The 516,586-nt window shown below is 43.5% G+C and overlaps 6 protein-coding genes and 1 long non-coding RNA gene across 18 annotated transcripts; 4 read left to right on the forward strand and 3 right to left on the reverse strand.

Moving 5' to 3' along the window:
• The first annotated feature begins 7,838 nt into the window (after nucleotides 1-7,838).
• On the forward strand, nucleotides 7,839-11,004 carry SSTR1 (somatostatin receptor 1). Its single transcript, XM_040332609.1, has one exon. It carries the CDS (start codon nucleotides 8,570-8,572, stop codon nucleotides 9,677-9,679), a length of 1,110 nt encoding a protein of 369 aa, XP_040188543.1. The 5' UTR covers nucleotides 7,839-8,569; the 3' UTR covers nucleotides 9,680-11,004.
• Nucleotides 11,005-23,333: 12,329 nt separating this feature from the next.
• Nucleotides 23,334-25,814, forward strand: LOC120920492 (protein ALP1-like). The gene is made up of 2 exons (XM_040332611.1): nucleotides 23,334-23,369; nucleotides 24,880-25,814. Exon 2 carries the CDS (start codon nucleotides 25,121-25,123, stop codon nucleotides 25,757-25,759), a length of 639 nt encoding a protein of 212 aa, XP_040188545.1. The 5' UTR covers nucleotides 23,334-23,369; nucleotides 24,880-25,120; the 3' UTR covers nucleotides 25,760-25,814.
• LOC120920491 (extensin-like) lies at nucleotides 23,555-24,780 on the reverse strand. Its single transcript, XM_040332610.1, has 2 exons — nucleotides 24,673-24,780; nucleotides 23,555-24,596 (listed from the first exon to the last, which is right to left on the reverse strand). The coding sequence occupies exon 2, from the start codon at nucleotides 24,494-24,496 to the stop codon at nucleotides 23,570-23,572; it is 927 nt and encodes a 308-aa protein (XP_040188544.1). The 5' UTR covers nucleotides 24,497-24,596; nucleotides 24,673-24,780; the 3' UTR covers nucleotides 23,555-23,569.
• Nucleotides 25,815-88,380: 62,566 nt separating the features above from the next.
• On the reverse strand, nucleotides 88,381-200,076 carry LOC120920234 (putative N-acetylated-alpha-linked acidic dipeptidase). The gene is made up of 18 exons (XM_040332193.1): nucleotides 199,785-200,076; nucleotides 186,595-186,794; nucleotides 181,570-181,858; nucleotides 181,242-181,367; nucleotides 180,980-181,163; nucleotides 178,489-178,579; nucleotides 175,278-175,373; nucleotides 151,072-151,157; nucleotides 149,451-149,570; nucleotides 138,088-138,170; nucleotides 130,878-130,941; nucleotides 128,167-128,234; nucleotides 124,048-124,148; nucleotides 121,235-121,325; nucleotides 117,618-117,870; nucleotides 114,764-114,845; nucleotides 104,042-104,134; nucleotides 88,381-89,009 (listed from the first exon to the last, which is right to left on the reverse strand). The coding sequence occupies exons 1-18, from the start codon at nucleotides 199,785-199,787 to the stop codon at nucleotides 88,781-88,783; spliced, it is 2,259 nt and encodes a 752-aa protein (XP_040188127.1). The 5' UTR covers nucleotides 199,788-200,076; the 3' UTR covers nucleotides 88,381-88,780.
• Nucleotides 200,077-213,073: 12,997 nt separating this feature from the next.
• On the forward strand, nucleotides 213,074-353,508 carry CAPN3 (calpain 3). Of its 10 annotated transcripts, none has more exons than XM_040333093.1 (24): nucleotides 213,075-213,629; nucleotides 255,689-255,758; nucleotides 259,093-259,211; nucleotides 264,103-264,236; nucleotides 266,396-266,564; nucleotides 274,971-275,099; nucleotides 278,192-278,275; nucleotides 280,372-280,457; nucleotides 285,736-285,813; nucleotides 290,837-290,997; nucleotides 295,362-295,531; nucleotides 299,393-299,404; nucleotides 300,569-300,777; nucleotides 311,327-311,363; nucleotides 313,481-313,498; nucleotides 322,709-322,813; nucleotides 329,592-329,666; nucleotides 333,660-333,717; nucleotides 336,132-336,196; nucleotides 340,129-340,197; nucleotides 343,099-343,177; nucleotides 345,063-345,179; nucleotides 348,987-349,045; nucleotides 353,080-353,508. In XM_040333093.1, exons 1-24 carry the CDS (start codon nucleotides 213,345-213,347, stop codon nucleotides 353,104-353,106), a joined length of 2,415 nt encoding a protein of 804 aa, XP_040189027.1. In that variant the 5' UTR covers nucleotides 213,075-213,344; the 3' UTR covers nucleotides 353,107-353,508. The 10 variants fall into 10 exon arrangements, with proteins under 10 accessions (XP_040189033.1, XP_040189035.1, XP_040189027.1 ...); XM_040333094.1 differs by having other exon boundaries at nucleotides 313,487-313,498; XM_040333098.1 differs by lacking the exon at nucleotides 213,075-213,629 and adding an exon at nucleotides 224,205-224,700.
• Nucleotides 353,509-354,342: 834 nt separating this feature from the next.
• On the forward strand, nucleotides 354,343-356,570 carry LOC120921016. The gene is made up of 2 exons (XR_005744821.1): nucleotides 354,343-354,728; nucleotides 355,730-356,570. It is a non-coding gene; the product is annotated as an uncharacterized LOC120921016 (long non-coding RNA).
• Nucleotides 356,571-366,386: 9,816 nt separating this feature from the next.
• On the reverse strand, nucleotides 366,387-459,663 carry ZNF106 (zinc finger protein 106). Of its 3 annotated transcripts, XM_040332887.1 has the most exons (24): nucleotides 459,569-459,651; nucleotides 457,326-457,510; nucleotides 439,088-439,199; nucleotides 434,531-434,615; nucleotides 433,192-433,253; nucleotides 425,766-425,960; nucleotides 417,455-419,467; nucleotides 414,681-415,233; nucleotides 412,321-412,390; nucleotides 409,586-409,740; nucleotides 408,592-408,652; nucleotides 407,077-407,397; nucleotides 404,804-405,521; nucleotides 402,665-402,708; nucleotides 402,401-402,546; nucleotides 399,980-400,114; nucleotides 381,571-381,687; nucleotides 379,706-379,897; nucleotides 377,677-377,739; nucleotides 377,253-377,372; nucleotides 375,582-375,653; nucleotides 373,059-373,130; nucleotides 370,823-370,969; nucleotides 366,387-367,568 (listed from the first exon to the last, which is right to left on the reverse strand). In XM_040332887.1, exons 4-24 carry the CDS (start codon nucleotides 434,582-434,584, stop codon nucleotides 367,515-367,517), a joined length of 5,364 nt encoding a protein of 1,787 aa, XP_040188821.1. In that variant the 5' UTR covers nucleotides 434,585-434,615; nucleotides 439,088-439,199; nucleotides 457,326-457,510; nucleotides 459,569-459,651; the 3' UTR covers nucleotides 366,387-367,514. The 3 variants fall into 3 exon arrangements, with proteins under 3 accessions (XP_040188821.1, XP_040188820.1, XP_040188822.1); XM_040332886.1 differs by lacking the exon at nucleotides 457,326-457,510 and having other exon boundaries at nucleotides 459,569-459,663; XM_040332888.1 differs by lacking the exons at nucleotides 439,088-439,199; nucleotides 457,326-457,510 and having other exon boundaries at nucleotides 459,569-459,652.
• Between the last annotated feature and the right edge of the window lie 56,923 nt (nucleotides 459,664-516,586).

A 516,586-nucleotide genomic window follows, 5' to 3' on the forward strand; every position in this document is an offset into this window, starting at 1 on the left:
AACCGAGGAAAGAAAATTACTGGCACTTCCTGGTTACCACTGTGATCAGCTGTGATTGGTCACAGCTGATCGCTTGGTTAAGAGCCTACGTCATAGGCGCTTTACCACGATCTGAGATGCAGTGTGTCGGAGCGCGCACGAGCAGCTTATCCTGCTGGACGTCAAATGATGCCCAGTCAGGATAACTGAGCCACCTTTCAGACGTCATTCCGCAACAGGCCGGTAGGGAAGTGGTTAAAGGTGTTGTGCACCGGAGAAACGTGTGCGCCCCTCCCCCTCTGCTTACCGGGAGATTCCACTGGAGGAGCATTCTGATGCACCCAGAGTGCCAGAGGGGGTTGCAGGAGCCTGTGGAAGGTTAACTAGAGGGCGGATATGCTGAGAAGATGCGGACAGAAGCAAAGCTCTTCAACTGCTGGACCGGCTCCAGCACTATCTTGGACACACCTCCATATTAACAACTTGTGATTGGTTGCTAGCAACCAATCACCTGCCCGTTATCTTAAAAAGTTAACTTGGCCACCTCCTGCCCCCCATTCTGAGTTGTGCTGCTTCCCGCACACCTTCCTGCCAGGGGGATGGGAGCAGCAGAGGGTGCAAGGGCAGGAGTATCATGCAAGTGGGGGTCGGCAAAGCAGGGACATTTTCACAATCTGCCTGTCACCTGCCGGCAGTTGGTAGGTAGATCGCAGTCGACTGGTTGCCAGCCCCCGGTATACGTTATATTATTTTTTTTATTTGCTTTTTTTCCCTTGAAAGTGAAGTTACCCTTTAGGTTACACAGCAGTAAGTGACCTCCAACTATATCCAGGTTAGTCAGTGGGAACCAAGTAGCTTAAAGAGTCGTGGCAGAACAGAGAACCCATCTTCTCAAGCAGCTCCTGCAGGGGTTAGTAACTACACTACATTTGTATGTCCTCCAAGTGCCGCCCAGCTGCCAGTACCGAAAGGGTGCATTCATCTGATTGCCTCAATAGTTATAGGCATTTAGCGCATCGGGATTAAATTACAAGTAATGGTAAAAACATTTAAAACCCTTTCTTTCACAGCACATTTGTCACAAACATATAGAATAATGCTTCAGCTCATCAGACATGAAAATAATTCATTCAGATGAAAAAGTTAATTTCCTACCCGATATTATACCCCTGTAGCACAACAGATTTTAGCTTGTTACAGTTACAGCTGAATGATCTAGTTAGAATTTGCAGACCTGTCAAAGTAGATTAGAAAAATAATTTTCTAGTAGGAATGAAAGCAAAAAGGTGTTGATATACAAGCCTTCAAGGAAATGAAATGCACTGGAGTGCGCTGGAAATCATATATTAATTAATTGAGTAATACAGTAAAACCTTGGTTTGAGAGTAACTTGGTTTGAGAGCATTTTGTAAGACAAGCTAAATTTTTTCATACATTTTTACTTGATGTACAAGCGATGTCTTGATATACAAGTACCGTCAAGTCACAACTGAGTATAAAAGAGAATAGAGGAGTCTCTAAGTGTAGCAATATGGTTTCATTTAATGAAGGTACAACATTTAGCAACTCACATGGTTGATGATTAAAACAGGCACATCTAAGTATGCAGGCATCCGGGGTAAAGCTGTCCACATAGACCGTCCTCGCTTTCAGATCACTCTACTGCAGGGTAGTCTTCTCTGTCATGATTGCAGTCTGACAGCAGTAAGAGCCGGCGGTGCGGAGGACGGTCTATGTGGATCGCTTTACCCCGGATGCCTGCATAATTAGATGTGCCTCTTTTAATCATCAGCCATGTGAGTTGATAAATGTTGTACCTTCATTAAATGTAACCATATTGACACTAATGCCTAGTACACACGAGAGGTTTTACTGTATTTGTGTCTGTAGTCACAGACCTGTAAAATTTGCAATTTAACATACAGATAAACAAAAGTGTCGGTGTACACATTTCCTTGGGCCTTTAATAAAAAAAAGACTCTTAACTTCTTGGCCATAGTTGGGTAAATTTTTATAAGTGTGGCAGAAGCTCTAGTAACTGGTTAGGTTCCAGACAGGGGCGGACTGACCATTGAGTCACTCGGGCACTGCCCGAGGGCCCCATGTCACTAGGGGGCCCCATCAGGGTTGCCAGGCTCAGTAAAACCAGGGACAGTATGTAAAAATCTATGTTTTTTTTTTACATCTGTCCCTGATATGTCCGAAACCAACATGCTTCTGATGTGTTGATCTGTGGGCTGGGAGTGGTCTAGAGTAGGCTAGTTTCAACTCCTATCGTTTTGGGTCTTCCTTGGTTACGGCTCAATTTTTCACATGTTGACTAGACTGCTGGGCAGATCCTGGCTTGGGGTTTCTCCTTTTCCTTGTCCTGCCTACTCAGGGTTGCCCCAAAAGAGAAACTTCCTGTTGCCACCATCTCAGTATCCTCTGCTCTTTCCGTTGCGTATAGCGATTTCCGGGATGTGTCCTGCAATAGTCGGGCTAATGCACTCTCTAGGTCATTTGACACTCTGGATGAGGAGCGCACCTGCGATCCTGAGCCAATCATTTACTCCAGTTTTCACAACCATTTACCTGTGTCTGTCCCTAAACTCCCTTGGAAGCACAGCCAGGCTAACTTGTCCGCAAGTTCCACAGTCACTACACCTGTCAATGTGATTCAGTCAGTCGCTTCACCTGGCGACGAGATTCAGTAGGCCTCTGCACCAGTTATGCCAGTCCAGCCCATGCTCAATGAGCCTCCTGCTTTTTCTTTTCCAATATTTTTATTCAGAAAATGTTTAACAAGTACAAGATCAGCAGTTACCATTGTAATATGAAGTAAATGTACATTAACAAATCGGTTATGATTTGGTTGCATCACTGACAATCTTATATTTATGTGAAGCTTTATGTATCATTGTTCACATTTTAGATTTACATGAAAAGGTCAAAGCTAAACCAAAAAAAAACAAAAAAGCCAAACACAAAAGGAGGACCATTGAGTATACACTGTAGAGCTTATGAAATGTAGGGATAACATAGAGTGACAAGGTTTTAAAATGTTCTGTGTCTTCCCCACTTATTACACTGGAAATATACCTCCTGCTTTTTCTTATTCAGGACCTTCTGTAACCTGGCCTCACCCTACTACTACTACATCCATTCAAACCTGTCTAAGGGGTTCAATCCATCCTTTGGATAGACTGCCTCATTCGGCCAGGTGGAGCATTCAGCTATCCAGCTTGACTCCTGTGACACGTCACCTGCTAACAAACCTGACCTCACAAATCCACTGATCTCTGCCCAGTCTGATGGTCCTGTTCTGGATGTCCAGCTCATCTTTAAGGATCTGGGGGCCCTCCTGCTGGTCTTCTCATGTCCTTGCCCATTCCTAAGAAGTCTTTAGTTCTCAATAAGTCCTCTCGTCCTCTCTCTACCTCGGTTCCGTTAGTCAAGTTATGGATTCCTGACTCTGTAAAGGCATTCTTCAGTACCTCGTACATTGGAAAGGGTTTGGTCCTGAGGAGAGGTCTTGGATCACTTCCTCTGAAATCTTTGCGCCTCGTCTTCTGAGGAAGTTCTATTTGAAGTTTCCCTCCAAGCCTTGTCACAGGCGGGGAGTGGGAGGCCTAATAAGAGAGGGGTACTGTCATGAATCTGCAGTAATATTTTCATGCCCTGTCTGTCTGCTTACCTCTGGTTGTGCATCAGCCTTAGGGCCATCACTCTCACACCTGCATGGTTAAGTCCACCCTAACCTCGAATAGGATACACTACTTAACTCTGTGCTCTCCAAGCCTGCCTTGCCCAAACAATATTGTGTGTTTAGCATCCTGTGTGCTTCTTGTCGTGTGCTCTACATCTGTTTCTATTTACTGACCTTGGCTTGTTCTTAACTATGCTTGTCTGCTTCATATCCCAACCTTTGGTGTGTTCTTTGACTGTCTGTACCTGTTTGCAAAATTTTATAACAAACTATGAAAACTTTTTTTATATCCAATTTTTTGGTCTTTTTTCTTTTGTTTAGCAAAAAATAATAAACCCAGAGGTGATTAAATACCACCAAAAGAAAGCTCTATGTATTTGAAAAATAAAATAAAAATTTGTTTGGGTATAGTGTTGCATAACCGTGCAATTGTCATTCAAAGTGCAAAAGCACTGAAAGCTGAAAATTGGTTTGGGCAGGAAGGGGTTAAAAGCGTCCAGTAGGCCAGTGGTAAAAGCTTTGCCTACAAATGCCAGATGTTTAAAGAACTCAATAGCTGAAACTCTAATCTCCTGTACCCACCAAAAAAAAAAATGAGAGGAATAACTCTAAGGCCTAGTACACACGAGAGGATTTATCCGCGGATACGGTCCACCGGACCGTTTCCGCGGATAAATCCTCTCGAGGATTTGCGAGGATTTTGATCCGATGGAGTGTACTCACCATTGGATCGAAATCCGCGCCGAAATCCCATCGAGATGACATGTCGCGCCGTTGCCGCGATGATGACGTGGCGACGTGCGCGACGCTGTCATATAAGGAATTCCACGCATGCGTCGAATCATTACGACGCATGCGGGGGATTGATACGGACAGATTTATCCGGTGAGTCTGTACAGACCAGCGGATCAATCCGTTGGGATGGATTCAAGCGGATAGATTTTAAAGCATGTCTTAAAATTTTTATCCGCTGGAAATCCATCCCAGGGGATAAAAATCCACGGAAACAGATCCGCTGGATTGTACACACCAGGGGATCTATCCGCTGGAGCCGGTCCGCGGATCAATTCCAGCGGATGGATCCCCTCGTGTGTACGGGGCCTTAGGCCCCGTACACACGAGGAGACATGTCCGATGAAATCGGTCCGCGAACCGTTTTCATTGGACATGTCTCCTGGGATATTTTGGTCTGATGTGTGTACACACCATCAGACCAAAATCCCCACGGACAGAGAACGCGGTGATGTGGCGGTGACGGTGACGCGGCGACGTGCGCAAACCAGGAAGTTCAATGCTTCCACGCATGCGTTGAAGCAATTCGACGCATGCACAGGATTTCGGTCCGTTGGTTAGACGTAATAACCAGCGGACATGTCCAATTAGGCGTACTAACCATCGGACATGTCCGACGGACATGTTTCCAGCGGACAAGTTTCTAAGCATGCTTAGAAACTTTTGTCCGCTGGAAAACTGTCCGCTAGGACGTACACACGGTCGGACATGTCCGCGGAAACTGGTCTGCGGACCAGTTTCAGCGGACATGTCTCCTTGTGTGTATGGGGCCTTATGCTGCGTACACACAACCGTTTTTAACGTCCTAGAAAAAACAATGTTTTTCTCGACGTGATTCTTGTCAAGCCTGCCTTGCATACACACGATCGAAAAAAAAAATGCTCGAGCAAAGCGCAGTGACATACAACACGTACGATGGCACTATAAAGGGGAAGTTCCATTCGGATGGAGCCACCCTTTTGGGCTGCTTTTGCTGATTTTGTGTTAGTAAAAGTTTGGTGAGAGACGATTCGCGCTTTTCAGTCTTCGTGCTTTATAGCCTGTTACAGCATGACAAATGTGCTATCTCCATTACAAATGCTAGTTTTACCAGAAGAAGTTCTCCCATCTCATAACTTGCTTCTGAGCATGTGCGTTTTTTTCTCGTCGTTAAAGCCTACACACGACCGTTTTTCACGACGTGAAAAACGACAAAGTGAACAATGATGCAAAAATTATAGCAGGTTCTAAATTTTGAATGGCCATTTTTCACATCGAGAAAAATGCTCTGGAGCCTACGCACGGTCGTTTTTAATGACCAATTAAAAAAATAGCATTTTTCACGTCATGAAAAACGGTTGTTTGTACACAGCATTAGGCCTGGTTCACACCTTTGCCTTTTTTAGTGCATTTTCAGTTTTGCAGAAACACACTACAGTCCATATAACATGTGTAGCACTACCCCCGTAGGAGCTGCTGGTTAGATTTCGGGTCTGCACATTACCTCAGCTTTTGTTGTCTAGGGGAAGAAAGTCTGAAAGAACTCCAATGTCCACACAAGATGTAAAACCTCCAACTGTCAGGTTTTATTCTTTTGCTCAAAACTTGTGAAGAAGGTAGAAGGATGGAGGGGAAGGGGAAGGTTCAGGTACACAGTACAGATCACTGGGGAAAACCCCTAAACTTCAAAGTCATTCGCCACTCCACTTGGGTGGGTATTGCTCACCCAGATAGACCCCTGTCACTTGGCCTAGCAGCCGAATGATGTATGAACCAGTTCGATGACAGTCTCTGCCACAGACTGATCGAGAACAAAATGAACAGTCCAGAATTTTCTGCCACAGGATGTATCACCTGAACTTTCAGCCTTACAGTCAAAGTGCCTTTAAGCCGACCCTGCAAACTGTAAGACAACTTGAGTTGAGTTGAGCCTATCCCGAGACATAAGCCTTCCGCTTGGTCTTCTCCAGGGCAGGTCCTCCCCCGGTTCGATGGGGACAAGGGCCTCTTCCCGACAACCCTTGCCCAGAGATTTTGTCTTGATCTGCGGGCAGGGGGCTTATCCGGATTTTGAAGCCCCCTTTAACAAGGTGGCACCTAGATCCTGGCCTCCCCCCTTATGTGAATGAGTATGGGGTACATTTTACCCCTACCCATTCACCAAAAAAAAAAGTTGTTTAGTGTTTAAAAATACAGTACAGTTTTTGACAAGTCTTTTATTGAAAATATATTTTTCCTTGCTTCTTCCTCCGGTCTTCCGCCATCTTCTCCTGCATCTTCCTCCTCCTGGCTTCTCCTTCTCCTGCTTCTTCTGCGCATTTTTCTTTCTCTCATTTTGTCCGTTGTTCTCCTTCCTCTGCTGCCGCCGACCCTCCTCCGATGCTGCGTCCTGCTGATCTGTTCCGCGCCAGTGTCAAGCATTGTCTTAGATGATGATGGGGCGTGGCCATCGTATGATGTCACCCAGAGGCTCCATCCCCCTGTGACATACCAAACCCATCACAAACCCATCATCCCCTGGGCAGTGACGTCACAAGGGGGCTGGGCCTCTGGATGACGTCATCCGATGGCCTCGCCCCATCGTTATCTAACATATGTCTGACCTTCCGGGCTGCATACTCGGATAAGGGTCCCCTATGGACCTGGGGGGACCCCAAGCAGTTTTTTTTCACAATTTTTTTAGCCGACAATTCTTTTTTTTTTTACATTCAGCAGGGAAGCCCACTGAATGTGATTTCTCTACCTACTCCATGGTTGAGACACCTTTATTGGAGTCACCTTCGGCTGAGGAATACCGGGCTCCTTGACCTTATCTTCGGTTGACGTCTTCTGGACACCAGGGAGGTGTATTCCACTTCTTTTTGGATCTTCGCTGACAGTCCCGTTGAACAGCTGGTGGGTACCGTAAGCTCGATTGACCTGTTGTCTTATGACAGTCGGATCCAACGGTTCCTGTAAGCACATTCGTAATTACATCTTACATCTGAAGATCTTTGTTGGGATGGTTCATTCAATCTCATAACATCTTTATTATGTTATTTACTCACGATGGACAATTTATCACGTTGAATTTCAACATGACTGATTGTTTTCATGTAGATTGAACATTATTACTTTATGATTATACCCTATGGACCTGCAACACTCACCACAAGAAAACAATATCTGACAGAAAATGTCTTTTAACATTTCAAATCATCATTTAAACTGACAGCTCTGTGTATAAGTAATATTTGCTGAATGACACCCACAAATGAAAATGTTAATGGCAAAATATATTGTAAGTCACGCAAGGAAACCGTAAGCATCACGCAGGACTAGAATAGAACACGGAACTGTGAGCGGAAACAAAAGACGGTCCTACATGATTGATTTTTTGCATGACAGTCCGCGTAATGCTTTGAAACATTAAACACGGTAGGGGTTAAGCAAAAGAGAAAGCTATAAAGACAAAAAAAACGCAAATACATTCCCCAGAGAAGAGACAACATATTGCGAGGGAGATTTTCTCCCCTCCCTACACAGCAAGGAGCAGGTCCTTCTCATTTCAACCTTCAGCATCTTGCACCCCCTGCATCCTCACATTCTGCAGTGTTTGAAATTTCAGCTGTGCCCCAGAGCTATGCTTTATTCAGCTTTTGTTACTGTGTAATAACTGTTTCTGATGCTTTCTGATCAGTGAATCACTCAGCCACTGCTCCTCCTTCAGTCGCTGCTTTTCATCTACCGTCTGTAACAAACATTGCAGCTCCAGAGATTTCATGCTACTCTTGGCTGGAGAAAGGATTACTGCAGACTTCAAGAGCTTCTTCATTTTTGCATGTTTCCTAAGTGATGGAAGAATGTGAATTCTTTATATTGGACTAAAGTGATAAGATCACCCTTTTACCTGGAGATTTAACCTGCTGAATTTGCTGACATGGATAGAAAAGGCAAACAAAATGACATTTAAAATCACTGCTGAGAGGATTTGAACATTTATTATGTGCTTTTATGAACAACTCAACTCTATTGCAGCAATGCTAGCTTTAAAGGAAGGGCAGATTGTGCCTACCTGTGACTTGTATAACTTGAAAAGAGAAGACTGATTTTATTGTTTTATTCATTTAGCCTTTCTAAATAAATGTCAAGATGCTGCAAAACAATACATCCACAGTGTCGATAGGATTACTGGACAATGCTGGAGAGGTGACTTTGGGCAACAGCTCCCGGAATAGCACTTCTACGGAGTCACCTGGAATTGCAATCTTTATTTCATTTGTCTATTCTTTAGTTTGTATTGTAGGATTGTGTGGCAACTCTATGGTGATTTATGTCATCTTGCGTTATGCCAAAATGAAGACTGCCACAAACATCTATATTTTAAATCTGGCCATTGCCGATGAACTTCTCATGCTGAGTGTACCTTTTTTGGTGACATCTACTCTCCTCCGGCACTGGCCATTTGGCTCTCTTCTCTGTAGGCTGGTTCTGAGTTTGGATGCTATGAACATGTTTACCAGTGTCTACTGCTTGGCGGTTCTTAGTTTGGACAGGTATGTGGCAGTAGTCCATCCCATAAGTGCTGCTCGCTACAGGCGGCCAAGCGTGGCAAAGATGGTGAACCTTGGAGTTTGGCTCTTTTCGATTCTTATAATTATGCCCATTGTAATCTTCTCCAGTACAGCGCCTAACAGTGACGGGACAGTGGCTTGCAACGTACATATGCCTGAACCTTCACAAAGATGGGTTGTTGTCTTTGTACTCTATACATTTCTGATGGGCTTCCTCCTGCCTATGGCTGCCATCTGTCTCTGCTACATTCTTATTATCACTAAAATGAGAGTCGTGGCTCTAAAGGCTGGTTGGCAGCAACGACGCAGATCTGAGCGTAAGCTGACACTTATGGTAACTGTAGTTGTGACAGTTTTCGTGGTCTGCTGGATGCCTTTCTATGTAGTGCAGTTAGTGGGTGTCTTTGCCAGGAGGGGGGACACTACAATCAGCCAGCTCTCTGTTGCACTTGGTTATGCCAACAGTTGTGCCAATCCCTTCCTCTATGGTGTTCTATCAGATAATTTCAGACGGTCCTTTCAGAAGGTCTTGTGCCTTAGCTGGATGGAAAATGCCACAGAAGAACCAGTGGACTACTATGCCACAGCATTGAAAAGCAGAGCTTATAGTGCTGAGGATCTCCAGAATGGCATGTTGACAACAGGCAGCACATACCGAAATGGGACCTGCAGCTCCAGGACTCATTAGAGGAAATAAACTTACATCTAAATGAAGTTATTGATTCATTTACTCTATGCCTTTCATGACAATGAACATTCATAGGAATAACTACTCTAGTGCAAACAGATGAACTGCAGTTAAGAAGGGACTTATTTTACTGCATTTTATAGTGTTACCAAAATACCATTTTGCACTGATAGTTTACGATTACAATCAATCTAATAATAACATCCGGCTAATTAATAAGCCAGTGCAAACAGCAGTAACCCATAACAACCAATTCATAATTACCTTTAAAACTTTAAAGCAGCCAGAACAACATAAGGTGAATTGCAAAGGTTGTTTTGGGTAACTATACTTTGCCTTATCCAGCTCTGTTTACTGTTTAATTTTAGAGCATTTTCTGTAATTATGGTTGTGATACGGTATTTAGCATAATTTTCATCCAAGACAAATTGCAATAGTACGAATAATTTAATGTTTTAGGCAAGAACAGACGCCTCAAAGGTTAATATATTAACTACACCAATTTGCTTTGTTTTCAAGGGTGGAAAAACACTTTAGAATATAGAAAGTAAAGCTGCTGACATTACCAGTGAGTGGCGGGTGACCTAGTAATATCAGGATAACGAGAGCATCATCTGTATTCTTGACTTGACATACACATAGCATCTCCATTATAGGGTTTTCTTATGTGCAGCACAAAATCCTCATGAATATTTAGCATGTATAAAATTGATTTCTCTGTTATTTTGCTAGTCTACGATGGAATTTGGATCATTGTTTTGCTGTAAGCTCAATTACTGAATGTTGCAGACAAATCTTGTTGATGTTTGCAAAGCTCATATGGATCAGCTGAAGGTTCTATCCTTCCTCTTAAAACTCCACACAAGAAAAATGATCATTTGTGTAGAAAAATAAACCCAAGGCCGTTTTCATAACACACATAATTTAGCTGCTGCTATCTAGAGATTTATACAAAGTTTTCGCTGGTGCTTTAGTGATAGAGCTGATGCTCTAATGGGAGAAATTGTACTTTGTTGTTTGGTCATAAAAAGGTTAAGTGGTTTGATGTGCCTCACGCATTGTGCCCATCCTAGTCCTTTTTGTTACACCTGTGTTCATGCTGCTGTAAGATTACAGAAAGTATGAGAAATCCATATGCAAACAAATGATTTTTCTTGCAATTACAAAGCTGAAGTATTGACATGCTATCCATTATTACACATAAATCGATTTTGCATACTCAATTTTGTCTAGATTCATTTATAAAGTTTAATCTTAGAATTGCGATTATCATTTTCGAAATAATTACGGCAAACGTTTTGCAAGCCGAACATAGCAATGTTACATTAAAAGCAAAAATGCTTTTAAACTGAATGAAATACAAAAAACAGATCTATAAAATATATGGTGTGTGTGTTTATACTGTATACTATATACTGTATACCAAATTTTACATTTGTATCTTTTTATATATACATATATAATGTACATATAGAGGCTGTGTGTGTGTATATATATATATATATATACATATATATATATATATATATATATATATATATATATATATATATATATATATATATATATATATATGTATATAATTATTTATTTATTTACAAAAAAGGGTCCTATAAAGCTACTAGGTCAGAAAATGGTGTAATGATTCCACCTGTTCTAAGTAACAACACATACTCTGCTTTTATGAGTTCAAATGAGGAATCTTGCATGTTGTTTCCTGGACACAGGAGAATTTATTTTGTTTAGTATCAGACAATAAAGAGGGAGGAAAGGGTACCAAAAGACCCTGGGGGCATTTTAAATGGTGCTAATAGAGTAATAACACAAATAGAATAGAAATGTAGAAAAATAAGTAATTTTATTTCATAACAATAAATATATATAAAAACCATCCGATAGGTGTTAGGTTGTTAGCTTCAAAAACATAAGTGTAAGAAGACCTGTTGCAGTATTTGCTCGCTTTGCGAGCAAATACTGCAACAGGTCTTCTTACACTTATGTTTTTGAAGCTAACAACCTAACACCTATCGGATGCAAGCAAATACTGCAACAGGTCTTCTTACACTTATGTTTTTGAAGCTAACAACCTAACACCTATCGGATGCAAGCAAATACTGCAACAGGTCTTCTTACACTTATGTTTTTGAAGCTAACAACCTAACACCTATCGGATGTTTTTTATATATATTTATTGTTATGAAATAAAATTACTTATTTTCCTACATTTCTATTCTATTTGTGTTATTACTCTATTAACACCATTTAAAAAGTCCCCAGTGTCTTTTGGTACCCTTTCCTTCCTCTTTATTGTCTTTATTTACAAGGTGCTTAGATTTGAGGGTCTGTATTCCACAAAATTGCTTTTCTTTGTTTAGTATCAGTCTGACTGCTTTCCTTTCTAAGTTAGGTGGATCGATGACATTCCAGGTTGCAATGCCTTTTACTGGATTAGCAAGTAATGGGGATAATAAATGAATGTATACCCTATCCCTGAAATCTTGTATACCGTATATACTCGAGTATAAACCGACCCGAGTATAAGCCGAGGACCTAATTTTACCACAAAAAAACTGGGAAAACGTATTGACTCGAGTATAAGTATAAGAATCCGATCTGTGTACCCGAGTCTGTGACTTATTCAGACAGCGGCCGTGCAGTTTTAAAAACTTGTGCACCTCCTTGTGCTGTTCCGTGATAGACAGAATACTTGGCGGAACACTTGGTTTCCCAGCAAACACTGTGTTCAGTGTTCTGCCTATCACGATCACCCTCTCGTTCGTTATAGACGAAAGGACGAGAGGGCGATTGTGATAGGCGGAACACTGAACACAGTGTTTGCTGGGAAACCGAGTGTTCTGCCTATCACGGAACAGCACAAGGAGGAGGGCGAGTTTTTAGAACTGCACGGCCGCCGTCTGAATATGTCACGGACTCGGATACACAGACCGGATTCTGCAATAGGCACGGTGAGGTCAGGCAGCAATGGACTCAGGTACTGACTCGGGTATAAGCAGAGGGGGTAATTTTTAGCCCAAAAAAAAGGGCTGAAAAATTTGGCTTATACTCGAGTATATACTGTACGGTATGTTCTAACGCATTAAATCATCTCAAAAGTAATGTTCAATATTTTTACATTTGCAGCATTCATCAAAATAATACATGGTGCACCTGCCATGAAAGTTCTTGTTCAAGCACTTGTAAAGGGTGGCAATGCTCTGTGTCTGTCACCGAATTGTGTTTCTTTCTTGTCACCCTGTTACAAGTGCTTTTGATATGTAGTGACTTTTTAAATAGAGATTAGTTATGATACACATATACTGTGTAGGGGAATTCAATAAAGCAGTAATGTAAAATTCTAGTAATATGGCCTCTTTGACATGGCCCGCACCTAATTCATAAAAGGAGTGCCAGGACAAGGTTATCCAGTGCCCAGGGTGAAGGTGGAAAACTGCGCCCCCCCCCCTGTAAAGAAAGAGTTAGGGCCAGATTCACAGTCAGCGGCGTAAATGTAGGCGGGCGTAGCGTATCGTAGTTACGCTACGCTGCCACAACTTAGAGAGGCAAGTGCTGTATTCACAAAGCACTTGCGTCTAAAGTTACGGCGGCGTAGCATAATTTTGCCGGCGTAAGCGCGCCTAAATCAAATGAGGAACAGGGGGCGTGTTTTATGTAAACTAATCATGACCCCATGTAAATGACGCTTTTTTTGAGCGGCGCATCCGCGCGCATGCTCAGTATCACGTCGAATTTTCAAATTAAATTACGCCCGCTCAATGCCTAGTCGAGGTGAACGTAACTTACGTCCAGCCCCATTCACGGACGACTTACGCAAACGACGTAAAACACGACGCTGTTCCGACGTTTCCGACGTCCATACCTAACATGACTTACCCCTGCTTTATGAGGGGTAACTTTACGCTGTTGTATGTCTTACGTAAATAACGTATCTTGCTACGCCGGGCGCACGTACGTTCGTGAATCGGCGTATCTAGCTCATTAGCATATTCAACACGGAAATCTACGGAAGCACCACCTAGCGGCCAGCGTAAATATGCACCCTAAGATTCGACGGTGTAAGAGACTTATGCCGCTCGTATCTTAGCCGAATGTATGCGTAACTGATTCTAAGAATCAGCCGCATAGATACGACGGCTCTCATTCGGACTTACGACGGCGTACATGTCGCTATGCCGTCGTAAGTCCTTTGAGAATCTGGGCCACAGTGTCATTTCAAAACACCTAAAAATACCTAAAATAATACAAATTAACCGCTTGCCAACCAACCGCCATCATTATACTGCGGCAGGTTGGCTTGTTCCTGCAAATTGCCGTAGCTGTACGTCTGACCCTTTAAAAGCTATAGCAGGCGCGCGTGCGCCCGCTGCACAGCGGGGGAGCTGATGTGATCGCTCCACAGAGAGCCAGAACGCGGATCTGTCAATGTAAACAAACAGATGCCGTTATGACAGTGGAGTAGAGAGAGATCATCTAGTGCTTAGGAACAACGATCTCTCTGTACTCCCAGTGAGTCCCCTCCCCCCACAGTTCCCAGGGAACCCATTTAACCCCTTGATCACCACTAGTGTTAACCCCTTCCCTGCCAGTGCCATTTATACAGTAATCAGTGCATTCTTTTTTTTGCAGCAATCACTGTATAAATGTTACTGGTCCCAAATAAGTGTCCAATCTGTCCGCTGCAATGTTGCAGTCCCGATAAAAAATGCCATAAATCTATCCCCTCTTTTGTAGACCCTATAACTTTTGAGCAAACCAATTAACATTATTTTTTTTCTAAATATTTTTTTTGTTTATAGAGCAAAAAATAAAAACCGCAGAGGTGATCAAATACCACCAAAAGAAAGCCCTATTTGGGGGGGGGAAAGGGACGTGAATTTTGTTTGGGTATAGCATCGTACGACTGCGCAATTGTCAGTTAAACTGATGTAGTGCCGCATTGCAAAAAATGGCCTGATTATTAAGGGGGGAAATCTTCTGGGCCTGTGGTGGTTAAAGTCAGTTTAATTCGATAATTTGATATGCAATTATAACTCACAGCATTTGCGTCAGTTTTTGCAGCAATAATCCCAGCAATAGTGCTAATTTATGTAATAACCTCCAGCATTGATGGTAGTGTAGTGTCTGCGATCCCGATATGAACTGTCTGGAGTGGTTAACTCTTAACCATTTGAGCTCAGAAAGATTTTACCCCCTTCATGGCCAGGCCATTTTTTGTGCTACTTAAACTGGTAATTGCGCAGTCATGCAACACTGCACCCAAAATACATTTATATCATTTTTTTTTACGCACAAATATAGCTTTCTTTTGGTGGTATTTGCACACCACTGTTTTTTTAGTTTTTATGAAATGAATGCAAAAAGCACAAAAATGTTATTCAATTACTTTCTGCTATAAAACATCAAATACAAAAAATTATCCTGCTGCATGCCTTTGGTTAAAAACTCAAGTCACTCTGACTTAGAAAAAGGTTCCTGCACTACTTGGAGGCGACTTCAGAGCAGCTTGCATTGACTTCTATTAAAAAAGTCATTTGCAAGCTGTGCTGAAGTGGCGCTATGCAGGGTGGCTTCAAAGTCTGGTGTCTGACTGCAAAGGGGTTAACATCTAGGGGCAATCAAGGGGTTAACTGCGTGCCTAAGAATGTGTAATGTGTGCTGCTTTGCACTATAATTTAATTTTAATTTAATTTAATTTATTAAATTTCCCTGCTTTGCATGGGAAAGAAAAAAAGCTATATTCCCTCTGTACAAAGATCTGATTTGATTGTCAACACAGAGCTCTGGGCTGTGATTGGACACAGACGATTAGCAGGTCATGGCCATGAATCTCACTGTGTACAATTGCAGGGGAATAGGGGGAGGAGCATGTGTCATTAGCAGGCAGCAACATGTGGGTACGTCCCGGTGCCTGTAGCTGCCACCTGCAGCGGGTTGGCAAGTGGTTAATTAGCAATGGTATTTGTAATATGCAGCAGGATCACCCCATGCAGTGCAGATTCCCTCTACTGCCCAGCTCCCCCCTGCAGCGTTGCCACTGGTCCTCATTAGTGACCAGTGGCAGTTAATTAACCAATTTGTGCTGCATGTGGCGTCGCGCCAGCTGGGACTAGGAAATGCCTGTTGGGTGAAGATTACTGACAGGGAAGTGAAGGGCGGGATGGGGCGTGGCTGGTCTTAGGCTTGTGCCAGGTGGAGGAGTGCACTCGGCACATGTTTCAGCATGTACATCTAGATCAGAGGTCTCAAAGTACCGACCCGCGGGCCATTTGCGGCCCGCGGACCGGTCTTAAATGGCCCGCAGGCAGGGCGGGTGCCGCGGAAGTGTAGATCGAGGTGCATGAAGAGTAGCGCAGGAAGCGTCTGTCATAAGTTCACTTGTCTCTCATGTCACACTGCTACTCCCCGGCGGCCCCTCCTCTCTTCTCGTCCATCCCCATTTGCTTGTGACATTATCTGAGATGGACGAGAAGAAGAGAGGGGGGCTGCCGGGGAGTAGCAGCGTGACATGAGAGACAAGTGAACTTATGACAGACGCTTCCTGCGCTAATCTGCCTTTGAAGAAAACAACAAGTAAATGCTGACCTGTGCCCTGGTGTGCTCTCATGTGCCCTGATGTGCTCTCATGTGCCCTGATTGTGCCCTAATGTGCTCTCATGTGCCCTGATGTGCCCTGATTGTGCCCTGATGTGCTCTCATGTGCCCTGATGTGCTCTCATGTGCCCTGATGTGCCCTCATGTGCCCCGATGTGCTCTCATGTGCTCTCATGTGCTCTCATGTGCCCTGATGTGCTCTCATGTGCCCTGTACCCTGATGTGCTGGGCTTTGTACCCTGATGTGCTGGGCTTTGTACCCTGATGTGCGCTGTGCACTCATGTGTGCTGTGCCCTGTGCCCTGATGTGCTGTACCCTGATGGTGAGTGGTCAGTGTGTAGTGTAGTGGTCAGTGTGCAGTGTAGTGGTCAGGGTTAATAATGCGTTCGCTGACACCAGTACTGTTTTTGAAGTTTGAAAGTTTGCATGCGGCTCCCCATGGGACATGGAAACTTGTCTTGTGGCCCTCAGGTAATTTGAGTTTGAGACCCCTGATCTAGATTCTCCCTCATTGGCTGAGACAGCAGCGGATGCCATTTGATTCCGCTGCTGTCAATCAAAGTCAATGCGCCAATAAGGAGAGAGAGGGGCGGAGTTGTGCTGAGGCTCCGTGTCTGAATGGACACACAGAGCAGTGGCTTGGCTCGGCTCAGGTGCCCCCCAAACAAGCTGCATCCTGTGGGGGCAGGAGGGAGGAGCCCGAGAAGACGGGGATTGCAGCTGCTCTGTGTAAAATTACTGCACAGAGCAGGTAAGTATAACTTGTTTTCTATTTTTAAACTAAAAAATAATGAGACTTTAGTATCACTTTAATTATCTTAATAACATAACTATGATCAGCTTAAAATTGGCATAGAAGAGTAGGGGTGGAGGGTTACTGTGTGCGTGTTGTGTGTTCATTACTTAATATATTTAAATGTGTCTTATATTTGCATTGATTGCTACAAAGAAGACTGCCGGCATCCTAGCAAGCAAGGATTGAATGACACTAAACTGAGAGTGGGTGGAACCTGATGGAGAACTCTGAGACCATGGGTGGATTCCACAGCCACTATTCAGTCCAATAGCAGCTTTGGAATCCACCCACTGCCATCTGCTGTAAATCACAGAAAAGACAGACCTGATAGAGACTATTCTTGGAGTTCTGCATTAGGTTTTGCCGACCGGCAACTAATTTCGCTCAATTTCATGGCCACTGTGCCTGTTGAGTGAGCAGAACCTGACAGGAAACTCAGAGCTGGTCCCTCATCAGGTCTGCCTTGCCTATGATTGATAAGACATGGCACTGGGTGGATTTGAAAGCCACTATTGGTCTGAATGGCGGCTATGGATTAACCCACTGCTGTAAATCAGATGGAAGCCTGATTTAGAACTAGTCTCTCATCTCTAGTCTAGTCATCTCATATTATAAGACTCCATCCACCCCTAGTAAAAAACTTTTTAGTCATGCACTTATTAGTGTGATGGGCACAGTAACCGGGGAGGGAGGGAGGGAATGATTGCACTAAGGCAGGGGTCCTCAAACTTTTTAAACAGGGGGCCGGTTCACTGTCCCTCAGACCATTAGAGGGCCGGACTATAAAAAAAACGATGAACAATTTCCTATGCACACTGCACATATGTTATTTTGAAGTGAAAAAACAAAATGGGAACAAATACAATATTTAAAATGAAGAAGAAGCCATCATTGCAAGCCCACCCTCACCGTCATTTCAGACCATCATTGCAAGCCCACCCTCACCGTCATTTCAGACCATCATTGCAAGCCCACCCTCACTGTCATTTCAGACCATCATTGAAAGCCCCCCTCACCGTCATTTCAGACCATCATTGGAAGCCCACCCTCACCGTCATTTCAGACCATCATTGCAAGCCCCCCCTTACCACCATTTCGAATTCAAGCCATCATTTCAAGCCCCCCCCCTGACCATTGCAAGCCCCTCACGATCATTGCAACCCTCCCACTTCATCGTTATAAGCCCCTCATTGCAAGCCCCCCCTCACAATCATTAATTGCAAACCGATCATGATCATTGCAAGCCCCCCCACCTCACCATCATCATTACATCATCATCATCATCATCATTCCCTCATTGCAAGCCCCCCCTCGCCATCATCATTGTAAGCCCCTCATTGCAAGCCCCCCTCACAATTACTAATTGCAAGCCGATCAAGATCATTTCAAGCCCCCCCATCATCATTACATCATCATCATCATCAGCCCCTCATTGCAACCCCCCTTCACCATCATCAGCCCCTCATTGCAACCCCCCCTCACCATTGCAAGCCCCTCATTGCAAGCCCCCCCCCCCACCTTCATCATTACATCATCAGCCCCTCATTGCAAGCCTCCCCCACCATCATCATCATCATTACATCATCATTTCATCATCATCAGCCCCCCCCCCACCATCATCCTCATCATCATCATCATTACATCATAATTTCATCATCATCAGCCCCCCCACCATCATCATCATCATCATTACATCATCATTTCATCATCATCAGCCCCCCTCACCATCGCAAGCTCCCCCCCTCCCTCCCTCACCTCACCATCTTAAGCCCCTCACAGCCTTACTCCTTACTGTGCCAAACTGCTGTCACGGTCCTGCTGTGTCACGATCCCGCTGTGTCACGGTTCCGCTGTGTCACGAAGCTCACAATGTTGGTAACAGTTCTGGCGCGCTATGATAAATGTCCCGCCCTCATCCTCCTAGACCAGCTCGTGTGATAGACAGAACACTGGCTTTATCACACGAGCTAGTCTAGGAGGAGGAGGGCGGGACATTTATCATAGCGTGCCAGAAGTGTTAACACTGTGATCTCCGTGACACAGCGTGATCGCTGTGTTACAACCTGCCGTGGAACCGGCGTTGCTTGCCAGGGTGGGGTGGGCCGGTTAAAAGTCCTCCGCGGGCCGCATGTGGCCCCCGGCCTGTAGTTTGAGGACCCCTGCACTAAGGAAAGAAAATTCAGTATGGACACTCCAACCTCTGATTTTAACAGGTACATGAATCAAGAGCAGGCAATGCCCCTTTTGGTACTGCACCCCAATGGTACTCTAAAGTGTGTCTACGACACTGTGTCTGTGTTTTAGCAAACTAAATGTAATTTAGTAATGTCATAAGTAAAGTTTTGCATCTACTTTAAAGCGACTTTGTATCATAATTCAAGGCCCACTTATATTTTAGACCTCACTGCACCACCCCCATCTAATAAAGCAAAGTTACATTAAAAACACCTTTAGCAGAGCAAAGTAAACAATGCCTACCTTATCTCCCTAGCATCCTGTAAATTTACTTGGTGAAGGGTGGAGTCAATGGGCTTTCCCCTGGGATCCTGCCAACGCTAAGTATCCCACATCTGGGGAGAAGATGCTCCCAAGATTTGGGCTCCTAAGCATCCAAGGAGAATGTCCAGTGATGTCACCTTCACCTAAAAGAATCAGCTGGAATCTCGGTGAAAGGTAAGTACTGTTTACTTTTTTCTAGTAATGTTTTTTTTATGTATTTAACACAGGGTTTGACAAATTTGCTTGAAATCTAGGAGCCAGCTAAAAAAGTTAGGAGCCAAAAAACGCACCCCGTCCAGCCAAGCTCGCACGCAGAAGCAAACGCATACGTGAGTAGCGCCCGCACATGTAAACGGTATTCAAACCACACATGTGAGGTATCGCCACGATTGGTAGAGCGAGAGCAATAATTCTAGATCTAGACCTCCTTTGTAACTCCAAACTGTAGAATTTTTTAAACGTCACCTATGTTGATTTTAAAGGGTAAAAGTTTGTCGCCATTCCACAAGCGGACGCAATTTTGAAGCGTGACATGTTGGGTATCAATTTACTCAGCGTAACATTATCTTTCACAATATAAAAAAAAAATGGGGCTAACTTTATTGTCTTATTTTTTTATTAAAAAAAGTGTGTCTTTCCCCAAAAAAAAGTGTGATTGTAAGACCACTGTGCAAATACGGTGTGACAGAAAGTATTGCAATGACCGCCATTTTATTCTCTAGGGTGTTAGAATAAAAAATATATATAATGTTTGGGGGTTCTAATTAGAGGGAAGGAGATGGCAGTGAAAAAACACATTAGAACTGCTGTTTTTTGCTACCTGTAATGTAATGTAATGTAACCTGTAATGCCAACGGCCACCACAAGATGGCCACTCCTAGACTCCTTCTGCAGGCCTCAGCTTCCTTCTGTGAAGGCCGCAAAGCCGCGGCCTCAAATACTGGTGGGCACGGGGCCCGCTGCGATCACGCCCTGCGCCGGCCGGTAATTGAGGCCGCGGCTTTGCGGCCTTCTGCAGCCCTAAGCTTCCCCAGGCGCACACTTGGAATCATTAGCCCCTCCTTGCTCAAGGGATCGTAGGTGTTACTGCAAGTTTGTTTACTGCAAGTGTTTTATCCAATTTTCTTTACCTGTCGTTCACATCAGGACTGGATTTTATTTACATTGCGGCTAATAAACAGACAAACGTCTTTATTACTGCAAAGAGACAATCTGCATTATTGTGTGTGTCCCATTAGCGCTGGATTTTCGTGTATGGAAATTAGAGTGGGACATTTTGAGCCTAGAATTGAGCCTAGAATATTGAACCTTTTCACAATATTTACATTTTCTGAGATTGTGGATTTGGGGTTTTCATGAGCTGTAAGCCATAATCATCACAAATATGACAATCATGGCTTGAACTATCTTGCTTTGCATGTAATGATTCTGTCTCATATATTAGTTTCACCTTTTAATTAGTCAAATAAATAAACTTTTGCACGATATTCTGATTTTTCAAGTTTCACCTGTATTTCCTGCGACATTTTAACAACACTTTTAAGCAAAACTGTGCTCATTTGTAATAAAAAAAATGCCATATACTTTACGGTATTCTTTTTTAATGTTTAACATTTATATTGTTTATACAAGTGTAATTACGCGAGTACTTAGAGATGTTATACCTAATAATTGCAGTCAGTTCCTACAAAGGAGATTTTTTTTTTTTTTACATCTAGAGATTTTATAGGTTCCATGAGTTTAATCCGTTCCTACAAAGCTTTTTCTGTGTTATCGGTTATTGCAAAAAGAGAGGGTAATCAGTATCACATTTCACACCTGCGATTTTTTAAATGCTAATTTGTTCCATCTATCTATGATATAAAAATATATCACACATTGCTGTGCAACTACTAATTGATGTGCTAACATCACAGAGGAAACGTGCTCCATTAGCTGATATGTCTATGTAGAAAAAATAAAGGTCTCTTTTTTTTGTAGTCTAATCCAAAATGTCTTCAGGGCTTGACAGAGTTCAATTGTACTACTATAGAAACCAAAACCAGGTCCCTACTGAAAATCTGACAATGCTGGCATTGGCCCTGAGATCATTCGGATAAATGGGAGAATGTCGGGGTTATTCCGGTGCTCCTGAAGGGTGCCCAGATTTAGTATATGTGATCCAAGTCACTAAAATATGATATATGCTTTGACATGTTAGTGTGTAGGCAGATGCCTACAAGAGGGTTTTTCCTGTTTAAACTCCTGCCATTAATTGAGCCAGTCAGGTATTACACGTTTTTAGATATAAAATGTTACAATGTCCAGGCTGCATTCACACCTAGGCGTTGGCGTTACAGGCGTTTTTACGCGCGTTTTTTTCGCGCGTTTTGGTGCGCGTTTGCGCGCGTTTGTGCGCGTTTGCGCGCGTTTGTGCAGAGCGACGTCCAGCGTTTTTTTTTTTTTTTTTGACCAATAGTAAAATAGATCACCTCTGTCATCATTTGTTGCTATGTGAAAGGTTTTTTTTTCCTCTTCCTGGGTGATAATTCCTCTTCCAGGTCATCCTTGTGCTTCTGACTCCATTGTGAAAATGAGTGATGACGAGATGGCTTTGTTCATGGCAGCAGCCACTGCTAGCCAATATCTTATAAACGAGAGGCAGAGAAAAAGGAAGAGGCAACGCAGATTTTGGATACACCCCGTCATTGCTGATCGGGAAGAAAGAGGGCAATTTTGGGTGATGTACCAAGACCTCCGTGACCATGAAGACAAATTTCTGGACTACACCAGAATGTCCATAAAAAGGTTAGTAAAAAATGATCTGGAATCATTTATTTTTTACATTGTACCATTTGGGTTGCCACCTTTTCTTCAAGTCAAACATGTACACTTCTGCGGTGCACAACTATTTTTTTTAATACTATGAACTATACATATATTTTGTTAGTATTTAACATTTCTAATCATATGAATATAATAAAAATAGTCCCCTTTCCATTGCAGTGCACAGAGTTCCCCCTTTACATTAGAGTCCACAGAGTTCCCCCTTTACATTAGAGTCCACAAAGTTCCCCCTTTACATTACAGTGCACAGAGTCCCCCTTTACATTACAGTGCACAGAGTCCCCCTTTACATTACAGTGCACAGAGTCCCCCTTTACATTACAGTGCACAGAGTCCCCCTTTACATCACAGTCACCCTTTTGCATCTCAACTCCCAGATTTCCCTTTCACTGTATGGGTTAACCAACATAATCTGATTGAAGCGAGACCTCAAGATACTCAGACATAAGGGATGCTCTGTGAACCATGATCTAAGGGGGAAACCGAGATCTCTGATGTACGGAGAGGACTCCAATGTGAGAACTCTGATTTATCCTAATGTACTCACCAAGAGGCAGGATAGAGAAAGGGGGTGGGTGCTTCTGTCAGACAGCGATGGAGGGTGAGCTCACTCACCCCTTGGCAGATAGCACATCTCATCCTGGTATATCTGTGGCTGCTGGGTTGTAAGTTTTCATCCCCTGCAGCCATTAACCCTGCCGGAAATCCATATTCTGGTCAGAAAAATCTGTGAGAGTGTCAGGCAGTCTGAAACCCGGACACATGATTCCAAACCCGAACTGTTCTGGCGAATCCCGGAAAGGTGGCAACCCTAGTACCAATCCATTGCCAATTTTAAATTTCATTTTCCTTTACAGCTTTGATGAGTTGCTGGAATTGTTGATCAACAGATTGCAGAGGATGGACACCTACTTCCGCAACTGTATCCCCCCTGTGGAGCGACTTATCATAACACTGAGGTAATTTTTATTTAGCGCTTTGAATGTAATACACTCTATTATATATATATATATATATATGTGTAATAAAAACCAAACAAAAATTCTGTAGGAACAAAATTATTTTAATATTTTAATCAACCAAAACATTGGGTCTTTTTTTTTTTATTAGGAAAATATACACAAAGTGCCTACCTATATGTTTTATACATATTCCTTATTTACAATTGATGTAAATTTGGGGAGGAGTCCTCTTCCCCGTGCGGTGACATGGCGACCGACAGTGCGTGGGCAAAAGGGGGCCAAGTGGAGGTGGTGCTGTCTTCCCCTGACCAATTGGAAGGTGGTGTTGCTTGTGGTGGTGGTGGTGTTCGTGTTGGGGCATTCCTGAAAGTCGATTGTCTCGGTCGATGTGGGTAATGTGATGTAGGTGTAGTCGTTAACGCAGGGTAAGTAGAAGGTGGTGGGTGGTAAGAAGAAAGTGTTGTAGGAGGCAGAGTACTGTATGTGACAGGTGGTGTTGAGAGATGAGGAAAAGGAGAATGAGGGTGGTAAGAAGAAGGTTGTGTATAAGGAAAAGGATTCAGAGAAGTGTGAGTGGAAGGTGTTGGCACAGGAGGTAAATGAGATAGAGTGGTGGTCAAAGGATGGTGCGCAGAAGTCGGTGGTGGTGTTGGTCGAGGAGGTTGGTCGGAAAGCTGTGGTCCTGTCCAAAGGGTAACGGGTGGTGGGGAGAAATGGGTCGTGGGTGGTGTTGGGACATGCTCGGTCCGTTTATTGGCATATGGGCCATAGGGTGGTGGTGGTTCGGATAAATCGTCAGCTTCTGTCGGGGGTATAAATGTCGAGATGTATCTAGCCGTACAGGACAGCACCACCGCTTGCAGATTTGGGGGAACTTTATCGATTAGTTCCCCCAGACATTTTGCTACATTTTGGCCATATGATCTATTGCTCATCCGGTCAGACATGTTTGTCATAATGTCCAACATACGATCCAGGGCTGGATCCGGAGCAGGAGCCCTCCTACGCAGAGCACGCGGAGGTCCAATATGCGCGATGTTAACTGGGGGCTGCTCTGCAAGTGGTCTTGTTGCATTAGAATTTGATGCCTCGGAGTGCTGCGGTTCCAGCTCCAGAGTAGCCATCGCTTGATCCCCCGATGCCACGCTCTCTCTGTCCCCTCTCTCTGCCACGCTCTCTCTGTCTACTACAGCTGTGGCAGCCTCGTCCCAGCAGCTTTCAGTACTGAAAAAAGAAATCATGTATTCAAAAATAATTTTAAACATTTGGTTTACCGAGCAAAGTACAGATAATGGTTTACCTCCCCAAATCCAGCACCGGTCTCAGAAACTCCAATTCCTTTGCGTGAACGTATTCTTTCACCGAACATGCTCCACTCCCACTTCGCCGCTGCTCCCGCTGTGCCTTCAGCTGGCGAGCGTAGGCGTCCCTTATACTCTTCCATTTGAGTTTTAGAATTTTCACTGTAAAAAATAAAATAAAATAATATATATTATTTTCTTTGTAGGTATCTATCAACTGGACAATCGATTGCAAGTCTGCATTACTCGTTTCGTATTGGAAGATCTACTGCCAGTTATATAATTCGGGACACCTGCAGTGCCATTTGGGAAGTCCTGAAACCCATTGTGTTTAAAAAACCGGCAGCAGAGGACTGGGAAAAAATTTCCCAAGTATTCTGGGAACGCTGTAACTTTCCGAATTGTCTAGGAGCGATCGATGGGAAACACATCAGGATTGTTAAGCCCATGGCTAGTGGGAGCCAGTATTTCAATTATAAGAAATACTTTTCATTCGTCTTAATGGCTGTGGCTGATGCCAATTATTGCTTTACCTATATTGACATTGGTTCCTATGGAAGTAGTGCAGACTCAGCGATTTTTGGGAACTCCTCTTTTGGGCAATTACTTCGAACAGATGGTCTGGACCTTCCACAAAATAGTCCACTCCCGGGCACAAACGGCCCTCCCCTACCAAGTGTCTTTGTGGGTGATGAGGCTTTTGCTCTGAACACACACCTACTTCGGCCTTATTCAGGACATAATCTGAACGAAGACAAACGCATATTCAACTACCGGCTTAGCAGAGCACGCCGCGTAGTTGAGTGTGCTTTTGGAATTTTGGCGAACAAGTGGAGGGTTCTCCACACACCGATTGTCCTCAACATGCAAAATGCCATTAGTGCTGTAGAAGCGGCGTGTGCCTTGCACAATTTTGTCAGGCAGCGCGATGGTCTAGATTACGAGGAGCCAGTCCATGAGACTCTGGAAAGAGCTCATTGGACTGGTGTACGTGGGAACACACAGGGGACACATGTCCGTGAACAGTATGCGGCATACTTTGTCTCTCCTGAAGGGCAGGTCCCTTGGCAGCTCAATTCCATTTAATTTATTGAACTTTTCAGCTTTTGACACGCTTATTTTGTGAAATATAATCTTTACTATGCTGTTTTTTTGAAAAAAAATAAAAAATGATTCATGTTTTAAGAAGTCTCATTCTAATTTTATTTTGATACAGTTTTATCATTGGGTTCAATAGCCCTATCATATTGTGTGCCATTTTATATTAGTGACATTCTATCAATTGTAAACTTAGTTTATGTATTTATTCTGTGGTCTAATAAAGGGCCTGTAAGTGACCGCCTAGACGTGGGTTGGGGGTCCGATCAGGACCCCCAGGGTACATCCGGGGGTTAAGTGGCTCTATATGTGTCCCCCTGCGTGTCACTTTCTCCTCCTGTGTAAACACAGGAAGAGGGAAGTGATGACACTGACACCAGTACACGTAGGCACAATCCCCTTTTGGACCTCCAATCCACTCCCCCATCCCCTTGTCACAGTATCAATGAATGCAGTGAACATATATTTACTGATCACTGCAGGCAGAGTGTAAGGTCCTGTGTAGCCCCCGTCCCCACCTGACGCTGTAGTCGCTAGGTCGATTGAATTTTTTTATTTTTTTAGATTAAAGATGTGTAAAATAATATTTTTTTTGAAAAATGTCACTAAATTTTTGGATTATTAAAAATCACAGAGGGGATCAAATATCACCATTAATAAGCTCTATTTGTGGGAAGAAGAGAACGCAATTTATGTTTATAAGCCATGTCGCATGACCGCACAATAGTCATATTTGTAAAGACACATTTTTAAACTTAACAGCATATTGGTACGGTAATAAATGCCTACTGTAACGACAAACAATCATTCCATTATTTCATTAGTGGCATTTTGTATTTCTGTTATGTTTTTTGATAGAGTTTACCTTTGCTATCATGGGACTTATTTATCCGTGCCCAGTTCTCATAGATTTGGCTCCCAATAGAACACCAAGCGTCCCAACGGGTGGTCCTCATTTTGTAGCCCGGTGCCCTGCTGTCATAAAGACAGGGGTGCTCCTTCACCATCCTGATGAAATTTTCAGGCTCCAGCATCGAAAGGGTTCTATCAAATTCGGCCTCCATTGATAAAAATGTGACTTTTCTTTATTGTAAGTAAAGTAAAATGGTGATTTCACAAGTTCCTGTAAAAAAATATGTCATTTCCTGTTTTGTTTTGGAGCTGTATGGGCGTCAAAACGCGCGTAAAAACGCGCGTAAAAACGCTTGCTGTCGCGCGATACGCTCAATTCGCGCGTTTCCCATTACTTTCTATGGTAAAAAAAAACGCTCGAAAACGCCTATGTCGCGCGATTCGCGCGACAAAAAAAGGTCCGGGACTAGTTTGAGCTTCGCGCGACAGGCGTTCAGGCGTTCAGGCGTTCAGGTGTGAACAGGCACCATAGGAAACAATGTTAAATCTGCCCTCCCGCGTTCGTGAGCAGTGCGTTTCAGGCGTAAAAACGCCTAGGTGTGAATGGGGCCGAAGGGTTTTCCTGCTAGTTTTAGCAGGGTTACCACCCACCCAAGGACTCACCCAATGCCCTGTAGTCGGCTGTTAGGGAAATACTGCCAAAATGTAGCCTCTACTCTGCTGGAGTGGATCACCCCCGTGTGGGGGGTGATGGGAGCCAGTGGCAGCCCGTCCATAGGGACGCACGGGCGCCGCCCCCCCTCCTACAGTCACACAAAAAAAAAAAAAAAACGGGCCCTTTAAGAACTTTTATTCGGCTAAAATGTAATTTTGACATTTTAACCGCAGTTCTGGCGGCCGTCTATAGAGGGCGCTGCAGCGCCACCCCCTCTCGCAAATAACACACATTCGTGCATAAATGCACGAATGTATGTTATTGGTTGGTTGCCAGCTGCCTGGTCTATTCCTATAACCGGACGTGGGACGCCGGTTACCCGAATAGCGGCAGCTGGTTGGCTGAGGGGAACTGCCTATCAAAGCCAGTGGCTCTGATAGGCCTTTCTCCGGCTCCCGGATGTCTATACTCGGAGCGCAGGCAATCTGCACTTCTTGCATAAGACAAACGGCCGTTTCAGCCAATCAGGTTCCCGGATTCTGGTCATCAGGAACCTGATTGGCTGAAGCTTCACCACAGCGGCAGAAGACATCGAGGGAGGACATGGAATCCTCAGGTAAGTGCTTTTTACAGGGAAAGGGGCACAGTGACATCATGGGGCACAGTGGTGACAAAGGGCACAGAGGTGACAATTGGCACAGTGGCATCATGGGGCACAGTGGCGACAAAGGGCACAGAGGTGACAATTGGCACAGTGGCATTATGGGGCACAATGGCGACAAAGGGCACAGAGGTGACAATTGGCACAGTGGCATCATGGGGCACAGTGGTGACAAAGGGCACAGAGGTGACAATTGGCACAGTGGCATCATGGGGCACAGTGGTGACAAAGGGCACAGAGGTGACAATTGGCACAGTGGCATCATGGGGCACAGTGGTGAGTGACAATGGGCACAGTGGCATCATGAGGCACAGTGGTGACAATGGGCACAGTGGTGACAATGGGCACAGTGGCATCATGGGGCACAGTGGTGACGATGGGCACAGTGGCATCATGGGGCACAGTGGTGACAAGGGCACAGTGGTGACAATTGGCACAGTGGCAACAATTGAGGGGCACAGTGGCTGCGTTTGATGGCATGGCACAGTGGTGACAATTGATGGAACAGTGTCTGCGTTTGATGGCATGACACAGTGACTGCGTTTGATGGCATGGCACAGTGGTGACAATTGATGGCACAGTGGCTGCGTTTGATGGCACAGTAGCTGTGTTTGATGGCATGACACAGTGGTGACAATTGATGGCACAGTTGCTGTTTGATGGCATGGCACAGTGGTGACAATTGATGGCACAGTGACTGCATTTGATGGCATGGCACAGTGGTGACAATTAATGGCACAGTTGCTGTGTTGCATGGCACAGTGGTGTCAATTGATGGCACAGTGACTGCATTTGATGGCATGGCACAGTGGTGACAATTGATGGCACAGTGACTGCATTTGATGGCATGGCACAGTGGTGACAATTGATGGCACAGTTGCTGTGTTTGATGGCATGGCACAGTGGTGACAATTGATGGCACAGTGGCTGCATTTGGTGGCATGGCACAGTGGTGACAATTGATGGCACAGTTGCTGTGTTGCATGGCACAGTGGTGACAATTGATGGCACAGTGGCTGCGTTTGATGGCATGGCACAGTGGTGACAATTGATGGCACAGTTGCTGTTTGATGGCATGGCACAGTGGTGACAATTGATGGCACAGTGACTGCATTTGATGGCATGGCACAGTGGTGACAATTGATGGCACAGTGACTGCATTTGATGGCATGGCACAGTGGTGACAATTGATGGCACAGTTGCTGTGTTGCATGGCACAGTGGTGACAATTGATGGCACAGTTGCTGTGTTTGATGGCATGGCACAGTGGTGACAATTGATGGCACAGTGGCTGCATTTGGTGGCATGGCACAGTGGCTGCGTTTGATGGCACAGTGGCTGCATGTGATGGGCACAGTGAGGCTGCAATTTAGAGCACCAGCCGCCACTGATGGGAGCCCAGTCAGGGTTCCCAGTGTGTTGAAGTTCCAGTAATGCATTTTACTACCTTTGTGGACTTCTGGACTGTAATGTGGGGTACACACCATAAATGGTTTTCCACTCAACCCAGCAGGCTGAGGGGGAAAAACATTACAGGTTGCTGGACTAACCAGTACTAACCTAGCGGGAGACAGTCGGGAGGCCACAATAGAGCCCGGCCCCCTGCGTGGTAGACAGTCATGAGGCCAGGATCCCAACCCCCCCACGGGAAACAGTTTGAGAGCCACAATCTCCCTACCCCCAGTGGGAGACAGCTGGGAGGCCATCATAGGGGGCCTTACTGTGAGGAGGCAGAAGGGAGCCTATCCAGGAGCCAAGATGCAGCTTGGGAATAGCCAGGGCTTACACTTCCTGGCCGAACAAGAAGTGACCGGGGCTTCTCCTCCCGGCCGAACAGGAAATGGGTCCTGGGACTCCCTGGCCAATTGTGTCTCAGGAGTTGCTTCCTGATTGACCGGGGGGAGAATCATGAATATTAATTCGCTATTTTCACACAAGTGGGTGAAATACCCTATTTTGAAGCCAATTAATCACGTGTTTAAAAAAAAATTCAAGACTAAAACGAAATTGAAATTTAATGTAAAATTTGATGTCAAAACGTACTGGAGATATTAGTCGACTAAAATGTACTGGAGATTTATTAGACTAAATATGACTAGACTAAATTAGACTAAATATGACTAAAACTAAAACAATTGCAGAAGACTAAAATGGGACTAAAACTAAAATGCCATTTTAGTCCTGAGACTAAAGCCTCACACGATCGGATTCTCCACAGACAAAGCGTCAGACTTTTGTCTGAAGGGCGTTGGCCAAGAACATACTACGTGAAATTTCAGCTCTTGAGCGCCACCCTTTGGACACCTTCTGATAATGTCGTGTTTGGTGAGCATTGATTCTGAGCATGAGTGTATCTGTATTCCTGTATCTTGCCAAATCAACAGTTTAGCCTCCTGTCTGTCATACTTGCCATCCGGCTGTTTCAGGCCTTTAGCGTAGGCCTAAGTTTCTGTTCCTCAGAACAAACAGTTTCCTAGAGTTAAGCACACACCTAGCTTACTCCTGTCAGCGTCTTGCTGCTCAATCATTAATGACATCTGCCTTCTGCAGACATGCATACAGCCTCTGACTCCACTCAGAGGGATTTGGGAATCCACCTGATTCCCGGGAACAGACTTCCTGTCTGTGGGTGGGGCCCTGAGCCATGTCAGGTCACACTTAAAAAGCCCAAGACACAGCTGTGCAATCAATGTGTCTTTCTCTCCAAAATCTGGCGTAAACCAGCAATCTTTCACATAGCACAGAGTCCCTCCCTCACAATATATAAAATATACAATATAGCCACCCAGAGTTCTCACCCAGGTTGAGCGGCTCCAGGGTGCTTATCTCATATAGAGGAAATAGATTTCCAGTTTCCTCAGGGAAGCTTAGTTTGGGACCTGAAGTCTGAAGGCTCCATAGAGACATGGGAGGGACGAAGTCTCCAATTCTGGGTCCACATTTTGCAGATAACCAGCACACTAATTGTGTACAGAGCTCATATTAGAGACATTACTATGGTTCATCACTCCTCCCAACCTATAGAGTCTATGTGGCTGCAAGGGAGCAGCCAGGCCTGCATGTGTGTAGAGGAGTTTGAGAATTTTCTGCAGGAGAGACAATTTTTGCTTGAGGTTATATTTACCTTATTAAAGCAGCGTGTAGGCAGGTGCAAATTTCTTCACTGCAAGTAGCAACTCAACTGCAGCAGCATTGCAGGGGCAGAGGAAGTCAAGGAGAACATGGTTCCTTTATGTTTTCCTGGGTTACTGGGGAAGCTATCCGATTCGATGCTGCGGCCCCATGTAACTCCAGCAGCCATCTTGGATCAGGCAAAGCCTTTTTAGGGTCCTGGCTCGCATGCTTGGTGCGCATTTTGCACATGGGTAGTGTAGGGACAGGTCACCAGTCTGTGTCACATTCTGGAGTCAGGCTCAGAGGCCAATAGCTACAGCAGTGGAGCAACACCAACCTGCAAATAGGACAGGTATAAACACAGGTCACCCTGGCGGATGATATGGATTCATCTGAGGTGCGGGTCTAAGTACTAACTGGTATTCACCAGAGCTCCTAATGGTAGAGATGGGTTTTGCTGCATGTTAGTACCAGGTGAGAAAGCCAAAGTCCAGTAGCAGATCAGCAGGTTGGGATCAAGCAGAAGCATAGTCAGTAAACAAGCCAAGGGTCAGTAACGAATAGTAGCAGGTTGGGATTAAGCAGCAATCATAGTCGAGGAACAAACCAAGGGTCAGTAACGAATGGTACCAAAGATATGGACAGCAGCAGGAGAGACAAAAGCGAGATATTGGCTGGAGAGAGCACAATAATATGGCAAACAGGAAGTGCAGAGACATGGCTTAATTCAGGAAGTTCATGGGAGGAGCAAAGAGTTCAGGGTTCAAGGCAAACAAGGTTCAATACTAAAATAAAAAAAGTGTTCTGACCCTTTAAATCTTAAAACCATAAATTAACAAATTCACAAATGAGTGCAAAAAAAAAGCAAGTGTAACAACAATATGTGCTGACACTTTAACTCACACGTAAATAAGTTCAAATCTAGAAAACAATACACGTTTTTGATCCATTGAAGTCTATGGAACCAAAAAAAAAACTGAAAAAAGGTTTTTTATTGGTTCCATAAAATGCACAGGTGTGAACTACATCCATAGGAAACCATGTTAAATAGACTGCAGTGTGTTTCTGAAAAACTGAGGTGTGAACCAGCAACTTAATGCATTTTTGATGCGTTTTGCATTTTTAATCTGCCTCACAACAAACATCTCCCCTTTTAAAAAAAAAGGAATGCAAAATGCATTGAAAAAACATGTCAAAAACATGTGTGCAAAGATACAAAAAAACGCACTGCAGAAATGGATGAAAAGAAAACTGCATATGTGTGAACCAGGCTTAACTTCATTCATCAAAAAAACAAACAAAAAAAAAAACAGTATATATATTTTTTTAAATCTTGTTACATAAATTCCAAATAAATAGATGCAAAAAATTCTATTTTATTTCAAACAGTAAATGAGTGTTTTTTACAGAAAGGTTTATTGCAAAGAATTTTTTTTATTTTTTTTGCTGTTTTCTTGTGCATGGCACGTAACCGTACAGAAAGAACATCTGGCTGCAGAACAAGCTGGTGACCTGTGTAATATGACTAGAAGGCGACATGCTCTGTTTTGTGACTCATTCTTGTTTGTTAAATCTGTGTGCTTTGTGATGCTTTATCACATTCTATTTTCTCCTTTATTTGAATGTTATATTCACCTCATTCCAGAGTCAGCATGAAAATCGGTGCTTACCAGTGTGCAGCAATATATTAGAATACTAAGTTTGCTTGTGTAGGAAAGCCCAGTTGTTCTATTTCATTTGGATGCATTTCTGTTATAAACTAAATCAGCTACAAAATAAATTAAAGCTAAACTCCAGGAATTAATGTCACTTTGTAAAATGTGCTAGATTACTGCGGGGCCATTTCAATGAGGTGCATGCCACCTTGTGGACTTTTCTCCCTAATTTATTTATATTTTTACTGAGTGTCAGCAGCATTGCTGTTGCTAGACTTCCGTTCTCCGATGCTGAACCTTCTGGTCTCAGCTATTGCAGTCATAAATTGCTTTCTAATATATAATCTCATTCACAAAATACAAAGGCTTCTGTGAATGAAAAGTGGAGGGGAGGGACAGGCATAACAGCTGCTATATGAGAGAGCAGCATCCCTCCTATCAGAGCCCCGGGAGTCTAGCGATAACTGTGCTCCGGGAGTTCATAAACTGTCTGATGTAAATTAAAGACTAAGGGCCGGATTCACAAAGAGTTACGCCGGTGTATCAGTAGATACGCCGACGTAACTCGGAATCTAAGCCCGTCGTAAGTTTAAGTGTATGCTCAAACTGAGATACACTTAAACCTAGCTAAGGTACGACGGCCTGCGCCGTCGTATCTTAGGGTGCAATTTTTCCGCTGGCCGCTAGGTGGCGCTTCCGTTGTTTTCGGCGTAGAATATATAAATGACTAGATACGCCGATTCACGAACGTACGCTTGCCTGTCGCAGTAAAGATACGCAGTTTCCGTAAGAGATACGCCGCGTAAAGATAAAGCTGCCCCCTAGGTGGCGTAGCCAATGTTAAGTATGGCCATCGTTCCCGCGTCAAAATTTGAAAATTCTACGTCATTTGTGTAACTCGTCCGTGAATGGGGCTGGACGTAATTTACGTTCACGTCGAAAAATGATGTCCTTGCGGCATACTTTGGAGCAATGCACACTGGGAAATTCCACGGACGGCGCATGCGCCGTTCTTACAAAACGTCAATCACGTCAGGTCACCAATAATTAACATAAAACATGCCCCCTCATTTGAATTAGGCGCGCTTACGCCGGCCCCATTTATGATACGCCGCCGTAACTTAGGAGGCAAGTGCTTTGTGAATACAGTACTTGCCTCTCTGACTTGCGGCGTAGCGTAAATACGATATGCTGCGCCGCCGTAAAAATGCGCAGATCTTACTGAATCCAGCCCTAAAGTCTATATGAGGTGGCATGCACCTCGTTTGAATTACCTTGGCATGCCAGCACATTTTACAAAGTGGTTGAATTCCTGGAGTTCAGCTTTAAAGAGGAACTCCGTGATTTTATTTTTAATTGGTTACCCCCATCTGGTGTCAACATAAATACTCCCACCCCCCACCTACCCTCTCCAGCGCTGTCCCTGACTTCCTTCTCTGTGCAGAACCAGTTGCCCTCTTCACTGTGTTGTTCCAGTTCCTGTGGAACTTAGCCTATTGTTTATAGGCCTCTGAAAGTGCATGCCATCATACAGGCTGGGCTCACAGTACTCTAGGACTGAGATATGCTCACACATCATTACATGAGAACAGCTTAGTCCTAGAAGAACGCCTGCCCCTGCTACTGCTGGAGAAAGAAGAGGAAGTGCTGGTGACATCACTGGAAGAAAACAGTAGGAAAAAAAGTACCGGTATGTATTTTTTTAGTATAGGATACTGGGAAAAAAACATTAGAGGGTGATGGGAGGTAGAAGGCAGTGGGTTCGAAAATCCTAGAGGTCACTTTTATTCTCAGAAGTTTATTCTTAGTAGTCGCCGCCATTACTGTGACATCAACAGTCTTCCAGGTTGGCTGGTATTCTGCCTAGTCTGTACAGGGGGTCACTCACTTGGCACTGCCACCATTCAGAGAAAGCTCTATATTTTTCTTAATAAATACAAGACATTCATTAATTGGACAAGATGGAGAGGCAGGATGGGGCGATGATGTCATTATCTCTACCTCGTCCATGGATTAGAGTAGTGCAACCCTTTACCCAGTCACCTGTATGTGGCCATGTAGTTCCGCTAATATTTGATTTGAAATATCCTCATTTTATAAACTGAATTTTAGAATTTTATTGTAGTTTTTGCTTGTTTATGGGATGGAGCGCCAGAGAAATGTTGTATTGTTCATTTTCAAATGTTTGTCTTACTATATTTGCATGCAGATCTGTCTGCTCTTTAGGCAATAATGTAATTCAGAAATCAAGGCAGTTGTGAATCATGGATTGCTTGATGTGTACATGAGAAAAAGGTGGTGATACTTTCATAGACTTGACAGAGCAGATGGGACCGAACTCACTCAGCAGCATACCATCCTCAGGTAAAAAAATGTTTTTCCTATTCGTATATAGAATAATTTAAATTGTTGCTAAAAGCAAATTTTTCTAAATTAAAATAATAACCACGTTATACCTACCTGCTTTGTGCAATGGTGTTGTACAGAGTGACCCTGAAACCTCCTCTTCTCGGGTTCCTGGGCAGCTCTGTCTGCTCCTCCTCTTCTGTGGCTGCCCCCATGCCAAGCGCTTGCTATCGGGACAGAAATGCATGCTTGCTTCCGAGCTGGACTGTGTGTGTCTATAAACACACACAGTGTGGCTCTGCCCCATCCCCCTCTTCCTCCTCACTGGATTTGATTGGCAGCAGCAGAAGCTGATGTGCTTTCGAGCATAGAGAGAGAGAGACTTGTAAAGCGCAACACATGCGAACTGAATCGCCTCTGGGCGCTGTATCCATTTCATGGGTAAGGAACCCCTTGACCTCAGAAGAGATGGGTTTTAATCTTTCTCCTGAAGGCCAAGTGGTCCGACTCCAGTCGGATGGTGGTTGGTAGTGCACTTTATTGAGTTTGGGCTCAGGTAAGTATTTAGGGGGGCTGGAGGGGAACTAATCTTGAAAGGTTTTTACTTATATACCCTAATGCAGATAGTGCATTAAGGTATATAAAATAAAAAAAAATCTTCTAAACAAAAGAACCTTGGGCCAGATCCACAAAAACCTGGCGCAACTTAAAAAATCCCATTTAAGTTACACTGCCTTAAAATTTCTACCTAAGTGCCCGATCCACAAAGCACTTACCTAGAAATTTCAGGCTGTGTAACTTAAATCCGGCCGGCGCAAGGCATTCCTATTCAAATGGGGCGAGTCCCATTTAAATGAGGCGCGCTCCCGCGCCGGCCGTACTGCGCATGCGCGAAGTTACGTTACGCCGAGTTTTGTGGATCGCGCCGGCTTAAAAAAGTTGCGTCTGGAAAAAAAAAAATGAAAAAAATTGGACAGCGTCGCTCGGCATGCATTCCTGAGGGAGAACTCCATGCCAATTTTCAAATAAAAAAACGGCATGGGTTCCCCCCCCAGGAGCATACCAGGCCCTTAGGTCTGGTATGGGTTGTAAGGAGAACAGAAGAAGAAGCCCCCCCTGGTATTAGAGCTAAAGAAGACAGGGGGGCCTCCGGAGCAGACTAATAAATGATTTTAAAAACCCTTGTGTTGTGTGTTTAATAACTATCACTTTGCCTCCAGGTGAATGGGTAGGGGTACGATGTACCCCATATCCATTCACTTAGGGTGGGGGGCCGGTATCTGGGGGCCCCCTTATTTGAGGGGACTCCCAGATTCCGATAAGCCCCCCGCCCGCAGACCCCGACAACCAACGGCCAGGGTTGTCGGGAAGAGGTCCTGTCCTCATCAACATGGGGACAGGGTGCTCTGGGGTGGGGGGGCCCGCAGTGCGCCCCCCTGCCCCAGAGCACCCAACCCCCCCATGTTGAGGGCATGCGGCCTGGCACGGCTCAGGAGGGGGGGGGGCGCTCGCTCGTCCCCACTCCCATTCCTGGCCGGCCGGGTAGCGTGCTTTGGATACGGGTCTGGTATGGATTGTAGGGGGACCCCCTACGTCGATTTTTCGGCGTAGGGGGGGTCTCCTTACAACCCATACCAGACCTAAGGGCCTGGTATGCTCCTGGGGGGGGAACCCATGCCGGTTTTGATTTGCCGTGGAGTTCTCCCTCTCAGGAATGCATACCAAATGCCGTCGCTTGAATGTGCTTTTACATGGTGTTACTAACTTTACACTTTGTAAAAGCAGCCCTAATTTTACACTTGCAAACTAAAACTTACGGCGAAAAAACGAAGCTGAAAAGCTTTGTGGATCGCCCTAAGTGCTAATTTGCATACCAGAAGCGGCATTTCGACTCGAAATGCCCCCAGCGGCAGATGCGGTACTGCATCCTAAGATCCGGCAGTGTAAGTCCCTTACACATGTCGGATCTTCTGCCTAACTTTGGAAAACTGATTCTGTGGATCAGTTCCAAAGTTAGAACCAGGGATACGATGGAGTAACAGCAGTTACTCCGTCGTATCTCTTTTGAGGATCTGGCCCCTTTAGCCTTCACAACCACTTTAAATCTAAAATGTTAAGTTATTAGAAATCCTGAGTCATTATTTCAGTGTTTAGATTACAGATATTTTGACTGAGAGTAGATTGTAAAATCCTTATTATTAAAACCAGTTGCCATCTACTTAAAGGTCAACTCCACTTTCTTGAGAAAAGAAAATATAGCAAATGTAGGCTTTACTCCCAGAGAAGCCGCTTGCTATTCTCTGCTGCGACTCTGTTAACTGCTTCCTCCCCTCTGACAAATCTAGTTAGGTAATAGGATGCTGCAGACACCTATGTGAGCTCACGCATAAGTATCCTTCTTACAACCATATTATAGTATAAAAAAATAGGCACCAGGCTACTTAATGGTAAATAAAGTAAGTGTATTGTCACAAGGCAAAGCAAATGGCAATGCAACAATATCAATAAACAGGTAAAATAATCTGCTTGCAGCAAGCTAACTGACCTAACTACTAGGTTATAGCATAGCAGTTAAGAAGGCCATACATGGATTAAAAATGTGTCTGTTTCAGAAGGGACCGATTGAGTTTTGATCCATGTATGGGCAGGATGGTTGTACAGAAGACAATCTATTGATCAACTTCTGCACAATCAGCCTGTCGGATTTTCCCACCTATTTCTGGCAGCGCTGATTGATGTATTCTGACAACCGAGAAATCTCCAGTAGTTCAGCGGGGAGGATTCCCCTTTCCACACACCCTGTGGTTGAACTAAAAAAAAATGATCTATAGGCTGCCTAAGTCTAAATCACCGGAATACTAAAGCAAGAATAAAGTGGTTGTAAAGGCAAATGTTTTTTTTAACTTAATGCATTCTGAGCATTAAGAAAAAAAAAAAACTTCAGCCCCCTAATACTTACTTGAGCCTCATCTCTTCAGCGGCTCTCCTGGGTCTCTCTCTCTCCTCATTGGCTCACACTGCAGTGGGGGCCATTGGCTCCTGCTGCATTTAATCACAGACAGTGAGCCAATGAGAAAAAAGCAGGAGTGGTGCTGAAAGATGCTTTGCGTGTGAATGGACAATGTCATATCACAAGAGTACAGCTCAGGAGAGAGCCTGCTCGAGTGCCCCCATAGCAAGAACCTTGCCATTGGAGGCTCTCGGCAGGGGGGAGGAGCTAGGACCACCAACAGGGGACCCAAAAAGAAGATCGGAGTTAGTAGAGGGCTGCACTGACTTTGGGCATGATAAAACACAGTGGACCAACACCAGCAGGTGACATGGCTCCCCAAATCATCAATGACTGTGTAAAAGTTTTAATTTCATTTGGAAATCAAGGTCCCAGGGTCTGGAGGAAGAGTGGAGAGACACAGAATCAAAGTTGCATGAGGTCCAGTGTAAAGTTTCCACAGTCAGTGATGATTTCAGGAGCCATGTCATCTGGTGTTTGTCCACTGTGTTTTATCAAGTCCAAAGTTAGTGCAGCCATCTATCAGGAAATTCTAGACCCTCTTCTGACCAGCTTTATGGAGATTCTGATTTTATTTTCCAGCAGGACTTGGCACCTGCCCACACTGCCAAAAGTACTGTAGTAGGAAAAGCCATTTGGTAATGACAGAACCATAGCCTAACCGTTTTCTACTGTATTGGAGGCTTGTGTGTCCCATGCACGTAGCCGCCAGAAATGAGGAGAGCAGATAACGCCCATGTGCCAGACAGGATCAGCACAATAACTTCACTGAACCTTAGGATCAAGCACATGAACGTGATTCCGTCAACATACACATGCCAGGCAACACCACCACACGAACAAACATCTGGCGGCATCATCGAGCATGCACATAATAAACCCACGGCAGCATCCATCTAGGGACACAAAAAGATGCTCCGCCACTGCTCCACACGGTCCCGGAGACCCGGTGCAGAGGAAAAAAATACATTTTTAAACATACATAAACAAAAAATATACACATTCACAAATGTCAATGTATTATAGATATATTCCATCTTGTATGTGGGAATGAAGCAATAATAAATCATTAAACAAAAAAAAAACATAAATCATACTCTCAAAATGATCATTGCCACATTGAGGAACTTGGACCATGGGACAAGTACTCACTTACGCAATATGAATAAGAATAAAAAAAAAATAGACTTTCATTGCTCAAGAAAGGGAGTAAAGCTCAGACCGTCATTCAAACCAGACAGATTTGTAGCCTCCAGCTCCTAAATCCACCTGGCTTCATTCTGTAGAACCAATTGGTCAAAGTTGCCTCCTCATAAACTTATGGAGACATATTCTAGTATCCAACATCTTAAAAAATTCACATCTCCATTATGATCAAGCAGGGCTGGACTGGGACAAAAATTTAGCCCTGGACTTCATCCAGACTGGCCCACTTTGACAGGTTTCTCCCACGGCGGCCGGACAACACCTGAACCCCCCCCCCCCCCGGCCACCCAAGCCCCCTCACCCCCTTCACTAGCCACTAGCCATTCTACTTTATTAGAGTAGAACGGCTGGTACTGGTACTCTTATAGGCAGTATCAGCAGGAAAGGTAGACAGTATTTCACCCGGGGCAAAGAATCAGTTCGGTGCCCCCCCTTATGGGACAAGATTAGGCAGAAGTGAGAAACTCCCAGGCCATAGCTGTTGAGTCAGCTGTCTGTCCCCTCCCCCATGCTCCACTGGTCCTCCCCCTGCTTCTTTGTTCCCCCCAGGTGAGCGCTGTGGGAAGGGAGAGGAGGTGAGCGCTGCGGGAATGGAGAGACAGAGGAGCGGAGGGGGGCGGTGGTCCACTGTCACTGAAGCTGAACTGTAGTCCCAATGGCCAGTCCATCCCTGTGTTCAAGACAGAAATGTTTGGCCACTGTAGATCTCAGGTTATATGATGAAATATCATTCACATGTTCCTGCAAACATTTGCAGACTGATCTGATAGTCTTTTCAATATAGAAAGCCCTGCAAGTGGTAGTGCAGGTTAGGACATACACAACACCGGTAGTCCACATATTTTCTGCACCTGAGGAGCCTTCCCGTAAACAATTTCAAAGTTGGACCCCCAAATAATAAATTGGGAAAAAAAATCACAGGGCCCCCGTTTATGCATGCCTGGTGAAGCCCTACCTAAACCCATCTTTGACCCCCAGGTGACATCATTGTGCATGAGAAAATCTCCCAATTATTCTGCCTTTCTAAACATACTTTGAGTATGTGGATAAATACACTTTTTTCTTAACCAGATCCCCATTGGTTTAGAGATGCCAATGTTTTGCACAGACGGCCTCACTTTATAGGAAAGACTTGAATATTGAAAACTGAGTCTAGCATTGCTTGTGCAACATATTGTTTGCTCCTACTTCCATAAATCACATCCTCCCTAAGTGTACTCATTTTTTTTACACAGCTGCCCACTTGTTACTTTGTCTCTGACTGGTGCTTTCACATTGCATTGCACACAAACTTCAATTGGCATTACTGTCTCCAATTTCAGAACCTATGAGGTCCTACAGGATTTACCATGCACCTTTATATAATGGCTATGCATGTTATTTGACTTCTGGCTAAATTTGAAGGAAAAATATGTTTTGCCATAGAGAAGAACTTTCCCAGCTGAATTTCTGAGCTATACAAATGTATTCAAGAATATGAATAAGTAGAGCTATTTATGTTGTATCTCTTTCACTATTGGGCTATGGATTCAATTATTAATACTCAAGGCGAGCATTAACTGATACTGTTATTACATTTTCACATGTAATGAGCAAATCTGTCTGCCCCCATGTACATGTCTATTTACAAGCTAGACACAATAACAAGGTTTTCAAAACATGAACGCACACTGATAAGAATACCTACATCAAGTTAAACATTGTACATATACATATAAAAAATATATATTTTTAAATATCTTTGCCTTCGGCCTTGTACTCACGATCAAACATGTCCGATGAAACCGGTCCGCGGACCGTTTTCATCGGACATGTCTGCCCGGGGACTGCCCGGGGACTTCTGTTCGATGGCCGTACACACCATCGAACAGAGGTCCGCGCGTAAACAATACGCGGGGCGTGTCCGCGGTGTCGCCGCGTCGATGACGCGGTGTCGCCGCGACAATGACGCGGTGACGTGGGCGGCCTGCCTTTAAAAGGCTTCCACGCATGCGTCGAAGTCATTCGACGCATGCGAGGGATGGCGGGCGGCAGGACATGTACGGTAGGTCTGTACAGACGACCGTACATGTCCGGGAGGACAGGTTTCCAGCGGACTGTTTTAAAGCAAGTCCAGGAAACAGTTGTCCGCTGGAAACCTGTCCGATCCGCCCAAAAATGGTCCGATCGGGCCTACACACGGCCAAACATGTTTGCTGAAACTGGTCCGCGGACCAGTTTCAGCAGACATGTTTGGTCGTGAGTACGGGGCCTTCCCTTTACCTATGACATGGTTAAAATGTTGATCTATATCTTGCTCATATACCACCCATAACCTTTAAAATGCTTACCTCTGAACAAATGCAGCGTTTCAGTTTAATAAGTACTTTAATTTTATTGGTAATAAAGTATACCTAAATATCAGATGATTTAGGACACATATACCCAGTGCAGCGGTGTTTAATGAAAGCAGTGGGCCTGTTTGCCCTCCTGCCAGAGGAAAAGAAAATGAGGCGTGCATGCCACAGCAGAAATTGGGTGTGTTTTTTTTTTTTGCTAGCTTTTGGTAGCCTTCACTGGTACATAGTACAGATAAAAAATAAACAATAGCAGCCAAGGCCTGCATTTCGCTTCATTGGAAGGCTGCACTTCCGCCCACAATTCCACAGTGGATTGCGAAGGTGGAGGAGATAAAGCGCATGGAGGACCAGGTCCTCACAGCACACAACAGACAGGAAACATTTAAAAACACCTGGCAACTGTGGAATATCTTCATATATTCGGCTGAGGGCCAAACATTGAGGGAACCCGCAGGCTGATGTGTGAACATATACCTGAAACAGTATGCCCCCCCGCCCCAGACCAACTGCATAACGGAAAGTAGGGCCACAAGTGAGGGAACTTCCCCCCCCCGGGGGGGGCCTGCGTGTAGAGGGATTCCCCCCGAAGCCCCCCTCCCCCCTTTCTATTCCTGACCGCTTTTTCCTTCTCACCGTCTCTAGCTCTGACTTTTTTCCTTCTAGTACTTTCTGTTCCCCCCAAACTGGGGGTTTCTCTGATATAAGAAAAATGGAGGGGCTGGTTGCGTGGACCGGAAGTCTTGCTATAAACGGACACGAGTCCGGGGACCCCCCCCCCCATTTTTTGAGGGCCGCCGCAGGTTTTACTTGGTGGCGGCTCTCGGGCGCACTCTGAGGACATGCGTGCCAGCAGGCGCTAACGGTCCGTGGACCGTTAGCGCCTGCTGGCACGTGTGTCCCCAGAGTGGAGTTTGCTATAGACCTCCCAGTGTTAGTGAGGTGGAGACTCAGCTCCTTGCACAGATATAAAGGGCTGCAAAGCCTGGGACAGTGATAATAATTGGGCGATTCTTACTATACGGAAGTTGGCTGGAGTAATGGCACCATAACATGATCTCATTTAATGTTAGCTGTGAGCAACTGTAGCACACTCTACCATCAGGTAGGATGTGCTAGAGGTAGTTGTTTTGTTTTTACAGCCAGTGCAGGTAAATTTAGGCAGGTTTAGCTGTGAGATGGGCCTGTTTGTTTTGAACTGGGGGCTAGGAGTGGTTTTGAGAATAGCAGCAGGTGACCGACATGCACTTAATCTCTCTGGCGCCTCCTGTGTTTTTGTAAGGTTCTGGAAAAGAGGCACGGCAGAGGATTGGAGTGGCATGTAGTGTATCTGGGAACCCTGACCAATCCACAACTAAGATTGACAGGGGCAGGTCTCCTATATATACTCATGGTCAGCCTGCTGTGGGAGAAGTTGTCGGGTGGAAGAACTAGTGATGGAGTGTTGGCCCTGTGGGAGCCCCCTTTCTGGGGGCGGGTGACTCTGGGTCTGGAGCTCGGGAGCTGGAAAGAAACCCCTTCAAACAAAAGCTATCTCGGGGTGTCCTAAACAGGAAGAGGACAGCGGGGAGCATTGCCAGGCAAGTCACTAGGAGGGATCCATTCCTGGTTCGGTGTGGAGATCTGGGAGAGACATGCCAGGATTGGATGTGAAGCCAGAGGAAGAGACTGTGATGTCACTGGGGTTTGAGTTAAGTTGATGCAGTCAGGAGGGTTGACAGGACTTACTGGGACCAGTAGTCCACCAAGACTCAGTTAGCACAAAAATACTTATTTTTATCTCTATAGGTCGCCAGAAAATGGCGACTATTGAACAGTTGGGACTTATTCAGAGTGAGGCCTAACCATGTGCTAACTGTGACAGGATTCTAGGATTGCGCAATAAAGAAAGTGAAGTTGACTCAAGTGATGTGCTGGAGGAGTAAGGAGCTTTAGAGATTGCCAATATAGATCCAAAATTGTTTGTTAAAATTACAAGATCAATTATCTGGGCATCCCATGTCCCTTTTCCAAATCCAAGTTAAACCCCCTAAATAAAAAAACAACAAACACAAGCTGAAGGACTGTTCATTGTCTGGCGACTGACTGGATGTGAATGCCTGGCTAAGCAGGGTGACGGATGGAACTACTACACTCAGCAAGCCCACGGGGGCACTTCTACACAACAACCACATACGAGTAAGATAAACACACTTAACTTTAAGAGGGAACATTTTCCAAGGATGAGCGCTGTTCTTCAGGCCTTAGACTGGGAGGGAATATTGGCATCATTGGACATATAAGAGAAATGGGAATCCTTCAAAGTGACTGTATGTAAACTCACTGCAAAGTATATTCCCATGGGCAATACATTTAAAAGGCTAAAAAGAAAACCTATGTGGTTCACGGCCAAAGATAAAATGGCTAGAAATAATAAAAGAAGAGCTTTTAATAAATATAAAAATGAACCAACGCTATCATTGTTTAAATGTCGCAAAGAATATAACAGAATATGTAAAAAGGAAATCAAGGACACAAAAATTCAAAACGAACGACAGATTGTAAAAGATAATAGGACAAACCCCCAAAAATTCTTCAAAAATATTAATAGTAAAAAGGTCAGGTCTGAGCAGGTAGGCCCCTTACAAAATAATCTAGAGTGGGTGACTAGGAACAAAAGAGAATGCTAATGCATTAAATCAGGTGTGGTGATTCACTGAGAGTGTCTCAGCAGCTGTGGAGATATTGTAATTTATTATTACTATTGACATTTATATTTTGATTTATGCTAGTATTTGGCGCTTATTGATTTTTTTCATAGTTTAATGCATTAAATACTTTATTCAGCTCTGTGTATACAAAGGAACATGGGGGAGCTCATGTCCATATTGGGGATGGTATTGACACAGCCCCAAACGATCCACAAAGGCTCAAAAGTGATATGATCCAGAAATATTTAGACAGAATAAAGGTGGATGAAGAACCTGGACCAGATGGCATTCACCCATGAATCCTAAAAGAATTGAACTCTGTCATTTCAAGGCCATTCGATAATGACTGGAATGGTACCACTGGATTGGCATAGGACCAATGTGGTGCCCATATAGATCTGTTTGCTCTGTGAATTGTTCAGCTCTGGAGCTGCATAATGGTCATTCTACATTACATGTGTGCATTAAACACAGCTTAGGGAGTCCTTTGGTAGTTAAGCAGTTACCTCGTAGCATCCATTGTTTCAGAGCTCAGCTTATCCTTCCTAGCAAACGGGGCAGCAGGCTAGTGACGTAGGCTTGGCCGATTCAAACCTTGTATGGGCAGGCTGAATATACTGGACCAAATTGATCAACCAAGCAACTTGGGTACAACCAGCCTGCTGTATTTACACACAATTATCTTCACCCGATGGGCTCCCCCAGCCAGCTCAGAGATGCTAAATGCTTCAAGGTAGGGCTGTCCTGATACCGATACTAGTATCGGTATCAGGACCGATACCGAGCATTTGCGCGAGTACTTGTACTTGCACAAATGCTCCCAATGCCTTAGCTGATACCTGGCGGAGTAGCAGGCGGAGTGGCGGAGAGCGGAGGGCGGCGCTTCGAGCTGGCAGGGAGTTCAGGGCGACCGGTGCCGTCACATTCAGGCGCGGAAGTGACGCTCCGTGTTGCCGTCAGAGACGCCCGTCTTGGTACACCCTGCATTCGCCAACAGTATGCCAGCAGCGGACATCTTGTTACACCCAGCCCATATAGTTTGGACTGGGTGTAACAAGATGGCCGCTGCCGCTGTTATGCGGCCGAGTGCAACGAGTACCAGAATGGGCGTTGCAGGCAGCCGTCCCCATCAGTGCACATAAATGTCACCTATCAATGCCTGCCAGCCATCAGTGCCACCTGCCAGTGCCAGCCATCAGTGCCACCTGCCAGTGCCAGCCATCAGTGCCACCTGCCAGTGCCATCTGCCAGTGCCAGCCGTCAGTGCCAGACGTCAGTGCCATATGCCATTGCCAGACGTCAGTGCCATCTGCCACTGCCAGTCAGCCATCTATCAGTGCTGCATATCAGTGCCACCTAATCTGTATTGTGCTTTGAGAAACTGTCACATGACATTTAAAAAAAGTATCGGTAATCGGTATCGGCGAGTACTTGAAAAAGGTATCGGTACTTGTACTCGGTCTTAAAAAAAGTGGTATCGGGACAACCCTACTTCAAGGCATACCTGTCTCTAAGGCTGGCCATACATTATACCGTTTTTTTGTACAATTTTCCCTTAGATTTACCAAAACAATATAATATGAGGTCATACCTAAACACTTTTAATTTGTCTACAATCAGGCAGGCCCTTGCACCACATAGTGAAGATAAATTGGAAGGAAATTGAATAAGAAAATTGTATAATGTATAGCCAGCTTAACTGATCCATTTCTAAATATGCTCCATTATGGAGGTGAACATAGAATAGAGTAAGGCAGTCACTATACGGTTATTGCGATTTTTTTTTTTTTTTACCACAAATATGTAGAAGAATACGTATCGACCTAAACTGAGATAACATATATATATATTTTGTTTTAAATGGTATATTTAATATAGCAAACAGTAAAAAATATTGTGTTTTTTTCCAAATTTATGCTTTTTTTTTTGTTTATAGCCAAAAAAAAAAAAAAACGCACAGGCGATCAAATACCACCAAAAGAAAGCTCTATTTGTGGGGAAAAAAGGACGTCAATTTTGTTAGGGAGCCACGTTGCACGACCGCGCAATTGTCAGTTAAAGCGACGCAGTGCCGGAAGCTAAAATTTCGTCCGGGCAGGAAGGGGGTGTATGTGCACAGTAGGCAAGTGGTTAAAGGAACCTATTCAGAAAATAAAAACAATCCCTTTAGGGCCCTTTCACACGTACGGACCGTATGTCCGCATTTTCATCCGTCCGTTGCGGATGAAAACGGGACATACATGGGTCCCTATGTGATTACGGGTGTCAGCAGATGACCATCCGCTGATAGCCGTAATTGTCCGCCTCCGCAAAGATCCGCATTTGCGGACGGAAGAAAATCCTATTTTTCTTCCGTCTGCCAGGTCGGATCGGATGAACACGGACATAAGGTCCCTGTTCATCCGATCCCCCATAGGGGAGAGCGGAGGAAAGACAGAGCGGTCCCTGCACAGTGTGCGGGGACCGCCCTGTCAGCTGCCAGCTCAGCGGGCATTTTACGGAGGATCCCCGCTGAGCTTTTGAGGACACACGGAGCGGATCATTACTGATCCGCCCGTGTGAAAGGGCCCTAAGTAAGAAAATTGTATCATTTATGGACAGCCTTAGAACTGTAATAAGCAGAGAGGCCTTGACGTGACTGTAAGGCCCCATACTCACGAGCAAACATGTCTGCTGAAACTGGCCCGCAGGCCAGTTTCAGCAGACATGTTTGGTCGTGTGTGGGCGCGAGCGGGCCGAATTCCAGCAAACATTTGCCCGCCGGGCCTTTTCCCAGCAGACAAATATTCCTGGACTTGTTTTAAAACAGCCCGCTGGAATTCAGCCCGCTCGGACATGTACGGTCGTCAGTACAGACCTACCGTACATGTCCAGCCGCCCGCCGTGCCTCGCATGCGTCGAATGACTTCGACGCATGCGTGGAAGCATTTTAAAGGCGGGCCGCCCACGTCGCCGCGTCATTGTCGCGGCGACACCGCGTCATCGACGCGGCGACACCGCGGACACGCCCCGCGTATTGTTTACGCGCGGACTTCTGTACGATGGTGTGTACAACCATCGTACAGAAGCCCTCTGGCAGACATGTATGGTGAAAACGGTCCGACGGACCGCTTTCACCATACATGTTTGTCCGTGTGTACCCGGCCTTAGGTGTAAGGTGACCAGATTTTTAAAATGAAATCCGGGGACATTTTTTTTATAGGCAAATGTTAAACATTTTTATATGCATATTTCCCTCAAATTATATATAAAATCAGTGGTGTAGCGTGGGTTGTCAGCACCTGGCACAAGGCAAGAAATTTTCACCCCCCCACCAGACTTTTAGCACTCCCTGAGTCCCTTCCACTAGTACAGTAGTACTGACCAACTTGATTCCTACACTGACCTACCTGACCACTGCACTAATCTACCTGATTCCTGCACTGACCACTACACTGACTTACCTGATTCCTACACTGACCACTACACTGACCTACCTGATTCCTTCACTGACCACTACACTGACCTACCTGATTCCTTCACTGACCACTACACTGACCTGCCTTATCCCTACACTGATCACTACACTGATTCCTACACTGACCACTACACTAGCCACTACACTAACCTACCTGATTCCTACACTGATCTACCTGATTCCTATACTGACCACTACACTGACCTACCTGATTCCTTCACTGACCACTACACTGACCTACCTGATTCCTACACTGACCACTACACTGACCTACCTTACCCCTACACTGACCTACCTTATCCCTACACTGACCTACCCGGATTCCTACACTGACCACTACACTAACCACTACACTAACCTACCTGATTCCTACACTGACCTGCCTTATCCCTACACTGACCTACCTTATCCCTACACTAAACTACCTTATCCCTACACTGACCTACCCTGATTCCTACACTGACCACTACACTAACCACTACACTAACCTACCTGATTCCTACACTGATCTACCTGATCCCTACACTGACCTACCTGATTCCTATACTGACCACTACACTGACCACTACACTAAACTACCTGATCCCTACACTGATCTACCTGATCCCTACACTGACCTACCTGATTCCTATACTGACCACTACACTGACCACTACACTAAACTACCTGATTCCTATACTGATCTACCTCATTTCTATACTGACCACAACACTGACCTACCTGATTCCTATACTGACCACTACACTGACCTACCTGATTCCTATACTGACCACTACACTGACCTACCTGATTCCTGAACTACTCACACCCCCCCCCACATGAATATTGTAGATCGATTGGTTTTGCTCACCTCTCAATGGCCTCCATGATAATACATCGGAGCAGGTCTCTCCCCAGCACCAGGTACTGTTCCCGACACCCAGCCGCTCCTCAGTATCCCCTGATACCAATGCCAAGAACTTCTCCAATAGCTGCCGTACGCTCTGCACTGCTCCTCTCCTCCCCTCCGCCGCTCTCACACACACACGAGCCGCCCGCACCAGAGGGATCATGGGGGACAGGCTGGAACACAGGAGTCCCTGGGCAGGCAACACATCACACTTGGGGGGACCAGTAATGATTCCCCCCCCCCTAAATGTTGCACCCGGGGCAAGAGTACCAGATGCCCCCATGCCACTGCAATCCAGGGACAAATCTGGGGACAGACTGGTTCCAGGGACAGTGTCCTCAATCTGGGGACTGTCCCTGGAAACTGGGGATGTCTAATCACCCTACTGTATGGCATCCACACATATTTGCATATGTTGCACAACCCGAAACCTTTGTTTTTAAAACTATTAGTGTCTTTTTTACTACGTTTCCTGGGAATTTTTTTCTTTTGTTTGTTATGTCTGAGCAATCCTGTGGAATCTGGAACTGGGAGTTATGAGGTAGGCAGAACTGTGATTGGAATGTTAAGACTTTTTCAAAGCCTACAAAACTAAAACTACACATCATCATAACTACACAACATTACTGACGCATCAATATCCACTAAAATAAAGATTCTAAGTTAGTTTAGCTAGTTTTATTGTGAGGTCATTGAAAACAGTGACTAGACGTCTTAGTTCTTTATAATTTACAGGTTGAAACACTTGCATTAGCATTTTGTTTTGAAAGCAGCCGATAAACCTTCACCCAGAGTACACATTGAACACAGAGCTGTAACTATGACTGATGTGGTCCCATAGCATAACTATTAACATTTGTATCTGATAGACCTGATAAGCACGTCTTATACAATTTTCTTGTACAATTTTCCTTTAGATTTACCAAAACCATGTAATATTAGGGCCAAATGTAAACATTTTCAATTTGTATGCAATCAGGCAGGCCCTTGCGCTACATAGTTGAAGGTAAATCTAAAGGAAATTGAACAAGAAAGTTGTATAATGTATGGCCAGCTTCCTGAAGGATTTTGCCAGGTGGGTTTCCAACACTGCTGCCAATTGCAAGTCAGTGGTTTAGTTCTTTTGAGCCTATTACAGGATCTGCAGGTAAAACAACAATGCAACATTTTTACAAAAAATATTTGCTTAAGAAAAATGTATACAGTGTGATAAAAGGCCAAACATAATGGGAATTGGTTTTAGGTTTACATGTTGGGATAGATTTACTAAAACTGGTGCACTCAGAATCTGGTGCAGCTGTGCATGGTAACCAATCAGCTTCTAACTTCAGCTTGTTCAATTAACCACTTTCCGTCTGCCGCATGCCGATGTACGTCGGCAGAATGGCACGGCTGCGCACATTGGCTTACAGGTACATCCCCTTTAATGTGCGAGCCGTGGGTCGCGCCCAGCGGAGCTTTCGTGACCCTGTCGGGAGCTCCATGACCGTGCCCGCAGCACCCGCGGCCCCATTCGCCACCGTTGTCCCGCTATCGGGCCACAGAGCTAAAGAACCGGGAGAGGTAAGTGTAAACAAACCTTTCCCCGTTCTTCCTAGTGGCACTGTCAGTGATCGCCTCTTCCCTGTCATAGGGAACAACGATCAGTGACGTGTCAAGCCACGCCCCCTAACAGTAAGAATAAATCTTTAGGTCACACTTAACCCCTTCAGCCCCCCCTATAGGTTAACCCTTTCACTGCCATTGTCATTTTCACAGTAATCAGTGCATTTTTATAGCACTGTTCGTTGTAAAAATGACAATGGTCCCAAAATGGGATCAAAAGTGTCCGAGGTGTCCGCCATAATGTCGCAGTTACGATAGAAATCGCTGATCACCACCATTACTAGTAGAAAAAAAAAATATTAATATAAATTGCATAAAACTATCCCCTATTTTGAAGAGGCTATAACTTTTGCGCAAACCAATCAATAAACGCTTTTTGCGATTTTTTTTTTACCAAAAATATGTAGAAGAATACGTATCGGCCTAAACTGAGGAAAAAAACATGTTTTTAGATATTTTTTGGGGATATTTATTATAGCAAAAAATAAAAAATATAGAATTTTTTTCAAAATTATCGCTCTATTTTTGTTTATAGCGCAAAAAATAAAAAACGCAGAGGTGACCAAATACCACCAAAAGAAAGCTCTATTTGTGGGAAAAAAAGGACATCAATTTTGTTTGGGAGCCACGTCACACGACCGCGCAATTGTCAGTTATAGCGACGCAGTGACGAATCGCAAAAGGGCCTGGTCCTTTAGCAACAAAATATTCCGGGGCTTAAGTGGTTAAGCTTTGGCGTTAAACCTGGAAGCTATTTCTATGCACAAGATTTTGCATTCTCCAATTTTAGTAAATAACCCCCACGGTGTCTTTTTCATCTCCTTCTCAAAACTCAAAGTCCTTTAGTGATGCAAATTACTTTTTTTTTAGCAATTAAATAAAGGTTACCTAACATTATATATAATAATATCATCTAAATGAATTTGTCAAATGCTAATGTTCCCTGCATAAATCCCTGTTAGACAGGTAGTCCTGGGCCTTGTGTACCTCTGAGCCCCATTACAGTCACTTAATCTGCCATGGCTACAGTTACACTCTTGATTAAACACACGTGTGTCAACTCACCTATATCTTTAGAACACAAATGCATTCATTTATTCAAATAGTGTAAAAGTTTTTGACGATATGTACAAGCATTTATGTATTCACACTCCAAATTTACAACTGTATCGAGCATGATTGCAGTTGTGTTCCATTGTCATGGGTCCTGTGTCCTGTCCTGTAATTCCCCTTCTTCTTCTTCATCATCATCCTCTTCTTCACTGGATGAGTGATCTGTAGAGTCTGTCTCACTGCCTTCTGATGCTTCTGGTAGGGCTGGTATTATAGATTTTCTCCTCTTTGGTTTTCTTTTCCTAATACACATTTGAGCTCCACCCCATACAAGCATTACTAAAATCCCAAGCGCAACAAATCCAAGAATTAAAGGAATTATCAGTTTGTCCAATAAGGTGTCATCTTCGCTCTGTGGAGCAGATGTACTGCTGGCCAAGTGCAGGTTTGTACTTGAGGATAGAGGAGACTCCGAAGAACTAGGCAAGTCACTTGGCATATTGACTTGTGTTGTGGAAGAAGATATATCTGTATGTTGGGCTGTGATTGAAGTATGTGATTTGTATTGATTTTCGACAGAAGCATGTGTCCTATGTTGATCTGTAGAAGACTGGGTAACCACTTCTGTTCCTTTTGTTAACACAAAATGCCCAGATTTATTCGATCGGCAAATGGATGGAAACTTGCGTTCACATCTGAAATTTTTCCAAATCAAGGTGACAGCTGAAGATCTGATGCTGGAAATATTTTTCTTGCTTTCCAGAATGACACATTTCCTCTTTGTTGTACATGATGGTTTAGGAGGGTTAACCCATTCAGTGACCTCTGTGGCATCTCCTCCAGACACCCAAACAAAGCCATATAGTTGCTTGTCAAGAACACATGCAGGTAGGTACAGTCCAAGCCAAAAGGTGCTTATGTTTCTCTGGTCTTGTGATTGAGTAACAATATGCAAGATCTCCTTCTTCTCCTGTTGGTTTTTCATACTTGCAAGAAATCCTTTGAAGCCACATGTCATTTTCGCTTTATCAAATGTCAGTGCAGTAGGGTTGACAGTGTAGCAATTACCAGTCGGGAAACAAAAATTGTCATCCCCGACAACAAAAATAATAGGTATCAAGCCCAGCGACAAGGCAAACATTAAAAGCCAAGAGTGCCACATCCCTGGCTTTTCTCATAAGCACACTGGCTCAACTCCCTTTCTGCATCCCTTGATATGCACTTTCCTGGAAGCTAGAGAGGATATGACTGCTTTGCTTGGGAACAAAACACAGAAACAGGAAACATGATGTAGTAACATTCCAAATGTAGTTTAGTTCACATTATTTGTATGCATGTCCTCTTGTAAATGTCACATTAGGTGATCTGGTTTTAGGAGAGAATATATCAATTTTTGTGAAAAAGTGAGACCTATGGGCCAGATTCACATAGAACTGCGGCGGCGTAACGTATTGTAGATACGCCTGATTCACAAAGCACTTGCGATGAAAACTAAGCTGGCAGCCTCCGGCGCAAGGCGGGCCAATTCAAATGGGCGTGTGCCATTTAAATTAGGCGCGCTCCCGCGCCGGACCTACTGCGCATGCTCAGTTTCGCAATTCCCGTTGTGCTTTGCGCGCCGTGACGTCATTTTTTCGAACGGCGACGCGCGTAGCGTACTTCCGTATTCCCGGACGTGTTACGCAAACAACGTTAAATTTTAAATTTCGACGCGGGAACGACGGCCATACTTTAAACAGCAATACGATTGCTGAGTAAAGTTAGGGCAGGATAAACAGTTTATGAAACAGAGATAATCGGGGGGAGAAGTGTTTGAACTTGTTCTCCCGCCGATTATCTCCACACACAGAGAATCCTCATAGACTGACACAGTAAAGGCCAGTTTATGAAGCTGTGATCTGAGCACCTCACTGGTGATCTGAGTCAGAATTCACGCTCCCCGATTCACCATCTCAGAGCTGGTGAAGCGGGGAGTGAAGAGCAGGAGCGGACTGACCATTGAGTCACTCGGGCACTGCCCCATGCCACTAGGGAGCCCCATCAGGGTTGCCAGGCTCAGTAAAACCAGGGACAGTATGTAAAAATCTATGTTTTTTTTACATCTGACCCTGATATGTCCGAAACCGACATGCTTTTGATGTGAAAATCCCGAGATTTTAGCTGCCCCGCCTCTGCACTGCCTCCTGGCGTGGTGGCCATCTGTAAGCCCAGGGGCCCCATAATCTTCTATTGCCCGGGGGCCCCATGGGTTGTCAGTCCGCCCCTGGTGAAGAGGGAATCCCGGGGGTTCTAAGGAGGAAGGAGGAAGATTTTTAACTTCCTTCTACCTCGTTCTGACCCCCCAACGCTGTAACCATGTCCCCCTGTAATATTTATGTGTATACATATATATACATACATATATATAATGTGTACATGTATATATATATAATGTGTGTGTATATACATGTATATACAATGTGTGTGTATACATATATATATATATTATGAAGGGGGACTCGTTATTTTAATAACATTAAGGCTCCATGCACACTGGAATAAAAAAACGTTGCTTCTACAGGAGTTTTGTGTTCTGCCTGTAGAAGCAACTAAATGTTATCCTATGTGCCAATACACATTAGGACATTTACAGGCATATTTTTGAGAACAACGTTTAGAGGCAGGAAAAAAAAAACCTTCTCATTCGCGTTTCTGATTGGAGCTCACTGGCAGAAAAACTTGTCTAAACTTTGTACACAAAATGCTCTATATGGACGTTTTTTACTCCAAAAAGAACAGACTTTTTTTTTAAGCTCAGTGTGCATGGAGCCTAACCAAGTCGTCTGTCAGTGTACTGAGCGGTGATAATTTATCACCACTCAATAAACTGACATCTCTGTGTTTCTGTGAATTTCTGGTACTGTAATCTCGTAAAGTCTCACAAGATTCCAATATCAGGGGCCGTTCTCCACTGTTTGAAGCGTTGGTAGATCACTTCACTCCTCCAAGGGTGAATCGATCTTCTCCGCTTCATAATCAGGCACACAGAGGAGAAAAATCTCCTCCGTAAATGCCGGAGAACGAAGCAGTGAATAGATTTCACTGCTTCATAAAAGGAGATAAATAGGAAATCCCAAGTATGGGTGATCCTTGGTCAACTTCTAACTCCTGGCTTAGTTTCCCACAGTAGTAAACAGCTCAAGCCCCGCTTCTTTCATTTTATTGTACCAGAGCTGTAAGGGTTGCATCTACTTTGTGTTAAAGCGGGGGTTCACCCCCAAAAAAATTTTTAACATTACATTCAGCCGAGTTGTCAGAATGACAATCGGCAGGTTTTTTTTATTTCATTGCCTTACATACCGTATTTTCACCGCCACTTCCGGGTATGTAATCTGCGGGACTGGGCGTTCCTAATTGATTCACATCCTTCCGACTGGCGCATACAGCGCGTCACGAGTTGCTGAAAGAAGCCGGACTGCGAGTCCGCTCTATACGGCACCTGCGCACCGACGTTCGGCTTCTTTTCGGCAACTCGTGATGCGCTGTATGCGCCGGTCGGAAGGATGTCAATCAATTAGAAAACGCCCAGTGCCGCAGATTACATGCCCGGAAGCGGCGGTGAAAATACGATATGTACGGCAATGAAATTTAAAAAAAACAGCCGATTGTCATGACAACTCGGCTGAATGTAATGTTAAAACATTTTTTTTGGAATGAACCCCATATAATGGACGGATCCATCTTTGTTCACTCTTCATCCACAATCAGTATTTACTTCCTCGACTTATGCCGCATACACATGATCGGAAATTTCATCAAGAAAACCGTGGATTTTTTTTGACAGAATTTTGGCTCAAACTTGTGTTGGTAACACAAATGTTGTTGGAAATTCAAGAACGCGGTGACGTACAACACTATGACGAGCCTTCTGACCAAAAGCTCACATCAAACTTTTCTTGTGTGTACGCGGCATTAGATGTTAGCTCAGAGATGTCAGGATTAAATCCTGTAAATCCTGATGCCTATGCAGTTTCTGTTCATAAATGTCTGACAATATTGTCAGGATCCACCAGGCTGCCTGATTAACCAATATCTCCACCTTTCAGTGTGTGGCTGATAGTCGGAGCCACCCGTATCTATTACCTCCCCAGCCTGGTGCCCCAGTAAGCACAGTTGTTGTTCTCTGCTCTAAGCAGACAGAAAGCTGACAGAGTGGTCATGTGATTGCTCATTTCTCTGTCTTAGAGCCAGCTTTAGACAGCTGCACTCAGTGCCACTGATAGGGCAGTACAGCCAGCCCTCCTGTAGTGGGCCCGAGCTCTGTAACTTCAGAAGAGTAACCCGGGCACCTGCAGGAGAGGAGAGCCAGCTGTACTGCCAGCTTTCTCCCTCCAGCATCTCTGCAGAGGGATCAGTTCTATATACTCACAGAGCATTCCGATCTCTGCCTGTGCCTCTGCTGGGTCCTAAAACTCCCCCTCCATCTCCCCCTGGCCCAAAGTCAGCAGTGTTATCTCCTGTCAGTGGTGATGAATGAGCCGGACGGCTTTACGTTACACCGCCGTAAGTTTACACGCAAGTGCTTGGTGAATCAGGCACTTGCGCTGAAAACTTGCGGCGGTGTAACGTAAAGGGGATACATTACGCCGCCGCAGATATCTGTGAATCTGGCCCTATAAGCCTTCAATGACAGATTCAACCATAATTAATTTGGATTTTCGGACTAATGCATGAGTAACTAAATATTTTTATTTTTTTAATGTCTATTAAACAGTACTAAAAATAACCACTATAAATGAATATGTTATAAAACTAGTGTGTGTTTTTCGTATCACTTTAAATCTAATAGAAGTCCTTGTGTCCAGTGTTAACATCATTTTTTAGCGCTATTCACTTTGTCCAATATTGATCACTATCCTTGTGTCTCCTGTAGTGGATGGTCCCCCTGTGTATCTAAACAGCTTGCTACTACAAGGGGTTTTGTCTTGTGATGTTTGGTATTATAAGAGTTAACTACGAGAGGCGCCGAGACTGGCCGAAGATTCACGAGTGTACTGCGCTCGCTATATGCGGGCGCAGTATTCAAACTCATGACGGGAAAGCGGGTATCGGCGTATATCACGCACCCACGATTTTGCCCTGATTTTCAGGGCAAAATAGTGCGCGGTATACGCCGATAAATACGGTATGTATAAAACACAGACTCAAATTGTGTTTGTGCAATTGTACAGAAGCCCTTTGGTATATTAATAGATAACATATAGCACTTAAAAAAATCCAGTATTTAAATATTTGCTGCCTCCTTCTTTTCATGGCTCACAAAGATTTATTTCCAATAAACAAAAGTCAAACGGTACACTTCCAGCATTTTATTTTCTATTCATTATAACAAGGCTATGATCTGAAAGAGAGAAAAATGACCTGTAGCTACGAGCTGGAATGTTGCAACTTAACATTAAAGGTTCCATAGCTATAAATATCCAGGAGAAATAACCTTTTATCTTCTGGATAGGTGACAGCTCATAAAGAGAAACCTGAGTTAGGAGAACAATCAATTGATTGATGAGTACATATAATGCACAACTTTGGCCGCTTTATAGTTCTGAAGGAAAGAGAGCATGTTAGATTAAAGACACTTACGCCAGGTACACACGATCATTTTTCGGGTTGTAAAAAACAAAGTTTTTTTCAACTTGATCATTAAAACGGCCTTACCTACACACGATCGTAAAAAAAAAATGCTCTAGCAAAGCGCGGTGACGTACAACACGTACGACGGCACTATAAAGTTCCATTTGGATGGCGCCACCCTTTGGGCTGCTTTAGCTGATTTTGTGTTAGTAAAAGACGATTCGCGCTTTTCTGTCTGTTACAGCGTGATGAATGTGCTTACTCCATTATGAACGATAGTTTTACCAGAACGAGCGCTCACGTCTCATAACTTGCTTCTGAGCATTAGCGGATTTTTCACGTCGTTAAGTCCCACACACGACCATTTATTACAACCCGAAAAACGACAATGTTAAAAACGTAGTTAAAAAATAGAGCATGTTTTGAAAAAAAAATTGGGCCGTTTTTCAGAACCCGAAAAATGCTCTGAAGCCCACACACGATCGTTTTTAAACGTTGTTTTTTACAACCCGAATTATCGTGTGTACGCGGCATCACTTTTACAAAGCTCACTAAAGAACTGGTTGTATGTATGATGTATACATGCTTCCGTCAGCTGGCTTTGATCCAGTCTATTTATTTCACATTGTAATAAAGATGAAGTAAGTCTCTGATACTAGATGTTTGGAGAAGCTTCTGGAAGTTAGTGGGCAGAGGGTAGAAGGTCCTGATCTACATACTTGAGGGAATCTGGCCAATTCCCAGGCAGAAGGCACTGGGGGGTTGCTGGGTCAGCCCTTAAATATGGTGGAGACCGAGGAGCAGGGGAGTCGGTGGAAGATGGAGTGCTGAGGTTTCTGTCGTGAGGCCCAGGAGGGGACCTGGGGCTATGGGCTTTGCCTTCAAGCAGGAGCTGAGGAAAAGAAGGAGAGAAAGCCTAAGAGAGGGGGTCTGTATTACCATTGGATCTTGTGCAGAAGACATCCTGGCAGGCATGGGAGGATCTGAACAGTTGGAGGCCTGAACAGAAGTCTTGCCCAGTGCAGCAGGAAGCAAGGGACACTGCCTCAGCACGCCCAGAGGCATACAAAGGAAAAGACTGCCAGATGTAGTATACTTTCTGGGGACAGCGTTGTGCTAAATCCCAATCTCTTGTCCTGGGCATTCTTCAGAACAGCCAGGTGGGCTGGTAGTGAAAGCAGACAGGTGGCCTGGTAGTATCTGCAGGTGTCAGAACTGTGTGAGGTTCTACTGAGGAGACACTATACTTCTGTACACTTTTTCTCTAAAGGGGACTGAGAGCTCCTGGTTCATAAAGGACTTTGCCACTGATCCATAGAGACTGTTATTATTCCCGGAGGAAGTACAGTCCAGGATCTACATTTTTGTATACATAGAGAAGGAAGTTTGTCCTCATCCACTGTTCTTCAAGTCAAGTTGGGCATCCCAAAAATCCTATACCCTATTCAAGTTGTTTTCCACAATAAAACAACATTAACAACCCCATTGAGTAATTTCTTGTGTCTGAATACAAGTTGGAAATGTGTTGGCGGGCTGTGCAGGAATAGGGGGGGACTCAAGATCCAGCGGCTCCTGCAGGGGTAGTGCTACACGGAGATGAAACAAATCCTTCTACATACGTTGTACCTGTTTATATGCAGTCTTCTCATCTCTACATCTGTCAAAGTACAGATTTTATAAAGCTTGTCTGAGCTGTCAAAAAGGGGTCTGGGAGCCTAAGTTACACTCTGCAGAGCTTAGTGACGAGTAGGGATGAGCTTTGAGTTCGAGTCGAACTCATGTTCGACTCGAACATTGCCTGTTCGCCTCTTCGGCGAACAACGAACAATTTGGGGTGTTCGCGGCAAATTCGAAAAGCCGAGGAACACCCTGTTAAAGTCTATGGGAGAAATCTAAAGTGCTAATTTTAAAGGCTAATATGCAAGTTATTGTCCTAAAAAGTGTTTGGGGACATGGGTCCTGTCCCAGGGGACATGTATCAATGCAAAAACAAGTTTTAAAAATGGCTGTTTTTTCAGGAGCAGTGAATTTAATAATGCTAAAAGTGGAACAATAAAAGTGAAATATTCCTTTAAGTTTCATACCTAGGGGGGGGGTGTAAAGTCAGCATGTGAAATATCGCATGTTTCCCGTACTTAGAACTGTCCCTGCACAAAGTGTCATTTCTGAAAGAAAAAAATACATTTAAAACTGACTTGCGGCTATAATGAATTGTCGGCTCTGGCAATTCAGAGCGAATTCATTCATAAAAAAAATAGCTGGGGGTCCCCCAAATTCAATTACCAGGCCCTTCAGGTCTGGAATGGATATTAAGAGGAACCCCGCCGTCAATTTAAAAACAAATGACGTGGGGTTCCCCCCAAATATCCATTCCAGACCCTTCAGGTCTGGTGTGGATTTTAAGGGGATCTCCACCCCAAATTTAAAAAAAAATGGCGTGGAGTTCCCCCAAAAATCCACACCAGACCCCTTATCTGAGCACGTTAACCTGGCCGGCCGACGGCAAAAGAGGGGGGGACATCTGAAACTGTTCGTAGGATTTCGCAGAAATGGATCAGAGGAAAAAATAGCTCTCTTTGCTGACGATGCTTTATTATTCTTAGGAGATGCATATATATCTCTGACTAAGGCCATTTCACTTATCGATGCTTATGGGAAAATTTCAGGGTTTGAAATGAATTGAAATAAATCAGTGATAATGCCTATAGACCCTATAGACCTAATGCAATTGGAGCTTCCACACCAAAATCACCAGCTAAAATATTTTACATAATTTAAATACCTAGGGGTGTTAATAACACCACAGGTCAACAACTACATAGATGGTAATATTATACCCCTTTTGGCAAGATTTAGGGAACAATGTAAAATTTGGTGTAGGTTCCCATTAACAATGATCGGAAGAGCAAATCTGGTGAAAATGGTGTGGTTGCCCCAATTGCTATACTTTCTACACAATTGTCCAATTTGGATAACATTAAAATTATTTAAAACAATTGATGCAACTTTTAGAGATCTCATATGGAAATATGGAAAACCAAGAATTAAACTGGAAACTCTACAACAGGCAAAAGATGAGGGAGGAATAGCAATCCCCAATTCAAGATTCTACTATATGGCGGCTCAATTACAGCATTGGAGTGGATGGGAGGAGGTAGACATTCAAGACCCCATACAGAATATCGTAATGACACAAATTAAACCACTTCCATTGGTACAACAAATAGTATCCCATCAATTTTATAGGAAGAGGAAAATTCCAACTTTTTTTTTAATCCATAAACTTTGGGAAACGATTTGTATAATTACACATCACACGGGTTACACTAAATACATGCCATTATGGGACAATTATTGCTTACCTGAGTTAAATACATTGCTGGAACTTGTTGAATATAAAAGAGCAGGACTAATGTTTCTATGCCAATTGTTTGAGGGAGATGTGATGCTATCTTTTGATATATTGAAAGAATGTTACCGACTGTCAAATAAGAACTTTTACCAGTATCTTCAAATATGACACGCCTTACAAAGTCAGACGTCAAATTTCCTCCTACAGTATAAACCATCAGAGATACTGATGAAGGCAATTTCGTCTAGACCCATCAAACCAGGACTAATAGGAGATCTTTATACAATGCTCCAAAGCCTGGAAAGGGTAGATCTACATGTTAATAGTTTTATACGTTGGCAAAAAGACATAGGGCCAGATTCACAAAAGGGATTTGACGGCGTATCTGCTGATACGCCGTCGTATCCCTGTTTCTATCTATGCGACTGATTCATAGAATCAGTTACGCATAGATATCCCTAAGATCCGACAGGTGTAATAGTTTTACACTGTTGGATCTTAGGATGCAGTACCGCGGCCGCCGCTGGGGGGAGTTTGTGTCGTAAACCAGTGTCGGGTATGCAAATTAGCAGTTAGGGCGATCCACGAAACCTTTTCCCGTCGTTACGTCGCCGCAAGTGTTAGTTTGCCGTCGCAAAGATAGGGCACCTTTTACAAAGTGTAAAATTAGTACACCATGTAAAAGTATACCCGTCTTTCCCACGTCGCTTTTGAATTTTTTCACGTCGCGATTCACAAAACGTCAGCGCGTCGTAATTTCGCGCAAAGCACGTCGGGAAATTTGCATCGGGAGCATGCGCAGTACGTCCGGCGCGGGAGCGCGCCTAATTTAAATGGTACCCGCCCCATTTGAATTGGCCCGCCTTGCGCCAGACGGATTTAGGATACAACGCCGCAAATTTCCAGGTAAGTGCTTTGTGGATCGGGCTTAGCCAGAAAATTTGCGGCGGTGTAACCTAAATCGGTTAAGTTACGTTGCGCCCGGGCTACGTGAATCTGGCCCTTAGATCTGACTGAGGAGGAATGGAAGGAAGCTATGGAGGTTTTACCCAAAGTTTCCATTTCATTATCGCAGCAATTAACACAGCTTTTTATAATACATAGAACACATTATACTCCACAAATATTATACGCTTGGGGAAAATACACATCTCCTTTATGTCCGAGATGCTCTGTATCTAATGGATCTTTAATCCATATGCTCTGGCGGTGCCCGAAGCTCCATAAGTACTGGGGGAAAGTTTTTCAGACATTGAATACCAGGGCTGGACTGGGACAAAGATTTGGCCCTGGACTTCATCCAGACTGGCCCACTTTAATTCAATAAAATGTTGCCCCCACCCCCCGAAAAATCACGCCCACCAAAAGGCCCCTACATCCATTATTGTATATCATGAGAGGGTGAGAGAGAGGGGAATGAGAGAGAGAGAGAGGGGGGTGAGTGTAAGAAAAAGAGAGTGAGTGTAAAAGAGAGGGCGTGAGTGTAGGACCCCTTTTTACACTGAGGCATTTTTTAGGCGCTTTTGGGCTAAAAATTGCGCCTGTAAAGCGACTGAAAAACGCTTCCGCTGCAGTCCCAGTGTGAAAGCCTGAGTGCTTTCACACTGGGGCGCTGCCAGGGCGTTAAAAAAAGTCCTCCAAGCTGCATCTCTGTTTTAAAAAACGGCCCACTGAGACATCGGCCCACCGGGAAACTCCCTGTAGTCCCTATGGCCAGTCCATCCCTGTTGAATACACTATGTTGTACAGAGATAGCTTGTGCACCCAAAATAGCAATATTGGGCATAGTTCCAGCTGGTACCTTGCCTATAGAGATGAATAAGATGTGGACTAGAACCCTTTATCTAGCTCGTAAGCTTATCCTACAAAAATGGATAGATATAGTACCACCAACCCACAAACAATGGTGTGATAAGGTCACCTATATATTAAAAAGAGAAAAATTGGCATATAAACATAGGGGAGCTCTATATAAATTTGATAATATATGGTCATACTGGCTTGATTCCGGCAATTTGTTTTACGATGGAGTGTGCAGAGAGGTGGGAGAGGAGGAGGGAGAGGGGGAACGGAGATAGGAGATTAGATCTGTAATAGACATGGTAGCAAAGATCGAACCTAATGATGTATAGAAGTGTATGTTTTTTTTTGTTGTCTCGTCTCGTTAGATGTTTATTGTTGTTGAGTTATTGCTTTTCTTTTTTTTTTATTATTCTGCTTTTCTTTTTCTCTTTTTTGATTTCTTTTACCCTGTTGGAATATCAAATTGTTATAATACTAGTTTGTTTTATAAAAAACGTTGGCACTATATATTATACAATGAAATGGGAAAATTTTATTTTTTCCCAACTACGTGTGTAAAAAGAGCAATAACAAAACTAAAATAAAAATAAAAAATACTTGATTTAAAAAAAGAAACCAATCAGCTTCCAGGTTTTATTGTCAACGCTTAATTGAACAAGCTGAATTTGGAAGCTGATTGGCTACCATGCACAGCTGTACCAGATTTTGCACTCTCCAGTTTTAGTAAACCAACCCCTTATGTCGGAAAAACCTTGGATGGTTTTTCAGACGGAATTCCACTCAAGCTTCTCTGAACTTTCATCCGTCAAGAACGCGGTGACGTACAACACTACGACGAGCCAAGAAAATTAAGTTCAATGCTTCCGAGCATGCATCGAATTGTTTCTGAGCATGCGTCGGAATTTTGCGTTTCGGAATTGCTACAGACGATCGGATTTTCTGCTAGAAATGTTTTTCTTGGAAAATTTGAGAACCAGCTCTCAATCTTTTGTTGGTGGAAATTCCGACAGCAAAAGTCCAATGGAGCATACTGTACACACGGTCGGAATTTCGAACCAAAAGCTCACATTGGACTTTTGCTGTCGGAATTTCCGATCGTGTATACGGGGCATTAGTGTTCTTATTTGAGACAAATATACACTATAGAAGATATGATATGCTTTGTTCATATTTCATGTCTGAGGTTTACAACCACTTTAAGTGACAGTTCTGAGTCTGCTGGGGCTGCTAACATCATCTCCAACATGGAGGCTCTCATCAGCAGTTTCTGGGCTTTTTGATGTCTACACAAGTGGGACTTTTGCAGATAAATTGCATGCCTAAAATACACACATACATGCACCTACAGTCTTTTGTGAAGATTGTCAGTGAAAATAATGATTTTGCAACAGCATCTCATTATAGTGCAGCTGAGACCAGGCTACAGACATTCAAAAATGTACACATTCTTAACAAGCAGTAAATAAGCTTTGAAACAATTTGTTACTGACCTGTGTACTGCAGACACTGTGGAGCAAGCCATCCTCGAAGGTTCACAGCAGAAGCACTGAAATCATTTTCTCAGCAGCTCAGTTTCCTTTGCTAATTGCTTCCACAACATTTGCTCTGTGTTTACATTAGACATTATGGCCCAGGTTCAGATACATTTGCGTATCTTTCGGCGGGCGTAGCGTATCTCAGATACACTACGCCGCCGTAACTTACAGAGGCAGGTCCTGTATTCAGAAAGAACTTGCGCTGTAAGTTACGGCGGCGTAGTGTAACTGGGCCGGCGTAAGCCCGCCTAATTCAAATGTGGAGGAGGTGGGCGTGTTTTATGTTAATTTCTCGTGACCCCACGTAAATTATGTTTTTTACGAACGGCACATGCGCCGTCCGTGGACGTATCCCAGTGCGCATGCTCCAAATTACGCCGCAAAGCCTCATTGGATATCGACGTGAACGTAACTTACGCAAAGCCCTATTCGCGAACGACTCACACAAACGACGTAAACGACGCAAAATTCGGCGCTGGCCCGACGTCCATACTTAACATTGGCTACGCCTCATAGAGCAGGGGTAACTTTACGCCAGAAAAAGCCTTATGTAAACGACGTAAAAAAATGCGCCGGGCGGACGTATGTTTCTGAATCGGCGTATCTACCTAATTTACATATTCTACGCGTAAATATACGGAAGCTCCACCTAGCGTCCAGCGTAAATATGCAACTAAGATACGATGGCGTAAGAGACTTACGCCGGTCGGATTTTAGGGAAATCTATGCTTAACTGATTCTAAGAATCAGGCGCATAGATACGACCCCGCATACTCAGAGTTACGACGGCGTATCTGGAGATACGCCGTCGTAACTCGTATCTGAATCCAGCCCTATGACTTGAGGATACCGAGTCATTGCTTAGTAAGAAGAGCTGAGCTGCTAAGAAAGTTACATAAATACTTGTACTCAGACACAGGATTTCATAGGTCCCACAAGGGGCACAGAAAGTTTGGATATATAGCGACCTGGCCAGGGTATAACTGAAAAAGGAAGCTCTGAGGAGGGAAATGACATTTTTATCTAATTTAAGAAAAAAACATTGGGCCAGATTCACATAGAATCCGTGGCGGCGTAGCGTAAGCTATTTACACTACGCCGCCGCAACTTACTGGTGCAAGTGCTGTATTCTCAAAGCACTCGCTCCGTGTAATTCAAAGGGGGTGGCTTGTATTTAAATTAAGCGCGCCCCTGCGCAGATCGAACTGCGCATTCGCCGGCCGTAAAAATAGCCCAGTGCGCATGCTCCAACTCACGTCGGAAAACGTCAATGAAGCTGACGTGAGCGCCATTTCCGCAAATTAGGAAAACGTCGTAAAAAATTCAAATTTCGTCGCGGGAACGACGGCCATACTTAACATTGGCTGCGCCTCATAGAAGCAGGGGTAACTATACGCTGGGAAAACCCTTACGTAAACGGCGTAAAGTGACTGCGTCGGGCACGCGTACGTTCGTGAATTGGTGTATCTCGCTGATTTACATATTCTCGCCGTAAATCAGCGAGAACGCCCCCAGCGGCCATTTTAAAATTGCAGTTAAGATCCGAAAGGTGTAACACAGTTACACCTGTCGGATCTTAGGCATATCTATGCGTAACTGATTCTATGAATCAGTCGCATAGATACGACCGACGCAACTCTGAGATACGACGGTGTATCAGGAGATACACTGTCGTATCTCTATTTGAATCTGGCCCCCTGACTTTAATACCAATGAATGCCTACAGCTACAGAGGTCAGTAAGGGCATATTTTAAAGCTATTTATAACTTCAAATACTTGATTGTTGATCGCCAGGCTGTAGGTTTAAGGACTAAGCTGTGTCTTTATATGCTTAACACTGAACAAAGCCACAAAGTACCATGGTCACACACTTCTTGCCATTGCCAGTATCAACTTCTAAAACAACCTTCTAAGCTTGTGCACAGTATTGAATTTTCCAGACAACAGAAAATATTTCACTCCCTTATTAAACAAATCTCCTCCCTGATGAAAGCCTAATAAAGCCTTACAGACGATCGGAATATTTAATGAAAAAACTCAGAAGGAATTTTTTATTTGGATATTCCGACCGTGTGTGTGCCCCATCTGAGTTTTTCCTTCGGAAATTCCGACGGACTTAGAAAGAGAACATGTTCTCTTTTTTTCCGATGGAAAAAAATTCTATCGGAAATTCCGTTCGTCTGTATTGAACTTCGAGTTAGAAAAAAACACGCATGCTCAGAATCAAGTTGACGGATGCTCGGAAGCATTGAACTTTTCTCGGCTCGTCGTAGTGTTGTACGTCACTGAGATCTTGACGGTCGGAATTTGGTGTGACACTGTGTATGCATGACAGCTTGAATGGAATTCCGTCTGAAAAATCCATCGGCGTTTATCCCAATGGAAATTCCGATTGTGTGTACAAGGCATTAGTCTTGATATATAAAAATGTTCACTAATTAAATATTTTAAAACTAATGGTACTCTGGTTCTAATGCTGGAGAAAACATCAACACATACTTGATTTGAGACCCAATTAGCAGACATCAAGTAAGAGCAACTGCTTGGTGGGTTGACACTGTCAAATAGGTTGAAGTGACATTGGTTGTCAGTGATGCAGAAAAAAGAGAGCCGTGAATATTAAATAAGCCCAGAGACACAAGAGCGAAAATATTTTCATCAACTTGATTGTTAAGATACAAATGGTCATTTTATAGTTAGGAGGTATGATGGAAGATGTACAAGCTGTACATGCTAATTTTATTTCTAAATAGAATCTTTCTGTTTTTATCATATGCTTTTTGTAGAGCCCTTTTCTGTGCTTCTTTGTGCTTAGCTTCCTGAAAACATTACAGCATCACAGCATTGTTTTCTCCACAGCCCTGGTGCAAGCAGTAGGTCAGTTTTCAGGAGGAGTTGTGTAAAAATCAAAAAATCTTCATAGGCAGATGCCCGACCACCCTAGCTAATACACACATCTGATGCTAAGCCTCTATGATTGAAAGAACTGAAATCCAATTAATAAAAGGAACTGGTCAGGGATAGTAAGGTTGGCGAAGAAAGGTCTGGATAATGCTGTTCTTTATAGATACCTTTTTCCTAAAGTCTTGTTATGGGACGTGACTGTTGTATAACAGATGTTACCTGCTTACTCACTAATGCCTGACAAACCCCCAGCTCCTACTTCCCCATACCTTCTGCCCATGAACGGAGACCACACCAGGCTGGAGTAAATATTGGCCGTAGCAGCCATTTTTTTATTAAACACTCGAATAAAATTACCATAAACTGTAAAAACATCTGTTAGCACTACCCCCATCAATCAAATACTCACGTTGGTCTTTGAAGGAAACCCCCCCCCCCCCACTTGTCACTCGATCCACTTCTTCACTGCGGTACCTTAAACTGAAAAAGGCCTCCAGCTGACATGCTAGCTCAGAGACAACACACCACTGACCGCAGTGCACCCGTTAACCAACTTCCAGCTAAACCACTGTTAGCTGGAATACCACCAACGGGACCCATACCACGATGGGTCCCAAACCCTTCCATATCTTCCTTCACCCGCAAAGACCAACACCCCGCCTCTGCCACGATGTACACTGCTCTGTAGAAAACAAAATCTGTTGAATTAACCCAAAGCCACCATACTTACTGCAAAACAGGGAGGGAGGGTGGGAAGCTTGTTTCTCCCGCTGTACTGAGCTGGGGAGGGATCCACACATTCACACAAATATCCCTGCTCCTTCCCTCTTCCTAGGAGCCAATCCCTACACCCCTAACATAATTCCTTGTGATCCTCTAACCCTGTGTAGCGCTACCCCCGGAGGAGCCGCTGATTAGATTTGGGATCAGCGTTTTTAAGTTACCTCTATACTGTGTCTAGGGGTGATGGTGGTGTTGAGAGCAGTAACAGAATGTCCATACCGGTGTTTGATGGTTTCAAATGCTTTATTTTCCCGGTCAAACACGACCAACATGTAAACTTGAGGTAGACAGGATAGGTTGGTGAAGGAAGAGCAACTTCACAGTATCAGGCTATGGATAGTAAAGGCAGTCCTGCCGTTTAGCAATGGTTTTTGTCTACTCCAGCAGGAGTGGGTGAAGTGCCCCTGGACAGGCCCCTCTCACAGGCCTGGCAGCCAGAGCACCACTTAAAGCTTCTGGGAGGAACAAGTCTCTGCCACCGACTTGGCTCTAATTAAGTTGAGATGTTAGGTGAGACCTCTGCCACAGGCCTAGTGCTGAAATTGTGAACGGTAGAGCGAATCCTCCCAGTATATCTTTTTGGGGTTACCGACTGACAGGTTGAATGTGACCTGTCAATGTCTGGTCACCCAGATCCCCGATGGTTCGTTCAAGCCTTGTTGGATCACCTGCCTCCGGGTTCTCCTCAGACTGATCCCCCACCGAACAGCACCCAGCTTGGGATCTCCTCAATGGAAGTGGGGACCCAGTAAGTCACTGGGGCCCCTTTGCAGCATCGGTTGCTTTGGGCTATGAGAGCCCAGAGTCAGGAACTCCGCGTAGCATGCGACCCCGGCCTGGTAGGCCATAGTTGTGGGGCCCATGATGTGCGCACACCCTGAAGGTGGGTGCCGCACCAGGAACCCGCGAAGAACCCCGAACAACGGCCTCCGTCACAGAAATACCCCTCCCCAGCATGCCCCGCGAGGGAAAACTCCTCCAATTGGCTGCTGGGAAGAAGCGGCTCCGCCTGGACCCCTCTGGCGCCACCTGCCACCCAGAGATGAGACTGCATCTCTGGGACACAGACTGACCCACAGGACAATCCAGATTTAGCGACAGCCAAATTTGTCAAATAAAAGAATGAGAGCAACATAACTCTCTCATTCTCCCACCAAATTTGAATATAGCACCTGTACGAAAGTACACAGGCGCTACACCTGTTAACCCCGACATGCCTGCCCTACGTCTATTTATTTTCTTTATTTTTACTCCGGCTTCTCTTCATGGTTCCTTTTATCATTCTCTTCCTCCAGCGGTGATCATGTCCTGAATGCTGCAGACAATTTTAATTACGTGCCTCTGTTCTCTGTAGCATTCTCCTGTGGCCGGTTCAGATTGATGATGCACCTGCAGGGACAGGTCATTGAGGCTCTGGGCTCACAGGAAATTGTTAAATTACTCTGTGCATCACACAACCCTAACAAGAACTGGCAATGGACCACAGAAAAGAACATGGGGTGTGGAGAGGGTAAGTACCACTTAGCAAAGTTTATTAAATGGTAGGACATTTGAAAAAAATGGAAATGAGCTTTGAATGTTTATTTGTAAAACAAAAAAAAAAGTCTGTGTTTGCTGCATATGAAATGAAACATATAAAATGACAGCGTTAAAACCTACAAACTATAAAAAAACAATTATAGTTTATCCTAAAAAATGTAAGTTATTTCTGTTCCCACGCTCTCATTTTATTTATTCAAAACTGTGGTGTTTTTATATCTTTTTTACCCTTTCCAAGGATGATCTTGACCAACTATTGACGACTTCTCTAGATAAAAGCCTTTTTTTGCTGTGGCGCCCATTTTCTTATGGTGGTGTGTTTGTGAGACTGGCTGTGGTACCTGTCAACCTTTAACAATGATGTCACCAACCATGGTATGTACCATTGCTAGGGTCCATGTTAGAGTATTGGTTGGCGGTTTGGTAGCATACTCCACAGACTCATGACTCTTCTCCTTCTCTATTCGTAACACAGGCAATAAATGGTAACTGGGAAATTAAAAATATTAGGAACATATATGGCAGTTATTATGTCTTACTTTCCTTGTTACATCTGTTTTACTGCACATCTAATGAAGGCCGTATGGGGTTTGGTTTCCATAGTAACAGTGTTATTAACCTTATTTACCAGCATAAAATTATTAAGCAAAACAGACCACCTTTAAACATCGGAATCTGGCTTGTGACCAGCAGGAAGCGACACTATTGTTATTCCTGACTCAACCTTCATAGCCTGTAAATTAGCCCTTTCACAAAGCAAATAATTGGAAGAAAGCTATCACTGTAACCATGTAATAAGAAGACAAAACCAGACAGGTGCAGTTATTAAAATGAGAGTCCTATAAAAGCTGATGCAGTGTGATAACGCAGGTAAAATGGAACAAAACAAAAAAATAGAATATTGGGATCCACACTGTGAAATGTAAATATTACTGAAAACTCATCCACTCACTGTCCAAAGGAAGTAGGGCTCAGTGGCCAAAAAGCTGCATAAAAGAAGAGAAGGACTGTACCAAAGAGAAGGAACAGTCAAAGTGCCACACAATAGAGGCACAGGGATATAGTGATCAAAAAAGTATACATTTATTGTTAAAAAGCATGTCAAATACAAAAAGATACTCCCCCACCTTCAACCATCTAAAAAGACAGTACTGTCTGTAGAAAATGATGTGACCACAAATATTTGACAACTTTTGGGTGCTTGAGGCCAGTAAGGGTCAATATTTGGGTCAGGGATTGGGGGGAGGGGGATTTTGGGGGGGACTTTTCGCGGCACTGATACAAACAATCTGGTAAAAGGTATCGATATTTATTTAACAAAGAAAATACAAATATAACACAAAGGAAATTTTAAGAACAATCCCCACATCATACATCAGAAAGTGATTAACAGACAGTGTTTTAGTGGAATCGATGACCTCGACCGGTTTCGCGGTTTTACCGCTTCTTCAGGAGGAGATTATGTTCTAAAAGGTATGTATAAACAAATGAAATAAACAAGCAGAACATACAAAATATATATACATTGTGTATAATTCAAAACAGCGCATTATACAGTAGAGCAAAGCACTCACCCAGGCTGGTCATATGGTCGGACGTGGAGCCTGGCAAAGGTCTTCTGTGGCGCGTGGAGGGGGATATTTTTATTTAGACGGGCTCTATTAGGATAAGGAGTAGAATGAATAATATATATATATAGGGAGGATGGCCGATTAATTATTGAGGTATGGATCACCAGGGGGTGAAGAAGGTGTGTGAGTGACCAAACAGGATGAAAAGGACAAGGAAGGGAGGTGGGGGAAAAAAATGAAAAAAAGGGGGGGAAAAGGGAGGAGGAGGAAGGAGTGGGAAAAGGGAAAGGGGGGGGGGAGTAGGGGAAGAGGGGGAGGAAGACAAGAAGAGGGACGGAGAAGAAGTTATTGGAACGGGGCCAGGGGGGAGGGGAAAGTGGGGGGGAGGGAGGGGAAGAAGGGAAAGAAAGAGGGGGTTTTTGTTAGTGGAAGGGAGAAAGGAAAAAGAGGGGAAAAAAAGGGAAAAGGGGGGGGGGGTGAAGGTGGTGAAGAAGCAAGGGGATATTGGTGGAAAGAGAAGAGTGAAAAATAACCCTGAAGTGGGGGAATGTAAGAAAAAGGGGGAGGGGAAGAAAAAAGAAAGGGGGGCAAAAGTATTAGTGAAGTGTGAAGGGTGAGGAAGATAAGAAAGGTGAAGAAAAGGGGGGGGGAGGGGACGAGGGAGAGGGCTGGTGAAGAAAAAGAGGGGGGATTTAACTGTGATAGGGGATTAGGAAAATTAAAACGGGAAGGGAGATTTAAAGGGCAAAGGAAGGAAAAGGGGGAAAAATTGAGGGGGCCAGTGAGAAGCACCAGCATATATACATCAAGAGTGCGGTGTTGCATGGTAGATGGTTGAAGAATAAAATTCAGAAAAAAAGTGATTAATTAAAAAGATCTATCACCAAGCGCCTACTGAAGTTAAGAGTACCCATCACCAGGATAACCAATCAATAATAGGAAAGTTCCCCATAGGGGCCTTACCATCAACATATTAATAGTACACAAATTACTGGGGCACAAGGATTAAGGTGGAATCAGCCTTATGTAGTAGCTTTACATTGCCAGGATAAGGGCAATCGCTATGCAGTCAGTCCAACTGAGAAATCCAAAGAAGGAAAAATTTATCCATGAGGGCAATTGCCAAATCAAGGGTAGAGCAGTCTTAGTGACAGGCATCAAGTGTACTCACCTCGAATGTAGGACATTCACATGTGTCCCCAGGGAGAGCGTCCGTGCTAACTCACAGAAGCGGCTGTGTAAGCCGCTTTTGTAAGTATCCCTGGACGGCGTGTGACGTCATCGAATTGCGACGCCGCCGCCGTCCAACGTCCCACCAACCCATGCACGTGAGTGCGTGGGTGTGTAGCTGCTGACCCAATGGCAGTACTGTCTGTATCAAAAAACATCTAGGCGTTGCTATGCATCCACATACGCACACATAAATACAGTGGGCCAGATTCAGAAAGATCAGCGGATCTTTCTGCTGGCGTAACGTATCTCATTTACGTTACGCCGCCGCAAGTTTTTCAGGCAAGTGCTTTATTCACAAAGCAATTGCCTGTAAAGTTGCAGCAGCGTAGCGTAAATCACCCGGTGGAATTCAAATTTGGCGGGTAGGGGGCGTGTATCATTTAAATGATGCGCGTCCCCGCGCCGAATGAACTGCGCATGCACCGGCCGCGACTGAATCCCAGTGCGCATGCTCCAAATGACGTCGGCAAATCGTCATGCTTTCGACGTGAACGTAAATTATGTCCAGCCGTATTTGCGAATGACTTACGCAAAAAATTTCAAAACGTGGCGCGCGAACGACGGCCATACTTAACATAGGATATGCCGCACATACCCCTCATATAGCAGGGGTAACTTTACGCCGGAAAAAGCCGAAAGCAAACAACGTAAAAAAAAAACGCCTGGCGGTCGTTCGTTTCTGAATCGACGTAAATACTAATTTGCATATTCCTCGCGTAAACAAACGGAAGCGCCACCTAGCGGCCAGCGTGAAATTGCAGCCTAAGATACGACGGTGTAAGACACTTACACCTGTCGGATCTTAGGGATATCTATGCGTAACCTGATTCTATGAATCAGGCGCATAGATACGACGGCTGGACGCCCTCGTATCTCTTTTCTGAATCCGGCCCCGTAACCATAACTCTATAGGATGAATGGCTGGGTAAGTGTTCCTGTATGCCAGTAAATGATGATTAGCAGTCAATAATGCAATAACTCAGGTATCAGGAGGGACAGGATCAATAGGACATCAAAATAGTCTTGTGGATCCTGCTTCAATTAGTGTGTGCTGTGCCGATGGCTGTGGAAGTTGAACCAAAGAAGGACAATGAGTTGCCAATGGCAAGCGTCGGCAGTGACACGATCAATCAATAAATACAGTACATGGCAGCTGGACATGTCAAGATTGAATAAACAATGCCCTTATTGCAAACGGGGAAACAAATTGCACAGCGATGATTTTGGGCATATTACTGAAACTGAAAAATTAAATACAGTATGTGATTGAGCAAGTTAATAGTCCATATGAAGAACCAGTCCTCCTTAAATGGTACCACAGTGACTCCACATAAAGAAAACAATGCCCAACCACCATAACATAGACCTGCTTACCAAATGGCAAGCATGAAGGACATTTGGCTATAACCTAGCCACGGCCTTTAGCTTGCAATGCTGACCACTCAAGCACACGGGAAGCAGACTGGATGGCTAGAAGTCTCCCCTAGAAGTCTCATATAATCGTGTCTGTGATTCTGTCATACGCTCAAAAGGAAAGAATGCTGATTTCATGTTTTTTTTTTTATTACCTTATTGAGAAGTACATAATAGCCAGGCAATTAATGAGTTCAACTAATGCAATAATGAATAAATTTTTTCCACAGTTTAGCCATATTTTTCAGTCCATGTTCTGAGCTATTGAGATAAACTGCATGACATCTGCTTGTGTGTACGCAGTGATTACGCAGCTATACAAGAAAACATTTATGCATCATTGCTCAGATGACTCACAAGGATGGGCACCCGAGATAACAGGAGGCAATAAAATAAATATTCTTGTTCTGCCTTTTACAGGTACAGTGTTATATACATAAAGCGCTACCCCCGGAGGAGCTGCTTAACCTCCCTGGCGGTATGATTCTTTCAGAAAAAACATGCTGAAAGCGGTACCATTATTTGCAAGGAAATTTGGCGTTTTATATTGTAGGTCTGTCATTTTTAGAATACAAATATCTCTGACCGTGAACTGTAGTTTAAAAAAGGATGAAAACAGCGCTAATGAGTGAATATAACAACTCAGAAAGAAAGCACTGGTGGACAAAGATGGCACAAAAGGTGATCAGAACCTGAGTGTAAGTGCACCAGAAACAACTCAAGTGAAAGATGCCTCAAAAGTGGCTAATGTTACCCACAAGGGGTGCAAACCTGCCACAGCAAAGAGATGACTCTGCATATGCACCATCAAATCCTCCAGGTAGTGTATGGGAGATATACGTCTCAGCAAGATAACATGAAAGACAAAAAATCAACAAGCAAAGTGATAGTGCAGTGTTGTCTTAATGTAACCAAGTGATAACAGGTCAAACAGAAGCCATAAGTATATGCCCGTACAATATATCACTTAAAATGTATCAATAAAAACAGAAAGGTTTCACCGCTGTCACCGCTGTTGTCAGACGCCTCCTGGGGCCGCGCGCGCTCTGTGCACTTGTTACTGTCTCAGGTGCTGGGCTGCGATTGGAGATCTGTGGAGCCTAATCTCCACAGAGCTCTGAATATGTGTGTGCAGGATTGTATGGCACTAGTAGCTTCAGTCCTTTTGAAGAATAGATAAAACGTTGTTTCTTCAGCTAGCCGCTTTCATTTTTGCATTTAAACTCCTGAATAGCAGGACCAAACAACACAACTTGTCCTGATTATCAAGTGAAGAAGGTAGGATCTTTCTCAGCAAGGTCAAAGGACAATGGTGTCTGTATACAGTGTCCCTGGAAATGTATGACCTTATGTTTTTAGCCTTGTGGCACTACAAGTGTCAGCAAGATGACTAACAGCAATGATGTCTGTATACAGTGTCCATTTAACTTCTGTGGTGCAGTGTCCCTGTTTCCTGCAAATGGACAAAAGCCCCCTAACCCAATCCTGCAGTCAAGGCCCAAACGAACGTCCTGGAGCAAGCAGACTCTCCTGGCGGCCTGACTGGTCACCTCACACTGGAATGCTTCACCATCAGTGCAGGTGCACCTGGGATCCCCATCTCTTAGGCTGGATGTCCCGACTGGCGGCGGAGGCCTAAATCGCGCAGTGAAATCACCTGGGAGAAAGCATCTCTCCCTCAGGTCTGATTCCTCCCTCCGCCTTGTGCTGTCTCAATTCTCCTCAGGAAATCAAAATGGAGTTTTGCCCTCCGAGCATTCTGGTCTTTTGTAGTTCCATACAGTTCAATCAGAATGTGAAACCTGAGTCCTGGAACTACAGATTTGAATACAGATTCAATGGCAACACAGGAAATATTTGGCTTATTATTGTTATTATTGTTCCTTATTATTATCTAAATTATTATTTGGATTATTATCATTATCTTTATTTTTACAATTAGCTTTTCTTATAGACAGCAGCAGAACTCCAAATACTATCTATGAAAACCATGATGGTTCTATAACACCATCTACAGCTTCAAGTCATGCCTCAAACCTGTTGTTTAATACATTTATTTATTTACCATGCCACCTTCAAACCATAGAAAAAAATCTAATCTTTAGATCCGCTCGATCTACGTGTTTTACGATCCGCCGGTGCAATTTAGCGAGGCTAGTGCAGTATTCATCAAGCACTTACCTCGAAAATTGCATCGTCGGATCGTAACTCCCCCGGCGGAATGCAAATTCCGCGGCTAGGGGGAGTGTACAATTTAAATCAGGCGCGTTCCCGCGCCGATTTAACTGCGCATGCGCCGCCGGCGAAATTTCCCAGTGCGCATACTCCAAATGACGTCGCTAGGACGTCATTGTTAGCGGCGGGTACGTCAATTGCAGCCATCCGTATTCCCGATCGACTTACGCAAACGACGTAAAAATTTGAATCTCGGAGCGGGAACAACGGCCATACTTAACATTAGCTACCTCTCATATAGCAGAGGTAACTATCCGCCGGAAAAAGCCGAACGCAAACGACGTTAAAAAAAAGGTGATTCTATGAATCAGCCTCATAGATCCGACCGTCGGCTCTCACAGATACGACGGCGGATCTCAGAGATACGACGGCGGATCAGGAGATCCGCCGTCGTATCTCTTGATGAATCTGCCCCACTGTCTCTGTTGGGTGGCAACTCTTCAATTTGCCAAAAGTGACAATCAAAATTAGTCCCCCACTGACAAAATTTGAAAATCAACTTGGTAGAATTACAATTTTGGAAATTTGGGTTGAATTATTATTGCAAAAATTGTATTATGTAAATGGCAAGAAAACAAGCAGAGCTTCAGAGTTTTTTTGCAATGGTGTCTGTTGCATAGCAACCAGCTTCGTTTGGTAGAAATGTAAAGTAATGAATTATGGACTCTTCAAAGGGGCCTTATCAAAAATGATGCCCTTTTTTTTTCTTCCAAACATAGCTATTGTTATTATAAGGTTGAAAAAGACTGACATACAGTGAATGGAAAAAGTATTCACACCACACCAGAATTTTCCACATTTTGTCAAGTTACATCCAAAAACATATATGTATTTTATTGTAATTTTATGTGATAGACCAACACAAAGTGGCACATAATTGGTTCACCTTCTAGCAGGACGACCCTAAACATACAGCCAGAGCAACAATGGAATGCTTTAGATCTAAGCATATTGTTAGAATGTGTTAGAATGGTCCAGTCAAAGTCCATACCTAAATCCAATTGAGAATATGTGGCATAATCTGTGGCAAGACTTGAAAATTGCTGTTCACAGACGTTCTCCATCCAATCTGACAGAGCTTGAACTATTTTGCAAAGAAGAATGGGCGAACTGTCACTCCCTAGATGTGCAAAGCTGGTAGAAACATCCCCAAAAAGACTTAGGGCCAGATTCACAAAAGGGATACGACGGCGTATCTCCTGATACGCCGTCGTATCCCTGTTTCTATCTATGCGACTGATTCATAGAATCAGTTACGCATAGATATCCCTAAGATCCGACAGGTGTAATAGTTTTACACTGTCGGATCTTAGGATGCAGTACCGCGGCCGCCGCTGGGGGGAGTTTGCGTCGTAAACCAGCGTTGGGTATGAAAATTAGGAGTTACGGCGGATCCCCGACGGATTTTCGCGTTCGCCATGTCGCCGCTAGTCTAGTTTCCCGTCGCAAAGTTAGTCGTCGTTTTAGGTCCCCTAACTTTAGTCAGCAAACATATTGCTGTCTAAAGTATGGCAGTTCCCGTCGAAATTTTAAATTTAACGTCATTTGCGTAACACGTCCGGGAATATGGAAGTACGCTACGCGCGTCGCCGTTCGAAAAAATGGCGCAAAGCGCAGCGAGAGTTAGGAAACGGAGCATGCGCAGTAAGTCTGGCGCGGGAGCGTGCCTAATTTAAATAGCACACGCCCATTTGAATTGGCCCGCCTTGCGCCAGAGGCCACGGGCGTAGTTTTCATCGCAAGTGCTTTGTGAATCACTCACTTGCGATGAAAACTTGCGGCGGTGTAACGTATCTACGATACGTTACGTCGCCGCGATTCTACGTGAATCTGGCCCTTACAGCTTTAATTGCAGCGAAAGTTGGTTCTACAAAGTATTGACTCATTTTCCTTCCACTTCACAATTATTGGCCGCTTGGTCGATCATATAAAATCCCAATAAAATACATTTCTGGTTTTGGTTGTAACATGACAAAATGTGGAAAGTTTCAAGGGATATGAATACTTTTTTAAGGCACTGTACGTCATTAAGCTGAACCGCTCATAATTTCACAGGAAAGAAAAACAAACCCCCTTGGGTAACGTTGTAAATTTTGCCACACAGGAGGGAATCAGTTTCTCACTGACCCCTAAGGTTGTTCTTATTATTTAATTGGATTCAAATATTCCCATATTAGTGTTTAGCAATGACATAGTCTTGAGGATTTGGATGGGTTCTGGGCTAATTGGGGTGGGGATCACTGTGGAACTTCACTGTTCCTGGGGACATTTTTATTGGGCTGAAGCCCGACTAATTACTTTGTGGATGCATGCTCTTTTTTAAGCCTGTTTTACTGCATGGAATAAAATGGTAATTTCCCAACATTTTGCTCTGAAAAAAAACAAAAAAAAATGTTTTTAAATGTAATTCACTGTGAACTGGAAAGAGTGTTTATTGTATTTAACACAGTAATTCCCGTATCCTTCTTTTACCAAGACAAAGGGGTCCTGTGTTTTTTTTTTTTCATATTTGTACAAAATATGGATCAAACAATGACCCTTGCAGTAAATCTGTAGTCATCAAAAAGCTTGTGCTTGGAATGACTTAATCACACCTTTACAAACAGGATGTTCAGAATAACTGAACTGTTACTGGAAATAATCTAAATCTGTTGTTGTTGAGTTGTATTGTGTACCTGCATGCCTGATACTTGGGCAGTGTTTTCCAGATGTGATGAGTTGTGTACAGGGCTCAAGTCCTGCGGGAACGCGTGGGAACAGAGTTTCTGCACTTTTTTCACAGCAGGAACTCAGTTCCCTTTGCAGGACTAGAGCAGTCGAGAGCAGCCAAGCCACCCGAGCCAATCCTTCACTAAGTGGCGATGCCCAGCTCGAGTCACTGTCAGGGGCAGGCGAACCTTAGTAATCCTTTATGTTACTGGCCGCTTCCTGTATATGGATTCATCGGGTAGTGTGTGGGTATTCCGTCACTTCCTCGATGCTGCAGTGTCTCCTGGGAGCTTTTGTCATTATTGCTAGGAGACATTGCGGCATTGAGGAAGTGACGGAATACCCGCACACTACCCAATGAATCCATATACAGGAATCGGGCAGTAACATAAAAGATTACTATCCAAAAAACACATGAGGTTTAGTAATTATGCATAAGAGCGTATAATTTTTTATTTTTTTTGGTGGGGGAGTGGATCTTGGGTGGGAGTTCCCACACTTTTTTCCCCAGGACTTGACCCCTGGTTGTGTACCACCATAACAACCTCTCCAAAGCAACTCAAGTAATTTTAAATGTAAAGACATGTGCATCCTACCTACAATGGTATAGCTGTACTGCCCATCATGTGCCTCCCCCGGTGGCCATTTTTACAATCCAGTCAGTGTCCAAATGGTTCTCTGTCCAATGTGGCACTGCTGACCAAAGAAGTCACACAGGTTAATAGCTTGCTAAATCAACAAAATCTTTCTATTAGTTGTCTGTCAAGAGGAAATATGCAGATGGTGTCAAGTATGTGAATTGTTGATTGTTCTTCTCAATTACCAACTGCTTGTTAGTCACCTAATGTGGCATGCCATCAGCTGGTATTGTATAATATATATATCAAATAGATAAATCACCAATAAGCATAATACATTTTAAAAAATAAACACATCAACATGATAGTTAAAAATAAATCCAAAAACAATAAACACAATTATATAATTTGTGAGTGAACAAAAAAAAAAAAGTCCAATCAGCATGTATCAAGTGAAAATTTGCATAGAAAGAAAAGGAGCCAAATTCTGTGCACCACTACCAATGGTTAAACATCCTCTTATGAGAGATATATGACCCTTTACCAACCAAGGTCATAAGAACATACTGAATATACTGTTACATGAAGGTGAACTTGGCTAGCTTGGTATGGATCACAAATACTGAAAGTGTCATGTAGATGAACTTGGCCAGCTTGGTATGGCCCAGTTCTCCTACACATTATGTATATGCAGCAGGAGACCAGGATAGAAACAAAACCGGATAGTATAATATTGTAACGCCAGCTTACTTTATTCAGTAAAAAAAGGTATTTACAAAGCAGGGAAAGTAAGAGCATTAACAGCAGTATAAGTCTGCTCTAGGCATCGGAAGGGGTCATCCCCAAACTGTTTCCACAAAGTTGGGGATATGAAATTGTGCAAAATGTCTTGGTATGCTGATGCCTTAAGAGTACCCTTCACTGGAACTAAGGGGCCAAGCCAAACCCCTGAAAAACAACCCCACACCATAATCTCCCCCTCAAACATTCCTATAGACACACTCCTAAACCTTGTAGACAGGCTTCCCAGAAGAGTTAAAGCTGTTATAGCTGCAAAGGGTGGGCCAACTCAATATTGAACCCTGCGGACTAAGACTGGGATGCCTTTAAAGTTCATGTGTGTGTATCGGCAGACGTCCCAATACTTTTAAAAATATGTATGTGCCTCCTTCAACTACCATTGTCAATAATGCAAACTGAGGGCTGCAATCTGGGATTTGTCTTGTATTCATTCCAACTACTTTTACGGGAGAAAAAAGGATGAACGTCTGCGTTACTTTAACTGACTTTAACTAACAATTGCGCGGCCGTGCAACACTGTACACAAATAAAATTGATGTCCCTTTTCCCCACAAATAGAGCTTTCTTTTGGTGGTATTTGATCACCTATGCAGTTTTTATTGATAAGATGTGGAGGGAAGGTGTAGAGCTGAGCTGTGGATGGGGATGTATAAGTGAACTGTGGATGGTGGGGTGCAGAGAGGAAATTTGGATGGGGAAATTGGCATGATGTGGACAGTGGGATGTACAGATCAAAAATGGCCCCTAAAAACCCCACTGTAGTGCAATCTGGGCACACCCACAGTATGATGTGGCACCAGAGAGTGTGGACCTGTTACCTTTGCTGAGCCTGTTCAGAGAGTGGGCGTCCTTGCTCTGTCCATAACAGCCTAAGTACTGAGGCGTAGAGAGATTGCTTGTTGAGCTGGGACCAGAGCAGTTGTAATCAACTTTTTTCTTCATCATATAAAATATTTTTCAATTTTTTTTTAATTGGACTATTCATTTAGCAAATGCATATATTTCACATTGATCTTGGATATTTATATTTGTCAGTTTGCAGCAGCGCTATCACATTTCATATATTTATGTAGAATAGTTATTTTCCTTACTAAATGGAACCTAAAAGTTTACATTAGATAAATGGTGACTAGTGAGGTAAAGAGGGGACACAAATATGTTATAACTATTAATATACTAAATAATTCACTTTAATCTTGAAAGACAGCATGTCTGCCCCAATATCAAGCAGATAAGGAGAAATGTAAGTTATCATAATGTAAGTGCTGGACAAATGTCTACATGTTGTAAGAAATTAGCTCGGTAGCGGGGGGGTGTGACCCCCTGGATGGGTTCACTACACACGGAACGATACAGAGAAACAGCCGAAGACGGTTGAAAACAAAGAATTTGGTTTATTCTTCCATCTTGCTGGAAACAATTGCAAGTATCTAAACAGCATGAACAAAATCAAACATAAAATAAACCCTGGCCACTTGGGGCGTCTACCTTCACCACACAGGAACCTATCTATAAAGTCTGGTACAGTCTAGTGCTGGGCAGACACTGCTGGTCATACAGCAGAAAAACAAATAGGCTTTTTGATTTTTATCACACAGAAAAATCAACAGCACCTCACCTCTTCAGAAGAATTTCTGTTCACTGCTCTCCTTCACTCAAAAAGCCTCAGGATGCAGCAATCAGTAGTAATCCTCTGGATTACTTATAGAGGCCTTAATCGCCTCATTCTGTACAGCTGAAGTTTTCCAACGCCCTTAAACCTTTCTGGCTACTTCTGCAGCCGACACCCGATAATAATTGGTGTATTGTCTAAACAAGGCAGAAATGTATCTCCCGTCTGTGACAACCCCCACAGATTTGCCTGACTTCCTGTCACAATGTGTACAGAATTGTCCTAGGTGTTAACAATTGTTTTCCAAATGCTTTAAACGAAAACATTTATTATTGTCTTTCCTACAGTACAAATCCAGAAAATAAGTCAGATGAGAGCTGTTTGAAAAGAAGGAGCTTTGTATACTTTGCTCTCAAACACAGATTGGCTTTAAACTGTGCAATATGCACGCTTGAGAAGTTGCATCGCCAACGGTGTGTATGGTTACATGACCAGTCTGGAGCTCAGGTAATGTCTGAAAAGTCCTTCCAGCATTGTTCTATTGATTGTGACAGGAAAAGACAGATTTGCTTGCCTTCTTTGAGACTACTGAACCCCCACCATCCTGATGATCTGACTCAGGCTACATTTAACCTTTACACACAGGCAGTGGAAACTTAATTTCCTTTTATATAGGGGAAAAGAACACATTACATGTTCACTGTTATATTTCAAACCTCTTGATTAACCTTCAAATTGTCCCTAGAGATGCACTGATCAGTGGAAATGACCGTAGAATTATTGTAAATGAAAGAGATGAATTGTTTTATAATCATAGGTGGGCGCAAGCCTATTGCACCCCAAAGCTCAAACACACATGTGTACGTATGTGTATATATATATATATATATATGTGTGTGTGTGTATATTATAAATATATATATACAGTATATTGTCGGGGGTTAGCTCAATGGTGATCACCTTCCCTGGAAAAAAAGAATAGCCACAACAGTAGGTTTTCCTTAAATCTGACATATAGTCAGTTTTATTTTTAAAAGGTTGCATGAAAATCAAATAGACAAAACAGAAAATAAATCCTTGCCATCCAGGCACTAACTAAACAGTTCAGGATCCTAACAGGTGAAGGGCTTCTCCCAGTCACCCAAAAAACAAAGATAACGCTAACTTTTTTCTGTCTTTCACAAAGCAGAAATCACATCAGTAGCTCTCTCAGGTATGGCTTCCTGAGTCCCAGGATAAGAAGGAATGGATGGCTGCACAACGAGGCAATGATAAGTCTCTTTATTATAAAATCCGTAACATGAATAACACCACAGGAAGGCAGGTACAAGTAGACGCGTTTCACACAGCGGCGCTGAGTCCTAGGCCAAGAGAAAGCTTTTGCTTCCGTCCTGCTTTATTTATGACATCTGTTGGTGGACACAAGTGGATAATAAAATCTGGTTCGGAACCAATCCTGCTAAGGTAGCTGGTAAAACCCGGACCGGATTCCACCTTAGTTTCCTGCAAATTAACACATGCGAAGTGAAACATAACGTCCATCAATCACAATGTGACGGGAGGGCCCGTGGAACCCAGAATCCCTTGGAAAGGTTGGGAAACCTTTGTTTTATCTCACCATGCACCTCTTATGTCTAAGTCACCCTGTGCATTCCTGGCACAGGGTGACTGAGAAAATATGTCTTGGATTACTTAAAATGGCATAGTAATATGTATCCACAATATCTCCCAGGATATATGTAAAGACTATTCTTGGTTTGTTTGATTCTGAACTCAACATGTTAGTTGAGAGAGCTGATCACATTGGCCTCTGTACAATGTAGGAGACAGACCGACTCCTGCTGGAGCTCCTGCTATTGTGTGAAGGTGTCCTGTGTTTATACTTATGATAATGTAAATCTACTGTGTGAAGTTTGGTGACAACAAGCCTGAACTGTAGTGAAATCCTGATTAATCATAACAATGCCCAGAAGGGCACGGAGTCACATCGGAGGGGAGTGAGAGAGAGGGGGGTAAAGTTGAGATAGAGGGGGTGAGACATAGAGAGGGGGTGAGAGAAGGGATAGAGGGGTGAGAGAAGGGGTGAGGGGGTAGGGTGAGAGAGAGGGAGTGAGGGTGAGAGAGGGGCTGTGAAAGAGAGGAAAGTGAAGGGTGTGAGAGAGGGAGTTACAGAGAGGAGAGAGGGTGAGAGAGAGAGGGGGATTGAGAGAGGGGGAGTGAGAGAGAGGGGGTGTGAGAGAAAGAGAGGGGGTGAAGGTGAGAGAGAGAGGGGGCGATAATGAGAGAGAGGGGGTGTGAAAGAAAGGAGAATAAGGGGGGGTGAGAGGAAGGAGAGTGGGGGAGTGATAAAAGGGGAGGAAGGACTGAGAGGAGGGGTGAGCGAGATAGAAGGGGTGATCAGTGTGCCTGCTACTCACACTCATGACCACAGGCTGGTCCGTTGATATGCTTAGACAGGTCCAGATTTACTCCCTTTTCCGCTCCAAGGCCGGGTTCTTCAATTCCGCCCCCCACCAAAAAAAAATGAAAGTTCCCCAACCTGTGCCCATCATCACTGCAGCCTTACCGTGCCCTCATCGCAGCCTCATCATCACTGGCGCCTTACTGTGCGCTCATTGCAGCCTCCCTCACCATCATTGCTGCCTTACTGTGCCCTCATTGCAGCCCCCCTCACCATCAGTACAGCCCCCCTCACCATCATTGCAGTCCCCCATACCATCATTGCAGCCTTACTGTGACAAACAATGTAGCCTCACCAGTCAGTGTGTGCATTACTCACATCTGGTATCTCCTGCTCCTGCTGTGTCACTGAGCTCACTATGAAAAGTTTGAGTGCGCTGTGATAAAAGTCCCACCCTCCTCCTAGACCAGCACGCGCTATCACACGCGCTGGTCTAAGAGGAGGGTGGGACTTTTATCACAGTGCGCTCGTACTTTTCACAGTGAGCTCTGTGACACAGCAGTCTCCCACTGTGTGTTACAACCGGTGCCACCCCTGCACCCACTGCTGTCCCAAGGCCTGGCCATGGTGACCTTGTCGGGAATGTGGCCTTGTGCTTAGAATTTCATATACTTGTGATACCATTGTAATGATGCACATAATCAATATTTGTAGAGCGCTAACCCCTGGAGGGCCTGCTGGAAATTATTGGGTCTTTCTTTCCTGTTCAGAGGCTGCCCGCCCAGTTTTCAGTCCCAGAAGCACATCAACAAATTCAGGCTCAGTTTAGGGGTTTCTTTTAAAGATTTATTGCAGATCTTGAACAAATGCAGGGAAGGAGGGTTGCAGGGTACTCAAGACACAAAATCTTTGAGGACAGCTTCCTGAGAAACCCTATTCCAGAAGTATTTGGCCTTTCAGTAGCTGCCTCAATACAATGCTGATAGTAGAGGGGGCAGCAAGTATATCTGAGACCATAAGGGAACAGTCAGGCCTCGTACACACCATAGGTTAAACAGAGGACAACGGTCTGATGGACCGTTTTCATCGGTCAAAACCGATCGTGTGTGGGCCCCATAGGTTATTTAACCATTGGTTAAAAAAAAGCCAACTTGCTTTTAATTTAACCGATGGATTCCTAAACGATAAGTCAAAACTGATCGTTAGTAGGCACAACCATCGGTTAAAAATCCATGTATGCTCAGAATCAAGTCAACGCATTCTTGGAAGCATTAAACTTCGTTTTTTTCAGCACGTCGTTGTGTTTTACGTCACCGCGTTCTGACACAATCGTTTTTTTAACCGATGGTGTGTAGGCGCGACGGACCATCAGTCAGCTTCATTGGTTAACCGATGAAAACGGTCCATCAGTCCGTTCTCATCGGATGGACTGATCGTGTGTACGCGGCTTCACAGTCTTTAAATAGCAACCTCTGGCATCTCTTGCTCAGTGACCAGCTCTGTACCTGGAGATTCAGATTCAGGTTAAAGGTCCTACCCAGTGGCAGTACGTCCATAGTGGGTGCAGGAGCGCCCCCCCCCCTCTCCTGCACCCGTCAATCAACAATAGATAGATCTATTGGCGCCGCTGCTGTCCACTATTCAGGTGTCTGCCAACTTTTCGAGCGCCAGCCTTCTGAATTACAGCGGTGAGGGTGTTTTGGAAGTGCCTGATTAGAGCCATAGGCCCAGATTCTGAAAGGACTTACGACGGCGCAACGCAATGTGCGCCGTCGTAAGTCCTAATCCTGGCCGTCGGATCTAGAATCAGTTACGCATCAGTTACGCATAGATAACCATTAGATCCGACAGGCGTAAGGCTCTTTCGCTGTCGGATCTTAAATGCAATTTTTTTTTCGCCGCTAGGTGTCGCCGACGTCGTTTTCCCGATCGAGTATGCAAATTAGCAAAATACGCGAATTCCTGAACGTACGCCCGACCGACGCAGGGAAGTTACGACGTTTACGTAAGATTTGCGACGCGTACAGTTGCCCCTGCTATATATGGCGCAGCCAATGTTAAGTATGGCCATCGTTCCCGCGTCGAAATTTAAAAATTTACGTTGTTTGCGTAAGTCGTCCGTGAATAGGGCTGGACGCCATTTACGTTAACGTTGAAACCAATCCTTGTGACGTCATTTAGCGCAATGCACATCGGGAAATTGTAGGGACGGCGCATGCGCAGTACGTTCGGCGTGGGAACGCGCCTAATCAAGCACTTACCCGTAAAACTTGCGGCGGCGTAGCGTAAACAAGATACGTTACGCCCGCGGAGATTTACGCCGAGATACGAGAATCTGGGCCATAGGCTCTAATAGGCTTCCTGATTAGAGCATGTGAGCTCTAATAGGCTTTCAAAATGTTAAACAGCGGGCGCACTGCTGTGCGTTCACTGTTTAAACAGTGCTGTGTTAGGGGAATCGCTTCCCTAACACTGACCCGCCTCTCAGGCAATCAGGTGCACTGGGTCTGGTTACTGGTCACAGGTGCTGCGATTGGACACCTATCAGGCGTCCAATCATAGCAGAGATGACTTGAAGAGGTCAGTAGAAGACATCGAGGACTCGGAGGGAGCGTGGAGCACGATGCTGAAAGGTAAGTGCCGGGCGGGGACTGGCTGCATTTGATTAAGCAAACTGGCATCATTTGATGGGGCAAACTGGCGGCATTTTATGGGGCAAACTGGCATAATTTAATGGGGCAAACTGGCAGCTATTGATGGGGCAAACTGGCGGCTATTGATGGGGAAAACTGGCAGCATTTGATGGGGCAAACTGGTGGCATTTAATGGGGCAAACTGGCGGTAATTGATGGGGCAAACTGGCTGCGTTTGAAGGCACAGTGGCAGCAATTGATGGGCACAGTGGCTGCTTTTTGATGGGCACAGTGGTGGCACTTGATGGGCACAGTAGCTGCGTTTGATGGGCACAGTGGCTGCAATTGATGCAATTGCAATTTTTTTTTCTGTTTGTTTGAGCCCCCCCAGAAATTTTGAGCACCAGCCGCCACTGTACCTACCTCTCTGACCAAGCAAGACCCCCGGGTATTGGCCAAAGTGAGATACTGTAACTATTCATAACCCAGTGACTGATCCTTCCAAACTAATTCCATCAGTAGGCAGGAGCAAACAAACATCAGGCCCCTTTCACACGGTCGGACCGTTCAGGTCCGCCAGTCAGTTTTGACGGCGGACCTGAACGGCCTCTCCATGCATGCCTATGGAGCGTCGGATGTCAGCGGAGACATGTCCGCTGACATCCGACCCGATCCGCCAAAATCAGATGGATGGCGATATGTCCCCATTCGCCCATGGCGGATCGGATCGGGTAAGATCTGATGAAAACGGACATGCTGTCCGTCAGATCTCTCCATAGGAGACAGGTTTATTTTGGTGTTTCCGATCATGCGTGGTGTTCGTCTAAATTTTTTTAGCAGAAGCATACTGTACTGATTAAACGATTGTCGTGCGATGGGCTGTCGTCTGAGCAAAGTTTTCATGTTTGTTCCTACGGATTTTGTTGGACGGATTGTCGTGATCGGCTGCCGAAAGCTGAGTACTAACGATCAGATTATCGAACAATCAATCTGAAAGCCATTTTTATCACTCGATAATCGGATCGTGTGTACGAGGCATAAAGGTTCTTGAGCCTTCAAATTTTGTTGGTTTATGAAAGGGGTGACGACTGCCCTGTTGGCTTTTCTCTACATTCTGACAGGGTGCAATGCATTGAGAATGCGATTACATTATCATTATTGAATATCCTTTATAGGTACCAAGGCATTAGGTGAAAGCATGTATGTATCTGCCTCCTGGTGAATACGTTTTGCATGTTTATGATACTTTCTAGGTTGTATAAAATTTTTGTTAAATTCTTTGATAAGTGGTGCTACTGTGAATTCCATTCTAAAACCTTTTCAGCTAATTTATTGAAGCATATGTCTAGGCATAATCTAAATTTACCTCTCAGCCTCTCTCTACCTATAGATTATGTCCTTGAATTATTTTTTCTTTTACATTCCTGGTACATGAAAAGCTTTTATTTCTATCTGTGGTCTCATCACCAAGCTTGTAAATTCTTGCAGGGACAGTTGCTGGAGGCCCAGTTCTTAGTGATGTATGCACAAACCCTAGATGGGCTCTTTTAACTACATGCAGTGTATAGGCATGCTCTTTGTAATCACAAAATCTGACTAGTTTCACTTGAAAATCAATCAAAGTATGTATGTGGAGTGGGGAAGAGAGGTGTAAGTGATAGGTGGGGTTTTGCAGTCCAGCAGGCATGTCTGGCAACACCATTTTGGATTTCAGTTCAACGAATGCAATAAATGTTGTCATCTTAAACAGGAAGTTAAGAACACACTGGGCCAGATTCACAAAAGAGATACGACGACGTATCTCCTGATACGCCGTCGTATCTCTGAGATACGATTGTCATATCTATGCGCCTGATTCATAGAATCAGTTACGCATAGATAGCCCTAAGATCCGACAGGTGTAATTGTGTTACACCTTCGGATCTTAGGCTGCAATTCTAGGCCGGCCACTAGATGGCGATTCCATTGCGGTCGGCGTAGAATATGCAAATGACTAGTTACGCCGATTCACGAACGTCCGCTTTGCCCGTCGATCTAAATTTACGTTGTTTCCGTAGAGATGCGTTGCGTAAAACTAAGCATGCCCTCTAGGTGGTGTAACCAATGTTAAGTATGGCCGTCGTTCACGTTGTTTGCTTAAGTCGTCCGTGAATGGCGCTGGACGCCATTTACATTAACGTTGAAACCAATGACGTCCTTGCGACGTCATTTAGCACAATGCACGTCGGGTAATTTTAGGGGCGGAGCATGCACAGTACGCTCGGCACGGGAACGCGCCTAATTTAAATGGTGCCCGCCCCATTTGAATTAGGCGGGCTTGCGCCGAGCGGATTTACGATATGCTGCTGCAAGTTTACAGGTAAGTGCTTTGTGAATCAGGCACTTACGCTGTAAACTTGCGGCGTTGTAACGTAAATGGGATAGGTTACGCCGCGGCTAAGTTACGCGGAAATACGTGAATCTGGCCCACTGGATTTATTTCAGATCATTAGATATTTTTCTGTACTTGCAGCATTTTAAAATGGATAAAATATGGGGTACAACTAGTATCAGACCCTCAGTCTACAATTTGGGCACCAGGCTCATAGACTATGAAAACACATACCAAACAATAGAAGTCTACTGTAAAGCAGATCTGCATACACGGCATGGACATTATCAGAGAATGTGGTCAAACTAGGAATAAAAATCCATTCTCTCTCTATATATATAGATTTGCAAACATTTTATAACTGCAGGCTAATGTCTATATCATGAGAGTTCCTTGTCAAAGAACACTCCGGTCCTTCATGTGGCCTCCGCCTATGCTGCTAGGGTCTTCCATGGTGCTTGCAGCAGAAGATATGGTAAAGGCGATGATGGAAATTTCCTTTTTGACTTGTTGCCAGCGTCTTTCCTGATCTGGATCATTTTCAATATCAAACATAGCGGCGGCCAGGCCAGGGAAACTGGAGGCAGCGTACATATTGTGCTGATTTGGGGCATATATCACGTGCCTGCAAAGCACACAAAAAAAAATATTCATGTTTTACAAAAAAAGAAAACTAACCTAACTAAAATAAATAAATAAACAGGGGGTAAGTAACATGTATACCTAATGCGCAATCAGTGTAGCGCTATCAATCTACAGTAGATATACAAAAAACAAACAATTATATATAAAAGTGCAATCAATCTATCTGGTGTAAATATAGTCCAAAATCTTGGTGCAATAATAATCTGTGCCCAAATATGAACATACTCTAAAGTCCTCTGTGTCTTCATTGTAACCATACAGCAAAATCACTGTTTAATCTGTGTAAGCAGATTCAAAATGATCGTTCTCAGTATAGATAGACTCCTTTTTTTTTTTTTAGAAACTGGTCAATTTAATCACTGTCATCAAAAAAATAAATGACCAATTCTTATGGAAAATCAAATGAAATGACCACATAGATCCTTGGTATATTGAGCTATAATTTTTTGGCAGAGATTGGTCAAAATGATGAAATCTGTGATTGAACTTTTATTCTAATGTGTATGACCTACATAATATAAAATATAATATAAGTAAAAATGACCTCAGAGGGGAGCTCTGGACAAGTTCTTCAACTCCCGGTCCCCTACCTCCACCATCCAGCAGTAACGACTTTTTACTCTTTAAAAATCACTATGGGCCAGATCCACAAAAGAGATACTCCGACTTAACTGCTGTTCAGTCTGTGTGTAACTTTGGAAACGATCCTCAAAAGGCTTTTTCCAAAGTTAGGCAGAAGATCCGGCATGTGTAATTGAATTACACTGCCGAATCTTAGGATGCAGTACCGCATCCGCCGCTGGGGGCATTTCGAGTCGAAATGCCGTTTCTAGTATGCAAATTAGCACTTAAGGCGATCCACAAAGCTTTCCAGCTTCGTTTTTGCGCCGTAAGTGTTATTTTGCAAGTGTAAAATTAGGGCTGGTTCTACAAAGTGTAAACTAGTCACACCTTGTAAAAGCCCATTCCAGCGACGGCATTTGGTATGCTTTCCCGAGGGAGAACTCCACGGCAATTTGTAAAAACAAAACCGGCATGGGTTCCCCCCCAGGAGCATACCAGGCCCTTAGGTCTGGTATGGGTTGTAAGGGGACCCCCCCTACGCCGAAAAATTGACGTAGGGGGTCCCCCTACAATCCATACCAGACCCGTATCCAAAGCACGCTACCCGGCCGGCCAGGAAAGGAGTGGGGACGAGCGAGCGCCCCCCCCCTCCTGAGCCGTGCCAGGCCGCGTGCCCTCAACATGGGGGGGTTGGGTGCTCTGGGGCAGGGGGGCGCACTGCGGGCCCCCCCACCCCAGAGCACCCTGTCCCCATGTTGATGAGGACAGGACCTCTTCCCGACAACCCTTGCCATTGGTTGTCGGGGTCTGCGGGCGGAGGCTTATCGGAATCTGGGAGTCCCCTCAAATAAGGGGGCCCCCAGATACCGGCCCCCCACCCTAAGTGAATGGATATGGGGTACATCGTACCCCTATCCATTCACCTGTAGGCAAAAAGTTAGTTAGTAAACACACAACACAAGGCTTTTTAAAATATTTTATTATTCTGCTCCGGATGCCCCCCCTGTCTTCGTTATTAGCTCAATTAGCAGGGGGGGCTTCTTCTTCCGCTCTTCGGGGGTCTTCCACTCTCCGGGGGTCTTCCGCTCTCCGGGGGTCTTCTCCGCTCTCCGGGGGGGGCTTCTCCGGACTCCGGGGGGCTTCTTCCATCTTCTCCCCTCTTCTGCTCTTGACTCGGCGAACCCCGGTTCTTCTGCAGCTCTCCGGTGCCTTCTTCTTCAGCGCTGGCTGCCTGCTATGTTTGTGTGTTAGCTCGATTTCAAACAGGCAGCCAGCGCGGTCTTCTGTGGCGTCAGGGTCTTCTCTTCCTTTCTTCCGATGTTGCCTCGTCGCCTGTTGTCGCTGTAATGATGGAAGCGCGCCTTGCATCCCATTTATATAGGCATCACCGTCCCATCATGCTCCGGTAGGTACCCACGTGGTGGGTGCACGTGGGTAGGCACCCACCACGTGGGTACCTGCCGGAGCATGATGGGACGGTGATGCCTATATAAATGGGATGCAAGGCGCGCTTCCATCATTACAGCGACAACAGGCGACGAGGCAACATCGGAAGAAAGGAAGAGAAGACCCTGACGCCACAGAAGACCGCGCTGGCTGCCTGTTTGAAATCGAGCTAACACACAAACATAGCAGGCAGCCAGCGCTGAAGAAGAAGGCATCGGAGAGCTGCAGAAGAACCGGGGTTCGCCGAGTCAAGAGCGGAAGAGGGGAGAAGATGGAAGAAGCCCCCCGGAGTCCGGAGAAGCCCCCCCCCGGAGAGCGGAGAAGACCCCCGGAGAGCGGAAGACCCCCGGAGAGTGGAAGACCCCCGGAGAGCGGAAGAAGAAGCCCCCCCTGCTAATTGAGCTAATAACGAAGACAAGGGGGGCACCCGGAGCAGAATAATAAAATATTTTAAAAAGCCTTGTGTTGTGTGTTTACTAACTAACTTTTTGCCTACAGGTGAATGGATAGGGGTACGATGTACCCCATATCCATTCACTTAGGGTGGGGGGCCGGTATCTGGGGGCCCCCTTATTTGAGGGGACTCCCAGATTCCGATAAGCCTCCGCCCGCAGACCCCGACAACCAATGGCAAGGGTTGTCGGGAAGAGGTCCTGTCCTCATCAACATGGGGACAGGGTGCTCTGGGGTGGGGGGGCCCGCAGTGCGCCCCCCTGCCCCAGAGCACCCAACCCCCCCATGTTGAGGGCACGCGGCCTGGCACGGCTCAGGAGGGGGGGGGGCGCTCGCTCGTCCCCACTCCTTTCCTGGCCGGCCGGGTAGCGTGCTTTGGATACGGGTCTGGTATGGATTGTAGGGGGACCCCCTACGTCAATTTTTCGGCATGGGGGGGTCTCCTTACAACCCATGCCAGACCTAAGGGCCTGGTATGCTCCTGGGGGGGGAACCCATGCCGGTTTTTTCTTTGAAAATTGGCATGGAGTTCTCCCTCAGGAATGCATGCCGCTGTCATTTTTTTTTTCCCGACGCAACTTTTTTAAGCCGTCGCGATCCTCAAAACTCGGCGTAACGTAACTTTGCGCATGCGCAGTACGGCCGGCGCGGGAGCGCGCCTCATTTAAATGGGACTCGCCCCATTTGAATAGGAACGCCTTGCGCCGGCGGAATTTTAGTTACACAGCCTTAAATTTCTAGATAAGTGCTTTGTGGATCAGGCACTTAGGTAGAAACTTTAAGGCAGTGTAACTTAAATGGGATTTTTTAAGTTACGCCAGGTTTTTGTGGATCTGGCCCTATATTTGGGAAGGGGTTACAGGCTCCTACATGACTCTCCAGGTCCCCCTCTGGGTATAAGACCTCAGAGGGGACAAAGTCTCAAGTCTCCTTTCAGATAAGTTATTCACTCATGGTCTGGTGTTTGAATGCCCCAAAGAATGTATGCAGTGGTTTACGGAGCCAACACTTGTACCCATAGCCTAATAGGGGACAAGTAAGGGCTATCTAATTGTAAGGTAATTTGAAGTCAAGCCAAGTTGAGCAGAACTAAGACAGAAGGTAATTCTCATAGTAATTGTATGACTAGTGGAGTTGAAAGTCAGCTGGTGGTAGACTAGATGGGATAGAACATTAGACAGGGACAGTGCTGGGGACCATTGCAGGTGATAATAGGAAACAAGCATCAAAATTGATAGAGTGGAAGCCTGGAGTCCCAGTGAAGTCAAGACAAGCTGAGTTCAAGCAAGGGGTGGACAAGCAAGAAAAACAAAAGGTGCAATATCAGTGAACAGAAAACAGCAGGATACCCAGCAGAATATCACAGTCCTATAGACCCACCAACCAATTGCTTAATGCTCTAATACTACAGACCCTTGATCTGACCTCATACCCTGACCACAGTGTTGTGACCCCTGATTGCATGGCTCAGTAAACGTATTGACTACCCATTGTTCCCTGACATAGCCCTGTCTAGCCAGGGCTTTTTTTCTCAGATAATAGGTGCAGGAACCCTCCTCTCCCAAGTCACCTTTGTCTCCACCCCCCTACCCACCTACAAGCACTGCCCCTTGTTTCCACCCCATGCCCACCTCCCAGTACCACCTCTTTTATAGAAAACAGAACCAAGTATAATTTTGTGGTGCTAATTAATCTGTATGGAAATTGGTAATTATAGTAAGAAAAGCAGTAAAATTAATCCCATACAACCAGCAACACTAGCCCTCCCAAAGCAAAAATAGACACCCCCCCCCCCGCAATAATAGACACCCCCAACAATAACAGATCATTCCAACAACAATAGACCGATTTCAACAAAATACTGCCTCGCAACAACAGACCCACCCCAGGAACAATAGACTAAACCAGCAACAATGGATCTCCCAGCAGACAGCATTAATAAACCCTCCAGCAGTCAGCAACAATAGACCCCCTCCTCAACAGTAGATCACTCCCAACAACAATTGACCCCTCTTTAACAGTATATTGCTTCCAGTAACAATTGACCTAGTAGCAACATAAGACCCCCCCACTGTAGCAATAGACCCCTCCCTCAACAATAGTTCCTTCAGCAACAATAGATCCACTGACAGCCAGCATTAATAGACCCTCCAGCAGCCAGCAACAATAGACCCCTCTTTCAACAGTAGAGTGCTCTAAAAAACTATTGACCCACTAGCAACATAAGACCCCCTCCCCCAGCAACAATATACCCCTCCCTCAACAATAGACCCCCCCACAGCAACAATAACCCCCCGCGAGACAGCATGAATAGACCCCCCAGGAGCCAGCAACAATAGACCCCTCTCTCAACAGTAGATCGCTCTCAGCAACAGTTGACCCACTAGCAACATAAGACTTCCCCAGCAACAATAAATCCCCCAGCAGAGGGCATCATTGGACCTTCAGCGCACCCCACTACCCCTTGCCATTGGATACATTCAGTGATGAAGGCGCCGGAACTGCGTCCCACCGCATTCCTGCTGAAAAAAAGCCCTGTGTCTAGCATTTTACTGATTATTTACTTACAATTGTTTCAACACCACCAAGATATAGACATTCAGTCAAAAAAACTAAAACAAACCATTAGTTGGTATAGCCGAATTTTACAGTAAAAATGAAACTGTTCTGAAACAATAAAGCACGCTGTGAGAACATGGTGTGGAATTTTTTCCTTCCCAGTTATCATGAGTCACACCTAGGAAAGCTGGAAGCGTGGAAACTCGCACTTTCCATGCTACACATCACAGGCACATGGAGACCTCGACACATCCTAGAATTGTTATTAGAAATAATTAAAAGGTTTTTCAGTAATAGCAGCAGAGTACAAAAAGTGAGAGGTCAGACCTTCTACCTTTAAAGAAACAGCCACATCATGAAAGTAAATCATCTGCCAAAATACATACTGATGGAAGGAACCATTTCTGCTCAATGGAAAATTTGAACATATAACATTCAAACATGTACGGTTGCTATTTAGATTTCTGCGGAAATTGTGTAATGGATATGATGGTGCAAGGAAATTCTGTGTTGATTTTATAGTGTATCTTTAGCAAAAACGCTTTTGTTTTTCATTTTGGATATTGGAGCAGAAATAGAGCCTACAGTATGTCAGGTTTGTACTGCTAATGATTAGACCAGGGCATCAGTCTTAGGCCCAGAGCAGGGCTCTAGTCCTGCGGGAACGCGTGGGAACGGAGTTCCTGCACTTTTTTCACAGCAGGAACGCAGTTCCCTTTGCAGGACTAGAGCAGCCGAGTCGCCCGAGCCAATCCTTCACTAAGCGGCGATGCCCAGCTCGAGTTAATGTCAGGGGCAGGCGAACCTTAGTAATCCTTTATGTTACTGGCCGCTTCCTGTATATGGATTCATCGGGTAGTGTGCGGGTATTCCGTCACTTCCTCGATGCCGCAATGTCTCCTGGGAGCTTTTGTCATTGTTCCCAGGAGACATTCCGGAGGTCTGCCGCGAGTTATCGCAGGATTTAGAAAGAACTAGCTTAAAAAAACATGCAGTTTAGTAATTATGCATACGAGCGTATCATTTTTTTTTGGTGGGGGAGTGGATCTTGGGTGGGAGTTCCCACACTTTTTTCCCCAGGACTTGACCCCTGGCCCAGAGGGAAGGTATAAAGTTTCTAGGTGTAACTTTTCTGTTGATATGGGATTTCCGTAAACCTTCCATCTGGATCTTCAACTGGTGTGCTAGTTTTTTATTACTGGACTCTTAAGGCACAAGTGTTTTGCTGTGCACCTACCCTGATTAAGGGGTTGTTCAGAATTCTGTTTCAGTTCAGTCCAGATTTGTATTGCTGCCTGCCTGCAATTGTCATTGTCATTGTCTGGTATGGTCTGTGATTTGGCCGGGACATTCGCCAAATTCAAACCCATGTCACGGTCCCAAAATCACAGAAAATAGGTTTGTCCTGGGTGTCTGATCCCTCATAACAAAGTCGCACTGCTCCGCCGTCCCTCCATCCCTCTTTCTTTCTCTCTCCCTCTATCCCTCTTTTTTCTCTCTCCCTCTATCCCTCTTTTTTCTCTCTCCCTCTATCCCTCTTTTTTCTCTCTCCCTCTATCCCTCTTTCTTTCCTTCTCTCTCCATCCCTCTTTCTTAATCTCTGTCTACCTCCCTCCATTCCTCTTTCTCTCTCTCCATCCCTCTTTCTTTCTCTCTGCCTACCTCCCTCCATTCCTCTCTCTCTTTCTCTCTCTCTCTCTCCATCCCTCTTTCTCTCTCTCTCCATCCCTTTCTTTCTCTCTCCGCCCCTCTTTCTTTCTCTCTCTCTCTCTGCCTCCGTCCACCCCTCTTTCTCTCTCTCTCCATCCCTCTTTCTCTCTCCATCTCTCTTTCTTTCTCTCTCCATCTTTCTTTCTTTTTCTCTCCATCCTTCCTTTTTTCTCTCTGCCTCCCTCCACCCCTCTTTCTCTCTCCCTTTATTTATTTCTCTCTTTCCATCCCTCTTTCTTCCTTTCTTTTTTTCTTTCTTTCTTTCTCTCTCTCTCCCTCCCTTTCTGTCCCTCCATCCCTCTGTCTCTTTTTATTTTTCTCTTCCTTTATCCCTCTTTCTCTCTCTATTGCTCTTTTTCTCTTTCTCTCTCTATTCCTCGTTCTCTCTCCCTCCATCACTCTTTCTCTTTTTTATTTCCCTATATATTACCACATTCTCCACTATGTAAGTAATCTCAGACTCTATTTAACCACACTCTTTAAGCCATGCCCACAATTTAATGTAATTAAAACCACGCCCATTTCCCATGTGTCGCCTTTTTTACTATCACTACACCATGCCTACAAATGACTGCCCACCCCCCCTAATTAAAATAATACTTCACCTACAGACAAAAGTGTCCATAACATTTTTGGGAGAATGTTAGAAACTCCTACAGCAGCCGGACATCACCATTGGCTTAGTAAAAGTCTGCACAATGTTAATTAAAATGCAATGTTCCTGCTATAGAAGTAAGAACTTAAACAAATGTTTTGCATTTCGGCTGCCTATAAGGAGAGAGAAGATTGGTGCAAAAGGCAGTTATAAATAATTCACTATAGTGCCCCATCTTTGGTATGAGTGGGAGGAATAGAGCTCCATCTTTGGTGCCAGGGGGAAGATTAGCATTCCATCTTTTATATGACTTGGAGGTAATATGCCCCATCGTTGGTGTCACTTGAAGGAATAGGGCTCCATTGCTGGTGTCAGTGGGAGGAATTCTGGCCCACTGTTGGTGTTAGAGGAAGGAATGGTGCCTTATCACCATGCCTTGTCAGTATGGGTAATAGTGCCCCATGGGTCCGATAAAAAGCAAAGGGCCACAGTTTGGAGATCACTGGGCTAGAGTAAAGGAGTAGTGCATAGCCACTTTACCAAAGAGAAGCCAAACACGTGAAAAGAAAAGAAAAACTGGATTTTGTTTGCACATAATTGGATGGAAAAAGTCAACGCAGATTCACCTTTCTCACTAAGCTTAGTGAAATATTCCTTTTGCAAAGTGAACCTCGACTACACCTTTAGTAAATAACCCCCACTGTCCAATATATAGTCAAATACACTACTTCACTCCATGGAGAGTTGATTGGATCTCATACATATCCAGTTCTCAAACAAGTGATATAAATTTTCTGTGCCAATACATCAGGATTGGCGGCAGCAGAAGATCCAGGGACCAGGGCAAATCTGCTCACTGCCATCAGTGTATGCAGGGTCTTAACAATTCAGAAAATTTTGTATTTTCAGTTTTATTATCCTTTCTTTTCTTCATGGTTTTAAGGATTACCAAGGTAATTTTGACCATACTTTATATCCTGTAAACAATGTTCCCTTTTTTCTCTGTAGTCCGCCTTTTTTGTTGCTGCCATGTATTCGGCCATAATAATTGGCTACAATTACATTGTCGGAGACGGAGGATATATTTGTATCATGGCACAGAATGATTCTCTATGGTGCAGTTAAAGCATAATGGAAAGACTGGAGTGCCATGCAACTGCTATTACTAATGATGATTCTTGTTTTCTGCTCAGGAGAAAACACTGCTGGGTAAAAATAGATAAAGATTAGGGAAAAATACAAAGGAAGCAACAAAAACAGCTATGCTATTTAGCTAGCACGAAAAGCTTGAGGGGTAAATGAAAACCTGTATTACCTAATAATGAAGGGGCTTTAGCAAGATTGACAGATATAAATACATACATAATACAAAGTATGACACAGTAACAATATACAATTTATTACAGCGGGGGCATATATGAGAGAAAGTACACTGATTATCAGCTGTGTCAAATTCCTGTACTTTCCAAAGCTGAAAATATGGTTAAAAGAGGATCCCAAGCCCCGGGGAGATTTCATTTAGGGCCTATTTACACTGATTCATTAAGGTAACATGGGATAAAACAAATGGTTTACCGCACATTGATACATACAACTTGAACACACATGTACAGTTCCATTCCAATACCCAGCACAGCCAAATTAGATGGAGAAACTAAAGTTATAGGGCCGGATTCCAATAGCCCGGCGTAAATTTGTGCGGGCGTAGCGTATCTCAGATACGATATGCCGCCGTAACTTAGTGAGGCAGGTTCTGTATTCAGAAAGAACCTGGGCCCTAAGTTAAGGCGGAGTAGCGTATGTGGTCCGGCGTAAGCCCACGGAATTCAAATTATCTATGTAGTGGGCGTGTTGTATGGTAATGAAGGCTGACCCAACGTAATTGACGTTTTTGACTAATGGCGCATGCGCCGTCCGTGAACGTAACCCAGTGCGCATGCTCCAAATTAACACGCAAAAAGCCAATGCTTTCGACGTGAACATAACTTACGCACAGCCCTATTCGTGAACGACTTACGCAAACGACGTAATCGACGGAAAATTTGACGCTGGCCCGACGTCCATACTTAACATAGGATACGCCTCATATAGCAGGGGTAACTTTACGCCGGAAAAGGCCTAACTTAAACGACGTAAAAAAATGTGCCGGGCGGACGTACGTTTGTGAATCGGCGTATCTACCTAATTTGCATATTCCTCGCGTAAATCAACGGAAGCGCCACCTGTTCTAGTAAATCAACTGTGAGCCAATCAGAGTCTGTTGCACTACACAGTGCTGCTACTTAAAACAAAATGCAGGCACTGGGAGCCAGTGGAAGCTGTTTGGACAGCTTACAGGAGAAGCAGCAGGGTCAGAAACGTGTTGAGGAGGATCCTTCATAATCTAAACAGCAAGTACCGTATTTATCGGCATATACCGCGCACTTTTTTTCCCTGAAAATCAGGGCAAAATCGTGGGTGCACGATATACGCTGATCCCCGCTTTCCCGCGCTGAGTTTAAACACTGCGCCGGCATATACCGAGCACAGCACACACGTGTATAGTCGGGCAGGCTCGGCTCCTCTCGCGCTCACGTCCTGGACGTACAGGACGTGAGCGCGAGAGTAACCGAGCCTGCCCGACTATACACGAGTGTACTGCGCTCGGTATATGCTTGTTCAAACTCGGCGCGGGAAAGTGGGGATCGAGCGTGTAGGACACCGCAGAAGGACGGGGGGGCGCCGGAGCCGAGTAGAGCCGAGCGGTGCCGATCGGAGCCATTCAGAAATGCTTGGAAAACCTTGGAAATACTCAGTTCCCAAGCCTTTCCAATGTTTTCCAAGGCCCCCGCCTCTGGCCACATGCGGTATTGCATGCCATTGAAGTCAATGCGGAACAAATTATTTTAATTTCCATTGACTTCTATGGGGAAACTCGCTTTGATATGCGAGTGCTTTGGATTACGAGCATTCTCCTGGCCTCCTCCCGTAGGACGGACAACACAGGATCACCTTGCAAATGCCAAATGCCAATCTGACTACTGGGCCTACCAGGCAAAGCCGCGACCCCGGACCAACGTGGTCCCGGAGTCAGGATTCAGGAACATGTACGCCAGGCCAGGCGGGCCATGAGGCGCGAACAACGGTCCCCTGACTATGGTGTCTGTCCCTTAAGTACCCCTCCCCAGCATGCACAGCAGGGCGACCACTCCCACTGATTCGCCAATGAGGGGGACACCCAATGCACCCTGACTCTGCTGTTGCCACCCTTGGCCTAGGATGGCAATAACACCCTCAGGCGAGCAATGGTGGTTACTCCCAGCACAGCCATGACTGGAACAGAGGCTAAATTGCCCTCAATCATATTTGTCTGAGCCAAATAACGACTCAGACCCCCTCTAAATTTACAGCAGCGCCTATTTAACAGGAGCAGGGCGATACACATGTATTCACTTTTATATAATTTTCACTCATTTGCTTTATTATCTTTTATGTGGTCATCACATGCCTGATGAAAGGGTCCTGCATGACTCTGAAACATTTCACTGCTCTGTGATGTGATCATGCAATAAAAAACATTTTTTTGGATGCTTTCTTGTCAATCCAAAGGTGTGCTAGTAAATATCTCCATTATGGTCAGTAGAGGCACCCATTAAATAAAGGGGTGCTTCCAAGTGGATTCTTCAGGAAGGATAGTATTTGTTGACCATAAAAACAGATATAACTAAACTTCTACAGGAGCTTCCTCCTTCCTACAGATTGACATCTTTCTCCAAGTAGTACATGGGTTCAGTGCAACACATAAATCATTGTTTGTGTCTCCTGGCACTAGGCACATGGGGCACATGGACAGGCCCGTCGCTATAAGGCAGGCAAACCAAGCACTTGCTTGGGGCCCCCGAGCTGGCCTGGGGCCCCAAGCAGGGCCCTTGCTTACCGCCCGAGAACTCTATAGAGAGCCTGCAGCACTGCTGCCAGCCTGCCTCGAGTCGTCACTTCCCCTTCTCTGTGTAGCGTGGCTGAGCAGCTCCTCTTCCTTCCTCCTGTTAGTCCGCAGTACAGTCCGGACTGACAGGAAGTGCACACTGAGTGCTCACTTCCTTTCAGTCTGGCCGGGAACAGGAAACTGAATTTTCTTGCCACGAGGTATGGACCCGGTAAGGAGGGGGCCCGGGGGGGGACGACGACGGAGTAAAAAGAACATAGGGAGGGGGGCTCGGAGGGGGGGGGTAAAAAGAACATAGGAAAGGGGGGGCCGGGGGGAGTAAAAAGAACACGGGGGGAGTAAAAAAAAAAACATAGGGGGGAAGCGGGGGGAGTAAAAAAACATGGGGAGGGGGGAGTAAAAAGAACATAGGGAGGGGGGAGTAAGAAGGACACAGGGAGGGGGAGGGGGGAAGTAATAAAGACACGGCCCATGTTTCCCCCCTATGTTTTTTTTACTCCCCCCATGTTCTTTTTACTCCCCCCCTCCCTCCCTATGCGTGCGGGGGTGGGGTTGGGGGGCCTCCATATCCATTTTGCTTGGGGCCCCCAAATTCCTTCAAACAGCCCTGCACATGGAGTCAAGCAGGTGTGTGCAGCAGCTTCATTGGGCCAGATCCACAAAAACCTGACGTAACTTAAAAAATCCAATTTAAGTTACACTGGCTTAAAGTTTCTACCTAAGTGCCTGATCCACAAAGCACTTATCTAGAAATTTCAGGCTGTGTAACTAAAATTCCGCCGGCGCAAGGCGTTCCTATTCAAATGGGGCGAGTCCCATTTAAATGAGGCGCGCTCCTGCGCGAAGTTACGTTACGCCGAGTTTTGAGGATCGCGACGGCTTAAAGTTGCGTCGGGGAAAAAAAAAATGACAGCGGCATGCATTCCTGAGGGAGAACTCCATGCCAATTTTCAAAGAAAAAACCGGCATGGGTTCCCCCCCCAGGAGCATACCAGGTCCTTAGGTCTGGCATGGGTTGTAAGGAGACCCCCCCACGCCGAAAAATTGACGTAGGGGGTCCCCCTACAATCCATACCAGACCCGTATCCAAAGCACGGTACCCGGCTGGCCAGGAAGGGAGTGGGGACGAGCGAGCGCCCCCCCCCCCTCCTGAGCCGTGCCAGGCCGCGTGCCCTCAACATGGGGGGGTTGGGTGCTCTGGGGCAGGGGGGCGCACTGCGGGCCCCCCCACCCCAGAGCACCCTGTCCCCATGTTGATGAGGACAGGACCTCTTCCCGACAACCCTTGCCATTGGTTGTCGGGGTCTGCGGGTGGAGGCTTATCGGAATCTGGGAGTCCCCTTTAATAAGGGGGCCCCCAGATACCGGCCCCCCACCCTAAGTGAATGGATATGGGGTACATCGTACCCCTACCCATTCACCTGGAGGCAAAAAGTAAAATGTAGTAAACACACAACACAAGGCTTTTTAAAATAGTTTATTATTCTGCTCCGGACGCCCCCCCTGTCTTCGTTATTAGCTCAATTACCAGGGGGGGCTTCTTCTTCCGCTCTCCGGGGGTCTTCTTCCACTCTCCGGGGGTCTTCCGCTCTCCGGGGGGGCTTCTCCGGACTCCGGGGGGGCTTCTCCGGACTCCGGGGGGCTTCTTCCATCTTCTCCCCTCTTCCGCTCTTGACTCGGCGAACCCCGGTTCTTCTGCAGCTCTCCGGTGCCTTCTTCTTCAGCGCTGGCTGCCTGCTATCTGTGTGTGTTAGCTCGATTTCAAACAGGCAGCCAGCGCGGTCTTCTGTGGCGTCAGGGTCTTCTGGTCTTCTGTTCTTCCGATGTTGCCTCGTCGCCGGTTGTCGCTGTAATGATGGAAGCGCGCCTTGCATCCCATTTATATAGGCATCACCGTCCCATCATGCTCCGGTAGGTACCCACGTGGTGGGTGCCTACCCACGTGCACCCACCACGTGGGTACCTGCCGGAGCATGATGGGACGGTGATGCCTATATAAATGGGATGCAAGGCGCGCTTCTATCATTGCAGCGACAACAGGCGACGAGACAACATCGGAAGAACAGAAGACCAGAAGACCCTGACGTCACAGAAGACCGCGCCGGCTGCCTGTTTGAAATCGAGCTAACACACAAACATAGCAGGCAGCCAGCGCTGAAGAAGAAGGCACCGGAGAGCTGCAGAAGAACCGGGGTTCGCCGAGTCAAGAGCGGAAGAGGGGAGAAGATGGAAGAAGCCCCCCGGAGTCCGGAGAAGCCCCCCCCGGAGAGTGGAAGAAGAAACCCCCCCCGGAGAGCGGAGAAGACCCCCGGAGAGCGGAAGAAGACCCCCGGAGAGCGGAAGAAGAAGCCCCCCCTGGTAATTGAGCTAATAACGAAGACAGGGGGGGCCTCCGGAGCAGAATAATAAACTATTTTAAAAAGCCTTGTGTTGTGTGTTTATTAACTTTTACTTTTTGCCTACAGGTGAATGGATAGGGGTACGATGTACCCCATATCCATTCACTTAGGGTGGGGGGCCGGTATCTGGGGGCCCCCTTATTAAAGGGGACTCCCAGATTCCGATAAGCCTCCGCCCGCAGACCCCGACAACCAATGGCAAGGGTTGTCGGGAAGAGGTCCTGTCCTCATCAACATGGGGACAGGGTGCTCTGGGGTGGGGGGGCCCGCAGTGCGCCCCCCTGCCCCAGAGCACCCAACCCCCCCATGTTGAGGGCACGCGGCCTGGCACGGCTCAGGAGGGGGGGGGGGCTCGCTCGTCCCCACTCCCTTCCTGGCCGGCCGGGTAGCGTGCTTTGGATACGGGTCTGGTATGGATTGTAGGGGGACCCCCTACGTCAATTTTTCGGCGTAGGGGGGGTCCCCTTACAACCCATACCAGACCTAAGGACCTGGTATGCTCCTGGGGGGGAACCCATGCCGGTTTTGTTTTTTACAAATTGACGTGGAGTTCTCCCTCGGGAAAGCATACCAAATGCCGTCGCTGCAATGGGCCTTTACAAGGTGTGACTAACTTTACACTTTGTAAAACGAGCCCTAATTTTACACTTGCAAAATAACACTTACGGCGCAAAAAAGAAGCTAGAAAGCTTTGTGGATCGCCTTAAGTGCTAATTTGCATACTAGCAACGGCATTTCGACTCGAAATGCCCCCAGCGGCGGATGCGGTACTGCATCCTAAAATTAGGCAGTGTAAATCAATTACACATGCCGGATCTTCTGTGTAACTTTGGAAAAAGCCTTTTGAGGATCGTTTCCAAAGTTACACACAGACTGAACAGCACTTAAGTCGGAGTATCTCTTTTGAGGATCTGGCCCATTGTTCTCAGTCTTGTTCAGCAGTTAGTGTAGAAAAATGTAAACGTAGCAATATTTTATTTACCTGGGCCTGGGATGACAACCTTACCTGATATTCCTGGATATACAGAAACAGATTATGTGGTTTAGAAGTATTGCTTACTTTAATATAATTTTCGTTTTGACCAACATTTGACTGCTGTTTTTTAAAGCTTTTTGGAAACTAGAAGAGCAGCAATACAGTATATGTACCCTGGTCCCACTTACTGTGATTATCACCAATCACATTGATGGAATGCACTACAATTTAGCCGGAAAAGCAGAGCTATAAACGGTGTAATCATCCAGTCACTTCAAGCTTACAGCGAAGGGCAGATTCTCTATACATATGGAATAATTTGAATCCATATCTGCATGCTACATATTTTTTTAATACATCTAAAAAATTGATCAAACCAAATTACCTGTAGTTCAAGCTGCCGCCTACTCCAAAAGGATCCATAAATGCTCTTTCAATTTGCATTAGTTGATCGTTAATTTTTCTCACCTCCAGTGGACTGGAAATTAAAAAAAAAACATAAAATATTACTTTATAGATTCCTATCTGCTTAAAATCTATTCATTTCATAATACGATTCATATATTAGTGGGAGTCTAACAAGCAAAATGTGAAAAGTACATAATACTGAGAGCTATGGTGCCAAAACATGGCAGATTGGAGCTTAAGCTCTGTAACTGTAAAAGAGTAGCTATGAATATCTGTCCTCCTGTTTCACACTGGTGTGTTTTGACATGCGATTTGACATGTCAAATCGCATGTAAAAACGGCGGCATTTACATGCCGCATCTGGAAAATAAAAAACAGCATTTTAGCTTGCACATGATTGGATAATAAAATCAGCAGAGCTTCCCCTCATTTCAGATCTACCCCTCAGATTTACAGCAACTGCACTTTCAGTGCAATTTCAAGTGCACTTTGCACTTGTAGTTTGCACTTGGAGTGCAAAGTGCATTTGCCTTTCGTAAATAACCCCCAATGTGTGATGCCTGGGCATTCAGCCAAGATATCTAAAATTGCTGATTGGAGGAAAGGCACACACCCCCTCTCCTCATAGGCAGAGACTCTCAGAGGTGTTTTGTAACAGGGCCAGCTCCCTGTTAATCTATTTTAGCAACCTCCCCTGACAGAAATTCCATGCTGCTTTTATCTGATGTGTGAAGCCTCGTACACACGACCGAGGAACTCGACGGGCGAAACACATCGTTTTCCTCGTCGAGTTCCTTGTTAGGCTGTCGAGGAACTCGACAAGGCAAGTTTCTCCATTCCCGACGAGGAAATAGAGAACTTGTTCTCTTTTTGGCTTGTTGAGTTTCTCGACAGTTTCCTAGACGAAAATGTACACACGACCGGTTTCCTCGGTTGTGTGTACGAGGCCTCAGAGAATTTGTCAGGAGTTATCAGGCTGATAAAAGAGGAATGGTTCAGGAGAGAGCTAAGGGACTTAGCTCTTTGAAAAGAGATAAGAAAACACTGCAGGTATCTGTGCCCAGCTCAAATTTCTGAATTGGGTTTACATCCACTTTAAGAACGGTCACTATCACCTTTACATCACATGTGGCTCCGTTCTACTGTCACACATAATTTAACTTTGGTATATACAGATTTGCTTTGATTTGAGTGGGAGACACAGATGGTGAGTATAGTGCTCTGGTGACTATAATAATCTTTTCATATGATTTAGTCATTTTGAGTCCGGACTCTGGTTGCTTTTAGAATAACAATGTTGTTATTTTTAGTGATGGGTGGAGGTGTACGGCCAGGTTCACACATGTCCGGCTGCGGTTTGCAGTCCAGAGTCCGGCACATTTCTGTTCACCGATTCAGGTGTAAATTTTTACCTGAATTTGCACCTGAACTGAACCCAAAAATGCACAGGACCCTTTTTCAAACCGCACCGCAGCCGCGCAGGACATGTGTAAGCAGGCTCCATTGAAAGCCGTTCACATTCGCACGTAATGTGAATTGGATGCAATTGATGTGTACCCAGCCTTACTTGCATTTTTGCTGTGTTTATTTTATAAAAGTCTAAAATAAAAGTAAACATTTTTTATGACATTACCATTTGGGGTCGCACTTTATACCTATTTTTCCTGGGGTCCTTTCCCCCTCCTGATATGTTATACTATTTCTGTCCAACTAAACCTTGTGCAAAATATTGCTAAAAGATTTATGTAAAACTCTAGTCTTCTCTCACCTTGTCCATTTATATCTAATTTATTGGTTAGCTTCTTTCACTAACCTAAATGTGTCAAAATAAGTCATTGTATAATTTTCCATCACATGACCAGGGAAAATTATTAAATACTCTTCGCCGCTATATACTGTCCTTCCCTAGTGTTCTGTCCTGGTTATGCAAAAAATGTACTAGTGAAGATCTACATTTCTGTTCATACAAGATTATATGGACGGAGATTCTGTAGCTTGTGCAGATATTTTCCAATGGTTCCTCACAATACCATAGCTAATAACAGGGGCGGACTGACAACTCATGGGGCCCCAGGCAATAGGAGATTATGGGGGCCCCAGGCAATAGGAGATTATGGGGCCCCAGGCAATAGGAGATTATGGGGCCCCAGGCAATAGGAGATTATGGGGCCCCCAGGCAACAGGAGATTATGGGGCCCCCAGGCAATAGATTATGGGGCCACACATTATACACATACACACACACACACATACAGTATACATACACAGTATATACACACAGACACACAATATACACACACAGTATACACACACAGACAAACACAAAGTATACACATACACACATACATATGTAGCGCTACTCCCTAAGGAGCCGCTGGTTGATTTGGGGATCGGCCTACTAAGTTACCCTGGCAGTGTCTAGGGGTGTAACAGTGAGAATAGCAACAGTGGCCTGGATTCAAGAAGCAATTGCGCCTGTGTAACCATAGGTGACACAGCGCAATTGCTTACTTGCCCCGGTATAACGAATGCTCCTGATTCAGGAACCTCGTTATGCCGACTGCAGCCTAAGATCTGCGCGGCATAAGGCTCTTATGCCCGCATATCTTAGGCTGCATTCTTGCGATGGCCGCTAGGTGGCGTTCCCGTTGTGCTCAGCGTATAGTATGCAAATTGCATACTAACGCCGATTCACAACGTTGCGCGAGCCCTGCGTACGCAATTTACGTCGTTTCCGTACGGCGGTTTTTGCGTAAGGCTGCCCCTGCTATTAGCAGGGGCAGCCAATGTTATGTATACCCGTCGTTCCCGCGTCGCGAAATTTGAATTTTACGTAGTTTGCGTAAGTGAATCGTGAATGGCGCTGGACGCCATTCACGCACTTTGAAGCAAATGACATCCTTGCGACGTCATTTGCCGCAATGCACGTCGGGAAAGTTTCCCGACGGAGCAGGCGCTCTAAGATCGGCGCGGGAACGCGCCTAATTTAAATGATTCCCGCCCCCTACGGGATCATTTAAATTGCGCACGCTTGCGCTGGGCATTTTGCCGGCGCGCCCGCGCAATTTACGGAGCTTCTGCACCGTGAATCGAGGGCAGCGCAAAAAAATTGCGGGGGCGCAGGGAAAAAACGTTGCCATGCGCCTCCGTAAAAATAGCGCAATTCTACCTGAATCCGGGCCAGTGAGTGGAGGTCCAGACATTCAATAAAAGTTTCAATGCTTTATTGCCCTGGCCAAACACAGCCAACATCAACACAATTTAGGGAGATCAAAGTTGATGAAGGAAGAAAGAGAACCATGTGGTATCAGGCCTGGATATAGAACTGAGCAATACACTGCTCTGCATTGAACCAATTGTGTAACACGTCGCCACTCTACTCGGAGTGGGTGAAGTGCCCCCAGACAGGCCCCTATGATAGGCCTGGTAGCCGTAACGTCACTTAGGATAATACTGGGAGGAACAGGTCTCTCACACAGACCTGTCTCTAGGGCCCCTGCCACAGGCCAATTTCAATAGAGGACTTGAGTGAATAAGGAAAGAGAATCCTCCCAGTAGACTTTTCTATGAATGGTCCCCAGATGACAGCAAGCATACCTGTCAGTGGTCCGGACACCCGATCCCAGGCTGGGATTCTGTCAATAGTCCTTGGAACCCAGTGGAACGCTGAGGTCCCTTCTCTCATCAGGATGAGGTTCGCTGCAGAGTTCAGCTCTGGCCAGGTGGGCCGCGCCGGCGGGGTCCATGGATGCGCATATCCTGAAGGTGGGTACCGCACCTGGAACAGGGACCCCGCGGAAAAGGATCTCAACACATGACCTCTGTCCCAGATATACCCTCCCCCAGCATGCCCTGCAAGGGAAAACATCCTCTAATTGGCTGCTGAGAGAAGATCTGCTCTGCTAGAACCCCTCTGGCGCCTGCTGCCGGCCAGGGGTTGCATTACACTCCCTGACCGCAGACTGACCCAGTGGACATTTCCAGAATGACAGAGGTCCCAAATTTAAACAAACACTGGAAGGGAGCAAAGTAACTCTCCCTTCCCACTAAATGTAGGCATAGTGCCCATGCTGAAAGCAAGGGGGCGCTACACATATTATATCAGAGACAGATGTATAAAAACACAGATTTTTACATACTGTCCCTGGTTTTACTGAGGCTGGCAACCCTGATGGAGCCCCCTAGTGGCATGGGGCCCTCGGGCAGTGCCTGAGTGCCCGAATGCTCAGTACGCCCCTGGCTAATAATAACTGTTCTAATAAAATAAACATAAAACAGCAACTGTACCAACTCCAGCTTTCCTTTCTGTACTGCCATAATGAAGGGCCGTGATGGATTCTAATTGGGATTATTTGAGTGGCATCTTGCAGCACAAGATTTTCATCCCTAAAGATGGCATGGTACATCTGGTATGTATTCAGATAAGAATAATAAGATGTTTTTTTAATCCATTATTTTTGTAAATATAGTATTTATTTTAAAAAGTCTTTCATCAGGTGATAACAAATAACAAAGGACATATCTACTCCAAAGTTATATCCTAATTATAGAGTTCGAGTTCTGGATTGTTCCAACCTTTCGGGTTTTAACTCTTTCTGCTGCATTCTTCATAGCTGATAAAATTATTAAAAACTCATAGCGGAAAACCCTAAACTTGGACATGGCTGGTGTGCAGACCCAGGAAATCAAGCACATAGGGCCAGATTCACATATATTTGCGGCCGTGTAACGTAACCTGTTAACGATACACCGCCGCAAGTTTCCAGTTTTAGTGCCCGATCCACAAAGCACTTACCTGGAAACTTGCGGCGGTGTATCGTAAATACGTCCGGCGCAAGGCGGGCCAATTCAAATGGGCGTGTGCCATTTAAATTAGGCGCGCTCCCGCGCCGGACCTACTGCGCATGCTCCGTTTCGCAATTCCCGTCGTGCTTTGCGCGCAGTGATGTCATTTTTTCAAACGGCGACGCGCGTAGCGTCATTCCGTATTCCCGGACGGCTTACGCAAACGACGTTCATTTTTAAATTTCGACGCGGGAACGGCGGCCATACTTTAGACAGCAATACATTTGCTCTCTAAAGTTAGGGCACCAAAAACGACGACTAACTTTGCGACGGGAAACTAGACTAGCGGCAACGTAGCGAATGCGAAAATCCGTCGTGGATCGCCGTAACTCCTAATCTGCATACCCGACGCTGGTTTACGACGCAAACTCCCCCCAGCGGCGGCCGCCGTACTGCATCCTAAGATCCGACAGTGTAAAACAATTACACCTGTCGGATCTTATGGATATCTATGCGTAACTGATTCTATGAATCAGTCGCATAGATAGAAACAGAGATACGATGGCGTATCAGGAGATACGCTGTTGTATCCCTTTTGTGAATCTGGCCCATAGATCTTACCAATAGAATCCCCAAGAGATAGAAGAAATTGTCAGATGGTCAAACTCTTGAATAAGCCATGGAGGACCCTTTCGTTTATTAACCACTTGCCGACCACTACACACCGATATACATCGGCACAATGGCAGGGGTGGGCAAATGGGCAGACAGGTACGTCCCCTTTAATTTTTCCACCAGCGGGGGCACGCGATCCCACTGTGTACTCCGTGACCATGCCTGTGGGAGTGGAAAACTCAATGTTCGCCGACGGCCTGCGATTGTGACACGGAGAGGCAGAACTATGTAAACAAGGCATTTCCCTGTTCTGCCCAGTGACATGACAGGGATCTACTGCTCCCTGTCACCGGAAGCAGTGATCGCTGTTCTGTCAGTGGTAGCCCATCCTCCCACAGTTAGAATCACTCCCTAGGACACACTTAACTCCTTGATCGCCTTGTTTAACCCCTTCCTTGCCAGTGTCATTTACACAGTAATCAGTGCATTTTTATAGCACTGATTGCTGTATAAATGACAATGGTCCCAAAATAGCATCAAAAGTAGCCGATGTGTCCGCCATAATGTCACAGTCACGATAAAAATCGCAGATCAACGCCAAAAATTATTAATAAAAATGCCATAAATCTATGCCTTATTTTGTAGACGCTATAACTTTTGCGCAAACCAATCAATATACGCTTATTGCGATTTTTTTTACCAAAAATATGTAGAAGAATACATATCGGCTTAATTATAGCACAAAGTAGAAAATATATACCGTATTTATTGCGGTATAACGCGCTCCCGCGTATACCGCGCACCCCTAAAGTGGCCCCCTAACCTGTGGAAAAAATGTTTTTTTGTTTTTTTTGTACTTACAGTTTTGGTGTCTTGCGCGGCGTCCATCAGCGGCCTCGTCGGGTCCGGCGTCCTTCTGCTGCTTCGGGTGTCCTCTTCGGCGGGTCAGGCGTCCGTCCTCTTCGGCGGGTCGGGTGTCCTCTTCGGCGGGTCGGGTGTCCTCTTCGGCGGGTCCGGCATCCTTCTGCAGCGTCCTCGCGGCGTCCTCACGTCCTCCCCGCTCGTTTCCCACTCGGGTATCTTCGGGCAGGCTCGGCAACTGTCGCGCTGACGTCCTGTACGCTCAGGACGTCAGTGCGAGAGGCGCCGAGACTGCCCGAAGATACCCGAGTGTACTGCGCTCGGTATATGCCGGCGCAGTATTCAAACCCGTGGCGGGAAAGCGGGTATCAGCGTATATCGCGCACCCACGATTTTGCCCTGATTTTCAGGGCAAAATACTGCGCGGTATACGCCGATAAATAGGGTATATTTTTTTTCAAAATTGAAGCTCTTCTTTTGTTTATAGCGCAAAAAATAAACATTGCAGAGGTAATCAAGAAAGCTCTATTTTTGGGGAAAAAAAAGGACGTCAATTTTGTTTGGGTGCAACGTCGCATGACCACGCAATTGTCAGTTAAAGCGACGCAGTGCCGAATCGCAAAAAATGGCCCGGTCATTGGGCAGCCAAATCCTACGGGGCTGAAGTGGTTAACAGACATTAAATATTGCACTTTATTTATTGATGTTTTGTATAGGTTTTCTGTATCTGTGAACCTGTGCAGTTTTTGTTTTCTGTTTTTTGTGTGATATCTTTGATACTTTCTTAAATTCTAGATGACTGCAGTAACACATGCAAAGCAGTTTTACACAAGCAAGTGTAAATGATACTTGGCCTGTTGCACCCTATCCTCCATGCTGGGGAAATGAGCCTTACTGGCTGTCAAGGACAAGAAATTCACAGCTATGAAGGTTATGCTAATTTAAGTAACAGTGTGCTTTCCTGGAGGGAAACTCCTCCGTGGAAATGGGAATAGGGGAATAAAACGAAAGGCAGCATGTAAAATATAACAATAGCACTGATATTTCCTCTCTCCCAGGTCAGGGAAGATGTTATGTTTTTATAACAGAAGGCTGTTTTAAGGTGAAGCTTGAGATAAGTATAAAAACACTAATAATATAGTTATGCCATTATATAAAACAAATAATTGTATATAAGATACCGCAGGCATAACTATCTGAATCTGTCTTGATTTCAACCTTTGCCATCCCTTGCATGGACACATTTAGGCCTAGTTTACACTTGTGATTGGGGAGAGAGTATTTTTTTAATGCCCCCAAGTTACAAAAACGGCAATATATGTTGGTATACACATTCCGCAGCAAAAATGGTCTCCCCAAAATTACTGTCTGCTTAATGCAAGTGAAAACACACTACACTCAAGTAAAGGGAGCTTCGCCGCAAGCGCCTCATGGTGGTGAAGGTTTTTAGGGGCAAAACAGGCGATGAGGAAACATCATAATGCCTTCTCACTGCACCTTCTCAAAAGGGTCCCACTGCGGATCACTCTCAGGCCCCGTACACACGACCAAGTTTCTCGGCAGAATTCAGCCAGAAACTCGGTCGTGTGTACACTTCTCAGCGAGGAACCCGTCGAGGAACTCGTCGGGCCGAAAAGAGAACATGTTCTCTATTTTCTCGTTAGTCAATGGGAAAAGTCGGCCCGCCGAGTTCCTCGGCGGCTTCCACACTGAACTTGACGAGGAACTCGATGTGTTTGGCACGTCGAGTTCCTCGGTCGTGTGTACGGGGCCTGAGGTTCATGTTTTTTCACCCTAATGCATCCTAACCTGCATATGAAGCCTCGTACACACGACCGAGGAACTCGACGGGGGCGAAAGACATCCTTTTTTCTCGTCGAGTTCCTTGTTAGGCTGTTGAGGAACTCGACAAGGCAAGTTTCTCCATTCCTGTCGAGGAAAAAGAAGACATTCTCTCTTTTTGGCTCGACGGGATCCTCAACAGTTTCCTCGTCGAAAAATGTACACACGACCGGTTTCTTCGGCAAAAAAGAAAAACCAAGCAAGTTTCTTGCTGGTTTTTGCTGAGAAACTTGGTCGCGTGTACGAGGCTTCAGCCCTGTACACACGGCCCAGAATCTCGTCAGGAAAAAAACGTTGTTTTTCCTGACGAGATTCTTGGCAAGAATCTCTTGCCGGCTGAGTGCACAGACACTCCATTCAAACTAACCGCAGTTCTTTTGAATGGCATAAACGCAGTGACGTCATCGACTATGACGAGCATGCTGGTTTTTGCAGAGAAACTCGGTCGTGTGTACGAGGCTTTAGCCTTTAAAATTAGCACTTTTGAATTCGAAAGTTCGAGTCCCATAGACTTCAATGGGGTTCTAAAAGTTTGCGCGAATGTTCGGTCCGTTCGAAGGTTCTGGTGCGAACCGAACGGGGTGTTCGGCTCATCCCTACTGAACATCTACAGATGGAATGGAATGAGTTATATACCGTAATAAGTTTATGGGTGTCAACTGGTTTTTCTTCATATCATAACAGCTTCTCTTCCCATACAAGTCAGCAGGAACAAAAGAAGCAGCTTGAAGCAGGTTAATGCAGCTTAGGCTGCTTTCACACTGAGGCTAAAAATAGCGCCTGCAATGCGCCCTGAAAGAGCCTCTCCTTTCTATCCAGTGTGAAAGCCTGAGGGCTTTCACACTGGAGCATTGCCCTGGCAGGACGCTCCTATAGCACCCCTGGCAATTGAAATCAATGGGGTAGCGCCTCCAAACCGACCGCAAAATGCTGCTTCGGCCACTAGCGGGGGTTAAAATCTCCTCGATAGTGCCCGAAAATCGTGGCAAACACGCCGGTAAAAGGCCGCTAAAAATATCGGCGCTTTACCACCAGCGCACCAAACGCCTCAGTGTGAAAGTACCCTTAAATGAAAGTCAACTGCAGGTCAGGAGATCAACTGCATATACAATGGATCTCTCAATTAATTCTGAATGATCTGCAAATCATTTCAAACTAATGTCAACTGCAAGCTGATTGCATGTGACAGTACACTGCATTTTTCAATCAACACTAGGCCAAAGTCATGTAACCCAGGCCCTAAAGCCATTTTTATTTTAAATAAATTATATGAAGTACCTCAGCACTGCAGTAGTGGTATTCTTTATCTTGCCTCTAGCAACTTTCTCCCCCAAATCATCAGGAAATGCTGCCTCCTAACTGTTCTAGCAGAAACATTTTCTGACAAGAAGACCAGTCACCTCAGCCATACCCCCCAACCGTCCCGGATTCCGCAGGATCCTCCCGCAATTTAAAGTGTGTCCCGGGGTCCCGCGGACTAGACTAAAGTCCCGGAAAACAGGGCCCCCGGGCGCGACATTTGGTGGGGCGACATTCCGTGCCTCCATGTTTGTTTTCGTTACAGTGCAGTCATACACCATGGAGCGGGCTGCAGCAGGCGGATGGAGCAGACGGGGAGTCGGGACAGAGCGGTATTTGCACAGGTAGGAGAACCCCCCGCTCAACAACTTTGATCCCCCCCCCGGCTCAACAACTTTAACTTTGATCCCTGCCCCCCCCCCCCTGCTCAACAAGATGTCCCGCACTGGATTTTTTAAATGTTGGGAGGTATGCCTCAGCTGACTAGCTATTTACTGGATGACTGGTCTCATCATTTTGCAGGGTACTCACAAGACATAGTACTGCAGATTTCTATCTGCACTGCTGGAAGATGATCCTACACAGGTGATGACTTGGGGACAAGGTGCTTTGGGGTGGTGGTGGGGGGGGGGCAGAGACTCATCAGTTGTTAAGGACACAGTGCCTGGCTTTCCACTCTGCTCCTTAGCAACCAGCTATACACTGTGGGGTTGATTTACTAAAGGCAAATCCACTCTGCACTACAAGTGCACTTGAAAGTGCAGTCGCTGTGAATCTGAGGGGAAGATCTGAACTCAGGGGAAGCTCTGCTGATTTTACTATCCAATCGTGTACAAGTAAAAAAGCAGTTTTTTTTTTCTTGCATCTCCCCCTCGGATCTACAGTGACTGCACTTCCAAGTGCACTTGCAGTGCACTTGTAGTGCAAAGTGGATTTGCCGTTAGTAAATAAACCCCTGTGTGTTAAAGAGGCGAAAATGCATGAAAACTGCATGCAAAAACACATCAAAAACCTGGGTTTAAAAATGCAAAATGCACCACAAAACAAGCCTGAAAACCGCATCAACTGCAACCGCATTAATGCAAGCCTAGGGTAAAAGGTCTGTATACACAGGCTTTTTTAGGTTCTGATATGCATTTGTGAAGCAGGTTGGAAAAATCTAGAATGCAATGCCTTGATTTAAATCATATGGAGCAGTATTCCTTTGCATTTTTTTGCGAGACTTTGCTGCTGCCTTGTAAATCCTTTCTGTTATATGGCCATATAATCCATTTACATAGACAGCTGACATACTCACTTCTCTCTGTTTGCTTTTTCTGCCTTTTCTTGCAGAGCCTTAGCTGCTTTAAGAAATTCTTCAACTGCATCCTTCACAGCATCTAGAAAGAAGTACAACAGAACTTAGAGGTATAGTGTTATGAGCGAACTAACCTGCAGTCTACTCATTGGGGTTGATTTGAAAAGAAAAATAGGATGTTCACTTTGCATAGGGAATTTGTATTGTGCAAGGGGACTTTCCCAAGAACTGTATGGTGACATTTTTCTTGGCAATGAAAACCCAATCACATTCAAGAAAAATTTAAAAAACTGCATTTTTACTTGGAAAAATGGAAATCAGCAGATTCATCTTACTCACTAACCTCTGGGGAAAATTCCATTTGCATGGAGGCTAAAAAAAAAAGTTATTACCGTATTTATCGGCGTATAACACGCACAGGCATATAACACGGACCCTAACTTTAAGAGAGAAGTTTCAGGGAAAAAACGTTTCCATAGCCCCCTGCGTATAACACGCAGGCACAGTTTACCCTCTATTTTCAGGGTAAAAAAGTGAAGGTATACGCCAATAAATACAGTAATTAGTTATGAGCATAAAGGGACCTTTCTATACATCTGAAAATATCCACTCCAAGGAGATTCTATTGGTTTGCTTTTGTATGATAGTACTGGGCTGGATGGTGGCCTCCTTTGAGGGGATGATGTTTTATACGTTTTACTCTAGGCTTCTGCAGCTCAATGTTCTGACTGCAAGCTTTTTCAGTCTCCAAACCAGCCCATACCCCTGTCTTCTAAGGCCAGGATGTTGTGGGCGTGGTGGCTGACCAGGACTGCATTGTTATCAGGGAAGTCATTTCTCCCATCGATCTAGACTGTTCCCATGATGAATTTCAGCCTTTTAAGGGATAGAGACAATCCAAAAGACTTGGTCATCAAGGGAGTCCAGACTTTCCATTAACATTTTGGACCTATAGGCAATTCTCCTGTTCCTTCACCAGTGATCCAACCAGCTTCAGGGACAATCGACAGGGGTTCAGTTGGACAACGCCACAGTAGTGGCTTAGAGCAACCCATCAAGGCATTTTAAGAAGCAGTGTGGCCCCTTGAGAGATGCACTTAATTTTGGCTTGGGCTGAAAGGCACGTCCTGGTTTTGTCCGTAAGTAGACAATTTGCAGGTGCACTTCCTCAGCTACTAGCGCCTGCATGCAAGGGAACGGTTTCTTTACCCTGAAGTGTTGCTGAACATCTGTCACCATAGAGACAGACCAGACATGGATCTAATGGCATCCTGTTTCAACAATAAAGTAGACAGGTTCGTGACCAAGACCAGCAATCCTATGGCTGTTGGAGAGGACATACTGGTGACCCCATGCGATCACTTTTCTCTGATCAACACCTTTCTTCCAGTACAGATTCTTCCTTGGCTTTGCAGGATTGATGTGAAACTTGATATTTGGACATCCTCTGTCTCCTAGGAGATCTGTGAGAGTTCCCTAACGACCTGAACTGCTGTCTCAAGGTGTCTTCACAGTGGCTGGTTTTGATGGCTTGGTAATGAAGGCCCAGATTCTGAGGGGGCAGAGTCTCCCTGACTCCAATTATTCCTATGCTTCTAAAGGCTAGGAAGTCAACCTTATGGAAGGTCTATCATTATACTTGGAAGGCTTTCCTTGTGTGATGCAAGGAACAAAATTCCACCATAGACAAATATCTGTGGGACATATCCTGACTTTTCTCCAATCTGGACCAAATCAGCACTTGGACTTGAGTACCCTTGGCTTTTCAGAGACCTTTGACCACTCACACTCTGGCGAATACCTTTTTTTAAGGGAGTAGCTCACACATCTTCCCTTGTTTTGAGACCTAAAGCTTCCTTTCTTCCTAAGGTGGTCTCGTTTTTTTCAGAACATCATTCTGCCTTCTGTTTGTCTGGCTCCAAAGTATCCTAAATAGATTTTACTCTACTTTGTGGATGTGGTGGGAGAAGTGTGGGTTTACCCATTAGCCATTGCTTCTACCTGTAAATCAGATAAGCGTTCTTTTCTGCCCACAGGCTCTCGCAAGGGGTGCCTTGCATCTCATTCCACTATTTCTAGGTGGATAAGGCAGCTTACACCTTGAAGAGGAAGGTTCTTCTCTTTCCTGTTAGGGCTCACTTGACCCATTTTGGCAGTACCACTTGGGCTTTTCAGTATCAGTCATGTTTCTCAGATTTACAAGGCTGCAACTTGGTCAGTGCACAAATTTGTGAATTTCTACCACACAGATATTCAGGCCTCTGAGGTGCTTCAAGCTTCTCTGAGTTCAGGACCTGATTCCATTTTTTTTGGGCTGTTGACATTGTTTCCATATTGCCCACCCCTCAGTTTTATTACTCAGGAATTTTAATGGTCAAGACTTAAAGGAGCCTTTGTCCTGTACTGTACAACGAAGAAATAAAGATTTTTGACATTTATGGTAAATCTTTTTCTAGGAGGATAGTACAGGGCAAAATAATACCCTCCCCACAGTCCTGGCACTTTTTTGTATTGCTTGCTACAAAACTGAGGATTGCTGGGAGTGGGAGGGGTTATATGGGCTGTCCTACAATTTGGCTTGCCAGTGTCCAATCACCTGAAGGTGGTTGTATATAACCAAGGATCTATGATTAAGGGAGCCCATGTTCTGTACTGTACTCCAAGAAGAAGATTTTACTTGTAAGTCTAATCCTTATATTTCTTGTCCTGGAGTCACTAAAGGATCTCCTTAGTGGACTCACAGAAAGCAGTAAAAACTTCACAAATACAGATGTTCTAACCCTTCCGTACTGTAATAAATATTAAAATAAAAAAGGTCTTGGCTGGAGTTTAGCACTGACATCCTAATGCTTACCCAAAGATAGGTTATGTTCCTGAAATGTAAGTCCATAGATGGTTTGTAATTCACTGACAATTGACTTTAGTGTCTCCGCATACTGCAGACAGTCAAAATTCAAGATGACATCATCAGCCAGACGTAGAGCCAATTCACCCCAAATTCTTCCAACAGCTTGATGATACTTAAATCCTCGGTCCAAAAGACGTGACACCAGATCCACCGTTTCATAAACAGAATGATACATGGGGTACGAAGCTATAGTATATTTCTGGAATTGAAAGCATACCGTTTTCAGAATGTAACAGAAAGTCCTTAGGAAAGAAAAATAACTTGTTCAACTGTTTTGTTTTTAGATCAGATGAAACAGTTACAGAGGAGCACTGTTTCTTATGCGTTGGGTTCAATTCGAACAGCATTCATACAAGAATAGGCATCTGTTTGAATATAATTTTGTAATTTTATTGGCTTTGGTTGAAAATAATCCCGGTTTGTTGTGTGTTCACTGTGCTAGGTGTTTGGCATTAGTTGACCATCAGTCCATAATTAAACTAAAATTAAGACAAATATTAAACAAATCCTGTAGCTAAAGTGCTCATGCTCATAACATTCTGTAAAGACAGGTGCTCTTCTTGTGCTCACTTCAAATGCCCCACATGGATGCGCACTCACTCTGGATATTGACCACCTATCTATCCACCCAAAACTGAAAGCTGATTGGCTTCTATGCAGAGCTGCACCAGATTTTGCACTTGCCAGTTTTAGTAAATCAACCCCATTAAATTCTGACAGGGGGACCCCCCCCCCCATCCAACCAGAATATACTGATCAGCCCTCAAAGCTAAAGGCTGGATGATATGTTTAGTGCAGTAAAACACTTTTGGTAGGTATAGTGTGCAAAATACTCTCCAAATGCGGGACATTTTAAGCTAACTGGAACAGCCTGGAATTTTATTGTGCTCTAGAGCAATTAAATCAGCAAATGTGTGTTTAAGGAAGCCTTTACGACTCTAAGATTGTGAAGGTGAAGTACCCCATGTATTTTTGATGCCCATAAACTTTTTTAGATTTCATATTCTTTATTAATTGTCTTCATCATATAAAAACAGGTTACAACCATATTAATTCATACAATTAAACTTTCTTATTTCACATATATCATAACCTATTTAAATGTCTCCCCTTTACTCTATTTCCTTTCCCTAGCCCTCCCTCCTCCCTCCCCTCTGCTTTACTATCCGGGTTAATGGGTTTTTCCTTTTCACATGGGATATCCCATTTTTTCCAACCATGGGTTCCACATCTTACCAAATTCCCTGATGTTTCTTCTCTTAGTATATACTACCTTTTTATTCCATATTGTTTCAGTAACTGCGTTAGCCCACTTTCTTACTGATGGGGGGTTTTCTGCTTGCCATCTTTGAGCAATTAATTTTCTTGCTTGAAAGAGGCACCTCAACACTGCTTTTATTGTACTGACTACACTTATTTCTTCCCCTAAACCCAAAATACACATTCTGGCGTCCATCTCCAACTTCGTTTTATATGTCATATTTAGAACATTAAGGATCCCCAGTCAATACCTAAACAATTTTGGGCACCTCCATAGCATATGTATTAAGTCCCCCGTATCCTGGCACCTGGGGAATCTCGCGTCTACTCTCCACCCAAAATTGAATAATCTTTTTGGTGTATAATACATCCCATGTATCATCTTCAAAAATGAAAACTTCTGTGCAGGCGAGATTGTCACCATGTGTCCTCTCTTCAATATCTTCTTCCATTGTCCATCTGTTATGATCCCCAGGTCTTCCTCCCATTTCTCTCTGCTTTTAAGCTGTTCTGGGCCCTCAATACTTCCCTTACATATGTATGGGTATATTTCAGATATAAACCCCCTCATCCTACTCCCACCACCCAATTTCTGTGCGATGAGGGACCTATCCCGTATTGGTCCTGCTCTATCAAACTGGACATTTTAAAGCATGTCTAATTTGAAGATATCTGTAAAACATATAATTGGGTACATCATATTCCTCTCTTAGAGCAGCAAACATTTTTAAGGTTCTTCCTTCATATAACTGAGCCTGTCTGACTATCCCCTTTGCTGCCCATTCCCTAATTTCCCGACTGTCTCCAGCTCCTGAAGGTTCCTGTTATTCCACAGATGCCCATACACTTTACATGTGAGGATGGACATGACCAATGCACAAAAACTGGTGCAAACAAAACTAGAAGCAAAACAAGTAGTTGTTACCTTTATCAACAACCAGAGTCTTGCTCAATGTTAAAGCATGATACTGATTGGCTGTTTGCCACTCCTTACCTTCTGCTCCAGTGTTTGTAAGTCAGTACCACTAACTGAGAGAGGAAGTAGAGGAAAATAGGAACTAGCATGGCAGCTAGTGGTCCAATTGCTCCCACAGCAGGGCCAGCTGTCTAAATTTCCAAACAGCAGCTGCATCTAATTGGATACAGCCACTCTTCAGCAGACAACCAGTCATAATCTGTACAGTGTATGGCCATATTTAGACAGTTTATGGTCAAAATTTTAGCAAACATCAGGATATTCCTCTATTTAGATCAAATAAATGTAAGCCAATAGGATAAGTGAAAATAAAGTGGTTTTTGGTTTATAAAGGTGCAATGGGCCTTTAAGGCTAAGTTCACCTTTTGATAAAAAAACAAATACATTTTTAATAATTACAAAATTTGAATTTTTATTTTTTTCTTGCAGGAGCCTGGAAAGCATTGCACCTACGAACACTGGATCGAGGGTGTTATGTGTGCTCCTGTAGACATATTCTCCCGCTTTCAACCCATACCTCTGTATGGGCTTTCTGTTTGAAAGCCAGAATACACATCAGTGGACTATGAGAGCGCTCATTAGAGCCCTCAAAGCCATTGAAACTACAAGTCTGTCTGCCAGAAGGGAAGATGGTACTTGTAGATTATTCTTTCACAGGAATCTGTTGTGTTGCTTTCAAAAACTGACAGTGGGGGGCGGGGAGAAGAACAGGAATAAAAGGTAGGAGCGGAAACATGTTCCAAAGGTGAACTTAGCCTTTAAATAGCCCCTCAGGGTTACAGAAGCTTCCTCCATCTCTCCTCTTCCTGTGCCAAAAGCCAGCTTCTCATTATTTTCCTTTTTTTTTATATAAAGACAAGAATTGACACCGAAAAAAGTAAAGTGTAAAATGTACACTAAAAATTATCAATCAATCCAATAAAAAGGAAAAAATACAACAAAACATTTTTGTTTCAATGAAATTTTGCCAATGACAAAAACAGTATATCAATAATGCTGAAATCATGCCGCTTTATCTCGTTAGCACACTACTATAGACAGTTGGAAAAAGTCTTCCATAGGTGTACAGTTTCTGGAGTGTCCATAAGGTAAGAGGCAGCTGAGAGATAAAAAAAACCTTACCTAATGCCACCCCTAGGGTATGCCACTTGAAATACTGAATGATTATCTTTAAAGCAATGAGCCTGAATAATTATATGAAGATCGGCCATAAATATCAACAAACATTTGCATATAATATTAAAACTTCTATCGGAAAGACATTTCCATTTTAGCGTGCAGTAAGTGTGAAAAAAAGCTTTGCATTATTTATCTCTCTTCACAGTACCTGGTCGTATGTGTAAAGCAAATCTGCTGCAGAAATTCCAGTAATTTGCAGAAAAGGTGAATAATCACTTCCTGATCCCAAGCTGTTCACACTGCAATATATGAAAGATATTTTAAATATTATGCATTATAATTAGTCATAGTCAATATTCTCTGACTCTGAACCTATGCTACCAATCTATAAGTAATTAAATGATTTGATTCCCTTTGTTTCTGCGACATTCAAGGCCAAGTCTTACATATTGTAAGCAGATGGCAGAGATTGCACTGCTTTTTTTTAAGGACTGTATATAAAATATAAGTGCAACCATTGAATGTTTAAATGCCCTATTTGGTATAGTTGCTAGCAAGTTGCATCGCATGCTATCTTATTTGAAATTTCAGTGGCAAGATATTTCCATTAGAACCATCACTACCACACAACTGTGTCAGGTCTTACAAAGTCAAATAATGGTTTCCAAGTCCCTGGAGAATTAGACTTGGGTTTTTTGTGCATCACTGTGGGAAGTGAGATTTACAAAGTTAAGCCTCGTACACACGACCGAGGAACTCGACGGGCGAAACACATCGTTTTCCTCGTCGAGTTCCTTGTTAGGCTGTCGAGGAACTCGACAAGGCAAGTTTCTCCATTTCCGTCGAGGAAAAAGAAGACATGCTCTCTTTTTGGCTCAACAGGATCCTCGACAGTTTCCTCGTCGAAAAATGTACACACGACCGGTTTCCTCGACAAAAAAAAAAATCCCAGAAAGTTTCTTGCTGGTTTTTGCCGAGAAACTCAGTCGTGTGTACGAGGCTTCAGCCCTGTACACACGGCTCAGAATCTCGTCAGGAAAAAAACTTTGTTTTTCCTGACGAGATTCTTGGCAAGAATCTCTTGCCGGCCGAGTGCACAGACACTCCATTCAAAATAGCCGCAGTTCTTTTGACTATGACGAGCATGCGCTTGTCACATTCAATGCTACACCCTACCTATGCCTTGGAAGCTACCGCGCATGCGTCAAAGTCATTTCGAGCATGCACGGGTTTCCATGGAGAGGTAAGTATACACACGCTCGGGTTTCTCGGCAGGAAAACACTGCCGAGAATCTCACGACGAGAAAATTGAGAACATGTTCCCTATTTTTCTCATCTAGATTCTGGGCAGTTTTCTTGACGAGAAACCTCAAAGCCTCGTACACACGCACGGTTTACTTGTCAAGAAAGCACTGCCAGCGGTTTTCTTGCCGAGAATACAGAGCGTGTGTACGAGGCTGTACAGAGGGAAATTGCTCTATTAGAGTCTCCACGAGAGACTCCATTAGATCCTCCAGTTGGTAAAACCCGTCAGTGCCCATCAAAAACCAAAATATCGGCCATTTAATGAGATTTTTTTGCTTTGCGAATATTTGCAACATATTAAGCTACAACTTGTATTACTGGAGAGCAGTATGCCTCTTGTCTGCCATTATTTGTTTCAAAACATTAGGCTAGTAAGAGGTCCCATCTGCCTACATGATGACCATGCATCATGGCAGCATACAATGGGAATTAAATATTAAATAACACGCGTGGGATGCAGAAAATATATTTAGGTCATACTGAATTTAAGAATACTTGTCAGCTAATGCTTTCTTCATTTATAAATTATCAGTCCTATGAAATTAAGGCAGCAGAACCTAACACCACCGTATACAGATTTAGATGCTGCAGGAAAGGAAAATTACCAACAGGTATTGAATAGAAGATCCCTCATGGGGTTTTTTTTTAGCAGCAAAAAGGTGTTGAAGACAAGTGACAATAATTTTCTTAAGAAGTTAATTTTACTTTATTTTTATCATAATATCAAAAAATAAATAAATAGGCATGAATACATAGGAGTCATAAAAAGTATTTCTGGCCTTGACATTAAAACGTCAACAACAGAAAAAATGCACATATACTCAAGTTAGGTATGAAACCATAGATATTGTGTAAAATTTTGCATTAGTCCCTACATGTTTTGACCTATTACCAACAGGTAAAACTATTTTCAGATTTTTTTTAGTAAAGTAAAGCCCTGTACACACGGGCCAAATGTCGGGCGACATTCGGCCTGTGTGTTCTGCAGTCGGCTGGCTTCTGTCGAAGGGGCATGACCGAAAAAGTTCCGCAAGCCAGCTACCAATCAGCTCTTTCAGCTGGGCTCATCGAAAACTAGCGGTGTACTAGGCTAAGGGTAAGGTTGGAACCCCTATCAGTTTTTTTATTGCTGTCTACATTGCAGATTTTACCGCCTTTCCTGTCTGATGAAACTAGTGACTGTGACAGTAAGTGAGACCCCGGTAGCTGTAAAAACATGACAGGGGTTCTAATCATTTTTCACGCTATTTAAAAAGGGAAAAAATGCTTTGGGCATGATGCAGTAAATAGAATGCAGTGTAGCAGCCAATATATATGGCTGCCTTGTAATCCCTTGTAAATAGAGTGATTCCCAAACTGTGTGTCGTGGCAAACTATTGAAGTTTTGAAAAATATTTTAAATTGCTAGAGAGATCTCGGGACAACCTAATCGTTCTAATTATATTATAATAATAGAGACTGTTCCATTCCAATTTGCTGCTTATAAATAAAGTTTGTTCATTGATTAGTGATTGAGAAATACTTCAAGTTTGGATTACACTTTAATCTGATTTGCCCTGTAAAAATAAATAAGTTTGTCACTACAAAAATTGTTAAATCTTTTCAGGCGTGCCATGAAAACTTTTAGATCTTTTTGGTGCCCCGCAAGACATAAAAGTTTACTGTAATATAACATATTGTTTTTCTATAAGCAAGACATCCACTTTCTGTACATACTGTGGGAGATTCGGATCATGAGAAGATGGTATATTCTTAACCCAGGTGTCAAATACTGATCTTCGTCCTGCTCGAATTTCATCAGGGTTAGGATTTTCTACCTTTTTATGTATAGAAACAAGATTTCAATATTAGGCAGATTATTCATTTAAAATTATTATTTTATTTATAATTGTAAAAATTCTGGCTTTAACTATTAGGGGATGGAAAGTAGAGATGTGATTTTCAATGTCACGGTAAAGCCTCGTACACACGACCGAGTTTCTCGCCCGTCGAGTTCCTCGGTCGTGTGTACAAGGCTTTATTGACTTTCCAAGGCTAGTCACAGGGCCTCTTATCGTCTGGGCCAATGCATCTCATAGACTCTGTAAACATAATCCCAAATTTTACAGGTACCTTTTACGCTCTGAGGCTAGCCATATGCTTGGAAACACGATCGGAATTTCCAAAGGAAAAAGTCAGATGGAATTTTTTCATCGGATATTCCGACCGTGTGTTGTGCCCTATCTGAGTTTTCCCATCGGAAATTCTGACGGACTGACGCCTTAGTGTTGTACGTCACTGCATTTTGGATGGTCGGAATTTGGTGTGACAGTGTGTATGCAAGACACCTTGAATGGAATTCCGTCAGAAAAATTCGTCGGAGTTTATCCCAATGGAAATTCCGATCGTGTGTACGGGGCATTATACATCCTGATCTTTAGCAGTCCAAGCATCACTATGCATAATCAGTATATATGAGAATGACACATAAGTAATGAGCACTCAGGAAAGAAACATTTCAGAGTACAATTAAAGAATATCTAAACCCAAAACCAAAAATGTTATGTATTGCAGCTTCTCAGTAATTAAATGTGATGGCTTCTTAATTAGATTCCTTTTTCAGCAAGTACAGAAAATATCTGTTGACTTAGCCAGAAATGCATGTCCTTGTTACTTCATGTGAGCTGAAAATACAGAAAAATATCCTTATCTTTGTTGTGTAAATTACTAGTCCTATCAATTCACCACGAAGAAGAGAAGAACAAAGACGGGCATCTCTGTTAACCATGTGACAAGCATGTCCTGTTTCATAGACATAGTGGAAAACAGACTGCAGCCAAGAATAGGCAGGAAGTGTGGTGAACAGGTGAAAATAAAGGGGGAAAAGACAGAAAAAAATGAATGTAACCACATAAAAGGAATCTGCAATATTGAAAAAAAATGGGGGGGGGGGGTGTTAGATATGCTTTAAGGATTATTCCCTCATCAGAAGAAGTAGGTCTGTGAAAACATGGAGACATGTTTAGGTCAACGAGTGCCTCAATGGTCAGTCCGCTCCTGGGGTTGACTGACTCTTTAATCTCTTTCCTCAAAATCAGCCATTTCTATAACAGCAACATATGAAATCACTAATTAAATATGAGTTAGAGAAGCTTTTTTTTTTTTTTATCTGCAGTATTAGGAGTACAGCAATAATTGTGTGACCTTTTGCCGATGTTACAAATTCTCAGCATGAATGTACCGTAGTAAATGCCACTGCCACTGCCCTGAACTAAACAATGTTCTGTAACTGAGATGATCAGTTGGTGATCAACCGGATGAACCTGAACAGAAAGTGGTTCACAACAGGGGTCCAAACTATTGTTATGGACCATTGCTATTCGGTATTGCTCATTACTCTATTACAGTTTTAAAGGGCAGGCTCTGTTAGTCTAAATATTTAAACAGGAAAATCGTATTTAGCAGATTACTGAGATAACAGTTTTGTTGTTAAGATTTATAATATATATTTTGCTAAGCCGTAGTAACTCACGTTTGGTGAAGACTGCAGATTATGAACAGTTACTTTACTCTGAATATATTAGAACATACTGCATGTAGCACTTTTCATTTAGATAGTAATTTAGCAGTCACAAACTTTACACACTACAATATCTGGAACATAATTCCTAAAAAAATATGTTAATAATAAGCAAGAAATAAAAAAATGGAATTGATATTGTAATGCTAACAGGTATACATAAATTATTCTAAGAAGAAATCCAGCTCAGTGATTGCACACATAGCTATCTCACTGTAGAACAATTGCTTTCTAGACTGGAACAAATCCAAACATGAACTTTTCTCTTAACCAAATAAATACTCATTATTGTAGACTGATAAAGACGGATATAATCAGAAATATGGGATGCATTCAATGTAAAGGCACATTCATGGTGTCATTCAGAATATGCTAGAAGATTTATTAGACAATGAGAAAGGACACTGACACAAAGCCATGACTTGGGCTTAGTTCACATATACTGTACACTAAGGGCCAGATTCACGTAGAAGTGCGGCGGCGTAACGTATCGTAGATACGTTACACCGCCGCAATTTTTCATCGCAAGTGCCTGATTCACAAAGCACTTGCAATGAAAACCTACGCTGGCGGCCTCCGGCTTAAGCCCACGTAATTCAAAGGGGCGTGTGCCATTTAAATTAGGCGCGCTCCCGCGCCGGACCTACTGCGCATGCTCCGTTCTGAAATTCCCGCCGTGCTTTGCGCGAACTGACGTCATTTTTTCGAACGGCGACGTGTGCAGCGTACTTCCGTATTCCCGGACGTCTTACGCAAACGACGTGAATTTTTACATTGCGACGCGGGAACGACGGCCATACTTTATACAGAGCATACGTGTGCTGTGTAAAGTTAGGGCACCCAAAACGACGACTAAATTTGCGACGGGAAACTAGACTAGCAGCGACGTAGCGAACGTGAAAAACCATCGTGGATCGCTGTAACTCCTAATTTGCATACCCGACGCTGGTTTACGACCAAACTCCCCCCAGCGGCGGCCGCGGTACTGCATCCTAAGATCCGACAGTGTAAAACAATTACGCCTGTCAGATCTTAGGGCTATCTATGCGTAACTGATTCTATGAATCAGTCGCATAGATACTCTGAGAGATACGACGGAGTATCTGAGATACTCCGTCGTATCTCCTTTGTGAATCTGGGCCTATATTACCAAAAGTCTTGGGATGCCTGCATTTATACGCACATGCACTTTAATGGCATCCCAGTCTTAGTCTGTAGGGTTCAATATTAACTTGGCCCACCCTTTACAAATTTAACAGCTTCAATTCTTCTGGGAAGGCTGTCCACAAGGTTTAGGAGTTTGTCTATGGGAATGTTTGACCATTCTTCCAGAAGCGCATTTGTGAGGTGCGGCACTGATGTTGGACCAGAAGGCCTGTCTCCGCTCAAATTCATCCCAAAGGTGTTCTATTGGGTTGAGGTCAAGACTCTATGCAGGCCAGTCAAGTTCCTCCACCCCAAACTCCCTCATCCATCTTTATGGACCTTGCTTTGAGCACTGGTCTAAATTAGACAATTAATTTTTGTCTGAATACAAATTTAGACAAAATTCTCACAGGTTCTCTATTATATTTGTGTCTGCTAATAATGATTTTTTTGTATTTTTAGTGAAAATCTTGTTTCGATATATTGGTGAGGGCCCCGCCAGGTAGACTGTACGGGGCCCCGTGATTTCTATCAGCAGCCCCGGCTGCGTTTGATGTTTTTTTTTTTTTTTTCAATTTTTTTTCAGTTTGTTTCTGCACACCAGCCGCCACTGCTTCTGTCCCAAAAAAGGCACATAAGGGGGGGGGGGGGATTTACTAAAACTGGTGAACCCAGAATCTGGTGAAGCTCTGCATAGTAACCAATCAGATTCCAGGCTTTATTGTCAAAGCATAATTGAACAAGCTCAAGTTAGAAGCTAATTGGTTACCATGCACAGCTGCACCAAATTCTGGGTGCATCCGTTTTAGTAACCACCCCCCCCCCTCCCCTCCCAAAGGTGTTTCCTAAGTTTCATCAGCATCAAGATGTTACAGCAATGCAGCAAGGTTATAGGAGTGTGTACATAGCACATGTCCTAACACAGTTTACTTAGACCTCCAGTACCCATGGACCAGAGTCCTAATAAGGAATAGATCCTCGGTATGGTCTTTGATATTATAAATAGTCTGCAACTATACTCACAGAAACATTGTTAAAGTGCTGACGTGATGAATCACTGATTTGGCAAGGAAAAAGTCTATAGTATATTACAACCTAGTGACTATTGTACTGCCTGGTAATGGATGTACCTTTCTGGCTGCGGCAAACAGTAGTTTATGCAGGATGGGAGTAGCAAGTGCACGGAGGGTGGAATTTCCTGTAAGGAAGAGATGTAATCATGAATCAAGAAGTGTTTTCACTAAAACAAATAATGTCACAACCAAGAAAAACACATCTTAAATGTTAAGAAGATAAAGTTATAGTAATATGGAATTAGAGGCTTAGGATTTATTATGTTTTCTGTCAAGCACTTCAGACAGGCTACACGGAAAACCAGAAAAACAGTCTCACAACGTACTTGAATTAAAATACAGTTCCAGTAAGAATTGCTAAATAGATGAGGTCACGTCACTTTTCCACTTAAATAAACTGTGTTCACGCTGCCTGTTATGCTCTATTGCAACATACAGTATAAAGGCAGTAGAGTATATGATATGATATGTGCGCCAATGCTGACCACTACTAGAGAAGAAGCCTAACTAGTGCATAATAAACGGAAAGCATAGCATATTTTCATACATAATATTGTGTAAAGTAAATATATTATAGCAGTGTTTATAGGGGGAGTGTTTTATTAAAGTGAAATTAAACTCTCTTGAACAACAATAACTATTTTAATTCTTATGCTGCCTAGCATTAGTCAATAGAATGTTAGTGTTGTGTAGCCTATTTGAATAAATAATTGAATGAGATAATATTGGAGACAATTCACTATGGTATATGGAAATATGGAATGTGGGATAAAACGAAAAAAAAAAAAAAATATTGGCAAATATCACTTGGTATAGGCATTTAATATTTTAGGAATGTAGAAAATAACAATCAGGAGAATTCTTCACTGGTCAGTAAGTCAAAAGAATGCAGTGTGAGACGGGAAATGCAATGTCAGGAATGTAAATAATTTGTTCCACTACGAGAGGGACATCATTCCATGAATGAAGACCCACTAAGAATGTTTTCACATTTTCACAATTCTTAAAGCGGAGTTCCGGCCACAATTTCACTTTTTAAATATAAATACCCCTGTAATACACAAGCTTAATGTATTCTAGTAAAGTTAGTCTGTAAACTAAGGTTCGTTTTGTTAGGTTGTTACAGCATTTAGACACTTTATAAAATAGAAATTGACTGGGGCCATCTTAAGTGTGGGCATCATGAAGCCAGACTGTATGACTTCCTGGATTTCAGCCTTGCAGATCTCGCACATGCAGTGTAAGGCCCCGTAAACACGACCAAAAATGTATGCTGAAACTGGTCCACGGACCAGTTTCAGCATACATGTTCGGTCGTGTGTAGGCGCGAGCGGGCCGAATTCCAGCAAACATTTGCCCGCCGGGCCTTTTCCCAGCAGACAAATATTCCTGGACGTGTTTTAAAACCGTCCGCTGGAATCCTGCCCGCTCGGACATGTACGGTCGTCAGTACAGACCTACCGTACATGTCCGAGCGCCCACCGTCCCTCGCATGCGTCGAATGACTTCGACGCATGCGTGGAAGCCTTTAAATGGCAGGCCCGCCCACGTCGCCGCGTCATCACCGCGTCATCGTCGCGACGACGCGGACACGCCCCGCGTATTGTTTACGCGCGGACTTCTGTACGATGGTTAGTACAACCATCGTACAGAAGCCCTCTGGCAGGCATGTACGGTGAAAACGGTCCGACGGACCGGTTTCATCGTACATGTTTGCCCGTGTGTACCGGGCCTAATAGGTTTCAGATCAGGTTTCAGCACCTGTACTGTCCAAGTCACATGATTCTTTGAGACTGGGGAGTGCACAGACTCCTGAAAAGTTACACCCACTACATTCCCAGGAGTCTGTGCGGTGTAGGTTAGGAAGCATTAAGCACCTAGGTGCAGGAAGTGGGAAGATTAACTATTCTGCCTAGCAACAACACTTTGAAGGCATCTAAAAAAAAAAAAAAAATTCTTAAAGGACTAATGACATTTTTTTAAACTACTGATGTAATGTTATATTTATGGGTGGAACTCCACTTTAATGATCTCATTCTGGTGCAGTGTTACAGCCTGCGATTGATTGAAATAAAACAACATAAAGATAAAGATTATACTATAATACAATATAATACTATATTAAGTTCTAAAAAATTGCAAAATAGAATACATTCACTAAATAAGACGTGTTTAAAGGAATTGAGACTACATGCAATATTTCAAACTTAGACCCATTTCACACTGAGGACGTATTGCAGGCGCTATAGCGTTAAAAATAGCGCTTGCAATCCGCCCTCAAACAGCTGCTCAATTGTCTCCACTGTGAAAGCCACTGGAGCGTTGCGCTAGCAGAACGGTAAAAAAAATCCTGCTTGCCGCATCTTTGGAGCGGTGAAGGAGCTGTGTGTTTACCGCTCCTTCCCGGCTCCTGCCCATTGAAATCAATGGGACAGTGCGGCTATACCACCCGCAATGCGCTGCTTCAGAAGAGGGGTGACAGAATGGATAAAAGTAGACCCTGCAGTCTATGAAAAGTCACACACGCAACAAGGTCAGAAAATAATGTCTAAGTAGACGTAAATCTCTGGTGTTAATCTTCCTTGACTCACCTAGCCTTCAAATCAAATCTAAAAGCTAGAGAAAAAAAACATTCTGCCAGTATTCTTATTCCTTCACCTGGGATTATGCAGACAGTTATAAAATGATCAAGTTACATTTTTTGTTGTGTTTGATAAAATCACTATAAAAAAAACGTAAAATTACATCTTTTGCCCTCCCATGATTACCTTCCACAGCAATATCCACATTTAGGTAGGCCACAGTTCGGGATCCTAAAACTTTTTCCATTTCCTGTGGAATGTAAAATACAGTTATTCTAATCCACTAGATACATAATAAATGTGACGAAAATACAATACAAAACAGGGACCAGTGTCTTTTAGCCCTGAGACCTCAGCCCTGGTAGCTGAGGGTTGTATTTCGCATGAACATGTACATTGTGGCACACTGTGTATGCACATTGGGATGCATTTCAAAATGAATGGTAGTACAAGCACCCTGTACCTAGAACATGCATTGCCCCTAATTAGTGGTAAAAAGCGAGGTTTGCCATGTGTTACCAAAACGCAAAGATGTGAATCTACACTGATAGCCAGATTCAGAGAGGTTTACGCCGGCGTATCAGTAGATACGCCGTCGTAACTCTGAATATGCGCTGTCGTACATTTAAGTGTATTCTCAAATTGAGATACACTTAAATGTAGTATCTTATCTGTCTAGTTCCGCCGGCCGATAGGGGTGTGAACGCTGATTTACGCCTAGAAGGCGGAAATCAGCGAGATACGCCTATTCACGAACGTACGCTTGCCTGTCGCAGTAAAGATACGCTGTTTACGTAAGGCGTTTTCAGGCGTAAAGTTATTCCACCAAAAAGCTGGCCTAGCCAATGTTAAGTATGGACATCGTTCCCTTGTCGAATTTTGAAAATTTTACGTCGTTTGCGTAAGTCGTCCGTGAATGGGGCTGGACGTAATTTACGTTCACGTCGAAACCAATAAGTCCTTGCGGCGTACTTTGGAGCAATGCACACTGGGATATGTCAACGGACGGCGCATGTGCCGTTTGTTAAAAACATCATTTACCTGGGGTCATGGTTTATTTACAATTTGAATTAGGCGCGCTTACGCCGGCCCATTTACGCTACGCCGCCGTAACTTAGGAGGCAAGTGCTTTGTGAATACAGCCTCTGACTTACAGCGGCGTAGCGTAAATACGATGAAACATACGCCGCCCTACGTGAATCCAGCTATGAGTGTTATTGCCTAATGATTGTATTAGCATCGACTGAGTTACTAAAAATGTGTTTCTGCAATTCTGTAGACCACATTACTGGCTCAGCGCCCATGTTAAAAATCATCAGAAAAGTGAGACCCACGTAAATCATTTATTGCCTCCAGTTTTATAAGTCAGATGCACAGAACTGTCACATAAGGCAGAGAAGCTGTGACTAGATTTCGGCTCTGTCTCCTTTGAGCTATTGGAGTGTTTTGAACAAAAAATTGGCACGGGGGCATGCTGCAGACAATGAGCAACAGACATTAGAGTGAATAGGAGGAAACTGCCCAATAAAATAAACAGAAGGAAATTAAACTGATAACCAGAGCCATTATAAAGCAATATATTTAACTGATATGGCAAAATATTATAATAATATGCTGTCCAGCAATGATGTATTGCCAGATAATGAGCAAAATGAAAACTGTTCCTTCAAAGGAACATCTACTACCTGACGAAATACCATTTTCTTTTGTGTTTATATGATGTTTTTGTGTCAGTTCAGGTAGCATGCAGCACCATGGTACTGGCTTCCGGAAAAAAAACAGCTGCAAATACACTGCATCCCTATCTCTCTCTTCTGTTTTCTGTATAGACAAGCGAGAGCCTTTGTTGGCAGGAGAAATAAAGGGGTCTCATCTGATCATGGAAAACCTATTGGTTGCTTTGGCAAACAAATCACCTTGCCTAAGAACTCAGGATCAAGCCGGCCACTTACAGTGCCTTGCAAAAGTATTCACTCCCCCCCCCCCCCCCTGGCTTTTTACCTATTTTGTTACATTACAGACTTTAGTTTAATGTTTTTTTAATCATATGTGATGGATCAGAACACAATAGTCTTCACATAGGACTGGAAAATGATCTCCTAAAGTTTAGGAGATTGTTAAAAACATGGCTATATATCCAGGCTTTCGGGATGACTTAAATATTATGTATTCTAATAGCTCTAAATTTTATATATTTAACTTTGTATGTTTTATATTTTCTTGTTCGCTGATTGTTATTGTTTTATTGTCACTTGTTTGGTCGATGTAGTTTTTGCCCCTTTTCTGTTCTGTTTTTATCCCGCCAGCGCATCGAGGCACGTGTGTAAGACTGCGCTGTTGTTTTATAAGCATTTTAATAAATAAATAAATAAGTAAAATTAGAAAATATATACATAAAACAATTTTTCAGAAATAAAACAATGATAATTGGCATGTGCGTATGTAGTCACCCCCTTTGTTATGAAGCCCATAAAAAGCTCTGGTGCAACCAATTACCTTCAGAAGTCACACAATTAGTGAAATGATGTCCACCTATGTGCAATCTAAGTGTCACATGATCTTTCATTACATATACACACCTTTTTGAAATGCCCCAGAGGCTGCAACACCTAAGCAAGAGGCACCATTAACCAAACACTGCCATGAAGACCAACGAACTCTCCAAACTCTCTAAACAAGTAAGGAACAATGTTGTTGAGAAGTACTAGTTAGGGTTACGTTATACAAAAAATATCCAAATCTTTGCTGATCCCTAGGAGCACCATCTAATCTATCATAACCAAATGGAAAAAACATGGCATTACAGGAAACCTGCCAAGAGACGGCCGCACACCAAAACTCAGGGACCGGGCAAAGAGAGGCAGCAGAGAGACCTAAGGTAACCCTGGAGGAGCTGCAGAGTTCCACAGCAGAGACTGGAGTATCTGTACATAGGACAACAATAAGCCGTACGCGCCATAGAGTTGGGCTTTTTGGTAGAGTAGCCAGAAAAAAAACATTACTTTCAGCAAAAAAACTAAATGGCACGTTTTGAGTTTGCGAAAAGGCATGTGGGAGACTCCCAAAATGTATGGAGGAAGGTGCTCTGGTCTGATGAAACAAAAATGTAACTTTTTGGCCATCAAAGAAAACGCTATGTCTGGCATATCACATCACCCAAAGAACACCATCCCCACAGGGAAACATGGTGGTATCAGCATCATGCTGTGGGATGTTTTTCAGCAGTCAGGACTGGGAAACTGGTCAGGGTTGAGGGAAAGATGGATGGTGCTAAATACAGGGATATTCTTGAGCAAAACCTGAAGCCTCCCCTAAGGCCCCATACACACGATAGAATCCATCCGCTGAAAAATCCCAGCGAATGGGTTTCAGCGGATAGATCCTATGGTGTGTACACTCCAGCGGATCTGTTTCCGCGGATATTTATTCCCTGGGATGGATTCCAGCAGGTCAAATATTTGCTGACATGCTAAACAAATCTATCTGCTGGAATCCATCCCAACGGATGGATCCGCTGGTCTGTATAGACTCACCCGATCCATCCGTCCGAAGGGATCCCCCGCATACGTCGAATAATGATTCGACGCATGCGTGGAATTCCTTATATGACAGCGTCGCGCACGTCGCCGCGTCATAATCGAGGCGACGGCGCGACACGTCATCGCCAGAGGATTTCGGCGCGGATTTCAATGCGATGGTGAGTACACTCCATCGCATAGAAATCCGCTGAAATCCTCGAGAGGATTTATCCGCGGAAACGGTCCGCTGGACCGTATTCGCGGATAAATCCTCTCGTGTGTATGGGGCCTTAGCTATATTTTAATGCCAAAGAGAGCAATTATATGTTTTCTTGCTGTATGTTTTGCACTGTGGAACACTTCCCCCTTCTACAGCTCTTAAAGACTCACACAAATATGTTATGCCCCATTCTGGATTTGTAGCACCCAACACTCACCCACTGCCATCTTCAATCTCACATTTGCACTAGCATGCCTTCATCTTTCACCCTGTGGGTTCTCCTCCACTGTATCTCCCAGCGGACACTTTTAAGTTCTGCATAGCTCTTTTCCTACATGTTCAGGAGTCCATTGAAATAAATTGAAATGGGATTGCAGATTGCACATACATAACTGGATGATATGATTTTTGCCAAATGACAAGTGGTCGGGCAATATAGCCAGCTGTATCTTGCTGAATTATGGACAGGTTAGTATTAGACTGAAATGGGAGAGCAGGGGGTGCTCTGATATAAGTGTAACTGCACCAAAGGTTTAGGAATGCCATCATAATGCAGAGAATCTCAGTGTCAGGATAAACAAAAAAAAGAATTAAAAATGTCAGCTGGGTATATCACATTTCTTTGAAAGATTAGGCCTTAAGAAAGCAAGAGTCTAAATTGGTCTTATTAGATTTTACCTATCATTCTTCCAGTGTAATGTCATTGCAATGTATTAGGTTACAGACAGATGAAAATTGCCCCATAATGGCAGGATATGTGTTTAAGGAAGATAGGACATCGTAATGTCGTCTATATATTTATAGAGGAGATGGAAAACTCTTCACTCACCACAATAAATTGACTGTATGTTATTAAGCCTTGAAGCCATTCTTACTGTTTCTCCGGTTGTGTGTGTGTGTGTGTATATATACAGTATATATATACACACACACTATATTACCAAAAGTATTGGGATGCCTGCCTTTACGCACACGTGAACTTTAATGTCATCCCAGTCTTATTCCATAGGGTTCAATATTGCGTTGGCCCACCCTTTGCAGCTATAACAGCTTCAACTCTTCTGGGGAGGCTGTCCACAAGGTTTAAGGTCGCGTACACACGGTCGAACATGTCCGCTGAAACTGGTCCGCAGACCAGTTTCCGCGGACATGTGCGATCGTGTGTAGGGCATGGCGGACAGTTTTCCAGCGGACAGGTTTCCAGCGGACAGGTTTCCAGCGGACAAAAGTTTCTTAGCAAGCTGAGAAACTTGTCCGCTGGAAACATGTCCGTCGGACATGTCCGATGGTTAGTACGACTCATCGGACATGTCCACTGGTTATGACGTATAACTAGCGGCCCAAAATCCTGCGCATGCGTCTAATTCATTCGACGCATGCGTGGAAGCATTGAACTTCCGTGTTAGAGAACGTCGGTGTCTTCTACGTCACCACGTTCTCTGTCCGCAGGGATTTTGGTCTGATGGTGTGTACACACATCAGACCAAAAGCTCCCAGCAGACATGTCCGATGAAAACGGTCCGCGGACCGTTTTCATCGGACATGTCTCCTCGTGTGTACGGGGCCTAAGAGTGTGTCTATGGGAATGTTTGACCATTCTTCCAGAAGTGCATTCGTGAGGTCAGGCCCTGATCTGGACAAGAAGGTCTGGCTCGCAGTCTCTGCTCTAATTCATCACAAAAGTGTTCTATCTGGTTAATGTCAGGACTCTGTGCAGGCCAGTCAAGTTCCTCCACCCCAAACTCGCTCATCCATGTCTTTATGGACCTTGCTTTATGCACTGGTGGAGGAAGGGGCCATCCCCAAACTTCCCACAAAGTTGGAACATGAAATTATCCAAAATGTCTTGGTATGCTTTCCCTGGGTCCAAGCCCAACCCCTAAAAAACAACTCCACGCCATAATCCCCCCTCCACCATATAATTCGGACCAGTGCACAAAGCAAGGTCCATAAAGACATGGATGAGTGAGTTTGGGCTGGAGGAACTTGACTGGCCTGCACAGAGTTTGGACCCTTGCAATCCATACATACAAAGAAACCAAAATAAATGAGTTCAGAATTTTGTATTGAGCATGTAACGGAACCCCAAATGGGACAGGGGTTAACGCCGTTTAAGATATTCCATTCCGAACCCAAGACAGCTATCGACACGCCACAACCTGGCGAACACGACTCGTAGGGATTCCCCCAGAAACGAGACACAGCTCTGTTTGAGGTTCAAAACAAAAAGAAACTCTTTAATCAGAAAATCAGGCTCTTTATATACAGTCAGTAACCAAAAATGAACAATGACTCAACTCCACCCACAACATGACACAAGGAGCTCAATACACATCTTTTTGGTAGACCTTCTGGCACCAGCTCTTGATCTAATTTACATGAGCTAATTAACGAATCATTTACCCAGACAAGGTGACTCAGAGATATGACCTTTCAAGATAGACACTTGCTATACAATACACATTCCTTTAGTAGACATGATTTACATGAGCTAATTAACTACAGCTGATAAGTCAGACATCTGACCTTTAGACTGTGTTAACTCACAATACACATCAATAGAACTTCACACAATCCATTAGCACAACACCATGAAAGGTTCTTAGGAGCCATACTAAGATTCATTTACATCACAGTAGCAGACGACATTAACACCTAGCAGTCTATGTTCCCACATTGAATGAGTCCCTCTTTCAATTAACCTGTTGAGTTCAGAATCAACAACCTGTAAATAGGTCTTACAGATTTGCTGGAATACATTGTGAACTACAGAGCCATGTTAAAGCAATCCAAGATATAATTTCTCAGTCATCCTATGCCCCTAGTGGACATAGGATGATTTTAGACATAAGAGTCATTGGTGACGCTGAAATAGGAGTATCTGATACTTTTCAAGAGCTTCTGGGTCCCACAGGCCATTCTGTACAGAGCAGAATTAAGTTTGGCTCTCCACAACAGTATAAGATTTAACAAAACCATGTAGTGCAAGGGTCTGCCTGATTGCATACAAATTGAAACTCTTAGACCTCGTACACATGGGCAAGAATTTTGTCAGGAAAAAAACGTGGGCAAGATTTTTGGAAAGAATCTCTTGATGCCTGAGTGTACACACAGACCTTTCAAAAGAACCGCGGTTCTCTTGAAAGGCAAGAATGAAGTGACGTCATGCGCTCGTCACATTCGATTCCGTCGCCGCCATCTTGCTTCACCCTACCTATGCCGTGGAAGCTACCGCGAATGCGTCAAAGTCATTTCGAGCATGGTTTCCACGGTGACAGGTAAGTATACACACTCTCGGGTTTCTCATTGGGAAACAGGCCGAAAGTAATCTCGACGAGAAAATAGAGAGCAGGTTCTCTATTTTTCTCGTCGAGATTCTGGCCAGATTTCCAGACGAGAAACCTAAAAGCCTCGTACACACGCTCGGTTTACTCGGCAGCTCTGCCAGCAGTTTTCTTGCTGTTTTTTGCAGAGAAAACCGAGCGTGTGTACAAGGCTTTAAGGGTTGACCTCATATTACTGGTATATGGTTTTGGTAAATCTGAAGACAGAAAGCTGCAGAAAATCTAATAGTGTGTATGGGGCTTAAGACTAAATTTTTCTGTTGGGGCCAGATCAGTATATATTAATGGCACTTTTTGAGGGATAGATTACTCACCTCTACCCATTCTGTTGATCCAATTAATCCATATTCCTCTGCTCCCCAACTGCAGAATAAGATGGATCTTCTTGGGCGCCAACCTGTCAATGCAGAAAAGACAATAAGGTCTATTAATAAAATAAAAAAATCACTGTGCAAATGCCTCAAGCATTCATACAGCTGTCTCAAATAATAACTGTATTGTGTCGCATATGTTTATTTCCTATGATCGCCAGCTTCATCTAGTGGGCCTGTAATGTGGCATTTTACTGATTGAGGTATTTCAAGAAAAGGTCAAATTATAGCCACTAGATGGAGTTGACGATCCTAGGAAATAAATATACACAATGGGCCGGATTCAGAAAAGAGATACGATGGCGTATCTCCTGATACGCCGTCGTATCTCTGAGTCCGGCCGTCGTATCTATGCGCCTGATTCATAGAATCAAGTTACGCATAGATTTCCCTAAGATCCGACAGGTGTAAGTGTCTTACACCGTCGTATCTTAGGCTGCAATTTCATCGTTTCAACGTCGTTTGCGTTCGGCTTTTTCCGGCGTATAGTTACCCCTGCCATATGAGGCATAGCTAATGTTAAGTATGGCCGTCATTCCCGCAACGAAATTTGAAATTTTTACGTCGTTTGCGTAAGTCGTTCGTGAATACGGCTGGACGTAATTTACATTCACGTCGAAAGCATGACGATTTGCCAACGTCATTTGGAGCATGCGTACTGGGATTCAGTCGCGGCCGGCGCATGCGCAGTTCGTTCGGCGCGGGGAGGTGCTTCATTTAAATGATACACGCCCCCTACCCGCCGAATTTGAATTCCGCCGGGTGATTTATGCTACGCCGCCTCAACTTTACAGGCACGTGCTTTGTGAATAAAGCACTTGCCTGAAAAACTTGCGGCGGCGTAACGTAAATGACATACGTTGCGCCAGCAGAAAGATCCGCTGATCTTTCTGAATCTGGCCCAGAGAGTTTTTTTTACTAAAGCTGGAGAGTGCAAAATCAGTCTCACTTCGGCAAATAAGCTAATAAGCTTCCAGGTTTTATTGCCAAAGCTTAATTGAAGAAGCTGAGGTTAGAAGCTGATTGGTTTCTATGCAGAAGTGAGACTGATTTTGCACGCTCCAGCTTTAGTAAATAACCCCCAATGTCACAATTGTTTTCAATGTCTGTGCGGATGCTTAAAGCCTTTTTTTTTATAATTAGACACCCAAGAGAAAAACAAATCATACATTTCATATATTTATGAAAATAATAATTGCCTATTTCTTGATTTCTGGCTGGATCAATTGGTATTTTTGCACATATCCAACATATATGACACTGTTCTTTTGATGCAACATTTAATAGATTAAAAGTAATAAATTAAGAGAAGTTCATTGTTAGGGTTTACTTACACTTTAAGTACTCCTGCTAAAAACATTTTTTACAATATTGAATTACATTAAGCTTATACTAATTGTGCATTTGAATATTATTTATAGGCCAGTAGAAAATGCCTATATTAAATCAGGAACAGTTGGTATCCTTCTTCAAACGAAAATGAATTTACTAAGATATAGATCCAAGTTTATGAATTTACCAGTTTTAAATGGCATATTCCTACACATTTGGCTCATCCCCTTAGCAGTACATGTTTAGATACTTGAGCAAACATGAATGTATGGTACATCCTTACTGGAGGATCCAAGACGAGCAAAACCACCACCTGGTGTTATTGTAAGCTGCTGGGTGAGAATGTCTACTACATTACAACGCAGAGAAAGAAGACTAACAGGATGCTGACACTGCCAGGATTTAGAAGACTGTCAAATATCTCCACTTAGCCTTTTAGCTTGTGTGAAGAGCTGAAATTGTTCTTTTAAAGCATTCCAAATCAGTACATCTGTTTCCCTCAGAGTTCATATTTAGGACTATAGGATTAAATGTAAAGATGTTGTTTTTGTAGAAGTTAAGGGTTAAGGGAGTCTTCCATTCTGTCGGTATTGGATGGATATGTACAAACATAGGGCCAGATTCTCAAAGGGCTTACGACGGCGCAACGCCATTTGCGCCGTTGTAAGTCCTAATCTGGCCCGGCGTATCTATGCAACTGATTCTTAGAATCAGTTACGCATAGATATCCATTAGATCTGACAGGTGTAAGGCTCTTACGCTGTCAGATCTTAGATGCAATTTTTTTTCCCGCCGCTAGGTGTCGCGGACGTCGTTTTCCCTGTCGTCTATGCAAATTAGCTATTTACGCGAGATTCCCGAACGTACGCGCGGTCGACGCAGTGAATTTATGACGTTTCCGTAGTATTTGCGACGCATAAAGTTGCCCCTGCTATATGAGGGGCAACCAATGTTAAGTATGGCTGTCGTTCCCACGTCGAAATTAAAAAATGTACGTCGTTTGCGTAAGTCGTCCGTGAATGGCGCTGGACACCATTTACGTTAACGTTAAAACCAATGACGTCCTTGCGACGTCATTTAGCGCAATGCACGTCGGGAAATTTTAGGGACGACGCATGCGATGTACGATCGGCGTGGGAACGCGCCTAATTTAAATGATCCACGCCCCCTACCTGGATCATTTGAATTAGGCGGGCTTGCGCGGGAGGATTTACGCTACGCCGCCGCAACTTTACAGGCAAGTGCTTTGTGAATCAAGCACTTGCCAGTAAAACTTGCGGCCGCGTATCGTAAACGAGATACGTTACGCCCGCACAGTTTTACTCCAATCTACGAGAATCTGGCCCATAGTCACCAAAGGCAGATTGCCTGGAGTATGATACTGTAAGCTTCCACTATTGCCTGTACCTTGCCTCATTCCCAAGTTCTCTCCCAATGAAGGGGTTAAAGAATGCTTCAAGTGGAGTTTCCATTTTTTTCTCATTATTGTGCTCATTAGACCTAAAAAGGTAAAAAAAAAAAAAAAATATATATTTTTTTTACTCATCTGGAAATGCCTGTTGCTATGCGGTCCCATGAAATCTGCCTTTGAAACCACCTAGGATTCTGACATCATCTCCCTCTAATGCTCCTGGGAAATGTGTGTCATAATTTCCCAGAATGCAGTGCGCTGTCCAATTATCACTCCCCATCCAAGACTTCCAGGAAGTAAGTGCATCACAATGCCCACAAGCAAAATGACAACGATGTAGACATAGTTTTATAAACTATCTTTTTTGAATATCTTTGCGGATTGGTGGCGGATTGTAAAATAGTAAGTGACCAAATTTATATTATAAAAACACAGGATAAAAGGACATACATTTAAAAAATGCAAATTGTGGCTGGAACTCCACTTTAAAGGGGTTGTAAAGGCACACTTTTGTCAGGGTGAAAAAACATCCGAGGATTAGCGCCCCCCCCCCCGTTTACTTACCTGACCCCTCAAAAGTCCCACGCCGTGAACGAGCTGGCCATTTATTGGTTGATTGAAAGCAGAGCAGCCATTAGATCGCGCTGCTATCAATCACATCCAATGACGCTGCGTGCCGGGGGGCGAGTGATACAGTCTGCGGCTATGGCCGCTGGCTGTTTCACGGGAGCGAGCACGCAATAACTAACCCCCATGGGAGAGAGATAGAGCATGAAGAGGGTTAGTTCTTGCGGGGAGGAGCCGAGACAGCCGCCGAGGGACCCCAGAAGACCAGGTTCGGGGCCACTCTGTGCAAAACGAGCTGCACAGCGGAGGTAAGTATAACATGTTTGTTATTTAAAAAAACATTTTTTACCTTTACAACCCCTTTAATTCCCAGAAGAATTGAGGGTTTAAATTTTTATACTAAGCCATTGGACAGCACCACATATTCTTAAACCCTTTATAGAGAGAGCATAGGAGTGTGCAGCCTAGTGCATTAGGGTGTGCACCTCAAAGCTCCAACACATATGCACGTGTGACATATTTACCTGCCTCTTCCTCGCTTTACATCCTGAAACAATAGGGGGGAGGGGGGAGCACACAGGGGGACCTGGGCAGCAGAAAGAAGAGGAACAGGGACAGGAGAGGTGGCATAGATTAATACCAATCCCCTATATTTTCCTCCTGTGACAGCTGAATGTTGGCAAGAGGGAGAGGAGGAGAAGCCTACTTTCAGCTGCTGCTGTAGGAGGTAAATACAGATCGGTCCAACTAAATTCCACCCCTGCTGCTCCCAGGGCCGAACTGGCCCACCGGGATAGCGGGATAATTCCCGGTAGGCTGCCTGTCCTGGGGCTGCTTTGAGTTGCAGCTGAATGCAGCACTCCCTCTCTCTCTCCTATGTGTCATACATCGGGCATCTCCCACACTGTGTGTGAGAGCTGGGTCTGTGTTCGGCTGTGCTGCCTGTATGAAGGCTGGACTGGGCTGGGCTGCATGCATGGACAGTAAGGCTGGCCTGCATGCATGGACAGTAAGGCTGGGCTGCATTCATGGACAGTAAGGCTGGGCTGCATTGGGCTGCTTTCATGTACAGTAAGGCTGGGCTGCATTCTCATGGACAGTAAGGCTGGGCTGCATTCTTATGGACAGTAAGGCTGGGCTGCATTCTCATGGACAGTAAGGCTGGATGGCATTCATGGACAGTAAGACTGCATTCATATGCTCAGTAAGGCTGCATTGATGGGCACAGTGAGTCTGCATTGATGGGCACACTGAGGCTGCATTAATGGGCACAATGAGGCTGCATTGATCTCTTGTACCATGTCTGCAGTCTCTGACCATCTCTTGTACCATGTCTGCAGTCTCTGACCATCTCTTGTACCATGTCTGCAGTCTCTGACCATCTCTTGTACCATGTCTGCATTCTCTGACCATCTTTTGTATCATGTCTGCATTCTCTGAACATCTCTTGTATCATGTCTGCAGTCTCTGACCATCTCTTGTATCATGTCTGCAGTCTCTGACCATCTCTTGTATCATGTCTGCAGTCTCTGACCATTTCTTGTATCATGTCCGCAGTCTCTGACCATCTCTTGTATCATGTCTTTCTTATATATATATATAATACATTCTTCAAATGTGCTTTAAAAAGTATGGTTTTCCCTTTCATGAACAAGAAAATAATGACGTTTGCTGTTGGGCTGGTATAAAAATGCTATGGACCTGGTATGAATTTTTTGAGTTTCAGCAAGGAAGGATTGCAGTTTACCTGTCACCTGCCTGCGATCGACTGGTAGCTCACGATTAAGGGGATGCCAACCCCAGGAGTATGGTGTGCCCAGGCACACCTGGCACACCCCTTGCACATGCCTATGAGAGAGAGTATGATTTTCTGTGAACACACACTGGGCCGGATTCAGATACGAGATATGACGGCGTATCTCGCATAGATTTCCTTAAGATTCGACCGGCGTAAGTGTCTTACACTGTCGTGTCTTAGGACGCATATTTACGTTGGCCGCTAGGTGGCGCTTCCGTATAGTTACGCGAGGAATATGCTAATTAGGTATTTACGTTGATTCAGAAACGTACGTCCCGCCGGCGCATTTTTTTACGTCGCTTACGTTAGGCTTTTTCCGACGTAAAGTTACCCCTGCTATATGAGGCATAGCTAATGTTAAGTATGGACGTTGGTCCCGCGCCAAGTTTTGAAAATTTTACGTCGTTTGCGTAAATAGGGCTTTGCGTAAGTTACGTTCACGTCGAAACCAATGAGGCTTTGCGGCGTAATTTCGAGCATGTTCTGTGTTGCATAAACAGGGATAGGACTGTTCTCTCGGGGTCCCACATCTCAGTCCAGTGGTGCTGAAGCTCTCAGCAGTCCTTCTTCTGCACAGTTCACTGCCTTGTGGCTCTTGTCGAGCTGGGAATGATTAAAATCCCTAGGGTGCTGCTGCAACCAATCAGTCCTGATTTCCCCTGGTCACCACCAAAAATGGCTGCCTCTCCTCTGGTGGAGACACTTCCCATTCAGTCATGGCAGCAGCTAAGATTCAGACAAATTCCTCCTCCCTGACTGCTAAGTATGATCTTCAATCTTAAGCCTCGTACACACGACCGAGTTTCTCGGCAAAAACCAGCAAGAAACTTGCTGGGAGAATTTTTTTTGCCGAGGAAACCGGTCGTGTGTACATTTCGAAACTCGACAAGCCAAAAAGAGAGCAAGTTCTCTATTTCCTCGACGGGAATGGAGAAACTTGCCTTGTCGAGTTCCTCGACAGCCTAACAAGGAACTCGACGAGGAAAACGATGTGTTTCGCCCGTCGAGTTCCTCGGTCGTGTGTACGAGGCTTTAGGCTTCAACTGTGGTCAAATAGCATCCTCTCTCGCTCTTCTCCTGCTATTGCGCAGTCCATCGCCAGCAGGGTGGAAGCAACAAGCAGCAGCAGGGAAAACATTCTGCCAGACAGCTTAAAGGGTAGGCAGTCAGGCCACACTTACTGGAAACTGGCTAATCAGAAAGTACAGAAACCACTGAGTTATCGTGGCAGCCAGGCAACTAGCATTTTCAAAAGGGGAGTTCAGCAAATGGAGCCTCTTATTTTTTTCTGCACAGTTTTCCTGTAGGCCCAGAGATCTTACAAGTGGATTTCCCAGAGATATTCGAAAACGTAATATTTCAAAGCTTGATATACTATTGCTACCACCTCAGATTATTCATTTTGGGTACGTTTATCTTTTTGAAATAAAAAGGGCTGCAGCTTACCAATTATTCTTCAGCAATTTATATATTTTCTGAATGTCCTGTTTACACTTTACAGGCATTGGTAAGCAAATAATTCTAGCGATATCATTGGTGAAAAGTACAGAATGTATTACATAACACTTGCTTCTCTCATGCCAGCTAAAGCTTCTTTTTAGCATCATTTTTCTGTAATGAATGTAATCAATTCTCAATATCTGACAATATCTGCTTCCAAGTGATTTTTGTTCCTGCTGTGGTGTTGCCTGAGTGAATTATCTTTGAAGACAGAAATAAAATAATTAGTTTTCCCTTGTAAGATGAAAATATTGCCTAAATATGTTCCTTGCTTTTACAGATCCATTCCCAAGAGCAGATTATTAACAAACAGACTCCTTTTTTGCAGATTTAATGGTGCAGACAAGAGATGTTATTTTCCAGGTAAGACTGCGCATTATGTCAAGTATGATCTTAGGAGTTTTTACTTTATTTTATTTTTTTTCTGAAAATAGATTGAAGTTTACTGGGCTCTTTATCCGCTTGCCGAAGTGTCGATGCGAGTGCCCGGCGGGCGCAATCACCACCGGGCACCCGCGATAGCTTGTTACAGAGCTGGTCCTTTCAGGGGAGAAATGACTGATCGCATGTTCATACAATGTATGAACAGCGATCTGTCATTTTCCCTAGTCAGTCCCACCCCCCTTCAGTTAGAACACAATGAGGGAACATAATTATCCCCTTCCTCGCCCCCCTAGTGTTAACCCTTTCCCTGCCAGTGACATTTTTACAGTAATCAATGTATTTTTATAGCACTGATCGCTATAAAAATGCCAATAGTCCCAAAAATGTGTCAAAAGTGTCCGAAGTGTCCGCCATAAGGTCGCAGTACCAAAAAAAAAAATCGCAGATCGCCGCCATTACTAGTAAAAAAAAATATTTATAAAAATGCCATAAATCTATCCCCTATTTTGTAGACGCTATAGCTTTTGCGCAAACCAGTCAATAAACGCTTATTGCGATTTTTTTTAACGAAAAATACGTAGAAGAATACATATCAGCCTAAACTGAGGAAACAAATATTTTTTTTATATATTTTTGGGGGAGATTTATTATAGAAAAAAGTAAAAAAGAAAGCTCTATTTGTGGCAAAGAAAGGACGCCAATTTTGTTTGGGAGTCACATCGCACAACCACGCAATTGTCAGTTGAAGCAACGCAGTGCCGAATCGCAAAAAGTATCCCGGTCATTGACCAGCAAAATAGTTCGGGGCTGAAGTGGTTATTAAAGAACAAGGGGCAGATCCACAAAGCGAGTACGCCGGCGTATCTACTATTACGCCAGCGTACTTTCAAATTTCCCGCGTCGTATCTTTGTTTTGAATCCTCAAAACAAGATACGACGGCATCTGGGTTAGATCCGACAGGCGTACGGCTTCGTACGCCTTCGGATCTAAGATGCAATTCTTGGGTTTCCTCCGTGTACTCCGGTTTCCACCCACACACCAAAGACATGCTGGTAGGTTAATTGGATCCTGTCCAAATTGGCCCAGTATATATGTGTGTACGACTGTGTGTCCCAAGCGTGTTGAGATCCTACGGGGTAAATGACCGCACCAGCCAGAAAGACACTGGCTGCAAAAAGCGCCTAGAGGCGATTCAGTTTGCATGAGTAGCGCTCTACAAGGCATTCCTTCATTCAAATTATACAAATAACTCGAGCTGTTTAGTGTTGTTTTTTTATTTTTTATTCATGAAACTTTTATTTCCCCCAAAAAAACGTGTTTAAAAAAATTGCTGCTCAAATATCGCGTGATATAGAAAGTTGCAATGACCACCATTTCATTCCATAGGGTGTCTGCTAAAACAATATATATAATGTTTGGGGGTTCTGAGTAATTTTCTAGCAAAAAAATATGATTTTTACATGTAGGAAAGAAGTGTCAGACAAATGACTGAAGTTTGAAGTTATAACTTCCAACCAGTAAATTCACAGTAAATAGATAAATAATAAATTATTATGTTACAGCATATAAATATATGATTTAGCTTGAATATAACAGCACCTTTTTAGCAGGCAGTAGATTCTCATTTTCCCTCTTAAGACCCCTTTCACATTGTGCCTCCCCGAGCTTCGGCGGTAAAACGCCGCTATTTTTAGCGGCGCTTTACCACCGGATTTGCGGTGCTTTTCGCCGCTAGCGGGGCGGTTTTACCCCCGCTATCGGCTGAAAAAGGGTTAAAAGCGCTGCTACGGTGGCGTTTTGCCGGTGGACGGCGGCGCTGCCCATTGATTTCAATTGGCAGGAGCGCATTAGGAACGGTGAGTTCACCGCTCCTAATGCGCTCCAAAGAAGCTGTTGGCAGGACTTTTTCTGACGCCCTGTCAGCGCACCGCTCCAGTGTGAAAGCCCTCAGGCTTTGCCCTCGGGCTTTCACACTGGAGTGAATGGAGCAGCTGTTTTAGGGCATTTTGCACATTTTACTGTGTGAGAAAAACATGGGATTGTGGGTAAATCTTATACACGTAAACCCATGTTTTTCCTTGTAGTTGAGAGGACTGGGCTGGAAGGGAGCATTTGTCTTTTAGACACAGAGAGAGGCCAGCCTCCACTGCAGCATTTTTATTGGAGAGCTGGGACCAATGGTACTTTACCATTGGTCCAAGACTCCAAGCTGTTTATTGAGCTCAGTGCCTCTGACAAAAGTCTGCTGCAAACAGAGTGTGTCATCTGACAGGCTGCATAAGGAGCACCATATCTCTGGAACCAGTGGTGGGGTAGAACTTTGGCTACATATCCCTCAAATTTGGGGTCTCTATGACCCCAGGTCGCCGAGCTACGACCCTCGAAGCTTGATTTTTTTTTTTTTATGTTTATGGCCCTGCCTCACCTGCCTCCCCTGACTGCACGTTGCTGCTCTCAATAGACTTTGGCAGCCATTTTGGGTGGAGAAATCTTTTAAATGAGGGACCACGCTGTGCTTCTGGCGACTATTTGGTCAGGAATTGGATCCCACTTGTGAAGGACAGTATTCAGCATAGGTAAAGGTACCTACAGAGAGAAGATAGCTCCTTGGCCATTGCTTATACTCTGTTGACCACTACAGAAGTGAGGAGCCAGTGCAATTGTGTAATTATACTTAACAGGCCTTAGGAAGAGATGCTACTCCTGCTAACTGAACCTATCCTCTGATAATGCATTGGGTAAATGCTGAGTCTGTACTATTCTGCATCACTTTATATATATCTGTGCCAAAGACCAGTTTATCTATTCATTCAAGAAATCTGCCTAAGACTTATATAAAGGATAATAAACCTTAGTTAATGTGCTTACTTTTAATTATGCATTTCGCTCTGCACCTGGGTTTACACACATTATGTTATTGCTGGCTCCACACTGTGACAATGTGAGCATGGTCCCTGTGCAGTCTCTCACTGCTTCCAGCTTGATTAGCTTGCTCCCTGTATGCTCCGACATACGTTTCGTTGTGATGACGTCCTCACTGATATTTGTGCACTGTAGCACTTTATATGTAAAAAGAGAGTGATTTGTTTATATTGAATGATATGTATACATTGTAGCATACAAAGTGGAGTAATTTATAGGACCTGGGAGCAACACAGGCTTGTGTCATACAGTAGGTATTTGTAGTTGAGCACAGAAGCACCATATTACTAATTAAAAAGGAATGAGATATTAGACACTGTATACTAAGGTTTATTAACAGTTAAACACTTTTAGCCAGATTCAGAGAGACGGGCGCATCTTTAGTTCGGCGTAGCGCATCCCATTTGCACTACGCCGACGTAACATAGTGAGGCAAGGCCAGTATTCACAAAGCACTTGCTCCCTAAGTTACGTCGGCGTAGCGCAAATGGCCCGGCGTAACCCCGCCTAATTCAAATTAGGTAGGTAGTGGGCGTGCTACATGTAAAGTAACCGTGACCCCATGCAAATGAGGGCCGTTGGTACGGCGCATGCGTGCGCATGCTCAGAATCTCGTCGCAAATACTCAATGCTTTCGACGTGAACGTAACCTACACCCAGCCCCATTCACGTACGCTTACGCAAACAACGTAAAATACAACGGCTGTTCCGTCGTCCATACCTTGCATGGGCTGCGCCATCTTTTTGGTGGTTTATCTTTACGTCAGCGTATGTCTTACGTAAACGGTGTAGCTTACTGCGATGGGCATACGTACATTCGTGAATCGGCGTATCTTGCTCATTTACATATTTGACGCGTAAATCCACGTACACGCCCCTAGCGGCCAGCGTAAATATGCACATAAGATACGACGGCTTAGGAGACTTACGTCGGTCGTATCTTAGCAACAGTGAGGCGTATCTCATTTTAAGAATGCGCGCAAAGATACGACGGCGCTCATTCGGACTTACGACGGCGTATCTACTGATACGCCATCGTAAGTCTCTCTGAATCTGGCTATTTATGTGTTTTTGTACAGCAGCTGTATTTGGAGAAAGGATGTTCTTTTTTTTCTTTTTTTTCCTTGCATGTGATAATGTATTCTTTGCAAAGTGAAGCTTTTCCTCATTTACTATGCTCTGGAGCACCTACACTTTTAAGGTGTACATCCTATTTACCTTTAGTAAATCCCTGCAAAGGTCTTTATGTGGTTAAAATCCTCTTGATCCTTTATATTTACTGGGCACATGGGAACATCTTCATTAGGCATTAAAAATTACAGACTTTTGGAGTTGGTGTTTCAATAACATGTACAGAGGAACCAAGCTGATCAACCAATCTGTTCACGTACCTTTTTTGAGCAGTTGACCCATTGCTCTGCTAACTTCCATCATGGTAGCTGTGCCACTAGATGGATCAATAGCGCCAAAGACCCAGGCATCTCTGTGGTTACCCAAAGCTACATAGCGATCTGTTAAAAAATATATAATATTGTTAGTTGCATTTTTCAATTTACAGTTCTACTCCTTGTCCTTTCCTGCCTCCTAAGAGCCAGTTCACACTGGGGCGACTTGCTATCCGACTTCATGTCGCCTCAAGTCGTCCCAAGTCGTGCTGTAGAGAAAAACAATGGAAGTGAATGGGAGCGGTGTTAATACACACGACTCGCGTCGCTCCGACTTCAGAAAAGGTTCCTGTACTACTTCAATCCGACTTGTAGGCGATTTGTACCCATTGATTTCAATGGAAGTCGCCTCAGAAGTCGGATCACTGTCTTAACTGAAGCGACTTTTCAGGAAGATAACATACATTTCTCAGGCAAACCCCTCCTTCCCCCTCCCTCCCACAGAGCTGATTGTTGTTTTATTGGCCACTGGAATGTCTCCTGTCCTGGAGACGACTTCAAGTTGTGTTGTAAATCTCCCCAGATCGCCCTGTGGTTCATGCTCAAGTCGTGTTGGAGTTGCTTCTGAAAGTCGTGCTGGAAGTCGTGTCGCCCTAGTGTGAACCGACTCTGAATGGCCTGAGAATAATGTGATAAGAGGATGTAGCCCCACGCACAACATTTTGAGAGCCCTGCTGAATCTGGCTGAAAGGGGTTGCGGTATTTACTGGTTAGCATTAGAAATTTACTGATGGATTTTATTGGTGTCTGGCTTTATACTTTGAAGAGCCTCACTACTTTATATATATATTTAATTTAAAAGGTAACATTTATTGATTGTGTACATATTTTCAGTCTTTTCTGAAATCATGGTCTAAGATTGTGTTTAAATTAGAATAAGATTTAAACATTTTTAGTCAGATAAATCTGATGTATTAATTGTAAAAGTTTTTGGTCTCCTTTTCAGCCAGCAGGTTTAGCTTTAAACTGTGTTTCACATATATCTTTTTACCTGCCACTATAAAGAAAATGTTTACAGGCCACAGTAACTTAAGCTGAAATTTACACACGCAAGTGAATAGGTCAGAGTAGTAACCCATTTCCGGGGTACCTACAGCCAGCCAGTACCATGGGCTGCAAAGTAGGCACAAATGGGCAGACCCCCCCTCACTGTCCCCCACATCAATTATGTTTGGGAGCCACGTTGGTTGACCGCGCACACGACCGCAGTGCCGAAACGCAAAAAGTGTTCTGGTCTTTGGGCAGCCAAATGGTCCGGGGCTGAAGTGGTTAAAAGCTTTCTATGAATAGAGGAGGCAGACTTTTTATTTGTTTGCCAGTCCTCCATTCATAGATGATCAGTGTGGCTCATAAGTGCCCATTTAGAGGGTAACTCCCCAATGTTGGAACAATGACACCTCACCAGGCAGCACTGAATTCATGCTTATTACAAGGAGCTAAATATAAATCCCCAAGTGTTTGGCCAGCAATCCCCACTCTAGTCACTGGCGCTGCACATCTAGAGAGCTTTGAGTAGTTGGGTATTGAGGTTAAATTTAAATATGAAACAAGTACTGTATTTACATACCAGGCTCAAACTGTCCTTCAATGAATCCAATGACATTTCTTATTGTTCTCTTTACATTGTAGTTCTTCACATAAAGCTTTATTTTACTGTAATAATAAATATATTATATATATATATAAAACATAACATATAACTAATAGTTTATTTTTAGCATAGCTTAGCTTAGCTTTTGTGTCATCCATGCCTGTTAAATAGATCATATATTCATAAAAGCTGAACTCCAAGCATATGTAAACATAAGATTATTACTGGAATTCATTAATAAATATAATTTTTCTAAAGGGAAATCATACCAGAATTAGACTTATTTTATATACTCGGGTATAAGCCGACCCAAATATAAGCTGAGGCACCTAATTTTGCCACAAAAAAATGGGAAAACGCATTGACTCGAGTATAAGCCTAGGGTGTCCATGTGCATGCCTCACTGTGTCCATGCCTCACTGTGCCCATGCCTCACTGTGCCCATGCCTCACTGTGCCCATGCCTAGACTGACGTTTAACATGGGAGTCTATGGAAGGGGTGCCCTGTTTGAAAAATTGATGCTCCCCAGCCGTAGGTCTTCTAGACAAAAAACTTTGCACACTCGTAGAGGAGAAATGTGGCTACCTGTGTGCCAAGATCCGGGTCCAGAGGACCTCTGACCGGCCGGTCCTGGGTCCCCAAATTCACCAGAGAAATTAACATTTAACATGGGAGTCTATAGAAGGGGTGCCCGGGTTTGAAAAATCGGTGCTTCTGGGCCGTAGGTTCCCTGGACAACAAACTTTGCACACTTGTAGAAGAAGAGTGGGGCTACATGTGTGCCAAGGTTGGGGTCCAGGGGACCTACGGTCGGCCAGTACCGGGGTCCGCAAAATTCAGAAGATCAGGCGCAAAAAGGTGACTCGAGTATAAGCCGAGGGGGGCATTTTCAGCACAAAAAAAATGTGCTGAAAAACTCAGCTTATACTCGAGTAATTACGGTATATCAGAGTTTGACAAATTTGCTTGGAATCTAGGAGCCAGCTAAAATAGGAAGGAGCCAGAAAACGCACCCCGTCCCGCCGAGCTTGCGCGCAGAAGCGAACGCATTCGTGAGTAGCGCCTGCATATGTAAACGGTATTCAAACCACACATGTGAGGTATCGCCGTGATTGGTAGAGAGAGAGCAATAATTCTAGCCCTAGACCTCCTCTGTAACGCAAAACATGCAACCTGTAGAATGTTTTAAACGTCGCCTATGGAGATTTTAAAGGGTAAAAGTTTGTCGCCATTCCACGAGCGGACACAATTTTGAAGCGTGACATGTTGGGTATCAATTTACTCGGCGTAACATTATCTTTCACAATATAAAAAAATTGGGCTGACTTTACAGGTGTCTTATTTTTTTATTAAAAAAAGTATTTTTTCCCCCCAAAAAAAAATTTTTTCCCCAAAAAAGTGCGCTTGTAAGACCGCTGCGCAAATACGGTGTGACAAAGTATAGCAACGACCGCCATTTTATTCTGTAGGGTGTTAGAATAAAAAATATATATAATGTTTGGGGGATCTAATTAGAGGGAAGGAGATCACAGAAGGAAGCTTAGGCCTGTAGAAGGCCGCAAAGCTGCGGCCTCAATTACCGGCCGGCGCAGGCCCGCCGTGATCGCGCTGCAGGGTAGGTGGGGGCGCACGGAGACACAGGATCCTGTGTCTCTGTGCGCCCCCACCTCCCCCGGCGTGCCAGCCGGTAATTGAGGCCGCGGCTTTGCGGCCTTCTACAGGCCTAAGCTTCCCCGGGCGCCAGGTCACTATTTCTTGTCGCAATTGCGACCGGGCACCCAGATTTTGTCGAGCCCTGCAGTATATCAGCTTCCTAAATACATTCGGAGTCCCCTGAACAGCAAGACTTTGGAATAGGAAATGAGAAGTCAATAATTGGAACCAATGAGGCTCTACTGTAGTACACAATGCAAAGAATATACAGTATCTCACAAAAGTGAGTACACCTTTTTTTTGGAAATATTTTATTATATCTTTTCATGTGACAACACTGAGGAAATTACACTTTGCTAAAATGTAAAGTAGTAAGTGTACAGCTTGTAAAACAGAGTAAATTTGCTGTCACCTCAAAATAACTGAAAATAACTGAACACACAGCCATTTATGTCTAAACCGCTGGCAACAAACGTGAGTACACCCCTAAGTGAAAATGTCCAAATTGGGCCTAAAGTGTCAATATTTTGTGTGGCCACCATTATTTTCCAGCACTGGAAATCTTCTTATAGCCTAGGCCATCTTTATGTAGAGCAACAATACTTTTTTTTCAGATCCTCAGAGAGTTGTTTGCCATGTGGTGCCATGTTGAACTTCCAGTGACCAGTATGAGAGAGTGAGAGTGATAACATCAAATTTAACACACCTGAGACTTTGTAACACACATGACACCGGTGAGGGAAAATGGCTAATTGGGCCCAATTTGGACATTTACACTTAGGGGTGTACTCACTTTTGTTGCCAGTGGTTTAGATATTAATGGCTGTGTGTTGAGTTATTTTGAGGGGACAGCAAACTGGATCATGTAAAGTGCCCAACCATCACCTTCAAATCATGGACTAAATACCTGTTTAATACTAACTGAGTTAGTCATGCTGATGGTAGTATTTCAACATTCATTTTATAAAAAAAATTATAACTATGTTATTTTATGGAACAACACATTTTAATATCTCTTAGGCCGCGTACACACGGTCGGTCCAAACCGATGAAAACGGACTGAAGGACCTTTTCATCTGTCCAAACCGATCGTGTGTGGGCCCCATCGGTTAGGCGTCCATCGGTTCAATTTTAAAGCGAGTTCTAAAATTTTTGACCGAAGGATAACTGACCGATGGGGCCCACACACTGATGGTTAGTATGTTAAAAACCCGCGCATGCTCAGAATCAAGTCGACGCATGCTTGGAAGCATTGAAATTAATTTTTCTCTGCACGTCGTTGTGTTTTACGTCACCGCGTTGGACTCGACCGTTTTTTTAACTGATGGTGTGTAGGCACATCAGACCATCAGTCAGCTTCATCGGTTAACCGTTCTCATCGAATGAACTGATCGTGTGTACAGGGCTTAAGTTGTGGATTTTTTTTATCAGATCACATCACTAGGTACAGTCTTGTTTTTGGTTTTATTGATTTGTTAAGCACAACTTTTTCTACATAGATATCGATTTTTAGCAATTATTAATATCAATATATACATATAGGATGATTGCTTTTACATCTATTTGTATGTACAGAATATTTTATTAATATAATAACAGATATATGTTTTATCTATATAATAATATGATATATTTTCATAACTTTTCATTTATAGGATGTGATGTTTACCTTCATGTTCCAGTTACTCTTTATATCACCTTTGGTACGTATTGTTTATCCATTGTAATGATTACACACCCACTGCAGTGCTAGAGCACAGAGCTCTATATAGTAAACATTCAGAACTGAGACACCAGTCACCTGCTGTATGCTAGGGGTGTTGTGGAGTCAGCAGTATTATCATTGACTCATGCAGATAGCAGAGGGGAGGGAGATCAGAGAGAAATGACATTCAGTGCTTTGGATTGAGGCTTGTACTCAATATAGAAGGGATATGCTTTGTTAATTTTTCATGTCGGGGGTTTTATAACCCCTTTAACTCTGATGAAGGGGGCAGGGGGGTCAAGTCCCTGAAACACATAGACTTTTTTTTATCTCTTTTTGTAAAAAAGAAAATACAATCCTTACTGGATGCATTTAGTTTTTTTGGTGCTCTCACCATGTTCTCTAAACCAGTGTTTCTCAACTCCAGTCCTCAGGGCGCACCAACAGGTCATGTCTTCAGGATTTCCCTCAGATGAAACTGCTGTGGTAATTACTAAGGCAGTGAAACTGATAAAATCATCTGTGCAAAATAATGGAAAGCCTGAAAACAAGACCTGTTGGTGCGCCTTGAGGACTGGAGTTGAGAAACACTGCTCTAAACCACTCTAGAAATCCTTTAGAACAGTGGTTCTCAATCCTGTCCTCAAATACCCCCAACAGGACATGTTTTGGGAATTTCTCTTAGATAAAATAGCTTTCTATATACAAAGCCACTCTGATTTAAAGCACCTGTGCAAGATAAAGGAAAACCTACAAATGGTGGCTTCTCCGGTGAAGATATTGTCGGTTGCTGTCCGGGAAAGAAGCGAGGCAGAGCACTGCGGGAACAGCGAATCCCGTAAGTACCTGTTCGGCGGCGTGCTTTCGGCCTGAAGTGCACACGGCTCTCGGCAACAGGAAGTGACAGGAAGTGACGTCAGACAGGGCCTCTTAGTAATGACGCGTTTAAATGCTTCCGCATTTTCATCAGATCAAATGGGAGGAGGAGACTGGCATACTTATATATGCTCTGAAAAACGAGATGGGGATTTGGAGAAGATTCAGGTCTTCACTCTGCCCCAGTGAGAGCTGTGCTCCCTCTTTTGCGCCGTCATTGTGTTTGTTTTTTCCACCAACATATATCCTGTCAAGACACGTGGACCAAACAGCATACCTACTGTAGGTCAGTGAAGACTACTCTGCAGTAAAATATGGCTTGGTCAAAAACAAAAAACCTGCCTGATGATTGGGCAATAAAGTCACTTTTGAGCATGTTCCCTCAACAACCGAGCTCTGGAAAGCTCAGAGAACTGATATTTCCTCTCCCAAATATAAAGCCATGTGATCGGCATAACAACCATAAAACTAGCATACAGAAGGAGATCAACAATGGCACCTAATTATTTCTTCTTATCAAAGGTTTATTTCAAAGGCCTCTAGTAAAAAGGAAACAGGCATAGAAAAAAACTATTTAAAACTGCTTGTGAATGGAAAATGCCATAATTACATTGTATAACAAATTAGAATATTCACTGAGTACTATTCTACACTGTGGCTGAATTCCAGCACAAGCTGCCAATTGAACTAAAACTAACTATAGAGATTTTGTTCTGGATATTGGCCAGCTTTATCAAAATACGTGCAATTCTGGATCTGGTGGAAGATTACATGCCCTTATAATTCTGCAATATATTATACTAAGTGTCTTTGAGATGTGCACAAGGACATGGTACATTTTGTGATTACAATCGTGCTGTACTTTTCCTTTACTTTATGACTAAGGAGATTCCTCTTTGTGAAATGCGCAAACAAGTGTTTTGCCAAACTTCAAGCACATATACAATACCATTTAATGCAGTGACATCACACCTTGCTCTGGTCACTGACAACGCTATATTCAGCTCCAGTTGCAGAGGAGCAAGAAGCTGCGAGGGCAAGACAGGTAAGGTCAGTATAATGCGGCCAGTGAATGTCACTTTGCCCTACATGGCAAGGTTTCAGTATCTTTTTTTAAAGTAGTAATAAACAATATGGCCCAGATTCACGTACGGCGGCGTATCTTTGTGCGGGCGTAACGTATCCTATTTACATTACGCCTCCGCAACTTTTACAGGCAAGTGCCGTATTCTCCAACAAAAGTTGCGGCGGCGTAGCGTAAATAGGCCGGCATAAGCCCGCCTAATTCGAATGTGGTAGATGTGGGCGTGTTTTATGTTAATTTTATGTGACCCCACGTAAATGACGCTTTTTACGAACGGCGCATGCGTCGTCCGTGAAAGTATCCCAGTGCGCATGCTCCGAATTAACCCGCAAGAAGCCAATGCTTTCGACGTGAACGTAAATGACGCCCAGCCCTATTCGCCAACGACTTACGCAAACGACGTAAAATGTTCAAAATTCGACACGGGAACGACGTCCATACTTTACATTGGTACACCGCATGAACGCCTCATATAACAGGGGTAACTTTATGCCAGGAAAAGCCTAACGTAAACGGCGTATCTGTACTGCGTCGGCCGGGCGTACGTTCGTGAATTTGCGTATCTAGCTGATTTACATATTTCTAGGTGTAAATCAGCGTACACGCCCCTAGCGGCCAGCGTAAATATGCAGTTAAGATCTGACGGCATAAGAGACTTACGCCGGTCGGATCTAATACAAATCTATGCGGAACTGATTCTAAGAATCAGGCGCATAGATACGACGGCTCAGACTCAGAGATACGACGGCGTATCTGAAGATACGCCGTCGTATCTCCTTTGAGAATCTGGGCCAATATGTATATAATTATTCCCAAAGAGGTGCATATTTAGCACCACATTTTAGGCAAGTTTTTCTTTAACATAATCATGATGATATTTCTTGCAATTTAAGAAAAATAATTAGGCCATCACTGAACAAAATAAAAATAATGCAAACAATACATTGAAACCAAAAAACAATACACTGAACAAGAGACACTTATTCTCATGCATTTACAGATACCTGTAATGATCAATATTAGCAAAAAGCACAAACCAGTGAGATCGTCTCTATACATTCTTCCTTTAGCCCCTAGTGAAAAGTTAGAATTAGTGTTTAGCCAAATGTACCCGGCTTTTGGTCAGGGTAGCTTTGGTGAAGCTACTGAAATTTAAATACTGAATCTGGATCCTATTTAAGTCAATGGGAGAGAATTCTGATGCCTACACACGATCGATTTTCTGGGCGGTAAAAAGTTAGCTGGGAAAACTGTGGGGAAAACTGATAACCTGCTTGGTAGCTTTTTCCCCCTACACACGGCCGGTTTTACTGAAAGGAAAACTGCCATGAGAGCTTTGGCTGGGAAACTTGGCCGTGTGTATGCTCCTCCGCAGTGTTTCCCATAGGAAAACTGCTGGGAAAAAGACCGCCAGGAATTGCGGCAGGAAAAGAGAACATGTTCTCATTTTTCCCGCCGGGATTCCCGGTGGTTTTCCTGTCAGGTCAACCACCATGGAGCATACACACAGCCAGTTTTCCCGGCCAAAAGCTGTCATGGTTGTTTTCCAGACGGGAAAACTGGTCGTGTGTACGTGGCATAAGAAATCAGTAATGCCCATTTTCTAAGCTAATGGACAAGGGATTGTCAACAGATGGTTTGGGAAGCTGGACACTGCCCTGGGAACATGTACAAAAGCAAAACATTCTATGATGTTTAAAGTGAAACATTAAAAAAACGCAAATTTCCTTTAAATAACGTGCATGGGAGATGCCCTTCGGCCTACTTGTGAAGTGGCACATCTACATGATGTACACAACCTACTACAGCAAAATAGACATTTGTAAAGAAAATAAATACAGTTAATTCCTTTTAAATTACATTTCCGAGCTGCTTACTGGTGTTGGGATTTTAAGGGGGAACTCCATGCAAAAATAACCCAAAAAAAATAAAAAATGTGTGCTTTTTTAAAATCCATACAGATACTTATCTGAGCATGCTGCTGGTTCCTTACGGGTCACAGTTAACAGCAGTAGTAATAGTGATGTTAAATGTATCACTTCCTGCTACAGCTGGAGGTTCTGCAAGTGGAACATTCATTTAGTTCTACCATTTGCTAAACTTCTAAACAAGCAAAATGTAAACATGGATTCTGGAAAGCTCAACCCTAGTTAGAAAAATTCTGCAGTACAATAAAATAATTGCCACACTAATTTGTCATATATAGGGAATAATTATGTAGTTCTACCCCCTAGATGACCTTGAGGTTTTAGGTCCCCCTAATCCCCCACCTTACCCAGGCAACATGCATTTCTCCAACTTGCATTCTTAGGGGCAGATCCACATAGATCTGTACCCGCGCAGCGTATCAGAGATACGCTATGCCGCCGTACCTTACCTGGCGTTCTTTCAAATCCTCAAAGATTGTAAATTACGGCGGCGTAGTGTATTTCTGGCGGCGGAATTCAAATCGGCGATTAGGGGGCGGGTTTCATTTAAATGAAGCGCGTCCCCGCGCCGAATGAACTGCGCATGCGCCGTCCCGAAATTTCCCGGCGTGCATTGCGCTAAATGATGTCGCTAGGACGTAATTTTTTTAACTTAGACGGGACTTACATACATTCCGATTCACGGACGACTTACGCAAAAAATTCTAATTTGAGGCGGGAACGACGGCCATACTTAACATGGCAAGTCTAACTATACGCCGCAAAATACCAGCTTTAACTATACGCCGGAAAAAGCCGACTAAAGACGACGTAAGAGAATGCGACGGCCGCGGGTACGTTCGTGGATCGTCGGAAATAGCTCATTTGCATACCCAACGCGGAAAACGACGCAAACTCCACCCAGCGGACGCCGAAGTATTGCATCTACGATCCGAAGGCATACGAAGCCAACATGTCGGAAAAAAATCCACAGTTTTGAAATTCAGATCGTGTATATGTGGCATTAGGCTTTAAAGCTTCGTAAATTAAGCCTATTATGATCAGATCCTTTTAGTAAGTGATCCAATTAGTAAGTGGTTAATGCAAATCTGGAAATCTGTAAATGTGCAAAAGACAGACAAAGGCCCAGATTCTCAAAGGACTTACGACGGCGCAGCGCTATGTACGCCGTCGTAAGTCCTAATCTGACCCGTCATATCTATGCGACTGATTCTTAAAATCAGTTACGCATAGATATCTATTAGATCCGACAGGCGTAAGTCTCTTACGCCGTCGGATCTAAACTGCATTTTTTTTCACCGCTAGGTGGCGTTTCCGTCGAATTCTGCGTTGAGTATGCAAATTAGCTAGATACGCAAATTCCCGAACGTACGCGCGGCTGACGCAGTAAAGTTACGACGTTTGCCTAAAGTTGCCCCTGCTATATGAGGCGCAGCCAATGTTAAGTATGGCCGTCGTTCCCGCGTCGACATTTTAAAAAGTTACGTCGTTTGCGTAAGTCGTCCGTGAATGGGGCTGGACGTCATTTACGTTCACGTCCAAACCAATGACGTCCTTGCGACATCATTTGGAGCAATGCACACTGGGATATTTTACGAACGGCGCATGCGCCGTTCGTTCGGCGCGGGGACGCGCTTCATTTAAATGATACATGCCCCCTACCCGCCGAATTTGAATTCCGCCGGGTGATTTACGCTACGCCGCTGCAACTTTACAGGCAAGTGCTTTGTGAATAAAGCACTTGCCTGAAAAAATTGTGGCGGCGTAACGTAAATCGGATACATTACGCCGCCGCAGAGATACGCCCAGTGGTAAAGAATCTGTGCCAATCTGCTCAATTTAAGAAAGTTACAGCTATGTAAGGGGCCCCAAAATTTCTGATGGCTGCCACGCCAAGGGTTCGTCTTATGAATGGGATGTGGTTAAAAAAAATATATATATATTTTCTTAGGAGCCTGCAGAGCATTGCAACTGTGATCAGCAGATCATTGGTGCAATCTCAGCCTCCTGCAGACTCTCAGTAAAGATAAATGCTTGTACCTCACATAGAGGAGGAGCAGGAAGATCAATAAACGACAAGGGCACTCATCAGCAGCCTCGCAGTTTATGCAAAGAACATTTTTTTTTAACGTGCGAGAGTTGTGTGCGAGAGCTTACAGCTGTTTCACGCTTTCACGCTGCCCTACTGCAGTTTGGCTGCAGCACAATTGCAGTGTGACATACTCGCAGTTTCCTATAGACTTGCTATTATGGCCCACATATTTAGTGTGTTTTCTGAAAGGGCACCAAAAGTCCAGCCTGGTTGCCTCCGCCAAGATACAGCTTCCTCCTGGAACCAGGAACCAGGTTTTACAGCTGAGAATTGCACCCAAGAAATAGATGACAGTAGCATAGGTGAAACTGTAACTGACCCTTATTGTAAATTCACACAGAATATATTCCACACAAAATCAAATAAGACTTTGATTATATCATCCTAAATAATGCAAACTTTGAACAGTAATAAATCTAGCTAACATAAACATCCCACAATTGTTTGGTAACAAGGTGAAGTGGACACAATACTAGCACGGACAGAAACAATAGGCGACTCAATAAACAATGGGGATTTACACATAAGAGGCACACAATGGGGGAATTATACAATGAGAGAAAGACACCTTAATAAACAGATTACACATAACAGCAGGAGACACCAGCATCAGGTTGTTTGATGCTGATTATAATCTTCTGCTTAGAGTCTTTTAGTCTAGGAGGGGGGGTTGAAGCAATCAATGCTGGTTTGGGCACAGAGGCCCCAAATTTGTATCCAGGTCCTAGGTTCCCAGAGTCTGTGTGTTTTCGGGGAGACATGGAAACGAATCTGAAGCAAAACCAGTTCAAACGTCCCCCAAGCAAACACCTCCAAAAGAATTGAGCACCCTTAAAAGCTAGGGCCCATAGTCAGTAGGCAAGAGGCTATCCTGCAGTCCTCTCCAAAAGTCCCTATCCCAGTTGGGTCTTGCATGCTGCATCTTTGATGCGCTTTTAGAAAATGCTCCAAAAACTTGAAACATAACAGAGATTGTATGGAAAACCACAGTTAAACTGCAGTGCTTCAGTGTTAAAGCGGAAAGACCTTAGTTTTAACATGTATATAATTTTCTTCAATTAAACTGAGATACAGTATTTGTCATAATTCAAAGTTTTGAGGAACTAATTTTCCTTCCCAGAGCATGTATTGTAGACTGTTTTGCATACTGTACAGTAAAACCTTGGATTGCGAGCATAATTTGTTCCAGAAACATGCTTGTAATCCAAAGCACTTGTATGTCAAAGATTTTTTTTTACAGGGTATAAATGAGAAGAGAGGCACCTCTAAGTGTAGCAATAAGTTGCTAAATGTTGTACCTTAATTAAATGTAACCATATTGCTACACTTAGAGGCTCCTCTCTTCTTTAGTTATACTCAGTTGTGGCATGACTCTACTCTTATGCCGCGTACACACAACCGTTTTTAATGTAATGGAAAAAACAACGTTTTTCTCTACGTGATTCTTGTCAAGCCTGCCTTGCATACACACGATTGTGGGAAAAAAATGCTTGCGCAAAGCGCGGTGACGTACAACACGTACAACGGCACTATAAAGGGGAAGTTCCATTTGGATAACGCCAACATTTAAGCTGCTTTTGCTGATTTTGTGTTAGTAAAAGTTTGGTGAGAGACGATTTGCGCTTTTCAGTCTTCGTGCTTTTCAGTCTGTTACAGCGTCATGAATGTGCTATCTCCATTTCAAACGCTAGTTTTACCAGAACGAGCACTCCCGTCTCATAACTTGCTTCTGAGCATGCACGTTTTTTTCCCGTCGTTAAATTCTACATTTTTATTGCCCATTTTTCACGACGAGAAAAATGCTCTGGAGCCTACACACGGTCGTTTTTAATGACCAATTTAAAAAATTGAAATTTTCTCGTCATGAAAAACGGTCGTGTGTACGCGGCATTATGTCAAAACATTGCTTGTATATCAAGGCAAAATTTATAAAACATTTTGCTTGTCTTGCAAAACGCTCTCAATCCAAGGTTATACTGTATATCTCTCAGTCTTGCTTTTGGGGCTGTTGGAAGTGAATTGTTAGCAGATTGTGCCCGGTTACTATGGATACAAAAGGCCTTTGCTACTGCGGCAAACATTATTATGAGTAATTCACTCCTGGGCATTTAATTATAGTTTGATATTTTTGACATCTCTATTTGTGCCTTAATACTTTTTGATCATTTGCAAACTGTAAACTGCCTTTTTTTTTATTGCTGTATTACTTTAGTAGTAGTAGTAGTAATAATAATATTAATAATGACAAGCAAGTAAAGTTTAACTATATCATACGCAGGGCCGCTGATAGGGCAGTACAGCCAGCCCTTCTGTACCGGGCCCGGCTCAGCAGGGGGGCCCGGGAAACTTCATTCTCCAGCTATGTGTGAAAGCACTTTGCCTAGGAGAAAGCATTTGACAATGCTCCTAGGCTTGCTGTAACATACATATATTTTACCCGGGCCCCATCAGCGCAGCAGAGGGGCCCAGGTGGTGATTAGCAGAGAGGGACTATTTTCTTTATTTCGGGCGCCAGCGTCTAAAGCTGGAACCGCACTTTTTTAAAGTTCCTGCTGGCCGCGGCTGATGACAGCCGATGTCTGGCAGAGTGATTCACCTTTCCTCCCACCGCAACTGAGGAGGGCAAAGAACGGGGCTGTAGCCGGGCAGCGTGAGATTATTGAAGAGAGAAGTGGCCGAGAGCGCAGGCAGCACAAGGATCCGATGCATGGGCAGGCTCACAATGTCTGCTTTCTGAAAGGTACAGAGATACATTCAATTTATACATACAGAGAGACATGCATCACCTTTTGTACTGTGTGATCATCATAGTGATAATGATGATGATCACAAAAGCACAGTGAGATGCTGTTAGGTCTTGTTTACTTTTGTATTTGGGTGGGGGTGGCAGTAAAAATGTGCAGCTCAGCCACAGTTTTACCATTTTCCAATCACTCCCTCTTATGCTTCCAAGGCACTACTGCGGCAGTAGTGATGGGATGTTGTGTAAAACACCCTGCAGCCATACTACAGAAGCAGTGCCTTTGCAGCCTAAGGGGGATTGGTTGGGGGATGGTAAAACTGTGTCTTAGCTGCACATTTTTACTGCCCCCCCCCCACACACACACAAGTAAACAAGACCTAACAGTTAGCATCTCACTGTACACTACCAATCATAAGTTGAGGCATTACCCAACCCACAGTCACATATATACATGGATCCTGTATACATGTGGCTCTGGAGCAGGGAATTTCTTGGTCACTTATGATTGGCAGGGCACTGCGGCGGTGGGATGGCGGTGGGTGGGGGGGGCCCTGTCAGGTAGGCTGTACGGGGCCCCATGATTTCTAATAGCGGCCCTGATCATACGTATTGCAGTTGCAGATTATCAGATAGAATGAAAGATGATTCTGCCAGATACAATTGAACCTACTTCATGTAATATTTCTACCATACAATACAGTCAAAGGCAAACTGTATCTGAAGATGCACGTTGGTCTGTTTATAGCATCACACCTACTGTTTTTGCATTGTTTTTTATCTTTGAACCTCACCTCTAGTTTGTGACTGTTCTCATCCTCTCTGTTTCTCCCAAAACAAAAGATTTGATCTCTTCTTTTATTCTCCCTGTATGGCTTTATTATTAAAAAGAAAAACATCTCATGAACCCTTTCAAGAGAAGAGTTTTTTTTAACCACTTCAGTAGGCTATTTTTGTTTTCAGTGATGTGAAAAGCCTTGTACACACGATCAGTCCATCCGATGAGAATGGTCTGAAGGACCGTTGTCATAGGTTAACCGATGAAGCTGACTGATGGTCCGTCGCGCCTACACACCATCGGTTAAAAAACGATCGTGTCAGAACGCGGTGACGTAAAACACAACGATGTGCTGGAAAAAACGAAGTTCAATGCTTCCAAACATGCGTTGACTTGATTCTGAGCATGCCTGGATTTTTAACCGATGGTTGTGCCTACTAACGATCGGTTTTGACCTATCGTTTAGGAATCCATCGGTTAAATTTAAAGCAAGTTGGCTTTTTTTTAACCAATGGTTAAATAACCGATGGCGCCCACACACGATTGGTTTTGACCGATGAAAACGGTCCATCAGACCATTGCCCTCTGGTTAACCTATCGCGTGTACGAGGCCTTAGTTTCACTTATAACTGCTCAGTCATGCAACACTGTTGCCAGATGGAGCTTTCTTTGGTGGTATTTAATAACCCAATTTTTTTACTATATAAACAAAAAAAACTAAAATTTTGAAAAAGTTGTTTCACTTACTTTTTGTTATAATGTATATAAAAAAAATTATATATATTATAATGTTATGTGTAATAAAATGGAATGACACAGGGAAAAAGTATTGAACACGCTAACTAAAAAAAAAAAACTAGTCGCATGCATTGCTCTGGTGTGGTGTCTTCAAATCTTGAAGGTTCCGAGGATCTCTTCTATAAACTTTGATATTTAGTTCTTCCCATAGATTTTCTATTGGATTCAAGTCAGGTGATTGGCTGGGCCATTCTAGCAGCTTTATTTTTCTTTCTTTGAAACAAATTGAGTTTCCTTGGCTTTGTGTTTGGGATCATTGTCTTGCTGAATTGTCCACCATCGTTTCATCTTCATCATCCTGGTAGATGGCAGCAGATTTTTATCAAGAATCTCTTGGTACATTTTTCCATTTATCCTTTCTTTGCCAGTACTATATACTGAAAAACAGAACCACAGCATGATGTTTCCACCTCCAAACATCACTGTTGGTATAGGGGTGTTTTTGGGATGATGTGCAGTGCCATTTGACCTCCAAACATGGTGTGTATTACGGCATCCAAAGTGTTCAATTTTGGTCTCCTCTGACCAGACTGTATTTTCCCAGTATTTCACAGGCCTGTCTAAATGTTGTGCAGTAAACTTTAAACAAGCTTCAACATGCTTTTTCTTTATCAAGGTTTTATTGCGTAGTGAGCATGCACACGGACCATGGCGGTTGAGTGCATTACTTGTAAATTGTAACTGCTAATTCCAGGTCTTTTTGAAGCTTTCAACATGTGGTCCTTGGCTCTTGGATAACTCTTCTGATTATTCTTTTCAATCCTCAGTCAGAAATCTTGCGAGGAGCACCTGTCATAGCCGGTTTATGGTGAAACCTTTTGCCGTTCTTCCTAGTGTGACTGCCACTGATCGTCTGTTCCCTGTCATAGGGAACGACGATCTGTGATGTCACACGCCAAGCCATGCCCCCACACAGTAGTAATCACTTCCTAGGAAACACTTAACCCCTTCAGTGTCTCCCCACAGGTTAACCCTTTCACTGCCAGTGTCATTTTCACAGTAATCAGTGCATTTTTATAGCACTTTTCGCTGTAAAAATGTCAATGGCCCCAAAATAGTGTCAAAAGTGTCCGATGTGTCTGCCATAATGTCACAGTCATGATAAAAATCACTGATCGCCGCCATAACTAGTTAAAAAAAATTATTAATAAAAATGCCATAAAATTATCCCCTATTTTGTAGACTCTCTAACTTTAGCGCAAACCAATCAATAAACGCTTATTGCGATTTTTTTTACCAAAAATATATAGAAGAATACGTATCGGCCTAAACTGAGGATTTTTTTTTATATATATATATTTTTGGGGGATATTTATTATAGCAAAAAGTAAAAAATATTGCATTTTTTAAATTGTCCCTCTTTTTTTGTTAATAGCGCAACAAATAAAAACCGCAGAGGTGATCAAATACCACCAAAAGAAAGCTCTATTTGTGGGAATAAAAGGACGTTAATTTTGTTTGGGAGCCACGTCGCACCACCGCGTGATTGTCAGTTAAAGCGACGCAGTGCCGAATCGCAAAAAGGGGCCTGGTCCGTTAGCTGCAAAATGGTCCAGGGCTTAAGTGGAGATCATCATTTTAGAAATAACCATAAATGATAGGAGGATAATTATTCTTCTCACTCCATAGGTCCTTAAACGCATTGTTCAAATAATTTTATGTTTTTTCTTTTTAACGAGCTACATTTTTCTCCTATCCTATTGGTATGTTGTACTTATGGCGGTGGCAGTAAAAAAGTTAAAGGTTAAATCTAGGGGTTAAGTCAATGGCCACATTGTGGATAGTTTACCACGTTTGATCTACACGCTCTTTTGATTGAGATAAATTAAGTTTTTGGGTATGATACATTTTATATTATCTAAACCGATGTATAGTAAAACCTTGGTTTGAGAGCGTTTTGCAAGACAAGCAAAATGTTTTAATACATTTTGCCTTGATATACAAGCGATGTCTTGATATAAGAGTAGCGTCATGTCACAACTGAGTTTAAAAGAGAAGAGAGGAGCCTCTAAGTGTAGCAATATGGTTACATTTAATGAAGGTACAACATTTAGCAACTTATTGCTACACTTAGAGGTGCCTCTCTTCTCTTTTATACCCTGTAAAAAAAATGCTTTGATATACAAGTGCTTTGGATTACAAGCATGTTTCTGGAACGAATTATGCTCGCAAACCAAGGTTTTACTATACTAAAAAATGCCATACCTTTTTTATTTTTTTGCCAGAAATAAATGAACCGTGTTAGAATCATAGTGACATCAACCGACATCCGAATCCTGCAATCATTCTGCCTTATCCTTCTAATTGCACCTAGAATGCCTTTGTGTCCATTTACTGATGATAAAGGCTGTGTCCGTTACCTCTTCTACATGATAATATGTCGCAAAATTATCTCTTAGCTCATTTTTACTGTACACTTCCTTTAAACCTGCATAATTTGTTGCCTTTGATCTTCTTTATCTCCTGGGGCGAATGCATGTCAATAACACAGAGCTGGAATGGCTTTTTGTCTAGCTGAAATATCACAGAGAATGAAAGCATGCTCTACCATGATAGATTATGTGGCTATTAAAATGATGTAAACATTGAAATAAGTGCTGCCAAGATTGTTTTCTTTTTGTACTGTAAAAGGTCTGATCAATGCACTTGATAAATCAATTATGAATGTTTATTCTCAGGCTGCCTGACAATGTAGGCAGCCTACAGTGTGTTTTCTGTTCAATTCCTGCTAGATAATTTACCCGTCAAGGCATAGTGCTAGAGCCGCACCATGACAGTGGGATTGGAGGATAAAATCAATGCTAGCTTTTCCTTCTCCCTTAGGTGATCCATGTGCCTAAATGCTTTCAGACTGTATTACTCTGCAACAACATTCAGGCTGGGTTCACACCTATGCAAATGCGTTTCCCCGCATTCAATTTCACATAGCAGGAGAATGTGACTGTCTCTCTATGGAGCCCGTTCACATATCTCCACAGTGGGTCCGGTGCGGTGTGCCGGAAAAACATGTGCCTTTTTTGGTGCATTTCGGGTTTGATTTCAGCCCAAAATTCGGGCTGAAATCAAACCTGAACCGGCGAACCGGCGGTTTCATGAGACATTGAGTTACCACCCTGTGCCTAAACGACCATCTGGAGTGAGTCTATTTGGGAGACTTTGCCTTAACGACCGTTTGGAGTGAGTCTATTTGGGAGACTTTAAATCCCTGTGCTCAGAAAGACAGCTGTAATAACGGTCATCCACCTCTGGTAAGGAGACCACATTATCACTATTTGGGTGTCCTTTTGGTGGAAGAAGACTTCTCTCTTTTTACACATTCAACTTATATGCACCGATGTGAATCACAGTATATGGACTTGTTTTGCCTTTCTGGCCTATTATTCTTATTCACCGATTTCTGAACTTTTTCTCATTTTTTTACTTGTATATATTTATTTTGTATCATTTTGCAATATTGGTTTAACCCTTGTTTAACCATTTATCAACACTTGTTTCATGCATCAGGTTTATCAAGTTTTTTCACTTAGCGCTGTACCTTATTATATATATTTAGGTCCAAATATCAGATTACAATAATCCAGCAGTGGGGTTTCCTCCACCCACCTTATTTATGTGGATGGAAGAATTTGTTTTTTTTGTTTTTTTGGCACAGCCTTCTGGTTGCACATAAATAAAAAAAATAGCACTATATGGGCAGGGAAAGGGACTTTTGGATAAGCCAGTTTCCTCACTATAAAAGGGGGCCCAGTGTAGACAGTGTATTGCAGCCAGGGCCGGCTTAAGCAGCAGCCTTAGAGCGCTAGGATAGGGTGGTGGTAAAATCTGAATCCCCAGCTACTTGCTGTGGATTTAGATTTTTACAGTGCTGCAGATGTGTTTTCTTACACACTCCAGCCGCTATAGTGGCAGGGGAGTGTGTGTATAGCAAAGCCGACTGTCAGCTTTCAAGTAGAAGTGATACAAGTAGCTGTGAAGCCGCCTATCACTTCTACCACCATCGCAATGTGCCACCCCCCCCTCCATGTTTCCTGGGCTCCGGTATCCAACCTGCGGGCCCAGTTCTGTCTTGGCGGGTGTCGCCCCATAAACATTTACTGTACAAAATAAGGTCCGTTGGGTTGGACCATAGGGTGAGTACATGTATTGAAACCTGGCTACAAGGGACAAGTTTAGAGGGTGGAGATAAATGGGGAATACTCGGAATGGTCAGGGGTGGGTAGTGGGGTCCTACAGGGTTCTGTGCTGGGACCAGTCCTATTTAATTCATTGGGTGGCAAAAATATGAATGCAATCTACTCACTAGTGGTAGAACCTCTGAGGGAATCTAGGATGGAAAGGGACCTGGGGCAGGGGCAGATCCAGGGGGGCAACAGGGCAATTGCCCCCTCTGAGAAATTAGTGATGGACAGGCCAGTCAGGGCACAAGTTTGCTGGTGGGTTAACCAGCGGGAGTCGGCACTCGGCAGGTCGTCAGGTGAGCGTGCAGACGGCCGCAGGCAGCACAGTCATTGAGTGAGTGGGCAAATTGGTCGGCGTAAGAGCGGATGTGCTAGCCAGTCAGTGGGGGTCGGCAGGTGAGTGAGCGCCTGAGTGGGCAGGTAGGCGGATGAGTATGGGGGGTCCGTAGCTGAGGGTGCAGGCGAGCAGGGCAATCATCGCGTGAGTGGGTGGGCCTATCAGCGTGAGCGCGGAGGTGCAGGCTAGTCAGCGAGTCAGCAAGTGTGGAGCAAAGAGATGACATCATCTCTCACTACCCACTCTGCATCACTGTAATTCCACACTCACTGTACAGCCGCAGACAGCAGAAAGATTACATCATCTCTCTGTTGCCTGCCTTCACTCTGGCAAGTGACAATCTGCACCTTAGCAGGCCAAGGACAATCTGCAACATGTGGCAGGTGACGTGGCAAGGGATAATCAGCAACGTGTAGCAGGTGATGTGGCAAGTGACAATCTGCAACGTGTTGTAGGTGATGTGGCAAGTGACAATCAGCAACTTGTGGCAGGTGACGTGGCAAGTGACAATCCACATGTGACAGGTGATGTGGCAAGTGAAAATCAGCAGTGTGTGGCAGGGACATGGCAAGTGACAATCAGCAACATGTGGCAGGTGACAAGCCGCAAAATATTGTAGGTGACATGGCAAGTGACAATCCGCAACATGTGACAGGTGACGTGGCAAGTGACAATCCGCAATGTTTGGCAAGTGACTATCCGCAGCATGTGGCAGGTGACGTGACAATTCGCAACGTGTGGCAGGTGACGTGGCAAGCGACAATCAGCATCTGGTGGAAGGGACGTGGCAAGTGACACTCTTCGGCATTATGGTGAGTTGAACTATTTTATTCAAAACATTATATTTTAAAACACTTTATAATACAATGTAATAATAAAAATAATGCGCTTCAATCATCCTGACACCATAACAACCATGGTGCCAGGATGTTTGAAGCGCCAACACCAGCCACTGCCACAATAAATTTCCCACAAAAAAAACATATTTTCTGCCAGTGCCCCTCCCGAGACTAGACTCTGGATCCGCCCCTGCCCTGGGGGACCTAGTAGATGATAGGCTCAGCAATGGCATGCAATACCAAGCTGCTGCTAACAAAGCAAACAGAATAATGGCATGCATTAAAAAAGGGATTAACTGCAGGGATAAAACGATAATTCTCCCACTCTACTAGATATGATTTCAATTTACAAATACCGTACTGGCGACACCACAATAGGGATAAAACTTTTTAGCAGAAGGGAATCGAAAAAGACACATGGTCACTCATTAAAATTAGAAGAAAAGAGGTTTAGCCTTAAACTACGTAGAGTGTTCTTTACTGGCAGAGCGGCAAGGATGTGGAATTCCCTTCCACAGGCGGTGGTCTCAGCGTGGGGGGGGCATCGATGGTTTCAAAAAAACTATTAGATAAGCACCTGAATGACCACAACATACAAGGATATATAAGGTAATACTGACATATAATCACACATAGGTTGGACTTGATAGACTTGTATATTTTTTCAACCTCACCTACTATGTAACTATGTAACTGTGACAGGTGGGGGGCAATGTTACAGGTGAGGGGCAATGTAAATGAGGCGGGCAGTGTGACAGGTGAGGGGCAGTGTGACACGTAGGGAGCAGTGTGACAGGAGGAGGGCAGTGCGACAGGTGGGGGGCAGTGTGATAGGTTAGGGGCACTGTGACAGGTGGGGGGCACTGTGACTGTGACAGGTGGAAAGGCACTGTGACAGGTCGGAAGGCACTGTGACAGGTGGGTGGGCACTGTGACAGGTGGGAGGTGCTGTGAAAGGAGGAGGGCACTGTGACAGGTGGGGGCCAGTGTGACAGGTTGGGGGCACTGTGACTGTGACAGGTGGGAAGGCACTGTGACAGGTGGGAGGTACTGTGACAGAAGGAGGGCACTGTGACAGGTGGGGGCCAGCCTGACAGGTGGGGACAGTGTGACAGACGGGGGAGTTTCTGGCAATCTGACTTTTCATCCTTCCAATCCAAGTCAGTGACGGTTGCGAATTGGAAGCAGCCAGTCACGTGAGCCTTTGCATCTCTGATTGGCTGGAGTAGGTGTGGCTGTTTTTGTGTTTATTTCAATCGTGTTCGATCATGTTCTGCATGGGGTTCATGTACAGAGTTGGATATGTACCATTCTGAGTGAGGAGAAGGGGCACAGAGCTAGGTGTATACCATTATGGAGGAGGAAGGGGCACAGAGTTGTGCATATACCAGTCCGGGGAAAGAGGGAGCACACAGATAGATATATAAAACTATAGAGCAGGAGGGGGAACAGGGCTGGGTATGTGCCATTCTGGAGAAAATGGGACACAGAGCTAGGTATGTACCCCTATGGAGGAGTATGGAGGGTTTGCAGAGCTGGGTATGTACCATTCTCATCACAAAGCTGGGTGTGTACCACTATGCGGGTGGTGGGGGGCACAGATTGGGTATGTATTATTCTAGTAAATAATGGGATACAGAGCTAGGAATGTACAAATATTGAAGGGGAGGGGCACAGTGCTGTGCATGTACTATTCTGTGGAGGAGGGGCTGGGTATGTACTGCCATAGAAAAGGAGGGAGGGCACAGAGCTGGGTATGTTCCATTCTGGGGGAGAAGGGAAGGAAGGAAGAGAGCTAGGTATGTACCACTATTGACTAGGAGGGGTGCAGAGCTAAGCATGAATCATTTGAAGGAGGGGGGCAAAGATTTGAATATATATCATTCTGGGGGAAGAGGGGACACGGGGCTGGGTGTTTACCATTTTGAGGGAGGAGAGGGGCACAGAGCTGGATATGTACCATTCTGAAGGGGGGACAGAGCTGGATATGCACAATTCTCAAGAAGAAGGGGGGGCACAGAGTTGGGTATGTACCATTCTCAAGGAGAGGAGACCATCAAGCTGGTGGCCACACCCATTGTTCACCAAGGAGCGTTTCACATGCTGCATCACTAGTCTCCTTGGAGCCAAAGGTGCCCCAGGTGTTTTAAAATCTTTTAGTGTATACTACAGAAAAAAAAAAGTTTTGACTTGAAGAAAAGGTGGCACTGGCAACCCTACCAATCATAGAATCTGTACTACAGCTCCAGATGGCTTATTCATGTTGTACAGACACAGTGCTCCCATGAATCAAGCCAAAAACATATATTCGTCATATAAACAAAAATAACAATGAAAAATACAGGTATATTCTGGCATTCCATCCAAGGCGCCATCACCTAACCAATACCTAGTTTAGAATGCCACATTTTCCAAACAAATATGATTTGCCCTAATGCCTATGGATCTAAAACATAAGAAGTGTGAAAGATTGATCTTTTCTTTGTAACAGCTAAGTATTTCAAGAGTTAAATTAACATATTTTAATTACAGCTAAGGTGAGCAAAAGGGCAAAGAAGAATGTTCTATTACTTTAGGTGCGCTATAAGAACAATAACACTGTTTGTTCAGTATATCATCTGAATGGTAAGGTTACTTGCATAGAACATTTCTATCCATTGCCCTCTAGTGGCAAAATTGTCACATTTCTAAAGAATTGAATTTTTCCTGCATATAACTGAACAGAAAAAATAAGGTTTCATAGCATAAAATACCAATTCAAGATAAATAGAGGCTTTCAATATTTATCTTCTAAGTGCAAAGATGATAGCACAACTATGTTTATTTTTTTTCTTGTGTAAATTAAATGTTTATATGAGAAAAATAATATATATGAGATAAAATAACGAATAGTGTAAAGCCCTGTACACACGATCGGTTCGTCTGATGAAAACGAACCAATGGATTTTTTCATCAGATATCCGATGAAGCTGACTTTCATCAGTCTTGCCTACACACCATCGGTTAAACATCCGATCGTGTCCAACACGGTGACGTAAAACACAACGACGTGCAGAGAAAAATTAAGTTCAATGCTTCCGAGCATGCGTCGACTTGATTCTGATCATGCGTGGATTTATGACCGATGGATTTCTATCGTTTTTTTAACCATACAAGATTTTTAAAACAGGTTCTATTTTTTTTCACCGATGGGAAAAAAACTGATGGGGCCCACACACGATCGGTTCGTCCGATAAAAACGGTCCATCGGTCTGTTTTCATCAGACGAACCGATCGTGTGTACAGGGCATAAGGCATATACACTACAGCTGAGTAGTTGGATATGGATGTAGGGGGCGCTCTTACTAAGACAAATATATTGATAACGTGTGCAATATTAAATCAACTAGTACCTAAAATCCATAATCAAATGGTCATAGTATAGTGCAAAATATTAAATAGCATAAAGTAGTTGGCCATTTTTTTTTCAGCAGCCCGTGAACTCTCCCCTATGTTATCTTATATGTACATGTACACTCAGTCGTTTATAGTAGTTTAGAGGCAGTTGAGGTTACAGGCATCCGTGGATAAATTCTCTCGTGTGTATGGGGCCTTAGACCCCTTTCACACTGAGGAGTTTTTCAGGTGGTACAGCGCTAAAAATAGCGCTGCTATACTGCCTGAAAAACTCCTGCACTGCATACTCACTGAGGCGATGCTCTGGCCGCTCCTTCCCATTTAAAACAATGGGAAACCGCGGTAATACCGCCCGCAATGCGCCTCTGCAGAGGCGCATTGTGGGCAGTATTAACCCTTTACCGGCCGCTAGTGGGGGTTAATACCGCACCGCTATCGGCGAATCCCGCTATTTTTAGCGGCGCTATACCGCCACCGCACCTCCCGTCCCAGTGTGAAAGGGGCCTCAATTAACTTTCTAGAGCGCTCAACAGCACCCTGGTAGTTCATTGAGAATTACAAGCCAACAGCTTCAAAGGCTGTCGGCACTTTTAGTTTTCATGTTTACAGAACTTTGTGAATGCATGACGCAGCTGGATGAGCAGGCGAAGATCCCCTACTCCCTGTCAAAGTGGGGGTGTGGGGGCTGCTGCATCTGTAACACATTACACGTTAGGTGAACTTATTCTTTAAAGTGTTTGTGAAGGTAAAACATTTTCTGCTATAGTTCTCTCTGATATAGAACAGTAAGCTCCCCAGTGGATGTCCTTAATAAAAATATGCTGTGCTAATAGCTTATTTCAGAGTGCCGTTCGGTGCTCCGCTGACTGCTCGCTGGTCTCCTCTCCCGATGCGATATCTGCAAGGGGAGGGGCTGGGAAACCCCCGCTGACATCAGCCGAGAAGAGGGGAGGAGACCGGCGGGCAGTCATGTGAGTGCCAAACGGTGCTCTGAAGTAAGCTATTATACTGCATATTTTTATAAAGGACATCCACTGGGGAGCTTACTGTTTTATATCAGAGGAAACTATAAAATAAAACTTCTGTTATTTTTTTGCAGGAGGGGAGGATCGGTGAGGTGACAGGCAAGGAGGGGAGGGAGGAGGAGGACAAAGAGAGACAAAGACACAGGAGAGCAGGCTGCAGCTGATGGAGGCACGTAAATGGACCACAGTGTTAGGGCTCAGCAGCCGTGATAATCATGGTCAGTTTACAGGGGGGAGGGTATAGCCAGGCAGGATCAGCCAGATATTGCAGGTGTTGCAGGGGGCCAAATTATTTCTGTATAACATGCTTAAAAGAAACAGGATACATTTTTTTGTTGGGGGGGGGGGGGGTTAACAAACACTTTAAGTAGGGAATACATGCTATTTACAACAGAACTTACAATGCCATTTTGCCAGTCCGTGCCTTTGGATACCCATTGAAATCAAACGTCTGCATTGTACTTTTAATAGACTATAGAATGTAGGATACTGGCTATATTTGTAAGATAGTCCATTAGCAACTACTGTGCAGATGATCTAGTTGGGCAAATATATTATAAAACTTTACAATAGCCAACACTGCATGTTTTACCTGTGTAAATCGCAAAGAATCTCTGAGATCTGTAAACCAATAACTTACATTACAGTTAGAGCACTTTGCAAATCATTCTCTTCGCTTTTATATTTACTTAACATAAGGCCTCCATACTAGGTTTGTTTGTACACTTAATACACTTTTTTGAATAAGTTACCTGTTCTCGTAAGGAGGTGCAAAGCCCGGTCCTAATTTGTATATGACATTTAGCTTTCCTTTCCATGAGTTTGGTGCCTCGTTTCCAGACATCTTACTAGAAAAACAAAAGCATTATAAGACTGCTTTCACTTAAAAGTAGTTTTATGCCATAAACATACATGTTTAGCCTAAATTATGTAAACTATCTTTTTTTTTTTTTTTTTTACACAGAACCTGTATTTTTTTTTTTTAAGCATAATTTTTATTGAAATGTTTCAAACATTACAAAGTAGTTTAAACATGGTAAGTAAGAACCCTAAAACAGGAGCATAGACTTAATTGGGTTACTCAAGATACATGTTGAACTAATGTGTACAAACAGAAAGGAGGCTGACCATATGTATCGCCAGGGCACCAGTCACAAAAAGGGGCAAGATCCTTAACCTGCATAATGGTCCAGGTCTTAAGTGGTTAAAAACAGGATAATTAGCGTTTCATGTGGTCTAAGGAGCAGTCCTGTGGATGGCAAGTTATATGAAGATCTCAGCAAATAAAAGTGTTAAAACGATAATCATGCTGTAGAGGTTAGTGCCCTTTTAGACAGGTGAGAGACCTGTCTAAAAGGGCACTAACCTCTACAGCATGATTATCGTTTTAACACTTTTATTTATCTGGGTGGGTATGGGGGTGGGGTTAGTATGTCCTATTTATTCTAGAACCAGAAGAGCCAGGAGCAGAGAGTTATGGGAAGAGGTTACTCCAGGTATACTGACATGTAAGCCTGTAGCCTTAGGAATTGAACCCTTAGGCCCCGTACACACGGTCGGACAAAACCGATGAGAATGGTCCGACGGTTCTCCGCTGAAGTGGCCTGATGGTCTGATGTGTGTACACACCATCAGTTCAAAAACCGATCGGGTCAGAACGCGATCGGGCAGCGGTCCATCGGTTCGGTTTTGAAGCATGTTTTGAAATTTTGGACCGAAGGAAAACAGACCGATGGCCTATACACACGGTCGGTTTGGTCCGATGAAACTGAACCTCGGTCCATTCTCATCGGTTCGGTCCGACCGTGTGTACAGGGCCTTAGAGGTAGGCTCATGACAGTCCCGATTGGGGAAGCCACTTATGGGGGACCTGCAGTTAGGACAGTGGAAGAGTTGGGCAATCATCCTGTATTTATGTTGGATATGTGTGGAATACATTTGTTGGATTTGGGGGAGTGGAGATGAGAGTTGTGTTGTAATGAACTGGTTCATTATACTTCTGCTATAGTAAAATCATTAAAAGGCTAAATGTGTGGCAATTCCTTATTTTCAGAGGTGGGTCTCAGGCCTGGAGAATGTGACCAAAGATGGAGGCATTTCTCTGTGTTACAGGTGTGTGCCCTATCCTGTTCCTGTTGCAGGAGCATGGTAGGAGGTGCTCTTAGCCGGCATGGCTGTTGCTGCCAGGGAATCAGGGCCCTGGTTACAATTCTACAGCGCATTGACATTCTTAAGGCTCATACACACAGTCAGACATCCAACAAAATTTCCCTTGGATTTTTTTCCTAATTGATTTGTCCGGCCACACCCATAGCATACACACAGTCAGACTTTTCTGAAAACTTTTCTAAAACTTTCCTAACATCACGTGTTTTTTTTGCTATTTTCTGCTCTTTACCGCCACCCTTTGGTTAACTTCTGCTATTGTTTGTTGCTTTTAACATTGGTTCTGAGCATGCGTATTTGCACTTTGTCCAAAAGTTGGTTGGATTGCTGTACACACAGTCAGACAAGGCACCATCGGACTTTTGTTGCAGAAAAGTTGGTCCGTTTGCAGACCCAACTTTTTGTTGGATGAAACCCGAAAAAGTTGGTCCGATGGAGCGTGCACACGGTCAGACAAATTAGAAAACTTGCAGATTTTGAAGTCGGTTGGCAAAAAGTGTGACCGTGTGTATGGGGCTTTATACTAAAAAATATTTAGAGATATAAAAGCCTTCCATCAGGGAGGTCTATCCTCCTTTGTGAGTAGTCTTGAATGTAGACCAAATCTGCCCAATCTGATTTAAACCTGCATAAATGTAACTATTATATGAGTCTCAAACTGAGCAAAGTAAAAAGTCAAGAGAATGCTAGAATTCAAAATGGAATCTGTATAATTAGATCACACTGATAAATTACCTTTAGACCTTATTCACACTAGAATGATTTCAAGCATGTTTCCCAAAGAGCTTCAACGCTCAGCATCAACATTCCCAATACATTCAATACATTCAATGGTGCATGTTCATGCTTGAATGTCACGTCACTCAAAACTTGCCATTCTTTGGGGAAAGGTTGTTTATTAGTCTATTTGTTCGTCTCTCTATAAATATAAAGTGCAAATTGTATGTTACAAAGAGACCATTGTAATTATTATTGTCTTAAGCAGGCCATACAGTACTTAGATCAAAATTCAGGCGGTTCAGCTAGGATCAGCTGAATTTTGATCCATGTATGGGCACACTAGTTGTACACAAGTCGATCTAATGGATAATGGTTAAAAACAATGTTTTGTTTTCAACTGTGGTGATGAGAAAAAAGGGGCGGGATAGAAACTTTTCCTCAAATTAATGAAATTCTAACTGTGAATGTGGCTTTTGTTCCGGGAAAAAGGTACGTCTTCTAATGAAACCTATTTAATAGACATGTGAATTCGTTTTCGCTCGAATTTCGTGTTCGTTTTAACAAATGGCCAGAACCTGAAATACGAAAAAAATCAGAAACAAAAAAATGCTTTATTTTCATATACATTATATTTTCGTATAGTTGCGACAACAATTCGATATATAGATAGATAGAAGATTTGAAATGACGGGGACAATAGCAATCTGTGTCTATCGAACGTGCGGTTGAATGTGCCTAGCCTAACTATTAGTCCAAGATTATTTCGGGAGTAACGAAATACATTTATTTTTCGGATGCAACAGAAATTTCCGAAACAAAATATTTCAGTGTGCACATGTCTACTATTTAATATGTCTGGGATTCTACTTAAAAAAGCTGCTCTGAACAAAATTTTAAGGGCTTTCGTACAAAATAAGTTGAATCAATGATAGCAATAAAGAATGTTCTGATTTTTTTTTTTTTATTTCTGCACGAATATTTGAACTAAAATATAAACTTGTATGGCCAGCACTACCCTGCTGAGTGTAACCAACAATACCTAAAAGTTTAGGTTTCATGGCTGTTATATAAGGGTACCTGAGATACTTGACTGCATCATTGTAGCCTATTGGAGTCACTGGGATCTTTGGTAATGCTACATCCTTTTCATCCAAATAAAACGCAGAGCCTAAAAATGAAATTGGATTATGCTTTTACTAATGATCTTTTCATAAAATTGTTCAGTTATTGTCCAAGCTGAAGATTTTCCTTGTGCTGCACAAGTTGAATTCTGCAAATTATTGACTTCTATACAAAACTCTATAGACAATTATTACATTTATTCTGGTGATCATTGATAAACATTGTTTCCGTTTGCCTGAATGCTTCAAAATATTAACAATGACAAAAAAAAATCTTTAGTGGTTAAAAACGTCACTCAGTTTAAATAAACAGCGCAAATGTCAGCATATCTGTTTTCTACCTTGGTGCAGATGTGTAAAGTGCCAAAAAATTGTTTTAAATACTCTAAAAACTAAACTTCATTGACATTAGTGTTGATCATTACAAAAGAAAATTGTGTAAACCTATACATTTACTTTTAGATATATTGGGCAGGGGTAGAGACCTCTATTGGAAAGTCCTCAAAATTAAGAATACATCTCATCTCTGACAGTTCTAACTGAACCAGGTGTACCCATTGGAAAATTCTGTTCCAGTAACAAATGTAATCATTTGCATTCCTCATCACTTGTTTCCTGGTGTCATTGGACATCAGAACAAATTAGTAAGGTTAGGTCTCACCAATGGAGACATAAAAAATTGGATAAAGGTTCTAACCCCTCTCCACTCTATCCAAAACTCGAAAATTCAGTTTTGGTTGATTTATTATCAATTGTTAATGTAGCGCTACCCCCGCTGGAGCCGCTGGTTGTTTGTGGGATTGGCGTATTGAGTTACCTTGCAGGGTGTCTAGGGGTGATACTAGTGAGTTGAGACAATGAGCGAAGGTCCAGTCATCAATTGAATTTTCTTTAATGCTTTATTCCAAGGCCCAACATGGGAAACATCAACATAAGACAAGATAGGAAAGGTTGATGAAGCACAAGAACAACTTTAGTATCAGGCTTTGGATATGAAAAGAGCAGTCCTGCTCTCAGTAATGACGAGATCAGTTCGTCGCCACTCTAGCCAGAGTGGGTAAAGTGCCCCCGGACAGACTTCTACCACAAGCCTGGCAGCCGAAATGTCACTTGTGAATTGCCGGGAGGAACAGACCTCTGCCACAGGCCTGACTCTGGACCTCTGCCACAGGCCTAGCGATTCAGGGTGCAATAATTGGATTGAGCAAATCCTCCCAGTAAATTTCAGTTAAGGTCACCGGTTGACGGCTGCAATATACCTGTCAGTATCGCGGTGACCAGATCCCCGATGGTTCATTCAGGCCTCCTGGATAACCTCTCTCCGGGTCTCCCTGAGCCGATTCCCCACTGCACAGCTCTCAGCTTAGGATCCTCTTAGCAAAGGTTGGGAGCCAGAAAATCTCTGGGGGCCCTTTCATCATCAGGATGAAGCTCTGCATGGTGCGCAACTCCGGCCAGGTAGGCCATGGTGGTGGGGTCCATGGATGCGCGCACCCTGAAGGTGGATGCCGCACCTGGAACTCGGACCCCGCAAAGAGAACACAAATCAATGGCGTCTGCCACAGATATACCCCTCCCCAGCATGCCCAGCGAGGGAAAACTCCTCTAATTGGCTGCTGGGGAAAAGTGGCTCTGCCAGAACCCCTCTAGCGCCAACTGCCGCCCAGAGATGGAAACGCACCCCTGAGACGCAGACTGAACTACAAGACAGTTCTGAAAGGACAGCAGCCCTGCAGTTTAACAAATTGTGAATGGGAGCAAAATAACTCTCCCATTCCCCACTAACTTTAGCGTAGTGCCCATACTGAAAGTAAGGGGGCGCTACATTAAAATCTAAATTTGCAAAGTCTAGGTTTGTTTCTTGAATGTGTAAATGGTTGAGAACTGCATGGAATCATATTCAACTTCAAATATTCCTAATCTTTGACCATTGCGAAAAATTTACAATCTCAAACTCTGAATTTATGTGGAAAGCAGCACTTTGCGACAACTAAAGAGTTATCAACTGTGAAGCCAACATTCCGAAACCCAAACAGACACATGGCCGCCAAAGGATGAATTAGAACTGCTGCTAACACTGTAGAAAATCACAAGCATCATGATTCATGACATCACAATAAATTGATTTAGACATGGTGGTGCATTCAGGCAATGGTAATAGTAGCCCCTTCAGATGCAATCTTTTTTATATTTTTATCTGGCCGTACACCACCCAACTTTAAACGTGATCTGAAAATAATTAGGTACTGGTAGTGAAGAATTTCACAAAGAAAACCTTAAATGTCATGTGTGATGAAAAAAAAACTTTAAAATGACTGTTCAGAAATATAGCTATACAAATATGAACTCACTACTTTACTGACTATAATGAAAATAATGTATTCTCAGTTTACCCTTACCTCAAAAATATATTGTGTTAATAGGCATTTGGACTGTAAGCTTCTTACCAATCGAGGGGTAGAAGGGGGTTAACGGATCTCCATCTCCTCTTAAAACTGTTCCTCGCTGAGCTCCTGTGCCTGGCAACCACCAATCATCTGGGTATACTCGTTCTTGGTCACCAAATGCATAATCCGCTGGATCAGAGTATATTATCATCCCAGCACAGCCAAATAACTCTCCATTTCTTACCTAATAAAGATTGAGACTTGACAATTTATTTATTTTATACCCCTACAAAGCTGCTGAAACTTATTTTACTTTACTGACCTTGTCACCTCTGAATATTTGCCCATATCTAGCAATTGCCACAGTACCAGTTAAATTCATTGACAGATTGCGGGTGAGGAAATGAAAATCTTCCACAGTAGCATAGTTAACATATACTAGATCTCCCTGTTAGAACAAAACGGTTGCATTAAAATTGTTACTTTATATTTACATTAATGTAGTAAATTGGAATTAAGAATATTACAATAGTTGCATAATTATCAAGATTTTATTTTGAGATCTAAATAGATTTTAGCTAGAAAGTGATCATTTTTTTCCCACCATATATTTATCATCAATGATAACATGTTTTTTCTAAATGGCTCACCACAATAACTCCGGATGGTGAATAGGCATTGAACGGGTTAACCACAGTGGAATCATTCTGATCAGGACTAAGTATTTTCTCGACTTTTTGTGATAGGTCACTTTCCACACCATCAGCAGACACAATGGCAATGTAGTTGGGATCACTTGCATTAGGGTAAGAAAGGAGAACTGTATAGTTGTATATTTTAACTCCATCTAGGTTTGATTGCCATGTCTTGTACATATAGTTGACTAGAACTTCCTCTTCTTGGTGGCTTCCTGCGATATGAGGCTTGCCAGCGAAAAACCTAGAGAAAAACACATTCCAGGTATTTAGTGCGGAAATAACTGCTTGATATTGTAAGTTGAAAAATGCAATTATCATTTCATCCTCTTGTATTAATTTATGGCTAGGTTTAGGTCTCATTTACATGGGCAGTCAGAAGGCAGAAGGTAGAAATCTGCAGTGGAGATGTGTTTTACCACCCCCGATCACCAGTTAACATGACTACCATCAATGTTAGTACACACTGTCACTGTTGGTGAGGTGCCATCATCATCTGTGCTGCTACACACTGCTGTCAGTGTCACTGTGACCTCGTACACACGACCAGTTTTCCCGTCTGGAAAATTGCCATGTCAGCTTTTGGTTCGGGAAAACTGTCCGTGTGTATGCTCCATAGCAGTTTTTCCAACAGGAGAACATGTTCTCTTTTTTCCTGCTGTGATTCCCGGTGGTCTTTTTCCCGGCAGTTTCCTTATGGGAAACACTGCGGTGAAGCATACACACGGCCGCGATTCGATTCCCGGCCAAAGCTCTCACCGCAGTTTTCCCGACAGTAAAAACCTCTGGTGAGTACAGGGGGAAAGTGACCGAGTAGGTTCTCGGTTTTCCCAGCAGGCTTTTTACCGCCAGGAATACGATCGTGTGTACGGGGCATTAGAGTCAATTTCATGTGTGTGTGTGCCGCCCATTCTAATTACTTGCCCTCTAAGGGCCAGATTCACAAAAGAGATACAACGGCATATCTCCTGATACGCCGTTGTATCTCTGTGATCCGCCCGTCCTAACTATGCGGCTGATTCATAGAATCAGTTACGCATAGATAGCCCTAAGATCCGACAGGTGTAATTGACTTACACTGTCGGATCTTAGGATGCAATTCTATGCCGGCTGATAGGTGGCGAGGCCATTGCGGTCGGCGTAGAATATGCAAATGACTAGTTACGGCGATCCACGAACGTCCGCGTTACCCGTCGCTCAAACTTTATGTTGTTTCCGTCGAGATACGCGTCGTAAAATTAGGGCTGCCCTCTAGGTCGACTAACCAATGTTAAGTATGGCCGTCGTTCCCGCGTCGAAATTTAAAAAATCACGTTGCTTGCGTAAGTCGTCCGTGAATGGCGCTGGACGCCATTTACTTTAACGTCTAAACAAATGACGTTCGTGCAGAGCACGGAGCATGCGCTGTACGTTCGGCGCGGGAACGCACCTAATTTAAATGGTGCCCGCCCCATTTGAATTAGGCGGGCTTGCGCCGAGCGGATTTACGTTACACCGCCGCAAGTTTACAGGTAAGAGCTTTGTGAATCAGGCACTTACGCTGTAAACCTGCGGCGGTGTAACGTAAATGGGATACGTTACGCTGCCGTGGAGCAACGTAAATGTATCTGAATCTGGCCCTAAATTCCTGTCCCTGAGACTTTTTTGTACCTATTAAACAGTTTGATATAAATTATAAACAACACAATTTTAATAGAATTTTAATGCATTTTTCTTTAAAACAACCTCACTGCTAAAGAAAAAACCTTGATGGATTTTCTATGTAAAAAAATGATGGTTTTAATGATTTTTCGAATAAATTATTATATTTATCTATTTTTATATATTTTTTGTTGTTAATATGTTGCTCATAAAGTCCCATTTCCTGCTATTGCTACTTTTATTCTATATCTTCCAGGGATGAGGCATAGTGTATTATAATATTTCCATGGTAGCCATGCCATGGTGACATATCTAAGTTAATTGGTTTAAAGTACAATGGTAGTTGTTGTTTGGGATACACTGTAGTGTTATATCTACAATGTCACTGAACAGTATTATTTTCAGCTAAATAGTTGGGTCACTTCCACTGGAGGTGGAAAAGATCCAACTAATTACCTGAAGAACTGGATGTCATTGTGTTTCTGTGTAATCAATAATGATCTTGTTGTTCAGATCTAAAGTCATACATAAGGACGAGTCTATTCACGGTTATTATAAATAATATTGCAGCATAAGTGAATGACCTGGGCCTACTTAGTTAATTCAGCAATTTAGACCTGTGTGATAGAAAGAGATCTTTGAAAAACAATGTTGAAGAACTGGAAGATCAAGCCAGATATACAGTATCTGAGCAATGTAATTTTAAAAGTAAACATACATTGCAAAACCAACGGAAAGCAAACGGCGTGTAACCTGTTTAAATGCTTATTGATTAAGCCAAATCATACATTGAAACAGATTTGAATGGCAACTATAGCAACCTCACAATTACTTTCACTAAAAGGGAATTTGTTAAGGGGACCCTGTTATCAGAAAACAAATGTCATCAACCACCTCCCCGTATATGTGTATTCAGTGGTGGTATTTGGGAGATTAAACTCATGTGGTAGGTGCTGTTTAATGAGTTTCCCCATATCAAACTGTATTTTAGGGCACGGCAGCCCACTTTTATTAAATAAATCACAAAGAAGAAGAACATCATGCACAACCTGGTGGATGTTTTTTACACCAGGGGCAATTCATTGGCCTCATGGAACATGTTTCGATACTCGGCTCACAGCCCTATTCTATTGAAATGATCGGTAAATTGATTGACCGAATACCTACATTTCTTGGATCTGCTCTCTTCATAGGGAGCCCGGTTTCTAACTGACTACTTTATTGATTTTATGACCTGTGCTCTCATCCATACTAGAGCATTTGCTGCTTTGTATCTTCCTGAAGAAGCGGGTGTTGACCCCTGAATTGCGTTGGAGAACGTAACAAGCTATCTATGCTGTATGTGGGATAAGGTAATAAGCCATTTACATTTAGAATTCAACACACCATCACTTTATGTGATGAAAAAAAACGACATTTTTAAAAACGTCAATTTAAATGACCGTGTGTGGGGGGAAAACGTTGTTTTATGTCTTGTGAAAAACGTCAAAAAAAATTGAAGCATGCTTCAATTTTTTGTGTCGTTTTTCAAAACGTCGTTTTTTGTTTCGCAAAAATTGACCGTGTGTAGCAAAAAACGACATTTAAAACAACGTTTTTAAACCGGCGCATGCCCAGAAGCTAGTTATGAAGCGAGCTTCAATGGAAAAAAGTGGTGAACGTAACCTCGCTTTGCTAGAGCATTGTGAAAAAACGATGGTGTGTAGGCAACGTCGTTTTTGAAAATTGAAGTTTCAAAAACGTCGTTTTTTACTTCACAGAAAATGTCGTTTTTTTCCATCACATAAAGTGATGGTGTGTACCAGATGATGAACAATTTGACCGATTTTTATTTGTGAATGTCTTGTTTTTAACAATATTTTTGTATTTAATATAATTTACAATTTTTACATATATGTAATTGTGGTACCGTTAAAGCCCTATAACATGTATAGTTAGTGTTGGCTTCTGTTGATTTTAAGAAATTAAGAAAGTTCACCTAGACATCAGTTTCTTCCACATTAAAGTGAAGCTCCATCTAAAAGGGAAACTCTTCTTGTTTGCTTCCTCCCCCCAATCAATTGCTGCCAGTGTGCCCATCAATTCCTCCCCCCAATCAATTGCTGCCAGTGTGCCCATCAATTTCTGCCAGTGTGCCCCATCAATTGCCACCAGTGTGCCCCATCAATTGCCACCAGTGTGCCCCATCAATTGCTGCCAATGTCCCCATCAGTTGCCGCCAATGTGCCCCATCAATTGCTACCAGTGTGCCCCATCAAATGCTGCCAGTGCACTTACCTGTCTCAGTGCTGTCCTCCACGCTATGAGTCCTTCATGTCTTCTCCTGTCCTCTTTCCCATTATCTCTGCTATGATTGGATACTTGATAGGCATCCAATCACAGCCCCTGTTGTTACAGCCAATCAGGTGACAGGGTAATCAGACCCGAGCACCTGATTGGCTGAGAGGTGGGTCAGTGTTAGAGAAGTGATATATTCACTTTTCAAACACAACACTGTGTAAACAACGAACACACAGCATTGCGCCCGCTATATACCAATTTAACTCTAATCAGGCGCTTCCAAAAAACACCCCCACCGCTGCGATTCAGATGCCGGTGCCCCGACAAGGGGCCGGACACCTGAATAGGGGGCAGCAGCGGCGACAAAAAATAGATTCATGCATTGCATGAATCTATCTATTGGTGATAGAGCGGTGCAGGAGAGAGGGGGCGCACCACCACTGGAAGGGTTATAACATTTGTTGTTTATATTTCAGTGTCTGCATTGGTGATAATTTCCCCATTTCTTGTACGACTGACACTGGTCACTAGAACAGAAAATCTCCCCAGCGGGGCATGTACAGTAATATAAACATTCTAAAGACAAAAGCTCACTTCTGAAGTGCCCAGTTACTTTTTATGTTCACAAAGATAATCTATGATTAGTATATATATATATATATATATACACAGAGAGAGAGAAAGAGAGAGAGAGATCTGCAACACAGATGAAGGAACTTTGAATAAAAGTACATCTAATGAAATGATTACTGGGAGTTAGATTTTTGTGAAGGATTAAATAATAGGCTGCAAACAATGCATCTGCACATCTATGATGTAAATTACTAACATCTAATGTATAGGCATTAAGGCACATTCAGTTCAATAAATAAAATAACTGACTGTGGTTAACATTACGTAATATGGAAATGCAAAGTCTTTGTAATGGATGTAATAACTGGTATGTACAATGTATGCAAGTGAAATTTCAAGATAATAAAGCATACACAGGATGACGCACATTAAAGGAGCACCAGTGGTGTGATATTTAAAAAAAAAAAAAAAACCTGTTGGTCTTACTGCAAGTTCTTGTGGATTTCTTCTGCTCGAATCTCTTGATGAAGCTGATTGCTGTATTTGGGGTCCCCATCTGTGCTCATCCTCTGAAGCCATGTGGGTAGTCTTGGCGCAATGGCAAAATGTCCAATAAGAATGCCGATCACTAGAGAAGCCACGCCCAAAGCGATTACTCCCAGGACTTTCATCCGATGCATGATGAACTAAAGTCAGGGTGGGACAGAGACATTTGTTATAGTATACAATCGATAAAAAGATAATATAAATAAGTGAATGAGAATATACAAATTCCAAAGTTGATTGGCATCAATCCCACTCATTTCTTATGTGAAAGATATTGGAGTTTTAAAGTGGATCGACGGTCTTTTACATACAATGTCTACTGCACACTTCAGCCCCGAGAGGTTTTAACTCCTTAATGACCAGGCCATCTTTTGCGATACGGCACTGTGTCGCTTTAATTGGCAATTACGCAGGCAGGAAACAAAGGACGTAAATTTTGTTTGGGTACAGCACCCAAACAAAATTGACGTCCTTTTTTTTCCTACAAATAGAGCCTTTCTTTTGGTGGTATTTGATTACCTCTGTGATTTTTATTTTTTTATGCTATAACCAAAAAAAAAAAAAAACTGTAAATTTTGAAAAAAAATTATATATTTTTTACTTTCTGCTATAATACATACCAAAAAAATATACAAAAAAACAAAACAAATGTATTCATCAGTTTAGCCCAATATGTATTCTTCTACATATTTTTGGTAAAAAAAATCGCAATAAGCGTATATTGATTGGTTTGTGCAAAAGTTATAGCATCTTCAAAATAAGGGATAGATTTATGGACTTTTTTTTTGTTTTTTTTTTGTGTTTTTACTGGTAATGGCGGCAATCTGCTATTTTTAGCTGGGCGGCAATATTTCGGACAAATCTGACCCCAAGTGAAACTTTTTGGGGACCAGTGATATTATTACATTAATCAGTGCTATAAAAAAGCACTGGTCAATTTATATATGACACTGGCAGGAACAGGTTAACACTAGGGGGCAATCAAGGAGTTAATTGTGTTCCCTGGTGTGTGTTCTAACTGTGTGGGGGCTGGGCTGCCTAAGACAGCAAAGAGTAAGGCCCCTTTCAGACGTACGGATCCCGTGAGGATCCGTACCTTTCTTATCCGCTTGCTCAGCGGGGATCGCTCCGTTGATTCCCGCTGAGCCGGCAGATGACAGGGCGGTCCCTGCTCTCCCCTATGGGGGGATCGGATGAACACGGACCCTAGAATTTTTTCCTCTGTCTGCAGAATTGGAGCATATGAGATCAGGGTATCAGCGGATGTTTATCCGCTGACACCAGCTATCCTATAGGGATACATGTATGTCCCTTTTTCATCCATAAATAGATGGATGAAAAAATGGACATACGGTCCGCTGGTGTGAAAGGGCCCTTAGCTGTTCCTGATCACTAAGAACAGCAGATCTCAGAGTTGTCCCCTGACAGAATGGGGATCCGCCTTATTTACATAAGCAGATCCCATTCTGCCTCTCCGCACCACGATCGTGGGTGGCCAGCGGAAATTGAGTCTGCGGGACCTACGAGCATGCTCCTGCCGTGTGCAGCGGGAGCACACGTGCCTGCAGTTTAACATGCACAGACCGACGTACAGGTACATCAGTTTGCGTAGGAGAGCCGACCTGCCGCCATATACTGTATATACTGTTGCTGGTCGGCAAGTTGTTAAGCTATACTCCATACAGATAAATGAAAAGCTCAAATGAGTGCATTTTTTTTCCAAACAAAAAGAGCTTTCTTTTGGTGGTATTTAATCACTACTGTTTATTTTTTTTGCAATATAAACTAAAAAAGAACAGAAAAGTTTACAAAAAAAATAAGCTTTTTTAGTTTCTATTACAATTTCTTTAATAAAGGAATTTTTCTTCATAAATTTAGGCCAAAAGTTATACTGCTACATATCTTTGGTAAAAAAAATAACCCAAATTGGTGTATATTATTTAGCCTGTGTGAAAGTTATAGGGGCAGATCCACAAAGATATTACGCCGGCGTATCTCTTGATACGCGGCGTAATTTCAAATTTTGCGCGTCGTATCTTTGTTTTGTATCCTCAAAATAAGATACAACGGTATCTCGGCTAGATCCGACTGGCGTACGTCTTAGTACGCCGTCGGATCCAAGCTGCAATTTTTCGGTGGCCGCTAGGTGGCGTTTCCGTTGAATTCCGCGTTGAGTATGCAAATTAGCTAGTTACGGCGATCCACGAACGTACGTCCGGACGGCGCATTTTTTACGTCTTTTGCGTTCGGCTTTTTCCGGCGTATAGTTAAAGCTGCTGTTATGAGGCGTACTCAATGTTAAGTATGGCCGGCGTTCCCACGTACAATTTTGAATTTTTTATGTCGTTTGCGTAAGTTGTTCGCGAATAGGGATTTGCGTAGAATGACGTCACCGTCGTGAGCATTGGCTTGTTCCGGGTTAATTTCGAGCATGCGCACTGGGATTCCCCCACGGACGGCGCATGCGCAGTTAAAAAAAAACGTTGTTTACGTCTGGTCACGACATATTAACATAAAACACGCCCCCATTACATCCATTTGAATTCCGCGCCATTACGCCGCCAAAGATACACTACGTCACCGTAACTTACGGTGCAAATTCTTTGAGGATTCGAAAAAAAAGAATAAAGTTACGGCAGCGTAGTGTATCTTAGATACGCTGCGCCCTGCGCAAAGGTATGTGGAACTGCCCCATAGAGTCTACAAGCTATGCTACGTATTGTTGAAAATTTAATAATCCTGATGTACTGATGACCTATCAAATTTCTTGAGGCTCTGAAACATCAGGACAGTACATTACCCCCTAAATAACCCCTTTTTGGAAAGTAGACAGGCCAGGGTATTTAGTAAGAGGCACGTGAGTTTTTTGAAGTTGTAATTATTCCCACAATTCTTTGGTAACTGAAGATTTTTTTAAATATACACAAAAATGTCATATTAACAAGTTATTTCTCACACGTCACAGGCATGCTTGCAATTACAACCCAAAAAACACATTCTGCTACTTGTCCTGAGTATGTCAATACCACATGTGGGAGTCTTTTTTACAGCCTGGCCACATACAGAGGCCCAGCATCCAAGTATCACCTTCAGGCGTTCTAGGGGCATACATTACACATTTAATTTCCTGACTACCTATAAAGCCCTGTATACACGATCGGTTTTCATCGGACAAACCGATCGTGTGTGGGCCCCATCGGTTTGTTTTCCATCAGTGAAAAAAAAATAGAACATGTTTTAAATTCTTCCTATGGATAAAAAAACGATAGAAAAAACGATCTGTGTGAAAGTCCATCGGTCAAAAATCCATGTACGCTCAGAATCAAGTCATCGCATGCCCGGAAGCATTGAACTTCATTTTTCTCGGCACGTCGTAGTGTTTTACGTCACCGTGTTTTGGATTTTTGACTGATGGTGTGTAGGCAAGACTGATGAAAGTCAGCTTAATCGGATATCCGACGAAAAAATCCATCGGATTTGATTCCATCAGATATTTGATCGTGTGTACAAGGCTTTAAACTTTTGAAGGCAGAGGAGCAACAGGACAGTGGAAACGCCCACAACATGACCCCATTTTACAAAGCAAATACCTCATTGTATATTCTGTGAGGCATAATTAGTCTTTTGAACATGTCACTTTTTTCCACAAGTTTTTGGAAAATGTGGAAAGAACATGGAAACATGTTTTTCTTACACAAAGTTGTAAATTTATAAGCTATTTCTGACACATAGCATGTACATATCAATAATTACACCCCAGAATGCATTATGCCATTCAGACTCTCCGCCCACCTCTACACTCCCCTTGTCAACATGCATTTTCTCCCATGTATTTCTTACACTGAATTCTGCTATGATCAAAATCTAGAAAAGTAACCACATGACTTCAGAAAAGGAGCGGGGGTGGCAATTAAAAAATAATACCTGTCTGAAGCTAGTGCATGAGATATGTAAATAACCTGTCACTCACAGCAAGGGGGCGGAACGGACTAAGGTTTTTCTCTGTAAGTCCATTTTATTTCACTGAACAATAAAAGAGGATTGCTCAGAGCTGGATTAACTCTGTGTGGCAAGACTGGGCACAGATTATAGGAAACCTTATACTCTACATTGTGACATAAAAAATAAAAATAAAACATTTCAGGTTTACATCCACTTTAAGAATAAACTTGATCAAACTACTATTAGGGCCACTGTTCATCATTGCTGTCTTATTTCTCCCCTATTTGTCTTGTATTTACACATAAGTTTAATCAGAACAGAAATTGGTTAGAAGGCATGGAAGTTAGCAATGTGTGTCCTTCAGGGGCTGCATACAGTATACTGCATACTTTGTTGTTCGAAATGAATATACGCTGTTGCCTGGGTACTGTGCCACATGGGTGTGGTAATCTATTGTTCAATGGCATTAGTTCATTTTTTTTGTGCGGGGGGGGGGGGGAGCTGTTTGCAGGGGGGGGGGCATACAACATTTTGCTATAGGGCCCTGTGATTTCTAGTTATGCCCCTGCATAGAACTGTAGATTTGGAAACAAATACATGAAATCATTTGTGTTTCCTTCATAAAAAATTGCCCTTTCTGTTCTGTTTCCAATGATTTGGACTTTGTACATAGTTACTGATTCAAGTAAACATTTTAAGCACTAGTTGTCTCTGTGATGTGCCCCGTGAAGTTTGCCAGAGTGAGCAAGGTCAAGGCTAAGTCGGATGAGAAAGATGATCTTACTACCATAATTGCTGGTCTATTCAAAAATACCCTCTAGTCATGCAATTAGACAGAAAATACCTGAGAAACTAAAGATGTTGTGATTGGTTCACATGGGAAAATTATGGTGGCCAGAAATAGGAGGGTCAGCTAGCCTGGCAGCAGTGACAAGTCCTTCTTCTGGACTTTGTAACCCTTTACCCCTGGCTTTTGGGCTGGGTATTTGCCATGACCACAGACAGACCCGGACTCCCCTGTGGCTTTTGGGCTAGGTATTTGCTGGCACCCCCAACAGATCTGACCTGCAACCACAGGATTTGAGCCCCATGCAGCTCAGTTGTTAACAAAACAAGTGTGAATTTCCTGTAGGCCAAAGTGAGTGGGCCCAAGCAATAGAAAGGTTTTCTGGCCTACCTTGCTGAATAGTTCATGGTAGGCCCTGTCACAGGAATTGGTTTAACAACCCACTGCCTGAGGGGGTGCACTGCCACTTTCCAGCTTATAGATACCCCAAACAGTTCAGAGATTGCAGCATAATCCTATCATCCTCAGATCTGTCTAGTACAGTTACTCTGTCCGGTCAGTGTGTACAGGAATCAGAGTAAAGTGCACAGGAGGTGGAGGGGGCAGTGTGTATATGGAGGGGGGTAATGTGTGCTGGAGGGTGCATTGTGTATGGAGAGGTGGGTAATGTTTGGAGAAGGGGGGTAATGTGCACAAGGGGGGTCAGTGTGTACAATGAGGGGGGTAATGTGCACAGGAGGTGGAGGGTGCATTTTGTCCAGTACAGTTATCTGTACTGTGGATCTGTCCAGTACAGTTACTCTGTCCGGTCAGTGTGTACAGGAATCAGAGTAATGTGCACAGGAGGTGGAGGGGGCAGTGTGTATATGGAGAGGGGTAAATATGTGCTGGAGGGTGCATTGTGTATGGAGAGGTGGGTAATGTGCACAAGGGGGGTCAGTGTGTACAATGAGGGGGGTAATGTGCACAGGAGGTGGAGGGTGCAGTGTGTATATGGAGGGGGGTGATGCGCACAGGATGGGTCAGTGTGTACAGGGAGGCGGGTAATGTTCAGAGTGGACAGTGTGTATATGGAGGATGGTAATGTGTACAGAAGGGGGCAGTGTGTACATGTAGGGGGGGGGGGGGGGTAATGTGCACAGGAGAAGGGTAGAGTGTACATAAAGGGGGATAATGTGCGCAGGAGAAGGGTAGAGTGTACAGACAGGAGCATACCTCCCAACTATCCTGTATTCGGCGGGACCATCCGGAGATTTAGACCCCTTTCACACTGAGGAGTTTTTCAGACGGTACAGCGCTAAAAATAGCGCTGCTATACCGCCTGAAAAACTCCTGCCCAGCCATCTCAATGTGAAAGCCCGAGGGCTTTCACACTGAAGCGATGCGCTGGCAGGAGAGAAAAACATCTCCTGCTAGCAGCATCTTTGGAGCGGTGAGAGGAGCAGTTTGTATACCGCTTCTTCACCGCTCCTTCCCATTTAAAACAATGGGAAACTGCGGTAATACCGCCCGCAATGTGCCTCTGCAGAGACGCATTGCGGGCGGTATTAACCCTTTATCGGCCGCTAGCGGGGGTCAATACCGCACGGCTAGCGGTCGAATCCCGCGGCAATTCCGACGGTATAGCGCCACTATTTTTAGCGGCGCTATGCCCCCACCGCGCCTCCCGCCCCAGTGTGAAAGGGGCCTTAAACAAAATCCTGCCACCCAGTGAATCCAGGCTGGAGTTCAAGAGCTCAGTGCAAAGACAGGGAAGCACTAGCATGGGCACCCAGGGCACCTGCCCTGTCCTGGCGATGTTAATGAAGTTCAAAGTGTTAGTTCTCTGTTTTCAGTGTACACAAATCATGTTTTGTTTTTTAGCTTTTTTGTTTGTTTTCTTAATGATTATTCTGGGGTTTACATGTGTCTGTGAGATTCTTAACAGTTTGGCCACACCAATTTTTTGTTACGGCACGCTACGCATGCAGCAGGTCACCAGCCCCCCGAATGTGTCCCTCATTTTCAAGTGCTAAAGTTGGGAGATATGTCTGGGAACTAACATAACAACCTGCAGCCTGAAGGGGACACTCTATCAAAGTTTCTCTAGACAGATGTTTACGTCAATGACCTGGTCACCTACTGTATGTAGAATTTTTAATTAATACAAGCACTAAAGCAACATAGTCATCGTAGCTTCTAGATGGGGCATGTATTCTTGCTTGACTTCCAAAGGTTGAAATTCTCTTTCATTCCAGAATCTACACCCTCCACTTTCCTGAAACACAGAATGGATACCACATACTCAGGGGCGACGGGAGGGTGTGGCTAGGGGGGCTGGACCCCCGAATGGGTCCCTGAAAAGCCCAGAGTGTCAGGAATGCAGCATCCAATTGACAGCCCCGAGCGCCGCCGGCCGCCGCCGAACAGAGACCGCTATGATTAGGAACTGCGCCGAGTGATATTGCAAGTCCCGCCTTCTGGAGCCTGCAGCTCCTATGCTGGACGTCCCACAGGTCCAATACCGGGACCGTGGGACGTGTGACGTTCATCATAGGCACCGCGGGCTCCAGAAGGAGGCAATTACAAGCCACATCACTGTAAAGATCCCGGCTCGGTCGGGAGGCTCTTCTCTCCTCCTTTCTGGCTGGCTGCCTGCCATGACACATGATGAGTGTATGTCAGGTAGGTGAAGTCATTGTGTATGTCAGGTAGGTCCATGTTACATGTATGTCATGTATGTCAGGTAGGTGAAGTCATTGTGTATGTCAGGTAAGTCCATGTTACATGTATGTCAGGTAGGTGAAGTCATTGTGTATGTCAGGTAGGTCCATGTATGTCAGGTAGGTGAGGTCAGTGTATGTCAGGTAGGTCCATGTATGTCAGGTAGGTGAGGTCAGTGTATGTCAGGTAGGTCCATGTATGTTAGGTAGGTGAGGTCCATGTATGTCAGGTAGGTCCATGTATGTCAGGTAGGTCAGTGTATGTCAGGTAGGTCAGTGTATGTCAGGTAGGTCCATGTATGTCAGGTAGGTGATGTCAGTGTATGTCAGGTAGGTCCATGTATGTCAGGTAGGTGAGGTCAGTGTATGTCAGGTAGGTCAGTGTACGTCAGGTAGGTCAGTGTATGTCAGGTAGGTCCATGTATGTCAGGTAGGTGAGGTCAGTGTATGTCAGGTAGGTCTATGTATGTCAGGTAGGTAAGCCAGGCAGCAAGTGAACTTACCCACCACCACACAACCCCACCGCCCAGCCAAAAAAACGCGCCACAACCACCCCGGCCCCCCCCCCCCCCCCGGTAGCGACTAGCAACGCCCCTGCACATACTGATTGTTGCAGCTGACTGGGCATATACAGATTGGCAGTGCTGGTTTACAGGATATGCTAGGAAAATACCAATGGCTTGAATGATCCTCCAAGTGTGTCCAAAGCAGAATAAGTTAGGAAACAGGTAAAGAGGCCTTATATGCCCTGTGATTAGAAAAGGCAATAGACTGAATAAGGAATTACTTCAATGCTATTTGCTATTGAATTATGCCAAGCTCATATTTACAAATGTCATCACAGACTTCCTACTTAGGTCAGTCCCTGTGCATTATGAGATTGTATTTCAGAAGTTGATAATGTGAATGCAAACGCATGAAGTATCATGGTAAATAACTGTTATAACTGATTGTTTACCTGCCAATCACCAGTATTTGTGGTTTCTTGTGCTTCCTGCATGTGAAACGAAGACTTTGGAATAACCCAGAACAAGCATGTCTGCAGTTTACTGAAGATTACATACACTAATAGGTAGGGATGAGCCGAACAACCCCCCCCCCCCCCCGGTTCGGTTCGCAGCAGAACATGTGAACAGGCAAAAAAATTTGTTCAAACACGCGAACACCATTAAAGTCTATGGGGCACGAACAAGAAAAATCAAAAGTGCTAATTTTGAAGGTTAATATGCAAGTTATTGTCATAAAAAGTGTTTGGGGACCTGCCCCAGGGGACATGTATCAATGCAAAAAAAAAGTTTTAAAAACTGCATTTTTTTCGGGAGCAGTGATTTTAATAATGCTTAATGTGAAACATTAAAAGTTAAATATTCCTTTAAATTTCGTACCTGGGGAGTATCTATAGTATGCATGTAAAGTTTACCATTTTTATAACAGTCTCTGCACATAAAAAGTGTTTAAAACTACTCGACATGGGTTTCCCCCTCAGTCCATTACCAGGCCTTTTGGGTCTGAGTATGAATACTAACTGCTTGCCTACCAGCCGCCGCAGTTATACGGCGGCAGGTCGGCTCTGCTGGGCGAGATCACGTAGATCTATGTCATCTCGCCTAGCAGCCAATAGGGGTGCACGCGCGCCCCCTCTCCCCCTGATGCCGACGCGCGGGTGCGATCAACGCTGGGCACCCGCAATCGCTTGTTACAGAGCGAGAACCGGTAAACACACAGCTCCCGGTCCTGTCAGGGGGAGAAATGCCTGATTGTCTGTTCATACAATGTATGAACAACGATCAGTCATTTCCCCAAGTCAGTCCAGCCCCCTTCAGTTATAACACACCTAGGGAACATAATTAACTCCTTCCTCACCCCCTAATGTTAACCCCTTCCCTGCCAGTGGCATTTTTATAGTAATCAATGCATTTTTATAGCACTGATCGCTATAAAAATACCAATGCTCCCAAAAATGTGTCAAAAGTGTCCGAAGTGTCCGCCATAATGTCGCAGTACCGATTAAAATCGCTGATCGCTGCCATTACTAGTAAAAAAAAAATATTAATAAAAATGCCGTAAAACTATCCCCTATTTTGTAAACGCTATAACTTTTGCGCAAACCAATCAATAAACGCTTATTGCGATTTTTTTTAACGAAAAATATGTAGAAGAATACGTATCGGCCTAAACTGAAGAAAAAATAGGATTCTTGTACTCACCGTAAAATCCATTTCTCTGAGTTCATGGACGGACACAGCAGCCTTTGACCTTAGGGTTATATCCGCTTCCTTCCAGGAGAGTTAGGCAGAAAAAAAGCACTTTAAGTGTTAACAACACTTTTCTCAGTGAAGCTCCTCCCAGGGGGCGTGGTTCCCCGGGTATAACCCACACCCTGCTCTAGCAGCCTCAGTTCGTAACAAGCAGTACAAACAAAAGAAGGGGTGGGTGCTGTGTCCGTCCATGAACTCAGAGAAATGGATTTTACGGTGAGTACAAAAATCCTATTTTCTCTTTCGTTCATGGACGGACACAGCAGCCTTTGACCTTAGGGACGTCCCCAAGCAGTGTCAAAAAATTTGAGGGGTGGGAAAACAACACAGCAAACCAGGTTACACTCCAAACAAAACTGGAGTTACTCAACGGAGGAACTCCAATCTTAAACACCTTGCAGCCGAAGGAGGCATCAGAAGATGCACTCACATCCACCTTGTAAAACTTCGAAAAAGTGTGGATCGACGACCAGGTCGCTGCCTTACACACCTGTAACACAGAGGCTTGATGGCGGAAAGCCCAAGAGGCACCGATCGCCCTGGTCAAATGCGCCGTAACCCGAAAGGAATCACAACCTGTTGGATTCACCTAGAAATGGTGGCCGACGAAACCGCCAGGCCTCTTTTAGGACCATTCACCAACACGAAGAGTGAGTCCGACTTCCGGAACGGAGCCATAGCAGACAAGTACACTCGTAGGGCCCAAACCACATCCAGGGAATGTAAAGTGGCCTCCTTTTGGTTTTTCGGCTGAGGACATAAGGATGGAAGAACAATGTCCTCATTAATGTCCTCATTAATGTGAAAAGCCGAAACGACCTTTGAGAGAAAAGACAGCAGCACCAACTTATCCCTATGGATGACCAAGTAGGGAGCCTTGCAAGACAAGACCGTCTGATCAAGATAATTGCTACCAGAAAAAACACCTTTTGGGCCCGATAGGCCCCGGTCCTTCAACCCCTGGCTCACAACAGCCACGTCGTCAAGCCAGCGACTGTAAAGCAGGGTGGAAGACCGGACCCTGCGACAGAAGATCTACTCTCAGGGGTAAACGCCAGGGGGTGTATACCACCAGACGCACCAGGTCCGCGGACCAGGAGCAGCGCGGGCAATCTGGGGCGATCAGGATTGTTGGAATCCCTCCGGCTTCCACTCTGCGCAGCAAGCGAGGAAGAAGCTTCAGAGGAGGGAAGGCATATATTAGGCGAAAGCAACCCCAATGTGCCACCAACGCGTCTGATGCATCCGCCCACGGGTCCCTTGACCTGTCCACGAACCGTGGCACCTTCCGATTGAGACGGGACGCTAGAAGGTCCACATCTGGAGTGCCCCACTTTTGGCACAGACTCCGAAACACCCTGGGTGGAGTGACCACTCTCTTTGGTCTAGTGTTTGGTGACTTGGAAAGTCGGCTTGCCAATTCTGTACACCCGGATTGTACACGTCCGACAGAGCCGGAACGGACCTCTTGGCCCACCAAAGGATGTGCGCGACCTTCATCGCTGCAGCTGAACTCCGCGTGTCCCCCCGGATGATTGACGTATGCCACGGCTATGGTACTGTCGGACTGGATCCTGACCGGTCGGCCCTGCAGATCCAGGGACCACCTGGCAAGGCACAGCTTGATTGCTCGGAGCTTCAGTATATTGATTGGCAGGTGGGACTCCTCCTGTGTCCAGCGCCCCTGGGCAGACTGGGTGCCCTAAACGCCCCCCCAACCGGAGGGGCTGGCATCTGTCGTGACCACGGTCCAGTGGCACGGCAGAAACGACTTCCCGGTCCGAAGCATCGGAGACACCAGCCACCACACCAGGGAAGACTTGACCAGTTGACTTAACTGAATCTGGCAATCCAGAGATGACGGGAGCTTGTCCCAACGTGACAGAATTTTCTTTCTGTAGCACCCTGGTGTGGAATTGGGCATACGGAACCGCCTCGCAAGAGGCCACCATCAGACCCAGAATTCTCATGCAGAATCGAAGAGATGACCACTTCTGGGTCGACAACTGCTGCACTGCAGATTGTAAAGTCTGAAGTTTCTCCATTGGGAGAAAAACTCTCGCCTCCGCGGAATCCAGGACTAGTCCGAGGTATTCCAGTCTCTGAGATGGAACTAACACTGACTTCTGGATATTCAGAAGCCAGCCGAACTCTTGGAGAGTCCGACACGTGATAGACACGACCTCTTCTAATTCTGAGCCTGAAGAAGCTCACAGAAGAAGGTCGTCCAGATATCCCATGATAGCGATCCCCCGCTGTCTCAGCAGGGCCAGTATCGGGGCAAGCACCTTGGTGAAAACCTGTGGTGCCGATGCCAAGCCGAACGGGAGGACCACAAATTGAAAAAGGTTCTCCCCGACCGCAAAGCGCAGAAAACTTTGGTGCTTTGTGCATATGGGAACATGTAGGTACGTGTCCATGAAGTCCAAGGACGCCAGGAAGTCCCCCTGGTGGAGTGCTGCTATTACCTTACCTGTATGGTTTAGGAGATATTCCCCTTGCAATGCGCGGCTGACTGCAGCGGCGCATGCGCAGGGGGGTCGTTTTTCGAACATGCTGCATTTTTTAACGTTGTTTTTTAAAATGTCGTTTTTCGGTTTGTAACAAAATGATCGTGTGTGGGCTAAAACAACGTTTTAAACCCGCGCATGCCCAAAAGCGAGTTATGAGACGGGAGCGCTCGTTCTGGTAAAGCTACCATTCATAATGGAGTAAGCACATTCATCACGATGTAACAAACAAAAAAGTGCGAATCGTCTTTTACTAACAAGGAATCAACTAAAAGCAGCCCAAATAGAACTTCCCCTTCAGAGTGCCGTCGTACGTGTTGTACGTCACCCCACTTTGTTCATCATTTTTCAAAAACGATGGTGTGTGGGGCAACGTCGTTTTTAATGATGAAGTTGTAAAAACGTTGTTTTTTGGACATGCTGAAAAACTACGTTTTTTTTTTTCATGCCGAAAAATGATCGTGTGTACACGGCATCACTCTCTCTTCAATACTTTGGATCAATAAACTAGAGAAAATATGTCAAAGTTCTTCTAACTTTCCTGATCTTCATACTTGTTCTGGATCAGTGAACCACAAAGTAGTAAATCCACTGGATTAGTATAACAGCCAGGAAAATAGCATTTTTAGAAGCAGATCAGCAATGGTAGCCTCTATTTTTCTTTATAGGAAATATACCGGTAAGTCATATTGTTTACTTAGGATGTACGTAGCTGTGGCAGTAATAGAACAAATAACATACTATTGGAACTCAATTAGTAGAATAGTAAAAATAAACTAAGTTTAGACTGTTCATATGGTTCTGCCGCTATATTCCAATAAATTGTCATTCTAAAAATGATGACCTTTATAAAGTCAAAGCATATGCAATTGCTGTGTAATATGGCACACTTTATATAAAAAAAAGGATAATAATTGTGAGTATTAAATACCATTCAGTGTAGGTCTTCTAACATCAGATGTGATTTCCTCCAGCCAGTCCAGTAAATTCGTCCTTGTCCCAGGCTCACAGTTGCTCTGCTGTGGCTTCTGTCTCCTCTTCTCCCTGAAGTCACCTCTGCTGATCTCTTAGTAATTGATTTATGAACACTTTTATTCTCTCTAGTGTTTATTACTACCCAACTGTTCAGATGTAGCCAAAGTTCAGAAAATGCTATTAGATTGCAGCACTGATAGCTGACTGGAGACAGGAGTCCGGAATGAAATGGATTGGTGAACAGGGAGGAGGCAGCCTGGGAATAGAAGCCAGATTTCACAATTAACTATACTTTATCATGACAGAAGGTGACACACCTTCATTAGAACCTGAGCGCTCTATCCTCAAGATAAAAAGAGAATGTCTTATATCCACGTGTTATGTATTTTACAAAGACATTCCTAAAGTCCTTAAAACTCAACTGGATCTATTCGTAATTTTATCAAGCGTTCATCACATAAAGTATAGTCAACTTAAAGCAGTATTAAACCCAAAGGCTAACATTTATTATATTGCAGCTTACCATTTCTTAGATGTGATGGCTGCATTTATTTTCTTTCTTTTATTTTGACCTGTTCATCCAGCCAGTAGGTCTGTATTTCATAAGAACAAACAGCAGAAAGTATCAGTTACAAAGATGGGACAAGCAAGTTAACACTAAGGCCCCGTACAGACGAGCGGACAGTCCGATGAAAACGGTCCGCCGTACCGTTTTCATCGAACATGTCCGCTCGGAGATTTCTGTCTGATGGTTGTACACACCATCAAACAGAAATCCGCGAGGACAGGATACGCGGTGACGTGGCCGCGCCGTCACCGCGACGATGACGCGCCGACGTGCGCGACCCTGTAAGGTCAATGCTTTCACGCATGCGTCAAATCACTTCGACGCATGCGAGGGCTTTTGGCCGAGCGGACATGTCCGGTGAGTCGTACAGACGACCGAACATGTCCGACGGACAGGTTTCCAGCGAACATGTTTCTTAGCATGCTAAGAAATTTTTGTCCGCTGGAAAACGGTAGGCTGGACAAATGTCCGCTGGAAAACGGTCCGATAGGCCGTACACACGACCGAACATGTCCGCTGAAACTGGTCCCCGGACCAGTTTCAGCGGACATGTTCGGTCGTGTGTACGAGGCCTAAGGGCCCTTTCAGACGTGCGGACCGTATGTCCGCTTTTTCATTCATCCGTTTGCGGATGAAAAAGGGACATACATTGGTCCCTATGTGATTGCGGGTGTCAATCCGCTGACATCCGTAATCACCCGCCTCAGCAAAGATCCGATTTTGCAGACGGAAGAATGTCCTATTTTTTCTGCCGTCTGCGGATCAGATCGGATGAACACGGACACACGGTCCATGTTCATCCGATCCCCCCATAGGGGAGAGTGGAGAAAAGACAGGGCGGTCCCTGCACAGGTAGCCCACCTGAGGCCTCAACACCCCACAGGCACATGGCAGGATGGCCTAAAGGGGACAATCAGCCCCCCTTAGGCTGTGATCGCCTTCTCAGGAAAATACCCTGCTGCTCTCTGGCTCAGAGTATTTATATAGACTCCCAGTCACCATTTGGGCACCTCTGCCCAGGGATTGGCCAGGGCTGTATGAATATTCAACTGCTGATTAGACACTTCCTGCCCACTAACTTCTAGAACATTATAGAACAGCCAAACAGTGAGCCAACACTAAATTTACCTAACAATGAACCACAGCTCTACTGGATACAGTAAGCCCAAACAAAATTTGCCTAATCCTCACACCTCTTTATCCAATCCTAGCACCTATCTAGGAGGGTGTTACATATGTGATTCAGGTTAGGTTAAAAAAGGGCCAGCAATGGCCGTCCAATGCTGTTCTCTTGACAGTCACTTTTTCTTTTTTTTTCTGATTTTTGCAGGTTTATATTGTGATGATAATTCAAACTTAGCACCTCACAAGGCTGTGTTAAAGGGCAAGGCCACCATATTGTTCAGAATTTAGTCCAACAATAGGAGACATAGCAGCAGTGATCTCCTTTACATCCTCCCTGGAAGATATCTAATACAAAGGACAGACTTTTAGCTGCGTTCCAGAACATTCTTATCATACCATTGAGAGGACACCAGACCCTCTCAACCCTATAAACCCAATTTACATTTCAGTCTCACTCTAACCCAGGTCATAGACGGTGTGAATTTCTTTCTTGCAATGACAGGTTGCACAATCACCCCATCAACACAGACAGTGCTGCCAAGATATTTTTTATTCCGGGGGGGGGGGGGGGGTGAGTGATTATATCTAGCGGCTATAGCATCTGCTAGCGATAGTTGCAAGTAAAATCTGGCAGTAATTGATCAACTTGGTATATTCAGCCTGCCCATACACAATTCAAATCTCTCCAGCTGAACCGGCAGAGATTTGAACCATGTATGGATGGCCTAAATTTAGTAATTAGGAAAGCAAGTAGATATTCTCTTCATGAAAGAAAAACCTAAATTTCATGTGCATCAACTGTATGGTGATAATACGGATGCACTGGTACTAGGTGTGCCACCGCCCCGATATTAAAGATATTCTCTTTGCTTACTTGCCGTTGTGAAGAGCTTAGCTGGAGTAGTCAGCGAATACACATTGCTGTCTATCTTTGCTTGTGGGATCAAAAACTTCTGAGATAAAAAAAAAATGTCTGCCAAGGTTATCAGAACTTTCCACTGAGGGAATTATGATTAGCTATCATAAAGCCATAAAACATTTTGATGCTGTCATGGTTGCAGCCTTAGGGTATTTAAACCCATTAAAAGTATATAGCATGCAATAAAATGTCATACCCAGGGCTAATTGATGACATAAAAGCCATTTAGGCTTAAAGCAACCTGCAAGAGACCCCTGTCCAGCTCACAGTTTCAAAATCTACACATAATTTATCAAATCAGACAGGACCAAATCAAGCTACAATACTAATAATTATGAATTTGAATGTGGAAAAAAATACTGAACAGGTCGAGATCACACATGACTAGGCTATCGTATACTATAGGCGAGATAACAGTCTCCCATCTCCGGGGGAACAGACATATCTGAGAGATATCGTGTTTAGTATCTCTGGAATGGAAGTTCCATGCTGGACAATAATCTACCAGTTCCCAGAATGTAACCTGTGCATTATTGTAGATTTTAATATCTGTATAAAACTATTTGTAGGGGGGGGGGGGGGCAACTGTACACTTATAAACATGTGACATCCCATTGGCCACTCCTCCCCTCTTAATAGGTCAGATAACTTCACAGACAAGAAAAGGGGGTTAAACATGCAGTCGACGGCTCTCCTTTAATATCAAAACAAAGAGCATCTACTGAGACTTGTTTATTGATTGGACCTTGCTGAACCAGGACTTTATTAGGCATTTTCATTAAATATTTTCTATTTACTATTGTATTATTGGCTCCTTTCCCTTGGTAATACTCTTTTCTATAAAAAAGTTGTTTACATAGTTTTTTGTTTACCGTATTTATCGGGGTATACCGCGCGCCGGCGTATAACGCGCACCCCAAGCTTTGAAGGTAAAAAAGAAAAAAAAAAACTTAAATTTTTGCCCTGCGTCCATCGGCGGCCTTGTCTGGCGTTCGTCTGCGGCCTTGCGCGGGGTCCGTCCAGCCTTGTGGGTGTCCGTCTGCGGCTTCCTTGCGCGGGGTCCGTCTGCGGCTTTGGTTGTGTTCGTCTGCGGCCTCCATCCAGGTGTCCGTCTCTGTCCAGCGTGTCTGTCATTTGACAAACCGATCGTGTGTGGGCCCCATCGGTTTTATTTCCATCAGTATAAAAAAATAAAATCTGTTTTAAAATGTTTCCTATGGATAAAAAACCGATAGAAAAATCTGATCGCCTGTATGGAACTCTATCGGTCAAAAATCCATGCATGCTCAGAATGAAGTCGATGCATGCTTGGAAGCATTGAACTTCATTTTTTTCGGCTCGTCGTAGTGTTGTACGTCACCGTGTTTTGGCACGATCTGATTTTTGACTGATGGTGTGTAGGCAAGACTGATGAAAGTCAGCTTCATCAGATATCCAACGAAAAAATCCATCGGATTAGATTCCATCAGATATCCGATCGTGTGTACAGGGCTTAACAGGGTTTCTTCTAAGATTTCCCTGTATTTGGCTCCATCCATCTTCCCATCATCTCTGACCAGCTTCCCTGTCCCTGCTGAAGAAAAGCATCCCCACAACATGATGCTGCCACCACCATGTTTCACGGTGGATATGGTGTGTTCAGGGAGATGTGCAGTGTTCGTTTTGTGGTCAAATTTTGGTCTCATCTGACCAGAGCACCTTCTTCCACATGTTTGTTGTGTCCCCCACACGACTTCTTGCAAACTGCAAATGGGACTTCTTATGGATTTCTTTCAGCAATGGCTTTCTTCTATAAGGGCCAGTTCACACCAGACGCAGTTCCGTTCAGTTCCGTGTGCTTTTTTTCTGCACAAAATGCATGCACAGTGTTTTCCATGTATTCCAATGGCTCTAGTTGGCTCTAGTTCACACCAGTCAGTTTCCGGTCAGTTTCTGCACCGGAAACTGACTGCATGGTGTGAACTAGAGCCACCTAGAGCCATTAGAATACATGGAAAACACGATGCATGCATTTTAGTGCAGAAAAAATGCACACAAAACTGTACGAATTGCATCTGGTGTGAACTGGCCCTTAAGGCCAGATTTGTGAAGTGCACGACTAATAGTTGCCCTGTGGACAGATTCTCCCAACTGAGCTGTGGATCTTTGCAGCTCCTCCAGAGTTACCATGAGCCTCTTGACTGCTTCTCTGATTAATGCTCTCCTTGCCCAGCCTATTAGTTTAGGTGGACGGTCAAGTCTTGGTAGGTTTGCAGTTGTGCCATACTCTTTCCATTTTAGGATGATGGATTTAACAGTGCTCAGTGAGATGTTCAAAGATTGGGATATTTTTTTATAACCTAACCCTAAACTTCTCCACAACTTTATCCCTGACCTGTCTGGTGTGTTTCTTGGCCTTCGTGGTGCTGTTTGTTTACTAAGGTTCTCTAACAAACCTCTGAGGGCTTCACAGAACAGCTGTATTCATACTGAGAATAATTTACACACAAGTGGACTCTATTTACTAGTTAGGTGACATCTGAAGGCAATTGGTTCCACTAGATTTTAGTTAGAGGTATCGGAGTAAAGGGGGCTGAATATAAATGCACACCACACTTTTCAGATATTTTTTTGTAAAAAAAAAATTGAAAACCATTGATCATTTTCTTTCCACCTCGTAATTATGTGCCACTTTGTGTTGGTCTATCACATAAAATCCCAATAAAATACATTTACGTTTTTGGTTATAAAATGACAAAATGTGTAAAATTTCAAGGGGAATGAATCATTTTTCAAGGCACTGTATATGGTTTCTGTTTTTTTATTTTGACTTTTTTTTTTCATATATACTGCACATATTTGAATATTTTTAGTGGCCATCTGTATAGCGATCAATCTTTGCATTGCAAAAAGCAATATGTCCATGAGAAATTGCAGGTGAAAAATAGTTTGAGATGTTGAACACATTCATTATTCATCAATTTTTTAGGTATAAAAGGTAAAGTGTGGCTGCAAAATACATACTGTTCTCCCCTTGGGCATTTCATTGTACACAGATGTTAAAAACATTTATTAGCAATTTTAAATATGGTGCAATAACAACAATTACCTCTAGATGTCAGACTAGTACCCAAAGTAGATTATGTTGCAATGCTGCATAACATTCCAGATTAATTGAGATGCGCATTTAGTGTTAATTCAATAGATTCTGTATTGGTTTAGTAAATGCTTCAACATATTTCAGGTTTTCAGAATGATGCTTTGACTTTTTTGTTTTCTATTCTATCCAGCTAATTTTTGGATAGGGGCGGGGTAGAGAGTAGTTCTTTTTTATCCTGTACAGTATTTCGAAAATCTTCATGATTTGTAAGAAAAATTTGATAAAAGATGTAACCTCCAGCTCCAGCCAGCACTTTTGATAATAAATGAAGGAAAAACATTCTGGACAGCCGCACTCCAAAAAAAAATTGCTTTTATTTTAAAATAAAAAAACACACAAAAAGCATGTCACAGCAGACAGGGTAAATACTGACGCGTTTCACACCAAACTTTAGTGCTTATTCATAGCTTACATAGCTTGTTAAGCTATGAATAAGCACTAAAGTTTGGTGATTTCTCTTTTTCACTTTTGATAATAAGTGGGGGAGAGTTAGACTGTCTGTGAAATTTGTATTGCTGATTGTTTTCCTATTAGGGAGGTTTTTAACTTACTGGTGGAATGGAACCTACCAATCACAGTTACTTTATTTCTTGCCCTTGTGTTACTGCTATGAAAAAAGTGAAAAAAAAAAAAACAGAATCACTGACTGCAATAAAAAACAGAAGTGCAAACCCTTCCTCACTGCTAGCAGAGATGAGAACCATCTTGATCTGTAGGATTGGTCAACAAGTGCAGAATTAGGGGCAGATCCACAAAGATCTGCCCCGGCGCATCGTATCTGAGATACGCTACGCCGCCGTACCTTACCTGGCTTTGGTTCGAATCCATAAAGATTTTGCGCCATAAGTTACGGCGACATAGTGTATCTCAAGCGGCGTAACGGCGCGGAATTCAAGTTGGGCGGGTAGGGGGCATGTTTCATTTAAATGAAGAGCGTCCCCGCGCCGAACGAACTACGCATGCGCCGTCCCTAAATTTCCCGCCATGCATTGCGCAAAATTATGTCGCAAGGACGTCATTGTTTAGACTTGGAAGTAAATTACGTCCATCCCGCGATTCACGGACGACTTACGCAAACAAAAAAAATTCAAATTAAACGCGGGAACGACTGCCATACTTAACATGGCAAGTCTAACTATATGCCGCAAAAAAGCAGCTTTAACTATACGCCCGGAAAAAGCCGACTAGAGACGACGTAAGAGAATGCGACGGCCGCGCGTACGTTTGTGGATTGTCGGAAATAGCTAATTTGCATGCTCGACGCGGAAAATGACGAGAACTCCACCCAGCGGACGCCGAAGAATTGCATCTTAGATCCGAAGGCGTACAAAGCCATACGCCTGTCGGATCTAACCCAGATGCCGTCGTATCTTGGTTTGAGGATTCAAAACAACGATACGACGCGGGAAATTTGAAAGTACGCCGGCGTATCAGTAGATACGCCAGCGTACTCTCTCTGTGGATCTGCCCCTTGGTGTTTTATTTGGACGCCCAGTATGCTTTGCAGAATATCAATGTGTGCAGCCTTGTTTTACCCAACATTTTTCTAAATATTTTTGGTGAAAACATTGATGAATGCAGCGATCTGATAAGCGATGTAACTCTATCTTCAATAACACTGGTAAGTGATGTTAATCTATCATCAATAACACCATCAAATGATGTAAATCCATCATCAGTCATGTTGCAAAGCATTGTAAATCCAACAACAATCACACCATCAAGTGATGTAAATGTATCTTAAGAAATGCTGTCAAGCAATATAAATAAATCATCAATAATGCTGCCCATCATTAATAACACCAAACAGACCCCTAAGTGAAATGGAAGCATATTGTACAAGATTTTTTTTGTAAAATAAAGACAGTAAAGGAATAATTAAAAACTAGGTTCAGTTATTTTTGTTTTACTTTCATAAGGAGGTAAAGCAAGCTTTTTATTTCGCCATGCATAGACAAAGCATGTGTTTGCTTTAAAAAGAATATGTAGTTATGGTAAATCCAACCCCGATGGTAAGCTGACTAGTTTGGCAGACCTTGTAAACCAGGTATCATGCAAGGGTCTTTCACCTATTCAGCAAACACTATGGTGCATGCAGAAAGAGTATGGTAGATAATAGGGTTAGAGTATGGTAGAACATACTGTATAATTGAGCAGATATGTAACAAAATAAATTTTTCTTGACTTATTATGCAACTTGACTGCATAACAAAAAAGACTTTATGGGGCTTTAAAATAAGTAAAACACTCACTAATAGTAAAACATAGGAAAATGTTAAAATGATCTCGAAATCATTGTAAGTAAATAATTGAATGTGGGCTGTAAAGTACTGTGGAATTTATTGACGGTATATGAATGAATACAATAAAAGAAAAAAAAGGAAAAACCAAACCATAACTCACTGTCAATAATCACTAGACCTAGATAATCGATGACCCTAGCTAATCACTATAACTAAACTAACCATAATCATAACCTTGGCTAATAACCAACCTCAACCCAGGCAGATCACTAACCCTACCTAGCCCATAATCTATTTTTATGGAACTACACCATCAAAGATATGACACACGAGCAGAGATGGCACCAGGGGAATGAGCGAGATTCATATAGCCTCCCAAATTTTTTGCTAGCACCTCCACCGTACCCTCAACAGATCGTTCACATAACGCATGTAGACTTGGCTTTTGACCATGCCATGCAGAGATGAGACTTTGCTTATCTTCATTCTGACAGGTCTATGCTCATTCCCTTTGATGTCTATGGTATAATACCATGGCTGAGCAGCTCCCTACAATAAGCTGTGGCCCTGCTGGGGCAGTGGATTGTGGCTGCTCTAGAGTCAGAATATAAGTGATTGTTTAGTTTCAGCAGACCCAGAAAGGGAGTGCTCTGACACAATTGTGAGAAATTACTAGAAGAGACAGAATCTGGAGCTGCAGTGCATGGCAACCAATCAGATTCTAGCTTTCATTTCAATGCTTAAGTGAACACATTGACGTAAGAAGCTGGTTATTATATGCACAGCTGCTCCAGATTTGTCTGCTTCAGTTTTGGTACTTTCCCCCTAAAGTGCTATACGCTACGCCGCCGTAACTTTGAGAGGCGAGTTTGGTATTTTCAACGATTTTGCCGCCGAAGTTACCGCGGCGTAGCATATTAGGGTCGGCGTAAGCCCGCCTAATTCAAATGTTGAAGCTGTGGGCGTGTTTTATGTATATTAACTGTGACCCCACGTAAATGACGTTTCGATCGAACGGCGCATGCGCCGTCCGTGGACGTATCCCAGTGCGCATGCTCCAAATGACGTTGGCAAATTGTCATGCTTTCGACGTGAACATAAATTACGGCCAGCCCCATTCATGGACGAGTTACGCAAACGACGTACAATTTGAAAAATTTGACGCGGTTCCGACGTCCATACTTAACATGCGCCATGTTTTTGGTGGTTTATCTTTACGCCTGAAAACCCCTTACGTAAACGGCGTATCTTTACTGCGACGGCCGGGCGTACGTTCGTGAATAGGCATATCTAGCTGATTTACATATTCTAGGCGTAAATCAGCGTACACGCCCCTAGCGGCCAGCGTAAATATGCAGTTAAGATACAACGGCATAGGAGACTTACGCCAGTCGTATCTTAGCAATATTTAAGCGTATCTCAGTTTGAAAATATGCTTAAATATACGACGGCGGGGATTCGGACTTACGACGGCGTATCTACTGATACGCCCGTCGTAACTCTTTATGAATCTACCCCAATGTATTTTTCGGGTTAGCACAGTGTTTTCCTGTATGTATGTAGGGGAAGATTGGGATGCCCTCCTCATCATCACATCTGGATGCATATACTGTACTTATGGAAAAAGATTTTGCACAGTGACAGCATATGCCACTTAAAAAATACCTATAGTTCACCGGAAGATCACTTCATCTGACAGCATAGTCTTGACTGTATGGTGGAGAGAAAGAATGTGGCACGGGGGCATGTCATAAAGTAAACACCACCACCAATGCAGTGGAGGGGGGAGGGTGGATAACAGCACTACCACTGACTATCAATGCAAGAGGAAGGGTTGACGGCACTACCACTGACCAGCAGTTCAAGGTGGTAAAGTTGATAGGATTTAGGAGCACTGCAACTGCCTAGCAATGCAAAGGGGGGGGGGGGGCTAACAGCACTGCCACTGACCATCTATAAATGGGATTGAGGTAATAATACTGCCACTGACACTAATGAAGGGGATTATTATTGAGTCCATAGGCACCAATGCTTGAGGTTATTATTAAGACCACTGGTACCAATGCTAGGGATTATTATTGTAGCCCCTTAAACCAATGTGGGGAGCTATGATTGTGTCCATTAACAGTAGTCCTGGGGGTATTATCGAGGCCACTGACAATGGTGTTGGGGACTAATATTGTGTTTGTCAATAACAATGCTGGGGGCTTTTATTGCGTAAAACAGAACCAATGCTTGGATATTATTGTGGCCATTGGCAAAAATGGTGGAGCTATTATTGCATTCAGCAACAGCAATGCTAGGGTTAATATTGCCGTCATTTGTCCAAATGCTGGCGGTTACTATTGGAGGCCACAATGGGGCTTATTTTACTGCCATGACTTCTTCAGTGTACCCCCGGCCCTATTTTGTCTAGTCAAAAGGTGGAAAATGGCACACTACAAACCATACACTGTGATACAATAACCACTTTATTGACCATCCTCTTTTTTTGGACTTTTCCACAAGTGTGCACACCCACACGCTTCACGCACCACATTAGTACTTTATGAGCTGGAAAAATTACTGCTGCTCTGTAAAAATAATATGGACTCGTCTAAATAAAATACTAGAAAACAAATACCATGACAGTATTATAAATAATCTGATCAATATTCCTATCGCACACGTTCTTGAAAGATATGGCTCATAAAATGGTGGGTGCTGCAGCGATTACCAGTTGGGTGCTGGAAACATCAAACAAGTGTACATACTCGCCAGCACACCATGGATCGACAACTTCCATCCAAAAGTTTTTAATGAAAGAGATCACATCACAAAGGAAAGTGCAACATTTTTAGAGCTGTGCAGGACCCCTTCGTCGATGTCAGAGTATATTGTGCAGTCCGTGTAGAATATATAATACAGTTCAGAGTATATAGTGCAGTCAGTGTAGTATATATAATACAGTGCAGAGTATATAGTGCAGTCAGTGTAGTATATATAATACAGTTCAGAGTATATAGTGCAGTCAGTGTAGTATATATAATACAGTTAAGAGTATATAGTGCAGTCAGTGTAGTATATATAATACAGTTAAGAGTATATAGTGCAGTCAGTGTAGTATATACTGTATAATACATTGGAGAGTATATAGTGCAGTCCATGTAGTATATATAATACAGTGCAGAGTAAATAGTTCCATTAGTATAGTATATATAATACAGTGGAGAATATATAGTGCAGTCAGTGTGGTATATATAATATTTATTTATCTCAGGTACTTATATAGTGCAGTAAATTTACTCAGTGCTTTACATATACATTGTACATTCGCATCAGTCCCTGCCCTCGAGGAGCTTACAATCTAATGTCCCTAATACACGTTTCTAAATACTTATACTAGGATATACAAAAAGAAAAACTGCGCTGTAAAAAATTAATAAAATATAGCTGCAACGTAGATGAGATATTCACATAAAATTATATAGAAAGATAAACAAAAGGGGGTAATCTAAAGCGCTAGCCAATAGTGAAAACGTGAAGAGTGGATAAAAATAAAATAAAAAACGAATCTGCTGCACAAATCTAAAATGTTACTAACATCAAAACAAATGGTATGAATAAAAAAGAGATGAGCGCAAATCAGATACTGAAGTGTTAAACTCAGTAAGGTGAAAATAAGTGTAAAAAAATAATGCAAACAAATATGACTAATCAAAACAGTCAATAAGAGATTACTAAGGGATCAAAGTGGATGGGAAACAAAAAAAATATACAATAAGAAGCTGCTATGAAGCAACTATAAAGTGTCCATACACATCAATGAATTGAGTCCATCAATTAGAACATTGCAGGAAATCACACAGCAAAGTGAATATGGCTAAAAAAACTTCCCAGGGCGTTGAACTCACAGAGCGCTTACCTCCCTAATGTAGGGAAAATGCCTTGAACACATCCACAAACAAATGAGAAGACTGCTGGGCTTTACCACTGTAATCCACAATGTCAGGCTTCAGAAAGATGGAGGCTCGCCAGAGGATGTTGATAAATATCAAAAATAGAAGAATAAGAGAAAAGGGACTCCCATCGTGAAGGTGAAAAAACAGGAGCAGTTCATTATGTAAAAAATATGCTTACACGCATAATAAAACAAACGCCGAATAACGATTCCTGGTTGAAGAATAGGGTTCTGCCTCTCAGGACGCTCACTAACACACAGCTCCTTTCTCTATCTGCAAAGTAGAGAGTGTCCTGACTTGCTTGCTCGCCCCTCCCCCCTTAAGAGGCTTTCTCCACACCAGGGAGAAAGCCTTGCATTACTGTGTGTAGTTACAGACAGAAAAACAGGAAGTGAGGATTTCTTAGAAGAAATAAGGACAAAGCAAAATGGAAGGATGAGGTAAGTGAAGGAGGACTGCACTAAGGTAAAGGAAGCTATTTAGGGGGGGGAAAAATCCTTTACAACCCCTTTAACTTTCACCTTGTAAATAATCTGTCAAAGGATTCCTGTCATGCCCCATACACACAATCGGAATTTCCGATGGAAAAAGTCAGACGGACTTTTTCCATCGGAAATTCCGACTGTGTGTATGCCCCATCGGAGTAATTCCATCGGAGATTCCGATAAAGTCCAATCGGAGTTTACATGTTCTCTTCTCCTCCGTCGGAATTCCGATGTGAATTTGGTCGGACAAAGGTCTGATCGTGTGTACGGGGCATTAGTGGTTTGTGTCAGAGCATTTTCCACTTCTCCCTCCCGCCCTAATAACTTTTGTGTTAATTACTGTCCCAGTTTTATTAAGAAGGGGATGGTTAATCAGCTTAGAGCCTAATGGATTTGATTCATGACATACGGTATGTGGTATAGGTAGACCTGGGCTGATAAAGCTAGACCTTCTATTGATTGCAGTTTTAATAATATTATATTAGGTAACTCTGATAAATAAATAACTGCAGCCTTTTCAAGCAGAATAAATGTTGTTATGTGTTCTTTCATGTGTATGTTTCTTATTTCCTGTGTTCCTTCCCATGTACGCTACAGAAATTGTGTGATCAGTAAGGGTAAGGAATTACCTTTCCTGTCATAAAAAGACACAAATTGAGAAGCATTATCTCTTTATATAAGCTAAATGAGAGGTGTGTTCCTGGCAAATAAACGGAATTGTGATTGGATATGTCTGTTCCCTGGGGTCACATTATGATGAAAGGAATCTGCTTGCCTGGAAGAGTCTTTTGGTTAGTTTATTTTTAGCATCCTGGCAGAAACTTATTCAGTGCTACAGGGCACAGAAGGCGCAGACTTCCCACCCTTCACACAGCAACCTGCTGAAAGATCCTGTGTGTACAAGTGACTGAGCACGGCCTGTGCATTCTCCTACGAGGATAAGGAAAGGGCAATGGTTTTCTCTAGATTCACAGGCTTGTAAAATAATTATGCAGCCACCCGGAGAGAAATTGCATCACTAAACTTCCTGTTTTTTTCTTGAGAAATTGTTGTATTTATATTTCTGCAGTCTTATTTCTGCAGACACGCGCTCTTCATGCCGTCTGAAGTACTTGCCAAGGTAGCACAGCCGACCGAATCTGGCTCTACCACTACCAGTGCTGCTAATGATGCAGGCCCAGGTGGCGGAACGGGCAACTTTTCTGCCATCATCAGCAGAAATTTGCCCATTATAAAAGGAAGAGATAAGACGTTTGAAGAATTACGGAATAAATGTTTGGACAGAAAGGTCCTCTTTCAAGATCGGGAATTCCCAGCTGACGAGAGCTCTTTGTTTTACAGCCAGACTTTTCCAGTTAAATTTGAATGGAAGCGACCTCCGGTAAGTAGAGCTGATGTGCAAGAACCAAGCTAGTGTCTGGAACAATTGCTTTTTTTGTTATACATAGAACTATTGTTGGATAGTAGTCTGTATAGTCATTATGATATTTACCCCCCGGGACACAAGGGAGGACTTTAGGGCAAATATCATATGCCTCTCTTACAGTGCTGATTTCTGTAGGCTAAAGAACGTGTTCTCAGTGTGAGTGGTGGGCATTATGAGAGAAGGATATTCCTATAGAACGTAATCATTGTGACACCCCTTCATATATACCAGCATCAGCTTTCTTTCAGCTCTGATTTTAGACACATGATATCCCATAGCTGCAAAGCTAGTTGGTGGTGGAAAACTTCTCTTAACCAGATTGCAGGTCTGAGGCCCCGTACACACGACCGGGTTTCTCGGCAGAATTCAGCAAGAAACTCGATGCGAGACGTATTCTGCCGAGAAAACCGGTCGTGTGTACACTTTTCGCCGAGAAACCCGCCGAGGAACTCGTCGAGCCAAATAGAGAACATGTTCTCTATTTCCTCATTGGTCAATGGGAAAATTTGGCTCGCAAGGAACTCGACGAGCAAAACGATGTGTTTTGCCCGTCGAGTTTCTCGGACGTGTGTACGGGGCCTGAGAGAGAGTAAGAAGCTACATAATGTTCAGCAGCAATCACTGACTGCAGATCCTGCTCTGGTCCATGTTTTAATGGTGAGGTATCTTAACCCAGGACTATCAGCCCAACAGTAGTGCTGGCCCAGGGTGCAAATGCCCTTTAGACCAGTCCACCCCTGTCAGAACACCTCACTGAACTTTCCCACTTGACATTCAGAATCATGTTAATGGAAGTCTTTGAAGAGTCAGTCCATCTAAAAGTGGCATTTAATGATGGGTATAATATGATGGGCTCAGTCAACCCCTGGATTCCTATATGTTTTGGATACTCCAACAGCAAGACCTCCCTGCCTTTAATTATCACCACTGTTGATGTTATCTGGGAGTTTCGGGTGTTGCTGCCCACTTTTCGGTGTTCCAGCTTTTCCTGTTATATTCTCCGTAATCTTAAATAAATAAAAAAAACATCCTACCGGCATAGTGGGATATCCTTGTAATTGCAACAGCAGGTGTACAAACCCAGGAACTAGTGGAACAGAGATCTCACCAATGGATTCCCTGAGATATAAGAAATTGTTAGGTAGATTAAAGTACAACTACGGCAATAGTTTTATTTTATTTTTTTGTTTGCTTGTTTTAGATGTAGTGGAGAAGGATTAGAACACTTGTCAGAATGTTATTGCTGTCTGTGTCCCTGTTAGGAAGATTCACCCTCTCTATTTGTTCTGTTTACTGTTATCATCAAGAGTGAAAGTCAAAGAAAATCACAAAAACAAGAATAGAGGGGAAATTTTCTATTGAAGATACTAGCCATGGTGAGCCTGGTGAAAACTACGTATTCCTTCAATTTGGAGACATTTTCTCACTTACTGGTTTGGCTATGGGACATGAAGTGAAGGAAAATCTCCCCAATAAGACACAGGTATCAGAAACTGGGGGTTAGGGCTCTTTCACCGGGGTTAGGGCTGTGTCTCCGTCAGCTCAGCGGGGATCCCTGCTGAGCTGTCGGCGGATAGGGCGGTCCCCGCACACAGTGCAGAGACCGCCCTGTCTCAGCTCCGCTCTGCCCTATGGGGAACCGGATGCAGACGGACCGTCTGTCCATCTGCATCAGTTCCGTTCCGCCGGACGGAAGAAAAATAGGGTTTTCTTCCGTCCGAAAACCGGATCCCGACGGACGCGGACGTTAGCGGATGCTCCATCCGCTAACGGACGCGATCCCTTAGGGATGTATTACAAGTCCGTTAACGGACTTGTAATAACGGACAGGCGGAGCGGTCGTCTGAAAGGGGCCTTACTCTGTCCAAATAGAAAAAAGAAAGGTTTGCTTTCAGCTCTGTGCAGAAATTAAACCTGCAGCAGTGTGCTGGGTCTGGCTAATGCCAGCGTACACACGATCGGTTCGTTTGATGAAAACGGTCTGATGGATCATTTTCATCAGACGAACCGATCGTGTGTGGGCCCTATCAGTTTTTTTCCCATCGTTGAAAAAACTTAGAACCTGTTTTAAAATTATTTGATGGTCAAAAAAAACGATAGAAAAAAAAACAATCGTCTGTGGGGAAATCCATCGGTTAAAAATCAACGCATGCTCAGAATCAAGTCGACGCATGCTCGGAAGAATTGAACTTCATTTTTCTCAGCACGTTGTTGTGTTTTACGTCACCGCGTTCTGACACAATCGTTTTTTTAACTGATGGTGTGTAGGCAAGACTGATGAAAGTCAGCTTCATGGGATATCTGATGAAAAAATCTATCAGACCGTTTTCATCGGATGAACAAATCGTGTGTACAGGGCATAGGTCAATGAATGCTGTGGGATATCTAGGTTACCTGGAACTGGCCCTCCTTATTTCCAGTGTGCAGCTGGTGAAGTTTTAGGATGGGGGCGCCAGACCCCACCCTTGCTTTTTGACCCATCCCACTTCTTACAAGCCCCACCCCTTTTCTAATCCCCTCACTCTGCCCACTGTATTCTACTAGCTTCCACCCATAGTGTCAGGAGTTTTCAACTCAGCATCACAGGACAGAGTATACAGCCCCAGCATCACAGGACAGAGTATACAGCCCCAGCATCACAGGACAGAGTATACAGCCCCAGCATCACAGGACAGAGTATACAGCTCAGCCTCACAGATCAGAGTGTATATCTCAGCCTCACAGATCAAGATATATAGCTTAGCCTCACAGATGAGGGTATATAGGTCAGCATTACAGATCAAGGTATGTAGCTCAGCCTCACAGATCAGGGTATATAGCGCAGCATTACAGATCAAGGTATACACCTGACAGATCAGGGTAAGCTGGCCATACATTGAACGAAGCAGGGACTGGCCAAATTTCAATCAGTTGCTCCTTACATGAGAAGAATTATCATCCCTAGTCTGTCCCTTATTTGTGGTAAACTAATACCATTTTTACATGTTTTTAATGTTTGTATGAGTAAAACAGATTTTTTTTTTTTTTTTTTTAATATAATAAATTATTGTTTTTATGTCTGTTAAAGTCCAGAAGTCAGAGTTGTGCATTAATGGTGGACATGCTTTAAAAGAAACAGTTCCAAGTGCTGAGATTGTCTTCATTTTGTAGGGCCATATGAGGACTGTGCTGTGTGCCCCTGTTGTTCAGAAGTGAACATCTCTTCTTGGAGATTCAGATATAGTTATGTTCATATGCATTTAATGTGCATTTAGTGTAAACATAAAAAAAAAAAAAAAAAATACCTACTAAAACATGAATGCAATGCAACTATTAAACCTAGGATGTCTGTGGTGATTTGTTTTGTATTCCTGTAAAATTTTCCTTCAGTTTGGACTGCTGCTTACATGATTTCATGGTCTACTTTTAGTTCAGAATGGATGCTGCCTTTAAAATGCAATCTATGTGAATACAAAGTGTGTGAATGTAGACAGTTGATATGATTGTAAAGTTTCTTGTGTCAGTAAGTAATATGCCCCACAGGGGTCATGACCAGGCACACGAACAACAAATCACTGCGGGCTGGTCACAGAATATTATATGAAGCTCCTCCATTTAATGGGAACTTATCAGTATTGAAGTTTGGTAGCTGAAATTGCGAACTTATTTTTGAAGGTGCATCATAGGTGTGAGCACAGGGTGTGCTGGATGTGCCTAGGCACACCCTAATCACCCCATGTACATTAACATTATCCAGGAGTGGGACCAGGTGGGTGGTTTGGGGTGCCAGTGGCCAGTGTAAATGCCCCATTATATTAAAGGCTAGGTTCAACCATAGGAACACACTACACTCGTATTTGGAGTGTAGCATAAAATGCTCCCAATCATCTGTCTCCCACCATCAGAGCTTCCTCCATGTGGCAGCAGGTGGCGTTCATGTGTGTTTGAGCTTTGGGGTGCACACCCAAATGCAATAGGCTGCGCACACCTATGAGGTTCATACTGTTGTGCTGTAGTCTTTATGAATGCTTTACTAGGAAAGGTGATCTCTTAGTTCAGTCTAAACACAAATACAGACCGAACTTTGCCTGTTAGGGCGTACTTTTCTCCTGACTTTTTGCTTGTATGGCAGGAGCCAAACATCATTTATGATAGCATTTTTTTCCCACTACTATACAACAGTTTCCTGTCAATGGTTGTTAAAGAAGTAGCGTGTGTTAGCCCAAGCCCCGTCCCTAGCAACCAGTGACATCACGCTCTGTCAATGATTGTTAAGGAAGCAGCAGGGTAACACCTGCTTGGTCCTTAGAAACCAGTTACAGTATGTCACCCAGTCAAATTCCTTTGCTGGCTGGGAAGCCATTTAAACAACGGGGTAGGGGCAATGCTAAAACCACACCCAAATTTGGTGAATGGCATCATCTTTTTTTGTTTATTTTTAGCTGTAGCGACTGGGAGATGTCCTATTTGGTGGCAATTGAGCAATGGGGGCAAATTGTGTTGGCTGGATTTTTTTCTTTCAATGGGTTAGCAAGCATCGTTCATCATGATTGCCATGGATCTGCATAATTGGACAATGTGATTGACGATAGATTTGTGTGTGTGTCGCATGCTCAAACCCCCCCTCCCGTTCCTGGCCTTTCCTGGCCCAGATTAGAGTCAGGTATGAATTAATATTGAGGGGAACAAATACCATTTTTTTCTGCATGGGGTCATACTTGACAATCAAGGATAAGGATCTGTTACTGTATGTATTTGTAGAGGGGGGGGGGGGGGGGTGGCACACACTTTTTTTCTTTTTGAGTTGGGTATCTGGGGTATTCCACTAACATTTACTCTATATCACAACCTAGAATGATAGCATAAGGGTCCAGTATTGATGAAGGAAATTTCCAGCCATTTGTTTAGAGCAGTGTTTCTCAATTCCAGTCCTCAGGCCCCCCCAACAGGTCAGGTTTTCAGGATTTCCCTCAGATGAAAAGGCTGTGGTGATTACTAAGGCAGTGAAACTGATCAAATCACCTGTGCAAAATAATGGAAATCCTGAAAACCTGACCTGTTGGGGGGGCCTGAGGACTGGAATTGAGAAACACTGGTTTAGAGGCAAACTACCTTTTTTATTAGCTATATGTTCTTTTCATTATTTTCTGGAACATAGAGCATACGTTCTACCCACACAGGTTTTCTTATTGCGGCAGTAAGCTCTACCCTTGGATTAGTGAAATTCACAGCCCTTGCGCTGCTTTCTATTGCTGACCTTGGTTGTTCTACTACTATGAATATCAAGCACTCTTCTCTTTCTTAGCTGACTTCATTAGAGAATTTGGAAACACCACATCCAGTTTGTGATTTTATATTATCAAGCCATGGCTAACTGGTCAAATTCTCTTTAAATAGATCTTTTCACTACTGTGATTAATCCCTTGCATATGGTACGTGTATACAAGTGGCTATAATTTTAATTTTTTTTTTTTTGTTTTGAATGAATGAGTGACTTATATAGCACTACACTCGCGAACTGAATCGCCTCTAGGCGCTTTCCGTAGCCAGTGTCTTCCTGGCTGGTGCGGTCACTTACCCCGTAGGATCTTGACACACTTTGGACACACAGTCGTACACACATATATACTGGGCCAATTTGGACAGGATCTAATTAACCTACCAGCATGTCTTTGGCGTTTGGGAGGAAACTGGAGTACCCCGGAGGAAACCCACGCAGACACAGGGAGAATATGCAAACTCCAGGCAGATGGTATCATGGTCGGGATTCGAACCAGCGACCCTTTTGCTGCTGCATGGATTACCAGACATTTGGTAAAGGTACAGAACTGTAGAATTCTTGAATAACAAGCACCAATCTTCTTCAGCTGAACATGTCTAAGGAATAGACTGCTAGGTTTTACCCATCTCTGGCTGTTAAGTCTTTGTGACCCTACAAGCCAGATTACCAGAGTTTCCCGCAAGGTTTGGTACTTAAACTTTGCCAAATCCTTAGATAAGGGATGGGATCATGTGCTAACCTTGATGCTTATGTGTTGGAGGTGATATCCTGGGGCTACAAACTAGAGCATGGATATGCAATTAGCGGACCTCCATCTGTTGCAGAACTACAAGTCCCATGAGGTATAGAAAGACTCTGACAGCCACAAGCATGACACCCAGAGCCAGAGGCATGATGGGACTTGTAGTTTTGCAACAGCTGGAGGCCCGCTAATTGCATATCCCTGAACTAGAGGTTTACTCCCTGCCCCATTCTCTTGGTTTCTCACTTTTAAGCTTCCTGTGCCAGGACATAGATTAGGTGAACTCTAGTAGACATCTCCTCCCTTAAGCAGGGTATCTTTATTTATTCTGAGAACATGTATTAAACAATATATTACATTTCAGGCTTTCATTACCCACAGAACTTCCCCATGCAGAACACATTGCAGCATGCTTCTTCATTTCTGCAAGCTGTAGTAAAATGAGGATTTGTATTTTCTTTTAGTAATAGACATTTCCAACTAACTATCTGGGCTCTTCTCCAGTTCACCTCACAATCTTTTGTGGGTGTTGCCTTTACCACCCTCCTACCCCCCACTTTAAATGTGATCTAGCTCCCTGTATATATGGTGATCTGCTGATCTGCTGATTTTGCAATTAGACAAAAAGGTAAGTGGTAACTCAACCCAAACAAGGAAGAAACATTGCCACAAATCCACAAACTGTATTACATCCTTATAAGCTGCATGCCCCGTACCTTAATTAAAACATTAAAAATGCTAAATTATTTAAAATAATATGCCTGGGGGTTCCTTTCACCTGTCTGTGAAGTGGCAAAAATGAAAAAAAAAACTGATTCAATCCCCCTCAAAAACCCATACCAGACCCTTATCGGAGCATGCAGCCTGGTAGTGCATGCAGCCTAAACCCTTGCAGACCACCTTGCAGCCATGACCAAGTTTTGTCTGTGTCATTGCCTAAATATGGCCACAAGGCCATATTTGGTCAGTAATTTAATGCTATTCCTGCTGCTTTGTTTACATGGCTGGGTATTTTTATTTAATCGGGCCAAATTACATCATTGGTTGCTAAGGACGTGGCGACGAATGGGAAGCTGTCATGCATAGTATCGGCAGAAATACTGCAACTATATATGATTTTCAGCTCCAGCCAAACATACTAAATGTCTGGCATTTGAACAATTGCCCGAACAGCCAAAGTTCAGTCTAAACTAGTGTTCAGACCAAATCTTGAGCTCATCCCTAATGAACACACGTCATACTATTACTACTACTAGATATTGTATGGCAGCCAGCTGGGAAACCTATGCAGAGCTTCCTGTTCATATGATAGGACTGGCAGCTGGCTATAAAAAGCATCATCCACAAGGTAAGATTCCAACAGTAGTCATAAGATCATCTAGACACAGGCTATACATCCAAGTGAAGGTCATTCATCTCAAAAAACATTGTATCCCTTTCTTATTTTTTCCTAGCTCAAATGAGCATTTTTTAGGAATTAAAACAAAGTAATAAAACATTTTCATTCTGCCATTTTATTTATTATCATAAAATAATGACTGGATATAGATTATATTGTCTAAGCCTCTTCTTAGTTTCAAAGAAAGTGCTGATTTCAGAGTTCATCCTTGTTGCACAGATTAAGGGTAGGAGAACCTTTACTTCGTCCTGTGTTCCCAACTGTCTCTAATTTGGAGGGACTGTCCCTTTTTTTGGAACCAAATTACTCTGTCTTTTTTTCTCAAAGTCGTTTTGGTCTGATGTAGACTTGTATCCTGTATAAAAAAAAAAAAATAATTACCAATTTTTTTTTAAAGGGGTTGTAAAAGTAAAAAATGTTTTCCCTAAATAGCTTCCTTTACCTTAGTGCAGTCCTCCTTCACTTACCTCATCCTTCAGTTTTGCTTTTAAATGTCCTTATTATTTCTGAGAAATCCTCACTTCCTGTTCTTCTGTCTGTAACTCCACACAGTAATGCGACACTTTCTCCCTGGTCGCCGCCGGTGACCCACTCCCACTGTAATTATACACAGCGGGAGCTGATCTGCAGGTACAAAGGGCCAGATTCACGTAGAATCGCGGCGGCGTAACTTATCCTAGATAAGTTACACCACCGCAATTTTTCATCGCAAGTGCCTGATTCACCAAGCACTTGCGATGAAAACCTATGCCCGCGGCCTCCGGCGCAAGGCGGGCCAATTCAAATGGGCGTGTGCCATTTAAATTAGGCGCGCTCCCGCGCCGGACCTACTGCGCATGCTCCGTTTCCTAACTCCGGCCGTGCTTTGCGCGCCGTGACGTCATTTTTTTGAACGGCGACGCGCGTAGCGTACTTCCGTATTCCCGGACGGCTTACGCAAACGACGTTGATTTTTAAATTTCGACGCGGAAACGACGGCCATACTTTAGACAGCAATACACTTGCTGACTAAAGTTAAGGCACCAAAAGTGTAACTATGCGACGGGAAAATATACTAGCGGCGACGTAGCGAACGCGAAAAACCGTCGTGGATCGGCCGTAATTCCTAATTTGCATACCCGACGCTGGTTTACGAAGCGAACTCCCCCCAGCGGCGGCCGCGGTACTGCATCCTAAGATCCGACAGTGTAAAACAATTACACCTGTCGGATCTTCTGGCTATCTATGCATAACTGATTCTATGAATCAGTCGCATAGATAGAAACAGAGATACGACGGCTTATCAGGAGAAACGCCGTCGTATCTCATTTGTGAATCTGGCCCTATGAACTCAGTGTTGGCAGACACCCGCCAATCATCCAGCACAGAGGCAGAACGGTGGTCTGCCTATGTAAACAAGGCAGATTGTCCGTTCTGTCAGTAGGGAAGACATGGATTCTGTGTTCCTGCAAAGCAGATACATGGATCCATGCCTTTCCTTAGTAAAAGCACCTCCCACAGTACACTTAAACACTGGTCAGGCACACAGTTAACCCTATGATCGCCCCTGATGTTAACCCCTTACCAGCCAGTGTCATTAGTACAGTGGCAGTGCATATTTGAAGCACTGACCACTGTATTAGTGTAACTGGTCCCGGAAAGTTTCAAAAGTGTCAGTTAGTGTCCGACTGTCCGCAGAAATATCGCAGTCCTGCTAGAAGTCACTAATCTCCCCCATTACTAGTAAAACAAGAACATTTACAAAAAAAATATATATCCCATAGTTTGTAGACGCTATAACTTTTGCGCAAACCAATCAATATACGCTTATTGGGATTTTTTTACCAAACATATATAGCATATAATACATAACGGCCTAAATTGGTGAAGAAATTTGATTTTTCAATTTTTTTTTATTGGATATGTTTTATAGCAAAAAGTAAAAAACTTTGTTTTTTTTTTTCCAAAATTGTCAGCTTTTTTGTTTATAGCGCAAAAAATTAAAACCGCAGAGGTGATCAAATACCACCAAAATACAGCTCTATTTGTGAGAGAGAAATGTTATTTGTGTAAAGTGTTGCACGACCACGGAATTTTTAGTTAAAGTAACGCAGTGCCTTATCGCAAAAAAATGGCCTGTGTAAATGGTAAATGTAAATGTAAATGGTGTGTAAATCTTCGGTAGGGGAAGTGGTTAAAGTGGAGTTTCCATCCCAAAATTTTTTTTTCATTATTGTGCTCATTAGACCTAAAAAAGTAAAAAAAACAATTTTTTTTTTTACTCATCTGGAAATGCCTGTTGCTATGCGGTCCCACGAAATCTGCCTTTGAAACCACCTAGGATTCTGACATCATCTCCCTCTAATGCTCCTGGGAAATGTGTGTCATAATTTCCCAGGATGCAGTGCGCTGTCCAATTATCACTCCCCATCCAAGACTTCAAGGAAGTAAGTGCTTGTAGGCTTCACAATGCCCACAAGCAAAATGACAACGGTGTAGATATAGTTTTATAAACTATCTTTTTTGAATATCTATGCGGATCGGCGGCGGATTGTAAAATAGTAAGTGACCGGATTTATATTATAAAAACGCAGGATAAAAGGACATACATTTAAAAAATGCTAATTGTAGTTGGAACTCCGCTTTAAGTAAAAAAAAAAAGAAAAATCTTTTTTTTTTTTTTGTACAAATGTATTTGCTGTTTATGTCACTTTATTAATATCAGAACTGTGTATTTTACAGTAAACTCAGATCAGCCTACATTATTCAAGTTATTTGGTGCCAGCCTGTGCAATAATAAGCCACGTACGGGCAGTTAAGGCTTCAGTTTTCCAGTGTTGTGGAGTTGCCAGAAAATATGAGGATACATGACAGTGATGGCTTCATTAGTCTCACACAATAGTGCAAAGCAGATCCCCTATGCATTCATTCATTCCGTGGTATAGGATTAGTGTATACTGTCTGTTTAGAAAGGCCCGTGCCCTATTCTGTTGACGACAGTTTTTAAAAGGATGAATGCCTTCTGCTGAGACAGGGACAAGCCAGGGTGGGATTTGTTTTACATGTTAAAGCAGAACAAAAGAAGGAAAAAACTAGGGGGAAAAAAAGTTATACTGAAGCATTGCGCTCAGTGTTCCTCCACTGCAAATTCATACATGAACACGGCTTACATACATCCTGAAAGCAGCTGAAAATCAAGCATACTAGTGCCACATATCAGTAATATGACCATCAACCCTTTGGGTCATTGTTACAATCAATGATAGTGAATTGGGCACTCGTATGCCACTCTATCAGGTTGTAGCCAAAAAGGGAATTATCTGGTTGGATTTATGCCTAATGCACATTGAAGAGGCTGATTAGTAGTGCCACCCACCAAATCCTGTACGAAGCCATGCCTTTCATCCCTTCGGGGTTCTTTTGTGACCGAGTGATCCGGGAAAGGGATCGACGAAATGGAGAAGGATCTCTTAACAAGCCTCTGAAGTTTGAAGGACAGGATTTTGTGACATTAAGGAAAGAGTACCTTAGTAAGAAGAAATTGTTCGAAGATGACATCTTCCCTGCCGGTGGACAGTCTCTGGGCTACAAGGAGTTTGGACAGAAGGCCACCAAGGTGAAGAACATTGTTTGGAAAAGACCCAAGGTCAGAAGTTTATGTATGTTCCTTATCATGTTGAACATGTATTCCCTTTTTTCTTCAATCTATTTGTAACACATGTAATGTATTTATTTACATGTTACGTGTTTTTTTTTTACTATACTACAGGTAAATGTTTGGATGTACCATCTGTTTGGTGCATTCTGAAGGAAAACGGTATACAAATATACTTAATAATAAGGGGCTGTTGCAAGTTAAATATGCATAAAATACAGTCATATTACTAAGCTGATAAATCTAATTCTGATGAACCAGTATCTGTGTAAGCCTGTAAGCCAGCCATTTCAACCTTGTGTTTTAGTACATCATGCCATACCCTAACTATTCAAACCCAAAGCACATTACAATAAGCTGCATTGCTGTATTAATTACAATCCATAACATGCAAAAGTTAAATTCATATATTGTATCAAAAACAATCCTAAAATAATATACAAAATATATAGATGACCATTAGATCTTCATTCAAATACTGACTACAAATAAAGGTGAACTACTTGAATAAATGACAAATAATATTGAACTAGTTTATTTATGCTCATAATCTAAATAAGCAAAATGCTGATTTGTCATGTGAAAAAAGTAAGCACGCATTAATCACCAACCTAAATCCATGAAATTTGAATCAGATGTTCCATATTAGATGACATTGATTACAATTTCCTTAACCCAAGTTCACACATATGCAAGTGTGGGACTGCATGTAAACAACACGTGTTCTTGCACACAAAGGTGCCCACAGCCAAATGTGATGTAAACATGTAATTCTTAATGGCCCCCCCATGGATCAGAAAATGCAGCGCATTTTTGGGTGCGCAAAGCCACATTGTGCAGCAGCTCCATGCAGTTCTGTGCAGCTGCCCTGTGGGTGCATTTTTCGGAAAAGGGTTGGGGACTTACCCCCTTACAAATGAAAGGGCTGATGTGCTTCTGCACAAAAGGGATGTGAACATGGACTTAGGGAGTCAGGGCCAGATTCAGATACAATTACGTTGCTTCACGGCAGCGTAACGTATCTGATTTACGTTACAACGCTGCAGGTTTACAGCGTAAGTGCCTGATTCTCAAAATTCTTACCTGTAAACTTGCGGCGGTGTAGCGTAAATGCGCTCGGCGCAAGCCCGCCTTATTCAAATGGGGCGGGCACCATTTAAATTAGGCGCGTTCCCGTGCCGAACATACTGCGCATGCTCCGTTGGGTAAATTACCCGACGTGCATTGCGCTAAATGACGTCGCACGGACGTCATTTGTTTAGACGTTAACGTAAATGGCGTCCAGCGCCATTCACGGATGCGGGAACGACGGCCATACTTAACATGGCTTAGAACAACTAGGGCTCAGCCCTAATTTTACGCGGCGTAACTCGACGGAAACGACGTAAAGTTAGATCGACGGGCAGCGCAGACGTTCGGGAATTGCCGTAACTAGTCATTTGCATATTCTACGCCGACCGCAATGGCCTCGCCACCTAGCGGCCGGCCTAGAATTGCATCCTTAAGATCCGACAGTGTAATTCAATTACACCTGTTGGATCATAGGGCTAGCTATGCGTAACTGATTCTATGAATCAGTCGCATAGTTAGGACGGCCATAACACAGAGATACGATGGCGTATCAGGAGATACGCTGTCGTATCTCTTCTGTGAATCTGGCCCTATGTAGCTGAAACCTGTCTTAGATAAACCTCATATATCTAGGAGCTGGTGTTCTCTTTCCTATTTATGTGTGGTGTCAACATGCCAAGTTAAAAAAAAAAAAAGCTTTCTAAGGCTCTCAGAAAGGAGGTTGTCGATCCCTTTGTGTCTGGCAAGGAATTTAAGAAGATTGACAAATGTGTGCCAATTTATCTAGGACTGGCCATCCCAGCAAATTCAGCCCAAGAGATGACTGTTTGACGCCAAAGCAAGCCTCCAAAAATTCCAAAATTACATTGAGGGATCTACATATAACTTTTGATACAGTTGGTATCAAAGTATGTGCACCTAAAATCAAAAAAAGATTGTACCAATTTAACCTACATAGAAGGTGTGCCAGGAAAAAGCCTTTGCTATACAACAATAGCATTAGGGAAAGACTACAGTTTGCTATGAAACAAACCTAAAAAGACCAGGCCTTCTAGAATATGGATAGATGATTCAAAAATAGAGTTGTTTGGTTACAGTAATAGTCTTCTCAATATTCCTATCGCACACATTCCTGGAAAGTATGGCTCATAAAATGGTGGGTGCTGTAGCGATTACCAGTTGGGTCCTGGAAACATCAAGCAAGTGTACATATTCGTCAGCACACCATGGATCGACACTTCCGTCCAAAGGCTTCTTCTATTGAGAGGGATTACATCACAGAAATAAGTGCAACGTTTCGAAGCCGCACAGGGCCCATTCGTCATGTGATGCCTGACGAAGGGGCCCTGCGCAGCCCAGAAACATTGCACTTATTTCTATTAGTTTTTATAGGTCAATTCTATGAGGTAAGCAGTTGGTGTGGATGGTAAAGGAGCACTCGTCCTGATCAGTGGATAAATAAATCACACAGACACATTAAGGGAGTTGTTTTGCACTTTATGTAGGACCTTATAAAGGACTGTATGTATCGACTTATCTGAACACATATGAGTTGTTTGTTTTCGATCATTACATGAAATACATATGTAATAACTTTTGGAAGATTTGATTAATCGCAGCAAACTTAGTGATACTGGAGCAAAGCACGGTGTATAACACATAATTTTGGTTTATTTGAGCACATAAGTTGTGCTGCACTTTTACATATAGTAGATGTGAAAACACATCACAGTGTATAACGAATTGGTAGAGCGAGAAATACTTTTGTTTGACTGGCCTAGTAAAGATCCTGATTTGAATCCCATTGAAATATTTTCAGGGGAATCTGAAAGTCACATTACATGTAAGAAAATCCATAAAACTCATGCAGCTAAAGGGATGTACATAGAGGGGTGGTAATTTTTTTATCACCAAGTCCATGTCAAGGAGTGATGGGTAGTTATGCAAAGCACCTACAAGATGTAATTTCTGCTAAAGGGGGCAATACCAGTTTCTGAGACCAAGGGTGTACTTACTTTTCCAGAGTACACCAATACATCTATTGATAAGTCTGTTGAATATATAATTTAAAGGGCACATTTTCTAGCCAGCTGAAGTGTCTAAGAACATACAGTACAATTCTAACAATTTTTATATAGGATAGTGAATGTAACTTTGTAGAGAAATTAGAGCGTTAAATAACGGCAAATACAATGTAGTAAAATAAGGCATAAAGTAAATCAGTGGTGAAAGTTAAATTCACTAAGAATTTAGCATTAAATAACTAGAGCTGTATTTTTTCGATTGTTCGGTAACTACCACATTTTCTCATGCGGTAATTTATCGCACGTGTCAGTGGTTAAGAGTTGTTTAGGGTAATTTTCTTATAATATTTTACTTTTTAACATGTTTGTTATTTTTCTTTTGCAAAAAAAAAAACATTTTTTTAATCAATTTTTTTTTACAGTACTCTGTATTTTGAAGGCATTGAAATTTGAACTACCTTCTCAAATTTATGTCTCCTGATGCTTAGCAATCCAAGCTCCTTTACTAAATCCATCGTGCCATACATTCATAAAAAAAAATTTTTTTGTAAATGTATGGCCTACTATAGTTGCTGAAAATTTTATTTTCTATGTTTTTGGCAAAATTCTGTGCTGCTGCCTTTGTTTGTATCGTGGAAACTAAAGAAAACTGGACTATTTTTTTTTTTTATCATTTTTTTTAAACATGTTTATTTTTTTTTCTTGTTCCTTTCCAAGTTTAACTTGTTGTAATGTAAGTTGTATAAAACCAAAAGTTTTACAGTGGCCACTTCAAGAGGTAATTTCTAGCTGGAGTAATACTCTATTGTTGTAAAGGTTTTTTAAAAAAGGTTTTTGATGTTAAATTTCAGCCGTTGCTAGCATTTAATTTGCACTGCACATTATGCCTTTTTGATTTAATAAAAAAAAAGAAAAAAATACTTGTGTATTCGTGATGTATAATGACACTTTTTTGTGCGTCCACTGCTTGTGAAATAGTGTCAATTTTTTGTGGGTCCTTTGTGGGTGGAATTAGACCCCTCTCTGAGGGTAGTATTGCACCCCTTTCTGTGGGTGGAATAGTGCCTCTTCCAGTGGGTGTTCTGTGGATTGAATTAGGCTCTCTCTCGTGGGTGGAATGCCTCTTTCTGAGAGTTTGCTTTGTAGAAGTATAGGTAAAGAATGCTCTTAAAAAAAATTGTAGTGGTCATTGGCATGTGACGGGAAAGTCTTATGTAAAATGATGAAATAATTTTTTTAAGATGATGAGCATATTGAGATGCAATCTTAAGAAGACTTAGTTGTAAGGATCTGAAAAAAATAAGAAACTGTTAAAACAAATCCTACTTTAAAAAGGTCAACAGTGGCAGCAGGCACTTTGCAGGTAGAGTTTGTTTGAGCTTGGCACATTCTTCTACAAGCTGCGACATATCCTTCATTCTCAATAAGAGGGAAACATCAGCACTAAGTTTTGTATTGTTTGTTGTATTTTGTGTATTTTTTGATCAAATCATTGTAAACCTCATGTTGAGTATTTTGGTAAATTAGATTATTGCAAACCAGACAATTACTCTTTTTAGTAGACACAGTTTACTACCACTAACAGTTAATTTATTTATATTGCCAGTGACTTATTATTAAACAGTCAGGATGGTAGATGCAGCCATACTGTCATCACATGCGGTAATGTGTTATAAAATGTTATGTTTTGTTTATCCCAGGCAAAAATCCAGATTGGACATCATACAGTATATAAAAATATTTTGGGTTTAATAAAATGTGTTTGATTATATTGAAGATCTTACAGACCAGCTTTGGCGTTAAATGGCTAGATTTCCGTGTGAATGGACAAAAAAGTCACCATAATATTAATATTTTTTCACCCTTAAAATAATGATTTGATTATGCTGTGGACATTCCAGTCACATATATTTGATAAGCAGTAAATAATCTTTAGAAAAGTCCATTAAGATCTTCTCTAGTTTGACCAGTATGGAGATGGACATAGGCTTCAGAAGCCTGTTAGACAAGGAGGGTCAATCCAACCATTAGCAGAGGTCTTCTGGAGCATCTTCGGTCATAAACTTGCGCATTCCAGTTGCTTAACCATGGGTTAAAGGAAATCTATGGTCATTGCATGCACTTTCATTTTATAACATCAGCATTGCAATAGCAATACAAAGAATAGTTATTTTTTATAATCCAGTGGGAGATTACTTATAAAATCTCTTTTATCAGTGTGGGTGCTGCCTGCCTGCTTGTCATATCTTTAACAACTTCCTGGATTTCCTGTCTGCTTTGCAGCTTCTCCTGCACTATTTACTTCCAATTTCCCAGGACTACATATTCCATGTTACCTTGCTGCCTGCAAGCAGTGATTCCTGCAGTGACTCCGTCTCCTGAAACTCCTTCTCTCAGCACCTCTGTACAGGGCCGCCATCAGGAATTATGGGGCCCCTTACACAGCTTCAGGCATGGACCCCCTGGAGCAGAGAACCGGGGGGGGGGGGGGGGTTCTGGAAATAAAAGAAGTGAGGTCCAAATGTTTGAGTTGCTACCAGAACAGGAAAAGAAAGGGAAATCTTCCAATGGGACATGTGTTCCTGTGATAGCTCTATAAGTAGGGATATGCCGGAAATGTCCTCTCTCTTCCCGTTAATCCAGCAAAAAAAAAAACTAGCAGCAACCCTCTGTGTTGGTATATTTTAATAATTTTTTATAGAATAAATATATGAAATAATATATTTTAGCTACCATCTAGAATTTAGAAACTGGACTTCCTCTATTTGAATGCTAATTAACTTGTTTAACTGATTTATAAAAGCTAGTTTAACAGGAAGTGATGTTGGCAGGAAATTGAAGGTGGGGGACAGATGAAAGAAGACCTCGGTAGAAGGGAGGGGGATCCATAACACCAAGGAAGGCCTGTGTCAGAAGGGGACTTTACAAGACCAGAGAAAGAAATGCTTATCTGTAGTTTTGGGCGAACGGTTTGGCCTGAGCATGAATTCGACAAACACCCGAAATTGTTGGGGCGTTCGACCGTTCGGCCCACCAAGCGCCTCACAATGCACTGCACGCCGCACAGTGCATTGGGAGCCTTGATTGACTGAAGCAATAAAGAATTTTCCTAATCAGGGCACAGAACTCTGTCAGAGCCATGATTAGAGAAAGTAATGATGACTGTGCCCAAACATGGCTCATTGCTCAAAGTCATAGACCCACCCCCTCTATAAAAGGACCTTTCCAACATCAGCCATTTGCAGTGTGATATTGGAGTGGCGATAGAACAGGGATCTTTTCATTTATACTAGCAAGTTAGTGTGCTATAGTTTGCTAGAGAGTGTTAGTTTAGTGTAAATATAGTGATAGTGCAGTGTGACCATTCATTTTTACTTTAGTGTCAGTTTAGTGTTTCAGGGCAAGTTTACTTCAGTATATTGAGGTGCATTAGTGCACATTTACTGCAGTATATTGCTGTGCGTTAGTGCATATTTACTGAAGTATATTGAGGTTCATTAGTACACGTTTACTGCAGTATATTGATGTGCGTTAGTACACATTTACTGCAGTATATTGAAATGTGTTAGTACACGTTTACTAAAGAATATTGAGGTGCATTAGTGCATGTTAACTGTGGTATATTGATGTGCATTAGTGCATGTTTACTGCAGTATATTGACATGCGTTAGTGCACTATACTGCAGAATATTGAGGTGCGTTAGTGCATGTTTATTGCAGTATATTGAACTGCTTTAGTGCACGTTTACTACAGTATATTGAAGTGCGTTAGTGCATGTTTACTGTAGTATATTGAGGTGCATTCGTGCATGTATACTGCAGTATATTGAGGTGTGTTAATGCACGTTTACTGCAGCATATTGATGTGCATTAGTGCACGTTTACTGCAGAATATTGACATGCGTTAGTGCACATGTACTGCAGTATATTGAACTGTGTTAGTGCACGCTTACTGCAGTATATAATGACGTGCATGTTTACTGCAGTTTATTGACATGCATTAGTGCACTTTACTGCAGTATATTGAGGTGCATTAGTGCACGTTTACTGCAGTATATTAAGTGTGTGTTTACTGCAGTATATTGAAGTACAGTACATTGAAGTGCAGTATATTGAAGTGCACGCTTACTGCAGTATATAATGACATGTACTTTTACTGCAGTATATTGAAGTGCCTTATTGCACTTTTACGGCAGTATATTGACGTGCATTAGTGCACTGTTACTGCAGTATATTGACATGCATTAGTGCACTATATTGACTTGCATTAGTGCACATTTACTCCAGTATATTGAGGTGCGTTAGTGCCCATTTACACCAGTATATGGAGGTGCGTTAGTGCACGTTTACTGCAGTATATTGAGGTGTGTTAGTGTATGTTTATGGCAGTATATTGACGTGCATTAGTGCACGTTTACTGCAGTATATTAACTTGTGTTAGTGCACATTTACGCCAGTATATTGAGATGCGTTAGTGCATGTTTACGGCAGTATATTGGCTTGCATTAGTGCACGTTTACTGCAGTATATTTAGGTGCTTTAGTGCATGTGTACTGCAGTATATTGAAATGCGTTAGTGCACTTTACTTCAGTATATTGACGTGCATTAGTGCACTTGTAATGCAGTAGATTGACTTGCATTAGTGCACGTTTACTCCAGTATATTGAGGTGCGTTAGTGCATGTTTACTGCAGTATATTGACATGGGTTACTGCGCGTTTACTGCAGTATATTGAACTGTGGTAGTGCACTTTTACTGCAGTATATTGAAGTGCCTTAGTGCCCTTTTATTGCAGTATATTGACACGCGTTAGTGCACTTTTATTGTAGTATATTCACATGCATTAGTGCATGTTTACTGCATTATATTAACTTGTGTTAGTGCACATTTACGCCAGTATATGGAGATGCGTTAGTGCACATTTACTGCAATATATTAAGGTGCGTTAGTGCATGTTTACGGCAGTATATTGACGTGCATTAGTGCACGTTAACTGCAGTATATTTAGGTGCGTTAGTGCATGTGTTCTGCAGTATACTGAACTGCGTTAGTGCACTTTACTTCAGTATATTGAAGTGCCTCAATAAATTTGTACGAAAGAAGTGCCTTAGTGCAGTTTTACTGCAGTATATTGAATTGTGTTAGTGCAGTTTTACTGCAGTATATTGAAGTCTGTCAGTGCAGTTTTACTGCAGTATATTGTAGTGTCTCAGTGGAGTGTGTCTGTGTAGTGAGTACTCAAGGTAAAGTGCACCAAACACTACTTTCCATTGATTAATGTGCATCTAAGCGCACAATTCCCCTTCCCTGTTACATTCCAGTAATAAGCCCCCCATCATGTCAGGGAGGCCAACAAGGAGAGGCAGACATTCCCATGGCACTGTGAGGGGGCAGCGATATCTGTGTCCACAGGCAATGGAAGATGTGGTCTGTCCTCAGGCAAGGCACCATTTTCTCTGTTTGTTGATGTTGCCTGTGCTATCCATCCACAGTATGCAGAGGAGGTGGTGGACTGGCTTACTAAACCATCCTTATCCTCCTCATCTGTCATCAAAGCAGAGACTAGTGTGCAGTCCACAGCAGCTGCCAGAGCGGCTTATTCTGCCTCCTTGCCCACAGCTGCTCCTACCTGCATGTAGGAGTCAGCTGAGTTATTTAAACACAGCGTCAGCCACTTGCTTCTTGATGATGCACAGGCATTACTTGATTCTGAGGTTGGTTCTGAGGTTGCGGAAGGTAGGAACATGAGCCTACAGAGAGGGGAGAACACTGGTAAACATCAAATTGGCAGTCATATTCCCCCAGCTGCAGCATATTGCCAAGTTGGCTCCAATGATGATGAGGATGAGGAAACTGATGCAAATTGAGTGCCGTATAGAGCAGAGGGTGAGGCACAACCCCAACGAGGCAGCCATCATGAAATAATAGAAAACAGCCACTGTATTCCATCACATTGTGGAGCTGTTATCTCCAGACCCACTTCCCACAGCTCAGCTGTCTGGGTCTTTTTTAGCACATGTGCACTGTCGTGATTTGCAAACTTTGCCTCAAGCAGATCAAGTGTGGCAAAAACACCAGCCATTTGGGTATCACATGCTTGACAAGGCAAAAGGGACGCAATTCTGCTGCTCCTCATTCCTCACCTTTCAGGTATACCCGCCCTATATCTCATACCCTCTCAGCAGCCTCCACTGACAGGGACGATGGTATAGCGAAGGGTGTCACAGGTCCTTGCAGCATGTCTTCCAGAAGCACAACGACAGCTGTAGACTATAGCAGGCACATTTCTCTGCCCCAGCTGTTGCAGCAAAAAAAAATAGTCACTATAGTCACTGCCACCCACGTGCCCAGCGTCTAAATTCAAACTTGTCAAAGCTTCTGGCTTTACAACTCCTGCCTTTCCGTCTGGTGGATTCTGTCCCCTTCCGTGATTTTGCAGAATGTGCTGTACCACAATGACAGGTTCCCAGTCACTATTACTTTGCAGGTAAGGCCATTCTAGCTCTGTACCATCATATGGTAGGCATGGCTGTGGCATGGTTGGGCAAGGCATCCAGCTGCTAGGTCCGTTTTCATCAGTTTGGACTGATCGTGTGTACAGGGCCTAAGTCTTCATAATGGGAACTTTTTCCAGTTCGGGTCCCATAGACTTTAATGAGGTTCGTTATTCGGCTCCAAATTTTTGCAATGTTCGAGAGCTGTGGCACGAACTGAACAGGGGGTCATTCGGCTCATCTCTACTTATTTGCTAGAAGGAATAGATAGAGTATTGTATGCATGTATATTTGTAATATGGATGTCTAATATTGTTTTCCTACAATTGTAAGTAGTTTGTATGTACAGTATTCTTATCTAGTAAAAGCACATTAATATACTACAAGAGTTTCTGCTTCCTTTATTTACAGCAAAGTAACCCAAAAGAAGCAAAACACCCCCCACTACTACTTAAAAAATTGCCATTAAATATAATGTACTTTACAAAACATAAAGGTTCATTTAAGCATGACATGTTTTGTGTGTATAATTCATTGGTTGCATTAAATGTGGATAGATACTGTTTTAAAATGGTATTTGTTTTATTTTCACATTTAGTGTGGCATATACTGTAGCTAGACACTTCATATCATGAAAATCTGCCAAAGTCAGGCACAAATGGGGCCACACAGGGATATCAAGTCCCATTCTCGTATTATTGTCTGTTGTCAATGCATTCTAAACTACTAAGCACATTTAGAAATGGCTTTTCCATTGAACTCTGGGAGACCTTCACTTTATCAACAAACTCACTTTTTACCACTACGATATACAATAATTAAACAAACACACACTAGAATGCTGCAACTGGGAAGTAAATACTAATGCTACTAATTGAATTGCATTTATTTTTGCATACTCTACTAATACATTTCACCGATTTTCATATGTATGTATTTTTTTACTTTTTTTTGTTAAAACATTTTGTGCCCCTTTTTTAAACGCTAATGTTTTGCATATTTTTTTTCTGTTGGTACCTTTTTACAAGTTTTAAATATGCTCATACAAAAAATGTAATCTCTTGGGTGTGGCATACTATGCAAAGGTGTTTGAAAAAGTGAGAATTGCAGGCTGAACACCGCTTCCCCCAAATAAACCCATAAACAATAACTTTAAAAGAAATATACAACACGGCATGTGTATGTGACGTTGATGCACAGCACGATGGTATCCACCTGCCCGCGGTGTGCATCGCAGCTCCCGGGCAAAAAAGGAAGCATAAGCTCATGGATACAGATCAGGTGGCGCAACCCTGGCAGGTTGTGTAAACAACTAGTAAGTAGTTAAATAACTGGCATGATATTACCAGCTACAATACAGACTATCTGTATTGTAGCTGGTAATATCATGCCAGTTATTTAATTAGTCCCTCTGTTTCTTAATTTTTGGGGAATTAGATACCCATTGGGCTGGTTATTATTTATTCCAATCAACCCACTACTTACTAGTTGTTTACACAATCTGCCAGGGTGGCGCTACCTGATCTGGATCCATGAGCTTATGCTCACTTCTTTGTCCGGGTGCTGTGATGTTTAACTGGGATGACGCTAAGTATTTGGAGATTTAGGCTGTTTTAGGTTGCTTCAGGTGTATGGCATATCAATTAGCTATGTACAGGCAGCGGAGAAGCAGAAGCTCCTGCAACAAGCGTTCTCACTCAGCCATGTCCAACCACATTCTGACCTACTCCCGTAGTTGCACTCCTCCACCTTCTATTTGAGGATGCCCCATAGATGCTCAATAGGGTTTAGGTCTGGAGACATGCTTGGCCAGTCCATCACATTTACCCTCAGCTTCTTTAGAAAGGCAGTGGTCGTCTTGGAGGTGTGTTTGGGGTCGTTATCGTGTTGGAATACTGCCCTGCGGCCAAGTCTCTGAAGGGAGGGGGATCATATTCTTACTTCAGTATGTCACAGTACATGTTGGAATTCATGGCTCCCTTGATCATCTTTAGAAGAGGCTTCCTTCTGGGACGACAGCCTTGCAGACCAATTTGATGCAGTGTGCGGTGTACGGTCTGAGCACTGACAGGCTGACTCCCCACCCCTTCAACCTCTGCAGCAATGCTGGCAGCATTCATACGTCTATTTTCCAAAGACAACTTTTGTATATAATGCTGAGAATGTGCACTCAACTTCTTTGGTCAACCATGGAGAGGCCTGTTCTGAGTGGAACCTGTCCTGGTAAACCGCTGTATGGTCTCGGCCACCGTGCTGCAGCTCAGTTTCAGGGCCTTGGCAATCTTCTTATAGCCTAGGCCATCTTTATGCAGAGCAACAATTCTTTTTTTCAGATCCCCAGAGAGGTCTTTGCCATGAGGTACCATGTTGAACTTCAAGTAACCAGTTTGAGAAAGTGAGAGCAATAACACCAAATTTAACACACTTGCTCCCCATTCACACCTGAGACCTTGTAAAGCCTTGTACACACGATCAGACATCAAACAAACTTTCCCTTGGATTTTTGTCCGAAGGGAGTTGTCCGGTCACACCCATAGCATACACACGCTCTGACTTTTTCGGCAACAAACACGAACGTAGTGACGTGTCAACGTACTGACGAGAGTTTTAATGAGGAAGTTCAATTCTCCGGCGTCACCCTTTGGGCTCCTTCTGCTAATCGAGAGTTAGTAGAGGTTTCGTCTGTGTGCATTCGCGATTTTCAGTTTCGTGCAATTTTGTTTGTTTCTGAACGTCCGTTGTCAAGCAGACATGTTGCGCAATGGGGTTGTGCTAACTTGACCCACAAAAAAATATAGAAATATGTTTGATTCATATAACCAAAATACACTAATCCAAAGCAAAGACATTTGTTTTTTACTCCGTCAGTATCACCAGCAAAGCAGCTTTTAGTATTATCACATTATAAAGTAGAAGAGAATGTGCGCTGCTTTTCTTGATTTCAGAACTTGCCGCGTCACGAATGTGCTCTTTCAAATACGAACGCTAGTTTTACCAGACAGAACGTTTCCGGCTGGTCATTGCTTCTGAGCATGTGCGTTTGTACTTTGTCCAAAAGTCTGATTGCTTGCTGTACACACGGTCGGACTAGGCACCATCGGACTCTTGTTGACGTAAAGTTTGTCCGTTTGCAGACCAAACTTTTTGTCCGATGAAACCCGAAAAAAGTTTGTCCGATGGAGCGTACACACGGTTGGACTATTTTGAAAACTTGCTAATTTTGAAGTTTGTTGGCAAAAAGTCAGACCGTGTGTACGGGCCTTTACACTAACGAGTCACATGGATAATAACACATACGTGGAAGTGATATGATAACATATAATAATACAGGGACTTGAATTCTACATTACTAACATGAGTCATGGAATAAAAAGGAAGGTCTGCCAGGGTCAGCACAGGATCACCCACGCATCCTGTTGCTGACTGCCAGTAACACATTCCCATGTATGAAAAGGATCCCTGTGACTACCCTGCCTGCCAGCACAATCCAGCTGAGTCCTCATTTTCCTTTCCTTGCACAATTTGTGTATTGGTATTGGAGGAGTAGTTTATTTTGCGCTTATAGTTCTTCAGCTTTTTGCAACTAGCACCAAACTGCATGCATGCAGTCTCATGGACTTTTTCCATTGGATTTTCCGATCGTGTGTAGCCCCATCAGAGTTTTTTCATCGGAAATTCCAATGAATTCCATCGAAGTTTAGATATAGAACATGTTCTATTTTTTTCCGATGGAATTCCGATGTGATTTGGCCGGGCAAAAGCCTGATCGTGTGTACGCAGCATTAGGTTCCTTTTGCATCAGTGGTCTGATCAGATCTGCCTGTCAGTTTCTCAGGTTGATCTGATCAAAAGTTCAAAGTTAGTCTATGGGTAGGTGTTGGTAAACTGATGTACGCCCATTGAACCTGATTACCTTCAAGTTTGTCTAGGCCTAAAAAAATGGAAAAGATTGTGGTCCTTTTGCATTTTTTCGAACCTAAACACAATGGGCCAGATTCTCGTAGATTGGAGTAAAACTGTGTGGGCGTAACGTATCTCGTTTATGCTACGCGGCCGCAAGTTTTACGGGCAAGTGCTTGATTCACAAAGCACTTGCCTGTAAAGTTGCGGCGGCGTAGCGTAAATTCTCCGGCGCAAGCCCGCCTAATTCAAATGATCCAGGTAGGGGGTGTGGATCATTTAAATTAGGCGGGTTCCCGCGCCGATCGTACTGCGCATGCACGTCCCTAAAATTTCCCAACGTGCATTGGGCTAAATGACGTCGCAAGGACGTCATTGGTTTTGACGTTAACTTGAAAATGGCGTCCAGCGCCATTCATGGACGACTTACGCAAACGACATAAAATTTTCAAATTTTGACGCGGGAACGTCGGCCATACTTAACATTGGATACGCCACCTAGGGGGCATGTTTATCTTTACGCCGCAGTGCATTTGTAGTGGATTTACCTTTAGTAAATAACCTCCCCTGTCTTTTTCAGGGTCGATTTTTATTCTCTAGCCTTGGCCTTGTGTGGCTGTGACATCAGATTTTTCATGGGGGTGGGGGGCTACTCAAGCCCCCTCCCACCCCCATGAATTTTTTTTGTTACCCTAATGCAAACAATGCAGCATCTCCATTGAAGTCTATTGAAGTAAAAACGCACTGTTTTGTGTTTCAAAAGTCCCAATGCAGCATCTGAAAAAAGCATAGATGCAAACTTGTCACATAGGAAACCTGTTTTATGTTAAATAAATTGTAGCTGCAAAAAGCACCAAAAATGCATAGGTGTGAACCAGCCCCCAGAAGCTGCAGCAAGACAAATGGGGCCAACCTCATTTCCTGATTAGGGGGACATCCAGCATCATCTAGCTCATTCCTCTGCAGCCTGACTGTCCCGTTTCTGCCACGTTCATTCACTGAATTTCAATTATTTCAATCATGAAGGCTCAGCAAAACATGTAGTCAGGGCTGCTGTTAGAAACCACAGGGCCCATACAGCCAACCTGACAGGTCTCCCACCCCCCCTCCATTAACACAGTTTAGTATGCTTCAGTTATGAATGAACACAGTGGGCCAGATTCAGATAGAGATACGACGGTGTATCTCCTGATACGCCGTCGTATCTCTAAATTCCGTCCGTCGTATCTATGCGACTGATTCATAAGAATCAGTTGCGCATAGATCTCCTTAAGATCCGCCAGGTGTAAGTGACTTACACCGTCGTATCTTAGGCTGCAATCTCATGCTGGCCGCTAGGTGGCGCTTCCGTTTGTAAACGCGACGAATATGCAAATGAGGAGTTACGCCGATTCAGAAACGAACGACCGCCCGGCGCTTTTTTTTTTACATCGTTTGCGTTCGTTTTTTTCCGGCGTATTGTTACCCCTGCTATATGCGGCGTATCCTATGTTAAGTATGGCCGTCGTTCCCGGGTCGAATTTTGAATTTTTTACGTCGTTTGCGTAAGTCGGTCGCGAATACGGATGGACGTAATTTACGCTCACGTCGAAACCAATCACGTTCTAGCGACATCATTTGGAGCAATGCACGCTGGGAAATTTAGCGGACGGCGCATGCGCAGTTCGTTCGGCGCGGGGACACGCCTGATTTAAATTCTACACGCCCCCTAGCCACGGAATTTGAATTCCGCCGGGGATTTACGATGCGCCGCCGCAACTTTAGAGGCAAGTGCTTTCTGAATATTGCACTTGCCTCAAAAACTTGCGCCGGCGGATCGTAAATCTAAAGATCCGCTAACCTATCTGAATCTATCCCAGTAAGTGATCAGTACCAATCACCCACTGTGCTCATTCAGGACACATGCTGTACATTGAATGCAGCAATGTACAGAGACACCCTTGATGAAAACCTGCTCGAGAGGGCTCTGGACCTCAGACTGGGGCAAAGGTTCATCTTCCAACAGGACAAAGACCCTAAGAACCCAGCCAAGATAACAAAGGAGTGACTACGGGACATCTCTGTGAATGTCCTTGAGTGGCCCAACCAGAGCCCAGACTTGATACGAATTGAACATCTCTGGAGAGATCTGAATATGGCTGTGCACCGACGTTCCACATCCAACCTGTTGGAGCGTGAGAGGTCCTGCAAAGAAAAATGGGAAAAACTGCCCAAAAATAGGTGTGCCAAGATCGTAGCATCATACTCAAAAAGACTTAAAGCGGAGGTTCACCCATACCTTACACATTTTCCCCTTCGCTTCATGCTCGTTTTGTCTAGGGGAATCGGCTATTTGTTTTAAAATATGATCCGTACTTACCCGTTTACGAGATGCATCTTCTCCGCCGCTTCCGGGTATGGGCTTCAGGAATGGGCGTTCCTTCTTGATTGACAGTCTTCCGAGAGGCTTCCGATGGTCGCATCCATCGCGTCACGATTTTCCGAAAGAAGCCGAACGTCGGTGCGCAGGCGCAGTATAGAGCCGCACCGACGTTCGGCTTCTTTCGGCTACGAGTGACGCGATGGATGCGACCGTCGGAAGCCTCTCGGAAGCTTGTCAATCATGAAGGAACGCCCGCTCCCGAAGACCCATACCCGGAAGCGACGGAGAAGATGCATCTCGAAAACGGGTAAGTACGGATCATATTTTAAAACAAATAGCCGATTCCCCTAGACAAAACGAGCAGGAATCTAAGGGGAAAAAAAAAAGGAATTGGGTGAACTCCCGCTTTAAGGGTTTAATTGGTGCCAAAGGTGCTTCAATAAAGTTTTGAGCTAAGGCTGTGAATACTTTGTACATGGGAATTTTTTGTTTTTTTTATTTTTAATAAATTTGCAAAGAATTCAAACAAACTTCTCTTTTACATGTCATTATGGGGTAATGTTTGTAGAATTTTGAGGTAAATAATGAATTGAATCCATTTTAGAATAAGGCTGTAACATAACAAAATGTGTAAAAAAGTGAAGCGCTGTTAATACTTTCCGGATGCACTGTATGAAGTGGAATAAAAGGTTTGAATTAGTAAAGGCAAAGTGCAGTTGCACTCGGCAAGAGCCGTTGCTCCAGAGCTTAGTAAATGAGCAGAAGCTGTGCTGACTGCCATCATCCAATCATGTGCAAGCAAAAATTATATATATTTTTTTTATTTCCCTTGCATGTGATTGGGTATTCTTTGCAAAATTAAGCTTTACCTATTTTACTAAGCTCAGAAGCAACTGCTCTTGCAGAGTGCAAATCAGGGGTGGACTGACAACTCATGGGGCCCCCGGGCAATAGAAGATTATGGGGCCCCTGGGCTTTTCAGATGGCCACCACGCCAGGAGGCAGTGCAGAGGCAGGGCAGCTAAAATCTCGGGATTTTCACATCAAAAGCATGTCGGTTTCGGACATATCAGGGACAGATGTAAAAAAAAACATAGGGCCAGATTCACAAAAGAGATACAATGGCGTATCTCCTGATACACCGTCGTATCTCTGAGATACGATTGTGGTATCTATGCGCCTGATTCATAGAATCAGTTACGCATAGATAGCCCTAAGATCCGACAGGTGTAAGTGACTTACACCGTCGGATCTTAGGCTGCAATTCTAGGCCGGCCGCTAGGTTGCGATTCCATTGCGGTCGGCGTAGAATATGCAAATGACTAGTTACGTCTCTGCCCCATTTGAATTAGGCGGGCTTGCGCCCGGCGGATTTACGCTACGCCGCCACAAGTTTACAGGTAAGTGCTTTGTGAATCAGGCACTTACGCTGTAAACTTGCGGCGGTGTAACGTAAATGGGATACGTTACGCCGCCGCAGCTTAGCACATTTCTAAGTGAATCTGGCCCATAGATTTTTACATACTGTCCCCTGGTTTTACTGAGCCTGACAACCCTGATGGGGCCCCCTAGTGGCATGGGGCCCTCGGGCAGTGCCCGAGTGACTCAATGGTCAGTCCGCCCCTGGTGAAAATGCACTTTGTAATGTGTACAGTCTATTTGCCTTTAGTAATTCAACCCCAAAGTTTTTTTCAGGATGTCTCTAACTTACGCCTGATCACTGGAACAGTATGAATGCTGGCACACTTCTGTAGCAGCTCCCTGCAGCATGTCGCCCTCCCAAAGCAGCAGGCGCCCTGGACCCTCCAGCACATAGCCCAGGCACAACATGGCAAGTGGTCCCTGCAGCAGCAGACCACTACACGTGTCCCTGAGCTCGGTCTATTTTTACTCTCCCTCCACAAAACCTTGCTATTCTTAATCATTTGATGATAAGCCAAGATCCTCTTGTGGGAATCCAATAAAATCACAGAACTGGACCTCAGAGATGACATCACTTTAAGAAGTGTGTAATGATAGATGCTGAGAGTGTAGGGAGCGCAGTTATGAGCACGGGAGGAAGTTAAAGTCCTCACTCCTGCATCTCACAGACGAGAGCACAGTGTATGTATAAAGAAGGTTGCCAGGATATAAAAAATGTACAAAAAAAAGCACTATCATATAAGGAACTCACATGTATCCCAGACAATTGGGGGTTATTTACTAAAGGCAAATCCACTTTGCACTACAAGTGCAAACTACAAGTGCAAAGTGCACTTGAAATTGCACTAAAAGTGCACTTGGAAGTGCAGTCCTTGTAAATCTGAGGGATAGATCTGAAATGAGGGGAAGATCTGCTGATTTTATTATCCAATCATGTGCAAGCTAAAATGCTGTTTTTTATTTTCCTTGCATGACCCCCTCAGATCTATTACAGTTGGAGATGGTAAAAACAGGTGGTTGAGCCATGCTTTTACTGCCCCCTTCCCCCCATCCCAAGATGCAAAGGCAGCCGCAGTAACATTATACTTCCTGTCGTGTTTTACAGACACTACCATTGCTGATTTTTATGTGGTTGCAGCACAATTGTGGCATTTGAATATAACATCTCTGCCTTTACAAATGCCTCTGAAATAGGATCAACTACAAGGGATGGCAAGGGTGTCTTTCCGTCCTAATGAGGGGTCTCCAAACTGTCTCAACAAAGGGCCAGTTTACTGTCCTTCAGAATTTAGGAGGGCTGGGCTGTAGCCATCGGGAGTAGAAAATGTCCCTGCATCAGTTGGAGTAAACAATGCCCCATCTGTGGGGTCAATAAGAGAAATTGTGACCCATCATTGGTGTCATTGGTATGAATTGTCCCCCTTCGCTGGTGTCATTGGACCCCATTGTTGGTGTCATTGGGAGGCATTCTGTCCCATCATTTGTGTCATTGGGAGGAATTGTGCCCCATCTTTTGTGTCATTGGAAGGAATTGTGCCCCATCTTTTGTGTCATTGGGAGGAATTGTGCCCCATCTTTTGTGTCATTGGAAGGAATTGTGCCCCATCTTTTGTGTCATTGGGAGGAATTGTGCCCCATCTTTTGTGTCATTGGGAGGAATTGTGCCCCATCTTTTGTGTCATTGGAAGGAATTGTGCCCCATCTTTTGTGTCATTGGGAGGAATTGTGCCCCATCTTTTGTGTCATTGGGAGGAATTGTGCCCCATCTTTTGTGTCATTGGGAGGAATTGGGCCCCATCAGTTATTTCATTGGGTGGAATTGTGCCCCATCTTTTGTGTCATTGGGAGGCATTTTGCCCCATTTTTGTGTCATTGAGAGGAATTGCACCCTTTCATTGGTGCCATCGAATGAAGTGGTGCCCCAAGGGTCATATAAAAGCAAGCAAAGAGGCCTCATCTGGCCCCCAGGCAACAGTTTGAAGACCACTTGTCTAAGCAACCCCTTAAACTCGCACCAGTCTGTCAAAACTGCATGCTTTACACATGGTTTTGGAACAGTTGCGGGGCACCTGCATTCAGTTGAATGGGTCTCATTCGGCGGGCGATACAGCCTACCAAATACAACAGTGGGGATAATGTTTCGCTTTGCAATGTGGCTGCAGCATAAAGCCTGATACACACTAATAGCCGGATTCAGTAAGACTTACGATGGCGTATCAGTAGATACGCCGCCGTAAGTCCGAATGCGCGCCGTCGTATCTTTAAGCCTATTCTCAAACTGACATACCCTTCACTGTTGCTAAGATACGACCGGCGTAAGTCTCCTACGCCGTCGTATCTTATGTGCATATGTACGCTGGCCGCTAGGGGCGCGTACGTGGATTTACGCGTCGAATATGCAAATGACCTAGATACGCCGAATCACGAACGTACTTGCGCCTGATACGCTGTTTACGTAAGGCTCTTTTCCGGCGTAAAGATAAACCACCAAAAAGATGGCGCAGCACATGCAAGGTATGGACGACGGAACAGCTGTCATATTTTACGTCGTTTGCGTAAGCGTACGTGAATGGGGCTGGGCGTCTGTTACGTTCACGTCAAAAGCAATGAGTATTTGCGACGTGATTCTGAGCATGCGTGCGCATGCGCCGTACCAACGGCCCTCATTTACATGGGGTTTTGGGTAATTTACATGGAGCACGCCCCCTACCTGCCTATTTTGAATTAGGCGGGGTTACGCCGGGCCAATTGCGCTACGCCGACGTAACTTAGGGAGCAAGTGCTTTGTAAATACAGTACTTGCCTCACTATGTTACGTTGGCGTAGTGCAAATGGGATGCGCTACGCCGGCATAAAGATACGCCGCGATACGTGAATCTGGCTAATAGTTTTTTTCTGAAAAAAACTGACAGCTCCAGTCAGAGCCGCTGTGCTAACGATCCAACGTTAGTACAGCGATCTCCCCGCTGAGCTGTTGTGTTTTGACAGGGTTATGGCCACCCTTACCCCGCCAAAACACTCCATTCAGCTCTCTCCGCCATTGGCTGAGAGCGCTGATTGGCAACCAATCAGCTGCCAGTTTTCCAGTATGCTCGTCAGACAGAAGCCGGCCAAACGACTGGCTTCTGTCAGACTGGCTACTATACACACAGGCCGAATGTCAGGCAGTTTTTATTGAACCGGCCGATGTCTCCTGACATTTGGCCCATGTGTACGAGGCTTTTGTGTGTGAAGATTCCTGGATTATTATTTGTGATTACACACATTAGTGGATAGAAAATCAAGTGCGGTTGACTTATATTAATGATTAATTGTACTTGTTTTTTTTAACACACGGGTGGATCGTATTTGTTTCCACTGTGTAACATTAGCTCAGCCTATTTGCATTGCGTTTTATAAGTGAAGAATCACTGTATAACTTTTACTTTTGTTTAGCATTAGCGCTTGTAAGTGAACAATTTTTACTCTGGGAAGAGTAAGGCACATGGAGCCCGGGACTCAGATTAAATATTCTATACTACCTGATTTGCTTTAGAGATCCCACCTCTAGCATCCACAAGAAACCAACAAAGCTGTTTGGTAGTTTTTACACCAGAATACACTAAAACTGATAAAAGTTTTGCTGGCCTGGCTCTAAATCCCAGGCTAATACTAAACATATGCACAGCTTGAGATATGAGACAAGTGTAAAAAAAATCCCCCGTGCTACAAGATATTCTGCAGCTGACTTGTCACATTTGGATGCCTGCCACCCTCCTGTCTGCTCTCATAGGAGTCCACCATAAGGCCAGTGCTGGGTAACAGCTGCCAGTGATATATTTGCTTCCTTTTGGTCTGTTACATCTGAACTCCAGGAATTATTTGTATTATATACAGTACTTACCTTGGTCCAGCTTGTTGCTTACAGTAGCGTCACTGCCTCAGCCATCTAAAAAATGATCAACGGTGGGTAGGGTGACCACATTTCCAAACTACCATTGAGGGACACCCTCCCTTCCAAAAATCAGCTTGGGCTGTAACGAATCACAGCACAGTGATTGGACACAAGAGGCGGGATTTATGATTTCTCCAATCACAAGTAGGGTGCTCCTCCAAGCATTCCTGGCCAGGACAAGTACTGTCAGTGAGTAAAGCGGTGATGTGGCGGGCCTTTTTTGGGGGGCATCAGATTGGCCCGGGGGGTGGCTGTGTCAGTTTCATTCCGGGACACTGTATTGTCCTGGAATGAATGTGCCCGGGACAGACCTGCAAAATGCGGGACTGTCCCGGGCAATCCGGAACACGTGGTCACCCTAACGGTGGGTCCCATTTCAGAATGCGTTTTACAGACAGTGAGGAGGCCCCTCAAAGCTTGCATTGCCGCACCACAACGTAGTGTACTGCACTAGGGTTGCCACTTCTTCAAGCTAAACCTAAACACTTTAGCAGCACACAGCAAATATATATATATATATATATATATATATATATATATATTTATATATATATATATATGTGTGTGTGTAGCGCCATGCTCCCATTGAGTAGGCGCTATGTGTTAAATTATAGATGTCTGAGCAGTAGTTTGGCTCAGTATAATTATTCTAAATTATTGGTTCTGTTTCAGTTCAACTGGGTTGCATAAGTTTCCCCCTGACGGTGGGTGTCGCTGTCAGCGCAGGTCGGGGTTGAAAAGGCAACAGGCTGGATGTATTGGGTATCTCTCTCCCAGAGGTGGCTCAGGGGGCCTGGTTAACGCGCTGTGCATTCTGGGGAGGGGTACTTAAGAGACAGACACCGTTTGGCGGGGTTCGTATCCCGATCCCGACCTGATGGCCCTCCTGGCCTCAGGGGTGTATGAGCTGTTTCGTAGCCTTGGGGCCGGCTGGCCCGAGGCCTAGCAACTTAGAGTAGGCCCAGGAGTTTCTGGGGCCTACTGATCCAGGCATGGTCCTTCGCTACCTTATCTACAGAAGGAAGCTGAACCAGTGGAATTCAATTAATGGACGTACCCTGGCGGATTTGCCTCACTGTGCTGCCGGTCCACTTATCAAGTCTGTGGCAGAGACTTTGACGAGCTTCACACCAGCTGCTAGGTCGGTGAGAGTAGGCCTATCTGGTGATTGCTGAAATCCAGTGTGGAGCTGAGTTTATCCTCTGGATCTAAGTTGTACCCGTGATCTGAAAAGCAAAAGTACCTGAGTCTTTCCCTATCCCTCTACCCCTCTGTTGGAGAACTTTGTTTAATAAAATCCTTGAAAGAGACTTTGTTTGGTGCAGACATTCTTATGAACAACTTCTTATGAACAAGGCATCTGAGCTAAACACAAAAGTGGGAAGCATTGCAAGTTTGTGAGTGCGATTTCAAAGGGAGAGGAGACGCTTGCATGTTGGTGTGGTGGAAGATTTAAGAAAATTGAGCATTGAAATAATTCACAAAAGTTTTTTGCTTTATGGACTATTGATGTCACTGGGTGATATTTTTTAATATCCACGTTTTATACATTAATCATTGTTATCATTTACACTTTTTGCTGCATTGTTTAAGCGCCACTATTTTTTTCTGCTTATACATCTTTTGTTTAAAAAGGTTTAATTCCACATCAAAATATTAATAACAATGCCAACAGGGAGCTGCGGTGGCTTAACGAGATTGGCACTGCGTTGACAAGCCATTCACCTCTGCAGCTAGTGGTTTGGATCCCGGTCTCGGCTACATGTGAATTGAGTTTGGTGGTCTCAGCCCGGCTCCCGGTGGGTGTGCTATGAGAGGTAAGCCTGCGCTTAGTACAACCACCCCCCTCCCACAAAAAAAACCACCACACTTACACGCACTTGAAATTGGGTTAACATGCACGCACTTTAAAGAGAGGCGAAGGACTAACGGGGCTGGTTGAGTAGGCTAGATCCTCTCACACCCTTTTAGGGAGTCCCTCTGCCCCGTTGGGCTTCAAAGCGGAGCAGGTAGGGTGGGCTGTGTGGGAGGACCCCCTCACACACCCGCCATTGCCACCCGGGGCATGGAGAAAGGTGGCAGATTGCCTCTGGGGGAGGCCTGCCTACTCCCAAATCCTGCAGTCCGGCTCCTCTCTCGAGTACACGCACAAAATACACTTAAAAAAAAGAAAAAAAAACAATGACGTCCTTGCGACGTCATTTAAAAAAAATAAAATAAAAAAATAACAATGCCAACAAATATGAAAAATGCGTTGTTACTTTTCAACATATATGATGTCTGCCCAGTTCCTAAATCATCTTACAGTCATGGTCGCCTTCACCACGGACTACGACTCAAAGACTGAGCTGTGTTTTTTTTTGCCTTTAATTGCGTACAAAATATGGAACTGTAACGTTTTAAAGTTGTTATAATGAATGTATAATGAATAAGATACAGTAACTATTTACATAGCATTGTAACTGATAGTCATGAAAATAAATGCATAGGACGAGGGACCTTAAAGCGGAATTTCCTCCCGAAAAAAAAAAAAATCAGCAGCAGGGCCAATCGTAGGGTCACAGGCGCCTGGGTGCAGAAATATTTCTGGCGCCCCCACATGGGCATGGTCATTTTGCTAACTCCTCCCCTTTACAAATGTTTCTATGGCAACGATTCAACCACAGAAATGCTCCCCCACAAAGTTTTCATTACCCTGGGATCCTTACATGATCTCTTAACAATAAACAAAATACAGGAAGAGAATCAGAGTACTTTATTGGGACCTGGAGGGGGGCCTCTCTAATGGACACAGAAAGAGCTTCTGTTAGAGAGTCTGTTAGAAAGACCCCCAGACATACTACAGACACGATACAGGAGATGGTCAAAGACTGCAGACATAATACAGGAAATGGTCAGAGACTGCAGACATGATACAGGAGACAGTCAGAGACTGCAGACATAGTACAGGAGATGATCAGAGACTGCAGACATAGTACAGAAGATGATCAGAGACTGCAGACAAAGTACAGGAGATGGTCAGAGACTGCAGACATAGTACAGGAGATGATCAGAGACTGCAGACATGGTAAGGAGATGTTCAGAGACTACAGACATAGTACAGGAGATGATTAGAGACTGCAGACATGATATAGAAGATGGTCAGAGACTGCAGACAATAGTACTAGAAATGGTCCATTTGACCCCTTTCACACTGGAGGCGTTTTTAAGGGGCTTTAGCATTAAAAATATCACCTGAAAAAGGCCTTATCTGCAATCTCACTGTGAGAGCCCAGTTGCTTTCACACTGGTGCAGTGTGCTGGCAGGACGTCCAAAATTTTTGAGGCTCTTTAGTGTGAATCTGTTAAAACTGCGGTAAAGCGCTGCTAAAACTGCCAGTGTCAGTGTGAAAGAGCTCTTAGTACATCTCATTATACATCAGATCTGTAGATGGACTACTGAGGTGCAGGAATTGACAGGGGCTGTGTATCCTATGCAATCTATCATGCCATGAAACATCTAGAGCAGGGGTAGCCCAGAGCATGTGTAAAGGGATGCTGGGGATGCCATCCTCTAGCACACTGAACACTGTGACTCACCTAGGTTATCTCTGCAGCCCGAGATAGAGATGGGAGGGGGAGGCATTCCAACTGGAGTTGGTAGAGACAGTGCGGGATCCCAGAATCCCAGTGTGAGGAATTCATTCCTGCACATCATCATGCAGCAGCCACTGAGAACTAGAACCCTTGTGTCAGGAAGAGGAGCTTCCCCTCCCCCGAGCACTGCCAGAAGTAGTGGAGAACTCTGGCACTTTGGCGCCCCCACCTCTGCAGGCGCCTGGGTGCAAAGCACCCTGCCCAGGACCGGCCCTGGTCAGCAGCTACAAATACTGCAGCTGCTGACTTTTAATATACAGACACTTACCTGTCCAGGGCGCCCACAATGTCGGCACCCGAAGCCGATCTGTCCCTCGGCTCTCGGGTGGAGGCGCCGCGATCTTTGGTAAGGGAATCAGGAAGTAAAACCTTGCGGCTTCACTTCCTGGTTCCCTATTGCGCATGCGTGAGTCGCGCTGCACGATCCCACTGGTGCCTCCTGTCTCCTGGGACCTATGTGTCTCTCAGAAGACAGCGAGGGGGGTGGAGGAGGTGCCGGTCGTGGCGTAGGTCACCGCTGATACTGAGGCGATCTATGCCGAAAGTGGGATTACACAGGTATTTGCTCCCTCCTCCCCCCTGAAAGGTAACAAATGTGACACCAGAGGGGGGGGAGGAATCCGAAAAGTGGAATTTCTATTTTTGGGTGGAACTCCACTTTAAGTGGAGGTATCTATACCTCTTGGGTGTATGGGAACCAAATGATTGCATCTCTGAATAATTAAAACAAATGTTAAAAAAAATCTAACAGAATTCTCTGCATTTTCAAACCTGAAATCAACTTAATGCATCAGATGACATGCGAGTAACATTGTCAGTAAATGTGCCTCCATTTTACGTCTTGATTGCACAAAAACAACATAAATACCACTGGTTGTAGTTAGCTTGTGTATTTGTAATTTACCATTTTTAATACCTAAATATAACAATCTGTTCCAACTCATTTAATATTCAGAATCATTTGTAAAAACCAAGCTTTTAACATCTTTTGAAGTCATCTTGGTAGAGTACTCATAGCAGGACTGGTGATGAGTTTGAAAAGATGGAGGAGCAGGTATGAGGACATTTTGGACTGTCCATTAGGGTTTTGTAAGCCAAAAGAGGTTAAAAACACCAGGTGGTAAAAGCTGTCATCGGGAGCAGTGATCAATGTCTTGTCACTCGTAGCCGATCCTCCCCCACAGTTAGAATCACTCCCTAGGACACACCTAACCCCTCTAGTGGTTATCCCCTTCCACGCCAGTGTCATTTACACAGTAATCAGTGCATTTGTATAGCACTGATCGCTGTATAAATGACAATGGTCCCAAAATAGCGTCAAAAGTGTCGGATGTGTCCGCCATAATGTCGCAGTCACGATAAAAATCGCTGAACGCCTCCATTACTAGTAAAAAAAATAAAAATGCCATAAAACTACCCCCTATTTTGTAAACGCTATAACTTTCGTGCAAAACAATCAATATACGCTTATTGCGATTTTTTTTTTACCAAAAATTCGTAGAAAAATACACGTCGGCCTAAACTGAGAAAGAAATTACTTTTTTTTATATATTTTTGGAGGATATTTATTATAGCAAAAAGTAAAAAATATTACTTTTTTTTCAAAATGATGGCTTTTTTTTTTGTTTATAGTGCAAAAAATAAAAACCGCAGGGGTGATCAAATACCACCAAAAGAAAGCCCTATTTGTGGGAAAAAAAGGACATACATTTTGTTTGGGTACAACATCCAAAAAAACGGCCCGGTCATTGGGCAGCCAAATCCTCCAGGGCTGAAGTGGTTAAAAGCAGAATTGTTATACTTTACCTGCTCTGTGCAGAGGTTTTGCACACATAGAGCCGAGCTTGGCTCCTTTCAACTATTCCAGTCCCTTGTTGCCTGGGAACATGATGTGAAATATTGGGGAACAAATAAACTGTAACCCTAATGCCCTGTACACACGATCACTTTTTGTGATGAAATAAAATTACATTTTTAAAAATGTCATTTAAAATGATCGTGTGTGGGCAAAATGTCATTTTATGTCTTCTAAAAAATGACAAAAAAAAAATTCGAACATGCTTGAATTTTTTATGTAATTTTTTAAAATGTCATTTTTTGTGTCATAAAAAATGATCGTGTGTGGGCAAAAATGACGTTTTAAACCCGCACATGCCCAGAAGCAAGTTTTGAAACGGGAGGTAAAACTACCATTCATAATGGAGTAAGCACATTCATGACGCTGTAACAGACAAAAAAGCATGAATCGTCTTTTACTAACAAGTAACCAGCTAAAAGCAGCCTCAAGGCGAATAGAACTTCCCATTTAGAGTGCCGTCACTTTGTTCATCATTTTTCAAAAACGATAGTGTGTGGGCAACATCATTTGTAATGATGAAGTTGGAAAAATTTCATTTTTTTTCATGATAAAAAATGAAATTTTTTTTCATCACAAAAAGTGATCGTGTGTACAGGGCATTATGCCGTGTACAAACGATCGGAATTTCCGAGGAAAAAAGTCAGACGGAATTTTTTCATCTGATATTCCGACTGTTTCTGATCTGATATTCCGACTGTGTGTATGCCCCATCTGAGTTTTTCCTTTGGAAATTACGACGGACTTAGAAAGAGAACATCTTTTTTTCTGACGCAAATTCCGTTCGTCTGTATGGAACTCCGAAGGAGAAAAAAACACGCATGCTGAGAATCAAGTCGACTCATGCTGGGAAGCATTGGACTTAATTTTTCTCAGCTCGTCATAGTGTTGTAAGTCACCGTGTTCTTGACGGTCGGAATTTGGTGTGACAGTGTGTATGCAAGACAGCTTGAACGGATTTCCGTCTGAAAAATTCGTCGGAGTTTATTGTGTGTACAAGGCATTATGCTAATCCTAACCTTTTGTTATCAACAAACCGTAGTAGTGTGTGTGCTAACATGACAATCACAGGACTTTGTTGTTAAACAAACAGTTAGCGTAAGGTAAAGGGTTGGCTTTGTTTAGGAACAAAACTGCTGATCACCATTGTAGTGATATAAAGTATAGTGGAATCCGGTTAGATAATTGATATTTAGGTATTAGTATGATGACTATAAGTTATGTCCCGCAGCAACACACAGGCTCTCCAGAGAGTGCATTTATTTGATTTCCAATACAGAACAAAGTCCAAATTTCACAGATGATACAAATCCAACAGAGTAATTCAGAATCCCATCTTTTCCTAGACCTGTGCCATGTTCATACAATGCACAGAGAATATTCTCATCACTTCTAGACCTGTGCCATGTTCATACAGATAATATACAAAGGATATTCTGAGTGACAAGAATCACCTCCAGGATTATATTCCCTATTCACTGAATAGCTGAGCAATTTGATTGGCCGTCTTTGTTCTACATCCTGTCTTTCAGAGTGACAGATAATGACCCCAGCCGGAGACAGCTTCAATCATCACCTATTCCTAATTTTCCATTCTTGCATACTAATAAGCTTCCTAATTAGATTACATGTGGCCTGAGTAATGGTTTGATGTGTAAAATAGATTCATCCTGTCTCTTTGCCTATTGACAATCGACAAGCGTCTTTTGATGTGTAACATGTAATTACAGGTTTGATGTGTAAAATAGACTTGTCCTGGACCTTTGCTTATTGACAATCGACAAGCCTCTTTTGATGTGTAACATGTAATTATCTTAACAGGTACCAAATGTCAACTGAAATCTGGCCTGGTCAATTTTGGACTTATAATATAATAATACAACACGTATGTATATATATATGTATATATATATATATATATATAATATCCCACACAAATCAGCCAACATATTACAACATATATTACAACAACCATGTCAGTGCTGATCATGTCATCAGTTTATGTTTGTTTTTTTACCTTTTTTTCTAGCAAATTTCACCTAAACAGTTTGCATGGCAAAAAGAGTGTAATTTCAGAAAATTGTTAGCGGAGGCTAAACGTCTAGGCCATAAACCAATCAAACACAAAGTAACTTTAAAATATTGGACTTAAAAATACATTTTCAGTAAAAATGCAGTTTAGGGTGTATATGTATCATATCCATGCAGCATAGCTCCCAACTGTCCCTCATTTGGAGGGACTGTCCCACTTTTGTAACCAAATCTCTCTGTCCTTCTTTCCTCTTCAGTTGTATCTCTTTTTGGTCTAATGAATTTATTACTAAAAGTGTTAAAGTGATATTAAAGATTCTGGATCAAGATGGGGCTCAGGTAAGTATGGGGGGGGTTACCTTAACGCATAAAATGCATTAGGGAAACGATCTTACAGTGGAGTTTCCATCTAAAAAATATTTTTGCTTTATAGTTGACATGAGACCGAAAAAAATAAAATTTTTACTCACCTGGAAATGCCTGTTGCTATGCGGTCCCACGTAATCTGCCCTCGGATTCACCAAGGATCCTGACGTCAGCTCCCTCGGCTTTTTCAAACGCTGATGCATTTCCCAGGATGCCGTGTGGTTCCCCTAGGGCAAGAATCGCATTACATCGATACCGGAAGTGACGGAATTCAATGAATGCATGTTTTTTGTTTATGGGTTGCCATTACAACTGCGTTCACTTCTGCCGCCGCTAGTTATGATGGCAACCCAAGTGGTTAACGGCGCTGCTGCTATCTTGCGCATGCGCGTAAATGGTGCGGGACGGGCGGCCCGTTCAGGCTCGTCACCAGAGAAATCCCGGAAGAAATTGCTTGTTGGCTTCACAATGCCCACAAGCAAAATGACAACCGTCTGGAGACTGGAATAAAAAGTGTTCGTTCACTAGAAGTCTGCGGGACGGGGGCACATTTTTACCCAATAAGTGACCCTATGTGTGCAACTATACAGACAGATGAAAGGACATACTTTAGAAAAATGATAAATGTGGTTGGATCCCCGCTTTAAAGCTTTAGAACCACTTTAAAGTACACTAAACCTTTCATCCAACCTCTATATAATAATGCATCTTTGTGGAGAAGTAATGGGTTTACATTTTTTTGTAATTTAGTTCTTTATGAGTCGTGTAAATGAAGACGTGGCAGGGGTGTGTCATTTGACTAATTACTTTGAGCTAAAAGGGGTGTAATCACTTTTGAGAGATACTGTATATATGCAGTTGTCTAATATTTTGAATTGTCATAGATTTATATGTCTAGCCAATGTCCATTCACAGCTTTTGAATAAAGTTTTTTTTCCCTTACGGCCCATACACACGATCCAAAAATCGAACGACAGATCGTCCGACCTTTTTCGCTTAATAGTCACAAGAAGAAATTGGTTACTAAAGTCACAAAAATTCTCGTACAACAGAAAAAAAAATGGAAGTGATATCATGTGCTGTATTTGTATTTTTCGTGCTTGTCCGATCAAATAATATCGGATGAATTGTCGTGATCATCGAAAGCTCTGTACTAACGATCCGGTTATCGTACGATTCTTCCTCAGACAACAGTTTTCGTACGATATTCAGGTCGTGTGTACGGGCCATTAGCATTTATTTTGATTGGAATGTAGAATTTTTCTTTCAATGGCACAGATCTTCTCTCTGTTATTGGATGTAGTACTTACCAAAGAAATGCATGGTGAGCAGAAAATATCCAGAAAGAAACAGGAAGTACTGTGAAACCGCATACAGTACAAAAATGTCTATGCGGTGCATACTAGTTCATTATGCCTTTTGCCTTACAGGTGTAGTTTAAAAAAAAAAGGGTCCGCGGGTTTACTACCGCTTTAAGTCTCAGGCCTCGTACACACAACCGAGTTTCTCGGCAAAAACCAGCAAGAAACTTGCTGGGAGATATTTTTTTGCGGAGCAAACCGGTCGTGTGTACATTTTCGACGAGGAAACTGTCGAGGAAACTGTCAAGAAACGACGAGCCAAAAAGAGAGCATGTTCTCTATTTCCTTGACGGGAATGGAGATAATTGGCTTGTCGAGTTCCTCTACAGCCTAACAAGGAACTCGACGAGGAAAACGATGTGTTTCGCCCATCGAGTTCCTCGGTCGTGTGTACGAGGCTTAATGCTCAGTAGTGGATGTGTTTGTCTTAAACATGTATACTCATCTTTCTAACTGTTTCTATGTATTATGCATTTCTTAATCTTGTACTTGCATTCCTCATATTTTTCATTTCTTGTGCAGGAAATATGCGAAAATCCTCAGTTTATAATTGGTGGGGCAAACAGAACAGATATTTGTCAAGGAGATTTAGGTAAGACTGGCATGTTTACTTTATATTCTGTATATTTTATTATCTTTACAACATTTTTTTATCGTATTAATGTTTATAGCAAAGCTCTAGGCAACCACTGAGAAAAATAAATTACCAATGATATTTAGCTTCTAGAGCCTCTCTCCCCAGTGGTTAGTGGCAGTGTTTTTAATATACACCATACCCTTCCCAATGCATTGTTGGTTAGTGCAGTGTTTTTAACCCGAACTCCCCACCTTCTCCCCCCGTGGTGCGATTGGTGGTCATTGCGTTTTGGGGGTTTTTCCACACCACCTGGTGTTTTTTTTACCCCTCTTGCCACATTGGTGATTAATGTTTTTAATCCCTTTACACCCCCTACTGTATTGATGATTAGTGCTAAAATTCATAACCCCCTTCAACCCCTCAACTGGTGGTCAGTGTTAGTATTTAACCCCCTCACCCACCCAACTGGTGAACAGTGATAGTTTTTTTAAATCCCCCCCCCCCACTGGTGATTCCACCCCCATCACACTGGTGAGCAGTGCTAGTGTTTAATCCCCTCTTGACCCACTGGTGATCAGTGCTAGTATTTAACTCCTCCCCACCACCCCTCCCCCCCAATAAATAGTGGTAGTGTATTGGCATTGTATTTGTAAGCCCCACCTTCCCTGGTGGTGCGCAATGTCAGTGTTTTTAAGCCCCCTCCAATTGGTGGTCAGTGGAAGCCCCTCAAGTGGTAGTCAGTGGCAGTGTTTTTTTTAAGCTCCCCCCCCCCCCCAGTGATGGTCAGTGGTAGTGTTTTTTTTACGCCTCCCCCCAGTGATGGTCAGTGGTAGTGTTTTGTTAAGCCCCCCCCCCCCAGTGATGGTCAGTGGCAGAGTTTTGTTACACCTCCCCCCAGTGATGGTCAGTGGTAGTGTTTTGTTACGCCTCCCCCAGTGATGGTCAGTGGTAGTGTTTTGTTATGCCTCCCCCCAGTGATGGTCAGTGGCATAGTTTTCTTACGCCTCCCCCCAGTGATAGTCAGTGGTAGTGTTTTGTTACACCTCCCCCATTGATGGTCAGTGGTGGTGTTTTGTTACGCCTCCCCCAGTGATGGTCAGTGGTAGTGTTTTGTTACACCTCCCCCAGTGAGGGTCAGTGGCATAGTTTTCTTACACCTCCCCCCAGTGATAGTCAGTGATAGTGTTTTGTTACGCCTCCCCCAGTGATGGTCAGTGGTAGTGTTTTGTTACGCCTCCCCCAGTGATGGTCAGTGGAAGTGTTTTTTTAAGCCCCCCCCCCAGTGATGATCAGTGGTAGTGTTTTGTTACGCCTCCCCCAGTGATGGTCAGTGGCATAGTTTTCTTACGCCTCCCCCCAGTGATGGTCAGTGGTAGTGTTTTGTTACGCCTCCCCCAGTGATGGTCAGTGGCATAGTTTTCTTACGCCTCCCCCAGTGATGGTCAGTGGCATAGTTTTGTTATGCCTCCCCTCAGTGATGGTCAGTGGTAGTGTTTTGTTAAGCACCCCAATGATGGTCAGTGATAGAGTTTTGTTATGGTCAGTGGCAGTGCTTTTTTATTTAATCTAAGCTTAGCTAGGTGATTAATGTTGTTTACCCCTTCACACCCCCACTGTATTGGTGATTAGTGCTAAAATTCATAACCCCCTTCAACCCCCCCACCCACCCAAATAGTGAACAGTGATAGTTTTTTTTACCCCCCCCCCACTGGTGATCCCACCCCCATCACACTGGTGATCCCAACCCCATCACACTGGTGAGCAGTGCTAGTGTTTAATCCCCTCTCGCCCCACTGGTGAGTGGTGATCAGTGCTAGTATTTAACTTCTCCACCCCACCCCTCCCCCCCAAAAAATTGTGGTCGGTGGCAGTGTGTTTTAAGCCCCCCCCCCCCCCACTTCCCTGGTGGTGCTCAATGTCAGTGTTTTTAAGCCCCCTCCAATTGGTGGTCAGTGGAAGCCCCTCAAGTGGGTGACCAGTGATGGTCAGTGGTAGTGTTTTGTTAAGCCCCCTCAGTGATGATCAGTGGAAGTGTTTTGTTACGCCTCCCCCAGTGATGGTCAGTGGTAGTGTTTTGTTACGCCTCCCCCAGTGATGGTCAGGGGTAGTGTTTTGTTATGCCTCCCCCAGTGATGGTCAGTGGTAGTGTTTTGTTACGCCTCCCCCAGTGATGGTCAGTGGCATAGTTTTCTTACGCCTCCCCCCAGTGATGGTCAGTGGTAGTGTTTTGTTAAGCCCCCCCCCAGTGATGATCAGTGGTAGTGTTTTGTTATGCCTCCCCCAGTGATGGTCAGTGGCATAGTTTTGTTAAGCCTCCCCTGCCCAGTGATGGTCAGTGGCAGTGCTTTTTTATTTTTTGTTTAATCTAAGCTTAGCTAAAATCAAAAACATAAAAATCAGCACAAGGGACATACTGTACACTTAGTATGATGTGTCCCTTGTTGGCCTTTCAAGAGCTTACGTTGATAGAACTCACTTTAACACTTTAGAGTCACATAGGAAAAGAAACAAAGTTGTAATAAAAAAAGAAAACAAATTAGCTGCAATTGTGTCTTTTATACACCAAGGAGCGTTAAACGTTCATCTATCATAGGATAAGGTGAAAGCTGTCAGTATAGGATACATGCAGCCAGCAAAGTAAGTTTTTCTTATCCCGAAATCAGATGGTTGGAACGACTGTTATTCGGGATCACTGAGCGGCTTTATTTATTGAGCTGTCAAGATGCAGAGAATGTGTGCGATGGCAGGCCTCCCTGGCAGGGATTTCTATTTGCAGTGACTGGACACCTGTAACCTGCCATGCCTCATATTACAGATTATGAGTGACAACCCAGACAGACACAGCGTGATCATGTTTAACGTAATGTGAATATGTTAACCAAGACAGTGTCCTTTAGTCCACAACACACAGAAATGTCATCTTAATTGGTGGAAGTTGTGTATGTGCTGCTGTCGAATGATACAGTCATGGACAGGGGTGGACTGACAACTCATGGGGCCCCCGGGCAATAGAAGATTATGGGGCCATCGGTCTTACAGGTGGCCACCACGCCAGGAGGCAGTGCAGAGGCAGGGCAGCTAAAATCTCAGGATTTTCACATCAAAAGCATATCGGTTTCGGACATATAAGGGACAGATCTAAAAAGAAACACAGATTTTTACATACATCCCTGGTTTTATTGAGCCTGGCAACCCTGATGGGGCCCCCTAGTGGCATGGGGCCCTCGAGCAGTGCCCGAGAGTCCCAATGGTCAGTCCGCCCCTGGTCATGGATTAAATGTAACTGTTGTTATATACAGGATAAAGGAAGGAAGCGCAGTCATCGAACCGTTCTTATTTTTACCCATAGGTGACTGCTGGTTTTTGGCTGCCATCGCTTGTCTAACCCTTAATGAAAAGTTACTTTTCCGTGTCATACCTCCAGAACAAAACTTCACTGAAAACTATGCTGGGATATTTCATTTTCAGGTAATTAAAAACAATGCTATTTTTTTTTTTTTTTATATGAGCCTCAAAGTTTGTATGTGAAGATAAAATCAGTAAATGTAATACATAATTATCAATGGTGACCGGCTGTCATCAGCAATGTGTTGGCACCTGGTTGTCATACATCAAACTAGGGTTGTCCCTAGATATGTGCATTCCCGTTCGTACGAATGTTATTTTCGTACGAAAATGTTCATTTTCGTACCCGCAGAATAATGTGTGCATACGAAAAAATTTAAGCACCAAAATACGAAAACGACGGGATTACGAATGAGTCGCATAACGAACAACCGCAAATACGAACGAACGATCCGACGAAAATACGACAAAACGAAAATGGCAAAAGAACGAATATGAGATCTATAACAAAAGACTTGCATTCTTTATTTTGTTTGAATCCTTTTTCTGTTTGTATGTTCATATGACATCTACAACAAAAGATTTTCATTCTGTATTTGTTTGAATCCTTTTTCTGTTTGTATGTTCATATGACATCTTATAACAAAAGATTTGTATTCTGTATTCTGAATTCCTTTTTTCTGTTCGTAATTTGGTTTCAAAATACAGAATGCAAATCTTTTGTTATAAAATGTCATTTTCATTTTTTTGAATGGGCAGTGTGTGTAGTTAGTAAAGCAGCTTCTCTTTTGTGCTGAGTAGTACAGTAAAGCCAAATAAACTTTTCTGTGGATTTTCATCTGAAGGGAGATCAGTTGGCCAGACTTTTGAACCTGGAACCCAAAAATGGTTTTCTGATGGAGTTTAAAAACGAACGAACGTTCAGTAAAACGATCGTTTTTATGTTTGTTGTTAAAAAAGTCTGACCAAGTGTATGGGGCTTAACAATAGTTAATATGGATGAGCCGCGTGTTGAAAGTGCCGCGAATCCCGCGATATATTTACGAAAGTACAAAATGACAAAAATTCCCGAAAATTATTGTCTAACAAGTAACGAACATGAATTAAACAGAATAACGAACCATCCCGCATGTACGAAAATAAAACAGCAACCAAAATACGAAACGATCGGAATACGAAAAAATCGCGTCGTACGAAAAACGAACGGGAACGAACAGGAAAACAGGCGTCTTACGAAAAACGAACGGGAACGAACCTACGGAACGATACGAAACAGAACAAAAAAAAACTAAAAAAAATTCTGTGCACATGTCTAGTTGTCCCGATACCGATACCAGTATCGGTATCGGGACAGATACCGAGTGTTTGCGGGAGTACTTGTACTCCCGCAAATGCCCCCGATGCCTGAATAGAATACTTGCCCCCCCCGCCGCTGCTGCCGCTTTAATCAGCGTGCGGGGAACATTACAGGCAGCTTTCGTTTAAATAGTTGTAATCCCCGCCGCGCCGTGTATAGACACTCCCCCTTGCTCGGGATTGGACGGATCTGTCCAATCCCGAGAAAGGGGGAGTGTCTATACACGGCGCAGCGGGGATTACAACTATTCAAACAAAAGCTGCCTGTAATGCGCGCTGTAATTCACGCTGATTAACGCGGCAGCAGCGGCGGCGGCATCATCATCATCTACTAGGTATGGGGGACATGGCTGCAATATATGGAATATATGGGGGGACATGGCTGGATATATGTGGGGGGGACATGGCTGCAATATGTGGGGGGACATGGCTGGATATATGTGGGGGGACATGGCTGGATATATGTGGGGGGACATGGCTGGATATATGTGGGGGGACATAGCTGGATATATGTGGGGGAACATGGCTGGATATATGTGGGGGGACATGGCTGCAATATGTGGGGGGACATGGCTGCAATATGTGGGGGGACATGGCTGCATTTGGGGACACATTTAAAAAAATGTATCGGTGAGTACATGAAAAAAAGTATCGCTACTTGTACTCGGTCCTAAAAAAGTGGTATCGGGACAACCCTACATCAAACCATACATGAAATCATTGTTCCAATCACAGGATACTGTAGAATTAAATTACTGAATACCATGGAAGCCCAGAGCTCAAAGTGTATCTAAACCCAGAAGCAAAAACGTTTTTTTCAATCCGATCGTTAAAACGGCCTTGCTTACACACGATCGTTAAAAAAAATGCTCTAGCAATGAGCGGTGACGTACAACACGTACGACGGCACTATAAAGGGGAAGTTCCATTCAGATGGCACCTCCCTTGGGGTTGCTTTTGCTGATTTACGCTTTTCGGTCTTCATGCTTTTCAGTCTATTACAGCGTGATGAATGTGCTATCTCCATTACGAATGCTACTTTTACCATAACGAGCGCTCCAGTCTCATAACTTGCTTCTGAGCATGCACGTTATTTTCATGTCGTTAAAGCCCACACACGACCATTTTTTACAACGTTAAAAACGACAACGTGAAAAATTACGCGAAAATTTAGAGCATGTTCTAAATTTTTAATGCCCATTTTTAACGTCGCGAAAAATTCTCTGGAGCCTACACACAATCGTTTTTAAAGCGGAGGTTCACCCTAAAAACATGTATATAACATTACATTCTGTATACGTCCAACATTTACAGTATGCAGTTTGTTTTTTGTTTTTTGCTGTACATACCGTATTATTGATATTTTCCACCCGGCTTCCGGGTACACACTCCCGCGGGAGTAGGCGTTCCTATGCAGAGGCGCAGTGTCATGTGGGACTTCGCCCAGATGATTGACGTCTTGAGAAAAACTCCCCCCCCCGGCGGATAAGGCGCGTCACGAGTTTCCAAAAGTAGCCGAATTGCGAGTCGGCTCTATACGGCGCCTGCGCAGTCAGCTCTACACGGCCCCTAGTCGGTGCGCAGGTGCCGTATAGCGCCGTATAGAGCCGACTCGCAGTTTGGCTACTTTCAGAAACTCGTGACGCGCCTTATCCGCCGGGAGGGAAGTTTTTCTCAAGACGTCAATCATCTGGGCGAAGTCCCACATGACACTGCGCCTCTGCATAGGAACGCCTACTCCCGCGGGAGTGTGTACCCTAAAAAAAAGTATGTAGCCATCACATCTAAGAACTGGTAAGGAGCTACTATAGTAATAACAATTGTTTGTTGTTGAGTACTACTAGTTTTCTGCCTGGATTTGCGTGGGTATTCTGCAGGTGCTTTACTCACCTCTTACAATTCAATAGCATATTGGCAGAGAGACCAAACTGATCATTACATTTTTTTCATAATTATATAAGTATTTTAGGTATAATAGAATTTTTATAAACAACTGAATAACTGTAATCTAAAATTGCATAAGCTATTTAATATATCTAGAGATATTATGCAAGTGTGCAGATAACTGTCTTTTCTTTCCCTGTGCTTTGAGAGCTGTCATTGTTTTGCTCACATTCAACATGTCTATGGGGTTGATTTACTAAAGACAAATAGACGGTGCACTTTTCAAAGTGCAGTTGCTCCAGAGCTTAGCAGATGAGGTAAGGCTTCACTTTGCAAAGAATACTCAATCATGCAAGGAACGTAATGAAAACAGCATTTTTGCTTGCACCTGATTGGTTGATGGAAGTCAGCAGTGCTTCTGCTCATTTACTAAACTCTGGAGCAACTGCACTTTACAAAGTGCACAGTCTATTTGCCTTTAGTAAATCAACCCCTATATTTCCCTTGTGAGTAAACACAGACAGAAGGGACCCATACAAATTTGGTTCAATGTCTTCATTGCAAGGACTCATATATTGATTTTAATGATTTTATACAGCTCTGCATGTAACACTGAATATCACAAACTGCCGGTAGAAGTCAGCCTTTTTATGTTTTGCCACAAGGTTGAGAGAACTTGTCTTCAAACCAGGACTTAAAATGAGGGTGATGTTGGGATTCCCTCAAGATGTGCTTTTTGCTTTCCACAAATGTAAATAAGAGAGTTTATATAAGCTTTAAAGTAGAACTATAGGGGAAAAAATATATTTGGATAGAGAAAAGGAGGGTTATTATCCCTGCCAGTTTTTTTTTCTCCTTCTGTGTCCTTTTGCAGAGATTTCCATTAATTTCCTGTCCCATAGCCAAACAGGAAGTGAGAGGAAATTCTTTGTAAATTAAGGGAATTCCTTGGGGACCCCCAGGTCACCAGAACTAGTGTCCCCATCAGTGGCGGCTGGTGCTCAATATTTTTAGGGGGGCGCAAACAAATGAAAAAAAAAAAAGACAATTGCAGCTCCACTGTGCCCATCAAAGGCAGCCACTGTGCCCATCAAATGCAGCCACTGTGCCATGCCATCAATTGTCACCACTGTGCTATCAATTGTCGCCACTGTGCCATCAATTGTCACCACTGTGCCATGCCAAACGCAGCCACTGTGCCATCAAACGCAGCCACTGTGCCATGCCATCAATTGTCGCCACTGTGCCCACATCAATTGTCGCCACTGTGCCCACATCAATTGTCCCCACTGTGCCCACATCAATTGTCCCCCACTGTGCCCACATCAATTGTCCCCACTGTGCCCACATCAATTGTCCCCACATCAATTGTCCCCACATCAATTGTCCCCACTGTGCCCTGTAAAATGCATGAGTGTATGTTATTTGCGCGGCGCTGCAAAACGAATTTTTAAAAGCCTTAAATGGCCCGTTTTTATTTATTTTTTTATTTTTTTATTTATGACTACAGGAGGGGTCCCCATTGGAAGATTTCCCCTCTGTTACTTTTCTGGGGACAACCCAAAATTTGGGATTTTCTTTTACTTTCACTTTTAATGATAATGGTAAACAGGACAAATAGAGAGGTTTTATCTCCTTAATGGGGGCACAGACAGCAATAATAACTGACATGTGTTCTAATCCCTCTGCACTCAAAAACAAAAAAAAGTTGCCTTTAGTTATACTTGTATATTAGTATTGTAAGTATATCTATGTTTTGTTTGTGTTCTTGTAGTTTTGGCGCTATGGAGACTGGATTGATGTGATAATTGATGACTGCCTGCCAACATTTAACAATCAGTTAGTATTTACCAAGTCTTCTCAGAGGAATGAGTTCTGGAGTGCACTGCTGGAAAAAGCTTATGCAAAGTGAGTACCTTAAAAGAGAAGTATGTTTTTATTTTTTTAATAAACAAACAGTTATACTTAGAAAAGGGGGGAAAACATTGCTCTGATCTGGATTAAAAATTAAACTAAGGAACAGCTGCTACACAACAATGTGACAAAAATTGAACAGTGGTATAAAGAAAAAATGTAGCGCTAGTGATACAATAGAAACAATAGTTTCTCATTAAGTAAATAAGTGAATAAATAAATAAATAGTCACTGTACTGAAATAGTGAAAATGGTGACAACAACCAATGTTGGGTGAATATATAAACAGGTGAAGTCCACAAACACAGCCAAACATAACAATATAGAGTCCATCAATATGGATGAATAATAAAATGACTACGTAGATCCTCATGGGCAATCATTTCTTTAGACTCAATAAAGATGTGAGCGCGCATACCGGAACATGTGGATCTGCCTGTCAGCGACAGCAGATCTTGTAGACATAGAAACATTCAGGGCAAATCAGCTCGGCTTCCCTGGACTGGATCGATGAAAACCAAGGATCTTCAGTGGAGGACCGTGGATGAGCGATGTCCTGGAACGGTAGACCGAATCTCCCAAGATGTCTACCCTCAAAACCATCTAATGGAGGGGATGGTAATATAACCCCTTGGGGGGATGGGACAGATGGAACTGAAAGGCTCCAAACAGAATATGGGGGAGAAAGGAATATAAAAAAGAGCCCCAATGGTGCAGGTCAAAAATATAAAGGTTTTATTGTAATAAAACCACAAAGTAACATTAAAAGTGATCACAAATGATAAAAGGCAATATGGGAAGTGGCGAAAACCAAGCCCTATGCGTTTCATCCTAGGGGACTTCAACTGGGTTGATGCCCCAGTTGAAGTCCCCTAGGATGAAACACGTAGGGCTAGCGTTTGTAATGGAGATAGCACATTTGTCACGCTGTAACGCATGAGGCTGAAAAGCGCGAATCGTCTCTCACCAAACTTCTACTAACACGAATGGTATTGAACTTCCCTTTAACCCCCTGAGCGGGTTTCCCGAGTCTGGCTCGGGGTGGAATTTCAGGGACAAAAGCGGTAACCCCCGAGCCAGACCCAGGATCGATCGCAGTGTACACAGGCAGGGAATTACTTACCTTGTCCCTGGATCCTGCGATGCTTCTCCGCTGTGTGATCGAGCTGTGTCCTCCTCGCTCAATTCACAGTGCCCGTGTGCCGCCGAGCTCCATTCCCTCCGACGTTACGACGCATGGGGCGGAGATCGGCGCCAAATTTAAAAAAGTAAATAAACACAATACATACAGTAATCTTATAGATTTGTCCCCAGTGGTCTGCCCAGTGTCCTACATGCACTTTTATATAATAAAAAACTGTTCTTTCTGCCTGGAAACTGGAGATTGTCCATAGCAACCAAAAAGTGTCCCTTTATGTCAAAAGTGGTTTTAGACCAGCTAAAAAACAGCAATAATAAATTAGAATCACTTGCAGAATTGAGTGATAGTGATTTGTGGAGAAATTCATCATCAAAAAATTAAATGTATTAATTTTTATTATTATTATTAGATTATTTGTCATAATTATTTATATTTATTTATTATATTATAATTTATGATTTTTTTTTGGTCTTATATAGTATTAAAATTTTCTGAAATACAGAATTTGGGGTTTTCACTAGCTGTAAGCCATAATCATCAAAATAGAAGGAAGAAATGCTTGAAATATATCACTCTGTGTGTAAAGCATCTATATAAAATAAAATATAGATGTTTCGCTTTTTGAATTGAATTACTGAAATTAATTAACCTTTTCATGATATTTACATTTTTTTAGATGCTTTTTGAATTAAATTACTGAAATAAATGAACCTTTTCATGATATTCAAATTTTTTGAGATGTATATAGTTTGAGTTTCTTACTATACACATTAGTTCATACACTGTGGATTTGTTCTATACAGAGGCAGTGCAGAGGTATTATTTCTTATTTACTGTTTATCTCTAGACAATGTTTCCTTGATAATACGATTATCAGATGTTTGCTTCTCCTTTCTTTTACTGTTTTACCTAGTAATCTTGACTAATGGAATTCTGTTTCACTTTAAATACATCAATGTCTGTATGTATGTTTTTAGTTCTTCGTACTTTTAGTACAGTGTGTCCTTTTTAGGTTACATGGATCTTATGAGGCACTTAAAGGTGGTAACACTACAGAAGCAATGGAGGACTTCACGGGTGGAGTTACTGAATTTTACGAAATTAAGGATGCACCAAAAGACTTGTTCAAAATCATGAAAAAAGCTTTTGAAAGGGGCTCACTCATTGGATGCTCAATCGATGTAAGTGTAAGAAAATCTTTTCTGAATTGTGGGGAATATTTATAGGTGTTACTAGACATGGGTCGAACATGTTGGTTTGTGGCAGAACTGAATAAGAAGCCACATTGAAATCTATGAGACCCAAACAGGAAAAAATCAAAAGTGCCCATTTTGAAGACTTTTATACAAGTAATTGGGCATACAGTGGTTATGGGGGTCCGGGTACTGCCTTGTAGGACATGTATCAATGAAAAAAAAGTTAGTAAAAAACATCATATTTAAATGAGCAGTGATTTACTGATTTGATTTTATTATTTGATTTGATTATTTGTAAAGCCCCAAATACAGTTCAAGAACTGCGCCTAAGCGCTAGACAGACCAAATACATATACTGACATTCAAAATAGACATAACAAATATCACGTACAGGATAAATTAGTAATAAATAACAATTAAGAAAGTGTAAGAATCATCTAAACAAAGGGAAAATAAATGAAAAGTTAAAGCGGGTTTCCAACCACATTTTGAAATGTTTCAAACAATGTCCTTTCATCTCTCTTTCTAGATGTATTTATAGTGTCACTTACTAGGTTTAAAAGTGCCGCCGTTCCGCCAACTTATTCCGAACGCACACTTTTTATTCCTATGTGCAGATGGTTCCCATTTTGCTTGTGGGCAATGTGAAGCCCACAAGCAATTACTTCCGGGAATACTGTGGATGACGGTGGATGACTAGCTAAAAGGGCCGCCCGTCCCGCCCCATTCTCGTGCGTCCGCAAAAGAACTGCAGCGCTGCGCCGTCAAACACTTGGGTTGCCATCACAACGAGTGGCGGCGGCAGCGAAAGTGCACGCCGTTGTGATGGCAACATATAAACATCAACAAGCCCGGAGACACGGGGGAAGCGCACGGCATCCTGGGAGCCGAGGGAGCTGACGTCAGGATCCTCAGTGAATAGGAAGGCAGATTTTGTGGGACCGCATAGCAACAGGCTTCTTTTTTTTTTCTTCAGGTCTATGGAAACTCCGCTTTAAAGAAACAAAATAACAGTCCACAATTAAATAAGCAGTAACAAATCAGGGCGGACCAATCAGATGGTTAGTAGTAGATAGCACACGCCCCTTATCTATATACATTGAAAAGTAAGTGAGTCTTCAATACCTTTGCGAAAGTGGAGTAGGAAATACATTTTCCACATACTCTCAGGAAGATTATTCCATAGAAATACACCAAAGACTTGGAGAGTTTTTCCACCAGCTGCTGCAAATTATATGGTTTAGGCATAAGGCGATTTTGATTCGCTGAACATAAAGATCTTGTAGGGGTATAGTAGGAAACTTTACTGGATAGATAGATTGGACCTTGACCCCAGTGTGCCTTTAAAACAAGGCAGAGGGCCTTAAATTCGGCCCTTTTGGCAATAGGTAGCCAGTGAAGCTCTCGAAGAGAGCTTGTAACGTGTTCTCTGTAATTTAGTCCTTTGATAAGGCGGGCACCATGATTTTGAACTAACAGCAGCTTAGCAATCCATTTATTTGGGAGATTTAATAAAAAAAACATTCAAGTAATCCAACATGGAAAGTATAAATGCTTGTACTAGTTTTTTCTGATTCACTTCGGTAAACAGATTTTTTAGCTTCTGAAGAAAATATAGATAGTAGCTTGCATTTTTCACGATATTTAAGACATGTGGTATAAATGTGAGTTCTGAGTCGAACCAGACCCCTAAGTTCTTGATCTTTTTGGCAGGCATTGGAATAGTGCCAGATGATATAGGCCAGTTAGAAATTGGTGATATAGATGTCGTTTTACCGATTAAAAGAACTTCAGTCTTAGCAGTGTTAATACTGAGCCTACTAGTAAGCATCCATTGATGTATATCAGCTAAACAAAGTTGGAGTTTCAATTGCATGTCTGTGCCGTTCTCAATATCCACCAGTATTTGTGTGTCATCCGCGTAAATTTGAGCCTCCAAGCCATATTTCATTATGTAAAGTAAAACCATAAAAATTAGAAATAACAATACAAATAAAAAAATGCTTTAAATATAGTGCCTGGGGGGGTCCCCTTCGTCTGTCTGTAAAGTGGCACATCTGTGTCGTGCATAGAACATGCTGCAGCAAAATTGACATTTTTAAAGCCCAAAAAATTAAATTTCCATGCAAGTTTTCTCTACTTTGTAAACAACAGCTTGGGGAGCCAGTCTGTATGATAAGGCCACAATTTAGTGCATTTAGAACAATATTAGAGTTGTTTGGGATACATTCTGGTGTCTCTTTTGCAGACTTTGGATATAAGTAACAGGTGCGGAAAAGTTGGGCTTTGGGTGTTGTGATGGCTTCACACCATAACCCTATAGAGTACTCTTGATATAAGCAAGAATTGGCCTTGCTGTGAAAAAATGTATATGCCCCGGCCATACAGTGGCAGAAAAATTGGTCTTTGGGTGACAGTGGTGCCTTCACATCGTAACCCTATAGAGGTACTCTTGATGAAAGCAAAAATTGGCCTTGTTGTCAAAAATGTAAATGATATGCACCTGTCAAACAGGTGTGGAAAAATTTGTCTTTGGGTGTTAATTGAGCCCATGAAAAACACCAAAACATTTATACAGTAACTGTCAACAAGGAATTAAAGCAAGTATGACATATGCTCCATATGCTGGTTTGATTCAGTGTCTTCACTTCCAGAAGTCATAAATTATGGTTTGCAATCACTAGAGATCACAAACTTTTGCAAGAAAGCAGCCTAGTGGATTTGTTCATGTAAAAAAAAATCACTGAACGCCAGTGGCGGCTGGTGCTCAAAATTTTTGGGGCACAAACAAATAATAATAAAAAAAAACAATTGCAGCCTCACTGTGCCCATCAAACGCAGCTACTGTGCCCATCAATTGCAGCCACTGTGCCCATCAAATGCAGCCACTGTGCCATCAAAAGCAGACACTGTGCCCATCAAATGCAGCCGCTGTGCCATCAAATGCAGCCACTGTGCCATCAATTGTCACCACTGTGCCATGCCATTAATTGCCGCCTCTGTGCCATCAATTGTCACCACTGTGCCGTCAATTGTCGCCACTGTGCCATGCCATCAAACGCAGCCACTGTGCCATCAATTGTCGCCACTGTGCTCATTAATTGTCACTACTGTGCCATGCCATCAAACGCAGCCACTGTGCCATCAATTGTCACCACTGTGCCATCAATTGTCACCACTGTGTCCATCAATTGTCACCACTGTGCCATGCCAAATGCAGCCACTGTGCCATCAAACGCAGCCACTGTGCCATGCCATCAAACACAGTCATTGTGCCATCAATTGTTACCACTGTCCCATCAATTGTCGCCACTGTGCCATCAATTGTCGCCACTGTGCTCATTAATTGTCACTACTGTGCCATGCCTTTAAACACAGCCACTGTGCCATCAATTGTCACCACTGTGCCACCAATTGTCACCACTGTGTCCATCAATTGTCACCACTGTGCCATGCCAAATGCAGCCACTGTGCCATCAAACGCAGCCAATGTGCCATGCCATCAAACACAGTCATTGTGCCATCAATTGTTACCACTGTGCCATCAATTGTCGCCACTGTGCCATCAATTGTCGCCACTGTGCCATCAATTGTCGCCACTGTGCCCATCAATTGTCGCCACTATGCCCATCAATTGTCGCCACTATGCCCATCAATTGTCGGCACTGTGCCCATCAACTGTAGCCACTGTGCCCATCAATTGTCGCCAATGTGCCCTGTAAAATGCTGCCAGATTTTTGCTTAGGCATTATTACTTTGCCCTGCAGCTTTCCTAAATGGTATAATTACTGATCTTTACAGAGCACATTCTATGGAGCAATATTAATAAATTAGCATTATAGAAATTAGTAAAGGGTATACATTATTATTTCTCTTGGTTTCAGCTTGGAATTTAACAGGGTAATCACTGTGTAAAAATGCATTTGGATAAGCTACACAATGTGAGGAGTTATTAAATGTTTTACTATTATTAAATCCTCCGCTATAAATTTGTGAAGCTGCTACAACTAGTTTTATTCGGTTTGTTTGCTATTCTATATTTAAAATCATTCATCTTGGGTTCATTCTGAATATCCATGTATACTGAAGGTAACACGAGACGTGAAACATATCCATTGCCATTAGAACTGGGCTATTTTGTGTTACCCACAAAACCATATTAGTTTGAGTCAAAAGAGTGCTCTTGAGACCACCAATTAAAGCCGTAATGCCACCAGCTGTCTATAAAGTAGAGGATTCTGGGAGATTTTATTTTTAGTTTTGTAATTCAGGGCAACATGATGGGTATGACACCTGCTCCTATAAATCTTTCCACACTTCTAATGCTTTATGGTACAGCTCCCATATGTATGAATGTTCTAAAACATATATATGGACAGAGTAATGTATCTGTAAAAAATATTATGTAAATGTATTATCTTAAAAAAAATATATAATTACAATGAAATTGACCTATAGGTTGGGAATTTAACATTGTCATTATTCTTTGTAGCTACCAACGTTTTGAAATCTCTCAACATTTAGACTAAATATTCAATATTCCTATTATTTACATACTTAACGTACATGTAATCACTAACTGAATGACATTTAGGAGTATATTTATAAAGTAGTTAATGTGACATTCGCCAAATATTCGCTGAAGGCGTGTCTGCCTGGTACATGTTTTAAATTACAGTTCTTTCACATGCATTGGTTTATGATTATTATGCCCATTAGCGTGATAATGTACAGTTTTTCATAAACAATATTTTTATATTTTTTAGAAAAAGTAATAAATACTGGGCCAGATTCAGGTAGAATCAAGAATCAATTTTTCATCGCAAGTGCCTGATTCACCAAGCACTTGCGTGAAAAATTACGCCGGCGGCCTCCGGCGTAAGCCCGCGTAATTTAAAGGGGCGTGTGCCATTTAAATTAGGCACGCTCCCGCGCTGGACCTACTGCGCATGCTCCGTTTCGAAAATTCCCGCCGTGCTTTGCGCGAAGTGACGTCATTTTTTCGAACGGCGACGTGCGTAGCGTACTTTCGTATTCCCCGACATCTTGCGCAAACGACGTTGATTTTTAATTTCGACGCGGGAACGACGACCATACTTTATACAGCACATACGTGTGCTGTGTAAAGTTGAGGGACCAAAAACGACGACTAACTTTGCGACGGGAAACTAGACTAGCAGCGACGTAGCGAACGTGAAAAACCGTCGTGGATCGCCGTAACTCCTAATTTGCATACCCGACGCTGGTTTACGACGCAAACTCCCCCCAGCGGCGGCCGCGGTATTGCATACTAAGATCCAACAGTGTAAAACCTTAGGCTATCTATGCGTAATTGGTTCTATCTATCAGTCGCATAGATACTCTGAGAGATACGACGGAGTATCTGAGATACTCCGTCGTATCTCCGCTGTGAATCTGGCCCACTGTTTTTTGTCTTTTTTTTTCTTGATTGAATATAAACCTCTCTGATTTCTGGTAGTTTGTTTGCAGCAATTTCCTGCCTTCATGCAGGTGCCCCAGCAACTGCTGCACATCATTTTTCTGGGTGGGTCTCCTGGGTGGGGTATGCCTGTTCAGCGTGTGCGTGTAGTCTCCATTGGGAGACTGTGTGATAGAATGGCAATACAGAAGAACAACTAAGAGACAGGAACATAACAGCCCTATTACAGGAAATCACAGGATATTTTTTTCAATGAAAGCTGCAAATTGAAAAAAGTTGGAGGTTAATTTTGAAATAACATAAACATGCAAAGCTTATATGATATTTTAGTGATTGGGTTTACATTTACATTAAGTATCGTAACATGCAATTGTAAATAAAAGGAAATGCATTTAACTACTTGCCGACCTCCCGCCATCAGTATGGCAGTCCTGCGTGAATCACAGTAGCTGTATGACGGGCACTTTAAAGAGTATAGGGGGCGCGTGACGTAGGAGCCATTGCGCCTGCCCGGTGGCCACGATAGCTGCCGGCTACACGTGATTTCTCCTGAGAAGGACAGAAAGTAGATCTGTTAATGTAAACAGACAGATCTCCGTTCTGCCAGGGGAGTAGAGACAGATCGTCTGCCCCTAGTACTTAGGAGCAGTGATTGGTCTCCTCCCCAAGTCAGTCCCATCCCCCCACAGTTAGAAACACACTGAGGGGGGTTCTCTGTCTTTTCCTGTTTATAGCGCAAAAAATTAAAACATTGTCGCACGACCGCTCAATTGTCAGTTAAAGTGTCGCATAACATGGCTTGGTCAGGAAGAGGGTAAATCCTTCCGGGGCTGAAGTGGTTAAATGCATTTAATTGTACTTAGTTTTTTTTGCCCAAACTAGAGATTATGGGGCAGATCCACAAAAGAATTACGCCGGCGTATCTATTGATACGCCGGCGTAATTTTAAATTTCCCGCGTCGTATCTTTGTTTTGTATCTTCAAAACAAGATACGACGGCATCTCGGGTCGATCCGACAGGCGTACGTCTAAGTACGCCGTCGGATCTAAGATGCAATTTTTCGGGGCCGCTAGGTGGTGTTCCCGTCGAATTCCGCGTTGAGTATGCAAATTAGCTAGTTACGGCGATCCACGAACGTACGTCCGGCCAGCACATTTTTTTTTACGTCGTTTGCGTTCGGCTTTTTCCGGCGTATATTTAAAGCTACTGTTATGAGGCGTACTCAATGTTAAGTATGGCCGTCGTTCCCGCGTAGAAATTTGAAATTTTTACGTTGTTTGCGTAAGTCGTTCGCGAATAGGGATTTGCGTAGAATGACGTCACCGTCGGAAGCATTGGCTTGTTCCGGGTTAATTTCGAGCATGCGTACTGGGATACCCCCACGGACGGCGCATGCACAGTTAAAAAAAAACTTTGTTTACGTCGGGTCACGACGTATTAACATAAAACACGCCCCATCACAGAGATTTGAATGCCGCGCCATTACGCCGCCAAAGATACACAACGCCACCGTAACTTACGGCGCGAATTCTTTGAGGATTTGAAAAAAAAAATGTAAGTTACGGCGGCGTAGTGTATCTTAGATACGCTACGCCCGGCGCAATAATGCGCCGCTGTACGTGGATCTACCCCTATATGTATGGTGTCCTTTTCTCTCCTGCTACTCCATCCTACTGCCAGAACATCAATGTTTCCTGCGTGACCTATATGCAACCCCTCTTGGGTCTTGCTATTGGTTGTGTAAGCACTGAGTATGGCATTGTGGGGCGATAAGGAGATTTTACCAGTTCTCTGTCAGTTCAGCAGGGACTGGCCAAATTTCTAACAGTGTGTGGCCATCCCTGCTTAGCAGAAATTAATCATTTGATACATTTCTATCAAAGGAACATGTTGGAAAAATGATTATTCATTGGTGGCTACAACCATTCAGCGGCAGATGCTGACCGGTGTATTATGATAGATGTGGGTTCTGTTGTCAGAAATTAATGTCCCGGTGGGGGGGATTCCTCCATCTACCATGTTTGTGTGGATGAAAAAATCTACTGGCTGAAGGGGAAAAAAAATAACAGAGTATGGCCAACCTTATTTAGAACGGCCAGTGTGGTGGTGGATTAAGAAAGGGATGGAGCACAACAATGTTAAGTACTTACCGGTACTCCCTTTTGGTTATCCAGCCTAGTGGCAATAAAGCATAATTCTCTTTGGCCCTTAGTGGAAGGGATTTTTGTGTGACTTCCCACAACAGTTTTTTTGTTTTTGTAAGTAGCTGTTAACCGATTTCCATTTTGCATGAGCCGGGTTTGTTTTTAATTTGTGCAGCCTAATTAGAGCCAATCCAGGTTTGGCTGGACCAATCAAAATGTCTAATTAAACTTGATTAAAACTGGTCAGGCTTACTTATGAGCTTATTGGTTAAAGAGCTATTCTGTTGCCAAGTGAAACAGTGTTTTGCCCATGTAGCGCACAGTATCAGGTTTACTTTAAGTCTTCAGCCATTGGGAGGAAAGAAAGAGACCCGCGTGTTACAAATGTATTACAAACGTATTACAAAGAGATGAGGATTCACTTTGCCCCCCCCATATAACAGAGGTAGGAGAATCACCAAGCTCCAGCACTGTCGCATGCACTCTACATCCAATTGTACAGAGCGTTTTCTTCTTTCCCAGTGGCTGAACTGAGCAGGGAAGCAAAAGGAAAGATGAGTATATGCTGCGGGGAAGGGGGGCATACATGCAAACCTGTTGCTTTCTCCTGCATGGGCAGGGCAGATATTTGCTTTAAGGTGATCTATTTAATAATTTACTATGTATTTATTTGTGCTCTTAAAAAAGGTCTCTTACATTGTAATGAAGCATTATAAATACTGCAATTAATTTATTTGCCTATTGTCTTGGATACATAGTTTGTTGTAGCTTGTCTTAACCTATGTGCTTTCTGTTGCTGATGCCAGGAAGCTAATGGGTTGTCCTATGGTATCTCACCTCCTGATATGGGGCAAGCATTAATACGAATGATACAAAGTGAGGGTGACAAGCAGCCTGGTTTAGAAGGAAAAGGCTTGGAACCAAAACCATATGTGGTTTGTATTCCCCGTGCATGGTATAGTGGCTTTTATAGATCTGACAATACAGCATGTAATAATGTAATGATCTGTATCAGGCAAAATACATACACATTATGTTAATGAATAGGAATTCTTGTGGCTCATTCAGCTATATTGTACTGTATAGGCTGCTTAGTGTTTACTGTTTTTCTCAACCCCACCTGAATGTGCCATGATAGGGTCATCCTTTTATTGGGTTTACAAATATTACTCCAAAAAAAGCCCCATAAGGGTCATTGAGACCAATAAAATGTTAATTTTGTGTACTCATGTAGCAGCCTGTGAAACATAAATGGTTATTTTTTTTATTCTTTAATATAGTTATATATATAACAAACCACCAGTGTTGTAGGCCAGGATGAGACACTACAAAAATCACTTTTAATTAGCAAATTCACACTTCCATTACTAAGTAACCAGTGGTGGTTACTTGCAGTTTGTTGCCTTTTATTGTAATCTCCAATTACGTTTTACTATTATTATTAGCTAATATAATAGCTACATACTGTAGATTTTGCACAAGGTCAGAGAGCTTAACAATACCCATGCCTGAAAACTGCAGACTTTATTTATTTTTTACTTTGTAATGGACTTTTATAGACATGTCAAAGATAGATGAAGGTAGGTAATTAATACTCTTTAACTTCCTTTTAAAGCTTTGTAAATATTGTAATGTCTAGTAGGTCCCGGGGGCCAAGCAAGGCCATTATAGATTTAGTACAGTGGGCAAGATTTTGCTACATGGCTTTAAAACTATTTGTAATAACCTTAAGTGGGGTTCACCTAACAAAGGTGTCTAGTGTGGCATTCATAGTGCCTAAATCATTTTAACCCCTTCCCGCCACCACCTCCTGACCCTTTAAAGAGCTAAATGCCGGTAGGCTGGAATTTGGATCATGTGACCAGTGTGATTAGTTGTCACAGCAGTCACATGATCGAAAAGCACCCAATATGCATTAGGGGCTTTCCTGTCCCCGCCAATGACTGTGTTGGGAGAACGCAGGGTGTGTTTTTTTACATAGGGCCACATATGTGCAGCCTCTTGGCATTAAAGCCCACGTTCTGAGGGGCAGCATTTATGTGCCACGTCGGCGGGAAAAAGTTGAATAGGGATCTCAAGCAAAAAAAATATATATTTATTTATTTTTAGAATGCAGAACACTTAGGGCCAGATCCTCAAAAGAGATACGCAGGCGGATCTGCTGTTCCGCCTGCGTATCCCTGTTTCTATCTTTGGAACTGATCCACAGAATCAGTTTCACATAGATAGGCAGAAGATCCGACATGTGTAAGGGACTTACACTGCCGGATCTTAGGATGCAGTACCGCATCCGCCGCTGGGGGCATTTCGAGTCGAAATGCCGCGTCGGGTATGCAAATTAGCACTTACGGAGATCCACGAAGCTTTTCAGCTTCGTTTTTTCTCCGTAAGTATTAGTTTGCAAACGCAAAATTAGGGCTGCTTTTACAAAGTGTAAAGTTAGTACACCTTGTGAAAGTAGACCCTTCTTTCCCGCGACACTGTTATTTTTTATTTTTTTCCCCGCCGTATGTTTTTTTTTTCCCGACGCAACTTTTTTTACCCGGCACGATTCACAAAACTCGGCGTAACGTAAAACCGCGCAATGCACGTCAGGAAAATGACGTTGTGAGCATGCGCAGTACGGCCGGCGCGGGAGCGCGCCTAATTTAAATGGAACTTGCCCCATTTGAATAGGAACGCCTTGCGCCGGCCGGATTCAAGTTACACAGCCGAAAATTTCTAGGTAAGTGCTTTGTGGATCGGGCACTTAGGTAGAAATTTTCCGGCAGTGTAACTTAAATGGGAATTTTTAAGTTATGGCGGCTGGCTGTGGATCTGGCCCTCAGAACCTATGTCGAGGTTTATGTTGCTAACGTCTCCATTCCTTCCCTGCCTCGTTTTACTATGTTTTCAAAACGAATACAAAAAGTTTTAGTTGGATTCCATTTTATAGCAATTCTAAACAATACCCACACCTGGACAACTCTTAGAATATTCCCCAATTTATGTTGTCAGTTGTGTCAAGCCTTGCACCCAGAGTGTGTTCCAGCACAGATTTCTGATACTGTAATTAATTCATGGAAGCTGCAGTCAATAGTCTTCCCGATAGCTCTCCCAGACAGGCCCAACAACTACCAGAAGAACAACTGAATGATATAAGAAGGGTAACAGGAATACCAGCTGTACAGTAAGGACTGACATGTGTTGGGTTCAACCATACTGTCTATCAGTGGGATTAAGAATTCTCAAATATTCTCTGAGCAACTATCTGCTCTTGAAGGGGTGATTTAGAGACTGACAGGGATTCTTTCCAAACATTCAAAAACAGTAGATGACATTAATGATTTTAAGAAGAAAAGCATGTCACTGAAATGTGTATCTTGAATGTTGCAATGGACTTGTTTTTGACTGTGGCATTTTGTCTAGATACTTTCTTTTACCTCTGAAATTGCAAAAGAAACTATCTTTCATGTGGTGGTTTTAAACTTCTGTGCATTGTCCTTCTTTTCTGTTACCAAAAGGATGCATTATGCAACAATTATTATGTCATGTTTTCAGTTAAAAGTGAATGTTAGATATTCTTACTTTGGAAAAGCGCATGTTTTAGTTTACTGTACGTATTCTTTAGAAAAATGCAGGTATTTATGCTGCTTTGTAGAATGCTGTATATGCTTTTATGTTTAATTTAGATAGCTGACATTGATCAGCAGTATCTCTAATGTTTTTATGAAAAAAAAAAGATAATTAGCTTTTTGCTTTGAATTGTGCTCAGACATAACTACTGATTGATTCTAAATAATGCAGAACAATGTGTTTGCATTGTTTGTCTTGTGCAATGTGTGGTTTTCATGAACTGTCAGTAGCTGGCCTTGCCTGGAATTATTTATTACAAATCTCAGACATCAGCCCCTAGGGCTACAGTACATTTGGTTTAATTATCTTTATCAATGCTACCAAGCAAGATGTCATCTTCTTTTAACTGACTAACATTGCAGAAGATATTATTATCAGTGTTGCTATCTAACTCCTGTCTTTGTTGTTTCAGGCTATTGTACCTTCACAGTTTGAGACCCGTATGGCTAGTGGACTCGTTAAAGGTCATGCTTATTCCGTAACAGGAGTGGAAGAGGTATAACATAAATATGCATATTACTGGCATAGCACAGGTCTTCTGGTGAAATTTTGTTTAAGGGGTCAGCATTTCCAAAACAAATATTTAACATTATGCTAGGAAACTGAATCACCAACCACAGTCACAAAGAGACCAAACCATGTAGGAAGTACATGATGCTGAATGAAACTGATGTTTATGATAAGGGGGTTGGTAATGGGTGTACAGTCTTCCAGTAAAGGTGGGTTTATGTAGTTAAGTACTAAGGAAGACTTCAAGGATTTTACTTTATGGCCTTGCAGCCAAGAAAAGGAATCCTTCTGGGGCGACAGCCATGCAAACCAATTTGATGCAGTGTGCAGTGTAAGGTCTAAGCACTGACAGGCTGACCCCCCACCCCTTTAACCTCTGCAGCAATGCTGGCAGCACTCATACATCTATTTCCCAAAGACAACCTCTAGATATGATTCTGAGCATGTGCACTCAACTTCTTTGGATGACCAAAGGCCTGTTCTGAGTGGAACTTGTTCTGTTAAACCGCTGTATGCTCTTAGCACTCCATCTTCCCAGTGAAGAGTTGTGCAGGGGAGGGAGGGGGGTGTCGGCACTTGTTTTGGCCAGTGGAGAACAGGCAAAAAACTAACCACACTGGGATAGATGTGTTCTTGTGCCTAGAGTGGCCACTTTGCAAAAGGAGAGCAGAGGGACTGGCTAGATCACCAGGTTTCACACATAGGAAGAAATTAAAAGGAAACAGGATGCTTTTTAACACAAGTACATAGTACAATAAGCACATATCAGGAAAATTTAATAATGGGGTAACAATCACTGTAATTGCATCAGAGCTAACAGAAAGGTCCCTACTGTCAGGATTTATCAGAAACTAAAACTAAACAGTTTTTTTTTTGCTGTTTTGTGTGGACTGAGCCTTTAAAAGTGTAAAAGTAAAAAGAAAAAAATTGTCAGAGAGCTCTGTGACTTCTGTAATGCCATGAAGGTCTGAACCATAGGTTTGCATTAAGCAGCAAAGTTCATTTAAATCTCAGTTGTCTTATTCAGCAATTGATGACAGTGTAAAGTTAAATAGCAATATGCCTAAGCAATCGATCAGAGTTATAACAGTCATATGCAGGAAAACATAAAATCTGGTTTCTATGAGTGTCTGCACTTTGCAATGATGCCATATTGTTCTGCCTTGGTGATTAAGCCAATAAGTCTGTGAAATATTCACAGAAATTTGCAAATCCAATCAAATGCATAATGCATTTATACTATTTTATAGGCATTCAATGTAGAAAACATTGGCCCGGATTCACATACATTGGCACATCTTTATGCCGGCGTAGCGCATCTAATATACGCTACGCCGACGTAGCGCAGAGAGGCAAGCACCGTATTCTCAAAGCACTCGCCTGCCAAACTGCGCTGGGTTCCCTTTGCGTAAGCCGTCGTAGATGGAAGTGGGCGTGAGCAATGTTAATGAGGCGTGACCCCATGCAAATGGTGGGCCGAGCGCCAGACAAGTACTTAAAACGAACGGCGCATGCGCCACCCCGTGGACGTATGCTAACAGAATCACGCCGGAATTACTCCCTAAGATACGACGGATCACTGCCTACGACGTGAACGTAACCTACGCCCAGCCCTATTCACGTACTACCTAAACGACGTAAAATCCGCCGGCTGTGTTTCCTGGTCCATACCTTAGCATGACTTGCGCCTCATATATGGGGCTTAACTTTACGCCGGACGTACGACTTGCGCAAACCGCGTATATTTTGCGCCGGGCGCAACTACGTTCGTGAATCGGCGTATATACCTCATTAGCATATGTGCATAGAAAATCAATAGGAGAGGCAAATGCTCCCAGCGTAAATATGCGCCTACGATACACCGGTGTAGGAAAGTTACGTCGGTCGTAGGAAGCCTATTTTCAGGCGTATCTAGTTTTGTGGGCACAGCGCACAGATACGACGGTGCATATTTACACTTACGTGGCGTATCTCGAGATACGTCGGCGTAAGTGCTTTGTGAATCCGGGCCATAGTTGTTAATCCAATATTTTTAGAAATGTCTAATGACAAATCTGCATCTTTGTATTTTCTACAATACAGACAACATTTAAAGCAGATAAGGTAAAACTTGTTCGTCTAAGAAACCCGTGGGGACAAGTGGAATGGAACGGATCCTGGAGTGATAAGTAAGCCTGGCATGTCCTTCAGTATTATGCCCTTGCAGGTGTCATTGGCCCTGATTTATCAAATATGAAGGGAAAAATTATAACAGTTTTTATGCTATTTTCCAAAATGGCCTTTCAGAAATGAAGGTTGAAACATCACTATTATAAGCACCTTTAGTACATTTCCATTCCTCCAATGTTGATAACACAGAGAAAACGTCTTCTTTATGGTTACAGGTGAAATAAAAACAGTGAAATGTGATATTGTATAGTGAAACACAGCATCTAAAGAATCAGTATGAGGTTTATGTTTAAATATGTAATCTTCCTCACTGGCGCTGCTAGTAGTATTCTTATTTGGTTAATCTATGCCAATTGCACCTAACTTAGCTGCTAGCACCAAAAACAAATCAAAGACCCATCTAAATATGCATTCAAAAACACTTGTGCCACACTCAGTAACAACTAATCGCTACAAAGTTAATTGTCAATAAATACAGTGCTCCAAATTTTTTAAATAACTATGAAAAATAAAATGAAATGCAAAAAAGCAAATACATTAGAAAGGTGCAATCACAAAAAACATTGCAATTCATTGTAAAAAAGTGCTTAGCAAAAATCAATATTGTGAGAGTCCCATAATAAAAAAACATTTTAGACTGTTTTGTTTTTTATCTGATATTTTTTATCTGATTTGATGCTATGTTAGATTGCATTGATGGATTATGGGACTCTTGGTTTTCGGTAAGTACTAGTCATAATGAGTTACCACTTTTTTTGTGATTGCATATATTAGATGTATTTTATAGTTTTTTTATATTTTATTTTCCAGGGTCATTTTATTTGTTTGAGCACTGTATTTATTGACACTTAATTTTGCATTGAAATTAGTTGCTACTGAGCTCGCACGCAGAAGTAAACGCATGCATACGTCGCACCCACATATGTAAACGCCATTCAAACCACACATGTGAGGTATTGCCACGAACTTTAGAGTGAGAGCAATAATTCTATACCAAGACCTCCTCTGTACGTCTAAACAGGTAACCTGTAAAAAGTGTTGCCTATAAAGATTTTTGAATAACGAAGTTTGGCGCCACGAGCGTGAACAATTTTTAAGCGTGATGTGTTAGGTATCTATTTACTTAGCATAACATCATCTTTCAACATTATACAAAAAAATTGGGCTAACGTTAGTGTTTTTTTTTTTTTTAATTCATGAAACAGTTTTTCATCCAAAAAAAACGTGTTGGAAAAATTACTGCACAAATACCATGTGACATAAAAAGTTGCACAAATTGCCATTTTATTCCCTAGGGTCTCTTCTAAAAAAACATATATGGATAATGTTTGGGGGTTCTGAGTAATTTATGATTTTTAAATGTAGGAGCGAAGTGCCAGAATTGGCCCGGATGAGAAGTGGGAGAGATACAGGCCCGGATTCACAAAGCACTTACGCCGACGTATCTCGAAATACGCCGCGTAAGTGTATATATGCACCGTCGTATCTATGCGCCATGCCCATAAGCTGAGATACGCCTGAAAATAGGCTTCATCCGACCAACGTAACTTTTCTACGCCGGCGTATCGTGGGCGCATATTTACGCTGGCCGCAAGTGGCGCTCCCATTGATTTCCTATTCAAATATGGAAATGAGGGAGATACGTCGATCCACGAACGTACTTGCGCCCGGCGCATAATATACGCCGTTTGCGTAAGTCGTACGTCCGGCATTAAAGTTATTCCCCATATATGAGGCACAACTCATGCTAAGGTATGGACCAGGGAACACAGCTGTCGTATTTTACGTTGTTTACGTAGTACGTGAATAGGGCTGGGCGTAGGTTACGTTCACGTCGTAGGCAGTGATCCGTCGAATCTTAGGGAGTATTTCCGACGTGATTCTGAGCATGCGCACTGGGATGCGTCCACGGGACGGCGCATGCGCCGTTCATTATTCGTATCTTTATGGCGCTCGGCCCATCGTTTGCATGGGGTCTCGCCTCATTTGCATTGCTCACGCCCACTTCCGACGACTTGCGCTTTCAAAACCCAGAGTAGATTCGGAAGCAAGTGGGAGAAAGTGCTTTGTGAATACTGTGCTTGCCTCTCTGCGCTGCGTCGGCGTAGCGTATATTCGATACGCTACTCCGGCATGAATATGCGCCGATGTATGTGAATCCGGGCCACAGGCTGCTGAAATTATGTGAAAATCTCAACTTTCTCTGCAATAGTTGAGCTTGTCACTACACATCCCATATCCTGAGCCTTTCTATGGGTGTGATCAGTGACCTTACTGACCAATAGGGAGATTTGGAAGTTAGAATGGGTGGAGCCAAGGTCAATTTACAGAAAAAATAATTAGTTTATAAGTAAATTTTGTTCAAAAGATTGTTTTGATATGTTGTTTTCACTCAGAATAACCTCCGTTCATGTCCTTTTTCTTATATGCCAAGACTAAATTTGCAAGGTTTATTGCAGGCTTACTTTAACACATTTTGCATAGTCTAACCACGTGCAGAGTACTAGTTTGTATACCAATTATAATGGCTAATGAAAGCTGTAATGGGCTTTGGGCTATACTCAACTCATGGGGCACACTTCATACATTATCTATGTCTGATCACCCAACTGTAGATTTAATATATTCCTTCAATATTTCAATGAAAAAATAGGAGACTCTTTAATTCAACTTCATCTCAATGTACTTCAAGCCTTTCACTTTAGTCTCAGTCTACTTCTTGGGAGTAACAAAACTGGACTACTAAGTTATTATTTGGACAGGTTTGGGACCTTTTAGTGCTCTAGTCCTCTGACTACAGGTTTGATTGCCCTTATAACCAGACACTAATTGGTAGCACTATGCATATATATATGTAAAAATAACTACAGCGCTAAATTAAATACTCAAACATATAACATTAATAAATCACCAAATAATAAAAAGCTGCAAAAATATTTGGTAGTGGGTCAAACAAAGTAAAGATGTGTATAATATAAAATAATGCGCTAATTATTAACTTAATTATGCCAACCGTGCTAAACAGTGATTCAAAAAACAATAAGGAACAAATCCACAAATTATGTCCAATTGTGTATAAGATGTGCACCAGTGTTTCAATTAAAACAGCAACACCCAGTTCAGTGCAGTGATAGGATTAAACGATGTAATCACAAAACCACTCCTGCTTCACAGATGGGGGGGTTCTCCTCCACACAGACACCGCTCATGAAAAGAAAAGGAGACAGCTCATTGCACAGATGGTATGGCACCAAAAAGAACCAAGCAAAAGATATTCCTCTAGAATGGCACACTCACGCTACCGCCGTTAAAACACAGCATGGATATCCAATGCACCAATCCTCCATAGGGCCGCTCAGCTGATGTTGCATCTACTCATTCGGATCCACTGTCCCGCTCGTAGCTCCTCCCCCACGCGTTACGTCAATGGTTGACGTAACGCGTGGGGGAGGAGCTACGAGCGGGACAGTGGATCCGAATGAGTAGATGCAACATCAGCTGAGCGGCCCTATGGAGGATTGGTGCATTGGATATCCATGCTGTGTTTTAACGGCGGTAGCGTGAGTGTGCCATTCTAGAGGAATATCTTTTGCTTGGTTCTTTTTGGTGCCATACCATCTGTGCAATGAGCTGTCTCCTTTTCTTTTCATGAGCGGTGTCTGTGTGGAGGAGAACCCCCCCATCTGTGAAGCAGGAGTGGTTTTGTGATTACATCGTTTAATCCTATCACTGCACTGAACTGGGTGTTGCTGTTTTAATTGAAACACTGGTGCACATCTTATACACAATTGGACATAATTTGTGGATTTGTTCCTTATTGTTTTTTGAATCACTGTTTAGCACGGTTGGCATAATTAAGTTAATAATTAGCGCATTATTTTATACTATGCATATATATACAGTATATATATATACAGTATATATATATATATATATATATATATATATATATATATAAACAAATGCATACAAACCCAAATACTATGTATACAAATGCTGTGCTACTAGTTATGATAGGAAAGTTGACCCACAAACAATAACATTAATAAACAGTCAAATAGCACCCCTTTTAAAATGTTTATAAATGATTAGGTGTTTAGTAGCATTTGAAAACTACTGGAACACTCAGAATAAAGAGAGACTGGCATGTAACTTCCACAATTGGTGAGGTCTTTTCCGAGCTTTGGAATCAAAGTATTATGAGCTTCTAATGCCTCGTATACACAATCGGTTTTCGTGAAAGGAAAAAGTGCAATGTGAGGTTTTTGTCAGGAAAACCGACCATGTGTATGCTCCATCACACTTTTTCTGTCAGTTTTCCTGCCAAAAAAAGATTGAGAGCAGGATCTCAATTTTCGTGACAGGAAAAAATCCTATCCCGAATCGTGTTCGTATGTATGCAATTACAACACGAAAAAAAACATTCATGCTCAGAATCAAGCAGAAGAGCCAAACTACCTATTGAACTTCATTGATCTTGGCTCGTCGTACGTGTTGTACATCACCGCGTTCTTGACGTTCAGAATTTCAGCCAAGATTTGAGTGACCGTGTGTGTGCAAGACAATCTTGAGCAGTTTTCCTGCTGAGAAAAAAACACGGTTTTCCTGTCGGAAAAACTGATCGCGTGTACAGGGCATAAAGTCTGGAGCAAACTCATCTAGTTTTTATTGCCATCCGTGTCATCATTGGGAAGATTCACCTGTTTCTCCTGGTGACCATTATCATAGGGACCAAAAGTGATGGGATATTCAAAATTGTGAGTTTGAATAAAACAGGTATAGAATGGCAAACTTCGAATGGGGCACTTGCTGGGTAGACAACTGCTTTAGAGGGGGGTTCCCTTCCTGATGTGTCTATGGGACAGGAAGAGAAGTGACATTGCTCCAATGGGACACATGTTGCAAAAAAAAACATGTGTTTTGCCACTTTCCTAGTCTAAAATAAACTGTTTTTGCTCGGAATATTATTTTATTATGGATGAATAATTATTCTATAGATCTAGGCCAGATAATAATATATAGTATGGTCATATAGCCATTAATCATGTCATGAAATCAGGCCATCTTCCAGTCTGGGTGGCACCTCAATGAAAGATAGTGAAGTGTTAATGGTTTCTCTCATGATCAGCAATGCAAGAATAATATCAATTGCTTTATAAACATACTGCACATGGGTCTAGCTCAACCTTGTTACATCACAATGTATAAAATATACTCTTTATATATATTTATAACATTGAGTCTAGCTCAGGCTTGTCACAACTCTGTCTTCTGTAGCTCAAAGGAATGGAATATAATTGATAAATCTGAGAAATCTCGTCTACAACATCAGATAAAAGAAGATGGCGAATTCTGGTATGGTAAACATTGTTTAATAATATATCCTGATTACATTTATTTTATTTAAGTACATACATAATGGAAATCTATGATGTAAATATATATTTTATTACACATAATAAAGTATTAAGACATTTTTCTATTTTCTTGGAAACAGAAATGAAAGGGCTAATGATAAGCAATTACATAAAGATGTATTTTCTAACTTTTTATTGAAAATCTTAGTAACAGACATTAAAATATAGTTATAGATTTCAGTCTGCCCATAATCTAAAGATAGTAATATTCTCATCGAATTTCTTGAAAGTGACTGAGCTCCTGAACATGATCCGTTTACTTGATTTTTTTTTATCAGGGGGTTTGTTTTACAGTACTATTCTCTACATTTTGGTTTTAATCCAAACTTGCAGTATATGTAAATAATTTTTAAATAAACATTTAGGCCCGGATTAACAAAGGAGTTACGACGGCGTATCTCCAGATACGCCGTCGTAACTCTGAGTGTGAGGCGTCACATCTCTGCGCCTGATTCATAGAATCAGATACGCCTCACTGTTGCCTAGATACGAGCGGCGTAAGTCTCTTACGCCGTCGTATCTTGGGGTGCATATTTACGCTGGGGGCGCTACTGTATATTTCCACGTCGAATATGCAAATGAGCTGGATACGCCGATTCACGAACGTACGTGCGCTCGGCGTATCAAGATACGTCGTTTACGCAAGGCATCGGACCGTCGTAAAGTTACGCCTCATAAAGCAGGGGTAAGTCATGTTAGGTATGGACGTTGGAAACGTACGAACTGCGTCGTATTTTACGTTGTTTGCGTAAGTCGTCTGTGAATGGGGCTGGGCGTAGGTTACGTTCACGTCAACTAAGCATTGAGCGGGCCTAATTTACTTTGAAAATTCTACGTGATACTGAGCATGCGCCGTTCATAAAGCGCATCATTTACGTGGGGTCACCATTCATTTACATACAACACGCCCCCTACCAGCCTAGTTTGAATTAGGCGGGCTTACGTCGGCCCATTTACACCACGCCGCCGTAACTTAGAGCGCAAGTCCTTTCTGAATACGGGACCTGCCGCTCTAAGTTACGGCGGCATAGTGTATCTGAGATACGCTACGTCCGCCTAAAGATAGGCACTTCTTTGAGAATCTGGGCCTAAATGATGATTTTTCACATTCAGTTATAGTTCTGTTGGTTTGCCCATAACCTTTTTATTACTTATAATAGCAAACCAAGACATTTTATAAAGTAATAAAAAAAAGAAAACATTAGAAACAGAATACTTTGATCATAGTTCATTGGATTATAAGATAACTAAACCCACAAACAAAATTAATATATTGCAGCTTACCTGTCTTCTGATTTGATGGCTGCATTCATTTGATTTGCCAGAAATGTAGTATCCGCTTCCTGTAAGCTGAAAACAATGTTATTTTCCCTCTGTGAACTACTAATAACCCGATACGCCATGCAATGGTAATGAACAAAGACAGGTTTGAAGTCAAGCCTGTGTGACAACCAGGGCTCCTTCTATATACAGTAGAGGAGGGAGAGTAATCACCAAGGGACAGGAATTACCAGGTGAAAATAAAAGAAAAAATGATGCTTGTAAAATGAATAAATTAGTAACCCCATCTAAGGCATGGTAAGCTCCAATATTTCAAACTGTTGTATTTGGGTTTAGCTACATTTAGTTACAGTGTAAACGTATCGCACCCTCTAAAGAACCACTGGTGAATTTGATCCTATTTCCCCCTTAGAGAACACAGACAGTATTCTTCCACTGGCTCAGAAAACAGTCTAGGGGTTCTTTTTAGGGTTTTTATGGGGGAACAGGGAACTGGGGTAGGGTACAAGGAGCATGAGATATCTTAAAATTGTAAAACTGGATAACTTGAGGACTACTCATTTTCTGCCTGCACAGCACAGACCTTCTGGCTACAATACACAAAGTGCTGGCTGCACTGTACAAACTACTGAATGTCCCTATGCTTTGGTGACCTGTACTCCTTCCAGAGTTAAAAGCTACATACTATTAATTTTCCTCCAGCATTGAGGGTCAACTACTCACTTAGCCACAGGATCATCGGTTGCCTCCTGCCAGGTTGCCACCAGGCTCTTCCTAATAAACGAGATGTAGACTCACACCACCATAGGATAGTTGAACACTTTCCCACAGACTTCCTTCTGGCTCTCTCTCCTGGGCTTTTCCAGACCCAGCTGGATCCCTGGACTTGCAAATAGGCCCCCCAGTTGATCCTAGCTGGGACCTTGATGTCTTCACACCGGCTTCAGTTTGACCCCGGGACTTGAACCTGTGAATAGGCCCCACAGCTAAGCCTAGCTAGGACCTCGATGTCTTCACACAGGCTTCTCTAACCCCTGCACAGATGGTCTCCTCCTGGAGAACCCAGGACCACTGCACCCTGCTGCCCAGGTCTCAGACTGTTTATGGTCTCTCTCTCCACCTTCTGGGCACACCACCCCAAGGAATGTCTAGAGCTCCATAAATATTCAGGCTTCCCACTCTGTCCTTCCTCCCATTATGTTTCTAAAATCCTCTTGACAGAAGATCAGAAAGAAAGTTGTCTTCAAATTTCATCTAGTGTATAGGTAAGCAAACATTTTTACCCAGTGCATTTGGGGAATTATATTGCCACATTTCATATAAATAGTGAATGTAATCCTTGTTTAACAGTTCTTTCTCAATCTAAGGATAGGAATGGGGACTGCTTTTTGCATCGCCATCTCAAACTGTAGCTTAGGGTGGCAGAATTTCCAGGGACAGCACACAAGCTTTTACACATCATCTTGCAGGCTGTCAGTAATTCAATGTATCCAATGTAAATAAAAGATTACAGTCTGCTACCCTGCCTGATTCTCTGACTCTGTAATCCTGGTGGGGGGTACTCTGTAGTCTCTACATAGGTTTTTTTTATGGTTTAGAGTAGTGTTTTGTTTGTTTTTTTCAATCTTTTTTCAGTCAAGGTGCTTTTTAAAATTATGGACAATCTCGAGGCACCCCATTCTAAAATGTAAAAAACGACACTAATGCCGCGTACACACCATCACTTTATGTGATGAAAAAAAATTACGTTTTTAAAAACGTCACTTTAAATGACCGTGTGTGGGGGAAAACGTCGTTTTATGTCTTGTAAAAAACGACCAAAAAAATTGAAGCATGCTTCAATTTTATGTGTCGTTTTTCAAAACGTCATTTTTTACTTCACAGAAATTGACCGTGTGTAGCAAAAAACGTTGTTTAAAATTACGTTTTTTCACCCGCGCATGCCCAGAAGCTACTTATGAAGCGAGCTTCAATGGAAAAAGTTGTGAGAACGTAACCTCGCTTTGCTACAACATTGTGAGAAAAACTATGGTGTGTAGGCAACTTCGTCTTTGAAAATTGAAGTTTCAAAAACGTCATTTTTTACTTCACAGAAAATTTCGTTTTTTTTTCATCACTATAGATCCGCTCGATCTACGTGATTTAAGATCCGCTCCCGCAAGTTTGAGAGGCAAGTGGCTAATTCACAAACCACTTACCTCCAAACTTGCGGTGGCGGATCCTAAATCCCCCGGCGGAATTCAAATTCCGCGGCTAGGGGGAGTGTACTATTTAAATCAGGCGCGTTCCGCGCCAATTTAAATGCGCATGCGCCGTCCGGGGAATTTCCCGGCGTGCATTGCTCCCACTGACGTCACTAGGACGTCAGTGGTTTCGACGTGAGCGTGACTTGCGACGCGCGTGTTTGTGAATCGGCGTACGCAAATGACGTTAGAAAATTCAAATTCGACGCTGGAACGCCGGCTATACTTAACATTGGCTGCGCCTGATAAAAGCAGGGGTAAGTATACGACGGGAAAGCCTCTACGGAAACGTCGTAAGAAGACTGCGTCGGGTCCGCGTACGTTCGTGAATTTGCGTATCTCGCTGATTTACATATTATTCAAGGTAAATCAGCGGGAACACCCCCGGCGCCATTTTTAAATCGAAAATAAGATCCGACAGTGTAACACATTGTAACACTGTCGATCTAAGCCCTATCTATGCGTAACTGATTCTATGAATCAGGCGCATAGATAGGACCAGTGTAAGTCAGAGATACGATGGTGTATCTGTAGATACACCGTCGTATCTCTTTGTGAATCTGGCCCATGGTGTGTACGGGGCATTACACTTTTACTTATTACAGCAATATCCACACATGTAGGAGCTGACATCCTCTTTAATTTTCAATCAATTACATCATCGGTTGTTGGGATGCCAGTGGCTAGAAAGTTGTAATGGTGCACAGTGAAAACCGTGGCTTTGAGTAACTAATAGGCAGACTTGATCTACCCACTGGCTTGTATACAATTTTTAGGCGTTTTGCTAAGGCATCCCTGAAAAAACCTGAAGGCACCCTGGTTAAAAATGGCTGGTTTAGAGTACTTATACAGCTTATCCACGTTGGATATGTACACTTAGAACTGAACTGCTATCAAAATAGACTGACAGTTTTCCTACTTTTCAAGTCAGTTTTAGGCAATGATGCATAGTAGGCAAAATGTTTATTTCAGCTTCTACTGCCCCAGCAAAGCTAAATCATTCTAGGGCAGGGGTCTCCAAACTGCGGCCCGAGGGCCGAATGTGGCCCTTTGCTAGCCTTCATCCGGCCCTTGGGGCACTATTGCTCCCAATGATATGAGGCACTATTCCTCCCAATGACACCAACAATGGGGCACTATTTCTTCCACTAACACCAATGATGGAGCACTTTCCCTGCTCCTACTGACCACCAACACTGAGGCCGTGTTTATTCTCACTGATGCTTGGCCCAAGGCATTTTCTACCCCCACTGGTCGGAATCTGGCCCCCCTGAAGTCTGAAGGACAGTAAACTGGCCCTTTGCTTGAAAAGTTTGGAGCCCCCTGTTCTAGGGGACAAGAAGTAAAAATCTGCCCCAGGGTATTAAGCAAGCAATAACTATTAAAATGAATGGCGCATTAGCATTATAGATTTACTAATCATACTGTTCCTCTTAGGATGTCATTTGATGATTTTATGAAGAATTTCACAAAGCTCGAGATTTGTAACTTAACAGCAGACGCTCTGGAATCAGACCAGTTACAAACATGGACAGTATCTGTTAATGAGGGACGATGGGTCCGAGGCTGCTCGGCTGGTGGATGTCGAAATTTTCCAGGTAAATAGAGGTTTAAGTGGCATAATGCACTCATTTATCATTTTTAGGCAAAGGGAATGGAACTAATGCCCATATGTATTGTTAGGCCCCGTACACACGACCGAACATGTCTGCTGAAACTGGTCCGCGGACCAGTTTCAGCAGACATGTTCGGTCGTGTGTACGGCCGACCGGACAGGTTTCCAGCGGACATTTGTCCAGCCGAACGTTTTGCAGCGGACAAATGTTTCTTAGCATGCTAAGAAACATGTCCGCTGGAAGCCTGTCCGTCGGACATGTTCGTTCGTCTGTACAGACTCACCGTACATGTCTGATCGGCCGCCATCCCTCGAATGCGTCGAATCACTTCGACGCATGCGTGGAAGCATTGAACTTCCAGGGCCGCGACCGTCGCGGCGACGGCGCGGCCTCGTCACCGCGTATCGTGTACGCGCGGATTTCTGTCTGATGGTGTGTACAACCATCAGACAGAAATCTTCGGGCGGACATGTCCGCTAAAAACGGTCCGGCAGACCGTTTTCAGCGGACAGTCCGTCCGTCTGTACGAGGCCTAAGAAGCTTGAAGTTTATAGTGTCTGAGGATTCCTCCTGTCACAAGCCCACTAATCAGGTATTTTCCCAACGGGACTCAAATTTCCAAAAACACCTAGGGTAGCATAGGAAGCCAAAATCAGTACTAAGAACATGCCTTTGGGCTCTGTCTCTTATTCAGTAATGCTTATTTATTGTCCCTTGTTGAACCAGGTATACTGTGGCCCAGATTCTCATAGGACTTATGACGGCGCAGCGCCATGTACGCCATCGTAAGTCCTAATCTGAGCCGTCGTATCTATGCGACTGATTCTTAGAATCAGTTACGCATAGATATCCATTAGATCCGACAGGCGTAAGTCTCTTACGCAGTCGGATCTAAACTGCAATTTTTTTTTTGACCGCTAGGTGGCGCTTCCGTCGGATTCCCCGTCGAGTATGCAAATTAGCTAGATACGCGAATTCCCAAACGTATGCGCGTCCGATGCAGTAAAGTTACGACGTTTATGTTAGGCTTTTCCCGGCGTAAAGTTGCCCCTGCTATATGAGGCGCAACCAATGTTAAGTATGGCCGTCGTTCCCACGTCGAAAATTTTAAAAAGTTACGTCGTTTGCGTAAGTCGTCCGTGAATGGGGCTGGACGTCATTTACATTCACGTCGAAACCAATGACGTCCTTGAGACGTCATTTGGAGCAATGCACACTGGGATATTTTACGGATGGCGCATGCGCAGTTCGTTCGGCTCAGGGACGCGCTTCATTTAAATGATACATGCCCCCTACCCGCCGAATTTGAATTCCGCCGTGTGATTTACGCTACGCCGCCGCAACTTTACAGGCAAGTGCTTTGTGAATAAAGCACTTGCCTAAAAAACTTGCGGCGACGTAACGTAAATTGGATACGTTACGCCGCCGCATAGATACACCATTTTACGAGAATCTGGTCCTTAGTCTATACAGTCACTTTTGCAAGAGGAATTTTTGCATATACAAGGAGCTCATAGGTTGTTGTGACCTAGTTTACATTTTGCTCTAAAGTGTGACTTTACCTTGCTTCAGTTACAAATATACTGAAGCTGCCCTAGCACCCTCTGCTAGTTTATTAATGACATGTCCCTGAATCAGTGAGATATTGCCAGTGAAGTGGTAGAGCTGCTTTTCAAATCTTTTTGAGCCAGGCCCACAGTGTCTAAAGTCGAAAATGTTGCATTCGTGGAAAAAAAGTGGAACTTATTTTATGCATTATGCATGCAAGCATTTGTGCAAACTTTACATTTATGATGTGTAAATGGACATTGCCCTGCACTAAAACCACTGCTTACTGATTCTTAGGCTCCACGCACACTGGAGCTGATAAACAGATAAACTGCAGTTTATTGGAGTTTGGGCCTTTTTTTTAAAAGCCCATAAACTCCACTGTAGGTTAGCCTATGTGTCCATGCACACGTGGAAGTTTTTCAGCTTTAATGAGCAGTGGAGTTCATGAGCCTTTTTCTAAATGCCCAAAAATCGAATTTTTTTACCTAAAAAAACAATACAAATGCCACTAATAAACGATAACAAAAGTGTCTCACAAGCGTTTTTTGGTGTTTTTGATCAATTGAAAAAAAAAAATGAAAAAAAAGAACGCTAAAAACCGCCAACGCTGAAAAACGCTGAAAAGTGCTAAAAAACGCTAATAAACGCTATTGCAAAACTTAAAAAAAACTTTGAAAGACTCCCTGCAAAGCTACTAGCATTTTTCTAACATTATTTTAGTGTCTAGTGTGCATGGAGCCTTAGGGATACGTTGTTTATGTTTACATCCCCCTGGCTCTGAATGAGTAAATTATTAGGCAGTAGCAGTGGTATATGAGCAAAAAAACCTCTACCTTTAATCATTCTGAATGACTTTAAAGCGGAAAACTTTTTTTTAAAGTCAGCAGCTACAAATACTGCTGACTTTTAATATTAAGACACTTACCTGTCCACGATGTCCTCACCCGAAGCCAATCTGTCCCTCGGCTCCCGGGTGCAGGCACCGGCATCTTTGGTAAGTGAATCAGGAAGTGAAGTGTTCTCACTGGTTCCTGCTGTCTTCTGGGACCTGTGTGCCTCCCAGAAGGCAGCGGGACGACGACGGAGGAGGGGCCGGACATGGCGTAGTTCGCTGCAGAATCTGCAGCGATCTTTTGCCGGAATTGGGAGAAAATACATGTATTAGACAGGTATCTGCTCTTTCCTCCCCCCTGAAAGGTGGCAAATGTCACACCGGAGGGGGAACCGGAAAAGCAGAAGTTTCATGTTTGGGTGGAACCCCTGCTTTAATCACTATATTCTGACACTTGAAAAAATCAAAATTTTTTGGCAACAAAACTTACTTAGAACAACCAAATAATGTATCATTTTTAAGAAGAGACCCTAAAGAATAAAATGGTGGATTTTGCAATTTTTTATGTTACATGATTTTTGCGGAGCGGCTTCTCAAATGGATATTCGTTTGGATAAAATACACTTTAATGAATTTTAAAGCACAAAACCACAAAATAATACCCAATGTTGGTAATATATGAAAGATGTAATTTTGCCACGTAAACAGATACCTAATATGCCATACTTTAATATTACGCACACTTGTAGAATGATGCCAAACTATGGTAAAAATCTTAAAAAATTGGACACTTTAAAAGCCTTTACAGGTTACCAGTTCAGAGTTACACAGCGGTCTGGTGCTAGAATCATTGCCCTTGCTCTGACGTTCACGGCAATACATTGCCATTTGCGTATGAGCACGGAAACCGACAAGCGTGTTTGCTTTTATACGTGAGCATAGTGGGACTGTGTATTTTATTTGAATTTTTTTGGTTTATTTTATTACACTGTTTCTATTTTTTATAAAAAAAAAATACAATTTTAATGCTATCACAAGGAATGTGGTAGCAATAAGTAGTGATAGACCTCTCCAAGATCTGTTTGATTAAATACTTTTTACTAGTAAAAAATGACATGTTTACATGCTGGGGAAACCGGAAGTGATGAAATATTTGTCACTTCCGGTTTCTAATACCATAGAGATTAACAGGGAAGATCTGGTCTCCAATCACCTCTATGGTAAAATGGTGAAACCCTTCTCCATTCTTTCCGAATTAAATAAAGACATTTTGGTTGGAAGTGGGCTTTACAGTGCCTTGAAAAAGTATTCATACTCTCTTGAAATTTTCCAAGTTTTTCCATGCTACAACCAATAAAAATAGATTTTATTGGGATTTTATGTGATAGACCAACACAAAGTGGCACATAATTGTCAAATGGAAGGAAAGTGATAAATGGTTTTCAAAATGTTTTACAAACAAATATCTGAAGACCACCGTATCGTCCATTACTTGCTCTGTGAGAGCGGGCTACCGTATAGTCTCTTGCTAGCTCTGTGAGAGCGGGCCGTTGTATGGTCTCTTGAAGTAAATCCATTTAACATTTTTCTTTTACTTCACAATTATGTGGCACTTTGTGTTGGTCTATCACATAAAATTCCAATAAAATACATTTAGATTTTTGGTTGTAACCTGAAAAAATTTGGAAGATTTCAAGGGGTGTGAATACTTTTTCAAGGCACTGTAAGCATTATTCCAGCACTAGAACAACTTAGTTGAGGACTATGTGGGTTCCAGGCATAGCTGCACCATACATCTTTTCAATGGGAAATCAATTTTACATGTACAGAAATGGGGGAAATGGGGAATATAACATCGAGAATCCCATTCTAGAGGGAAAAATTATTTAAAATAAACTTTATTTCTTCTGGATAATTAGTTTGACATTAACATAAGTTAACTCTTTGAATTCAATGTTCACAGACACCTACTGGACTAACCCTCAGTACCGTCTAAAGCTCTTGGAGGAAGATGATGACCCTGAAGACAATGAAGTTGTGTGCAGTTTCCTTGTTGCCTTAATGCAGAAAAACCGCAGAAAAGATCGAAAAATGGGAGCAAATCTGTTCACAATTGGCTTTGCTATTTATGAGGTAACTAACTGGTCTGACTATAACTGATCACATAGGCAACTTTAAACTGGTCAAACATTCGCAGAATGCTATAATATCAGATGTCCTGTTTTTGATGGGATCATCAGACCCTACTATCTGACTAAGGCTGAAAAGCCACTTATTCCCCCCCAAATGCTTATGAGCAGACCCTTGTACATGACTAAGGCTAGACAGTAACTAAGCAAAAAGATATAGTAGACAGTGTTACTGAATCAGATGGTGATTATGTCATGCCAGTGGGTGCCATTTCCTGGCAATGTGCCAGTCAGGGTGACTGCTTTATTGGGAACTTAAAGGATTGCTCCATGCAAACATAAACAAATTCTAAGATCATATACTGTATCTACATTAAAAAAATATTTGTTATTGTATGTGGTGTGGAAACTTGTAAAGCTAGCCGCTAATGTTTTATTTTTTGTTTGTTCAACCCCCAGGGTGAACATGAAAACCAATCTATTTTCCCATTCATGAGCATGGATGGAGGAAACTCCCCTTCAGGCTATTTTATTCAGGTAGCCATGCACCTGTGGCTGCCTGATTATTTGAACAACGGCTGATTCTAATAGGATGCAGTCACTGTTCAGTCGTTAACTTTCCACCCAGCTCAGTCAAATTTCAAGCCATGTATGGCCATCTTAACTCTTTTATGGTTTTACATTCACTTGATTTTCTGCACTAGCTTTGCATTTTACTGCTATCACTAAGGTTTCCTTGCTACTACTACTGAGATAAGCTATCAGACTACTCACAGACTTGCACTGTGAATAGAAGCAGTGAAAAACAAATATGGCTGCCTCCATTTATAAATAATAAACAGGAACAGGGGGCCAAATCCTCAAAGAACCTGCCTAACTTATCTTTTCCCATTTAAGTTACACTGCCTTAAAATTTCCTTAAAAGTGCCCGATCCACAAAGCACTTACCTAGAAATTTCAGGCCGTGTAACTTAAATGTCTCCGGCGCAAGGCGGTCCTCTTCTGCAGGGGGAGATGACAATTTAAATGAGGCGCGCTCCCGCGCCGGCCGTACTGCGCATGCTCGTGACGTCATTTTCCCGACGGGCAGCGCGCGAAATTAAGTTACGCCGGGTTTTGTGGATTGCGACGGGACAATAAAGTTGCGTTGGGTAAAAAAAAAGTTACGCGCCGAAAAATAAAATTCAAAATTTAAAAAAAATTGCGGCGATCGAAAAAAAGGTCTGTTTTTACAAGGTGTAACTAGTTTACACTTTGTAAAAGCAGAACTAATTTTACGTATGCAAACGTAAACTTACGCAGAAAACACAAAGCTTAAAAGCTTTGTGGATCTTCGTAAGTCCTCATTTGCATACGCGAAGCGGCATTTCGACTCGAAATGCCCCCAGCGGCGGATGCAGTACCGCATCCTAAGATCCGACAGTGTAAGTCTCTTACAGATGTCGGATCTTCTGCCTATCTTTGGAAAACTGCTTCTGAGGATCAGTTCCAAAGATAGGCACAGGGATACGCAGGCTGAACAGCAGTTCCGCCTGCGTATCCCTTTTGAGGATTTGGCCCAGGGTTTCTAAAATATTAACACGTTCTGATAAGATTAAGGGCTGGGTCATACCTATGCATTTTTTAATGCATTTTTAGTTTTGCACAAATGGACTGCAGTCCATATAATGGGTTCCTATGGGTCACGTTCCCATCTGTGCATTTTATTAAAAAAGGCCAGGGACTTTTTTCTGGTTTTTGCTTCCATAGACTTCAATGGATCTAAAATGTGTATTGAAAAACGCCAAATGCACCTGGAATATGCAAACTGCAACCTGCATATGTGTGAACCAGGCCTAAATTCATAACATTTTTTAAAAAAATGTATTTATTTTTTAAATTAAAAAAACATTTTTTTTTTTTTAAATAAAGATTATACATTCTCCTTAACCACTTCATGCTGGCCGCACACATATATGCGGCCTCTCGGCGTGTGTATCTATGTAAACCACTTACTGACCTGAGAGCACGCTCCCAGCACAGTAGTAGGCAGTTACCGGAAAGCTCTCGATGCATACTAGGGATCGGGAGCTTTACGATCATGTGACCGCTGTGGCAGCCAATCACCACACTCACATGACCTGACCGCCTTCCGACTTTTAGAACCCTTAAAGAACCAGGAGGTGGTCGGCAGGAAGGGTTTTAAAGTGTGTACCAATTATTAATACCTTATCTAAACCCAACGACAAAAAATGAATACCATGTAGCTTACCTGTTCTAAGATGGTGGCTGCATTAGTTTCCGTTTTTTAGGATTTTGCCCTTTATATTCACCAAGTAATCCTGTTAGTAACACTTTCTGTCTTTGGATTACAACACTTGCTCACTGTACTCTATCTAAAGAGGAGGTGAACTTCATTGTCAAAAAAAAAGAGCAGGTGCATTGTCACCCTATGCTGTTCTCCTGATTCGGATAACAAACACCTCCCACTTTGCTTATCTCCATTACATGGGAGAGGTGTCTTGTAGTTCGAAAAAAATAACTGGAAGGGCTGATAACACGGTGGCTGAGTTACTGAAACATTGGGGATCTTCTTAAAAAAAAAACTGTTGGAATATTCACCTTAAATATCCAATCACGTGAAAAGCAAATTCCTGTTCACTTCAAAGATCCAATTATGTGTAGATGCTTTGGATAGAGCCCCATATAAACATGTAAATACACCAAGACTTTTGAGGTTCTATGAAAACAGACAAACCATAGAATTACAGTATAAACCTCAAGTTTTATATAAGCACACTAGAGAAATTGTGTAATACCACATGAGAAAGTATTTTGGTAATCGTCTATATCATGCAATGGGACGAAGTTAGTTTCTCAATGCTTTTCACAGAAATCAGCTAATCGTCGCCCTTGAGGGATGTATTGCTCCCCCCCATCCTATTTGGTATGGTATTGATTTAATGCCTGTGTGCTAGCAGAAAATGTACTTACCCTGAAAAATGAAAACGAATTCAGCCACCACATTTATAGCCTATAAGCCACAACATTTTACATTTTTGTTTTTGTATTTAGATATACGTTAAAGCGCAAGTTCACCTTTTCACAGAAATAAAAAGGTGAACTAATTCTACACTCTACCCACCCACCTGGTCCACACTGCACTTCCTGGGTTAAGAGCTGTCACTACCCACAAAGTCATTGTAGTGGCCCAGGGATATGAAATCCCCTCTTCTTCCCCTTATTTCTGTAGGGCTTCCAGGATGTATCAGGTCGATACCAATTTGTCAAATAAGATTCTCTCTGATCCATCCTGGAAGCCCTACACAAAGAAGGACAGGAAAAGGGGATTGCATATCCCTGGATTGCTACACCGGCTGTATGGGCAGTTACCCAGGGAGGTAAGTACAGGGGGGTCAGGGGGTGGGGAGGGTTTAGGATGTTAGTTCATCTTTTCTTTTTTGTGAAAAAGGTGAGCTTACACATTAAGTAAAAAGAAATGCACTCTGGCTCGAAGAATGGAAATCAGATACATTTCTTGAACAGTATACTCCTACATTTTTTAAACCTATTAAATCATGAATATTTTGTGTCAGTATGCTTTGTAGGTTACATTTATACATCTGCATATTAATAGTCCTAGTTTGGTTAGCTAAAGTAACCAGCGCAGCTCTCTTTTTTTTACCTAATACTGTGCTTTCACAGTCATCTGTGTGATCAATACAACTCTTGGTACTTTAGAGAGCTTTTTCACAAATAGAGGGTTGAGTATACTGTAGGCCTTTGCATCAACACCTCTTTTTGACTGAATTTACCACTTTGCTTCTGCAATTTGAATGCCGTTTTTCACCATCTCTGTATTTTTTGTTCTTTTCCTTCCTCCAAGGTCCCAAAAGAGGTATGGTGGTGAAAGGATAAGTAAGGAAAAAGTAGCTTGTAATGACTTTGTTATGGCTTTTGTAGCCCATTGGAAACCAATCCATTTGGGTTAGTTTGAAGTGTTCTGTAGTGACTGTTGCAAGAATAAATATTGCTATATGGTGTTACTACCCTTCGTCTGTGCCTGGTCATCTGGAATCCCAGTAACCACTTAAATAACATCAACTAACACTCTCCCATTGGAGTATGAAATATGTTTAATGCCACATTAACTTGTACAAAATTCTCAAAATATTTGGCAGCTTATTTCACACTTTGTACTGATATCTGGGGTTCTGTTACAGAGACTTCTCCTCACTTTTTTGTCCTGGAGGCAATGGTTCCATCGGAAAAAAAAGGACCCAAAAATCCCCAACAGTATCACAGATAATAATAAAAATTATTTTTTGTTAGTAGAGAAGAAAGTTAAAACCTCTGTTGGCTTTTTATTCCTGATGCCGCGTACACACGATAATTTTTCGGCATTAAAGAAAACAATGTTTTTCAGCATGTAGAAAAAACAACGTTTTTCCAACTTCATCATTAAAACGACGTTGCCCACACACCATTGTTTTAAAGAAAATTACAATCTAGGAGATCTGTATTGTATCTTTATTGTAGTTTCCTTTTTTTTAATGTTAGTTTACTAATTTATACAGTGCCAACATATTAAGTAGGGCTTTACGGGGTACACAGATCCATTGATATTATTGCCCAATAGTATACATTTTAGTATTCCTACCTCCAGCATGTACTTGCATTAGGGTCTATGTGGATGCAGTTAACCTATTCAATCTATTAGTATGCTTCTTGGAGGAAAACACAGCACTCAAGATTTATCCACTCGCTGCCTTATGTGCATATTGCAGTAGTGCAGTCAACTGTCTTTCTCAATTGCAGCTTGCTAACTGTGTGTTCCCTTTTAAAAACATGTCTTCCATCTAACCAACCATATTCTTCTTTTGATGATAACCCTCTGAGCTGTCTATGTGAGTTTTAGTATATCATATATATTTTGGCTCTGCATCTACCTTGAATTTTGCAGAATATGTTTTGTATTTGGGGTGCTTATAGAAGGCTATTACCAGTCAATATGCAATGCTTCTTTTTAATGTCTGTCACTGTCCTTTCTGCTGTTATGCAGATGCATGGGAATAAGCAACATCTACAAAAGGACTTCTTTTTGTACAATGCTTCCAAAGATCGGTGTAAGTCTTATATCAACATGAGAGAAGTTTCACAGCGTTTTCGGCTACCTCCCAGTGAATACGTCATCATCCCCTCCACCTATGAGCCGCACCAGGAAGGAGAATTTATTCTGAGAGTATTTTCAGAGAAGAGAAATATTTCAGAGTAAGCCTATTGGAATGTTATCAGTACTTTAATAATTACAATTCCTATTAAAAACACTATTTTTATTTAAGTAAATGTAATTTAGCTTAATACACGTCTGTACTTTAGCCTTGCAGGCAGTGGCGTCTCCAGCTTTCATATTTAGGGGGGGCACATGGGGGGACAGGGACAAAAGTAGGGGGGCCAACTATAAAATGCAATTATATATATATATATATATATATATATATATATATATATCCTGGGGCCCTTTACTACGATCACACTATGGGCCCTTTCACATGTTCTGCAGTGAGCTCCCTTCCTACTATACTGGGGCCCCCCAGGGTGGCAGAAAACAAGAGATATATGTCACCAGCACACCAAGAAAATATAAGGGTCCAAAGCAGTGGGAGAACTATCAGGGTTGCAAAGGTTGTCTTGCCACCGGGCCCTGGTGTTCTGCCACAGTGGGGATCTCCAGCTGTCCTGTCCCTGCTATTTACAGCGCTGGTCTGGCGTCTGTCTCCTTGGCAGCGGCGGCAGTCTATTAAGACCTAGTGCTGGTGACATTATGGGTGCATGCAGAGGAAGGCTGGCACTATTGGTTATAGAGAGCTGAGCCCCCAGCTGGTCACCTAGCAGCAGTAATGCTGTATAACCTTCTCTGTGAACATGCTGATCGGCATGTGATCCAGGTGATGCTCCCAATCAGATCTAATAAACACAGTATTTATTAGCATCAAGAGTACAACCACATAAATATAATCAACCGTATGTTCAGCAGCCATGTGGGCTCTATGCCTGTAAAGTGTGGGCTTTGATCAATAAAATCACTGATATTTATGACTAGGATTTGACTAGGATTTGACTAAGAGCATCACCTGGATTGCATCCCGATCAGCATGTCAGAGAAGGGTCCACTGCTGCTAAGCAACCTGCAGGGAGCTCAACTGTCTACAACCAATAGAGATGGGCTCGGGTGTGTTTAAAATCACACATGCCCGATCACGCCAGGAAGCTGACACTTCACAGTGCTAATCAATGTATGGGCTGCCTAAGAGCTAAGACCAGCCATAGACAGTTTAAATCTCAGCTGGTTCAGCAGAAACTGGCTGAGATTTGAACCATTAATGAGCAGATTCTCTTATAATTATCACTAGTGGTCACCTGTATAGTCACTAGTGATAATCACTGTTTGTCGGGAGAATATAATTGCTGGGCAGGAGGGATATTCTCCTGTCACCACTGTCTGTTGATGGGGGAATCGTGCAAGTTTCTTTCCTGCAATCTGTGGATGCAGGAAAGAAATTTGCACCGTATATTATCTGCCTAACTGAAAGTGAAAGTAAATTGTGAATGTTTTGAAAGAACAGGAGAGGGGGAGGGAGACGATGGGGGGGAGAGAGAAGGGATGGAGATAATGTAGTTCAGTGATTACAGTGTTCTGCAGTGCACACACTTAAACACGGTCCAGGCTAGAATATCTGGTTGTGTGAGCGCTCCCATTAAGCAGTGATGGCGAGCAGAGGGAGGGGGAGGAATCCCCCGCAGAGCTGACTGGGGACGCTCTCCCTCTTGGGGAGCAAAATACAAAAAAAAATTTGGGGGGGGCACATGGTGGGGCACAGCATGATGTTGGGGGGGTCAGGGCCCCCTCTGGCCCCCCCTAGGGACGCCCCTGCTTGCAGGGCCTACCGCCCACTAAAATTTCAGCACTCCCTCAGATGGAGGACCAACACTAGGATTGCTGCAAGTTACAAGTGCCAACAGTACTCATGCTCATACTTCCCAACTGTCCCTGATTTCGAGGGACTGTCCCTGATTTGGAGCAATGTCCCTCTGTCCCTCATTCTCCTCATGTGTCCCTCATTTTGGTCTGATCTTTACAGATGTATATAAAATACACTTTTTATCTATCAAAAAGTGTTTCCCAGTGCTAAACCTTTCATCTGATTTCTAAATTGCTGCATTTGTAAATTCCAAAAGCCAATATAAAGAAATAGTAGTGGTAAAAAAAAGCACTTGTGGGTTTAACCACATAATCTTATTTTTTTTGTACAATTCTCCTTTAAGGGGGCGTGGCAAGGGGTGTGTCCTATACCTACATACTTTTGCTGATAGGTGTCCCTCATTCCCATCTCAGAAAGTTGGGAGGCATGATGCTTAGCAGAGTGATGACCTCTTCAGTGCTCTTCGGCTCCTTTGTTGTGCAGTCATCAGGCCAGAGGTGTATTGTTCACCACACTGTGCTGCCGCAATGGTTCTGGCTATGTTGTCAGGCAGGGGAGCCTGGGTTACAAAACTGGTCACATAGAACTGCACAGGCTTTTACAGGTAAATCAGCTCACATATATATATATATACAGTACAGACCAAAAGTTTGGACACACCTTCTCATTCAAAGAGTTTTCTTTATTTTCATGACTATGAAAATTGTAGATTCACACTGAAGGCATCAAAACTATGAATGAACACATGTGGAATTATACATAACAAAAAAGTGTGAAAAATACAAAAGACCGCTCCAATCCACCCAATCGGCTCCTTTCAACACCTCAGTAGCAACAAACCACCATTTAAATGGAAGAAAGTAAAAAAGAGATTTTTAATACAGCTTACCTGTAAAATCTTTTTCTTGGAGTACATCACGGGACACAGAGCGGCATTCATTACTATATGGGTTATATGGAGTACCTTCAGGTGTAGACACTGGCAATCTCAAACAGGAAATGCCCCTCCCTATATAACCCCCTCCCATAGGAGGAGTACCTCAGTTTTGTAGCAAGCAGTATGCCTCCCAAAATGGTCCTCAAAAAAGAGGGGTGGGAGCTCTGTGTCCCGTGATGTACTCCAAGAAAAAGATTTTACAGGTAAGCTGTATTAAAAATCTCTTTTTCTTTATCGTACATCACGGGACACAGAGCGGCATTCATTACTATATGGGATGTCCCAAAGCAATGCTTACAATGAGGGGAGGGAGAACATCTCCAAGACAAAAGGATTTAATTTAGAGATATACTCAAATCATAATAAATCCAACTTAGTTGAGAAAAATAATTTTAAATTTTAAATTTAACTCAAAAAAGAGGAGCCCCCGGAATCCGAGGGTCTCAAACTGCAGCCTGCAGCACTGCCTGCCCGAAGGCAGTATCAGTATTCCTTCTTACGTCCAACTTGTAGAATTTTGTAAACGTGTGGACAGAAGACCAGGTTGCCGCCTTGCAAACTTGAGCCATAGAGATCTGGTGGTGTGCTGCCCAGGAGGCGCCCATGGCTCTAGTAGAATGAGCCTTTAATGATACTGGAGGAGGCAACCCTTTCAAGCCGTAGGCCTGAGTGATTAATTGCTTAATCCACCTAGAAATGGTGGACTTTGCAGCTGCCTGCCCCTTCTTGGGCCCATCCGGTAGAATGAACAGCACATCTGTTTTCCGGATCTTCTTTGTAGCTTTAAGATAGGCCTTCATGGCCCTGACAATATCCAAGGTATGCAGCAACCCTTCCTTTCTGGAAGTAGGTTTAGGGAAGAAGGATGGTAATACCAAATCCTGGTTCAAATGAAAACTGGATATGACCTTCGGTAGGAAGGAAGGATGAGGGCGGAGAACGACCCTGTCCTTATGAAAAACAAGATATGGTTCCTTACAGGATAAGGCCGCTAGCTCCGAAACTCTTCTTGCGGAAACTATGGCAACCAAAAATACTAACTTCCTTGTCAGTAGAACCAAAGGAATTTCAGCCAACGGCTCAAACGGTTGTTTCTGTAAACTTGACAGAACAAGATTTAAATCCCACGGACAAAGCGGGGATTTAACTGGAGGTCTAATACGTAAGACCCCTTGAAGGAAGGTCTTAACCAGCGAGTGGGTGGCCAGCGGCCGCTGAAACCACACTGACAGAGCAGAAATCTGTCCTTTGATTGTGCTTAATGCCAATCCTTTATCCACTCCTAGCTGGAGAAAACTTAATACTCTATCGATGGTAAATTTGCGAGAAAAGCCATCGCTTGGACTCACACCAGCCTACATAGGCCTTCCAGACCCTGTAATAAATCACCCTAGAGACCGGTTTCCTGGCTCTGATTAGGGTAGAGACTACTTTCTGAGACAGACCTCTACCCCTGAGAATCAGGGATTCAGCTTCCAGGCCGTCAAATTTAGATGCCGTAAGGCAGGGTGGAGGATCGGACCTTGCGATAGCAGGTCTGGCCGTAGAGGAAGAGTCCAAGGGTCTCCCACTACCATCTTTAGGATGAGTGAGTACCATGCCCTTCTGGGCCATGCTGGAGCTACCAGGATGACTGGTATGTGTTCCACCCGGATCCTGCGCAGCAGGCGGGGTAGTAACTGGAGCGGGGGAAACGCATAAAGAAGTTTGAACTGATGCCAAGGGCAAACCAACGCATCGGTTCCGCAGGCCATCGGATCCCTTGAGCGGGATATGAACCTGTCTAGTTTCTTGTTGAGTCTCGATGCCATGATATCCACGTCCGGCACTCCCCATCTTTGGCAGAGTGCTTGAAAGACTTGTGGATGCAGAGACCATTCCCCCGGCCATAGAGTCTGGCGGCTTAAGAAGTCCGCCTGAAAGTTGTCCACTCCTGGAATGAATATTGCCGATATGCAGGGCACATGCGCCTCTGCCCATAGGAGAATCAAGCTCACCTCTCTCTGAGCGGCTTGACTCCTGGTTCCCCCTTGGTGATTTATGTATGCCACGGCCGTGGCATTGTCTGATTGAATTCTCACCGGGAACCCCTGCAATTTTGACGTCCAAGCCCTGAGGGCTAGTCGAGCAGCTCTGAGCTCCAAGATGTTGATGGGCAACTGCTTCTCTGGCTTTGCCCAAGTACCTTGGCGAGTGCAACCATCCAAAATTGCTCCCCAGCCCGTCAGGCTGGCGTCTGTGGTCACTATCTTCCAAGCCACTGGGCTGAAAGACTTCCCCTTCAGTAGATTCTGAGGGTCTAACCACCAACACAGACTTTGTCGGACTCTTGATAAGAGCGGCAACGGGATATCCAAGGCCTGTGGCCTTCTGCTCCATGCTGACAGGATGGCTGCCTGTAGGATGCGAGTGTGGCTCTGGGCGTATGGTACCGCCTCGAACGTGGCCACCATCTTGCCTAGTAACCTCATACATAGGCGAATAGTCGGTTCTTTCTTGCTTAGAACCAGTAGGATTAATTCCTTGATGGCTTTTACCTTCCTCAGAGGTAGGAACACTCCTTGTTGTTCTGTGTCTAATCTCATGCCGAGATATTCCAACTGCCTTGTGGGCTGGAAAGCTGACTTTTCTCGATTTAGGACCCAGCCGAACCTCTCGAGGTATTGGACCGTGAGGGCCACTGCTCGCTCCAAGCCGGGAGACGAGTGGTCTATGACTAGGAGGTCGTCCAGGTATGCTAGGATCGTGACCCCTTGGATCCTTAGCTTGGCTAGGATCGGAGCTAGGACCTTCGTGAACACCCGGGGGGCCGTAGCCAACCCGAAGGGAAGCGCCACGAATTGGAAGTGACGCGAAGCCACCATGAAGCGTAGATATCTTTGATGTGGCTGATAAATTGGAACATGAAGGTAGGCATCCTTTATGTCTATGGACGCCATGAAGTCGTCCTTCTGGAGTGTGGCAGCTGCTGACCGCACGGATTCCATCCGAAATGAGCGGATCTTTAGATATGCATTTACCATCTTTAGGTCCAAAATTGGCCTGACATCTCCATTGGGGATGATGAATAGGTTGGAGTAGAAACCCAGCCCCTGTTCCAGGCTGGCCGGAATCCGAGGCGGATCGTTTGGAATCCTCGACTCCTGGAAATGAGTAGGAGGAAACCTTAGGAAATCTAATTTGTAGCCTGTGGCCACGGAAGACCGTACCCACTCGTCGGGAATGCTGGCTTCCCAAATCTCTGAAAAGAGTCGCAGCCTTCCCCCCACCTTCGTGGGTGGGGGCGCCCCTTCATAAGGTTGGCTTGGGGGCTGGTTTTGCTGGTTTGCGAAACCACTGCCTTTTGCCTCTAACAGCCTGTCCTTGTGATTTGCTGTTGAAGCCGAAGTTTGCTTTTGCAGGAGGCCGTCGATACTGCTTGGCATTAGAGGGCCCCTGCCCAGGGGAATACTGTCGTTTAAACGCAGGCCCCTGAACCTTCTTCTTAGTTGGCAAGAGAGTACTCTTGCCGTTTGAAATGGTCTGAATGTATTTATCTAGGTCTTCTCCGAAGAGTCGTCCTCCATGGAAGGGGAACCCTACCAGGAGCTTCTTGCATGGGAGCTCAGCCTCCCAGCTTTTTAACCATAAGAGTCTTCTCATATGGATAAGGGATAACGATAAACGTGACGCTTGCTGGATAGAATCCTTGATTGCGTCTACCGTAAAACATATGGCCTTAGGGACATCCGAAAATTCTTCTGCCTGCTGGGCAGGAATAAGTTTAAGCATCTGCTTAAATTGATCCGATAATGCTTGAGCGACCCCAATCGCAGCCACAGCTGGCTGTACTACTGCCCCTGCAGTAGTGAAGGAGTTCTTAAGTAGTGCTTCCAAGCGCTTATCAACTGGATCCTTGAACACCTGTATGTTTTCTACAGGGCATGTTAACGATTTGTTAACACATGAGATGGCTGCGTCCACTGCAGGAGTAGCCCATCTTTTGGAAAATTTTTCTTCCATAGGATATAGGACAGAGAACTTCTTAGGTGGTAAGAAGATCTTATCTGGCTTGTTCCAATCTTGGAACAAAACTCCCTCTAATAGAGGATGGATCGGAAACACAGCATTGCTTTGAGGCGCCCTCAGTGAGCCCAAAGCTGAAACCGTCGATACCTGGAGATCTGGTACTGGCAAGTTGAATGCCCTATGGACCAAGTCCGACAATCCTTGAATCCACCAGCTCTCCCTCAGGGAGACTGCCCCAGACTCCTCTGTATCCGGATCTTCGATCCCTGAACCTACTTGGTCCTTGTCCAAGAGGTCGTCCAATTCCCCTGAGGAAAGGACCTCCTCTTCTGAGGGTCCGCGCTCGGGCGACGGAGATCTATTCCGCTTACTGCCCCGCATAGCTGCGGCTATCGTTTTACCCATGCTTTTCTGCATCTCTTTTAAAGAGGTGAGTAATACCTCCTCCGTGACCATCTTAGGGTTGGACTGACCCGCGTCAGCTCCAGCCCCAGATCCCGATGGCCCCAAGGCTCCCTGTGGGGAAAGCAGCGGCATAGCATTGTCCGAGACCTCAGACTCTCTGGGGGAATCCCCACCTCTTGTACCCTTGTTTTTTGATGCCATGGTACAATACCGAGGTACACCTGCTACTTATTGGTACCTGGGACTTATAAATAGTTAAATGCCCAAACACCTGTTTGGGGGATAAAAAATGCTTCCTCTCCCCTAGATGACACTTCTCTTTTTTTTTCTTTTTTTTTTTTTCAAAAAAAAAAAAAATCTTTTTTTTTTTTTTTTTTTCAAATCTAGGAAAGAAAAAACATTCTGTCCCCCTGAGTAGTATTGCAAGAAAAACTATGAGATGGAAAAGAAACAGCCTATTCCTAGGCTTGAAAACAGTCTTTCTGAAGACTGCAATATTCTTTCTGGCCACTGTGTGTCCTCGGCGCCCCGTGCTTGCCGTTCTGGTCTTTCCTCCTCAGTTCCAAAGTATTGAATGAGCTATATGGAACAAACAAGGAAGGGCCGCCCCTTCCTTAAGCCACTGACCCGCCCTTCCCCCCCAGCAATCTCAAACAGGAAATGCCCCTCCCGACAGGGGGGGGGTGGGGTTGGGAGGAAGGGACCTCTCTGCTCCAGCAAACTGCAGCCATGAGGAGGTCAGCGTTTTGCCTGCTTTGCAGGCCGTGAGGAGGAAGACTGAATGGAGCATCGCCTGGAGGCTTGCAGGTAAGCACAGCTCTCTGACACACACATATATTTTTATATAACACAGGCCCCACTCAATGCTTTTCCAACACTACAAGGGAGGTCACATCTTATGGGGAATAATACATATAGAGCCATCCTATCTTTATGATATGTGACTAGTTTGCCAGATGCAGTGCATAACTTTAGGCATGTCCCCTGTGACCCCCCAGAAAAAATCTGCTAAGAACCAAGTTCCGCAAGTTTTCCCCTCACTTACCTGCTCCATGCCGCAGGACTTTGCCAAGCAAGAGGCCCAATCTTCCCCCATCTCGGTGGGGATGTCTAGACCTTCAGGCCCTGGGTTCCTATGAAGGATCCACTGTCCTGGGCCCATATAGCACTCTGGCAACAGAAACATTAGGCACCCAAAGGTTTCTAAGTTCTGGGCCCAGGGTCCAGCTCTCTAAAAAGAAAAGCATTATGGGCTATACCCCAAGGGTTTGGGGTCCGGTTACTGACCACTTTAGCGCTGAGGCTTTTTTGGACAGAACCGGTTAGCTCACCTAATCCCAAGGATGTGGAGGCAAGCTAAACCATGACTAACACCTAAGACACTGGCGTAAAAACTGAGGTACTCCTCCTATGGGAGGGGGTTATATAGGGAGGGGCATTTCCTGTTTGAGATTGCCAGTGTCTACACCTGAAGGTACTCCATATAACCCATATAGTAATGAATGCCGCTCTGTGTCCCGTGATGTACGATAAAGAAAAACAACAGTCCAACATAAATTTTTATACGCAGGAGATCTACTCCAGCTTTAGCAGAATACAAACATGGAAAAAGCTGAGCCACCTGGCTCATAAGCTCACTTAGCTTCAACTGCAGTACCACTCTGCCCCTCTTACCAGTGTCTCAGACCCTGTTGTCCAGCTCTCCTGGATACTTGGCTCTCTAGCCTTTATTTGCAGAACCATGCTGCATGGTCCACCCCTGGCCCATAGATTAGGGTTCTCCTGACACACCAATAGGAGCCAACCTGACTCCTGGTAGGAGACCAGCTGACTCTTAGCTTCTGGCTGGGGCCTCCGGACCCTGAGGTGAGACCTTCTGTCTCCCCTACCGGGAGCCTCCAAACTGGAAACTCTTAGCTATCCTCAGACTTAATCAGGGCCGATCCATGGGTGCGGTCATTTTACTAACTCCTCCCCTTTACAAATGTTTCTATGGCAACGACTCAACCACAGAGATGCTAGCCCAAAAAATCTTCATTACCCTGGGATCCTTACATGATCTCTTAAAAATGAACATAATACCGGAAGAGAAGCAGAGTACTTTATTGAGACCTGGAGGGGAGCCCCCAGACATACTATAGACATGATACAGGAGACGGTCAGAGACTGCAGACATGATACAGGAGACGGTCAGAGACTGCAGACATGATACAGGAGACGGTCAGAGACTGCAGACATGGTACAGGAGATGATCAGAGACTGCAGACATAGGACAATAGATGGTCAGAGACTGCAGACATAGTACAGGAGATGGTCAGAAACTGCAGACGTAGTACAGGAGACGGTCAGAGACTGCAGACGTAGTACAGGAGATGGTCAGAGACTGCAGACAAAGTACAGGAGATGATCAGAGACTGCAGACATAGTACAGATGATGATCAGAGACTGCAGATATAGTTCAGAAGATGATCAGAGACTGCAGACATAGTAAAGGAGAAGGTCACAGACTGCAGACATTATTTACGAAAGGCAAATCCACTTTGTACTGCAAACTACAAGTGCACTTGAAAGTGCAGTCGCTGTAAATCTGAGGGGTAGATCTGAAATGAGGGGAAGCTCTGCTGATTTTATTATCCAATCATGTGCAAGCTAAAATGCTGTTTTTTATTTTCCTTGCATGTCCCCCTCAGATCTACAGCGACTGCACTTCCATTGTTGGCAGTGGCAGCTTTAACACACACACCTGGCTGCTGTATCAGCTAAAAATGTATGTGTGTACTTCTTCAGCAGGCTGTCAGGTGTAACTGATTCAGCCATCTGATGTGGTAGTAATTCAGCCACCTATTTTTAGCAATAGAACATATGTAAATGTATTGCAAATGCATGTAAAAAAGAATAAGGTAAAACAAATTAAGAAAAATTAGCTTAGGATCTCTTCAGTAGAGCTGGGGACCCAGTAAGTCACTGGGGCCCCTGGTAGCATCAGTTGCTCCAGACTATGAGGGCCCAGAGTCAGGAACTCCGCGTTGCGTGCGACCCCAAGCCAGGTAGGCCATAGTGGTGGGGCCCGTGATGTGCGCACACCCCGAAGGTGGGTGCCGCACCCGGAACCAGGAACCCGCGAAGAACCAAGAACAATGGCCCCCGCCACAGAAATACTCCCCCCCAGCATGCCCCGTGAGGGAAAACTCCTCCAATTGGCTGCTGAGGAAAAGCGGCTCCGCCTGGACCTCTCTGGCGCCACCTGTCGGCCAGAGATGGTACCGCATCCCTGGAACGCAGTCTGACCCACAGAACAATACAGATTTTGCGACAGCCAAATTTAACACAATTAGGAATAAGAGCAACTTACCTCTCTCATCCCGCTAACTTTAGCGTAGTGCCTTTACTGAAAGTAAGGGGGCGCTACAAACGGCACAGAAATTTTTGTAGACATGTAATTCTAGGTAAATCTTTCTCACTTTTTTCATTTTTTTTTTATTTCCAGAGAAGTTGAAAACAAGATTGAAGCTGACCGACCAAGTGTAAGTATCTCTTCTTTCTGTGTTGTGCCATTCAGCTTAACTTGTCACTGTCGTTCCAAAAAAGTGTTTGTTCTGGTACAGCTTTTTTTTCTGAACAATCATAAAGAGAGGCAATGACCTGCTTTGCTGGGCATATACAATCCAGTGTAGCCAGGGCTGTCTTTAATATTTGTTTGGACCCTGGGTAAAAAAATTTCAACAGGCAGATGTTAGGCTTAATGATCACAGTTGCAGGCAGGACTTTAAAGCAGGCAGGCAGGACTTTAAAGCATGCCCCTTTACCCCCCCAGTGGGTGGCATTCAGTATAGGTGATAGTGGATATGACCTCAGGGGGGCATGATATACATATGAATGCCGCCTTTATTTTCATATCAGTCTTCCGCCACTATTTACTTATACATATGCTGGGGCTATTTACATATGAAAGCCAGTTATTTACATGTAAACACAGGGGGCCAGATCCACGTAGCGCGGCGCTTCTTTACGTCCGGCGTAGTGTATCTCAGATACACTACGCCGCCGTAACTTACAGCGTATTTCCCGTATCCACAAAGAATTTGCGCCGTAATTTACGGCGGCGTAGTGTAACTGTGTTGGCGTAAGGGCGCGCAATTCAAATGGATGAGATGGGGGCGTGTTTTATGTTAATACGTCTTGACCCGACGTAAAGTACGTTTTTTCTGAACGGCGCATACGCCGTCCGTGGGGGTATACCAGTGCGCATGCTCCAAATTAACCCGCAACAAGCCAATGCTTTCAACGTGAACGTCATTCTATGCAAAGCCCTATCCGCGAACGTTTTACGCAAACAACGTACACAACGGAAAATTTGACGCTGGCCCGACGTCCATACTTAACATTGGCTACGCCTCATATAGCAGAGGTAACGTTACTCCGAAAAAAGCCTTACGGAAACGACGTAAACAAATGTGCCGGCCGGACGTACGTTTGTGGATTGGCGTATCTAGCTAATTTGCATACTCAACGGAAGCGCCACTTAGCGGCCAGCGTAAATATGCACCTTAGATCCGACGGCGTACTAAGACGTACGCCAGTCGGATCTAGCCCAGCTTCAGGCGTATCTTGTTTTGTGGATACAAAACAAAGATACGCCGGAGCAACCTAGCAGTTACGCGGCGTATCAATAGATACGCCAGCGTAACTGCTTCGTGGATCTGGCCCAGGGTCTGCGGGTGAGTAATCCGTACACAACAATAGGGCAAAGCTGGGCAGCATTAGTAGTAGCACTTCACACTGAGATATTGGGACACAGCACAGGACTAAAACTTCAAGGGACAAGGGAATTTAAACCAGGATAGTTGGCCAGTGTGAGGCAGCTGCTTTGGGCCCCACAACAATGATAGGGACCAGGGCAGCTGCCCCTTTTGCCCTGCCTTAAAGACGGTACCTGTGTGTAGCAATCAATTTGAGTAAAATGTATTTAAAGCCCAAATTTTTTACTTTAGTTTTAGATAGAGCTGGTCAGGTTTTTATTGCTGCTTGTGCCCCCTTTGGGGAGATTAGCTCTTTCTGTTTGTCTTGATGATTACGGACACCGGGACAGAAAGCAGTGATGGGACAAGGTCATCCAGCTCTAAGGGCAAAGATGCCAAAACACGTTCCCCTCCCCCGTTCATGATGTGCAAACTTAGGGGATCCTACGCCCAGCAGTCACTCACTTGTCACTACTCCTGTCAGCCTTATAACAGAAGGAAGGCACCCTCATCCCTACAGTAAACCATTGCACCCAGGGCAGCCATCCCTCTTGCCCACCTCTTGTCCCGGCCCTGACAGAAAGGTACGAGAAATCAAAAATATTAGTTGTCACCAGCACAGGAGGTAAGGAGAAATATATCAACGAGGATACCTTTTCTGGTGACAACTATCTAAATGCTGACCATGCATAGGACAATCTGGCAGTTTAATCTCCAACTATGTAGTATGTTGATCCTGCCTGATCTATGGCATAGATCATTTAGGTAGGTCTCCAGACTACAACATTTTATATATATATATATATATATATATATATATATATATATACATTTTTATGCTTATGGGTCTCTATAGATATATCACTGTTCTGACAGTAGTCTATTTTATTTCATGCACCTAGAAAAAGAAAAAACCCAAGGTGGGTCTTAGCATGAGCTGTGTGGCTTGTACATTGCATGTTTTTTATAAAGCAATAAATATGACTTTCACTAAACTTTTACTGGAGGTGAATCAACCACTTTCATGTGAAACCTATGCACTAGGAAGATCCACCTGCAATGAATGTTTGATGAAAGTCACGTTAGCTGCATTTTGAATATACATTCTTTTTTCTGTTAATTATGGAATGAAAATTGGTTTTGCTGAAAGTGGATGATGTACTTGCCTGTACTACACTATTGCATTCGGTGTGCTGATTAATAATAAAAGATCATGTTTTGACTTTTCTTCTCCTGGTATGTAGTGTTTGTGTTTATTCCTACTAATGCATCCATATATTATAGCTTCCATGTTAATTCTTAGTTTGACATTTATTATCAACTTATGCTGCATTATGTGAACTGTATGTGACAAAAGGAAATAAAATAATGTTGTTGTTTTTTTATGACTTATTGATTTTGGAAAACTGGAAAAAATATAAATGTTTCAATTATAAAACAGTAGAGGTATATTTAGATGCAGTTGGAATATACTGTCTCATTGGTCCCCAAACATTTTTTACACAGTACTTGGCATACTTATGGATGCAAATTTTGGCTCAGGGCAAAAAGGAATGTTTTGTATGGCTTTGCCCACGATCCTTAATTGATAAACTCCCTATTTTTGGAAAATGTGATGGGAGCAAGATGGAGATACCTTCTGTTTTAAGAAGGCTGTACGGTTCTCCCCATTGCATAGAAAAACGATGCAATCCTAAAACCAAAACTCCCTTCTTTATTGAATGCAACAAGTTAAAGGGAACCTATACCGTGGATGTCTACCCATGCTGATCTCTTAGGCTTCGTACACACGATACACAGAGGACAACGGTATGATGGACCGTTTTCATCGGTCAAAACCGATCGTGTGTGGGCCCCATAGGTTATTTAACCATCGGTTAAAAAAAAGCCAACTTGCTTTAAATGTAACCATCAAACGGTCAAAACCGATCGTTAGTAGGCACAACCATCAGTTAAAAATCCACGCATGCTCAGAATCAAGTCGACGCATGCTTGGAAGCATTGAACTTAATTTTTCTCAGCACGTCGTTGTGTTTTACGTCACCGCATTCTGATACGATCGTTTTTTTAACTGATGGTGTGTAGGCACGACTGATGAAAGTCAGCTTCATCGGATATCTGATGAAAAAATCCATCAGACGGTTTTCATCGGATGAACCGATCGTGTGTACAGGGCATAACGTTCTTCATCCAGCTGCTTGTTTCAGGCAACTAGCACTGACATTTTCATTAAATCACCCAGTAGAGGTTTTCACCTAGAAAAGGACAATTTTGACAAATCCTTAAAAATATTTATATACATTTAGGAAATAAATGAAACAGGGAAGTGGAACATCTACTATGATAATTTTTTACTCTTTGTAAGCCTATGACTATTTTATGGACTGGTGGAAACTTGTTTATCCTTTTCTGTGGATTTGAATATGTTTGATTCAATAAAGAAACAGAATGCTAATGCGTTGTGCTTGCTTTTAACGTCTTCTCTTGTGGAGTAATTGTATCCTACATTTACCATAGGCAACATACGGCTCAGAGTTTCAGGACTTGTAGTTAAGAAATGATTTTTAGTTGAGTGACTCCGATTAATGTATTTGCTGACCACAGCACAGAAGCCACTGCATTCATTGTGCAAAGCTTATAGGCCTTACCATCATTTACAATGTAATCACACAGCAGGAAAAACAAATGATGGGAAGATCAGCGACCCATGAGCACAGTGAGGCCGCCAAAATGGAAATGGCTCTGTTATTCCATGCTGTTTCTTTTACATACAGACACAATTAACCATTCTAAGGAAATTTTTAACTATGATCATTTATATCCATTACAAGTTTCAAACTCCATTTCAAAAACTCAGGTTTAACATTACCGATATTTGGTAATGACTCAGTGATCCATTATTGAATGTTGAAACTGGTTAGTGAACAAACTAGCTTCTGCAAGAGCAATCTTACTCTAATCAGGCTGCCATGCTAGAGTTTATCCCCACTAAATTATGGCCCAGATTCTCAAAGGGCTTACGACGACGCAACGCCATGCACGCCGTCGTAAGTCCTAATCTGGGCCGTCGTATCTATGCGACTGATTCTTAGAATCAGTTACGCATAGATATCCATTAGATCTGACAGGCGTAAGGCTCTTACGCTGTCGAATTTTAAATGCATTTTTTTTTTTTTGCCGCTAGGTGTCGCCTCCGTCGTTTCCCCATCGAGTATGCAAATTAGCTAGATACGCGAATTCCCGAACGTACGCGCGGTTGACGCAGTGAAGTTACGACGTTTACGTTAGGTTTGCGCGCCATAAAGTTGCCCCTGCTATATGAGGGGCAACCTATGTTAAGTATGGCCGTCGTTCCCGCGTCAAAATTTTTTAATTTATGTTGTTTGCGTAAGTCGTCCGTGAATGGGGCTGGACGCCATTTACGTTCACGTTGAAACCAATGACGTCCTTGCGACGTCATTTGGAGCAATGCACCCTGGGATATTTTCCGGACCGCGCATGCGCAGTACGTTTGGCGCGGGAACAAGCTTAATTTAAATGCTCCACGCCCCCTACCAGGCTAATTTGAATTAGGCGGGCTTGTGCCGGGTGATTTACGCTACACCGCCGCAACTTTACAGGCAAGTTCTTTGTAAATAAAGCACTTGCCTGTAAAACTTGCGGCGGCGTAACATAAATCAGATACATTACGCCCGCCGAGTTTTACGCCCATCTACGAGAATCTGGGCATATTACTACATAGTAATACATGGTGAGATCAACAGGCACAAAAGGCAGGCAACTCCACCTAATGGTAGAGGTTTGTTCAAACAGAACTATAGCCTTGCATTAAAAGTATGTGCTGCGGAAATTAATTATCTATCTGTACTTATAGTTTTTTCTTTGTCCCCCTGCAAAGTCCACAAATACCTGTAGCTTCCTATCATAGTGTGGCGACAATGCTGCACTGCTTCTTTAGAATTTCCATGCTCACTTAGGCATTGTCACTGTCGATCACAAGCCTGTAGCTTGTCAATGAGTACCTGGCCACGCCGAGTCCTGCCCACTGTTTTCTGGAATGACAGCACTGTGTCTGTTCCTGAAGCCTGCAATGAGCTGCAGTGTCTGGGAGTGGAGAGCGTTTGATATTAAGCCTAGGTTCACATTGAAGCAATTTGGCATGTGATATCACAAGTCAAATCGCATGCCAAATCGGCGGCTGTTGCCAGCGACTTTGCGGCGCCGCACTGATCTCCAAAAGTAGTTTCTGTACTACTTTTGGTGACTTCGGGAGGCGATTTGTATAGACATCTGTGCAGGAACCCAAACAGATGTTGGTCAAATCGCCTCCCGAAGTCGGACTGCATTGCCGGGTTGAAATTGTGCGAGTTCAGCTAAACTCGCACGATTTCAAACCTGCTCCAATGTGAAGCTTGGCTAAAGGGGATTTAGCTCAAACAGGAAGGGCAAATTAAGCTTTTTTTACATTAGGCCTGTGCATCACATAGTGACTATATCTGTCACTTGTTTAGACTATCACACGTTAGTTGTATTTTAGCCACTTCGACCCCTTAGGGCGTACCGTACATTCTCAGGTGCCAGGATGATATAGTTTAGAAAGGTGTAAGTGTGGCGCTGTTCACAAAAGAATTGGTATGGATTCCCAATATGCTTACTGTTGCTGTTTTAAATAAACGTAAGTGTATGATTAATACTATATAGGTAAACACTGCTCATATTAAAGTGACTGGTGCTAAAGGATTGTGCAGAATAAAAAATATAATAAATTCAAAGTGACAAGTGCTCTTATTCCTATGTGCTTCAGCTTTTAAATGTGTTGGTATGTATTACGATGTATTGAATTTAAAGGCTGAAGCACATAGGAATAAGAGCACTTGTCACTTTGAATTTATTATATTTTTTATTCTGCACAATACTTTAGCACCAGTCACTTTAATATGAGCAGTGTTTACCTATATAGTATTAATCATACACTTACGTTTATTTAAAACAGCAACAGTAAGAGCCGGTTCACACTGGGGCAACTCGTCAGGCGGCTCAGCGGGAGTGTGAACCGGCTCTAAGCATATTGGGAATTCATACACATTTTTTTGTGAACAGCGCCACACCTACACCCTTCTCAACTATAGCCTGTACTCCAGCAAGGTGATTGTATCTGTAGGGGCAGCAGTTCTTTAATTTGGCCATCTGCACGGAACCACCAACACACCTTTTCCTATGCCAGGATGATGTCTGCCTATCCGTGGTAGTGATTCCCCATCAAAAACTAACTGTGTTTATGGGGGAATCAAGTGATTTCTTTCTTGCAACCCGTGGTTGCAGGAAAGAAAATCGCAGCATCTATGGCAGGTTAAACATGTCAGGGTCGGCTTTCAGCGAGTACTTATGCTGATATTGAATCAGTGGAGCTGGAAATCGTGACCTGTACATTTGCTTCAAGTTACTGACTTATTAAAGTGACTCTGTTACTTTAACAATAAAAATATATGTTGCTTAGAAGTTTGAAATACAGACACCTAGAAAGGTGTTTTTGCGTAAGGGAGGGAGTATACAAGCCCCAATGCTATCAGGAAGTGTCAGACGCAATACGGTCATTTGGGTATAATAGGAGCACAAATAGGTTTATATGTGATTATAGTGTTTGGACTTTCACATACGTTATGTTAAGCTCAATATTACTGTATGATATTTACATAGTTCTGTGTCCTGAATGTTTTGGGGTGATTGTATTCATAATGGTATATTGAATACAAATTAGATAAGTATATGTTTCCTGTGGTAAAAAGCCATTACAGTGCACTTGCATGACATCTTGCCCAGCAATGGTAGCATATTAACTTTTTCATAATAGTGCATGATATTATTTGTTTTGAAATGGTTCTGCTGAATGATGTTTGATTTGCATGAATAATAAGCATCTTCCTGCATGTATTTAGATTTCTGTCTATGATCGTATATTAACTTTGACAAGGAAAACAATTGAACTGTTACTTACATTATCTTGCATCCTGATTGCAGCTGTTATTTTCCTGCTGTGGGTTAGAAAATGAATACAAAAATCAGATTAAAGCATATTGCAAACATATTTCTTTTCAAGGATTTTGAAGTGTAGCTGAAGTACAAAAAGAGCCGCTTTGAAACAGAAAATACATGCATGCCTCATTCCACTAAAAACCTAAATAATAAGGAGTTCACATCTCATTTTATGGTAGTGGAAAAAATAATGCAAATCATTATTTTTTTGCTCCTGGGCCAATTATGCATCCAATACCTCTTGGTTTATAGCACAGATAGACACTAGTACTATAGATCAATTTATTCCAAACTGCATAGATCTGTTAGGCCGTGTACACACGGTCGGTCAATCCGATGAGAATGGTCCGACGGACCGTTTTCATCGGTTCACCGTTGAAGCAGACCGATGGTCTGATGTGCGTACACACCATCAGTTCAAAAACCGATCGGGTCAGAACGCCGTGACGTAAAACACACAACGTGCTGAAAAAAATGAAGTTCAATGCTTCCAAGCAAGCGTCGACTTGATTCTGAGCATGCACGGGTTTTGAACCGATGCTTTTGTGTACTAACCATCGGTTTGAACCGATGGTTAGCCGTCCATCGGTCCATTTTTAAAGCAAGTTCTCTAATTTTTGTCCGAAGGACAACAGACCGATGGGCCGTACACACGGTCGGTTTGGCCCGATGAAACTGGACTTCAGGCCGTTTTCATCGATTTGGACCGACCATGTGTACGCGGCCTCAGAGTGTTGTGTTTTGTTCTGTCATGCCGCATACATACACGATCGGTCAATCCGATGAAAACGGTCTGATGGACCATTTTCATCAGACCAAACCGATCGTGTGTAGGCCCCATCGGTTATTTATCCATCGATTAAAAAATGTGAAACTTGTTTTAAAATTAACCGATGGATTCCTAACCGATAGAAAAAAAAATGATCGTTTGTAGGCACGTCCATCGGTTAAAAATCCACGCATGCTCAGAATCAAGTCGACGCATGCTTGGAAGCATTGAACTTCATTTTTTTCAGCACGTCGTTGTGTTTTACGTCACCGCGTTCTGACACGATAATTTTTTTAACTGATGGTGTGTAGGCACGACTGATCATCAGTCAGCTTCATCGGTTAACTGATGGAAAAATCCATCAGACCATTCTCATCGGATTGACCAATCGTGTGTACAGGGCATCAGTCAATGGAAACCATGGCTTTTGTTGTTTTTGGAGAAGGGCTTGTGGAGCATGTATAACAAAAAAGAAAGACTATGGTGAGGTGGGCTAGACCCTTTTTGGTTATAATAATTCATTAGTGTCTAAGCCCTACTCCAGAGAAGCCATAGTTACATTACAAGTGATCATGGCCTAAAACAACTGTGGGCAGTTTGGAAATAATGATGTTATTTTAGGCTGCATCCATGCAGCAAACCTGCGTATCTGGGTGTGCAGTTGGCTTAGTGGCAAAGAAGCATGATTTGCACGGCTCCACTTACTATAAAAAAAATTAGGACTAAACAACTTGTTTTCTAGGTTCATCATGAACATAGCTTCAGTTTTATAGGTGCAGCTGTGATGGAACTCAAATGAAGTCTGCAGCTTATATAAAAAATATTTTTATCATGAAGCTTTACTTAAAAAGACCTATTCGTGTAATAAGGTGGACAACCTCCTGGGCCTACCTTGTCTTTAAATTTTCCTGGAAGAGTCAAATCAGGTCCTTCAAAAATAAAAATACAGGTTAAAACTGACTTTATTCAATTGTTTGTTTAATTGAAAATTGCAGCTACTGATCCAACAGGCTGATAGTGGGCCTCTTTCCTATTACAAAGATGGGGGTTGATGTAGACAGGGTTCCGTTTTTGGGTAGATTAAGCCTACATGGAAAGTCCCTAATAAAATAGAACACGTGAAAAAGTAGTACAGTTCATCACGTAATCTTATTATTTAGTGTCCCTATGTACCATAGTTATTGACTTTAATTAGTTAATGTTCTTCCACCAAAAATTATATTGAGACAATAACTACCATGGAGTCTAAACTGCAAATGTAAGGGTGGGATGTTTGCTCGTCTTGGTGGGATGAAGGGCCTTTGTCCACACTTTGAAAATGCAAGTGGTTTTGACATCAATTTAAGAGGCTTCAGTAATCATTCAGGAATAAATTGAGGTGCACTTGGCCTACATTTGATCTGCTTCAGATGCTTTTTAATTTTCATAGATATGGTTGGGGAGAGAAGCAGTTCTGAAAAGAACAAAATCTAGTTGAAATAGTCCCCAAGTCTATGCACACAGAAGGGGGCTCCAGGGGATTTCAGTTTCAACTAAATTTCCTCTTTAAAGTCCAATCAAAATCACAGAAATAGATACAGTCAGTTTGAAATTGCACTATTAACTTCAGTTTTCATAGTCTAACCTCCTATTTGTTGTAACAGCAGTTGTGTAAGGTGTCTAAATATGACCGTTTAGTCCAGTAGGCAACATAGCTAGACCCAGTTCTCTCAGTAATTAGCACTTATTTAAATATCTGCTCAGACACACACCCTCTCTTTCCCTGCAATAAATGTCCCTGTGATGAGGGGTGTGTCACGGTTCTGTCAGCACAGAGCATGGGAGTGTGAGGGCAGGAAGCAGCATTTTCATTGGGAGAAAAATAGATTTTTAATTGACATCCTAGAAAAAAAAAAAATCATAACACAAATTATAACATGTGGAGGTACACCATTTTAAAAAGTTAAAATTTTGATAATACTTAAATTGGGCACTAAGTTAGTCAGGAGATCCTCTAATAATTGTCCCTGATGCTTTTTATAATCATTTTGTTATTAAGGTTATAAAAATACTATTACTTACACAGTTTTGAAGATACAATTTATTCGTTTTAATGTGCTTCATCTTCATTATTTAGAGTTCTTATTGTCTCTAGGTGTGACTGTTGCTATTGATATCTGTGTAGATAAATCTGCACAGATATCAATAGCAATAGTAACATCTGCAGCCAGGTAAGAAGGGTTTGCATTATTTCTGTTTAAAAAAAAAAGAAGGGTTTGCATAACCACACAAAATCACTTGCCTTTAAACAGTACATTTCTATGAGGCACATGCAATTATCATCATCAGTAATATTTATACAAGTGGTATAAGTATATATATATATATATACACACACACATGCATGAAATGTAGCAAGGTCATTTGTCAATTAACCAAATTATTAAGGTAATTAAATCAATAAATAAATCCATACATTTCAACTATGGAAAGATCAGGTGATACATATTTTGGAACTATGGGCCAGATTCACAAAGAGATACGACGGTGTATCTCTGACTTAGACTGGTCGTATCTATGCGCCTGATTCATAGAATCAGTTACGCATAGATATGGCTAAGATCCGACAGTGTTACACTGTGTTACACCGTCGGATCTTATTTTCAATTTGAAAATGGCACGGGGGGCGTTCCCGCTGATTTACGCTGAATAATATGTTAATTTAGCGAGATATGCGAATTCACGAACGTACGCGGACCCGACGCAGTGTTGTTACGACGTTTCCATAGCGGTTTTCCCAGCGTATACTTACCCCTGCTTCTATGAGGCGCAGCCAATGTTAAGTATAGCCGTCGTTCCCGCGTCGAGTTTGAATTTTTTAACGTCGTTTGCGTACGCCGATTCAGAAACCCGCGCGTCGCAAGTTACGCTCACGTCGAAACCACTGAAGTCCTAGTGACGTCAGTGGGAGCAATGCACGCCGGGAAATTTCGCAGACGGCGCATGCTCATTTAAATCGGCACAGGAACGTGCCTGATTTAAATAGTACACTCCCCCTAGCCGCGGAATTTGAATTCCGTCGGGGGTTTTACGATCCGCCGCCGCAAGTTTGGAGGTAAGTGGTTTGTGAATTACCCACTTGCCTCTCAAACTTGCGGCAGCGTATCTTAAATCAGATAGATCGAGCGGATCTAAAGATCCGCTGATCTACGTGAATCTAGCCCTATGTTCCTTTTTGATGCATCACCAATTCATGCATGACCATTGTAAGAGTTAGGCACATTACACTCTTCCAGTTTATAATCAGCCCTGTCTTTCCCTCTCACCCCTCTCCCCCTCCCCGTTCCAGCCAATCATCTTTGTATCCGACAGATCAAACAGCAATAAGGAGTTGAGTGTGGATGAAGTGGCTGACGAAGAGAAGAAAAAAAGGGCAGCCGATCAAAAAGATAAGGTCATTGTGCCTTCCATAATTCTCATAATGTGCCATTGCTGGGCAAGATGTAATTATGGGTCAATGTAGTGATTAGAGTGTGAGTTATAGTCTGTCTTGGTGAAAGATCTAAAGGTACTCAGGGACATTACATGGCAGATGGACATTAAATAACAATCTGACCACTAATAAATACTCCTCCATCAACCATCGTCTTCTGACCCACAGCATGTGCCATCATCTCTACAGTACAAATGAAAAATTGGAGAAAAATGCCAGAATTGTTAGATTCAACTCTTTTCCAAAGCTGGCTATACACTCTACGGTCTGATTGGTTTACCAATAGTCATGTAGTTTGAAAGCCTACCTAAGCATTTCGTTTATATCCAATTAGGAAGTTGCTGGTAATCAAATAGCAATGTGACTGTTACTTACACCTGTTGAAATTGCTTAATTCATATCACTGACATGTAATGTCTATGGGTACCTTAAAACATTTCCTTTTCCTATTACATGATTAGCTTATGCAGTAAATTGGGATAAAGAACAATGAGAATGGTAACATAGTAATTCAAAACAGCCATATTTGTTTAGTTTAGTAAGGTCGAAATAAGCTGGTTGCTCTGAATTACTGGAATAATAAGTGAATTATGTTTTGTATGTAGTACATCTGATGTGCTATGTCATACAAGTCTGTTTTCCATGTTAAATCATTCTTATATAACTAACATAAGAAACTGATATGCTTTGGATACTCCAACAGCAAGATTTACCATTACATGATTACTGCCCCTATCCACCTGTGAGTTTTGGGTGTTCCCACCTACCATTGTGTCTTTCAGCTCATTATCCTGCATTTTCTATTATGCAAAATAAATTGAGTCCAACTTTAAAGTGGAGTTCCACCCATTTAAAAGTCAGCAGCTACAAAAAGTGTAACTGAAAAAAAAAATTACATGGCAATTGTGGCATGCCGGGGGTCACCATCACTTAAAGCGGAAGTTCCATTTTTAGGTGGAGCACCACTTTAAGGCTACTTTTAAACTTTTAAAGAAAACACTGCCTACAAAGAAAACAATTAATATTTACCTGTCCTGCTGCCTACGTAGCCAAACTCCACTGGGTGAGAAGATTATTAAAAGGTCTTCAACATCCAGCATACTTTCAGGTGTGTCAGATGCCTGCTACTTCACTGTACATTGATGTTCCTGTGCTGTATCCTACTTTTCCGCTGTGTACTGTAGTGACATAGAGGGCCGCCAGATGAAACCACTGAGCACAGGAAAAGTTGTCCCTGAAGTTTGTTTGAAGTTAAGAGGGCATCCCATAATTTCCTGATCCCTATCCATGTTCTAATCCCTCAATAAATAACAAAAACAAAGTACTCAGCTGTTTCCTAATTTTGAAGTGACTGTGAAGATTTGGTGTGCCTGGCTGTACAGGGTGGGCAATCCCAGTTTACTTGTGCCCCCTAAGGGGGTGTGCTACATTTGGGGGCCTGTCTGGAATATTACCTATGGCAACCTCCACGCCGTTGCTCCTAGCAGAGACACATCAAGCCAGGAGACTGTGCTTCAGGACTACTGTGAGGGTTAAAACCAGGGAGACGGCCTTATGTGTTCTGCCCATTTAAGACTGTGTGCTAAAACCAAGTGCCGTTGTCGATAGCAACCAGTGGGAACTGCTGCACAGCATACCCAGTTGCCTCAAATTGCAGCTGGGACAGACATTTGTGTTAAATTGGATTAGAAAGTGTGTGCTATGTGCTGTCACCCATGGCAATCAGAGCGGGCAATCATACCCTTGGATTACAAAATGTCCAGCTGTCTGTTTAAAGGTGGGAAAAGTGGCAGTGGTGGGTGCATTGACTGGGGATCGCTCAGACTACAGGCAGAATTTGGGCCCTTGGATGATAAGTTTGCGGAGTGGTCATCACACAGTAATTTGGAGGGGGAGTGAGAGCCCTCTCAGGAGAAGGTGGAAGTGTTGTCCGAGGTGTTCGATGTACCAGACCCAGCTGAAGGAGCGAGAGGAGCCATGCAGATCCCAGTCAGTGCAAGGCAAAAATTCCTCAACAGACCCTCTACCACCAAGACCAGACTTGCTGAGTACAGGTAGTTGGGTAGTAAGGTCATCCAACGACTGTGTTCTTCCTTGGAAGGGAAAGCCAAGAGAACTGCCAAGGTTTTCCAGGTTCCAATGAGAGGTTCAGCAAAGAACCACTCTGGAGTGGGGTCTGCACTATACCTATGTCCCTCCTAACATCATGGACGTCATTGAGGACTCTCAAGGAGAATGGAAGGGTGACATGTTATGGGAGTATATGCAGGGACCACATTGTGACTAAGCTTGGACCCAGTCCCAGGATATTCGGCAGGAATGACAGCCAGGGAGAGCTATTTACAAAGACAGGGTGGTGGTTGTTAAAGCCTGACAGCCAACCAAGAGCCACTCTGTCGCTGTCAGGGAAGCTGATAGCAACTTGAGGAGACTGCCTAACCCTCAATACTACCTGTAAAGGGACTGATATGAAGGGTTTAGTTCACTGGTAAAACTTGGATAGCAGGAAGAATATTGCTGCCTGTATTGCTCTTTGCTCACAGACTAGGCTGGCCTAACACCCTGACCTGTTCCAGATAGATGTTGTTCCTGATGAGGAACATTGGGTGAGGCCTAGTGTGTCCTTGAAAAGAGACTGACAACTAGGAGGGGCTCCTCCTACCAGAGACTTTTGAAAATGTTATTTTTCTTGTTTTTTTCTGCCAGCAGGCCTATAACCCCCTGCTTACAGAACGAACAAATAGATAGTGAAGTTAGTGAAAGGAATGTGTATTTTCCTTGTTTTGTTTTGCAGGTATCATTGTAGATGGCTGTTTACCCTGCTGTGTGATGGACTTAACATGTTACAGCTTGCTGGGAGGGCTTCCCTCTAGGGGAAGTTGCTCCCACTATATTTAGTGTTTTATACTGTGTTTGAGTTAGCTGCAGGAACCTGTAGTTAGGATGTGTATATACTGTTGATATGTAGCGTACAATATTGTTTTGAAGAGGAATGTCAATTTTTGATACTTGCTAAATTATTTGTACATAGCCCCTTTCACCCTCCTTTGGATTTTTTTTCGGGATGCCCTTGCTATTTTCCCCCCCAGCCTTTCCCCCCAGCCTGGGGATGGCCTGTTTTGTGTGTGGGGGGGGGGGGTGAGTGTAGCACCCACTTGCTAGTGTGTGATAGTGTATAAAGTTAACTGATAGTGAAGGAAAATTGGTTTGGCTGGGAGCCAGGTTGAATCTGGGTCAGAGTTGAGTTACTCAGGGAGGCTGGCTTGGAGAAGCTTCTAGATGTAGTGGAAAGAGGTTAGGAGCAGCTGTATGGCATATTTATGAGGTCCTCGACCAATCCCTAACAAAAAGGGTCTGGAAGGGGGTAGGCACCACATAAATAGGCATGAGTCATGCCAGCAGGGGAAGTCATATGGAAGATGGAGAGGGGATGCTGAGGAGGCTGTCAGAGGCCCTCACAGGGCACCCCCTAGTCTGGGGGGGTGACCGTGGGGGGATCCCAGTTTACTTAGGGAGTGCGCTACAACTCTAAGAAAGAGTCACTACTTCAGTAAAACAGATCAGAACATAAACAGCTACTTTTGCTCATCTGCACAAACACCAGGGTACAAGATCAGGGTAGCTCTTGTAACACAGGCAAACAGCTGGAGGGATCCAAGGCCCAAGGATACAGTGGGGCCACCTCATGAGAACTGTAGTACTTTGGTAGCAAAGTTACAATGCAGTAGAGAACATAATGTATTGCAAAAAATCGAATTAACATATCTTCACACAATTCTATACGCATATATAGTAAGTAAATGTAACGTAAATTAGGAAAGCTAAATATTATCTTTGAAACTATTAACTTTGAAACTATTAGGGGTATGTGCTATACAGCTGGATATATTTAGAGTGAATCTGTAACTGGCCTGCTGCAGAGTAGGCACCACAGGGTTCTTGCTGGTATCTGCTTCATACTTCATCACCAACCCAATCTGCAATCTGAGGCCCCTGAAAGTCAATATTTACCCAGCAGTAGCATGACAACTATAAGGGCCCTTTCACACGGGCTGATCCCCTGATGATCCGCCCCATCAGTGGGGATCGCCCAATTGATCCCCGCTGAGCCAGCAGATGACAGGGCGGTCCCTGCACGCTGTGCAGGGACCTCCCTATCAGATTGCCACTCTCTCCTATGGGGGGATCGGATGAACACGGACCTTCTGTCCGTGTTCACTCGATCCGCTCTGCAGACGGATGGAAAAGTAGGATTTTCCTCCATCTGCAGAATCGGACCATAGCGGGGACGGATGATATCGGGTGTCAGCGGATGTTCATCCGCTGACACCCGCTATCCCATAGGGATACATGTATGTCCCTTTTTCATCCATACACGGATGGATGAAAAAGCGGACATACGGTCTGCATGTCTGAAAGAGGCCTTAGGCCTCGTACACACGACCGAGGAAACTCGTCGGAAAAGACACATCGTTTTCCTCGACGAGTTCCTTGTTAGGCTTGTCGAGGAACTCGACAAGCTTGCTTTGCGTACACACTGTCAAGACAAAATCTCCTCGTTCTCAAACGAGGTGACGTACAACACATACAATGGCAGGGGAAGTTCGATTCCACTGGCACAACCCTTGGGGCTGCTTTTGCTAATCTCATGTTACTGCGTGTTAAGTAAAAGTTTGGTAAGAGACGATTTGCACCTTTCAGTCTGTTACAGCGTGAAAAATGTGTTATCTCCATTACAAATGCTACTTTTACTCCCGTCTCATACTTTATTTTGAGCATGCAAGGGTTTCTTAGCATACACACGCTCGAGTTTCTCGTCGAAAACCAGCCCGACGAGGAAGATGACGAGGAAATTGAGACTTCCGTCGAGGAAAAAGAGAACTTGACAGTTTCCTCAATGAAAAACGTACACACGACAGTTTTCCTTGGCAAAAAAGCTCTCCCACCAAGTTTCTTGATGGATTCTGTCGAGTTTCTCGGTCGTGTGTACGAGGCCTAAGACTTAATAACTTGTCTTCAAGCACCAGAAGTAAATTGCAGGATATGGAGGAACCAGGTACCCCCAAAAGATTGTTTACTTGGTAGGGTAGAAGGTAAGGTAAAAATAGTTACCTTGTCTGTCATGTGGTCTGCCTGTTACTTGGCAAATAGAAGCTTGCTTTAAAGAAGCACTGTGGCCTAAAGAAAAATGGGTCACTAAAATTAACCTAGTAACTATTCTGCTGCAGTGTCTGAAGAAGAAGGTCCGGTAATACGTTAGTAATATGATGGTCTCCTAAGCCATGCACCTAGAGATCAGTCAAGCTTCATCACTTTGGCTGTTAAAACTAAGTAATGACCCTAGACAGTTTTTTTTCTTTCTTATAAAGGTTTGTAGTTCATCGCAATTTTAATTGCATTTGTTTTGTGTTACCAAGCTGGATTTACAGTAAGTAGTGCTTGTTTTGCATTAATATTATAAAAATGGATGATATATTACCATTTTTTTCAACAGAGCTTCCATTTCATATGAAAGCCCCCAAACCCCCCTTTACATCAATGTCCCCCCTTCAAATTAAGTTCTCAGTCCCCCCATCCTACCTTACAATCTTCAATACAGCATGGCACAGGGCAAGATGGAGCTGGTCTTTTTCTGAATACGGGGTGACCCTGGATGCTTATGCCCAGGAAAAGTGCAATGTGTTTCCATGGGGCTGTTGGGCCAGCCACCATCAGCATTTCACCGAATGACGCTGAATGTCCTTGACGCTCAGTGTCATTAGTTGTTATGGTTCAGGTGGCCGGCCCAACCACACCATGGAAATTCTTGATGCAAATATGGGACAAGTTGCTGCAGGCCAATTAAAATCCTGTACCAGGCTGGATGAGGCAGTCAAGTTCTTAGTTTCGAAACCCCTGATATACAAGAATATACAGGTCTCATTCAATAGGGCAACTTGCAAAAACCCATAGCAAACATTTAGCCAATCCCCCAACATGTCCTGCATAGAGTTTTTGCCTGTCAGGTGAAAGTCAAGTTGGCAGTAAGATTCTTCTTTGTATCGACTTGTACGGTCTAAGTTTGGTGTAATGGTCTTTGGACAAATAATGCTTAATGCCAAACTCCAGTCTTACCTTCTGTCTTAAGCAGTTGCAAGGGGTCTTTTCCTGTGCTGAAATTGCTTCACACTGTGATTTTCTAAAAGGGTGCAATAGAAGCAAGATAGATAGTGCTCTCTTTATTTTCTGGCTGGAAGACATCCAGGACCAGCAATATCTTTCTTTCCTTCCCAGCCTTCCTTTCCCCAGCCCACCCTTTTCATGCATTGGATTTCAGTTCTTTTTATCATAGAGGATCAGCATAACACGTGGGCTGTACATAGCTCGCTGTTTCCAGAAAACTATGTACAGCACCTTGATAGCCTGTCATCCTGGCTATAACATGCTTGCATTGCATAGAAAAGCAAAGAAACCCAGTAATGATGTAACTGTTTTTTTAAAAATCGAAAGGAAAATAGAAACGTTTGAATTATTAATTGTATTCAAATGTTGATGGGGTGGGAGAACTGGGGAGGGCAACTTACAAGTAGAATAAACTTCAGCTTTCTTTATTAGAAACCTACCATTTTTTCCATAAACGCATCTTATAGTTACGTTTTTATTTATTGCAGCTGCATCAGGTTTTTATCAGTGGGATATAACATGTTTAATAATTCATTATAAAATGGCATAAAAATGTATCTACTCCTGTATTTTATAGAACTCTGGAAACACTGACAAAGAATCAGAAGAGGAAAAGCAATTCAGGAACATCTTTCAACAGATTGCAGGGGATGTGAGTACTGATAGTGGTGTTAAAATCCATTATATGCTACTTTTTATTCTTACACAGTAAGTCGAACATGTTTTCGAGGGACAGCTTGAATTTTTTTCAAGCCTAGAAAAAAAATAATGGCATGGAAAAAAAACAGCACGATTGCTGTAAAAACAATTGTGACCTGGAAGACCATATACAGTTGATTAAATAGTTCAAAGGGTGAGGTTTCCATTTGCCGTTTGAGGAGATAATTATCCCATTGTCTGAATGTGAATGTGTCTATATATTTTTTGTGAGACTAAATTTGCAATGTCAGCCACTCTGATCAGTTTGTACACAAGTAGGGCAATATACAAAACAATGCAAAAAGGCCATAAGTACTCTTTAAGACCCTCTTCACATTATCAAATATCTACGCTATTTTGACATGTGATTCTGCATGTCTCATAGGGAAGCCCATTCAATTGAATGAGCTGCCCTATGGGCATTGCTTGCCCAAAAGAAAACCCCTGCCCTTTTTTGGCAAGAAGCTTCACACAATTTGTGAAGACACAGTTTGCTGCAATTGTTTTAACCAATAGGATTAATCAGAAGAGATTTTGTTACATACATTTTCAAATTCAAGTAGAATAACACTACTGCTCAAGGCACTTCTAATAAGTGTGGTCTCTGACTCAAAACTATCTGATTTCCCAGCTATGGGACATACTGTATGTAGCAAAACACAAACTGAAGACAAGCGTACTTGGAGGCAGCCCCCTCACCCATTGAGTACTAGCCTGTAAATACCCTTTCGTACCAGGTAATTTTTTGGGTTTTCAGTGCTCTGATAGTTTGACTGACAATTACTTGGTCATGCAACACTGTACCCAAATACATTTTATATAATTTATGCGTACACATATATATAATTTATGCGTACACATATAGACCTTTTTTTGTGTTAATTAACAACAATTCTTTTTTATTATTTACTAAAGGAAAGAAAGTCAAAATTTAGAAAAAATTAACTAAACAATTTCCCTTATAATCTGTCATAAAACAAAACCAAAACATTTAAACTTAAAACTTAAAACTCACCTACACTATTCATCCCACCACTGCACCAATGTATGTGCAAGAAAAATAACTCTAAGGCCCCGTACACACGAGAGGATCGATCCGCTGGAATTTATCCGCGGACCGGTTTCAGCGGATAGATCCGCTGGTGTGTACGATCCAGCGGATATTTATCCGCGGATATTTTTCCGGGCGATGGATTTCCAGCGGATCAAAATTTCTTAGCATGCTAAGAAATCTATCCGCTGGAATCCAGTCCAGCGGATTGATCCGGTGGTCTGTACAAACTCAGCGGATCAATCCGTCCGATTCCCTCCCTCGCATGCGTCGTAATGATTCGACGCATGCGTGGAAGTCCTTATATTACAGCGTCGCGCACGTCGCCACGTCATCATCGCGGCGACGGCGCGACACATCACCGCGGAGGGAATTCCGCGGGGATTTTGATCTGATGGTTAGTACAACCATCAGATCAAAATCCGCCAGAGGATTTATCCGCGGACTCTCGTGTGTACTAGGCCTATGAAGCCGCCATTTAAAATACAATTAAATATTAGCACATCTACCACAGCAAAACAAATAAAACAAATAAAACATATGTGTACACAGTAAATAGTGTCGCTGTACCCACCTTGTGGAGCTCAAAGGAACTGCAGCCTCGTGTTCTCATAGTGTGCACACGGCCTTGTGCTGTGTGTGTATGTACGTTACTGTACTATTGTAGTTTTTTTGTTTTTGCACATAAAGTTTGCCTGGGAGTTACCATTGAAGATTGGAAACCGGTGTAAATTGTCATTTAACCCTTAAGGGGTTGATGCCTGATGTGCCGAGTATGAAAATGTGTTCTGGTTGACACCTATGGGGGAGCGGTGTCACGATCTTCACGTGGTGTGGTGGAAGCTCTCAAGCAAGATTATTTTATGACAATTATTTTATTAAACACCTTATGTTCTATTAATTTGAGGATATTTCTTGAACTTTTTTTCACTTTCAGTCACTGGGTGATATTAATTTATGTGTTTATGGCACATGCTAATTGGGTATAGTGCCACTATTTACTGTGTACACATATGTTTTATTTGTTTTACTGCAGTAGATGTCCTAAAAAAAGCAAATAAAATGTCAGGAGAATACAAAGACCCCAAAATGGCTCCTATATAGAAAGCACACACACAATGGAAAACTCATTTTTTGCCACAATATTTTTGGAAATATACTGGTATTAAGGTGGTAATTCATAAAGCTGGTAATGGTGAACTAGAGACAGCACATCATTAATGTGCAGCTCATACACAGGGGGAAGTGAAGGGGTAGGTACAGTGAGAGGATAGAGATGAGGGGGTAATGTGCAGGATAAGGGAGGTGAAGGATTTATTATACAGGCACTACACAGAGGATGGACCTGAGATGTACAGGAATGGCTGAAAAAACAAACTTACAACAAAAATGTATTAACTCCCATCTTGAATCTGCTGCTGCCTACTTCCCTAGGGTCCCTCTATTCTCAGGCCTCCTACACACGATAGGTTAAACAGAGGACAACGGTCTGATGGACCGTTTTCATCGGTCAAAACCGATCGTGTGTGGGCCCCATAGGTTATTTAATAATCGGTTTAAAAAAAGCCAACTTGCTTTAAATTTAACCGATGGATTCTTAACTGATAGGTCAAAACCGATTGTTAGTAGGCATAACCAACGGTTAAAAATCCACGCATGCTCAGAATCAAGTTGACGCATGCTTGGAAGCATTGAACTTCGTTTTTTTCAGCACGTCGTTGTGTTTTACGTCACCGTGTTCTGACACGATCGGTTTTTTAACCTATGGTGTGTAGGCGCGACGGACCATCAGTCAGCTTCATCAGTTAACCGATGAAAACGGTCCATCAGACCGTTCTCAATGGATGGACTGATCGAGTGTACGCGGCCTCACAATTCTCCTTCCTCCCCCAAGAGGGTTCTCAGATGTAAATACAAGCAATTTTTACATTTGTGATTGACAGCAACCATAAGGCATGGAGTCACCAGACGCATGCACAACATGTAAGCAGAGCACGGTTTTAAAATATCGCTCCAGAACACCGCATTCACCACTCCACAATTTTAAAATGTACAGCGGTAATAAAGTGAATAGAGGTACAAAAACAAAATTACAGTGGTAATAAAGTGATTAGGTATAGCACCAATAGCCCAGACATTGACCAAGGCAGCTGAAGACCTCCAGTGCGGGGAGAGGGGGGCTTACTTTTTAAAGGTGCCTTGATGTGGCGCTGTGGCTCTACATGTCTTCACAAATGTATGCAAGAAAAACTTCAGTGTTTTACTTACCCAAGTAGTTTTTTTGTGGCTAGCTTGAAAATGAGTTTGGGGATCTTTTGTGTAGATGTAAACCAACCATATGAAAAAAATGGCATTTCTATTTGAAATGCATTTTCATGTGGTGAATTTTAAGTGAAAATGGACAAGTATGAATACAGCCAAATTCTTTCTTCCTGTCCCTAATGAGTTTGAAGGCATGCACCCATAATACACTGGTAACAGAAAAAAGGAGATGGAGAATGTTTCCAGAGGCTTTTACCCCTCCTATGGCACAAGGACCTTGGTATGGGAAGCTGGATGTAATGGTAGAGGGTGGGACATATATTTAGAGAAGGAGTGTAGGGCAATACATACTATACAGTATACTACTCCAAATAACGGTTAGGGACTAGCCAGTGGAGGGACCTCAAGACCGGGGCGATAGATTCCCACGTTTTTTTTACCTGTTACCAGTCTGGCTGCCGTCTTCTGGATGACTTGTAGACGCGAAATCTGGTATTTGGGTAGTCCACCCAGCAATTGACTAGAATCAACTTAGTGATGCCAGAATGTTGAGATGGATTGACTTCCTTTGGTTTTGTCTCGGCTTTGGTTTTCTTTCTTTAGCTAATGTTTTCATTTCTGGTTTTATTCTAGGACATGGAAATCAGTGCTGATGAACTTCAGAATGTTCTAAATAGAGTTGTAACTAAACGTATGTATACATTTCATCTACTTTCCACACTGGCAGCTTCTAGAATACGCATAATTTACAGAGCACTAAAGTAATGTACTATATATAAACAGAAAACAAAGCTATGCCTATGAACTTTTTTTTAATGTTCGCTCCATCCAAAGCTGATATTTCAGTTTTCTAATGTGACAATTGGGGCTTCTAGTTGCAAGATATTTCTACTAGAATTACCATAACAAAGCCCAGTGTTGGTATCATGCCCTCAAAACAGCCTGGGTTAGTCCAGTACTGAGAGTGGCACCTTCTCTTTGGCCTTGTGAGTAGGGCTATGGTGAGTAAATAGATATCAAATATGTTAAGCTTAAAACTGCCCGCTGCTGTGAAATAGCGAAAAACAACGGGACCCAAATTGTCCATAAACAATACGTTAAGAGCCTTTACAGGTTATCAGTTTAAACTTAGCAGCGAATGATGGGCCTAGAATTATTATAAATCAACAATGGAGTATACAAAAGTGTAAAGGTAGCTCAAAGATAATTAAACCCATCAGTAAAAACAGAAATAGCAGTTTGGGGGAATCTGACTTTTAGTGTACACTAGCACTTTTAGTTTAGAGTAGCTACATCTCAGTGTATTAAACATTTTACTGCGCAGTGTTTTATTTGATATATTAACCAAATTTTGCACACTAAAAAAATCTAACAGTATAGAAATATAGGGCCAGATTCACAGAGATCTGCGGCGGCGTAACGTATCGTCTTTACGTTACAGCGCCCGAACGTTCTGCGCATGCTCCATGTGAAAATTTCCCGCCGTGCTTTGCGCGAAATTACGGCGCCCCGACGTATTTTTTGAACGGCGACATGCGTTACGTCGTTTCGTATTCCCGGACGTCTTACGCAAAAAAAATAAAAATTTGAAATTCAAAGCGAGAACGACGGCCATACTTTAACATGGCTGTTCTAAATTTAAGCCATGAAAAAGCAGGCTTATGTTTGCGACGGGAAAAACCAACTAGCGACGACGTAAGAGAATGCGACGAACGCGCGTACCTTCGTGGATCGCCGTAAACCGCTAATTTGCATACCCGACGCTGGAAAACGACGCAAACTCCACCCAGTGGCCACCGGAAAATTACACCTACGATCCGAAGGCGTATGAAGCCGTACGCATGTCGGATCTTAGCCAAAAGCCTTCGTATCTTTTTTGTGAATTACAAATAAAGATACGACGCGGCAAATTTGAAAGTACGCCAGAGTATCAGTAGATACTCCAGCGTACTTTTTCTGTGAATCTGGCCCATAGGAACTAGTACTGCTCACTTGTTTTTCTATGGGCCAGGTTCCAAAACTGCCTTATTCTTGCATTACTATGTGGAAAGTCACTGACATGGGATGCATGAGGTGTCACCATTATGTGGATACTTATTCTAAATCCGTGACTCATTAAAGGGGTTGTAAAGGTTCGTTTTTTATTTTCTAAATAGGTTACTTTAAGCTAGTGCATTGTTGGTTCACTTACCCTTTCCTTCAATTTCCCTTCTAAATGTTTTTTTTTCTTTGTCTGAATTTCTTACTTCCTGTTCCTCCTCACTAAGTTGTTCAGTAAGCTGTTCTAAATGACTTTCCATCGCTCGGATGATGATGGAAAGCTAACTGAGGAGAAACAGGAAGTGAGAAATTCAAACAAAGAAAAAAAACATTTAGAAGGGAAATGGTTCAGCCTGAACTCATGATCGCGCCAAACCATTCACCCAACACTACTGCTGTATTAAGTTGTATTATAAATGTATTGTCTGGCCTGATGTTGTAAAGCACTGCGCTAACTGTTTGTGCTTTAATAATCCTGTATAATAATAATATTACTAGTGAATACAGCTAAATAGAACATAGCATCTGAGTCTGCTTATCACGAAAAATAGATCCCGATGCAATTTCCTATTATTTATTTTATGCAAAGTACTCTTTATTTAAGCATTTAACTTTATTCCTTATGCCCTGGCCTGTACACACAAAAAGCTGACTTTCATCAGTCTTGCCTACACACCATCAGTTAAAAAAACGATCGTGTCAGGACGCGGTGACGTAAAACACGACGACGTGCTGAGAAAAATGAAGTTCAATGATTGAAGACTTGATTTAGGGCATGCGTTGATTTTTAACCGATGGATTTCCCCACAGACGATCGTTTTTTTCTATTGGTATTTTAACCATCAGATAATTTTAAAACAGGTTCTAAGTTTTTTTACCGATGGGAAAAAAACTGATGGGGCCCACACACGATCGGTTCGTCTGATGAAAATGGTCCGTTTTCATCAGACGAACCGATCGTGTGTACGCAGCATTAATTGTTGTTTTTTTTTTGTTTGTTTTTAAATGTGCATTTGTTTTGTGATTCTGTATGCATGACTACAACGCTGGTTTTATTTTCTTCAGATAAAAACCTAAAGATTGAAGGTTTCACCCTGGAGTCTTGCCGCAGTATGATTGCTCTTATGGATGTATCCTTTTTGTATGAAATTAAGTTAGCATACATAACCTTATCTTGTAGCTGTAAATTGGAGATTTGCACTGAAGGTACGTCTTGCAATCATTTTATGTTGTACAAATAAACAGATTCTGAATATGTGTTGCATGTCTAAGCAGGAATAGGCAGAAGTTAAGTAGTTTCAATATTGCCACATCTTCAGTTTAACAACTAACTTGCGTTAGCAAGATTATTAAAAAGGATTTAAAAACGGATGATAAATGACAGATCACAATTTCTCTTTGGTGAAATGAAACACAGCAATGTTTCCAGATTTTAGAGCAGCATATGACAGCTTCATTGAAAAACAGCTGTATATAGCCATTAGGGAAGTGGGCATACTGGTATGTTAAAGGGGTTGTAAAGGTACAATTTTTTTTCTTAAATAGCTTCCTTTACCTTAGTGCAGTCCTCCTTCACTTACCTTATCCTTTGATTTTGCTTTTAAATGTCCCTATTTCTTCTGAGAAATCCTCACTTCCTGTTCTTCTGTCTGTAACTCCACATGGTAATGCAAGGCTTTCTTCCTGGTGTGGAGTGTCGTGCTCGCCCCCTCCCTTGCACTATAAGAGAGTCAGGACGCTATCTTTGTTGCAGATAGAGAAAGGAGCTGTGTGTTAGTGGGTGTCATGACTCTTTGGTAGTCCAAGGGAGGGGCGAGCACGACACTACACACCAGGGAGAAAGACTTGCATTACTGTGTGGAGTTACAGACAGAAGAACAGGAAGTGAGGATTTCTCAGAAGAAATCAGTTCATTTAAAAGCAAAATGGAAGGATGAGGTAAGTGGAGGAGGACTGCACTAAGGTAAATGAAGCTATTTAGGAAAAAAAATTGTACCTTTACAACCACTTTAAAGCTTACCATGACAGGCAGCAAAGCACACATACTTCCTCCTACCGGAGGCAGAAAATATTATTAGTGGATTGATTCACAGTGATGCATTGGCATGTAAAGTTTAAATTGCTAAATTTAAAACCTAATTGGGTGGGACTTTAAATGAGGCTATGGCAATCCGGCACGTAAGCCTCCATCCCCGGCAACATGAAATAGGGAAAATAAATTATTTGGACTTTTACTGAAACAGAACACTGGGGCAGAGTGAATCAATCAATATGATAAAAAATATTTATTAATGGCATGCTAGGGCACAATGCAATGTAGGTAAACAGGGTAGATCAATAAATGAGTTACAATGTATAACAGAAGCATGATTGGTAAATCATATAGCATTCTAATAGTAGCAAAAATAAACTTAAATAACACATGATAAACAAAGAAACCAGCAATGTGACCCAGAATGACATATAACCATAATAAATAGTAAAATACAATTGATGATTCGGACAATATCAAGCCCATAGAAATAAACATCTTCACTGTGACATGACAGCTATATTGTATGTTCGTATGCTCGACACGTTTCGTGGAATAACTCCACTCATCAGGAGCATCTAGGGACTGGGGTAACCTACACTCAATAATAGTTGATAATGAGAAACTAATTAATGGTAATTCATTAGAAAGGGAGGGAACACTACACGGTGATCCTAACAATCTTACCTATGGGTATTTGGTAAAACAATATGAGCAGTAGCAAAGCTGATAGAAGGCATTTGGGGGTTGAGAGATCTTTTCCCTATTTCATGTTGCCGGGGATGGAGGCTTACGTGCCGGATGGCCATAGCCTCATTTAAACACTTAAGACCCGGACCAAAATGCAACTAAAGGACCTTGCCCCTTTTTGCGATTCGGTACTGTGTCGCTTTAACTGACAATTGCGCGGTCATGCGACGTGGCTCCCAAACAAAATTGGCGTCCTTTTTTTCCCACAAATAGAGCTTTCTTTTGATGGTATTTGATCACCTCTGCGGTTTTTATTTTTTGCGCTATAAACAAAAATAGAGTGTCAATTTTGAAAAAAAATGCAATATTTTTTACTTTTTGCTATAATAAATATGCCCCAAAAATATATATATAAAAAAAAAAAATTTCCTCAGTTTAGGCCGATACGTATTCTTCTACATATTTTTGGTAAAAAAAAACACAATAATCGTTTATCGGTTGGTTTGCGCAAAATTTATAGCGTTTACAAAATAGGGGATAGTTTTATTGCATTTTTATAAAAAAAAAATTTACTACTAATGGCGGCGATCAGCGATTTTTTTCGTGACTGCGACATTATGGCGGACACTTCGGACAATTTTGACACTTTTGGGACCATTGACATTTTCACAGCAAAAAATGCATTTAAAATGCATTGTTTACTGTGGAAATTACAGTTGCAGTTTGGGAGTTAACCACAGGGGGCGCTGAAGGAGTTATGTTTCACCTAATGTGTGTTTACAACTGTAGGGGGGTGTGGCTGTAGGAGTGACGTCATCGATTGTGTCCCCCTATAAAAGGGATGACACGATCGATGCTGCCGCCACAGTGAAGAACGGGGCTCTCCCCACTCTTTAGCTCCGGGGACCGATCGCGGGACCCCAGCGGCGATCGGGTCCCGCGGTCCCGGTCACAGAGCTTTGGACCGGGTCGCGGGCGCGCGCCCGCGACCCACGGCTGGGTACATGTACGTATATGTGCTGACGTATATGTGCAGGAGGCGGTCCTTAAGTGGTTAAAGTCCCACCCAATTAGGTTTTAAATTTTGCAATTTTAACTTTATATTCAAACTATCGGGGATGGAAACATTACACTTATTTACTCTTTTACCCTATTATACACTCTTGACTTACATCTTATGCCAATTTAGATAATATGCCATACTGCGGTATTCCCATTCCAATTATAATATTAGGCTTACTTTTGGGGTTGGTGCATAGCCATGTCCGGGAGTTTGTGTTATTAGGGCCTTTAATTTAGGTTAAAGGGATTGTTGCATTATTGTTTCCCTTCAAAAGCAGGCTTTTGTTTTATTTTGTATTTTTTTGGGCATGGGATTAATTTATTTTGGGGGGTATATTAGGTTTTTATTGCTTGTTGATGGGATTTTTTTGCTGTATGGATTTTGTTTCAGGGGTGGTATTGTTGGTTTTTTTTTTTTCTTTGTCTAGAGTATGTCTAGAAGTGGTGTAAAAAAATAAATTCCAACCTCTTAAGATAGGAACGTAAAAACAAAGCTCTTTTATTATGATATAAAGCTCAATTTGGTGAATTATATAGAAATCGAAGCAGACAATATTTCAAATCTCAGTATCTTTCACGGAAAGAAAAGGTTTTGCTATATAAAGTTGTGAATGAGACAGTTTGTCATAGATGAACTTGAATGTTGATGAACCCTGTCACAAATAGATAAGGAAAGACTTCATGTATTTGAAAGGAAGGTGCATTGGGGAATTTATGGAGATCAACATGTAATATCAAGTTTTATGAAAGATAGAAGGATGCTAAACTATCAGCAGTACACAGTGCATGTCAAAAAAGATTCAACAAACAGAATTAGATGGGAAAAAAATATATAGTCTGACTCAGATCATGATGGCTGGATGAAAACAAAAATAACCATGAAAAAGGAATAGCAAAAAAAATTGGAAAGCTATGGCCATGGACAGAGAAGAGTAAAGGAAGCTCTTGCAGGAAGTCACGACCCTTGACAAGTCATTACACCGATAACTGTTCCAAAGTAAAACATTGAACATCTTCGAAGATCTGAACAACGAACATAAATCAAACTGGCCACATGTTCAGCAGATTCACAGCTCCAGAGTTCCAGCATATCTCTAATTTCTGTACTGACAATCCCTGAAACAGTCACTTGTAGGTTGCAGGTCACAAGTGGTGTCCTGCAACACTCCAGGGATGTGATGTCCACTGTTTAATTTTCGGTAGCAACAAAAAACGATATGACATCTCATTAACATACCAAGAATGGAAAACGTGAATCCTTAACCAATTTTCATACAGACAGATGGATGTGGCCGGTTGAATCTGCAGGAGTTTCAGCACCTGTGGAAAAAGATCAAGGAGTGGCAGGTAAAATCACATTGATCTATCATTGCTATATCAAACCGATGCAAAAAGTACAGTAACCCATACCAACCAATCAGTAAACTAATATGGATTACTGCACTATGCATATCTTTATTACACTTCTTCATTAACCACATGTATATAACATTTTTTTTTTTGCTACAATACAATTTAGAACCCTAAATATTGTATATATTTTGTAAGCAGAGGCCCTAGAGAATAAAATGGTGGGTGTTGCATATTTTTATGCCGCACGGAATTTGCACAGCGATTTTTCAAATGCAACGTTTTTTAAAAATATAAAAACACAACATAATGCCCAATTTTTGGGTAAAATATAGAAGATTATGTTAGGCCAAGTAAATTGATACTTTACACGTCACAATTTAATACTGTGTCTGCCTGTAGAACAGCGCCCCACTAAGGTACTTAAAAATCCCCAAAAATACCTTGCGTGGTATAAATAATTGTATTTAAAAAAAAAAAAAACATTTTTATGTTGTCTCTTAAAATTTTTTTTTTACTTTATTGCTTTATTTTTTGACTAACTTTATTTCTATCACAAGGATTGAACAATATCTCTTGTAATAACATGGGCTGTGACAGGACTTCTTTATGGCGAGATCTGGGGTCTTTTAGACCCCAGACCGCTCCTTCGATCTCCAATGCAGCCGATCAGACACAGATCGGTCTGATCGGCTGCATCCCTGGCTGGTAATGGGCAAGTAAACAAAGAACCAAAAACAGAAGTGGCGAAATCTTTATCACTTCCGATTTCTGATATCACACAGTGGAAGGAACAACCTCAGTTCCTCTAACTGTGCCAGAGGCCACTGGTTGCATCCTTACTGGGCTACCTGATGGCTCAGGAGAGCTCAGTAAAGGTGATGAGAGGATCATGGGACCCCTTCCACCCCCTGTAAATGTAATCCAGTGGCTCATTTGTCCCTTGGATTACTTTTACCGGCTTTGGAATCCCCAGTTGTAGTGGTACAGCTGCAGCGATGATTGAGATATCACCCTTCCTATTGAGTAAGCGGTATGTTGCTGGATGGGAAGCAGTTAAAGGAAATCTGTTCTGAAAGATTATGTAGGCTGTTACCACTGACCTCTTTCTGTTTTTTCCCCATATGCTTTCATCCCCCCTCCTTTCTTTTTTCCGAGCCTGCGGTGCAGTGTACAAAAAACGAAACACGTGAACTAATAAAGTACACGTGAACACACCCCCTAGGGATGCAGAACTCCTGACAGGTGCAAGACATTCTAGTCCACCTAGCCAAAAGGACTGTCAGACCCATTTCCTCATGACTAGCCAAAGCTAACTGCTGAGTATGCTAGATTAGGTGCTTTACCGAACGAAGACCGCCAGGTAAGGGAGGAAGATACCCAAGGGCCACACATCTTCCCCCCTAGGCTTCAGGGTAGGTCCAAAAACCCATACCCTATCATCCAGTGGGTGAAAAGAAACATAAAAATGAGCAATGACAAATAGGTGAACAAAAATAAATATAGGTGCCAATGTGCAATGCAGTGGCTGCCTAAAAACAAGAATTGCCCTGGTTTCAGCCAAAAGGCTGAAGCCATGAGACAGTGTGCATTAAAAAAACAAGCTGTGCTGTGGCCTAGTGCCTGTTCTCACAGTGGGGTCCAAACCCATAGTGAAACTGGGCACTCCCTTGGGTTGTCAATCCCAGGGAGCGTTTAACACTGCAGGCTCTCTGCCTTTCTAGCCCTCAGCCAAACCACAGAGCACTGCTCAGATCAGGAACCACAGTGCTCCTTAGGTTCCTCCACATTAGGAAAGTACTACCAACACCCACCTTACCCAGTGGGCACTTAATTTGGATTATTTTCCATGTGAAAGGCCCCAAGGACCTCCATCATATCAGCAGGCATACTATACAGCCAGCCATTCCTGTGATATGACTAGAGTAATGGCAAAGCACTGGACTGATAAGAACATATATGGCATATACTTCTGATATTGTCGTACTGCATTCATTACTTTCTGGATCACTAAACTAAAGTCAGTGTGAAACTGAGTTCTGACTTAGGCCTCATGGACACTGGACGTTAAAATAAGATTATAAAAACGTCAGTAGCTTTCCAGTGACTTTTTAAACCTTTTTCAAAATTTTTGCAATAGCAGTTTTCAGCATTTATTAGTGTTTTTCCGCGTTTTTTAGCTTTCTGTCTCTTTAAAAAAAAATTCAATGGTTGAAAAACGTCCAAAAACACTTTTTGACGCTTATCTACGTTTATCAGCGTTAGAGCATTTTTACAGCTGAAAAACGTCTCTCATAACCCACTAGTTTTGGGGGTTTTTTTACTGCTCAAAAATGCCACTGCCCAAAACTGCTCATAACAGTTTATCAGCTTTATCAGTTTATCCTATGTGTCTACGTGTGCATGGACAAATAGAATAACATGATGGAGAGTTTAATGACTGAAGAAAAAAACGGCTACTGCCAAAAACAGCTGCTGTAAAATTGTCCAAAAACGTCCAGTGTGCATTACTCTGAATTTGCTTACCTTGTATTTTTTCTGGGTAATTGACTCAAAATATTGAAGCCAAAGACAACCAGGCAACCAACCAAGGAGGTCAGCAATGGCAGTCTACTTTGGGTTTTCATTTATCCAGGTCATGGTACATATAACAATTTACTTTCAGCCGCAACTTGTTCTGTAATGTTGAATATATTTCATTACTCTTCTAAGTCTCTGTAGAGGAAACCTATTGGATGAGTGAAAAGAAGAGATTGTGTAAATTTTTCCATCAATATAAGCTTTTTATAGAAAAATACAGACATGTGTTATGTTTTATTATATACAGTATTGTTAAAGTAGAAATTGTAAAAATGGGTTTATATTACAGATGAGTAAAATACGATATTATTTTTTCAGAAAATATTCATCAAATATGATGCAGACCAGTCGGGAACCATCAGCAGTTATGAGATGCGAAATGCTGTCGATGAAGCAGGTAATATTTTATTATGAAGTGTGGATGGCCAAATAACAGAGAGGACCTGTGGAGGCTAGAGTGGAGAGCACATGCTGGGGGTGACCGGGGAAGAGATGTAACAAGGAGATCAAAACAACACTGAGGACAGGCATTAAGAGTACCAGGGGGTCGATAGTGCCAAACAAAACACAGCCCTCCCACGAGCGCACACTTTAGTATGCCCTATGTCAAAAAAGGACTTAGTAGAACTTTAACAGGAACTTTGGGGTCAGTTCACTAAGTTTACCGAATGCAATAACATGGTCACGTGAGGCATTTGCATAAATTAACACATGCGGTAAATTAGGTCCAATTCATAAAAAAAAAAGATTTTGCTCCATTTACTGCAACAGTTAAAAATGTGCCGGTAAATATCGTTTAAAAAGCTCTTTAGTCCAATTCACAAACGGACAAGAGAGTAAAAAAAAATTGAATATTTACCACTAGAGTTTTGCTGGCTGTATCAGATGTGGTATTTGTCAAAAAACAGCGTGGGGGTCAGGGGGGGGGGGGGGACACTGCGCTGTTTTTTGACAAATAGCTTGCTGCTAAAGAGCAGACAAGGAAGCTGGCCGCCGCTTCCTTAACAATGCATGACTCAACAGCTGTCAGCGGGTTTCCCGCTGACAGCTGAATGTAAAAAGAACATGCCGACAATTAAAGATGATGAAAAAACAGCATGGGGTTCCCCCCAATGCATATCAGGCCCTTCGGGTCTGGTATGGATTTTAAGGGGAACTCCATGCCAAAGAAAAATCCATGCCAGACCCTTATCCGAGCATGCAGCTGGTCTGTAACCTCACAAGAGGAGCCGTGCCTCCAGGTGACGTTACCAGGTGGCCCCTCTACACAATCCTCTGACCTGGGGGGAGGATTTTACTGGGGTACGAACTGACCTGGGGGGATTATATTGCAGCACAGATAGACCTGGGGTGGATTATACTGAATGACAGACTGACCATGTTTGATTTAACCATGCCCCTTAAAGCTCCCCACCATTATTAATGCAATTTAACCTTACCCACTGTTCACTGCAGCGTGCTACTACTGCATTACTCTTCTACTTGGTATGTCCAAAAGGAGCCTTAGGTTTTGTACAATCCTAGCAAAACATCTGGCACAATTAAAACCATGCCCACTCTTCACTGTGGCACACTACGCACACCACTTGAAGCAATAGGGCCCAACGTATGAGCACGCACACAGGCCCACTGATTTCGTAACCGGACCTTGCTGTAAAGCCTTTTTCTAAAGCCCTTTTTGTTGCACCACACAAGATTGCCATCTGATGACAGCTTCAGAGTATCTGACGGGTGCTTTTATCTCTACTACACGCAAGCATCTATTATCTTTTTTAGTAATAAAAGACATATTATACTGAACTTAGAGTCAGCCTTTGGGTGTTCTTTTGTTTTATTAGTGATATTCCTTCTATCTGTCGAGGCGCTGCACTAAGTCATATTTAGCCAACTAATGTTATCCTTGATGTATCCTATGTGGATATAATGAACTTTCAGCTAGGACTTTGCACTATAAGGGATGTTAATGGATTCAGACATGCTTGGGACAAATATAAAACGACTGCAATTACTCTTATGTTTCAACCTCTCTTAATGGAAAATATTTGTGCCAGTCTGTGAAAATAAAAAGTACTTGGGTCTACCTCTGGGAGTGGGAAGTATTTAGGTCTGCCTCTAGAAAAGGGAATTATTTGGGTCCACCTTTGTAAACATAAAGAATTTTATTCTACCTTTGGCATTAGATAGTTTTTGGGTCTACCTCTGGTCAACTGTAAATTTTCTCAGTATCTATGTGGGTTGGATAGACATTGGACTAATATTCTTTTGTTGAACTTTTTTCCTAGGGTTCCATCTGAATAACCAGTTGTATGACATCATCACAATGCGTTATGCAAACAAGCATATGAACATTGACTTTGATAGCTTCATCTGTTGCTTTGTGCGTCTGGAAGGAATGTTTAGTAAGTTTATTTTACTGCCTTCTACTAAATGATTTCACCTACTTTGACTTTACGGCAGAACCTGTAAATGACAGCAACTACAGACCGGCAGGAAACATGTACTGTTCCTCTAGTATGTGTAAGTGGTAACCTAGGTGCTGAATTTTGGGGGTGGGTCCCCCTTTTCTCAGGCCTCCTGAGAACACAGGATATTCCCCCAAAACGCATTGCCTAGTTTAATTATAATTTCTTTTTAAATTGCCAACAACTTCAGCCCCAGAAGGATTTGCCCCCTTAATGACCAGGCCATTTTTTGCGATATGGCACTGCGTTGCTTTAACTGACAATTGTACTGTCATGCGATGTTGTACACAAACAAAATTTATGTCCTTTTTTACCACAAATAGAGCTTTCTTTTGGTGGTATTTTATCACCTCTGCAGTTTTTATTTTTGCGCTATAAACAAATAAAGAGCAACAATTTAGAAAAAAAACTATATTTTTTACTTTTTGCTATAATAAATATCCAAAACAAAAATAAAAAAAAATGAATTTCTTCATCACTTTAGGCCAATATGTATTATTCTACATATTTTTGTGTTAAAAGAAAACCGCAATAAGTGTATACCGATTGGTTTGCCCAAAAGTTATAGCGTCTACAAAATAGGGGATATATTTATGGAATTGTTATTATATATATATTTTTTTTTACTAGAAATGGGGGTGATTAGCGATTTTTAGCAGGGCTGAGACATTTTAGTGGACAGATTGGGCACATTTGATCAAATGTTGGGACCATTAACAGTTATACAGCGATAAGTGCTATAAATAGCGACTATTCACTGTATAAATGTCACTGACAGGGAAGGGGTTAACACTAGGGGGCAATCAAGGAGTTAAGTGTTTCTTGGGGAGGTGTTTCTAACTGTGGGGGGAGGGGACTGACAGGGGGTAGAGAGAGATTGCGGTTCCTGATTACTAGGAACAGCAGATCTCTCTCTACTTCCCTGACAGAATGAGGATCTGTCTGTTTACATTAACAGATCCCCGTTCTGTCTCTCTGAGGAGCGATCGTGTGGCACCAGACACACGTATCGGCACCGGCAATGCGCCACGGGCACGCGCCCCCTATAGCTCCTCAAGCGGCCAACGTACACCTACGGCAGTTTGCGCAGCCGTGCCAACCTGCCACAGTATAACTGCAGCAGCTAGTTATCAAGCGGTTAATCCAATTATTTTTTTGGGAGGGAAGTTCTAGAAGGCACATTCCTAAAGGGATTGTAAAGGTTATTTTTTTTATTTTCTAAAAAGGTTCCTTTAAGCTAGTGCATTGTTGATTCACTTACCTTTTCCTTCGATTTCCCTTCTAAATGTTTTTTTTCTTTGTCGGAATTTCTCACTTCCTGTTCCTCCTCAGTAAGCTTGCCCCCATCATCCGAGCCGTTCTGGCTGGGGGTTAGTCAGCGTGCTCTCCCCTTCACTTGGGACATCATCCTTGCGGGGAGACGCTGTGAACGTTAACAGCATCTCTCCGCAGGGATGTAGTCCCAAGGGAGGGGGCGAGCACGCTGACTTTCTATTTTTTTGTGTAATTAGACAATTTTTTTAAGTTCTTAGGGCCAGATTCACAAAAGAGATACGACGGCGTATCTCCTGATACGCCGTCGTATCTCTGTGATCCGGCCGTCCTAACTATGCGACTGATTCAAAGAATCAGTAACGCATAGCTAGCCCTAAGATCCGACAGGTGTAATTGAATTACACTGTCGGATCTTAAGGATGCAATTCTAGTCCGGCCACTAGGTGGCGAGGCCACTGCGGTCGGCGTAGAATATGCAAATGACTAGTTACGGCGATTCCCGAACGTCCGCGCTGCCCGTCGATCTAACTTTACGCCGTTTCCGTCGGGTTACGCCGCGTAAAATTAGGGCTGAGCCCTAGGTGTTCTAAGCCAGTTAAGTATGGCCGTCGTTCCCGCGTCGAAATTAAAAAAAATCACGTCGTTTGCGTAAGTCGTCCGTGAATGGCCCTGGACGCCATTTACGTTAACGTCTAAACAAATGACGTCCGTGCGACGTCATTTAGCACAATGCACATCGGGTAATTTACCCGACGGAGCATGCGCAGTACGTATTTACGATTTACGTTACACCGCCGCAAGTTTACAGGTAAGAGTTTTGAGAACCAGGCACTTACGCTGTAAACCTGTGGTGGTGTAACGTAAATGGGATACGTTACGCCACCGTGGAGTAACGTAATACTATGTGAATCTGGCCCTTAGTTTCTCAAATCTCCCGAAAAACTGCTAAATACACACGTCGGAACTGTTCTTTTTTGAAGATGAATATAATTGTGTTTTGCCAGTCTTAGGATCCACACAACATGGCCTGCATACTGTAGCCTGGACCTGGACCTCTCTCCGGTTAAACTTGTCAGGAAACATGAGGGCTGCCACTGCTGACTGCTTTCTGGAAATGCTAGTTACCTAGCTTTCAGGGCAACTTACTGGCTTCAATATTTTCTAAGTTACTGACCGAGAACATTTATGTCAAGAAAGTGGAAGTCTACATACAGTACTTTTCTGGGTCGATGGCTCAAAGACAGATAAGGATCCTTATGCTCGCTGAATGTAAAAACATTTGGTGACATAACTTAATTAATACATACAGTAGCTGCTTTATATATCTGCCTGGAGTTCAGCTTTTATGCCTTGTACACACCGTCAGACTTTTGATTGTGCAAAAGTCCACCATGAGTCAGACGGAAAGAAAAAGATCAGGTTCTCTATCCAAGGTCCGTCGGACTTCCGAAAAAAAAGTCAGATGGAGGCTACACATGGCCAGACTTTCCTAGAAAAAAAGCCAGTCTGACTTTTTTTCTGGGAAAATGAGAAAGGCATTAGAATGAGGGCTCTACTGTTTTACTAGGTGATGCCTGCCTTATGCAGGGTAATGGGAAATGCTGTCATGCTGGAAACTGCTTTTATTAAGTCGGAATCAGTAACTTTCCATCAGGCCCTGTGCACACGTCCGAGGAACTCGACGTGCCAAACACATCGAGTTCCTCGTCGAGTTCAGTGTTGAAGCCGCCGAGGATCTCGGCGGGCCGACTTTCCTCATTGAACAACGAGGAAATAGAGAACATGTTCTCTATTTGGCCCGACAAGATCCTCGTCGGCTTCCTCGCTGAAAAGTGTACACACGGCCGGGTTTCTCGGCAGAATCCAGCTCCGACCGAGTTTCTGGCTGAATTCTGCCGAGAAACTCGGTCGTGTGTACGAGGCCTAACTCTTTGCAGTCAGATGGAGCAGAGCTTTTACTTCTGGGTGGACTTCCAGTGGAATTCCAGTTTTAGTGAAGCGTAGCTCTAAGGCTGGGTTCACACTGCTGCCGCATGCGGCTCGCAGCAGGGGGTCCGGTATGTTCTCCAATTAAGGGACGAAACGGGGATACATTTTTGGCTGAATTCAGCCCTGAAACAGAGCCAAAAACACACAGAACCCCTGTGCAAGCCGCTCCGCAGCCACCCCGGATATATGTGAACCGGCTCTATAGAGAGACAATCACAATCTCCTGTCTGTTGTTAATTGGATGTGGAGAAACCCTCATCCAATTCGTACTAGTGTGAACCCAGCCTAAAGGTTATTTCCAGCACTCATTCCATAGAAAGTGAGTCAATAATAATTATTCAATCTTGTAATATTGCTACAATACATCCAGAAATTATACTTATATAGTACAGCCAGGTAAATCCACAATTATTTGCCTTCAAGCCTTGTCCCACATCTTATCTTATCTTTTATAATGTTCTATTTTGATTTGTTTTACAGGAGCATTCAATGCCTTTGACAAAGATGGAGATGGGATTATCAAACTCAATGTGTTAGAGGTAAATACTGAAGATATTTAGTCTTATGAGGAGCAGTATATTTTGTTCTAGGTTCAGGTGAATGATCATTTTTTTTTGTGTATATTTGGTATTGTAACGGTCACCACCGTTTACGACCTTCCATCACATCCAAGACAGCTTATCGACACTCCAACCGACAGGACCCGATCCCATTTCATTTGCCCAGAATCAAGACGAGACACAGCTCTGTGCTTGTTCCAAATGTAATGATACTTTAATGGTTTCTTCTCAGCTTTTTATACAGTACAAGGCATTAAAGCAACAATGAGATCTCCACCCCCCTAATCACACACTAAGGCTAATTACTTAACATTCATTAATCAACAAAACACCTTCACCCACTCAGTTCCCTAGGCAGACGTTTCGTCTCCGCATACAGCTTGACACCTATTCACACCTCTGAGCATCAATAGGCTGTAGACAGTGTTATCACACAATTAAAGGCCTTTCAAAAGCTAGCCTTATTTAACATATTAACAGTCTTCACAGAGAGATGAGTCACTATTGACTGGTTGGGGTCACAATTAACCAACATCTTGCAGTGTCTCAAAATCCTGCAATACAAACTATCAGTGATGTCCCATCTCATGTAATACATGAATTACGATTCACTTGCCACCCCATGCCCAAAGGCACAGAGTGGACTCAGACCCAAGAGTTATCAGGGACGCTGACACAGGAGTATCCCCCATCCTCGCAAAGTCTCTGGTTGTCCCGGGTCATTCCGTTACAGGTATGAATACCCAGTATTGTGCAAAGGAGATGGATGATTAAAATGGAAAAAGGCTTTGCCCCATTTTTTTATTTTTTTTAGCTCAGTAAGCATCTATATTGCAGAAATGAGAACATAAAAAAGGTATACTTACTCTGTTAATGATGTACTTTGTATTTGAATATCAGTTTGAATGGATGCATGCTTTATGATTTGAGTATAAGAAACTTATAACTGTCTGCCACGTTAAAGAATAACTCCACTTTTGTTGAGAAAAAAACATTCCCCTCTGGGTGATCTATGTACATTGAAAAGATTTTAACAAACTTTGTAGCAGATTCCTACCTTTTGATATTCTAGAGAAATAGCCATTTGTCTGTGTCCATGTAGAGAATGAATCTGTATGGGAGTAATTTTATAATTATCAATCAGTTGTTTAATTTGCAGGGTTCTAATGAAGAAAGTTGCATGTTCTACATCCCTTTAGATGTGATTTCCCATTGGCAGTATCTCCCCAAAAATGAAATTTTTCTTGCGTGGGATACCCAAAATCTAAGTTGATTCCCTGCAAATTTCTGGGAAAATCAGTAAGCCAATCACACGAGCAAACCATGTGTACTGGACGGCTCCAGGTTGCCAAATTGCATTGCATTTTACAGAAAATGACAGTGCTGCAGACTTAAAAGGAAAGGTCATTTTTAATAACATACAATTACAATAGGAAGGAGAAAAATTGCGCTAATTATAGTCCAATATATTTGCAGAGCATATGATTGATCCAGTGCTTTCACACATAGTTGAATTGATCGATAAAAACACCCAGTGATTGAATCACAGACAAGTGTACGTCACCTTACAGAGAACCTGCTTACCAGATAGTAAGCCAAGTAAGCAGATGGCTTTAACCCAGCCCAGGCCTTTTAATTTGCAAGAAGACACGGAACTGCTGTATGGATGTTGATGAACCTCACAAACCACCTATCATAGATTCATACAGGCATTGTAAGTGGTATTTGAATATCAACCCAAAAAGGAAGAAAAATAGACCATAGCGTGATATATTAGGCACGCATCGCCGCCATTTTAAATCACCAGGAAGTAGACACAATCACTAAGGAAATTTTTCCCAGGGCTGATGTTGAACATTACCTACGGGACATACATAGCTAGATTCAGAGACGTTTATGCCAGCGTATCAGTAGATACACTGTCGTAACTCTGAATCTACTCTGAATCTACGCCGTTGTAAATTTAAGCATACTCTGGAAACCAGATACGCTTAAATTAGGCTAAGATACGAGCGGCGTAAGTCTCCTACACCGTCGTATCTTAGGGTGCATATTTACGCTGGCAGCTAGGTGGCGCTTCCGTTGATTTTGGCGTAGAATATGTAAATGTGCTAGATACGCCGATTCAGAAACGTACGTGCGCCCGCCGCATTTTTTTACGTTGTTTACGTAAGGCTTTTTCCGGCGTAAAGTTAGTCGAACAAAAAGCTGGCCTAGCCGATGTGAAGTATGGACGTCATTCCCGCGTCGAATTTTGAAATTTTTACGTCGTTTGCGTAAGTCGTCCGTGAATGGGGCTGGACGTAATTTACGTTCACATCGAAACCAATACGTCCTTGCGGCGTACCTTGGAGCAATGCACACTGGGATATGTCCACGGACGGTGCATGCGCCGTTCGTTAAAAACGTCAATCACGTCAGATAACGAATCATTTACATAAAACACGCCCCCCTGTTCCTCATTTGACTTAGGCGCGCTTAGGCCGGCCCATTTACGCTACGCCGCCGTAACTTAGGAGGCAAGTGCTTTGTGAATACAGCACTTGCCTCTCTGACTTACGGCGGCGTAGCGTAAATACGATACGCTACGCCGGGTCAAAATTAGGCCGCCCTACCTGAATCCAGCTAACAGAGTTTATGGTTATTCGCCTGAGAGGTTTTTGTCATCCATACACCAGTTCCGTGCTTTTTCCTGCCAAGGAAAGACCCGGGTTTAAGCCATCTGGATCCTTTGGCTTGCTATTTGTTAAGCAGATTCTCTGTGAGGTGGTGGTGCACTTGTCTGTGATTTATTCTTCGGGAGTTTTGATTCATGCAATCTTTGTTTTCAACGCTGTAAGAGCAACCATATATATTGTATATCAATCAAATTAGACAATATCACGCTATGGTCTATTTTTCTTCCTTATTGGGTTGATATTCAAATACCACTTACAGAGCCTACGGAACATATGATAGACTATAATTAGCACAATTTTTCTCCTATCCATTGTATTTGTGTTATATCCCACATTTAATTGACACTTTTGGACTGGTTCATCCATTTATTTGATTTCTTAATTTGTTTCAATAGCGCAGTTTTTTTCCTTTTATACAATTACAATAGGACTTGTATATGCTACCTTGTATACAGTAGTTATTTTTTTTTTACTCGCAAAAGTGGAGTTACCCTTTAAAAACAGTTATCGTTGAATCAAATGAAAGCCTTCTTTAAAGCGGAGGTTCACCCTAAAAACATGTATATACCATTCCATCCAGCATACTGCCGACATGTACAGTATGTTTTTTTTTTTTTCGCTGTACATACCGCCGTATAGCTATTCCCCCCGGCTTCTGGGTAGTGGCTCCAGCGGGAGTGGGCGTTCCTATTCAGAGACTAAGTGATTGACGTGATGACAAAAGCTTCCTCCCGGCACATAAGGCGCGTCACCAGTTTCCGAAAGAAGCCGAACGTCGGTGCGCAGGCACCGTATAGAGCCGACTCGCAGTTCGGCTTCTTTCGGAAACTGGTGACGCGCCTTATGCGCCGGGGGGAAGCTTTTGTCATCACGTCAATCACTTAGTCTCCCGCGGGAGCCACTACCCGGAAGCCAGGGGAAAATAGCTATACGGCGGTATGTACAGCGAAAAAAAAAAAACAGCATACTGTACATGTCGGCAGTATGCTGGATGGAATGGTATATACATGTTTTTAGGGTGAACCTCCGCTTTAAGTTTTGGATGGATCAAGGAAGCATTTGGAATTATTTCATTGGTGTCTGTGTCCCCAAGGAAAGATTTTCTCTTAAATCCTCTTAGTTCCTTTACTTTTAGTCCTGGTGTCAGTAGACCTGTGACATGAAATGAGGGTACATCTGTCCATTGGGGCAACAGACAGTGATACAAATCTGACAAAGGTTCTATCCCTAATCCACTCAACCCAAAACTAGAAAAAGGTTTGCTCTTACGTCAAATAATGAGAATGTTACCAATTTGTAAGTAATTAATTTTTTTTTATTTTTTTTTTATTTCAGTGGCTGCAGCTTACCATGTATGCCTAAAGTTATCACAAACTACATCGACCTCAGCTCCTGTCCCTCGTTCACGCTCATACAAGGAACGACTCAGGATCTCTGTTGGACAGAGCAAACCTTTACCTCATAAATCTTAAATATACGTTTACTGAAATCCACAGAAGAGTTTAAAAATCAGGACCGACACGACTGACTTGTACAAGCAACCCTGCAGCCGTTATTAACTATTGTTATGGTTTCCTTCCCTATTTATAGCACCAACATCAATCTTTTCTTTAAGCAAATTGTATTCCTAAAATGGAAAATCCCTTTAAAAGTAGACAAATTATATCATGTACACAGCAAAAGTTGCAAGAGGGCTGATGCATCACAGTGAAATCATTTGAACATACTGTAGAACCTAAGAAATAAATAACTCATAAACCTATACATAGGGTTCCTTTGGCCATTTCATCATAACAAGTTCATTAAAGACTTGAGGATCAAGAGAGGTCTTCTATAAATACTTACCCAGCTAAGGTATAGACTCAGTACCAGGGGTGGACTGACAACTCATGGGGCCCCCGGGCAATAGAAGATTATGGGGCCCCCGGGCTTACAGATGGCCACCACGCCAGGAGGCATTGCATAGGCAGGGTAGCTAAAATCTCAGGATTTTCACATCAAAAGCATGTCGGTTTTGGACAGATGTAAAAAGAACACCGATTTTTACATACTGTCCCTGGTTTTATCGAGCCTGGCAACCCTGATAGGGCACCCTAGTGGCATGGGGCCCTCGAGCAGTGCCCGAGAGTCCCAATGGTCAGTCCGCCCCTGCTCAGTACACAATGGTTTCAGGGCACCCTGCATATCTTTTAAAGTGCAATTCCAGCCACACAGCTATGAACCCTTCACCTGCCATACGATATAGCTAAAGGACAGAAACTACTGTTCAATATTACAACTCTGTCACTTCCCATGTCAATGCTCCTTATCTAGCCTGCTCTATCGGGACAATATTCGATCATCTGCACAGAAAAGGGGTCCTCTGTATCCCCCACCCCCTCCCCGTATATCTGGCATAAACACATCCCCTTATCATCCCTAGCTTCTGAAATAAACACTGTACAGTGTAGTGGAGCTTAATTGGACCACAGTGTGTATGTGCACTGGAAACCAGTATAGCATACCATAGTACAGGGATATGCAATTGGTGGACCTCCAGCTGTTGCAGAACTACAAGTCCCATGAGGCATAGCAAGACTCTGGCAGCCACAAGCATGACACCCAGAGGTAGAAGCATGATGGGACTGGTAGTTTTGCAACATCTGGAGGTCCGCAAATTGCATATCCCTGCCATAGTATATCTACAGGATAGCAAAATCCCACCCGGTTTGATTTCTGGTACAGATTATAAAGAAGTTAATCTAAAGATATATTTAAAGGTGAAGTACAAGCAAAACAAATAAAGTGTAAATACCAGCAGCATGTGTATTGTTAGTTGAATATTGGTGTCCATATTGTATTTCCGTCTCCTGCGCTCTCTCCTTGTGAAGAATGACTGGTCTTGTATCTGCCTCCCTGTAGTTTCCTGCGGCCAGCCCATTTGGGTGGACCTATTGGGCCCTACCCACAGCTCTGTTCTCTGCAAAGAGTTTTTGTACCTTAAAGTGGAGGTTCACCCTTTAAAACATTTCTAACACTGCATCCAGCCCAGTTGTGCATATAAAATGACACTGACCTTTTTTTTTTTTCGTAGATATCGTTTAGCCGTGGAATTCACCGCGGCTTCCGGGTTGGGAATCCCGCGGGAGTGGGCGTTCCTATCGACATGCCAATTGATTGACATGCTAAACGACGGCGCACACAGCGCGTCACAACTTCCCGAAGGAAGCTCGGGTCGGCTCGGCTCTATTCGGCGCCGGTGCGGAAGTCGTGACGCGCTGTGTGCGCCGTCGTTTAGCATGTCAATCAATTGGCATGTCGATAGGAACGCCCACTCCCGCGGGATTCCCTACCCGGAAGCCACGGTGAATTCCACGGCTAAACTATATCTACAAAAAAAAAAAAAAAAGGTCAGTGTCATTTTATATGCACAACTGGGCTGGATGCAGTGTTAGAAATTTTTTATAGGGTGAACCTCCACTTTAAAGCGGGAGTTCACCCAATGATGTTTTTTTTTCTCTTTTACCCTTAGATATATGCTCATTTAGTCTAGGGGAATCGGCTAGTTGTTTTAAAATCCGAGCATTACTTACCGTTGTAGAGGGCGATCTTCTCCGCCACTTCCGGGTATGGGTCTTCGGGAGTGGGTGTTCCTTCTTGATTGACAGTCTTCCGACAGGCTTCCGACGGTCGCATCCATCGCGTCACGAGTAGCCGAAAGAAGCCGAACGTCGGTGCGGCTCTATACTGCGCCTGCGCACCGACGTTCGGCTACTTTCGGAAAATCGTGACGCGATGGATGCGACCGTCGGAAGCCTGTCGGAAGACTGTCAATCAAGAAGGAACGCCCAGTCCCGCAGCCCATACCCGGAAGTGGCGGAGAAGATCGCCCTCTACAACGGTAAGTAATGCTCGGATTTTAAAACAACTAGCCGATTCCCCTAGACTAAATGAGCATACATCTAAGGGTAAAAACAGCATTTTACCGGCGAACCTCCGCTTTAAGTTCAGCTTTACATTTTTTTTTTTAGGACCAGTCTTAAAGTTCAAATGCAGCTAACTAGATCAAGCAATAATCAGCTTTTAGAATCTCCCAACAAATTTTGGATCCTCTATCATCCACTGTCAGAGGAAGGTTGCTGTGAGTAGGTGCACATGGAAGAAATTTCTTGATAGTCAGAGATACAGTCAACTATTCTCACTGATGAGTGTGCCTTCATAAGTTCTTGGCACAAGAGTCAGTGGTACTGAACATAGAATGGTCAAGTTCTACTGCTCATAACACCCATACCTGATGACTCGCACTCTTGCAGCCTCGGCCTCTAATGCGATCTATAGCAAGGAAGGCCTGGAGAGGTGTTTCTGCATCTTCTTACCCATACCTTGCTATGACGCCCAGCTCCCGTGCTTTGTGCAAAATGTACAGAGAATGATAGCTATGGGGATAATAACAGCGCCAAATCTTCTCTCTTTCCCAGTCTGTGACTTGAGATTTATAAGAGAAGCAGCTCACTAATGAGCTCATCTCTCTGTCAGTCTGCTCTCTCCTCCTATCAGTATTGCCACTTAAGGGCCGTACACACGATCCAAATATCAGGCAACATCGATATTGGGGCCGTGTGTACGACAGCCAGTCCGACAGAAGCCAACCGAATGGGCATGGAGGAAAAAGGTCTGCTAATCAGCGATGTACGGTGCGATTTGGCGGGCGGGTGCGCTTCTCTGTCAGAACACAATAGCACAGCAGGGGAGATGGTTGTACTAACATCAGACGGTTAGTATAGCGGCTCCACCCGAGCTCTTCAGTTTTTTTTTTCAGCCTGCTGGGTTGAGCGAAAAAAAAAAAAGAAGACAACTAGGGGCAGATCCACATACATCTGCGTGGGCGCAGCATATGTGAGATACGCTACGCCGCTGTAACTTACGTTGCTATTCTTTGAATCCTGAAAGAATTTGCGCCGTAAGTTACGGCGGCATAGGGTATCTCTCGCGGTGTAAGGGCGCGGAATTCAAATGCGGCGAGTAGGGGGTGTGTTTCATTTAAAACATGCATGCCCCGTCCGTCAAAACTCCCAGGGTGCATTGCTCCAAATGACGTCGCTAGGACGTCATTGTTTTCGACGTGAACGTAAATGGCGTCCAGCCCCATTCACGGAAGACTTACGCAAACGACGTAAAATTTTCAAAATTATACGCGGGAACGACGGCCATACTCAACATTGAGTACGCCACCAGATAGCAGCTTTAACTATACGCCGGAAAAAGCCGAACGGAAACGACGTAAAAGAATGCGACGGCCGCTCGTACGTTAGTGGATCGTCGGAAATAGCTAATTTGCATACTCGACGCGGATTACGACGGGAACGCCACCTAGCGGACGTCGAAAAATTGCATCTAAGATCCGAAGGCGTACGCCTGTCGGATCTAACCCAGACGCCGTCGTATCTTGTTTTGAAGATTAAAAAAAAAGATACGACGTGGGAATTTTGAAATTACGCCGGCGTACTTTCTTTGTGGATCTAACCCCTAGTGCAGGGATCCTCAAACTACGGCCCTCCAGCTGTTGCAGAACTACACATCCCATGAGGCGTTGTAAAACACTGACATTCACAGACATGACTAGGCATGATGGGAATTGTAGTTCCTGAACAACTGGAGGGCCATAGTTTGAAGACCCCTGCCCTAGTGTGTATTAGGCTTTACACTGCAGCACAATTGACTTTTGTCCAGTCCTGCTGCTCCCTCTCCCAGTCTGAATGCTGTTGTTCAGAGACTGCAAAAGGCTTGTATGTCAAATTCAGGTACTTACACTGCTTGCAGGAAAAAAATAAAATAAAAATTTAATGATGTATTAATGAATACAAAATTGCATTAATTTGTGCCTTTTAGATCTGCCTGGAGTTTAGCCTCAAATGACTGTTACTTTATCACCTGTTATTTTCCAGGCGTTAAAAAATTTGCTTTGTAATGTAATGATGTTTTAAATGATTTAAAACTGGACTAAATACTGTTTTCAGGTTTGCCTTGAGTTCCACTTTAATACAAGCAGGGCACATCTCTCTCAACCTAATAAAAGGTAGCAGTGAAAATTAATACAAGATACACATCACCAATGGCAATATTGTATCCCCACTCTGTATGTTACATGTGTTTTATGAATGTGATTTCTCATTTACTTTTAGTGTGTTGTTTGAGATTTAAGGTGCAATTGAGGTGTGACATTTCATAACTGAATGCTCAATTTTATATGTAAACGTGATACTATAGAGTCCAGTACTAATAAAACAGAAAGCAAGTCATCCTTGTACCACTGTATCATGTTTTGCAGTTATTTTTCTGGAAAACTTGTAAGTACATTCAACATTCATTACATTTATTGATACCAATAATTGTATCTATGGATAATTAATTTCTACACACTATTGTCTTCATACAATCTCTCACCTTAAGTCAGTAAAGCAATGTATAATAGTAATCCACAGCAATGAGATTTTGGTTTACTGCAGTCATCTTAACCAATTCAATACTGTGCACTTTCACCCCCTTCCTGGCGAGGGGAAACTTTCAGCGTTGCCACAGTTGAATGACAATTGCATGGTCATGCAGCGCTGTATCCATATAACATTTTTATATTTTTTTGGAGAGAGCTTTGTTTTGGTGGTATTTAATCACCACTGGGTTTTTAATTTTCTGCTAAACAAACAAAATAATACCCCAAATTTGGAAAAATAAAACAAAATGTTTTTCTTCGTTTAGGATGCTTAGTGCTCTGATTATTATTATTATACAGGATTTATATAGCGCCAACAGTTTGCGCAGCGCTTTACATCAGGGAAGACAGTACAGTCACAATTCAATACAGGAGGGATCAGAGGGCCCTGATTATCAGAGTACTGAATGAATGACTTGTATAGCGCTACACATGCGAACTGAATCGCCTCTGGGCGCTTTTTCAGCCAGTGTCTGCTTGGCTGGTGCGGTCATTTTACCCCGTAGGATCACGACACGCTAGGGACACACAGTCATACACACAGATATACTGGGCCAATTTTGGACAAGATCCAATTTACCTACCAGCATGTCTTTGGAGTGTGGAAGGAAACCAGAGTGCCCGGAGGAAACCCACGCAGACACAGGGAGAACATGCAAACTCCAGGCAGATAATGTCGTGGTCGAGATTCGAACCAGCGACCTTTTTGCTGCTAGGCGAAAGTGCTACTCACTACACCACTGTGCTGCCCCTCAGCCTTGCTGGTTATCGGCACTCCTTTCCTCACACAGTCGCAACATGTGAGGGAAAAGACCGCCGATAACTGGCAAGTCTGTTTACATGTGATTAGCTGTGATTGGACACAGCTGATGAAATGGTAAAGGGCTGCTGGGATTGGCCCTTTACCCCAATCTGTGAACAGCTGTCTACAAAGGACACAGTGGTCACACAGAGCAGCTGCAGGGAGTGTGGTTCATTGAAGGACGTCCATGGATGCCCTTCCAGAACTATAGGACCACACTGAAGCCATCTTTTGGCTATAGCACACTACTAAAGTGGTTAATGAAAAGTAAGAGCCAATTGGTTGCTGTGAGTTGCTGCCTTTTTCAAATCACTAGTCAAATTTGCAATGGCTTATGTTGGATACACAGAGGCCAAAATTCGTCCGGAAACAGTTGATTGGGCAGGAACCTGACAAATCTTTGCCTGTGTGTACAGCTCCTGTCCAACAGAAGCCAATCTCACAACCAGCTTCTGTTGAACTAGCATGCAGGAAAACCAGCATCCGATCAGCGATTGCTGGCCCCTGTCAAAACGCAATATTTCAGCTGGGGATATTGCTACATTAGCTACTCTTGCGTTAGTACAGCAATCTGTAATTTTTTTTTGTTTTGTTTAGCCGGCTGTGTTGAAAGAAAAATAAACAAATGCCAGCCATAGACCATTCGAATCTTGGCCTGTTTAGCTGGAACCAGCCAATATTCGAACCATGTATGAGCAGGCTTAATGTACCAAGTTGATCGTTCAATCAACTGCCATGTTTTTGGAGAAGGCTTGATGTATAGCATATTGGTCAGTCACTGCCTAAGCCTATGGTGTCATGGCCAAACTGACAAATTGGTACTGTGGCAGAAAAATTGGATTTCTGTACTTGCTGTAAAATCGTTTTCTTGGGGCCCATTGAGGGACACAGTAAAGTCTTTCACCTTTGGGTTTCACAGCTGCCCACAGGAGGACTGGATATTGGCAAAACAAAAAACTGGGCCAGCCCAGGATAGTTCCGCCAGCATGCCTCAATTTTACAGCAAAACAGCATTGAGAACATGATCATAAACACAGAGGGGTGGGACCCGTGTCCTTTAATGGGTTTTACAGTGAGTACAAAAATCTCTCACCTTCAAGACAAAGTAGTCCAACTGCGGGGTGGGCAACACAGCTACACCCACATAGGAGCAGAAGGGTGGATTAAAAACTATTATGCCGCGTACACACGACCGTTTTTCATGACGTGAAAAATGCAATTTTTTAAAATAGTCAGTCATTAAAAACGATCGTGTGTGGGCTCCAGAGCATTTTTCTCAACGTGAAAAATGGCCATTAAAAATTTAGAACATGCTCGTCGTGAAAAACGGTCGTGTGTAGGCTTTAACGATGTGAAAAAATAGGATTTTTTTACTCACCGTAAAATCCATTTCTCTTCTGTTCATAGACGGACACAGCCTTCTTTGACCTTAGGGTTATGCTTCTTCCTACCAGGAAACTCTCCTGGTAGGAAGAAGCATAACCCTAAGGTCAAAGAAGGCTGTGTCCGTCTATTAACAGAAGAGAAAAACATGCATGCTCAGAAGCAAGTTATGAGACGGAAGTACTTGTTCTGGTAAAAGTAGCATTTGTAATGGAGATAGCACATTTGTCGCGCTGTAACAGACTTAAAAGCATGAAGACTGAAAAGCGCGAATCATCTCTCAAACTTTTATTAAAATAAGCAAAAGCATCCCAAAGGGTGGCGCTAAAGATAGTGCCGTCGTAAGTGTTGTACGTCACCGCGCTTTGCTCGAGCATTTTTTTTTCACGATCGTGTGTATGCAAGTCAGGCTTGACAAGAATCACGTCGAAAAAAAACGCGGCTTTAGAAATCTATCCCAAGTAGTACGTACTTCTCTTTCTTTTGCTCTGAAGCCAGGAGGAAGGTTAAATAACTGACATTTCGAGGTATGGGTGAGCATTGATCCAGCAGTATCACTAGGGGAGGAAAGACAACCGGTCAATAGCAAGCATTGTATAAGCTCTGTCAAGTAGGCTTGGGTTTAACATGGGGGCTTTCCCCAATTGAATTGGCTAAACAAAGCAGTTTTAAGCGACCTGCATGGGCAATCAAATGGGTTTGCTGGGACTGTTGCTGTTTTACATTGCTTTTCTCCAAGTGCCACAAAGTGCTCCTACTGGGATGCTTCCAAAACACGAGTAAGGGGTTCATTTAAAAAAAATAAAAAATGTGCTGGTTGAATATTCACTAGCATTTGACCAGCCATAACACAACATTATGGCCACTAGATGGGGGTGACAATTATGGCCAATAATTATATATAAAAAAAAATACAGGCTGGGTAAATGCTTGTTACATAGTAGGTGAGGTCTAACCTATTATATGTCAGTATTACCTTGTATATCCCTGTATGTTGTGGTTATCTAATAGTTGCTTGAAAATATCGATGCCCTCCCGCTGAAACCACTGCCTGTGGAAGGGAATTCCACATCCTTGCCGCTCTTACAGTAAAGAACCCTCTACGCAGTTTAATGTTAAACCTCTTTTCTTCTTATTTTAATGAGTGGCCACGTGTCTTGTTACTCCCTTCCGCGAAAAAGTTTTATCACTATTGTGGGGTCACCAGTACGGTATTTGTAAATTGAAATCATATCCCCTCTCAAGCATCTCTTCTCCAGAGAGAATACGTTCAGTGCTCGTAACCTTTCTTCATAACTAATATCCTCCATACCCTTCATTAGCTTTGTTACCCTTCTTTGTACTCTCTCCATTTCCAGTACATCCTTCCTGAGCACTGGTGCCCAGAACTGGACAGCATACTCTAGGTGCAGCCGGACCAGAGTCTTGTAGAGCGGGAGAATTAATATTGTGATTTGTCCACCTAATTTTTCATGAATAGACCCCCAAATGTTTCAGAAAAAACGTAATGAATAAATAAATAAAAAACAAGGAAACGAGGTCATTCCTTTAACTGATTTATTAGCTCACATTAGCCCTCAAATACCAAAATTATAAATCAGAGATTTGTGGAAATAAAAGAGAGAAAAAAAAAAAAAGGACTATGGAAACAGAGGTGTAAAATGATAACGACAAAAGCCTATCAAGGCAATTCTAAAACTTGGCACTATTAATAAGGATTCAATTGCTGTGCACGATCCAAACAATAATTTGCAAGAAATGACATTAGCACTTGCCTAGGTTCTTGATGCACAACAGGAAATTATTACATGTCATCACAATAATACACATTCATATGATTCATTTGCAAATGTATTACTGTTTGTATTGTTAGTCATTGTTTCTCTTGGGTTCCAGAGCCAGAGCAATACACATAAGCAGAGGGTTTTGCATTCTCCCATACAAACTGTAATAATAAATATTTGGGGGATACAGGGAGATGCTCAGCTCTGCATAGCTAATGCCCAAGTATTTTTTTATTTTTTTTTAAAGGGAAAACGATACAAACATTTGTGGCCAAAAGCACCCTTTACCAGGGAGAACCCTTGTCACTAGTATGCCATGGTGGTTGATGTCTGACTTCTTCATGCAAGCTCTGGAAAAAAATATTCAGTTTTTACATGAATAAAAATACCACCCTGGAATCAGTAGACAGCGGTGACGCCAAGCATTGGCATACAGGTTTAGGTTTTCCTGTGCAAAAGGGGCCACACAGTGCCAACAGACCACTCCAAAGTAAACAACACACAAGACATGTAATCCTGCAATTAATACGTTTGTGACAAGTTCTCTTTAGTTATGCCGTAAAGAACAATGGTGCTTGTTAACTCTAATATCCAATGACACACAAGCCTTAAATCATAAAAAGTTAAATTTCCAATTATTTGCCACCAGTTACATCTAGCAATGCTCGTTATGCTGGCCATACACGATACAAAAAATTGTTAAAAGTCCAGCCTGATCTTTTTAGGCTGGGCTTCTCCGAAGGGTCACAGGAGTGCAATTCGTTTTTGCACTAATGTGACCCGTTTTCAGTCCGCTCTCCGCTGACTTCACTGCAATCAGTCCAGGCAGCGCGTCATCCCGACTTAGGAAGGCTGGATCCATCAGCTGCCTGGACTGATGGCAGTCTCAGCCTCTCAGCGAGCTGCTGAGACAGCCGCTCCCTGCCCCTCTACAGCTCAGCACTCCAATGAGCATGGAGGAAGAGCGCAGGAGAGATGCTGTCCGACAGTTGGCAGTTCTCCGCTCGGGGTGTTGAGAGAACCGAGCCATCTGCAATCTTCGGTGGCTCGGGTCTCAGTGCAGAAATGCCGGGAACAGCTGCAGCATCGGTCTGATGCTGCATCCATCTAGGCAAGTATGAATATCCCCAAAAAAATAAAAAAATATTCAACTTATCTTTCATTCAGCAGAATTTTTGAACCTGTCCCTTCCATTTTCTATTTGTGCCCATGAACCGGAAGAAAAACGACCAACCGGTCCAATTGACAGATTTTCAAATGATTTTTCGGCTAGTGTGTGGCCATCATAACTCTCATACATGCAAAAATGTAAGTTCTCAAGAGATTTTAAAGGCAATGTAAACCATAATCAACAAAAGTATAAATAAAAACAGAAGACTTTACTACAAAATTGTATGTAAAATGCAAACAATCGACTATTAGTCAAAAAATTACATATTTGCTGTTACATGACAAATATACATGATACTCCTATTAGGTGTCATAGCTGGGGAGCTTATGGAAAGCATATCTGGAGTATAACATGTTAATTTAAAAAAAACAAAAAGAAGTATATACTTTTTTTGATTATTATTCACAGTGCCTTTAAAATCCCATGGGAACTTACCGTACATTGTGCATGCATTTTTTGGTTTAGGGATGGTGGCAATTAAAAAACAAATACAAAAAAAACTTGCAATGTTCTTAGATTTACTCTTATACAGGACAGGTAGGTTCTGCAATAATTGCCCTATAAAGTAAGTTACAATGGCACATACCAAAAAAATTGTTTTCCCAGTGCCCGACAACATTCCCTGTGATTTCTTTGGGTATGTACATTGATCCTGGGTCAGGATCTAAAACACTGCTAAATTTAGCTTTGTGGAAACTCACAGGACTGCTGCTGTCAGGTACTGTAAAGCCATTATCTGCAATTTTTGCTGTAATAAGGTTTCAAGACTCCGAAAATAAATGAAAAGACAGCTATGTATCTCATGCACACACAAACAACCCAACAAAAACAAAGTAATCTTTTATTTGCATCACTCACACATAACTGGAAGATGATTTTTGAGTTTTTTCTTTTTGTGGGATTTTTTTTTTCTTCCTTTTCTACTTTGCCAACTCCCCACAACACACATTCAATCACTTGCACACCATAACGTCACACCTACCTAACATCACGGCAGACTTCAAATGGATTTTATGTGAAATAAGATGACTTTTTTTTTCCATACTTATCAGTGGCACTATAAAATATCTTAAAAGAAGATCTGCATAGTAAGTGTATGAGAAATTAACTTAAAACAAACAAATCAAATAAAAAAACCTAAGTGCCACTTTAAATAAAATTTGGGACCAAAGCTTACAACTGAAGCATAATTGGGCCCATTTTGAAGGCTGACTTTTTACAGTTCTGAACACAATTCTTGTGTCTGTGGGATACTAGCATATAACTTTATTGCCTAATAGATGCAGTAACACAATGCCAATACAAATGAACACACAAAAATATGATAGCGATGAGAAGGACATTCAAGTTATTCCCACATACTGTAAAGTCAGTATTGAAATGCCTATTTTTGCTGTAAGAGACCCATATAATCAAACAGCATATCTAGGTAGGACATCACCATAAAGATACTTGTAAGAGTTTAGGTCATGGCAAAGTGTGAAGAGCAATAAAGTGGTGCAACCCATAATAACCAAATCAGATTACTAGATGGATGAAAGCAGATTTCCAAGGTTACTGTGGTTGGTTTAATTAATACCACAAAAGAGTGGTCATTGGGAGAAAAGGAGAACTAACTCCTTTTCTCCCAATGACCACTAAAAGGAGAACTAACTAGTTCTCCTACAGCGAAGGGCCATTATCCTCACCGTGAGACACATCCAGTTACTTTGCATGGTCAAGGATCCATAAATATATATCAGAAGATTTCTAGGTAAACTCCATGCAGATGGCTAGCTGGCAAACCATCTTCGTTCCTGTAACTTCTTGTTCTTATAAAACATCTAACTGGTGCTCCTAAAGAGCAGGGTTGCTCAATGGATGTAGCCAGACCTCCATTGTTTAGGATACAACATTGATCAATACATTATGCCATGAAATAAAGCACTCAAGGGGAAACTATAGTCTTTTTACAAATGTAAATAATCCTATCAATGGGTATTAATGATTTGAAAACCTTATATAATTTGTAATTCTGTACATAAAAGTGCAGACACATTGTTGGTTACATATGTAGACTCTCCTTTCTGATACTACACTATGAAGCCCTGTACACACAGCCTGGAATCCCGTCTGGAAAAAAAAAAAAACGTTGGTTTTCCCGACGGGATTCCTGGCAAGCTTGCCGTGCATACAGACGGCCATTCAAAAGAACCGCCGTTCTTTTGAATGGCAAGAACGCAGTGACGTCATCAACTACAACGAGACGGCGCTCGTCACATTCGATGCCGTCGCCAACATCTTGCTACACCCCACACTAAACTTGTATGCTACCGCGCATGCGTCAAACTCTTATCGAGCACGGTTTCTCGGCAGGAAACACTCTGCTGGGAATCCCGATGGGAAAATAGAAAGCAGGTTCTCCATTTTTCCCGGGCAGTTTTCCTGTCGGGAAAACTGCTAGGGAGCATACACACGGCCGGGATTCCTGGCCAAATGCTCTCCTGGCAGTTTTCCTGACGGGAAAACCGGTCGTGTGTACAAGGCTTGACTGCTTTACTGTCCTCTCAGTCAGTGCAAGTTTATGTGCTAGATTTGTGCCCTTAAAAAAAAAAATATATAATTATAATGTACACTGTATCCATATGTAATATATTGTAGCTTATCAGTCCCTTAAAAGTGGTGGCTACATACATTTTCTTTTAGGCACTTTTTTCCTTCATTTTCACATAAGAAATGCTGAAAACACAACACTTCCTCTTGCTTCGTGACTACACTCACTTCTTCATGGTATTCGTGGAGGAAGCCATGGTTGTCATGCAGTATGGGCTTTCAAACTGCCTACCTTTGTTCATTCCAATTACATGGTGGATTGCGGAGATTAGTAGTTTACAAAAGGAGATATGACATTGTTTCTGCTTGCAGGCAGGCTCACAGGAAGTGACAAGGACACCACATTTCTAGCAAGTTCTACATGTATTTTCTGTACTTGCTGTCAATGTTTTCGCCTGAAAAAAAGAAAAAATTCAAGTAGCCACCACATCTAAGGACTGGTAAATTGCAATAGATCAATTTTTTTTATTTTGGGTTTGGGTACACTTTAACGGTTCCTAAACATTCCCAGGTACACAAATGATCCATAGTAGAATCATTCACAAGTCAAGAAATTACTTTTGGGTAATGTTAAAAAAACGATAGAGCAAAATGTATACTTTGTAAAAAAAAATGACTATAGCTTCCCCTTCTCCGAACAACATTTTCATTGAAATTTCAGGATGCAAAGCCCCAGCCATGCCACTCACATTACCAACAACAGTAAGAGAATATTGAAAAAGAACCAACTGAAAAGGGCAGGCATTGTTTTCCTCCCTCTACAAATTGACTCCATTAGTGGTCTTTCATGGTATTTTAAACCACAACAATGGGAATCTTATATGGAAGTTGACAAACTGTCTGAAATTTTTAACAAGCTTTGTAACATTTTCAAGCCTTTTGACCGATTGACTTCAAATAAATTCTTCAATTAAAAGATACACATTTGTTAGTGTCACATTCGGATAAATCAGGATGATATCAAAATAATATTATTCCACATTAGTGTCCTCAGCTTAACAGAGCCTTGTATTAAAGGTTATCAAGATTAATTTGATGAGGAGTAATTCTAGTGCAACAAAAACACAATTAGTGCCAAAGGGAAGAAAATTATATCTACTTATTGGGTATTTTTTTTTTAAATAATTTAACAATTTCTAGAATCTCTTCTCTAATGAGAAGTGTAAATAAAAATGTAAAAAGGCTCCATTCGTTCTATAAAAATGTAAAATTGTCCATTTAAGATTTGTACATGACACAGAGGCAAATAACACAATAGATTCCTTCATGCTGTGCCCATGAAGGAAAGACTGAGAAATGTAGAAAAATATTAGTTTTTTTTTTTTTGGCAACATAACACTGAAAATTACACCATTTAAAATGAAATACAAGGATGTTGGACATTGGAGTGACAAAGACGACAGATGAAGGAGCCATTTGGGCTGTTGCTTTGTGCGGTCAGTAAGAATAAAATAGAGAGATAAGGCAACTCTGCGCTGGATCTTGCTGGGCATCAGACACCTGGAGTTGCTGAAAATCTCTCTGTGTTGCTTATAAAGAAACATCCCAATATGGGAGGTAATGTGCTTCTTATTTGTTCATTTGGCACTCTTCTGCATGCCGTTCAATGTGTTCTATTGCGCCCTGTGGAAAAAGAAAACAGCATTCTTATACTGTAAACAGACCAGTCCAAAATAATTGAACAAATAACCCAACAGATTTAATTGTCAAAAAAACAGTGAGGACTGCGTTTACAAATCTGTGTATTTTAGTCTTAAAGTGATATTAACCACTAGCCGACCAGCCACCGTCATACGGCGGCAGGTCGGCTCTCCTGGGCGAGAGCCCGTAGCTATACGTCCGCTCTTCGAGCGGCCACTAGGGGGCGCGTGCGCGCGCCCCCGACTCCCGTGCTTGTGTCCGGCGGGCGCGATCGCCGCCGGGCACCCGCGATTGCTCGTTACAGAGCGGGGACCGGGAGCTGTGTGTGTAAACACACAGCTCTCGGTCCTGTCAGCGGGGGAAATGCTGATCTTCTGTTCATACAATGTATGAACCGAGGATCAGTGTTTCCCCTAGTGAGGCCACCCCCCCCCACAGTAAGAACTCACCCAGGGAACATACTTAACCCCTTCCCCGCCCCCTGGTGTTAACCCCTTCACTGCCAGTGGCATTTTTATAGTAATCCAATGCATTTTTATAGCACTGATCGCTAAAAAAATGCCAATGGTCCCAAAAATGTGTCAAAAGTGTCCGAAGTGTCCGCCATAATGTCGCAGTAACGAAAAAAAAACGCTATAACTTTTGCGCAAACCAATCAATAAACGCTTATTGCGATTTTTTTTACGAAAAATATGTAGAAGAATACGTATCGGCCTAAACTAAGGAAAAAAAATGTTTTTTTATATATTTTTGGGGGATATTTATTACAGCAAAAAGTAAAAAATATTTTTTTCAAAATTGTCGCTCTATTTTTGTTTATAGCGCAAAAAATAAAAACCGCAGAGGTGATCAAATACCACTAAAAGAAAGCTCTATTTGTGGGAAAAAAGGACGCCAATTTTGTTTGGGAGCCACGTCGCACGACCGCGCAATTGTCAGTTAAAGCGTCGCAGTCCCGAATCGCAAAAAGTGCTCTGGTCTTTGACCAGCAATATGGTCCGGGGGTTAAGTAGTTAAAGGCTTTCTTTAAAGAAAAAAAAAAAAAGACATGTCATACTCACTTGCGCTGTGTAATGGTTTTGCACATCCCTCGTCGGTGCTCCTGGCCCCTCCCTCCTTCCAAGTGCCCCCAGAGCAAGCGTCTTGCCATTGGGGCACCCAAGCAGGCTTGTTCCTGAGCCACAGCTCTGCGTGTTTGTTCACACACAGAGCCGTTGCTTGGCCCCCACTCCCCTCACTGGCTGTGTTTGACAGCAACGGAAGCCATTGCCTGGCTTTGCTGTTGGAGAAATCAGCTGCATTTGAGCCTTTTCCACTAGCTAGAGGGCGAGCCCCCTTCCACAATGCTGACAGTACACCTCATACAAAAGTAGAGCACAAAAAAATGTTTATGGCACTTCCATAAAGTTATTTAAATTTCTTAATTTTACAAAAAAGTGAAACAAAAAATTACAACTTCAAAAAAAAAAAAACACAATACTGGCTACTTTTTGAAAAGGGGTCATTTGGGGGATATTTGTACTTTCCGGTCTGAAGAAATGTGGAGTGATCAATTTTCCAATACATATATACCATAGTTTGTGAACTCTAACTTTCCTACAGACTAAATAATATACACGGATTTGTTTGTTTTTTTTTCACCAAAGAAATGAAGCAGAATACACGTTGGCCTAAATTTATGAAGAAAGATTATTCATTTGCAAAATGTTAGAACAGAAACTAAGAAAAACAATTTTTCCAAATGTTTTTTTTCTCCCCTATTTAGCAAAAAATTATATGGAAAAAAAAAACACTTAGGCCCTGTACACACGATCAGTCTAAATGGATGAGAACGGACTGAAGTTCAGTTTCATCGGTCCAAACCGACTGTGTGTGGGCCCCATCAGTCAGTTATACTTCGGTCCAGAAATGTAGAACTTGCTTTAAAATTGAACTGATGGACCGGTAACCGATAGGTCAAAACCACCGGTTAGTATGCAAAAGCATCGGTTCAAAACCTGCGCATGCTCAGAATCAAGTCGACGCATGCTTGGAAGCATTGAACTTCGTTTTTTTTCAGCACGTCTTCAGTCCGTTCTCATCCGTTTGGACTGATCGTGTGTACAGGGCTTCAAGGACCCCTTCACGCAGATATTCGTAGGCAGAATGACACGACTGGGCACAAGCACGTACCTGTACATCCTCTTTAAGTGCCCAGCCGTGGGGTCGCAAGCGCGCTGCCGGAGGCGCGCTCGCGACCCAGTCCGAAGCTCCGTGATCGCGCCCCGCGATTGGTCACTGTAGCTGAAGAACGGGGAGAGGTGTGTGTAAACACACCCTCCCTGTTCTTCATTGTGGCAATGTCAGTGATCGTCTGTTCCCTGATATAGGGAAAGACGATCACTGACGTCACACGTCCAGCCCCGCCCCCCTACAGTTAGAAACACATATGAGGTCACACTTAACCCCTACAGTGCCTCCTAGTGGTTAACTCCTAAACTGCAATTGTCATTTTCACAGTAAACAATGCATTTTTATAGAACTTTTCGCTGATTGCCGCCATTAGTAGTAAAAAAAAGAATTATTAATAAAAATGCAATAAAACTATCCCCTAGGTTTGTAAACGCTATCAATTTTGCGCAAACCAATCGATAAACCCTTATTTTTTTTACCAAAAATAGGTAGAAGAATACGTATCGGCCTAAACTTTTTATATATATATATATATATATATATATATATATATATATATATATATATATATATATATATATATATATATATATATATATATATATATATATATATATATATATATATATTTTTGGGGAATATTTATTATAGCAAAAAGTAAAAAATATAGAATTTTTTTCAAAATTGTCGCTCTATTTTTTTTTATAGCGCAAAAAATAAAAAACCGCAGAGGTGATCAAATACCACCAAAAGAAAGCTCTATTTGTGAGGAAAAAAGGACGCCAATTTTGTTTGGGAGCCACGTCGCAGTAACAGTATACACCAGTGATGGCGAACCTTGACACCCCAGATGTTTTGAAGCTACATTTCCCACGATGTTCAAGTACACTGCAGAATGGATGAGCATCATGGGGAAATGTAGTTCCAAAACATCTGGGGTGCCAAGGTTCCCCATCACTGGTATACACCTACTTGTAACCCAATACACACATATGGTTTATTTAAAGCAAACACACTATTATTAAAAATTAGACTATCCAAGCTAAAGCGTTAATGTAAAATACCTGCTTGGATCCTCGCCGAGCTGTGAAGAAACCGTCACAATTCTTCCATCTGCATTTTAAGGTTTGGAAGTTGGGGTTTGTGTGATCGTTCAGCAGGTGTTGCTTCAGATGGTCGACAACACCAAAGACAAGTGAGCATCCATGCCACTGTGCAGAAGTACATAAAACAAGTTCAGTGTTGGCATTGTTTTATATAGTCAATTCTGAATGTACTCTACTACAGAAATGCCACATCACAACTTAACGAGAAGCAATGTGCTTGGGAGGCACTGGATCCAAAGTGGGTTTACATGGCGGGGTGGAGAGGAATATATATGAGGTGGAGTTCAGTATAATAGGTTAGGTTGCTGTCATACATGAAGTGGCATCTGGGAGGTGCTTTTGACAAAAATCCCCCAACAATTTAAAAGAGAAGGAGTGCCACACCATTGATTAAAGCCAGGATATTTTTTTTATTTTCAGTATATGTTAAGTAACCGAAAGGAGTTTATAAGGTTTTACCAGGGGTCAATAAACCAGTGAAAAATGAAGCTGGAGTTGAGACAAGAAGATCGAATGTTTAAAAATTTCAGTAGTAGAATCAACTTGAATCTTTTGCCACCACTTGCTTTCTCATGAATATTCATGCTCTGTGTTCAATATACTGTAAATGGCGCTCCAAATGCAGAACGCAGAGATTTTGTGGGCACCAAATCACACGGTACCGTAGTAGCATGCGGTTTTGCATGACCCCTTTTTAAAAGTAGTGCATCCACTACTTTTTCAGTACTCTGGCGTAATATGCAGCCAGATCTATCCGCGGATCAATCCCAGCGGATAGATCCGGTCGTGTGATAGACGCAGTGTTTGGTCTATCACATGAGCTAGTCTAGGAGGAGGGCGGGGGGGCTTTGTAATGATGGTGGGAGGCTGGAATGGTGAGGGGGGCTTGTAATGATGGTGGGGGGCTGCAATAGTGAGGGGGGGGCTTGTAATGATGGTGGGGGGGCTGCAATGGTGAGGGGGGCTTATAATAATGGTAAGGGGGGCTTGCAATGATGGGGGGAGGCTTGCAATGATGGTGAGGGGGGCTGCAATGAGAGCATGGTAAGGCTGCAATGATGGGCACGGGTTGGGGGACTTTCATTTTTTTTGGCGGGGGGCGGGAGTGAAGGATCCGGCCCTCCAACGGTCTGAGGGACAGTAAACTGGCCCCCTGTTTAAAAAGTTTGAGGACCCCTGCTTTAAGGGCACCTTGGAGCAAAATATATTGAAGTAAAGATTTGGAACTAAATATTCACTCAAGTCATGGGGACAGGCACTTTAATGGAGAATTGCAGCCAAAGCTCATCTGGTTGTAATTCTCCTGCAGTTCATACTGCAGTCCTGTGACCTGTTTTAATCAGACAGTCAGTGGGGCAGAGCACAGGGCCAGTGACTGACAGTTACCAACTCTCTGCTCACAGAGCTCTGAGCAATCAGTGGTGTTTGATCGCTCAGTTCTCCCGCACAGGAGACGACAGGGGATAGATTCAGCATTGCATCAAAGCTGCATCCACTAAGGTATCTATAATTTTTATTTTTTTTAACTCAAACCCATATTTCTCTTTAAAGATTGCAGTAGTCACTTTATGAGACAGTTTTTGCACTTGAGGCTGATATGTATTATTTCATCCTTATGGTTAACACATTTCAAAACTGCACATTTTCATTCATCAATGTATTACTTTTTATGGCGCTGTTGCACATTGTTTATTACCAATTAGCACCTTGATATTTTGCACTATTTGGTGTGGCTAGCCATACACCAGCAATTCAAAACACTTTGTGGCATTTTTCTTGGCATGATTTAATACACAGGTATTTTAATGTGTAAGTATTTTTGGGCTAGCACTGGTCGTCTTCTTTTAATCACATATAGTCGCATGTAGAGGGGATACATGTTTGGAGCAGCAGCTGGGTTTATTTAATTTTTCAGCTGATACTCTTTAGAGTGTGGGTTTCTTTTTACATCATACAGGAACAAGAGACTGCTGCCCAGTACTGTTGATTTTAACAGCAACTCTGTGCCTGCCAATTTTGTTTTTAGTGTAAAGGTGTAAAAAATGATCACAAATAAATCCACAGGTGAGCGATACAAGAAATTCTAATATCCTAAAGAAGCTTTTTTGAGCAACGTGTACTGTACAGAATTATGGGCAAATAAATCAGCTGCAGAAAAGAATGATCTCAGGAATGTTTAATCCAATGTTCTTACCCAGCAACGATAATTTTGCATAAGGTTCAGACGCACAGCTTTGACACTACCATCATAACAGCCAGTGTAGATCTACAAGACATGGAGCAAACATATTTATGCACACTTATATTTCAGAATATTAATAGAAGATCTAATCATCATCACATAGGAGAAAAAGTAGGCAATGAGGTTGAAAGCCACTTCCAAGTAAATGTGACATATTTAGGAAGAAGTTAAAGCAGGGTTTGACAAATTTGCATGGAATCTAGGAGCCAGCTAAAAAAGTTATGAGCCAGAAAACGTGCCCCGTCCCGCCGAGCTTGCGCGCAGAAGCGAACACATACGTGAGCAGCGCCCACATATGTAAACGGTATTCAAACCACACATGTGAGGTATCGCCACATTTGGTAGAGCGAGAGCAATAATTCCAGCCCTAGGCCTCCTCTGTAACTCAAAACATGCAACCTGTAGAATTTTTTAAACGTCGCCTATGGAGATTTTAAAGGGTAAAAGTTTGTCACCATTCCACGAGCGGACGCAATTTTGAAGCGTGACATGTTGGGTATCAATTTACTTGGCATAAAATTATCTTTCACAATATAAAAAAAAATTGGGCTAACTTTACTGTTGTCTTATTTAATTAAAACATGTATTTTTCCCCCCCAAAAAAAGTGCGCTTGTACGATCGCTGCGCAAATGCGGTGTGACAGAAAGTATTGCAACGACCGCCATTTTATTCTCTAGGGTGTTAAAATAAAAAATATATATAATGTTTGGGGGCTCCAATGAGAGGGAAGGATATGGCAGTGAAACCACTGGGGAAGCTCCATTAGAATTGTTGGATTGCTGGTTTACTTGTCATGCCAACGGCCACCACAAGATGGCGCCAGATCACAGAAGGAAGCTTAGGCCTGCAGAAGGCCGCGGCCTCAATTACCGGCCAGCGGGGGGAGGTGGGGGCGCACGGAGACACAGGATGGGGTATCCCGTGTCTCCGTGCGCCCCCACCTCCCCCGCCGCGCGATCACGTCGGGGCGCCCCGGACGATAATTGAGGCCGTGGCTTTGCGGCCTTTTGCAGGCCTAAGCTTCCCCGGGCGCCAGGTCGCTAATTTTAGTCGCAATTGCGTCCGGGCACCCGGATTTTGTCGAGCCCAGTGTTAAAGCAATACATATGAACCAGGAATCCCCATTTTATGACAAGTTTGCTAGAAGTATAGTGTACAGCAGTATTCAGAGTCAATACCGTATATACTCGAGTATAAGCAAAGTTTTTCAGCACATATTTTGGTGCTGAAAACGCCCCCCTCGACTTATACTCGAGTCACCTTTCTGCGTCTGATCTCCTAGATTTTGGGGACCCGGTGGCCGGTCATAGGTCCCCTGGTCCCCAAACTTGGCACATATGTAGCCCCACTCTTTGTTGTTCCGGGGACCTGCGGCCAGGGAGCACTGATTTTTCAAAGCCGGGCACCCCTTCCATAGACTCCCATGTTAGTCATTTCTCCGGTGACTTTGGGGACCCGATACCGGCCGGTCGTAGCCCCATTTCTCCTCTACAAGTGTGCAAAGGTTGTTGTCTGGGGGACCTACGGCTGGGGAGCACCGATTTTTCAAAGCTGGCACTCCTTCCATAGACTCCCATGTTAAACATCAGTCTAGTCATGGACACAATGAGGCATGGGCACAGTGAGGCACACAGATGGACACCCTAAGCTTATACTCGAGTCAATAAGTTTTCCCAGTTTTTTGTGATAAAATTAGGTGCCTCGGCTTATAGTTGGGTCGGCTTATACTCGAGTATATACGGTAAGTCAACAAGGATTAAGTCAGATGGGTTAAAATCATTCAGCACCACATAACATCTTTGTACATCAAATTCCTCGCAAACCAATATTTTACTGTGATTATAAGGCTTCATGCACATGGATTTCTGAAGGCTATAATGTAAAAAGCTTGTGCTTTCCTACACCTGGGGAAATACACTGCATGTGCATGCAAACACTGACGCAGAAGTCATCAGCGTTTACATGAGAGGCCGGATGCAACAATTTCACTTGTATGGGCAGCAGTACACCACACATGCGCTCCCTGGGTGCAGGAAAGTGCCAGGGATTTTACGCTATATACTCTGCAGCCTCTAGACATCTGTGTGCAGGAGGCCTAAAGCCATTTGGGCCAAGCATAACAGCACAGGAAGTAAAGTGGTGTTGGTACAAAAAGGAGGGGCTTAAAAAACGCTTTTAAAAACACCACAAAAATATCCATACATTTAAAAATACTGCATTATGTATTATTGCACTGATGAACCTGTGATATTAACAGAAATTTCAAAACCTGGCCATTACTGCTGTTATATATTAAATATTCTTTTGTCCAAAATAAAAGTAAACACGTGCAACTTTTTTGTATACCAAGGGTTATAGAATAAAAAAAAAAAAAAAGTTTAGACCGATCTTGTGAAATGTTGTCTGGTCGCTTTAGTTGCTTTCACTGATCTTGTGAAATAACCAAACAAGATGCAGAACTATATACAACTTACCATGCTTTTGTAAATTGACATGCACATGATCATGTCTGAATATCCTGCGTAAACTTGTAACCGGTCATGTGACTAACAAAAAGAGAAAAAAAAATTACTTGTGTTAAATATAAGATTTTGAACTGAACAATATTTGGCTCTATAATGTGCACATGAAATCCAGCAGTAAATTTAACATAAAATAGGTGACACATAAAATCAAAAAAAGAACAATTGTTATTCATCTACAGCATGGGTGTCGAACTCAATTTCCCGAAAGAGTCCTGTGCATTTTCAGAGCACTGCGGTGCGAGTCAGATGCAAAGTCCAAGCTCAATGCCTTCTATGGGAACGCTTCTGCGCACGTCATCAGATTTGAAATCGAATCGAGAGAAGAAAAAACAAAACATACCTTAGAACAAAACGTGTGTCAGGCAAAGTATGGCGATGATGTCGTCACGCCCGAGTGGAGCATTGGCGGTGCGATCTGAAATGCTCTTATTGTCCTCCATTTGTAAATGATTTTACTTGGTTTTAGAATAAATCGATTTTTACAGTAATTCACTCTGGGATTTATCTTTTCCTTAGTATGTACCCCATTGATGGTGAGAGTGGATCTAGTTAATAATTAGGAGATCATCTTGTGGCAAACTACCTCTATGAGAGTGATCTGAGGCACTGGATTGAGAGGCTAATGAGATTGAAGCCATCCATAATTTAAACACAGTTTTAGACCTCTTTAATGTAAGGTCTAACCATCTGGTAAGTGGCCTATTTTTCTCACATGGTGGCTGGTGCACTTTGGATTTATCAAGAATGTTTCTTCATTGTGGAGGTTTAATCAGTTAACACTTGGACTTTATTTATTAGTTTATTGATTTAACCTTTTTATGTGACAGAGCAATGCTTATCTTTTAGGATGAGGGTTTTTTTGTCATCTTCATACAAAGCTTTGTTTCACAAAAAGAAATGTAACACATGGCTAAGGATTCCCAGAATATTGGTTTACTGATAACACAGGCCAGCAGATTCTTTATGCTTTGAGGTATGATTGATTTGCCTGAACTCCAAGAATATGCTTTTTAAATTAGGGATAAGTTGCTGTGTCCAGGACCACCATCAGGGGGGTACAGGCATTACACCTGTATAGGACCCGGCCTTTAGAAACTTGCGTCAGGGACACCAACCCCCCCCCCCCCCCCGGGTTTTATTTAAATTTTTCATCTGGAACTCGCGGCAGGAGATAGAAGAGATGACACTTTAGTTACACAACCGCCGCCAACTTACCTTGCGGCAGGAGAGAGAATGGCGCACCCCCCCCCCCCGTTCTCTGCTGCAGGGGGGCCCTGCCTAAAGCTGTGTAAGGGGCCCCAAAATGTGTAATAGCTGCCCTGGCTGTTGTGTGTATATTTTGGCTCAGGTTGTGGGTTTTTGTATCAATAAGTAATCCAAGAGCCAGGAAAATGTGAAAATGGACAAAAAGCTCCATTTGCAGGCTCAAAATGAGACTGCAAAATATAATAAGCAATATTTCATTTTTATTATGCCAAAAAAAAAAAATATATTTTAGTCATGAACGTAATAAACAAAGCAGTTGTATACAAAAACACTGTACATTATTTTTTGGTTATGAAGTTTTGATTATACAAGTCATTGCTTTTGCAGTCTGAGTCAAAGCAAGCAATATCTTACCTGCAGTTCATAGACACGAACAAATTTATCCAAGCAAGCCGTCACCATAACCTGCCCCAAGATGTTAACTACTGTAACAGCATGATTGTGACCTTTGTAAATGCGTACCAGCTCCCCAGTCTACAAGAAAAACAAAATGATGATTAAGTAAACAGCTACTTCAGATAAAAAAAAAAAGCCAAACATCGTCATGTGCAAAGAAATGGGACAGTTAGATGTCGCCAAGGGAATCAGCGTGCATCCACCCCTCAGACTGCGCCAATTCCACAGCTATGTTCAACACACAAACTATACATGAAAAGGCAGTCTACAAGTGCAAATGCAGAAACAGGAGGTTTATTTAAGAAGACTCTTACAGCATTGAGAACAGCTTGACAGCAACATCTCATGCATGGAAAACATAAAAATGACTTGCCATACTTACATGGATGTTGTGGGCATGGACAGACTGGTCACTTGATCCACTGAACACCAGATCATTGACAACCTGTAAGAAATCATATGAAGCTTATGTAGTGCCAGTCAAGAAATACGGGTTCAAAGCGAAACAGTTTCTGGACTGTGCAGGGGAAAAATACAAAGACGGGGATAGAAAGAGATATTGCAAAATAAGCAAAGTGAAATCTGTTGAGACAAGTATGCCACCAACAACAGCTTATATTATTTAGGAGGTCAAAACTATGGTGGACCAGCATGGGATGTGATCAACCTGAAGACTGCCATTGTCAACCTCCTTCTGAAAATACTAGCTGCCTTACTGAAAAAACTGATCTTCCGATTTCAATATATTCTCAGCCATAGATCTAGAAAAAGACAGAAGTCACTCAAAAGAACTGAAGCAAGTAGATCAGAGCATGGAACAAACCACCTGCAAACCCCCCCCCCCCCCCCCCCCCCCGCCATACAAGCCCACCCTTTTTGAAGCCTCCAGCTCTAAACAAGAAAAAAACACCCCATTGGAACCCATGCGCCCTCCATGTACTTTAGGGCCCAGACAATGTACATGCACCCTGTATGGAAGGGCCACCACTGGCGGGGATGATGTCCTTGGGATCATAGGCAGCATTCCTCCTCCAAACACGGCAAGTTGAGTTGATGCCCAAGAGCTTTATTTTGGTCTCATCTGACCACACCACTTTCACCCAGTTCTCCTCTAAATCATTCAGATGTTCATTAGCAAACCTCAGACGGGCCTGTGCATGTGCCTTCTTGAGCAGGTGGGACCTTGTGGGCCCAGCGGGATTTCAGTCATTCACGGCGTAGTGTGTTACCAATTGTTTTCTAGGCTACTATGGATCCAGCTGCCTTGAGATCATTGACAATATTCTCCTGTGTAGTTCTGGGCTGATTCCTCACCATTCTCACGATCATTAAAACTCCTTGAGGTGAGATCTTGCATGGAGCCCCAGACCAAGGGAGATTGACAGTTATTTTGTGTTTCTTCCATTTGTGAATAATCACATCAACTGTTGTCACCCTCTCACCAAGCTGCTTGGCGATGGTCTTGTAGCCCATTCCAGCCTTATGTTGGTCTACAATCCTGTCCCTGACATCCTTGGACAGCTCTTTGGTCTTGGCCATGGTGGAGAGATTGGAATTTGATTGCTTCTGTGGACAGGTGTCTTTTATACAGGTAACAAGCTGAGATTAGGAGCACTCCCTTTAAGAGAGTGCTCCTAATTACAGCTTGTTTCCTGTATAGGAGACACCTGGGAGCCAGAAATCTTGCCAATTGATAGGGGATCAAATACGTATTTCATTCATTAAAATGCAAATCAATTTATAACTTTGAGATGTGTTTTTCTGGTTGCTTTGTTGTTATTCTGTCTCTCACTGTTAAAATAAACCTACCATTAAAATTAAAAGACTGGTCATACCTTTGTCAGTGGGCAAACATCGAAAGTTTGCATATTCTCCCTGTACCTGCATGGGTTTCCTCCGAGTACTCTGGTTTCCTCCCACACGCCAAAGACATGCTGGTAGGTTAATTGGATCCTCTCTAAAATGGCCCTAGTATGTGTACTGTATGTACACATGTCCATACAGTACTTGTAAGGCACTTTACATACACTCGCAGGTATGTCCTTACTCGCGAGTGTATGTAAAGTGAGTGTACGCCTGTATATATGTGAGTTAGAGACCTTAGATTGTAAGCTCCTTGAGGGTAGGTACTGGTGTGAATGTACAATGTATATGTAAATCGCAGCGTAAATTGACGGCGATATACAAGTATCTGAAATAAATAAAACTAATATAAAATTTCCAGTTGGCTAATCTGGTGACTGATAGTTCAAATCACAAGCCAAGTGAATGGTGTGGCTGCATTCCCTCCTTTAAAATATGCGCATCAAACCCAAGACTTTTTGTCCTAAAAATTATGAAAGCAATCAATTATACTTCTAATGCTTTTCTGTGATATGTACTAAAAACATATAAAAAAAAAAAAATCTCACCTTCATGCAGAGGACGGTTTTTGTATGCCCCTCTAGGGTGCGCAGCAAAAGGCCATTACGGGCGTCTCGAACAGTAATGGTGCAATCGTATGACCCAACTAGCAGTAGCCTCCGAGCGCCTTCTTGTGCTGTTGCCAAACAGCTAACTGCCCGGGGCCCATGACACTCAAACATATCAAGCTGGGTGTTGCTCTAACAAAAATAAGAAATGACAAATTTGAAATAAGATAACCGCATACTTTTAAAAATTCTAAGCAACCACTGCCACTACTAGACAAGTAGCTGGCAAACCTCGACCATAATAAAAAAAAAAAAAAACACACACACAGCTTCACGAAACTTCTATTTCAATATTCATATTTTCAGTCTTTGTTCTTGGGAAGCAATTTGTTCACTTATGACAATTGTTTGTAACTCTACCTTTCAGTCATATTTCATGCAAGAAAAAAAAATCTGCTTCCCCCACAGTTCTCAAGTGTTATTGATACATCGCTTGCTCTTTTTCTTTCAGTAAATGTTAGGGGTTGTGTGTGATATAGAAGTGTTCTCTGCAACCAGCTACACAGACAGTCTGGCTGCTAGGAAAGTCCTGCCATGGTCAAGTGTCCGAAATTAATGATTATTTATGGAGCAATATTTTGCTAGGTCTACAGAGTAGATCCAGACCAGAGCAACAAAACCCTCTACTAACCCTACAAAATGAAGAGCCAATTGCGCATAATATTCATTAACACAAAATGTTATTAATTTATACTCACAAGACGAGTTACTATGTCCAGATGATTTTTTTTGAAAAATATACATTTGCCAAAACTCAAGAAAAAAAGAGTGTAGAAGCCTAGAATGGCCTTCGACAAAATCTTAACCCCTTCATGACAACAGTATGCATATATACGGCCCCACTTAACTGGGCTTTTATCCGTGGGTCTGCATATATGCGTATCTGTCTCTCTCCGGGGGCCCCCATACGAACGATCCGTACCCGGAACTCCTGGTTCCAGGTCATCTGATCGCCTCGGACTGCTACCACAGTGATCAGTCACTGAAGCCGGTCCCTGTGTTTCTCTCTCTATGAATGGAGAGGAAAGACACATTGTACTTGCAACTATGTGTAAAAAATAAAAGAAGAAATTAAAATAAAATAATTCTAAAAAATGTAATATAATAAATGAAAAGAAAAAAATTAAGAAAAAAAATACCTAGATCAAGGTTTGATCTAGGTCAGTGCCAGGGTTATTGTTTGGGTCAAGTAAGGGTCAAAGGTCAGGGTCGGTATATTTTGAACAAGATTATTATTTTTATTCTTACCAGTGCGAGTTAGATATCTCCTACTTAAACACACTATCACTACCTATCTATCCATCTATCTAAAAAAAGCAAAATGCACACTGTTTCTGCAACATACACATATGTGGTATCGCTGCCATCATCCTTTGGCGATAGGTTATGGTAGTAACAAGAAATATAGCACCAAATATTTTTTTTATTTTAACTATTTTGGCCCAGATTTCCTTTGCTAATAAAAAAATAAATAAAAGCATTTACCACCAAATGAAAGCCAAATTTGTCCTGAAAAAAAGGTATGCTCCATCTAGATATTATGTACAGTTTTACCAACACATGTCAAAGTTGCAAAATTGTGCTTAGGTATGCACATTTGTTTTACCCTTAGGCGCAAAGGGGTTAAGCAAAAATAAAATAAATATTTTCAATGAATGGAGCTAAAAAAAAAAAAAAAAAAAAAAAAAATCAATCTTCATCGTAAATACATGCAGCTACATTAGGGCCCTTCTTACTGCAATTAATGAGACAATTTATTACAAACAAAGAATCTGTCTCAAAAATCAACACAACAGCTCACATACCTTGATTGAGAAAGTGACCACTGTTCCATTGGCAAGACCTGCATACAGGATTTTCCATCGCACGTGCAGACACAAGACTCGTTGACCAACATAAAAGATATCAATGCACTCCTTGGTCTAAAAGACATGAAGAAGGTAAATTAAGACCAATTCACATATCAAAAACATATTGTACAGGACTTTAGATTATTCTTACCAGATACCATAACACAGTACTCCACTATTTGATAAAGTACCCAACAAACCACAACTTAAGCTTTTTTGTATGCAATGCCAAGCTGCCGCAAACAAGACCAGCAGATAATTGGCATGCATTAAAAAAGAGATTTTTAATACAGCTTACCTGTAAAATCTTTTTCTTGGAGTACATCACGGGACACAGAGCGGCATTCATTACTATATGGGTTATATGGAGTACCTTCAGGTGATGGACACTGGCAATCTCAAACAGGAAATGCCCCTCCCTATATAACCCCCTCCCATAGGAGGAGTACCTCAGTTTTGTAGCAAGCAGTATGCCTCCCAAAATGGTCCTCAAAAGAGGGGTGGGAGCTCTGTGTCCCGTGATGTACTCCAAGAAAAAGATTTTACAGGTAAGCTGTATTAAAAATCTTTTTCTTTATCGTTACATCACGGGACACAGAGCGGCATTCATTACTATATGGGATGTCCCAAAGCAATGCTTACAATGAGGGGAGGGAGAACATCTCCAAGACAAAAGGATTTAATTTAGAGAATACTCAAATCATAATAAATCCAACTTAGTTGAGAAAAATAATCTTAAATTTAACTCAAAAAAGAGGAGCCCCCGGAATCCGAGGGTCTCAAACTGCAGCCTGCAGCACTGCCTGCCCAAAGGCTGTATCAGAATTCCTTCTTACGTCCAACTGGTAGAATTTTGTAAACGTGTGGACAGAAGACCAGGTTGCCGCCTTGCAAACTTGAGCCATAGAGATCTGGTGGTGTGCTGCCCAGGAGGCGCCCATGGCCCTAGTAGAATGAGCCTTTAATGATACTGGAGGAGGCAACCCTTTCAAGCCGTAGGCCTGAGTGATTAATTGCTTAATCCACCTAGAAATGGTGGACTTTGCAGCTGCCTGCCCCTTCCTGGGCCCATCCGGTAATATGAACAGCACATCTGTTTTCCGGATCTTCTTTGTAGCTTTAAGATAGGCCTTCATGGCCCTGACGATATCCAAGGTATGCAGCAACCCTTCCTTTCTGGAAGTAGGTTTAGGGAAGAAGGATGGTAATACCAAATCCTGGTTCAAATGAAAACTGGATATAACCTTCGGTAGGAAGGAAGGATGAGGGCGGAGAACGACCCTGTCCTTATGAAAAATAAGATATGGTTCCTTACAGGATAGGGCCGCCAGTTCCGATACTCTTCTTGCGGAAACTATGGCGACCAAAAATACTAACTTCCTTGTCAGTAAAACCAAAGGAATTTCAGCCAACGGCTCAAACGGTTGTTTCTGTAAACTTGACAGAACAAGGTTTAAATCCCACGGGCAAAGCGGGGATTTAACTGGAGGTTTAATACGTAAGACCCCTTGAAGGAAGGTCTTAACCAGCGAGTGGGTGGCCAGCGGCCGCTGAAACCACACTGACAGAGCAGAAATCTGTCCTTTGATTGTGCTTAAATGCCAATCCTTTATCCACTCCTAGCTGGAGAAAACTTAAAACTCTATCAATGGTGAATTTGCGAGGAAGCCATAGCTTGGACTCACACCAGCCTACATAGGCCTTCCAGACCCTGTGATAAATCACCCTAGAGACCGGTTTCCTGGCTCTGATTAGGGTAGAGATTACTTTCTGAGACAGACCTCTACCCCTGAGAATCAGGGATTCAGCTTCCAGGCCGTCAAATTTAGATGCCGTAAGGCAGGGTGGAGGATCGGACCTTGCGATAGCAGGTCTGGCCGTAGAGGAAGAGTCCAAGGGTCTCCCACTACCATCTTTAAGATTAGTGAGTACCATGCCCTTCTGGGCCATGCTGGAGCTACCAGGATGACTGGTATGTGCTCCACCCTGATCCTGCGCAGCAGGCGGGGTAGTAACTGAAGCGGGGGGAAACGCATAAAGAAGTTTGAACTGATGCCAAGGGCAAACCAGCGCATCGGTTCCGCAGGCCATCGGATCCCTTGAGCGGGACATGAACCTGTCTAGCTTCTTGTTGAGTCTCGATGCCATGACATCCACGTCCGGCACTCCCCATCTTTGGCAGAGTGCTTGAAAGATTTGTGGATGCAGAGACCATTCCCCCGGCCATAGAGTCTGGCGGCTTAAGAAGTCCGCCTGAAAGTTGTCCACTCCGGGAATGAATATTGCCGATATGCAGGGCACATGAGCCTCTGCCCATAGGAGAATCAAGCTTACCTCTCTCTGAGCGGCTTGACTCCTGGTTCCCCCTTGGTGATTTATGTATGCCACGGCCGTGGCATTGTCTGATTGAATTCTCACCGGGAACCCCTGCAATTTTGACGTCCAAGCCCTGAGGGCTAGTCGAGCAGCTCTGAGCTCCAAGATGTTGATGGGCAACTGCTCCTCTAGCTTTGCCCAAGTACCTTGGCGAGTGCAACCATCCAAAATTGCTCCCCAGCCTGTCAGGCTGGCGTCTGTGGTCACTATCTTCCAAGCCACTGGGCTGAAAGATCTCCCCTTCAGTAGGTTCTGAGGATCTAACCACCAACACAGACTTTGTCGGACTCTTGATGAGAGCGGCAACGGGATATCCAAGGCCTGTGGCCTTCTGCTCCATGCTGACAGGATGGCTGCCTGCAGGATGCGAGTGTGACTCTGGGCGTATGGTACCGCCTCGAATGTGGCCACCATCTTGCCTAGTAACCTCATACATAGGCGAATAGTCGGTTCCTTTTTGCTTAGAACCAGTAGGATTAATTCCTTGATGGCTTTGACCTTCCTCAGAGGTAGAAACACTCTTTGTTGTTCTGTGTCTAATCTCATGCCGAGATATTCCAACTGCCTTGTGGGCAGGAAAGCTGACTTTTCTCGATTTAGGACCCAGCCGAACTTCTCGAGGTATTGGCCCGTGAGGGCCACTGCTCGCTCCAAGCCGGGAGACGAGTGATCTAGGACTAGGAGGTCGTCCAGGTATGCTAGGATCGTGACCCCTTGGATCCTTAGTTTGGCTAGGATTGGAGCTAGGACCTTCGTGAACACCCGGGGGGCCGTAGCCAACCCGAAGGGAAGCGCCACGAATTGGAAGTGACGCGAAGCCACCATGAAGCGTAGATATTTTTGATGTGGCTGATAAATTGGAACATGAAGGTAGGCATCCTTTATGTCTATGGACGCCATGAAGTCGTCCTTTTGGAGTGTGGCAGCTGCTGACCGCACGGATTCCATCCGAAATGAGCGAATCTTTAGGTATGCATTTACCATCTTTAGGTCCAAAATTGGCCTGACATCTCCATTGGACTTCGGGATGATGAATAGGTTGGAGTAGAAACCTAGTCCCTGTTCCAGGACTGGTACCTCTACTATTACTTCCTGGGAAAGTAGATGATTTAATGCCGACATTAATGCGGCTCCCTTCTCCGGATCGTTTGGAATCCTCGACTCCTGGAAATGAGGAGGAGGAAACTTTAGGAAATCTAATTTGTAGCCCGTGGCCACGGAAGACCGTACCCACTCGTCGGGAATGCTGGCTTCCCAAACCTCTGAAAAGAGTCGCAGCCTTCCCCCCACCTTCGTGGGTGGGGGCGCCCCTTCATAAGGGCTTGGGGGCTGGTTTTGCTGGTTTGCGAAACCACTGCTTTCTGCCTCTAGCAGCCTGTCCTTGAGACTTGCTGTTGAAGCCGAAGTTTGCTTTCGCAGGAGGCCGTCGATACTGTTTGGCATTAGAGGGCCCCTGCCCAGGGGAGTACTGTCCTTTAAACGCAGGCCCCTGAAACTTCTTCTTAGTTGGCAAGAGAGTACTTTTGCCGTTTGAAATGGTCTGAATGTATTTATCTAGGTCTTCTCCGAAGAGTCGTTCTCCATAGAAGGGAAACCCTACCAGGAGCTTCTTGCATGGGGGCTCGGCCTCCCAGCTCTTTAACCATAAGAGTCTTCTCATATGGATAAGGGATAACGATAAACGTGACGCTTGCTGGATAGAATCCTTAATTGCGTCTACTGTAAAACATATGGCCCTAGGGACATCCGAAAATTCTTCTGCCTGCTGGGCAGGAATAAGTTTAAGCATCTGCTTAATTTGATCCGATAATGCTTGAGCAACCCCAATCGCAGCCACCGCTGGCTGTACTACTGCCCCTGCCGTAGTGAAGGAGTTCTTAAGTAGTGCTTCCAAGCGTTTATCAACTGGATCCTTGAATACCTGTATGTTTTCTACAGGGCATGTTAACGACTTGTTAACACATGAGATGGCTGCGTCCACTGCAGGAGTAGCCCATTTCTTGGAAAATTTATCTTCCATAGGATATAGGGCAGAGAATCTTTTAGGTGGTAAGAAGATTTTATCTGGCTTGTTCCAATCTTGGAACAAAACTCCCTCTAATAGAGGGTGGATCGGAAACACTGCATTGCTTTGAGGCGCCCTCAGTGAGCCCAAAGCTGAAACCGTCGATACCTGGAGATCTGGTACTGGCAAGTTGAATGCATTATGGACCAAGTCCGTTAAGGCTTGAATCCACCAGCCCTCCCCTTGGGAGACTGCTCCAGACTCCTCTGTATCCGGATCTTCGATCCCTGAACCTACTTGGTCCTTGTCCAAGAGATCGTCCAATTCCCCTGAGGAAAGGACCTCCTCTTCTGAGGGTCCACGCTCGGGCGACGGAGATCTAATCCGTTTACTGCCCCGCATAGCTGTGGCTATCATTTTTCCCATTCTTTTCTCCATCTCTCTTAAAGAGGTGAGTAATACCTCGTCCGTGACCATCTTAGGGTTGGACTGACCCGCGCCAGCTCCAGCCCCAGATCCCGATGGCCCCAAGGCTCCCTGTGGGGAAAGCAGCGGCATAGCTTTGTCCGAGACCTCAGACTCTCTGGGGGAATCCCCACCTCTTGTACCCTCTGACCCGGATGCCATGGTACAATACCGAGGTACACCTGCTACCTATTGGTACTTGGAACTATAAAAGTTAATTGCCCAAACACCTGTTTGGGGGATAAAAAATGCTTCCTCTCCCCTAGATGACTTTTTTTTTTTTTGTTTCAAATCCAGGAAAGAAAAATCATTCTGTCCCCCTGAGTAGTATTGCAAGAAAAACTATGAGATAGAAAGAAACAGCCTATTTCTAGGCTTGAAAACAGTCTTCTGAAGACTGCAATATTCTTTTTGGCCACTGTGTGTCCTCGGCGCCCCGTGCTGGTCTTTCCTCCCCAGTTCCAATGTATCGAATGCTGTTTGGAACGAAAAGGAAGGGCCGCCCCTTCCTTAAACCACTGACCCGCCCTTCCCCCCTCAGCTAAACGGCGCGAATTGCGCCTATAACACGTGAACGCGCGCGCCCGCCGATAGGGGGGGGGGGGTTGGGGGGAAGGGAGCCTCTCTGCTCCAGCTGGAACCACGAGGAGGTCAGCGTTTTGCCTGCTTTGCAGGCTCTGAGGAGGAAGACTGATGGAGCATCGCCTGGAGGCTTGCAGGTAAGCATAGCTCTCTGACACACACATACACTTTATATTACACAGGCCCTACTCAAATGCTTTTCCAACACTACAAGGGAGGTCACTTCTTATGGGGGAAAAATACACATAGAGCCATCCTATCATTAAGATATGTGACTAGTTTGCCAGATGCAGCGCATAACCTTAGGCATGTCCCCTGTGACCCCCCAGAAAAAACCTGCTAAGAACCAAGTTCCGCAAGTTTTCCCCTCACTTACCTGCTCCATGCCGCAGGACTTTGCCAAGCAAGAGGCCCAATCTTCCCCCATCTCCGTGGGGATGTCTAGACCTTCAGGCCCTGGGTTCCTATGAAGGATCCACTGTCCTGGGCCCATATAGCACTCTGGCAACAGAAACATTAGGCACCCAAAGGTTTCTAAGTTCTGGGCCCAGGGTCCAGCTCTCTAAAAAGAAAAGCATTATGGGCTATACCCCAAGGGTTTGGGGTCCGGTTACTGACCACTTTAGCGCTGAGGCCTTTGGACAGAACCGGTTAGCTCACCTATTCCCAAGGATGCGGAGGCAAGCTAAACCATGACCAACACCTAAGACACTGGCGTAAAAACTGAGGTACTCCTCCTATGGGAGGGGGTTATATAGGGAGGGGCATTTCCTGTTTGAGATTGCCAGTGTCCATCACCTGAAGGTACTCCATATAACCCATATAGTAATGAATGCCGCTCTGTGTCCCGTGATGTAACGATAAAGAAAAGGGCATTTACTCAAGGGATAAAACTATAATTCTACCACTTTACTAAACTCTGGTTCAGCCACATCTTGTACATGCCGTCCAGTTCTGGTCACCAATCCTCAGTAAAGATGTTCTTGAACTAGAGAGAGCCTATCATAGAAGGGCAACAAATCTAATAAGGGGGCTGAAGTACCTCAGTTATGAGGAACAATTAGACTTTATCCACCTTGGAGAGGAGACTTAAGAGGGAATATGACAGCAACATACAAATCCTTGAATGGTGACTAACATGGAGAGGTAACATTTTAATCTTGGGTCTCTAAGGGTAGATGTGCATCTAAATCTCCCTTGCCTCTGAAGCCCAAATACTCGTTAGGGTCACGTTTCGGAGGCTAATGAAAGGCTAATGAAAGGAAGCAATGCAACGCCTCCTTCCCCCCTTATTTAACCCCATTTGTGCCAACAATAGCATCACAACTGCATGCATTGAATACGGTTGCGAGGCATTTGTGGTGCTTCCCCATTGATTAGCATGTGTAACTTTCAGCGGGCTTACCGCCCGCCAAACACCACATTAACTATACTGCGGCTTCAGCATGAAAACATCCCCATTTGTTGCCTACTGCAGCTTAAGGAAGTGGTAGGGGGTGTTAGTGTGCGGCAAAAATGCAGCTCAACCGCACGTTTTTGCTGCTCTCTAACCGGTAGTCTAAACAAGGCCTTAAAGGAACAAGTGGCCACACAATGAGAAGTGGCTCAATCTTAAACTGTGTAAGAGATTCTTAACATTTACGGTAGTAAGGATGTTGAACACCATTCTACAGTTGGTGTTGTCAATGGAGAGTGAATATATGTTAAAAATAGGATTTTTGTACTCACCGTAAAAGCCATTTCTCTGAGTTCATGGACGGACACAGCAGCAATTGACCTTAGGGTATTATCCTTCCTTTCAGGAGATTGACTAGGCAGAAAACAGCACTTCAAATGTTAAAACACTTCTCTCAGTATAGTACCTCCCAGGGGGCGGGTCCCCCGGGTACATCCCTCTCTGCATCATGCAGCCCCAGTTCGTAAACAAGCAGTATAAACAAAGGAGGGGAGGGTGCTGTGTCCGTCCATTAACTCAGAGAAATGGATTTTACGGTGAGTACAAAAATCCTATTTTCTCTTCCGTTCATGGACGGACACAGCAGCAATTGACATTAGGGACGTCCCCAAGCAGTTTTAAAAAATTTCAAGGGGTGGGAAAAACACAGCAAACCAAACTTCACCCCAAACAAACCAACAAACTCAACGGAGGAACTTCAACCTTAAACAGCCGCCTGTAAAACCTTGCGGCCAAAGGAGGCATCCGAAGACGCACTCACATCCACCTTGTAAAACTTTGAGATGGTGTGGATTGACGACCAGGTCACTGCCTTACACACCTGTAAAACAGACGCTTGATGGCGGAAAGCCCAAGAGGCACCAATCGCCCTGGTCGAATGCGCCGTAACCGAAAAGGGAGGCGCCCGCCCCTTTAGGGCATAGGCCTGGAGCACGATCTGTCTGATCCACCTAGAAATAGTAGTCGACGAGACCGCTAGACCTTTTTTAGGACCAGTCACCGACACGAACAGTGAATCCGACTTCCGAAACGGAGCCATAGCAGACAAGTACACCCGTAGGGCCCGAACCACGTCCAAGGAATGCAAAGTGGCCTCCTTCGGGTTTTTAGGCCGAGGACATAAGGATGGCAAAACAATGTCCTCATTGTGAAAAGCCAAAACAACCTTTGGAAGGAATGACGGCTGCGGCCGCAGCACCACCTTATCCTTGTGGATGACCAAGAAAGGGGCCTTGCAAGACAAGGCCGCCAGTTCAGATACCCGTCTGACCGAAGTAATTGCCACCAGAAGAAACACCTTCTGGGACAGAGTCAACAAAGGAATCTTTCGAAAGTCCTCAAACGGAGCCTCTTGAAGCACCGAAAGGAATAAATTCAAGTCCCAGGAAGGCAGTGGAGGACGCACAGGAAGGGCCACATGCCGAACCCCCTGCACAAACGTACGCACCAGGGAGTGCGCCGGCAATGGATGCTGAAAGTAAACAGCGAGAGCCGAAATCTGACCCTTAACTGTACTTAAGGTGAGAGCCTGATCCACTGCACGCTGTAAGAACAGCAGAATCCGGGACATCACGTATGTACGAGGGTGCCATTCCATCTCTTCACACATAGAGATGTAGACCTTCCACGTACGATGGTAAATCTTTTGTGACGTAGACTTCCGTGCTCGTAGCATGGTAGAGATCACCGAGTCCGACAGGCCGTGGTCCTTCAGCACCTGGCTCTCAACAGCCACGCCGTTAAAGCCAGCGACTGTAAAGCAGGGTGAAAGATAGGCCCCTGCGACAGAAGATCTTCTCTCAGAGGTAGACGCCAAGGGACGTCTGCCACCAGCCGCACCAGGTCCGCGTACCAGGGACGGCGCGGCCAATCCGGTGCGATCAGGATTGTTGGTATCCCCTCCGCTTCCACTCTGCGCAGCAGGTGAGGAAGAAGCTTCAGGGGAGGGAAGGCGTAGATTAGGCGATAGTGGCCCCATGGCGCCACCAACGCGTCTGACGCGTCCGCCCACGGGTCTCCTGACCTAGCCACGAACCATGACACCTTCCGATTGAGACGGGACGCCAGAAGATCAACGTCTGGAGTGCCCCATTTTTGGCACAGACTCTGAAATACCTCCGGATGTAGCGACCACTCTCCTTGGTCTAGCGTTTGGCGACTTAGGTAGTCGGCCTGCCAGTTCTGCACCCCCGGAATGTACACGGCCGACAGAACCGGAACGTACCTTTCGGCCCACCGGAGAATGTGCACGACTTCCATCGCTGCGGCAGAGCTCCGCGTGCCTCCCTGATGACCGACATACGCCACGGCCGTGGTGTTGTCGGACTGGATCCTGGCCGGTCAGTCCTGCAGACCCAGAGACCACTTGGAGAGGCACAGCCTGATTGCTTGGAGCTCCAGGACATTGATCGGCAGGCGGACTCCTCCTGAGTCCAGCGCCCCTGGGCTGACTGGACACCCCAGACACCCCCCCAGCCGGAGAGGCTGGCATACGTCGTGACCACTGTCCAATGGCACGGCAGAAACGATTTCCCGGTGCGAAGTACCGAAGATGTCAGCCACCACACTAGGGAGGAGCTGACCAGGCGACTCACCCCAATCTGGTAATCCAGAGACGAAGGGAGCTTGTCCCAACGTGACAGAATCTCTTTCTGTAACACTCGAGTGTGGAATTGAGCACACGGGACCGCCTCGAAAGAGGCTACCATCAGACCCAGAACTCTCATGCAAAAGCGGAGCGACGACCACTTCTGGGTCGCCAACCGCTGCCCCGCAGATTGCAGTGTCTGTAGTTTTTCCGTTGGGAGGAAAAACCTCGCTTCTGAGGAATCCAGGACCAACCCCAGGTATTCCAACCGCTGAGACGGCACCAACACTGATTTCTGGACATTCAATAGCCAACCGAATTCTCGGAGGGCCTGACAGGTGATAGACACGTCCTCTAACTCTGAGCTTGAAGCAGCTCTCAGAAGAAGGTCGTCCAGGTATCCTACGATAGCGATCTTGCGCTGCCTCAGCAGGGCCAGAATCGGAGCGCGCACCTTGGTGAAAACCTGTGGTGCCGAGGCCAGGCCGAAAGGGAGGACCACAAATTGAAAATGGTCTTCTCCGACCGCAAAACGCAGAAATCTCTGGTGTTTTGCGCATATGGGGATATGTAGGTACGCATCCTTGATATCCAAGGACGCCAGAAAATCCCCCTGATGGAGAGCCGCCACTACTGAGCGAACCGATTCCATCCTGAACTTTTGCACTTTGACAAAACAATTGAGGGCCTTGAGAGCCAGGATTGGATGGACCCCTTCCTTCTTGGAAACTACAAACAGATTGGAGTAAAACCCCTGAAACCGTTCCGCTGAGGGAACCGGGACAATCACTCCCCTGACCAGCAGATCCTGCACAGCCCCTGACAGGGCCTCCCAGCGTTCGAGGAAGCTGGAGGTTGGAAGGAAAAAATCTGTTTGGTGGACAAGAGAGAAACTATCTTGTACCCCAAGGAAACTACTTTGCAAACCCAGCGGTCGGAAAGAAGGGACCTCCACCGAGCCGCAAATTCGGCCCCGCGATACGGGCGGGGGCAGACCTTCATGCAGGCTTGTCCGCAGGCTTGTTGGGCTTGTGGTACCAGGTGCGCTTTGTCCTTCAGCGGGCGCCTTAGCACCCTGGAAACGTTTTCCTGCCGCACCTGGTGGGCGAAAAAAGGAGGGCCCCTGCTTACGGCGAGGCTCCTTACCCTTTCCAGATTGCGGGAGCAGAGTGCTCTTACCTCCTGTGGCATCTTTTATGATGTCATCCAGAAACACCCCAAAAAGCTGTTGACCCTTAAAGGGCAAGTCCACCAAGGCCTTTTTAGAAAACTGGTCCGCAGACCAACACTTCAGCCACACAAGGTGGCGTAGCACCACCGCGTAGGCGGAGGCCCTGGACAGCAAGGGAAGCGTATCCAGGGCCGACTTACAGACAAACTTTAGGCCCTGCACCAACTGGTCGACCAGGTCCACACAGAGCTCAGGAGCATTCTGCGCCTTCAGCTCCTGCAGCAAAGACTTTGCCCATTCGGTAAGTGTCTGCGACACCAGAGCCCCGGCAAAAAACGGTCTCACTGCCGACCCCACCACAGTGGACATGGAGCGGGCCACAGCCTCAGCTCTCCTATCTGCGGGGTCCTTAAAGGCGGGAGCCCCTTCCACAGGTAATGTGGTAGCCTTGTTCAGTCTGGACACAGGGGGGGGGGGGTCCACTGAGGGAGGAGAGACCCACTTTTTTAAAAAGTCTTCCTCAAAAGGGTAACGGACCGCAAAGTATTTTGGAACAGCAAAAACTTTCTGTGGCCGATCCCATTCCTTGTACAACAATTTGTCCAGATTTGGAACACAAGAAAACACTTTTGCGGCTTGCGGATCCCAAAAGGGACCGGCATCACTGATGTTTCCGCCGAATCCTCAGGTTTTTGAGTATCCGGCACCGCAGTGATAAGAGCTCCAACAAAGGCCTTATCATGCGCCGACCCTGAAAGAGAGTCATCCTCACTGTCCGTGTGGGCTAGGCCTGCATCTTCTGACATAACGGAGCCAGGGCCGGAAGCAGTAGCAGGGCTCGATTCTGTGTCCGAGACATCCCCAGAAGAAGGCAAAGGGAGGGGGCGCTTTTTACCCCCCTTCTGGCCACTCGCCGCTTCAATCCTGGCAACAAACGCCTCAAGGACTGCCGTGATAGCATCCACCGAGGCCGTAGGAGCAGGGGCACCAAGGGTTAACTCTGGCATGTCTGGGGGAGAAGCCTCCGGTTCGGACGCCATGCTGACCCACTTTAAATGCCACCCTTGAAACTGCAAGGTAAGACCCACAGGCCACCCTCCCGGCCGCAACAGAGAGCAGGGGACCCCCCAGAGGACTCACCACCCGACCAGGCTGTAGTGCTGCTGAGAAGCTAGAAACGCTGCCCGTGCTGTGCCATCCCTCAGGAAGTATGCTGAGGCCATTCGCGCCGCTGTTCTGGTCACTAGAAGCCAAAATGCCTTCCAAGATGGACGCCGACATGCAAAAAACAGCATGCGGGCTACAAGAAAATGGCCGCCGATCGCCAATAAGAGCGGCCGTCACCGGCAAAATGGCGGTCGACGTGTTTTTAAACACACAGTGACAAAAAAAACAGAATAAACGAGGCAAACATACCAGACCCTACAGGTCCCCCCCCCCCCCCGCGGCATCATAAAAAGACATACAGCACCCCACAGCAGCCGCAGCCCCCAGGTAGAACGGAGCCCCCTAGGCGGACCCCCCCACCTCACGGCCGCCACCCAGAATGCAGGGAAAGAGGAAGGGAGAGAGGAAAGTAGGGCGGACCCCCGATTGACCTCCCCAGGAATGCACCAGCCAAACCACCATGCCAAGGCAAGGGGATACTACTTACCCATCCTGCGACCACCGCATGGAGGCATTCCAGACAGACCCAATGTCCGCGCAGTTACAGCATGACTGTCGGCCCGGCACGCTGTGACTCGGCCATAGAGACCGGTCATATGTGTGCCCTGGAGCGTATAGCTCACAGGCCACCCCTGGAGCGACGGGGCATGTCGTGGGCGGTCCAGCGCGTAGCTAAAGGCCGGCACACGCCGAACATGAGGGGACTACAAGGATCGAGGATCCAGCCTGTCACCCAGTCGGCAGTTGATTGTAATTCCCAGGATCCAAAAATGCAGGAAAAAAATAAAATAAAAGCAAAAAAAAAAAAAAATCACAGAAAAATCTCCAGAGCCATGTCTTCTCCTTACGCTAGGCAGAAAAAAACTGGGGCTGCATGATGCAGAGAGGGATGTACCCAGGGGACCCGCCCCCTGGGAGGTACTATACCGAGAGATGTGTTTTAACACTTGAAGTGCTGTTTTCTGCCTAGTCAATCTCCTGAAAGGAAGGATAATACCCTAAGGTCAATTGCTGCTATGTCCGTCCATGAACGGAAGAGAAATTTTTTTTAGATGTGTTTCTTAGAGAACACATTGTATAGGGATATGGAAAACACTCTCACACACTCACAGTGTTAGAATTGACATCACTTTAAATGTGATGGCGGCATTGGCTTTTTTTTAGGCTTTTCTTGTTTTGCCTAGTGATCTGACAAATAACAATCTTCGGGTGTCCCCACTTTGGATGGAGGAGCAACAGATACATCCTTGGACAGCAGCAATGTCAGTCTGGGCTAGGAATTGTTAGATGGACTTGACTAACAAACTAGTCAAACTCCATCTAATGCTTTTTAAGCAGTTATAGCACACAGTTTTTGTTCCCCCTTTTAGACTAAAGGGTTTAAATAAAGGAATAGAAGCTGACCATTTTAAGCACCCCCATCAGTGTTAAATGGTTGGTCACAACCCTCTAACTGCCACTTTTGCTGGGCAGCTTGGTCTGTTAAAGTGCAAATAATAGACTTATTGGCCAGATCACCAAAGGAAAAATAAAGGAAAAAAAAAAGCCCAGAAAAAAAAAATGCATACAGCCACCATATCTAAGAATTGGTAGGCTGCAATATATTACATTTATGCTTTTCAATTACCTATATATCAGAGGGACAAACTTTGATAGGCATCAGGCAGATCAGTGTTGATCATAGATATCTATATTGTGCATAATGGTGCATCAGTTTCATGCACATATGCTTTAAAATTGCTGTTTCTACAGGAGTTTTGTGTTTTCCATGTGAAAGTAGCTCAATGTTATCATATGTGTCCATGCACAGGAGGATATTTAGAGACATATTTTGAGCTCAACCTTCTGGTTCACATTTCTGATTGGAGCTTTTTGGCAGAAAAAAAACATAAAACTCTCCTAAACCATGTACAAAAATTGTTCTATATGACAGTTTTTTTTCTGCCAAGGGAACCGCCGTTTAAGCCCAGTGTGCATGGAGCCTAGGTTTCAGGGCAATTACAAGGTTGCCTAAATCTGGGCTGTTTACGTGGATCTTTAGTCCCTAATACAGGTTAAAATATTTAAAACAAATTTTTATAAAAATGCTAATTGCCTGTCACTACTGCATGGTTATGGAGTGGCTAGCAGGAAAAAAGGCGGTGTTGTTGATTTTTGCTCTCCATCTACTAGGTTTTGCACGTGGCATTCTGAAGCCTGAACATAAACCTAGTATGACTTGGAAAACGTTAGAACAGAGGACCAGATGGCATCCTTGCAAATCTGGGATATAGATGTTTGATGAAGAGAAACCTACAGCTCTGGTGGAAGGAACTCTGATGAGGAAGGGAGGAACCCTTTCCTTAAGGGCATAGGTTGAAGGAAATAACTTGTTAAAAATACAAGTTGTCAGATTCACCAGGTAATGGTAAAGCGAGAAAAAGGATGCCCTCCATGTGGGCTTACGGGTAGAATGAAAGGGAACTCCGTTTTGTGATCAGAAGCCACGGCTGGTAGGTAGACCCGACAGCCCTGAGCACTTTCAAGAAGTGGAGAGAAATTTCATTGTCATGTTTTGGGAGGCAGGACAGAGGGATGAGAGAACAATGTCCTCATTAAGGTGAAAATAAGGGAAGACCTTAAGTAAAAAGTATGGTTTAGGTCTCTGTACAAAACATGAAACATCTCTTTGCAAAAAACTTGGAAAAGCACCCAAAAGACGTAATGGCCACCCAGAAGGCAACCTTACATGTGAGGTTTACCAACAGAATATCTCTAATCTGTTTAAAGAAGGATCTCTGAAGTACAAAGAGCCCAAGGTGACATTGGGAGGTTGAATTAGGGGATTTATATGAGCAACGTTGTGAAGAAAACTCATCAATAGGGATTGTGAGGCAAAGGGTTTCTGAAAAAAAATGCATAAGCCATAAACCTGACACCAGTCAAGGCCAGACTGAAGAAAGGCCAAAATACAAGTAGAGTGCTCCCAGTGGTTCAGCTGGGACAACTATAATAGGTGCCACCACAGTAAGCTGAATAACTTCCCATTAAGCCACATTGTGTGCTATGCTTTGCGGGGTTGTCTTATTATAAGCCAAGAACCAGTGTCCACATACAGGGAAGCTCTGTCTCGCCGTATGCATGACATCATGGTGGGCATACTGCCCAAAAAGGTCTTCAGGGTCTATGAATCATAGAAATGGACTACAGCCATGGACCTGTATAACACCTTGGGGTTAAATACACATGTTGCACTTTGAGCCAAGTCAGTGGCTAACAAACCAAACATTACAGTCTAGTCCAAAACTAACATTTATAGGTAAAGTTTATCCTGGGAAAATCCAATTGCCTCTCGGGGTATCAGGAAGGAATTTTTTTCCCTTGCTGTAGAAAACTGGATCATGCTTTGATGGAGTTTTCGCCTTCCTCTGGATCGACTGTGGATAAAGGATTGTGTATATGGGATAGTATGATTTTATTGGTTGAACTAGATGGACTTGTGTCTTTTTTTCAATCCAACTACAGTACATCCGGAAAATATTCACAGTGCTTGCCTTTTTCCACATTTTGTTGTTACAGCATTATTCCAAAATGGATTAAATTCATTATTTCCCTCAAAATTCTACAAACAATACTCCAGAATGGCAATGTGAAAGAAGTTTGTTTGAAATCTTTGCAAATTAAAAAAAAAAAAAAAAATAAGTATTCACAGCCTTTGCCATGACAGTCAAAATTGAGTTCAGATACATCCCGTTTCCAATGATCATCCTTGAGATGTTTCTACAACTTGATTAGCGTCAACCTGTGGTAAATTCAGTTGATTGGACATGATTTAAGGCACACATCTGTCTATACAAGGTCCCACAGTTAACTGTACGTCAGGTCACAAATCAAGCCATGAAGTGCAAGGAATTGTGTAGACCTCCGAGACGGGTCACAATGAGGAAAATAATTAATAATAATAAATTTATTCCATTTTGGAATAAGGCTGTAACATAACCAAATATGGAAAAAGTGAAGTGCTGTGAATACTTTCTGGATGCACTGTATGCAATTCAGTATGTTCCCCTAAAGGTAACAAAAGGGGGTACTGCTCCAAAGATGGCTAGTTAGATCAGGGCAATACCCAATCAGATCTAAAAAAAAGTATCTAAATTAAAAAATTGATCATCTAAGAACGCTAGCAAAAAACTGGAGTCTCATGGTGTGTGCTGGATTATATGAGTGTACTAGGGGTGGCCCTATAAGTTTTTGTTGCCAGTGTTCAATAACCTGAAGGAAGCCTGCATACAACCCATGGTGTACGAATACAAGTCCTATGCCCTGTACTGTACGATTAAGATATAGGATTTATGTACTCCTTTTCTTGGAGTCCATTGAAGGGAGACAGCTCCCTCCACTCATATGCTATCATTTGCTTTTTGGACTGCTTACTACAAATAAGCAGGTGTGAGGTGGGAAGGGCTATATCCTCAAAAGGTATTATTATTATTTTTTATGTGATGATTAGTGATCAGCAGTATAACCCAAAGCTTCTTACTAATAAGCTGTGACCCACTAAGAAAAAACATTTACAGTTAGTACAAAAATCCTATTATCTTTGTTCAAGGTCAACATACCTGCTTTTTCTGATATAGAATACAAATATATGAAAATACCAGTTCAGAAACGTATATTTAGGGGGATCCTGGATGTAAGAACAAGCGTTTTCAACTTTAGCACCTATTTTAAAGTAAAGATTTTCCAACTTGTAGCTGTGCAAGTGGTGGAGGAAGCTAAACTCTACATTAAAGAGGAAGTAAACTGTGTGTTTGTACCTATCGGTAAAGCCTTATTTTATAGGTTTACCGATAGGTACTGTAAATCTCTTAAACTTGCACCATCTAGGAGATATTTACTGTATGCTGCGCCGATTCCATCATCGGCACATGCACTCTGAAGGAATGGCCACCCGTGCCAATTTTTCAGGGCCTGTACCGTGACCGACGACTCCCACGTGCATGCGCGGGAATGCCAATCAGCGTCAGAGCCCGCAAAACCCAGAAGAAACACCGGGGAAGATGTTGGCTGTGTCAGCGGTGGGCGCCACTGCAGGGCTTCATTCTAAGGTAAGAATTTCGTAATGAGCTAGTATGCGGTCGATACTAGCTCATTGCGCTTTTGCCTTACAGGGTTTTTTGTTTTGTTTTTTTCAAGGTTTTTACAACCTCCAATGACTGGGCATAGCTTGACATCTAACGAAGAACAAATAAATCTCCAGTTCTTAACCACTTCCAGACCTTAGGTGTTTTTCAGATTCGGTGTTTGCAAGACTAAAACATTTTTTTCTGCTAGAAAATTACTTAAAACCCCCAAACATTATATTTTTTTATTTTCTAACACCCTAGAGAATAAAATAGTGGTCATTCCAATACTTTTTGTCACACCGTATTTGCGCAGCGGTCTTACAAGCGCACTTTTTTTGGAAAAAATTCACTTTTTTGAATTAAAAAATAAGACAACAATAAATTTGGCCCAATTGTTTTATATATTTTGAAAGATAATGTTATGCCGAGTAAAATGATGCCCAACATGTCACGCTTAAAAATTGCGCCCGCTCGTGGCATGGCGTCAAACTTTTACCCTTAAAAATCTTGATAGGCGACGTTTAAAAAATTCTACAGGTTGCATTTTTTGAGTTACAGAGGCCTAAGGCTAAAATTATTGCTCTCGCTCTAACGATCGCGGCGATACCTCACTTGTGTGGTTTGAATACCGTTTTCATATGTCGGCGCTACTCGCGTATGCGTTCGCTTCTACGCGCGAGCTCGTCGGGACGGGGCGCTTTAAAAAAATTTTTTTTTGCTTTTCGCATTTATTTTTTTTCATTTTAGAATTTTTAACACTGAAAAAAAAAAAAAAAAAAAAAAATTATCACTTTTATTCCTATTACAAGGAATGTAAACATCCCTTGTAATAGAAAAAAGCATGACAGGTCCTCTTAAATATGAGATCTGGGGTCAAAAAGACCTCAGATCTCATATTTGGGCTTAAATGCAAAAAATAGAAAAAAAAAAAAAGACATTTTTTCAAATGACCAAAAAAAAAATTTGTCTCTTTAAGAGGCTGGGCGGGACTGACGTTTTGACGTCACTTCCGCCCAGCCGAGCTATGGGGACGGGCGAAGGAGATTTTTCCTTCAGTCCCGTCCCCGCTCACCAGCCGACAGCATCCGATCGCCTCCGCCGCTACCGACGGCTCCGGTAAGCGGCGGAGGGCACGGGAGAGCGGCGGGAGGGGGGGGGGGGCCCCTCTCCCGCCACCGATAACGGCGATCTCGCGGTGAATCCGCCGCGGAGACCGCCATTATCGGATTCCAGACCGCGCACACTAAAGATGGATACCTCGGTTGTGACAGCAGCTGCTGCCGTTACCGAGATATCCGTCTTTAAAAATAGGACGTACATCGTCGTGCGCAGGTCTGGAAGTGGTTAATATTTAAACACTGCATATGCAGATTTAAGTGCCACTCATACACAGAAATTTGAAGCATTTACATTCCTTGTTCCATTGTGATAGTATTAAAGAGTAACTTACCTTAACATCATAGCATCGGATTGTGTAGTCACTAGAACCAGTATAAAGTACTATGGTTCGCCCACGCTTGTGTGTCACAAGGAGACAGTTCACTTTTGATGTGGGTCCTTCAAAAACCGCCTTACATTTTCGAGTCTAAAAAAAATAAAAAATAAAAACATTTTTACAATTTATATATTTCTTTTTAAATCTGACCGCCACAAGTATATGTGACAATTTAAGCACCTTCCTGGCTTTCAGATTTCAGCATTGTCACACTTTGAATGATAATTACTCAGTCATGCAACATTTTATCCATATGACATTTTTTATATTTTTTCGACACAGATATCTTATCTTATTTTTTTTTAGGCAAGATTTTTTTTTAAAATCACAATTTTCTTTTACATTTTGCAAAAAAAAAAAACAACCAACCTTTCTTCCTAAATCTAGGACATAATTTATTCTGCTACATTTATTAGGTGAAAATAACCCAAATCAGTGTATATTATTTACCCTCTATAAAAGTTACAGACTATGGTATATATATTTCTTGAGGCCCAAAAATGTCAGGGCAGTACAAATAGGCCCCAAAAGACCTATTTTTAAAAAGTACACACTTAAAAGGTATTTAGTAAGAGGAATGGTGAGTTTTTTGCAATTTTTTTCTCACAATTTTTTTTTTCAGAAAAAAATAAAAAATTCTTTCACAGTACAGTGTCACCATGTGCCTGGTGTAGCAGTGAACTGGGACACTGATAGTGACAATAGTATATATATATATATATATATATATATATAAAAATTTGATTTACATTTTTTAGTTTACATACTGTGACCAGAGCAGTACAGTGTCACCATAGTTGCACCAAACTGCTCTGGGAAGATGATGAATGTCATTTATTTATGTATCAATGTGTACCATTGTGGCCGCTGTGTTGGTCACATTGTGATTGGTACAACTGATTGCTGTAACCAATCACCTGGTACCAGGGATGGACTGGCCATTGGGACTACAGGGATTTTCCCGGTGGGCCGATGGCTCAGTGGGCCACTTTAGTGACAGTGGACTGCCGCCCCCCTCCACTCCTCTGTCTCCCCCGCTTCCCGCAGCGCTCACCTCCTCTTCCTTCCCGCAGTGCTCAACTGGGAAAGAAGCAGGGGGAGGACCAGAGGAACAGGGGGGACGACAGAGGAGCATGGGGGAGGGGACAGACAGCTGACTCAACAGCTATGGCGTGGGAGTTTATCACTTCAGCCTAATCTTGTCCCATAAGGGGGGGCACCGAACTGATTCTTTGCCCCGGGTGAAATAATTTCTAGCTTCCCCACTGGTACTGCCTAAAAGAGTACCAGTACCAGCCGTTCTACTCTAATAAAGTAGAATGGCTAGTGAAGGGGTAGAGGGGGCTTGGGTGGCCAGGGGAGGTGCGGGAGTTGTCCGGCCCTCATGGACGAGACCTGTCAAAGTGGGCCAGTCTGGATAAAGTCCAGGGCCAAATTTTTGTCTCAGTCCAGCCCTGCCTGGTACCAGGGCCATCCTGATACAATGATCTGTGTTCCGTTCTCCAGTGGACCACTGATCATGCCACTGCATTGCCCCTAGGGCGTGCGGAAGGCACCCGAGAGTGGAGGATGTAACATGCCTACAGTTTTTTTCTTTAAATCAAAGAAGTTTTATTGTGCCATTTGTAATAAATCACAGGTTACATAACAAAAAAAAGGATAAAAAGGAAAGCAGTTTTTACATCCAAAAGGTATTGCAAAATGCATATAAAAGAAAATAAAACAATGGCACAACAGGAAGTACAATGACATGTCTTTAAAAGAAAAGAAAAAAAGAGATCTGTGTCGAGTGGGCAGGGTCTAACCCGTCGACCCAACACAGAAGAACAGAGGGCCAACAGGCCAAAGAGTGATCAAGGTCGCCCATATACTACCTGCTCTTGGGGAAACTCCCCCTCTATGGTCAGAGGGTGCGGTCAAGTACAACAATAGTAGAGCATGTCTTTACTCCCGTCCTAGAAGTCAAAATCAGCCTTCCACATAACCATTTACACCTTTTATGCTTGTAGCAACCGATGTAGGACCAGTTGCAGGGGTGCCAGCCCTGGGGTTTCCATCTAGGCCTGCCATATGGAATAAAATGATGTTAAGAGCTTCCCGACAAGGATGTAGTTAACCTGTTCTACCCATTATTTTTTTGGTGAGAAAACGTGGGGAGAGCCAGAACCTGGCCACCAACTTTCTAGCCAAATATAATAGACACCGATTAGAGATTCCAATGGGATCCTAACCTAATAGACTGTGGAAATAGCTTTGGTTATTTCGCCCCAATAAACGGTGTAATTTTGGATGCCTACAGGTTTTATCATTTTTATTTATTGCATGGGTTACAACTCCATACTAACAGCTCCAAAAAACGTTTTATTTTTTGCTTACCACCAGATTGTACGCCCGCACTTTCTTGTCAGCAGAACAGGTGTAGAGGGTTCTACTGTAAACCTGCATGGCATTAACTGAAGCCTGGTGTCCTTCAAAACTGCCTTCTGTAGGTTCCTCATCTTCTCCAGGATCAGATGATACTTCTACCAAATACAATGAACAGTGATAAGGAGGGCATAGCTAAAAAAAAAGGACATTCACTGCAGATAGACAGCAGCAAATAAATAATAAACTCTAAGAAACAGCAAATAACACACTCACCAGAAGAAGGCTTTGTTCCTTGGGTAGAAGTTCTCTGCTCCATGCTGCATAGGGTAAGAAAATAATTATTGAAGCAAATGACAAGTTGTTGATTTTCAGTTTATAATACATTATCTTCTCTTTATATAAAGGAATACAGCAATCTATTTCGGTGTATACACATCACTTTAAAAACATGAGCTACATAGAAGAACAAACCTGATAGACTTTAAAAGTTCTGGGTTATACCACTGAAAAATTACCAACAACTAATAAACAACAACAAAATGAGTTGAATGTGGCTTGAAATTTCCATAATCCCATGGATGATTTGGCAGTGGCAAGCAGAACAATTTTACCTAATTTTCTGCTAAGAGTATGACTGAACACTGAGTTTTAAGATTTTCGTGGAGCTTTAACTTAAAGGGGTTGTAAAGAAACATTTTCTTTTCATAATAAGCATCCTTTACCTGCAGACATTCCTCTTTTCACTTCCTCATTGTTCGTTTTTGCTCAGAAGTTGCTCTATTTCTTCTCTGTTCTTTTCACTTCCTGCTTGTCTGATTGTTACTCACCACCGTGAAGGGAGGCTTTACTGCGGTGGTCAGTGACGTGCTCGCCCCCTCCTGGGAACTACATCTATGCGGCAGGACGCTCTCTACGTGTTAGAGACTTCAAGGAGGTGTGAATTACTGGGCGTGCCACAATGCATACTGGGAAATGTAGTTCTTACATGAACGAGCACCGCAAACCAGGAAGTGAATGAGAGAACAGAAACTAGAACGCCGGAGGTGATATAGATGAAGGAATTTAATAGGTATTTACTCGTTTTTTAACAGAATCATTACACTATTCCGTCTGTCTACCTTGCAGACATTAATTTTAGGCAATTTTTTTTTTCCTTTACAACTCCTTTAAGACATGAGTAAACCTCTACAAAAATGGGTCCTGTGGGTTTAACCCTTTCCCTGCCAGAGCGGTTTTAGCTTTTTATTTCTTTAAATTTTTTTCTGCACACATTTAAAAAATAATTTTAGCCCCCGAGGATTGCATGAAACCCCAAAACATGATATATTTTCTGAAAACAGACACCCTAAAGCAGTGTTTCTCAACTCCAGTCCTCAAGGTGCCCCAACAGGTCATGTTTTCAGGATTTCCCTCAGATGAAACAGCTGTGGTAATTACAAGGCAGTAAAACTGATCAAATCACCTGTGCAAAATAATGCAAAGCCTGAAAATATGACCTGTTGGGGCGCCTTGAGGACTGGAGTTGAGAAACTCTGCCCTAAAGAATAAAATAGTGGCTGTGAAGCTACCACATCGCTTCCATCAGACAGCTTGTCAGATATACACCCACTCCAGGTGTCTGTGTAAAGCCCCTCGCTGTTGGGTCTGTATGATGTACAGACCTGGCAGTAAAAGGGTTAGGCCATAATATCCTAATATGCACAGCATATTGTCATATTATGGGAGGCGTACATAGCCCCTCCAATGCAACAGTATTAGCTGCCCTGTCTGTTGTGTGCGCTTCCATCTTCTCCCAGTCTCCCTTCAGAGTTTGGATTTTTTGGCCATGTGACTGGTCAGGCCATGAGGACATAAATCCTATACAGGTGCATAGGAGATGCATGATCTTTGCACAGAGCTGTGCCATGAATGCATGCTGAGCTGCGTATTTGCGGCTCTGTGTACATAAATGCCAACAGGTTGGAAGATTAATTTATAACAATAAGAGCAAATGGGTCTCTTCTGTCATAAGACAACAAGCCTTTCAACAATCTTAATTTTCAACTTTTTTCTACTATAAAAAGACTAATGTACTTCTCAGTCTCTTAAAATGCTGAAGGTATGACCAGGCCAGCACCATTAGTACTATTATTAGATCAGTCCAAGGACCTAAGGTCGAACATGTCCCCTGTTGTATCAAAGCCCAAGCTGTCCAATCAGCAGGAAGCATGAGGTTTGCAGCAGGGGCTGTGTTGGACCTCTGCCATATAAACACTTCTTCCACACAAAGCGAAAAAGTCCAACTCTGCAGCTGCTGACAGGAGACAGGCTTTTCTTCTGAGGCTATAGCTGCTTTGTGGACTAAGCTTTTACTTTTAAAAAGTTCTGCAAACTGCATTATCTTCACATCAAGACATTTAAACACTTGCTCACCTTCTCAAAGTTGCCTCTGTGTAGCTTGTGCCAAGTTCACTGGTGGAGGTTACTTCATCGTTCTTATCCAAGCTGCCTAGTTTTGGACAGTCTGCAAGGGCAGTTTTGGTTGGACTGTCTGGTTTTTCCTCATTGGAATCTATCTCTACCACCTCATAGCGAGGTTTTGGTAATTCCATCATTTCTATGCTGGAATCGCTGGCGTTGACATCTTTGTTGCTTTCGCCATCCTGTGACGCCGCATCTACCACTAGAGGAGTGGAAGTGCTGACTGTGGCATCCTTTGAAAGTTTTCTACACTTTACTTTTCTAACAGGTTTGCCGACGTCCTGTTCTGTGTCACTGTTTTCAGGCACATGGGCAGCACGCAACGTCTTCTTTTTTCGTAGCTTCTTCTTCTTCTTTTTGCCTACCTTAGAATCTGCTAAAATCAAAGCCGAGTCTATATTCTCTGAAGGGGCTAATGGACAGTCAGTATCTTTTGGTGAAATACTGATGGGAAGAGTTTGGCTTTGAAGTGGACTAGTCATAGAAGCGGGGGAATCTTCAGGGGTGTCCACTTCCTTCTTTGGTGATAAATAAGGACATGGTGATGTACCAGTTGATGCATACTGCCTTTCATTAGATTCTTCTGTATTAAGAACAGGAAACTTGCTTGTAAGCTCAGAAAGAGACATAGAAGCTGTAATAACTGGATACACCGTTGTATTTTGACCATCTATAAATAGTTTAAAAATACAAAATTAGGTATGCATTAAAATGGTACACTTGTAAAGACCATAAAATAGTATTAGAGTTTCACTGCTCAATCTACTTATGTAAAATTACATTTACCTCACATTACAGCCAATGTTGCCCTACAATCTACTTATTTATTTAAATGATTGCTGCACAAATCATTAATGCGTAAAAATTGGATTCAAATCCTCCAGGGGATTAAGCGCACGTAGCACTTGAACCTCATCTGATCCTTGGCCACATTGTGAAAATAAATCACATCTTTATGTCTGTTTGTGCTGTGCTCCACTGCATATTGAAGCCCAATTTATGGGCGTTACTATGGGGAGCTACAGGGGTTGGACAAAAATATGGAACACTACACGATTTTCCAAGACTATAATTCTCCGATACACACAACTGGTGTTGTTAAATCGTGGTCTGAGGAGCATGCAAAATCTCGCACCTTGCCTGGGCTCCGCAGTCGCCAGACCTCAATAGCAGAGCTAGTATGGTCAATTTTGTAGAACAAAGGTCCGGGTTTATTTTTCTCCTCCAGCATCTCTGTGAGAACTGGAACGATTTTGCATGATGAGCGGATTCAGATTCCATTATCCATAATCCAAGACTTATATTTGTCAATTCTCCGGAGACTTCAGGCCATCTTGGATGCCAAAGGCGGTCCAACATAATATTAGGTAACAATTTTGTTCTTTTACCTGGTGTTTCCCATAATTTTGTCCAACCTCTGTATGTGAAAGATGGCAGTGATAGATCCCAGCCACTGACGCAGATATGTGACCGCATGACATCATGCCACTGTCAAAAGTATGTGACAATGGCACTTTCAGCCTCCACATACATAAAAAAAATTCTAGCCTGGACTTATATAGCACTCTGCGGCTAACTATATCAGCTGCTCCATGGGTCAAGATGAGCGTTGAAAGCAAGATTCAGTGCGCTAAGAAAATATTACAGGCCAACCCCACTTTGAGGGGTGGGGTCCAGGTGTGGGTCCCAAGGTGTACACAAGGGTCACCGATCCAGGAAAACTGCTAGTGAGCCGTGGAGGCATTAGACGGTCAGATCTCCATAGAAGTCTCAGTTGAAAAATGCAAATTTAGTGGGAAATTCTTCTCCAAAAGGAGAAGGTGTCCATAAGCCAAGGACTCCAGCAAAAAAAAACAGGAGCCTCACAGAGTGGGAGGGGTAATATGGGGACACTAGGGGCATGTTGCCATTGTTCAATCACCTATAAGTAGCGACATAGAACCCATGGTTCTATGAATCCGCCATTTGTTTCAGAGAACACCGTCAAAAGAGCCCTGTCCCTGCACCAAAAAAGAAGCAACGGCAAGTTGCCATGTTCCAAAACCAACTGATTTTGCACATTTATATTAGCAAGTTCTGCAAAGATTATCTACTTCAATCATTACTTATGTGATTTTTTTTATATTTTCACTTTGGGAATATTTTGAAGAGATGTGATCATCCCAACTACTTGTAAATAATGTTATTGTACATTAGATTTTTTTGTATATTCCAAATCAACATACCATTAGGCTCTGCTGGTGCAGTCACTTGTAATAGTGGAGTGGAGAGGTTTCTATCGGCTTCCTCAGGTGACATTGGTTCTTGTTTAATCATTATAGATGAATCAGGTGTTTCCGTTTCAGAAGGAGCTGGAAGGATGGATGCAGGGGTAAAAGCGAGGACTGGAGGTGGTAGGAGAGAGCTGGCTGGGGTCTGGGTAGTAAGAAAAGGTGGAGTCTCCAAATGGAAAGGAAGCACACTTTTGGGTTGGACAGCTATTTCCTGTTGTCCTTGAGCTGTATTGTTCCCGCCTTCCTCTGCATCAATGGCTAATCCAAGGGTTCCTATTCACAAATTAAAAAGGAAATATTATGCCCTTATATCATCAATAGTTAACCACTTAAGGACCCGCTCACGTATATATACGTCTGCATTTTAAAGATGGATATCTCGGTAACGGCAGCAGCTGCTGCCACAAGCGAGATATCCATCTTTCCTGTGAGCGGTCCAGTTAACGGTAGTCTCCGCGGTGGATTCGCCGCGAGATCACCGTTATCGGTGGTGGGAGAGGGGCCCAACCTCCTGCCGCTCTCCAGCTCCCTCCGCTGCTTACCCGAGCAGTCGGCAGCGGCGGAGGCGGAGATCGGGTCCTTCCTCCTGCACGGCTTGGATACGAGTGATGGCAAGATGGCCCCCACCCGTCTCCATAGCATAGCAGGACGGAAGCGACGTCAAAACGTCACTTCCGCCCATGCTTCTTAAGGCATATTTTCCTGTTGTCATTTTTTCAAATGACAATTTTTTTTTATTGCATTTTAGTCTAAATATGAGTTCTGAGGTCTTTTTGACCCCCAGATCTCATATTTAAGAGGACCTGTCATGCTTTTTTCTATTACAAGGGATGTTTAAATTCCTTGTAATAGGAATAAAAGTGACCCATTTTTTTTTTAAAGTGTACAAATTAATAAAATAAAAGAAATAAGAAAACAAAACAAAAAAATTTTTTAAATCGCCCCGTCGAGCTCACGCGCAGAAGCGAACGCATACGTGAGTATCGCCCGCATATGAAAACTGTGTTCAACGCGCACAAGTGAGGTATCGCTGCGATCGCTAGAGCGAGAGCAATAATTCTAGCCCTAGACCTCCTCTGTAACTCAAGATGCAACCTATAGAGTTTTTTAAGGGTAAAAGTTTGATGCCATTCCACAAACGGGCGCAATTTTGAAGCGTGACATGTTGGGTATCATTTTACGCGGCGTAACATTATCTTTCACAATATAAAAAAAAATGTGGGCTAACTTTACTGCGGTCTTATTTTTTAATTAAAAAAAAAAGTGTTTTGTTTTTTTTTCAAAAAAAGTGCGCTTGTAAGACCACTGCGCAAATACGGTGTGACAAAAAGTATTGCAATGACCGCCATTTTTTTCTCTAGGGCGTTAGAAAAAAATATATATAATGTTTGGGGGTTCTAAGTAATTTTCTAGCAAGGTCCTTAGTGGTTAACTGCACACAGTTTACTTGTTGCCATAATTCTGTACCTTGGAGTCCCTGAAGAATCTGAATTCTCTGTGTTCTTAGGGTACCCATTTCCACTGTAATCTGTAAAAAGAGAACAATTTTATAAATACTTATGAAATCAACAATATTAACAGTTTAAAAAGGAATTATGTTCAATTGTTCTAGAATTATAGTAAATTGAAAAGTTTTCCAGTTTTAGCATACACGATATTGTCAAAAGTATTGGGACACCTGCCTTTACACGCACATGAAGTTTATTGGCATCCCCTTCTTCATCCGTAGGGTTCAGTATCAAGTTGGCCCACCCTTTGCAGCTTTAACTCTTATGCCGCGTACACACAACCGTTTTTCATGATGAGAAAAATGAAATTTTTTAAACTGGTCTTGAAAAACGGTCGTGTGTAGGCTCCAGAGCATTTTTTTCTTGACGACGCCCAAAATGTATTGGTATGCCGACGCCTTAGGAGTTCCCTTCACTGGGACAAAGGAGCCAAGCCCAATCATTGAAAAACAACCCCAAACTATAATCCCCCCCTCCACCAAATTTGTAGAAAAACAGCAACTCAAAGCTATAAGACCCCTTTCACACTGAGGGCGTTTTGCAGGCGCTATAGTGTTAAAAATAGCGTCTGCATTCCGCCCTCAAACAGCTGCTCCTCACACTCCAGTGTGAAAGCCCGAGGGCTTTCACACTGGAGCGGCGCGCTGGCAGGGCGTCAGAAAAAGTCCTGCCAGCAGCTTCTTTGGAGCGCATTAGCAGCGGTAAACTCACCGCTGCTAATGCACTCCTGCCCATTGAAATCAATGGGCAGCGCTTCCATACTGCCGGCAATACGCCGCTGTAGTGGCACCTTGTGGCCGGTTTTAACCCTTTCTTAGCCGCTAGTGGGAGGTTAAAAGCGCCCCGCTAGCGGCCGAAATACGCTGCTGCGTTTTACCGCCGAAGCTATGGGTGGCACCAGTGTGAAAGGAGTCTAAAAGGAGAAAAATCAACCTACTTTCTAAAACATTTACCTGTTGTTTCAGAATCATTAAGCGTTGGACATCCATATAAGCTGCCTGTAAAGCAGCGCGGGCCTGGTTTAGGTTGTTATCAACATCCTGGAGAGAATTGTTTAGTTCTTCTTCCTTTAAAGAGATATTTAACAACTGGTCCACTTGGGAGCGCTCTGTGGAAGAAAAAAATGACAATAATGGAAGAAATGTTCTACATTTTAAAATTCAGTTGCAGTCATAAACCCACAAGCTATACAAAAACAGTAAGAAGCGAAGAATCAACATTTGAGCAGATACAGCACCCAAGGCATATAGAGTCAGACTTGTGATTGGATAAACAAACATAACAATATAGAACTATCCAAAGTAATAGTGAAACCAATCAGCTAGATAATAAGTTTGTGTCAGAATTCCTTTATCACCAATCACATGCAAACTTTTAAGTCAAGTTTGAATTGGATTGGTTAATGGGGCTGCGAGAAATGTCCCCTGTGTCAGTGAGCAGCTGCTGCTAATATGGCATTCAGGTTCACACTCAGTACAAATAAGAAGGGATTGGGTGGAGAGGCCAAAGGAATAGCAACAGTTTTTGGGGATTTAGTTCATGTAAAGTTCAAAATAATAATAAGATTTTTTTTTACTTTCTGCTATAATAAATATCCCCCCCAAAAAAAAAAAAAAAAAAAAATGTATAAATGTTTTTTCCCCCCTCAGTTAAGGCCAATGTGTATTCTTCTACATATTTTTGGTAAAAAATTGCCATAATCGTTTGATTGGTTTGCGCAAAAGTGTTAGCTTCTACAAAAAATAGGAGGTAGCTTTATGGCATTTTTATTAATAACTTTTTATTTTTTTTACTAGTAATGGCGGCGATCAGCAATTTTTTATTGTGACTGCGACATTATGGCAGACACATCGGACACTTTTGACACATCTTTGGAACCATTGTCATTTTTACAGCGATCAGTGCTATAAAAATGCACCGATTACTGTGAACATGACACTGGCAACGAAGAAGTTAACCACTAGGTGGCGTTGTAGGTAGGGTTGTCCAGATACCGATACCAGTATCGGTATCGGGACCGATACCGAGTATTTGCGGGAGTACTCGTGCAAATACCCCCGATACCTAAATAGAATACTTCCCCCCCTTTCCGCCGCTGCCGCCGCATCGAGGGACATGGCTAGAGGGACATTGCTGCATATGTGAGGGACATGGCTAGAGGGACATGGCTGCATATGTGAGGGACATGGCTGCATATGTGAGGGACATGGCTAGAGGGACATGGCTGCATATGTGAGGGACATGGCTAGAGGGACATGGCTGCATATGTGGGGGACATGGCTGCATATGGGGGGGACATGGCTGCATTTGGGGACACATTTAAAAAAAGTATCGGTATTCGGTATCGGCGACTACTTGAAAAAAGGTATCGGTACTTGTACTCGGTCCTAAAAAAGTGGTATCGGGACAACCCTAGTTGTAGGGGTTAAGTGTTTCCTAGGGAGTGCTTCTTACTGTAGGGGGGATGGTCTGTGTGTCACATGACACTGATCTCTGCGCCGACTACACGGAGCGGAGATCAGTGTCATTGTCACTAAGCAGAGCGGGGAGATGCTTGTTTACACAAGCATCTCCCAACTCTCTCTCGCTCCGTGAGACGATCGTGGGTGTCCCCGCAGCGATCGAGTCCACGGGACCCACGGAGAAAGCGGCGGGGTCGCGAGCGCACCGGCGGCATCTTAAAGGGGATGTACATATACGTCCTTATGCCTGTAATATACAGGAGGCGGTCCTTAAGAGGTTAAACTGCATACTTACTGCACTTAGATGGCACTGTTCTCTGTTCCCTTTTAGAAATGACACTTAGGGCTGGATTCAGGTGGTTTCGCGCATTTTTACGGCGGCGCAGCGTATCGTATTTACGCTACGCCGCCGTAAGTCAGAGAGGCAAGTGCTGTATTCACAAAGCACTTGCCTCCTAAGTTACGGCGGCGTAGCCTAAATGGGGCTGGCGTAAGCGCGCCTAATTCAAATGAGGATGAGGGGGCGTGTTTATGTTAATTATTGGTGACCCGACGTGATTGACGTTTTTCCCGAACGGCGCATGCCGTGGAATTTCCCAGTGTGCATTGCTCCAAAGTACGCCGCAAGGACGTCATTGTTTTCGACGTGAACGTAACTTACATCCAGCCCCATTCACGGACGAGTTACGCAAACAACGTAAAATTTTCAAATTTCGACGCAGGAACGACGGCCATACTTAACATTGGCTATGCCACCTAGGGGGCAGCTTTATCTTTACGCGGCGTATCGCTTACGGAAACGGCGTATCTTTACTGCGACGGGCAAGCGTACGTTCGTGAATCGACATATCTAGTCATTTACATATTCTACGCCAAAATCAACGGAAGCGCCACCTAGCGGCCAGCGGAAAAATTGCACCCTAAGATACGACGGCGCAGGCCGTCGTATCTTAGCTAGGTTTAAGTGCATCTCAGTTTGAGCATACACTTAAACTTACGACGGGCTTAGATTCCGAGTTACGTCGGCGTAACTCTTTATGAATCCGGCACTTAGTGCTTTTAATTGAGACAAGTACACACAATAAAGGGATATGCTATGTTCATATTTCATGTATGAGGTTTACAAAAACTTGAAAAACAAAACAAAACATACAGACGATATTATTTATATGAATGTGTGCCTCCAATAATAGAATAGAGAACAGATTCATTCTAAGAAAGTTCACCTTTTTTCCCTCTGATTTTTCTTCTTTTGGAGTCTCTTTCCAAGTTTGAGGTTTCAGGACCGGAACCATCCTTTATTAAAAAAAATAAAAAAATAGTATATTCATAACCAAACAAATTTGTTTTATAAAGAAATAAAGTCGATTTAAAAAAAGGCCAAGTTCACCTTTTGCTAGCCTTCACTAAATTCACCGCTTGAAACCGTATTACACCATAAATGTGGGTGTAACATTAGAAACAAAAAAGAGAACTGGGGTGGGACTTTATATGACAAAAAAGCATACTTCTCCCTATGCTCATCTAGTCTAATTTTTTGCATCAATCTTTCTGGATGATGGCACTAGAGGCAATTCATTGCATTTATATTAACTGAGGCTATACTCAAAAAAGCATACTAGTCAAATGGAGTTTGGAGATATGAGCTACATGTGAAGGTGGTTTGTGTCGGCTGGGGTGGCTGCTATATATTTACCCTACAATGTATCATCTTGATGCAGCGTTCATATGTTTATTATACAATGTATCATTTATTGTTGTTGCCAGTTTTCTACATATCATGTTTGTTATATGTCATTATGGACGCAAATTTATGAATGAATTTTCTTACATGTTATGTAATTATTTTTCTGCTCTATTATTTTGCACTTCTTAGATGGCACTTCCCTGTCTTTCTATACTGAGACCACAGAGGAGCGGTGGGGAAAACCGCATACAATTCGAACAGGGATCGCCCCTCATTCCTGTTCAAATCGCATGCAATTCTTTGCAGTGCAATTTGAGTCCATTCATTTTGTATGGGCTCAAATCGCACCGCAAAAGGTATTGGTACTTGGTATCGGCGAGTATTTGACCAAAAGTATCAGTCCTCATACTCGCCGGTGGAAAACAGTACTGGTGCAACCCCCAAAAAAAAGTTTTTCCAATAGTTCTACTTTAAGTAGACAAGAATACAGGAATATACAATGTAATACTGACATAAAATCACACACATAGGTTGGACTTGATGGACTTGTGTCTTTTTCAACCTCACCTACTATGTAACTATGCAACATAACATTTGTAATCTTACTGTATATTAGTAATGTGAAATGTTTTCTAAGAAGATCAAGGGTAGTTACCCAACAGCTTATCAAACGTGTTTACGCCGCCTTGGTGTACATATACCTACACATTTTTTTCCACTCAGCATTATATTCATTTGGGGACCCAGTAAAAACCTACAGTGATGAGCCAATAGGGGAAGGAGGAGGAAGGGTGGACTAGAAATCTACACAAGAGGCAAAGTTACAACATCTAGGTTTCAGGAGCCTTGACTTTACCCGTCAAAGTTGGTAACAGAAGCAACGTTCCTTCTCCGCCATCTTGCTACACCCTGCACTCCTCCACAGTAATGATACACGAGAAGGGGGCAAGTGGACATCTTGTTACACCCACCAGAGTTCTGCATTTCACAGTTCTTTTGAACACTAAACGGAGCTTATATGCTTAAGGCGGAGCTCCACCCAAAAATGTAGCTTCCGCTTTTCGGAACCCTCCCCCCTCTGGTGTCACATTTGCCACCTTTCAGGGGGAGGGGGGTGCAGATACCTGTCTAAGACAGGTATTTGCACCCACTTCCGGGAACACGGTACTGCAGCAGCCACACCCCTACCTGCAGCCCCTGCTGTCTTCTGGGAAACGCACTATTCCCAGGAGAGAGCGGGGACCAGTGACGGCGCGGCGCGCTACTAGCGCAGTAGGGAACCAGGCAGTGAAGCGGCAACGCTTTACTTCCCGATTCCCTAACAGAGGATGGCGGCGGGTGCAGCCGAGGGACGAGCGTTTGCTCGTCCTTGGCCGACGACATTGCGGGCGCACTGGACAGGAAAAAGTGTCCGTTTTTTTAAAGTCAGCAGCTGCAGTATTTGTAGCTGCTGGCTTTTTAAAAAAAAAATTTGGGTGGAACCTCTGCTTTAAATACTGTATTTGGAAATCCTACGGACTGTTTACATGTTGAATTTTAAAATCAGAGGTGTTCTGTCACATTAGCAAACCTGTGAGGTCAGCAGGTTTGCCGCTGCTTTTAAAATTTAACATCTAAACAGTCCGTCGGATTTCCAAATACTGTATTTAATCATATAAGCTCCTTTTTGTGTTAAAAATAACTGTGAAATGCAAATTTCCGATGGGTGTAACAAGATGTCCGCTTGCCCCCTTCTCGGTGTATCATTACTATGGATGAGTGAGGGGTGTAGCAAGATGGTGGTGACGGAACCTCACTTCCATTACCAATTTTGACGGGTCGCCATATCTGACGGAACACAGGCTCAAGATAAATTAATACAAACTAAATACACAAATACTCTGATAAAAATGATCTTACCCTGGTGGCCCTTCTTTTCTTTCCAACTCCCTGGTTGTCATTCTGCTCTGTGCTGGAAGCACAACTATCAGTACCTCCATCCACATGACTGCCGACGGTGGCAACTACATTTACACAAGAGCTCTGGAACATGCTCAGGCTGTCTGGTGGTGCACAGGTTTCTTCATTTCCGCTCTGACTTTGTGATGTTTCATACAATCTTGTGTTAGAAACGCTGCTATTGGCTGTAGCAGGAAGTTCTTCAGGAAAATTGCTGCCAAGTTTCCTGTCACTGGCAGGTGAAGTTAATGTTGAAGCTGCCTTTGGTCCAGATGTTACTCGGTGTGTTTGAATGATTTGTTTGCCACTTGTGTCACAATGATTAAATATATTGTATGCAAAGCCCCTTTCCACAGCTACGCTGCTTTCTGAGAGACTCCTTTTCCTCACTGACCCAAATGCGTTTGTAGTGATACTGTCCATGTGATAGCTTTCAATCCCCACATCCAACTCCTCATCAAAGTCAAGACCATCTTGTTCACTTTGAACCTGTGCTACCATTTCAATACCAAACCTTTAATGAGAGAGAGATGTAAATTAAAGATTAAATTGATAAAATTAAAAACATAATTTTTTTTTATTTAAAAAAGGGACTTGCGTCACCAAACAGAACAGATACATACTGACTCCAGAGAAGTGACAGATTCACTTCCCCGTGAACTACAGACAACATATATGCAGCCCTATAAAAAAAACGTCTGTGCTGAGAGCACACGCCAACCACAGTGGTCACATTACCAGAATGCCCGAGCCAGGGACGGCAGTGGAAAGGGGTTAAAGTGGTAATAAACCCAAAAACACACTAATATATAACACACACAATATATATATATATATATATATATATATATATATATATATATCAGCTTACTAATCATTAAATGTGGTGGTTGCATTTGTTTTCTTTTTTTTCACCTCTGCTTTCACCTGGTAATCTGGCCAGTAACACACCTCCTGTATTAAGCTTCATACACACAATCGGATTTTCTGCGGACAAAGTGTAGGACTTTTGTCTGAAGGGCGTTGGCCAGGAACTTGTCTTGCATACAAACTATATGGTTTTTCAGCTCTTTAGCGCCACCCTTTGGGCAACTTCTGCTAATGTTGTCGGAAAATCCGACAACAAACCAAAAAAGTTTACTCAGAATGGATACCAAGCGCCCAGAGGCGATTCAGTTCGCATGTGTTGCGCTATATAAACGTTTCCCTCTCACTCACACCATTTTTTGCCGGACAATTTGAAAGCATGCTTTCCTACATTTGCCCATGGAAAATCCGACAATTGTCGGATGGAGCCTACAAAATTGTCGGATTTTCCGACAACAGCCTGTCATCACACAAATCCCGTTGGACAATCTGATCGTGTGCACAAGGCTTTAGAGTGCCTGCACCCTGGATGAATGAGCACGAGGGGCACCTTTGGACACTAGCATTGTCAGTCTAGGGGGAGATTGAAACCAAACCCAAGCTCACATTTTGTAATCATTAAAAGCAGATTATTATAAGCACCCCAGTTAGTGGTACAGTAAAACCTTGGATTGTGAGCATAATTCGTTCCAGAAACATGCTTGTAATCCAAAGCACTTGTATATCAAAGCATTTTTTTTACAGAGTATAAAAGAGAAGAGAGGCACCTCTTAGTGTAGAAATAAGTTGCTAAATGTTGTACCTTCATTAAATGTAACCATATTGCTACACTTAGAGGCTCCTCTCATCTTTTTTATACTCAGTTGTGACATAACAATACTTGTATATCAAGACATTGCTTGTATATCAAGGCAAAATGTATTAAAACATTTTGCTTGTCTTGCAAAACGCTCTCAAACCAAGTTACTCTCAAACCAAGGTTTTACTGTAAATGATTTGTTTCATCCCTGTAAACTGCTACATCTGCAAGAGAGCTTTTTCTTTTGAAAAAGATCAGACTTGCTGGCTGGATCACCAGATAAAAAAGAAAAACCCCATTAATGCAGCCATCACATCTACGAACTGGTAAGCTGCAACATAATAAATGTTTGCGCTTGGGTTTAATACTGCTTTAAAGCGGAGGTCCACCTAAAAATGTTTTTACTAAAAGCCAGCAGCTACAAATACTGCAGCTGCTGACTTAACAAATGGACGCATACCTGTCCAGCACGCTTGCGATGTCGACAGCCAAAGCCGAACAATCGCTCGTCTCTGCTGCCCCCGCCACCATCCTCTGAGGAAATCAGGAAGTGCAGCGTTGCAGCTTCACTGCCCGGTTCCCTACTGCGCAAATGCGCGAGAGGTGCGTCCTCACTGGTCCCCGCTGTCTCCTAGGACCAGTGTGTTCCCAGAAGACAGTGTGGGGGGGGTTGGGGGCCAGGGGCGTGACTTCCGCGAGAGTCTTTTCCTGGAAGTGGGTGCAAATACCTGTATTATCTGCACCCCCCCCCTAAAAAGGTGCCAAATGTGACACTGGGGGAGGGTTACGAAAAGTGGAGGTTCACTTTTTGTGTGGACCTCCGCTTTAATGTGTTGTTAAAAATCAATGTAGGGACAATGGGGTCAGCAATATACGGTAGTACTTCTGTTCTGGATTATTGATTTTGGGTTGTTTTTTCCCCTCATTAGAATAAAATCTCTGTTTTGTTATAAAGTTTATAACCGACTTGCAGTTACATGCCCTCTTAGTAGAATTAACTGACCTGACCCCCTTTACCCAAAACGAAATGATAAAGCTCTCACCCAAATGCAACATCATAAAGACAAACCTTGGCAAACCTTTGCCTTGCTCTTGTCTCTTCTTTGTCACTTGTTGCATAACCTGCTCCCAGTTTATATTCCTTCTCGATACATTCAGAATCTGACGAAGGGTTGGTTTGAGTCCTGAATCCTTGTCAACGTCGCTCTTCCGTTGACCACTTTTGTTCCTAATGCGACGTGCGCTGTTGAGGTTTGGCTCCGGAAGATGTGTGCCAGGTTTGCTTTTCAAACTAATATGCCTAGTTAGATCTCTCTGGAGGGAAACAGGAAATCCAAGCTTGCACAGTTCTGGTATTATTGGATTAGAAGAATGGGCAGCATTTTTCTGAAGTTCAAGATCAGAAACATTTTCAAAATTTTCACAGTCATTAAAGTCTTGAGATTGAAGGGAATTGCTATTATCGCCACTATCATGAGACTCATTGGTCGGGGAACTTTTCTCAGTAGATAGACTAGAATTGTCAGAATTGGTGGCGATTTGCTCCAAATAGTTTGTGCCGTCATCTGCCTTGGGAGAGATATTTTTATCAGAGCTATCACTAGGCAACTCCACTACAGTTTCTGTTTTAGGTGCATTACTGAAGAAATCATCATCACTAGCATCTTCTAAGATCTCATCGGAAGAAACGCCATTTTGAAAAAGGTCATTTTTAGCCTCAGTTCTGCCAGTCTTTGGATCACTAGGTTCCCTACTTAAAGATTGGTTGTAACAGCTCTGCATGACCTGGCTATTATGCAGCATCTCTTTTGCTTTGTGTAACACCTGACTAAGGGTTTCCTCTGGCTCTTTTTTGATATTCTCTTGTGCCTCCTCGCTGTTCTTTGTGCTCTTAGCTGCATTGTGAAATTTGGAAATAATATTGGATCTAATGGTTTCTAAATTGAGAGCACTTAACCGACCTAGTCTCTCACCAAATGGTGGAAATGACAATTTTACACCTTTTAAAGGATTCTTTAGATCCTTTTTCAAAGCTAAAGCTTTACTATCTGGGATGTTGCAAAGTGGGGATTTTAAAGAAGGCATACGAGGGCCCCTCAGCTCCGCGGAGTCACTTTTCTTGCCGGTAGACTGTTCGGCTTGCATATCTTCTGCCACCTTCTGTTTTGCTAAATTTTGATTTTGGTCTGCTTGTAGTTCTCCACGTTTTGTCTCCTCTGAGGAAGGTGTGACATTTTTGTCAGCAACTGGCGGAACATTTTGATCTGAGGCCTTCTGTGACGGATATGGAGACCACCTGTGCTGTTTGTCTTTTGTAAGGCTGTTCTTCTCAGAGGGAAGTGTAGGTTTTGTTTTGGATGATGATGAATCTGAGCTTTCAGATGTTCTGAAGTCTATAAAGTTTTCTATGTGGTTATCGCTAGTAAAATCGTCTGTCTTGTTTGAAAAGTTTTTATCTAAATTTGCACAAACAGTTGTGCTGCTGGTAAATTTTTCAGCATTTTTCCACTTGAATCTTTCATTGGAAAAATTATTTGATGTCTTACTTTTAATTGACCGCCCAGAATTCTGTTCCAGAGCAGTATCACAGTGTCTTTGTGGCCAATTTCTCCCTTGTGGAAAAGTATCAACATTGCCACCGAAGTTCCACTGGTTATTATTGTAAGAATAAGGTGGCAAGTTTCCACCACAGTTTCTAGAATGCTGGTTGGGAAATTTTCCTTTTCCCTCTGGTTGCCAGTGAAAACCTCTGCCTCTGCCTCTTTGGTGCCAACTAGTTGCCCCCCCTGTGGTTAAATGCCATGAGTCTTCTACTCTGACATGGACCAACTGTCGAGTGGTCTGATTGTTCATATGCCATCCAGCTCGCCCCCTTGGGCCAGGGAGATGCCTATTAGGATTGAGGCTTAATGCAGAATGCAGGAAATTTTGTTTAGGGTTGCTGAAGTTCTCCTTTTGCAATTGCCAGTTCCTTTCCGGCAAATCTTGCTTCCAGACTTGTGGATTTATAACTGGATGTGATAGGAGTTCGTCTCTTCTCTGAAATTCTTGGTCTTTGGAGATACTGCAGGTATCATCTTGCCTAAAAGAAAAACAAACAATGAATATAATTGACCAAGGCAAAGCAAGCTTAATTTTCTGATGACATTAAATACAATAAAATACAGCTCACAGTAAAAATGCTTCTCAAAATGAGTTTACTGGGTGACATAGTTAACATCTGGAGAACTATCCCTATATGTGAAAATGTGCATTCAAAGCAAAAAGTTAGCAACAAGTGCAAAGAGCAGATGTTCAATGGTGTTCCGCATGAGCACGTTTCAAAAAGGACCACAGAAAAATTATCAAAAACACGACTCTAAATAATAAAAAAAAATAAAAAAGGTACCGTATTTATCGGCGTATACCGTGCACTTTTTTGCTCTTAAAATCAGGGCAAAATCGTGGGTGCGCGATATACGCCGATACCCGCACCGAGTTTGAACTGCCCCGCCGACATATACCGAGCGCAGTACACTCGGGTACATTCGGCCAGGCTCGGCTTCGCTCGCGGTCAAGCTCTATGACGCCTCCTAGCCTTTATGTGCGAGAAGCCGGGCGTGCCCGAGTGTACTGCGCTCGGTATATGTCGGCGGCGCAGTTCAAACTCCGCGCGGGAAGCGGGGATTCGACTGAGAGACAGCGCGGGAGGACACCACCGAGGCCGCAGACGGACGCCGGACAAGGCCACCGATGGACGCCGGGCAAGACACTACGAGGGGCGTTCAAACTGTAAGTATTTTTTTTTCTAAAATTTCCCTTCTAGGTTGGGGGTGCGCGCTATACGCGGGTGCGCGCAATGCCCCGATAAATACGGTATATAAAAATGCAATGCTACTTTTTGTACATCTTGCCAAAAGAATGTGCAGTGTGTGTTAAATAAGCATATAAAAGATATTGGGTGGAATGCATAATGGGTGTCTTTTTACAAACAAGCACATGAATCAGTTGTCACTGAGGAGAGTGTGTCCATATTGGCCACTCCTTTCTCAGTGTGCTCTCTCCCTTACGCTGCCCCCTCCTCAGCCACTGGGTTTGTCACACTAACAGGCACATGGCGGAGACGTTTTTAGTAGGGTTGCACCGATACCGAGCATTTGCACGAGAACTTGTACTCGTGCAAATGCTCCGATGCTTAATCTGATACCTGTTGTACCGGGTACGGCGTCCTCAGTGTAGCAGGGGAGCGGCGGGCGGCCTTGCAGATTATCGGTGCGGCGGTGGGGGCAGTTACAAGCACCAATCTCCCTGCATGGCTTTCAATAAAGCAACTGAAAGACGCTTTTCCTCCTCTCCCTCTCACGGCTGACAGCTGGTTTATTGAAATTCTACCCCCGGGTCCACTGTGTGCTCCTTCAGCTCTCTGGGTCCTCCTCTGGTGTCCCCCCCCCCCTTGTCCTGTATCTGTTAGGACGAAGAGCACAGGAAGGATCCGGTAAATATGTAATTTACCGGTTACTTCCTTTTCTGAATGCACTGATCACTGACTCTGTCCATTCATAACGGAGCATCGTATGCTTTCGTTTGTAAATGAACAGGAGCCTCTGTCTCTTGTCCATTCACCTTCAGTGCAGCTGAGACTGCAGAGAAAGGGACTGGGGAATCTGTGTCCTCAGTGCCTTTCCCTGTCTGAAAAGGGAGATGTCTGTTAGGACCCCCGATATCTCACCAAAGCCACTCCCCAACGGGGCTAATAAAAAAAATAATAATAAAAGAATTGTAATAAATAAATATTTAAAAAGGTAAAATTGTAAATAAAATAAAAATAAAATACTGACACCGACCATGTAATTAAGGCGGACCTAATAGGGAACTAGCATCCTAGTATTGGAATCTCCAGGCCCACACAGCTAAGTGGGGTCGGGGATACAGTACTGTGCAGGAAGTGGTCATATACAGCTTCCCAGCAAAGCCATAACCCACTCTTCATAATGGAGTACATCTCATCGCTGGTCCATTACCATCAGTTTCCTCATCTTCAAACTAGTAGTAATTCTTCAAGAATGTTGTTGCTGTAGTTACAGGTACTTAGTAGCAGTAGTTAGAACTAGCTGAATTTGGCCCATATGTTGGTAATGGCCCAGAAACTTTTTAAAACGCTTAGCAGAGTTAGGTGCATGTAGGTCTAAACTACTGCACAAAAAAAAAAAAAAAAAATTGTTGCTAAAGCTTTACTGATTTCTTAAAAAAAAAAATTAAAAAAATTAAAAAAAAATCGAAATTTTCCATTAAAAAGTGTATGTCTTTCCTGACCAAGTAGACATTGATGATATTTTAGCAGGCTACAGGATGACTAGTCTACTCACTCCCTGTGAATCTTGGAGGGAAACCCAATTTAAAATAATTAATCGAGCCCATTACCCTTTTTCTACGAAATTTCCAACCAGCACAGGCCCGGCCTGCCCATGGTGCTCGCTCAGTTATTACATCGCCTCTGGTCCTGTCTTATGATAGATGACTATTGGACCTCAATTCTCCAATTCATACATAGGGTGACAAACTATCTCCCGGACAAGGACCCTGTGCTAATATTGTTCGGGCTACCGCCGCAAAGACGAAGTTCCCCAGTGCCTAATACCTTTCTGCCACAGGAGCATTCTCAGTACTTTTAACGCTACTCATAGCACGCAGGATCATCCTCAATCACTGGATTTCTCCCACTCCTCCATCTCAACCTGAAGCATTGAGGAACCTCAAAGTGTTACTTTTCAGGGAGAAATTAGATGGCCTGTCACACCCTCTACGGTCCAATACAAAGTTTGACAAAAGATGGACACCCTTTATCAACCGGTGCCTGACCCCAACAGAAAAAGTTACCTTGGACTCGTCTCCCTTCATATATATACGGAGAGGAATCAAACATCAGGAACATCTTCCATGGTGTTTCCTACGTAACTTGTTGCATCCTGATTATTATTTTTGAGAAGGCCTATCACATTGCATGCCTATCTTTGTTTTTCTTATTAGAACTAGAACCTCTACCTTGTGTTGTGCTATAGTGAGATCTCTGGGTTGAGGTGGAATCTGTATAAGTGAGTTTATTGCCATGTCTTTAATCCACCCCCCCCCCCCCCCTGTATCCCCACTCTCTCTCTTTTCTCTCCCCCCCCCCCCTTCAAAGCACTGCCTACTAACATTTTACGTCTGTTCGCCTCTGAAGGAAATCCCCTTCTACCCCCCCCCCCTTTTTTTTTCATTTATTGTTATTTTTATTATCTTTGTTTGTTGACTGTGTTATTCTTTGCCAGTTCATGGTCGACAGCTGTTCTCTACCTCTTATGACTGACACTGTTTGTTTTTCGCTTTATTGAAATGCTTCAATAACATTTTATGGAAAGGAAAAAAAAAAAAAGTGTATGTAACCCCCTACCAAGGCACTTATGATAATGGGGGCTTGCTGCTTGATGGGTGCTCCTACATACTATTAATACTGCTTATGATTTTACCATATACCTCTGTGACCATGTTGTATATTGGTTTCTCCTGGAACTTTTTATCCCCCTTGCTTTCTTTCCCATCTCTTTCCTCTTACCCCTCCTACTATTCCTTTACCTTCCCATTTTTTGGTAGGTGGGATTGTTCTTTTTTGTGCACACACTAACCGGTTGCTTTGTTGTTGCCAGGAGAGGTGTGTGGGGGTTTAGCATCTTCTTCCTGCTTCATTGGCAGGCCCGGGGTGACTTAACTCCCACACATATATGCACAGCTCCAAGGCATGGGAAACATGTACAATGAGCTGTGCATGTGAAGTTCAGTGCACACTCCTTGACTCTCCCTGCATGGAGATGCCCTGGGGTGGTTCCTTGATTATTCTGGTATTGCCTAAGGCAATGTTATAGGATTGGCAACTGGGGAACTTAAAGCAGAGTTCCACCCAAAAATGGAACTTCAGCTTTAAGTGTGGTGACCCGACATAAATTTTTTTTTTTTGGGGGGGGGGGGAATACCCTATTTTTAGAGGCACCGAGCTCCCACTTCCTCCCTAAGCTCCATGGCACTGGAGGCAGGTTCACCTATTTCCCCTCCCTGCAATCTTCTGGGACACGTCACAGGTCCCAGAAAGGTTGCCCGGCCATTCACATTGCGCAGCTTGCGAATACGCAGTGCATGCCCGGCTGGCTGTGAAGCCACAACTGGCGCCCACAGTTACAATGCCGGCGCTGCAGAGAGGAGGGGGGGCTTCATTCGCCCGCATTGCTGGACCGTGGGACAGGCGAGTGTTGCTAGAACACGGCACGACCCGATCTCTGTAAAGACACACTAGCTTGGCTCTTTACCCATGTGATCGGCTGTGTCCAATCACAGCCGGTCACATGTAAATACAGGAAGTGCCGGTAATCGTCGGTCATTGCCTCAAACCTAGAGTGTGCGGCGTGGAGAGGCAATCAGCAGCATCTCCTCGCAGGGGAGAACAGGGCATGTAATCATGGCACTGATCATCACTGCTCTGATTACAGTACTGCCCCAGAAGTGCTGCCAATCAATGCCCATGAGTGCCACCAATCGGTGCCCATCAGATACACAAATCAGTGCCCATTCCTGGTGCCAGTCAGTACTGCCTTTTACTGCCCATCAGTGCGGCATAATGGTGCCTCCTCATTAGTACCCATAAGTGTCACCCCATCAGTGCCACCTCATTGCCCATAAGTGCCACCTCCTCAGCGCACATCAGTAAAGGAGAAAAATTACTTATTTACAACAATTTACTGACCGAAACTAAGAACACAAATTATTTTCTTCAAAATTTTCGGACTATTCATTTCCCAGCAGTGATTAAATACCACCAAAAGAAAGCTCTGTTTGTGTGAAGAAAATTATTAAAAATGGATTTGGGTACAGAGTGGCATGACTGTGAAAAATAGCCTGGACAGGAAGGGGGTGAAAATGCCCTGTATGGAGGTGGTTAAGCTGGCCATACATAGGTCGAATTTAGGCCAGTTCAACAGGGCCTGGCTGAATTTCAATCCATGTATGGGCAGGCCGGTTATATAGAAATCGATCTACCGATCGACTTCTGTACAACCAGCCTGTTGGATTTTTCGCACTCGAAAAGCGCCGTCAGACATAGCTGGCAGTGCTGATCAGTGTATTCTAAAGGCGGTGAAGTCCCCCCTGCTGTCATACAATGACACAACAGGGAAGGACTTCCCCCATCCACATCAAGTTTGTGGATCAGGAAAATAATTGAGTAATTTTTTTATTTTTTTCCCCCATTCAACCAAAATAACTCATGTATGGGCTGCCTAAGTCAAGCTTTTTGTACTCTAAAAATCTTTAATAAATATAAAAAATAAAAAATGTGATCCCTTTTGGTTAAATATACCCTCAAAAGCATCTGATAACTGCAAAAAAAGGTGTACCGGAGGCTACTTTTCATTTTTTCTCTTTACCAGTGTCTAATCCTCTTGCACACAGCAGTGTAACTCCGTTTAAAAATTCAGAATTCAAATTCAAAAGCCAGGATTGCCTGAGTACACATGTGCAGCTTAAAAACACTAACCTTGCTAAGCATATGCAGTTTGTGAGCCAGGAGTGCCTCATCACAAGATCATAGGGGGCATGAAATAAACGCATACAAAAACTGTTGCACATTGCAGTGTCTGCTTGAGCGAAGGGTGTCATTTCTAGTTGTGTACCCTGCAAGAAGCAAGTCACTAAAAGCGCCTAGAGGCGATTCAGTTCGCATGTGTAGCGCTATCAAGTCATTCATTATCACCTACAAAGAGCATTGTTGACAATCGATAAGCCCGATTGGCCGTAAGGAATAAACAACTCATACAAACATTTATTTTGTATATCTTTGTCCCTGTGCATACATCAGCGTAGCTCCCAGCCTTAAAAATAACTTTACAAGTAAAAGCTTCCAAGTCAGGGGGAGAGGGAGAATATATACACATAGGCCTGGACTGGCCATAAGGGGGCCGTCTCTTTGGATTGGGGATGGTTCTCAGGATGAATATCTGCTCACCAACCACCCCCGCGAACGCCCCCCCCCCCCCCCCCCCCCCGGACTGGCCTGCCTAGTTTAAAATGCCGGGGTCTATTTCTTGTCCCAGTCAGGGCCTACACACACACACACACACACACACACAAATACATAATTTGTTAAACTAGAATACTGATAGGTTGTCACTAATAGCGTGAATTAAACACATGCAATGATAAAACATATTACCATAAGCAGTCTATAGTACATGAATAGATGACAAAAGATAGCATCTTCCCACCAGAGAAAAAGCTGGTCAAGAACATTTCCATACCAATACTAATAGAGACAATTAGCGTTTCAGTTATAGTGCAGAAGCCAAACAAATTACAAAAACAAAGACATATATACTTACTGGGTTTGTTCCCTCCTTTGGTTAATTAACTGGATGAGCTCCTTATCAAAGTATTCTTCATCATCCTCCTCTTTTGATCCCTCTTTGTCCCAGTCATAGACTTTATCCTTGTGTCCTTGGCTGGATATGTGCTTGGCATAGGTTGAAAGGCCCACCACGGTCACTCTGCAAACCCGGCACTCATGGCTGCAGTCCCTGGGGATAGAGGCAAAAGAGGGGTGCTCAATTCTTCCAATAGGCATTGCTGAAAAAGGCAGGCTATGCTGTGTCCTCTAAGAGCAGGGTCTCCTTGACTGTCGCTGCAGCACCAAGTAACTTTCTGGCACAGAGAAAGTTTCTTTAGCAACTGCTAAACTGCTTTATCTTGTTATTTTGCAAATGTAGTTTTAAGAAATCATAAATAAAAAAAATAAAAAAATCCAGGATAGATTTTTCTCCAACAATTAAGAGGCAAAGCTTATTAAGAAAAAGAAAAAAAAATCTTCTTTAATTGTTGTACTGAAAATCATGCCAATAGAGGACACACAGCATGCTGGATGGCAACCCAGGCAGGGGAGGTGGGCTACAGAGCTAGATGTCTCAGCTCCGAAGCCCAAGCATGGTGTCAGCTGCTGTGAGAGCTGCCTCGCTGACAGATTTCACTTTTATTTCTAGCATCACACTCTGCCCACAAGCTCAGAAAGGGCATGAGAGGGGGATGGGATGCCAGCCAATCACTAGGGAGAAACAAGAGCCTGGACAGCTGAAACGCAGGTTGGGAATTTGAAAACTCTGGCTTCACAGCTGATGAAAGGGACTGCCTAGTATTAAACACACTTAAAATGGCTACAACAAACTATGCATTATGCTACACAAGCACATGGGTTACAACAGATGGATCCATCTGTGCAGAAAGTGACTTCAGGAACCAGCATAGCCTAAAGACTTCTCATAGTACCAGACAGACACACGTACTGTACAAGTACCTTTAGATCAAATGCAGCCCAATGTTTTTATTTATTGGATAGTGTATATGGGTTTAAGCTTCTGTCTGGAATTTATTGCCTTCAGGGTATACAGTGTGGAAAATTATTATTTGATTCCCTGCAGATTTTGTAAGTTTTGCCCACTTACAAAGAAATGAAGGGTTTATAATTGTTATCATAGGTGTATTTTAAATGATAGAGACAGAATATCAATCAAAAATCCAGGAAAAAAAAAAAAAGATACGAATGTTATAAATGGAGTTGCAGTTCAGTAAAATAAATATTTGATCCCCTACCATCCAACAACAATTCTGGCTCCCACGACTGACTACAGTATTAGTCCTATCAATTTAGAGCCAGTTCACACCAGATTAATTGAATTGCGGCGACAAATAGCGGCGTTTTGTACCGCGATTTGCGGCGACAAAACGCCACGATTGTCCGCCTAGATGTGCCCCTAGATTGTCCCCCTATGGAGATGGTTCCCATCTCCTATGCCGAACGCCGAAAGCCGCCTGAAAAAAAGGTCCAGGACTTTTTTTCAGGCGGCAGGCGTTCGGCGTGGAGATGTGAACCATCTCCATAGAGGGCAATGTTAAATCATCCCTCTGGCGTCTCGGGGCGGCAGCGGCGTCACACTACAGGCGTATATACGCCTAGGTGTGAACGGGGACTAAGAGATCGCTGACACCCGATCTCATCGGTGTCCGCAATGCTTCGTCTGCAGAACGGATTGGGTGAACACGGACAGACGGTCCGTGTTCATCTGACCCCCCTATAGGGGAGAGCAGAGATCCGACAGGGCGGTCCATGCACAGTGCAGGGACCGCCCTGTCATCTGCCGGCTCAGCGGGGATCAACAGAGCGATCCCGGCTGAGCAAGCGGATACACATGTGCGGATCCTCACGGGTTCCATACACGTGAAAGGGGCTTAAGAAAGTGCTCCTAAACGACAACTACTTATGTGTATAAAAGACACCTGTTCACATTATCTCTTTCTTCCATTCAAACCTCACGATCATGGGCAAGACCAAAGAGCTGTCAAAGGATGTCAGGGACAAGACTGTAGACCTGCACACGGCTGGGATGGGCTACAAGACCATCAGCAAGAAGCTTGGTAAAAGGAGCGATCGTTGGAGCAATTATTCGCAAATAGAAGAAATAACCATCAATCGCCACCCTCATAGGGTAAGGATGATTATGAGAAAAGTGAGGGATCAGCCCAGAACTACACAGGAGCTTGTGAAGGATTTCAACGCAGTTGGGACCACAGTCACCAAACAAACCATTGGTAACACAATACGCCGTCATGGATTGAAATCCTGCAGCACCCGCAAGGTCCCCCTCCTCAAGAAAGTACATGTACAGGCCCGTGTGAAGTTTGCCAATGAACAGTTTAAATTATTCAGAGAAGGATTGGGAAAAAATTCTGACGACCCCAAGAACACCATCCCTACAGACAAGCATTATGCTTTGGGCTGTTTTGGTGCTAAAAAGGTACAGGCCAACTTTGTCACATTGAGGGGCCAATGGAGGGGGCCATGTATTGTAAAAAAGTATTATTATATATTGTAAAATAATCATTTTCCAAAAGTTGTTGTTTCAAGGGTTTCCCAGTAGTTAGAGTTTTGAAAAAGGCTGCTCTAAATCTATTGTTAGCAATTTGTTAGCAAAGCTGATTTTTTTTCCCCACTTTTAGAAAGCTGCCTGGTATGTCCAAATTTTATAAAATAACTTCTTATCATCTGAAGCAATCAGCGCCAAGGAAAGACTGGCAATGTTTTAAGTACACATGCCTGGGCTAGTCTCTGGTACAAGCACAAGATTCTCAGCCTATGCACATTCCTTCATACTGACCGAGCTAAAATGATTCACATAGCCTTGTGCTTTAGCATATCTTACATTTACATGTGTAGGACAAGCAAATTAAAGTGATTGTAAAGTCTAATTTTTTTCTATAAAAAAATAATAAAAACTGACTTACTTGCCTTCTCTGTGTAATGGTTTTGCACAGAGAAGCCCCAATCCTCCTCTTCTCGTGTCCCTCTTCAGTGCTCCTGGCCCCTCCCTCCTGTCGAGTGTCCCCACAGAAAGCAGCTTGCTATGGGGGCACCCCAGCCGAGCTGCAGCTCCATGTGTCCATTCAGACACGGAGCCCGAGTTCAGCCCCACCCCTCTCTCCCCCGATTGGCTAACTGCTGTGTCTCAGCCAATCACGAGGGAGAGTCCCTGATGGCCAAGGCCCTCATAAACATCACTTGAGAGAGATGTGGCTCAGGTAAGTATTTGGTGGGCTGCTGCACACACGAGGCTTTTTATCTTAATGCAAACAAAGCATTAAGATAAAAAAACTTCTGTTTACAATCCATAAAGCTCTGAAAGAATACAATTGCTGCAGTAAAACACAAGTATCTCATTATAGTATGAGGGTATATAACGAATGCAGATCATTTTTTACATTTATTTACACCAACGTCTGATAAATTTACTGCATAACGAAAAACAATATTTTAATCAAGCTTTGTGTTTAGTTGCTTAATGCAGCAGAAAGTTTTTAACCACTTGACCTCTGGAAGGTTTTACCCCCTTCATGACCAGAGTATTTTTTGCTATTCAACAGGGCACTACTTTAACTAGCAACTGCGCAGTCATGCAACAATGTACCTATATAAAAGACCAAAAATGTGGAAAAGAAAACCGTCTCAAATAAAATCAAATGTATTAATTAATTTAGGTCCAAATGTATTCTGATATGTGTCTTTTGGTAAAAAAAAAGAAAGTGTATATTAATTGGTTTGTATGAAAGTTATGTCTACAAACTATTGTATAGATTTGAAAAAAATCGATCAATCCTGATGTACTGACGGTCTTACTAATTTCTTGAGGCCCTTGAAATGCTAGGACAGTACAAATTACCCCTCGTATTTATCGGCGTATAACACGCACCCCAAATTAAGAGGAAAGTTTCAGGATTTTTTTTTTTTTTTCTCAAATACACCACTTTGAAGCAAAATAATAGTCAGTGCCAATCAATGCAGCCTGATTAGTTTCCATCTGCAGCCTCAATTCAGCAAGATGCCCATCTGTGGCCATCCAATGCAGCCTGATGCCCATCTGCAGCCTCTGTGATCATCTGCAGCCTGATCTGTGCCCATCCAATGCAGCCTCTGAGAAAAGAAAAAGGGGGTTCCCCTGGGTGGACTTTTAAGATACTAATAGTATCCTGAAATATACAGTAACCACAAGCTTGCATTTGCCATTCACCCTCCTCTCTTTCAATGCAGCCTCTGTGCCCATCTGCAGCCTGATCTGCCCCCTTCCAATGCAGCCTGATGCCTATCTGCAGCCTTACCATCTCTCATGCAGTGCAGGAAATCAGGAGGGGGACGAGCGCCGCCAAAAATCACTGAGCCGTCATATTTTGTTTACAGTACTCGGCTCTCAGTCGGCACTCACATACACCATCGCCATTGGACCAGCTATTGTTATTGACAGAACACTGGTCCAATGCCGGTGGCAGAGGCGGGACGTGTGTGTGATGTCAGAGGCGAGTAAACAGGACATGACGGCTCAGTGATTCCCGCGGCGCTCGTCCCCCTCCAAGGTACACCCCCTCCCAGACGTATAACGCGCACCCGTGATTCCCCCCCTATTTTCAGGGGGAAAAAGTGTGTGTTATACGCCAATAAATACGGTATTTATTAAGAAGCATTACGAGTTTTTTGAAGTTGTAATTTTGTACAGGGTGCTGCATTTGGCCCAGGTACCATGTGATAGCTATGGGCCAATCACAGCATCACAATACTAAGCACAGCTGTTATGAGTGAAACCTATTCATAACAGTTGTGTTTACATTGTGTTCATAGCTTTGGGTGTCCAGGTACCGGGAGCCACAATCTGCTGTGTACATGGGCCCCTTATCTGGTACATTTTCTGTGACCGGGCGGCAAGAGGTTGTAAACTCTCACATATACACAGTGAAGCAACTGGCCTCAGATGATAGAGATTAAACATACATAAGTTGTACCTGATTATCTGCAGAAATTTGTCCTTTGCAACCTTGTGAAACCCCAGGGGGTGAGGGAGCTGAAGTTACACAATGTACAGTTAAAAGACCCCCTCTTCACAAGAATGCAGAGCTAAAGCTATGAAGTTTGCTGGAGCGGTCATGGCCCTCTCCTTTTTATCTTGGTGTCAGAAGTGACTCATTCTTATAGTAAAGAAAAGAGGCAGCACTGACACATTTACAACCACTTTAATACACGGTTGTTGACAGGTACTCAGAGGTGCCTAAAAAATACCTGCAAAGACTTTTTAGTGCCCTCTGCTTTGCCTGAATGCCAGGCCATTCTAACAAGCAAAGCTTTTATGAGGAAATGCGAAAGTTATTGTCCAACACCTACACCTCATACCTTTCTGTAGCTTTTTGTTTCTGTAAAGTGGCAGAATGTTTAAGGTTGGGTTCACATTGGTGCAATGTCAGACATTGCATGTGATTTGCACCACACAGCTGTGCAAATCACATGTGACGCAAACTCAGCCATACAGATTGTTTGGCTGAATTCGCAACACATTCGGACCACACCAATGCAATCCAATTCCTGTCCGAATTGACAGTTCGCACTGCGATATGCAAACCGATCTGGGAGGCGTCATTAACTTTGTATTGACACTCCCAGCGGTTCGTATATGACAGTGTGAACTGCCTGCAAGTCAGGTGCGATGCGGGAACCCGCAGTGGATTTGCCACATCGCACCAAATTAAACCGAACCTAAAGTATATTGATGGGTTTTTAAAACAGTCATATAGTGCATCAAAAGCAGCAGAAAAAGGTTTAAAGCCAGGAACAGGTGCAGGGTTCAAAATATTCAAGATACGGTCTAGGTCTACTACTGCACAAACAAAAGGCAGTTCATGGAACATTTTTTTATTTATTTTTTTAAAGGTTCTGGTTAAAGACTATCTTCACAAAAGCACAGCAATGAGATCTAAATTTAAGGAAACAAGTGTCTGTCACAATTTGTTTAGATCACAACAGAATTACATCCCTAAACAACTATCTTTCATGACATGATTTAGACTGATAACGTATAGTTACCATTTAAGTTTTAACAAGCCAATGGGTGGTGGAACCTGCCAAGATCAATCTGATTAACAGAAATCAGTCAGGGTGGATTGATTTTAAACGTCTTATATTGGCAGTGAGAATTAAAGTTGTTGTAGCCCTGGTTCACATTGGTATGATTTGACATGTCAAATTGCATATCAAATCGGCGGCATTTTCTGGCAATGGCACCGTCCTAATCAGTGCGATGGTGCATCTGCGACGCTGCACTGATTTCAAAAAGTAGTTTGTCCAATTTTTGGAGATTTTGGGCTGCGATTTACATTGACATCTGTGCAGAAACCTGCACAGATGTCTCTGAAATTGCGGCCAAAATCAGGACTGCCATGCAGGAGTAAAATCGTGCGAGTTCAGCTAAACTCGCACAGCTTCATTCCCACAGCTCCGTGTGAACCTGGGTGTAAAACTTCAGATATGAAATATGAACAAAGCATATCCCTCTATAGTGTGTACTTGTCTCAATTAAGAGCACCAAGTGTAATTTCGGTCTGCTGCTTCAGTCCTCTGCTATCATGAGTCACTTCTGACAAGTTTTCCTGACAGCAAGAGAAAAATGGTGACAGGGGAGAGACCTCCAGCAGAGTGACAGCCTCAGCTCTGTTCCTGTGAGCTGTGTCCCTTCCATCCAATCAGCTCTCAGAGCTTTCTCCTCGGAGCACTGCAGTGTGTAAATATAGCTCTCCGCCCCCTTTTTATTGAGCTCTCAGAAAAGGGTTTATTACCAATTTATTCTTAACGCTGGTCATATTGTTCTTGTCAAACGCTTTGACTCCATACACATTTTGTGCCTTGTGTTGCCTATACCATTACTCCTGCCTCACAAACACATGACTTACCACCATTCCGAAATATCCATTCAAGGAACATGCATGTATTTGCTGGTAATCTTAGATCCAGCAGGAAATAAATGAACCAGGATCTCCTAATATGTACTGGCTGCTAGACTCTGAACCATAACTGACCTTAGAAAAAAAAAAAAAGCCGCAACAAACGGCAGTGATGTTCTTAGAAAGCCACAGCCTACATATCTGAAGAAAGAGTGTAGGAAGGGTGATGAAGAGTTTTATAGATGAGCACATATTTGAAACTAGCAATCTTCTGTGACTGAGCTTTCCCTAGAACAGCTGCCATGTAAACCGGTGGCAACTGTTCTGCAAATGGAGAAGTGTCACACATTTCAAACATATACTGTAGATCTTAGCTATTTCACACTTTTTTTAATTGCAAGTTTGATAACAGCTGTGCATACACATGTATGACGTAGTGATGGAACGAGGAGGATTTATCCATAGTAAAGTATTTATTAGGGATAGAACTTGTTACAGGTCTCTTACCTGCCCCTTAGATTTTCCAGTTCCCGGTGATGAAGCATGCTACGCATGTGCTCCTCCATTTCCTGTGCAAAAAAAAAAAAAAATTGCAAAATTATATAGTGCAGCATTATAAAAAGAAAAAACTTAAAGTAAAAAAAATAAAAAATATATAAAAAAAGAAAAGAAGAGAAGAGAAGTGTCTGGAGACAGACCTGCTGATAATTGCAAAGTGACTTTATAGACAACCCATTTTTGTCGGAAAAAAAACAAAACTGGTTACAGAGACTCAAAGAGGCATAGTAATCTATTGTAAAGAACATTTTACAGTCACTGAAATGCAGCATTCAAGACCTATTATAATAGTGTATTCAATAGCGATCGTTTCCCTAAGGGGTCTACCAGACAGGCGGCAATGCTTACTGCCCTCTGAAAAGCAAGTCTATTTACACCTATCTATATATAGGGGTAGATGGATCTTCCCAATCAGGTTTAGGTTTTGGAAAGAGCTGATAAAGATCATACATATCCCAGCCTAGTCCCAGGCCGCATGAAACTGCAGGTGGATTTGAACACTAACTGATTTGCTGCATTTTTAGGACAGACCCATGAACACACACACACACACACACACACACACACACACACACACACACACACACACACACGGCTTATACTGCCAAAGGCCATGCATAAACCCTATTAAAGCCAACATAGACAGCATAGTAAGGTATTGCCATATCACCCAAAGGTGCAATCGGTAGGGAGTTTGAAGACATCCCAGGCCTTGGCCTTCTCTTAGGGCCCTTTCACACGGAGCGGATCCGTATTGATCCGCCCCGTGTGTGTCCGTCGGCTCAGTGGGGATCCTCCGTAAATCCCCGCTGAGCTGTCGGCGGACAAGGCAGACCCCGCACACTGTGCAGAGACCGCCCTGTCTTTGCTCTGCTCTCCCCTATGGGGAATTTGGATGAATACGGACTGTGTGTCCGTATTCATCCGATTCGTTCCGCCAGACGGAAGAAAAATAGGGTTTTCTTCCGTCTGAAAAAGCGGAACTTTGCGGACGCGGATCGTTACGGACATTAGCGGATGCATCATCCGCTAACGTCTGCAATCCCATAGGGATACATTACAAGTCCGTAAACGGACTTGTAATAAATGGTCCATTCGTCCGCCCGTGAGGAAAGGGCCCTTAAGAAACAGTTAGTAGTCAAGAAAAATTAAACCATGCTAACAAATAATTCCGCCAACGTCAGTCAACCAGGGATATCCCACAGGAATAAGAATCATCTAGTTATTATGTCTATGAGTACCTTTACATTTTGGCAAGTATTTTTAGAGACAACACAATGTAAATTACCTTTTTGGAGCAGTATACCATGTGGCACAAGATGCATTTTCGTTCCTGCACCATTGTGTCTTCTTAGTAAGGACTCAAGCCATAGCTGTGAAAACAAATAAACGAAAAGGACATGTTAGTAATGTCAAGGTATATATAGCAATGCAACCTACAGCGTGCCATCTGATTTACACCCAGAAAAGGCACACTTTATCATAAGCCTGTTTAGATGATTGTAACAAACTCTTGACAATATTAAGAGAACTGCCAGACTATCTTGAGGTCTACATGCAAATACAAGCTTGGCAGACAAACCAGAAAATGGATATTGAGTGAAACAGTCCAATGGCAAGTTGTCCCCTGAATAAAGCTGGGTATACAAGGGTCGTTTTTTTTTTTAATTCAATCAGTAGGTTGCGTTGATTGAATGCCGGTTTTCCAGCAAGACCATTCGACAGAAACCGGTTGTGCGCCAAGCTTCTGTTGAACAACCAGCGGTACACACCTACCAAAAGTCACCCAGGTCAGCAGGATTTTCGGTACATATGTACCAGGCTTAGGTCTAGTGGTGGGGGATCACATAAAGCACAAAGACATGTATAATCTTGAGACGAAATAGGTTCGCTATAGGAGTTGATCCCTCACCACGCCAAGACATTGTTAGCAATGCATACTAGCTCATTAAGCCTTTGTCTTACAGGGTTAGTTTTATTTTTTTCCTCGGGTTTACAACCACTTTAAAAAGGTGGGTCTCACAGTGACTTAGTTGTATTAAAGGTATACCCTGAAACATTATGGTTTCTGCTTTGCTGGGAGCATACATTCACTTTAACAGCAAAAGTGGTCAGCCTTGTACATGATGTTTTTATATAGGCATTGAAATGAAAGCGGTTATAAAGTCAACATATTTCAATAAATGGTCCACCTGCCTGTTCACTGCAATACCATTACACAGAGCAGGCAAGTATAAACCTCTTTATTTAACTTTAGTTAACTACTTAAAATAAGTTAAAATTAAATATTTAGAGATAGAGAGAAATATATATATATATATATATATATATATATATATATATATATATATATATATATATATATATATATATATATATATATATATATATATATATATATATATATATATATATATAAACACACACACCCACAGTACAGACCAAAAGTTTGGACACGCCTTCTCATTCAAAGAGTTTTCTTTATTTTCATGACTATGAAAATTGTAGATTCACACTGAAGGCATCAAAACTATGAATTAACACATGTGGAATTATTCATAACAAAAAAGTGTGAAACAACTGAAAATAGATTTCATATTCTAGGTTCTTCAAAGTAGCCACCTTTTGCTTTGATTACTGCTTGGCACACTCTAGGCACACTCTTGATGAGCTTCAAGAGGTAGTCACCTGGCGCAGCACCCCATCATTCTCCTTCTTGGTCAAATAGCCCTTACACAGCCTGGAGGTGTGTTTGGGGTCATTGTCCTGTTGAAAAATAAATGATGGTCCAACTAAACGCAAACCGGGTGGAATAGCATGCCGCTGCAAGATGCTGTGGTAGCCATGCTGGTTCAGTATGCCTTCAATTTTGATTAAATCCCCAACAGTGTCACCAGCAAAGCACCCCCACACCATCACACCTCCTCCTCCATGCTTCACGGTGGGAACCAGGCATGTAGAGTCCATCCGTTCACCTTTTCTGCGTCGCACAAAGAGACGGGGGTTGGAACCAAAGATCTCAAGTTTAGACTCATCAGACCAAAGCACAGATTTCCACTGGTCTAATGTCCATTCCTTGTGTTCTTTAGCCCAAACAAGTCTCTTCTGCTTGTTGCCTTTCTTTAGCAGTGGTTTCCTAGCAGATATTCTACCATGAAGGCCTGATTCACACAGTCTCCTCTTAACAGTTCTAGAGATGTGTCTGCTGCAAAAGGTGGAAGAACCTAGAATATGAAATATATTTTCAGTTGTTTCACACGTTTTAATGCATAGTTTTGATGCCTTCAGTGTGAATCTACAATTTTCATAGTCATGAAAATAAAGAAAACTCTTTGAATGAGAAGGTGTGTCCAAACTTTTGGTCTGTACTGTATATATATATATATATATATATATATATATATATATATATATATATATATATATATATATATATATATATATATATATATTATACACACACACACACACACACACACACACAATATATATATATATTTGTTATCATTTATATACATTAGTAATTCTCAACTCCAGTTTTCAAGGTTCAAGGTGCCCCAACAGGTCATGTTTTCAGGCTTTCCGATATTTTGCACAGATGATTTTAGCAGTTTCACTGCCTTAGTAACAGGGTGGATTTGATTTAAATCAACTCGACTTAAATCATAATTTTTAGAGTGCAACTGTCATCTCTGTCCAGCAGTGGCTCCTCCTTTAGCCCGCTGTTGACTCACTTACAGTCCCATTCAATTTAATGAGATGCGGCAGTGACACAATAAGGTGAGGGACATGGCGGCAGCAGGCGAGTAGATGCCCGCTAAAGGGCGCTGCCATAATGGATCTGAAATGACAAGTGTTCTTTAAAATGTAAGAACTTATTCTTGCTGGTAGTTCGAATCTTTAATATTTGCAAACAAAATGGTTTCCTATTAATAATCTGTCAGGTTAGTAAAACAGCGATATCAGAACCAATTCAATCATACAGTTTGTACTGTACATAGATTTATAAAACAATGGGATATTCCTGAACTTTGTTTTATCTCATGGCTACTGTGAAATTGTGTGAATTACATCATTGCAGTGCATGTTATCTCAGCTTGCATTCATTGAAGGAATTTACCAAAAATGTTCATATTGCAGAATATACATAACGAAGCTCCATTTCATGCTGAATAAACACAATTATTAAATGTATATTAAATAGATTTTTACTCTCTCATTAATTTTTTATATATATATATATATATATATATATATATATATATATATATATATATATATATATATATATATATATATATATATATATATATATATATATATATATATATATATATATATATATATATATATATATATATATATATATATATATATATATATATATATATATATATATATATATATATATATATATATATATATTTTTTTTTTTTTTTTTTTTTTTTTTTTACTCCAAAAGTATTTTTTTTTAAATAAATTTGGATTACATTTATTTTATTTTTTAATTTGAAAAAAAAAATGTAAATCATTGATTTATATCCATGCTGCTTAGCAATTACCACTGCTGTTTCAGCTGAAGAAAATCCTGAAAACATGACCCTTTGCGGTGCCTTGAGGACTGAAGTTGAGAAACACTGATATACACATGCACACAAATACATATATGACAGTTAGGTCCAATAAGCATGTAATTTAGGATCTACAAGCATGTACACTCACAATAAATATACTGGTACCTAAAACAATGCTGACTTTCTAATAAGTAGCAGAATAATACTAATCTATTACAGGAAGAGCGGCACTCTCCAAGACTCCAGAAGACACACAAACACTGAAGTGCTAGGGAACGAGCACTATAAATATAGACGTCTGATCAGATTGGCTAAGAGAGAAGGAATATGAAGGACATCAGCAGTTAATAACCTGAGAAGGGGTCATGTCCGACGGCTGCACTGTACTCACTGACAACACTGCTAGTCAGATCTCTTCTTCAATACTGTAAAACACAGTCTGAAATTACTCACTTTTAAAACAACGAAACCTACAAATAATTAAAGACCAACTCCAGCCAAAGCGCTTGTACAGTTCTGAATAGAGATTGAAAAGAGTTTTTTTTATTTTCTGTCTACATCACCCTTGGGAGAAGTTCCTCTCACTTTGAGGTCATTCACACTGCACAGATCACTTCCAGGGCACATAGGATTGTTGTCTATGGGCCTTATTGACAATCACAAAAGGAGCCTGGAGGTGGTAAAAATGCAACATAACATAGGAATAAACTAAAATGACATTTGTGACCTTTCAATAAAGTTTAAAAAAAAAAAACAAGGTAAACCACACCTTGTATTCTAACAAATGCAAGTCATCACCCGTACACATCGGACACAAGTCCACACGCTGATACAGATCACTTGTATGCGGGTTGGTCTGAATAAACCCTTTCAGGCCCTTTAGGCCGACCATAGACGGTTTGAACCTGAGCTGGTTCAGCAGGAACTGGCCGAGATTTGAACCATGTATGGACAGGCTGAATGTACCAAGTTGATTGATTGATCAACTTGGGTACAACCAGCCTGACACTGTGTGTGTCCATACACACACACTCATAGTGTGGTGGCCCGGTCCTGCCCCCCACTCTCTCCTCATTGGGTCAAATGGCTGTGTCTGTGAGCCAATATAGAGAGAGAGACCCAGGTGACCGGTACCCCCCCCTTATCTGCATTTCCACCCTGTAGTTTTTAGGGACCCCCCCCCCCCACAGATGATCCATCCAGTTATCTCTGCATGAGCATTATTTTCTTATACGTTTGTCGTTCATTATTAACATTGTTATACAACTCACCTACGCGCACAACGCCTAGGCTACATGGTTCACGATTCATGTCAACTGTTGCATGAAAAATGTACTTCATCCTTTTTGCCATATCTTGAAATGTAATTTCAATCAATAAAACCTATGGAAAAAAAAAATCAGTTATAGCAGGGGGGGGGGGGGGTTCTTTTGGTAAAGTTTTACACAAATAAAAGATGATCATTGTAAGCACCCATGCCAGTGTTCCATCCCTGTAAACTGATACATTTGGAAGAGAACATATTATTTTGAAAAGCAACAGACTTGATGGCCAGAAGACCAGATGAAAAATAGAAGAAAGAAAGCCAAAAAAAAAAAAAACTCATGTTGACGTCACATCTCACTTTATGTGATGGAAAAAAACGACATTTTCTGTGAAGTAAAAAATAGGATTTTTATAACAGCTTACCTGTAAAATCCTTTTCTTTTGAAGTACATCACGGGACACAGAGAAGCATAGTAATTACTATGTGGGTTATAGAGAGTACCTTCAGGTGTGGACACTGGCACGCCCTTAAGGCAAGAAGTTCCCTCCCCTATATAACCCCTCCCATACCGGGAGTGCCTCAGTTTTGTAGCAAGCAATAAGTGTCCCAAATACCCCAAAAGAGGGGCGGGTGCTCTGTGTCCCGTGATGTACTTCAAAAGAAAAGGATTTTACAGGTAAGCTGTTATAAAAATCCTATTTTCTTTATCGTACATCACGGGACACAGAGAAGCATAGTAATTACTATGTGGGACGTCCTAAAGCAATGCTATGAGGGGAGGGAGACCCCAAGAAATAAGCCGGGCGCCATCAGACATGAGGAATCAAACTGCAGCCTGCAGCACACTGCGCCCAAAGGCGCTCTCCTCATTCTTTCTTATGTCCAATTGATAAAACTTAGTGAAAGTATGGACAGACGACCATGTCGCGGCCTTGCAGACTTGAGCCATGGAGGCTTGATGATGCACTGCCCAGGAAGTACCCACCGCTCTAGTGGAATGTGCTTTAACCTTAAACGGGGGAACCTTTCCCCTCAAGCCATAGGCTTGAGTAATGACCTGCCGAATCCATTTGGAGATAGTGGACTTCGACGCTGCCTGCCCACATCTGGGACCTTCTGGCAGGATAAACAATGTATCAGTTTTCCGGACCTGAGCAGTAGCCTTGAGATAGATCTTAACTGCTCTTAATACGTCTAGCGTATGTAAAGACTTCTCCCTTGCAGAACTAGGCTCTGAGAAAAAAGACGGGAGAACAAGATCCTGATTCAAATGAAATCTTGAAACAACTTTAGGTAGGAAAGCCGGGTGGGGCCGTAGGACCACTCTATCCTTATGGAATATAAGGTACGGTTCCTTACAAGACAAGGCCGCCAACTCCGAAACCCTCCTGGCGGAGGTTATGGCTACCAAAAATATCACCTTCCTGGTCAGAAGGACCAAAGGAATATGAGCCAAGGGCTCAAATGGTTGTTTCTGTAAGACAGAAAGGACCAGATTCAGATCCCATGGACACAAGGGAATCTTGACTGGTGGACTAAGCCGGATCACACCTTGCACAAAGGTTTTGATCAGGGAATGTGTAGCTAGTGGCCTTTGGAAAAAAATCGATAAGGCCGAGATCTGGCCCTTAATGGTGCTTAGGGCCAACTTCATGTCCGCCCCTAACTGCAGAAACTCCAGAATTCTGCCAATGAGATACCTCCGGGGATGCCAACCCCTGGTCTCGCACCAGGCCACATAAGATTTCCAAACTCGGTAATAGATAAGTCTGGATGCCGGTTTTCTGGCATTAATCAAAGTAGATGCCACCGCATTAGAGAGACCCCTTTTCTTTAAGATATGGGACTCAATAGCCAGACCGTCAAATTGAGAGACGGTAAGGAAGGATGGAATATTGGCCCCTGGGACAATAGGTCTGGCCGAAGCGGCAGGGACCACGGTTGCCCCACGGACATCCTTACAATGTCCGCGAACCAGGCCCTTCTGGGCCACGCTGGAGCCACCAGAATCACTGGTCTTCCTTCCGACTTTACCCTGCGAAGAAGACGGGGTAATAATTGCAGCGGAGGAAACGCATACATTAGGGAGAACTGATCCCATGGGAACACCAGTGCATCCGTGCCGTAAGCAAGTGGATCCCTTGTCCGGGACAGAAAGTTGCCCACCCTTGCATTGAACCTCGATGCAAAGAGATCGACATCTGGTGTTCCCCACCTCTGACAAATGCTCTGGAAGATGTCGGGGTGAAGAGTCCATTCCCCTGGAAGCACCTGTTGGCGGCTTAGGTAGTCTGCTCGCCAATTGTCTATTCCCGGAATGAACACTGCAGATATGCATGGGACATATTTCTCTGCCCAGGTCAGGATTCGATTCACCTCTCTTTGGGCTGCACGACTTCTTGTGCCCCCCTGGTGATTTAAGTATGCCACGGCAGTGACATTGTCTGATTGAATCCTGACCGGAAGACCCTTCAACCTGTCTGACCAAGCTGACAGGGCTAGATAGACTGCTCGAATTTCCAGCAGATTTATGGGTAGAGACCTCTCGGAGGCTGACCATTTCCCCTGGAGAGACAAACCTCCCAGGACTGCACCCCAGCCTAGCAGACTGGCGTCCGTGGTCACAACCTGCCATGTCACGGGAACAAAGGACTTCCCCTTTAGCAGGTTCCGGGGAACCAGCCACCAACAAAGGCTCTGCCGGACTGACCGGGAGAGAGACATAGGGAGATCCAAGGCTTGAACCTTTTTGTTCCAAGCGGACAGAATGGCATGTTGAAGCTCCCTTGAGTGGAACTGCGCAAATGGGACGGCCTCGAACGAGGCTACCATCTTTCCCAGTAACCTCATACAGAGGCGAATGGGAGGCTGACGCTTTGCTTTGACTAGTTGAACTAGTTCTCTTAAAGCCTCGAACTTCCTTTGGGGCAGGAAGACCCTTTTTAGCTTTGTGTCTATGAGTAGACCCAAATATTCGAGCCTTTGCACAGGCATTAAGGCTGACTTGTCCAGGTTGAGAACCCAACCCATGGATTCCAGAAATTTTACGGTTCTGTGTACCGCTGAGTTTAGATCGGCCACTGACCGGTCTACTACCAATAGGTCGTCTAGATAGGCTACTATGGATATGCCTTGAGACCTTAGATAGGCTAACAGTGGAGCCAATACTTTCGTGAAAACACGAGGAGCGGTGGCCAGACCAAAAGGTAAGGCCACGAATTGGAAGTGGCGCTGATTTACCGCGAAGCGAAGCAGCTTCTGATGGTCGAGAAAGATAGGAACGTGCAAGTATGCGTCCTTTATATCGATGGACGCTAGTAGTTCCCCTCCTTGCAGGGAGGCCACCACTGACCTGATCGATTCCATCCGGAATGATTGGACCCTTAGGAACTTGTTTAAGGCCTTGAGGTCCAGGATGGGTCTTACATCCCCGTTTGGTTTGGGGACGGTGAAGAGATTGGAATAAAACCCCAAACCTTGTTCTTCCACTGGCAGCTCTCTGATTACCCCTTGGGATAACAGATGATCTAAGGCCAATGCTAAGGACCTTCTTTTGCCGAGGTCCTTTGGGACGTTCGAGGTTAAGAAGCGCGGTGGAGGAAATTCGCTCAACTCCAGCTTGTAGCCCCCGGAGACCGTAGAGAGGACCCACCTGTCTTGGATCCTGTCTAGCCAAGCCTCCGCAAACAGCTGAAGTCTTCCCCCCACCCGGCTGAGTGGGGGAGAACCTTCATAATGCTGACTTAGTTGCTGGCTTGGCCTGTGGCTTACGGTTCCAAGGTTTTTTGGAAGCCTGAGGCTGGCCCTGTGGCTTCCCACCTGCATTGAATCGTCCAGGAGGCCGTCGGAACTGCCTGGTACCGGAAGTACTAGGGATAGGAGGAGGAGGATCGCTTAAAGGAGGGGGGACCCCTAAACCTTTTCTTTACTGGCAACAGTGTACTTTTGCCACTGGAAATTTTCTGAATGTAAGCATCCAGATCTTCCCCAAACAAACGCTCTCCATGAAAGGGAAACCCCGCCAGTAATTTTTTACACGGGGCTTCAGCAGACCAGTTCTTCAGCCAGAGTAACCTGCGCATATGAACTAGCGAGAGAGTGAGACGTGAGGACTGCTGAATGGAGTCCTTAATAGCATCTATGGCAAAACATAATGCTCTGGGAAACTCAGCCAAATTCTGGGCCTGTTGTGCCGGCAATTCCTATAAGACCCCTTTAAACTGGTCCTTCAAGGCCTGGCAAATCCCAATAGCCGCAATTGCAGGCTGGGTTATTCCTCTCGCCGAAGCAAAAGAGGTTTTTAATAAAGTCTCTAATCTCTTGTCTGTCGGATCTTTGAATACCAGAACATTGTCTACTGGACAGGTCAAAGATTTGTTTACGCAGGACACAGCTGCGTCAACCTTGGGGATGCCCCATCTTTTAGTGAATTGTTCCTCCATGGGGTATAAAACCGAAAACTTCTTAGGAGGAAGAAAATATCTATCTGGATGTTCCCAATCCTTGTAGATAAGCCCTTCCAGCAAGGGGTGAACCGGGAAGGAATAATTAGCTTGAGGAGCTTTTAAGGAGCCTAAAGATGAGACTGCACTTGAAGCTGGTTCTGAAAGTGGCAACTTGAAGGCCGAACGGACCATCTCAGTGAGGGACTGGACCAACAATTTTTCGGATTGCGACGCCGAAAAGGGTTCTCCCAAAGTGGAATCCTCAGAGTCCACTACTTCCAGCTGACCTTCTGCCAGATCTCCAGAGGGTAAATCAACCTCTTCTGAGGATGCATGCCCCAAATCGAGGGACTCCTCAGAGGGAGAGGGGGACCTTGTGCGTTTTTCCCTTGAGAGAGAGGATGCAATCAAGGTCGCTAATCTCTGCTCCAGACCCCCCATAGCTGAGGCCAGAGCCTCCTGTGTCACAAAAACTGGAGCAAGTGGGACAAGGGCAGAACAGGCATCTGACAGCCCTGATGGTTCACCCTGGGCCTCCTTTTCAGGAGAGGAAGCAGCCGCAGGAGCATGCCCGAGATCCTCTGAGCCAGATGGCGATCCCTTTGCTTTTTTGCTTCTAGTCCCCGAGCCTTTAGCCATGATAAAGCTGAGGTTCTCACAATAGTTGCAACTACTTGCGAACCTATAGACCAGCACTGACGCTGCTATTTGATGGTTGGCAAGGTGCAGAGCCCACTATGCGCCTTAAGCAAATGTCACTGTCCACCACCAGTACTAAATACTGAAGTATGTGCACAAGATCTCTGTGTCCACCGTCAGCCAGAACCAGTTAGGTGGACTGGAGCATATAAGGACTAGGTGTATCACCTGACCTGCTCTGTCCTGTAATCTCAAGTCTCATAGAGAACAGCTGAGATAGACCCCCTGCGCGCATGCGCACGCGCGCGCCGCTGTTAGGCGTGCACCACGAGGCTACGCGCGCACACGTAGCCGCACGCGCGCACATGTCGTCACACGCATCTCACGGAGCACGCCGCGCACATTCGTGCGCATCGGAGCAGCGTACAAAAATTTCATTTGTGCGCGCGCGTGCGCCTAAGACACATCAATGTCGCGCGCGCATGACGAGGATGGAACCCACAGCTCCATGTGAGAACCAGGTAAGCCAAGTGAAGCCAAACATTTTGGACAACTTTTCTCTGCTTTTAACCTGCACAGGAGGGGCTAACTACCTGACTAGAGATACCCTTCCTCCCCACAACACACAGGACCATATAGGAGAAGCACAGACAGTTAGCTTTAGGCAAACATAATGGCTCAAATAAAGGAAGGTTACTCCTAGGACCAAGTCCTGAAGCACCTTCACTTACCTGATCCAACGCTGCAGGACTCTGCATAACAGACAGTCCAATCTTCACCCATCACGGAGAGCAGCGTCTATAGACCTTCAGGGACCGGGGTCCATGGACAGGAACACCACACCCCTGGACCCATATCGCACCCTGTCAGTAAACTTTTGGTATTAGGAAATTGACCAAAGTACTGAATAACCAGGATCCAGCTCTCAAAGAGAAGCATTACAGGCCAAACCCCGTTCTTCTTAACCGGGGCCCGGGTACCGTCCACTTTGGCTCAGAAGCACTTTGGACGGATCCGGATTTCATGGAGGCTTTTTACATCCAATATGGATCCCTCCAGTGGAGCTCCTTGGAGCACATGTTCACTCGTGACCAACACCTTAGACACTGGCAAAAAACTGAGGCACTCCCGGTATGGGAGGGGTTATATAGGGGAGGGAACTTCTTGCCTTAAGGGCGTGCCAGTGTCCACACCTGAAGGTACTCTCTATAACCCACATAGTAATTACTATGCTTCTCTGTGTCCCGTGATGTACGATAAAGAAAACTTCAATTTTCAAAAACGACGTTGCCTACACACCATCATTTTTTCACAATGCTCTAGCAAAGCGAGGTTACGTTCACCACTTTTTTCCATTGAAGCTTGCTTCATAACTAGCTTCTGGGCATGCGCGGGTTTAACCTCCTGGGACCCGCGCTATAGTCAAATGACGGCTACAGCGCGGATCCCAAAATCCAACAGGACGTCAATAGACGTCCGCCCCTTTGGGCGTTCCCCGCGCGCGCTCCAGAGCGCGCAGCGGGGAAATTCTGTGTTGGCCGACACAGCCAATTACAGATCGCCGCGAACGGCCAATCAGAGTGGCCATTTGCGATGCGATCTGTGCGGCAAATGAGAGATGATCTCATATGTAAACATATGAGATCATCTCTCATTGCCGTTTTACACAGAGACAGCGGTGCTGTCTCTGGAGAGGAGACCGATCTGTGTCCCTTGTACATAGGGACATAGATCGGTCCCCCCCCCCCCCACCTACAGTTAGAACACTATGCAGGGATACATTTAACCCCTTCCTCACCCCCTAGTGTTAACCCCTTCAATGCCAGTCACATTTATACTGTAATTAGTGCATATTTATAGCACTGATCGCAGTATAAATGTGAATGGCGCCAAAAATGTGTCAAAAGTGTCCGATGTGTCCGCCATAACGTCGCAGTCCCAATAAAAATCGCAGATCGCCGCCATTTCTAGTAAAAAAAAAAAAAATAATAAAAAATAATAATTCTGTCCCCTATTTTGTAGGCGCTATAACTTTTGCACAAACCAGTCGCTTATTGCGATTTTTTTTTTTTTTTTTACCAAAAATATGTAGAAGAATGCGTATCGGCCTAAACTGAGAAAAAAATATGTGTTTTTTTTTTTTTAAATTGGGATATTTATTATAGCAACAAGTAAAAAATATTGTTTTTTTTTTCAAAATTGTCGCTCATTTTTGTTTATAGCGCAAAAAATAAAAACCGCACAGGCGATCAAATACCACCAAAAGAAAGCTCTATTTGTGGGGGAAAAAGGACGTCAATTTTGTTTGGGAGCCACGTCGCACGACCGCGCAATTGTTAGTTAAAGCGACGCAGTGCCGGAAGCTGAAATTTCACCTGGGCAGGAGGGGGGTATATGTGCCCAGTAAGCAAGTGGTTAAAAACGTTGTTTTAAACGTCGTTTTTGCTACACGGAGCTCCGCGGATCACGTGGTGTGCCGATCTGCATATGGTGACCCGTTCGGATCACGGATCATTTACGTTGCACCACTAGAACTGATCAAAAGAATTTTGACCGATTAATCGAGGAATTAATCTTTAATTTCCACAGCCCTAAATAAATGTTTTGCTTTTGGGGTGTCAGCAGCCTGTTTTGGTATCACACAAATTGGAGTTTAGAAGCCCCTGAACGCAGTCAGTAAACAATCTAACTATGTGGCTGTGTAAATGTAGGCTTAAAAAAGGAACTTCAGTCCTCTTTCATTTGGTAACTTCTGCCAACGTTGTCTTATGGTTAACATTGGTTCGGAGCATACGTGTTTACACTTTGGATTTTTTTTCAACAGACTTCTGTATACACAATCGGAAAATCCTACATCACACATTTGTTGTCGGAAATTTTTAAAAGCATGCTATCCCACATTTGCTGTCGGATTAATGGACAACATTCTGCCATCACACAATTCCTGTCTGAAAATCTGATCGTGTGTAGGGCCTTTAAGGTTTAGGCTCATATTATGTTTCGAAAAATCCGAAGACAAAAATCGTCAGAAAATTGAAAAGTGTGTATGGGGGCTTTAGAGTTCTGGAGTCCAGGGTTTAACAGCCAATAATGACTTAACTGAATGCGACTCTTGCAATCCAAAAATGCGTGCGTCTTTTGAGATTGAAGCTGGAATATTAGACGGCAAACTCTCGAACTCCAGGACTGACATTATATAAAAGGTTAAAATAAGCAGATATAATTATTGCAAATGCAAAAGCTCCACTTGGCTATTATAAGAAAAACATTTGTATAGATAAAACATAGCAACAACTAAACCAACAGCTAACCAAACAACAAGTGACCTTCTCCACTTCCTAGAAGATCTGTATGTATAAAAAGAACATGTGTTGAACCTAATTTTTCCTACAGATCTATGTCGGAAATGTTCTATCTATATTAGGTGACAACTGAATGGGGAAAGCTTGGAGCCATGAGAGCACAGTTGCTTTCCACATCTGAAGACTTCCAATGCTCACTGATTTCCTAGTCTGGAAGACATGATGAAAAGATTATAAAAGGAGCTCAGTAAATACAAAACTAAGAAAAAAATATACATCCTGCACCTAGATGGCGACAATCAGAGTCTTTGCCGGCAATTGGGGGATCAAACAAAGCTGCTTTCACACCAAGGAGTTTTTTTAAGCGCGTTAAAAAAGTGCCTGAAAAGCTCAAGAAAAATGCTTCCCTTTAGGCGGCAGGGACGCCAGCGGTAAAGCGGCGCTTTACTGTCGTTTTAGTGGTGCTATTCGGCCGATCCGATCCGCCAGACGGAAGAAAAATGGGATTTTCTTCCGTCCGAAAAATCGGATCATTGTGGAGGCGGGTGATTACGGGTGTCAGCGGATTTGTTTTACCAAAAATATGTAGCAGAATACATATTGGCCTAAACTGATGAAGAAATCAAATCACTGATGAAGTGATCAAATACCACCAAAAGAAAGCACGTCAAAGTAGGTTATGCACCCTTTTTGCTATTTTTTTCAGTGGAAAACATGCATCTTTTTGCCTTATTTGGGGTGTCATAATGCAAAAATAATGTCATAATGTAAGAGCAACTCACATTTTTCACACAATCGTGTATGCATTAACAAAATGCTATAGTGTGAGAGTGTAGGCTTAATCTGTTTCCAAAACTACGGGATTTAGAGTTGCGCGATTTTGGCCCCCAAAAAAATCTGCGGGGAAAAAAAAAATCTATTCAAATCAAGTTAGTTTCTGGTGGACACCGCGCCGGTCCTAAGGAGCTGTGGGCAGGAGTTTTAATGCAAGTCCACGGCTTCGGCCTAGTCCGCCGCGATCCTGGGAAAAGGCCACGGACTAGGCCAAAGCCGCGGCCTCACCTAAAAAATCCTGCCCCCCCGGAGATAGCTCTATTGTCTATGCTTCCTGGCTCCATAGCCTCCCAGAAATGCACTCTGTTGCGTTCTTTCCTGTCGGCCGCTAGGCAGCTTATCCCAGGGGTTGACAAATTTGCTTGGAATCTAGGAGCCAGGTAAAAAAGTTAGGAGCCAGAAAACACGCCCCGTCCCGACGAGCTTGCGCGCAGAAAGCGAACACATACGTGAGCAGCGCCCGCATATGTAAACGGTGTTCAAACCACACATGTGAGGTATCGCCGCGATTGGTAGAGCGAGAGCAATAATTCTAGCCCTAGACCTCCTCTGTAACTCAAAACATGCAACCTGTAGATTTTTTTTTAAACGCCGCCTATGAAGATTTTAAAGGGTAAAAGTTTGTCGGCATTCCACGAGCGGACGCAATTTTGAAGCGTGACATGTTGGGTATGAATTTACTCGGCGTAACATTATCTTTCATAATATAAAAAAAAAATGGGGATAACTTTACTATTGTCTAATTTTTTTTCACCAAAAAAGTGCGCTTGTAAGACCGCTGCGCAAATACGGCATGACAGAAAGTATTGCAACGTTTGCCATTTTATTCTCTAGGGTGTTAGGATAAAAAATATATATAATGTTTGGGGGTTCTAATTAGAGGGAAGAAGATGGCAGTGAAAATAGTGAAAAACAACATTAGAATTGCTGTTTAACTTGTAATGCTTAACTTGTAATACCAACGGCCCCACCAGATGGCCCCCCCTTCCAAGCCAAGTCGCCAGGGCCCTATTTCTAGTCGCCATGGCGACCTGGCGCCCGGGATTTGTCGAGCCCTGGCTTATCCCTATGTTCTGGAAAACGACCACCCCCCCCCCCTAGCCTTGTGGGTATCCACGGTCAATGATATTATGCGCATGGAAGAGATGTTGGCCCTTGATACTGACACCTTCGACAAATTCAAGTCCCTCTGGCTCCTCTGGATTAACTACTCTGCCTCAGACTTTCTGAAAACATTCTTGGTACCTCTAAATTAATCCCGCTCCTTGATATGATTTCATCATGTAGGTTTGACTTGCCGTGGTCTGCTCGGTCCCTTCTTTCTATGTATTCTCTGCTTTCTTTTCTTTCTCCCGCTATCCTCTATTGCTCTCTTTCTCCCTTTCTTTTTTTCTCCTTCTTTGCTTTTCTTTCTCTCTGAAAAAAATCTCAGTTGAATAAATCAAGTGTCGTGGTATGTAAATTAGCTAAGCCCTCACTGTCCTTTGTGTGGAATGGCACTGTATGCTCCTCGTAGGTGGTGGAGCCTCTGAGTTTTTATTGATAATGTGGCATGGTGAGGGTTGCCGATAGGATTTATATTGTAATTTCTTGTCACGCGGACACTTGAACGTTGTTTATTTTTCTTTGTCAGACAGAATAAAAATATATTTGACGCTAAAAAATCCTGCCCGCAGCTCCCCGCGATCCTGGGAAAAGTCCACGGCTTCGGCCTAGCCCACGGCGTCCAGCCTCGCAGCCTTTTCCCAGGATCGCAGCGAGCTGCGTGCAGGATTTTTTATGCGAGGCCACAGCTTCGGCCTAGTCCGCGGAGCGCCGATCCTATGGAGATTTTTTTTTTAAAAAAAATAAGAAAATCGATTTGGTCAAAATCTGAATCGATTTGGTCAAAATCTGAATCGATTTGACCTTCCAATATCTCAAAGACCTTCCAACATCTTTGAGATATTCTTGCAATCTGTGAGGATTCTGTACATAAAAGACACATGCAATCACAAGACCGCAATGAAAATCTGCTTGCTGAAACATTTACTTAAATCACAGATCTTGCCCTTTAGAAATCTTCCGGCACATTACTGCAGATTCTTCCATGAACGGTTATGTTATAGTCATAAACATTTGGGAATTCCTATAGGTTGCCATTACCTCTCTGGTACTCTCAATACAAGCTATATGTAGGGCTGGGGGAAAAAATAGTTTTGAATCAAGTTGCGAGGGCAAAACTATTCAGATTTTGACCAAATCGTTATTTCCGCACTCCGCGTACTAGGCCGAAGCCTCGCCTAAAAAATCCTGCCCACAACTTGCCACGATCCTGGGAAAAGGCCGGAGGCTGGACGCCGCTCGCGGCCTTTTTCCAGGATCGTGGCAAGCTGAGGGCAGGATTTTTTAGGCAAGGCCATGGCTTCGGCCTGGTCTGCAGCATTTTCCCAAGATCACGACGGACTAGGCCGAAGCCGCGGCCTCGCCTAAAAACTTAGGAACGGCGCGGTGTCCATCAGGAAAAAAATCTATCAATTTGCATCGCGAATCGAGTTTTGGGGCCAAAAAGGTTAGGGCAGCATCAACTGACAAAAAGAGAATGGCCTGTCTACTGCAAAATGTCAGAAAACACTAGAAGACCATGATCAGCTCCTCTTGTAATTACAAAAGTTCCAAAGCTATAAATCAGTGGTCTCCAAACTGCATACCGAGGGCCATATGTGACCCTTTGCTTGCCTTTACCCGGCCCTTGGGGCACTATTCCTCCCACTCATACAATACAATATTCTGCCATCTGACACCAAAAATGCACCATTTTTTCCCACCGACAAAAATAATGAGGGCTCTATTTTTCCCTAGGATATTAACAGTGGAGCACTTTCCCCCCCCCCCCCCCCAATACCAAATGTGGTGATGTATACTCCCACTGATGCTAGAATTTCTACTCCTGCTGGCCACAATCCGGCCCTCCTAAAGTCTGAAGGACAATAAACCAGCCCTTTGTTTAAAATGTTTGGAGACCCCTGCTATAATTCATCCAATCATTTATTTGCAAAACATAAAAAAAACATATTTTATAGATAAAAAATATTTGACCAGTTAGGTAGGAAAGGGGTAGGAATTGAGAGTTTTAACTGGAGCCTCTGGAATAAGTATTACAGATAGGAGTGTAGAGTTCCTGTCAGACACTATTTTAAATCCTCTCAAAGCAAAAATAGTTTCTCAATCAAGGACGAGTAATTTCTGAGCTATGAGGGTTCTTGTGGCGAGGATTCACTCCTTCAAGAAACTGTTTCTTTGCTGTCGTTTTAAAAGTGTCACCACAATTGTCCAATGCCAACAGCCCTTAGATTATTTCAGATGCTTCCGGCATGAAAGCTTTGTGGTAAGCTTAGAGTATGTGTTAGGCCCCGTACACACGACAGAGGAACTCGACGTGCTTGGCACGTCGAGTTCCTCGTCGAGTTTTGGGATGAAGCCGCCGAGGAGCTCGGCGGGCCGGCTTCTCCCATAGAAGAACGAGGACAACGAGAAAATAGAGAACATGTTCTCTATTTTCTCGTCGAGTTCCTCGGCGGCTCCATCGAGCCAAAAGTGTACACACGACAGAGATTCTCGGCAGAATCCGGGTTTTGACCGAGTTTCTCGGCGAATTCTGCCGAGAAACTCTGTCGTGTGTACGAGGCCTAACAGTGATCTTTTCTGGCACAGGCCACACGGACTTTAAGCTGGACATTCATGCTGCCCCTTCAATGGTCGCCAAGACATTTCTCAGTGTCAAAGATCTGCACATCTATAACATAGCTGTGTTCTTTACATGGAAGATGGTCATACAACGAAGCTAGAAGTGAAAATCTTTAGTTACTTAAAGTGTAAGAACCCCCCCCCCCCGCTCCCTATTGTTTTCAGCCAAGGAAGCTGCCATCTTTGCCTCTTTTTAGTCTACAACTGCCATGATGCTGCACATGTGATCAGTTATGACACCAGCCATTGGATGGTTGGACAGTTTGGTTAGGAGCAGAGCTGGGCGATTTTGGCCTCAAAAAATCAACGATTTAAAAAAACAAAAAAAACAAAACTTGATCCACGATACTAATCTAGTTTTTTTTCTGATGGACACAGCGCCTGTCCTAAGGGGCTGCGGGCAGGAGTTTTTAGGTGAGGCTTCGGCCTAGTCTGCCGCGATCCTGGGAAAAGGCCGCGGACTAGGCCCGAAGCCGCGGCCTCGCCTTAAAAAATCCTGCTCGCAGCTCACCACGACCCTGGGCAAAGGCCGCGGCTTCGGTCTAGTGGCCTTTCCCAGGATCACTGCGGGTAGGATTTTTTAGGCGAGGCCACGGCTTCAGCCTAGTCCGCAGAGCGCCGGTCCTATGGAAAAAAAAAATAAAAAAAAATCTAAAAGATCGATTTGGTCAAAATCTGAATCGATTTGACCTCCCAACTCGATTCAAATCGATTTTTTTCCCAGCCCTAGTTGAGAGCACATTCAATGGGAGTGTTAAATTTCCATCACGTGCCAGAAATTAAACTGTTTGGAATGGGTTTACTTCCGCCTTAAAGCATGACATTGATCTCTCTTACACAACATCGATTTGAACATAATACAGTGGAACCTCAGATTGCCAGTAACGCGGTTAACGAGCATTTCGCAATACGAGCGCTGTATTCTGAAAAATCCTAACTCGGTTTGCGAGTGTTGTATTGCAAACCGAGCAAGATACAGGCCAAAACGGTGTGCAGTAGCGCGTTTGGCCTGAGGTGGGGGGGCGCCAGGGAGCCAAGTGGAGCCGATTGGAAATGCTCAGAAAGACGCAACCCCGAGCCATTGCGAGGTCAGCCGAGCTGTACTTGGGCCTTTCCGGCTGTTGCCAAGGCTCTCCAGCGCCCACCACCTCTGGCCGCATGCGGTATTGCAAGCTATTGAAGTCAATGCAGAACAAATTATTTTCGTTTCCATTGACTTCAATGGGGAAACTCACTTTAATATGTGAGTACTTTGGATTACAAGCATTTTGCTGGAGCGGATTATGCTCGTAATCCGAGGTTCCACTGTATTACATTACCAATTACAAACCACGTGAACAATTGAGCTTTATCCAGCTGCTCGACAGGAGAGTAAAAGCTTTTTCTTTGGGATAATGTCTCACAAGAATTCAACAGAGCTGTGAGAAGATGTAGGGACACTCGCCTGCTTTTTAGGGATTTTAGGTGTTGCTCCGTCACTGTGACTGTAAAGATTGTATGTCGCTGGTCAGAGGTCAATACCTTGCCCATGCAGCCGAGTGACACATCCAAGCAGAGGAGATTCACCTCTCCTTTAGGTCCTCCATAGTTTTCTTGATCAGGTGACTTCTCGCCAGTGACACAGTGGGACATTGGTCATAGTCTATATAGTCAAACAGTTATTTAAAAAAAAAAATTAAACTGCCAGAGTTAAAAAAATCTGATAGGTGCTCCAGTCCTTCATTAGGCCCCTTTCACACATGCGGACCGTTCAGGTCCACCTGTCAGTTTTAGCCTGACCTGAACGGATGCTCTATGCAGGTCTATGGAGCGACAGGTGTCATTGGCGACATGTCCATTTTCATCCGATCCCCCATAGAGGAGAGCGGAGCTCTGACATGTCCATGCCTGCACAGTGTGAAGAGACCGGACCTGTCATTCGCTGGATCAGCATTTGTGCATGAAGTCAAATACTCATGAATACTGCACATATACATACACACACACACACACACAAAAACACATCAGTTTTAAATAGTATACACCTAAAGAAATATAGGATTAATTAAAGGGAGTTGTAAAGGAAACATTTTTTTTTTTGCTGAAATTACTGTTTACAGGGTATAGAGACATAATAGTTAACTGATTCCTTTTAAAAATGATTAAAAATAGATAAAAAATCAATCATATAAATGTACCTACAGTTTCAGTTTCGTTTTTGCATGTTGTTTCCTGCTTGTGTGATGTACAGAGACACAGAGCCAATACAGGGCAGTGATGGTTTGTAAAACGAAACTGTATTGGTGTTGAGGTGTTTTAGACACACAGTAATCACACCTCCTTGATTAGTGACCACAGAGAGAAAGCTCCCATCACTTTTTTCATCAGGAAACAGACTGTTCAGAACAGAGAAGGATTACAGCAACATCAGAGCAAAAACTAACAATGAGGACATGAAACCAGGACTGCAGTAAGGTAAAGGAAGCTATTTAGATAAAAAAAAAAAAAAAATCCTTTAGTGACCCTTTAAGGCTGCTCTCACACTGCTCCTCACAAAAACAAGGTGAAAACGCATGTGTTTTTGTTGCGTTTCCGGTGCATTTTTCACTTGGGAAAAAAAGGACTCAAAGAAACGTGACAAAAATGCTGGTGTGTTATTGATGAGTTGTCCATTCATTTAATGGCACAGTGCATTTTTGGCGCTTTTTGTTTTTTATCGCATCAATTATGCACCATGTAGGACTTTTCAAAATGCAACTGACCTTCAACTGACTGGTGTGAGGAGTTCTATAGGACTTAATGGTAATGCATTTTTCTTCCGCTTTTGGTAATGCAGGGTACACATGAGAAGTGGGGAGAACGATGTACTATTGGACCATTAGTTCAGAAGCTCCGACCGGATGCCGAACGTTTTTTTTTTTTTTAAACCCCAAAAAAACTAATAGTGTATAGCAGGCTTTAAGCCCCATACACACGATCAGAAAATCATACAAAAACAATACCACTTTCAAAGCAATTGTACGATAATCTGATCATTGGTACACAGCTGTCACCCAAAATTTTCCAAAGGGGCAAACACGAAAATGCTTCTCGTACGATACCAGATCATGCGATTTTTGTTTAATCAGTACAGTTTTCATCCAAAAATACAATACAAATACATCACTTCCAAATTTGTATTCTATCGTATGAGAATTTTTGTACTTTTGCATCCAGAAAAAAAAAAAAAAAACGATAATTTGAGCGATAATCTCATGTCTACCAGGCTTTAGGGTCCTTTCACACCAGCGGACCGTTCGTCCATTCATTACAAGTCCGTTAATGGACTTGTAATGAATCCCTGTGGGAACGCGTCCGTTAGCGGATGGAGCATCCGCTAGCGTCAGTCGGGATCCGCTTTTCCGAACGGAAGAAACCCTATTTTTCTTCCGTTCGGCGGAACGGACCGGATGCAGACGGACAGACGGTCCGTCTGCATCCGGTCCCCCATAGGGGACAGCGGAGCAGAGACAGGGTGGTCCCTGCACTGTGTGCGGGGACCGCCCTATCCGCCGACAGCTCAGCGGGGATCCCCGCTGAGCTTTGGCGGACACACGGAGCGGACCCAGAAACGGTCCGCTCCGTGTGAAAGAGCCCTTAGGCACAGAAGAAAAACTGATGAGTGTGAAAGGGTCCTAAAAATGACAACTTCCACATAAATATTTACAAGAATACTGTAAACACCTAGACTGTGTTTAGTTTGGAAGTATCTTAGCACAACCATTGTTGGTACATTCTTATTGTAATTACAAAGCAATTTCCAAAACAAAAGAAAGCTAGGGTTACCTAAATAAAAACATTAAACCAATTTACATTCAACTCAGTTTATAGAGGTTTAACAAAAGTTTCACTGGACACAAAACTGAACACTTATCTGTCTCCTCGGATCATTTCGGATGAAAGCTGTATGCTAAGGATCAGATTAGAAACAGAAAAGTGACGGTAGTCTATCAAGTCTGTCCATTTTTATATTTGTTTTTTGTTTTTTTTGGGGGGGGGGGGGGGTTTTATCAATAATTTTGTTATCTGACTAATTTATGTTTATCCCAAGCATGTTTAAAGCCCTTTACTGTTGACTGTCTCACTACCTATGTTGGTAGTTTATTCCATCATCGATCATTGTACGATCGCTCTGAAAGCAGTATTTTTTGTACGATTGTGCGACGGACCTTAATAATTACAGAAAATTGGACAACTATGGTACGGCTTTGGAAAAAAAAAAAAAAAAAAACACTGTTGATGCCGTTTTACTACTGGTAAGCTTGGTGGTCCCACCAGAGACATAAGCAACTATTGTATCTGCCTGCATGTGCACACCTCAGAGATTACAAGTGTGATTGTAAAGGTATTAAGATAAGAAGCCTTTTGTGTGCAGCAGCCCCTGTAATACTTACCTGCGCCCCATCTAGATGCAGGGATGTTCAATTTTTTTCTTGGCTGCCTGGGACTCCCCTCCTCATTGGCCGAGACAGCAGTATGGCGCCATTGGCTGCTGTCAAAGTCAGTCAGACAATGAGAAGATAAATATTCCTCCCATTTACACAAGATGAATCCCATGTGATAAGTTGTGTGGGACTTCTTATCTGTCAGTGGAGCTGTCACTACATACCCAAAGACTTTGGGATCTTTTCTTTATGAGGAAATTATTCTCACTCATTTCCGATTCCTTATTTGGCTACTGGCTTATGCTCTCCTGCTGATTAACCCCTGCTAGTACATGCTATTTGGCAGCTATAGCTTGCTCAGTACGACATGCCATTATCATTGTTGCAATCTAAACCTGATTGATACATTTAGTGTCTGTACTATTGTGGAAGGATTGAGACTGCTTGATTGATCACTGGCATTACAATCCCTTAACAAATTCAGCACTGCTACTACTGACTGCTGGAGTCCCCAGACTGCATGGTAAGCAAAGGCCTCAGGTCAGGCACCAGATGTACAGACAGAACCATTTACAGGAAACCAAAACAAAGTAGGACTGTATTGAGCAGGGCATTGGATAGTATAAATCTAGGGCTACTCGATTGGCACTACCAATCGAGTAGCCCCCTTACCCTCCTGTGTAATGGATAGTACACCAAATCTCACAATAAGACAATTCAGCACAGCACAGGAGCCTGTTCTCACAAGATTTCAAATACTAAACATTTCACCAGGACTTCACCATTACCCTCAGCTGCAAGTGGTCTGGAGGGTAGGGTACATTTATTTATCCACACTGAAAAGGGATAACTGCTTGTTTATGTCTAGGGGACAGGAAAGTCGTTTTACTTACCAGATAATCTGCTCCCCTGGTAGACAGCGCTCCCCCATGCTGCAGTGGCGGACTGTCCCGTGGCATCCTCGTGTCCAATGCAGGGCTAAGGACCTTGCACCTGTCTTGAATACATCAGAGGACCTCAGACCGCCAGAGTGCAGGGGAGAAGAGGCTGCAGGACCAGTCAAGCAGCATGGAGGATCCTGTGGGAGCAGAGAATAGGGTAAACAAACTGCTGTACACCGTCCCCCAAGACATAAAGGAGCAGTTAACCCTTGGCGTGCAGGTGCAGCCCCACTGCACGGGAAGACTTTTACTGAAGTTCAGCTTTCATTTATACTACTGAGAGATTCATCTATTTGTTGGCAGTCATTTTATTAGTGGAACATTGATTTCAAAATGAGCGCAAATGGCAAGAGAGGAGGTAATATGTGCAACCAAAGCACCATGGCCACCCAGAACACCACCGCAGCCCAAGACACTATTAAGAACTATTATGAGCTATTAAGTCATGGCCACCCTAACTAAACACTCCCGAGCCCACAGCTACAGTGTATAGCTACCCATTGAGACAATTTAGAAGATGCGGCTGTACTGTTATACTCCAGGGGTTAGAGTAAAGTACCGGCATGGACTAGGATTCAAACAGATAGTGTGTGCTTAGATCATGCGCCTACACAAACTAGTGTACCATAGCAATGTTTATGTTCTGAACATTTGCATCCTCATTTAGAATCTATGCAGACTCCCAGTATTACAGACAACCCATTGCAGCAAACACTACTATTCATTCATTTTCTGCCACCAAAAACACCATATAGGTCTTGATAGTGACAGTACACACAACATCTGAGCCCCTTAGTACTCTACACACACAGCACCTATGACCCTTGCAACACCGAACACACAGCACCCGAGACCCCCAACACTGTACACACAGAACCCGAGACCCCCCATCACCGTACGCACAGCACCCGAGACCCCCCATCACCGTACGCACAGCACCCGAGACCCCCCATCACCGTACGCACAGCACCCGAGACCCCCCCCCCATCACCGTACGCACAGCACCCGAGACCCCCATCACCGTACGCACAGCACCCGAGACCCCATCACCGTACGCACAGCACCCGAGACCCCCATCACCGTACGCACAGCACCCGAGACCCCCATCACCGTACGCACAGCACCCGAGACCCCCATCACCGTACGCACAGCACCCGACCCCCCATCACCGTACGCACAGCACCCGAGACCCCCCCCATTACCGTACGCACAGCACCCGAGACCCCCCCCCATTACCGTACGCACAGCACCCGAGCCCCCCCCCATTACCGTACGCACAGCACCCGAGACCCCCCCCATTACCGTACGCACAGCACCCGAGACCCCCCCCATTACCGTACGCACAGCACCCGAGACCCCCCCATTACCGTACGCACAGCACCCGAGACCCCCCCCATTACCGTACGCACAGCACCCGAGACCCCCCCCATTACCGTACGCACAGCACCCGAGACCCCCCCCATTACCGTACGCACAGCACCCGAGACCCCCCCCATTACCGTACGCACAGCACCCGAGACCCCCCCCATTACCGTACGCACAGCACCCGAGACCCCCCCCCATTACCGTACGCACAGCACCCGAGACCCCCCCCATTACCGTACGCACAGCACCCGAGACCCCCCCCATTACCGTACGCACAGCACCCGAGACCCCCCCCATTACCGTACGCACAGCACCCGAGACCCCATCACTGTATACACAGCACCAGAGACCCCCAACACTGTACACACATCACCAGAGACCCCCAACACTGTACACACAGCACCAGAGACCCCCAACACTGTACACACATCACCAGAGACCCCCAACACTGTACACACAGCACCAGAGAACCCTATCGCTGTATACACATCAGCAGAGGACCCTATCACTGTATACACAGCACCAGAGACCCCCAACACTGTACACACAGCACCAGAGACCCCCCAACACTGTACACACAGCACCAGAGAACCCTATCGCTGTACACACATCAGCAGAGGACCCTATCACTGTATACACAGCACCAGAGACCCCCAACACTGTACACACATCACCAGAGACCCCTATATACTGTACCTACAGCACCAGAGACCCCCAGCACTGTACAAACACCAAGGGCGCCTATCACTGTATACACAGCACCAGAGACCCCGCAACACTATACACGCAGACAGTGCAGCGCTCCGAGCCCTGGACTCCCGCCATCTTACCTCATCCTAATATGGTCCCCATACACTTAGCTCCCTTACTCCGCTTCGCTCCCGCCAGCTCGACCTGTACAATTTCTCCAATATAACAAGCAACTTCCGCTTCCGGTATCAAAACATGGCGCCGTACAGTACCCTAGTTACCATGGCGACCAAACATCCTCATACGCGTTTGCCGGTGTGGGCGGGGCTCTGTTTGTCTCTCTCCCTCATACCTTCCCTGAGGTATTCGTCCTCTTTGCCCAATCAGCTAGCAAGAGTGTAGAGACAGTATACTACGGACGCCTTCATTGCCCTGAGCTGTTCCTATAAAGGGAATCTGTAATATTTTACCATTATCCTTGTCTATTAATTGTGGTGAAGGATTTCACTTTAGTTGTACTGTTTTTTTTATTTTATTTTTTTACACGTGTAGCACTACCCCTGGAGGAGCTGCTGTTTTTTTGGGGCGTTCCTTCTTGATTGACAGTCTTCCGAGAGGCTTCCGACGGTCGCATCCATCGCGTCACTAGTAGCCGAAAGAAGCCGAACATCGGTGCGGCTCTATACTGCGCCTGCGCACCGACGTTCGGCTTCTTTCGGAAAATCGTGACGCGATGGATGCGACCGTCGGAAGCCCATACCCGGAAGCGGCGGAGAAGATGCATCTCGTAAACGGTAAGTACAGCTCATATTTAGAAACAACTAGCCGATTCCCCTAGACAAAACGAGCATCCATCTAGGGGGAAAAAGTTTTATGTACGGGTGAACCCCCGCTTTAAACTGTTACGTTGTGTTGTACTGGTCCCACAGGATAATAGATAGACAGCACACGGATTTAATCTTAAAGCGGAGTTCCACCTAAAAATGGAACTTCCGCTTAATCCACTCCTTGCCCCCTTACATGCCACATTTGGCATGTAATTTTTTTTGGGGGGGGGCTTAAGGAGGAGTGGGACATCCTGTCCCACTTCCTCCTCTCGCCGAGGAGCTGGTAAGGCGAATAGCTTAATCGCCTTATTGCAGCCCCTCCCTGTAGGCGAGCGTCTGTCCAATGGGACGGCGCCGCACCGCTCGCGCATGCGCAGTGGATGCCCGGCCGTGAAGCCGAAAGCTGTCACTGCCGGGTGCCCACACTAGGAATGAAGACGGGGGCGAGGAGCGGAGCCCCGGGCCGGTGCGTCGCTGGAACCGTGGAGCAGGTAAGTGTCTTTTTATTAAAAGCCAGCAGCTACACTTTTTAAAGCTGCTGACTTTTAATAAACTTAAAGCGGTGGTTCACCCTAAGAAACAAGTTTATACCATGAAATGCAGCATACTAGCGTGAGCTACAGTATGCCTTTTTTTTTTTTTTGGCGCCGTACTCGCAATTTAATCACGTAGTGAAGTTTCAGACTCCCCGCGGGGAATGGGTGTTCCTATGCAGAGGGAAGATGATTGACGGCCGGCTATGGCGCGTCACGCTTCCCGAAAATAGGAGTAGGTCTCGGCTCTTCACGGCGCTATACGGCGCCTGCGCACAGACTAGGAGCTGACTGCGCAGGCGCCGTGAAGAGCCAAGTCCTATTTCGGCTATTTTCGGAAAGCGTAACGCGCCATAGCCAGCCGTCAATCATCTTCCCTCTGCATAGGAAGGCCCATTCCAAGCGGGGAGTCTGAAACTTCACTACGGGATTAAACTGTGAGTACGGCGCCAAAAAAATAAATAAAGGCATACTGTAGCTCACGCTAGTATGCTTGATGGCATGCTAGAAAAAAAAATTTTTTTTAGGGTGAACCCCCGCTTTAAAAACAGGCTGGAACACCCCTTTAACCAAGGGAACTTTACTTGGTAAGAAATGAAAGTAAAAGAACAAAGTAAAACAGGTAGTGGACTGCTTGCAGGGCCCTGTAAGAGTCAATAGTAATAATAAATAAATACAGGTTTGATTCTAGCATTTAAGACAGACCTATGTAAGCGCACAGCAAAGGGATTCCCTCAGAAAGATATGTCCGATACTGAAGCACTTCTTCACCAGGCCTCACCCAGCTCTCACCAACAGCAACACTGTGCGACTTAAATATAACCAAATACTTTAAATAGAAAAGTATTTATATATCAACAACTGACTCTTCCTAACAGGCAGTCTTTAACCACTTCAGGCCCAGGGCCAATTCTGACACTTTGTTTCTACATGTAAAAAATCATCTTTTTTTGCTTTTTTTTGCTAGAAAATTTACATAGAACCCCCAAACACTATATATATATTTTTTTTAGCATAGACCCTAGAGAATACAATGGCAGTCATTGCAACTTTTTATCTCGCACAGTATTTGCGCAGCAATTTTTTAAACGCGTTTTTAAAAAAAAAACAGTTTCATGCTTTAAAAAAAAAAAACAGTAATGTTAGTCCAAATTTTTTGTATAATGTGAAAGATGAAGTTACGCCGAATAAATAGATACCTAACATGTCACGCTTCAAAATTCCACACGCTCGTGGAATGACGCCAAACTTCGGTACTTAAAAATCTCCATAGGCGACGCTTAAATTTATTTTACTGGTTACATGTTTTGAGTTACAGAGGAGGTCTATGGCTAGAATTATTGCTCTCGCTCTAACGTTCGCGGCGATACCTAACGTGTGATTTGAACACCATTTTCATATGTGGGCGGGTCTTACGTATGTGTTCGCTTCTGTGTGCAAGCACACGGGGACAGGGGCACTTTAAAAATATTTTTTTTTATTATTATTGTTAATTTTACTTATTGTTTTTACATTTTGACACTTTAAAAAAAATAAAATAATTTTGATCACTTTTATTCCTATTACAAGGAATGTAAACATCCCTTGTAATAGGAATATGCATGACAGGACCTCTTTACAGTGAGATATGGGGTCAAAAAGACCCCACATCTCACCACAAGGCTGGGATGGCTAAAAAAAACAAAAAACGATCACCGATTCACCGCCGAAGCGGTGCTGTTTTTTTGAATGCAGAGGCCGGGTATAACGTCATAACATCGCGCCCAGCCTCCGACGATCATAGAGACTTCGGCAACCATCTGGCCTGCCGGAGTTCTCTGTGATCTGCATCCGGGGGGCCGGCGGTTCCTGTCACCGACTCAACGATCGCACGGGTGAGTCGGTAGAAGCACCGGAGGGAGGGGGGGACGTCCCCTTTCGCCGCCCGTAGGAACGATCAAGTGGCGGAACAGCCGCTGTAGCTTCAGGCATTATTCAGATATAGCCCCACAAAGTACCACAAAGCCCAGGACGTCATATGACGTCCTCTGGGCACCAAGTGGTTAAAACATGTGTCTCACCAGGGTGGTTTGGTTGATCAGACCAAACCTCAATAGATCATTCTCAACAATTTGCAAATATACTTGTTGGTGAACGATGGCGCGCAATGAGTAATTTGTAATCCAAATATTGTTGGGCAGGTGCCCGTCTCACCCGACCAGGCCTGACCTTTCTAGATTGCTCCGTCTGCGAAAACTCCGATACTCTGCCCTTTCCATCACCGATAGTTCCCGGTCTTCCATGCTGCCAATCGAACAGGTCACCAGTTGCTCTTGGACACGGTCCGGTCACTTCGTCAGGAATTCCCCTCACAGGATGGGACGATCCTCACAGGCATGTATTGGCCCAGGCTTCTCAGGCCTAGGCTCCTGGAGACAAGCCTTAACACAGGCCTCCTTCTTGCTCAAAGAGGGCGGTCCAGAGAGAGCGAGACAAGGACGTCCTCTTCCTTAAATTCCTGTACCCAGCAGGACGTGCGGGCGCAAAGTATTTTGGGATCGCACAGTTGCACTTTGGACATTGTAGTCTGTCAATTGACCAGGGGAATGGAGTCTTTTATCTCCCTGCACTTCAATTCCCAACATGCATTGCTGTACCAGGGTAATACCAAACAGGAGGTGGCTATAACACAATTGGCCACCGGAGGGTGCTGAGTTCCTTCTTTATCTGCAAACAGCAGTCTTTTATTCACATCAAAAGTGGAACCTTGCTACACACTCCCCCCACTTAAAGTCTTTGGTCCCCCAAAGATAGTTGCACTTCACAACCTGGTACATGCTTTTCAAATACACGCGGAAAAAACTTTGTTAGTATACACAGACATGAGACAGTTCACCATCACAAAAGAACCAGGCAGAGGAACCTCCCACCAAGCTTTGGAAAGGAGGCTGCCCTGCCCACAGTCTACCTCAATGGGTACAGCCTGACCATATGTGCCAGGGGGTGAGCTAGGGTTGCCCTCCACTAAATTTACAGTGGATGGACCAGGCATTTCAACTGTCCTTTTGAAAGTAAAAACTGCTTCTTCAGAGCATTCACCCAATTGGTTGTAAGTCCGTCTTTTAGGGGGGTGAATGACCCTTCTTTCTCTTTGCTCCCTTGGTGTCAAAGTTTCAAGGGCGACAGACTCCATTGCCTCTGTAAGCTCTTCATTACTCTTTCTTTCTGTGCCCGAGTTCTACTTCCTCTGGAGCATCTTCTTCTTCTTCTGGAACTTCTGCTTCTTCTTCTGGGGCATCTGCTTCTTCTTCTGGAGCATCTGCTTCTTCTTCTGGAGCATCTGCTTCTTCTTCTGGGTCATCTGCCTCTTTTTCTGAAAGATATGGGAATCCGATTTACTTTCTGATTCCTCTGGGAACATACTGCAAGGCAAAAACTTAGAGGCCTCCGGTCAGAGAACTTCACTTCCAATAGCTTCAGATTGGGATAGAGGAGCGATTACAGGCTCTGACAGTTGAGAAGATCACAGCCAATCTGATTCCATTTCCTCATCCTCAGAATCTTCGCCCTTCACTTCTTGAAGAGCAGACTGAGTCTCTCGAGAAGCTAAGGCAGTCATTTGGGAGTCTGCTACCTGAGGTAGGCAAACTGCTTCAGACAGGGGCAACAAGTGATTCTGGTGCCAAGTCTTTAATGGGCCTGTGCTCCCTTCCGGCCTAACCTGGTACACTGGAAGGCCTGGCAGCTGCTTGCAGATAACATGAAGTGATATGAAGTGGTTCTTGACTTCCTAATGCCCAGCAGCTTTTTTATGATATTACTCTCAAAGTGGATCCATTGGGGCAATCCATAATGAATAAAGAATCTCTCCACTAAAACTTTTGCCACTGTGGAGGCTTGCTGGTCCTTTGTGGGGAATGCTTGAGAATATTGGGTAAAGTGGTCAGTCACTATTAGAACATTCCCCTGTCCACTCAGATCAGACTCCAAACACAGGAAGTCAATGCACACCAGCTCCATGGGTCCCTGACTTTAAAGATGGCCCATTGGGGCAGCTCGATGGGGCAGGGTCTTCCTCTGGATACACCATATGCAGGAGTGGCAGTAACCTTCAACTTCAGCCCGCATTTAGGGCCAGTGAAACCTGTCTCTAACTAGGTGGAAGGTTCTTTCAGGCCCTAGATGACCATGGTTGTCGTGAAGGGCAGTTAAGACCTCTTCTCTATGCTTAGTGGGCAGGAACAGTTGCCATTTTTCTTCCAGACCATCAGAGGGGCCCCTTCGGTGGACCACCCCTTGATGTATCTGCAACCAGTCCCATTCTTTATATAACAAACGAGCCTCTTTTGGGGAGTCTGTTAGAAGCAGATCTGGACATTGGTCCTCTAAGGCTTTCAACACCAGTCTCCCCAGGGAGTCTTCCTCTTGATCCCTCCTTAAGTCCTTCTTAGACAACTTTGGTAGGCCTTCCTCTCCTACTTGTGTTACGGTGCAGTAACATTTGGGTACCCCAGCAGACGAAACCCTGATCTCTTCAGCCCTGGGTCCTCCTCCTATCTGGAGTTCGGCTCCCTGGCATAGGACTTGCACGCCCTCTGGGGTCAATTGAGTCCATTCTTCGGCGGGGTTGCTGGGGTCATGAGGCCTTCTGGATAGGGCATCAGCATCCCTATTCCCAACTCCTGGACGATATTTTAAGCTGAAGGTAAAACCTGAAAGAGCAGCCAGCCATCGATGTCCCGTGGCATCCAGCTTAGCGGTAAATTCGACCCCATATAAATAGTCTCTTAATTTGTCTACAACCCCCCACTTTCGTGCCAAGAATTCGAGCTTGTGTGTTGGGTAATTCTTCTCAGCGAGAGCCAGGCTCCTACTCACATAGGCGACAGGTCGCAGGTGGCCATCGTGTTCCTGATATAGCACTCCGCCAAGCCCATCTCGGCTGGCATCAACATGCAATTCGTAGGGCTTCTTGGGGTCCTCATAGGCCAAGACAGGGTCAGAGGTTAAGCTTTCCTTTAACTGAGTGAAAGCCCCTTCACACTTAGGAGTCCACTGGTCCTGGATCGACTCCTTAGGTTTCCTGGGCCCCACAGCGGGCTTCACTAGCTGGTCTGCTTCCAAGGCATCATCCTCTCCTTCACTTTTTAACAATTCATTAAGGGGTCTGGCTATCTTGGCAAACCCTTCCACGAATCTCCTATAATAAGAGCAAAAGCCCAGGAATGATCGGAGCTCGGTTACATTGGTAGGCCTTGGCCAGGAGGTGACAGCATCCAACTTCTCCGGATCTGTAGCCACCTCTTTGGCGGACACAATGTGGCCCAGGTAGTGGACCAAGGACTGGTAAAATTGGCACTTTTCTTGGGAAAGCTTCAGGACCTCTTCGTGGAGCCTCTTTAGGACCTTCTCCAACCTTTGTTTGTGTTCCTCCAGGGTTCAGCCAAACACGATAACATCGTCTAGATACACTAGTACTTCTATTAGGTTCATGTCCCCTACTGTTCTCTCCATCAGTCTCTGGAAAGTGGCTGGGGCTCCTGACAGCCCCTGAGGCATGCGGTTGAACTTTAAGAACCCAACTGGGGTAATAAAAGCCGTATTTTCTTTGTCTTCAGGATGCATGGGGATCTGATAGTACCCACTCTTTAGATCCATCACACTGAACCACTTGGTTCCGGAAAGGCTCTGCAAAGCGTCTTCTATCCGGGGGGTGGTATACTGGTCTGGAATGGTCCTTCTGTTCAGTGTCCGGTAGTCGATGCATAGCCTCAGCGACTACCACTACCACTGGGGAGGCGTAAGGACTCCTAGACTCTCGGATAATTCCTGTTCTTTTGAGTTCTGCCAGTTGCTCACGTACGTCTTCCAGGTCGCCCAGAGGAACCCGTCTGACTCTCTCTCTAAATGGTTTGTCCTCCTATAGGCAAATCTGGTGGGTGGCATTCTTCGCACACCCCACGTCGAACTCATCTTTGAAAAATATCTTCCGCCACCAAGCAAGCTGAGCCTTTGCCCTCTCCTTCCATTCCACATATGCTTTCGGGGACTTCACTGGGCTAAAATGTTGCCTGAATTGTTGAACCTTAGAAGGTTTGTACAAGGTCCGATTGTTCTTATCATCCATGCTGGGGGAAATTATGTGGGCCTGTCTCGTTTGGTGGACCTCATTTCGGCGATGAAACGGGACTGTCATGGGTATGCAATAAAGTCTGGCAGCTTACCTGTCTCTATGTGTTCATTAGAGGCCTGACTCTGTTCTGGCTGCCTTTTTATCATCTCTCCTTCCTGTATGGTCCCACCCCAGGCCATCCCAGGAAGTCTATATTAACTGTTGCACTGCAGGTCTGCAGTGCTGTTCAACTTTGTTTGTAGCTTGAGTTCCTGTCTGCCGTGTGCTAAGTTAACCTTTCTGTGTACCGATTTTGTCTCGTCTCTGACTACTCCTGTTTGCTTGTTTCCCTGACCTTTGGCCTGTCCTTTGGTTACCCTTGTCTGCCTGTTGCCCCAACCTAGGCTTACCCATCACTATCGCTTGTGTCCTGTGTGCTGCTTCCCCTCTCTCCCTACGAAGCGTGACCTAAGGGACTCCAGGGGCTGCGACCTGGATCCAGCTGCAGCGAAGGCCATCCTCACCACCAGAGGCTCTGGTGAACACCAAGCTGGGTCTTAGACTCCGCGCCCTGGGGAATCTCGGGCTCACGCTTCCTCTCTGTTCGCAGCAGCCGGCTATAGGGTTCACTACCCTGTGGTTCATCCCTGACCCTAACGGGGTGCACTTGTCACCTGGCCACAGGTAACCTGACAGGGACATTGCTCATTGCTGTGCCTCATTCACTAATTTGACGGTTGTTTGGTCAGAAATTGTGCCTCGTCTGGTCTGGGCTCATGGCATCCCAGGTGCGGGCCTGGAGCAGTTTCGGGGCAAGATGAATGCTCAAGTATCAAAGTTTGTTCGCCATATTGATGGTATTGTGGTGCGTCACCGGGAGCTGGAAGGGGACAACAGTGATTTACTGCAACCTGATGGGGTCCATTTGAACGAGATTGGCATCGACATTTTTAACCTGGGCCTTGTTGGTGGTGTTGAGCAAGCGCTGGCTGTGGTGGGGCGCTAGTCATTGTTCCACTGACTTGCGTGTGGCGTTTTTTTTTTTTTTTTTTTTGCGTGTGGCGATTTTACCAGGCCAGCAATTGGCATGACTGCATGGGCTAAGCCCTCAAGTTGAGTTACGGGGTCTAATGCCTGTTTTGCACTGATGGTGGAGACAGGCCTCCTGTGTTTAAAAAAAAAAAGCACAGGGAGACATATCAGTCTACATTTGTAAGACGGTGGGGGGGGGGGCGCATTAGTAAGAGAGGAGGAGGGAATTGGTGAGAGAGCTGGGGGGGAATTAGTAACAGAGGAGGGGGGACATGGTGAGAGAGATGGGGGGGGCATTAGTAAGAGAGGAGGGTGGAATTGGTGGGCATTAGTAAGAGAGGAGGGGGATTGGTGGGAGAGCTGGGGGGCATTAGTAAGAGAGGAGGGTGGAATTGGTGGGAGAACTGGGGGGGGGGGGCATTCGTAACAGCCCAACAGGCTCCTTGTGTGGATTCCTCAAGATGCAGCATGGAGCTCATCGCTGGGCTGTATTAGAAGTGACAGCGGTGAGAGGAAGACACAGGGCTAGCGCCGGATGAAAAAAAGCCCTGCCTCCAGGACCTCGGAATGGCATCACCTGGTGCGACCTGAACCCCCCTGCCCCATAGCAACACCATAATTCCACTTACCTTGCACAAGACCCTGAGAGCCGGGATCGGGGCCGATGAGAGCCGATGGAGGCTGCTTGCATGTTGCTAATAGGCAGGATCGGGAGCTGGAGATGGGGCGGAGCTGAGAGGCCTGCAAATGATGTCATCAGTTGCTAGGACGCCGGCGGTCCTAACAACTGGTGACTGCATGGGGGGGGCGGAGCAGAAAGTGCGGCCAGATTTTCTATCAGAAATCCTCAATTGGTGCTGGGTGTGAGAGCACACATTGATTGCACCCATTGAGGATAAACCTACTGAGTGGAGTCCAGGGCTGGAACTTGAGCCCAGATCGCGGGACTGCGGGACTCACTTTAATTCGCGGGAAGGTCCCGCAGAATCCGGGACAGTTGGGAGGTATGGATAATGCAGTTTAGTGATTACAGTGTACTGCAGTCTGCAGTGCACACACTTACCCACGGTCCAGGCTAGAATCTCAGGCATCATTCACACACAGCCAGGAACGCTGACGATTTCCATATTTCCCGCCCACGCCGGGATAGTGTGGGTGGGACTGGAAGGAGGAGGAGCTGTATTCCTCCCTGCTCGTAGGTGAGGCGAGTGAGGGGGTGGCTGGACTCGCTGGGCTGTGAAAGAGTGTCATAGACTGACACTCGGCTCAGCTTGCAGTCACCACTCTCTGAATTTACAGGCTTGTTCTCCTGTCCTAAGGATGGGAGAAATCAGTCTGTTATTTCAGTAACTGAGATGAAGGCCCCCCTCCCCCACAGTGCTCGTGGAGTCCTTCCTGCAACTCGTTCTTCTCCGTGCCAATGAGGATGCAGGATCGGGTGGCTGTGGTTGTGTGAGCACTCGCATTATGCAGAGGGAGGGGAGAGGACTGACTGGGGACGCTCTCCCTCTCAGGAGAGACTGTGTTACTCCAGAGGCGGCCAGAGCAAAATACAAAAAAAAGAAAGGAACAACATAATGTTGGGGGGGTCAGGGCCCCCTCTGGCCCCACCTAGGGACGCCATTGGCCAGGTGTAAAAGGGGCTCAGCCTGAGGGGAGCCTGATCACTGCCAGGAGGTAAGGGAGAAGAAGTTGCCAGAGGGTCAACCACTTTCAAAGGAATGGAGTTCTGAAGGAGTACCAGAGCAGACGCTTCACTAGCCGGGGAACCATTGGACCAGATCTAGATCGCAGTGAACATCTTCCAAGTGTTCACTGTGGAGCATGTGGGAGACCAGAGGAGCATGTGGGGGACCAGAGGAGCATGTGTGGGACCAAACTCCAAAAAGTCCCATACTCCCCCCCTATTATTCTATATGCAACAGGGATGCAGGCTTTTTTGATCATTGGATTGGCAGTTTTCCTCTGCCATCCATGTGCGGTGTCACCTATGTCCTGGGCCAAATAGGGGGTCCATACACCCAGGTCATGATGGAACCATTGACATGAATTTCTATGGCACACTCTGCATTATACTAATTGTGTTGGTATGGTTTATTGTGGGACTGTGTTTTGGGGTGCTGGCGCCTTCCCCCTTTTGTGCATCAGGTGATGCGGGGGATCCGGTGGGCCTGCCTCTACCACAAATCGGCATCACACTTCCACGTCATGCTCGCAGTGTCCCCATAGGTCTTCCTGACGATGGCGTGTCTAAATTTTTCCATCTGGTGTCACCACATGGAGGAGGGCGTCTCCAGCCTCCATGGGCGGCAGCTGCTGTTTGGGCGTGGACGCCTCTCTTCCTCTCTTGATGCACCTGTGTGATGTTGGGAGGAGCCCGTGGGGTGTGCCAAGTGTATTATCCTCACTCTGTGCTAGCCAGTCCCCATGGTAGCGCCTCTCTGTGCACTGAGGATGAGTTTTCTATGAATAATAAAAATGTATTAAATAACATTTTCAGTTTGTGGTGCTCAGGAACAGTATACTTCTGCTTTAAAGTGTATCTAAAGATCTAAAATGCATTTTTTTAATAATATTTTACTATTTATTCCCAATAAAAACCAAGAGAGAAGCAGAAATTCTGGAACATAATGGCTTGTTTACACTAGCTACAAGGACTACCATTCCTCTGAAAAGCGATCAATGCTCCGATGACTTTTTAGAGGCATTTGACAGGTGGTGAGAATTTGATATGTCACCTACACACCTACTGTTTTAACGCCTTCAATTCTACACTACTGCATCGTAACTGTGTGCATTGCATGTAGTTGCAAGGCGGTTGCAACGCAGCCCTATTTACTTAAATGGGTCACCATGGCCGCAATGTCAAGTGTACACCCCCAGCCACTGTCTTTGCAGCTTAAAAAGGAGCATTGGAAGGGGGGAGAGGGGCAGTAAACATGTAGTCGCATGTTTTTACCATTTCCCAACTGCAAGTGTAAGTGAGCCCTAAAAGTGCTTTTTCCAAACAAGCATTTAACCTTTGCAGTGCCTTGTTTATAGCTATACATGTATGTATGATTATTTTAATAGTACTAACACCTCATACAGTATTTCAATATACAATAGCTATGGCTATTTTAAAGTCCCATATATAAAATAGCCACTAGAGGGCAGTATAATACTGGTAAAACAGACTAAAACATAATCCATAATACTGAAAATAATACTTCATAAGAAATGCTAAATCTGCATGAGCACCTAGTCATTTAGCTCTCATTGTGGAAGATTCTTCAATTTAAGGCCTTGTACACACGGGCAAGAACATCATCAGGAAAAAAACGTTGTTTTTCCCGACAAGATTCTTGGCAAGAATCTCTTGCCGCCGGAGTGTACACACAGAACTTTCCAAAGAACCGCGGTTCTCTTGAAAGGCAAGAACACGGTGACGTCATCGCGTATGATGAGCACGTTCTCGTCATATTAGATGCCGTCACCACCATCTTGCTTCACCCTACCTATGCAGTGGAAGCTACCGCGCATACGTCAAAGTCATTTCGAGCATGCATGGGTTTCCACGGCGACAGGTATGTATACACACCCCCGGTTTTCTCGTCAGGAAACAGGCCGACAAGGCACCTCATCAAATGTACTTCCTAACTCTAAGGCTCCGTTCACACCATGGTGTTCCTGATTGCAGGCGCTATCGCCACGATTCAGAATCGCTGGAACTTCTTTTGGACAACAGGCGTCCCGTGATTCTGTTTGCGAGATTTTATTGCAATTCGTCAGTGGACAATCGCAGCAAAGGAGGATGCTCTGGTGAGGCTGGGTATCCAGTCCTTAGTAGCAGTGGAGAGACGGCACTGAAGGCAGCACTTTGTAGAGAATAAGCAGCTCGGGAGGGTCATAAATGAAAGATAAAAGCGCCTCTAAGTGCAGTGATTAAAAGATTTATTACGATAGAATGGAAAACACATATACATGAGTTGTCAGTGCTGCACCCAACCGATTCGTGGTATTGAATGGAAGATCCCTCAAAGGGTTTTTTAGCAGTGAAATTTGTTTTTTAAAAGAGAGGCAATCAATGTATAAAACAATTTTTATTTGTTTGTGTCATAGTATCAAAAAAGTATTTTCATAAATACATAGAGAATAAATAAACGCCATGACTCATCAAAAATAGAAAACATGTACACATAACTCATGTTGTATAAACCCATTGTGCTTGTATAGAGTTTCACATGTAATCCCTATGCGGTTCGACCTTTTTAATTATTGGTATTCTTCAAGAGAATTTTTTCTATGCGAAAAAGAAAAGATTTGTAGATTATATTGTTTATAAATACACCAACATTTTATATGGTCAATATGTTCTATTACAATAGAGCAGTATATATCTACCACTTTTCGATGAGAAAGCTGTGTTCTAGGGCCAAAAGAATTGCTGTTCCTCCAAAAGCACACCAAGCCTTGATGGTCCCAGGGTGGCCACACACTGGGCCATATTCTGATACATTTCAGGCGGCGGAACGTATGTACTTTACGTTACGCCGCCGCAAGTTTAAGTGGCAAGTGCCGGATTCCCAAACCACTTACCTGTGAACTTGCGGCGGCATCGCGTAAAGTCCACCCGTGTAAGCCATCCTAATTCAAATGATCCAGGCAGGGGGCGTGGATCATTTAAATTAGGCGCGCTCCCGCGCCGATCGTAATGCGCATGCTCCGTCGGGTAAATTACCCGACTTGCATTGCGCTAAATGACGTCTCACGGACGTCATTTGTTTTGACTGTAACGTAAATGGCGTCCAGCGCCATTCACGGATGACTTACGTAAACGACGTTCAATTTTGAAATTTCGACGCGAGATCGACGGCCATACTTAACATTGAGTACGCCACCTAGGGGGCATCTTTATCTTTACGCCGCGTATCGCTTACGGAAACAACGTTAAAACACTACGGCGGGCAAGCGTACGTTCGAGAATCGGCGTGAGTAGTCATTTGCATATTCTACGCTGACCGCCACCTAGCGGTCAGCGTAAATATTGCAGCCTAAGATACAACGGCGCAGGCTGGTGTATCTTAGGCATGTTTAAGTGTATCTCAGTTTGAGAATACACTTAAACATAGGAAAGGGACTTACGTAGGCGTATCTGTTGATACGCCTACGTAACTTGTTTAAGAATATGGCCCACTGTAATTAAAAGGTCAAAACGCGTAGTGATATCATGTGAAACGCTATACAAGCACAATGGGTTTATACATCAGGAGTTATAGGTACATTTTTTCTATTTTTGATGAGTCAAATCGTTTATGTTAAGGCCAGAAATGCTTTTTACGACTCCTATGTATTTATGAAAAAAAACATTTTTATACTAATAAACAAACAAATAAATAATAATTTTTATATAAATTGATTGCCTCTCTTTTCAAAAACAAATTTCGCTGCAAAAAAAAAAAACATTGAGGGATCTTCCATTCAAAAAAGATTTATCACAGGCACAATGGCATTACTGGGTTTACAACGATTCGGAATCACAGGCAGAATCGCGGCAATTCCGCCCGAAATCCGGAACACAGTGGTGTGAATGGAACTTAAACTATACGAGTCCCCAACCGAGACATATAGGGGCAGATCCACAACAGGATTACGCCGGCGTATCTATTGATACGCCAGCGTAATTTTAAATTTCCCGCGTCGTATCTTTGTTTTGTATCCACAAAACAAGATACGACGGCATCTGGGATCGATCCGACAGGCGTACGTCTTAGTACGCCGTCGGATCTTAGACGCAATTCTTCGTTGGCCGCTAGGTGGTGTTTCCATCGCAATCCGCGTCGAGTATGCAAATTAGCTATTTACGGCGATCCACGAACATACGTCCGGCTGGCGCATTTTTTTACGTCGTTTTCGTTCGGCTTTTTCCGGCGTATAGTTAAAGCTGCTATATGGTGGCGTACTCAATGTTAAGTATGGCCGTCGTTCCTGCGTACAATTTTGAATTTTTTTACGTTGTTTGCGTAAGTCGTTCGCGAATAGGGATTTGCGTAGAATGACGTCACCGTCGTAAGCATTGGCTTGTTCCGGGTTAATTTCGAGCATGCGCACTGGGATACCCCCACAGACCGCGCATGCATAAGTCGTTCGCGAATAGGGATTTGCGTAGAATGACGTCACCGTCGTAAGCATTGGCTTGTTCCGGGTTAATTTTGAGCATGCGCACTGGGATACCCCCACAGACGGCGCATGCGCAGTTAAAAAAAATTCAAAATTGTACGCGGGAACGACGGCCATACTTAACATTGAGTACGCCACCATATAGCAGCTTTAACTATACGCCGGAAAAAGCCGAACGAAAACGAGGTAAAAAAATGCGCCGGCCGGACGTACGTTTCGTGGATCGCCGTAAATAGCTTATTTGCATACTCGACGCGGATTGCGATGGAAACGCCACCTAGCGGGTCACGACGTATTAACATAAAACACTCCCCCATTACATCCATTTGAATTCCGCGCCCTTACGCCGCCAGAGATACACTATGCCGCCGTAACTTACGGCGCAAATTCTTTGTGGATTTGAAAAAAAAATAAGTTGCGGCGGCGTAGTGTGTCTTAGATATGCTACGCCCGGCGGGAAGATGCGCCCAGGTACGTGGATCTACCCCATAATAAATAGGAATACATTGAGAGCAGGCTTATTACAGAGGTAGCCCTACGCTCCTTAGCAACTTGTGGACCTTGTGTGTCCAAATAAATCTGATCCAATTACCTTGACTATCCCTCAGAAAAAATGTTTCGCAGTTACATCAGGCAGAATTGTGAAATGCTTTTTCCAAAGTTATGTATAGCAGGAGTGTGACCCGTGGCATATGTAATTCCACACAGCATTTAAAAAGGATTTGGCACTTGTTAAATTACTGGCAAACTGCAAGGAAAAAAATCATGTTTTGCAATACTAGTAATTTATTTTTTTCTTTTAAATAGAACATAGACATAGCCATTGTTAACAAAATTATTTATATATAAAGCTCCAAGGCAGAAGACACAGCAGAGAGATCTATGTTTATGCTGGTTGATGGTTTTGGACGTTATGAGAACAGATGAAAGACAATGTATTATTTGAAAAGAAGAATGGTCGTTTGTTATGGCCTTAGAATACCTGAGTGGAATCAGGTAATAATTAGTACGTAGAACATCTAAGTTGTTTGTATGCAGAGCGTGTAATTAGAATTTGAAGGATAAAACACTATTGTTAGTACAATGGGCTCTGGTATGTTTAAGATAAACAATTTATAGATGTATATAAACATTTTAGCAACATATAAAACATTTTAGCAAGTGTCCATGGGTCTGTTAGCTAGATTCACGTAGGGTGTCCTAACTTTGCAGCCGCGTAGCTTAGCGTGTTTAGACTACGCCGCCGTAAGTTAGCGAGGCAAGTACATGATTCACATAGTACTTGCCTGCTAAGTTATGGCGGCGTAGCCTAAAGCGGGCGGACGTAAGGGCGCCTAATTCAAAATAGGCTGAGGGGGCGTGTTCTATGTTAATTTGTGTTGACCTTACGTTATTGACGTTTTTTTGGAACGGCGCATGCGCCGTCCGCCTACATTTCCCAGTGTGCATTGCGGCAACGTACGCCGCACGGGCCTATTGATTTCGACGTGGACGTAAATCCCTATTCATGGACGACTTACGCAAACAACGTAAAATTTTCGAATTTCGAAGCGGGAACGGCGGCCATACTTTAACATTGGCTACGCCACCTAGGGGGCATCTTTAACTTTAGGCGGCCTATCTCTTACGGAAACGGCGTATCTGTACTGCGTCGGCCGGGCGTACGTTCGTGAATAGGCGTATCTAGTGATTTACATATTCTACGCCGACCGCAATGGAAGCGCCACCTAGCGGCCAGCCTAAATATTGCACCCTAAGATAGGACGGCGCAAGCCGTCGTATCTTACATAGGTTTAAGTGTATCTCTGTTTGAGAATACACTTAAACTTAGGTCGGCGCAGATTCTGAGTTAGGTCGGCGTATCTACTGATACGCCGACCTAACTCTACCTGAATCTAGCTATGTGTCTCTAAAAGGTGGCCTGCATGTTTTCACTCGACATGTACAATACGTTTTGATATGAATCAAAATTCGTACATTCAAAAATATCCGAACCTCCAAATCACAATAGTAACACATTTCAACAAATCCAGAATAAATTATAATGAGACAATTAATTAATTTGTATTCATTTGTTTCATTCGGAAACAAATTATCCGAATTGATGCAGATCCATTTTGTTTTTATGTTGCATTAAAGTGGTTTTAAAGACTCAAAATGTTTTACCTTCAGTGTGCAGTGGCCCCCCAGCCCCCCCCCCCCAAATACTCACCTGAGCTCCCTCTCAATCCAGCAATGTGCACAAGATCTGAGCTTCTTCCAGGTCTCTTATTCCTCATTGGCTGAGACAGCAACAGAAGCCATTGGCTCTTACTAATGTTAATCCCAGACAGGGAGCCAATAAGGAGCGAGAGTGGGGGCAGGGCAGGGCAGAGCAGCGTCACTTTGTGTCTTATGGGCGCATAGAACCTTTAATGTCACTTGCTTTTCATTATTATAAAAAAAGGCACTGCATATGACATGGAAACATTGCAATAAATATAGTAAGGTGAAAAAGTGAAATAAGATGATGATTCCTACTTATTGTATTTGGGTTGGATGGAGGTGGATCCATCAGGATTTCCAAATCATAACATAACGAATGAATCCAAAAATGAATTTCATTCCATTTGTTGTTATGATTCAGAGATTCTGATGGACCCACCTCCATCCAACCCAGAGTGCATAAGTAATCTCTCAAAATAACAGGTTAACATGTAACACAAATATAGCCACTTCCAAAATACAAATCGATTAGAATCAACAAATATGCTAAACCAAATCTGAATATACGAAACTAAAAAAAGGAATCATTCTAAGGCCCCATACACACGATAGAATCCATCCGCTGAAAAATCCCAGCGAATGGGTTTCAGCGGATATTTATCCCCTGGGATGGATTTCCAGCGGATAAATATTTGATGACATGCTATCAAATCTATCCGCTGGAATCCATCCCAACGGATGGATCCGCTGGTCTGTACAGACTCACCGGATCCATCCGGCCGAAGGGATCCCCGCATGCGTCGTAATGATTCGACGCATGCATGGAATTCCTTATATGACAGCGTCGCGCACGTCGCCACGTCATAATCGCGGCGACGGCGCGACACGTCATCGCCAGAGGATTTCGGCGCGGATTTCGATTCGATGGTGAGTACACTCCATCGCATGGAAATCCGCGCAAATCCTCGAGAGGATTTATCCGTGGAAACGGTCCGCTGGACCGTATCCGCGGATAAATCCTCTCGTGTGTATGGGGCCTTACATAACGAATATGGTGAAACAAAGTAATTACCTTAACAAATTATTCCAAAACAAAACAAATGTTTTTGTTGTGCACTTCTCTACTGTTCACTCACTGCCCTAGTATTCAAGATGAGGACAGGAAGGAGTCCCAGCTGCCTGTTCTTCAGCATGTTTGTACATTCGTGCATTCCTTGCTCCAGCGTTGGTGCCATTTGGGCTGTCACATGTCCTGATCTGTTACTTTACCCTGCTTGCTATTGGCTGTTCTAGAGTTTCCAAAATTGTGAGGCATCCATCCCCAAATTAACATCCTGTACATCCTGTAACATCCTGTACTAGTAAAGGGCCTATCTTTATGGCAAATAGGTCAACCAATGAAAATTTGAGGCGTTTGTTTACCAATATACATGCAAAACACTTGAATGAGGGTACTAGGGTGGTGGTCTCCTTAGGCCCCATACTCACGACCAAACATGTCTGCTGAAACTGGCCCGCAGGCCAGTTTCAGCAGACATGTTTGGTCGTGTGTGGGCGCGAGCGGGCCGAATTCCAGCAAACATTTGCCCGCCGGGCCTTTTCCCAGCAGACAAATATTCCTGGACTTGTTTTAAAACAGCCCGCTGGAATTCAGCCCGCTCGGACATGTACGGTCGTCAGTACAGACCTACCGTACATGTCCAGGCGCCCGCCGTCCCTCGCATGCGTCGAATGACTTCGACGCATGCGTGGAAGCATTTTAAAGGCGGGCCGCCCACGTCGCCGCGTCATTGTCGCGGCGACACCGCGTCATCGACGCGGCGACACCGCGGACACGCCCCGCGTATTGTTTACGCGCGGACTTCTGTACGATGGTGTGTACAACCATCGTACAGAAGCCCTCTGGCAGACATGTATGGTGAAAACGGTCCGACGGAACGCTTTCACCATACATGTTTGTCCGTGTGTACCCGGCCTTAGATATTGTAAAGACCTTTGACACTATCGAATGGCCTTTCCTTTGGGAGGCCCTTAGGAGGGTGGGGTTTCCCCTGACTTTTATTAAATAGATGCAGATACTTTATCAAAATCCCACCTCGGCTATTAAGTTAGGAGGTGGTCTGTCACCGTCTTTTTCTCTGTCTAGAGCTACTAGACCGGGCTGCCCTCTCCCTCCAGCCTTGTTCGCCATATCGATGGAACTCTTCGTACTTCCCTCCATGTCAGGGGACTGCGTGTTGGCTGGCTGGAGGAAAAGGTTGCCCTGTACGCGAATGACCTACTCCACTTTTTAATTGATGCAGGCCCATCACTTAAGGGGGCCTTACAGGTCCTTAATTATTTTTCCTCAGTTACGTCTCAAAGTAAATTAGACAAAGTCCCTTTTATTTCCTATAGATTCTGCGGCCCGTGCCACTGCCTATTCTGATATTCCCTTGAGATGGATGGAGCACTTTAAATACCTGGGGTGGTGGTTTCCAGACAGGCCTCGGACTATATATCCTTAAATTTAACACCCGTGATCCAAGAGGTTCAAGCACGGCTGAAGGCATGGAGTCATTACTCATTTCATTATTAGGACGCATAAACCTAATAAAAATTAATGAATTATCTAAATTTACATTATTTGGCCTCTCAGCTAATAACTGTGGCCTAGTGGCTTAACCCGATACTTCTAATTCTGCTACTCAGGTAGAAGCAGCAGTGTTGGGATCTTTGGAGGCATTGGAATTTCAGATTTTTCGGGGGCCCTGAGCTTCATATTCACTGTGTACTACTAGGTAGATTCAGAAAGAGTTAGGCCGGCTTATCAGTAGATAAGCCGACCTAACTCTGAATCTACGCCGCCGTATGTTTAAGCGTATGCTCAAACAGAGATACGCTTAAACATATCTAAGAAAGATTGCAATTTTTCGGATGGCCGCTAGGTGGCGCTTCCATTGCGGCCGGCATAGATTATGTAAATTAGTTTGTACGCCGATTCACGAACGTATACCCGGCCGCCGCAGTCGAATTACGTCGTTTCCGTAAGGCCTTAGGCGGCCCAAAGTTATTCCACCTATGAGGTGGAATAACAATGTTAAAGTATGGCCGCCGTTCCCGGCGCGAGGTTCGAATTTTTTACGTCGTTTGCGTAAGTCGTCCACGAATCGGGAGTTACGTCGTTTACGTCCACGTCGAAATCAATAGGCCCGTACGGTATACTTAGCCGCAATGCGCACTGGGAAATGTAGGCGCCCGGCGCATGCGCAGTAACAAAAAACGTCAAAAACGTGAGGTCAAGCCTCATTACCATACAACACGCCCCCCTCCAACCCATTTGGATTAGGCGCCCTTACGCCTGCCGCGTTTACACTATGCCGCCCTAAGTAAGGAGATAAGTGCCTTGAGAATCATGTACTTGCCTCTCTTACTTAAGGCGGCGTAGTGTAAACACGCTAGGCTACGCCGTCTTAAAATTGCACGGCCGTACCTGAATCTACCTATACGTTTTGTGTATGGAGGGCTAGTCTCAACATTGAACGATATCCCATACAGGCAATTTCGCCCAACGCTCCCTTTTGGTTGAATCCTACCCTGTAGTATATTTACACATTGCCCGACCCCATGCCTGGACCAAATTCAACATAAAACCAATGACTCGGATTATTTTGGATGATTCCTTGATTCCATTTTCCAAATTGATCTCCGACTTTAATGTCCCTCAGCTGTACTCCTTTCGCTTTTTACAACTCTCCCGTGCCTTCAGTTGTCAATTTTCTGTCTCTCCTCCACGACTAGTTCAATCCACCCTAGAGAAGCTTCTTAGGTTGGACTGTGCAAAGAATGCCGCCTCCAAATTGTATTTCCATCTAATAACTGTCTCTCTTTCAAAACTAGAGAAACTAAGACTTAAATGATCTAAGGACATCCTTAACTTGACAATGACGACTGGGATGACATATGGGACATTTTTTTTAACTCTCTTGTCTCCTTGAGAGACCGACTGATTCAGTTCAAGATGGTTCACAGGGCATATTACACTCCTTATATATTATATAAAATCAATCCAGACTCTGCCCCTGGGTGTTGGCGATGTGTGGGGATTCCTGGAGACTTTACTCATATTTTTTGGACCTGTCCAGCTATAGTGGGGTACTGGGAAGAGATACTAGCTTCTATATCACAAATTACTTCTATTTCATTACAACCATCAATGGCAATATGTATTTTGGGTCTGATAGAGCAATTTATTCCTACGGTAGCAGGGCGTACTCTGGTGGGGCTGCTTTTGTTCTGTGCTCGTAAAGCTATAGCTCTCAATTGGAAAAAAACTACCCCCCCATCACTGTCTTTGTGGAAAGGACTTATTAACAATAGCCTACCATTATATAAGGAGACCTACATTAATAGAGGTTGTCTCCTCAAATATGAAAAGGTTTGGTCCAAATGGCTGATAAATTCCTCCACAGCCTCTGAAGCCTTTTAGAGGAATATGACTTTTACGACTTCCATCAGTTATTGGGTAAATATCCATGACCACTTGAATATCTTATATTGGCTTATATACCATAGGACTGTATCGTTTTCAAACCTGAAAATTGAGCTAACAGGAGTATTATTTTATGTTTTACGCTATAACATGATGTAATGTTTTTTGTAAGAATTGCATAAATACCATGTAAGACCAATGTATGTATGTGTTTTATTTTTTAGGTTTTGTCCCTGTCTTTGTTTGTCTACTGTTTTTGTGATTGTAATGTTGTTTTTTAAAAATGAATAAAAACTTATATTTAAAAGGGCCTATCTGTCAGGAAAGGTTTCCCCTGCTGGTGGCGTTGCCAGATCTTTGGGCCGCAGTACTGGTGTCTACCAGTGGGTGTCTCCTGGCAGTCTGGAACCGACATCATCTACTGCAATCTGGCGTCACCTGAGACTGATTGCAGGAGGTGTGTATATATATATATATATATATATATATATATATATCCGGCAGATGCTCACACATTTGCCTTGGGATTTTCCTTGAGCCCTGACCTGTATTCCTGAAACCTGCCTGTACCTTGTGACCTGTATTCCAGAATCATGTACCTGTACCTTGTGTCCTGTGTTTCTGAGCCCTGCATCCATCCCTGGATCCCTGTCTTGTAGACTTATCCCTTCCTCCTGTTGTCCTCTCCCTGTCCATACTTTACTAGCAAATGTTTCTATCTTCTTCAACCAAAGTGCATTTACTCATCTCACTGCATGCTGGAACATAATCACATCCCTAGTGGTGAGCTAAGCTATACTTCCTCTGGAAATTTTGTCTACTGGAGACAAACCCCCACCTATTGGTAGGGTAGAGAGATTTCCTTAACAGAAGCTTGCTGGTGTTCCCAGTCATGCTGAATCTTTTCCCCAAGTAGAAATTCTGCTATAAACTCATCATAGTTTTTCTGGCCTCTGCCAACCAGTTGGTAAGTTACGTGGAACTTAAAGTGGTTGTAAACTCTCTATATAAAAAAAAAACCCGGGCAAAGGCATAATGAGCTAGTATGCTAGTATTTCTGCACATGCGCTTGGGTGCCGCCAGTCATGGCACAGCTACTGAAGAAATGCCACGAGCAAGACATTTCTTCAGTGTGCATGTGCCGATGACGTTGGCACATGCGGATATAGTGACTATCTCCTAAACGGTGCAAGTTTAGGAGATATTCACGGTACCTACAGGTAAGCCTTATTATAGGCTTACCTGTGGGTAAAAGTGGTAGTAAAGGGTTCAGAACCACTTTAATCAGCAGTCAGGGCTGTAATAAATCAGATCAGCATTCTTTGGGCCACAGCAATCTTTTCAAAAGCAGATAAAATGTAACATTATCTGAGGGCAACATCAGTTGTATAGAGTGAGCTGGTCTGATTTTACCTGCATTGCTATGTGCTGGAGAGGTGCAAGTGCCACATAAAATCTTTTATTATCCTGTATGCGATTAATCTTTCGTGTTTACCAAATCTATTTCCACTGCTGTTTCCATCTTCTTCCAGGTTGTGCTTTGTTTTTTAACATCCGCGGTCTTGCTTGTTTTTCCAAATTTTTTTACAGGCGAATAATGTAATAATTAAACAAAAATTGTTAGTTCCGTTAACTAATGATAAACATTTTCCAGCATGCCCCTTTAGAAATTTTCATCTCAGCAATCAACATCAGCTCTCAAAAGCAGTATACTAAAGAAGAGAAAATTGAACGATTGTTGATTATAGATATTTTTATCCGATTTTCGAATAATGTGTACTAGGCTGTAAGCTTACCATAGATTAATAGAATTTCTAATAAAAATTCTTAGTAAAATTCTCAGTATATTTAAATGTTATTTGAAAGATTTCATTCTGATTTTTACATTTGATTTTGGAATGAATAAACTTTCCTGAACAAAAACCACATACACTGTTAAAAATGTGTTAGTTCGAGAACATTTTTCATCCTGCTTCTTCGAACTTTCTTGTTGAAAATGAATGTCGGTTTTCAACTTGAGCTGAATGCATGGCTAAAGACCTGGTGTAGGGGGGAGGGATTTGGGTTTCTAAAGCACTGGTCTGATTTTTCATTGGGGTGCACCCTATATGCTAAAGACATTTTGCACTTAAATGGAAGGGGGTCTGCTGTGCTGGGGGAGAGATTTATGGGAAGGCTGGAGAAGTATTTAAACTAGGATTGAGAGGGAGGGTGAACTAGAATTACATCGGGCAGACAGGTCAGTTAGGGGTCAGACATTAATGGAGGGTGGAATGGGGATAGATGGGGGAGGGTTATGGCAGGTGACAAGAAAGTTCCCATGTTGCAAACAGCCATTGGAAACTATAGTGCGATTTGTACTACAAATACGATATGAAGAACACCAGAGCAAAATGTAATAATACATTAAAGTGTTTGTTCGCCAATGCCAGAAGTCTGCCAAGCAAAATAGGTAAGTTGGAAGGTCTGGTGCATGAGGAGAGATATGATGTAATCGGTATTGCTGAAACTTGGCTTCAATCCTCACATGACTGGGCTATTAATATTCCTGGCTATGCACTCTTTCAGAGAGACAGGGTAAAAATGAAAGGTGGCGGGGTCTGTCTCTATGTGAGAAGTGATCTCAAAGCAAGCGTGAAAGAGGACCTGGTTGATGGAGAGTGTGATGAGGCTGAAGCATTATAGGTGGAACTTCATATAGATGTGCGTAGTTCAAAGTTAATCATTGGAGTTTGTTATAGACCACCCAATGTTAACGAGGAGGTGGAGACTCATTTTTTTTGCACAGATGGAAAGGGCTGCAAGGGTTGGGACGGTGATAATAATTGGGGATTTTAACTACAGTACCCAGAAATTGACTGGAGTAATGGCAATGCTGAGACAATTAAAGGGCAAAAATGTACAAACCTATTACAGGACAATTTTATGGTCCAGTTTATTGAGGTCCCAACTAGGAATGGTGCTAGACAGGGGAATGACTAACGTTCCTCTTTAAAGTTCTCCTTATGGTAATGTCATAACACTAAGCTATAAATGCTTGAGGGGAAGTGGAAGTCACGCAGAAGATGGTTCACACAGTACCTAGTTTGATTGACATCAACTGTACGTTCTTAAACACAAACAGCAAGGCTTGTGAAGAATAAAAACCTTTGTTGGGATTCAAGTACATGTTACAGCTGTTACATGCATACTGTCATTTTCGGCTTTCAGAAAATTATGTAGGTAGCATTGGTTCAAGGTAACTGCGCTTTTGTATTGTACAGAACTAAGATGAATCAGTACTGCCAGTATTTCATCATTGATCCCATGGCAAATGGAGGTGTTTAAAAAACAGACTTTGTAATATCAGAGCAATGATGTAATTGGAAGAAACCTATATTATTGCATAAATATGCAGAGTATTTCATCTCTCTAGGCTTCTATAGGCTCCATGGTAAGGAAGCCTCATTGCTTGACAGACAATAAAACAAATGCCAAAGTCCATGCATTTGCAGGACTCTGTTTCTACAGGGTGAAGGAGAGTGCACTACACGAGTTTAGTACTCCGAAGCACACTTGCTCTTGGGATCTACAACTGCAAGACCATGATGTTACGATAAGTCCCTACCTGCCGACTGAGTCGGAGTCCGCCTAGGTTCAGCCTCTCCCAGGTGCAGTCCCACATCTTAGCTTGCTAAATTCACCAACAAAAGTGGGGAGCCCCTTCTGGTGGTCTTTTGGGGCTGAGAAGTTCTCTAACTAAAGACGTCAGAACCTCATGTGGTGCACATGAGCTGGTTTTTGGTTGTTGGAGACCATGCTGAATGTGCTTCTCTGCACACCTGATCTGGTGTTTTGTTGCTGGATTCCATGCTGCATGTGTTTATCTGCACACCTAAGCTGAATCCTGGAGCTGGAGTTAGTGGTGCCTTTTCTTTTCTCCCACAGGTTTGCGCTATCCCTTTTTGTTTTTCCTCCCTTGCCTCTACCTTCATTAGGCTTTGTAATTTTTTCTTTGTGGGAGCAAATTGATTTTTTTTTCTCTTTTGTCAGCAGTTTTTTCCTTTCACCTATGGCTTTTCCTTTTACCAGAATGCGTGCACGATTCGGGTCCAGGTTTTGTGGCTTAGAGTTGTGCATTACCCAATTGGTATCTTTAATAGTGGATAAAAAGAATTATACTCACAAATAAGAGAAAAAGGCATATCAAAGCCCTTTGTAGACACAAGGCAACCAGGTAACCGTCTCTGTGACCTGGTTGCTTCATGTCTGCTATGGACTTTGATACGCTTTTATCTGTTGTTTGTGGGTATAATTATTTTTATCTACGATTAAAGATACCACTTGGGTAATGCACGAGGCTGGTGCGCTCTCTACTTTGTTTTTAAAGTGTTCCACTGCAGTTTTTTTCTGATCCCTAGAGGGCAGCAAAGCCTGTGCTTTCATTAGAGCCACCAAGAACATGTGCTAGACCTATTACTATTACATTACCTTGAGCGCAGGAGATTATTACTGTTCTCTCAGGTTTTGTGGCTGTTCCTGATCTCAGGGCTGGCTATTTCGTCCATGCATGCACTGTGCAGAGGGCCTCATGTGGTGGCCATCTTTGCTCGGGCATGTCTAGGCTCTCGTATGCGTGAGGTGGGTTTTGCACTGAAAACATCTTTTGTTTTCGCTTGCTTATGCTGCAGGCAAATGGGGGGAAGAGGAAGGTGTTTTTGGCACATGTCTATGATCTGTTTGCTTCTTTTTCTGAGTCTCCTTTTTTCTTTCGGCGGAGTGCTGACATCCTCGGTCCAATAGGAAATTTTTGCCATATAGCCAGGACCTCCATGTGCTCAGGTAGGGACCCATCTCTTACTTGTCGGGTAAAAAGAGGACAAAGAGTGCCTTTCCATGAGCGGTGCCTTTGTCTTCTGGTGAAACCTAGGCCACTCTCGCTCTTGCTTAAGGTCAAGCTAAAAAAGAGTTCCCATGTCATGACAAGTCCAGTGTGTGTACAGTGGCTCATCCAGCCCCACAGGTCTCCCCAGGAGGCATAGAAGGTTACCAGAGTGTTGGCATTCCTCCTTCTCTGAGCACTAACAGCGACAAAAGGGTAAGAAGTGCTGGGCTTACACTGCGGATCTATTACCAGACTAACATGGCTGTGGATATATCCGCCGAGACCTCCCTAAAGATATTTTTTTTTTAATGAAACATCTTCTGGCATAGCAATGGCCCCCCTACCCGTGAAATAGACCACATATTTTTGGCGCACAGAGCGGGCGCTTTGGGGGGGCAAGCCAGTAAGGCCAGCTTCCAGGGCCGGGATTGCATGGAGGTCCTGAAGTGCGGCCTCATGCCCAACTGAGGGCATATAATTTGGCGATGTTTGCCGTAGAAAGTTGTGCAGCACACCATCACAATGTAGTTTAGTTTGTATTCCGTCATATTTATAGAGGTATGAAACAGGCGGAACCGGCTGGCCATTATCCCAAAGGCATTCTCGACCACTCTTCTGGCTCTGGCCAGCCGGTAAATGAACACCCTCTGCTCAGGGGTGAGGGTCCTTTGAGGAAATGGCCTCATAAGATGCTTTCTAAGCCCAAACGCTTCATCAGCCACGAACAAAATCAAGAAGTCCTTCCTCATTGTCTTCACCAGGTGGCAATGTCACAGCACATTACAATCATGGTAATTAGGGAATGAAGAAAGAAATAAAATACATTAGCAAGCATTAAATACATAGAATGTGACGTTAAAGGAGAAAACTTACCTTAATATAGTCCTTGTGCAGGACTTGGATGAAGGCAGAACAGGTCTCTGGTATAATGATCCCCAGAGACTGGGGGAGATGCCTGTTAAGAACTTGAGGTTCTGCCAAGTATCACAACATGGTAACTAACCTCTGCTCAGCGGTGATGGCTTCATGCAAGACGGTGTCCTGCCTTGTTATATAGGGGGACAGCAAAGCCAACGGACGGTGAAAAACAGGGTCTGACATCCAGAGATAATTCCTGAAGTCATCAGGATTATTCTCCTGGATCTCCCGCAGCAGAGGCATATGACAGAATTGGTACTGCTGGAGCAACCAATTCTTCATCCATGAACTCCTCCTCACCCTGTTCATTTATTGAGCTTGGGTCAGAGCAAGAAGCCCAACACCAAGCCCATACACAGCACGAACTCTGCGATGAGTACGTACCCACAACATGGCTAGATAACGGTCGGATGGTCAGAATGAACTAACAGGACGCATTGAAGAACAGATACGCACTGATTACACGCCTGAAAGATAAATACGAACCCACAAGCACAAACTGAACGCCAGAAAATGAACTGAAAGCACGAAGTATGAAAAGCACAAATCTTCTCTCACCAAACTTTTACTAAACACGAGGATCAGCAAAAGCAGCCCAAAGGGTGGCGCCGTTGGAATGAGACTTCCCCTTTATAGTGCCGTCATACGTGTTGTACGTCACAGTGCTTTGGACGGGCGGACTTTGGTCTGAGTGTGTGTATGCAAAGCAGCCTAAGAGGAATTCTGTCAGGAAAACTGTTGTTTTTTTATCCGACGGAGTAAAATTACGTTTTTTAATCCAACGAAAAAAACGCTTGTGTGTACGAGGCATTAGGCAAAGCAGTCACGTGAATGGAACCTCTATGGGAATGGTAAATATGGGAAATCTCCCTTGTACTGGTGGTCTTAAGTATTTTCTGTCCTACTGTTTGTAGATTCATGTTATAAGGAATATACTCTGTATTCCTTCATGTAAGTCTTTTATTTTAACCTAATATTCTTCCTTGGTGCAGACTATAGATAGATGGCTGTGTATTAGATAGACTTTCAACTACTCACAAATAAATGTTGTTATTGTGTTAAAGCTTTCACTCTTGGTCAAAGAACTCTCATTTAACCCACATCATATCTTTGAGATATTAAATCTTAAATATAACAAAACGGGTAACATCTGTATATCCAAAATCAGACTTTCTTGGCAAACTTTAACCTGCTTAGTGGCAGTGAAAAACCTCTTGATACTAATGCCGCGTACAGATGGTAATTTTTTGTGATGAAAAAAAAATGACGTTTTAAATCATGAAATAAAACGACGTTTTTGAATCATCATTTTCAAAAACGACGTTGCCTACACACCATCGTTTTTTTCACAATGCTCTAGCAAAGCGAGGTTACGTTTCACAACATTTTTCCATTGAAGCTTGCTTCATAACTAGCTTCTGGGCATGCGCGGGTTGAAAAACGTCGTTTTAAACGAAGTTTTTTTGCTACACACGGTCAATTTCTGTGAAGTAAAAAACGACGTTTTGAAAAACGACACAAAAAATTCAAGCATGTTCGAATTTTTTTTGGTCGTTTTTTTGAAGACATAAAACAATGTTTTTGCCCACACATGATCATTTTAAATGACGTTTTTAAAAACGTCATTTTTTTTCATCACAAAAAACGACCGTCTGTATGCGGCATAACACTCTAAAATAAGGCTTTTTGTATAAAATAGACAGCATGCAACCTAAAGCAGGTGTGCGTTGTGGAAAGTTAGTGTGAAAGGAGCCATTGAGTACAGCATTGCTCCCAGTGCTAAAAAAAGTCCAGTGTCAATTTCCTGGCAGCGAAATGTACTCTTTTAGTCTTCTGAACCACAAGGAATGCAATTGGCAAAACACAGTGCTGCAGCTCTTGGCCAAGAGTCAGGAAGATCTCCTGAAGAGGTAATCCTTAAGGTAATTTCGTTTCACAATTTTAATGATACCTTTGCATGTTAATATGCACTTGGTTGTCTTAAAATCTATAGCATCTACCAAAAAAACTGAAAGAACTAAAGGCAAAATTATTCATTAAGACCTAACATCAGCCATAACCTTTATTTTGCTTTGCACTGAATGGGGTGAAGAGTTAGGTCTTGTTCACATGAGTGTACTAAAGCATACACCTGTGGGTGGGCTGTTTTTGCTCTGCAATCCCATTCATGTAAATAGGGATGCAGGGGCTGCACAGACATAGCAGCAGCCCCAATTTGACATCCATGCAGGTGCATGGCCCCGAATGCAGTCAGTGTGCGTTCTGGATGTGGCACTCACACCGATGTCATATTGGAAGCAGCTGCTGTGTCCATGCAACTGCTGTTTCCCAATTTAAATAAATGGCAGTGCCTACATGGTTATATGCGGACCACCTGTGCGTCTTATACAGGCAAACACAGCCTGCTCACAGGTGTATGCTATAGTTCGTGAGTGAAGCATTAAAGGGGTTGTAAAGCTACGTGTTTTTTCACCTTAATGCATCCTATGCATTAAGGTGAAAAACACCTTGCACTGTCTGGCCCCCCCACCCCCCGTTTTACTTACCTGAGCCCCGAATGTCAGTGGGCGCAATCCCACATCGTTCTCCCCATGGCTTCTCGGCTCTTCATTGGATAAATTGATGGCAGCGCAGCCATTGGCTCCTGCTGTTGTCAAATCCAATGACACGGCCACCGGGGGCGGGGCCAAGCCATACACTCGGCGGCTATGTACGCTGAGCGTATGAAACGGGAGCGCGCCCTGCAGGATAACCCTCTAGGGAGAGAGCTTCCCAAAAGGGGTTATCTATTGTGGGGAGGAGTCATGAGAGCCGCCGTGGGACCCCAGAAGAGGACGATCGGGGCCACTATGTGCAAAACGAGCTCCACAGTGGAGGCAAGTATGACATGTTTGTTATTTTTTTTTAACCTGAACCCATAGTATCACTTTAAAGAGGAAGTAAACCCTGATGGGTTTTACTTCCTCTTTAGCCCGCTGCAAATGAAAAGCATAATGGGCTAGTATGCATCGCATACTAGCCCATTATGTGTCACTTACCTGCAAAAGAATCCAGCGATGCCCCCAGAGTAGGCAGCGTACATCTTCTGCCTCCTCTTCCTTCAGGGCTGCGGACGCCGGCTCTGTGATTCACCAGAGCCGCGTGACGTCACTCCCGCGCATGCGCGCGGGAGCCCCGATTCACGGCACGGGCTAGGGAAGAAACGGCACTCAGTTTTGTTTCTTCCCTGTGCATGTGCCGTTGGGATTTTCGGCGGACTACAAGTGAAATACCTCCTAAACGGAGCAGGAGCAGAAAAAACACGTAGTACGTCTAGAACGTCACTACGTTCGTGTTTGTTGTCCGACAATTGTGCGCCGTTTATATACAAGACAAAATCCAGGCACGCTCCCTTCGGACAAAAGTCTGATGCTTTGTCTGCGAAAAAATCCGATAGTGTGTACGAGGTTTTATATGCACTGTGTCCCTATTGTGGAGAATTCCCCTCCCTTCCTGTGAGGACATTTAGGATTTCAAAAAAAAAAATGCAGAGCTGCTCATCCTGTGAATCTGCATGCACATTTTCTCTGTGCAAATAGGAGCAAAAGTGGAACTACGCTGCATTTGAACACCACAAACCAAAAATTATATTCAATTTGTTTTTAATATTCAAAGCAAATGCGCCCATTCAAGTCAACTGGGGATTCCTGCAACGCAAGCGTGGTACCTGGGTTTTGCTCAGCCATTAGCTAATGTGAGCTGCATATATTTATTTCAGTTTTCCCGTTCACCCAGCAATACGCTCCACCTTTGTTTTGTGTTTCAAAAACAGATTAGGAACCAGCATTTTAAACACTGTTGTTATTGTTATTTGTGCGTTTATGTCCTGCTAACAACTCCACCCTGATTCCTTATGCTTGTGTCACAGGGAGCGGAAGTTAGGGAAGAGCTCACCGATTGGCTAACAACAAGATAATAGCTATTGGACAAAAATTGTAAACCTTTTCCATAATATCCAAAATCAAAAGCTAATTTTTAGTTATAGTAAGTATTTAAATATCTTCATAATATAAAATTCAAAAACATATTGCTTGCATCACAAGAATGTTCTCAATAACCACAAGTAACTGCTTGAACAGATATTGGAGATGTTTATATCATGCCACAATTTGGAGTAATACCTGTAGACATTTATAGTGACTTCAGAAGAATCATTTCCAGTGAGGGACAGAGGGCCAGCTTCACGTAGAATCGTGGCGGCGTAACGTATCCTAGATACGTTACACCGCCGCAATTTTTCATCGCAAGTGCCTGATTCACCAAGCACTTGCAATGAAAACTACGCCGGCGGCCTCCGGCGCAAGGCGGGCCAATTTAAATGGGCGTGTGCCATTTAAATTAGGCGCACTCCCGCGCCGGACCTACTGCGCATGCTCCGTTTCTTAACTCCCGCCGTGCTTTGCGCGCCGTGACGTCATTTTTTTGAACGGCGATGCGCGTAGCGTACTTCCGTATTCCCGGACGGCTTACGCAAACTACGTTAAATTTTGAATTTCGACGCGGGAACGACGGCCATACTTTAGACAGCAATACGCTTGCTGACTAAAGTTAGGGCACCAAAAAAACGACTAACTTTGTGACGGGAAACTAGACTAGCGGCGACGTAGCGAACGCGAAAATGTCGTGGATCCGCCGTAACTCCTAATTTGCATACCCGACGCTGGTTTACGAACGCGAACTCCCCCCAGCGGCGGCCGAGGTACTGCATCCTAAGATCCGACAGTGTAAAACAATTACACATGTCGGATCTTAGGGATATCTATGCATAACTGATTCTATGAATCAGTCGCATAGATAGAAACAGAGATACGACGGCGTATCAGGAGAAACGCCGTCAGATCTCATTTGTAACTTTCCAGGAGTCTGTGCACTCCCCAGTCTCGAAGAATCATGTGACTTGGACAGTACAGGTGCTGAAACCTGATCTGAAACCTATTACACTGATTGTGCAGCACTGAGCATTAGTGTTGCTCACGAATATTCGCATTGCGAATATTCGACTCGAATATAGCATATTCGAGAAATCGCGCTATATTTCGAAATTCGCGGTGAATATTCGCAATTCCGAATATTCGATTTTTTACAATTTTTTTTTTGAATCAGATCACATCCTAGATATCTCCATCGACGTCTAAAAGCATTGCTGGTATCATTAGAGACCCTGGGCCGAGTAGCTGAAGCGTTCATTGAATTTTCCAGAAAGATCGCAATGCGATTATTCGGCAAACGCAATATCGCGCGATTATTTTCCTCGCCCCGATCTTCCGCATCAGAGCGATTTTTACAGTTTCATTTTTAAAACAGATCACATCCTAGTGATCTCCATAGACGTCTGAAAGCATTGCTGGTATGATTAGAGCCATTGGGCAGAGTAGCTGAAGCGATCATTTTATATTGCCGAATAATCGCAATGCGAATATTCGGCAATAGGAATATTGCGCGATTATTTGCTCCGCCCTTTTGCATCAGAGCCAATCAGAGTTCTCCTTCCACACTCGTCACAGGTTAGCAACCAATAGGAACCTGCCTGCATGGACATTATATAAGCTCACTCCCAGCACCATTTCATTGCAGATTCAGAAGCTTGCTATAGAGTGTGGAGGCTGTTTCTGTGTTCCTGGTTTCCTGGTTTCCTGTGTCTTTGTTCTTGATTGATTTAGATCATCACCAGCATTGCTATTTAGTGATTCCAGTGGATCTTTTCCAGTATATCAACTGCTTTTTTCAAAGCAATAGACCCAAGAGCTTTTTTCAAAGCTACGTTTTGTGCTGTTTTGTGCTGTTTTTTTCATTTGTGTTACTGTTTGATCCTGCAATCCTCCCTGTTCAGTTATATTTGCAAGAGATTTCAGAACACATATTGATCTGAGCTTTATAAAAGAGCTTTTCTAAAAGCTAAGTTTTGTTCATCTTGTGTTACTGTCAGATCTTGCAGGTTCACTGTTCAGTGATATTTGATAGGCATCTCAGTTCAAATTTTGTTTAGTTTTCCCTAAAGAGCTTTTATAAAAGCTAAGTTTTGTGTTCAGTTTAGTTAAATTTTGTGTAGTAAGTGTACACACTGTTAGTGTACATTTATTTCATCTAGCTTAGCTTAGTGTGTGTTTAGTGTCTGTGTTTTGTGTTTAAAAAAAAAAAAAAAAAAAAAAGTTAGTGTTTGTTTAGTGCTTTTTTTTTTTTTCTTTAATTTTGTAGTCCTTGTCTGGTGTACTACTTTTCTTATAGTTTAGTAGCTGTCTGTGTACGTCTTTGTCTGCGTGCCTGTCTTGTAAAAAAAACACAAAAACACATTTTGTTCACATTTTCCCCCCCAATAAAGTTTAACCCCCCCACACACATATCAGCAATTATGAGCGGCATCCGTGGCCGTGGCAGTAGGGGTAGGGGAGTTACTCCCAGTGCTGGATCGCTGCCAGCACGGGGTACCTCTCGTGCCCCTACTAGTGGTAGAGGATCGGGTGCAAGGGGAGTACGCCTGATCCGGGAGTTCTTCCCATCGGGCAGCCGCCCGATATTGCCATCTCAGGCTCAAGTAGTGGTGGACTACATGGGGCACAGCAGTGCCACTGAGTCGTCGGTCCCGACTCACAGTAGTACCACCATTACACCGTTGCCTGTACTACCCCCCCCCAGCCCCCAAGAGTCCAGCATCTTACTGTTCGACAGCGACAGTGATAGGGATCTCTTGGGGGAGGCCATGCATCAGGCAGACCTCCAGCTCTGTCCTGATGGTCAGGACCTTTTTGAAGGGATGGATGAGGAGGATGGGATACCTGCTGGCAGTATCCCAGAGACATCCCTTCAAACTGGTGCTGCTGTTTTGGTGCAGGAAACAGCAGCACCTAGTCAGACCCAGGCGTGGGTGAGGGGACAGCGGAGCCAGGCTAGAGGCTCCATGTCACGTGGTTCCCTCAGACCAACACATCTCAGCCCTTGGTCTGACATCTCTGGGGGCGAAGAGGGTGACCCATCATGGTTGCCATCTGACGCGTCGGCTCACTACGTCAGTGACGACGGGGAAGGTAGGCACCCTGGTGAAACGGTGCGCCAGGTCACCACCAGGGAGACCATCGTCAGGGTCTCCACTGGTGATGGCAGCAGGAGGTGTCAGGAGGAGGAGCAGCAGCAGCAGCAGCAGCAGCAGGCAGCTCCACCTGTGCGCACCGAATCCCAGCAGGTGCAAGTAAGCGTCACCCCATCTGACAGGAGGGCGGTGCTGAAGTCACCTGTCTGGAATTTCTTTACCCTGGTGGCAGACAACCCTACCGTGGCCATCTGCCGGATTTGTAAAGTGAGGGTGAAGAGAGGGAAGTGTTTGGCTCGGGTGGGTACCACAGCCCTGAACCAGCACCTCAGGATAAACCACTGGGCGTTGTATGAGGAGATGAAGCGTGGTGGTGGTAGCAGCGCCACCACCACAAGTGAGCAGGGTACAGCAGCCCCTGCCACATCTTCATCTGTTTCCAGCAGGTCATGCCCCCCCGCTCCCTCTAGTAGAGGTACTGGTACCGGCAGCCAGACCTCTACTTCCACAGCACCCTCCACGTCTGTGTCCCGCACTGCCGTCCGGCGCCAGGCGTCGATTTCAGACGCCTTTGACCGCACCACTCCCTTCCCCCCTGGAGACCGACGTGTGCGTTCCCTCAATGGGCTCCTGGCAAGGGTTATTGCCCAACATCTGCTGCCCTTCAACATAGTTGACAGCAACCCCTTCAGGCAGATGTTGGAGCAGGCCCAACCCCAATGGCGTGTCCCCAGCCGCCATTTCTTTGCCAGGACTGGTGTCCCTGCCCTACACCAGCACATTGTTCAGAATGTAACCCTGTCGCTGGATCACGCTGTCAGCGACAGGGTTCATCTGACAATGGATGGCTGGACCAGCAGGCATGGGCAGGGACGCTACATCAGCTTCACGGCCCATTGGGTTTCCCTCCGAGGCGTCGGTGAGGGATCGTCGGCAACCGATCTTGTGGTGCCGCCCCGGGGTGTCCAGGGGAGAACTGCTGGTCTCCCTCAAGCCACTGTCTCCGCAGCTGCTGAGCCTCCCAGCAAGCGCCCCCGTAGCTACTCAAGTGTGGGGCACGTGCGCTGTCAGGCCGTGCTCCAGCTTGTTAGTTTAGGGGACCGGAGACACACTGCAGAAGAAGTGCTGAAAGCACTTCAAGCTCAGGTCCAGAAGTGGCTGACACCCCGAAGGCTCCAGCCAGGTATGGTTGTCTGCGATAACGGCAGCAACCTACTCGCCGCCCTCCATGCTGGCAGTCTGACGCACGTGCCCTGTCTGGCACATGTCCTCAACCTGGTGGTGCAGAAGTTCCTGCGCACTTATCCAGGGTTGAGTGACATTGTGGCAAAGGCGCGTAGGATTGCCAGCCACTTCAGGCGCTCCCCAACCGCTACCGCGTCCCTGTCCAAATTGCAGCGGAAGTACAATCTGCCCCTTCACAGGCTGATTGTGGACAGTGTGACGCGGTGGAACTCCACCCTCCACATGCTGAAGAGGTTGTGGGAGCAGCAAAGGGCGGTGAGGGAGTACCTGATGGAACTAGGCACTCAGAGGGCTTCACCACAACTCCCTTTCATCGCCTGTGCGGAGTGGGGGCAGATAAACCAGGTCTGCCAAGTGTTGTCCTCCTTCGAGCAGGCGACCAAGATGGTCAGCAGTGAGCAAATTGGCCTCAATAGCGTGCTGCCAATACTGTTCATGCTGGAGAGGACACTAGATCGCCTGCTCGAGGCTGGGGAGAGTGCCTTGGTGGAGCAGGAGGAGTCAGCAATGCTCCACCGAGACCAGGGCCAGGACCAGGAGGAGGAGGAGGAGGAGGAGGAGGATGATGATGAAGAGGAGGAGGAGGTGGTTGCTGGTGTCGTCCCGGAGTCAGGGCCTGGTCAGGAGGGAGAGCCGGTGTTGGGGGCACCGATAGTCCGGGGGTTGGGCATGTCTGAGTTTGACCAGCAGCGCCTCAGGGAAGAAGAGTCGCACCTCATTAACCTGGCCAGCATTGAGGAGTCACAGCGGGCTGTGCTCTTCCCCATGGCTGCCCACATGCTCAGATGCCTCAGGAGGGACCCCCGGGTTAAGACCATCAAGACGAGGGATGATTTCTGGATGGCCACCCTTTTGGATCCCAGGTGCAAGGGGAAACTGGAGCAGTTCATCCCAGCCAGCCGGAGGCAGCACCGGATGGAGGAACTGCAGGCAGCCATTGTCAGACGGTTGGAGCAGGCAACTCCCCGGCCTCCAGTTGTCCCCCCTCATCTCACCCAGCAGGTGGCTGCACCCAGCTGCAGCCGAGCAGGGGACCTAATGGAAGAGATGAGGATGTTCTTCCAAACCGAGCGACCCAGTACCACCACCAGCAGCAGCAGCAGCAGTCACCACCAGCGGCTGGCCCACATGGTGGCAGACTACATGGCGTCCGTCGGTGCTTCTGACAGTATGAGCACCGACGACCCCATGGAGTACTGGGTTGCCAGATTGGACACCTGCCGCGAGCTCGCTCAGTATGCGCTGGAGTTATTGTCTTGCCCCCCCTCCAGCGTACTATCTGAGCGGACATTCAGCGCGGCAGGTGGGGTGGTCACGGACAAGAGGACCCGTCTGTCCACAGAGTCCGTGGACAGACTCACATTCATAAAGATGAATGAGTCCTGGATCGGCGGTGACTTTCTGGCACCCGTCGTCGGTTCAGGGCGCTGAAGGGTCCCTTGCCATGCATTCCCTGATGAAGCCCCGGACCTGATGTATTTACAGTGCTGAATATAACTATTTCAACATCAGAGAAAATCAATGTTAATATTTGGTACAGTAGGCTTTCTTTGCAATTACAGCGGTCAAAAATTTCTTGTAGTTTTACACCAGCTTTGCACACACTGGAGGAGGGATTTTGGCCCACTCCTCCACACAGATCTTCTCTACATCAGTCATGTTTCTGGGCTATCGCTGAGAAACACGGAGTTTGAGCTCCCTCCAAAGATTCTCTATTGGGTTTAGGTCTGGAGACTGGCTAGGCCACGCCAGAACCTTGATATGCTCCTTACAGAGCCAATCCTTGGTTATCCTGGCTGTGTGCTTTGGGTCATTCTCATGTTGGAAGACCCAGCCTCGACCCATCTTCAAAGCTCTAACTCAGGGAAGGAGGTTGTTGCCCAAAATCTTGCAATACATGGCCCCGGTCATCCTCTCCTTAATACAGTGCAGTCACCCTGTCCCATGTGCAGAAAAACACCACCAAAGCATGATGCTACCACCCCCATGCTTCACATTAGGGATGGCGTTCTTGGCATGGTACTCATCATTATTCTTCCTCCGAACACGGTTAGTGAAATTATGATCAAAAAATTATATTATAGTCTCATCTGACCACATGATTTTCTCCCATGACTCCTTTGGATCAGTCAAGACAATTATGTCAGCAGTTATTTCACACCCTATATACTCTTATTAAGACTGCTGTACATCATGGCAACTCCTGCCCATGTGATATGACTCTGTATCAACTACTACTGTTAATACTACTACTGCTGCTTCTGCTGCTGCTGCTGCCCAGTCAAGACACCTATGTCAGCAGTTATTTGACACTCTATATACTCCTATTCCTACTGCTGTTCATCATGGCACCTCCTGCCCATGTGATATGACTCTGTATCAACTACTACTGTTAATACTACTGCTGCTTCTGCTGCTGCTGCCCAGTCAAGACACCTATGTCAGCAGTTATTTGACACTCTATATACTCCTATTCCTACTGCTGTTCATCATGGCACCTCCTGCCCATGTGATATGACTCTGTATCAACTACTACTGTTAATACTACTGCTGCTGCTTCTGCTGCTGCTGCTGCCCAGTCAAGACACCTATGTCAGCAGTTATTTGACACTCTATATACTCCTATTCCTACTGCTGTTCATGATGGCACCTCCTGCCCATGTGATATGACTCTGTATCAACTACTACTGTTAATACTACTGCTGCTTCTGCTGCTGCTGCCCAGTCAAGACACCTATGTCAGCAGTTATTTGACACTCTATATACTCCTATTCCTACTGCTGTTCATCATGGCACCTCCTGCCCATGTGATATGACTCTGTATCAACTACTACTGTTAATACTACTGCTGCTGCTTCTGCTGCTGCTGCTGCCCAGTCAAGACACCTATGTCAGCAGTTATTTGACACTCTATATACTCCTATTCCTACTGCTGTTCATGATGGCACCTCCTGCCCATGTGATATGACTCTGTATCAACTACTACTGTTAATACTACTGCTGCTTCTGCTGCTGCTGCCCAGTCAATACACCTATGTCAGCAGTTATTTGACACTCTATATACTCCTATTCCTACTGCTGTTCATCATGGCACCTCCTGCCCATGTGATATGACTCTGTATCAACTACTACTGTTAATACTACTGCTGCTGCTTCTGCTGCTGCTGCTGCCCAGTCAAGACACCTATGTCAGCAGTTATTTGACACTCTATATACTCCTATTCCTACTGCTGTTCATGATGGCACCTCCTGCCCATGTGATATGACTCTGTATCAACTACTACTGTTAATACTACTGCTGCTTCTGCTGCTGCTGCCCAGTCAATACACCTATGTCAGCAGTTATTTGACACTCTATATACTCCTATTCCTACTGCTGTTCATCATGGCACCTCCTGCCCATGTGATATGACTCTGTATCAACTACTACTGTTAATACTACTGCTGCTTCTGCTGCTGCTGCCCAGTCAAGACACCTATGTCAGCAGTTATTTGACACTCTATATACTCCTATTCCTACTGCTGTTCATGATGGCACCTCCTGCCCATGTGATATGACTCTGTATCAACTACTACTGTTAATACTACTGCTGCTGCTTCTGCTGCTGCTGCTGCCCAGTCAAGACACCTATGTCAGCAGTTATTTGACACTCTATATACTCCTATTCCTACTGCTGTTCATGATGGCACCTCCTGCCCATGTGATATGACTCTGTATCAACTACTACTGTTAATACTACTGCTGCTTCTGCTGCTGCCCAGTCAAGACACCTATGTCAGCAGTTATTTGACACTCTATATACTCCTATTCCTACTGCTGTTCATGATGGCACCTCCTGCCCATGTGATATGACTCTGTATCAACTACTACTGTTAATACTACTGCTGCTGCTTCTGCTGCTGCTGCCCAGTCAAGACACCTATGTCAGCAGTTATTTGACACTCTATATACTCCTATTCCTACTGCTGTTCATGATGGCACCTCCTGCCCATGTGATATGACTCTGTATCAACTACTACTGTTAATACTACTGCTGCTTCTGCTGCTGCTGCCCAGTCAATACACCTATGTCAGCAGTTATTTGACACTCTATATACTCCTATTCCTACTGCTGTTCATCATGGCACCTCCTGCCCATGTGATATGACTCTGTATCAACTACTACTGTTAATACTACTGCTGCTGCTTCTGCTGCTGCTGCTGCCCAGTCAAGACACCTATGTCAGCAGTTATTTGACACTCTATATACTCCTATTCCTACTGCTGTTCATGATGGCACCTCCTGCCCATGTGATATGACTCTGTATCAACTACTACTGTTAATACTACTGCTGCTTCTGCTGCTGCTGCCCAGTCAAGACACCTATGTCAGCAGTTATTTGACACTCTATATACTCCTATTCCTACTGCTGTTCATGATGGCACCTCCTGCCCATGTGATATGACTCTGTATCAACTACTACTGTTAATACTACTGCTGCTGCTTCTGCTGCTGCTGCTGCCCAGTCAAGACACCTATGTCAGCAGTTATTTGACACTCTATATACTCCTATTCCTACTGCTGTTCATGATGGCACCTCCTGCCCATGTGATATGACTCTGTATCAACTACTACTGTTAATACTACTGCTGCTTCTGCTGCTGCTGCCCAGTCAAGACACCTATGTCAGCAGTTATTTGACACTCTATATACTCCTATTCCTACTGCTGTTCATCATGGCACCTCCTGCCCATGTGATATGACTCTGTATCAACTACTACTGTTAATACTACTGCTGCTGCTTCTGCTGCTGCTGCTGCCCAGTCAAGACACCTATGTCAGCAGTTATTTGACACTCTATATACTCCTATTCCTACTGCTGTTCATGATGGCACCTCCTGCCCATGTGATATGACTCTGTATCAACTACTACTGTTAATACTACTGCTGCTTCTGCTGCTGCTGCCCAGTCAATACACCTATGTCAGCAGTTATTTGACACTCTATATACTCCTATTCCTACTGCTGTTCATGATGGCACCTCCTGCCCATGTGATATGACTCTGTATCAACTACTACTGTTAATACTACTGCTGCTTCTGCTGCTGCTGCCCAGTCAAGACACCTATGTCAGCAGTTATTTGACACTCTATATACTCCTATTCCTACTGCTGTTCATGATGGCACCTCCTGCCCATGTGATATGACTCTGTATCAACTACTACTGTTAATACTACTGCTGCTTCTGCTGCTGCTGCCCAGTCAAGACACCTATGTCAGCAGTTATTTGACACTCTATATACTCCTATTCCTACTGCTGTTCATCATGGCACCTCCTGCCCATGTGATATGACTCTGTATCAACTACTACTGTTAATACTACTGCTGCTTCTGCTGCTGCTGCCCAGTCAATACACCTATGTCAGCAGTTATTTGACACTCTATATACTCCTATTCCTACTGCTGTTCATGATGGCACCTCCTGCCCATGCGATATGACTCTGTATCAACTACTACTGTTAATACTACTGCTGCTTCTGCTGCTGCTGCCCAGTCAAGACACCTATGTCAGCAGTTATTTGACACTCTATATACTCCTATTCCTACTGCTGTTCATGATGGCACCTCCTGCCCATGTGATATGACTCGGTATCAACTACTACTGTTAATACTACTGCTGCTTCTGCTGCTGCTGCCCAGTCAAGACACCTATGTCAGCAGTTATTTGACACTCTATATACTCCTATTCCTACTGCTGTTCATCATGGCACCTCCTGCCCATGTGATATGACTCTGTATCAACTACTACTGTTAATACTACTGCTGCTTCTGCTGCTGCTGCCCAGTCAATACACCTATGTCAGCAGTTATTTGACACTCTATATACTCCTATTCCTACTGCTGTTCATGATGGCACCTCCTGCCCATGCGATATGACTCTGTATCAACTACTACTGTTAATACTACTGCTGCTTCTGCTGCTGCTGCCCAGTCAAGACACCTATGTCAGCAGTTATTTGACACTCTATATACTCCTATTCCTACTGCTGTTCATGATGGCACCTCCTGCCCATGTGATATGACTCTGTATCAACTACTACTGTTAATACTACTACTGCTGCTTCTGCTGCCCAGTCAAGACACCTATGTCAGCAGTTATTTCACACCCTATATACTCTTATTAAGACTGCTGTTCATCATGGCACCTCTTGCCCGAGTGATTTGACACTGTATTGTCAATGTCTACTACTACTATTACAGCTCAGTCAAGACACCTGTGTCCCAATTTTTTGGTACACTATTGACTACTATGACCACTACTGATGCTGTAAAGTATTCCCCAAGTGTTTTTATGCTATGTATTACTATTACCACTACTGCTTGTAAATCATGCCTGTGTGATACTTAGTGGGAATGCTTTAATAAGCATTCCTAGTATGGATACCCGTAAATGTATTAATCTTAATTAGTGTGAATGCTTTAATAAACATTTCCAGTATTGATATCCGTAAATTTAGTAATCTTATTATTCCTTAAGTTTTTTGGTTCTGCGTAACTTCGGCATACTTTCAGCTATTGAGACCATTCAACTGTAAAAATGTTCGTCTCGTTCAGCTAATGATGGGACTTCTTCAAGTTTTTTTCTACTTTTTACACTTTTATAAATTTTAAGCTTTTAGACCCTTTTTTTAAACATTGAAGTCAATGAGAACATCCTTTTCCCCTTTGAATTCACATGCCATGCCAAAAGTTTCAGCTACTTCATACTTTCACTTACAGACACTGAAAAAACTTTAAAGCGGTCACAAAATATTTAGCTATCCGGCTATGACTTTTCAGATCGTTATCGTTTACAATTTTTTGGTGAAAACGCAATTTACGTTTTGCGAATTTTTCACAAAAATGCAATAGGTTATAATGTAATCCTATGGAGGGGATTTAGAGTCTGTCATGTGACCTTAACATTGGAGATCTTTGTAATTAAAAATATCTTTACAAAAAGGGGAAACAAATTGGTCTCACGCCCACAAGATCTACTTTTCATACACAATTTTTAGATCAAAACGTAGCTATGCTTGTCTGGTTTATGGCAATGTGACCAATTCTGCGATACGTATTTTAGTTTTAATTATTGGAGCAACAGCCAGAAATTATGTCTCATAGACTCTCATGTGAAATTATCTAAAAAATGTTGCTGCAGAACTCACAAAGACGCTCTTTTCTAAATCGCAGAAATGGCCACATTTTTAAGTTTATCTACATAAATTTCATATCGATGCGTTTACAAGGGCCGTGTATTTCAAACGGTGTAGTCGTTGTATCAATTGCATGTACGTTTGAGGATTTATTAAGCTTTGTTTGGAGGCTTAAATCATGTATTAGATCTGTGAATTAAAAGCGTTTGTAATGTTATTTCTTTCCATAAATAACTTTCCTGACCTCAGTGCAATATTCCTCCTCACTGACCTGGGGGGGAGGGGAAACCTATTGAGGGGGGAGGGGCGACCAGGAAGTCAGCATACTCTATACTTTGCAGATAGAGAAAGAAGCTGTGTGTCCTAAAGATAGTGTAGTGGTTATGGTGAATGTCTTTGGCAAGGGGCTCACCAATTAAGCATTCCCACTCGCATTTTCCTCAGGAAATGCATTGTCTAGTTATATTATATTTTAATACTCCTGCTGCTGCCTCCATGCTGAGTAAAGCTTCATGACCTTTCTGGCACAGCGGATCCACCAACAGCCTCCGCTACAAGCTACCAGACCGGACTACCAGACCGGATCTAAACAGCAAGTGTAACTATAACAATGAACCTTATGTTAAACCCTGTTTTGCGGCATTTATACTGCAACCATTGGGCTGACTGCAAGAGCTCATCTGCATTCTCTCTCTTTCTTGCTCTCCCTCTCTCTCTCTTTGTATATATATATATATATATTGTTGCTTTTGTTATGTTCATTTTTCAACAGTTTATTTTGTGTTCGTCGTGTCTGTGTCGTGTGCTTTAGTTTGTCCTAGGTTAATGTTAAATAAAATAATAGTATAAAATGTTTTTGCTTATTATGAAGTTAAATGTGTTGATGTTGATTTGTTTGATGTGAAGTTAGATGTGTTGAAAAACCTACAACTCTATCTCAAAAAGAAATGAAACATTTCCAAAAAATAAGTTTTTTTAATACAAAAATAAATTTAAATATAGCTCTCAATCCGTTTTTGAATGCGGTGCATTTCCGCAATCTGACCCGATAGCTGCTGCTCTAGCAGAGCATTTTGTTGGTTGAGGTAGCTCATCTTACGCTGGTTCTGAAGGATCTTCTGGTGCGTCTTTTCAATGAGTATATTTTGCCTCTTCAGATCTCTTGATGCTTTTAGGATATAATAAAAAAACATTTGGATTTCAAATAACGTTACCAAATAAATAAATATTTTTTTTTGCTTATTAATCAATCATTATCATGTGTATACACTTGTTATGTGTCTAACACATCCCGGGAGTGCAGAATTATTAGGCAAATGAGTATTTGGACCACATCATCCTCTTTATGCATGTTGTCTTACTCCAAGCTGTATAGGCTCGAAAGCCTACTACAGATTAGGCATATTAGGTAATGTACATCTCTGTAATGAGAAGGTGTGTGGTCTAATGACATCAACACTCTATATCAGGTGTGCATAATTATTAGTCAATTTCCTTTTCTTTGGCAAAATTGACCAAAAGAAGGATTTGACAGACTCTGAAAAGTCCAAAATAGAGAGATATCTAGCAGAGGGATGCAGCACTCTTAAAGTTGCAAAGCTTCTGAAGCGTGATCATCAAACAAAAGAAGCGTGTGGAAAAACAAAGGTGCAAAATAACTGCCCATGAACTGAGAAAAGTTAAGCGTGCAGCTGCCAAGATGCCACTTGCCACAAGATTGGCCATATTTCAGAGCTGCAACATCACTGGGGTGCCCAAAAGCACAAGGTGTGCAATACCCAGAGACATGGCCAAGGTAAGAAAGGCTGAAAGACGATGACCACTGAACAAGACACACAAGCTGCAACGTCAAGACTGTGCCAATAAATATCTCAAGAAAGATTTTTCTAAGGTTTTATGGACTACTGAAATGAGAGTGAGTCTTGATGGGCCAGATGGAAGAGCCCGTGGCTGGATTGGTAAAGGGCAGGGAGCTCCAGTCCGACTCAGACGCCAGCAAGGTGGTGGTGGAGTACTGGTTTGGGCTGGTATCATCAAAGATGAGCTTGTGGGGCCTTTTCGGATTGAGGATGGAGTCAAGCTCAACTCCCAGTCCTACTGCCAGATTATGGAAGAGACCTTCTTCAAGCAGTGGTACAGGAAAAAGTCACCATCCTTCAAGAAAAACATGATTTTCATGCAGGACAATGCTCCATCACACGTGTCAAAGTACTCCACAGCGTGGCTGGCAAGGAAGGGTATTAAATAAAAAAAAGTAATGACATGGCCTCCTTGTTCACCTGATCTGAACCCCATTGAGAACCTGTGGTCCATCATCAAATGTGGGATTTACAAGGAGGGAAAACAGTACACCTCTCTGAACAGTGTCTGGCAGGCTGTGGTTGCTGCTGCACGCAATGTTGATGGTGAACAGATCAAAACACTGACAGAATCCATGGATGTCAGGCTTTTGAGTGTCCTTGCAAAGAAAGGTGGCTATATTGGTCACTGATTTGTTTTTGTTTTGTTTTTAAATGTCAGAAATGTGTATTTGTGAATGTTGAGATGTTATATTGGTTTCACTGTTAAAAATAAATCATTGAAATGGCTATCTATTTATTTTTTGGTTAAGTTGCCTAATAATTCTGCACAGTAATAGTAGTCACCTGCACACACAGATATCCCCCGAAAATAACTAACACTAAAAACAAACTAAAAACTACTTCCAAAAAAATTCAGCTTTGATATTAATGAGTTTTTGGGGTTCATTGAGAACATGGTTGTTGTTCAATAATAAAATGAATCCTCAAAAAATACAACTTGCCTAATAATTATGCACTACCTGTATACTTCTAGCATCAATACCATATTATGGTTATACAATCTGACAGGTGCGCTTTATATGTTGTCCATTTTTATATCTACATTTTGTTGTTGAAATGTTATTAATCATTGTGCACATATTTACCTTCCTGAATGAGGCTCACAGGACCGCTCTCTTCCTCCTGCTCTTCTGCTTGAGAAGTTGGGGTGGTGGGGGGGGGAAGCTCCTCAGCTTGCTCCTCAACAGGAGCTGGGGTTGGGGAGTGGGAGGGCCCTGGCTGCTCCTCCTCATCCATGTCCTCCTCTGCCGCATCCTCCTCTGCCGCATCCTCCTCCTCCTCCTCATCGGCCTGGCGCCTTCTGCGCTTGGCGCGGACAACTGGCATTGGAGCTCCTATAATAACACAATGTTCATATATTATAAAAATGTTTTCTAATGACGTATGCAAATTCTGTGTACTGTGCTGTATTGTATATGAATACAAATTGATTTATATAGACAGTTAACCAATGGGACAATGTTATATTAAAGGGTCTTGTGGGCACTACAGGGGACTGAGCGTGAGCTGGGATGCAACCATGTTAAAATGAGCTGTTTTTGTCTCCTTTGTTTTGTTCAGACCATCTCATGTTAAAAAAAGGGCCTGATGGAGCACACGGGATTACTATAACAACCCCACTCCTAACACAGGAATTTAGTGGTAATCTATATATATAAAACTCAACGTGTGTGTGTGCATAAATGTATGTATGTATGTATGTATGTATGTATGTTCCAGCATCACGTACAAACGGCTAAAGATATTTATATGAAACTTGGCACACAGGTTACTTATATGTCAGCCACAAACATAGGATAGGTGGTTTAAACCTTACCCACCCCCACTTGCCATGGTCGGGGTTTTTCTTTAAAGTCCCATGCAAAGCAATGGGAAAATTATGTTCCCACATAACTTCTGTGTTCCTGTCTGCTGCCCCATGTCTTTTTTCAACAGTACTATGAATACCTTGGCCGGTGGTGATATATGTTAGCACAACATGGCATCTTGGTTAACAACATCTGACCTTACATGAATTACATATGACCTTACATAACTGTCACCAAAGGAGCTGCGGTGGCTCCACGCGATTGCCACTGCACTGACAACTGATTCACCTCTGCAGCTAGGGGTTCGGATCCCGCTCTCGGCTACCTGTGAATTGAGTTTGGTGGTCTCAGCCCCGCCACTGGTGGGTGTGCTATGCGAGGTTGGGTTGGGAGGACCCCCTCACACCCGCCATTGCCAACCGGGGCATGGAGAAAGGTGGCAGATTGCCTCTGGGGGAGGCCTCCCAACTCCTGCAGGCCGGCTCCTCTCTCTTTCGAGTTCACGCACAAAATACACTTTTTTAAAAAAAAACATAACTGTCAACAATAACTTACCTGGATGATATTTAGCCCGAAGACGTCTGACATTACCCATTTGGCGCCTCTTGAGGTCAGACCACTTCTTAACAATGGCCTTGTGGTCATGTTGGCCGCCAAAGTCAGCGATTAGGGCGCTGACCACAGCCCTTTTCTGTGGCTGCCGCCGCAGGTCATCATATCCTGTTTCCAGGAACTTCTGCAAGATGAAGAACAAAGTATATTGTAATACTTCTGTTGACAGCCTTATGGATATATGACGTAAATGTATGCTATTCAACAATTGGAAGCATTCTCGCCTTATTAATCAATGACAGGGGTAACATGAAAGATTTTATATCCTGCCATTTCGGTCGCCACCTTTTTTGCATAAATATAGCAGCCATTATCATTTGCATAATTATGAATATATTATTAACAACACAGGATACACGTATAGGGGAGATATGCGTTGCTAACTCTTTTCCCTGTCAGGAGCCTAACGCCCCGGGGGGTCAGAGACGGGACCTTTTTCGGAGGACCACTGACGTATGTACCAGTCGCAGTTTTTTGTGATGTCACTCTTTAGGTGTGTGCACATTTTTCACTGCATCCGGGTGGAGTTTTTGGGTTGTGTTTTGCACGCCACAGGCTTTTCAACAGGAAAAAAACAGCTGGAGGCAGAATGGTTGCAAAACACTACGTGTTTGTTACTTAACTCTGGGTTTCAAGACCAGTCCACCTCCAGCTGTTGCAAAACTACTACTCCCATCAGCCACGGTCTGTCAGTGCATGCTAAGAATTTTACTTTTGCTGCATTTAGGGTGCCACAGTTTAGAGACCCGTGCATAAAGGCCTGAAAAATGGGGGCCTGCAGAACTTACAATACTAGAAGTGCCAGCATTCCCAGGCATGCTGGAAGTTGTAGTTCTGCAACATCTAAAGGGCAATATGTATTCGAACGTCCTTGGGCCTTGAGGACACTGAAGTCAGGACGTTCGCATACGTCCTATGTCCAAAAAAATTTTAAATTCATTATGCTAAATAACAAGGAAAAGTGCCAATATACACATTTGCCAACCAGGGTGTCTGCAGCTGTCCAGGCATGCTGGGACTTGTAGTTTTGTAAAAGCAGGAGACACATTTTTTGTGAAATACTAATATATGATCATATATACTAACTTTTAAACTAGACTTAAATGCTGGGCTGGGCTGGGACTTGTAGTTTTGTAAAAGCAGGAGACACATTTTTGGTTAAATACTAATATCTGATCATATATACTAACTTTTAAACTAGACTTAAATGCAGTTGAAGATGATGAAATAACAGTGGTCAAAATACTTACACAAATCAGCAACTTTTCCTCAGACTTAGTGAAATTGCTTCCAACCATGTTGCTGTGTGATTGCGCTGCGATCATAAGTTGGAAACTGGCAAGGCTCCAGGAAATGGTCGCGTGTTGTTCGCGTGTTGATTGCGCTGCTTGGACCGAGATGGGTCCATATGGCTTCGGCTGTATGGACCACAGTAACTCTTTTCCCTGTCAGGAGCCTAGGAGCCTAACGCCCCGGGGGGTCAGAGACGGGACCTTTTCGGAGGACCACTGACGTATGCAACCGTCGCAGTTTTTTGTGATGTCACTCTTTAGGTGTGTGCAAATTTTTCCTTGCACCGGGTGGAGTTTTTGGGTTGTGTTTTGCACGCCACAGGCTTTTCAACAGAAAATAACCAGCTGGAGGCAGAATGGTTGCAAAACACTACGGGTTTGTTACCTAACTCTGGGTTTCAAGACCAGTCCACCTCCAGCTGTTGCAAAACTACTACTCCCATCAGCCACGGTCTTTCAGTGCATGCTAAGAATTTTACTTTTGCTGCATCTAGGGTGCCACAGTTTAGAGACCCGTGCATAAAGGCCTGAAAAATGTGGGCCTGCAGAACTTACAATACTAGAAGTGCCAGCATTCCCAGGCATGCTGGAAGTTGTAGTTCTGCAACATCTAAAGGGCAATATGTATTCGAACGTCCTTGGGCCTTGAGGACACTGAAGTCAGGACGTTCGCATACGTCCTATGTCCAAAAAAATTTTAAATTCATTATGCTAAATAACAAGGAAAAGTGCCTAAATACACATTTGCCAACCAGGGTGTCTGCAGCTGTCCAGGCATGCTGGGACTTGTAGTTTTGTAAAAGCAGGAGACACATTTTTGGTTAAATACTAATATCTGATCATATATACTAACTTTTAAACTAGACTTAAATGCAGTTGAAGATGATGAAATAACAGTGGTCAAAATACTTACACAAATCAGCAACTTTTCCTCAGACTTTGAGAAATTGCTTCCCACCATGTTGCTGTAATATTGGGAAACTGGCAAGGCTCCAGGAAATGGTCGCGTGTTGTTCGCGCAATTGCGCATGCGCGATCGAAAAATCGCAATCGCAATATGTATTTTGGTTAAAATATCATACATATTCGATTTCAGAGTGCTGCTACAGCAGTTTTCGAAATATCTGCAATAAATTTCGCATTCGCATGTTGCGATATTTCGATAAAATATCAGGAATATTCTGAGCCAATCAGAGCGCTCCTCCAGCATATCTCGAAATTGCGCAATAAATATCGCATTCGCATGTTGCGATATTTCGATAAAATATCACGAATATTCTGAGCCAATCAGAGCGCTCCTCCAGCATATCTCGAAATTGCGCAATAAATATCGCATTCGCATGTTGCGATATTTCGATAAAATATCACGAATATTCTGAGCCAATCAGAGCGCTCCTCCAGCATATCTCGAAATTGCGCAATAAATATCGCATTCGCATGTTGCGATATTTCGATAAAATATCACGAATATTCTAAGCCAATCAGAGCGCTCCTACCGCAGTTATTAAAAAATCGCAATTATTTTCGCATTCGCAATAGCGAAAAATCGCATTCAATTAATTTCGATAAAATATCACGAATATTCGAATTTAGCGAATATATCTCGAATATTCGAATATATATTCGAGATATATCGCGAAATCGAATATGGCATATTCTGCTCAACACTACTGAGCATGTGCGAGATCTGCAAGGCTGAAATCCAGGAAGTCATACAGTCTGGCTTCATGATGCCCACACTTAAGATGGCCCCAGTCAATTTCTATTTTATAAAGTGTCTAAATGCTGCAACAACCTAACAAAAACGAACCTTAGTTTACAGACTAACTTTAGTAGAATACATTGAGCTTGTGTATTACAGGGGTATTTATATTTAAAAAGTGAAATTGTGTCCGGAACTCCGCTTTAATATAAAGGCAGTAAAAGGAGGACCTGTCTCTATGTAGTAGAAATGCTAAAAAGTTAAATTATACAATAGTGTGTAGACATCAAAAGGTAGAATATAAAGAGCTAGATTCATGTAGCTCTTACTTTGGCGTATCTATTGATACGCCGCGTAATTCAGTAGATGCGCCGTTGTATCTATGCATGCTATTCATGGAGCTAGATACGCCTGAATTTCAGCTTCCTCCGACCGACGTAAGTGTTAGTACGCCGTCGTATCTAGGGTGCATATTTACGCTGGCCGCTAGGGGCGCTTCCATAGATTTACGCGTAGAATATGTAAATGACCTAGATACGCCGATTCACGAACGTACTTGCGCCCGCTACGCCGTTTACGTAAGGCTTACGTCCGGCGTAACGTTACCCCTGCTATATGAGGCGCAGCCAATGTTAAAGTATGGACGTCGGAACAGCCGTCAAATTTTACGTAGTTTACGTAAGTGGTACATGAATGGGGCTGTGCGTAGGTTACGTTCACGTCGAAAGCATTGAGTCAAGGTATCTTAGGGAGTATTTGCGACATGACTATGAGCATGCGCGGATCGTTAGTGGAAAAATTTACATGGGGTCACGGCTATTTTGAATACAACACGCCCACTACCTTCCACATTTGAATTAGGTGGGCTTACGCCTGCCTATTTACCCTACGCCAGCGCAACGTACAGCGCCAGACCTTTGTGAATAATGGTCTGGGCGCCCTATTTTACGTTGGTGTAGCGCATATGAGATGCGCTACGCCGGCACAATCCTCAATCTGTTATTCCTGTTTCCAGGATTCATAAGTTAGTGAGAGAAATAGATGTGACCACAACCAGGACCCCTGGCTCCTAAGGTCAAAATGCCACAATTTGCCCACCTCCTATACCCCTCCCGAGATTTTTTATGCTGGCATTTAAAGTGGAAGTAAACCATCCTATCCTTTTTAGCCAAGGAAGCTGCCATCTTGGTCTCTGTTTAACCAGTTCCCATCCGGCATATGACATCCTCGGACCACCTGGCCTCTAGGGGGCGCTCACGCCCGCCTGGTGGCCACGATGTCCGCCGGGCACCTGCGATCGCCAGTTACAGACCCAGGGACGTGGATCTGTGTGTGTAAACACACAGATCCACATCCTGTCAGGGAGAGGAGACCGATAGTGTGTCCCTTGTACATAGGGACACCGCTCGGTCACCTCGCCCAGTCAGTCCCCTCCCCCCACAGTTAGACTCACTCTCTAGGGAACACATGCTAATGAGGCGTGACCCCATGTAAATGATGGGCAGAGCGTCATAAAGATACGAATTACGTACGGCGCATGCGCCGTCCCGTAGACGCAACCCAGTGCGCATGCGCAGAATCACGACGATTCACTGCCTACGACGTGAACATAACCTACGCCCAGCCCTATTCACGTACTACTACGTAAACGACGTGAAATACGACGGCTGGTCCCTTGAGTTGCGCCTCAAAGATGGGGAATAACTATATGCCGGACGTAAGCCTTACGCAAACCACGTATATTATGCGCCGGGCGCAACTACGTTCGTGAATCTGCGTATCTCACTCATTTGCATATGCAAATCGTAAATCAATGGGAGCGCTTCTTGGGGCCAGCGTAAATATGCGCCCACGATACGACGGCGTAGGAAACCTACGTCGGTCGAATGAAGCCTATTTTCAGGCGTATCTTGCTTTCAGAGTCAGGCGCATAGATACGACGGCGCATATGTGCACTTACGCGGCGTATTTCGAGATACGTCGGCGTAAGCGCTTTGTATATCTGGGCCATTTCGTTTTTTTCAAAATTGTCGCTCTTTTTTTGTTTATAGCGCAAAAAATAAAAAACGCAGAGATGATCAAATACCACCAAAAGAAAGCTCTATTTGTGGGAAAAAAAATTATCAACATTTCATTGGGGGTACAGTGTTGTATGACCGCGCAATTGTCATTCAAAACGTGACAGCGATGAAAGCTGAAAATTGGCCTGGGCAGGAAGGGGGTGAAAATGCCCTGTATTGAAGTGGTTAATCTTCTTTTTTCCATGATGCTGCACATGTGATCAGTTATGACACCAGCCATTGGATGGTTTGACAGTTTGGTTGGGAGCACAATCAATGTGACATTTACATTCCCGGCACATGCTGGAAATGTATTTGTTTTTTGAAACTCAAAATAACGTGGTTTACTTCTGTTATAAAACTAATACATTTTAAATGTGTACATTGAAACTGCAAACACAAAAGCAGCTAAGGGTAAGGTGATAAAGGAGTTAATAAAAATAAGGGTTAAACTTGAACTACAAATTTTAGGGTTAAAAACGGATTAGGGCGAACTACCAATTATATTCAGCAATTTGTCTCTTTTATAAAGGCACTAGAATCAAATCTGATATCAAGCTTTTTTTTCTTTATGTTAGAAACATGAATAGGCACACATTTATAATCTTTACATGCAAATGATTACTAGAAAATTAGGAAGGGGCAACCAGTGAGACTGCTTTAGCAGTTTCAATTTATTCCTTCTATTTTCTCTGTGGAGAATTGCTTCTACCAGTTTCCTCTCTATTTATTCTATTTTCTCTCTGCAACTCTGCTTTACTTCATACCAGTTCTGCAAGAGGCCATCAGTTAACCCTCAGGCCCCGTACACACGTCCGAGGAACTCGACGTGCCAAACACATCGAGTTCCTCGTCGAGTTCTGTGTTGAAGCCGCCGAGGATCTCGGCGGGCCAACTTTCCTCATTGAACAACGTGGAAATAGAGAACATGTTCTCTATTTGGTCCGACGAGTTCCTCGTCGGCTTCCTCGGTGAAAAGTGTACACACGACCGAGTTTCTCGGCAGAATCCAGCTCTGATCGAGTTTCTGGCTGAATTCTGCCGAGAAACTTGGTCGTGTGTACGGGGCCTCACTCATTTCCCTTCATCTGCTAAAGAGACCACCAAATCTGCAGTAGTGCAGCCTCCAAGCCAGAGGCGTAACTAGAACCTTCAGGGTTCCGATGCAAGAAACCATAAAGGGCCCCTTGACCCCCGGCTGGGGCCCTTTCCTCTGGGTCCAAGGCCCTTTACTCCTTTTGCAGGACTCTATTGCTTTACTGTAGCAGTCACATGTTATGCAGTGGGCCCCCTTCCTGCTGTCTTGGGGCCTCAACACAGTGGGAGAATGCCAGGGCCCAGTCGCAAGGGCGACCTTTCCTACCCTGGCTGTTCCGCAACTGGTGCCAGTAGTTTTTATTATCTTATCTAGGGGCAGCAGGACCTAGGTCAGTCATAGTAGGTGGTTGAGTGCAATTAATACTTTGTTGACCCTTATGGGCTCCTCTGCCCCTCCCCCCTCTTCTGGGACCTTAAAGCGGAGGTTCACCCGATTTTATCACATTAGCTTAAATAATAGTCCTCTGTATGTATACTACTAGATCGCAGTTAAATAAAAAAATAAATAAAAATTAGATACCTTCTATCACTGTCCTTAACCAGGCACTTCCTGGTTATAGCTGTGCGGGACTGGGCGTGTCACGATCGCCGCAATGAATTATGGGATTGATCACAAGGGTCTAGTCACGATGACGAGAGGACGCCGCCGGCCGTTGTTATAGCAACTGTGCAGTGTTGACGGCGCGGCTCGCCGTCACACTGCACATGCGCGGGATAGAGCGGTGAATACTGGGACATCAGCATTCACCGCATCCCGGAAGCAAAGACAGGAGGGCTTCAGAGTGCCCACAATTAAGATGGCAATGTCTATCTTCGATTTTTATACAACATCCTTTTCGGGGAAAAGAACATCCTGGCGGCTGCAACTATGGGACTAGTGAGTACAAGATTCATTATGTTAACAGCGTTAGAATAATATTGAAAAAAAAAAACGTTTTTCCGCGGAACCCTCGCTTTAAGTTTGGCCTTTCCTGGATCCCCTTTCCCCATGACAGGTCCTCTGCCCTCTCCCACTGACTGGTGTATGGCTCAAGAACAGAAAGGCAGGGCCCAAGGCTCGGTGATGGGGTTGCCAATCTCTAATCCCTTTTCCAATAACAGGTTCTCTTTACCCCTCCCACTGGCCAGTTAAAGGTTCAGAGACATGATGGGAATGAGGCGTGGTTACCAGGCTCTAATCCCCTCCCCCGTGACAGGTCCTTATTACCCCTCCCACTGATTGGTATAAGGTCAGGGACAGGAGAGAGTGCGTTCAGTGACACGGAGGTAGGGTTTCTAGTTTCTTAATCCCCTCCCTCATGTCAGATCCTCTTTCCCCCCTCCCACTGATTAGTATATGGCTCAGGGACAGAAGGGCAAAGCAGGCTCAGGGACATGGCACTGGGTTACAATTAACATACCAGTCTGGCTCATGCGTGCTCTTGCCATGCTGTCACTGTCCAGGGGGGCTGCTGTCTGCTCCTCTACCGCACTACCACACCATCATATCTCACTCTTTACCTCCCACTCCAATGCTCCCTCGCACCGTGCTGGGTACTATGGATTTCTGCACAGGGGAGCCACATGGGCCTCCTTGACCATAGGGCCGGGTCACAATTGAGACCCCTCTAGCTACACCCCTGCTCCAAGCTCCCCCTCACTTTTCTACATCTTCTTAAGAGACCATGGCTGTGGCAATCCAACGTCTCTCCTTTCTTTTATCTTGAAGGCATCAGTTCCACTTTAGTCTTCCTTCTCCTCTCTCTTCCCAACATCTTCTCCAGTGAAGACCCATTTTGCCTCAACGCAGCTGTCAAGGTCCCCTCTCTGTTCTAGTTATCTTCTCAAGTAAAGAAGAATTCTGCTGCAGTTCGGCCTCCAAGTTGTTTTTTCCACCACCCATCTTCTCAAGTGACCACATATTCTGCAGCCCAGACACTCTGGAGATTATTAATCAGTGTTTCAGATGTTTCTTAGTAGAGCTGTTAGTCAGTGTACATATACCTGCTACCTGTTAAAAAATGTTCAATATTGGTCAACTCTCAACATACGTTCTTTAGGCTTTCCTTTTACCCAATGGTCATAATCTGATGCCGCATACACACAACCATTTCGACGTGATTCTTGTCAAGTCTGCCTTGCCTACACACGATCGTGAAAAAAATAAATGCTGAAGCAAATCACGTGACGTACAACACGTACAACGGCACTATAAAGGGGAAGTACAATTCGGATGGCGCCACCCTTGGGGCTGCTTTTGCGTCAGTAAAAGTTTGGTGAGAGAGACGATTTTGCGCTTTTCAGTCTTCGTGCTTTTCAGTCTGGTACAGCGTGACGAATGTGCTATCTCCATTACGAACACTAGTTTTACCAGAGCGAGCGCTCGCTCCCGTATCATAACTTGCTTCTGAGCATGCGCGTTTTTTTCACGTGGTTAAAGCCTACACACGACCGTTTTTCACGACGTAAAAAAAAGACAACGTGAAAAACGACATGAAAAAATAGAGCACGTTCTAAATTTTTAATGCCCATTTTTCACGTCATGAAAAACGGTTGTGTGTACACGGCATCATAGTATGCCATCTTAATAGAGGTTTGACTTGGATGAAATCCTCTTTTAGGTAAACTACCCTTTTCTAATTGAGTTATAAATGTGCAGTATTTATCGCAGCCATGACTATATTGCAAATGAATAGTACCAATAGACCAGAACCATAGGAAAAAAATGTCCACTTTTAAAGAGCTTGTTCACACCAGCCCGGCATGATCCATTTTAGCTTTGCACTGGTTGTGTCTTATAGATACACAATTTTTTTTTTTTTACTGTTATTGAAATGTTGCAAAGTGACATTTCATTCATTTCTAAGAACCACAGCAAAAATGAACATAGACTTCAGGTGAGCTCTGCTGCAGTGTGAAAAAATGTAGAAAATGCTACAATTTGTCGTGGTATGAATGGGGCACATACAAAACAAGAGGAGCCTTTTGTTAAGCAGTCGCACATTCAATTCTGCACATGGCGTGAATAGGCTCTTAAGAATATTCTATAATACATTATGGGTTGGTATGTTTGATTTTTTTTTTTAAAAAGCTCTCAAGAGCACAGAATTTCCAGCTTGTGAATTTGAAAGTCTGAGTATTGTGAAAGGATTAAAATACTTGGGTTAGAAGCTAAACATGAAATAATAAAATAAGTCAACAGTCAGTGAGTAATATGCAGAGTCACCCAGGGATGAACCTGTTTATTACGCTTCAGGTGAGTGGCAGCTTTGCTCTCTAACTGGTATTACATGCAGTCCAAAGTCATTCAGTGAATTCATTCTTAGCTACACCTGTAAACACAATGTATGAGAAAGGCTAGCTCAGTAAAAGAAGACGTGAATAGAGGAAATGTGAGGCATAGCAACAAGCGCATTTTTTTTTATTTACTAGCTGGAGAAATATAGCAAGCAACAGGCTGGTTTGGTGCAGGCAAAACATTATTGTCCAGTTATTTTCAATGAGGACCAGTCACAACTGGGCTCGTGCAAAAAGAAAAAAAAAAAAAAAAAGAAAAGGAAAAAAAAGGATCCTCATCCTTAAAAACTTTATGTGGGCTTTGGGCTTCTTTAAGCTTTACTACCTTTGCAGTTGATCCTTTATTGTAAGGAGTCAGAAAGTCCTGAAGTCCAAAAGTTTCTGCCTTGTCAATAGTGTCAATGTTCTAGAGGGCCAAATAGTAGAACCTGGTGGTTGTCTAGACTCCCTTTATAAATGGGACTTGGTTACCTGACACAGCCGGTAAAATAAGTATTGAACACGTCACCATTTTGCAAGGTAAATATATTTCTAAGAGTCGGTTCACACTAGGGCGACACGACTTCCAGCGCGACTTTCAGAGGCGACTCCGACACGACTTGAGCATGAACCACAGGGCGATCTGGGGAGATTTACAACACGACTTGAAGTCGTCTCCAGGACAGGAGACTTTCCAGTGGCCAATCAAACAACAATCAGCTCTAGGGGAGGGAGGGGGGGGGGAGAGGTTTGCCTGAGAAATGTATGTTATCTTCCTGGAAAGTCGCTTCAGTTAAGACAGTGATCAGACTTGGATCAGACTTCCATTGAGATCAATGGGTACATATCGCCTACAAGTCGGATTGAAGTAGTACAGGAACTTC

Source organism: Rana temporaria, chromosome 13, assembly GCF_905171775.1.
Source record: "Rana temporaria chromosome 13, aRanTem1.1, whole genome shotgun sequence".
Classification (NCBI taxonomy): Eukaryota; Metazoa; Chordata; class Amphibia; order Anura; family Ranidae; genus Rana; species Rana temporaria.

Coding starts and splice junctions, on each gene's coding strand:
- SSTR1 (XM_040332609.1), top strand. CDS start 8,570: ATGCTGCAAAACAATACATCCACAGTGTCGATAGGATTACTGGACAAT.
- LOC120920491 (XM_040332610.1), bottom strand. CDS start 24,496: ATGGCTACTCTGGAGCTGGAACCGCAGCACTCCGAGGCATCAAATTCT.
- LOC120920492 (XM_040332611.1), top strand. CDS start 25,121: ATGGCTAGTGGGAGCCAGTATTTCAATTATAAGAAATACTTTTCATTC.
- LOC120920234 (XM_040332193.1), bottom strand. Junction 181,859..186,594: donor GAAATCCACAAGAACTTGCA/GTAAGACCAACA, acceptor GTTTTTCTCTAG/GTTTTTCGCTGGCAAGCCTC. Junction 130,942..138,087: donor GATCAACAGAATGGGTAGAG/GTGAGTAATCTA, acceptor TACATTCCACAG/GAAATGGAAAAAGTTTTAGG.
- CAPN3 (XM_040333093.1), top strand. CDS start 213,345: ATGCCGTCTGAAGTACTTGCCAAGGTAGCACAGCCGACCGAATCTGGC. Junction 333,718..336,131: donor AAATAGAGTTGTAACTAAAC/GTATGTATACAT, acceptor TATTTTCTTCAG/ATAAAAACCTAAAGATTGAA. Junction 345,180..348,986: donor GCGTCTGGAAGGAATGTTTA/GTAAGTTTATTT, acceptor TTTGTTTTACAG/GAGCATTCAATGCCTTTGAC.
- ZNF106 (XM_040332886.1), bottom strand. CDS start 434,584: ATGGTGCAGGAACGAAAATGCATCTTGTGCCACATGGTATACTGCTCC. Junction 405,522..407,076: donor TGCACCAGCAGAGCCTAATG/GTATGTTGATTT, acceptor AACTATTTATAG/ATGGTCAAAATACAACGGTG. Junction 400,115..402,400: donor TGCGGGCGTACAATCTGGTG/GTAAGCAAAAAA, acceptor TATTTTTTTTAG/ACTCGAAAATGTAAGGCGGT.